General features: G+C 52.7%; 14 protein-coding genes, 2 long non-coding RNA genes and 2 other non-coding genes across 54 annotated transcripts; 11 read left to right on the top strand and 7 right to left on the bottom strand.

The window, feature by feature from the left end:
• Nucleotides 1–44,933: 44,933 nt before the first annotated feature.
• On the top strand, nt 44,934–210,938 carry PTPRS (protein tyrosine phosphatase receptor type S). Of its 22 annotated transcripts, none has more exons than XM_075444333.1 (36): nt 44,934–45,103; nt 110,465–110,632; nt 129,288–129,433; nt 130,392–130,533; nt 138,773–138,961; nt 148,611–148,721; nt 151,085–151,096; nt 161,479–161,748; nt 163,916–164,497; nt 165,563–165,696; nt 165,866–166,010; nt 171,964–172,269; nt 173,911–174,104; nt 174,549–174,575; nt 176,383–176,500; nt 180,083–180,673; nt 181,346–181,443; nt 181,905–182,158; nt 182,580–182,673; nt 182,892–183,107; nt 184,864–185,021; nt 186,068–186,079; nt 187,862–187,974; nt 190,295–190,342; nt 194,504–194,601; nt 197,344–197,467; nt 200,162–200,337; nt 200,919–201,038; nt 201,167–201,321; nt 203,721–204,006; nt 204,638–204,816; nt 205,739–205,865; nt 205,944–206,069; nt 207,134–207,288; nt 208,000–208,135; nt 208,633–210,938. In XM_075444333.1, exons 2-36 carry the CDS (start codon nt 110,545–110,547, stop codon nt 208,699–208,701), a joined length of 5,799 nt encoding a protein of 1,932 aa, XP_075300448.1. In that variant the 5' UTR covers nt 44,934–45,103; nt 110,465–110,544; the 3' UTR covers nt 208,702–210,938. The 22 variants fall into 22 exon arrangements, with proteins under 22 accessions (XP_075300448.1, XP_075300456.1, XP_075300453.1 ...); XM_075444334.1 differs by lacking the exon at nt 44,934–45,103 and adding an exon at nt 48,360–48,443; XM_075444335.1 differs by lacking the exon at nt 44,934–45,103 and adding an exon at nt 70,732–70,807.
• A 21,615-nt stretch (nt 210,939–232,553) lies between these two features.
• Nucleotides 232,554–330,584, bottom strand: KDM4B (lysine demethylase 4B). Of its 3 annotated transcripts, none has more exons than XM_075444180.1 (23): nt 330,458–330,584; nt 311,222–311,378; nt 308,722–308,897; nt 307,728–307,842; nt 305,441–305,634; nt 288,238–288,287; nt 284,926–285,029; nt 280,437–280,574; nt 266,431–266,627; nt 265,910–265,942; nt 261,637–261,806; nt 255,722–256,224; nt 254,094–254,214; nt 250,663–250,841; nt 249,256–249,478; nt 246,502–246,578; nt 246,274–246,329; nt 245,622–245,730; nt 240,094–240,279; nt 239,775–239,939; nt 238,872–238,991; nt 235,802–235,894; nt 232,554–233,915 (listed from the first exon to the last, which is right to left on the bottom strand). In XM_075444180.1, exons 2-23 carry the CDS (start codon nt 311,360–311,362, stop codon nt 233,730–233,732), a joined length of 3,336 nt encoding a protein of 1,111 aa, XP_075300295.1. In that variant the 5' UTR covers nt 311,363–311,378; nt 330,458–330,584; the 3' UTR covers nt 232,554–233,729. The 3 variants fall into 3 exon arrangements, with proteins under 3 accessions (XP_075300295.1, XP_075300294.1, XP_075300296.1); XM_075444179.1 differs by having other exon boundaries at nt 255,707–256,224; XM_075444181.1 differs by lacking the exon at nt 265,910–265,942 and having other exon boundaries at nt 255,707–256,224.
• Nucleotides 330,585–332,949: 2,365 nt separating this feature from the next.
• UHRF1 (ubiquitin like with PHD and ring finger domains 1) lies at nt 332,950–351,248 on the bottom strand. Its single transcript, XM_075444313.1, has 17 exons — nt 351,235–351,248; nt 346,302–346,464; nt 343,204–343,467; nt 342,277–342,449; nt 341,624–341,839; nt 340,641–340,747; nt 340,276–340,462; nt 339,424–339,547; nt 339,229–339,336; nt 338,341–338,445; nt 337,433–337,539; nt 336,436–336,598; nt 336,196–336,333; nt 335,699–335,810; nt 335,421–335,578; nt 335,012–335,110; nt 332,950–334,328 (listed from the first exon to the last, which is right to left on the bottom strand). The coding sequence occupies exons 2-17, from the start codon at nt 346,452–346,454 to the stop codon at nt 334,182–334,184; spliced, it is 2,361 nt and encodes a 786-aa protein (XP_075300428.1). The 5' UTR covers nt 346,455–346,464; nt 351,235–351,248; the 3' UTR covers nt 332,950–334,181.
• A 9,506-nt stretch (nt 351,249–360,754) lies between these two features.
• Nucleotides 360,755–367,215, top strand: LOC104331289 (perilipin-3-like). The gene is made up of 11 exons (XM_075444355.1): nt 360,755–360,902; nt 361,902–361,978; nt 362,140–362,184; nt 362,471–362,666; nt 363,292–363,374; nt 363,707–363,781; nt 364,430–364,555; nt 364,673–364,769; nt 365,207–365,406; nt 365,594–365,722; nt 365,800–367,215. The coding sequence occupies exons 1-11, from the start codon at nt 360,755–360,757 to the stop codon at nt 366,355–366,357; spliced, it is 1,734 nt and encodes a 577-aa protein (XP_075300470.1). The 3' UTR covers nt 366,358–367,215.
• A 629-nt stretch (nt 367,216–367,844) lies between these two features.
• TICAM1 (TIR domain containing adaptor molecule 1) lies at nt 367,845–371,367 on the top strand. 2 transcript variants are annotated; one of them, XM_075444315.1, is made up of 2 exons: nt 367,845–367,927; nt 368,711–371,367. In XM_075444315.1, exon 2 carries the CDS (start codon nt 368,892–368,894, stop codon nt 371,070–371,072), a length of 2,181 nt encoding a protein of 726 aa, XP_075300430.1. In that variant the 5' UTR covers nt 367,845–367,927; nt 368,711–368,891; the 3' UTR covers nt 371,073–371,367. The 2 variants fall into 2 exon arrangements, with proteins under 2 accessions (XP_075300430.1, XP_075300429.1); XM_075444314.1 differs by having other exon boundaries at nt 367,873–368,312.
• A 4,399-nt stretch (nt 371,368–375,766) lies between these two features.
• FEM1A (fem-1 homolog A) lies at nt 375,767–379,987 on the bottom strand. The gene has a single exon (XM_075444316.1). It carries the CDS (start codon nt 379,764–379,766, stop codon nt 377,715–377,717), a length of 2,052 nt encoding a protein of 683 aa, XP_075300431.1. The 5' UTR covers nt 379,767–379,987; the 3' UTR covers nt 375,767–377,714.
• A 6,266-nt stretch (nt 379,988–386,253) lies between these two features.
• Nucleotides 386,254–401,522, bottom strand: LOC142364579 (uncharacterized). 4 transcript variants are annotated; one of them, XR_012766294.1, is made up of 6 exons: nt 401,425–401,522; nt 394,852–394,937; nt 392,150–392,249; nt 391,244–391,375; nt 390,853–390,981; nt 386,254–386,427 (listed from the first exon to the last, which is right to left on the bottom strand). It is a non-coding gene; the product is annotated as an uncharacterized LOC142364579 (long non-coding RNA). The 4 variants fall into 4 exon arrangements; XR_012766295.1 differs by lacking the exon at nt 386,254–386,427 and having other exon boundaries at nt 390,519–390,981; nt 394,852–394,932; XR_012766296.1 differs by lacking the exon at nt 386,254–386,427 and having other exon boundaries at nt 390,519–390,978.
• Nucleotides 401,523–402,191: 669 nt separating this feature from the next.
• LOC142364580 (uncharacterized) lies at nt 402,192–418,781 on the bottom strand. Its single transcript, XR_012766297.1, has 3 exons — nt 418,723–418,781; nt 417,233–417,308; nt 402,192–402,390 (listed from the first exon to the last, which is right to left on the bottom strand). It is a non-coding gene; the product is annotated as an uncharacterized LOC142364580 (long non-coding RNA).
• Nucleotides 418,782–418,897: 116 nt separating this feature from the next.
• TRNAV-CAC (transfer RNA valine (anticodon CAC)) lies at nt 418,898–418,970 on the top strand. Its single transcript has one exon. It is a non-coding gene; the product is annotated as a tRNA-Val (tRNA).
• A 317-nt stretch (nt 418,971–419,287) lies between these two features.
• TRNAG-UCC (transfer RNA glycine (anticodon UCC)) lies at nt 419,288–419,359 on the bottom strand. The gene has a single exon. It is a non-coding gene; the product is annotated as a tRNA-Gly (tRNA).
• A 425-nt stretch (nt 419,360–419,784) lies between these two features.
• Nucleotides 419,785–441,205, top strand: DPP9 (dipeptidyl peptidase 9). 2 transcript variants are annotated; one of them, XM_075444312.1, is made up of 22 exons: nt 419,785–419,915; nt 421,777–421,864; nt 424,890–424,992; nt 425,089–425,143; nt 427,902–428,014; nt 429,086–429,259; nt 429,482–429,650; nt 429,813–429,926; nt 430,229–430,361; nt 430,873–430,930; nt 431,468–431,568; nt 432,997–433,174; nt 433,979–434,144; nt 434,251–434,330; nt 435,869–436,021; nt 436,238–436,373; nt 437,092–437,237; nt 437,535–437,681; nt 437,837–437,989; nt 438,556–438,698; nt 439,027–439,138; nt 439,640–441,204. In XM_075444312.1, exons 2-22 carry the CDS (start codon nt 421,809–421,811, stop codon nt 439,730–439,732), a joined length of 2,583 nt encoding a protein of 860 aa, XP_075300427.1. In that variant the 5' UTR covers nt 419,785–419,915; nt 421,777–421,808; the 3' UTR covers nt 439,733–441,204. The 2 variants fall into 2 exon arrangements, with proteins under 2 accessions (XP_075300427.1, XP_075300426.1); XM_075444311.1 differs by having other exon boundaries at nt 424,890–425,143; nt 439,640–441,205.
• A 506-nt stretch (nt 441,206–441,711) lies between these two features.
• Nucleotides 441,712–446,049, top strand: LOC104331591 (procathepsin L-like). 2 transcript variants are annotated; one of them, XM_075444321.1, is made up of 8 exons: nt 441,712–441,867; nt 443,895–444,020; nt 444,152–444,274; nt 444,513–444,662; nt 444,914–445,138; nt 445,222–445,390; nt 445,568–445,682; nt 445,843–446,049. In XM_075444321.1, exons 1-8 carry the CDS (start codon nt 441,865–441,867, stop codon nt 445,940–445,942), a joined length of 1,011 nt encoding a protein of 336 aa, XP_075300436.1. In that variant the 5' UTR covers nt 441,712–441,864; the 3' UTR covers nt 445,943–446,049. The 2 variants fall into 2 exon arrangements, with proteins under 2 accessions (XP_075300436.1, XP_075300438.1); XM_075444323.1 differs by having other exon boundaries at nt 441,713–441,850.
• Nucleotides 446,050–446,804: 755 nt separating this feature from the next.
• MYDGF (myeloid derived growth factor) lies at nt 446,805–451,068 on the top strand. Its single transcript, XM_075444329.1, has 6 exons — nt 446,805–446,990; nt 447,814–447,864; nt 448,593–448,654; nt 448,986–449,067; nt 449,759–449,831; nt 450,203–451,068. The coding sequence occupies exons 1-6, from the start codon at nt 446,832–446,834 to the stop codon at nt 450,280–450,282; spliced, it is 507 nt and encodes a 168-aa protein (XP_075300444.1). The 5' UTR covers nt 446,805–446,831; the 3' UTR covers nt 450,283–451,068.
• Nucleotides 451,069–453,013: 1,945 nt separating this feature from the next.
• On the bottom strand, nt 453,014–460,394 carry TNFAIP8L1 (TNF alpha induced protein 8 like 1). Of its 4 annotated transcripts, none has more exons than XM_075444325.1 (2): nt 460,319–460,394; nt 453,014–454,482 (listed from the first exon to the last, which is right to left on the bottom strand). In XM_075444325.1, exon 2 carries the CDS (start codon nt 454,478–454,480, stop codon nt 453,920–453,922), a length of 561 nt encoding a protein of 186 aa, XP_075300440.1. In that variant the 5' UTR covers nt 454,481–454,482; nt 460,319–460,394; the 3' UTR covers nt 453,014–453,919. The 4 variants fall into 4 exon arrangements, with proteins under 4 accessions (XP_075300440.1, XP_075300443.1, XP_075300441.1 ...); XM_075444328.1 differs by lacking the exon at nt 460,319–460,394 and adding an exon at nt 459,038–459,333; XM_075444326.1 differs by lacking the exon at nt 460,319–460,394 and adding an exon at nt 456,762–457,001.
• Nucleotides 460,395–487,435: 27,041 nt separating this feature from the next.
• On the top strand, nt 487,436–510,199 carry SEMA6B (semaphorin 6B). Of its 3 annotated transcripts, XM_075444310.1 has the most exons (18): nt 497,950–498,199; nt 501,207–501,355; nt 502,134–502,263; nt 502,569–502,629; nt 502,721–502,783; nt 503,149–503,250; nt 503,436–503,526; nt 503,613–503,732; nt 503,836–503,924; nt 504,030–504,247; nt 504,363–504,494; nt 505,473–505,622; nt 506,760–506,954; nt 507,428–507,568; nt 507,839–507,916; nt 508,124–508,182; nt 508,283–508,482; nt 508,573–510,199. In XM_075444310.1, the coding sequence occupies exons 2-18, from the start codon at nt 501,241–501,243 to the stop codon at nt 509,260–509,262; spliced, it is 2,634 nt and encodes an 877-aa protein (XP_075300425.1). In that variant the 5' UTR covers nt 497,950–498,199; nt 501,207–501,240; the 3' UTR covers nt 509,263–510,199. The 3 variants fall into 3 exon arrangements, with proteins under 3 accessions (XP_075300423.1, XP_075300425.1, XP_075300422.1); XM_075444308.1 differs by lacking the exon at nt 497,950–498,199 and adding an exon at nt 487,436–487,510 and having other exon boundaries at nt 508,283–510,199; XM_075444307.1 differs by having other exon boundaries at nt 497,951–498,199; nt 508,283–510,199.
• A 407-nt stretch (nt 510,200–510,606) lies between these two features.
• LRG1 (leucine rich alpha-2-glycoprotein 1) lies at nt 510,607–512,787 on the top strand. Its single transcript, XM_075444324.1, has 2 exons — nt 510,607–510,748; nt 511,449–512,787. Exon 2 carries the CDS (start codon nt 511,472–511,474, stop codon nt 512,468–512,470), a length of 999 nt encoding a protein of 332 aa, XP_075300439.1. The 5' UTR covers nt 510,607–510,748; nt 511,449–511,471; the 3' UTR covers nt 512,471–512,787.
• Nucleotides 512,788–513,911: 1,124 nt separating this feature from the next.
• Nucleotides 513,912–519,455, top strand: LOC142364577 (perilipin-3-like). Of its 3 annotated transcripts, XM_075444318.1 has the most exons (8): nt 514,820–514,873; nt 515,030–515,088; nt 515,167–515,362; nt 516,282–516,364; nt 516,457–516,664; nt 517,098–517,273; nt 517,354–517,467; nt 518,736–519,455. In XM_075444318.1, exons 2-8 carry the CDS (start codon nt 515,041–515,043, stop codon nt 519,156–519,158), a joined length of 1,248 nt encoding a protein of 415 aa, XP_075300433.1. In that variant the 5' UTR covers nt 514,820–514,873; nt 515,030–515,040; the 3' UTR covers nt 519,159–519,455. The 3 variants fall into 3 exon arrangements, with proteins under 3 accessions (XP_075300434.1, XP_075300435.1, XP_075300433.1); XM_075444319.1 differs by lacking the exon at nt 514,820–514,873 and adding an exon at nt 513,912–514,013 and having other exon boundaries at nt 515,030–515,362; XM_075444320.1 differs by lacking the exon at nt 514,820–514,873 and adding an exon at nt 514,453–514,525 and having other exon boundaries at nt 515,030–515,362.
• A 1,015-nt stretch (nt 519,456–520,470) lies between these two features.
• LOC142364575 (perilipin-3-like) lies at nt 520,471–523,752 on the top strand. The gene is made up of 8 exons (XM_075444317.1): nt 520,471–520,508; nt 520,766–520,823; nt 521,057–521,252; nt 522,004–522,086; nt 522,176–522,473; nt 522,619–522,809; nt 522,890–523,012; nt 523,091–523,752. Exons 2-8 carry the CDS (start codon nt 520,773–520,775, stop codon nt 523,433–523,435), a joined length of 1,287 nt encoding a protein of 428 aa, XP_075300432.1. The 5' UTR covers nt 520,471–520,508; nt 520,766–520,772; the 3' UTR covers nt 523,436–523,752.
• The last annotated feature ends 10,976 nt before the right edge of the window (nt 523,753–534,728 follow it).

Here is a 534,728-nt window from a genome sequence, read left to right on the forward strand (position 1 = left end):
GGCAGTTTCTGCCCCAGTGCCTCTCACGGTCACAGAAGCCAAGAGCAAAGCGACAGATCCTGGGGCAGACACAGGTCTGGTCCCGCTCGCAGAGGCTCTGCTGCCCCACACCATGGGCTCACCCCGACTGACACCAGCTCAGGAGGAGAATCAGGCCCATGAGATCACTTGAAGTGTTCGATGGAGTCATCTTTCAGGTAAATAACTGGGGGTAACTGGACAACGTTTCCAAAGAAAATGGGACATTCAGACCCTGAGCAGGTGCATGGCACAACGGGGAATCCTGCCTGGACACAGGACCCGTCCTCATTCCAGCTGCACCGTGGAGATCCTCAAGGAATGCAGAAAAAAAGAACAGAGTGGCTTTGAATTAGTAGCAAGAGGATGGGACAGCAGAGCTGGGCTATGCGGGAGCCAGCATAGCAAGAGAACAAGCTGTTGTAAAACCTCAGGCCTGGGTGGCTATTGCTACGCCGAGCCCAGGTTTTCCTGTCCCAAAATCCCAAATCCAAATTTTCCTGTCCCAAAATCCCTCTGCATTTCCCAACAAGCAGTGACAGACGCCGTGCAGGACACACGGACAGAGGGCTGTCCGTCTGCGCGGTCTCGCAGCGCCCAGCGCTGAGGATGGAGACGCTGCTCCTGCTCCCAGCCCTGCCGCTGACGCAGGGTGCAGGACCTGCTCTCGGGTACCACTCCCACTTGCTCCTCAGCTTCCCCATCCTCAAATCAGGAACAATAAATACTTTCTCCCAGCTGTATTATTCGTGCTTTAACTTTATTGATGAGCAATACGATCAGACAGGATGAGGACCCTGGTAAATGAAGCAACACAGAGCTGGAGCTCGAGGCAAGTAGAAATCTGCCCATCTGTAGCTCGAGAGTTCAAGAAACATCTCCTTAAACTGGGCTGCAATTTCATGAGTCTCTGCTCTGCACTATTTGCTTTTGCTTTATATTGTGCTTGGAGGGCTCCAGCTAACAAGGACACTGATATTTTTACAGACTCCCGCGCGTGTGTGCCTGCGCGCTGGCTCAGGTGTCTGTCGGTCGGAATAAATTACAGAGCGGCAGCGAGAGGAAACGTTGCGTTTCATTAAAGCCCCGCTTTTCATTTGCACTGGGAGTTTCTCCGGTTAGAAGTCAAACTGCACACCCGCCACTTGCTAATTGCACTTTTCAGAATCAAAGGCTTTAGCCAAAGGGATAAATATATAAAATTGTCAGGAAGGAAACATTTTCTTCTTGAATTCCAAGTGAAAACTGAACTAATATGGACTTCTTTTGATAATAAAAGCAGCAGAAACATGTATCTGATCTCTGTGGCTAAAGGCAGCTTGAAACAGAAGTAAAAGATTCACTTCTCGGGCCAGGAAGACTGTTCTAAGTGACTGAAATTACATTAGGAAAATCATGTCCCCATTTTCTTCTGTAATTGCCTCTCGTTGTTTCAGCCTCTCTTCCAGGGAACTCCGTCACGGGGATATTTGTTCAACCACCGCTTTTTTCTCTACTTCTTAGATCATCTTGCCAAAAGGGGCACGAAGAGCATCGATGAGACAAACCACGGCGTGCGGGCATCCCAGTTGCAGGATCCCCCACGCCCCAGCCACCCACCTGCTTTATTTCCCCTTATTTCCCTTTTTCCCCCCCTTCTTTTCCCAGCCAAACCATGGCCATTCCTCACTCCTCAGGCCCTGGGACAGGGAGATGGAGGATGGAGTCACGCATTGTTAACCCCCACTTTCCTGTAGCCGCCGGTGATTTATTACGAGCAACGAGGCATGAGGACAGCGAGGCGAGGACTGGGGAGCATCTTTGCTGCGTCCCAGCTCAGGGCTGGTTAATAAGCCATGTTCAAGGGAAGGCGGGCGGGGGGGCAGTACTAATTGGGTGAGAAAGTAGAGGACATGGGGTTTTATTTATTTCATGCCTTGGTTCTTAAGGAGGAAAAATATCTCCATTTCAGATGGGGCAGCTTGAAAGCACATCTGCAGCACGCCGGGAGAATCCAGCCTTGAGCAGAGAGGGCAGATCTGGCTCCCAGTTGCGGTTTCAGGCACTCCGGTGGATTACTGGGTGAGAGCTTCCTCCGCTGCTGCGCAAGGAAGGCAGAACCCATGCACGTGCCCCTGTGTTTCTGCATTTTCACCTGGTTTTTGGCTCATTTTTCATCATCTGGTTTCCTTTTTGCCCTAAGAATCAAGTTTAGTTCACTGATTAAAAAATAAAAAGGAAAAAAATTACATGATTACTAAATAAATATATAATATGAATTAAAAAAAACCCTACTGGAAACTCTGCAGCTTTTTGCAAAAATGACTGTGAAATTTATGGAACGACAGCTAAATTGAATGAGATTAGGAAGAAAAGGGCCTGTCTATTTATGTGAAGAGTTTTCAGAGTTATCATAATTAATTATAACAAACATTTCGCAATGCACATTAAATCAGAGGCTTCGAGGCTTAGGCTGGTTCCTAGCGCTGCAGCTCGGGATGAGGGGCTGAGCTACCGGAGGCGTCCTCGCCGGCAGGACCTGAGCAGCCGTGTAACACTGAGCAGAATGCTACCCTGCTTTTCCACCTGAGCACCGAAACAAAGCCAGAAATGCAATAAAAAACCCTCACATAGCTTAAAAACCTGTTAGGCAGGGTTTGTTTAAAGAAGCCAGACCTGGTCTGTGTATCCCGCCAGCTCCGTGGACCGGCTGGGCTCCACGCAGCAGGGTCCGACCCAGGTGTGCGTGTGGAAATGCCTCCATCCAGGGGGGAAATAAAAGCAGGGCAGGGGCAGAAAAGCCTCGCACAGATTTGGGGGATTCAAGGAGTTAACGGTGGACTCAGCTTTACTCCTTTCCAAAGGTCTCAGTGCCTGTGCAGGGGGGATGGATGGACACTAATGACTCCAGCCCACTTGTTAAGATTTAATTAGGGACTGGTAGCTGCAGATCCGGTCCCACCTGCAGCTCTTGGCTCTGCATAGATGTTAACTCCCAACATGCAGCAGCGCATAGAAGAGCCTTCGACTCTCCCTCTCGGCTGCCCAGACTGGAGATGGGTTGGGGCAGGATGTCACGGCAGCCCGGGAGAGGTGTACAGGCAGGAAAATTGGGGTAAACAGGTTAATGGGGAGGCATGCAAGGAAAGAGGCTCCGCAGAGCTGAATGATCCTGACCCAGAATCAGGTTTAAATCTTCCCTCTGTGGTTTTGGTGCTAAGGCAGGAGGTTCGCAGAGCCTCCTGAGCATCTCTGGCTTTGTGGCTCTCAACAGCCGAGGGCAGCAGCAGCTTTGCGCCGCTCAGATAAACGCAGAAGTTACCAAACCTGCCAAGAGAACTGAAGTGGGCAGAGGAAAGGTGAAGAAAAATCCCCTCTGCCAGGCTCCATGCACACTCTTGGGCAAGAAAATGCCAAGCTTGACACCTCACCTGCGGGGTGGTGCCAAGACTCTTGCACCTCTGGACAGAGGCAGGAATTTGAGGTAAATCATCCCGATTTGAGCAGAGCCCGTCCCCCAGCACAGAGGGCAGCCGGCTCCCTCCTGGCCTGTCCACAAGGGCTTTTTGCACTCATCTTTAAACCCTCCCCGGGTTTTTAAGAGATATTACCTGGGGGCTTGCTTGTTTCCTGAAGCAAAGGAACTCTACAGCTCCCTGACAGGAGGGTGTAGTGAGGCGGGGGTTGCTCTCTTCTCCCAGGTAACCAGCTACAGGACAAGAGGCAATGGCCTCAAATTGCGTCAGGGGAGGTTTAGATTGGATATGAGGAAAAATTTCTTTACTGAAAGAGCGGTCAGACATTGGACCAGGCTGCCCAGGGCAGTGGGGCAGTCCCCATTCCTGGAGGGGTTCAAACACTGCGTGGATGTGGCCCTTGGGGACATGGTTTAGCAGGCATGGGGGTGATGGGGTGACAGCTGGACTTGATGATCTTGGAGGCCTTTTCCAACCTATGATTCTATGAAAGGCTAAAAAAACCATAAGAACACTCAGGCCAGGTTTCCTCATCCTGGTACAGGGACCCCGGTCCCAAGCATCCTCCCAGGGCCAGCCCTGCTCAGCACCAATTCAGCGTTGCCCATCCTGCCTGCCTCTCACCAGCAGCTTGTGTTCCCATCGAGCTTTCCCAGCCCAAAAGACGAAGGGGAATAAACCCAGTGAGAGTCCACACACCTCTCCCAGGCACAAGCCTCTTGCTCTGACTGATGCACGAGGATCTCCTCCAGCAGTGCTCACTCCAGCCCTACAACCAGGAGTAGCTCAGCACCGCAGTGCCCGGGGCTGTTCTAGGTCCCAGATGCAGCAGGGCTGATCCTGCCACATCGCACGGATGCAGCGGTGTCCTCGCAACGAGCCAGGGGCTTGGTGTGCTACTGCTCCTCACTGTCTCCTGGCATCCCCCAAGTCTCCTTGAGCAGTTGGCCCAGTGACAGCGGGAGGTGGTTGGTCAGGCTTATCTTGGCACTAACCAGAGGCATTTTTTATTATTACAGCACCATCCCAATCACCAGCCCGTCCCGGGCTGCAATTACCCACCAGGTACAACTGAGACAGATGCAGGGGCATGACCACAGCTTGCAAAAAAAAGGGGCACAAGGGACCCCCATGGCACCCTGGTCACCCCACAGCACCCAGTGACCCCAAGGGAAACACAGCCCCCGGGTGCAGCGTCCCTGCGCCGGCAGCGTCCTGCGGCCGTGGCCCTGCTCCAAATGGACTCTTGTCCCACTGCTGATTTGCGACTGCCTGCAGGCCTCCGTCCACGGTGCCAGCAGGTAAATCATTACAAGTTTCTGTGCTTTCAGCAAAAAGGAGAAAGGAAAGGAAGGTGGAATAATAATTAAAAAAATCCTCCTACCCGCCCCCCCCCCCCCCCCCCCCCCCGCAAGGTAATAAACTGCTGTGGAGCCGTGGCTGATGCTGGCTCCTGCACCGGGAGGGATGCAAAGGGCACCCAGCACCCGTTACTGATGCACTGCAACACTGAGAGCAGGGTGAGACCTCTCTGGGTGGGATGTGGGACCCCCCACCCCACCACCAGCAAACACAGCACCAGGAGAGCTGAAATTATCCTGGGTTTTAGGGCATTGCTCAACAAACGGGTTGATGTGGCCCGCGCTTTCCCTCGACTTTGGTAACGTGGAATCATTTTATTTCCACAGCACTAAGTGATTCGGGTTTGGCTTCCAACACTAAAATACATATTTTAATTTAATATGCATAACAGGCTTGATATTATAATCCACAGAGCTTGTCCAAACAACGTGCTTTAACCATTCAGGGAAAACAATTGTGCAGAGCCCGGAAGGAAATCCCAAAATTCCAGCTGCATGCTCCAGTAGTGACCATTGACAAAAATATTCGTGAAGTGTATTGCAATTTTTGGCCCCTTTGGTGAAGCCCAGGGGACAGAAGGTCAAACTGGGGACAGACAGACAAGGGCCAGGATGGCCCAGGGCATTTTTCCAGCATGATTTACCATTTCCAGCGTTTCCCTGCGCTGCAGCGGTGAAGCGAGTGGCTCGATGGCATCAGTGGTGCCGGTAAAAGGAGCGGAGTTGTCCCTCCTACAGCCCGATGCTGGACCAAGTCCCAGCTTCGCAGATCAGAGGGGCATGGATTAAAAATGCTCGTTTTGGTGCAGGATTTAAGCAAGGTCATGAATTCAGCTGCCAGCCAAGGGTGCCCAGCTGGGACGCACAGGACCACCAGAAAAAAGACAAGAAACAGAGTTCGATTCCTCCCCAGATCAGGAACTACCTCAATATTGCATAGGAAAAAAAAACCCACACAAAAAACAAGTTATGCCAATGCAATTCCACTGAAAATTTTTACTTAATCTGCTGCCATGATTGAGCCAGATGGATAAAATTAAACCGACTGGGGAAGAGCCACATGTGCTTTTCTTCATTTGCAACCTATATACCAAGTCAGTCTTCCTGCATATATTATGAAACACAAATCTTCATGCTTTCAGAGCCCAGAAATAAAGAAATAATGGCATAGAATTAATATAAATATTGTGGGAAATCATGTTTCCTGTCATTTAAAGATGAAATCTTTATACAACAGAAAAGCTGGCAGGTCCATCACAGTGCTGCTGGTTGAAGAAAGAAAAAATCATTAGGCAGGACCCAGGAATCATGAGACTGATGTGAAATCATTACATTTTGAAAATGGAGATTAAATCGCACCCTTTGATACGCGTCCCGCACTCCCACGCTGCGTGTCAGCGCAGCGGCAACAGGGTCCGCAGGGATTCTTGGTGGGTAAACCCGAGGCTTGTGCTTGTATCTGAAAAGCTGTGGTTTTGCACTGTCGCTTCAAATGCTGGGTTAAATATATATATTTTTGTGTGCAGGTATATATATACGTATACATAATTGCTCTCCCAGGCTTTCCCCACCACCCCATCCTCGCGGGGTCTGGGGAGGTTGATAGAGACATCCCTGCCTCCCCTTCCAGGCAGCAAATCCATTACGTAAATGAAGCTGCCTTTGACTCATCAGCCTGTACCTTTTATGCATTTTGGCAGAGGAACATCATTGACTCATATCATAAATCAAATATTTCTCCCCGCAAAGCTCCAGCCAGGCTTTGAACGCTTTCATTAGGGTTTGGGGACACCCTGTCCCAGCCCGCCGGGCTCGGACCCAAATCCTCCCCTCCCAATTGCATTAGCAGAGGGGAAAGCAGTGAGGGCTCAAGTCAGCCCTGGGGGTGGGCGAGTTGGGGACAGGGCTGTCCCCCTTTCAAAATGACTTCTGCTGTGGCGTGGTTGGGACCAGGCAATGTGCAAAGGGGAGGTTGTAGGTGCAGAGACCCCAGAGCCCCCCAGTTTTTTGCATGGGCACCCAGGGGGGGCAGAGTCCACCCTCATACTGGGGTGGCTCTGACCAGCTTATTTTGGCACACCCTGCCTCATTTTCCTCCTTTCTAAAATGCCCCTGCTGCTGTTAATATCGATAATTGATTTTTGACGTGTTCAGATGAAAAATAAAAATTAAAAATTAGACAAGTGCAGGAAATCACTGGAGAAGCAAAGTCAGGAGGGCTCTGTAACCGTAGCCAGCCCCTCTCAGCCCACCTCGCCTTTCTGTCTGCAGCAATAGCCGTCCCTCATCCATCACCCTGACTGCACAAGAGCCTTCTCCAGCCTTCGCACCTCCTCCTGGGAGGGGCTGCTGTGCCGTTTCTGCTTAATCCTGCAGCTGGAGGGGAGGTTCTCACAGACTGCTTTGTGGCATTGAATTCTTCCTGGAAAATCGCCCCCAGGTCATTTCCCAGGTCCATATTGACGGAGTGGAGAGTATGGAAGAGAAGCTCCAGCATGGATTGGACACCAAGCAGGGAGCAAACACCCCTGTGATGGCAGAGTGGGACCGGGGACTTCCCTGACCCAGCACCCCTTTTTGGAGGATCACCCCTGCTTGGAGGATCGCCATCACCTGCGTTTGCAGCAGCAGACTCCAGACATTTGCTCTTCTCCCCTTGCCCGCTGAAGATGGAGCAGCCAAGGCCATCGCATCGCTGTACCCAGAACTGAGCATGCAGCGTCCCTCTATAAGCACGGAAGGCAACGGGTGCCTCTGCCAGGACCAGAGCAGCCACTGTTAGAGGCTCCCTTAGGAAAATTCCAGCCCAAGGCTCTAAAAGCAAGTTAGGGACAGGAAAAAAAAACAAATGAATTTAACAAGAGCTTAATTGGATTCTCCACAGTGGGGAAAGCGTCTGCTTCCCAGCAAATGCTCCCCGCAGCAGCTGATGAGTCAACCCACTCTCCCAGTTACACCAGTGGGGTGGGGGCAGGTCTCTCCTTGCATGACCACAGCCTGGGACATGTCCTTGTGTCCCCACCAAGCCTGGCCAAGCCAAAACCCATGGGGTGATGGGCAGGTGGGTGCTGCAATAGGAGCATCTTGTGAGCACCAAGCCAGGCAGCCCGATGGAAACCCGAGGAGCAAGAAAGGAACTGAAAGAGATGGGAAATAAAACCCGGACCTGAAACCATCCTCTGCACCCCCTGGCCATAGGGTCAGGCACAAGAAGGGGCGGTGTTTGTCTTTGAATCCTTCACACAGCTCCAAGCCGTAGCTGCTAATTACAGCCAGGGCCAAAACCTGCCCCCACAGAAAATGTGACCCCTCGGATGAGCATGAGTCCCCACAGACAAGGAGACAGCCACAGCTGGGTCCCACTGGTGTGTCCCTGCAGATGGGATTTACTGTCACCCGTGGGGCTGCGCCAGCCCTTACCCCTGCAGCTCCTGGTCTCTCCCAGACACCATCAGCCCCCTCCATCACTGCCCCACTCTTAGCCGTGCCTCCAACCAACCTCTCCCAACCAGGACAGCTTTGCTGCCTTGTGCTCCCCCTGATTGACCCAAACCAGCTACAAATAAAAAAATCTATGGAGCAAAGCTGCATTAAATCAATGAGCCAATGTGCCTGCTGCTAAGATAAGCACAGCTACTGGGGTCTCTCGCTCCGTCATTAGTGCTGGAGGATTCTCAGAGCCAGAAAACCCGGGGAGACTCATTAGGAGAAGCGGCACTTCTGGCTGGATTTACTGAGAGTCTCTCTCCAGCCTCCATGTGCCCCTTTCTCGCTGCAGGAAGCCCTGCCCTTGCTCTGATCTAGTATGCAGCGTGCGGAGCCTATAAGGCTTTCAAAAATAACATGCTATTAAAATAGTTTTAATCAGAATTCCTCCAGCCAAGGCACAGCAGCCAGAGATCTTGCTGTCTTTGGCAGAAAGGAGCTTGGAGAAATTAAGCAATGATGGGAGGAAGTGATTTCAAAAAGCCCAACTGTATCTCACTCCATCAAGATGGACCTGGAGTTTTTCATGAGGTTCAGACTCAGGAGGAGAAACCCAGCCTGGCTGTAAGAACAAATTTAGATTAAGAGACGAAGATTCAACTGTGGCTCCTGTCTCTGCCAAAGGTTTTCTCTATGAGCTTGGGCAGGTCAAGTAATTTCTCCAGGCCTTGAGTCCCCAGCAATCAAAAAAGGTTTTGTTACCCTTTTCTGCCCTGCCTCCCCCTTTGGAGTCAAGGCCATCTCAGGGTGTTTGCAGAGCAAAGTTTTGATCTCAGCGTTACAATGAAAATAAGGAGGAGAAATTGCCTCTGTGCCAAAAGCACAAGGGTAGGCTGTTGTGCAAGGACCTGGCAGGACCCCTTCAGAAATGAATCCTGAAGGCTGAATTTTAAGGAGCAATCCTTAGGTTTGGTGATTCCAGTTCTCCTTTGGCACCTGGGGAGCTCAGCAAGACCAGGACCCATCTTGGGGGTCAGTGTCCAAGAGCAGCAGATTCTTCAAAACCTCATTTCAGTCAATGTGGCAAGAGCTTCACACACAATAAGGCTTTTTGGAGTCTCCTCTGTATGAAGATACATTCAGCAAGGTCAACCTCCAAGTCATTGACTTTGGGATGAAATCTAGACCAGAGCATGGCCACTGATGGTCTCTCGCTGGAGAGCAAGGCTCTACCTTGGTTTCTTGTCTGAAATCCAGTTTTGCTTATTGTTGTCTGCATATCTACCCCTTTTGAGAAAAAACAGACCTGTAGCATCTCCAGAAAGCCACCCTCATTGCTGCCCAAAGCATGAGGCCAGCCCCAACTCAGCCCTCTACCAGCAACACCACATGGATGTGTCCACTGGCCAGCGGAGACTCCAGATGCTGGTTTTGGTTCTTAGGGGATTAACTTGGGTGTGAGAAGCTGCAAGTCCCATCTGGATGGTTTTTGCAGCCTTTGTGATTTTTTTTTTTTAAAGTCTCACCTGTGTCATGTCTGGATTCTCCAGGGTCTCGTAGGGACACTGCCATAAAACTGCACTCAGCCGTGGCACCAAGAGCAGCTGGGGCAGTGGGAGAACCAGCCTGTCCAGAGGATCTGGTGCAAGTCCTCAATAGCAGCACTGAAGACTTTTATGCTCCTCAGGCTCCCCTAAGCCTGTAGGAACACAAAAATGAGCGTAAATTGTGATTAGAGCCACTGACAGACACCCCATGCTGAAGAAATCCAGGCTCCCTGGCCTGGGGAATGGGGCATTTTAGAGACATCTTTTAAATTAGAGAAGTGTTTTAACTATCCTCTGGCTGAGGGTAGTTAATTTGCCAGAGCAGGCTGAGATCTTGTTTTATTAAAGAAGGCATTAACCTTCTCCCCATGAAAGCCAAAACCACTGTGCACAGAGCAACCTGTCCATGGTGGCTGGTGGAGGGAGGAGGAGGGTGAGGGGTCCCCAGAAGCCATTCAAATCCCTGGAGAAATATTTGGGAGTGGAGACCTGGAGCACACGGCAGCCTGAGCACGAGTGCATTCACTTCAAAAAGAAAACAGAAGGTTTACAGCCAAGAGAAACAGGCAAACAATGAATGGACGCGTTGAAAAAAGCCAATGAAAGCCAGAAGTTTGGGATTACTTGAATAACCTTAAAATACACTTCTTAAAAATTCATAAATGGCTATGAATTGGTCTTTTTGTTCAGTTTCAGCAGCCCTGAGGCATGTGATGGTGCTGCCCATTCCCATCCCAAACACAGAGCGGGCTTCCCCAACTGCCTCCTCGCTCTGCAGGAAAAAATGGGGCTCAGCCCTCACTTCCCACCCGCTGCAAAAATCCCTTCCCCATGCACACCTCCAGGCTGCCACAGCCCAGTCCTCCCAGTTTAACAGCCCTGAAACCAAGTGCCAACCACCAGTGCAATGCTTTGCTGGACAGACATCATCTCCAGGAGGTTTCTGCCCATCACCGTGTGGTAACTTACCTTCACAGCCCCAGATTTAATTAAAGTAAAATATCCCATGCTAACAGGAGCCTTGTTGTCTTCCAGGGTTGCCTCAATTATAAAATAAATTGCATTTCTATTGCTCCTTTCATCCTTGGATCTCAAAGTGTTTTACAAGCGTTAATTAATTTAGCTTTCAAATAGCCTTTCCCTCTGATGTCATAAAAATTTAATAAACAGGTAGTGGAAGAGGCAGGGACCTGCTCTGGGGCACGTGGCAGGTCACCAACTGCGGAGGGAAAACCCCCAAACTCCAGAGATTTCAAGACACGAGGGTGTCAAAAAAAGAGGAAAAAAATGTGAAATATAGATCTGAGCATCATGATATCCATTCCCCCTTTGGGACCCTGGAGCCCCCCACGGCCGCGTGCCGGCAAGTGGAATCGCTGCTGGGGAAGGGGGAAACCCAGGCTGGGAGTGTCGGGAGCTGTTACGGCACATGACATATTGAAGGAATTAAAACACATTTAGGGAAATCTCCAAATAGGGTTTTTTTTCCTTTTTTTTTTTAGCTTTAAAGAATAACACTGTGTCTCAAGCTGTGGTAATGTATTCAGGCAACACAACTGAGTCAGAGCTAATTGAATTTAAAAGCAGGTATTACATCTGTGCCTTCGGAGTGGGTACATCCTGAAAATCACTTCAGTGATGAAGTGTTTTACCCAACTACTACTTAATCTTTTTACATAGAAAGCAGAATTAACCCCGCTGCGCAGTCTTCATTAAGGAAGCCAAATGAAGTTACCTGGTGAGGTTCAAATATGCTGCAAGTGGTAGAACTTCCGTTGAAGTTTCTGAAATCCAGAGGGACTTTTTTTTTGTTAAATCCTGCAAAGTGGTTTAAACCAGGTCAGTTATCTGGGTCCTGTTTTACTTTTCTTCATTAAATCCAGGAGCAAATAAGCACACCTGGCCCTGTGTATAAATACATATATGACTAGAGAAATAGGTCAGCTTCCCACACCCCTCTCCCTGGCACCAGCCATCCCCACCCACTTTCCCCCATTCCTATCCCATTTTCTCTTGCCCTCCAGACTGTCTCCCTCTCTCCAGAAGTGAGGTTAAAAAAAATTAAATGGAGAGAATGTGGCCTGAAAACTCCAAAAATAACCCATGGCTCCCCCACAGTAGCACTGAGCATCGTCCAGAGCCCCCCTGCTCTCCCTCTGCAGCTGGATGGGTACCAGGGCAGGTCAGCAACCCTGAGGCTACAAGACATTAACTCTTCACAGATGGAACAATAGCCCATAGCTTCTTTATACATATTTATTTTTATATATAGAGTGTGTCATAGAATGATTTGGGTTGGTAGGGACCTTAAAGATCATCTGGTTCAAACCCCCTGTATACATACATTTACTTACATACTTACATATGTATAAGCACACACTTCTACACTTATACAGATGCATTTAATTTATATAACTTTATACATCTGGTATATGAATTATTTTTTTATATATCTCATATATTATACATATTACTTTACATACTTGGTCTATTACTTTACATCAACTAAAAGGCCAAAGCAATTAGCTGAGCAGGAGAGCTCAATGCACCCACCACCACTCCCAACCAGTGCAGGAGCTTGGGGAAGGCGATAGACTCTCCTTCTCCGGGCTGCAAACAGAGCAGGCAAAACACCCCGAAGAACCATTTGCAAAGCTATTCCAGCAAATCAACATTTTTGGCTGGCTGTGTTTCTCCATCAGCTTCCAAGGCAGCCACGAGGGAGCTGGGAAAGCTGTGGGGATCCCCTCAACGCTTCATGAATTTCAAGCACAGACAATTGATTTACATCGCCAGAAATTTGCACGGGGAGGAAAAAAAAAATAAAAATGAGCTCTTCACCATTCATTAATTTTCTCTAAAATTCATTCATCCAATTAGGCAGCTGAAATGGTGCGTTGTAATTTAGATACCCTGTGACACACCATGACTATTGATGGTTCCCGATTCAAAGGGAACAGGAACAGAATAAATCGCAGGCTACGAGCTCTTCAGAACCTAATTTCCTTCTAGTTATGAACCAGGAAATCATCTGGAGAAATCAGGAGAGATTCAGACAAATTTAGGTTGGGCATCAAGAAACGGAGCTGGTTCTTCACTGGCTGTGAGCAAGAGTTTGAGCCTCAGCTCTCAGCTGTAAATTTGGGGGATTTTTCCCTTTGCAAAATATCTCAGCATTTACCATCGATGAACCTGAAATAATGGCACCCACCCTTGTGTCCACCCCAGGGAGCATCTCCAGCTTTCTTAGAGTTTCATTTTCAACCTCGTCATCTTTATTAGCAAGGAGAGGTACCGGGCAGGACAACTGCCAAAGTCAGTACATCAAGTTTGTGCTGCAGAGGGCAGGTTTTAACAATAATAAAGCAGGTGATTTTACATTGCCTCTTTGCCATTAAGAGTCACTGCAATTTGCTGACCGAGATGGAAGTGGACATTATCAGGGTAATAAAGCAACAATGTGGGGCCCCTATGGACATTACCAGCCAGGTCTTCCTGCTCCACAGGGCTTGACCCATTTTGCAGAGGAAGAAAGCAAAGCACAGGACATTTTCAAGTTTTTCAACTTGAATAAAGTTGCAATCTTCGGGGAAAAAAAAAAAGAATCTCACTGACATGCTAAAACACATGGAAATCAGGTTTTCCCCAATTTCACTTACTGGCCTCATCGGGAGTACTCCATCCACTTGTCTGCAAGATGCATTGAAGTGGCCCAATTTAACTCAGCTGAAGAGGGAAATCTGGGGCCAGACTAAGTAATTTGGAGGCTCCCACAAGTCAATCACAAGCTGTGGAAGAGAACCCAGGACTTCACATTGATGTGAAATCGCACAGCTGGGCTCAGGGTGCTGCTCCACCTCAGGGCTATGAGAACACACGGCATAAATAACACAGCAATAAATACTCAAGTCAGCTGGCTTCATCCTTGAAGTGAATATGGAGATATATATATAGATACATATTTAGACAGAGTTATAGGCAACTCATCATCCTAACATGTAAGCACTTATTGAGTTTTCCAGGATTTAGGGTGAGATCCAGAGATGCACTTTAGGTGCTATAACTTAGGCAAAGCAATGCCCGAAATAGGCAATGGGATGCTCAAGGACACAGCTTCCAGGTGAGGTCAATGCTGAGACCTTCAAGAGGAATCTCTCCCTTCCTGGCTGCATCAAAGGACTTTCCTGATGTCCCTCAGAAATCTTGGGGCAGCACCAGGGTTTAAATCCAGATGTCCTCAGCTTCAGCCCAACACCTTGGCTCCCAAACCCACATGGTGCAAAAGAAAGTGATACAAACTCATGATCTGGGGAGCCACAGAGGTTTTCCCCGACCCCGATCACCCTTCCTTCTGCATCCATTTCTTCCCTGATCCCCATTTTCAGAGGGCAACCACCTAAAATCTCTGCCTGGGGAGGTGCTGGGATGAGCAGGCAACCGAAACCTTCACAGGCAGGTCCATGCCCTAAGGGATGGCTCGTGCCACTCCACTTCAGGGAGAAGCAACTGCCTTTTTTTCCTTCCAAAAAATTAAACTCCAGAAACACAGGGTTAAGATCTGGAGGTAAAAAGGAAGCTCCTGGTGCCAGGTCCCTGTCAGCACAGGGGAAAAGAAAAAGTCGCCTTTCCCAAGAAGCCTCCCAGAAAAAAAAAAAAAAGTAAATAAATTTCACTGAGCCTTTTGAAAATGCTGTAATTGCCTTTGTGGTCTAATTGCTCCTGGTTTTACAGCCTCATTTCTTGTCATAAAATTAGTCCCACTTTTTATGCTTTTTCCTTTGCTACTGGTCTGTGATTATTATTTTTTAATTGCTTTGGTATGTTGATCTCTCCCACACCTCCCCAGGGAAGAGGGCAAGGGACCTAATTCTGCGGCTGGTGCCCGCACGGAGAATGCCACAGCTGCTGAAAGGAGATGGCCGCTCAACTTTTTGGGTGAATATTAACATTAATCTCCCCAGAATTCTCGTTAATACCCAAGAGCAGGGCTGGGTACAGGGACCGTACATCTGAGCAGAGCTCAGCTGCGAAGGGAGGAAACAGTTATTAGAAACGCAGCAATTTTTTGCAGAACTTCCTGGGGAAAGCAGAGATCCAGATAGAAGCCACAACCATCGGGAAGGTAATAAGAGCATAGAAGGAAACAAAACCACCTGAAAAAGATAAAAGCTGCATCATCTGTAACCCTTTTAATAACCATCTTATTTCAAACAGCACCAACTTCTCCGCACCGCTCTCCAGAACAGCATCTATATTTGTTTTCTTTTTGATATACAGCTGCAATCGGAAGCCATGCGTGAAGTTTATTAAGCCTGGGTAATTTTCTATCAGTTCTGCGTGCTATTGATTTCATCTATACTGTTATCTGCCTGAACCTGAAAAGTCATTTAAAAACAAAAACCCCATATAATTCTTCAAAAACACAACTATTATGGGATGTAGGAAGTTGCCATTTTGGATGCATTAACAACACACTGAAAATGAATGTGTCAGAGCTACAAATCTTATTAAGGAGACTTTGATGATACTGAGACTAAAACGGAGGGAGCAGTTTGAGCTGAACCAAAACACAGAGCTGAATCTGAACTTAACTCCGCAAATTTCTCTCTCAGGGGTGGAAGGAAAATTGGATTTGCTTTGGCTTTCAGCCAGCCTTGCTTCATCCTGAACCAGCTCTCCACTGTCCAACCTCTCCCACGTCCTTGGAGTTACTCCCAGTTTATGGCATAAGTAAGAGTGAGCTCAGAGCGAACGGCTCTACCCACCGCGCTGGCGATGCTCAGAGCTGGCATGGGTCCACCTCAGGCTTGCAAGCCTTACACAGTGTCAGAAATGCAGATCCTCAATGCAGAAAAACAAACCTTGAAGCCTTCTCCAGGCCACAAAGAGTTGGCAAAGATCTTCAGCCCGACCCAGGGCTTTCCACGTGTTCCTCCATGGAGTGAGTAGCACCCAGGGACCATGGGATGCAGGGGACCACATCCTATCTGCATCCCAGCCCCATGCCCAGGAGCAGCCATCCCAGGCGAGCAAAGCTTTTTTCCACACCTGGATCATCAGCCTTGTGTTTTGGGCTCCACAAATCAAAAAGACAACAGTGACCAAGCACATTAGACACGAGTCCCAGCCAAAACCAAACCTTTCTGGAGCCATGGGATGCCAGGATTTGTGTCTGGCCCATCTGTACTCAATTCATCTGCGCTCTCAGCTAACTGGCACAAATCACCCTGCAGTGACACTTAAAACTTATTAATTAAGAAATCAAAAGGCAGTCATCTAATTTAGCCTGTTCACCAAGCACAGCTCCTTGTCAATCATGGGGACTGGCACAACCTGCCTGTCTCCAAGCACAGGTCTCCAGCCCCGTGGCTCTCCCTGCCCCGCCATAACCAGAAATGTCCTTTTTCGCACAATTTTACATGGGTTTAGGTCACATTCTTTTTCCTATACCAGTCAGACCACTGTAATCCAGGGACATCAACCAGCTCAGACCCACAGCACAAGGAGAATTTGTCCTGGCTGGACTTAAAAAAAAAAAAAGAAAAAACAGCAAAGTACAGCTGAAGGCTGCAAGATGAGTTGCGGGAATGAGAGTGCTTTGTGGGACATCATCCAATTCCTGCTGGACAAAATCCATCACCCCCTCAGTACTCACCTGCCTCTTCACCAAGAGGCATCAAAGATAGCCAGGAGCTTCAGAGACCTCCAAAACTTCATCCTACCAACTCAGGATAGAGCACCTTGTGGGGACAGGGAGGGGAAACCCCAAACCAGTTTGCTAAAAGTTAAGAGCATCTGGAAGAAACGATGGGAAGCAGCAGGACTGCTGCCTGTGGCTGCAGTCCATAACCTCATGCTTGTCCCAAGCGTTCTCCAAACTTCCCCAAAGAACATTTCTGCAGCACAACATCACACCTCCCAGGCAGCCCCAGGGGAGAGACACAGGGCGAGCTCAGGCTTAAATCCCCTCTGCAATTCAGCTGATCGCCAACATCTGTGGGCACTTTGGGAAGGGGCTGGATGCCTTCATCCCCTCCCAGCCCCTGTTCTCCTGGAGATACCAAGGGAATTTCTTGTGCTAGTTCTTCTGTGCGGTGTACTGGGGAGGAAGAGACGGGCAGAGGGGAGGAAATGGCAGACTTCACCCGTAATGCTCCATCATCATCAGCCGAACGCAGCCAGACACTTCCCAAAGAGCTGAGGAGCAGCCCCACGGCTGTGACATTTGCGATGCATTAAGTTTAAACATTTTCAATAAAGAAAAACAATCCATTCAGACTTGCTTTATGATTCATAGTAATTGCAAATAGAAGCAGTTAATATAATTGTCCAGCTGAGACCAGCAGGCTGGGAACATGTAGCAGTGAGATGTACAATCAGGGAAGGTTGGGAGGGAATTTAAGTGCAGGTTAAGCAAATGCATTACTTTAATAACACACAGAGACAGCCCTTGTAGTTATAAAGAGGATAAAATAAATATTGTACCAGAAATCTACAGAATGGGAGGTTTTATCACCAAGAACTGCCCGCTTGCTATTTACTTTCAATTTAGATTTTACAAAAGCTGCGCTTGCCATGTTTTTTATGTATGGAAGAGAATGACTTGAATTGACAAATGACCTTATTTCTCCACAAGTTTTACAAGGGAGCCTCAGTTTCTCAAAGAAAAATGATCACCTCCCAGCAGTCGTCCTAGAGAGAGAAAGATGCTTTTTTCCTTTTTTTTTTGAAAAAGGAGAACTATAATTCAAAGAGGAGATGGTGCTTCTGCTCCTCTCTGCCTTGGAGAGTGGCCAACCTCTCTGACTTCTCTGAATCGCAGAAGGAACCGGCCATGCTTCTCTGCAGTGGTTTTGTGCCTGAATTTCAACCCTCTCCTTACTCATTCTTGGCCGGGGCCGTGGTGGTGGGTAATGGCCTGGGGGAAAGTCCAGCTTGGGGGCACAGCTCTGACATTGCACATGACCCTACTTTGGGTTTCCCAATCCTGAAAATTAGGGGGTTCCTCCTTCTAAATAATTAACTTGAGTTGGTTTGGTGTGAAGCATATAAAGAGGAAGATGGTAAAGAAGAAGCCATTGAAAGATGTCATCATCATCATTTATCCAGCTTAACCAAACTCTGGCTCTCCAGAGAAGAACTATTGTGCTTTATTTATTAAAAGATATTTCAGAAGGCAACACATTAAATTAAAGTATCTTGTTCACAGGCTCCTGACTTAACAACACATAAACAGCTAAACAAAACAGAACATCGTCTCATTACAACCATTTATAAAATATTAAGGGTCTTAAAAATTAATTATTCACAGGCACCTTCCGCTTGTTTATGGGGGGAAATGAGGATGCACAGGCTCAAGTGGGCTACCTGCAATACAGAAAGAGAAATACTGTTGTAAAAGCCCCTCTGCACATTAGCTGGTGTCCCCTGTTATTTTGAGGGGGCGATGGGTTAATAGGATGGGTTAATTCTGGGGTGGCAGTGCCTGGATGTTGACAGAGGGCTGCATCCTCCAGCATCCCCCATCCAAGTGAAGGATTAATAAACATAGGACAAGAAATGCAAAAAATACCAATACCCACCCCTCCAAAAAAATAAACCCCAAACCCAAGCGAAGAGCCGCTCTCGCAGGGCCCCCCAGGACTCTCCGTGACGCTGCGTGGTTGCAGATGTGGTAAACAAGCCCGTATCCAGAGGGCTTCATACCAGGGGAAGCAGACAGGGAATGTAATTTTAAAGTCGCAGAATTTAGCATAAGAAGGTAATGGGATTGCAGTGGCTTTCCAGTAAATGTCATCGCTGCAATTAGGAGAACAATTATTGTCAACCGGCAGAATTGTCCCCTATCTGTCATTTCAGCAGGAACAGCCAGAGCCACAATTAACACCCGCGCAGGTGGGGTGCCCAGTTCAAACCCTGCTAAATGGGATCGATGAGGGCAGGGCAGAGCCCGTCGCCGGCCAGAGGCACTGGGGGACAGGGATTTTTGGGGGTCCATCCCCACCGGTCCCACTCCTGGCTCACACCAGCCCTGCACAGGGCAACGTCGCACCTCCTGTCTTGACAGAGCTGTTTATTACGGCACCAGCCCGATGCTCTGGCCTTGTAGAGGGAAGACTTTAAGCAACTGCTTAACTTGGAAAAAAATAATTTACAAATTTGAGACCTTGGAGGCCAAATCTGCTTCCACCCACAGCAGAGGGAAGCTGGAGGAGCTCCAGGGAGGAGGAGGAAGAAGACGCCCCAGTGATGAAGCTGGCGCAGGAACATGTTTTCTCCAGCTTCACCCCATCTACTTATTTTCCTCAGTGACAAGGTTGCTAAAAGTGCAGCTGACAGCACATCTGAAGTACGGGGCGCTGATGAATAAAGAAGAAGTTCTCATGGTGTCAGAGAAAGGAGGTGGCTGCCGCTGTAACCTGCTATTAATGGCACCCGAGTCCCCCGAGACGCCTGATCTCCGGCTCGAGCCCCGCGTTTCCCAGCACACGGCCCCGAGCTCCCAAATCCCCCTCTCCTGCTGCACAACCTGATGTGCGAGCGCGGCTGCTCTGGAGCTGCAACGAAAACTGGGGCTCGGCGGAGCGCGGCCCTTCCCGACTCGGCGCAGGGGGCACCGCCAGCGAAGCCAAAATGGAAAAAAGCAAGCAGCAGCGTGCGTCCAAATTTCTCAACTTGGGTAGAGAAGAGGCTCTTGCTCGAAAGGAAAGGGGGATGCAGTGCAGGGAAGGAACAGGGGGGCAATTACATCCACTGAAAGCATTTGCAGCATCTTCGCAGCTTGCTATGATTAACTGTGGCCAGAGTGCTATTAGCAGCCTGGTATGATGATTAACAAGCTCTCCTAATAGCTGTTTTTAAACCTGCTTTAAAAAAAACCCCAGAGCTGAGCTGGAAGGGGGTGGGGAGACCGGGTGGTATCTCCAAGGAAACCAGAAACAACATGGGCTTTGGCACATCGCAGAACCAGGCGGGTAATCAAAGATTACAACCAATTTTAATTTAAGGTTAATTATTGTTTACTCTCTGGAGGCCGCCCCGTCGGAAAGCAGCAGTTGGGCTGACCTTCAGCAGCTCACGGTGGGGCCCTCCGGTTCTCCCCCCGGAAAGGCTTGCCGGCATCTCCCGGTGGGAGCGGGGATGGAGGGGGGGAAAGGGGAGCCGTGAGAGGGAGGGATTGGTGGAGGAGGATGGCGAAAGGAAACGGAGATGGAGGCTTCCAACGCCGAGATGAATCCTGCCCCAGCTGCATGTCGAAAAGCTTCATTCAGCTTTATTTAAATGGTTGCTCCCACTGCAGATCTGGTTAATAAATGCTGGACTCCCCTCGATTTCCCATTCGGTGGAATCACACTGGCATGTTCACATACAAGCAGCCCCATTTCTGTCAATGAAAATGCTGTGTGCGGAGGTGTCTTCCCCCGATGAGACCATCTACACCCACGGAGGAGAGATGGAGGCTTTAACGTGGTCAGGTCGCGGATCCTTGCTTGGGGATGGGGCATCCTGCCCGGGGCCGGGGCCGGCTGGGTGGGCGGATTCAGGGAGCTCCTCTTACCAAGGGCCATGACCGATCAGGCACCAACCCAGCCCCCAGCTCCTCTCGCTACCCCCAGCTGTTTGGGTAAGGTCGGATCCTTCCCCCAGACCAGACACGGTCTCTATAGATAGAGGTGGGCAGGGTCCGGGACTCAGCACCCCACGCTCAAAAGTCCCCATCCCTTTTCCTCCTTAACACCCAAAGACACCCACAAGTCCAACTCAGCCTGTTGAACCCCAACTTTGCAAAACACCCCTCCCGCTCTAATACCCCCTTGCTCTTCTCCAGGCTGCTTTTAACAAAGCAGAACGCAAAGGCGCAGGACATTTCTCAAAGTCTATCCTGGAAGACACTTTTTCCCCCCCAAAACCCATTTTGCCGCTGCCCTGACAGCGCTGCTGAGGAATGGCAGCTGAGATTAAGGATGGTGACAACTCCCCTAAGCTCTCCTCCCTTTGCTTGGAGACAGACATATTTAATTATGATAGAAAGGCGATCCTGGTGCGCGCTGCAAATACTTAAGGTGATTTGAAGCGTGAAGCTGCATACGGTTTGTGAGATCTGAGTTCCCAATCTGTTTGGGGTTGTTTCGACAGTTTCTGCTGTTTATTCGCTCTGCATTTTTCTATGCTTTCCAGCACGTGGGGACTTCAGAAATACACGTCTGAGGAAATCGTTGCGGAAAGGTTTCGGTAACTTCATTCCCCATTTGATGCCTGGGATGAAACCCGTTAACAGCAATGGGAGCACGGAGGGGTTTTATCCCCGTTAAATATGACAAGCATCTCTTAGGACTTCTTTCATACAGTGGTTCCCGAGAGAGTGACTTCTATTGGTTTTATCTCTGTTGCTCCAGCTCCCAATGCAGCCCTGGAGCCTGGTACCACCGGGTCTTGCTGGGAGGTCTGATCCTGGCTGGGTGTGGTGAGACAACAGCAGCCGCGCAGTCTGCCTTGGGCTGAGCTGGGGGCTTTGACCCAATGGGTGAGTATTGATGAAGGTAAAAGGGCAAATATTTCACTTAATGGAAAATAAATCCAAATTTTCACACAACCAAGAAGTCACCATGTATATAAACACTGGATTTGGGCCAGACCCTCAGGAAGGCACAGCAAACATCCAAAGCCCGTGCCACATGCGTGAGCTCTGCAGGCGCATCCCTGTCCTGAGCAACTCCTTGTGTGCAGGACTGAAGGATCCCGCGAGCGTGCACACACATCTGCACCCTCCCGGGGCACATCGTTCACGTGGGAAGCCTGAAACCCTCAAAAAGAGCTCAGGGACGGAGTGTCGTACCCTGCTGCTACAGCTGCGATGGGGACACAGACAGGAAAAGCTCAGTCTTGGCTTATGTGGCCATTTCACACCTGTCCTGAGCTTATTTTTCCCCTCTCAAGCTATTGCAGCAAGGAGCACACCACAAACTGTAGCAGCTCAGCGGCCGCCTCTGCACCGAGGAAATTCAAGGTGCAAAACACGGAGGGAAAAAATAGCTATTTTGATGAATATACTCAAAACAGTACCTGCTTGAGATACGGCCTGGGGAGACGGACACACGGAGGCACCCAGGACACCGCTGCTATTGATGCTTCTGGTGCGGAGGGTGTCACCAGGCAGCACCGGCTCCTGATCAGGTCCCGAGAGAAGAAAAGAGGTTGGGGGAAACAAAGCGAGAAGGATGCTTTGGGTTTTGTGGCGTGGCGGACTTGTTTGTTTGGGGTTTCAAGCAGCAACTTTGCATCCCTGGTTGCCATGGCAGCGCGGAGCGCACTGCACGCTGCATCCCTCGGAGCCGGCAGAGCTGAGCACCGCCTTGAGCCGGTCCGGCCGTGGCCGGGCACAGCTGGGGCCCAAACAGGGTGTTGAAAGCAGCTCAAACCCTGCAGCGAGCCTCAGAGCAGAGCGAGGAGCAAGCCTGGGGCCCCGGCACAGGGCTCGGGCCAAGCCTGCAGAGACACCCATGGTCCCCTTCGCAGGGGCTCCTTGGCCCCCACCGCTCGCTGCAGGACCCAGCTGCCCCCGGCGCGCGGCCCCACCGCCCTGCAGCCACCCCGCCACTTCTAAACCCAATGAAACCCAGCAGCAGCTAAAGTCAGCGCTGTCCCCTTCCCACCCAGGGCTGACACATGCGAGGAGGCATTGCTTTCTCCTCGATCTCCTCTTTGCAGTGGCGTTAAGGGGACATTCCTGTTGCTGCCCACGCAAAGGGCTGCAGCAGCGAGGCACGCAGGAGCCCTAATTTTGCACCTTTAGCGTGTTCCTGGCTGCTGTTTCCCTCGCAGTTGCTCCCAGCGTCTCCGTTCCCATCTCAAATCCATGCTGTCCTTCTCGCCGTTACCTGGAGTGCTTCTCTTTATTGTCCTGTTTGTCTCCTCTCCACAGTGTAATTTTATCTTGTTACTGAGATGCCGAGCCGTGTTTACTTTCTTTTACTTTTTGTGGTGCTTTTTATCCTAAATTCTCTTCATCTGGACAGCAATTTGTCAGCGAGGGGAAGCCGAAGGAAGCTATCTTTCATCCTTATCAAGATTCCTCTCCTTTCATTACCTCCAGTGCTTCTACAGAGCATCAAAAGGGCATCTTTGTTCTTGCAATCTAACATGATTTCAAATATAGCCATTCAAGCCTTTTGAGAAAATTATGTACACAAACACACATCCATTACCACCCCGCACTCCCTCCCCGCAACGCTCCCTCAGGAGCCCCATGGCTGTTTTGGGGCTGCCTGGTGTTGAGGGATGCAAGGTGGAGGAAAAGGACATTTTTAGGTCTGTGCTGAAGCCCTATGGATGGGGATGAGCCAGTGTAGGATTTGAGCATCCCTGGTCCTGATGTCATCCCGTGGGTGTGAGGATGGCCTCGGGGACTGGGAGGGCAGTGGGACCAGTCTGGAGCTGGCAATGGGCAGTATTTTCATCTGCTGCTGTGCCCATGCCAGATGCCAGTGAGATGGTCCAGATGTTTCCTCCTGGCTCCATCTGTGACGGAGCCATCTGCAGCCATTGATCTCATTGCATCTCCCACTTGAGGAGTGGTGCAAGGTCCAGGGTGGGCTGGGAGGGCTGTTACTATGATGGACGATGCTGCTGTTCATGGGGAGCCTGGCTGGGAGCTCACAACTCCTCCATTGCAAGCTGTGACATGGATGGGGTGAGCAGCCAAGAGGAGAAGCGGAAAGCAAAGTCACGGTGAACTTCTGCCTGGGAGCATTTCCTGGATGGAAGAATTTGCTGGAGAGGTTTGAGTGGGGTCTGGCTTGAAATCCTCCTTGCTGGGGCAGGCAGAAGCCCTCTCCATCATGGTCCTGATCTCCCCTACTCCCAACCAAGAAGAAAACCCAAATTTTGCTCAGCCATCAGACTCTGAGAGCCAACACAGCGTTCACACCATGGCCCAAAACCCTGCATGATTTCCTAAGCGCATTCATGAAAACCTGTCCTCTGGTTCCCCCAGCCCAAACCTCACCTCCAGCTCCTTTCCCCTCCCCCACGCTCGGCAGAACAGATACCTCAAGACCTGGATATGGCCATGTTGCAGCCCAGGGTAGCACGAGTGCTCGTCTTCCGCCTCTGCACCCCTCCAGCCACTCTGTCCCCATCACTGCTCCAGCGTGACCCCTCTCCCCAGCTCATCCACATCTCAAAGATAACCAGGTGTGAAGGCAGAAAAGCTTTTTAAAGCTCCTGGAATTAAGGAACATGAGGGGGCTTCGATAGGTTTTGGAATAAATTGCCCATAAAAGTGCTGGGGAAAACCTATCTACAGGAAAAAAGAGAGAGAGGGTGAGACAATGATCTATCTCAGAAGGAGAGAAGAGGAGAGATCGGGAAGCGACTGGCTGATTGTTCCATAAGCACCTCTTAAAAGCAAACACAATAGACATGAGCAGTTTTTAAAATGACAGACAATACAATGGGAGATAATATATTTAAAACCCATATCAGTTGTTAACAGACCATAAAAACGCCGGTACATTAATCTATGCTGTCTGTCATACACTCATGAAGCAGCTGTGTTATTTTATAGTTTCATTCCTGCGGGCTTCTCTGACACTTCCACAAATACATCTCAATTTATTTGGATAAGAACAAATAGAAATATTGAATTCTTCTTTCTCTGTTTCTGCTGCTTTTTTATTTTTTTTTTCCCCCAGCCCCAACAACTCGGGGAAGGCACTTGGTATGGCTTTGCCAGTGAATTTTCTTCTGCCAGAATGATTGGTTTTGGAGAAATGCACCGTGCAGATGCATGCCTCGTCCCTCGCTTTGGACTTTCTGAGCTCCTTTAGTGCCTTCACAGGGAGCGGGATGAAGGCCAGGCTCCCACCACACCCTTGGGTGCCGGTCCCAGTCGGGTGGGTGGTGGAGAGCGGGCAGCTTGCTTGCACAGGGCAGCTCTCCCCATCCCGCATCGCTGCGGGACTCTCGGGCAGAGAATTCTTAAATGCCAAAGCGGGACCTGATTTCTGCTTTGGTAAATGTCCGTCTTTCACCTTTGCTTGCAGAGCTCTTCCCCTTCTTCATCTTCCTCCTCCTTCTCCGCAAGGTGGGACCAGCCCATCCCTAAATCACATCCGAAACCCCGTTGCCTTCGCTCCCCATTTGCTTTCATTTCCAAAGACAAAGGAGGAGAAAAAAAGAGCTCCTTTGCTCCCAAGGAACAGGAAGCAGGGATGAAGTGTTTGCTCAAAGCCAGTTTTGTTTTCCCTCTAAATTTGCACTCAGGTTTTTAAGGATTTATTTTATGATCGCAAATAGACACACGATGCTGTCGATGGCAGGGACGGCGGCTGCTCCCAGCCTGCTGCTCCCCGTGCGCAGGGTGGGTCCCACGCAGCCCTTTTCCAGGGACTCCGGACCCACCCCATGCCCCATCCTATTAACCCCACAAGCAGTGCTGCTCCCCAGAGGCTCTGCAGACCTACGGGCACCCCACAAACACGCCGGCGATGCTCTCACCCCCTTCCCAGGAGCAAGGGGAGCTCTGGTCCCTGCACTGCTACAAGCAAATGTTTAACATGAATTATTCTGGGCGACAACACGCAGAAGATTCAAAGCTCAGATACAGGCTTTGGTGTGGGCCCATCAAAGAAGAGGCATTTCTGCTTCAGGTCCCGTGGGATGCTGGTTGGGAATTGCTTAAGAAGCTGCAAAGCACTTGGTGCGTGTCTCTAATGAGGGTGGAAGGAGAGCAGGAGCCCGCCCGGGGAAAAGCAGGCAGGGGTCTGGAAAGGGCTCGTGATGAGGGAGCCAGAGCAGCTCTTTTTAGTGCTGAGCGAGGAGCTTGGATCACCCTGAGGATGCGAGCCGAGGTCTGGTGTCCCCTGCAAGGGGAGCGTCGTCGTGCCCCCTCCCCGCTCAGCCCGGCTGGGCCATCGCTCGGGGTGGCAGCTGACGGCTGCTGCAGTGGGTACCCCAAAACCCAGTCCCGATGGCGCTGGCGGCGTGCCATGCTCCCGGGCAGTTTGTGAGCCGCTTCCAGTGTCAGCGAAAGGAGGACAAACCCCTCTGCGTTGGTGGAGAGGGAAAAGCACCCACCTGACAGCTCCCGTGGATGAGCTGGTACCTGGGCACTCTTCATCATCACGTTGGGTTTTCCCTCATTAGGAGATCCCTGATTAGATCTCCATCACTGCCCTGGGAGAGCGAAAATCATCTGCAAAGCAGATTGGCTGTACAGAGGTGAGGAAAAAACACCATTATTATAATTATTATTATTACTGTTGTTGTTGTTATTATCATCATCATCACCATCATCTTTCTTCTGCAGCTGCTTACCCGAAGCGGAGCTGGACTCTGACCCTTTCTACATACCCTGCCCCAAAGGAGGAGGCAAATACCTTGAAAATGATTCCTGTTCAACCTGCCAAGCCAGCACAATTACTTCCCTTCGATCACAAAGGTATAAAAATAAACATCTGTCATCCACACATAACCTTTTGGTTTGTCAGCAGAAGTGCTGCTGCTGTCCCCAGTATATTTTATGGCCCAGCCCAGCCCCATCCCTGCTATCTCCAGCTCTTGGGGCTGTCACTCAGCGGCAATTTCCCACTCTGGATCTGCGAGAAGGAGAAGCTGCGGATCCTCTGGCACTGTCAGGATATCATTAACCTTTGCTTTGGATTTAAATGGTCTTTTCTTGTCAGTTCAGAGCTGTGCAGTCATTTACTTCCAGCCTCCTTGCTTACAGCCTCCTTCCATCCTCCAGGTCTTGGGCACCGCTTTGCTTGGTCTCAGCATGACCTGGAGCCCACACACACGTGCACCCAGCAGACGTGTGTGTCTCTGCTCCACTGCTGTCCTCTCCATCTCCACGGAGGATGCACATGGCAGAACCAGCACATCCACCCAGGAAACCCAGCTCCGCTGCAGCACCGGGTCAAAACTGAGCAGCCTGATCCTATTGAAGATGTCCCTGCTTATCGCAGGGAGGTTGGACTCGATGACTTTTAAAGGCCCCTTCCAACCTGACCCATTCCATGAGTCTGATTCTGCACCCACCAGCATGGCAGCAAACCTCATCCCAGCAATCCCAACCATACCAGACGGATGATGGAGCTCCTCCAGCTTGCTCTGTGCACACACGGGCTGGCACGCTGCTCTCATGGCTGCTTACAACACAACGAGGGATGCTCCAGCCACCTCCCCCTCCACCCAAACTCACCTTTTCCTCCCCCATAGAATGTAGGAATTAGACGTTCACAGAATCACAGAATGGTGGGGGTTGGCAGGGCCCTCTGGGGGTCACCCAGCCCAACCCCCTGCCCAAGCAGGGTCACCCACAGCAGGCTGCACAGCACCGCGTCCAGGCGGGGCTGGAATATCTCCAGAGAAGGAGACTCCACAGCCTCCCTGGGCAGCCTGGGCCAGGGCTCCGTCACCCTCAGAGGGAAGAAGCTCTTCCTCGGGTTCAGATGGAGCTTCCTCTGCTCCAGTTTGTGCCCGTTGCCCCTTGTCCTGTCGCTGGGCACCACTGAACAGAGTCTGTCCCCGTCCTCCTGACACCTACCCTGCAGATATTTAGAGGCATTTCTAAGGTCCCCTCTCAGCCTTCTCTTCTCCAGGCTGAACAAGCCCAGCTCCCTCAGCCTCTCCTCGTAGCAGAGATGTTCCAGTCCCCTCCTCATCCTCGTAGCCCTGCGCTGGACTCTCTCCAGTAGCTCCTCATCTTTCAATGCAACCCCAGGTGCCCTTTTTTTCCACTTGCTTTTAGCTTAATTTGTGCTTGTTACCCCAGGCTCCAGAGGACAAGAAAAGCTGTGGAAACGACAAATTTCCACATCTCCAGTTTGGTGCTTTTGCCCCGGCAGCCCCAGTTTTTCCCTCTCCAGCCATGCAACTCTTTTAATTACAGAGGCGGCAACGCCAGGGAGAGGCATTGACAGGGAGAGCGGCTCGATGCGGATATCGGCTGCTTCTCCCCATAAATCACTCCCCGGCGCTGGTTTGTGTTTCCCAAAGCTCTGGGGGGGTGGCAGGGCTGGGGACCCCGATGCTACCAGTGCTTCAGGGCTGGTAGTTTCTTGCCCACTAACTCACTGGAGTATTTCCCCTCCTCATTCGAGGAGCTGCGGGAGCATTGCCAGCACAGCCAGCCCTTTTCCTGGGAATTTAGGGGAAATCAAGTGGCCATTTTTAGGTGTGTGTAGATGTGAGAGACAAGCCCCAGGTGCCTTTATAGCAGCAGCTCTCCTTCCTCGGTCAGACCCTGGGAGGTCTCTTTGGCTCATGGTCTCTGCTCCCCTCCCCATGGTCACATCACTGTGTGGGCTACCTGGATCAAACACACCAAAAATTAAAAAAAAAAATCAAAATAGGTGACTTTTCCAAATGCAAAAGCAAGTTGCTTCTCTGATGCTTTGCACATGGGGTGCAGGCAGACAAATGCCGCTGCTCGGGGTGGTCGAGACGCAGCCGCAGCTGCTCTGCACCTCGCTCAGCACCCAGCAAAGCAAACCAGCAAAAATTACCAACCCCAGGAGCATCGGGTGCCTGCGGTGCCCAGGTCGGTGTGCTGGCAGGGAGCGGACGGGGATGTGCATCACATCCTCCTCTGTCAGCGGCCCGGAGGGACGTCCGTGGCTTTCTCCGCTTTTGCTTTTTGCAGAGTTTTTCTCTCTGTGTTTCCTGACTTGGAAACAGAGAGGGCTGGAGGGACGTGGTGGGGCCTGAGCACGGCTCGATAGCGAGGGATAAATTGTGGTCCGAGAGTCGCTCTGTCAGGCTCCCAGAGAGAGTTAACCCTCCCATTAAAAAAATAATAAAAGAAAATAAATAAAAGCTAGAGAAGAAGAATGCAGCCGAGATCAGATAGCGGGTAAGCAGCACGTATCAAATCTTGCTCCAGAGGGCTGAGAGCAATGAGATCTTCACGGATGATTGAGGAGATGTGACCGGGCTGGCCCAAATCGCCTTTGCTGCGGTCGGGAGAAGCCAACGACGTTTTGGGGCAGAAATTGGCTGTTTGGTGATGGAGCTGCAGAGCTCCGCGCTGCCGGTGCTCTGCTCTCTGCCGAGACCCAGTCGCTGCATGAATATTAAACGATCATCAAATACACAAATGTAATGAGGGCTGGGAGCAGGGCGAGGGGGGAGCGAAGCCGTCTGATCTGGGACGGGAGCCAGGCGCTTCGCATCGGCCCCACGCTGCTCCCGGAGGCACCGGCAGCTCCCCGAGCTCTCACGACGGGCACAGAGACTCGGAGTTTGCTTTTGAGCAAGGAAACAAGATTTTCTTCTTCTTTATTATTTTTTTTTTCCCCTACCAGTGAGGGAATTCTTTTCTCCCAGGTCTTCCACCGCAGTCCAGAGCCAAACATTTAAGGTGAGCTAATGGGAAATGGAGGTTTTGCAAAGGTTTGGGAGCCAGACAGAGGGGAAAGGGCACTGCTGGCCGGGGATTTTAGTAATATCAGATATTTGTGTAATTTTGAAACAGTTCCTGTCTTTTGTGCCGCTTTGCACATGAATTTGTTCTCAGCTCAAGCTGGAGGAATGGGGCAGTTTTTGCTTCTAAGCACCAGAAAGGAAGTTGTGACCATTTCAGGCCAGTTTTATCCATCAAAACCAAACGTACAATTCAGGAAATTCGTGGAAATCAGGTCTGTCCAGCGGAAAATTTCAGTTCTAACATGAAAAACACTTCTGTAAATGAAAAAATAGCTGAAAGTCCTGTCCACAGCGATGCCAGGAACGCCTGCTCCCTCCAGGCACTTGTGGCAGATGCGGGTGGACTCGATGCTCTGCCCTGGACAGGGCACAGACCAGTGGGATGGGGATGTGGAAGCTTTTGGCCCCATTTTGGCCCCATTTTGACCCCTTTTGGCCCCATTTTGGCCCCAGTCAGAGGCGCAATGCTCGGGGAGTGGCGACGCTGCTCAGCAATGGGCTCCAGCCCGCCCGCCCGCACGTGCAGGACACGTCTCCCCACGGAGCCATCCTCCCAGATCGTTAGAGGAAAACAATTACTATGCAAATCTTAATGAATCAGGGCCGCAACCCACAACTGGGAACATAAATATCAAAGTGCGGGTTTCGATTGAAGACAGAGGAAGAAGTGTAATTAATTCCATCGCGAACTGCCGCCCTGCTCCAACCGAGAGCCGGGCTGAGACTCGCCGCAGGGCTGGATGCGGCCGGGCTGTGCTGTGCCCTGGGCCGGCATCAGGGTGCCGGACCCCATCCCATTCGGGCAGTGCCCCCTCGGACGACACGGCTCCGTGTATCTGGATCTCGGCTCTCGGCTCAGAATTAAAAGGTTATTTGAGACTTTGCCAATTGCTTTTGATCTGGTGATGAAAGATGGTGATAAATCTTAAGAGACCCAAATTAATAGAGAGGAAATTGATTTTGTAACGTGTGGACTTGTTTTATTAGACTCCTGCAGGCTGGGCGAGATTAGGAAGGCAGGAGTGTTCGGCCGGATAACGGCACCAGCCCGTCTCTGCCAGCTCCGTTCACGCAGGCAGCACCGCACCCCATGCGGGCACAGCCCCCCACCCACCCACCTTTACCCAGATACGGGCAAAATAAACCTATTGCCGGGTCCTGTCCCCACGGCACGCCTTGCCATGGGCTGGTGGGGTGGTGGGGGGGACCGTGCAGGTACCCAAACTCTTCCCCATCGATGCCTCCTTCCTTGCCACGCCACAAGACACATTTACTTATTTGAAGGCTGCAGACCCTGCTTCTCCCTCCCTCCTCAAATTACCCCCCAGACCTGGAGCGTGACCTTCCAGCTGCAAAGATCTGAACTGCTGGAGTGACAGCTTTATAAATAATGGAGTTGGCAGCCAAAAGACTGGGCGCTCACATCTGTTTATTAATTATAATGACTTGGTATCATTCATTAAGAGCTGGAATTTATGTATCAGGGAGAGGTGGAGTGCCACACGGCATTAGGGTTTGATTTTGTTCTGTGAGATGGCAGAGGAGCCCAGAAATTAGGAATGACTCTGTGCATTGGGCAGGAAAGAGATGTACGTATCAAGCTAACGACATGAGAGAGAAGCAAAATTGAGATACATGGCGCATGCCCGCTCCGCTCCAGAGGAGTAAATGGACGTACATATTATTATTGCAATATAATTTGAGCAAAGTATTTTCCTAGGATCTAGAGCGTTTGCTATAGTTAATTGAGATCCTGAAGTTCAGTGCCTTTCATTATAGCAAAGCTCTGGAGCGGAATACTCTCGGCTAATGATCAGAGCAAGATGGAAAGGGCATTTACCGGAGCTGAATAATGTGGCTTGGAGGTGGGAGAGTGTCAGCAAACACGCTCGACTCCCACGCCGGGGCTGCTCCGTGGCACGGCAGTGTAAATCTGGAGTGAGCTGGAAAAAAACCTTCCTGGGGTGTAAAAGAAAGCTGGAGCTTGGCTTGGTGGAGCCAGGGGCTTGCGCGGAGAAGCTTTGCACGCTGGCGTGTCTGAACCCACGGAGTGGGTGAGCACCGCAGCCTTGCAGACAGGGGTTTGCTCTCCGGGTCTGTGTGTGTAAGGATGCCACCTCCCCATAAGCCCACCATCCTGGGATGGAGCGGGACCGGCTCCTCCAGCAGCCCCACGCAGCCTCAGGGGACTGCAAGACCTTCCCTGCCTTCTCCCCCAGCCCCACTTTCCAGCTCATAACCATGCCATCCTCCAAGCAACGGCTTCTCTCTGCCTTTCTCCATCCCAAACTAATCTGGACTAACAACGGGAGCAGTTATCCTAATAACCTCCACCCTGCTGGAGAAATAATTACTGCAAGTCCAGAAGCAAATGTTAAAAAAGTAATAACGGAGCTCAATAACTCGCGGGATGGGAGCCCGGTGAGCTGCCAGCGGCAGCTCCAGTTCAGCCCGTGCCACCGTCCCCTGCCTAAACCTTACTGGGACCGAGCTGGATGTCTGATACATCTCTGCACCAAGGAGGAAAACCCATGGTGAATGCCACTGGGGTGACAGCCAGGTCCCGCCTCTGGCCGGAGGCATCGAGCTCTGGCTCTTGGGTCGTTCTCCTGCACCTTGAATGTTTTTTATGCTGATTCATATTTTTATGCCCATGCAACCATCACAGCAAGAACCGGCCCCGTACCCAGGGGATCAGCAAAGCACAAACCAGAGGCTCAGCTTGCACCGCCGGAGCGATGCCTGCCACAACCCCTCCACCCCTCAGCTCTTCCAAACACAAAAGCAATCTTTTATCACCGATCAGGCTGCACAGCCACCAAACACCCGGGGCTTGGGGGGTCTTCCCCACCCCCCCAGAAAAAGGGTCCCCCGGGAAATGCGAGCCCTCAATCATTTTGATGTGTGCACCTCGGCGCCTGTCAGCCATCCCACTCCACCTGTGCACAGCAGGCTTCGCTTTTCATTAGAAATAAAAATAACCCTTGTCAGAAGGTGATTTTTTTTTTTTCCCCGCCGTTGAACGCGGAGACGGCAGATGAGTGTCGGCTGAGCCGGGGCCCCCTGGCAAGGCTGGAAGCCAGAGAATTTCTCTGGAGTTTTTCTAGGTTTAGCGAGGCGGAAAATAGACAAGGAGAACACAAAAGCAAAGGCCGTCACTCAGGGTAACTTTATCTCAAATTAATCCTGCCAAAACGTGGCAGCGAGGGAAGGACCGGTGGGGGGGGGGGGGGGAAGTAAAATCAGACGTAATACGGAGCAAGTTCTAATAAAAAGCTGTTTTTTCCAGTGGCCAGTGTGTCTAATGGCTCTGTTTCAGGGCGCAGGTATTCCCTCTCTGCCGCAGCTCCCAGGGTGCTGGACTTCTCCCTCCCGCCGAGGAGGGTGCTGGGGATGGGGTCTGGGTGCTGCCTGGCACATCACAGCACCCACCAGCGAGGGATGCCCCAGCACCAGCAAATTCAAGGCTTTAACCAGCAAGAAAGCAATTTCAGCTTCTTTTTAGAACCAAAAGTTGGGTGGGGAGGAGGGAGAGCCCCAAAAATGCAGGGGCAGTGGAAGACTGGGTGGCACTGGGGGTCGAGGAGGTGATGGCACCCACCACCGTGGAGGGGAAGGAGGGTGAGGAAGGCCCCGCAGACGCATGGAGCTGGGGTATGTGCTGGGCTGCGCGGGAGTCTGGGAGCCCGCAGAGGATCTGGCGCTGCTTCTTCTCCCCCGTGCGCCATAGCTGCTCTTTGGAAATTAAATTTAAAAGCCACACAAGAGAAACAGCCCCCCGGGTGCCTCGGTGCCAGGTTCCCCATCCCACGCCCGGGGGTTGCCAGGTCCTCTCCTTTTAGCATCGCTCTTCTTTCCACCGATGCTTTTATTTTATTTATTCCCCATCTCGGCTGCTTCCAAGCACCTTTGCCCGGTTGCTATAGCACCGCCTGTGCCAGAGATGCCCTCCTTGCCCACAAATTTGCCTGATTTCAGCCCAAAAGAGGCCGGGCAGCTGCAGCGTCTGCCCATCCCGCAGGCAGGGCAGCCTGGGGTCACCCGACCTCCGGCTTTGGGGTGCAGCTTTGTAGCTTCGGTGCCATCCCCCCTCCCTCCCTCGTCCCTGTTTCTAGCTGAATAGGTTCTCACTGGAAACAAAATAAACCTCCTTATTGCTGGAAAATAAAACTTACACATCTGCCTGGGCTTAGGCAAGGTGTTATTTTGAGCTAGATCCATTTTAAGACCATGCTGGTCCCGGGGGAAGTGAAGCGGAGTAAGCGTGTTTACACGGGGAGATGGGGAGATCTGTGGCATTAAGCCTTGTCACGCAGAAAACTCCTTGTTTCCAGCCACTTCTCCTCTCTCCTGTATTTCTGAACCCTGATGCCCCGTGCCTGGTGTTTTATCGGCGTGGAAACACGGCCAAGAGCTCTCCCTGCTACGTCCCCAGGAGCCAACTGGGACCAGTGCAGGAGTCGTTGCTGGGTGAGGGCTGCGAGGGAGCGGCGCAGAGCAAGAGAGGGCTCAGTCCCGAGCTGCAGCTCTCTCTGCGCCTGTTTTATGCTGGTGTAAATGACCATGTAGGTGCCAGCGAAGAATGCAGCCCTGATTGAGGCCAGGAGGGAAGCAAGCTCAAAATGCAGTCTTTATTATCAATTAACACAAGAGAAGGAGGCTAGTGAAAAAAAAAACCCACCAAAAACCAAAAAACTCATCAAGATCTTGTTTCCTTCTTCCTCAGCTCAATTTTCCCCTGGAGAAACGACATTTCCTTTGCGAGGGTCACTCTCCAGCCCCCAAACCTCCGCGCTCCAGCTGTTCTGCCGTGGCCCCTTTCCTCCTCTTTGCCGGTCCTGAGATTTGCACCAGGACATGAAGACTACCCCAGGGCGGGTGGGCGATGCAGGGCACGAGGGGCAGCACCCGCGTCTCCCCACCGCTGCGGTGCACCTGGTGAGACGGAGGGGTGCAGGGCCACATCTGGCAGGCGTGGGTCCGCTCAGCCTTAACACATCTGGACAGATGAGCGTGCGTCTGACAGAGCTCCTCAGGCAGGGAGCAGGCAGGGAGCAGGCAGGGGCTCTGCAGCGTTAACCCCGCAGGTACTGCGAGGCAAAGCTCGGCTGGGAAAAAAATAAGCAAATCCCAAGGCACGCGGAATGGAGGGCTCTGGTCCAGCTCCCGGGTCCCGGTCCGGCTGGGTGACCCCGGAGATGAGCAGGGATGTGCACCCATCTCCCTAAGCACCCTATGTGTTTGGCAGTGGGTTATAATAACACTCTTGTTAAATACTAAAAATCTGCCCAGGTAATAGAAATAAATGGCCAAGGCGCCTTCGGAGCTGCTCCAAGAGCGTCTGGCACGTCCGTAGGAAAATCGGCCAAGCCATTTGGTGAGCAGCCAGGTGGCAACCCGAAGCTGGAAAGGGGCTTAAAACTCCAAAGATTTGCGGCCGGCCGTCCTCCAAAACCCTTTTACATGATGAGAGCAATGACCACGGGCCGCATGTCAAGGTGAAACGGGACTGCTTGTACCCAGCACGGGGCACGTGCAGCCATGATGCATCCGAGCCCCATTTGGGGGAGAGAAGAAAATAGAGTAAAACCTCTGTAGATGCCTGTAGGCTCACATATGCCAGTGAAAGGATCACACACGTGATCCATGTATCCATGTATCGGTGTGACTGGTGCCCGAGCGGATGCCGTGAACGCAGGCAGCAGAGCCCCGCGTCGGTGGGTACGTAGGTGCTGCGTGTGATGCTGCGGCGTGCAGCTGCGTGGCATCGCGTGTGCCAGCCCGCGCTGTGCACAGGGTGCCCGGGGGTCGGGGCTGGCGTGTCCCGGCGAGCCCGTGGAGACGCTTCCTCCGGGGTTATCTGCGGGTCACGTCCAGCGCTTGCAGAGAAGAAAGACATCTTTTTTCCTGCCCAGTGACCAGGCTGAACTTCCCAAGCTGTGCGAGTGCCTGTGAGTGAAAACTTCAGCTCATTAATTAAGCCTAGAAAATTAGAAACCAGCCTAAATATAGCCGCCCAATGAAACTGCAAAACGAAAGGAAAACATCCTTCCAAACCGCCTCGCCCGCCCACCCACCCGCGCTGGCAGGCAAATAAAAGCCAGAAATTCCCATTTAAACTCCACATCCCCCGTGCGCGAGCGAAGCTTCGGGGATCCATGCGGGGGAGAAACTCAATTAGAAAAAGAGCTGTTTGCAAAGAGCCTGGTCCGGTCTCCCGTCCAGAAATCCTGCAGGTCCCTGGGACGCAGGAGCTTCCTCCAGGGTGGGGGAACCTTCCCTTGGCTGCACGGTGCGAAAGCGGGGTGCCTGTCCCCAGGGCTCGTGCAGGCGGCAGCCGGGTCGCGGGGGGCTCCACCGCCTGACACGGAGCCAAATGCCTGCGGTTTCCTACCAACCTCTTGTTCGGGAGAGGACAACAGGAAAAGGGATGGAGGAAGGAAGGGAGGGAGGAAGGGAGGAAGGAAGGAAGGAAGGAAGGAAGGAAGGAAGGAAGGAAGGAAGGAAGGAAGGAAGGAAGGAAGGAAGGAAGGAAGGAAGGAAGGAAGGAAGGAAGGAAGGAAGGAAGGAAGGAAGGAAGGAATATAAATTCTTCTCTTCCTCCTCGAGGGCAGGCAGAGCACTGAGACCTCATTTGTTCCGCGCAGGGCTCACCAGAGTCCCATAAGGCACATTTCATTCAGCTTTAGTAGACTGTTTCCTATTTTATATCCTGGATAATTTAATCCAGCCCAAACAAAAGCTTCTCTCCCTGCCCCAAGCACAGCAATTCCCCAACACATTTGTACACTCCAAAGGGGCACAGACCTGCAAAGAGCCATCCTGGGAGACAGATCCAGATTTTTTTACCCATAGGATCATGCTGGAGAGGTCATTCCCCTGTTAGGTCCTACAGGACACATGCACACACACGTATACACACAAATCTGTATTTCATGCATCATTTTCCACTTCATTTTGAAACACTTTTCCATAAAGAGGCATCGGCTTCATCAGGGAGATTTGCTGGACCAGGGGCACTGGAGATGGTGGCGGTGAAGCATCACTGCTTGTGCCCATAGACAGTCCCAGCCAGCTGCCACCTCCTGGGAGGTGACACTACTCTGGCCTCGGTGCCCGAGCCTGGCACTGCGCATGAGCTTTCCCTCCTGCTGCCTCTCGCCAGGACTCCTGAGCTCCCTCCGGTCCCTGCTGCAGTGATACTCGCTGCAGTCACTGCCTGGTGTCAGCGGGAAGGTCCCTGGCCCCGGAAGGTAGTGGCTGCATGGCCATCCCGTTGCCACTCTCGTGCGGTGAGGATGATGCCGGGGCTGATGCCGGCTCGGTGGGTACAGCACCCAATGACGGGTGCCATCCGGCGCAGCCACGAGCAGAGAGCTGAAACAGCAGGACCTCTCCCGCCGCGCTCGCTCGCTGCAAGGCACAGCTTTGCTCTCTGCGGGCAGCAACGCTGTGAACCCGGTGGGCACCCAGAGATGGCAAAGCCAGCCAGGCAGCCAGGATGAAGGGCTGCACACAGGCACCCTGCGTGACAGCATCTCCCTCCTCCTGGGATACAGGCTGCTGTGGTAATGAGGGCTGTATAAATACCAGGCATCAATCGGCCACAATCCCCTGGCCAAGGAAAGCAGGGCAGCGGGTTAACAACAGCCCTCAGGGCCAGATCCTCAGCTGCATCCCGAGGAGAGCGGAGAGGGATTCCCTCTCCTCCCCGCGTTCCTCCAGCTCGGCAGCCCTGGGTTGTGTCGTGCCGCACCGTGATGCTCTGCCATGGCCCATCGGAGTTTACAAGCCATTTGTCTCTTCTGCCTTCCCCCCTTTTAGCTTCCACGGCCCGTGAGGACAAAGCCAAAAGCAGAGACGAGCTGAGTGACACCCACAAATATGGCCCCGCTGGGACAGGGGGGTCCAAGCGCCGGGGCTGGAGGGAGTCTGCTTCCAGGTGACAGCAATGCTTGAGTGTCTCAGTCAGCAGCAGCTCCTGAAGAAGGCGGAATGACTAATGACGAATCTCGCCGCACTATTCCAACCAGTTTTGCTCTTGTTTTATTCAGACAAAAAGCCTCTGCTGCCTGCTCCAGCCGGGAGAAGCGATTATAATATTGGCAACAGCAGTCATGCGGATGGCTCCTGCTCATGCTGGGCTGCCCAAAGGGGTTTTTTGTTGGCAGCTCCCATGGGATGACCCTGAGCGCAGGGGAGGTGGGAAGGGGTGGCCGGTGCTGAGCAGGACTTGGGGGTGCAGCAGGGAAAGGGATGCAGGGCTGAGCAGGGCTCAGCCCTGGCTGCAGGGATCCTTCTGCACCGGGCTGGAGGAGGTGCGTACGGCACGGGAGCAAACCCCAGGGAAGCAAGAAGGTGAGGATACTGCCTGGTTTAGCAGCTGGAGGTGGAAGAAGAAGAGGTGACAACTAACAAATGGAGACAGGGAGACCCACGGGTGACCCAGCCCAGAGGCAGGAGAAGCCACCCCACGGCACACCCTGCTACGTGCCCTCTGCACCCGCGCCAATCCGTGTGCAATTGCTTTGCTTTCGAGAAAGTCTGGTGCCCAGCGATAGCAACGGTGCCCAGGCTGTGTGCCTGCCGGTGTCAGCGGCCAGCCCAGCCGTGCTGTGCCACCTTCTCGCAGCCCCACCAGCACCCACCCACCTTTTCCACTGCAAAAGGAAAATTTGTTTGCAGCAAGGAGGGGAAATTCCTGGCGTTGCTTCTCCTCCCCTCCCCCATCACTCCCACGGGGTCCGGCCGGTGTTTGGGAAGTCGCCCTGGGAGGGCATTGCCGCAGTGTGGTTTCACATCAGCTTTGGCTCATGGTGGGGAAAGCCAAACCCCAGCGTGGGTGTGAGTTTGGGCCTTACATACGGAGTGGGTTACATTCACGGCGAGGCTGTTCGCAGCATCCCACGCAGCTTTTCCTTATTTAGCCCGTTCCATATTTATCCCACGGGCTCCTCTTCCCCACACCACAACCCATCTCAATTCAGCCACCGCCGAGCAAAGGGTGAGCTCCAGCCCCACCGAGCAGCTGAGCTAGAAACATCCCTGCTGGAAATGAACCCGGAGGGAAATCAGCTGCTGGTGGCTTATTTATTTCCCCAACAGATTGCTTTCTGCATCTAACAAGTTGCTGTCAGCGCCGGGCACAAGGATGCTGCTGCCTTGATCCAGAGCACCCGCATTCGCACCGAGCCAGCCTGGAGCACAAAGATCCACTTTTAGGCTTGGAAGCTAAAAAGATTCATCAAGATTTTATAGCTTTTTCTCTGCAATTATGAAACGGTGACCACAAGCCAAATACCTCTGTCCTTTACCTTCCTGCACCACCAATGACTTTGGTGCAATAGAGAACAAAATTCAGCCTGCCATTTTTCACTGCAAAGACAGAATTCAGCCCGTAATGTTCTTGATAAAGCAAAGTACCAATGACACAGCTGAAAAACATCAGCGGAGCAAAGAGCGGTGAAAACTTCCCTGGGCTTCCATATGGCACCGCTCCATCTTGGACCGTGTTATTATTATATTTCAACCAGCTTTAGCTGCTTTCTGTGCTATCTGACGCGGAGAAAATGTTGATGGGGAGGACTCTGGTACAGACACTCGGCTTTTCTCTCCCGCCAGTGCGTGCCGCATTTGTATTCTCCCCAGTACTGCGACGTTCTCAAAATGTTTTGTTAAGTTAATTTGTATCCGCAGCCACTTGTGAATTTTTCAGATTATTTGATCTGTAACTGAACTAACATGAAGAGTAACTATTGTTCTGCAGGAGCAGACGGTGCCAAAGCCTGTCTCGCGTGTTTGATGCGTGCCTGTCTTCTAACCCCAGATGAGGTCCCCAGGCACCAGCAACGCTGCTGGAAACCAGTCTGGGGCTGGCACTGGGTGCATCCCTGCACTGCTCCAGCCTGAGATGCCACCCTGCGACCCCCAGGCACCATCACACCCCAAAAACCCTGGCTGGAAGGCATTTGCCTCCATTGCAAATCATCCCAGATTGCAAACTGTGCCTCAAACACGCTCCTGCAGCTGAGGGAGCTTTTTCACGTGTCTCATGGACACGGGTTCTTGGGGGAGCCTCTGAACAAGGGCAGCTTTGCTCGAGCCTCAGTGGGGGACTGAGCCTCACAGCACATCCCCTGGCTCGGTTTGCTCAACACAGGAGAGGGTGTTTGTTTTTCTTACCAATCTTAGCAGCTCCGTTGCATGTGGGCAGTGCAGGGGCTGAGGCTGGGGCCGGCGTGCAGCCCCGCGCAGGCTGGATTCACATGAGCTCCCCCGCTCACTGTGATTATAGAGGAATTTATCCCTCACTGGTTTTCTCTGGAAAAAATCTGCTAAGGACTTGGGAGCAAGGAGAGAGCACAAGGCTGGAGTAAAACCTCCTGACCAAAGCAGTGAGTGCAGTTTTACCCCTTCCCTCTGCTCCGTGCCAGCCTTGCCATCCCGGCACTGCTCCATGCCGGGTTCTGGTGGGACGACAGCAATGGAGAACGCTTTTAGTTAGATCAGGAGATGAGTTTCTGCCTCAGGAAGATGCTGGGATCAGTTTTTTGGAGTGATTTCTCAGCCACCGAAGAGAATTTCCCCAGGAGGGCATGAGGCAGGTTCTGGAAATCGAGGGGTTGGTCGTTCCCCACAGCTGATCTGCCAAAATCCTCTGGTGATCCCTGAAACCGCTGATCTGCTCCGGTTGGAAGAAAATGGAAATCAAAACAGAAAATTTGATGAAATCGCAACTTGGTTATCCCCTAGCATGTCTACCCGAGGCCGCAGGTACCTACGCATTCGGCATCTGCCAGCAGCAGTAGCGGTGACTGCCGCCCTCGGCTCGGGGTCGTAGCACCGGCTCCTCTCCCGGCGGACGGGGTTCATGGATCGGCACCTGCTCTTTCAACCGGTGACAAGCCGGCATCGATCGCAAGCTGCACTTGTTCTTTCACTTGTTGTTTTACCAGCTTTAATTTAAGAACTGAATTCAAATGCCATCAAGGGGGAGATCAATAGCTTTTTTCACAACCCACCAGTGACCATGTCTGGGCACGGTGGCTACAGCTGGAGCAGACTTGCTTTCCACCCGGCTTTCAGATGAATTAAAACCCAGCAGAAACAAAAATGGGTTGGGAAAGAGGTTGGGAGCAAAGTCAGCTCCGACGCAAACCCCACGTGTCAAGGTCAAGCCCAAACCTGTGATTCCCTCAGAGGGATGTGGGTGTTGGGTTTACAGGATAAAGGATGCTCCAGCCTTCAAAAAGCCTTGCCACGCTTTGGATGACCCTCAAAACGTGTCTGCACTCTCCAGATCACATCATCTTGGTGGAACATGATGCTGAGACGGTGTTAAGATGCGACGGTTTCACACCACAGGAGCACCGCGGAAGCTTCGCCGCCCCAAGCACCGCTGGGCTCGTGAGAAGATGTCAGACGCTTCAGCAGATCGGTCGATGAAAAAGAAAACCAGGCAGAATTTGGGGGCACATCTCCGCCCGAGAACTCCCCCGTTAGTCATGAGGACACCCAGCAACTGCGCATCCTTGCAGTCAGTCACGGCTTTATGGCAAGTCATGAGATATTTGGTATTTTCCTTCAAGCAAACAAAAGCAGATGATTAAGGAAGAGGCGCAGCTTGCTCGCTTTCAGGAGGAAGACAGCTTGCAAAATGCAACTCTCAGAGCTTCAATAAAACTCCAGAAAGCAAATAAACAGCCTGGCTGAGAGGAGAACGCTCCAGTTTTCCTGAATTTTAAGCCAAATTTGGGATTCTGGGAGGGAAGGATGGGGATTACCTCCTGCAGAACTGGCACCAGTGAAAATGTCGTGAGAGCGTGGATGCCGAAATGCAGAGAAATGCGTTTCGCAGCCCCAGCCTGGCTTTCCAGGCTGTGTATCCACCAGAACTTCGAAAACTTTGACTGGAAAACCATTTCCAAATGGAAAGCCAAAAAGGAAGCAGCTGGGTTTTGCCCTTCTTCTAATTTTTTTGGGGGCGGGGTTATTATTTCCATTTCCAAAGCCATTTTTTGCCGAAGGCAAGATGTTTATACAAAATGCTTCACTCAAAAAAAAAAAAAGAACTATTTGCAGATGGAAAAATATTCTGTCAGAAATTTCCTGGCCACCTCTCCATTTCATGCCAACGCTCCGCATGCTTTGAAGGGCTATAAATGACTGTACAGCAGCAAATTTGGCCACTGAGATTTTAAACCGTGGTATAGCAGCCCTCTACGCACAGGATTTAAAACCCCACGCTTATTTTACACTTCCCTTCTCAACTATCTCTCAGCTATAAAATATACATAGATGCATCGATTGCTCGAGTGATCAAATCCCTCTCCCTTCAAAAATATAGCCTATCCAGAAATGTAAGCATCCCAATTAAAAATATGTCGGAGGCTTGAATCGCAAATGAATCAATTCCTTCCTGAAAAAAAATAATAAAAAAATATCCAGTCAAGCAGGACCAGAATGGGATGGTTAATAATTGATATTTACATTTCTCCCATGTCTGATCAAAGGATTTGATTGCATGACAAATGAGGAAATTACTGTAAAGTATTCTACATCCATTAAGAACACAGATGCAGCAGATAGGACGGGGAGCGGGGGGATGCGGTGTTTGCCATCAGGCGCTGCGGCCGCTCGGGAAGGAGTTGGGCTGACGGTGAGAGCGGATATTTTCCGGATGCGGAGGAAAATCAGCTCTCATCCCTGTTTTACAGGAGACACTGCAGGAAGGGACGGGAAGGGCGTGCGGGGCAGAGCCTGGGCTCTTCCAGGAGATGAGAAGGTGGGGCCGGACCCCGCAGCAGCATGGTGGGCACCTTGTAGTTGGTCCTATGCGTCCCTATGGCCTCCTATGGCCTCCTGTGGGTCTCTGTGAGTCCCTTGGGCTGCTATGGATCTCTGTGGGTCTCTGTGGACTGCTGTGGATCCCTATGGACCCTGTGGGCTGCTGTAGACTGCTGTGGGTCCCTATGGGCTGCTACAGAACCCTGTGCATCTGTCTGGGCTCCTATGGACCCCTGCAGGTCTGTAAGAGCCCCTATGGACTCCTACAGGTCTCTGTGGGCTCCTATGGACCACTATGGGACCCTACAGGCTCCTATAGATCATATAGATCCCCACAGGCTGCTATGGACCCCTGTGGGTCTCTATGTGCTCCTACGGACCCGTATCAGACCCAATGGGCTCTTACGGACTGCTACGCATCGGTATGGGCTCCTGTGGAGTCCTACAGGTCTATATGGACCCCTATGGACCACTGTGGGTCTTGATGGACTCCTGTGGACACCTATGGACCCTTACGGGTCTCTATGGGCTCCTGTGGACCCCTATGGACTCCTGTGGACTCCTGTGGGCTGCTATGGAACTCTATGCATCTGTGTGGGCTCCTATGGACCCCTACAGGTCTATACGGACTCCTATGGATCTCTATGGTCTCCTATGGACCCCTACAGGTCTCTGTGGACCCCTATGGATCTCTGTGGTCTCCTACAACTGGAAATTGCCCTTTCTCACAAAGAAAAAGTATTTTTTAAACCAATTTATGTTCCCCATCCAATTCCACCTCCCCACGCCCTCCCGGCTCTGATGGTGGCGCTGAGAGCTGATGGCGTTTTCCTGACATATCCGGGAAAATTTAGTGCAATTAAATTGTGGGATATAATGCCCTCAATTTATTTCCAAGGCCGTAGCAACGGGAACTCTCAGCTTGACGACAGGCGGTTCTCCTTCTTGTCTTGCAGGAAAACGGGCAAAATCCCGAATCGCTGCCTGCTCCCTGAGGCTGTGCGGCGGAGCAGCTCCTCTCGGCCCCCAGAAGAGAAATAATAACATTTTTCTGTCGGATTTCCCCAGAACGGTTAAAGCCCGGCCTTCGGCTGACAGTTGGGCAGTATCAGGAGGCGCCCGAGGGGATCAGGGAAAGTTCAGGGGGCAGCAGATAGGGGAGCGGGTGTTCGCCCTCGGCAGCATCGCCAGCGGGATGGGTTCGGGCCCTGGCACGCTCAGGAGCTTCAGAAAAGGAAAAGGGTAAAAAAAACCCTTCCTCCAATTAACTTCTCTTTTTTCTTTTTCCCTTTTAAATTTTTTTTTCCTTTTCTTTTTGCTTGTTTGAAAGGTTCTTCTGCCTTAGAGCGTTTCCCCAGCAGCTCTCCTCCGGCTTTGGCTGCCGAGCCCTCCCGTGACGGATGCACCGCCGGCCATCGGCCCTGCTTGCACCAAACCACTCCGATTTGCAATTTTTTGCATTTTTTTTGGCTGTTTTTTGCGTTTGGTCATCGGAGGCTGGGGGCATGGCGGGCTCCGAGGAGCAGCAGGGGGTTTAGAAGTGGAAAGAGCCACCACGGCGGGGCCAGAGGGTCCCCAGGCGGGAGCTGGGGTGGGAAATAGCGAAGGGAGAGGGTGGGAAAGGCGTTGAAGATGGGAAATACGTTAAATATGGGGAATATATTAAATATAGGGGATGTATGGCACATGAATAATATATTAAATATGGGAAATATCTTAAATGTAGGGAGTATATTAAATAAATGTAAGGAATATGTTGGGTAAGAGGGATATATTAAATATGGGGAATATATTGAATATGAGGAATATATTAAGTATGGGGAATATATTAACTCAATATAGGGAATATATTGGATATTGGGAATATATTAAATATAGGGAGTATATTAAATAAATACAGGGAATATATTAAATATGGGAAATATAGTAAATATAGGGAGTATACTAAATAAATATAAGGAATATATTCAGTATGAGGATTATATTAAATGTGGGGAATATATTCACTCGATATAGGGAATATATTGGATATGGGGACTATATTGAATATGAGGAATATATTAAATATGGAGAATATATTTACTAAATATAGGGAATATGTTGGATATGGGGAATATATTGAATATAGGGAATATATTGAATATGAGGAATATATTGAATATAGGGAATATATTGAATATGAGGATTATATTAAATACAAAGAATATATTAACTCAATATAGGGAATATATTGGATATGGAGAATATATTGGATATAGGGAATATAGTGAATATGAGGAATATATATGGAGAATATATTAATATAGGCAATACATTAAATATGGGGAATATATTACATATAGGGAGTATATGGAATACGAGGAATATACTGAAGGTACAAAATATCACAGATGATGAATATATTACATGCAAATACGTATTGAATATAGGAAATACACTGAATGCAGGGAATGTACGGAACACTGGCAATACATCAAACCCGGCAAACGCCAGTGCCGGGTGAACACCACACATCCGCTCCGGCGAACCAGCCGAGCGCGGGAAACTCAGCGCGTAACGGAACCGCGGGGAGTATGGCGGGGAGTATGGCGGGGAGTATGGCGGGGAGTATGGCGGGGAGTATGGCGGGGAGTATGGCGGGGACACCCCCCCCCCGGGCCCGCTGCGCGGCCCCGCCGCTCCCCGTCCCTCGCGGCTCCGCGCCCACGTGCGGGGCCTTTAAGGCGCGGCCACGCCCCTCCGGCGCGCGCGCCTCGCCGCCGCGGTGACGTCGGCCGCCCCCCACAGCCCCCTCCCCGCGCGCGCGCGCGCGCCCCCCCTCCCCTCAGGCCGGGGATGGGGAGGGAAAGGGGGGGGCCCGCCCGCCCCGCGGTGACGTCAGGCGGCGGCGGCTCGGGGAATGACATCACCTGTGCGAGTGGCCGGCGGCGGGCGGGAGCTCGCGCCGCAGTGTCCCCGCGCCGCGGCCCCAGCGCAGCCGCCGGGCGGAGGCGGAGGGAGGAGGCGGAGGAGGAGGGGGGCGGCCGCGGGCCTTCCGCGCCCCTCCGCCGGCCGGCATGGGAGCGGGCGGCCGCGGCGCCAGGTACGGCGGGGCCGCGCTATAGCGGGGGGCGGGTGCGCTGCGCGCGCGTTGTAGCGGGGGGGCGCAGGTGGGTCGCGTGGAGGGGACGCGGCCGGGCGCGGTTTCGTGAGGGGCCGCGTTGTAGCGGGGGGGGCTGCCGCCGTGGGAGGGGCCGCGGCGCAGCGGGGTGCGCGGTGTAGCGAGGGCTGCCGGGGTTGGGGGGGGGGGGGTCGCGGTGTAGCGGCGCTGGGCGGGAGGGGGGTGCGGGTGGGGGGGTGGAGGGCGGTGTTATAGCGGGGAACGCGCTGGGGAGGGGCGTGGGCTGGCGGCGTTGGGGTCTCGTTGCGGGGGGTGCGGCCGGCGGGGGGTCGCGTTGTAGCGGGGGAGGGGGGTGTGCAGGTGGGTGGCACCGGAGAGCCGGGGAAATGGGGGGGGGGGGGGGCTGCGCTATAGCGGGGGCGCAGGGAGGGGGCGCGCTGGACCGCCGGCGCTTGCGGGGTTGGGGGGGGGGGGCGAATCCGGCCCCGGTGCCGGTCCCCAGGGTGAGCCCTGCTCCGTCCCGCACCCCGGTACCGGTTCACCCCCTCCGCCCCCCCCGTGCTCTCCCCCTGCCCCGTCCCGCTATATCGCCCCCCCCCCCCCTTCCCACCGCTCCCAGTGGGCGCTGACCCACGGGGTGGGATTCGGGGTGTTCCGGCGTCACCCCCGCGCCAGGGGATGCAGCACCGGCCTGGCACCCACCCGTGATGGCGGGGGGGGTGCAGCTGGGGACCCCCGTGCCTCCTCGGTGGGATCGGTGGCTGCTCCAGCTCCCGGCACCGGCGTGCGTTGGGGACGCTCGGGTGGCAGAGCCGCCGGCGCTCCGGCAGCGGCGTCGCGGGGCTGCGGGTGCCGGAGGAGCCCTCGGAGCCTTCCCCGCGGCGCTGGGGCTGTACCCCCCCCCCACCCCACCCCGGGGTGCTCCCCTCACCCCACCCCAAACACCGCTGACCCCACGCGTGCTCCGTCTTCCCCGCCAGCTCCGTCGCGAAGCGGGTCTCGCCCCGCTCCCCCTGCAGCAGTGGCAGCAGCGAGGACAGGGGCCAGGTCACCCCCAAACTACCCAAGCCCTCGTGTCGGGGTGCACCGACCCCCCCCCTCCTGCTGCGAGGTGCCGCCGGCTCCGGGGACGGGGGGACACCCGTGGGCTTGGCGATGAGCCGCTGTTGTCCCTCCGATCTCAGCTGAAATCCCAAGCCCTGGAGTCGTTGTTGTGGGGTGACAGCTGCCCCGGTGTCCCCGAGCCACACCTTGTCACACGGGGGGTGGGACCCCCCCCCCCCCAAATTAAGAATTATGATAGATCGCGTTCGTGCTGCACCGAGAGGATCCCGTTCCAGTCCCTCCCGGGGAAGCAAATGGTGTGGATGTGGGATGAGGGGTGGGGAAAAAAAAAAATGGTGCTGGTGAAGAGGTGACATGCGTGGGAGGGGTGCTGGGCTCTGCGGGGGTGGGGGGTGGCTCCCGGTGGGTGCTGCACCCTCCCGGAGCGGGGGCCGGCTCCGCTCTTTGGGTGTTTGCTCCCTCCGAGTCCCGGGAGGCTTGGCTTTTGCAGAAGCGCTCGTTGCGATTGGGAGGACAAAGCGCTTTTGGTTTGGGGGCAGGGGAGGGGTTCCAGCATTTCCTCCGAGCCTGGGGACCCCAGGGGGGTGCGTGCCTGGAGTGTCCCCCCCCCCTGTCCCCTCCCCGGGCAAACCCTGCAAAATTCGCAGGGGACATTCCCCAGATTGGCAGGGGACGTTCCCCATCAGCACTGCTGCCCGCAGCGCCCGGGCTGTCGGCTGCCTCGCAGCTCCGCGCGGGCAGGGACCTGCGTCCCCAGCAGCGAAATGTTACAGATTTATATATACCTACTTATATACATATATTTTTTTTTCCCCGCTATCAAGCGTTTTTGGGGATTGTGTAGCAGCGCGGGGCTGGGGGAGCCGGCAGCGCGAGCCGAAGGGGGTCCCGCTGCGGGGGCCGAGGCTGCTCGTCCCCTGGGGCTGGGGGAGCTCCTGGGGGGGGACAATAAATTCGCATCTGGGTGCTGAGCACGACGCCGGCTGCGCTCGGTGGGGCAGGGTGCGTGCCGACGCGGGGACCCTCCTGCCCTCCCTGGGGGGTAGGCACCCCTCCTCCTGCCAACCCGCTGGTGGGAAAGCTGTTAATTGTTCCCTGCCAGATTGACTTATAAATTAACGAGCTTGCTGGCACTCTCCTCCTCCTTCCTGTGCGTGGTAAGGGCCCATATTTCAAGTGGGAAAAAGTCATAAATACTTTGAGTAATGCGAGAGGAGCTTCCAGCTGAAGCGGTGCCACCAAGTAGCGCAGGGGGCTGCCCGTGGGGGGAGAGGGGTCCCCCACAGCGGGGCCGCTCGGGCGCAGGGCGGTGGAGGTGATGGGGGGCAGGAGGTCCTCAGGTCCTCTTGTAGCTGCCTTCTGGCATCGGCCTCGCTGGCAGGATGGGGTCGCGTCCTTCGTGCCCCCGGGTCTCTGCCCCCCTGGTCCCTGGTGCTCTCCAGGTTTATAAATGTGAGTTTGGCAGCATCTTCTGGGGTGTCTCGTCTGGAGGGGAGCAGGTCTGCTCTGCCTTTTGTCTGGATGCTAGAGAATAACGGGTGTGACATTGCCTAAGGAGAAGAGGAGAAATATGCCCTCGCTCCTTCCCCAGGAGGGTGGGTTCTTGTTAGACCCTTAATTCTGCTGCTGCTGCTGTGGGGGGAGAGGTGGGAATGAGGGTGACAAGGCACCTGAGGTCCAGCCAGATGGGATGTCCGAGGAGATGACGTGGCCAAACGCTGGGGAAACTGAGGCTGGAGGGGCGGTGGTGTTTGTGGTTCTTCACAGCATAGGAAACAGCTCCTGCCTGCCACGCTTGTCCAGAGAGCATGGGCTGTATTTAGAGACCTCAAAGGTGTCTCCGAGGTGGGAGACTGTCCCACCCGACGCTGCTTTGAGGTCTCAAAGTACCGCCCGGCAGTGGGCTGGCGGCGGGTCGGGGTGGATGCCCTCTGCGGTTCCCAGCGTGGAGCCGGCGAAGGTCCCATCCAGCTGCTCGCCTTGTTGCAGAATAACTCGCGGTAGTAAACGCGTATTGAACTGTTTATCCACTTTTCCACGTGGCGTGTGAGGTTGCGTGGGTGGCGAGTCGTCGTGATGGATGTGAGACGCTGCCTGTGGCCTGCCACCGCCAATGGATTTTATGTGACCCCTCTCTATTCCACACTAAACCAGTTTTTCTTTTGCATTGCAGAGATAACAAAATTGCGAGTATAGGATACCGAGATAAAGTGAAGCCAGATCTAACCCGGGTCAGTGTGGGCAGTGCGAGCGTATGGTAAGGAGAGAGGTTATTTGGTTGTGTTCAAAAGGTGCTGCTAAGTAGTTTAATCCACAGTTGCTGAACTTTGAGCTTTAAATTCTTCTTATATGAGTTGATAAGAACATGCATACTACTAGTAACGCTCTCCCCAAAAAAGGAAAATCTGTAAGAGACTTCAGTTAAATATCATTGCTTCAAAGGCATGAAAAATGTGCCTGACTCTCTACTTCAAATAATCCCTTCCCTTGGCGCAGGTCCCTCCGTCCGTGAAGCCCTTCGCTCCCTGCGCTGGCGCAGAGGCCGGTGGGAGCGGGGTCGGAGCCGGGAGTCCTGGGCTTTGCTCCGGGCTGGTGGCTCTGGGCAGGATCCCCAGAGCTTTGGTTTTTTGATAATTGCAAAATGAAGAAAATCACCAGGCTGAGCGTGCTGTGAAGCTTCTGGCTATAACAGTATTATTTTTTTTTAAAATTGTTGTTGATTTTAAACTCGTGAGCCCTGAAGTAGTAAAGCTCAGGCCAGCTTCCTTTCTGAAAGTTTATTACACAATAAGCTGAAACAATCTGAGGGCTCTGTTTGTTAGGGTATTTTTTTTTTTTTGCTCTTGTCCTCCCTTTCTGATTGTTTGCTTTATAACTTTACTGACTTTTTTTTCCTTTGACATCACCCTAGCAAACTGAAAATTGTCTTTTTTTTCCCCCCATCCTTCGACTCATAAACCCTCCGGACTTCTGGGTCTGATCCAACGTCATTCTCTTGGACTTCTTTTTTTCCTAGCTTGGGTATCATTGTCTTGATTTAGTAATCTATCGAGCTTGGTGTTCCCGTTGCAGTAGCTGCCTGCGCTGTTGGATTATTTGCTGCTCATCTGAACAATCCCTTGCAGAGCCGCGTGTCCTGCACGCAGAGCCCTTTGAAGGTGGTTGTGTCCCAGTTCAGCCCCAGTATCATCCAAAAAAGTGATTTTCAGCCCATGTTGCCCTCTTGACATCACTTGATAAGGAGCTGGTTGGGAGGCGTCACTTTCTCTACACTTTCATGATTATTGGTTGCTTTTTTTTTTTTAATCAGTGAAACCTCTTGGCTCCCATCCTCCCCCCAGCTCCCCAGGGCGGGTGCGGTGTGCGAGCGGCACGCGTGGGTGCAGCTGCCGAGAGAGGCAGCTGAGGTGCTGCCGTGGCCCAGGCAGAGGATGGGTGCGTGTGTGTGTGTCCCCGGCATGTCCCGCCGTGAGGAGGGAGCACGTGCGGGTGCGAGGAGAGTGACGTGGGCTGTACGCAGACCTGAGCGTGTTAAAGGAGGTGCAGATCCTCAGAGGTCCTTAGGGATGCTCTGCTCTGTCTCTGGAGACAAAGAGGTGGTGACAAAGGTGACGATAGCCCAGCTCATGGGGATGGGGGACATGCCGGGACCCAACACTGGGATTTCTCCCTACTCCTGGGACTCGCTGGCCCCGTCAGGGGATTCTGTCCCCTGCCTTGGAAGGGTGAGGTTTGGCCATATCCCAGCCCAGCCAGCCTGCTGCCGCCCCGGGCTACTTGGGACTCACCTGGGCTTGTGCATCTCGGGTTTGGAAAGCTTTGGGGACGGCCTCTGCACAGCTTCGGGTGGAGTGGGGTTTCAGACCCCTGCTGCACGGCCATCGCCAGCCCGGATGGAGACGTGATTTTAGTTAGTAAAGTTCGTATATGTTGGTATAGCTCGGGCCATTGCAGTTTGAGTGCTGTTGTACAAATAGGATCTGTCATAGCGGCCGTGCTCTAGTTCCTTGGCAACATTTGCACAATTAAGAGCTGCTCTAGATTAGAAAGCAGATCTTAGTTTGCCTAAACAGGTTTCAAAACTTATCAAATTAAACTGGGCCAGGCCACTCATAAAATGTGCACACCTAAATTGGTTTAACATTTGCATGAATCAGATTAAATCAGGGCTGTGGTCGGGCAGGGATGGTTTGGGTTAGGAAGCCTGTGGCTGTTTCTGCCCGGCTCCTGGAGGTCTCCCCTCCTGCCGTGGTGTCGGGGCTGTTTTCGCAAGGCGGCAGCTGAATCACTTGTTTACGGCCTCATTTGATCAGCGATTGCTCTGTACGGTGCTGGTTTGCATCAGGCCAGGGGGTTGCAGTTCGGCTGGGACCTCGCAAGCAGTCAGGGTGTCCCCAACTTCGCAGAGACGTCCTTACGGAGGAGGGAACCCGAAGGTCGAGTGACTTTTAGGGGTGCGATCCGGGAGGTGGGAGGGTGGACAGCAACGTGTGGGCAGCGTGGCTGCAGGTTGGAGGTTGGGATCATGGCTGGTGTGGCTGCGATTTGCAACGTTTGGTAGGTCCTGAGGGTGCTTTGCAAGAAAGATCTCTCTCTCCAGGGGGATTTTCAAGCCCGTTGGGGTTTGGGTAGCGAAGCATTCACGTGCGAGTCCATACGTAGGGGGCACAGTGCCGGGGGGCTCTGCCTCTCCCGCTGCCGTCTCTCCGCTTCAGCTTTGGGGCATCTCGGCTGTGGTCTGCAGGGGTGTGAAGGTGGGAATGCATCTGGTGTCCCACTTCTGAGCACTGTTTCCTCCAGTTAGCCAGTTTAAGAGCACAACAGGTGAACTGCCCTGCTCAGGCTTTAGGAATGATTCGCTCTCCTTGGTGCTTGCTGCTGTGTTGCTGGGTGGTGGTGAATTTACACACCCGATCGAGGGATGTGTTGAGAGACACCAGATCCTAACTTCATAAAGGCCTGAACTTTACATAATGCTGCTTTCAGGTTGTTTTTTCCTCCCTTTCACTGCTGTTTGTGGGCAGTTGACACGTGATGCGATGCAGAGTTACGCGGGGTAACCACGTGCTCTGGGTGCAGAAAGCACGAGGCTGGAGGCAAAGTGCTCTCCGTCTCTCCTGCAACCACCGAGCCAGGATTTCAAATAGCAGGGAGCAGAGGGAGGGCATGGTGTGCTGGTTTCCGCGGGCCTTCTCAAAATGCGATAATCCCGTCTCGGGGAAAACAGCAGCCTCGTCTGAAACTCAACACGTCTCTTTGTGGTGCTTGAGCCGTATCTCGCCATCGCTCCCTCTGAGCTGTTGCTTAATTGTTTTCTTCTTTGTGATGTCCCTGTATCCAAATCAGTGTTGCTAGTAATTCCACAGATGATCAAAACCTGAAAAGTTCCTTTCTTAGAAGTCTGGATCATGCTTCCCTCCATTTTGCTTTTGTGAAGCCAGCAGAGATGGACAGACTACCTGCTCGCAGTGCTGCAAGCGCGCATGTGTGTGCATGCACACAAAATCGGCAGGAATTGGGGATTTATTTTTTTTAGAACTAATCTTCAGCTCTGATATCATCAAGTGTTTGCTCTGGTGCCTGTGAAACGTAGATGGGTGCAGTTTCTGGCTTGTACCGATCAAGGTTTCCCTCCTGCTGCTGCTTTCCTTTGTTTACTGCGCGTTGCTGTCGCTCGCCGCCGGCGGCTTTGACTCTTTCCCTCCACCGGCATCGAAGCGGAGTCGGAAGCTGAGCAGCAGTTTCCAGTCACCGTGTGAAGTTCCCGTGTCATCCCGCCCGGCACGGCTCGGGATGTGCGGAAAGCAAAGGTGATGGGGCAGAGCCGTCGAGGTGGGGTAGGCGGGGGGGGGCCAAGCCGACCTTTGCTCCCTGCAGGAGGGGTGGCCCTGGGCAGGCAGGGACGGTGACGGGGACGATTTAGTGTCGAAGCACATGAAGGGCGGTTCCCTGGATGCTGTGATTTCCACCAACGAATTGTGCCCTAGAATTGCTCCTGTCCCCTCCGGGCAGCTGGCCGGTGCGCCCAGCCCCCTGGACAGCATGGGAGAAGGGGAAGATGGGGGCTGAGCACCGCAGCCCTGCACCAGTGGGCTGCACGGGCATGGGCAGGGTGGTGGCAGTGCCGTCTGCAGGCCAGGCGTGACGTGGCTGAGCCGAACACCCTGCAGAGAGCAGTGGGACGCTCTGCAAACCTGAAGGCACCAGTGCAGAGCGATGCAGAGGGCTGGGCGTTGTGGCAGCCGGTGCATGGGGTTTGCAAACCATTTCATCAACCAAAGGGCGTTTCTGGCCGCCAGCATGGGGTCACTGGCAGCGGCACAGACCTCGGCCTCGTGGCGTTTTGCACTGGACCATCACATGCCACGAGCGGAGTGGTGCAGGAACCTCCCGGTCAGCTCCTTCCCTCCGAGTCGCCATTTTATTTTTCTTAAACGTTTATGTATAACCGTACACTAACCTATAAAAATTAGTTTAGGATGGCTGCCAAGAAAATCTCTGCAGTGCCTTGTGGGTAACTCCCTGTGAATTACCATAAAAGCTGTAGTGCCGAGGCTGCTTTGGCAGTTGTGAGGATGCCAGTCATAATGCTCTGTATTTAAAATTCAGATGAATGTGTAATGCATTCGTGTCTGGATTGCAGCAGCATGTAGTGTTCTGGTGTCCCTGCCCTGCGCGCCGCTGCACCCGCTCTTACTTTTTAATGTCTTTTTGCATTCTTCCAGCGTTTTGTCTGATTGCAAAATGCAACAGATAGCAAGACGTAGGCTGATCGCACTTGGAGGGAGAGTGGTTTCTGATAGCTTCCTCCCAGGAGGAACGAACCTCCTGCTTCCATTGAGCCAGTGGCAATATTTCACTTAAGGGAAAAGCCGCTCCGTAACCCTTCCCCTCTGCATCCTGCACGAACGACGTCCCGTTTCCGAGGGCACTCTATTTCTGGGTGTGCTGAATGCCCGGACCCGCACTCGCTCGAGTAAATGAAACACGCGTTGTCCCGATGCTCGGCGGACCCTGTGCACTGGGGATGTGGGGATATCGCGCTGCCGTGCCGGGGAAGGCTGTGGCTCTCTTGGAAGCAAGCTGGTTAGTATTGCTGCTTCGCTATGTGCGCTTGGAAATACGAAGTGCTTCTCTTAATCTGCCTCCGCTGGTTTTCCTCCGGAGCCGCGAGCCAAGGTGGCTGCAGGTCTCCGAAGCAGAACCTCGGTCAAGGAGCTGCTCGGCTCGGTGCGGGTGCTTGGCAAAAGGTGTTGCTGATCTGCTGGGCATGATGGATCATTTCATTTACATTTTCCTGAAATATAATATTCATCATGGTGTCAGTGTCCCACCTTCATTATAGCTTACTGATAAACATCTCTAATCGGAGAACGATCTCTCCGCCCTGCCAGAAGCCGCTTGGGGATAATGAATACCTTTTTGGAGCTGGGAGAGGGTGTCTCGGGGATGTGTTCCTGCTCTCCCACCCCTGTCTGCGCAGAGAATTGCTTGCCTGGCTGAGAAATAAAGCAAGAAGCAAATCTGTTTTTCCCAGGCTATATTGGTGGTATTTGTATGTGGCTGTTTCTGTTCAGGGCTCTAAGATGGTGGTGGTTTGGATGCAACCTGGTGTCCCTGGTAGTACCTGACAGTGTTTTCTTGCCCAGGGGTAAGAAGGGACCCTTAAACACAGCCCCTGCCTTGCTTGTGGCTGGGGGCTTAGGGCAGTGCCCCAACGCAGCCTAACCCCCCCCACGCTGGGCAGCCGGGCTGCTTCTCCCACCCCGCGAGGGGTAAATCCCTGCTGCTGTCCCGGCTGGATGTTGGCAGGAGGGGTTGCAGCTTGATGTCGGCTCTCACGAGGTGTTGGGGCGCTGATGGCCCTGCATGTGGCAAAGCATGTGCCATGCTGTGTGCGGTTCAGATACGCCGTTTTACCGTTTTTCCTGCGTGTCCAGAGCAAGTGCAGCAGCGTGCAGGACTCGGCGCCAGTCCTGGGAGCAGTTAAACCATCGGCAGGCTCAGCGCGATGCCGGAGTGAGCGGGCTGATGTGGGGAGCTTGGGGGCTGAGCAGCACGGCTCGCCTCCTCCCTGGACCACCGACACGCAGCACAGCCATGATGGCCCCAGCTCCCTGCTCGGCACGGTGGCCTCTGCGTCCCCGCGTTGCCGGCAGCCGGGAAGCATCCATCAAAGTACTGCTTGTCTTGTTCCTCTCTCAATTGGTTTTGCTGCCGAGGAAGGGCTGCTCCTCTCACAGAGAGCTCTGACCGCAGGAACTCAGCATCCATGCTCCCCATCCGCCCCGGCTCGGCTGCTGGCCTCGGCCACCTGCTCCAAAGGGAAGGTGATGTCTGTGGTGGCCAGCATGGATTTTTTCATCTGTGTGGCAGTGGGAGATGGCAGCTGCTGGTCCCACAAGCTGCTGGGACTGCTCCGTGTCAGAGAGTTGTTGGCTGACCATCCTCTGAGCCCCTCTTGGGAAGGAACCTGCAGGTTTTGGGAGCCAGCTCCTGATCATCTCCAGGGTTCTGACCTTCAGCATCCGAGATGAAGCATTGCGGGTCCCCAGAAGTCCTTGGTACAGACCTGACCTCCTGGGCTGCTCTTCTGGAAAGGGCTTTCCTCTCCCTTCGCCTCTGCTTGTGCATCCTCTTCCGCCTCTGCATTTGACCCAGAACAAGCTGAATTTTCCTCTGGTTTGGGATTTCCTGTCACCTCTGTTCCTCTCTGGCATCCAGGCCCTGAGACTCTCAGCCTGTTTCTGTCCTGCTGCAAAACTTGTCAGGAGGAGGAAAGTCCCCCCGAATTCAGAGTCACTGGACACTGTCCATCCGTAACACCCGACTGCTGCTCAGCCGTGCATTCCTGGCTCTGCTTCAGGACCCGCTCAGAGCGCCAAGGAGGGCGGCTGAGCAAGTTCCCTGCTAACCCCTCCCTGGAAGGACTTGTTGCACCATGCTGATAAGAAGATTTATTTTTTCCAGGAGGCCAAAGCACAACTTGGCACCCTCAAAGGGTGAGGATGAACCCGCTGTCGTGCTCAGAGCAGAGCTGTGTGCAGGGCAGGAGGCGGTGGTGAGGTCCGAGGACAAGCCACCATCTCTGCATGTTCTGCTGATGTTATCCTGCTTCCTTCGGGAGGGATGAGGAGGAAGCTCCGGCAGCCCCTACCACGTTTCAGTGCCTGAATTTTAGCAGCCTGACCTGCAGAAAGAAGCCTGTCTGACTCTGTGGGATGGGAGCTCACCCCCGGACTACGTGCCCGAAGGGCTTTGCTGCTGGTCCTGGTAAGGGGATCGTGGTGAGGCTGTCGGGGTTTTGAGAGTGACTATGGACCGCTCAGCATCTGCTCCTGAGCTGCAGGCAGGAGGATGACAGCTTTCATGCTTTATCCATTCATCTCTCCACAAAGCAGCTTGAAAATCCCCGGGCTGAGCCGCTGTCCTAGTGGTGCAGGGGCAGGAGCATCCCTTTGCTTCTCGCTCCGTTGGAGGAGAGCCGGGGGACAGCACCCATCCAGCGGCTCCAGGATGGGCTGGCCTAAAAATAGGTGTAAGGCTGCTTTAAAAAAGGAAAAGTAGGGAGAAACTATAATCTTTCTTAGAAGTAAGAGAGAAAAGTGGGTATAATATTTAATGGTGCTCGCAGCTAAGGCTGCTCATCCTGGCTGCCTTTTGGAGCGAGCCGTGTGGGTTGAGGGGGCTCAGATGGGTGCTGTGGGCTGTCGGTGTACGCCTGGCCTGGCAAGGAGATGGATTTTGGGCTGGGTGAGGAGCAGTGATGAGGGGATGAACAGAGGAGAAGCAGTTTTCATGCCCAGAAATGCGTTTGTGGCTGGCAGGGCTCTTCCCTGTTGAGGTGTGTGCACAGGGCTGTGCACAAGAACCTGCCTGGGACATTGTCCCCAAAGTCCTACCTGTCCCATGCTTTGGTTACTGGGCTGTCCCCCTCTTATCGAGTATGGGTGATGTGGTTTAGGTCTCCACTCTGTGTCTGTGGGAGCTGGCGACAGGACTGGCAAAGTGGGGGGCGGCAGGCAGGTCCCGTCTGCACAGTCTTGGGGTGCCTCCTCGAAGGGGTGAGCTTCAGCTTGAGCTCCAGCGCTTCACGCTGCTGGCGTAGCCCGTGCTGAGCACGCGCGGACGGGGTGGGAAGCCGGGGGTGAATTGTTTCTGCTTTTGCCCAGGGCTTTTCAGCAAAACATTTTGCAGCGGGGCAGAGAGCCGGCCCTAGAGGGGTCTGTGCCCCAGAGCCACCGTCCCCAGCGCTGGCCTGGCCGGTTCACCTGCAGAGCACGTAGGCTTGTAATTCGTTCTCAAAAACCACGCAGAGCTGGGCTGCAGTTAGGCTGCATTGTCTCGTACCTGCATCTCCCAGCCCGGTGCTTTGTTCTTGGCTTACCCTTGACTTTTTCCGATGTCTTTGAGCGGGTTGCATCTCTTCTCTGCGCCTCAATTCTTCATGCAGTGCTTGCCCCAGAGAGCCTTGCTCTTCTCTGAGCCCTCTAAACCTTCTCATGAGGAGTGTTTACGGGTGACTCGGTTGCAGATTTTTCTAGGAAATATCAGAGGAGCTTGTGGTGCTGGACTCTCGTTAGGCCCCCAGAATGCTGTGCAACACGCTTTAATCTTCAGAATGAAATTAAAGCAAGACTTTCAACTTGGGTTTTTCTTTGGGAGTCGCTTTATTTTAAGCCCACTTTTTTCTGATTAGTCTTTTATTAGGGAATAAAAACCCATATCCTGAAATCTTGCCTATTTAAATAATTGCCAGGCTTGGGCTTTTTTAAGTCACAAGATGGCTGTGCTGGTTTCTTGGTGCCCTCCATCAAAGCAGCGCTGAAAGCGGTGGCATCAAATGAAGTCCTGTCTGTCTGTCCCTTTCTGTCTGTCCATGCGTCTGTTGGCTCCTTGGGCAGTTGCAGCCTCTGGATGGGACAGTGGGAGCAGGGCAGTGCGGGACAGAGGCACCCTTCGTCGCGCCTGCAGTCGGCTGACGCCATGAGCGCGCGCTTGCTTGCTGTTGAGTCTCTCGGAAGCGTGCTTTGGCCGGCAAAGAGCCGGGAAAACCCGTGTCGCTGCCAAGCACTCCCATCCAGGGGAGGGTTTGGGGCTCTTGGGAAAGCTCTGGGGCAGATGGGATGGGATGAGGCAGGAGTGGGCGGCAGCAGACGGGCGTGTGGGGGATGCCGGCGGCAAGGAGGTGGTGGAAGGGACGCCGGGTGCGGGAACAGCCCGTGCGGCTGGGCGGCGGAGGGGGTGGGTGTGCAGCCCCGCTGCTCAGCTCGGTGCCAGCTGCCCCCTCTCCGGCTGTGCCGCTCTTCCCGGCGGGGCTCCGTGCCGCGGCCGCCCCCTCCCATGCGTGAAGGCTTTGGCAGAGCCCCGTGCCGTGGGAGTGGGAGCTCCCCGCTGCTGCAGGAGATCCGGGCTCCGTCTCGCCCCTGCGGATGCTCGGCGCGTGTCTCCCATGGATGCTGCAGCACCGGGCACAGGGCAGGCGGCCGCTGCTCAGCTGAGGTTGACCCATGTCGTCTCCCTGTTCTCTGCTCCTGGGCTCTGGCTGCTCACCACTGCCTGGATCAGGCCCTCCTGTCACTGCTTCTCTTGGTTTCTGTTTTCCCGTGTGCCCCAGGGGCAAGCTGGAGCAGCATCCGTGCTCATCTTTTTGGTCCCTTCTGCTGCTGGGACCAGGAATCATCTGGGGACCACAGTAGGCCAGAGTGGGAAGCAGCCTTTGCTCTCCTGCCTGGTACCTGCCACACTCTGGGATGGGGCTTGGGATTTTGGGACAGGACTGAAATCCCAGTGTGGCTCCCACATTGCTGCGTTGCGTCGCTGTGCTTCGGGCGTTGCACGGAGCCTGAGACTTTGACCAACAGTGCAACATCCCCACAACCTCCTGCGCGCAGGCTGCTGGGAGGCACGGGTGATGCTGCGCCTGACCTCGGCTCTTCACCCCCCCCAGATGGGTGCGTGTGAGCGGAGGTGACTTTTGGGCCAGCATCAGTCTTGCAACATACGGGGAGGCTCCAGCCCTGAGATAAGGGAGCTGATGCACAGAAACCTGCAGCAGCTCATCTTCTCCCCAGCCTCCTGCGATTAAACACGCAACCGGAGCTGTGGCTGCAGCGAAGCTGCTGATGGTGGGCTCGGGGACTCTGGCTGTGGGGATGGACGGACACCAACCATTTTCATTTTCAGGCGCTTTCATAACTTGCATAGCTGGGCCTCTTGCCGCAGGGTGTCCTGTTCTGCCTCGCCTCCGGCATCGGCTGGTACTTAACTGTGTGTTCCCAGCAGTTCCCACCCGCGAGGGGAGGTCTCGGGTTCCCTCCTGGCTGGAGGGGTGCCCGGGAGCTGCAGCTCTTGCTCCCTGCCCCGCGGCGTGACCCGGCGGGGAACGCAGCACTGTCTCTGTCCGTGGCCTCTGCGACCGGCTCCTGCTGTGCTGACACAGCTTTTGGGTCCCTCCGATGTGGAGGCAGGGTGCCTGGAGCACTGCTTGCAGGATAACACAGCAGAAACCCTGCCGGACATCCCTGCTCCGAGACCCAGCTCGGGAGAGGCAGAGGTCGTGGCAAAGCGCCGTTCCATGGTTTACCAGCGCATGCTGGAGCTTTCCCTGCTCCTGGTGGGATACAAACAGGCTGGGCTGTGCCTCTGACACTGCTGCTATGTCCTACCCAAATGGCAGAGTGGAAAAACCCTTTGGCTTTGCTTTTACTGTTTGCAGTAAAATGGAGCAGCGTCCCAGGGGCTTTGAGGCACCGAGAGCCGGTCTCTGTCTCTGCCGGGGCAGAGGGAGCTGCTCGGGGCGTTGCTGGCAGGCTCTGAGCAAGCGTTGTCCCACAGCCAACCCCTTCAGGGTGCAAACTCCTGCCCTGCTCTGGAGAGGGATTTGCTGCAGATCTTGCACCCTGTTGTGGGGCAGCCCCGCTCTTTCTCGGCTGTTGGGGCACGTCTGCCATCCTGCAGGTTGTTTATACGTGTTTTTTGGATGCAAGGGCTTGGCTGAGCATCGTGGCTGCGTGTTTTTGCCTCCGGTGAGCACAGGAGCAGAACGAGCCGTCTGTTCCCGGGGTGGCCAGAGAGAGCTCAGGGAAATGTGGTGGTCCCAGCTGGACCCCAAGTTAAGGGGAGTGTGGTGGAGGGTTTTGGGGACAAAGGAGAGCAGAAGGGGCTTGTTTGAAATCACGAGTGGGTGATTGTGCTCTAGCACTGGTTGTTAACATCCCTCTGCGTTCTCCTGAGAGCTCGTGTGACTGGGAGCACTGGGCTTGCAGCTGGGGAGGCGTGGGCCAATGGCCCTCATGTCCCCAGCAGTGACGATGACCCTGTCTGCCCTGTCCCCCTTCCCTCTGAGCCGGGGTAGCTCTCAGAGAGCCTCTCCCGACCTTTCCAGCTCTGTGCCCTCAGCTGCCACCAAGTGACACTGTGACATTTCACGTCTTGGATGTCTGAGCAATTTCATAAAGCAAAAGCCATCAGAAACGAAATGCTTTGGCTTTTTGTGTCCAACAAATTGGGTTTGTTAACCTGAAGCTTCGTCTGTCAGCTGGTGGGGCCCCTCTGCGGTGGGTGGCCGATGGGATGGGGTGGGAAGGGGCCAGAAAGCACGGATGGGACATGAGGAGCAGGGAGTGGTGTTATGCAGCAGTGTGTAATATTTGCTGCATTTTCAGCAGTGCATTTCTGGAGGTCTTTTTGGAAGAGAATGGGTCTTTGCATCGCGTATGGGACAGCTGAGCTACCGGTGCTGCAACCCAGCCCGGTCAAGGTCGCAGTTGCTGTTTCTCTCTCTCCCAAGGAGGAAAGCAGAGCCTTTACCTACCTCCGTCAGCCAGGTGATGCTACCGTACTCGATTTACCCCGGCGTGCTACGGTGGCAAAGCAAGATCAATGCGAAGGACTCTGCCACACGAGCCGCAGCCCGCGCCCGGGCGTGTTTGGACGGGGCAGCACTGCCTTTGCGGCCGCGCGTAGCTGCCAGGCTCGGCGTGCGCGGCCCTGGCCACGAGCCCATCGTGTTTGCACAGAGCACGGGCTTCGTTTGCCGAGGGGGAGGCAGGCACCGGCCCGTGCCGCTGCCCGGCGTGACTCTACACGCGGCAGGCGGTTGCACGGGACCTGCTTTTAAACAGCATGCTGCGTATCACGTTGTTTATGGTGCGTGTGTATGGCAGGTAGAAGATGTGTCCCTGGGTCCCTTCTGCCGTCCCTGGGGAGCAGGAGGGAGCGTGTGGGCAGGGGGAGGTCATTTCGTCTGCTTTCGGGCTCTGTTCAGACTTAATGCAGATTAACCCTGCTCCGAGGATAGACATGAGGAGTCCTGGGTCCCTGGAGAACAGCAAAGTTGCTTCCCTCCCCTATTCCTTTTTTTCTAAATTAAGGAAAAAGAAATAAAACAAACAAAAAAGACTCTCTGTGATGCAGGCAGCCGAGCGTGTGTGGGGAGAGCCAGCTCCCTGCCAAACTGTTGCAGGCAGCAGCCACCACTGCCTTGGGGACCCTGCACCAGCCCGGTGATGCTGGCAGCGCTGGAGCCGGCTGCTCCCGCTCTCTGTCCCGGTGTCCCCTCGGCCGTGGAGCGTTGCTGCTGCAGCTCCCTCCGTCTGCGCCGTCTATCTCAGCCTTGCCTTTCCCCGGCAGAGGCTTTGTCGTGGGTCCTCGGCAGATCCGTTGCTGCCCACGCGGTCCCCGTGGCAGCTTGCAGCCGGTGTTGGGGTTTTGCAGGTCTCGCTTGGCTGCTCAGCAGGCTCCGGTGTGGGATGGCTGCAGGCTCTGGAAGACTCCAGTGCTGCTCATGTGGAAAACACTCGCAGTAACCACAAAGAATGGAGATGGTGCTTAAAAAAAAAAAAAAAATACAACCCACAGAAAAAGGTCATCTGTAGGGGCCTACAGCACGGGGATACTGAAGCTGCTTCGTGTCATTTCTGCTGGGGTTGTGTGAATTGAGAAACTCTTTCCCCAGAGGGATGTGTTTATGAAGCAGAGCTGTGCAGGAGATGTCCTGTCCTGCCGATGTCATTGGCCTGGATGCTCCCTCCTGCCCGCGCAGTCCTGCTGGAAAATCGCCCCAAAACACCCTGCTGACAGCCCCCGTGGCATTTCCTCAGGAGGGCTGGTTAACCCTGGTTTTTGGTCGCACAAGTCCTTGTGCATCAGCTGCTGCTTTGGGCATTTCCTGCACTCCCGGAGCAATCCCATGGGAGGGCAAAGTGTGAATCCTGAATCCTCCTGCACAAGCAGCCATGGCCAGTGGAACAGGAGAGGAGCTCTGGCTCCAACGGGGACATGGCTCCAACTCGTTGCCAACCTCGGAGGGCTCCAGGAGGGCTCGGGGATGTGGCAAACGTCTTCCTTAGGTGTTGGAAGGGGCTTGGAGGACTCAGCAAGGTGCTGCAGCACCCCGAGCCTGTGCCTGGTATCTCCCGTGGCTGTGCTTTTGCAGGAGAACTGCTAGAGAAGAGAAATGCATTCCAAGATTTAGTTCGCAATGTGCACATTTCAGTTTTTTCTGTCCTAACATCACCCAGAAGATCCCCACCACCCCGTGCATCAGGGATGCACAGTCAAGTCCAAGGCCAGGGGCTGTAGTTGAGGCTGAGATGCTCAGACCCTCCCTGGGCTTCATACAGACCAAAGGTTGGGCATGGTGGGCAACGAGTCCAGCGGGGTCAGCAGGCACGTGGCTGCCAGAAGATACCCAATGGTGTGGAAAATCCCTTTATTCAGTTTTCCCATGTCTGAAGTGCGAGTGGGAGACTTGGACCTGGCTGTGTCCCAATGTGGAGAAAGGGGCTGGAACCTTCTGCCCAGGTGCCAGTGCCATGGATGTGTGTGGCACATCCTCCCAGCTCTGTTGCCTCAAGTTGAGGATTTGATGAATCCTGCTGTTTCAAAATAAATAGCTAGTTATTTTGGGCCAGGAAGGCAAACAAATCAACAGGCCAGTGATTTCTTCAATCATCCTGCATGCTGCACAGGGGAAAAATTAATAAAGTACCTGCCAGCCCTAGAAGCTATTTGTTAAAGCCACAGATAATGATGGGCAAAATTGAGTTCCTGCTTATGATGGGTTTGCTCACGCTCCTGCGCTCCTGCTCCCTCTCCAAGGCATCGCCGTTCCTGACAGTGCCGTGGTGGGAAAGGAGATATTGATCTGCGATCCGGGTCTGAGCTTTTGCAGTGTTGGGAAGAGCACGGAGCTCTCTTACCTCTCCGAGGACCTGCTTGCGCTCTTGGAATTGGGCCCTTTTAGGTGTTTTGGGATCCATGAGAAATGTGGATTATCCATGGAGTCGCTGTCCTGTGGTTATTGCTCATTTCTTGGTGAGTCTGGGCCTTTAGAGGCTTTTCAGGGTTTTGCAGAAACCGCTCCTGGCATGGGCCTGATGGAAACTGCCATGTGTGGTGGTCGCTGTTGGAGGAGGGAGGGCTGGGACCAGGCTCCTTTCCCCGCTTTGCTGCAGACCAAGGGAACGTCGTTTTTGCAGTTCATTCTTGAACTTTCTCACCTGTGAGATGGGCACACGCAGAGCCATCCTTCATCAGGAGTCCAGGACTCAACCCACGAATCCATGAGATTTTTCACGTGATAACCATGAACTTGAGAAGACCAAGCTTTCCTTGGGCTACTGATAATTGGATCAAAGAAGCAGCCAACATTGCCTGGCTCATTAGGGCTGTTGGCTACTCTGTGTTTGCCTTCCAAAGGTTAACCAAAAAACATTTAGCTTCTGCCATTGAGAATAAAACACCACATCATGGGAACATCCAACATCTCTTGATCGCAGAGTTAGTGATGTATGAAGGCTGAAGGACTATCATCACCTCTGGGTCTTGTTGCTGCAGAGCAAACCCCCCTGGGCACCCACTGTCATATCTCCCCATCCCATGCGGTCAGTGGAATCCAAAGTACTCCTCGTGCAGCAGGGACCTCCTGCAACTCGTTGCAGTTTTGGGGGCTGCCATCCAGCTGCTGCCGTTGGGTCTCCCCTGAAACTTTCTTCTTGGCCAACTTATTTTAGGAATATTTCATGCCAAAGGTGGTAACGGTGCAGGATCTCACATCGAGAGAGATGGAGGGTTTGTCCAGCTGTGTATTTACTGGTTTAGTGCTGCCTTGCATTACCTTACTGGAATATTAACTATGCAAACAGCAGGTTAAATGGCTGTGAGTAGAAGTCCCAACCCCAAATAAACTGGTGCGAAGGCCAGAGGGAAAGGTGAGCAGGTGAATGCTCATACCTGCAGCTCAAATGGACAGAGGTCTCTTGGGAGATGACTTAAGAAGAAAAACCTTCCTCCCCCTCGGTTTGGGTGATGCCCCATCTGTAATCCTGTCCACAGGAGCCCTTTTGGCATTGGGGAGGCTGAAGGCAGTGTTTGTTTTGGGTTTTTTTTGTGATGACTATTCTCCTCCCTCACAAAATACCCCCCTTTGGGCTGCTTTCATGTTCAAAGCAAGAGGAACGTGGCTCCTCCTGCTAACGAACCTTTCCTGGTTGCCCTGGCTCGTGGGTGGGTGTGAAGAGCAGATCTGCATTTAGCTCACTGCTGGCAAGGCTTTGGGAAAAAAGGGGGGAAAGTCCCTTTTGAGTTTACTGTTGCTGTAAGAGATGCAGGCTCCGTGGCTGGCGTTAGTTGGGGAATGTGGCCGTAAGGTGGTACGAAGTGGCCCTTGAGCTGAAGGTGTGCTCCATGGCGGTGGATGAAGCTCCTATCCCACTTACTGGAGGGCTCATGGGTCCTGTCACAGCACTGAGGAATATCAAAACCAAGAACTGATCTGCATTCAGAGCATTTAAATTAAATGGAGAGCAAGTTGTATTTTTAAGCTGCTGGTGTTGAGCTCTTGGGTGTCTGTGGATGGAGAGGACCCGTGGTCAGTGGTGTCTCACTGTGGTGAGGCAGCGGCTGCTGCTTTCTGGCTGGGTTTGGTTTGGGGCTCCAGGTTCTCCCGTACGTGCCTCCATGTACCTTGCACGAGCACCCTTTTAGGTGTGCAAAAAAGCAGTACACGAGCTTTTTAGGGAAGAAACAGTAGCCTGCAGTGATGGCAAATGAACTAATATTTCACTGCTCTTGGAGGAACAGAGAGAAGATCTGCTTTGTGCTGGATGCAAGCAGTGGGTCAAATCCCGAGTCCTGTCTTTAGGCTCTAGATGTCCTTTTTTGTCTTGGAGTGGTGGATCTGAGGCCAGATGATCCCAAGAAACCCTCTCTTGGGGGCCAGGAGGAGCCGACCTCCCCTTCAAGGGGTGGGTTGTGTTGGGACTCCAAGCTGCTCCCACCCCCACGCAGGGACCTCACCATGAACGCTCTCGATAACGCCGTGTGGCAGCCACTGCGAGCGGCTCGGGCCTTCTCTGGCACAGAAAGGACAAATTAAATAAACATGCTTGATTGCTTAAACATTTGTTTTTTAAATTAGCAGCAGCTTTTTTATATTAAAGTATGTGGATATGCTGCTGGGGAACACTTTAGCAAGTTGTTTTTTTCTTCCTGGTGCTACTTTTCCAGAGTGATTCTTGATTTAAAAACCAAATGCAAAATGCAGGCCAAGTTTGAGGTTTAATCCTGTAAAAGATGTCGATGGGAAGAAACTGCGCTGCTTGGAGCTGTGGGGCCCTGTTGGGATGCGTGATGGGACAGGCCTTGAAGGCAGCGGCGTTTGCGAATCGTGCCTGGGGAAAAGGGGTCTGTGAACGGCTCGGAAGGGCTCCATGGATGTCCACAGCTTCTCGGGAAAAGTTTTAGTGGTCCATGAATTGTCAAAATGTTGAAATCTCCTGCAGGGAGGTGTTTGGAGGTGCTGTATACAGGATCGTAACTGCCTGCGCGCTCACAGGGAGCTGGATCTGCAGCCCCCGTGCCGTGGTCTCGGTGAGCTGGGCTTGGGCTTGCGCCTTCCCCTCCGTGCGTGGTACGGTGGGTGGCCCTGCACCAGGCTCTTCGCCGGCTGTGCCCCTGGTTTTGTTTTTACTCTTTGGCCTCTGGCCTGTTTAGATGGCGAAGAGACAGACCGGCGGGAGGGTTACGGCTTGTTCAGCATTGCAGGGTAAGGGGGTTTTAGATGCTGCTCTGACAGTAACCAAGATTGCTAAATAGCATCTCTGGGAAGGCAAAATGCAGCCAGAGAGCCGCTAATGCTTCGCATTGACCTTGCTTCAAGCATGGGGGGGGGTTGCTGTTTCCATAGGCTTGCTATCAATTTCCTAAAATAGCATCTATCCAAAAAATGACACTAATAACGGAGCAAGGATCCGTGTGTGCGTACCTGTGGGAGTACCGGCCCCGCTGGGGCTTTCCGGGTGTGGTGGCATCGCGGATTAAACTGTGCTCCTGCAGTTTCAGAAAAAAATAGGTAAGAGTTCCCAGAGCTCTGCTGCTTTTTGTGTCATCCCCCCCGGGTGGTGGCAAAGCTCCCGGGAGCCAGCTCAGGGACCAGCCTGGCTCAGGGGAGCCGAGGGGAGGACCCTGGGCCGGCGCTGCTCCCTTTCCCTTTGCGTGGACCCCAGGCCACATCCTTAATGTTTTAATTAATGGATGCATCCCGCATGAGCACAGCTCCAGCTCGGCTGCGGGGGTCCACGCGTTGCGGCAGGATCGGGGCCTCTGCGTGACCCAAGCGGGGAAGGGGATGGGGGAACAGATGCTGCTCCACACCCTGGCTCTGCACCCTTCCTGAAGGCAACCAGCAGTGGGTTTGTTGTTGTTCTATTTTGTTTTTATGTATTAAAGGTTTAATAAATGGTATTAAATACTGGGAAACTTAAGGTAATTAAATGTGGAAGCAGAAGGAAAAAAAACTTTAAGGCATCCTCTCCAGGAAACTAATCGGCTCCATGCCTCCTTATCTTAATGATTTTCATAATTTAGTTGAATGCAGAGATAATGGATCTGATGAACCTTTCTGGAGCTAAGTTTAGATTTAATGGGCTTCTTGCTGGGGAGCGGGATGGGGGCAGGTACAATCAATGCGCTTAAGGAGGGAGATAAGAGCAAGAGAACCTGAAATAAACAGCCAAACGGGTTTTCGGAAGACTTAAAAGTTGCTGCGTGTCCATGCTGAGTGCTCCCTCCTTCCCACCTGGAATTAACCTCGGAAATCATTTTCAGAGGCCACGTGATTTCCTCCGGCTCGGCCGCAGCGGCGATGCCAGCGGGTTTTGCCTCTCTGCACAACCTCTGACCCTCCCTGCGACGAGGGAGCCGCAAAGCCGGGATCATCTGCGTTAATCTGGTCTCATTGAGGCGGGATCAGTGAAACCACCTTGCAGATTCACTGTATTACGGAGCAGATTGAGGGACTTAGAGAGCAAATTTAATAAATATAATTTTGATATTACTTGTCGGGGAAAAAAAACCGACTCCGCTGAGCGGCTGATGTTGAAGCACCCTGTGAAGGATGGTTAGTAGGGACATGATGTGTTTGGAGAGCTGGGGGAGAGGGGCTGGGGAAAACGTTGAATATTGATGTGGGGTGATGGGGATGGGAGGAAAGGACATCCCTCGGGGCTGGTCTGGGCCAAGAGCTGGGTCTCAGCGGCACGTGCTAAAGCAAGCAGGGCTGGGTGTGCTTGGGCAAGGGGGAAATGTGGGTGTTTGCTAAGGGACAGAGGAAACACAGTGCAGGGTCTGCACCTTCGGTTCCTCTCCGGTGCAGCCTCGAGTCTCCTGCAGCCTCGTGGCTCTGTCGGTGCCGACCAGGGTGTGCAGGGCGCTCCAGATGATTTACAGCCAGAGCTGGGTGGAGATGCTGAAGCTGACCCCGGACCCGAAGCAGCTTTGCTGTGTCGGTGCTGTGACGACTGCCTGCGGTGCGGAGCCAAGCTGAGCCCCGTGCACCCGCGGCCAAGCCCGTACCCCTCCATGGGCATTCCGGGCGGCGTAGCGAGCCGCTTCAGAGGTGGTGGCAAAGCTGGGGTTGGTTTTGCAGCCGACTGTTTGAAATCGGCAGCTGCCGCTTTGGTTTGTGTCTGCTTCGTGCCAGGGAGGTGGCACGGCGCGGTGGCTCTGGGGACAGCTCCAGGTGTTGGGGTTTGGGGTCCCGGGGTGCCTTTGTGTCTCGGGGCTCCCTGTAGTTCCCGGTCGAGTCTTTGAGCTGTGCTGTAACGCGTCTGAAGCCTCTTTGGGAGCTTTCCAGTGGAAAAGGCAGAGCTGATCCAACAGGCCAAAGGCATGAACGGGGGCACGTGAGGCAGGTGCTGGGCACCCAAGTGCGACCTGGGGAGCCGGGCTGGGAGCAGGCACTGCTTGCGGATGGGCTCTTCTGCCCAGCTGTGAGCAGAGCAGCGCAGCCAAGCAAAAAGCCTGTCCGCGGGGCCCAAGGAATCACAGGAATCACAGGAGAGCTCTGGCTACGCGGGATGGAGGGAAAGCGATTGCAGTGGGAAACCCCAAACCCACTCTTCCAGGGCTGGTCGTGGTGAGCGAGGTTTCGGCTGTGCCGGGGAGTGGGGACGGGTGCTGCTGCCCACCGTCTGTCCTGGGAAGCATGCCTGGACCGTGCCCCTTCCCGAAGCGCTCCGGCGAGGGCAGCGTGCCCATGCTGCGCCTGCGCTGGGGACCCGCAGGGGAAGGTGCGGTGCTGGCAGCCGGAGGGGCTGGTCCGTCTTCGTCCCCGGCAGGACCCCCTGCCTGCTGGAAAAACACTTGGCTTGGGAGAAATGTGTGACCTCTTGCTAACCCCCTTCCCCTCTCACTCTGCAAGATGTTAAAAAGGAGTTAAAAAAAAAAAAAGAAAAAAAAAACCCCCACGCTGCGGCCAATCCAAGGAGGGCGAGAGCCGGGGACCATATCATTAAAATGCTAAAAATGAGCATGCTGAAAACAGACACAATTGGGTATTTAAAGCTCTGAATGAAAAGAGTGTGTGTTAGCCGGCTTGCGGAGAGCCGGTCTCCCAGAGCCCCTGGAAAATATGTGGTCAAGCCCGCACCATTAACTTTTTGTTTCTGGTTTGTGAAGTAGCTGTGAAGTCCCCGGGGTGGCACGGACCCCGCGTCGCTGCCAGGCCCGGGGGACGCGCGTGCTCTGCCGGAGGGGCGGCTTGGCCAGTCGCTGCGTGTACGTCGGGCAGCCTTTTGCTGTCCTGCGGCAAGCTTTATCCCAAAACGCGGCGCTGGGCACGGGGCCTCGTGTGGCCCCTGCGTCCCCGTGTCACCGGGGTCCCCTCCAGCCCCGGTGTTGCAGACCGGGTGGGGTTTGCGCCAGCCGCTCCCTCTTGCACTGCAGCGTGGATGGGGGGGCGAAGCGGGAGGTGCGACCCAGGGTGGGAGCTGCCCCAAACCAGCCCCAGACAGACCCCAGGGTTGAATCACCGCTAAGTCACGTCGGGGCTGTTGCATCGTTTGTTTGCAGCTTCTTCAAACCTGGGCAGCTTGGGCTGCTGGTGGCTCCCCGCTGCGGTGCCCGGGGCTGTACCAAGCGGTGTGAGGTTTTCCAGTGGTTTCTGCTGCCTCCTTTACGTGGAAGTGTGGATCTCAGCAGCCGCGCTCGAGCGTGGGTTTGCCGCATCCCAGCGCGACCCTGGGCGGAGGTTGTGGGCCGTGTTTCGCTGCGGGTTGACGCCGGCCGCAGCGTGCCGTGCGGGAGGGCGAAGGCGTGCACGGGGCTGTTTCTGCGCGCGTCTGCGAGCTCCCCTCGTGTGCGCGTGCGGAGGGATCTGTGTGGGTGCAAAATGCCCCTAAAACGTCTCCTAGGGCAAGTATGAACTGCCAGGCTGGGCTTAGCTCCAGCAGGCAGGAACAGATGAATCAGACACTTAATGGTAAAATCAAATCTCTCAAAGTATTAAAAACAACCCAGCTCCAGCGGGCTCCTCTCTGCCATGCAGGGAGCCCCAGCAAGAGGGGGTTTGAAACCAAACTGGGATTTTTCGGGGCCCCCCTCCCCGCCATATCTCTTGGCTGCCAGCCTTTCCAAAGGGGAAGTCGTACCCCGCCTCCCGCGGTCTCGGATGTCAGGTTGGCAAGAAAAATCCCATCTGTTTTCAATCTGGATCCTCACTTCCATCCACCCAGCCTTTCTCCTCCCCGCGCTCCCCCGCTCCCAGCCCCCAGAGCTGGCGTGCGCGCCAGGCAGGCCTCGGTGACGCTTTTTATTTTTTTTCCCTTTTGAAATTTCTTTTTTTTTTTCTTCTTCTTCTAAAAATGTATGTGGCCTCCTTTGCCCCCCGCGTCCCCCCCTTCTCCCAGGCACATGCTCCAGCGCAGCCCTCTCCGCGCTGGGGCCTGCCAAGAGCCTCTCTGCGCTCAGCCCCGCTCCGGTCGCTGGCTCCGAGAATTCCCAAATGACCGAGGATTTTCAACCCCGAGGTTTCAAAAAAAAAAAACACACCCAAAAAACAGGCAAAATATCTGTGTGGAAAAAAAAAAAAATAGGCAAAATCGAGAGGGGAGGGGAGAGAAGGCATTTTGTTGTTGTGATTTTGTTGTTTGGGGGTTTTGTTTGGTTCCAGCTTGTTGGTTCGATTTGGAAAAGAGCAAGTACGGAGTGTTTTGTTCCTGCCCAGAGATAAGAGAGCTGCTCTGAAATCCTGTAGAGAGTCCATGCAAAGGCGTATATGTAGCCATCGCCATATCCTAATCTCTCTGAAGAAACCCTTTTGTTGCACACCCCCTCTCGCCTTTCGCTGCGCTGTCCTCTCTTGCTGCATTTATGTCTTATTTAAAATATAAAGTCCTCAGGCTAGGAATTACCTCCTCTCTTTACAGATGGCTGCAAGAGCTTTGCACGTCTGCGGAGCTCCATGAAAAATAAATGAAGAAGGTTGTGGCTTTTGTCATTGGGTTTTCTTTTCTTTTTTTTTCCCCCCCTCCTTTTTTTTTAAAGCGCTGGGAGGTGGAAGTTTGCCTGATCGCAGAGCCGGAGCCGAGGTAGCCAGGACCCGACGAGCGGCGCTGGGCTTTGCGTTGCCGAAGCTCTCAAGGCGGGGGTCAGCACCCCGTCCCTGTCGGCTCCGCGCCGGGCTGGCGGGGGCCCACGCCACCCTGCCCCGTGCCCAGGGCTGTGAGCTCTGGGTGGGGTTCGGGGGGTTCAGCCGGCATCGGCCGAGGGAAGAGCCGGGGTGTGCTGGCCGAGGGGATGGAACCGTGCCTCAGTTTCCCCCTCGGGCGAGCGGCTGCCTGGGGGGGGGGGGGTGATGGTGGCATGGCCGGGGGTGTTGGCAGGAGTGGTGTGGGAGGGCGAGGGGGGCTTTTGCTTTTTATTTTGGGGAGTACTGTGTGAGTTATGGGAAAAAGGCTGTGAGGGGAGCTTGTCCGGGGGGACGGACCCCAAAGGGCCTGGCTCGGGAGACCCTCCGTGGCCAGGCTGGGGGGGGACGACGGGGGACCCCAAGGCCAGGCAAGGGGGGGCACCCCAAGGGCTCAGCTCCAGGGGCCCCGGGGCAGGAACCCGGGCCCAGGCGGGGGGAACCCGGGCTGTGAGGGGCCCGTCGGGCTGCGGCGCTCCCCCGGCCCGGGCCTCCCCCGCCCCCCCCCCCCCCCCCCGCACGCTGGGCCCCGCGGCCCGGCCCCGCCCCGACCCCGCCCCCTCCGCCCGGGCCGCGGCGGGGCTGCTCGGCGGGGTCGCGGCGCCCGTGGGCCCGGTCGCGCCGCGGGTGGGACGGCCGCTCCCCTCCCGGTAAGTGCCTGCCCCCCCCCCGGAGCCGGGACCAGACTCGAACCAGCCGCTTTGATTTAAAAATTTTAATTTTTTCTCCTCATTCTTAAGAAGGGGAAGCATCCCCCCCACCCCCCCACCCCGGGGCGCTCCGTGCGCGGGTCGGGCCCGGGGCCTGAGGGAGCGGCGAGGAGGGACCGGCCCCGCGGGGGTCCCGCCGCCCCCTGGGCTCCCCCCGGTGCCCCCTGGGCTCCCCCCGGTGCCTGGGAGTACCCGTTTCTGGGCCGGTCGGTTGGCCGGGCTGGGTCTGCGAGCGGCGGGGAGGGGAGCGCTGGCGGCGGCTGGGCCGGCGTGAGGGAGCGGGAAGGGGGGACCCCCCCCCCCAGCCCGTGGCTCACGGCAGCGTTTTGCTGCAAAACCAGAGACAAAAGTGTGAAAACCGCATCCAGCACCCGCGGCTCGGGCGGGGAGCGCTGCCTGCCTTACCGAGGGCCGGCTCCCCAGCTCACCCTTTTCTCCAAATTACCTCTTTTACTGCATGTTTGGGGTTTCTTTCCATGCTGGAGATGCCTGGTTATTTTTTGCGGAGCGGGAGGCAGCCCGGGTCCGCGGCAGTCGCCTGCGCGATGCTCTGCGCAGCGCGGGGCAGGACGCGGGCTTGGAGCGTTGGAGTAACGGAGAAAATTCATTCACTGTAAACAGTGCTCAACTTCTGCGCTCCGTTCCCAGGTTTAAAATGTAACTCGCTTTCTCGGTTTTATATGGCTTGCCTGCAAGCCGTTGTACTACTGCTCAAGCTCAAGATGCAGATTCATCTAAAATGTGTAATTTTAGAAACATAAGAGGGAAAAAAATGCTCCATTTTGTTATGGGAACTGCATGGCTGGAACCTTCCTGAGAAATGGCCATATTTTATCACTTTATGGTTTCTTCCTTGCTCTGGCAAAGGCAAAATACTTTAATTTTGCAGGTAACTTTTACATCAAGGCTCTAACTTTGAATTTGCAGCAGCTGGTCTGACTCAAGGCAGTTAAAGGAACACTTGAATTTAAATTTATATTGTTCTTTGGCAGAGAACTCTCCAGCAGTTAAGGACAAAAATGCAAAGATTCAGCTGATGATTACTATATATGAAAAGCAGTTTCAAACATTAACACTACAGTTCCCCTCTTAAAAAGAGGATTTTCTAGCCCGTGCTTTGTATAGCTGCATCTTGCTATCCCTTCATTCTCCTTTTCCTGAAAACGTCACTTAGCAGAGGAGAAATCACAAAATCAGGCGCGCTGGGATCACCACACGCGGAACAGAGGAACATCTGCTGAAAAGAGACGTTCGGAGAATAACTAACCACCTGCACTGAGGAATTTTTCTTCTCTGGTAACTAGCTCGGTGTTGGAGGGGTGCAGTCTGCAGTCCACGGCTGGTCGGTTCCTGGCTGCAGAGGGGCTTGGCAGCCTGTGTATTTTACAAGGCTAGTATTTATTTACAGGCTTACACAGTTGGTTGGGGTGGGTTTGGTTTTTTTTTCACCAAAAAGGAGGAAGTGAAAATTCTGCGTTTGAGCTAATCAAGCTATTTGAACACTTTCTGTGTTTTCTCTAATGTAACGAGCGCCTGGAGTTAATTGGTGCCTTTCAAGCCACCCTCTGACTTCTTGCGGAGGAGCGTGCTGGGATGTGGGCGCGAGGATGGCGAGTAAGGCTGGCTTGGAGGGCAGCTCCGGCTAAACGAGGTGGTCCCACACCAGGGTCTGAGCTGGAGAAGAGGTCTGCACAGAGAATGGCAGCTCCGGCGCTGCGCTTTCCTCTGCCGCTTTTCATCCCTGGAGTAGAAACCATAACGCTCACTGTCCTTCCATGTTACCGCTCCAAGAACTTGCCAAGTAGAAGGGAAGGTGTCTTTTATCATCTTGGGAATGTGGCATTGATCCCTAGTGTGGAAAGAGGTCCTTCACCTCCAGGAGAAGCGTGGACGCGAGTTCCAAATCTTTCTGCCAGTCGGAGTGGAAATGCGGGAGCGTTGGGGCTCCAGCTCCGCGGTCCGGCTGCTCTGCAACAGGCAAAGCAGTGATTTTTCAAAGGCGATGAAAGCAGAGAAGGCCCAGTTGTGCTTTTGAGTTGGAAGAGATGCCTATAGTTTTTTTGGGATGTGTAGGTACCAAAATAAACCGTCTGAAGGTTCAGTGTGCAGACAGAGGGTGAATTTAGTATTAGGTACTAAATTCCTGCAAAGGTGACAGTTGCAGCAGGTATATGAGGAAATCCCTCATTACCCTGCAGAGCTGGAAAAGCAGGATATGGTGTTTTATTATGTTTCTTCACCTTGATCACAGCGAGTTTCAAACACCCTCTTTACCCTCGCTGTTGAGTCTGGCCTGTGGGCACAGATTCTTGTACGGCACAGCTATTTCACTAGATTTAATCTCTAAGGAGCGTGCCAGAAAAACAGCCTTGGGGAAATGGCAATCTGCTAGCTTCCTTGTCTGTAAAATGGGAATAGCGATGCGTAACTCTTTTCTGTAAAGTGTTTTAGGGTCGACCAGTGAAAAGCGCTGAAGAGCCACGGGTTGAATCGTTTGGCCAAAAAGAGACGAGGCACAGCAGCAGTGGGGCTTGCCCAGGCTCCCGCAGCGAGTCCAGGAATAGACCCGGTATCTCTGATTGCTGCTCAAGGGTCCGTGTCTGCTGCATGTGGGCGCGGGCCAAGAAAGAGCAGCAGTGCCGGTGTCACCCGGCTGCGTGTAAAGGAGAAAATCGAGGTTGCACGGACCCATCCTTGGTGCCTTTCTAGGGGCTGTCCCGCGATGCCGGGTGTAGGAGTGACAAGTTGTCTGACACTGGTCTGCGCAGAGCTGTGTTGAAGCCACTTACTCGTTTCATGCTGGCTTCTGTGTGTTCCCTGTGTAGTAACGACTTTGTAGATGCTGCTCACCTGGGCTGCATCTTTAACCAGTCACCTGGAGATGAAAGGCACTCGATCCCACTCTGCCAAGCCATCCTCTGCCCTCTGTTTGAAGCGATTTTGAACCCCAGGTATGCTTTAGTCCCCAGCGAGGCTTTGCTGTCGGACTGGGCAGAGATTGCAGAGTGTCCTGTGGCACCGGGGAAGTGTAATCTTGTTACATTTGAATTTATTTCATGCTGCTTTCGCGGGTGTGAAGAATGGACTGGTAAAATTAGGGGCCATGGAAGGTGTGAGACACTGTGTTTGTTCAGATGCTGATGGTGAGAAAACATCTGTTACAAGCTTGCTTTGAAGGAGTAGCTGCCCTTCCAGAGTATTTTGTAGGAATAATAACTGTTGCGGTAGGCGAAACCTCCTGAATCAGGAGGCACCTGGGAGCTGTGAACGTGCGCGGGCTGCTGCAGGGATGGAGATCTGTCGAACTGAACCCTACAACACCTTTATTTTTCCTACGCATTTTCTGTCGTTTCCAAAGTGACAGCTGCCTTAATTTTGCGTGAGCTCACGTGTGCTTTTGTGAGTTTGGGTTTTTAAAGAAGCTCTTCTGCCTTTCTGTGCTATTTGCGGATAACTCTTTCATGGATTTGGAAGGATGTGTTTCAGTTTCTCTGTGTCCTGATTAGTGCTCTCATTAGCACTTAGTAAGTGCGTTGCAAAAATTCTTTGTTGAAATCTGTGCGGAGGCAGGTTTTATTCATGTGAGGAAGCCACACAGTGCTCCGTTTCAGCATCAGCTCCCCCATCACAGGATGACTGACTTACCTGTTAATTTTGACTATTTACGATAACGCAGGAAGCAGCCCGCTGCAGCTAAGGGAATTGAGGCTAGACCCCTGTTTATGGTAATTCTTAAATAGTTCATTTGGGCGTAATGCCTCTTTTTAGAGTGGATTCTCTATTACAAACAGATTTTCTGATAATGGTACCTGTGCCATTCAGATGGGATCATTATTATAATAGCAGCAAGTATTGTTGCGGAATCGGTACGTGGAATTTATGTAGGATCGTTACAATGACAGAAGTAATACCATAAATAAAATGATGCTGTAACAGCAGCACTAAACCTGGGTGTAATAGGAAAAATGACAGTTCAAATTTCCCCTAAGCCTCGGCACCTTGAGCCGTGCGAGGATTTGTCTGGGAGCTGTGGAGGAGCTGGGAGCGTGGGTGGCTGGGGAGGCAGGGGCTGTCCCGCGGCGCAGGGATGCTCCGGGTGTGGGAGGGAGGAGAGATGCTCTTCCAGTGCAAATCAGGGAAACCATTAGCTGGAGCTGTTTCAAAAGCCGGCTGGGGAGTCTGTTGCAAATAATTACTTGTAGAAATGGGGCGTTGCTCTGCTTTGGCAAGGCGCTGAGTTTTGCGCTTGGGCTGGCTCCGTTAACGCAGTTTTTTTCGGGACGGGTTTCAGGCGAGGCTTTTACATGCACAGCCTGTCCCTGCAGCGCGGTGTTGGGACGGTCTGTGCCTGCCGGCAAGTTGCGGCTCCTGTTTCTCTGCGGGAAATGTGGGAAAGCTTGAAATTGCATTTGTGAAAGAAGGATGGGGGTTGAGGCTGTAAACTGCCCAGCGGGACTGGACAGAGGAGGCTGATGCAAGTAGCACGCCCTGGTGCTGGAATCGATAGTACCAAACTCCCACAAACAGAAGAAAAAGGGAAGAAAGAGTAAAAAAATCGGTGTGTTTGAAGTTACTGAGGATGTGGAGTGGAGATTATTCCCCCCGCTCCACTTTTCTTTCTATGAACAGATCACTGGAGATGGGTGGGTTGTCTTAAAGGCCGGTTTGCGGTCGGGTTTAGCAAATACAGATAATCCAGATGGCTAATCTGGAGCGTGGTTTGGCTAGCAAAATCCTTCTGGCAGGCAGCGAGGAGGATGCCGGGAAGAGGTTTGCAACAGTCATATTTAAACAAAGTCGCTGCTAATGCTGCTTCAGCCGTCGTGTGGACAGAGCACAGATGTCTTGCTTGGGTTTTGATTTTTTTTTTTTTAAATCCCTTTTATTCTCCATCAGTGACCCCTGTTTAAATCCCTGATCCAAGAGGGGGAATTGTAACCCTTCGGTGGGCTCGCCTGTGGCTGGAGTTTTGTCACCGTGTCCCCGGCGAGGGCTGTGGCCCCGCTCCGGCGCGCTGGTGCCGGGGCTGTGCAGCAGCAGAACGATGCTTGGCCACGCAGGCAGGTTGATACGCTGCGGATTTGCTTTTGGCCCAGGGGCCCCGTTGGCCCAGGGGTGATGGGGCGATTGCTTTTTGATGCTTGGTGCTGCCTTTGTCAGTGGACATCTGGTGCCAGGCTTGCTGCTGTCCGGGCTGGGGGTGGGCTGCGAGGCCAGGGAATTTGATGGATTAGTGTGGTCGGAGGGCTGGGGGAGGGGACGGGTAGGGTTTCAGCTCTTGCTGCAGGTAGAGAGAGAATTTGGGGATTAGGGGCACTTTTCTGCAAACTGCAAAGGGGGGAGGATTCGCAGAGGGGGAAGGATTGGGAAGAAAATAGTCTTTCCAGTTTTCCCAAAGAAATGACATTTTTTGCTCTGTAAGGCAGCACAAGGGAAATGTGTGTGCATCCGGAGCAGGGGATGAAAAAAATCTGCAGCAAATCTGGTGCCGGTCTGTGCCCCCAGCTTTGTAACCCTTGGGAATCCTGGTTGCTTGTGCCTGCCCTCGGGGTCACTCGATTCGTTCCCTGCTGCTTCCTATGGATTCAATAACCTCCTGCTCTCCCCAGAGATCAGCTTAAATTAAAACTTTATCCTTTACTTAAGGAAGCGAGCAGCAGCCTCTCACCATGCTCTGTTACAGGATCTGGGTAGTTTGCCTGTTTCTTGTCTGTCTGTCTGTCCCCGTGGGCACCAGATGGGCTGTGCCGGGAATCGGCAGCTTTTGAGCTGCTGGAGCAGGAGGAGGGGGATGTTGGGGGTCTCCTGCCCCTGATCTCCTTGAGCGAAGGAGTAGGAAAGAAAATCCTGTTTTTTAAAAGCTTCCCCGGAGGGCAGATACTTCAATACGCTCTGGTCTGGAAAGGGGAAAATAGCTATTTTTCTTGGGGTAGGACCAACCTCCTGCGGGTATCGCTGGGATGTCCAGGATGGTCCTTTCCCTGAACCCTTGGTGCCAGTCAGTGTCTGTGCATGGGTGGAAATACCCTGTCCCTTGTCTGCCTGCAAGAGCAGAGGGTTTGCATACCTGCGAGGGTCACGGGGAGCTGGCCGAAATGGGGACCTCGAGGAATGGTCACAGTGAAATCCAATCTCTGACCAGCGCCATCTTTGAGGATCCAAATCCACGTGTAAAAACTGCCCGGAAGATTGAATGTCTGCTGGCTTTGCCTCCTGGAAACGCTGCTGCGGTGAGGTCGGCTCTCGGGGAGGCACGCTCAGGCCTTTGATTCGTGTTTTGGGGCTACGCGTGTGCCGTAAATATCGGTTTTGTTTGGGGCTGGCTTTGTTGCGTGCGGGGAGGGACATTCAGCTGCCCTGCACACAGCTCCCTTCCGCCCGCCAGACGCGGGCAGGCAGCGAGCTCGGTGCTTGGGGTGTAAAACAGCCCTTCCTAAGCCTTCGTGGGCGATTTTTTTTTTTCTTCCCACCTTTCCAGCGGAAATCGAGAGAATTCAAAGTGGAGAGGAGTAGAAAATTCACCTGCGGCGAAGGAAACTGTGAGACGGAGATGAGGGAGGTACTGCAAAGCATGAGAGACACCTAAGGGGTGTTGGAGATTTGGACTGGGGGAATCTTTTGTCTTTCCTTGTGTTGCTGTAGCCATAATGTCAAGGCTATTGAACGGCCTTTTGAATTTTGATTTATTTTCTGTGTTGACCAAAGTGGTGGCTAAGGGTCACTATAATGCAGCAAGTCTTGTGTCTACAAGTTTTCCGAAGTTGGAAAGCCTTAAAACACTGGTCTCAAAAAAGGAAAATGAAAATAAGGGATAAAGTTACAACTGCCATCTTGAAAAAGCGTTTATTTGAACTTTAGGAGCAAAAGGCAGAAAAATTTGGGGGAGGGGGAGAGGAGGGCAGAACTCCCTGCAAAAATGCGTGCTGGGAAGCGAAGAGCTGTGTTGTTCTGTGGAATGGGAGCTGCTTGAATTCAAAGGATTATTTCACTAACCAAGACCTGGCGTCTGCGCTGGGGCTGAAGGCCGCAGCCTCAAGCATGCAGGCAGGAGACATTGCAGGAGTTCAGGCTGCTCCGGGCTTCCCAGGTGGGTAAACTCCTGCTGGAGATGGGCCCCGGTAGCCAGGAAGGCTCTGACCTCCCCAGCCCCTGTACTGCAGAATCCTATGGGTCCTGTTCTCCTTGGAGTGCTCTCATGGCATCCTGGGGTGCATCAGGAGGAGCGTGGCCAGCAGGTCGAGGGAGGTTCTCCTTCCCCTCTACACTGCCCTGGTGAGGCCTCATCTGGAGTGCTGTGTCCAGTTCTGGGCTCCCCACTTCAAGAAAGATGAGGAGCTACTGGAGAGAGTCCAGCGGAGGGCTACGAGGATGATGAGGGGACTGGAGCATCTCTCCTACGAGGAGAGGCTGAAGGAGCTGGGCTTGTTCAGCCTGGAGAAGAGAAGGCTGAGAGGCGACCTTAGAAATGCCTCTAAATATCTGCAGGGTGGGGGTTGGGAGGATGGGACCAGACTCTGTTCAGTGGTGCCCAGCAACAGGACAAGGGGCACCGGGCACAAACTGAAGCCGAGGAAGCTCCAGCTGAACCCGAGGAAGAACTTCTTCCCTCTGAGGGTGACGGAGCCCTGGCCCAGGCTGCCCAGGGAGGCTGTGGAGTCTCCTTCTCTGGAGATATTCCAGCCCCGCCTGGACGCGGTGCTGTGCAGCCTGCTGTGGGTGACCCTTCTTCAGCAGGGGGTTGGGCTGGGTGACCCACAGAGGGCCCTGCCAACCCCGACCATTCTGTGATTCTGTGGTCTTGTACTTAGTGCATTGAGTAGGCGCCGAGGAGTGAAAACTTGGTTTTTTGCTGCCATTTCTCCAGTGTTAATGGATTTGGTGTCTTGGATGCTGCAGGATGCTGTAGGCAAGTGCTCCTCTGTGGTCCCTGCCCCACCGCACTGATCCAGCCCTGCTGCAGGTCCTCTGCCGAGTGGTGGTGGCTTGGAGCTGGGAAAAAACATCACCCAGACAGGTAATTCCTCTGAAGCGTCTGGTTTTGGGTGCTGCCGGCGATGGTGTGCTGGACGAGATGAATCACCGTTGCCTCCAGCCTGACGTGTTTGATGGTTGCAGTGTTGCCTTCCCGGAGGGGAAGGAATTGTAGTCCATTACCAGGAGTCCATTTCTCTCCCCAAAGGTGGAGCATCACACGAAGCACCAAGTGCTACTGGCTGAGCGCTCCCGGTCCCTCGCAGCAAGCCTTGCTCGTGTGCCATGAAACACTTGCTTGACAGCGCGTTCCAGAGCAATATCCTGAAATGAATGATGGGCCTGTGCTGTGCTTTATGCACTGCCCTGAGAGGTGGGAATGTGTAAATCGCACCATCCGAAAGATTTAGCCCCAGGTATAGTTGTGATTCAAAATGAATTTCTATCCCTGCTTCTCCCTTGCGCCGGCGCTGGAGTAACCGCTTGCTATAAACCAGTAGAAAATGGCAGTGGCCCATGTGCCGGGGAGGTCGGACAGGGTGGGCTGGGGGGATGTGTGGCTGTGCCCTCCCCTGGCCCCTGCATCTGGGGTCTCGAGGGGCAAGCGCAGGGGTGCGGGGGCTGGGTTTGGTGTCTCGGGGCGGCTCATCCAGATCTGTGTCTGTCCGTGAGCGGGGAGCTGCGCCGCGCAGAGCTTCCGCGAGGCTTAATAGGGAAGATGAGTGACATGTTGAAAGTGGCTTTAGGTTTTATGCAAAGCCAATGATGCTTAAGCCAGCTGGTGGATTTTAGGTTTTTCAGCAAGTTTCATTGGAAAAAAATTTGCTTTGGGATGTGTCTCCGGTCCGGTGTGAGATTCTGATGGAGATCAGGGGGATGGGAGCTGTGGGTGGCTCCTGGGGTGCTTCACACCTCATTCCCACTTTGGGGAGTTGATTGTCTTCCCTCCTGCTTTGGGGGAAAAATGGCAAAATCATGACAAAGGGCCTGCTTTCTTTGTGGTGAGGAATGAACATTAATATTAAAACATTTGGGGATGTGTTTTAAAGATGCATTTTGCTTCTTGGCCGATACCCTGGTTTAGATCTTCTGGAATAGTTTTGGAAATGCAACTCTAGGCAAATACACAGAAAAGGTGAAGCGTGGCCTACACTCTGTGCCCTTTTCCTTGCGATTTGCTTTTGCAGGGAGCTCTTCTAGCGCTTCGCTGTTCTCCTGGCGCTGCCGGATGTCCAGGAGTTGGTTGTTTCTCAAAATACAAAGGTCAGAGGTACTGGAGGAGGGGTGAGCCCCAAAAACGTAATCGCTATTTGAGGCTTCAGTTATCCTCCTAGGGCAGACATGGCATGGGTGCTTTCTTCTCAGGCAGTTCTTAAATCTACCTGTATTAATTTTGCTGTTTTGAACTCTAGAAATTAAACCGTACCTGTAATTTCTAGAGAATAATATGCATTTGCTGTTCTTTGCCTGTTATGAAGCGTGGTTTTGTGGATAGCCAAATAAAATTCTTGGTTCGAAGTGCTTCAGCAATGTGTTAAAGTTTATGGAGCATTTAACAAACTTTTTTAGTGTGCAATAGTTTATAGTGCCAGCAAACAGCCAAGTGTCACATCAAAGTTGTAGTCTTTTCTCACTTAATAGCACAGTGTTTAGTGCTGCTTCGGTTTATCTTGGGTGGCTGTTCAGTGCACAGCTCAGCATGGCTTTTTCTTTCCCTTTTTCCCCAAAAAAGCACAAAAAGACAGATTATAAATACTGATTTAGGGGCCACAATTCAAGCAGAGTGGTTGGATTTATTTTTCTCTTTAAAGGAAAAAAGAAAAAAATGAAAGGGCAAATAATGACAGTGGCTTCAGTGGTGTTCTGCCCGGGCAGTTCCCTGCTGGGCTGGGAGAGCAGAGCGGTGAGAGGCGATCTGCTCTCTCTGAAGGCAGGGAGAGTTTTGCCCTCAACTCTTACAAATCTGTAATTTTGCTTTCAGCGCAGGAGCTGGGCTGTGTCTCAGGCAGGGGTGGTCTCTGCAGCTGGGATTAGCAGAGACCGTCGAGCCCAAGCCCGCTGGCACCAGCATCGGAGAGGCTGCGGGTTTGGGGCCTTTTGCCTGGGTTTTTGGGTTTGCTCCTGCTCTGGGCTGGAAGAGGGTGAGCGTTGGGGAGCTCTGCAAGGGCTTTGCTCTGCCCCAGCCTGCTCGGGATCATGGGCACGTAGGAGAGGGGAGGGGAGGGAATACGCACGGAGTTAAACCTCCTCAAGCAGCTGCTTCCATCGGGAATGTCCTGGAGCTAGGGGTTGTCAGTTCTACTAAATTTGAACTAAATAGGTGTAAAAACTCGATGACAGTGTCTGGATAATGCATCATAAACTGTCTTATTTACTTTATTGTAGATTTAATTATGATAATGCCTATACATATAATTATGTCCGCACGCAAGATCTATTCAGTAGTAAAGGCTTTGTGTAACGTTATAAATAATGAACCCTGAGCTGTATGAAGGGCTCCCTGTAGCATCCTTCATCACAGCCCAGCTGACAGTGGGAAGTGTCCTTTTCCGTGTGAATTGCACACGGCTGGGATTATTGAGGTTCAGCCATTTCTGCAGGGTTGGGTTGTGTGGCACGGGGTGTGATTTTCATCACGCCGCCTGCATTTCAGCGTTAGTTTGCTTTGGAAATTTCCTGTAGAGTGGAAGACAGCATGAAATGTCTTATTAATGTTGATGGGATCTGTCATCGGCAGTAACCAGTGAATTGGTATATGAAAGAGGCATGTAAACAAATTTGAAACCAAAATAATCTGGCTGTGTATTATTAAAAAAACAAGCCACTATGCAGCAATATAATATGAGGAAATTCCATTTTGAGTTTCTAACGACAAACCCTTTGCACGTTCCTCCCATGATTTATATAATTGCCGAATCGCTTTGATGGCTTGATGGAATTATAGCTCTGCATTACACGATGGATAATCAATCAAAATAAACTGTGTTTACCCCTTTGCTGCAGCATGTGTGTGAAACAGATGCATTATAGGGCGAATTATTCTTTAACGCTGGTATTTGTACTGAGTTTCGGGTGTGATTTCGGGATCTGATATCTGCATGAACCTGACCTCACCTTGTAGGCTTCAAAATTGTGCTGGCTTAAGCAGGGGCTGTAGTAACTTGCTCTTTCTCTGGTGCAAGTAGGAACATTTCTGCCTAAATATGCAGTGGGCTTGTTTGTTTAAATATCACAGAAAACAAAACCACAGCAGGGAGGCAAAAGGTGCCAACACCCAGGCTCTTTGTAAGGGCTAGGTGAGGCTTGTAGGTGGAAATTCTGCCTTTCTAGGCAAGCTTGGAGTTGGTCGTGTCTGATATTTAATAGGCTGTTCCCCGCCTCATTTGCTGCACAAGTTATTTGAGTTTTAGTCTATGGCTTTGGGAGAATTTCTTACCCTGTTTACCAAGCGTGCTGTTGTGAAATGTGGAAACCCTTTTTCTGAGGGGTTGCTGGAGTAAAAACTAAAACCAGTCTTTGTGGCGAGCAATAGCTGGGACAAGGTAGAAGTGGTTAATATTTGTATTTAAATAGATGACTTTTGCTTTTCATGCAGCATAGAGCACAGTCGTGTCCTGCAGTGGGCCTTTCGCTGTTGCCTACCCCCATTTTTAGGCCGTTTACCTGATGGCAGGGTGCTTTTAGGGAGGTTGGGAAGTGCACTGTTTGCTTAGATGGCTTCTGTGGTATTGCAGACCCGGGGCTGCGTGTATGCTGCGTCCCTTCGGGCCCTCTCCTCTGCCTGCAAAACCTGCCAGGTTCTGAGGAAAGGGAGATCAAACGGACGGGCTCGGGCAGGGCTGCGGGCACAGCGCCGCGTCGCTCCCCCTGCTCTCTTGTTCCTTGCCGCAACGTCTCCGTCTCCGGCCGGGGTTTATCTTTGGGTCTCTCTCCTTCAGGAAGATGTCTCTCCCCATGGCTTCTCTCCGGAGAATCCCTGCTCCTCTCCCTCCTTGCCTCGCTGTGAGGGGATCACAGCTGCTGAGTAAATGTTAAGATAATAGTGTTATTACGGAGTAATTATACTGCAAGTTATTGAATTAAAAGTGATGAGACTGCCTGTAATGCTGAATGGGGAAAGGAGGGAGAGGCTGGGTGGGAGAGCACAGAGCAGGGAAGGTGGAGAATGGAGAAAACCTAATAAATTTCCTCTTGAGAGCCCCTTGCTGCTGGGACTGGGACTGAGAATGAATGAAAGGGAAGCTCAAAGAGCTAATAAATAAACCATTTCCCTGAGAATAGAGGGTATAATTAGAAACCATGGCCCTGTGGTTTTGTGTCTGCCCTGGGGTGGAATCTGCTCGGTGCTGCGCTGTGGCGATAAAACAGGGAGACAATGCAGAGATGATGTCGCACAGTTGTTAACTTCGGAGGAAGGAGATGCGTTGTTACTCTTCTTCTAGAAAAATAAAAATAATGATAAATAATTGAAGCTTTATGTTGCAAAACTTCGGTCACTGGCTATACCCTGGAGCCTCTCCATCAGTAACTCTGGCTGATCTTGCATTTTTCTTTCTGTGTATTTTTCTTGGGGGAAGGTGGTTTTCAGTGTAGACCTTAGAAGACTACTCTTTTTTTAATTTTTTTTAAAAAAAAAGACGACTTTCTTTATTTTCTTTTTCTCCTATCTCAGGCTGAGATTTACCTACAAATTGAACATTGCTCGTTCCCCTCTTGCTACAGCATTGCTATTGCTGTACTTTTCAGGATGGTTTGCTACTTGATGGTACGCATTCCTCCTATTTTGTCCTTACTAGCTCAGCCTGTCTCTGCCCTGGAAGATGCCACCATCTTGGCTGTGGCGTATTGGACATGGGGCCTCCAAGCTTGCAAGTACGAACAGTTAAAACTTGACCCAAAAGGAGAATAATAGTGTGTTAAAGTCAAGGTTTGTGCTTGAGCCTCAATCTACCCCTTATGCCACAGGGATCCTCCGTGAGCTTGGCCGAGCTGCTGCCTCCTTGGGTCCTTCTGTTCTGCGTCTTTGGGATGAGGATGACGAGCACGATGGCAGATGCGCAAAAGATCGTGGAGCTCCACAATAAATGCGGCCGCAGGCGGGTACCAGGGGTGCGTAGGTGGAAAGCCACAGGAGCGTTGGTAGCCTTGCAGTCGCAGGGAGCAGAAGGAAAAAGGGGAGCATACCATGCTCTCTTTGGGTCTGGACAGTCTTTTATAGCTGCAGGGTTTTCATAGTCTGAAAAAAAAATCAAATTGCTGTCTCGTTCCTCTCCAGACAGAAGATGTATCACAGTCTGCCGGTGGCCGGTTCCTCTGTGCCGTCTGCGAGGAGGTCAGGAGTCCGTACCCTGCCCGCACAGTCGGGCAAGAGGCTGCAGGGCCTGGGAAGCTGCTCGTTTTGTTTGTGATAATCAGTGGATCTCTAAAGAGAGGAGGCACTAACTAGTAGTGAAGGTCTGGGGGAGGAGGGAGGAGAGTGCATTTTTCTGCTGTTCAACCTCAGATTATCTTGGGTGGCTTTGGATGAAAAGGGGGACGATGCGCTTGTACCTAAACCCCCCACGCGGGTGTTTGTGGAGCTGAAGTAGTTATTTCTGAGAAGTGTTTTGGTAGGTGCTAGAGAAATGTGGAGTGTTTACCTCACTTTACAATCAAAAAAGACCTAATACACCACAGGAGTATTAACAATGAAACTATTTTGAGGATTATTAAGCTATTATAAAAGAATGGAAGAAAATCTGCCTGGCATTATGTTCTATGCCACTAGATATTTAAATTAATGCCTTCCTTATAGCAGCTCCTTCAGAAATCTCAAGGTACTTAAACATCTTCAGTGAAGTAGATACTTGGTATTGTTAAATAGCTCTTCAGCATTCTCTAGTCGTGTAGCGTGAGGGGGAAACTGAGGCAGAACGATTTGCCTGGTGCATTCACCACGTGAAGGGTAAGGCAAGGATCTGATTCAGCTGGGTTTCCATGACCCTTTGGCGTGAGGAATGATGGAAGATGTCCAGCAGCACTTCCCATGGCGTGGGGATGCCGGACCATCTTTCTTTCCTCTTCCCCGTCTCATCCTGGTGGTGTAGAGCAGAGTCACGTTGAGGGCACCAAGAAAATCCTTGCGGTTTTGCCTTCTGCCTAATTGATGCGGTTGCAATATTTCCAGCGCTGCCCATGCCCATCTCAGGGAAGCCCATAAACCCTGATATAATGTTACTTACTTGTAAAAGGCAATTTGTAAAGGTCTGTCTGGGGGCTGCTGTCACCATGTCCATGGGATTTATTTCCTGTTTATTTACGGTTTGTGCTCATGTATATGCAGTTGCTCTTTCCCATCGTAATCCGAAATTTGATTGTCCCTTGGACTCTTCTGTCACCTGCAGCATCAGCTGCGCGGGTCCCAGGGCTGCGCCTTTCACACAGGTTGAGTTTGTTTATTTATTTATTTTCTTTGTCTGAGATTGGAGAGGAATATCTGTAGGCATTGCATCAACCTTGGTCTTGAAATTTGCTTCAGGAGGAGAGAGAAGGGCATGGAGCTTCTGGTGCAGTTATGCTGGGAGTAAGCTTCCCTGAAAACAAACCTTTTTCTTTCTCACTCTCCTTGGTCTGGCTGCTGGGTGATTTGCTCCAGCCTCTTTTATTTTCTGCAGAGTCCCAGATCCTGCTTGACAAACCTTTTTCCTTACCCTTTTCAGACTTAGTTTTCTGTTGGAGAAATGTAGCCAAGCAAAGGATGGGAGATAACACCTCCTGGGGCAGCCTGGGTCCATCAGACCAGACAGCAGGTGCTTTTTTGCTGCAATTACCCCTGCCCAGAGCTCTCTGTGCCACATAGTAGCTGGAATTATGGGCTGCTTGCTTCCTGCCAAGAGGGAGGATGGTGATATCGACCGAGCGTTGCTTAGAACGCGGGCACGTGTGCTATGGCAGCTCTTCTCCAAATGGTCTGGCTGGGTTGGGTGAGGCTGCAGCTGCCAGCCTGCTGGCAGGGGCACGAAACCGTTAGCATGGAGCAGACCCCCGCTTTGGATTTGGGTTAGAAAGTGGAGGATTTCCTGGCTTTGATGGTGCACAAATTGTTTAGTTTGGGAGTGGATGACTGATTTTAAGAGGTGATTTCTCCTTGGTCTCTACAATCTGCTTGTGATGAGGTTTGGGGACTTCTCTTGCTTTAACTGTCCTGATGAGCACTGAGCGGAGTACTTCACTACCTGAAGATGTTTAAAAATAAGGTTATGGCCTCCAGCAAAGGGCTCTGATGCCTTAAATGTCTTCAACTGCCAATGTCTGGTGTATGCTTAAGGTTTCTACTTGCTTTCACTCATAATGATCGCACTCGAAAGAAAGGCTCAGCTCTTCTCCATGCTGGATATCCGTGCTGGAAGACAACGTCTGCGACGGAGGGAAGCAGCCACTGCCGATCCATGGCTGGGCTAGGAATAGCTCCTGGATCTTCAGCATCAATGTGCAACCCCTTGTCCGTTGAGCAAACCGTGAAACACGTCCCGGCACAGCCACGGTCCTGGGCCGACACCTGGAGCAGTTGTTGTTGTTGAGAAAGCAGTTGCTGCTTTCTTCAAGGAACAGTTCAGAAAAGGGACCTGAACTGGTGGAGTCATTGGGTACCTGGAGGAACACGTAGATATTCTGAAAAAACGAAATCAAATAGGAGAACTGGTGGTGGAGCTCTTTGAAAATTGTTCAAAGGGACCCTGTCAATGCGAAACTCCTATTTATGTTTTTTCTTCCTCCTCCTTTCTTTTGTTGATACAATCTTGGAAGTGGGAGGATTTACAAAAATGCATGTGTGTTTAAACTGCTTCTTCAGACAGCTTTTTTCCCTTGTAAATATTGTGCAAGAGACCGAAATGAAAAACAAAGAAAAGAAAAACAAGGAAAAGTCCTCATCAGACCCCTCCTCTAATCGCTTCGGAACCTGAAGTTCAGATTTGTTGTTGGATGTGTTGGAAATGTATCCCCACAGCTTTGCAAATGCACCAGGGATAGACCCATAAAACCCATCGCTCGGACCCACCTTTCAGCCAAACCAGTGACTCCTTTAAAGGCCTGCTCTGCCAGCGCAGCGATGTCCGCACTGCCGGCGCTCCCGACGGAGGCACCTCCAGCCTCGTTGGCCCGAGGGTCCTGCCTCCAGGAGCTTTGGTCCTTCTTCTGGTGGAGCCATCCAGTCTCTGACTGGGAAGGATTACTTTGGTGTGTTCAAGGGCATCTAAAAGAACTCTGAAGTTGAAGGAAGAGGAGCTTCCTTCAACCTCCCCTGTGCTGGAGGAACTTTCAGACCTCCCCATGTTGGACTCCCATCAGGGCATCTGGAAGGAGGGCGATGAGGACTGCTCCAGCGGAGAGAGGGCTGCCGGCGCTTCAAGCAGTTAAAGTGAGTTTTTGGAAGTTTTTCTGCCGCTGGCTTCGGCAGCAGCAGCAGCGCTGGGGTGGCCTGAGCGACGTACAGACCCAGCACACAAAACCAGAGGGAGCTGAGGAAATGGCGCGTTTACTAAAGCTGGCACCGAGGGCTCTGTGTGTGCTGCTGTTGTCTCCTTCGGGTGGCTTGCTGGTTACTCAGAGGCTGTGTATGGGCTGAGCAATCTCAGGGGAAGGTTATATCGGAGCAGACTTATATTTTCATGCGAATTAACAAGTGAAGGCAAAACTTGTGGGGTCCCTTGGCTTTTCGCTCACCGCCTGGCTCATGGGAACTCTGTATGTACTTTGGCTTCTGGGCGCTGCTCTAACAAGCTCACGCTAAAACCGTGCCAGCCCTGAGTTTGTGAGGAGCAGGTTTCTTAAATCAAAGTAAGTGTTTTCATTGGGGATTTGCATTGGTTTGGCTGAACCGTTTGCGTGTGTCAATGTGGGAGAGGGGATGGCAGAGCTTTCCCCCACGGCCGGGGCTGTGTGGCTTCGCGCTGGCGGGGCAGTGAAAGCGGCACACGCGGGCAGAGAGCGAGAGCAGGCGATGAAGGGCGTAATTACAGGGAAGGATGTGGAAACCAGCGCGCTGAAAGGCAAAATGATTTGCCCAAGGACATGGGGTGATGGAGCTGGGGTTGGAGCTCAGCAGCTCTGTCTCTGTGCTGGAGCGCTGTGTCCAGGCTGGTGCTTCTGCTGGGAAGTGGTTTTGGGGTAGATTGCCAATAACCTTTACCTTGATTTTTCTGGCTGTTAAAAAGCATAAAGGCCTGGAGGACTCGAGTTCGGATGGCTGGTCTGAATGTGTCTCCCTGGAAGCTATGGAAAGCAGTACTTGCAGTCCTGTTTGAACTTGTTAGTTGACAAGTTAAAAGGTTGTTTTGACCCTTCAGGATATTTAAAAAAAAAACCCAACTTATTTCACCTTCCTTCTCCCAGTTTTATGAGAGGGCTGAGCCAAAAGCTTTGTGTTCGGCAGTAGGAGTGTAATTACAGCAAGTCCTGGCGAGCGATTCTCCCCCAGGGCTGTTTCATACTTGGTTTTTACTTCTCATTTTTTTTATTTCCCCCCCCCCGCCCCCTGTTATTGCTCTTGCTCCTCCGCCTCGCCACGCACGTGCGATGCCGCTGCAGCTGCGGGACCCCGCTCCTTCCCCGAGAGCCCTGCTGGGAGCGGTCCGGTTTGGCTGGGGGATGCGGCTCTTGCACGCAGAAGATGAAGGAATCAGAGCTGGGCAGGAGCCGCAGCGGGTGGGGTCTGCTGCCAACCAACCCCGAGCCATCGCAGACCCCGAGCCATGGCAGAGCAGTGCCTGGCCGGGGCCCAGCGCAGCTGCGCTGGCCAGGGGAGCTGGGCCCAGCTTTCAGCCCACCTCGGTGTGCAGACGCGAGCAGGGCAGGAGCAGTGGGCAGATGGAGTGCTGCCGGCCCGGGAAGCAGCTCCCCGGGCCCATGGCATGGCTTGGCACGGTGGGCATGCTGGGTGCGTGCCGCCGGCGGGGCTCTGCGAGCTCTCGCTTCTGTCCTTAGCGCTGTGTTTAATGAGCAGAGAGGGTCGAGGGAGGTTCTCCTTCCCCTCAACTCTGCCCTAGTGAGGCCTCATCTGCAGTGCTGTGTCCAGTTCTGGGCTCCCCAGTTCAGGAAAGATGAGGAGCTACTGGAGAGAGTCCAATGGAGGGCTGTGAGGATGAGGAGGGGACTGGAGCATCTCTTCTACGAGGAGAGGCTGAAGGAGCTGGGCTTGTTCAGCCTGGAGAAGAGAAGGCTGCGAGGGGACTTAATATATGCTTACAAATATCTGCAGGGTGGGTGTCAGGAGGACGGGGCCAGACTCTTTTCAGTGGTGCCCAGTGACAGGACAAGGGGCAACGGGCACAAACTGAAGCAGAGGAAGCTCCAGCTGAAGATGAGGAAGAACTTCTTCCCTCTGAGGGTGACGGAGCCCTGGCCCAGGCTGCCCAGGGAGGCTGTGGAGTCTCCTTCTCTGGAGATATTCCAGCCCCGCCTGGCCGCGGTGCTGTGCAGCCTGCTCTGGGTGACCCTGCTTGGGCAGGGGGTTGGGCTGGGTGACCCACAGAGGGCCCTGCCAACCCCCAACATTCTGTGATTCTGGTTTCTTTATGCCTCTCGCCTCTTGGAAAGAGCCCGACGCCTGCGGAGGCTGCGCTGCCTCGGTGTCCGTTGGCCTGCGCATGCTCGGGGTCTGGGGCTCTCCCCTGGGAGCAGCGGGTCTCTCCCCTGGGAGCAGCGGGTCTCCTGGCCTGTCCCCGTCTTCTGCTCTGAGCGGGCCTGGGTCTGGCTGTGCGCCGCTGCCAGGCACCGCGCGGCCCGCGGCAATGCTGCTGGCTGTTTTGGGGTGCTAAGAAGCACCGACTGTTTTTGTGGGTGGGAGCAAGTGCGACCAGCTCTGTGTCCTTTGCTGCTCCTGCCAGTGGGATCTGGGAGGGCTGGGAATGCTGGGTTAAAATTTAAATTTAAAGCTCTGCCACTTCCCCGCTGCATGATCTTGGTCATGCTCGCTGGCGGATAGGATGAGAAGTTGTTCATCCATGGAGAGGGTAGAGTGTGGCGTGCACTGTGCCATTGCCGCGGCACCCTGGCCCCAGCTGCCCCACGGCCTGCCTCCAGCACACGTCTGTGCGGCGCTTCCTGGGGTGCACAGGTGATTTGTGGGTGCACATCCTCTACCTGAAGGAGTTTCCTTTGGGTTTTCTTCAGGGGTGACTGCCACTAACTCACCTGAGCACGTTTTCAACCAAAATGAGCGTGTGATCTGGAGCGTGGAGAGGGTCGGGGTGCGTCTGCCTCCACAGCATCGTCTGTCCTGGGCTCTCTAACTGTGATTTGAGCTTTGTGTTGCTCCATTACAGAGCAGGATGTTATCCTCGTGTTTCAGGATGGTGAGGGGTGAGGGTGTGAGTCCCCATGGTGCAGACGTGGGGCTGGGTGGCCGAGGGCTGCTCTCTGCCGTGGCTGCTCGGGGAGGTTGGCCTCAGGCTGCAGTGAAGGGACGAAAATGCCAAAAGAAATCGTGAGTGCTTTGCTTCTCCCGGGGAGCTTGATTGGGCCAAAATGGGTGGCTGAGAGCACCTTGCTGTGCTTGCTGCCTTTTTCCCACTTTATTTAATCTCCAGCTTAACTGAGCCCTCTCCAGCCAAACACCCAAGCTGACCGGGTGTCGCTGCCAGCCGGGTGCTCGCCGCAGCGCGCGGGGAGGTCGGGGGCGTCTGTGGGTGCGTGGAGCTGTGAGTGCATTTCGGAGCTGGGTTCCCCCCGTTCCCCAGGCGCCTCTCTCACCCCAGGTTCCTTTCACCTCGAGAGCAGTGCTTTGAGCCCCGTTGGCTGGAGGGGCAGCAAGCCATGCCCAGGACCCACAGCATCGGCACCTCCGGCACCTGGGAAACTCCCTGGCTGGAAAGGGTTCAAATGCTCTGCTCCCCCTGGGGCCGGACCGCAGCCGTGGCTCGGTTTGTTGTTGCCCAGGACAAAGCCGGTGTCTCTGGGGGCAGATGCTACCCTGTGCAGATGTGCCTTTGCGTCTCATCGGGAAGGCTGGATTTATCCTGGAATAAACTGGATGCAACGCCAGCCTGGTTCTGCTGGAAGAGCAATGATCATCAGAGTCCCCTTAATTCTCAATTAGTCTGTCTGCCCAAAGAATTGGGCAGATATTGGTTAGATAAACTGCATTAAAAGTTAAATCTGAATTAACCTTTTCTTGCATGGGCGACCCCTTGGAGCCCTGACTGCAGTAAAGCAGGGCTGGGTGCAGAGCACAGGGTTTCCATGGGGGCAGCCCCATTCTGGGGCCGAAGTGGGTGCTTTAGGTGCATTCCCTTCGCAGGACACCCATCACAGCATCGCTGCTCCTTGTTGCGTGGCTCAGCCCTGCTGCAGGCTGACCCTTGGCACGGGGCTGCCGTGCCGGGGTATTTTTAGAGAAGATAAGACCGATGGCAGGAGAGAGGGCTCTGTTCCAGGGAGCTCTGAGTCTTTAATTATGTTTTTGGTCGAGAAAATTATATGGTTCCTAGAGCGTAAATAGAGAGCGTATGGAAGGTAATTGCACCTCCGGGTGCAGATCGGCTGGGAGCAGGCAGAGGCTGTGCGGAGGCCGGGATCAGAGGGAAGAGCTGGGCCGAGGGAGAGGGAGAAACCGGCTCCTCGGGCTGCCGGGCATTGCACCCTGCCTCGCCCCGGGCTCCCTGTGCCCCCGTCCTCTCCGCAGAGCTTATGGGGGACCCCAGCCCCAAAAAGGTGAGGACCGGTCCCGTGAGCCACCCCACTGCTGTTAGTCCCTGCGTTTTGGGGGCAGTTTCCTGGGCACAGAGGCTGGGCCAGGTTTACTGGAGATGGTGGAAATCTGCCCCCCGCCTCCGCCCGGTCTGTGCCCCGGCCTGCGTTTCACTCCGTAGGGAGGAAACAAATTTAAGACGTGTTTCGTGCTTGTGCTTTCCACCCTGCTCAGAAGTGGGGTACATGCAGGGAGAGAGAGCCTCAGTTTTCTCTGCATTTTTTTCAGAGCAGCCCTGGTTTCAGATGTGTAATCCAGAAGCGGACGGGTGTGGGGTATGGGGCTTGGCGTACATCCCTCGCCACTGCGTGCTGCCAAACGTGATGCTCTCATTCTGCTCAGAAAGGGTAAAAGCAGGAGCTTTTTCTTTGAAGTCCCTTTTTTTATATGGACAGCCATAATTTTTGGTGCGTCCTTTTCTTTTAAAGAATGCATTAAATTAAAAACCACCCAAAGCTCTGTGTTGACACCGATGATTTTCTGCGCGGTTCCATCTCCCTTCCCTCCTTCCACGAAGCGGGAGCCGTTTGGACGGAGGATCCTGCAGACAAAGAGCAGGGTGTGAGCTTGGGCTGCTGCTGTGCATGCCCAGGAGGACGGCGAAGGGCAGCGCTGGGAGTCTGCCGGGTGCTGTGGAGCCTGACTGGGCTTGCAGAGCTGAGTACCCGCAGCACCGGGGAGCTGAAACCTTCCTTAGGTGCGAAAAAGTGAGCAGGGAGCTGGGGTGACCCTGTCCCCACATTTGTATGGTTCCCTGCTAATAGAGACAAGGAGGTTTCTCTAGGTGGGACCTCATTGTCCAGGCACCTCCCACCGCATCCCTGGAGTCCTGATGTTCTTGGGATCTGGAGCCTGTATTCAGGGCAAGTCCAGCAAGCTCTGTGCTTGAGAGGAGAATCAAAGGTCTTGGTCATGGGAGGAAGCCTGGCTGCTGGTGCTGGGAGATAGGAAAGGGACTCTGGAGAGAACAGCTGGGATTGGATGAGGAAATTTGGGCTTCAGTCTCAAATCCGTCTCCGGCTGCAGTTTGGGCAGCAGTTTCGCAGAGCCCTCCTCCGGTTTAACCCTCCACCTGGCCGGGTGCTGGAGATGCGGGATTTGTTTTCCCCCTTCTTCCTCACGGTTCCCAGTATAAATATGTGGAGCAAAGCCGCCAGCTTTGTTTATTGAACACAAATAGAAGATAAAATAGTGGAAAACTAATTTTTTCATGCTCATTGGTGGGAAAGATTAAAATTATGCAAATCCTCGGCAGCGAGCTTGGTGCAGAGATAAGGGGATGTTCAAGTCGGCTGGCTGCCTGCTAATTCACTCATTGAAAAAGAAATGAGCAGGAAAGCTGTGATCAGCGTCACCGGCCCCTCATGGCGCTCACGGGGCCGGGATTTCTTTGCTGTGCTGGGAGGAAGCTGAACAAAGGAAACCTTTTTTTGGAGGAGTGCAGGATCCGTGCCGAGATGCTCACCCCGAAATCACGTGTCTGCCGAGTGCTGGCTGTGATTGCTGCCTGACGAGCTCTGGGATGCAGCACCGTAGACCTTGGGCAGGGTGTTTCTGCCAACCTCCAGCCCGTTTGGAATGACCTGAAAAGCCCTGAAAGTGTTGGGTTTTATTTTACCCAAGCGTGATGATTCTGGGGTAAATCAGGTGAAATCTGGCATCTTGATCCCTCCATTGGATCCCATGAGCAGAGCAAGGCTGAGATTTGAGTGGGAAACCACCGGCGACGAGGGATGCTGATGCTCGGTGCTTTCTGCTGCACTTCTGGCTCTTGGGGGGCTGCAAAAGGCAAAGTGGGGTTCAGCTGGAGGATCACTAACCCGCTACGAAGGGGTGTGCGAGGCAGGGAAGGGCAGGTCCGTGCTGTGCACCAGGTGTGGGCTTTACCCCACAATCCCAGCGCTGCCGTCCATGAAATGGTGCCCATCTCTCCCCCGGAGACGCCTGCTTTGTCGTGGAAAGCAAGTCTCAAAATTCCCCACATGGGCACATGAATTAATTTTTGCCGAGCAGCAGTGCTGTGGGGGTTTTCCTGCGATGAAAGGCCTCTGTGTGTGTGTGTCCGTGAGGGATCAGGGTATGTGCAGATGTGTTTGTGGTCAGGAAAAAGCAAGTGTGAAGCAGCAACCCACCGCCCCCGTGACTCCGGGTCTCTGACCCAGCCCCGCGCTTCGGCTGAAGGGAAGATTTAACTCCTTTAGACCAAACTGAGCCTGTAATGCCAGAGAGCATTAACCGGCCACCTCTCCCCTCCCAGAGAGATCAGGGCAAATCGGGGGTCTTTGCCCGCTGTGCTGCACGTTTTGCCCAGCACAGGCTCCTCGGCCCACGCATTTATTTCTTAAAATCTCTCAAGATGATGCTGGTGTGCAGTGCTGGGCATGGTGGAGACCGGTACCCCATCGGAACCAAAACTCTGCAAAGCAGCTCGAGCTGCCGACCGAGCAAAGGCACCCATGGAATGCTGACGGGTGCTTGTCGGTGCTGGGAGAGGGACCCGGTGCCAGCGTGTGTTTTTGGAAGGGTTTGTCTGACTTCCTGTCAAATCAATATTTATTCACAAATCTATTTGTTTGCTTTTGTCGCTGAAAACTCTTGTGGATTGGGTTTTTTTTGTGTGTGTTGTTTTGTTCCCCTTGTGTATTTTTGGCTGCGCAGTGCTGGCGAGAGGGGCTGCTACAGCTTTTGCTGGCTCCAGTCGTTCCAGCTGCTTCTCCCAACCCATGGTTTAGAGCATCTTTTGCAAGGAGGGACTCAGCTGGCAGCTCTCCTCTGGCTGGGCACGGTCTCTCTCCCCGTGTGCCCTTGGGCCGGAGGTGACGATGCTGCGTTGACCTTAGCAAGCGTGGATGGCAGCTTTCCTCGGTGGCGTAATGGCTCACGGTGGATGAGGAGCGCGGAGGAGATCCGCTGGCCCCCAGACTGCGGCGACAGTACCGCTGCTGGCTCTGGACCTGGGCATTTGCTTTGCCTTCGACTCCTTAGGCGGTTGCTGGTTTACGGGTGCGCTGGGAGCGTGGGGCAGCCCCTCTGGGTCCTGGGGGAGGACCGTGCGAGCCCACCGGTTGCCGGAGCTGCCTGGATCGCAGCGTGCCGTGCCGCAAGCCCCCAGCCGTCCCTCCCGGTGTGTCCGTCCTGGGAGAGTGCCTGGGCGAGCATTTCCCTCCCAGCCTGCCGTCGTACTCAAGTTTCACCATCACCACTGACCCTCCTGTTCATTTCTTTTTCCATTTCACTGTGAATGAAACAAATAGTGGCTGAAGCTTCGCCCTCCCTGCAGCTGCTCTCCCCCTTCTCCCCGACTCCATCCCCTGACTCATTCCCGACCGCCGGAGCCCGTCCTGCCGGTGTTTGTTTTCCTCCCTACCCGTGCTCTCACTTCCTTGCCGGTTTATTTGCACTGCCGTAGTGCTTAGCGTAGGAACGGGGACGGTGGGAGTTGCACCTCTCTTTTCCAGCTGTTTGCAGAGCTCCTTACACCTGCTGAAGGCTGTGTCTGATGGAGACGGGGGCTGTGATGGAGGCTCAGCGCTGGGCCGGGGGCTGGAGCTGCAGGTGGAATAAAAAAGGGTTTTTTAGCAGCCGGCCGAGGACCTGTGGTGCTCCCGAGCACCTTGGGCATGGGGAGAGCATTGCCCCCTCCCGGGGCTGTCTGCAGAGCCCCGTAGCTGCAATATGATTTATCTCCCCCTAGCCAGATCACGCAAAGCTAAATTGAGCTGTGGCAGGCAAAAGTGTGAAGCGTATTATTAGGAACAGGGAGCTCTTGTTCCACAGCTGCTGCTGCTGCTGCCGTTGGTAATTAATGTTTGAGGAATTGCAGATCTTCATTAGGAGAACAATTAGATTAACGAGAGAACCCGAGTTGAGGCTGTAGTGGGAAAGGGTTGGAAGGAGGCTTTAAAAACAAAATAAAATCCCGCCCTGGCAGCCTGCCTTGCTGCTCCAGCGACGTGTGGATGCTCTTGGAGGTGCCTGGAGGAGACCGGTCCTTGCTGCCCGAGCAGCGACAGGGCTAGCGGGCTCATGGGGGGGGGGACATGTGCAGAGGGGTTGTTGTGGAGAGGAAAGAAGCAATCTACGATCATCATAAATATTGAAGGCAGCCCAGCGCCCATCATTCGGCCCCGGCATTAGGTTATTAGCAGAGGGAGCACTGGGCGAAGGCTGCTCAGGGCTTAGCAAGGTCCTAGGCTGGCATCATTAAAAGCTTTAATTGGTGTCCTTGTTGCTGGAGACACTGACCCCTCCAAGGCGAGAGCCAGCCTGGCCACGAGGTATCGCCTTCAGGGTCTGGGCTTTAATTCAGGCCGACAAACAGGCCTGAAGCTGAGAGATTCAAGAGGTTTCTTAACACTTGGTTTCAGCAAGAGGTGTTGGGGGTTCCCCCCGCCCCTTGTTCTCCCCGATGCGGGGTCCGTCCGTGCACCTGCATGGTTTGCCCTCGCGCTGCGTGGCCGGAGCAAGGTGCTCCGTGACCGGCTGATGAGCGGGATGCAGCAGGAATTCGCTCCGGGTAAATGAACCGTTTAGAGAGGTTGTAAAATCATAGAAAGTACCAGCAGAAGGGAGGCTGGCAGGTCAGGTGGTCCCTTTCACTGGCCCAAGGCAGCACCGTGCATTGGGAAGTTGTTTGAGGCAGGCGCATGCCTGGCTTTCCGAAAAACCTGCCGTGGTGGTGTTCCCGTCCCTGGGTTGTGCTCCCCGTCTGCCCGCGCCACCCGGCCGTGGCCCCGCTCCCAGCTCAGCCCCACACGGCCGCTCTCGTGGGGCACCGGCCACGTCCTCCCCTTGGGAACGCTCCACGTCACCCCTGCCGCCCGGCCACACTGCCCCGGCTTCTGGTGAAAGGGGGAGACGGCGGATTCTCCTCTCCTCTTGTTTTAAGAAATTTGAGTCCAAGAAACTGTTTTCCAGCAAGGTGGAACCCCTGAGTGGTGCGGAGGGGTCTGAGCTGGGATGGTGGAGGCTGTGGGTCAGCTCCCTGAAGCAGAGTGTGGGGGCTTGGGGGTCACAAAACCCGAGTGTCGGGTGGGGGGCTCAGCTCTGGTTCGCCCGTCTCCGCTCCCCTTGCGCAGGGAGGCAGCGGGAAGTGTTGCCTTTCAGGGGACAGCAGATTTCTCCCGCCAGTAATTGATGGGGACAGAAAAAGTTGCATTTCCCGGCGACACCAGATGGTGCAGCGAGAATAAAAGCGTTTTCTGCAATATGGTGGCTCCTGCGCGGCCGAAGGAGAGCTTTGTTGTTGGACCCGTTCCTGTTTGGCTCGGTGCCTCCAAAGATGGACAAGTCATTAACGAGCGCTGACGCGGGCTGGGCGGGCAGAGGGTCGTGGGCTCTGCAAAGCTCCCTGCAGGCGCGCTCATCAAGAGTGAAAGAATCTGCTTTTATGAGGCAGAGCTCTGCTTTGCCCTGCTGAAAATGGAGGACAAAAAGCATCCTTCTCCCTGGGCAGGCTTAGCCTGTTGCATGCTGATGGTCTTCACCTGCCGAGTAAATATTATTGCATGTTTAATTCATTGCCCGCTTCTCGCGGGCGGCATCTGTGCTGTTTGGCATTGCAAAAACATTGTCGTGAATGCTCAGCCAGCCCACTCTGAAAAATCTCTTTGCCTGATCTTTGTGATGATTGACTGGTAACAAAGACACCTAGATGAGGAGCTGCTGGAGAGAGCCCAGCAGAGGGCTATGAGGATGGTGAGGGGCCTGGAGCATCTCCCCTACAAGGAGAGGCTGAGGGAGCTGGGCTTGTTCAGCCTGGAGAAGAGAAGGCTGAGAGGGGACTTAATATATGCTTACAAATATCTGCAGGGTGGGTGTCAGGAGGACGGAGCCAGACTCTGTTCAGTGGTGCCCAGCGACAGGACAAGGGGCAACGGGCACAAACTGAAGCAGAGGAAGCTCCAGCTGAACCCGAGGAAGAACTTCTTCCCTCTGAGGGTGACGGAGCCCTGGCCCAGGCTGCCCAGGGAGGCTGTGGAGTCTCCTTCTCTGGAGATATTCCAGCCCCGCCTGGACGCGGTGCTGTGCAGCCTGCTGTGGGTGACCCTGCTTGGGCAGGGGGTTGGGCTGGGTGACCCACAGAGGGCCCTGCCAACCTCCACCATTCTGTGATTCTGTGATTTAACGTAAAATATCAAATGACGTGCCTACCAGGTGGAGTCTTTTTGAATCCTGGGTAATGGGCAGGTTCTGCCAGGGTCCTCTCTCAAGCTCCTTTCCTACAGCCCGCTGTAGGAGGGATATTACCAATCTCTGAACGCTTGTAAATGTTTTAAGCTGCCTTTGATGCATCCCTGGAGTGGACGGGCTGCGTACGGATGGCTTTGTCGTAAGCAGTGAAGTGCAGTTACGTCTGCGGTGGGATGTCTGTTAGCCTGGCAGGACCGCGCTGCTACAGCTGCTCAGAGCAGAAAGGGAGGAAAATCATCTTTAATAGAAGTAACCCAGCAGGGCGAGATGAGGCAGTCGGGCAGGAGCTGGAGTATCGCGAGGATGATGTTACTCCCAGTTTCTGCTTATTTAGCAGCCTCTTAATTTTGCATCTCAGGTGGAAGATGAAAATTGCGGCAAAGCCCTGCCTGGCCGAGCTGCTCCGCTCGGAAGCGTTCCTGGCTTGCACGGCTCGGGCGTTGCTTCGCGCTGGGGTGTTGTGTGGGGCTTCGTTCAGTGCGTCGAGGTAACTCCTGGAGGCACCCGCTAGGGCTGGGGCTCTCTGCGAGGGTTCGGCAAGAGCCAGAGGCTTCCCTAGGCAGACAGGCCGGGATTAAATCGGAGCGAAAGCGAGCACGGAGCGTGGATGTGGCTTCCTAGCCCTGTGACTGACCTTGAGCACTGCAGCCTAGGACTGTCCAGTCTGCTCTGGTGTCTGCTGGTCTGCAGGGCTCCTCCAACCCCAGCAGTGACCTAGCATCCTCCCAGCTTAGCTCTTCAATTCAGATGAGATCATGGCAGTGAGTGATGGATGGGTTTTTTTCTTTCTTTTCCCCTTTCTTAATCTCCCCTGGCTGGTGGGTCTGAGACACAGGATTCCTGCCAGAGCAAGGGAAGGGATTTGCTCATCTTCTGTCTTGCAAGCTCAAAACCAAATCCTCTTTATGGAGTTTAACCCCCTGTGTTGACGGGCAGGGCTGGAGTGCCTGGCAAGGGGATGGTGGAGGGAGAGATACTGGAGGAGAAGGCAGGTTGAACTAGAGAGAGGAAAGGACTGGGAGCGACATCCCCGTGCCCAAGGGGTGCACTCTGCCTTCGCGTTGGTCTTTCTTGCAGCACGCTTGATCCTGGGGTGGAAAAAACACGTCCGGAGAGGCTGGTGGGCTGCGGGAGCCGCATTGCCCGGTGTGCTGGCCGGTGGTGGGTCCCTGCGGCGGGGCGGCCGTCCCTGGCGTGCGGAGGTTGGTGAGCAGAGTGGGTGAGCGTCCTCCCGAGCAGGCTGCCGCAAAACCACGGGAAGACAGCGCTCGCCGGTAACCTGGATTGGCTTTACTTGCTGGTCACTGGTCAGCAAAATGCAAGCCGTGGCGGCGGAGCCGGCTCTGTGGTGTGGACGAAGAAAGATGAACCTCTCAATCCTTCTGACCGCGGCGCAGGATCCCCGTCCGTGCTGCTGGGGGATTTGCTGGTACGGGTGTGCTGTGGGGAGCGCAGAGCAGCCACGCTCACCCTCCCGCTTCCGCTGCTGCTTCTGACCCTTCCCCACTGGAGCACGACCGTACCTTCTTCGTGGGGTGCGAGGAAACAAAACAGACCATCCGCTGCGCTGTTGCCACAATGATTTTCATTTACCATCAAAAAGTAGTTAGGCTCAAGTTTGCGTGTTTGCTTCACTACTCCCGTGCCATCTCCCAGCCCGGCTGCAAGAGGTTTGCAGACGAGAGCGGCCGTGTCACGTACAGGCCGTAGAAGGAAATGTATTTCTTTCCTTTTTTTTTTGTTTCCCAAGGCTTTAGGCTTGCCTGTATGTGGGCTTGAGCTGTTCCAGCCCCTGGGGTTTAATTGTCTCTTCCTGCGTGAGAAAGCAAGGGCAGTGCCTCTGCATCTCTTGGCCATGGGAGACACTAAAAATGATAAGCAGGGGGTTAATTTTTCCTCTGTCTCAGTGTAAATCCAGACCAGCTCCGCGTTAGTCAACAGGAGCCTCTCTGGGTTCAGTGGGGTGTGAGGGAGCAGGGTCCTTGCCTGGGTCTGTAATGGGAGTTGAAATTCTCCAGGGTGTTGTGTTTGGAGAGAGTTTTATTGTTTGGTTTTGGCCTGAGGTTGTGCACGTGTGTGATTTGGGGATTTTTTGGGTTATTTCTATCATAGCTCATGGTACTGGGTCTACCTCGGGGAAAAAAGGAGTAATGCAAAATCTGGACGAAGCCCGGGGTGTTGGTGCTCCTGTCTCTGGGGTTCTGCTGGCGGCAGCGGGTGCCTGCGCCGGGTGGTGACCCCCGTGGGAGCACCAAGAGGGTCCCAGAGCCACCCTCCCGTGGGGTCCGTCGAGCTGCCCGGGGGCTCGGCGTCGGGTTCGATGGAGCCACAGCGCGGATGGAGATAACAAATGGAGGCAATCGATCAGCAATTGCCTGTAATGAGAAGGTCGTTCTTGCGAGAGGGCTGGTGACATCCTACACTGGTCCAGCGCCCTGAGCTGGAACTGATAAAGTACCCCCATGTTCCTCATTAACTTTCTTTAATTTTTTATTTCCTTTTGATTTTTCGTCTCTTTTCTGTCGTCTGCTTGGGCTGAACGTTGGTGAAAGATGCTCTGCTTGGACACAAACTCCTCGCCGCAGTAGGTGGGCGGGTTGCAGCCCTCGGCCGCAGTCCTGCCCCGGAGCGGTGGCCCTGTGCAGGGCAGCGACCTTCCATGCTCCTGGCCCGGCTGCTGGGGCTGGGAGCCCACTGGTTATCCTCGGGCAGGGTTTGCACAAGACTTTTTGATAAAAAATGCCTATTCTGTGAGAAAGCAGCTTGGGTTGGGCAGGTTGGTGTAAGCAGCTGAGCTGCCGTTAGCGAGGAGCAGCGTTGCCAGGCCCAGGAATGGGGTTTGGCCCCGTCCTCGCGCAGGGTTTTTGGGGTGAAGGAGGTGGCTGTCGCTCTCTCCTGCTGCTAACAGCAAAGTGAGTCCCCGTGCAGACCTCGTGGAGGGGGCAAGCGGTTTGGAGGGTGGAGAAGGCTGGAAGACGCGGCAGCATCCAAGTTGCGATGTGAAGGGAGCAGCAAGCCAAAGCTGGAGGGATTAGTGTGCTCAGAGGGACAGATGCCATCTGGGTAGGATCTTCCCAGTACAGGTCATCTTCATGCCATGCTGCAAGTCAGAAAAGTGCTGTTTGCTCATTGTTCAGTGCTTCTCTCATATGTCCTTAGTTTGACACCCACAGAGGTGAGTCCAGAAGTCTTTCCTCCCTGGGAAGGTGGAGCACTGGCGTGAACCTGCGTTTGATTTGGGATGGAAAAACGCTTTGTCTTGCCTTGGACTCCAGACATGAGAGAAGCTGTTGCAGCGTCCCTGATGGTGGGCTGTTGTTTGGTTGGGCTCTTTGTTGATTTTCTTCTTTTTGTTTTCTTTTTTCCCCTGCTTTGTTTGAGTGGTGCTCGATATCTCTGATTTGGAAAAGGTCCGATGGTGATTGTGGCTGCCTTGCCCAGGTCGGAGAAGGGATGGCTGTGATGGGGAGAGGTGTTGGCACTCCTGCCAGTGCAAGAATTTCGGAGCAAGGACTTGTGTGAAGGGACACAGGCCTGCAGGTTGCCAGCGACCAACATGACTGTAGATGATGTCAGGTCCCCTGTGAGGGCTGGTGCGTGGTATGTGTCTGCAGCACTTGCAGCTCGGTGCATTTGCTGACGGTCAGAAGTGGGCATAGATCCCTTTTCTTCAGACTTATTCAGGAATCCCTACTTGCTGATAACATTCTGGGGGGGTGAAATTGGTATTTTTTTAAATCATATATCATCTTAGTTGGCAGCAAGCCTAGTGTCCCGAAGGCCAAAGCGATTTGGTGCTGGGTGTGTGCTTCTTGCTGCCCTGCGCTTCCCCGCCGGCCTTGAGCACAGTGCAGTGACGCGGTGTCACCCATCTGCCCGGCTCCCAGGCTTGGGGTGCGGGCGCTGTGGGGCTGGGACGTCGGTGATTTTCTCTTCAGCGCGGTTTTCTTGCAGAAGATGGTGTGTGTTCCCCTTTGCGGAGGCTGGCTGGTGCTCTGTGCTGGGGATGCTGTGAGATGAGGCTGACGGACGATTATTTACCCAGCGCTGTCGGCGTGCGCGTGGTGAACGCGGAGACGAGATGCAGTCTGTGCCCCAAGGAACTCCCAGTCTGTCAGGCAGCTAAGCTGGGGCTAATGATGAATGACTTCCGAAATAAATAAATAAAGCTCAAAGGCCTGAAAAAAGAAACACAAAGTATTACCCTGAACAACGAGAAAATGTAGTTGTCGACGATCGCTGATGCTGTCAGGCGCTCAGCGGAGATCTGCGGTGGGTTGTTGGTAAATGCTGAAGGATGGGGTGTGTTTGTCTGTGGGCAGGGGGAAGGGCTGGGCAGAGGGGGACGTGGTCCTGGGTCCGGCTCTTCCCTGCCTCGCGCCTTTGTGCAGCCCGGAGGAGAGCCCAGCTCCGGCCCAGCGTGCTCGGAGGCAGAGGAGCGGCCGCGTCTCCAGCTCTGCACGGGGCCCGGCAGGATGCTCCCGGGATTTCTGGTCGCTCCAGCGTTGCCTCCCTCTCGCAGGCGATGCCGTGGTGGGCACGGCTGGTTGCTCTGCCTTCACTGCAGCAGGGGTGGTCCTTTGGGGCCCTCCCTGGGCTGCAGCCACAGCACCCAAAGGCATAGGGGGGCTTGGGCTTAACAGGGGTGCAGCCTGGCCAGGGAAGCTGTGCTTCCTCTTCCTCCTCCTCCTTGTCCCCATCACCTCTGGCTGCGGCGACGTCCCTGCTGCCCTGTCCGTGCTGTGCTGCACCTGCTGAACGCTTCCCGGCCGCCGCAGAGACATCACCGCTTGTCAGAGCTGTCACTGCGGGGAACAGGGCGGGGGGAAATTAATTTCTCCTGACGATTCGAACCCAACTCGGAGCTCTCCTGTCTCATTTCTCCTGCGGTGACCAAGGCTTAACCCTCGCCGTGCCATCGTGCCCCCGGGCAGGGAGCAGCATCCCTTGCAACACCCGTGCTGCTGCACCCCAAACTCCCTCTCTTGCCTCTCGCCTGGGGACAGCGCTGGGCGCGCGTGGCAGGGCCAGAAATGCTGCAGGAAGAAAGAAAAAGAGAGTGCGGGGTGTGTGTGTGCAAGCGCAGTGCGAGGCGGTGTGACTTCATGCTCAGAGCGCTGTCTCAGTGCGCATTTTCTTCTGGTTTCCCACATTGTAAAAAGGGATGATGTTGTCGTATTAAAGCACTTGGAGATCTGGGGATGAAAAGCAGCGTAAAGGACTGCGACAGTCCTGATCAAAGCTCTTTTTTTCTCCATCTGTGTGTGTTTCCCCGTGGAAGATAATACTCTGCCTCTTTCTTGTAAATATTTTTTTTAAGATCTAAGTAACTCCCTGATAGATAAACAGTCATGCTTAGCTCGGAAGGATCTCTACTGGCTGCTCTAATTGTGTTTGCCAAGAGCATGGCCTGTGTTTTGAAGTGGGTTTGGGGAGTTGCCTGCAAGCGTAGCGGAGGAACCGCGTCCGGCAGCCTCGGAGAGGAAGGGGCTGACTTGGCAACACTCCGACGCCTCGTTTTTCGAGCAGGGTCGTGGGGCTTTTGAGATCAGTCCTTTCTGCACAGGCCTTGGAGCTGGGCACCGACACCCATCAGCTAGTGTTGAGGTGAGCTTTGCCGGTGGACGGGGGACGTATTTGTTTTATTAAGGTGTATTGAAGCGCTGTGGGGAAGAAAGATGGGTCCCGTGGGAGACGGGAGCGCGGCAGTCCCGCGTGCCCCAGCAGAGACTGGTCCTCTGAGCAGCACAGGCTCCCACAGGTCCGGGGCATCTTTCCCGGGATGAAGTGGCCCAGAAGGCAGTCATTTTCTGGGCTTTGCTGGCCTGGTGAGCATGGTTTGGGAGGAGCGGGAGGTCTGCAGGGCTCAGGAGTCTCCCTGGTGGGAGGGGAAGGACGTGCAGCGTTGTGGCACTGGGTCTCGCTGGGACTTTTGGCATTTTGCTTTTGTGGCTGGCAGGTTGCGTTTGTTTTTCCTCTTCCCTGAGCTAACCTTGTGAGCGGCAGCAGCAAGGATGCTGTTGCGTGCAGATCCAGCTCTCTGGGTGAGCTTCCTCGGGGGCTCTCCTGTCTAACCGAGAGCGGAGGTCGAGTGACTGTGTTTCGAGCAGAGGCAGCGGCAGCAGCATCTCCCTCGCTGCCCCGACACCGGCTTTCCAGAGCCTGATCAGGAGCTACGATGGCTGCGATCTCTCCCCTGTATTAAACAGGGTTTAGCTGGTCAGCGTGTGAGTGGGAGGGGAGGGGGAAATGCGCGTCAGAAACGCACACTTTGAAGCTCAAGTCTTCGTGTTCTGTTTCCCCAAGGGAAAAAAAGGGTAACATTTGCCAGCACAGCAACCAGAGCATGGAGACACGGGCCACGTGGGCTGCCAGGGCCAGACAGCATTGCACGTTGGCATCTCCTTGCGCCCCAGCACCCACGGGGAAGGTCCCACGGTGGGGTCCTGGGCCAGATCCCAGCAGGCTGCTGCCCACCTCGCACGAGCCACCGGCGCTGGCGTCCCCGTCCCAGCCCTGGTGGGGTTGGGTTTGCCGAGGGCAGGGTGTTAGACAGGAGCAAGATAGAAATGGGGGGTGGTGAATTTAAATTTCATCTCTCCCCTCCCCAGGGGAGATGACAAATGAGCTAGTGGTTGTGCTAAAAGCTTTTCTTTCTTTCTTTAAAGAGGTTGCTGGGAGGAAATGAAGCGACCCACTGACCTTTGTTAATACGCAGCACAAACTGAACTGGTGCTGCTGGAAGGAAAAGAGACCTCAGTGCAGCCCTCTGCCTGCAAGGTGTTTGCTTCGATTGATGTGTCTAATGGGAGTAATTCTCCCGCAGCAGCTACGGAAAATGAAGATGTTTAATCATCCGCTAGATCTGTGTGGAACTTTTTTGCAGAGAATTTCTTTAAAATCGCCCTTCTCCTTCTCACATGCAGGTGAAACAGAAGAGAAGCCCGAATGCTTCTTTATTAAATTTTTTCAGCTTCTTATAATCTAATGAATCTGAAATGAAGGCATAGTCCCTCCCTCCTGGATTTTTTTTAAATACAGAGCACACGTTTTGATCCCCGGCTCGACGGGGGCTAAGAAAAAGTAGCCTATGGCAAAATGCCTGCACAGCTCTGACCCGTCCTGGTGTCTGTCACTGTGCAGACACTTCTTTTCAGCACCATTTCCCACAGGCTCCCTGTTTAAGCAGCGGGGACCAAGCTAGCCAAACTGGTCCGTAGATAAAGCCCTCTCCGCTTACGTCCCCTTGGATGCCCAAAGTAGCTTAAGGGAGTTGGATGTCCAGCAGCCTCTGAAATGGGAGTTGCTGGGAGGAAAATCTTCAAAAGCATCTTAGCGGCTTAGGTTAAGTCCCTTTGACTCTCGATGGAACTTAAGCTCTTAAGAAATGTAGGTGCTGCTGAGCATTGTCTCCTTTGTGCCTAGCACCCCTGGGTCCCTGGAGGTCCCTAGCTCAGTACTGGCTGGAGGAGCCACAGTGGGAAGCTGCTTCCTGCAAACGCTTCGCAGTTGTATTATTTTTAATACTCTGCAAGACCCTGTGCTCAACACTTGCCAGATGCAAACATGTACTCGCTTAGAGCTAGAGATCAGGCAGTGTGCAAGAATGAATGCCTTGCAGGAGCTCTTTTACTGTAAGAATTAATCTTATTCCTGAAATGTGACCGTATCTAGCACAAATCTGACCCCACTGGGGGCCGTGGCTTCACTTAATTGCATTCTTTAGCATGGATTGAGGTCTATTAGGTGGTTTGCTGGTGTTGCAGGAGATCCCGTGCCAGAGAATTTAGTGAGGGTTTGGAGGTCTGTGGAGCGGCGCAGGAAAACGGCCATGATGTTTACTTGCATGGTGCCAGGAGCTTGGCTGGGTGCTCAGCAGGCAGGCGCGAGGAGGGACGCAGACCTGCTTCAGAGCACACAGATGGGTGCGTGCAGGGGAGGGGAGAGGATGGGTGATGAAACCAGTGTGATTTGAGCGTTCATCAGAGCAAATCCCGCTTGGATTCAGCACCGCTGGGAGGGCAGGAGAGCCTTGTTGCGTGGTGGCTGGGTTTCCAAATGTTGCGTGTTCTGCATTGTAGGCAGGAATCGTGCGGTGGAGAAGAGTCTGTTTCCACTCTCCCCACTGCCAGGGTGCTAACCCAGAAAGCAGAGCAAACTCCTGTCCCTGCCTCTCCTTGATATCCGCAGGGGAGCCAAGTGGGTGCCCGTCTTGCTGTCCTGAAAAGCCCGTGTCCGGGGGGAGACAGCCAGTGACGCACCTGCTCTGAAGGATGAGTTGCTGGATTGAAGTTGACGTGTCCTAATATGTCTGCCAGCACTTTCTGTCTCCGTCAAGGGCTCGGGAAGCACATTAGCACCGGAGCGGAAGTGTCACCCTCTGGCATCTCCTTCTCTAATCTTGGAGCTGTTGCTATATCCCCTTTACCAGACCTTCTCTATCGGAGCCCATTATGTGGCATGAAAAGCCATGCTAGATGTGGGAGAGCGGGGCTGCCAGGCTCCTCTCTTCGTTGGAGGCAGAACATTTCCCCGCCGTGCCTGCGTTCAGCTCCGTCGTCGGGGAGACTCTGGGGCATGCTGCATGGGGCAGCGCAGCCTCTTGGCTGCTCTGAGCCGTGGAAGGTCACTGGGGCCGCGTTTGGAGAGCAGTCAAGGCTCGAGGAGATGTTTGGTGGCATTTACGGGGACTGTGCGGGGCATACAGCTCTGATAAAGAGCTTCTGAAATGCTGGCGGAGCTAGCCCTGGTTTTTTTTTTAATACAGAGAATTAAAATGGTTGGGAGGATGCGTGCTCTCTCCATCTCCTGCCCTCTCTCCCTCCAGCCTCGCTGGTGGGAACCGGTTGCTGCATGACTGAAGCAGGGAGAAGGGAGAGCCAGCAAACAGCAACTCGGTTCCATTTGTTGTGCTGGCATTGTTACCACATCCCCAGTTTAATTAACAGTTACCATCGAAGCTATTCATAATGTTCCCGGTCTCTGCTCGCCTCTGACGACAACAAAAGAAACCCCAACGCGCTGTGTTTAGTAAGGCCTTTGACACTGTTCCCCACAGCACCCTCCTGGAGAAGCCAGCTGCCCGTGGTCTGGATGGGTGTGCTCTGTGCTGGGTGAAGAACCGGCTGAATGGCCGAGCGCAGGGTGGTGGTGACTGGAGTTCAATCCAGCTGGCGGCCGGTCACGAGTGGTGTCCCCCACGACGCAGTTTTGGGTCCGGTCTTGTTTAACATCTTTATTGATGATCTGGATGAGGGAATTGAGTGCTCCCTCAGTAAGTTTGCAGATGACACCAAGCTGGGCGGGAGTGTCGATCTGCTGGAGGGCAGGAAAGCTCTGCAGAGGGGTCTGGACAGGCTGGAGCGATGGCCTGTGGCCAACGGTATGAGGTTCAACAAGACCAAGTGCTGGGTCCTGCACTTCGGTCACAACAACCCCACGCAATGCTCCCGGCTTGGGGCAGAGAGGCCGGAGAGCTGCCCAACAGAAAAGGCCCTGGGGGTGCTGGTCGAGAGCCGGCTGCCCAGGAGCCAGCAGTGTGCCCAGGTGGCCAAGAAGGCCAGCGGCATCCTGGCTTGGATCGGGAGTGGGGTGGCCAGCAGGAGCAGGGAGGGGATCGAGCCCCTGGACTGGGCACCGGTGAGGCCGCACCTCGAGTGCTGTGCTCAGCTTTGGGCCCCTCCCCACAAGCAGGACATGGAGGGGCTGGAGCGTGTCCAGAGAAGGCAGCAAGGCTGGGGAGGGGGCTGGAGAACAAGTCTGATGATGGGGAGCGGCTGAGGGAGCTGGGGCTGTTGAGTCTGGAGAAGAGGAGGCCGAGGGGGAACCTTCTCGCTCTCTACAACTACCTTACAGGAGGGTGTAGTGAGGGGGGGTTGGTCTCTTCTCCAAACTAACTAGCGACAGGACGAGAGACAATGGCCTGAAGTTGCGTCAGGGGACGTTTAGATTGGATATTGGGAAAAATTTCTTCACTGAAAGAGTGGTCAGGCATTGGGACAGGCTGTGCAGGGCAGTGGGGGAGTCCCCATCCCTGGAGGGGTTCAAAAAATGCGTAGACGTGGCACTTCGGGACACGGTTTAGCACACGTGGGGGTGTTGGGGTGACAGCTGGACTTGATGGTCTTGGAGGTCTTTTCCAGCCTATGATTCTGTGATTCTGCGCCCAAGAACCCTGCGCATCCTCCTCTCAGTCTGTGTGTTTCTCTAGGTGCATCTAGAACAAACATCCAAAGAGATTCCCAACAGTATAATCCAGATTTTTTCTCTTTTTTTTGTGAGAGTATCGGTATTCGTGCTCGGTTTTCACAAACCAGTACTGAAGCACAGTGGATCTAGATGAGCGCAAAGCACACAGCAGAGGCTTTGTAATCCTCAAAGTGCAAGTCCAAAGCTTCTCTCTGAAAAGTTGCTCTTAAGGGCCGCGTACATATGGGGACTTCTTGTTTATCCTGGCTTTTCTTTTAATTCTGTGCAGTTCAGCTTTGGAGAGTTAATGGGACAGAAAAAGATGAAAATGCCCCTTCACGCTGCCTGTCCCGATGGTCTCATACCCTGGTGTGTATCAGAAGGCTTAAGCAACCTCACTCTCCCCTTAGTCCTTTTAAAGCCTTTGATCGCCGTACAATGTCTCCTACCTGGCTTTTCTCCAAAAGGTGATAAACCCCGGGTTTGATTTTTAATTGGGGTAACTGATAGCAGGAAAGAATCAGCGCAGATCTGAGAGCATCCTTCACACAGCTCCGGCCCGTGGTGCTGGTGCTCAGCGCCTGTCGGATGGAGGCACCCCTTGGCCGCCAGCCCTACGAGGAGCTTGTGGCTCCGGTTTTCGCTGTCTCTCTCCTCTGTTTTCAGCCCTTCTGGGGCAGGGCTCGCCTCTCTGACTGTGTTGACACACAGGACTGGGGTAGTTGCTAAGAATACAGCTCCCTTAATGCCATTCCAGCTTTGCGAAGGGATCAGGATAAAGCTGTAAGCAGGCAGCTCCGTTGGGAGCCAGGAGTTGTCTCCATGGAAATGTGCCGGCAGGGCGAAGGGAGCAGGCTGGCGCGGAGCTGGCTTTGCCGTGTCGCAGCCGTGCTAATGCGCTGGGGCAGTCCTGCAGCCACGTGCTGCCCTGTCCAGGGCAGAAGCGGTCAGGAGGAAATCTCTCCCGCGTGCTTTGGAGCTTGTGTTTGCTTGCTGTGTCTTTTGGTCCATCAGGATCAACTATGGTACCCTCTGCTCCAGGCTTTTCCTCTGCTAGCCAGCAGGTCAGGGAGGTTCTCCTTCCCCTCTACACTGCCCTAGGGAGGCCCCATCTGCAGTGCTGTGTCCAGTTCTGGGCTCCCCACTTCAAGAAAGATGAGGAGCTACTGGAAAGTGTCCAGCGGAGGGCTACGAGGATGGTGAGGGGACTGGAGCATCTCTCCTAGGAGGAGAGGCTGAGGGAGCTGGGCTTGTTCAGCCTGGAGAAGAGAAGGCTGAGAGGGGACCTAATAAATGCTTACAAATATCTGCAGGGTGGGGGTCAGGAGGACAGGGCCAGACTCTTTGCAGTGGTGCCCAGCGACAGGACAAGGGGCAACGGGCACAAACTGGAGCAGAGGAAGCTCCAGCTGAACAGGAGGAAGAACTTCTTCCCTCTGAGGGTGACGGAGCCCTGGCCCAGGCTGCCCAGGGAGGCTGTGGAGTCTCCTTCTCTGGAGATATTCCAGCCCCGCCTGGACGCGGTGCTGTGCAGCCTGCTCTGGGTGACCCTGCTTGGGCAGGGGGTTGGGCTGGGTGACCCACAGAGGGCCCTGCCAACCCCTACCATTCTGTGATTCTGTGGACACGAATCCTCCGTGTGTTGCAGGTGGGGAAACTGAGGCACTGAGCCAGCGTAGGGACTCTGAGACATGCAAAATAGCTGCTGGAGTCCCAGAGCGGGAAGAAGCCTGGGAGCCTCGCCAGCATGCATTTGCCTTGCAAGAGGGGCTTTGGGACAGCCATGCTGATTCCAGGGCTGAGGTTCAGGCTTGCTGCTTTGGGGTGAGTGCTGCACCACACCGAGCCTGCCTGGGCAGGAAAGGACCCCCTCCCCCAGCAGCACGTGTCCTCAGCACATAGAAGGGGACACAGGGGAGACATCTCCTGCTTCATCTTCCCGGCGGGGGGATGACTTTTTTTCTTCCTTTCTGGGTTTTTCGTGTGTGAGGTTTCAGTTTTTCCGTCCCTGCCCTGCGCTTTCGTGGAAAAATTGCCCTTTAAGAGGGTCCCTGGGCCCTGTCGGGTCGGATCCCTTCACACCTCGTTGCCCGTGTGCTGCTGGGCCGGCGCTGCCTTTCTCCCCTGCTGGGGAGGGGAGGGCAGCCGACGGGTGTGAAACTTCAAACGCGGGCTCTGCGCAGCGGGTGCCTCCTGATCACGCTGCTCTTTCTTGCCCCGGTCCCTCCCTGTGCAGGGTACGTGAGCAGATTCTCGCCGTTACCTGCCGAGGCGGGGAGGCTGGAGCAGGCCGACCTCGTGCCCGCACCGGTCTGCTTGGCCGTGGAGCTGGCCGTGTCCTCAGTGGCATCAAGGCGAAGGGCTGCCTGGTCTCCCCACGGGGACCGTGCACAGCCCCGGCTCTTCTGGGCCCCCGTGGCCTCTCCGGGCTCTGCTCGGCTTCCCCCTCCCTCTGCAATGTCGGCCGTCCTCCTTCGTCTCTCCTAAGTGCTCTCCCCTTTGCATTTGTGCATCCGCAGGTGCTGACAACGCTGGGGAGACGCCGTGAGTCCTGCTGACCCGGAGCCGTCCCAGCTGGGGCTGAAGGCCGTTCTAGAGGATGAAGATCCTTCCCAGCCCTGGGATGTCTTCGCTGGTCTCGCTCGTGAACCTCCTCTCCGTGCTGCTCATAGGCTGCGTAGCTGAAAGTAAGTGACTCTGCTGTCCCCTTTTTTACACCAGGCTTCACCTCCCCTCCAGTGCTGAGAGAGCCAGCAAAAGTATCCTCCTCTGCTTTTTAGCATTAGAGAATTGCTCAGTACTTGATCTTGTGTCCTCATTTTCCAGCATCTTTAGCTTTCTACCAGTGCCTTCCTCGTGTTCCCCGTCCCACCTTAGAGGGACATTACAGGGCAGCTAGGTCCTTGCAGCCTGCTTTGAATCTTGGGTTGCCCCTAAAACGGCCAAAGGGCTGGAGAGGAGGGGAGGGAACTGCCTGGCAGCTCTTGCCGGAGCCTTCCTCCCCCTCCTCCGGCCCCATCTCCACCCAGCTCGCCCGTATTGTCCCCTCCTGCCCTTGCCTTGCAGGCGTCTGTCGGACACCAGTGACCGTTGTCATGTTGCTCGCCGGGGCTGGATTCAAAACAGCATCTGAAGAAAGAGCATTATGTTTCTTCTTCCCCTGAGTGAACCGGTTCCAGTTTAACACAGTTTTTATCTTTTCTGCCTTTCAGTTCTTACTTTAAAAAATGAAAAGGGGAAGAAAAAAAAACCCTGAAAATCTTCAGCGCCTTGAATGTAATGTTCCTTCGACATGAAGGCTGATCACTCGGGATCACTGGGGAATAGACTCTTCCAAGCTGATTGAATTATGACTTTTTTTTCCTCCCCAGTAAAGCTGCTTGAAGCTGGTGAGAAGGCCGCTCTGGTCAGCATAGCCCTTGACAGCTTTTAACGTAATCGCTTCGTTATCAGGGTTTATTAAGATGACGCGGTCACTGGGGATAGAATGGATCCTCGACCTTTTGTTGCTGGGAGATGTTTTTTTGAAGAGTGCTTTCTCTCTTCTCTGCAGTAAGCGACTGGGCATAGATTTGCCCTTGCCTCACTCCTGGGTTTTGTTCGGTCCATGCTTAGGCCCCCTTCGCGGGGAGGAACGTTCATGTGCAGAAAGACAAAGTTCCCTTCTATTCTTTTCCATTTAACAAGCCTGGGCAGCGAGCTGGGCTCCAGGAGGTTCGCTGTGGGGCCACTTCTTTGGTGTGCAGCTGGGGGTCGGTCTGTACCTCAGACGGTGCCGCTGGTGTTCGTGAAGACATACGCAGGCTTCCGTTCGAGCTGCTCGTCACGAGTAGCAGGAGCAGCGCCGTGTTCGGCAGCAAGGAGCCTGCCACAAGCCTTTTGCCCGGGTGTTCATCCGGGGGCCTGCTTGGCTGTTGCTGGCTGTGCAGGTGGGCACTGGTGGTAGGTCGGCTGCTGCCTGCGTCGGCTCCTGCAAAAGCAGGAGTCTGCAAGCAGCAATCTCCATTGCTGGCTCTTTGTGCAACAGAGTCAGGAGGGGAGGGGACGCTTACAGTGGAAAATCCAGTGTCAGGGCTCCAGGGTCCTGTTCTTGCCACTGGTTTGCTGTAACACTCCCGGCCAAATCACTTTGTCCTCTTGTTTTCAAAGCAAGCAATGCAGCTTTGCGGGCGCGGATGGAGAGCTGATGTGTGTGCACGTGGCTTTGGATGAGCAGAGCTCTGATTCACGCACTGTGACCTCCGAGTGCCTGTGAAAACCGGGGTCCTTTATTCTTTCAAGCGTACACCAAGCCCTGTGTGCTCGCTGGTGGGAGTGGGCTCTCTGCAGAATCAAGGCTTCTCAAAATCATGGCTGTGTGACTTCAGTTTTTCTGTGCTTTTGGTTTTCCTGGGAAGGAACAAGCATGTTGTCCGTCTCTGTCTTCTCTACCAGAGATTGCAGCAGAGCTGGGAGATCCCACGCGCTGTCTGACTGCTACGAAGCACTTTTGGTGGGAATGTGCCCTCGGGAAGGGCTGGTGCTGATCAGACACAGAAGGCACCAGTGGTGTGGCCCAAGCCCTGCTGAAATCTGTCACTGCTCGGCAGACACCTTGCTGCTAGCAGCCAAGTTCCTCTCTCCTGTAGCTCTGCAGTGTCCTTGGATCCTGAACTGTGGGGTTTTGTGGGTGTTTTCCTCTCACTGCTCGCAGATGTACATACGGGAACCTTGCAGGTTGCAGAACGCAGTGTCTGAGGTGGGGCTGCTCTCACCTGCTTGGTGTGCAGATGAAGTTGGGCCAGGCGTTGTCCGTTCTAAGCTGTAGAGCATGCCAGCACCTCCCTGACCTGTTTGCCCTTGGGGATGCTCCACGTTACAGACTCAGAGAGTGGTTTGGGTTGGAAGGGACCTTGAAGCTTGTCGAGTTCCAGCCCCCCACCATGGGCAGAGACACCTTCCACTGGAGCGGGTTGCTCAGGCATGCTGGTTGTTTGTACTGCTCTGCGGCCTTGCCGTCTGCCTGGTGGTGGTGAGTTGATGGCTCCCCATTTTGGAGGGGCTGCTGAATTCTGGCTGGAGAGGCCTGACCTGTGCCGGGCCGGGCAGCAGCATCTGAGCTGGTCTGCAGTGCTCCCCTCTGAGGCATGGGAACAGCGAACAGCTTTGTCTGTCACCACTGCAGGGACTGTGTGAGGAGCTGTCACTCTGTTCTGACAATGTCCTCTCCCATCAGATGGCCCTGGGCTCTGTCACGCTGCCTCTCGCGTAATCCCTTGGCCGCCATCCATTTGGCCGGCGCTTGCCACGCCGCTGACCCGATTTCCCGCCCCAATTCACCAGAGGGGCTGCCAAGGCCCTGCAGCCCCCAGGGCGAGCGATGCCGGGCAGTGCCGGGGCGATGCCCCTGCCGCGGTGGGAACCCCCGGACGCCGGCTCTCGGAGGGCACCATCTTCCCAGCGCCGCAGGGGAACGGCTGCCCTGGCAGCAAAGCATCGGGCTGACAGCTTGAACTTGCCTCCTCTTCCAGTGCGGTGCTGGAGGAGCTGCGGCCTCTGCAATCAAAGGACCATTAAAATACTTCCCTTGTTTCCTAGCCTAATTGATCTCAGTCAGTAATTTAAATCTTTCTATGGCAGGAACATTCTATTTAAAGGAAACTGCTATTTAAATTAAAAAAACAAAGCACCACACTGCTTTCTGCCTGCTGTTCCTCCTTGTGAAGCTGAAGAGGGTAATAATTGAAAGGTACAAAGCAGACCTGTTTCTGCTCTTTTTCTTCAGTTGCGTATGGACACTTGGTTTGTTTCTTCTGTATGGTCAGTGGCTGCCGTAGAACTGGAAATTGCCAACTCCATGATGATTTTCAATGGCTGCTCATTAAATGGAATGTATTATCATTTTGGTGAGGGTTGAGCTGGTTGTACGAGTAACATTGATCGCCGTTACTGCTGTGAGTTAGAGGCGGCCTTCCCCAGGAGCCGTGCCCTGGTGTGCTGCACAGCCAGGGACACGTCTGGTGCCCGAGAGCTGATGGAAAACCAGACAGCACAGACAGACGAGGTCTGGACACGGGTCCGAGGAGGGGAGTGGTTTCCCAAATTGCTGATGTACCTGGGCACAGAACCAAGCCTTGCTGTTTCCCGGTCATGCCCGCAGCCCGAGACATAAAATCTCTGCAGCGAGCACCTTAAAACACCTCATTTTGGGCATACGCGGGATCAGTCTCGTCTCGCTGGCTGTGGCTGGGCAGGATGTGTTCCCGCTGGTGCTGTGCGGCTGCGGCTGCCTTTGGCTGGGGCTCGGGGCAGGGGTCAGCTACTCCTGCCCTCCTGTGCTACCCGAAGGAGCAATGTGCCCACCTTAAATGCTCCTCAGTTGCAGATAAAAAGCCACTTACTGTATAGAAAAGCCACTTACTGTATAGAAATGTGGTAATTTTTATAACTGAAATCAGCATGCTCGCTGTTTTCAAGTGGATTTTTCCCGTTGATTAAACCTTTGCGTTTTACAATAGTGCTTTGCTAATTGGTACTTTGCATACACAGAAGGCTGGTGTGTGGCTCTCTCCGCCCCAGCAAAGATTTAATAGGAGATGCAGTAGCGAACATTACTTATTACTTAGGTTTCCTTCCTTTTATAAATCACGTTACAGAACGCTTCCTAGCACACTCTGAAGTATTACCATAAATAATTAAATCTAAATTGCAATTGACAAAATAAAAGAATAAAGCCTCTTTTATGATGCATTACCCTGGCTTTCTTCCCTTTTAATTGCCCTTGCTCCGTCGTTAATTTGCAGAACACAGTAATTCATGCCGGGCGCATGCGTGCGGGCTGCAGTGCGTCCGCGGCGGCTGGCGGCAGATGGCAGCAAGGGTTGCACCACGCGTGCGGGGATTGCGGAGAGGGTGGGAAACACGTGTGGGGAGCTGGGAGAGGAGCTCGTGTTGGTCCGTGTTCAGGCTGGCAAAGCGGCGCTGCGTTTCGGGAGCTGGTGCGGTGCAGAGAGGCGCGTGGAGCGTGCGTGCTCCGTGCTGCGGGGTGTGAGAGCTGGTGGCTGTCTTGGGGAGATCCAGCTCACAGTGACTTACAGGTGTATTTGACTCCTCTCCTCTGAACGGTCCCTCCCGTGCTCTTATCCGCAGAGGATTAGCCTCTGCAGCAGAGCTCACAGCGTTTAGCTCTGGAGGTCCTGGCTTTGAGCTGTTGTTGGCCAAGACAGCAGTTGTCTGATAAGATGGTAGTGAAAATCAAGGAGACTCCATCTTAGAACTTGATAGACATGTTGAGACGACATCAGCGGGAAGCGAATCTTTCCCTGCTGTGGGAGAAAGCTGCTCTGTGAATGAGACTGATTCATGAAAACGCGACAGCACCGTCCCGAGAGAAGGAAGACGTCTGAATGTGGTGAGGCTGAATCGCCCCACGACCAGTTCAGGTACACGAGGAGCCGGGGGGATGCTGCAGAAAGGCGTTTTTTCCCCTTGGTGGGTGTGGGCTGAAGGGGTAACAGAAGTTAAGGTGGGGACATACAGGAGGTTGTGTGGTTGGTAGGGTTTCTGCTTGGTGCTGGTCATTGTTCCTTCAGTGAGTAGAGCCTGACGGTGTGCAAGAGGAGGCGGCATCTGGATCGGGGCCTCCCCGAAGGCAGAGATCCCTGCCTCCCTCCCCTGGATCCGCTCTCTGATGAGTTCCCCGGGCAGCAGTTGCCTCTGTAGGCAAGGAGACACCTTGCTGTCCTTGTTTCTGAATTGCCCTTTCCTTTGACGCCTTCTCTGTCTGCCAGCTGCGAGCCAGCCTGCGGTTGCTGAGGGTTCTGGACTAGTTGTTGTCCCACTCAAGGACACCGAATTAAGCTTCTGTGTCACCTTGTTTAAGTGCCTGATGAAATTAAACCTTGCCTGCCTGGATTGAGTGATGTATCTCTCTTTTTCTTTTTTTTTTTGTCTTGTCTTTTGTTTTTTTTAGGTAACTCAAATTGGAAAGTTTGTGTCTTCCTATAGGACCAGGAGAGGAAAGAAATCGTCTTTGAAAGAGCTTCCTTGGGTCAGGGGGGCTGTCACCTCCCAGGTCTCAGCTGTGCCCCACACTGCCAGTGCTTATTACATTAATCTTTGCTGAGGAGCACCTGGGGACAGTGGTGGCCACGGGTGTTTGAGACCCAGCCATGGGTGTCTCCTGGTAAAGGATCTTCTCCCAGCCAGAGGTTCTTGCTGCTCAGCTTCATTAGATGGCTAACTTAGGGGAAAAGAGCATCTGTTTGTTGTGTAAACAAGCAGCTTGTGTGAAAACATCATCTACATAGTATGTGTGATAGGGAAAATGTATGTCTTCACCGTAGCTGGATGCCCAAACTAAGGCTTTTACTCTGTGTCAGGCTTTACTAGGAAGCCAATCCTTATTTCTTTGTGACTTTCCCCTTTGGGCGTGCTTTTCACCCGGACAGATCTTGCACGTGCTGCCAGGAAGCACCAGATCTTTCTGATATCTCTGCACAGTCCTGGGTCACGTCAGCTTTCCATCTGTCGGGCAAGGTCTGGGGGGTTGTGCCATTTCAAGACCAACTAGATACGAATCTCCTGGGTCACTTCAGGGAATCTGCGAGGGTATTCCCGCCCTTTTTGTGGCCTGGCAAGCCCAATATTATTCTTAGAAGGCAAAGCAGAGTGTTTTTCAAGGACGCCCGACCAGAGGAATGTCGTTCTTCAGTGTGCGTGGGATGGAATCTGGGCTGGAGTTGGCCCGTGAGACTCAGTCTCTGAAGAACAGTTTTATTTACTCTGAGCCGCTCTTCCCCTCCAGTCAAGGATGTTCTCTTGCAACATAATTGGTCCCAGTTCCCACCTTAGAAAGCTGTGATGTTCCCTGCACTGCAGCTGCCTTTAATTTTGGGGAATTGTTAAAGTTCATGAAAACAGTCACGTTTTATGCCATCTGGTGCATGTGATGGAGCTAACCATCGCACGGGCGGCGGGCCGCGTGCTGGAATGGGAGCCAGCAGTGTCCTCGCTCTGTGCGTGCACCTTCTCAACCCACCTTCCCTCCTTTTGCATGGCCAGGTTTGCTTTTTTGAGCAAGGACTTCTCTTGCCACGTTGCTGTCCGGCGCACGTAGTCTCAGTCTTGGTTTGGGGTTCTCAGACTGCAGACGCTAAATAGTCGCGTTACGGTTTGGCAGGGGAGCCGCCTGCTCCATCCAAGGGCACAGCAGATAACAGCGTGACTGTCGAAGAGATCACAGCTAACCTAGACCTGGAGGTTGCCAGGAGAGAGCATTTTAAATACAATTTGGACGTCTGGTGCTAAGATGGTGAACAGGGATCTTGCAGTGAAGGATTTGAACGGTTGATGTGAAGGAGTAGGGATTGACCTGTTTCCACAGCATCGTTGCGCAGAGAATTAGTAGCATGTCCCATCTTGCTTGTTGCAGACATGAAATGATGCCGTTTCCTAGGAGCCCGGGTAAAACCGATGCCGCTGGTTTCATCTGTAATGCACAGAACCGTTTCTGTTGCCTTTTGAGGCCAAGAGGAAAAGCAAAGCTTTAAAAAAGAAAAAAATAAACAGAAAGAACTGCAGCTGGTTTAGGATTCTACAAAGTTTCTCCGAGTCCTCCAAACCTTTAATTGACTCGGGAGCATAAAATTGAGAAGGGGAGAGAGAGTGAGAGAGCGTGCAGAGTGGCGTGAGCGATTTGAATAATTTATTGTCCTTTGAAGTTGCAAGAGAAATTTCAGCTGCCTTGGGGAGTCATTTCTCCCCATTCCGAAAGGGTTTTTCCTTATTTTAAACTCATTCAGAGGATGGTAGTTTTGCATTTTCTGTATAATTAATGACCATAACTCCCCCCCACTCTCGCGCAACCTCTGAAGAGTGGTGGGGTGATGAAGCTTGGTGGTTTTTTTAATTAATGAAGTCAAATTAATTTGGCTCTGTCCCTCCCTCACCTCCATCAGATTTCGTGGATTTGTTCATAAATTAGTCTGAGCATGCCGGTCAGAGTGCTGACACTTAGAAATCTTTAGCCTGAACTTTGATTTGTTTGAATGGATTTCTAAAAGATGGTGTAGGTTTTTTTCGGTTCAGCTATTGAAGATCACCTGGAGACTGGCTCTCCTGGGATCATCTAGTGAGCCCGGGAGATCCTTCAGCTCTCGTTTTTCTTTGTCTGCCCACATGGGTAGGATCTGTTTGGTTTTGAGGGCTTTCTGTGTGGGGTTTTTTTCTTTATGAATGCTGTGGTACTCCCCGTTCCCAGTAAGATCTGCTGATTGTGGTTAATTCCAGTAGCTGCCACTTGAGGGACTGCCTTCTCCTGAAAGGAGGAGGCATCTTCTGCCCCGGTGCCTGCAGAGGCTGCGTTACAGCCTGCGGGTGAGGAGCCGTCCCTCACACCTCTTGGCAGGTCTCAGACACGAGCGGGAGCCTGGCCTTCTAAAAAACCCTCCGCTTCCTCGGTCATTGTCTTTGGATGAAGAATTGAAGAGGTCCTTGCTGCTGCTTTTCCATTTCTCTCTCAGTCGCGTGTCGCAGTGTTTTTCAGGCTCGCTGAGTCTCTGGTTATCCCAAAGCTGAACTTGTTAGGGTCCCACTGCTGTCAGTTCTCAGCGCTGTTGTTGGATTCTCTCTTTTTTTTCTTCTTTTGTTTTGATGTGCCCACTACAAATCTGAATGATGACTGTTGTGGTTCAGAGACAGAAATTGTAATGACTCGTGTGGTAGGAGCCAAAGTTCAAGATTGTTAAAGGTTGTTTTCATCCATTAGTCATGGCTTTATTAGGTTTTGGTTTCTTGATTTCAAGATCTCCCATCCTGAGCTCCCTTGACATCCCAGTCCCAACACTGATGAGCAGTACAAGCTCACAATATACTGTTAAGGCCCAGGGTAAGGTGTTTGAAGCTTGTATACCAAGAATTTCCTTTTGTTCCATGGGAATTTGGGCTGAAGTCTCTCACCAGAGGTCGGATAGGAAAGATGTAACAAGCCTCTGAAAATACCAAAAATTCTGTGCGCTAGGAATTACACCTTGCCCTTTTCCTGCAGACCAGGAGACTTCCTCTCTTGCCTGAAAGAAAGAAGCAGACAGCAGCTAGTAAGTGGAAGTAATGTAGCTTTGATTTATAGGAGTAAAGGAGCAGAGTTTTATCAGACGATATATTATTTATCTGATGTGCCTTTCATCCCCAAATGATCCCTGCATGCATGTATTAGCTAGCAAATCTTGCTTGGGATCATTCATCTACTGTACGTAGCGCTGGAGCCCCTTCGGAGCTGGCGATGCGAGGCGGGGAACCTAGCTACGTGTTTACGTTTTGCAAAGGTCTTTGTCGTGTCACTGAACCAAGGATCAGAACTGATCTCCCTGATCGCGTCCTTGGGGCTTCCAGCACTGCGCTTTCTCTGAAAGACCGTGAGATGCAGAAGCTTGTAGCAGTTTGTTTTCCCCATTGCTGCTGACTCTGCTGTCACTTCTCAGCAGCTCAGGACCTCTGCTGGGCTATATTAAGATGGCGTGGCCCCCTGGGAGTTGGGATCCTTGCTCTTTAAGCTTTTTCTTCTTTCAGGCTTGTCCCACAGGAGGTGGTTTTTCCTGGTATCCCCCATAGACTCTGATTCTGCAGTGACTCAGAGCAGCGGAAGTTGAGTGAAGAGCCCAGTCCTTTCTGGCTGTGTCTTTCCTAGGCAGGGGGTGAATCGAGCTTCTCCGGGACGCCAATATCGATGACACAGCTGGAGGAGAAGCTGTCGTAGCAACATGGCAGAACGAGAGCTCCCTGCCTCAAGCTTCTGGTTGCAAACAGTCTGGGATTGCTGTCATGACATTGATGGACAAGGGGCCCTCATTAAGTTGCCAGGATAGCTCCTTGGGTTTCTTGCTCTTGCTCTGCTCTGGGTTATTATGCCTTGTTATAGGACTTGTGGACAAATATGGAATGAGATGTTGTTACAGTTGATTGAAAGCAGTTGTGTACCCTCAGGGTCCTGGCCGGCCACGCTGCTGAGGCTGCGTGTGCTCCTGTGCTTGCTGGCCCTTCAGCGGCTGGTCCCGGGGCTGCCATCTGACATGACAGCCTTGGTTGTCTACTTCAGCTCTTGCTGGTCCCAGCAGCAACTTTCTTCCCACGATTGTGTTGTAGTGCCAGAAGGTAAACGAGGAGCGTGGCCAGAGATCTGTCTGCGTTACCACCTCCTTGCTCCTTTGCCCCTGGGTTTGATTTGTACCGGGGAGGGAGGGTGGAAGCACCCTGTGCGGGGTGCAGGCAGTAAGCAGAGAGAGGAGCAGTTATTACACCTGGAGCATTCTCCATCTGAGTTGGTAAGAGAAGGTAGGTGGGGAAACTGAGGCACGGGAAGAGGATATTTGTGGAGTGGAGCCACAGAATGTATTGAAAACAAAACTCAGTCTTGTATCTTTAGATCACGTTCCTTCTTGCACATGCTCCAGGCACTGCTAAATGCCGCTGCTTTTCCATCCTTATGTGCAGTAGTGATGCTGGGCACCAGCTGCCTGTCACGTTTGCTGTCCTTTACTGCCAAAAGGCAGATCCCTTCACCCCCACTGTTCATCCCCTATTTCTCATTCATTAAACTGAAGTCCACATGGTGCTCTGGCCTTCCACCATGCCACAGCTCTCAAAGGATGGGTCGTTTCTGGTGTGTGCACACCACATGGCGTGAGGCACCAGATACCAGTTTGCCTGTGTTAGGGGGGGACAGAGGGCAGAAGAAGGTCCAGAATACCATCCTGCTCCCTGCAGAACAGGGATAGCTCTCTGTCCTGTCCCGTAGAGCGGTTTGCATCCTGTGTATGTGTATCATTACCGTGTGCCCTATACAAACGGATGTACGATCGTAGCCTGGAGAATCTGGTATGACTTTGTACTGGCTGCTGTTCCCATGTGATAAGGCACGGTCCCATCCCTGAAAACTAGCAGTTTAAACAGACCAGAAGGGAGGATTATGCTTCCCCTCCAGCAGGCTGGATAACGTGGTTTTTCTCACCTTGGGTGTCAGAACTAGGAACAGATCTTTGGTAGCCTGAGTCTCATCCTGGCTCCACTGCTGCAGGCTCGTAGCTCTGCTTCCAAAGGGTCTGTCTCTGAGTGCAGCACAAACAGGAGCCTGAAGGCTGTGTGGATGTGCCAGATCCCCAAAACTGCAAGCCTCGTGGCAAGAACAGCTTGGTGTGGTGCTGGCTGTGAAGGGTCTGCTGCTTCCTCCTGGCCGAGGAGGAAGGTGGGAGCTGGCAGCACAGGCAGACGTCGGAAGGGAGCGGGTGCTGGGGTTGTTGGACAGCCAGGGTGGTAAAGGTGTGTGAAATGAGTTCGTGATCTTTCTCATCCGTTTTCTGCTTGTGTTAAATCCTGTGCTGGGTCACATCCTTCACTGCTGTCCTTCCTTCTCTGGGGACTTGCAGGAAAGCAGAGGGGGTAATCTTTCAAGTGACATTCCCCTGTGTCCAACAAGGGAAAAGCCTGCATTCACCTGTGCATAGCCCGGCTTTTCTGAGTCAGGTAAGGGCTGTGTTGCATCAGCAGCAGGGGAATAGCAAAGTGGAAGTATTTCACTTCTAAAAAACCATCCTCGATCTTTTTTTACCCTCCTTTCCCCAACCTTGCCAGTCCCGTCTGCCTGAAGGGAGCCAAGAGCTGCTGACAGTAAGAGGAAATCTCTGTCTGAAGCCTATGATTATCCTGTCTGCCTTCCCAGAAAAGGCCAGTTGGGGAGCAAGCGTGCTTCTGTTTCATGGACCGGCCCTGCGTTCTGCTGCCTCCCCAATTACTGCTTAATGGACTTTTTATGATGATAAGACGACTGGGTTGGGGAGAAGTTATTGACGGGGAAATGGAATATAATTCACTCCCTGTTTGTTTGTTCTGTCAGAAAACCCTCATTTTAATTTTACTTGTGAGGCACTGAGAAACAGCCCTCCGAAAAAAAGTGCAAAATCTGTCAATAAAACCCTGGAATTCAAGGGGACCAGAGTCTCGCCTGGACCTGTCCAAGGGATCTTTCCAGTCTTGTGGAGTGTCTCCGTAGACGCCCTCCCCACAGCCTGCATCAGTCCTCCTCCCCGTTTGCAGCTCTTCTCACTCCTCTCCTGAAGAAAAATGTAAATTATGGAGCCATCTTTCTTGCCTCTACCCCTCTTGCAAGCTCCCCCGCTCCCTAATGCTGCTGCTTTGAAATGCGTACCCATTCCAAACATCGCATTCTTGCTCCCCACTCTCCATCTGTCTCGGATTTGGCTGCTCTCTCCTGCTTTCATCTGCTCCTCTATCTAATCTTCACTTCCTTGCTCTGGCTCTGAACACCTCCCTCCTCTCCATCTTGCTCCAGTTCTCTTGCCTTTTCCCTGTTGGTCTCTCCTCTCCTTATCCCCACTGGTTTTCCCATCCTTCCCTCTGCTCTCCCCCTGAGCTTCCCCCACTCATCAGTGTCACGAAGCCGTTCTCTGCTCCTCTGGCCGTGCCTCCCTGGCTGTCCCCAGCTGCTCAGCGCTCCCACCCCGATCCCTCCAACGCAGGGCGTGCATCGGCTGCGTGCCAGCAGACCGCAGCGGCACGTGTGTGGAAAACACGTGTCCTAAACCAGCAAACAAAACCCCGCAGTGCGTGGCCGGACCCCAGTCTCACATTCCCGGAGAGGTTTTTAGGAGAGGAGATGAAAGCACTGCCGCCCAGGGCTCTAGCTGGGGATGTACCTCGGGCTCCTGCTCCAGTTGTGAGCCTGTCAGCAGTTGTGGAAAATGGAGATGGAGTTTCACTAGATCAGCAGAAAGTTTTAGCCCAAAAACCAAAAGGAAAGGGGAGCTGGAGGAGAAGAGGGGAGTTTAACTCCTTGCATGCAGGTGAGAATGCCATCAGATTCCTTCCTGGCTGCTCGTGAAGTTAGCGAGGGGTGAGAAGTAGGAAAGAGAGATGTTCCTGTTCAAGCTAACGTGACCTGGTTCTTGGGAGATTGCAAAGCCTATGTTTGGCTTTTGGTTTTTATCTTCTTCTCCCCCAAAGAAGTACATGTGGAGAAAGTCTCTGAGTTCTGTCTCTAGTGATTTTTGTGCTTATTTTGCTTTCTTTGTGGTGTTTAGAGGCTGTAGTTGTGTGCGATACCACCTCGGGTGTGGAGAGCTGAGCGGATCTGGCCTGCGACCATGCTTTGCTCCAAGTTGCTTGTAGTGTCTAGAGCAAGGTGGGCAGGTCTGGGTGTGAGAAATGAGGACTGTCACCTCCGTGTGCCAGACCGAGGTGCAGGGAAGGGCGAGAGCCCAAGGTCAGCCCAGTCCGCGTCGGGGCCAGAGAGCTGAATCCTGATCGTGGGAATCATCTGGAGCCTGGAAGAGCAGATTGGGGAGTGCTGACGCTAACAGCAAAATAACACAGACTGTGAACGGCTTAACGGCCTCATCTTTGCCTTTGTTCTTGAAAGGCAGAGGGGGGTGTGTGTGTGTGTGTGTATGCACAAAAAAGGGCGAATTTTGATCCGTTCCGTGTTTTTGAGCTAGGATAAAGGTTGTCATTGGCTAACGTGCCCTGAATCTCTCCCGTAGCGTGGGCATGCTCTCACGGTGGGCAGCTCCGCGGGGAAGTGTCGAGCTCAGCGCCACGGGGCCGTTTGTTGAAGGTCGACCGGGAACGGTGGGCAGAAGGACGGCTGCGATAAGCCAGCAAACGCCGGGAAAATGGCCTGCCTGCTGCGCTCTTGCTTTTCCTTTAGTTTCTTCGGCGGGTGTCGGGTACAGCGGAGAGCCTGCCCCGTTCCCCAGGGTGGGGATAATGAGGGTTTATTCAGTATTTATTCACCAGCGCCGGAGGAGCTGAAACGCGGCTCTTGGTGTGCCGGCGCCGTGGGTCGGCGGGACCGGCGCGTGGGCCTCCGCCACAGCGCTGGCGACGGGGACGGGCGGCACCGAAAATGGAAGCAAAACCTTTTAAAACACGCGTTTTGTAGCTGGCTTGCTTTTGTCTCGGCGAATTGCTGCCGCTGTGGGCGAGGGGCCAGAGGAAGGAGTGAGCGGCATGTCCTTGTCTGTGGCCCGTTGTTGAGGTGCTTGCCTGGCAGGACCAGAAACAAGGACAAGCCACTTACTCCTTCCAGGCTGGCAGGAGGGGGCTGCAGAAGGGGGGGTTTTCAGCACAGGGGTGGGTTTTGCCATCAAAAATCACTGCCAGGTCCTGCTGTGGGGCTGGCGACAAGGGGAGAGATCGGGGGGGGGGGGGGGGGGGCAGGAGGAAGCCGAGGCGTGGAGGCACCACGGGGAGAGCCTGCGGGGCGGAGGGACGGCTTGCACACACACTGCCCGTTCCCTCCCAAAACTGGGGGAAATAATACAGTAACGTGGCCAGGGACCATCCTGGGGCCTTCTCCTTGGCACCTGCGGGGCGAGAGAGGCCTGTTGCTGTGGCAGTGGTGCCTCCAGGCCTTCCCCGTGGGGAGCAGGTGGAAGGGGACATGGCGGACATGTTGTCCCTCTCCCTGTGGGAACCGCTTGCTGCCTCGGACCTGCCCCAGAGCTGGCAGGTGGTAGGTCAGCAATTTAGATCACAGTTGGGTCTCCCAGCCATTTTGGCAGCGAAGTCTGCGGGGTCTTCTCTTCCCCCATGGCGGGGAGGTGGAGGGCTGTGTGCCGCCGGCTGGTCCCGCGCCCCTCGGTGCTGAGGGGTTACCTCAAGAGCTTCATGGCGCGGGGCAGGTTCTGGCCGTACGCGTGTGCCCTGCGCCCAGGCTGGAGCAGCAGGCAGCTGTCTTCGGGCTGCTCTTGTTGGCCAACCCCATACATTTCCCAGCTTGTCGCGTACTCCTGAGCTGGCACCAAGGCATTTTGGCTGAGGGTGGCTGGGAGGATGTCAAGGTATTGATCTGGCAGGCTGGCACAAAATGCTTCGAGAATCAATATGGTCTCAGAAAGGCCCAGGGAGGTCAATATTTTCCCAGCGGGACCTGCCTGTCTCCTTCCCCGCATTCAGGCTAACTCTGGTTGGCCTTCCTGGAACTACCCGGAGAGCTGGGAAGTGGCTGCCGGCTGCCACACCGGTTTTACGCCGCCCTCAGCACTGCCAGCGCGTCATTCGACTGCCGTAGCCGAGCTGGTGCGAGTTCTCCCCTCAGCTTTGCCGGCCGTCTCCCATTTGGTGGCTGGAGCACAGTGAGGTGCTGTAGGGAAAGCTGCTCCTACCCTGTGCTGTGTTCTGTGAGGCTGAAGGCATCCCCAACCTCCCTGTCCCTCTGTGAACCCCCCTGCAGTGCTGGCGGGAGGGCAGCCGTCGCAGTCCGCAGCCCGGGCTGACAGGAGGCAAGGAGGAAGGATCCGTGCTGCAAGTTCCTGGCTGTGGTTTTGCTTTTTCTCCGCCGAGCACCCCGCTCCCCCTCAGCTGTCAGCTCAGATACATTCAGCTCATTTGTGCTCCTGCCTCTGTCACCCCTGAAACCACCTCTGGGTTCTCCATCCCTTTCTCTGGCTTTTGATGTTTCAGACAGGCATATGGTGACCGGCGTGTCTCCCTCGCTCCTCGTCCATCACCCGCTATTCGCCATGGCAGCAGTTCCTGAGGGACATTTGGGTTTAAAGAGTGAGATGTCCCCTCCTTTTCCCCACTCCTACAGCTTTCAAGCTTCCTTGCTGTAAAGCTGCTCAGGCTGTTTTGGCATCTGTGCATCATTAGCAGGGAGATGTTGGGGGTTTTTTACATGGCTGCATTTGAAGAACTTCTTCTGCTTTGGTGTCACATGAAAGAAGGAAGGAAAGAGAGGTGAGGAAGGAAAGGTGAGGCAGCAGCGTTTTCCTCTTCTCTGAGGAAGGCTGCCTTGGTGTGCAGCCCTTGTGCGTGGGCTGACGTTGTACCGTGCTCCTCTAGTGGGTGTGCCTTGGGGATGAGCAGGAGACCCTACCCTTACACCTTGCAGCTTCTTCTCAAAGTCTGCGTTGGAATTCACAAAACCCCAGCCATAGATGTGCCTCATGTCCCTTCGGAACAGATGCCGGCACCGCCCGGGTTTCTCTAGCGCCGTGCTTTGGCAAGCGAAGCCAGCTGGAGGTTGTCTGCGTAGGGGTGAGCACACGGTCCCATCGGCCGCCCTCGAGAGCGGCCGGGGACGCGGGGCAGGAGCGGAGCTGTCGGGAAGGAGCGTGTGTGCTGGGCGTCTCTGCGGGTGCAGTCACAGAGCGCGGGGTGGGTGGTGAATACGTGTCTCTTCCTTACGGTGGGGCAGCTCTCCAGCGTGTGGCTTGCCCCGGCCGCTGGTTTTGAGGAGCGTGTAGGTGGTGGGCAGGAGCGAAAGGTTCTCTTTGACTTGATGGCTTTCCATTGAGCTGTAGAGAGGCATCACAGGTACACAGCAGCCACCTGGTGTTCTCAACCTTCTCTCCCGAGACCAGACTCTGCAGGAAGCCCCTCGTAGTAGGAAAATTCTTTTAAGTTCTGGATTTTTCCATTCCTGTTTTGATACTGCAGAAAAACAGGTTCTGCTAGTGTGTGAGCAAAGAAAGGGGAAAAAGAAGAATCTCTTGTGACCCCTGGACCTAGGTGGAACTCAAACTCGGTCTTTCCAAGACTGACTTGTTCACAGCTCTCCGTGAGGGAAGTTTGGTGAAGTGATACAAAATCTCCTGGACTGCAAGTATGTCATTTGGAAAATGCCTGTCTCTGATTTTTATTTATTTACTTAAAACAGAGGCCCTGGAATCTTGGCAAATGAGGGGAAACACGTAAGCCCCTCGGAGTGAGCTGACAGAGTTTCAGTTTCGCGTGGCACCTTGTTCCTGCGTTTGCAGGCTTTCGGAGCGGCTTGCGGAGCTGAAGGCTGAATTCGAACCGCGTGCTTCGCTGCGAGCTGGCCCTGGCGCGGCAGAGCGGTGGTGTTCCTACGCGGCACGTAGGAATCCGTTTCAGCTTTGTATCATCACCACCTCGCCTGCGATAGCGCTGGCTTTCTCTTTCCCGGGGGGAGAGGGCTGTTCCGCGGTCGGCGTGGGCCGCGGTGACGAGCGCGGCAGTGACGGGGGGTGCATAGGTGGAGAGCGCGAAGGGTGTTTGGGGGGGGAGAATCAACGTCTGGAGCTCGGAGGCTTGTGCAGTTTTAAAGTCAACAACTTAGCTTTTATTTTTCACTGGTTTTCCAAGTGAGTAGCAAAGTCCAATAGGTTGTTTGGGGGGGATTTTTGTTTGGTTTCTTGTCTTTTGTCTCTCGCTGTCTAGGAGGGAGTTCACCGTAGGCAGTTCAGCCTTGCAGTGAGCTCAGAAAAGCGGTGTTCACGGAGCAGATCAGCTTCCCCATTACCACGCGCTGAGTCAACGGAGGTCCCCAAAAAGGGATGCTGAGCAATGACTCCAAATTCGCGATTTTTTGTAGCACTGTCCCTTCCTTCAGGACAGAAATAGAACCTTGTTTTTCTCCTCAGCTGTGCTCTCATCATACTGCTGCACCCATTTAAATGTATATGTGACATTAAGGATTATTAGGGGCTTTTATTTTAGGAAATGAACTTGCATCAGTAAAGTGTTCTTAAAAGCCCTGGCCATTTTTGGCTGTCCCTGCAGAATTGACTTCTGCAAGCTTTTCAGATATTGAACTGAGGAGAAGAGAGGAAGGAAGTCAGGTTGCGGACAGAGTGAGCATTGATATTTTAGCCTGAAGCAAAGTTTGGGTTTTGCCTTTCTCAGATGGAAGACAGATTTCCCAGTGCCAGCACCTCCAGTGGGACTTGCTTGATAACCTTTAGCTGTAACATTGCGAAGAAGACTCTGACCTCTAAATATAGATTTGGATATTTATAAATCTGGTGCTTTGTACACACAGCATTCGGTGGGACGTAAACAGCTCCAGCAAATTGTATTTACCTCCAGCATGGAAACAAATGCTTGATTGCATCACATGAGCTTGCTCAGTGGCTTTTATTTATATACTGCTGGCCACACCAGGCAGGGAGAGGGGGAACGCTTCCTTTTGTCTTTCGACCCCTAAAAGACCCTGGAGACTTCTCTTTAGCTACCATTTGCCCTCTTCTTAGGCTCTTTGGTAGGCTGTTTACATCTTGTTTTATAGACTCTGAGTATGTACATACAAATATACACATTTCGGAGTCATGTGGTCTACTTTTCTCAAGAATAACAGACGGCAACTTTATGATCTGAGTGATTTTATTTGAACGCAGCTGTGGCCTTGTAATTTAAATATTTCAATAAATTTTAAACTAACTAGATGAGAGGAAACTGTGCAGGGAAAACGGGTTAGAGCATGGAAAGAGGATTCCCTGAGGGTAGAGGCAGTATGGGCTCTGCACAAACACTTCTGGCATCATCTTCCTCTCATCAGAAGGCCCTTGATACCTTCCTTGGTCAGAAAGCCCATCCCAGCTTCTCTTCCCCTCCTTGCAGAGGTGCTCTTGAAGGCAGTCAGACATGGGTGGAAATTGGTGGCACGGGGTGAGGGAGAGGTGCTGCGAGCTCAAGTGTTGTTCCCTTGGGTCCAGGCTGGCTCAAATGCAACCCAAACTCTGAATACGTTTATTCAGGCATCGCTGCACCTTGGAGCATCTGGTTATGAGAGGCCTTTGAGGAGCTTTTGGCTTCTTCCTTCAGCAGTGTGAATTCCTTGGTTTTCTCCGAAGTCTCACGGTGAGAAGAGGGGAAGGGAGAGCTGCAGGAGCAGACTGCAGGCTTGGCTTGCCGTGCTCTTGGGCTTGATAGCTGGATTGTTGTGAAATTATAACGACTTGAGTTTGTTGGGCTGTATCCTGTCAGCTTGCCTGTTCCAAAGGATGGCGTGCCTGTTGCTGGGCAAATGTACCCGTGAGGGCCAGAGGGAAGACATGCAGATAAAACCAGGGGTGTTACTACAAACCAAGGAGGTTTCGTGTCCTAATGCCACTGGCATCAGCCTGTTTCACACCATCATCCTCAAGATCTCACATGCTCCATTTATTTCGTGGTCCTTCTCCTACGTTTTACCCCTGCCTTGGCTATTTTTGTATACATCTCTCCCATTCCTTTGTGTTTTGTTCATCTGCTGGGATCCGGGGAGTGCAATTCAGTGTTTGTAGATGTTGTTTTCAGCTCTACCAGCTTTTGGTGATGATCATTAGACAGGCTTTGCAAGGGCAATTTCCCCTGGGAAAAACAGTTTAAAAGTCCACTTTTCAGGAGTAAAAGCGGCTTAGCAACATCACCGCATTGAAATCTCTTTGTAGGATCAGACCCTTAATCACTTTGTGCTGTAGCTGCTTCATATGTAAAATGGAGGTAAAGTTTAATTTCATCTGGGATGATTAGAGAATAGCAGTAATAATGCTCCTATTAATTATAAACAGTCTTTATTAGAGTTTGGCTTTCCTTGTGCCAATGATATTTCTTTTTTTCATAAAGGTCCCCCTGTGTTCATTAAAAAACCTGTGGACCAAATCGGTGTGTCGGGAGGGGTGGCCTCCTTTGTATGCCAAGCGACTGGAGACCCAAAACCACGGGTCACCTGGAACAAGAAAGGGAAGAAAGTGAACTCTCAGAGGTTTGAGGTAAGAGATGTCCTTGAAATCTGTGTCTGTGTGTGTGTAAAGAGAGAGAGACTGACACAAAGCAGCTAGTGCTCTTGTTTGGCCATTCTCAGACCCGATAATAAGGGGAGGTTTGGAAGGGGAGGAGTTTTAACAGCAGGAGGAGTGAAATGCAAGCTCTTGGCCATGTCAACAGCTGGGTTTGTTCCAAAGCAAGAGAGAACTTGGCTCACTTACGTTATTGGAGTTTTTTCTTTTGTTTTGTTGGGTTTTTTCCCCTCCTGGGATGTAATATAAAGCTGCCTCCTTCCTTCCCTAAGAAACCCCAACTAAGCTGGTACTTCTTCAGCTCTGTAAATGCACCTTTCATACCCATCCTGGCTCATTATTTAAACCCTGGGACAGCCTGGAGGAAACATTACAGTTGCTGGCAACCAGACCCAAGCAATTGGCATTGTTTAGATAGAAAGGAGAGTGGAGGAACAAGGACTGGGAGGTCATCCTGTGGAATTTGCTGTGGGATTCAGCCCTGCCAGGCAGCTGTGTGCTGAGAGGAGCTTTGTGGTTTCAGCTGCCCATGCAGATGGAGGAACAAGGCGGAGGTTCATTCTTATTTTGTTTTCGCTTGATCTGTTTCCTCCTCCTTCATCAGAGTTGTATTCTGAACACCCACCCACCCTGCACTGTTGCCGTGGCTCATTCTTTCAGAGCATTGGAGAGGTACATAGCAGTTTCAGTGGGTCAGTGGTCAGGGACAGGGTTTGGCACGGAACAGTGCTCTGTCACCTTGAGATGAATGGAGAGACAAGTTGGCTGTGTTGGTTATGTGTAGGGGATTGTAGGGCAGCTCCTGCAGCATGTTTGCTAATGTGTGTGCGTGTGTACATGCTGGTGTCTCCTTAGAAGCAGGAATGAACCTTCTACTTGCAACCCAAGTATGTTTACTATGTGTGTGTCTCTCTCCCCCTTTATCCTCCAGACAATTGAATTTGATGAAAGTGCAGGTGCTGTTTTGAGGATCCAGCCCCTCCGGACTCCCCGGGATGAGAACATTTATGAGTGCGTTGCTCAAAACCCTCATGGAGAGGTCACCGTCCATGCCAAGCTCACCGTCCTCCGAGGTAAAGAGCGTGCCTGCCTGCCATGTGTCAGTGTCACAGGGGAGAAGGGACCCTGCAGCTTCTCCCTTCCTTCAGATGGGTGGGCAGTCTGTGAAAAAATGCATGGCCAAGGCATAAAGTCTTCCGTGTTTTAGTTTGTTCTGACCTGTAAGATCTGTTTGCTGTTATTACCCCAGAGTGTCGTAAAATTGCTATGTGAGAAACAAAGCTAAAACTGGACAGCTTTAGGAGGTTTGACTGGCTGATGTGCTGAGGTTCCTTCCAACCTGAATTATCCTATCACTCTATGATCTTCCCTCCCCTCCGATAAAAATTCCTTCACCAGTTTTATGAGCAGCACCAGAAACTCCCCACCATTCTCAGAAACCTGGCACCATTCATCCAGACATCCAAGAAAACCTTCGTCACTGAGGAATCACTTAAGGGGCCGAGGTTAAGGTGATGTTATAGCTGCATGGGCTTTCACGCAGTTGGCAGCGATGCCAGCCTCTTCTCTTGTGTGAGATACCTGTTTCGCCCTTCTGGGCGTTTTTCCTCTTTCCAGAGGTCCTTTGCTTCACACGCTCTCCAAGAAAACAGTTCCCCTCTCCGTTTTGTTCTGATTCTTTTTCTCACTTGCCCCCACTCTAGAGGATGTTTACATGGATGCCTCCTTCGTGTCATCTGTTTGAAATATGCTCCCTGAACTTGATGTGGGGGAGGGAACAATATGCTGTTGCTGTCGGTGCCTCTGGATGTTTACTGTTGTTACCCCGGCGATCTGTAAAATTGCTGTTTGAAACACTAAGCCAGGCTGCTTGCTAAAACTGACCCATTTTAGGGGAAAAGATGTGTGGTGGTCTCTGTTCAAACCACAGGGCAAGGCAAGTGATCCTGGCAGAAAGGGTGCGGTGGATAACTGCCTGAGAGCTCCTGAAGGGAGTTTAGATTGGGAGCATCGGCTGTTGATGAAGCCATCAGCAGGAGGTATTATAGAAAAGCCATGGGCTTTTGAATAGGAGTACGTGCAAGAAGAGCCATTACTTCTGCAGTGAGCATTGCTAACAACAGTTTTAGGTGCTCCAGGCAATGTATGATCCTCGTGAGGCAAATGGTAGCTCTGCCTGTATGCCAGTTGCCTTTTCTTCAGCATTTCAGTGTTCTCTCCAAGAGCATCTTAAATCCTTTTGTTTGAACAGACACATCCCTAACGGTGCAAAGCAAAATTTGTGTGCAAATCCCCAACGCGCAGCAGTAAATAAAGACCAGACATAAAGGGCACATGGCAAAGCCCTTGACCTCCCCTTGCAGCGGGGAATATCCCTCCGGTTGCCCACCCGGCAGGCTCTGTCGTGTCAAGATGCTGGCTGCCTTTGAGCGTGCAGGCCCGTGGTCCAGTCATGCCTGACAGATTTGTGTGGGTGCACTTCAATCTTTGTGCGGCTCCTTTGCCTGGCATGGCATTTAACCTTCTGTTAGCAGTACATGGTGGGATGTATCTGTCAGGAGATTGGAACAGCGCTTTATGACAAGAGCGTGTCTAGCTGCAGTTATCCCAGAGGGCGGGGAGCCTTATTCCTCACACTTATTCCCATGTATTCCTTGGGAGAAGTGCCCCTGCAACCATACTCCCAATTTCTACCCCTGGAATTTAGCTACAAGCAGTGGCCAGAGAGAAAGTGGTCCTCTAGCTGCTACCCTCGCCGGTCCCCTGGATTCTCACAGCATTTTTAAGGCACTTTCCACCAAAAGAAAGCTGCAATGTATAGGAGAAGACGAGCTGAGCTCAGCAGCTGTCCTTAGGGACCAAGGTTCTTTGTACGTGTCTTCCTGCAGCGCTTCCTTCCGGTACCAGCATCATACGCGTCAGCTAGAGAGACAGGCGACAGAACGGGAGCTGCATCTCACGCTGCCTGACTCCTTACGCACGTTGTTGCTCCCACCAGCATCATTACTGCGTGCTTCGCTCCTGCGTTGTGCTGCTTTCAGAAGCATTCCTGTTCTGTTGGCCTGGCAGGACCCTGTTCGGCAGCTTTGTTAGCTGACTGCGCGAGAGCAGTTGGGGTACTCAGTTCATTAAATGGGGGGGGGCAGTAATTAGCTGCAGGCCCGGGCCAAGGCGTCGCTGAAGAGCATCAAGGAAGCAATTCTGATAGCATACCCTCCCCTTCCCTGCTCAGTTGGAGTTACTCCATCCTTAGTCTTTCCTTAGCTTTCACACAGCAAGGATTGTCTCCTCTTTATCCTCGTTTTGAAGTGCTGGGAAAGTTAAAAGGACCAGGCACTAATCCGCAGTGACAAAGTTAGCGTGCTGGCATCTATTCCTCTCTTCTTCCTCACCCGCTTCTGCATTCACCCACTCTCCTGTTTGTCTTTTCTGTATCTTTCCGTGCAAGGCCTCCTCCTCCTTTCCGTCTCTCTTCTCTCACTTCCAGAACTCAGGCTTAGCAGAAAGATGGGGGCTGCTCCACAGCTTGGAGATGAATGTGAGCTGTCATCTGCAGGAGCTGTTACCTTGGCGTACTGTGGAGTGTGGAAACCCGGGCCCCAGCTGCCACAGACTGCAGGATGGGCTCTGCAGGGGTTCTGCAGCCTGTTGGCTGTGCCCTTGTAATCGCAGTTAGACGGACGTGTGTGTACCTCTGCGCTGGACACATGCGTGAACAGTGACAGGATTTCCTCAAAACTAGTGCAGACAGTCTCGAGAAGAGAGAAGAGAAGAGAGGAGAGGAGAGGAGAGAAGAGAAGAGAAGAGAAGAGAAGAGAAGAGAAGAGAAGAGAAGAGAAGAGAAGAGAAGAGAAGAGAAGAGAAGAGAAGAGAAGAGAAGAGAAGAGAAGAGAAGAGAAGAGAAGAGAAGAGAAAAAAAATAACACATTCTTCCCTACTAGAGGCAGCTGCTGAAGGGACTGAGAATAAACCTCTTTTTGCCTATGCACATGACTCCTCCTGGACCAGACCCTGATAGAAATCCACATGTGTTCACTTAAAAACAGGAAGCTGCAGGAGAGGAAACCTTTGGGAGCTTCTGAGAAGCAGAGCTTGTGATGGACACCATTCAACTTAGACAAAGTCTCTTAACACCAGCTCTGACGGCTTGTTTGTCCTTCCTGCTTGGTTTCTCGAGGGATCGGAGTTTTGGTAGGGCTGTGGAGACTTGCTGTTCTTTCCACAGCTGGCTAGACATAGTGCCTGCAAACCTGATTGCTGCAGAGCTCAAAGAAAAGGAGAGGGAAGTGGTTTGGGGAAGCATTTTCCAGTTATTGTTGACTCCAGCTGCTATCATTTTTCACTGTAACTGAGGCAGAAAGGAAGCTGGTTGGCACAGGCACCCCAGCTCCCGGTTGGTGTAGTTTCTCTAAGCTCCACACTCCCAGGAAAGATATACATATTTCTTCTTATTATTCCTGCTTCCTGTATGCAGACTGTACTTTCCCTCCACTTCTTCAGTAGCCTGAGACAGAGATTCTCGTGCTGCGAAGGACTGTCCTGTGCTGGTGGCAGCTGCGTGGGCTGGGAGCACGGGGGCCCGGCTGCGGCTCTGCCTGCGTTGCCTCCGCTGCGGGGAGGCACGGGCTGGGTTTCGAGCAGGGGCCTGACGTGGGTCTTTGCTCTGCTGAAGCTGGTAGAGTTCCGTGAAGGCTACCCTTTGTGAGTTGTTAGGAAACGCAGCGTTATCCCATAAAAGCCAGCGCTTGGTCCAGTTAAGTGTAATGGAACAGAATTTACTATGCCCTGCTACGTCGCTCGCTGCATACTGGCCAGGGCTCTCTTTTCCTGAGGATTACTGCATGCTGGAAAATTGAGAAAAACTGGCTATTGGACACGTAAGGTCTCGAACCGGAGTATGATTCAGGCTGCTGTGGATAGACTTTCACAACTTCTTTCTAGTGATTCCCTGTTGATTCTTTCTTGATGAAGTGTTTATAGATTTCTCGAACAATCCTGGCCTGAAATTTTCCTCACATATTTCCTACTCCAAGAGGACATCTGGTGTGGGCATGTATAAAGATCGAGCAAGATCCCTGCTGTTCTGTTGTTTTTTGTAATTGTTGGCTTTAGATCAGCAAAAGGGAAACAAAACCCAGTTCTGGATGCTCAGCAGAAAGCCTGGAGTCGCTCAGGAGCACATCTGAAAGAGAAGCTGGCCCCTCTGAAATGTTACCTTGCCACTTGAAAAGTTCTTGGCAGTCTTTCTTCAAACTTGGTGCGTTTTGCTTTTCTTGAAGTGACCTGAAAATCAGGCCACGTTGAAAGCAGATTAGTTCTGTAGCTTATGAACAATGTCAGAGTGATTTTAACTCAGATGCCTTTATAAGGAGGGTACGTAGGGATACATTAGCGTCGGGAACGCAGGGTATTGCCAGCACTGTTACGGGGCCCAACACACATATCTAAATGTGTATTTATTGTCTATAAGCCTGGAAATTTTTAGGAACATTGTTAGGCCATTCCTATTTTTGTAGTGAAACTTTCAGATCAAAATAAATGGAATCAACAGACAGAGCATGTTACTGAGACTCCTGGCGTGTATGAAAAGCGTCTTTGGCTATGAAATAACAGTTAACTAAGACATAGGTACATAGATACTGATGGAAAGAACTTACTGCTGGAATTTCACAGGGTGCATAATGCTGGGATGTCTGTTGGGGAGGGGGCAAGTCTAAGTGTTCAGAAAAGAACAGGAATAAGCTTCAGGAGCACTGGATTTTGATCCTGATTCTGCTTAAAACTAGTGTCACTCAAGCTGCTGCATCTCTATGTTCTTGGTTCTTCACCCTGAAGTGAGGATGGTTGATAGAGACCAGCTGGTATCTGCGTGCTGGCCCACAGAGCTCCAGAGAAGAGCAAAAAATTGTTCCTTTTCACTTCAGCAGCATCCCTTCCTCATCGTGGCTTTCTGCATTCAATGCATAGTGCGACTGCACATGCTCACACCCTCCTTCTCCTCTAAATTATTAAACAACTGTGCACACCCTGCGGGAAAAAGAGCAGCAGCAACACCCGCTTTATCTTTCTTTATCATCCTCCTTCCCAGCACAGCTAATTGTCTGAACACAGAGCTGCCACCCTCCAGAGCGACAAGGAGACGGCGGGGACCGGCGTCTCCCTTCGCTGTGGCTGGCGACCCTTGCTTTTTCTGTATGACCGTGTGTGTGTCAGCGCATGCGCCCGGCTTGGTTCCAGGCGTGCCCCCCAGCACAGAGCATGTCCTCTGGTAGGATTTATTATAAATGAACGCTGAAGTGCTCTTCTCTTCTCTCCCTGCCTCCCTCCATCCCTCCTCCCCTGTTCTTTCTCACCCTGCTTTGTTCAGTGGCCTTGAGGTAATTCAGCAGCTTTTCATCGAGGGGGCCTTTAAACAGCAGAGTCTGAGAGCAGGTATGAACAAGGTGTTTGGGATGCTCCGTTAACACGGCAAGTGTTGCAAGTGACAACATTTGCCTGTGTAAGCTAGCATGATTTTCAACAGCAGGCAGCTGCCCAGACGTGCCCTTGAAGCATCTTCAGCTTGCATCTTGGTTCTTTTGTTCTTGCGGTTGCCTGGGCTGCTTTCAGAAAGAGGATTCACGATCCAAACCATTCCTTATTTATTTATTTGGTAACAGGTTTGAGCTGGTGTTTGGGGCTTGATGGGGAGGGTGGCAGGGCATGTGTGTGCATGTCCTGTGGGGACTGAGTTGAGGTTGTAATTGCATTATTACAGGGAATCCAGTTGTTAGGGGATGAAGGCAGTTGCACTTTCCTGGCAGGAAGGAAATCTGAGCGCTTGAATCAGTGCAATATGTGATGTTCTGAGATGCTTCCTCCGCTGATCTGATCCTCAAATCTGATCACGCCTCTCGTCGCAGTTGTTTTAATTAAACTCAGAGGAGTTCTGCACATTGTGCTGCACGATTAACATTTTTGTTTAATTAGAAACACTCGGTAATAATAGTTGTACCAGGCCTCCCCCTACACACACACACGTGCACACACACACACACTCACTCACACCCTCCGCCAGTCAAGAGGGCTCTTCTCTCTGTGGGTTAATTGGTCCGTGGAATTAACGGACGCGGGTTTGAGGCAGGTGGAGTAGCATCACCAGGGAGCAGGAGAAAGGCAGCAATCAATAATGATGTCATCTGCAGCCAATGCGGCAGCAGCGCCGCGGCTCCTGAACAACACACCACCGCCTGGTTAAAGAGCAGCGGGGAGGCGCGGACGTTAAAAGCCTGGCTGAAAGCTGTGCAAAGGCAAAGCAATTCCCAGGGCCTGAGCTCACTCCTGGGGGGGCGAGGGTGTTGCAGCACAACATGATCTGCGAGAGCACACACTGTTCGGAGACTCCTGCGATGCCCGAGCACGGCCTGGTGAACTGAGAGCTGAAAGGTTTGGTTCAGGCCCTAGTTCAAGATATTTATGTTTTAATTAGAGTGCAGTATCCTGGTTTAGGGGTCCTTCAGGTGCACCGAAATGACTGCATCTTTATACAGCTGTAAGTTTGTCCGTACTAGGAGGTCTGTTTTACTTCACCAGTTATAAAATGGTACGTGTTTTTGTTTGTGGTTAGATTCCTTTGATGTGTGAGGAGAGGTATGGTTAATACATTTTGCTCCCCAGTGAGTCACAATCAAGCCTTTATAACTCCCAACAATGGTCAGAGGAAGGAAACAATGCACATTTTTAAACACACAATTGAGGCATTTAAACCCTTTTCTTCTCTGTGGTAGCTGCGCGCTGCTAAGAACAGTATTAGACAAGAGTTTCTTGGCCCTGGGTGTCGGAGCACCACACAGACCTGTAGCTCTGCCTTCGTGATTTCGTAGGTTTTTAGAACTTGAGCGTGCGGCACAGCGGTGTGGAGTAGCTCTTACCCAAATCGTGCGTGTTTGGAGCTCGTAGGGAGCAGTAGTGGGATCTGACGAGCCTGCTTTGCTCTTACAGGAAAAGACACCCACCGTGGCAAGGCCACCGGGTTTCTCTCTTGTTCCACCAGCTCTAGGTTCGGCCGTACGCAGTTTGGCTCCGTTGCTTCTGATAGGCGGTGTGCCAGCAGCAGGAAATGAGCTCTGGTGTGTGCAGTTGGCAGGGCTGCTTCCCAACCAAGGCAAGGGTTTCCAGCCCATCTCTGCTGCCGCTGTGAGAGCTCCGTTGGTTTCAGTGGGGGACTGACTGTGATGTATGTTGCTTTTTTAAAAATCCCACCTTTTTTAAATCCCCCCGGTGTTATTTCCCTTCTGTTTCGCTCACTTGCTTTTGGGATGGGTTCAATGCCATAGATTGCCAAGGCTGTGATTCCTCAACACGCCTCATTTGAAATGATGGAGAGTCCCTGTAAAGTCTCACCCTGCTGCCTGCATCCTCCTTTCAAGCTGCGCTCCCCCAGACTGATTTTTTGGGGGAAAAAAATGGCGTGTTCCTGAGCGGTATCACTCTGCATAAGACAGCTCTCTTCCACAGGAGTTAGGAGGTCGTGACAAAGATTATGGGGGAAGCACTGGGGTTTTGTATTAGTTATCACAAATTAGTCAGCGTCGGTTAGGATTGCCCTCCTCACCCTCATTAGTGAAGGCAAAGGCAAGACTGAGAGGAAGCAGGCAGCTCAGCTGAGCCTGTCTTCGAGGTGCTGGTGCCACGTCCCTCTTCTAGGGCAACAGCACTGAATTAATAAATCTAGAAATCACACCCTATCTGACAGCACTTGGCTTATTGCTGTTATGTGTGTCCCCTCTGGTAGCTACAGCTGGATGAGATTTTCCTCTCCTTTTTCTCCTAGTTTCCGCTGCGTCTTTGACAGGCCTTTTCACGTAGTCGCTTTCATTATTTCTCTTGTGCAGTTTGTTTCGTAGTGGGGTTTGGAGGGGGAAGACGAATCATTCCTTTTAAATGTGACTGTATAGATGTACTCTGCAGTGCGGGGATCTTTGCCGTGTGTGTGCAGCTTCTGCTGGAGAAACCAGTAAGTGCGAGTCACTTACCTGACAGAGGGATGCAGTGCAGTACCTGGAGACACTTCAAAATTACTATTCCATGCCCCAAAGGGCTTCAATAGATTGCATTTAAATTTAGAACCTTCTTGCGGGACGTTTGAATAGTCACACACCATGGACAAGCTGGTAAATTTTACTGTATAATGTGTTTTCACAAACCATCTGTGGACCATTTATTGGAGGCTTGTTTTAAATTACATTGCACAGAGTTCTGGGCAGCAGCTCCTTCAGCTGCCCCGGTCCCTAGCGCGTGTTTGACCGCTCTTCCTTTGTTCTCTGCCACCAGAGGACCAGTTACCTCCCGGCTTCCCAAACATCGATATGGGGCCCCAGCTGAAAGTGGTGGAGCGGACTCGAACAGCCACGATGCTCTGTGCGGCCAGTGGGAACCCAGACCCGGAGATCACTTGGTTTAAGGATTTCCTGCCTGTCGACCCCAGCGCGAGCAATGGGAGAATAAAGCAGCTGAGATCAGGTAAGGTCTCTGGGGGGGACTGGAGGAATTGAGACCAAGGTAGAGACATGAAGAGACTGCTCAGAGGTTTCTGACACAGAAGAGAGGGCTGATAGACACGGGCACCACTGGTGTGGATTGGGACATTAGCTTTTCTTTGGTTTTGGGACTCGCGTTCTTTATCAGGAAGTGGTTGGAGTATTTTCTCCTGGCCTTCCCTACTGCCTAGCTGACGTAAGGGGAGTCACAGCAGGGAAGCTGGTTCCCATCCAGGAGACGCTGTAACTAGTTCACTGGAAAAAGGTGCTCTTCCAGCTCAGGGGGAACTGGGGACTGGATGGGAGCTGAGGGTTTCTTCCTCAGACCAAGAACTGGGTAAGGGAGAAAGAAAACCTCTACAGCAAACACAGCATTTTAGATCACATGCATCTGGTACAGGGTCCACAGCTCAGGCAGCCTCTGACTGTCAAAACGTCATCCTCTTGGTGTAAATTGAGTCTCTCAAAGCTGGTGTTGAAGAACAGCTCTTGCAGGATCTTTCCAGCATCGAGTCCCTGCAGTCGTCGCTGGAGAGCAGTTGTGAGCGTTCTGGAGTGAGCCCTTGGCACTCAGTGGCACTGCCCATGGAGTGGATCTCCATGAACAGATGTACCCCAGCTCCGTGGCTCTTGTCAGTTCTCCGTCTTTCCCCATCTGCTTGTCCATCTGTCTCTTTTGTTTGTTTTATGTTTGTTGTTTTGTGTGTGTGTCAATGTGACATCTCTTAATATTCACATTTCAGGAGCTGTTTTTATACTTGCTAAATCTGCCAGTTCACTGTGTGAGTGTGTGTGCGTGCAGGGAGGGCACAGGTATATTGATTTTTGAATACTACTGATAAAGCAGTTCCGTTTCTCAGCTTAAACCCTAATTTCTCTCTGATAGCTGCAAATACGAAACAACCCTTGGACGTTTTACCTTTTGACAAAAACTAACCCGAGAAATAATCCTTTTCAAATCCTGCTTGGACTGACTGCTTTGACCCAGCCTAGAGGAGACGTGTCTGGGTGGTGGGACCTAGCAAGCACTAGCGTCACTTCAGCTACTCGGAACATTCCTTTGGCCGAGAGAGATGGAGCATGTTCAAGAGTCTTTTTTGACTGAAGATTGGCGTTGTTGTAGGCAAAGGGAAAGTCGGCCGCTCCAGCGACAGCCAACTGCTCTGCCCAGGCCTGCTGGCTCGGAGGAGATGGGCTGTGACTGCTGTAATGCTGGGTCTGAACATCAGAGGACGTCACCGCCTGCCTTGTCTTTGCCCGGTTTGGCAAAGGTTCTGTCTAAAGATTTTCAGTCCTGTGGCCACCAGTGGGAAAGAGTCGGTGTAGTTCCAGTTCCGTGTAGCTTTTGTACACCTGCAGAAACGCATCCTTATGCAGTGAAGCAGACACTGCTCTGCTGAATTAGAATGGATTGTTGAATCCCACCAACACAGATGAGATTGACCTCCCTGTTTTATCGTAACAGCTGAGGCAAATGCAAATGAAAAAAATCACTCAGCATAAATAATGAGAGGTAAACTAGAATTATATCATGCTCTGTGACCGTGATCTGAAGTGTGAGTAATGCACAGGCAGATTATTTTTAATACATTTATCATCTTGCTAGGATGCCTTTATACCCTTTAACTGGGTTTGATCTGGTGTTTTCCTTAAAGCCACCGGAGTGCTGCGTTTTTATTCCAGTGAATTGATTAGCCTCAGAGTGAACCCTTGGCCTTTCTGATAAATCAGAAGGTACCTGCTGAGATTTAATCTCGTTTACAGCTGTTTTCAATTAGTGAACTGGTGAAACCCTGAAGCGTCCCTGTAGTCCTTAGGGGCAGAATCCTGTTGCTTGTGTGAAAGGGAGTCCAGATCCCTGGACAGTCAGGACTTCAGAGTTCTCCCATTTCGTCTACTTTTATGGCCTTTCAAAACTTGCGTGTTCTGCCATGCAAAGGCCTGTGAAAGCGCAGAGCATATTAACAGTGGGGTCACCTGTACTCGGTTAGTGTTTTGGTCAGTGGAAAGGAGTTGGTTTAGGACGAAGGCAGAGCAGATTCCAGTGTGTGTGTGTAACCTGAGCGTGATGTGCGAGGCGATGCCTGTTTGAGCGCTGGTGGTGCGAGTGCTGCTAAAGTCGGAACTTAATTTAATACACTTATCTTTCCAGAAAGCAAACTTTGCTGCCAGAACTGTGCCAGTAGCACACGACAGGGCACTGGATGCTTCAGGACACTGCTAATGAGCTTCAGTGTCTTTCACCCACAGGTCATCAGTGTGACTCCAGCCCAGCTGCTTGGGGATTAACAATTAGACCCGACTAACGGGGGTTTGATGAGCCCTCAGAGAGTCAGGAGTGCGGGGAGGAGGGGTGACCCTGGTACTAAATCCAGCTTCATCGCTGCGCTGTGTGCTGACAGCCTTGGTGCGGGAGCCAGCGCCCGGGCTGTCCCTGAAGACTCGGCTGTGGCGTTGCTCCCTGGTAGAGGCAGGGACAGGGGCAGGGAGAGCGCAGCGGGACAGGGCAGGCACCCACCTTCTGCCTCGGAAATCAGTCGATGGGATAGCAGCCGTGCTCCTTTATTACAGAGGGTGTTACGAACTGAATTTATATCAATATATTAGTTAGTGGCAAACATGCAAATTAGCTCATTAGAAGGTACAAGTGAAATGTCATACACAGAACTCTGCAAAATTGAGTAGCTGTGTCCAGATTTGGTTCTCATTTATATTAAAAAACCTGAATGTTTCACTGGCAGTATAAATGGACCTCTGAGACCATGGTCATTATATTCGCATCATCCCGGGAACCCATTATTTTATGGGTCTTCAGTATAATTGAGAAACAGGTGATACGTCATTAACCAGAGGATTTTCTCTATCCAGTATCTCTTCTTCTCCTTTCCATCTCCAGATAAACCTTCCAAGCAAGTGGAAATCTTCTAATGCTTGGGGGTTTTGACTGAGTCAGAAGCTGAATTGTCAGTCAGAGGAGAACAGGAAGAGCCTCTGTCTAGGCTCCAGCTTCCCTTCGACGTACATGAACATCTCAGCCTTAGAGACCCAGGCTGCCTGAGAGTTTAAGTGGTCGTGGTGGTGGAAGAGAAGCAGATATTTCTGCTTAGCCCCGATGCAAGCGGTCTGGGGACATTTAAAGAGAAGGCAGTGTCCCTTGCCCAGCCGTGCCGCCGAGGGGGGATGGCGGGAGGCAGCCTGCAGCCGCCTTCACACGTCACGGAAACACTGAAACCTTTTGTGTCTTGTGTGTTGTCTTCTGTTGCTCGATAACTGGCTGTAACAAACTTCTTTTCTTTTTTTTTTTTTTTTTTCACTTTTTTTAACATTCAGAGACCTTTGGTAAGTTTGCTCAATTAAAACCAAAAATCAAACCAAAAACCCCAAACCTGCTAACGTCCAGATTTGTAACCCTTGCCCTTTAAACTAATTCCTTTGTAACAGCTTCTTGAGAGGCATGCTGTGCATTTCTTCTACTAACTCTTTCAGTAGGGATATTCTGCCCTCTTAATGAATTTCTGCAGGGGTATTGCAGGCTACAATAAGAATAATAATCATCCTAATTAATATATCTGTATGAAGAGATAACAGCTAAATATGAACCTCCTAACATTGGATAGACTTTTTTTGTAACTTAGCAACAGTTGTCCTGGAATTCCCCAATTACACCATAGCTTGTACCCTGGAACTGTGATAATTGTGTTCACACCTGCAGGAGGTCTTGGAGTTTCACATCTAACAGGGTTATTGGCATTTTCAGAAGGGATAGGTGAGGGTGCTGCATTTTCAAATGGAAGCTGTAAATCACAGGTCACTGGCTATAGGAAAGGGTTGAGCAAAGAAAAAGCCCCCCCCTCCCGATCATCTCTGTCCCTCGAGAAGCCCGGAGCCTGTCTGCAGAACTCACGTCACATTCCCTCCGTGTGCCAAGTCCCCTTTTGTTATTAGAGATGTAGCAATTGCAGCTGTCAGCCAGGATCCGGCGTTTTAAAATTGCAGAAGACCCTTGGTGATTGCTTACTTGTTTAGAATAGACAGCGCTCTCCGGCCCTCGGGAGCGGAGCACAGCGCACACATGTTCTCACACGTGGCCCGACAGAAGGTGGGGATGTGTTTTCTGTCATTACCATGGCAATGGTGACTGTCCTCCTCTCCCTGTTCTCAAGGCTTGGAGAATCCGGAGGCAGCTTGGTGTGTGGGAAGCCAGAGGAAGGGAGGATGGCCGAGCGGATCCCATCCCCTGCAGCAGAGGGGGACACCTGCACGTGGGGTGCTGCCTGGCACCAGCTTGGACCTTTGTAATCCAGAGACACGTCCTTTAAGCTGCCTTTTGCCTTTGCTGCTAAACACTAGACTGGCCATCTGGGCTCATGCAGCCTCAAAATTTGCCCTAGATAGGCAGATCTCCAGATCCTGGGAGGCTGTGGAAGGCCATGTGAATAGCTTGCATGTGGCATCTCAAACCCAGCTTTTCTTTCGACAAGTCAGCATCCAGCGTGAGTTTTGTCTCCATTAGTTTTCCTGCAAAGCTGGTGCCCTTATTCTGCCCTGGACAGTGATTAGTCTCATGCCTTTTGCTCGTGTTAGGACACCAGGGAAGGCAGCTATTGAACACAGGTGCCTCCCCCAAACTCCTGATCAAATCTTACAGGACCTGTCAGAGTTCTTCAGAATTACTCATCTATTTCAGATCCTATTCTAGCACCATCCTGCTGCCCCTGGATTGAATGTAAAGCTGGTTAGATGTGAAACTCCAGTAGTGAAAATCTACCATCTGTGTCTCTGCCGCCATTCCAGCGGCTGTTCTTTCCTAGCAAGTTACTTGATCTCATTTTGATTCAAATTCTGTCCCCTCCATCCCTGATGTGGGGCATCTTGCAAAACATGTGTTGCTCCTCACCTCTGTGTCCCGTGTGCCGGAGTTAGAACTGGAAAGACCAGGGTGGCATTGCTTGCTCTCCAAGAGCGCTGTCTCCACGACAGTCTGTCTCCAAGAGCTGCTGACAGCCTATTTCCAGGGACAACGCTGATGTTTAGAGGGAGCAGGGAATAACTGACCTGCAATGACACGAGAAGGTAACGGCTGCTGTTGTATCTATGCTAACATAGCTCTAACTTCCAGTGTCTTTCTCCTGCCAATTAGCGTGAACCTTTGCAGGAAATTGCCAGGCTTAGCCAAGGCCAAAGAAGCTTCATAGTGGTGGGTGGTGTGGGGATCTCTTCCCCTCCTCTACCCTCTTCCCATGAGCCTTGTTCCAGATTTGCACCACAGATGGCAGATTTTCACTCCAGTTTTGAGACAGAAGGATGTATCCGAGGCTGTTTGTATTTCCACTGAACTGAACTGTCACCCTTTGCTGCTCTGTCTCTCTCGCTCGCTTCTTAAAACCTCCCTGCCGTCTCCTGTGTGGAGATCTGCCCAAGTACACGCTCCCCCCACCTCTTTCTCTTTCAAGCACTGCCTCTCCAACCTTTGTCCTGATAGCTAACCAGCCTGCTTTATTAACCTTAACTAGTTCCTAACCCTAACTAGATGCTAACTTCTCTCTAGCAAATAACCTAACCTCTTAACTAGAAGCTGAGTGTAACTAGAATCTAATATCCTAACACTATAATACCTCTCTTCCCTCATCTCCTTTGAAAAATAAAGGTGAACTGTAATCAGTATCTATATATTTTTACCTTCTATCCTGAAAATGGAGGATTGAACCGCAGCACAAGAAGGATGAGCAGGGCTGAAGGACAGGAGGGAAGGGTTTTCTGGTGGCTAAGGCAGAAGATTGGCCCACGGGAGGCTTTGACTCCTGTTCTTGCCTCTGCCACAATCTTCCCTCTGTGACCTTGGGCAAGCTCCTTCACCTCTACCTCAGTTTCCCCATCTGTAAAGTGGGGGTAATAATGCTGCTGTACCTCGCTGGGGGAGAGGAGAGAGTGCAAGGCTGGTATTTGTCATGTAATGTGCTGTACAAGCCCTGGCTGGGAGGTGCTGCAGAATGATGGCGTTGTCACCATTGCAGAGAAGCTCTTGCATTTCTCCCTAGTAAGAGGCAATACTTGTAATTGCGGAATCTGCCCTGTTCTCAGGATTGGGGTAAAAACCAACCAGCTAAAACCCCTTCTTTGATAAGCTGTGTGACGAGTTTGAATGCCGCTGTGAGCAAAAGGACCTGCCGTGTTTTCCAAGGAAGATGGTTGCAACCTCAGGAGGTCAAACAGGGGGGCGGTGATTTTAGCATTGGCTGTGGCATGGTTCACCAGCCGCCGTGTGGCTTCCTCTCATCTCTGAGACCTGCCTAGGCAGAAGACTTGCGTTAAGCACTGAGACACAAGTGCAGGGGGGTTGAATAAAAAGAACCCAAGAGAGACGCAGTCAACAGGCAGGTGTAGCAGGACTCCTCTCTCCGTACAACCCCCTCCTGCACTGGCGTTAGGGAGGCTTCCAGAGCAGTTGCGTGAGGCAGCCCTTTCGCTTGTGCAGTAGCGTGGCCTTCTGTAGTACAGAGCGCCTGGCTCCAGTCTCTGTGTGGAGCCACTGAAGGAGAACTGGAGGTCCTGATGAGGACATGCACTGAATTCCTCCCACATCTTTGCCAATAACTAAAGTTTGGAGCTGGGAATTTGCTAGCAAAGATGGGACCAAACCTGCAACTCTTAACGTGATGCAGGGTACCTGGATGTCCCTTTCCCTGTCTGGGCTAACGTGGCTGTAACGCCAACCCTTTTCCCTAGGAGGGATCGAGATAAATGCAGGCTCATCATACGTTCTGCAAGTAGCAAACAGTAATGTTAGCAGAGAGCTGGAAGACTTTCTTTGCATTCTTAGCAACGAAACGGAACCAGCCCTAAGACTTTTCAAGCCAAGCGCAGTGGAGGCTCTGTAGCAGCCAGCTGAATTGGAATGCTTTGAAGAGGCATCCCCGCCTTCAGTACCCCAGGCCCTCCTCAGTCTGTCCCTGTAATTGAAGATGAGGTAGAGCAGGAAGTTTCCTACTGGGAACTGTCTTCCTTGACTCAGGTCCTTTTCCCACGGGCAGTCCAAGTGTTTGGGGTTTTGCAGTCTTTTCACTTACTTTCTTTGTTTTCTTTGCAGAAGGTACACCGATCCGAGGTAAGACACCCCCAGCTCACTCACTCACCCACTCTCCAAACACTGCTCTCCACTCAGTTCCTGTTTCATTGACCTGTGCTCAATACAGAATCTTTGTGTTGTTGTTGTTGTTATGTTTTCTTGTCCTGCTTCACCTCTGGATATTTTTTTTTTATATCTGTCTTTATTTTATATATGGTTACAATGTCCTTTTTTGTTTGCTGGGTGCACTTGGTAATACTGATACTGTTCTAATAACGTCTCAGGCTGTGCTGCCTCAGATTTATGGCAGAGTTTTAAGAGCTAATCTCTCCAGGACTCTGAAGGACTGAAGTTTATCTTAAGCATTAAATGCTATCAGAGCTTGGTAAATAGTTAGGACCTTCTCTTGATTGGTGCAAAGTGCTCCCGAGCCATTGATGGTGGTGAAAGTTTTCGAATCCTTCGCTCAGTCAGTTGTGCAGCACTTAGCATCTCAGCGTACTCATTAGTTCGGCTTCAGAGCCTTCTTTCCCCTGCCTCCCCACTCTCCTACCCTTAGGTTTTTCTGGGAAAGATACCTGTGGTAAGAAGCTTCTGTACTGTCTCTTTAATGGAGACAAAAAGATGCTAGACCTCAAGCTATCAGTGAAAGTCAGCAGGAATTGGATGTGCACCCCTTGGGCGACCCTGCTCTGGTTTTACCTGCACTGGCAGATTTAAAACTCCAGAATTCTCTGCTGGTAAAAGCAACGGGAGGTGCTGTAGGTGAGATTTACTTTTTCACACATCATGTCTATTGGCTCCTGACAAGTGCTGAAAACTCATTGACCTCTCTACGGTATAATTTCCACCGTTGCATTCAGCAGCAAAGCTGCAGTGGTCGAGATGAAAGGGCCGAGTCCGTATTCCCCTGGCGCAGCTGCTTGCCTGCGGTTCGTGGTTCTGTTCCTGCTCTGCGGTGTGGCTTCACCTCCCCTGGTGTGCGCTCAGACAAGCGATGCTCGTGAGCCGCACACAAAATTTGGCTGGAACCAGTGGAAGCAGCCCACGGCTGTGTCCAAATTAACAGAAATTTCTAGGGCAGCTCACTGCCCAGCTCGCCACCAAAGTGGAGCTTCCAGGTGACGGAGCCTGCTCGAGCTGGAATCCAGTACGAAATGCGCTCAGCTGGTGTCTCAGCGTGAAGCTTCGGTCTGTTTGGTTTCTAACTCCGGTTATACTGAAATACCCGCAGGTTCTTTTGAGATGAATTTAGTTTGGTTTAGTGGCTTGGGTGGATTTTTTATTTATTTTTTTTTTTTCAGTTCTATCTGTTCTGCCTTTGGGAGCTACCAGCCTCAGTGGATGCTGGCAGGAGTCGCACTGTCACACCCCGTCCCTGTCACAAGTGCTCTCACAGCCTCTCCCCTTCCCCTGCAGCACCCTTTCACCCATGCACAGCCAGGGGAACGCAAGCTCGGTGTCCTCCTCGTGTGAGCACATCAGGTTTTCCTTCCTGAAGAGGCTGTGTCTGCAACCAACACTGATACTATTTGCGCTTTTCTCACTGAAGATTTTATCAATAATATTACGCTGAGCTGGAATTGTTTGGTTTTCATATTTAAGATTTTTTTCCTAGAGATGGGAGTTAAAGAGTCTTACCACATGTGAGCTCTGTCCATATCTGTAGTATAATCATGTACTCCTAATGCATAAAACATTTGATAGCCTGTTGAATTATTTATGTAGTATGTATTTTAACTGGAATTTTGCAGGGATGAAGCCTTCTGAGGTAAATGAGGCAATTTCCTTCCCTGTAGTTACACGCTGCATATCTCTGCATGTTTGCTTACAGGAGTGGTTGGTGTGGGCTCCGGGTGTGTCGTACAGGCTGCAGCAGTGTACGGGTTTAAGAAAAACCTTAACCCTTTTGGCCTGGTTGGTGTAAACCACACAGGCAACTTCGTAGTCCCAGTGCAGTATTCACAAGGTTTTCCCGTGCAATATTCACTGTCAGTAAGGTGCTTTTCACGCTGACTTCTATCTCCTGCAGGCTTCCTGTGAATCAGGTACTTAGGCACAACACAAAGGCAGCAGTGATAAAGATGCTCCGGGGGTCCCAGGCAGTGGGGGACAACGGCTTTCGCTTTGGTGGTCGCTGCTTCACATCAAGCGGGGGAAAGCCGGCTGCCTCCTGATAGATGGCTGGGGATCACAGCCACACGGGTTATCAGAGCTGATCTCAGGAGTTCTGGTGCAGAACGTCTGCATTGCAGAAGCCACAGAAGTTGATAGTTTGGCTGATCGTTTCAGGACGCAGAGTAGCACTGAGTATAGGGAGGGGGTGTGAAATTTTCTCTCCCTGTTGTGTGTGCGTCCAGCCGTAACGCTGAGCACAGGCATTCGCCGATGTCGGCAGAGGGCTCCGTACTTCCCGAGCTCCTAGCGCAAGACCCCCGGGAGTGTCCCAGTGTGTGTTAGCCCAAGGGGAGGAGAAGGCAAAACATTGACACTATTGCTCTCCCTTCAAAACAAAACAAAATGGTGATGATCCTGTCTTTGCTGCGGTCTTCTTCTCTCCTCCCAGGTGGCCTGCAGATTGAAAGCAGCGAGGAGACGGACCAGGGGAAGTACGAATGCGTCGCCAGCAACAGTGCGGGAGTGCGCTACTCCTCCCCTGCTAACCTTTACGTGAGAGGTAGGGAGCGCGTCGGCTCACAACCCTGGCAAATACCTCCCTCCCCATGGCCTTCTTTTGGCCCCGGCTCTTCGGTTCGGCCCAGTCCCTGAGCGCAGGGGAAGCACTGCTGTCAGTCGGTTGGATCCCTGCAGTGCGCTGCGGAGCTTGCAGGGGGGTCCCGGGGCTCCCCGAGTTCCTCACCGATGCTGGTGGCTCCAGCTACCGCGCCGGAGTTGCAGAGCAGCGCTGCGAGGCTGTGTCACCCACAGCGGAGTCAAGCGTGACCCAAACTAGCGTGCCCGAGCATCTGCCAGCACCGACCTGCAGGGCCCAGAGGGGAATGGACAGCTTGGGCTGTAAAGAGGCCACAGTCCCCTTTTCTCCCGAAGGATCCCTGCTCTCTGGATGTGGGAAGGTTTCGGCTCTGCTGGTGTGGGTGTGAGAGGAGGGGAGGACCCTCTCAGCCCCCTCCGCTGAGCTCTCTGTCCCCCAGATCTCACCAGATTGCAACAGGAGGGTGCATTCTCACTTCTCCCCCAAGTCCCAGCTGGTTTTCCCCTTGCCAGCAGCAATTTGTCACTGGTTCCTGGGCCATGAACGCTGGCCGTGGGCACAGACGCGCAGAAAGCTGGAGAAGGCCAGCAGACATCTCCGCTGCGCTGACAGATTCCTTCACCCATGGAGCGTGGGGAACAGATGACAGGGGGATTGGCTTCTGCCTGGTGCCCCCTCGATGTTCTCACGCAGCGGGGCGATAGCCTTTCTGCTTGCTTTGTCATCTGATTTTGATCTCTCTGACCTGTGATATTTTGTGTGTAGCTTTGGTTTAATATCTTTCCACAGCAAAACCCTTTTGGTAATGAGAGAGCAGGGCTGGTCCTTCTCGCTTTTTTTAAAAAAAGAAAAAACACCATTGGGAGGAAAAAAGCAAAGTCACATCCCAGCAAAGTGTTCCCATTTCCATCCCATCGGCAGAGGAAGCGCCTCCCACCGACACTCACGTTACCTCTGCAGTCGGACGCAGAGCCATGCTCCCGTGTGCACTCCTTTCTCTCTCTCTTTCTCTCTCTCGTGTCTCACGCTCACTAAATCACATGCACATAGAGAGAAGGCTTTGAATAATTTAATGTTTCCAAGCTAAATTTTTAAATAGCCTTTTGTGGCCAGCTGGAAAATTGCATCTGAAATTTGCCCTCTCGCCTGGGCTCCAAAATTCTTCTTTTGAGAACATAAATCTGGATCTAATACCAATTCAGGGCTAAATCCTCCGCAGACAGCTTAGCTGGAGTGTTTTGGGTTCTTTGTAAAAAAAAAAAAAAAAAGAAACAGGAAAAAAAGTGGGGATTTTTCATTATTCTTTTACTTACAAATTTCCTCCACCTTTCTGGCCACTCGGAAACTACCCGGGAGACAAAGGCTGTAGCCGCGGAGCTGCTTGTCTCCGCACCTGGAGCAGCGGCGGCTCCGGGTGGACAGCCCTCGTCCTGCCCCAGCGAGCCCTGCGCGCCCGAGGCCGCCCGACAGCCGAACGGGCGTTAGCCGGCCGAGAGCGTGCGGAACACGCCGTGTAAGCCAGCTCGGCCCGCGGTTTGGGTGGTTCTCATGCTGTTGAATTCCTTGTTTGTGTGTTAATATCGTGGAAAGGTAACAGGTTTCTGAAATGGATTTGCTTTGGTGGGAGGGAAAGTTCATGCACATTTTTCTTCCTGTTTTTTGTTTTAAAAGAGTCTTGAACACTCTTGTGTTTCCGATTGACTTGTTTCTCCCATAACATGCTTGTCTCTATAGAACACCTGGGATAGGAGTTGTAAGTTTTAACATTGCAAGGAAATGTTTTGGTTTGGTTTTGCTTTTCTTTTCTTCTTCTAATTATTTCTTTTTCCTTATTCAGTCCCATTGTGGAGTTAGTGGCAGCAGGGCCGGGTGTGGGGGCTGGTGGGAGCCCGGGCTGGGGGAGCGGCTTGCCAGCCTGGGAGCTCCTGGGTAGCGGGGCTCCTCCGCCCGGGCCAGGCTCCGCTCCCCCGTCTCGGCAGAGCGGATGGACTGACAGAAGCGAGAACTCCTTCCTGGGGTTGGCACCTCTGTCGGGTGCTGATTCGGACTTAGGATTGCTCACGGTCTGACCTCTTTACAGAGCTCGGTTGTTCTTAAATAAAAGGTTCCTAGCTGGATGGGAGGGGGAGAGTTAGGAAGGCAGGAAAGAGGGTCGTTACTATCTTCATTTTTTTTCCTTTCTTTTTATTTTGGTTAAGAGAAAAAAACAATCAATTTGCAGCTGACAGCCTTGAGAAGGCCTTTTTTTACTCTCTCTGTGTTTCCCCTATTTTTCTCTTCTCCTCATGTCATTGTGTTCCGCATCAAACCCCCTTAACATCCCTCAGAGCTACGAGAAGGTTGGTGTGGTTTTTTTCTTTTTTACTTTCTTTACCCACATTTTTACATTCTTAAGAGAAAAAATAAAAAAAAAATAAAAAAATAAAAAAAAAAAAAAGAGAAAAAGCAAGAAATCTTTAAGATGAGCGAGACCCGCCCGTTCCCGGGTCTCGCAGAGATGAGTTGAGTTGCATTGTGGGCCTCTCTATGCATCCTTTGGTAATGTTGCTGAGTTCTTGCACTTTTTTGTCGTCATGGTTACCTTGCCGTTTGGACATTGGGCCTGATGCATGATAGGAGAATGTAACAATCTTCTTTGCATGCCACTTTTTAAATTAATTATGAATTATTTTTTTCTATATATAAATATGTATAGTTTGGTTTTTTTACAGTTCTGGTTTATTTGAAGTGGATTTACTCTTACTTTCTAAATTTTGGTTCTGTTGGGTTTTTTGCTTTCTCTTGAGTTCCTGTTTCTGTTTTGATTGGTTATGCTGTGCTGTAGTTTATTCCAAACGCATTGTGAGAAGCCAGTGTTCCTGCCCACCCGGTGGTAACTGAACTCCTCAATCCCTCCAGGAGGAAAGGAGTCACACAGCTCTAACGCCTGTCCATGGAAGCCCTGCTCTTTGGGACGAGCCTTTGTTGTGGGGGGAGGGAGGGATCTGGGAAGTGGAAAAGATGGTAAGAAGCCAGGGTGTCGTTCCGAGAGGTAGAGCAGACCCTGGGTCACGTTATTACTTACGTAGTTCTTGGAGGTGTGGCTCTTGTTCCACATCCTGCACACAAAGAAAAACCCTGATCCCTGCCCCGAAGGGCTTCCCCGGCGATGCAGAACTCGCTCACTGGTCACTGGCCGTTTCCCTCCGCTAATGCCCACGACACTGCGTACGGGACCTAATCTGCTTTCAGCCCAGGGCGGGCAGAGACGGGAAGCTTCCTGCCGTCAGCACCCACGTGTGCCCGGAGAGCCCCGTCGTCGGGCAGTGCCTGGTCTCCTCGGCAGAGCTGGGCAGGTTCCCTGGCAGGAGGGTGACGCCTGCTCCTCGCAGTGCCGGCAGTGCCGGGCAGCCAGCCAGCCGCCTGCCGCGGAAGGGGAGCTGGATCCCGTGGCTCTGCCGCTCCCCGTTCACCCTCTCGCTTCCCTGCCGGTTGTTGCCTGGCTACAGGCCCCTTGAAAACCAGCCAGGTCCCCAGAAGGTAGAGCCCTCCTTTCTAAAGGAGCGTGGAAAGAGAAATGCAGCAGTGGTAGACACAAAAGAGGCTGCTGGGACACAGCTGGCAGCTGCATCGCTATTGTAAGCAGCAACAAGAAATCTGACAAGTTACATCCTAGCTGAAAATGCCTCTTTTCCCTCTTCTCAAGTCCCTGTTTATCCCCATTAAGCTTCTGTTGCCTCCCATGTGTGCATCCGGAGTGGGTGAGCCACATGGGATAGTAAACAGGTGGGGTTTTTGCAGTGTGTTAGTTGTACCGTTGGTGCTTGGTGCTTTTGCCCTGTGCAGAATTGAATGCCCTTCCTTCCCCTGTTTATGCATTTCCCTCTGCCCGTCAGTCCTCACTACTCAATAATTTACCAAAGGAGTGGCTTTCCTAGTGTACAGGTATTAAAGCTGTGTGATTTTTGAGAAATCCAGTGCAGTATTGACACAGTATCTGTCTCTCTCTTTCTCTATCTCTCTCTTTCTCTCTGTCTGTCCTTCTCTTTTTCTTAAAATGCTGAGATTTCAGTGCTCGGACCCTCAGTGCTGGTATTCTCCCCTCCCCCTTTCAAGTCTCTCCCCCTCTCCCCTTAGATACAAGGGTACCACTCCGAAATGCTGCTCTGTTGGGAACGTCTTTCTGAAGCGGCCAACTGTGGCTCTGCTAACTTTGATGCCAACGATAGCCAAAAGACATCCCCCGGCCCCAGTGCTCTATTTAAAGAAAAGAAAAAAAAAAGAAGAAGAAACAAAGTCTTGTTCTATTTGAAAAAAGCAAGAGAGAAGGAATAGTATTTGAAATGAGGTGTTCCCATCCCACCTCCCTCCTGCCTAGGACTAGAAGGTGATAATCACTACTAATTACAGGATTTTCCTTCATGAATAGGAGTTTGAATTTCAGGGTTTAGGTGCAATTAAAAAGGGATTTATACACCATTTTTTTTATTTGTTTATTTTATATTTTATAAAGTATTTCTAACATGTTCAGACTGCACTGCTGCTGCTAGAATCTCATGTGATCTGAGAAGGTTTTAAGATTAAATTCTTCCTTAAGAGCCAATAAAAATAATAATAATATCAATAACAGTAAACTAAACCTAAACTGAATGTAGTCACAATAGGCTGGAGTGACACTGGGTGAGGAAATAGAGACTTGATATCTCTAAAAGAGCTCGTATGGTTTGCTGGAGGTTACGGGCATGGTCTTGAAATTACTGGTTAAGGGTTTGCCTTGTGTATTATTACAGATCACATCATGCCGTGGTCCACAAGGACAAAGAGCCTGCTAACAGGGAATTTCCAAGGTCAAATGCAGAATTATCTTTATGGAGACCCACAAAAGCAGAGCAGAAGTAGGTGAGGTGAATTCTGCCACCAGCCTAGGCTGCGTGGAGGTTTCTGGTCTGAGCCGGTTGCACCTGTAGTCAGTGAAATGAAAGACACAGTTCTAGCAGGCAAGTCAGCGTGCCTGAAGGTGGGGATGCTGGTTTTTACGGGAGCTATACACTCACCTGGCTTTCAGAAGTCTCCCTGGATGCTTTTCTGTACCCCCTAGGGACACAAATACTCTCATATTGTGGTGACTGCAGGAAAGGACAGATTCGCAGTCCTGTGTGCTGAGAGATGTCTGGCTCGCTGGTGGTGGCTGAGAGCTTTGTGCCTCTCCCTGCACAGCGGAGCCCGGTTTGCGAGCCTGGCAGTGCTCATAGCTTGTCAGCAAGCGAATGTCTGTATGGCACCCACGCAGAGAGCTGCATGGCCTTCGGGCAGCTAGGATGGAAGGGAAACATTTTTGGCCTTTTTAAGAGGCTTTGAATCTGGCCCCAAAGGGCTGAGATGCTTACTCCACTTCGGTGGATAAAACCAGGTTGAATCACTCATACTGGATGGTGTTTTTCTCCAAGCATCCACGAGTCAACACGTGCAGGGTCCGGGCTTTGCCCTAGAGAGGGCACATGCCCGCTTGTCCAGGATCTGTGGCCGCAGCTGGTTTGCCCCCTTGAAACGGAGCACTTTGTAGCGCTCCTTAATTTTGAAAGCTTCACGCTTCCACCTCGATTGCTCTGTTTTGATCCAAATAAGCAGCTGCTTGGCTGGAGATGGAGCACGGTGTGTAAGGACGGAGTGTCTCTGCGTGCTCTTCCGTATCACAAAGGGAAAGGGAGAACGAACAGTGCACTGCAGAGCTGTGTGGGCTGTGCGTTAGCAGCCGCCGGAGTACGCAGAGCTGCTGCCGTTGGTACAGGACAAATTGCCATGGTTGAATTTACCAGAATTAAAAATTTTCCCCTATTTCGCACAGTGGTGCCCTGTCAGGAGTTACAAAAGGCAGCCGTTGTGGTGCTGCGGGGATAATCCTTTTTCCCCTTCGCTCGAGCTTCTTGTTGCTCTGCTGTTCTCAAGCACAGGGAGTTTGAAATGGTTCAGAAGGTGTTGAAAGCAGCACAGCGCACTCGCTGTGCCTGCTTAGGCCTTGCCTCTTCTGCTGTGGGAGGGGAGTACAGCGCTTAGTCACCCAGAGTCAGGTTCTGCAGCCCGGTTCCTGCTGAGAACATTTCAAATATTTTTCAAGGCTCTCTGGAAAACCTCAACTCACTGACAGACCAAAGATGAAAACAAGCCAGGGCTAAACACGTAATCGCAAAGCTAGTTGAAATCAATTAAAATAAAAACCGTAGAAAACGCAGAAATAGTGTGCCTAGGACCTCAGGAAATAAAGCTTCAAAATCTATTAAAATGTGACTAATTTAACAAATAATTTAACCTGTTGCCAGCTCCTGGGTGAAGTTTGGCTCGTGTAATTTGACCATCAAACCAGAGCTGCTGGTTGCGCAGCCCGTCCCTCAGTAGATGAGTGGAACAGTTGCTAAGCTCTTTGCTTGCAATGCCATTTAGAGGTTAGAAGGGAATAATTTCACTTGCACTGTAGAAATAACAAATAGCCACAAGGTCAAAGCAGTCATTGATGTTTTCAAATGTAGGGATTTTAATACCTTTTCAGACCAGCGTTGATAAATTCTTTAATGGGAAAGGAGGGAGGTGGAACCGCCGCCGGTTGGTCCAGCTGCCCCGGTAGCGCCGGTGTCCCGGCGCTGCAGTTGAGTGGGGGGGGTTCTGCAGAGCGGTGCAGGGTTGTGCGAGCCCTGCCCTGGGTGGGGGAGCGCCCGGTCCCTCTTTGGGGTGTCCTCAGCTCTGAAATTCTAGTTTAAAACCAAACCAAGCAAACAACCAACTTTGCTGTGTTTCTGCAGAAGGATTTCTCAAGGGTATCAGGAAATGGAAATGGATACAAAAAGCCACCCCCCCAAAAAAAAAAAAACCCAAACAAAAAAAAAAAAAATCAAAACTGTCTATATATGTATATATATATGTATATCTTTCTATAGAGGGCACTTTGCAGGAACACTGTGCTGTACTGATCTCGAAATCTCTGCCTGCCTGTGTCTCTTACACCTTTTGCATCGCTGTTCTCTTTGTTTTAGGGGAAAAATTAGATTACACCTTGTCAAATTATAATAACAAGAATAAAATAGTAACGTCTCTGTTTAATGTTACAGAGCTGCTTGAAAAACAGTGGGGTTTAGATTATTTTATATTCAATCCTGTAAAAAGCAACAGAAAAAAAAAAAGAAGTACAAAAGACCAGAGGTGTTCAGCCAGCCTGTCGCTCGACTGATGTGGGTTCTGAAGTGGAACAGTAACAATGATTGGGGAGGTAATGGATTTCCTCCAGACCAAATCGAAGCCTTGGTCTCATTCTTTATTTACCTACCTATTATCTTATTTATTTTTATTTACCATGAAGGAAATTAGGAAGGAGGTGGGCCTGAGGAGGGAAGTATCTCGTCCTCTGGAGGGATGGAGGTCGGAAATACAAACGAACAGCGTCTCGCCCCGGCAGAGTGAACTCGCAATTGGAATGGGAGAGGGAGGAGGCAGAGGCGGCTGCACGGACAGCCCGGGGCAGGGACGGACCACCTTTTGGGAGGGGAGGACAGGTGTAATCTAAGCTTCACTAATAATGTAGAGGCTGCACATTATTTTGGCACCCTTTCCCCTACCCCCTCCTCATTTTGGAGCAAGACGGAATGACTCCTGTCTCACCAAAATGGCCAATAATGTCCGCCTTCTCACCTCATTTGGAGCAGCAGCTTGCTGAGTGTCAAAATGTTTAATCCCATTTGGTTTTGTTTGGTGCTTTCAACCAGTCACTTCACTTTCTTTTGTTTCCTTTTTTCAATTAATTTCTTCTTTAAGATATAAATTATGTTTATCTTTTAGTTGGTTTAATGTGAATCGGGGTTTGAAGTGACGGGTTCTTGTCTAGTACGTTCTCCTTTCCCCACCTCGCTCCTCCTCCCGACATTTTTCTCCCTGAGCTAATCTGGAAGGGGCTTAAAAAGTGGAACCGGTGGGTTTCCTCAGCACAAACTGGTTGGTTGGTCCTCAGATTTCTCTCACTAGCAGCGTCCTGGGAACACATTTTAAGGATGGATTCTGGTGTTGCAAAAGTCAACCCTGGATCTCCCAGTGTCTCTTCCGATCAGGTCTGTAAATCTGTCCCTTTCAAAAACATCTCTCGCCTTGTGGACCCCAGCTTTCTTTTTCACTGAGCGGTGGTGGTGGGGAACCTTAGTGGTGTTGATTGGTACCTTCTCACTGGCAAGAATAATGCACTGAAAATGCCACTCACAGAACACAAACTGGGTTAACCTCTCTGCCTCTGTGAGCAGCAACAAAACCAGTTGGCTTTACAAGGGTGTGAAAAGTTATGGATCTGTTCCGTTTCTAATGAAAGTTAATGTTAAACAGGATTTGGGATGCAGATTTGCCTGTGTGAAATACTTCTCCAACAGATGATATTAAACAGACTCATAACTAACTGCACCTAAGAGGTCTTCCTGTGCCTCAGAAATGGCTTCTCTGCATTAGAGTAATTTGACTTGCATTACAAATGTCCAGCTCCAGTTCTGAAATCTGGTTCTATCAGTAACAAGCTGTATCCTTGTTTGAAAAAAGCTCCTGAGAGTTTTGTGGCTGTTGAAAATGTGTGTTTGTGTGTGCCTGCTTGTGTGTGTATACTGGGCGATGCTGCACATGCACATGGAGCATGCACATCTGTGTATGCATGCGAGGTTGGCTTTGTAAAACAGGTCTGAGAAAGCTGTCGTGGAAACCAGACATCCCTGAAACTCAGGGAAGGTGCTTCTTGAAACTAGAAATTGGTGAAAGTATTAGATCTAAGTGTCCAGAAAGTAGAGCCCTGACTGCCCCATCCCAAGTTTTCCTTTCCAGAGAGGCAGTTCTTCATTGCTTTCCAGTCCTTTGAGTGTGTTGGCTGGCAAAATGGAAGGAATGTCTTCACCACGTTTTTTACATGTAAAATTTGACTCTTTTGGCTGCGGTGTGTGAAACCCAGCTGGACCCAGAGCTGAGATTGTTCTTGGTTGAATCGCTAGCCACGCTTCAGGCTTTCTTCCCACCACCGCACTCCTCCTCCTTGGCCCTGACCTAAATGCTGGCCCGCCGAGAGATTTGTCAACAGCCAAATCAGAGTGGTGTGACAATTAAAACAAACAGCAGCACGGTGGTTCCTGGTGTCCAGAGATGAGCCCTGTAGGTATTTCCTATCACAGTAAACGCGGTTGTCACAGCCCTGAGCCGTAGCAGGGATGTATCGAGGGACTCTCTGAGGTCTCCAGCATTGAATGTTGGAGTAGTTGTCACATCCTAGACTGGTGTGTGGGTGTTTGTATATTTGTGCACACACAGGAATGTGTAGCTTTTTTTAAACCAGGATCCACGACAGAAATGTTACTGCCTCTTCCGTTCTTGCGTTGGCCTCCCCTGAAGCCTAATGCAAATTCTCCCTTGTCGCAGAATGGCACCCAGATGTGCTGGGTGCTTCCCATTAGTGAAGTGTGACAAATGCCATTAAAGGAGACGAAAAATAATGCTGCCCTGAGACCCCACGAAGCTGACCCTGAAACCCTGGGTGCTGCGAGGAGAGTGGGGAGAGTGGCTCTGTGTCTGGGAGCGTGCTCGGCACGGCTCCGGCTCCGTGGCCCTGAGCTTGTGTTTTGTGAGTGGATCTCTGCCCTTCCCTGTCCAAACCACGCAGGCAGCAGCAGTCTGTTCCCTTCAGACTCCGATTCTCAGCACTCCACCGTACATCAGATGATGCTTTTCAGTTATTAAATTCTGGTTTGTTCTTACTTTTTCTTTCTTTTTTTTTTTAATATATATTTTTTTTCCTTTTAGTTCAGTTTTATTTCTTTGTGATTAGCCTCGGTTTGAATTAATTGTCTTGTTCTGTTTCCATGACAACTCAGTGTTTGCATCCCACCTGCCGGTGTTTGTTGCTGTTGATGCTGTTTGCTGACCGGATCTTGTCCGGCGTATGTCTCCCCATTTCTCCTCACCTCTTCCCACCTTGCCTCCCCTCTCCAGAAGGTTACATGTCAGCCCCTCCTCAAAAGAGTCATCCCCACCCAGATTTGTCTGCATGTTGACCCCACTTGTTTCTTTTCAAGTTCTCTCCATCTTGTCTCAGATTGTGACCGGTGCGGTCTTCCCGTGGCTCCATTTTCTGAAATGCGGTGCCTCCTGAAGCAGACAGCGGAAGGAAGGATGGAGTAGGCAGCAGGGACGTACCCCCATGTCTAGGGCCAAAAGTCTTCCATAGCGGGGTGATGGGAGGGAGAAAGGAGCATGCTGCCTGCTCTCTCGAGCCAGTGCTGGTGCCTGAGGTTGTGCAAATACCGTGGTACTCTCCTTACACCTTTCTCTAAGCAGAAAATCATCTTCTAGTGTTAGTATCCAGGTGAGTTTGCAGTCTCTCCCTCCGCACGCCAGTCCCGTCCCCAGCTCCGTTGGAGGTGAGGGCATGCTGTCCATTCCCTTCGCGTATCCATGCATGCAGGAATTCTCCTTTGACATCCCCGAGCTCCTCATGCTGCAGATGTGGAAGTCTGCTCTGCCTCTCAGTCCTGGTTCCTGGGTGCTGGTAGCTGTGCAGAAAAGGGTCTGACAGCACGGTGGGAAGAGCACGCCTTGCTGTGAAGACAGCTCCTTGTCAGCTGCCAGGAGGGGCAGGGGCTGGGTTTGGCTTTTGTTGAACAAAGCCCCACTAAATGGGAAACAGCCGCTGCCTCTCCTGGCAGCGCCCTTCCCATCTGAAAAGATCCGTAGTGTTGAGCCGCAGCCAGGGAAGAGTGCGGGAAGAGAAATACTAGAAAAACCCCAGACACCAGTTCCAGGGGACGTCTGAAGGCACTGGGACTTGGGAAGAGCGATGGCGGGCTGCGCTCTGATGTCCCTTGCGTTGCTTGTGCATGGAGGCCGTTGCCACTGAGTTTCTAGAGAGGTTGTTCAGAGAGGGTCCCTGGGAACTGGGCAGTGGGGACAGATACTTTTCAGGCCCCCAGCACTCCGAACTCTCCTGCCCCCTTGCTCAGCCTGCCCGAGGGGACTTTACTGCATGGCTGTCTCTAAGCTGGAGGGATCCCGCGCTCCTTTTCTCCTGAGGCTGCTGCTGTGCCTGCATCTTCCTGGGGTCCGTATCCTTGGCTCTTTGCTTGTGGGATGGGACCTTGCCCTCAGCTCCCTCCCCAGGGTCTCTCTGATCCACTCCCGTTTCTCCTTTGTCCGTTCTCCTGCTTTCACCCCGAAGGAAGAGCACCCACCTTGGCCGGCCGGCCGGCCCGCTCGGTTCAGAAAATGGAGCCAAGGAAACCGCAGCCTCCCCTTTGCGTCCATGTTCTTATTGTGTAAGGTCTGGAAGCTGCATCCACCTCTCTGCTAAGGAGATGCACAGAACATGTCACTGTTTTCTCAACGTTAAAAGTTTCATTACCTTGTTTTTCTTATTAATTCTATTCTATTTATTATTCCGCCAGGGCTGAGATGTGACAATGTGAGCCACCACATTGGGTCACATCAGCTAGAAAAAGTATGCAGCATTAAAGTGGGTTTCCCCCTCCCCTCCCTCTCTTTTGCTCTCTTCTTTCTCCCTTCCCCTCCTTGTTCTCCTTCTCCTTGTCTTCCTTTCTTTCTCTGTCGCTCTCTTTCTATTCAGTATCCATGTGGGCATTTGCTAGCCGCCCATAAACGATATTTCTCTGCATTTTCCTCTCTCTTTCTATCTTTTTCTCTCTCTCTTTTTTACCTATTTTGCATGATGTTTGTGACTCTGAGAGCTGCATCTATCGATGGAACCGTGTCAGATCTTAAAGAGGCTTCGTTAGGGTTTCTATACCCGAAAACCACAAAAATTTCATTAGAGTTTCTCATCTTTTCCACACTCTTGCTCGCTCCAGGGGGACTGCCTCCCCCTGGACGTTTCTCACACGCAGGCACCAACTAAATTCTGTCCCACTCCGGGGACTCCCTCTCCTCCCTTTTTTGTATTTTTGCCTCTCTACTTTTGAAGCGGTGCCTCTCTGGCGTTTGGGGATGCGACACTTCTCTCTTTATTGGATTCTCTGGGTCGCAACAAGATTTAGGCCTTTTCCAACAAGGCAAAATCTTGAGAAGTTTCCATCTCCATCCCAGCCTTCTCCTCCCCAGCACCCCGCCTCTGCAGCATCCCTCGGGCACGGGGCGGCCGGGGGGAGAGGGCCCCTCTCCGGAGGCGGACGAGGCTCCCGGGCCGCTTTGGGCCATGGTGGCGGAGGGGCCGGTTGCCTTTGGCCGTGGGAGGAGGCGACGCGGGAGTCGGACTCCCCTGGGCAGGGGGGGAGCAGGTTTCCCGGGGCGCGGAGCTGGGGGCCCCAGCGCCTGTGGAGGAGATTTTTTGATGCTCACCATGCCAGCTCTTGCCAGTAAAGATGAGAAATTGCTAATAAATTTTTGTGTATTTATCTGTGCTGTGATGGGTCTAATCTTGATCAATGGAACCCTGTTGCTATGAAATATCGCTTTTATGTCTATATTCTATATATTGTTTGTGAAGTACAAATTTATTTGAAGTTTAATTTTTTTGGTTTTTTGTTTTTGATTTTTTAGTTTATTTGCCTTTTGTTTTGTTTTTAATGAAGGAAGAAAACAAATGATGACAAACCCCATCTATATTTAAATTATCTTTTGCTCTTTTTTCTTTTTCTCCCTTTTCTTCTTTTTCTTTTCTTTCTTTTTTTGTTTCGGTTTTGTTTTTGTTTTGTTTTGTTTTTTTTGTTACCTCTGTGCGTCTCGTCCACAGTTCGCCGTGTGGCCCCTCGCTTCTCCATCTTACCCGTCAGCCATGAAATCATGCCCGGTGGCAACGTCAACATCACCTGCGTGGCCGTGGGTTCGCCCATGCCATACGTCAAGTGGATGCAGGGAGCCGAGGACCTGACGCCTGAAGATGACATGCCTGTGGGCCGTAATGTCTTGGAGCTCACAGATGTCAAGGACTCAGCCAACTACACGTGTGTGGCCATGTCCAGTCTGGGAGTCATAGAAGCCGTTGCTCAGATCACGGTGAAATGTAAGCGAGTGTGAGCACGCCTGCGTGAGCGAGTGCGTGGGTTCCCTGACTGCGCATGGCTGTAGGAGCGTGCATGCCCCAGCGTGTCAGCTGCCGCATGGGTGTACAGACGTGCACGGCACGCGTTGGGTGCACGGTCGTACCAGAGCGTCTGGGCATGTGTGCAAAGCAGCTGTGGGCACGTGTCATGTTCGTGCATGTGAGCATCTGTAGATACGTGGTCATGCGTGTCAGCCTTCACCGGTGCATGAGTGGGCATGTCCCTGCGTGACTGTGCGGGTCCCTGTTTCTGCTCCTGTGTCTGTGACTGCACGGGGTGAGCCTGTGGCCGCTTGATCTGCCCGTGAGGAGTGGGGGGGGGCAGTGATGCATGTAAAAAGGCAGCCGTGCACGAGCGTGTGTGTGCATGGGAGAAGGAGCAATGTGGCTGTATGGGCACGTGGCTCCCTGACTGCATGTGTGTAAGTCCGTGGTGTTACAAGCCCGTATGTACATGCATAGGGGTGTGGGCATGAGCGGGAGGACAGACCCGTGCACCGCGAGCGCCGTGTGCTGGGATCTGTGCATGTGGCTTTGGGGATCCCACACACAAAGTAATCCACAGTGAAGGGGAAGCTGGGGGCTTGAGATCTTTCCTTGCTTTAGGACAGCTGAGCTGTTTGTGATGAAGAAAACTGTGATTTAAACCCCTGCATGCTTGTTTCTGTCCTGGGGTGTGAGGCTGGCTGGGCAGTTTGCAAAGAGCCTTGGATGGCTTGAAGCCTGCATGCCATCCTGTTCCAAGGCTGGAGATTCGGCCAAGGCCCTGAGGATCTCTGGCATGTGTGCCCTTGCAATAGAGCCTAGTTCCAGCATCTTAAGTGGCCGTTGTTGCCTCAGCAAGAGGGGGAATAACCCCAGCTTCCAGCTAGCAATTCCCAAGAGGAGCACGGGTGCAATCTTCAATCTATTCTGTCCTCAGCAGGGGAGTATTAAAACCCAAGCGGGATGCCCCTGTGGTTGGGTGAGTGTAGAGCTCGTTGTATGAGCTGGTGTCTGCGCTGAGTGCTGGCATTGCCCACGGGGGATCTGGGGGGAAAGGGGGTGGGAAAGGATGCGGTGGGGGGGTGGGGGAGAGGAGGAGAAATACTGCGGAGAAGGGGAGGGCTAAAATGAAACAATCCTGTTGTATCAGTGCATCCGACTAAGGAAAGTCTGACCACAGAAGTGAGCAGGGACTAGCGAATCTTGGCTTGATGCTCATCCTGAGCTTTTGCACAGGGAGTGGGCTCACGTGCTAGCAGAACAGTGCCTGGAGCTGGACTGAGGTGCTCTTTATTTTCCTGAATATTTTCTTTTTTCCCCTTTTTCCCTGTCTCATCCTATCAATTTAAAAAGCTGCTGTGGAAGATACGTTGCTTCTGCTTCCAGCTGTCCTATCTCCTCAGATGGGGAGTCTTGCCCTGCTGGTGCCTTCTGCCTTTTGTCATTTTATTTGTGTTCTGTTCCCCCTTATGTTCCTGCGTGTAAGCATCTGCAGTCTTTCCCAGGCAGAAGATGAAAGGAGAAGTCAGAGCTTTAGAGGTGCTCAAGTGCAGAGAAGATGAGGTTGGAAAGGGTCTAAAGCGTGTAGTGAGGAAAACACGTAAAGCTTGCTGTGAAAGGTGTCTGATATTTAGCTTTTAGTCTCCAGTGAGCTCCAGAGGTAGTCTGCTGGATGAGGGACAGGGGAGATGACTATTAACACGCATTTGTGGCTTGAGAGGAAGCACTCCGAGTATTTACAGTTTGCTAGTTCCGCAGAGCGCAGTCCACACTGTGCCGTTACCTGCACGCTAAACACGGAGAGATTCGGCGGTACCGGCTGCGTCAGAAGATCCGATTACGTGCTCGGAAGGAGCTCTCGCAGAACTGCTGTTCCGTGCTGCTGCCTGAGCTGGGGATGTGCAGCTGAAGTCTGTGCTAATGATTCCAGATGTTTAGCTGAACGCTTTCCCTTTTGATGGAGCAGTTTAAGGAGGATAATAGAGTGTATAACTAGGTTCATAATATTTCAGCAGCACTTTACTGAACTGCCGCACTGTGATTGGTACTGTGCCTCTGGCTCCTACAGCCCTAACTAGCCCAATTAGGCACCATTTCAGCATACGTGGTTTTTTTTTAAATGTCTGTTCTTCCTGATTCTCAGCACTCCCCAAGGCTCCTGGGACACCGGTGGTAACAGAGACGACAGCAACAAGTATCACCATCACCTGGGACTCTGGAAATCCAGACCCTGTGTCCTACTATGTCATTGAATACAAGTCTAAAAGCCAGGATGGACCATATCAGATCAAAGAGGACATCACCACCACACGCTACAGTATTGGGGGGCTCAGCCCCAACTCCGAGTACGAGATCTGGGTCTCTGCAGTGAACAGCATCGGGCAAGGGCCTCCCAGTGAGTCAGTGGTCACTCGCACTGGGGAACAAGCTCCTGCCAGTGCCCCCCGTAATGTGCAGGGACGAATGCTGAGCAGCACCACCATGATCATCCAGTGGGAGGAACCGGTGGAGCCCAACGGGCAGATCCGTGGCTATCGTGTGTATTACACCATGGAGCCTGATCAACCCGTCAGCAACTGGCAGAAGCACAATGTGGACGACAGCCTCCTGACCACGGTGGGCAGCCTTCTCGAGGACGAAACCTACACAGTCCGGGTCCTGGCCTTCACCTCCGTGGGAGATGGGCCGCTTTCCGACCCCATCCAGGTTAAGACGCAGCAAGGAGGTGAGAACCTGTGTCACTAACTTTGGCTCCACTGGGCTGCAGGAGGGAGAGGTGTTCTTACAGCATTATCCAGCTGTGGCTGCCGTGTGCTTTATTGGTTCAGTTTGGTTGAAATAGAAATAATTTTTTGTGAGGAAGGTCAGTCCAGTGGCTGGAGCCAGAGGGCCTGGTGGATGATTTCTGATCTGTTTTTTCTCGGAAAGGTCATTGCTTAAAAGGGTGGGGCAAGCAATTACGCAAAGAGAATCCATTTCTGCTGTGCCATGTTTCAAAGTGAGGTGTCTGATTGCGTCCAGTTTCTAAATGTCTTTAATAGACCTCAAACCACTCACTGCCCAGGTAATGGTGAAGCTAAACTCTTCTTACACCTTCTCGGAGATGAGTGAGGAATGAGCCTTATTTTGCCTTTTTCTAAAAGGGGAGCGAAACAAAGCCTGAATTGTCATAGCAGATGTGATGAGCAAAGAACAAGAGGTGTTTTAGCACAGGTTGTCACCCAGAATGCTTTCGGGTGCTCTGCTTATGGTGTAGGGTGCTGGTGAGGAAACCCTCCGTCCTCAACGGGCTGCTCAGGGCTTTCCACTTCCAGGATGTTTTAATACTGGGGAGCAGTGGGAAGGGCTGTATTCTGCACTGCCAGGAGAGAGGCATGTGATCCAGTAGGACTCTTGGGTCTCCAGCAGCTCTGGACATGTGCAAGTCCTGCAGTGGGATTTAACCCTCCACTGCCTTGAAGAAAGAGCCTGCCCACTCTGCAGTCTGGCACAACCTCCCAGGGAGGTTGTGGAGTCTCCCTCTCTGGAGATATTCAAGACCCGCCTGGACAAGGTCCTGTGCAGCCTGCTGTAGGAGACCCTCCTTTGGCAGGAGGTTGGACTGGATGACCCACAGAGGTCCCTTCCAACCCCTACCATTCTGTGATTCTGTGATTTTGCTGCCGACGTGCTCTTCACACATAGGCTTTGAAGAAAAAAGGGTAGGAGTCTTCTAATTGGCCAAGTTAATATGGTTTCTCCTGTCTCTTGTCTTGCCTCCTCTGCCCCATCGGCTTCTTCTCTATGTCAGTTCCTGGGCAGCCTATGAACTTCCGAGCAGAAGCCAAGACGGAGACGAGCATCGTGTTGTCGTGGAGCCCTCCCCGCCAGGAGATCATAGTGAAGTATGAGCTCCTCTATAAGGAAGGAGACCACGGCAGGGAGGTGAGTCCGGAGAGGAGCAGCGCAAAGGGTTGGGGCCCCAAGGAGCATCCCGGCCCTCCGTTCCCCGAGGTGGCTGAGAGAGGGGAGTAGGGCAGGTGTCTCTGGGCAGGGTTCGCCTCTGCTCCTTTTTGTTTGTTTTTATTTTTTTCTTCCCCCTCGCCCATCTCAGGTGCCGAAGAACTTCGAGCCAACAACCTCCTTCACTGTGGAAGGCCTGAAGCCCAACACTGAGTATGTCTTCCGGCTGGCCGCCCGCTCGGCTCTGGGCCTGGGGGCCTTCACCCCGGAGGTCAGAGAGCGCACCTTGCAGTCTAGTAGGTGTCTCTCCTTTTCCCACCCTTCTCTGAGGGGAAGACAGTCAGGGAGCCAGAGATGGTGGGCACAGGGGTACGAAGCTGTGGGGCGGACGTTCGCGGTGCTGCGGCGTTTCGCACGTCTGGGGTGTCCCGGCGGGGAGGTGGGCAGTGCCGGGCTGCTCTGGGACCGGCTGCCTTCTCCCTTTGCTGGCCCGGGTAGCCCAGATGTGCACGAAGAGCGGGGCTGGTGCGTGCTTTGGGGGGGCGATGGGAAGCCGGGCAGCACCATCCACTCCATGGGGTGAGCAGCGGAGAGCTTGTCGCTGGGCCACGCTGGCCCTTGGTGCTGAGCATGCTCAGGGAGGACAGCACCCCACCGTCACGCAGCAGCCCGCCTGGCCCCCAGCAGCGGCTGGCTGGAAGCGGGGGGGGCACCCGCAGTGGAGCACGGAGGTGGTGGGGGAGTCGGGAGGAAGAGGAGAAGGGAAGGTGTTCGATCGAAAATCCAACGTTTTCACCAGCCTTGGGGAAAGCAGTCCTCGTGCTCTTTTCCATGAGCACCTTCATGGCCATGGGGAGGAAGGCCTGCTGGCCCAGCGAGCGCTGGGAATGGTCCCATTTGGGCTCCAGCAGAGCGGGAGAGAGGAGTCAAGTGGAGGCTGGGGGGGTGGATATTAATGACACCAGGATGGAGTGTATGCAACCAAAACGTGCTGGTTTTAGTTTAATGGATTGTCTCCCTTCGCTGTTGCCCTGGGGACAATAACCCTGGATGGCAATATTTCAACCTGGGCTTTTCACAGATCTTTGCTTTTAAATGAGGTGTTTTTTCACTGCATGAGTGGCTGTGGCAGCTGTTCTTTGTGTTTTCTGTCTCCTCTCATCTCTACTAAATCACTCCGCTGCAGTTTGGAGTAGCCGGGAGCAGAACTAACTCAGAAATGGCTCTGGTCACCAGTGTGAGGAGGGAGAGCGCCTGCTCCCATCTCGCAGAGTCCTTAACAAGGGAGAGCAGCGGGCTCTCGGCTGGGCGCCTGCCCCGTCTTTCTGTTTTAATTGTCACGTCCTGCTGTCTCTCTCCCTTTCCTCTGGCTCTCGCCTGCTCTTTCTCTCCCCTCAGGAGTGGGAGGAAAGGGGAGGCTGTTTCTGCGTAGACAGAATTCCTCACTGGGGCTTTCTCAGGCCTCCAGTCCATTCAAAATATTTCTTCTTTCCTTCAAATGTTTTTCCCCTTTTTTCCTTTTATTTTTTTTCTTACTCTCTCTATGTATCGAAAGAAAATCCTTTCCTGACTCTGCTGCAAATCTGCTGGTTCTGGTCCCAGTATGGTGCTGTCAGAGGGAGCATCACTGTGGGGTGGGGCACGATGAACTGAAAGGACCTGAAAAAGAAGTGTCAAACTTACCCACACTCTGCTTCTGTTTTGCAAAGGGTTTCCCTTCTTGAGATTGATGGGAATGGGAGCAAAAGAAGGTCTGGGATTTGTGCTTTCTGGTTCCGTAAAAAGAGGCTGGAAGAGGGGTGTGGGAGCTGATGGCAGCAGGGCTTAGTGACGCTGGCTGTTTTTCCCTAAAGGGCGAAGAGAAGGGGTCCGGGAAAGGGGAAGGCTTTGGGGCTTTTTCTAACTTGGCAGCTGCCCAGAATGAGGCCTGGTTTATTTCTGTGTAGCTCAGCTTTCATAGGGATAGTTTCATTAATTTAACGCTCTTAAGAACATCAGCTGGGAGCTGTCAGTGTCCTGTAACACGGTGAAACATTTTTTTCTGGCTGGCTGTTGGAGGAACGAGTCAATTCTCCCCGGTGCGGGCGACATCCTTCGGCTCACAGACCTTCTGGCTCGGGACAGGCTTTTGTGTCTTCCCTCTGCAGCTCCTTCTCCGTTCCGCTCCTCCTTGGCTCGCTCCATGGCTCTTCTTTCTTTTCTCTTCTGCTGCCTGCCTGCCTGCCTGCCTGCCTGCATGCTCTCGCAGCCCGGTGAAACCAGCTCCCTGCTCTCTGGCTGTCTCTTGCTGGGCGGTTTCACACCACGATGCCATCTTGCCTCTGCAACGCAGTCTCCCTCGTCCTCCTGCAGCCTGCCCAGGCGTTGGGTGCTCTTCCCCTCCCAGCTCAGCTGGCCAGCATGTGCCTGCATGCCGCAGCCCTCCCCGCATTGCACACCTTTCTGCACAACACCCTCCCCCTCCCTGTCAGGGTGGCTCCTCCTGAGCATCATAACCAAAGTAAAATCCATTAAACTAAAGGTAAAGTATCTTTTTCTTCTTGAAGTGGCTGGGTTTTAACTCTTCAAGTACCAGAGACGTAGATTGTAAAAAGAACAGAATCTCAGGGTTGGAGGAAGCTGCTTTGCCCTTGCTGTCAGCCGTGACCTTCCCAGGGCTCCTTGGCACCTCTCCTACTCAGGAATCTCAGAGGGCAAAGCATGCATCGGCAGACAGGGGTGGCAGGGTGGAGGCTGTGAGGCTGCATGTGCAGGTGTAGAGGAACAACAGGGCTTTCTTACCCTCTGTTCCTCCCCAAGAAGGGAGGTTTCCCCCACCCATTAGCTCTGCTCTCCTTCCCCTCCCCCTTCCTCACAGTATGTGAAGTGAATGAAACTTATACGAAGTCTGTGGTACCTAAAGGGTTAAAAAACATTGTACTGTACAAGGTCAGTAAGGGTCATTCTTGTGGCTTGGACAGTCAACTTTAAAGCGTGTAAAAGATGCAGTTCAGGTGAGTACTGGCTGGTCTCAAGCGGATTCACAAATACAGTCCACCCTGTCTCCGCAGGCTCACACACACGTGTGGGGACCTGCGCACGTGCATGTATGGCCTGGAGCCCGTGGGAGGGCGGGGAGGGGTTCCCAAAGAGCTGTCTGCCTGGTAAAACCGGAGGCCGGCAGGCAAAGATGATGATCTGCCGGCCGGGGAGCGCTCGCCTGTGCTGCGGCTCCCTCTCCAGCGAAAGGGCTTCTTGCAGAGGTGAGCTCGCAGCCTGCGGTTCGGGCTGCCGTACTCTGCCTCCTGCAAACAGCTCCCGCCTTCCGGACGCTGTCCCCACGCGCGCATGCACGTCTCCAGGGCCACGCAGGGTGGGCTGGATTGTGAAGGAAACTCACAGTGCCATGACCTCCCCCGACGCGGCTCCAGTATGGCCAGCCAGCACTTGGTGGCTGTTTTCATCCAGGTGCTGTAGTCGATGAGAGTGACGGGGAGGGGGTCCGGGTGGGATCTGGGCCTTCTCCCCCATTACCCACCCACCCCACCTTTTTGACCAAAGAAAGTGCAAACCGTCCCAAAAGGAGGGCCTCGCTCCCGGGCCTCTCGGTAGGTCCCCGTGCTGGAGCGTAGAGGGTGAGTGAGCAAGCGAGCGTGGCCACGCGCAGCAGCCGCAGTGCCGACAGTGAACCCGAGTGCCAGCTGGAGCTCCGGCTCTGCTGACGGGGGCTTGCGTTAGGAGTTTCAGGATGGAAAGGGTAGGTCAGGTCAGACCCTCTCTGCAGTGGGTTTCTCAGCTGTGGTGGCTTTGGCTGGGCTGCTAAGCAGGAAAGGGAGTTTTTAATACTACCAGCCCGGGGTGGGGAGAAAAAAGCAGCGAATGGCATGGTGGCAGGCACTGGAAGAGGGTTGAATCTTTCTCCTCCGTACCCTGAAAGGGCCCTGAGTTGCTTCTGGGCTGTGGGAAGGAGCAGCGCGCCTCCATTCTGGAGATGTTGGGGCTTCAATCCCAGCAGATGGAGAGAGCTGTAGGGGGAAGGAGATCCGTCAGCGGGAATCCGCCGCCCTGCTCTCTGCGCAGGTAGCTTAGCAAAAGAGAATAGACTGGGGTCCAAAACTGCCGTTACTGCAGTAGCGCGGGTGCTGCTGGCAGCGGGGGAGTAACTCGGTCGGGGGAGCTAGCACAGGGGCAGGGTGGCATTTTAAAAGCCAGTCATGTGCAGAAACCCACCAGGAGCTTGGTCTGGCCTTGTAGCTCAGTTTCTCTTGTGCTCTCGTAAGAAAGTCTTATAAATTAGCAGTTGATGCGTGGAAGGTAGGTAAACAGACTGGGAATGTTCTGGAAGGAGTCACTTTTTGTATCAGTATTATTTTATTATTATGATTTCCTTTCTGATGTTTGTTTATTTTAAGTTACTGGCTTGATTTATGTTTTATTTTCCAGTTTGTTACTTTTGGTTTTGTTTGTTTGACGTGTTTTGTATTATTTTGCGTGGCTAGCCATGGTCAGGGGTTGCCACCCTCTGCAGTGGGATTTCTGAGGAGAAGGGTTTCATTCTGCCAGTTTAAATACAGACAAAGTGTAGTGATAAAGCATGAAAGTAGGAGGACGACACGCGCAGTGTCCTACTGGACAGCGTGCTCGGCTCGGCGGCGTGGGGACTGTCTTTACCCTCTCTGCAAAGCCCGCGGATTTCCCTCTGAGGGAGGCAGACACAGAGCACGTGGCTGTCACTCCAGCATGAGCTGGGAAAAGCGTGGCTTGATTTAACCGAGTCCTCAAGGCAGGCTGGGCCTAAACATCTGTTTGTGACTCAGGGATGGGAGTAAGAGGTTTGAAAAACTCACTCCTCCGTAAAAGAGCTTTTTGTTGATTAAAAACCGACAGAGAAATGAGAGATAGTGACCAGCGTTTATCTACTCCCTTGCTTCTTGCAGGTGGTGCTTTGGGGGCTTATAAGGACACCCCAGTTTCTGGCAGTGTCTGCAGAGAGTTAAAAGCTATTTATTGCGGTTTGACTGTATTGGGTGAGATGGGATTTGCAGATTTGCCTTGAAAATGTATCACTCTCTCTGCTTACCTGGGCTGATTGATTGGAATTAGTGACTGAAAGAAGTCTGGTCTAAGATTTCCCAAAGTGCCCAGGTTACAGCGGGGTACAGAAGTGGCAGATTACTTGTCCAGACTTTGCCAAGGTCTCCATTGACAAACCTGTGCTTCTTGCACCTCTCCCTGTATCTCAGGGCACGGCCATGGCATAGCGGCGTGCGCCCCAGGGCAGAGTGTCTGATGGAGCTGGTGTCAGCGTCCTGCTTCCTATGGAGCAGACCACGTTAAAAATTACCTACTGCAGCTCAGGAAGCACCAAAGTGAGCAGCCCTGCACTAGGAAGCTGTGGTTCACACCTTCCCCATCTCCTGAAAATCAGCCCTGAGACAGTTGACTGCTGCCAACGTGAGAACACGCGGCTGCGTAGGCCTTCATTGCCAAAGGCGTCCTCCCAGGACGTTCAGAATTACCTTGACGTAGTTTAGGCAGAGAGGTAGACCTGCTGCCACTTCTGAAAACCCTGCTGGGTACCTGAGTACCTGGGCAACCCTGCTGCCTCGCTCCTTTGCAAGGCTTTTCTCTAAAGCCCTCCTGACTGAACACATTCTGGGGTCGTTGCTTGGCAGTACCCTGGCCATTACCACCATGGTTTTTTGCCTCCTTCAGTCTGTGGACAGCTAATAACTTCCATCTGGAGGTACAGACTCTTAAATTTAAGCCTCCTGGCAAAAGATTTGCTTTTCTTACTTACTTTTCACACATCCCTTCAAAGAAATTCAGGCTCGCAGCGACTGCAGTTTGGAAACAAGTGCTTTACCAGCCAGGGCAGGGTATGCCAGACTGCTGTAAAACAGGGAGCTAAAGGAAAGGTCTTTTCTAGGGTAAAGCTGGCTGCTTAGTTTTGTGCCAGCTACGCTTAGTAGAAGCAGCAGGACCCCTCTTGGCTAGCCCGCTTGCTGTTATGGTCCTTTGCTTTATAACATTTTGGTTTTGATGCCCCATTTCATTTCTGTTGGCTTTTTTTTCTTTTCGTTTAAAAAAAAAAAAAGACAACAACAAAAAGCTCTCTTCTTTTTTAATTTTATCTTCCTAAACCAAATTTTTGTACGTTTTATTTTAGATTTTTTTGTTATCATTTTCCTTTTTTTTTTCTTTTATCTTTCCCATCTTTTGTTTTTTCCCCCTTCTTCCCTTTCCCTCCTGAATTTTCCCCCCTCGTAGAACCGTCTGCCCCCCCTCAAGACGTAAAATGCGTCAGCACCAGATCCACCGCCATTCTGGTAAGTTGGCGGCCGCCTCCGGCCGAAAGCCAAAATGGCGTCCTGGCTGGCTACAGCGTCTACTATCGAGCGCTGGACTCTGAGGACACGGAGCTTAAGGAGGTGAATGATATCCCCCCAACCACCAGTCAGATCCTACTGGAGTCCCTGGAGAAGTGGACAGAGTATCGCATCACTGTCGTGGCTCATACGGAGGTGGGGCCGGGCCCGGAGAGCTCGCCGGTTATCGTCCGGACAGATGAAGATGGTAATTGCACTTTTCTGGTTTTCCCCCGAGTCCCCTGGTGAATTCGTGTCCCTGGAGTGGGCTTTTCCCACGCTGGGGCGGACACCTCGAGTCCCTTCTCACGGCTTGCATGGTGCAAGACCGAAGCGTCTGGTCCGAGATGTGCAGCATCCTTTGCTGCCCTCTCCTCAAGCCCCTCTGAGAGCTGGGGTCTGTAGGGATGCTCTCCCTGCTTTAGGGCTGGGGGTTTTTAACATTGAGCCTCTGAGCCTTGACCGTAGCACTTTGCCTGAAAAGATGCTGTTACTGAGCAGGGAAGCAGCTGAGGCAGCAAGGAAATGAAATCAGAGAAGAGATGATTGTTGCCAGAAACGATTTTAAAATATTCAGTGTCCTTCCCACACATTCCTTGTTCCTAGCTCCTCTTTAAGTCAAAGTTTTGGTTAGTGGTAAAAAGGAAGAATCTCCTTCTCAAGGTTTAAAAAGCCCTGCAGTGACGAGCAGGTCAGACTCCCGGTCAGCGGCCCAGCTCAGAGACTTTGAGCACAAACGCGGACAGCGAGGCTGGAACTTCCCTGGTGTTTCTACAGTAGAAGAAAACCAGGAAAAAATGTGAATGTGTGCGTGGAGGGAGAGCACCCTCACTGTGGGGGTGAGGTAGGACCCTCAAATAATGCAGGTCAAGTAAATAACAGAAGTGAATTCCAAACTTCTCAGGCTTTCTTCCTTTATCCCAAATAAAAAGAATTTTTTAAAAAGCAACAGGCTTGTCCCCAGTGTGGGTCCTGTTTCTCTAAGCATCTGCCCACATCCAAATGGAGAGAATACCTTGCTCAGAGGAAGTAGGGTTTTCTTGCAGGTGAAGCTGTTATGGTCTGTATTATTATTTATAGTTTTTCAAAAAATTCAGCCCAAATTCCATCCAAGACATCTCTTGTTTCCTGTCCTAAGATGAGGCAGCGGCTGTAACCACCAACCTGCCTGCCCTGCCTGAGGGACAAGGGAACTCCAAGGGCACGTCCCCCTCTGTGTCCTCTCCACCCCAGCATCCCACAGGCAGGACCAGAGCTTTTCTGCCTCATTAGAAGTTGGCTTTGCCCTTGGGATGTGAGCTGGAACTATATGGTTTCTCCTGTCTGAGCAAACTGAGGACAGAGGAGCCTGTGGGAGAATGGCTGGACTATGAGTGGACGTTTCCATGCGTATCTAGACTGGATATAAGGAAGAAGATTTTTACAGTGAGGGTGGTGAAACCCTGCCACGGGTTGCCCAGAGAGGTGATCGATGCCCCATCCCTGGAAACGTTCAAGGCCAGGTTGGACGGGGCTCTGAGCAGTCTGATCCAGTTGAAGATGTCCCTGCTGATGGCAGGGAGGTTGGACCTAGGTGACCTTTAAAGGTCCCTTCCAACCCAAAGCATTCTGCGATTCTGTCCTATGATATCTCTGAGCCATGCAGATGAGATCCCCTGGAACTGCTTCCTTGTTTCACCAGTGACAGATGATGGGATATCTAGATTGTTAAGGCTCCCCCTCCTTTCAAGGCTGTAGATTCAGGGTGCATTTATCCCATAGGTGAAGTGAGTATGGCCCATAGGTGAAGTGTCAGGCTCAGACAGAAGTCCCCAAGTGACTCTTAACCCGTTCCTTCCCTTCCTCGCAGTGCCCAGTGCGCCGCCTCGCAAAGTTGAGGTGGAGGTCCTGAACTCCACCGCCATCCAAGTGTTCTGGCGCTCCCCAGTCCAGAACCGCCAGCACGGCCAGATTCGTGGCTACCAGGTCCACTATGTACGCATGGAGAATGGAGAGGCCAGGGGGCTGCCCCAGATCAAGGACATCATGCTGGCTGACGCCCAGGTAAGGACTCGCCTCCTGCTCCCATCTCCTCTCCTCTCCTGGAAGGTGTGAGGGGGGTGGGCGCTTCAGCCGCCTTGTCTCAATCCCAAGCAACGTAACGCTGGAGAAAGTAGATGAGGGTCTCTGTGACAAGGTGGCTGTTGTCTTTCTGCAGTTCATTTGCACTCCCAGACAGTAGCTATTGTGGAAGAGTATGAACTGCTGTCCCAGCACTGAACTAAATGCCATCCATCCCCCCTGTGGCTGGGAAGGCTTTTAAGACAGGCAGAGGCCACAGTGGAATCTACTAATATCTCCCACTCTTCTCCCTTCATGCTGGCCTGGTAACTTCTGACCTTGTGTGGCTGCTTGCTCAGGGACTCCTTCCTCATGCTGTGTCTCTGTCTTTCCCTTCTTTCCCCTCTTGTATTCTCACGTGCAAAACCTCTCTTGTTCTCTGCCCAGTGGGAAACAGATGACACTGCTGAATACGTAAGTAAAAAAAGTAAAAATCCTCCCATCCTGGTTCTGTCCCTTCCCTTCTCCCACTTCCTGTTGTGGTGTGATATTTTCCTTTTCCTTTATTTTTTGCAGTGCCCGTGAGCCTGTTTTAAAGCCTGTTGTTGGTGTTCCCATGCATTGTCCCCACCCTGTCCACTTTGCTCTGCAGCCCCGTGTGATTGTGTAGTTTGGCAGCACGCAGCAGTACTGCAGGGTTTTCCCCTCGGCTCTGAAGGAAAGCGGAATCTGGGGCTCCTCCATGGGGAAGCAGCTGGGACATTGAATTTGGGACTACCTCGAACATACGCTTAAAGCTGGGCTGGTCTGCAAGCACCTCTGCCTTGTGACCGAAAAACACGGTTAGGCTGGAGAGCACTGGGTGTTCAAAACCCCACACGGCCGAAGCTGTCGTGGCATGAACAAATGCTTTGTGCCCTTAAAGGGCCGAGGTTCTTGGGTACTCGTTCATACAGAGCACTGACTCGCTATTGGTGCTTTTACCCTTTAAGCAGACCTTAAAATCAGCTTGAGTGTTTGGCATTTGCTACTTCTGCTAAAATGCTAAATGATTTCCGTGATCTTGCAGCCATAAAGCAGTAGGAGAAAGCATTTCCTTCATGGAATGGCTGGCTCCCAAGATAACGCACTGCTGAAGTGAGCGGATTGATGTCTCCTAGAGATTGCCAAGTGCCCTACAAAAGTGAGGGGCCTCGCTTTTACAGATGGAGAAACTGAGTCATATGAAAGGCAAAGTCTCTTGCCTCAAATCGTAATAAAACCTAGTGGCAAGTGTGAAAGCAGAACAGATTTCTTGACTTCTGGAAGACAGACCTGTCCCTGTAGCTAATGGCTTCCAAACTCGTCGGTCAGAATCCCACTGTTCTGAAGTTCTGCTGTTCCACTCCCTGCTCAGCTTTGGGGGCAATACAGATATTTTCAGAACCAGCAAATTCTTTCCAAGTGCTGCCCTGAGATTCAATACTGAAAGCACAAAGGGGCAGCGGGGGGTGAGGTGAGACGAACAGCGCAGAACGTGCGCAGCCTTCGCATCTCCCTCCTTCTCAGGGCCTTGGAGAAAACCCTGCTGCGTATGCTCTCGTCCTGGTCGGTTTAGCACGGGCATTCCTTTTTACAACTCCGCCCTTCGAAGGGCTGACTGCTTCGTGGCAAAGGGCTGTGCTCGAGGCCTCTCTGCCAACAACAGCTCTCGGGAGCCGGGTGTGGTGAGGCTGACGGAGGATGGAGGAAGGAGGGTACAGGGGATTTAGCAGAGAGCTTTAGCGTGCAAGCAGAAAATGTCGTCTTCGCTTTAAAGCAATCCCTTTAATATTATGAAGGCATTAAAAAGTATCTCTGAGGAGAGAAGGGAGGGGGGTAATGGAGCAAAAAAATGTAATCTCCTTGAAACCGCTGAGACTTCCTCTGGGACGGCAGAGCGAAGAGGAACACTTTGAAGAGCGCAGCAGCGTTTTGATGGCTGAAGCAGTTTATGCTGAGATAGGGAGTGTGCGAGAGGTAGATCTGGAAGGGAACGCGCCGAGCCAGGGCCCTGCAGAGACACGCTGTGTTTGCAGAGGGTCTGTTCGCAGCCGGGGTGTGCGAGCCTCTCGCCAAGGGAATGTGGCCCTCATCCTCCTGCCAGTTACCACATCTGCCCAGTTGCCCCAGAGCGCCTCATGGTTTCAGATTCAGTGAATATTCCTGCATGCTAGAAAAGGGCTGAGACTCCTGCAAGGAGGAGAGATCTACCCGTGTACCTGAATATTTACATTGTTTTTCTTTGGAATCTCGCAAACAGGAACTGATCATTGCTGGGCTCCAGCCTGAGACTGCGTATTCCATTACTGTAGCCGCCTACACCATGAAGGGAGATGGTGCTCGCAGCAAACCAAAAGTGGTCACCACGAAGGGTGCAGGTAAGAGTCTTTTCCTGAACCACTGGGATTCACCAGTTTCCGAAAGCCAAGAAGCTCTTTCTCCAGTCTCAGCTTCCCACTCCCGTCCTGAAGGACAGACTTACAACAAGTGCCATGCTGCCCCGAAGACAAAATTACTGCTAGTAAGGCAGAAAGGCCTTCATTCCTCACAGGTAGCCCTCACTAGATGACATGATTTTCTGTCCAGTGCTGCAGAAAGCCCAGACACACCCAGCAGTGCAAGAGAGAGTGAATTCATTGCTTGTAATCTCTTGTGCTATAAAATCCAGTGCACCAAAAGTAAAGGGAATCTCTGCCTGGTCTGACACTGCGGAGACTGAGTAGCTTTGGTAGTTGGCACACACAGGTACCCGGGGGAACAGGAGAGCCAGAGGTCTGCTGTCGTGATGTTGACTTGCAAAGAACTGAAAAGCAGCAGGGAGACAGTGGTGGCTCACACTGCCCACTCTTCTCTTCTTCTGGTGTCATGGCTGAACGTCCCTCCCCTCTTTGCTCAGGACTAGTGATCAGCACAGGGAAGAGTACTGACACGATTGACCTTTCCTCACAAGCGTTTCTGGGACCTGGGCTCTGTCTGCACGTACCATCAAGATTCATTCTTCCCTTTGACCTATTCTTCATGGTGAAGTGTCCGTCAGCCTCAGTACAGAGGATGCCGTGCCGAGCTAGGATGGCAGGGCCTAAACAGAGGAATCACAAAGGGCAACAGGATATCCTTTGCTCCTCCAAACAGTTGTGCTGCAAGCAGAAAAGAGAAGTACATGCTCCACCTGTCCTCTCAGCCCCTGCATTCCTGTGGTTTCTGCTCTCGTGGCTAAACCGCTGCTCTGCAGTGTGGGAAAGGTCTCGTGCAGTGGAGGGAGACTACAGTGCCTAGACCTGGAGTTGTCCCTCGCCCAGTCCATGTCTTGGTGGACTGTGCTTACCTTCTCTCACCCCATCTTTCTCATGCTCTTTCTTTTGTTCCTGCTGTCGGATGATGGCTCTCTCCCCTTTTTGTTTCTTTTCTTTGTCTACTACCTTCCCACCGCTGCCTGTCTGTTCATTTTCTTCTTAGTTTTGGGGCAGTCATCTTCACCCTGCCTGGAGCAGCTGCATAAACTGACATCATCCCTTGTTTCTGGAAGAACGTTGCTCTTTGCCTCCGCAGAGATCAAAGGCCTTCGGTCAGTGCAACATAATTAACCTGGAAACCTCTGCTCAGGCTCTGGAGACAGCACAGACACTCAGCCGAGTGCACAGGACAGGGAGGGCGCAGGAGCCCTGGCCTGGAGCACACAGGGCTGGAGCCATGGCTGCTCTCCGTGCCATTGCCTTTTCCCTGTCCTTACTCACGTCTTCATCTCATTCTGCGTTCTTGTGTTCAGACAAGGGAGTGGGATTTCAGCCTTTCTCTCCCCTCTTGCCTCTCCTGCCTTGTTAAGAGAACGGTACATAAGAGAACAAGGTTGCTTTCCAGGACACCAGCTCTAGCAGATGTTACCGCAGGGTGCGTGTGGATGCCAGCATCCAGGCTCCTGTCCTCACGCCGTGTAGTTTCAGTGCGCTGTCAGAAGCCTTTTCCTTCCCTCGCCCTCTTCTCCTTGCCCCTCCTGCTTTGCCCATGTTTCTTCTCACTAGCTCCCTGGTTCTCTCTTCTCGGTTCCTTCTTCCAGAGGCTCTCTACCCTTTTCATTTTTCTCTCCCAGAGCGTTTCTCTCTGCATCCCTCCCTTGTCACTCTCCCTTGTCACCCTCCCTCATCTCTCCCCATTAGGATTTGCAGTGCAGGTGATCAGTCACAGAGGGATGTTTTCTCCAGCACAGCAGCTATTACCCAAAACTCAATTTCCCCCAACTTGAAATAGCTATTTTTAAAAAAATGTTTCAAATGGCTCTGTAACATTCTTATCTTCCTTGCAGTGTTGAGTCAATATACCTTCTGAGAGGAGAGATTTCTTTCTTTATCATTCAGGGCTAGGGGCTGAATTTAAATACAGTAATACATCCAATTTTCTCCTTTACTGTCCAAACCAATTGCAAAATAAAACACTTCCCCACCCCCTGCTTTCTTCTCACCTTTCTTCCAAACAATATTTGTAGTGCAAATGTAATATTTTCAAGCTCAGCTGATTATGGTAACATTTGCGATAAAAACCAAAACATAAAGGTAATGGTATTGTTTTTCTCTTTAATGTGTTTCTTAGGCATTCCAAGGGAGGCTCTCCCAGCGCTGTTCCCTAGCCATTCTTTGGGAGTCTGAGACGAATAAAGCATTGGTTTCAGAGACAGCCCCTCAGCCCCATGTGCAGATGCCAGTCGATGCAGCAGGCAGAGTGATTTCCCCGGTTTGACTCTGCCGGGAGGGTCCCTGCCACGGGCAGCATCCTTCCGTGCCGGCTCCCTCCTGCTGGCTCCGGTAGCCGCAGTACAGCTTCCCACCCTGCCGACCCTCCGACGGACTCGTGCTGCGGGAGCGGGCCGGGATCTCTCCTAACTCCGTTCTCTCTCCTCCTCCTGTTCAACCAGAAAAAATACCAAGGCAGAGAGAAAGAAATTAGATCTCTAATAGTGGAGTTGAGTGTAAATGATGCGTGAGCTGCTGGAATTAATGCTCTGGTTTCTCCATCTTCAGGAACCTCTGGGCCTGCTCATGTCATTTAACTGTGGCTGTGGGCTTGCTTAGCAGTCGGGCAGTGCCAGGGCTCATTAGTCAGAGGCACGGCGCTGCTGAGCTCCTGCAATATCCCCCCAAATGTGGAGGAACTAACTGACAGGTTAAGGAGGGAGCTAACTCAAAACACACCAACACTCGGCTGTCTTTTCCCTTCCCCCAGAAGAGAGAAACTGCACAGAGTAAGCAGCAACTCTCCCTGCCCTCTGCCTTGCACAGACTTTGGGCTCTGTTTCCACTCTCTTTGTGCTTCCTTCTTTCTGTACTCAACTGGGCGATCAGATGCCTGCCAGGGTCGCTGAGCTGGCCTCGTGCCTGCTGCTCAGGACCTGGGGCTGCCCAGGCTGCCTTTCCCATCCTTCATTACTTCACCCTCAGCTGCTCTGGACTTCCCAGCCTGAGCCAAGCTGTTCCAGCCTCTTTCTGCATGAGTTGCGCTGTGTAATGGAGAGAGAGAGGATGGGAGTCTGGGGGACTCCTGCATTTGTTCTTCCCTGCCCTGGGAAGCAATCTGCTCAGGTGATTAGAACAGGAGGCTGGGAGTCAGGACTCCGGAGTTTGGTCTTCCCAGCTGTGGGAGGTTATGTGGTCCGGGGGTAAGGGAGGAGCTGTGCACCCCTTTCCGTCCTGAGGAAATGGAAGAAAATAAATCCAGAAATGTGCAGAACCTCGCAGCTCTGACATGTTGGCAGTGCACCTCATTTCCTCAACTTGACAGAGACCCTGGGCCTGCGCGGTGGGCGGGTAGCAGCAGCTCGGTTCGCAGGGGGGTGCACCGAAGTACACCGAGTCGAGCTGAATCCCTGGCACTGATCCTCGGAACGCATTGCAGCAGCTGGAGAGTCGGTGCCTCTCCTCAGCAGCCACCCTGTCCCACGGCTGACTGAAGGTGTCTCTCTTCTCTCCCAGTCCCAGGGAAGCCCATCCTGTCTGTGCACCAGACAGAGGAGAACACTCTCCTGGTGAAATGGGAGCCTCCATTGGATGCGGAAGGCCAGGTGATGGGCTACCGGCTCCAGTTTGGCCGCAAGGATGTCGACCCCCTGGCTACCTTGGAGTTCACGGCCCTGGAGGATAAGTACACCGCTCCCAGCATCCACAAAGGCGCCACGTATGTTTTCAAGCTGGCCGTGAAAAGCCGGGCTGGCTTTGGGGAGGAAGCTGTGCAGGAACTCACCACCCCTGAAGACATCCCCAAGGGTTACCCCCAGATCCTCGAGGCGAGCAACATCACTTCCATGTCGGTCCAGTTTGGCTGGCTCCCCCCCGTGCTGGCCGAGAGGAATGGAGCCATCGTCAAATACACCGTGGCCTACCGGGAAGCCGGTTCTCCTGGCAACCCGCTGGAAAAAGACCTGCCCCCCTCCCCAGAGAACTCGTACACCCTCAACGGCCTCAAACCCAACACCGCCTATGATGTTAAAATCCGTGCTCACACCAGTAAAGGCCCCGGGCCGTACAGCCCGACCGTCCAGTATCGGACATTCCAGCTGGATCAAGGTAGGACTTACCGGTTTCTCCTCCCTCTCTCTCCTTGTAACCGGGGCTGGTGCCGGGAGGCAGAGAGCTGGAGAGGTCAAGCCAGGCTCAGCCAGGCTCGTGAGTAAATGCAGAGCACTCTGGTTTCACACTCAGTCCCTCAGCTCCTCTCTGCCTTGTGCCAGGTAAGTCCCTTTTACCACTTTCTTCTAAGTTAAGTCCGGACACCCTTCTTTCGCTGGCACCTGAAGTGGGGGGCCAGTCGCTATACAGGTGGGAAGAGCGTTTTCTTCAGCTTTTGCAAACAGCCAAAAGAAAACAGAAAAAATCAAAAAACCTCAGAACGTGACCTGGGATGGGTTTCCTCACCTGAGCATGCTCAGAAAGCCAGCACCTCGTTCCTGCAGCAGCCACCCAGACCCTTAAGTGTGTGGGCAAAGCCACGCACCCTCCCTCAGGCCTCCCTGGGGTTAGCATGGGGACAGGGAGCAATGGGAGATGGACCTTGGCAAAACTCAAGCAAAGTGTGGAGGAGGGAGCAAGCCCTTCCATTCCTCCAGCAGCAGCCAGACCCAGACTGGCAGGCCCTTTTGCCAGTGCCTGACATTCTCTTCCTTCTCTTTCTTGCTCATCCTTCCCTCCGCTGCCTTTTCTTCTCCTTTCTCCCCTTCCTCCTCACTTTTCTCTCAGCAGTTTTACCCAAAAACTTCAAGGTGAAGATGGTGACAAAGACATCTGTCCTTCTGAGCTGGGAGTTTCCTGAGAATTACAACTCTCCCACCCCATACAAGGCAAGTGGAATGGAGGAGTCAGAACTGTGTTTCTTCCCAGTTTCCTGGGAGTCTTGTCTGTTGGTTTGAAGAAGAGATTGTAAGAGGCAGGAATTCCGGATTCAGTAGATCAGGGAGATGGATTGAAAACCAGGGCTGTTGGGTTGCATTCCCACCTCTGTTACCAGATCATTGCCGCCCTAGGCAAGTTCCTGCAATTTTCCCATTTCCAGATAAAGATTTCTCTTCCCAGAAGATCTCAAGGCTCTGTCCTGCATCTGCCTTATGCTTGGGGCCCCTGCAGTGGGCACGAGACAGCTCCCCGCTCCAATGCCTTCTGTTCCTGTGTTGGCACCAGCTCTGGCAGAGCTGGGTGGAGCATGGCACAGCTGGGTGCCCCATGTCCTCTGCAAACCAAAGCAATGGGGAGGAAGGAGTTTGGTTGCTTGAGCTTGACTTTGCCGCCTTTTCACCTCCCACAGATCCAGTACAACGGGCTGAATGTCGATGTGGATGGCCGCACCACCAAGAAACTCATCACCAACCTGAAGCCCCGGACGTTCTACAACTTTGTTCTCATGAACCGGGGCAATAGCATGGGTGGCTTGCAGCAGAACGTTGCTGCCTGGACCGCTGCTGACATGTTATCGAAGAAGCCAGAGGTGACCCACAAGCCTGATGCGGATGGGAACGTGGTGGTGATTCTCCCAGACGTGAAGAGCTCCGTGCCTGTGCAGTAGGTTTCGGTTCAACTGCAGGCATGGGGTGCTCGCTTTACGTTGCAGGGGTCAGCCCTGGTGGCTGGAGTCCACAGTACAAACCTGCAAGGGCCGTGGCCGGGGATGTGTTCCCTGCATTTTTAGCCTTGCTTGTTGTTGTCTTTTGGAGCTACTTCCCAGAGCTAACAGGCGATGCTAAAGAAATGTGAAGGGAGTAAATAAGGAGACATGTCGTAGGGGGCTGCCACTGAATCCAGGCTCATGCCAGGAGCACCAATAACAACTGTGCTAAATTAAAAATGAGGGGCTTGCTGGGTTGGGCCAGTGGGACTGTTGGGCAAACCTAGCCTTCCACATCAGCGTGTGCACTCTCTGCTTCTGTGGCTCGTAGAAGGAGATTAATTCCTTCTATTTCTTCTGATTACTCCTGACTCTTAGGGCTTACTACATTGTGGTGGTGCCTCTGAGGAAGTCCCGGGGAGGACAGTTCCTCAACCCCTTGGGCAGCCCTGAGGAGATGGACCTGGAGGAGGTGAGTGTGGGTGAAACTGGAGCCAGCTGTAAGGAGAGAGCAAGCAGCTGTGGTGGGTGGGATGGTGACCTGGGAAGGGTGGTTTTGGGGTATGTGTGCTCCACGTTCTGAGTAGCTAAGGTGTGGCCAGTCTGAGTGGGATGGTTTGACTCTTTCTTCCTGCTCCCTTGATGGTGCTGAAGGCATCAGGGCTCAGGGTGTTGCTTTGCTTCCTCCAGCTCGTTCAGGACATTGCCAGGCTCCGACGCCGAAGTCTGCGTCACTCCCGCCAGCTGGACTTCCCCAAGCCCTACATTGCTGCCCGTTTTCGCTCCCTCCCCTCCCACTTCATCTTGGGGGACATGAAGCACTACGACAACTTCGAGAACAGAGCCCTGGAGCCAGGGCAGAAATATGTCATCTTCATCCTGGCAGTGCTCCAGGAACCCGAGGCCGTAAGTGCTGCCTGCTTTCTCTTGCCCTCTTCAGATGCTCGTGCCCCTCTGTCCCCATTACCGAGCAGAGACAGCAGCTGCTCCCTCCTGGCATTCTCCATAACTCTCTCCCACCAGATGCCAGAGCTTGGGGTTTTTTTCTTTGTAAAGACCTTCCAGTCCAGCTGTGGAGCTGCTGCATGTGGCTGCTGGAGCTGTTTGTGCTTGTGTCTGCAGGCAGCAAACGTGCTCTTCTGAGCAGGCAGGCTAATGACGCAAGCATCTGGTGCCCTTCTGCATTTTGCCAGTCTTCATAGGCAGGACTTGCTACGCTTGTGGCTCCGGATCTGAGTCCAGAATGGGGAGTATTGAACTACCCACTCAGGACTGCACTCGAGTTCAGAGATCCCTAGGGCAAACCCCTTCACAAAGAGCGGTACCTTGTGAAGGCTGTCCTTGTATTCCATAGAGCGATGACCCCAGACATCCTGCTTGGAGAGCAGCGTGTCACACGCCCTGGTCATTACAAAGTTCCCCGCCAAGCAGAGACGGAAGCATTTTTTAATGGAAAACTACATGTGCTCTCTGCTCTTTTTACCACTTCAGCACCTCTGCTGATTTCAGTGGTGCTGTGTTTGGCTTCATGAAAACAACTGTGAATATTTACCTGCCTCCTCCCTCATGCACAATAGGAAGCAGTCTAATACTTTGTTGTTTTTAAATCCCCCTACGGAGTTGTAGCAGGAAGCTATTTGAAATTAAGGATTTTCAGAGGTTTTTTTTCCAAATAAATATTTAGTTGTGTATTTGATATTAAAGGATTAGGCTGACACGCTTCTGAATGGGTTTCTCAATCGGATTACTGCAGCTTGTGGTAATTTCTGCTTGAGAACAAGGTACTGCATACTCGCTCACAGTGGCCTGGATTTGCAGCAGCTCCCAAGTACGCAGCAACATTTCAGTCTTACTGAGAGGTGATCGAGTTCAAGGACCAGGAGCCCAGATCTGTTCTTGTCCTGTCCCAGACTTTTCACTCAAACCCAAGCCTGCCAGCTCCCCTCTGTTCATTTTAGTTTCTGTAGTTTCTGTGGAAGATGGGAGGGAATGCAGCCTTCCTGGGTGGGGAGAATGTAGCACCCATGAGAACAAGCAGGCAGTGCCCATTAGTTGGGACTCTGATGGGTCTGAATGTGCCTCTGAGTCTCCTCAAGAGCGCAGCTCACTGCAGAGGGAGCAGAGGAGACATACTGCATGTTCTTAATTTGATTGTAAGGGTTGGGTTTTTTTCAGTCACCAGACCAGACTGTTTCTAAGCGTTAATTGTTGTTTTACTCCCTTCCCTCTTTCTCTGTAGTCCCATCTGACTGTCAAAATCCAGATGGTTACATGAGAGCTTGGAGAAAGTCTTTGTGTGTTTGTGGCAGTGGAGAGGGCTCGGGGATGTGGTGGAACAGAGGTGTAGTCAACTGGTTTTCTAAAAGCACGTTTCTGGCTACAAGGTTAAGTGAGCTGTACGCACAAGCCAGTCTACAACTTCATGTGAATGTGATCTTTCAATGGTCTGTTGTGCCTGGAGCGTTGGAGGAGGAAGATACGTGTCACATGGATGTTCACAGACAAGAGGTTTTTCTATAGATTGAAGAGGGCATTTTCTCTGTTGTTATTTGGTTCGTATCCTCTCTAGCAATTTCTCATGTGGAATACTGTACGCTTGCCCACTGTTTTCAGTCCCCATTCCATCTCTGAGCTCTGTTCCACAATCTTTCATGTCTTCCAGACTTTTGCTGCTAGTCCTTTCTCTGACCCCATCCAGCTGGACAACCCTGACCCACAGCCGATCATTGATGGAGAGGAAGGCCTGATCTGGGTCATCGGGCCCGTCCTGGCTGTGGTGTTCATCATCTGCATTGTCATTGCCATTCTACTCTACAAAAAGTAAGCGATGCTTCTTGCCCAGACCCGTGACCCTTCTGAATGTCCCCAGCTCTAGTCCCCAAAGGGAATTTCCTCCTTGGCCCTGTGGTTGTCAGCTGAGGGCAGATCCTTCCCCCGGCACCAGAGAGAGGAGCCCTGTGGCAGAAATGCTGAAATGGAAGGGTCTGAGAGGCACGGGAGAGAGTAGCAGTGGGTTGCAGGGACTTGGTGCTTCAGAGTCTGCCCCATGGCACTCTCGGTGAAGCTGTGCTTGTCTACAGCCTGTTGTGGCAAGTGTTAGATGAGTTTTTCAGGTCTCTTGCCTGTCTCCTCCAGAAGAGCTGCTTGCAGCCACAGCCTCGGGCTCCCCTTCCTGTGCTCTGTGTCCGGATGCACAGTGTGGTGATGCAGAGAAAGCACCTTTGTGCCATGGATCAGCAGAGACCTCCATTGTTCCCAAACTGGTTTTCAGCTGGAGTTGGGAGACAAGAGCAGCAGCAGCAGGGGTGCAGCATGAGTCTGCAGGAGAGAGGCAGGAACAACCCCTGGAAATGGCTCCCTTTTCCTTGGCTTTCAGAGGAGCTCATGGTGCGTGGATGGAAGTGGGGGCCCTTGAGCACACACAGGCCACGCTGTGCAGTGAAAGAGGACGGGAAAGGAAGCAGATGCTGAGCAAAATAGATCAAGAAAACGGGCCAGATGGCGGCTATGGCCGATGCAGGAGTGTCCTTAGCTGGGACATCTGGTACCCAGAATGGAGGGAGCTCTCTTAACCCTGCTCCGTCTCGCGCCTGCGCAGGTGTGTTTGCTCACACACATGGGTGTGCCTTTTGCATCCCAGCCTGCGTGGAGCTGCTGGACACACAGGTGCTCTGGGGGGTCAGGGACTCAGGTGCTCCTTGTTGGTGTTCATTAGCACCGATCTAAATGGGTAATCTTTGCCGGTCTCACCTTTCACCCGTGTCACCAGGGTTAGAGCAGAGCAAATGCTTCCCCCTTCCTCCACAAGTCCTTTCTAACCTCAACGTTTGTCTTGTCTTCTCTCCACTTACTGCTTTCCTGGACAGCAAGCCAGACAGGTAAGAGCACCGGATTTGCCATTTGCTTAGGTTCTTTCTTGCTGGGCTGGCTGTGTTAGGAAGTGTTCACTGTCTGTGGTGATGGGGCTTTTTGTTGGTACAATTCCTACCTTTAGATCTGTCCTAACAGACACCCTGTGTCAGGCTAGCACGGGCCCATGTTTGAATCGGGGCAGAAAAAGCCCAGCTTTCTCCTGCTTGTCCGTTCCTCAATATAATGACCCTTTCTCAAGCTGAGCAGCAGTGACAGTAAACGGCTCATAAAATGTTGGGTTAATGGAGCAGAGAAACACCCATTTGTGTTGCAGTCATAGGTGAAAGCAGGTTTTCTCCGTGTCTGACTGCTCCATACAGGCTGTCCCTGAGCCACTGGCGTACTGGAAGCAGAATCTCACCAGCTGAGCTGTCCTCGCCCCGCTGCAAAAGCTGTTCTTGCCCCATCAGCCAGGACTTCTGACAGAGTTCGTTTATGACTGCAAAAATGAGACGTATTTCGAACCATTTCCAAGGCTGAGAGAGCTTTCGCTGGAAGTAACTGATGGGTTTAGCCAATGAACTATTAACGGCAGTTTCAGAACTGCGGCAAAAATAAACTACTCCCAAATTGCAGAGTGGTGTAATTCCAAAATGCTGCCCCATGCAGAGCTGCCAGGGCTCATGCCACTTCTTCTAGCTATTAATGACGTTAAGAGACAGCTAAAAATGTACTGAATAACCTCCTCTCTGCCTAAATAATTGCCATTATTGCTGCAGGGCTTTTACTGCAGGCTTCTGTGCAACCCAAGCAGGCGAGGCAAGAAGCTGTACAGCCATTTTGCCAGAAGGGCTGGGACAATATTTGCAAGTCTCAGGGTGTAGGTACACGTTCTCTCCACGCTGGAGAAGTTCTGCTCCCAGCAGCTTGTCACTGTTTCCTTCCCAGAGGTTATCACATCTTCAGATCAGCACTGGGCTTTGCTTCCAAATTCTTTTCAAGGAGAATGAGCCCGGTTAGCAAAGACTTTTCTCCTCCCTCAGCTAACCTAAGCCATTTTGAGCAAAATATAGGAAGCACTTATATGTGCAGCTCAGCTGGCAGGTTGGAGCGGGCTTCAGCTTCTGGCAAAGAGGTGAGACAGATCTCAGCAGGCACAGCTGTGTTGGGAGAGAATGTGTCTACACTGGTTTTTGAACCCAGATTTTTCGGGTTCTGCAGATCAAAAAAGGTTGAAAACCACTGCTCTGACTTCTCTGTCTGCAGCAAAGCATGGAGAGCTGCTAAACAAGCCAACAGAGCAGTATCAGTACTTTATGTCCAAGGTCACGGCCAGGAGATTCTGTACTTTTCCAAATGATTATGTTGGCTCTGGTTCTTTCAGGCTGAAAATGGCTTGGCCAGAATTGGAAGGTTTCTGCTTGCAGGGCTCTGCAGAGTTCAGTGGAGGCTTGTCTGTGCAGAGAGGCTGAGGTGTGAATTCACAGCACCTGAGCTGCTCTTTGCTGCCTGTCTGCACTGCTGTGGTGAGAAGGGGCAACTTCCAGACGTGTCTGAAAGCTGCTGAGGGGCTGCTGGGCCGTTGAAAACCCATCAAATACAGCACTGACAAAACCTTCCAAAGCTCATTCTTTTTCTGATGCATTTTATGTAGCTTACATCCTTGGCTGCATCTGGCTCTGGTTTTGGTGGGAGCTATACTCGGGTCTAAACGTGACCTGAGTAGCTGAAAAGAAGGAAAGGCCCGTAAGCTAAGATGCTTTTGTCTTTTTGTTTCTTCGTTTCTTTTTTTTTTCCCCCTCCCAAAGCAAACGGAAAGATTCAGAGCCGCGGACAAAATGTCTCCTGAACAATGCTGAAATCACCCCTCACCACCCGAAGGACCCTGTGGAAATGAGGCGCATCAACTTCCAAACTCCAGGTAACTGGCTGCAAACCAGCCTTTCTCGCTGGGAAGGCAGGAGTGGAGCAACTGCGCTTTCCTTCGCCCCGTCCTGCCTGCGTGAAGTCTGCTGCAGGGCTGCCTTTGAGACCCAGAGCTAACCTAGGGTGCAGCCTGGGAACCACAGAGCCTTGTCTATGCTAAGCCAGACTGCTGAAGAAACCCTTGCTGGGAACCCTCAAGGACCTTGCACAGGCTCTACCCAGCGCTAGCAAGGCAGGAGGAAGGGCTTTCCTGGATACCCAGCTCAATCGGGGCATTCTGGGCTACGGACGCAGCTGCAAGCGCCGTGGCCGTGCCGGGCTTGCCAGACCACCAGTGCTGCCGCCCACCGGGAGAGCCCCGGGGCCGGTGGAGATGGAGCGTGACGGGCTGCCCAGCACACGCTGCTCCAGCCCGGTAACTGGTGCTTGCTGCGTGCGTGCCAAAACACTCCTGTGAGGAGCCAGGCCTGCCCCGTGCCCTCTGCAGAGAGAGAAGGGCAGCCGGTCGCTTCGTGCAGACGAGGCAGCGTCTCCTCGCTCAGTGCCGACGCCGTCACTGCCACCAGCCGCTGAGCTAGCGTGTAACTGCACTTAACTCCCGGGCAGAGGAGCTCGATGCACCCTCCTTTCTGTACACGTGTGTCCATATGTGCATGCGTGTCCTAGCTGCCTGCATGGCACCTCTGCAAGGCACCGCCGACGCGGCCCGGCACGGGCGCGTCCTCGCGCAGACGGACCCTTGGCAATGCCGAGCGGTGCCCGCACACTGGTACACACCTCTGCCTCCGAGTTCCTGGTGCTTGAGGATCTGGAAGGGAATTGATTGTGCTTTTTGGGGGCTGGCTGTTGTTTTCAGTTTGTTTGTATTTTTTTGCTGTTTTGTGCTTGTTAGTAATGTTTCTGCAGCTCCTGTTTCCCCTTCCCATCCCAGTCCTGTCCGTAGCGTTGTCTGAGTTTTCTTAGGGTGAGGCTGGCAATCGGTAGGTGCCCAGAGCGCAGGGGTCTTCGGGGAAGCACAAAGGCAGCACTGAGCTGAGGGTTTCATATCAGAAAGAGCTAGGAACAACCCGTTGGTACGAGCCCAAGCTTAGGAACGATCGAGTCGCAGCTGAGGGGTGGAAGTGGGTTCAGTCCAGCATGCAGGGGCTGAACGCAGAGCAGTGCAGCAGCAGCGAGCTCCTTAAATCAGCTCTTGGTTAGTGGTGCTCTTGCAGGAAAGTCTGAAAGTGTCTGAGATCTTTGGAGTGTCCCCAGCTGCAGCTCAGCAGCATTTGTCAGGGCTCAGTGGTATATACTGGGTGCAAACAGGTTGGCTTCTGGGTGCTCCAGGTGGTGACACAAGACCCAAGAGAGATAGCTCCAGTCCCCCACGTGAAATCTATACTGAGATAAAAAATAAAAATTAAAGGTTATAGCCATCCAGCTTAGCCTGGGTGCTAAGAAGCAGCTGGAAGTGCGGTTTCATGTGTTTCTGTTACTGGATATTGCTCCCCGTCCCCACAGGATAGCTGAGTCGGCTGAGGGCACTTCCGAGCTTCGGTTAACGTGATCGATAGATCAGCGAGTCTGCCTTCCGCTGACCGTGCTGCTTGGGTCATGCTGTACCTCTGAATTTTTGGTCTAAGCAGCTTGTAAAAGGTAGCTCAGACATACAAACCTGCCATTGACGCTAGGCAAAGGTCTGCAGAGCTCAAAAGACTGCCCGGCTTTGCCCGGTCTAGCTTGAGAAAGATACTGCCACCTTTGCTTTGTAAGCTTATCTAGCCAAAGGGTTTATCTAGCCAGTTTATTCTGCTGTATAGTTTGTAACGCAGTGAAAGGTTTTAAAGGATTTGGGAGAGTTGGTCACCTGCCTCCCACAGAATTTTGCGAGCAGTTGGGTGAAAATGGAAACGGATGGAAAACCAGAGCTTGGAGTGCGTTGGCGATGATGGAGAGATTGTGGTGCAGCTTGCAGGGGAAGGCTCCATAGGTGCTGTCTGAATTAATGTGAATTAAATGTATTGTGGTTTAGAAGAGGGCCTGTAGGCTCTCCTCCAGGCAGGTGACCCAGCAAGCAGAGAGTCTCTGTCCTGTCCCCAGCAGCGAAACAGGGGGGGGACGCGGGAGTGGGAGTGTGCGTGCGCATCCGTGCAGCTCGGAGAGGGGAGAGCGTAGATAGGGGAGCGTCTTAGAGATCCTGTCCTAGCCTAATCAGCACCAAAAATAACTTTCTTTTCCTCTTTAGATTTATGTTGGTTTTTTGTTTTTTTATTAGCATGAAATTTTTTAAAAAGTGTATATTTTATTTATTTATTTTTTACTGTTTTCTGCAGATTCTGGTCTGAGCAGCCCTCTCAGTGACCCTGAGTTTGACTTTGAAAGTTAGTTCCTGTGTGTTTTTGTTCCTGTTGGTTTCATTTTTCCTCCTCCACTCTAATTTTTTTCTCTTCTGTCGCTTTCCTTTCCAGTTCTGTTTCGTTCCTGGTTTGTTTGGGTTTTTTCGCCGAATTCTCCGTATTCCTGCAGTGTTTGCCCATCTCATCCCTTCTCTGTGCCATCTGTTTGTCTGAACCGCGCTTCCAGTTTTACAGTATCAAATAACAGGCCTTCTGCAAGACAAGGGTAGCAGCAGCAAAGTAGAGCCCCTGGTCGCAGCGTGGGATGCTGTCTGTCCTTCTGTGTCTCTCTTGCTGTCTCAGGAGAAAGACCTGGGTGTCAAGGATTCCTTTTTTCCCCGTTGTTGAAGGTGTTTCGTTTCTGAACCTTGGCTAAATGTCCCTCGTCCTTATTCATGGGCAGAAAGCGATCTTTCGTGCCCCGGCCTGTAAGCGTTGTGTGTGTTGTGCGTGCCTGTGGTTTTGTGCCCGTTGCTTCGTAATGTGGGGAAAGAGAAAAGCAGAGCTGCAGCTGACGAGCCCCTCGCTCTCTGGCAAGAGCCGTGCAGGCACCTTTTCACGTCAGACGAGGAACAGGGCCGTTTCCCATCTGGGGCAGGTGCCTGTTCCTTGGCATCGACTTGTTCCAGGAGCACAAAGACCGGCGGCCGCTCCGTGCTCCTCCGCACCCCTGGTTTCCAAGCAGAGTGCCATCCAGCCGCGGTGGTTTTGCAAGGAGAAACGGGCTCTGGCCCGTGTAACAGATGTTAGGGTGACGTTTCTGGCCAGTTGGCTGGTGCACAGAGCATCAACTCTTTTGTGATAAGATTAGAGAGATTCAAGTGATTGAAACGTTAGATGAGACTGACTCTAAAAGACTTCATCCCCATTAGAAGCCAAGATCCCAGCTTTGCTGGGTGGCTTTTGGGTTTGATTTTTTTTTTTTTTTTTTTTTATGCTGGGCAGGGAAGTAGATATGAGGTTTTAGCTGACAAAAGTGAAGAATCACAGATGCTGCTTGTGCTTGGAGATGTGAGGGCTGGGACATTTTTCTGAAGAGTTTAATCCAAACACGGGTGTCTGGTGTTGAATACCCCTGTCCCTGCTGTGCCAGTCCACCTGCCACCTCCCCTCTACCCCTGTATTGTAACAGAGGGGGTTTCTATGTGGTTTTTTCAAGCCACGCCGATCCCTGGCCCAAGCTCTACCCATGGCAGCACTCCCTGTGCCGCCCTCGCTGCTGTGGGAGGTCTCTGGGACGCAGCTTCGCAGGTAGCCGGGAGGTCGCTGGGCTGAGGAACCTGCGAGCCATTTCCCTTCACGTCTACAAAAGAGTTACTGAATTCAAGCAGACAAAAGAGAAGCTGCTGCAGCTGACAGAGCAGTGCTGGCTGGTGCCACTGGGAACTACTGCTCCTGGCTCGTTAAATATCACATTCCTCCTGGATCTTAACGGGAACCCCCACGCGCTTGGCATTTTGACCAGGAAAGTGTTTATCATGGCAGAGGTTTCCAGTCTTCCTTTATAATGAAGAGCCCTAGAAATCGATCCGACAAGGAGATTTCTGTCTTTAACAGCAGCAAAACAAGGCAAGTTCCCATGTGCTCTCGGGCAGTGCCCTGTTTCCAGCGGGGTGGAGGCGGGGGCAGGACGTTCCCCAGCAAAGAGACAGAGCTGGTTTTCAGGAGCCAGTCACACTGAGGATTTTTCTTGGAGCTTTTATGAAGGAAACTTGTGAAATGCCTTCAAGGGGAATGTGGCTTCTCGTTCCAGATTGGCACAGTGGGCCTTTCCCATGCAGCCCACGTACAGGGATGACACCTATTGCTCCATGACTTCTAAGCCAAAGAGAATTTGGGTTTTTTTTTTTCTTGCTTGCTTGTTAGTACTGGGTTTTCTGATCATTTATTTTTTTACTTTTAACCTACGTGTTCATCATTTGGGATTTCATTTACAGCTCTGTGTTTCTAAGCACACTTCAGCAAATAATCTCTAGGTTTTTGCAGCAGAGTCAGGTGGTGGTGGCTGGGCCGAGAGCTGCCCGGCTGCCTCCCAGCCCAGGGGGGAAGAAGCCAGGGAGGGAGTGACCCACAGAGACCTGGAGACAGCTCACGGAGTTGCCAGAAGTTGTTCTGAGTCAGGCTCAGCTTTGCTCTTGTGCTGCAGCTCAAGGTGTGTTCGGAGGCAGAAGGACAGATGTTGAGGAAAGTGTTAATATTGACTTGGTTTGGTCTCTGATTTCTGGCGTCTCAGCCAGTGTGGCGTCCCGTCCCATGCAGGCAGAGAGAGGACCAGTTCCTCCAAATGGCCCCAGTCTGTATCCAGTGCTGTTGTACTGGGGTGGATGGCAGCCGCCTTCCAGTCCATAGTGGGAAGCAAAGGAGAAATCCTTCTCCAGGTGCAACGGGCTACAGGGCAGCAGGAGACTAAGTAGGAGCTTTTCCTCCATGACCTGGGAAAGACTTTCTGCCCTATTCTCAGCAGACTAGAATGGAGCCAGCGCAGCCTCCAGAATACTTCAGGGTTATTTTTGTGAGCTTTTCTGGTCTATCCCCCCCTCGTTTTCAGCCAGACTTCCCTGTGCTGAAAGCAGATGTCTAGTTAGCTTAGGAGGAACCTGCTGGAGTGGTGGCCCAAATCCCCGCTCCATGGCAGACTCGTCCTGTCCCCAGGCCTGGGGGAGGCAGTGTCTCTCCAGAAGTCACTGTAAAACTGAGGATGTCATGCTTGCTTTGCCATCTCTGTGCTGAGTTTTCAGAGTATCTGACCATGCTGCTGCCACCGCCGCTGCTTTGTCACACACCAACACCCACGGGGCTCGAAATTCTCCCTGGCTTCCATCTCTTCTCCACTCCTGTCCTTCTCACTGGGGGCACTGCCCAGGGCTTCTCAGCATGCTGCTGTCCTCGCCTGCCTGCTGCCCTTCGTAGCGGGATCGGCTGGCAGACAGCATGGGAAGCTTTTGGAAAAACGTGATCCAATGCAGATGAGCAAAGCACGGAGCGCTTTTCCGCTGTGATCCGTAGCGTAGCTGTTGGAGATGATAGGATGGGAAGGATCCCTGCTCTTTCCAGAGCTCCAGCTGCCCTCTCGGAGCAGGATGTCCAAAGCACACGTCAGACTGAAAAATGAGTCTGCCTTCGCTGCTCGGCCCCGTTTGTGCTGAGATGTGCCTGCAGTCCGACCAGTCTGATGCAGCGTGGCCCTCCCACTACCAGGACATCTCAGAAAAGATCGAGTCTGTTCCCTGGCAGCCCTGTCTGCCTCAGTACAAGCACAACTGAGTGTTGGTGAGAACTGCAAGGGCAGCAGGTGAAGCAGGACCGTGAGGCATCAGTCTCCCCAGCAAATTGTTTCCTATTCCCCAGCCTGAGAAGGGGCCGGGGGACCTTTTGCCTGTCCGTCACGAAAGGTAATGACATCCCCAGCAGAGCCTGCGATGGGGTCGGTACAGCCTGCCCCGCGGGTGCAAAAGGGAGGGCGAGGGCAGAGCAGCGCTGGCTGTGCTGGAGATGGAGCATCATCCACCGGCCGTGAGCGCGAAGAGGAGCCAGGGCTTGACATTTCCATATTTCCATACCTGGTTCCACCCTTGGAGCGGTGAAGGTTCGACCGCTGCGTCCCTGAGCTCACCAGGAAGCTTACGGAGCCGATGTTGTGCACAGGACAGTTCCTGAAAAGCCTCCCCTGCTTCCCCCCATCTGCATTCCCCCCCGCTGCCCCACATCACCATGGTTGGCTGGATCCCTGCCCCATCCCTTCTTTTGTGTTGGAGTTTGTGATCGTTGCGGGTGCTGTAACATTTGCTGCGTGGGTTCCTCTGGCAGCGTTTGCTCATTTTAAGTCCACTATTGGAATCGCTAACACGCATCTGCTCTTCGGATTTTCCTTTTTGTTTTGCTCTGATTTACACATTGAAAATGGGGCCATCATGGGAACGCTCTCATTTTACTGTTTTTTTTTTTATTTCCTTGATTTTTATTTTTTACTTCCAAGGACACAATTTCGAGCCCTGAATTCTTCTCTTCTAACCTCCCTACTTTCATTACAGATCTTGCATTGTAATTTTTTTCTTTTCTTGTTTCTTCTTTCTTATAAAATGTGCAACAGTTGTGAATTTTAGTTATTATTAAATGAGATTCTTTTCCTGCTGTCTTGTCTTTTAGGTATGCTCAGCCACCCACCAATCCCCGTTTCCGAGCTGGCTGAACACACAGAGCATCTCAAAGCTAATGATAACCTGAAATTGTCCCAAGAGTATGAGGTATGAGCAAGAGCGAGTGCTGTGCATGGGTTTGCAGAGCCAGGGAATGAGGAAATTCAGACAGGCCCTCATGCAGATACACATAGCTTCATTTTAAGGATCTGGTTAGTCGAAATAAAAAAAGCTATTTATGTATTTAGAATCAAGTACTTGCTCAGTGCTTTGCTAGGTTCAGTTCCAGATCATAGAAAAGAAAGAGACTTGGTCCAGGAGCCGTTCCTGTCCGAAGAGTGGGCGTCTTGGGCGGGATCTGAGCTCCTTCGTGGAGCGGGATGCGTTTCTGGAAGCTGATTGCCAGGCAGACGGGGTGGGCTGCTGCCCTCGGGGGGGGCCTGCGTCTTGCTGCTGGACACGGAGAGGACCAGGCCAAGGAACGTGAGAGCCAGTTTGAGATAGCTGAAGTTAGGTGAGATGAACAGCAAGTCCTCCACAGCCGACCTGGTCAGCAGCCACAGAGCCGAAGCGGAGAAAACCAGATGATCTGGGCCTTTCTTCTCTTGCCTGGGGGTTTTGTGCTTTTTTTTTTTTCTTTCTCCCTCCTGCTAGTGTTTGGTTACTCACATGGGCTCCTGCAGGCAACCAGCTGTGGCTGCTGGACTTGCTTTTCAGATTTCTGTCCTGAACTGTATAATTCCCACCCTGCCGGGGCTGACGGGTCGGACCAGTCCCAAGGCAACTTGAGGGGGGAAGGTGAAGAGCATCACAGCCCTGACGTTACCGCTCTGTAGCATGGCGTCCATGTCATCAGACGGGGAAGGGCTGTGCGCTTGCACCAGCCGGCTCCTGTCCGCTCACGGCGTTGTGGCTGCATCAGCACTGGTTAAATCCCAGTGCCAACGCCCAGTGCTGCTAGAGCCGTCGGTAGGCAGGTTGCTTTCATTGCAAATTGAAAATACGACTGAATTATTTGTTGTTGTTGTTCAAAGACACAAAATGCCCCAATATTTTTAGACTGGTCTAGACCGCCTAGTTCCGCTTGCAGGCAGAGAGCGAGGGGATATTTTCTGAACAAAGAACTGGTTCTGGGATGCTTTCTCCCAGTCTGGCTTGCGAACGTCGGCATGCGCGGAGCAGCGCTGCCCTCGCAGCCCCGCGCCGAGGGGGAGCTGTGCGGCGGCGAAGGCGCGTTGGCTCTGCTGGGGTCTTTCACCCCGCGTTGGGGCGCGGGGGGAGCAGCCGCCTGTTAATGTGCTCTGCCCGGATTTCAAAGGCTGATTTGCATAATGCAGCATCCCGAGTGCCCTGGCTGCGCTCCAGCAGAACCTCCTCTGGTGGGAGAGCCAGAGCTAAACAAACATCGCTAATGAAATGAATGTGAGGCGAGATTAGAGGGATAGAGAGCAAACAGACACATTACAACAGTATAAATACCCATTAGTTAGAAAGACTCCGCAGCGAGAGTGCAAGAGGACGTTGGTGGCGGGTGGTTCTGTACCAGCACTGCCACGACCACCGGAGCTGGGCTGTGCCCGGGGGGCTCTGGGCTCGGCGCAGGCAGGGGAGGGCAGCGGCAGCGGGTGGCTGGTGAGGGACCTCTGCGAGCTCAAAAGGGACGAATGGAGGCAGGCGTGTGCGGGGCCCTGTCCCCACCGGCCCCAGGGGCAGGCAGGGAGAGCGAACAGCGGAGACACGACTCAGCACGCTCCTGCCAAGCCTCCAATTGAGGCAAACCCCTAGGGCTCTGCAAAATGATGAAGGAATTAAGCCCTTGTTTTATTTAATTCTCTGGCTGAGGATTTAGAGGTAAACGTAATTAACCTAATTTCCATATCTGGGACAGCTGGACTTTAGAGGAAAAAAAAAAAAAATAAAAAAACACCAAACCCAGCATAAATCACCAGGACAGGCAGAGAGGATTTTTCTCTCCAGTGCATTTTATTGTTAGTCCTTCATCGCTTCTAGGAGAAAGCCACGTTGATTCAGCTTCTTCGGGCCGGGGTCCTTCCCCGTTCCCTGTCCAGGGAGACGTGCTCCCACCCTGCGGAGCAGGCAGGTGCCTGCCCCTGCCAGACTCCCTGGTGCTTCCTCCCCGCTTTGCACCGGGGAGACCTTCAGCACGGAGTCATCGTGCTCCCAAGTGACGCTGTCTCTGCGCTGTACACAGCTGCCCGCTCCCTTCCCGCTGCCTATGGCAGCAAGTTTTTTCCCCTGATGTTTCACATCCTGTTTGCACACGTGGTTATAAACCTTGTCCTAGGTTAAATATCTTCTTCCCCAGGTATTAGTACTCACCAAGACGCTGGTATATTTATACCCTCTTAATTGTTGCTTGGTTTAACCATGCACAGATTTAGCCTCTTCATCATTTCATAAATACATCCTGATGTGATTGTTCCCGTTGTTCTCTCCCAGCTGCCGGCCGTTTATCAGTAACGCAGGGCTGTAGCTACCCCAGTGCGGCCTTGGCAGAAGTACGAGCCACAGCCTCTGTACAGCAGCCTGAAATTGCGCTGATGCTTTTGCCACGGGGTTGCACTGCATCGTGCCAGAGGGGGAATTATCTCAGGTACCGCTCTGGGTGCGCTTGGGGCCAAGGGAGATGGGACCTGAGCACGCCGTGCCACCGGGCTGGGGCTTTCTCACAGCAGAGATCAGTCCTTGAGGGAAGCAAATGGTGAATGCTGCGTTCCTCAGCTAGATCTTCAGAGCTGCGGTCCGTCCCGTGCGGAACAAGGTATTCAGAGCTTGATTTGCTGCGTTTCTCCTCTCTGACTCTTCTGTTTTCTTTCCCCATTCCACCAGTCCATTGACCCTGGCCAGCAGTTCACCTGGGAGCACTCCAACCTCGAAGTGAACAAGCCCAAAAACCGTTACGCAAATGTGATTGCCTACGACCACTCGCGCGTCATCCTGCTGCCCATCGAAGGTAGTGTAGCAGCTCTACTCCTGCCTGTTGGCGCTGGGCTGAAGGTGCTGCAGGGAAACGTACTGCACACGCTCTTCTCCCTTTCCTGTTCCCCTCTGTTTAGATTCTTCTCTTTAACATCTCCCTAGGAGTTTAGCGAGCAGGAGATAACCTCTGTAAACCAGGCATTTGTTAAATTCTGGTGACTGGCATATTCCCTGGAGCTGCAGTCTCTCATTTCAGGGGGTGGTTTATCAAGGAGCTGTCTTCCCTTTACTTGGAGATCCCTGCTCAGTACGTTTCTGACTAATGGGAAGAACTCAGACCATGTAGCGCTTTAGAGACAGCAGGAACAGGGCACTGGATGCAGTGAATGTGGAGTGTGTCTGTACGGCAGATGAATGAGAAGTAAGCACAGGGCTAATTGTACAAATGTTGAGTGTCAGCAACATAGCAAAGATGTGGCTGCTGAGTCGTACAGAGATAAAGATTGCTTGATATGCAGCTCCTGCTGCAGTCCGGGCTCCTAGAAGGCGAAGAGTAAGAAGGGGTTAGCGTTAGCTTGGTAGGTCACAAATTGTTTCCTGAGCTGCTTATGTGAGTGATGGTGCAGCCAGTCAGAAAATTTGCATTAAATTTCACAACTTGTGGGTCTTGACAGAGTTGCTCTGGTGCACGCTAGGATAAGAGGGGCTTTTGGTGGAGAGGAGATGGAGTTTAACAGGGCACCTGCTTTGGTTGCTGCTGCCGAGAGAGTGTTTGAGTTTCGTCGTCTCAGGCTGTGTGTGGCTGTGCTGTAGGGATAAAGCATTTAAGGCCAGTCTTGCGTTGCCAAGAGCTGAGGGATGTGGGATGTCCTAATAACCCCCTGGTGAATAGAAAGGTTAATTCAGAAGCCTTCGTGACAAGGGAATTGCTAGAATAATCTCCCTCTGCTGAGGTAACTCGGGAGGACGCAGGGAAGTGGAAGAGCTGTTCCTAAGGTAACAACAGATCATGGTGATTTGCCAAAAAGCTGCACAAATCTGGATTGGTCTTGTCTGCCATTAGAGGATTTTAACATTTCTTATTGTGAAGATGACTGTGTTCTGGCTTGTTTTTCCTCTGAGATTAATATTGTATGAGTCTTTAAAAAGTTGCCTTGTCATTCAGGGGAGAAGAGAAGAACACAGTGTAGAAAGGAAGGACACTTTGGGCTGATCTCGGCTCTTAGGAAGGCAGAAGCACGGGGCTGGATGCAGGCAGCAGTCCGAACTCTGCCCAGGTGGCATCGTGAGGGAGCAATGGTGTAACCTGTGATGGGCCAAGGTTTAATTTTCAAGCATCTGAGACGTTCTGACATGTCTTGGCTGGTGCGTTCCTTCCTACCAGGCTGTATTTTATGCTGAGGGCTGGAAGATGAAAGGAGTTGGAAGAATTAGTTGTTGCTTTCCCTTTGTTTTAAATCTGGATTTGTCAAGGCTGCAGATTGTCACCGTCTGCTTGGTCAGGAAGAAGTAGTGGCTTTAATTCTGTGACTTCTCTGTAACCGGGCCTGTCACACAACAAAACATTGCAGGAGCTCATGGCCACCATTTTAAATTACAGAGTGGACCCGAGGGGGCTGGAGAGGAGATTAATTCCGGAAGCTCAGCCTTGATCACGTTCCTGCCGCTGCTGCACAGCCGCCTTCCCTCCTGAAATTTCAGATTGGGAAGGAATGGGGGCAGGGAACCCTCCAGAAATTTAATCAAAAGCCATTTCTACCAGCAGCTGAAATTACCAAGTACCCTTGAGGACTGGCAGGCAATTCAGCCTGGATTGCACCTCGCCAACAGAAGCAGCAATGTCTATTGCTACAGCAGGATGAGGACTAGCAACCCAATTTCATACTGGTGCTGCTCCCCACCCTTGGCTCCCCCTCGAGACACGAGTTAAGTGTTCTGTACCGAGTTAATCATAGGTTAGCAGAATCCTGCCGACCTTGCCAGCCGCTCTGCCGTAATCAGGAATGGGCCAAATCGCCAAACACTGCGGATCCTCTGTGCCAGTCTCAGAGGCTCTCTAAAGCTGAACCTGACCATCGGTGCTTGCCAGTGTCCATTTTAACTTCAGAGCCGTTTGCTCCTGCCAGGTCCCAATCACCCTTTTCACTCTGGCGGTACCTCCTGCCACTCACATCAAACCCCTCAAGCAAGGACACAGGCAAGCAGCTGTAACTCAATAGCCTGTAACTCATGCGAACAGAAAAAAACCCCGCTCCTAAAAATGACAGCAGACAATTTAAAGCAAGTCAAAGCTTGTCATTTCAAAGCCTTTGCTGGCTGAGTCAAGCCTGGTTTTATTCCTTCCTGTGTCCAGCTGCGGAGGGGCTGGAGGGATGCGCTGACTGCGCGGTGCATCGACCAGGTGCGTGTGCTGCCCAGACCCGGGCCGTTCTCGGGCAAGGACTCGGTTTTGTCCTATTTGAGACCAGTGAAGCAAGAGCCCTAGGCCAGGACTTCTGAAGTTATTTCTCTCCCTGCAATGCAGACCTTCGAGGCATGGGCTTCAGCTGGGAAAAACTTGTAAGAGCCTGGTACTCCCAGCTGTGATTCTGACCCACCAAGCCACGAAGGCTCTGGTGTTTTTGCAGCAGGGTTATCTGTAACAACATTCCTCCAAAGATCTCCTCCTGCTTCCAGCCACATGAAGCCCTGCGCAGTTCGCTGACTTGCTGTTGCTGGTTTAATACAGGAATCGTGGGCAGCGATTACATTAATGCCAACTACATTGATGGCTACCGGAAGCAGAATGCCTACATCGCCACGCAGGGGCCGCTGCCGGAGACCTTTGGAGACTTCTGGAGGATGGTGTGGGAGCAGCGTTCAGCTACTATTGTTATGATGACTAAGCTGGAGGAGAAATCACGGGTGAGATGCATGAGAGAGATGACGAGTTAGTCATAATCCTGGGGGACTGGAGGGGTAGGGTTGGGGAACAGCAAATCCCTTTGATCTGCAGCCCACACTTCTGTCGGTGGGGGATTTCTGCCTGCTTTGCCAGCACCCTGAAAGTTCAGTGATTCATTGCTTTTAAAAAAAACCAAACCATTCACCCTGGAAAGCTGCAGCCTCCTTTGCAGCTCCAAGAGAAGAGGACACTCGATCCCACTGCATGCTTTGTAGATCTGTCTCGGGGTTAATCATGTGGCAAGTTTCGCATTCAGTTCTCTTGTTTAACAAGCCCCAGTACATTCACTCTGATCTTCAGGATCATTCCAGTCCATGGTCTACATGATTGATGTGGTGCATCAAAGCCTGTGCTTAGTCAGTAGGAGCTTTTCATGCCTGGTGTGGCCCTCTCGGGGTGCTCTGGAAAGACTCCTTGCACCTTCCCTCCCCTGTGCAACCTGGCCAGCTTCACCTGTACCAACCTCAGGGCAGTTCTGGAGTGACCTTCCCGCGCGACGTAGGGTTTGCTCCAGCGTTGAGCAGTGCCTCCTGTCTTCCAGATAAAGTGTGACCAGTACTGGCCAGGCCGCGGTACAGACACCTATGGAATGATTCAAGTGACGTTACTCGATACCATTGAATTGGCCACATTCTGCGTTCGAACGTTCTCCCTTCATAAGGTGAGCTTCCCCCGCTCTGGTTTTCTCCCCGGTGATGGGCTGTGGCACGCTCTCTGCACACAGCACAGGCAGGGCATGGCGGTGTGCTGGTGCCTCACGTTACGCTTGGTGCTTTTTTGTCTTCACAGAATGGCTCCAGCGAGAAGCGGGAAGTCCGCCAGTTCCAGTTCACAGCGTGGCCTGACCACGGGGTACCCGAGTACCCCACCCCGTTCCTGGCTTTTCTGAGACGGGTGAAAACCTGCAACCCCCCTGATGCTGGTCCCATCGTGGTGCACTGCAGGTACCGATTCCCTTCACCTAACCCTTCCACGGGGCCATCTGCAAGGGAAGGAGACATTCAGAAGGGTGCTGATCTGCACCTAGGAGACACGTACAGCCTCCTAGCGAGTACCCAGCAGGCGAGAGCTGCCCTGCACAGTGAATTCCCAGCCAGCATCTGAGGAGGATATGTGGGGTTTTCACTGAGCGTGCAGTTTCCTGAGATGATGAGTGGTTTAGTTTGCACCAAATCACTCAGACCTTGGTGGCAGCGGGAAGCACCTCGTGCTGTACTGGAGTCTGGTTCTGTGCAGGGGTTGTTTCTTGTCGCAGTAGGAAAGGAGGAAGATGGAGTGCAACCTAGGAAGCTGCTTGGTGTTGCTGCATTCGGTGTTTGGGAGGCAGAGCTGCCTCAGCTGTCAAAGGGAGAGCTGACAGTGATTGAAAGTTTGGGGGGTGGGGGGGTTGAGTGCTGCAGCCATTCTGATAATGACAAACTGAAGGCCCCTATGGGCAGGCAGCGTTCCCTTATTCAATTTACAACCCAAGGAGGAACGCTTGCAGCCTCAACTTAGATAAATCCCTGTGTTCCTCAGGAGGGTGTGGAGGAGCCTGCAGGTTACTCGGCACTGAGGAAAGACTCTGAATTTTACAGGCTGCTGGGGGAAGCTAATCCTGCCTCTCCTAAAGGATGCCATTTAACCAGTCTTTGTAAGTGGGCAACTTATCACTAACCTCGCAGATGGCAATTATCGTGCACCTCTCGGAAAATGAATAAAGAGAGCTGTCAGCTCACAACACGCAGGAACCGGCTCCCAGATCAGCTGCTCAATTCTTGCCAAAGCTCTAGTCACCTGCTTGGTTCAGGTGTTAGGCAGTCTAATTAACAGAGATCAAGGGGGCTTTATGAAAAAAGGGGCTGCGCTGGAATAGTAAAAGGAAACCCTTTGTGAGCAGCAGCAAATGCGTAGACCCACAGAGCCCTGCTGATTCACAAATGCCATTACACACAAGTTTGATGTTACCTCGATGCACAAAAACATTTAGGGAGAGAGGTGACGCATGCTAACTCATTACAACATCAGTAGTTTCTTAGCTGCTGAAAGATCTGAGTGATTAAACGTGCTTTTGAAGCCCTTAGATTGTGCCAGCCTTTTGTTCAAGCCTGGAGCCCCCTGCCTAGAATTGTCAGAATCGTGAGTCTGCCAGGAGCGCTGCCCTCCTGGGGACGTCGCAGGCGAAGACGCGGGAGAGACGGGGCAGGTCCGTGTGGAGGGGCCGCAGGCAACGTCACCAAGGGCAGCTTTTCATCTTCCATCCTGTCCTCAAGTGACACGAGACCAAACTCGGCTTGGGAATTTTTTGCTAAACGGAGCTGAACGAACCAAACCTCTGCACGCTGCCGACTCTTTGGGGCTAAACCCGCGTGCTTCTGCGTGCAGACCAGCACAGAAGGTGCAGGGACCTCTCCATCCGCTGGCTCCGATCAGGAGCCTTTCCCTGCCATTCTGGCAGTGCTGGCCCAGGTGGGGCTTTTTGGGTTCCAGTCCAGGCTTTACCGGCTCCGGTGCAGCACTGTGCTCACGCACTGGAGCGACTCGGAGCAGTGGTGACTTTGGTGTCACCGCTGTCCTCCACTGCACGCTGTACAAACCCTGTGCAACCGTCCAAACCCTCCAACACAGTATTTTTAAACTACGTCAAGAGCAGCCCCCTGAGGTGAATGGGCAGTAGCGCTCACCGGCACCAGTTCACTTCAGCAAGTTCCTGTAGTGCAACAAAATTCATGAAACGGCTGGGCCCACACCTTGGGCTGGTTTGCCGAGGTCTCCGTTGCCTCAGTCCATCAGGAGCTGTGTTCACAAGGCCTTGGTTCCTTCCCAGTCACTGACTGCTTTTGTTGTTCATGCTCTGCCTCGTGCATCTGTTTCTGCCCTCTCTGTACTGCGGCGTGGGGCAGTGGAAAGAGTCTCGTGTGCGGGTGGCCTTGCGCAAGATCTTTCTTCAGTGGCAGAGTAGTCCATCACTTCACAGAACCACAGAATGGCAGGGGCTGGAACGGCCCCCCCACGGGCCATCCAGCCCAACCCCCTGCCCAAGCAGGGTCACCCAGAGCAGGCTGCACAGCACCGCGTCCAGGCGGGGCTGGAATATCTCCAGAGAAGGAGACTCCACAGCCTCCCTGGGCAGCCTGGGCCAGGGCTCCGTCACCCTCAGAGGGAAGAAGTTCTTCCTCGGGTTCAGATGGAACTTCCTGTGCTTCAGTTTGTGCCCGTTGTCCTGTCGCTGGGCACCACTGAACAGAGTCTGGCCCCATACATGTTGTCCATGTTACCCATTTCATTTTCTCTGTGTTCATATAATGCTTTATATGATGGGTCCCTATACTCTAGGATTTCATTTTTTCCCTTTCGTTTCCAGCGCGGGCGTCGGACGGACCGGCTGCTTCATTGTGATCGACGCCATGCTAGAGAGGATAAAACATGAGAAGACAGTGGACATTTACGGGCACGTCACCCTCATGAGGTCACAGCGCAACTACATGGTACAGACAGAAGACCAGTACAGCTTTATACACGATGCCTTGCTTGAGGCTGTTGCTTGTGGCAACACAGAGGTCCCAGCCAGGAATCTCTACACCTACATCCAGAAACTGGCACAGATTGAAGTCGGAGAGCACGTGACGGGCATGGAGCTGGAGTTCAAGGTAATAGCAGATGCTTGAACGGGGACAGTAGTCACTGGGGAAGGCTCTGTATTCCTCACAGGAGCTCTGCTCTGCCAGCACTCCTGCATAGCAGACAGGGAGCCTTTAGAAGACTGATGGGAACTGTTTGGTTCCACGTTAGAGATGTAATTACTTTTCTGACTTAGGCTACTACAGTTCCCTGGGGAGACCTACCTGCCGCTGCAGGAGGCTTGTCTGGTCATTTCAAATCCAGATTGAATTCGCTCACTCTTTAGATTGGGTTTTTAAGCTTTTTTTTTTTCTTCCCAAGTTTTGCTGGGAGAAAGGTCTCAGGCTCTGTCATAGAATCATAGAAAGTTTTGGGTCAGAAGGGACCCCTAGAGCTCATCTAGTCCAACCCCCCTGCAGCGAGCAGGGACACCGCTAACTAGATCAGGTTGCCCAGAGCCCTGTCCAACCTGGTCTTGGATGTTTCCAGGGATGGGGCCTCCACTACCTCTCTGTCCCCACCCTCCAAAACAGAGAAGGGCATGCAAGGCAGAACAGTGTGGTGGAACATGGAGGACAAGCGAGGTGGGCTGGCACAGGACTCAAGCAAAAAAAAAGAAAACAGATGAACAAATGGTTGTGATTCTGCTTTTGCCTGCAGCGACTTGCCAACTCCAAAGCCCACACCTCCAGGTTCATCAGCGCCAACCTCCCGTGCAACAAATTCAAGAATCGCCTTGTCAACATCATGCCATACGAGACCACCCGGGTCTGCCTTCAGCCCATCAGAGGAGTGGAAGGGTCAGACTACATCAATGCCAGCTTTATCGATGGCTACAGGTAAACGGCACCTTCCTGCCCCGCCACACTCTGGGACTTTTCTGGGTATGAGTCTGAGGATACAGAAGTACGAATGGATGGGCTAGGTCTTAACACAGCTGACCTGTTGTTCTGTCCCATCCCGAGCTATACTGCAGGCAGCGGTGCAGTACTAGAGGTCAGTTCCCTCTTGCTGGTGGTCATCAGCCCACGCACAGACTCGTGCAGCCTGCTGCTAGGCTCTGTTCTCCGTGGTCTTAAAATTACTCGTCCCCTAAAGCAAACCAAACCCTTCTCTCGCTGCAGGTCCTAAACATAGAGTGTCGGTGAGGGGCGGATTTTGCCGTTGGAGGTTTCTAAAAACAGATCAGCCTTTTTATTACTTTTGTGATTTGGGGACGTTGCAATTCTGGCAGCTCCCCGCGGGCAGTACGTGCCGTGTGCTGCAGTCCCAGGAGCTGCAGCCCAGCCGGCTGAGGCCGAGTCCTCGCTGCGGGCATGGAGCAGCCCCCGGGCACGGTTCCTCCCCGCCGGGCGCCTGCAGCAGCCCGGCCCTGGCCATGGGACCGGGGCTGGGGCATCTCCACGCCTGGCTGCTGCGTTCTTGGTGCTACTTGGGGCCAGAAAACATGGATTCTGGTTCCAAGAACCCAGCATGCCACACGTTACACCTGCTTCCCTGTAGGGCATCGGATTAGATTAATCTGGATTGACCCCTTGGAAACAGTAATCGGAGAAAGCTTCACCACTGGCTTTTTCTTTTTTGATAGTTAGCACCTAAGGCACCTCCCACCCCTTTAGCCCTTGCGGTGTTCTAGTTCTTCCCCAGCATTTCCATGTGTTTTCCTACTCTCCTGCCTTTGTCTGCGTTTCCCAAAGCTTCTGCCCAAGCCCTTCTCCCCACCCCCCTTGACGCACCTCTTGGGTTTGGGCTCCGTTGCAGACAGCAGAAGGCATACATCGCCACTCAAGGGCCACTGGCAGAGACCACGGAGGATTTCTGGCGGATGCTGTGGGAGAACAACTCCACCATTGTCGTGATGTTGACCAAGCTTCGCGAGATGGGGCGGGTAAGTGTGTGCTAAGGAGAGGCCCAGGGCGAAGCCCACGGCACGAGGGCTAACAGAGACCTTTCTTTCCCGTGGCAGGAAAAGTGCCATCAGTACTGGCCAGCGGAGCGCTCTGCCCGGTACCAGTACTTTGTCGTAGACCCCATGGCGGAATACAACATGCCTCAGTACATCCTGCGAGAGTTCAAGGTCACGGACGCCAGGGTGAGTGCCGCACAGCGGGCAGTCTGCGAGGGGTACAGCTGGAGCTTCAACCCTGGGCGATAGGGAAGGGGGCTTATAACAAGAAAGGGACTTGGGTGTGTTTTGGTGCCCGTAGACCGAGGTGTAAACGCTTTCTCTGTGACAGCCTGGGATTATTGTCAGTGGAGGAGAGCTTTGCTGCGATGAGGAACAGAACACACAAACACAGATTGTACGTGAATGTAGCTTCTTACAGACTGAAAGTAGTTTTCTAACCTCTGCTCGCTCATCACAGTAGTGAGTCACTTTGTTACAGATGCACACAGCTCTTGGTTTTGCTTTCAGCCTATTTGAGAAGAAAGCAGAAAGCAGTATCTCTCCAAACAGATAATAAAGAAAAGAGATGTGCAAAGGAATACTCTGCACCCTACAAAAAACGTGCATGTCTCCTCTGGCTGTAAGAGGAGCCACCGTTACTCGTATTCAAAGGGGCACATTCACGCTAAGTCTTAGATTCAACGTCAGGTTTCTCACCTGAAGGAACACTTTGGTACCTTCTGAAATCTGTTCAGCAAATGTAACCCTCGCTCTCCAGGTAGAGTCTCCTGCTTTGGCAGTTGCCGGTGTTACAGAACTTGATAATTCTATTTGAAAGGTTGAGGAGGAGGATGCCTCATCAGTCCTGGTAGAACAAGATTTATCTTCCTGCCAGCTATAATTCTGACACTGTGGCAGCTCTTTCCCAAGATTGATGGAGAGGCCATAACCTCACCTTGAATGTTCCTTCGCGGAGGACTCCAGCAGCGCAGTCGTGCAGCGGGCAGAGCTTCCAGCGCACCTGCTGGCAGTACAGGTCTGCACTGACAAGCCGACTCCAGAACATCAGCAACGGCAACCTGAGCAGCTTCAGCACTGTAGATCTACACTACAGCTATTTTCACTTGATTATAACACAAAGTTGGTTCAAATTTTTGTGTCCCTTGATGAACTAGCAACGGAATGGGTTTTGATTTTTTTTTCTTTCCTTTTGTATTCAGTACCACAAATCCAGGATGATTTAAATATATTACTGTTTTCTCCCCCAGGATGGTCAGTCTCGAACTGTTCGCCAGTTCCAGTTCACTGACTGGCCCGAGCAAGGCGTGCCAAAGTCAGGAGAAGGTTTTATTGATTTCATTGGCCAGGTACATAAGACCAAGGAGCAGTTTGGCCAGGATGGCCCCATCTCTGTCCACTGCAGGTAGGCGTATGCGGATGGAGAAACAGCTAATTCATCTGAGGATGCAAAAGAGCCAAAGGAATTAAAATCCTGCAGCTATCTCCCTCCTTTCCCACCCCATCCTTGCAGGCAGATTTCTTGGGGGGGGGGTCTGAAGAGGTGGGTGCCAAACAGTGTTGCTTCTGCCAACCAAAGTCATCTCCCTCCAGACCCGGGCACTGCCCACGAGGCCTTTGGCCCTTTGTATCCAGGGGAGAGGCATGAAATGCTGATAACTCTGACGGAGATGGCTACCACAGTGTTAATATGTGACCTGCAGAATTAGCAGTATTTTTTTACCAGTCTTAGCCCAGTTGTGCCCCTCTAACAATCCTGGGTTGTGTTCACTGGTAGCAAGAATCGTACCTCCCTAGCCCCGGGCAGCAGAGGATAATGCATTCTTCCAATTACTTAATTTTAAAAGCCTAATGTTACATATTAATAATTTTCATGCTGAATTCTGTTTACCATTACTCAAAAGCTTTTGATTTTTTTTTTTTATTTCACTTTCTCAAACGTTTGTTTGGGTCACATCCTCTGGCATTTTTACTGTTTCCCCCTCCTGGAGGGGCTGACTGAGGCTCTCCAGCTCGAACACGTTCACGTTCCTAAGACCGTGCCGTAACCTCAGCACTTAGAGACGCGTTTGAACAGTGTGACATCCAGTTTCCTTTTTTTCTGCCATTCCTGCAGCGCTGGCGTGGGCAGGACTGGAGTGTTCATCACATTGAGTATCGTCCTGGAAAGAATGCGTTATGAGGGGGTTGTAGATATTTTCCAGACAGTAAAGATGCTGCGAACACAACGACCTGCTATGGTGCAAACAGAGGTAAGGAGCCGCTGAGAGGACTGAGTGGCAAAGCGCCGCGGCGGCAGCCCAGTCCCTCGGCTGCCCTGGCTGGGGAACGTGCTTTCTGCCTTGCCACCCCCTAGCAAAACCTTACCTGAAGATTTCTCAGCAGGCCCAGGCTGCACTGCTGATTTCACCCAAGGTGGGGGGGGAAGATTTCCCAGTCTCTTAAAGATTTCATCCCAGTCTGGAAGCCCCAATTCTTACCTCGCCCCTGCGGTGAGGGGGGGCTCGCCTGCTCCGAGCGCAGCCCACGCGTTGGCTGCGGAGCTGGGAGGGTTGGCGGCGGGGCGGTCGGTGGCCGTGAGATGCACTGACACGGAAGGGAAGGGATTTGCTTTCCCAGCAGTTCGCAGCGCTGCGAATAAACGAGTCTGCGCGTGGTTCTGCCCAGGGATGCGCTAGCTGGAACGCGGGGCCGGGATCCTGAAGAGCTGGCTCCAGCCTCTGAGGCTGCTTCTCTTTCCTGTTGGCAGGATGAGTACCAGTTCTGTTACCAGGCAGCTCTGGAGTATCTGGGAAGTTTTGATCACTATGCAACATAAAAAGCCATCCGTTGTGCAGACTCTACCAACCACTTAAGTCCTGGAAGGCCTCTTTTGACCCAGGAGGAGCGCTTGAACTTACAAAACTGAATCAGAAGAAGTACCTTTGCATCTGGACAACGCGTTGGGGAGCAGGGGGAAGGACTGGAAGGAACACCCCTTCAGGAACTCCATCTCGTAACCTGGACCATGAAGAGGCAGCTCAGGAGATTGCTGAAGGACTGCTTTAAGTGGTGAACTGCTCTTGTTACCTCAAGTGGTGTTCGCTGTGGAGGACGTATGGACATCATGAACCAGATCCAAAAGCTAAAACACACCTTGCGAAACGTTACCGCTGGAGAAGGGAAGGAAACCGACTTTGGTTACATCATTAGAGTTCAGTTTATTTACTAATATAGTTGGCAGTCTTTAAAGGAAGTCACTTGCAGAATTGAAGGTGTTCTGTCAAAGATAAGGAAAGGAACTAAATCTCAACACTTAGGCAAACTTAGGGTCAGGAGTTCTTCTAGCTGGAGTCTTAATAACCTCAGTATCGACATCGGGATGAGTCTGGGCTTACAGGCACCTTGCAAACAGCCTTCACCGAATGCCCCTGCCACGCGAGAGGTTTTCTAGCTCACATTTTGAATACTTGGAACATTCCTCATTTCTTCTAATTCCAAAATTTATTTTTTAGGATATTTAAAATTCTAGAGAAAGAGAGAGAGAAAGAGAGATACAAACCCCAGACCTGGCCGTGTGGTGTGGCCCCCTCCCCTCACACACCGGTGGGACAGGTAGAGGTGGGAGCTCCCCTGGGCTGGGTTTGCTGACGGCTGGGTCTGCTCCCCCTTCCCCGCACGCCCAGCTCCACCAAGGCGTTCATCGGAGCGGCGGCGGGACGCCCCGCTGAAGAAAGGCAGCCCCTTCCCCGTCCTCTTTGCACATCCACACAGCCCCCCCTGGGCTGCCAGCAGCCGTTCCTGCGGTGGGAGGCCGGGAGCACCCGTACGAACCCCATGGCCAGCCCCTCGCCTCTGGGCCAGCGGCTCTCAGACGGGCTCAGGCCTGGCCCGGTCCCACGCCGCGCCGAGCCGCTGGCACAGCTACGAACGCGCCCTGGCTGTATAAATAATGGGGAGAGATCGAGTACGAGGCATTCAGTGGCATATACTGTGAGTGGCTTTCTTTAAAGTATCGATGTAACTGTAACAAGTGACATTACCTTTTTTTTTAAATAGTGTATTTTTTCCTTTTTTTTAAAAAGAAAAAAGACAAAGAATATCAGTCAATGAATTTAAAAGAAAAATTTGCTTATTTGTTCATATTATGTTCAAAGACAGTCTATTTTTTCACTGTAGAAATGTTACGTGTAATGGCTGTGATATATAAAAATGCAGTGCAAATTGCTACTTCTACATATTGCTTTTCTACCATTTAAAAGGTTTAACTTGCTCATGTAAGAACAAAATGTCCTTTCTGGATTTTTTTTTTTTTTTTTTTTTTTGGGTTCTTTCGGTCCAAATCGCAGACATATCGCGTGTGAGCTGCGCAGGCAGGGCTGGACGTGGCGGCAGTGCCAGCCCCCTCCCCATCAGCTGCGGCCGTGGGGCCCGGGCGGGACAGGGCCGGGGGTGAACTGGGAGGTGAAACACCACCGGTGGCTTAAGACGAGCGGAGGCAGAAAGCCGGCGATTTCGGCGCCGTGGCCGACGTCAGCGAGCGTGCAGGGGGTGAACAGCGAGGGTGCCTGGTAGGCAACGGCCCGAGTCTGCCCGCGCGCGGGGCTGGCAGAACGGGGCTCCGGCGAGCGCAGGCGCCCCGGCGTTTTCTTGCCGAGGGTCATGGAGGAGAGCAGCTCTGGGACGAGGCGCGCTGCCCTGAACACTGCTTGCCTGTGACTTTTCCTTTTTTTTTTATTTTATTTTTCTAGAAGGGGTAATCATGGTCATCAAGTGCTACCCAGAAAAACCCGCAACAACCGATTTCCTGTCTTTAACTGGAAAAAAAGAAATGAACGAAAGGCTTCTTCGAGATTTTACTTCTTATTTGTGTGAAAGTTGCCCCAATTTCTAAGTATGTTGCCGCAAAATCTTACTGGACGAGTTGGGGGGAGGGGGGAGGTTTTTTTTTTCCTTTGTATGAGAGCAAAGTGCTGTTGCTTTCACACTGTTATTTCAAACTGAAACAGTAAGTGGTTTTCCCACCACTGTGTATGTAGATATATTGACTTTGTATTAAAGGAAGATTGTCTGAAAGGCCTGGCTGCAAACCTGTTTGTTGGGAGGAGCGGGCACCGACCGACGCGGCCGCTCTGTGCACACCAAACCCGGGTTGCAGTTGCCCTCCCTCTGCTGTGCGTCCGCTGCTTCCCACGCCCGGCCAACCTGCGGCTGCAAAGAGGCAGGCTCGGGCGGAGAAGCCTTTGGCCAAGCAGGGGCGCAGGGAGAAGCTCGCTGCTCCATCGGCCACAGCAGCGTGGGCTTCGGCACGAGCGCAGGCACCACCACGGCTCAACCGAGACGCCGTGGGTGCGGGGGTTGTGCCTACCTTGAGGTTTAAAACCATGGGTGACCTCCGTTTCTGCTGCCTTCTCTCTGTTCCCTTACGTGGGGCAGCGGCTTTGGAAGGAGCAGGTCCCGTCCCCTTCCCTGCTCTGCCTGGAGCCTGGGTGGGCAGGGGTTACCCACAGCCTGGTGTCCTCCTGCCTCTGGACAACGGCTCCAAACCTGCAGGCAAGTAGTAAGACAAAGATCTCGGTGAAGAACCAGACTGACGCCAAGCAGAAAGCAGGGGAGGTCCTGGTGGAAGCTCACTGCCCCCGAGCTCCCTCGTTCCACTGCCGGAGGTCCCGTGCCTGCATGGAGGGGCACAGCCCGGGAGGGGAGAGCAGCTCTCGGCCCCTCTGCGACCCCCACCCCGAGGGGGGCAACGCGGAGAGCAGCAGACACCCTCTCAGCGCATACGTGAGCAGCCTGAAAAATCTCTGTCCCGTTGAGTCGGAGCCTACAGAGCTCAGCCAACCTTCCCTCGCTCGGCGCTAACTGGGGCTCCCACTTGGGCCGGCGCAGTCCCACTGCCATCCCGGGTACGACAGAAAGGAGCCAAGCGGGGAACGGCGGGCGAGGGCGCGGGGTTCTGGTGGATGATGGAAGCATTCTGCAGCAGCTATTTTTTTCCCCTCCCAGCAATGGGCTGTACCAGCACCACCCCTCTTCCCCTACTGCAGTGACACCAGCACTTTGGCTCAAGCTTAAAGATAAAAGAACATAAAAAAATTAAAAAAAACAAGGCAAGTTAGGGCAGAACCATGCTCAACCATCAGATGAGCCGTGAACCCAGGGAATGACATCACCTTCGAAATGTTGTTAGTCCATGTGCTGGAGGGAGCAGGTGGGGAGCCCAGCAAACATCAGACTGCAACATCCCTGATGGCACAGGAAAGAAAAAGGAGAAAGGGAAAAAAAAAAAAAAAAAAAAAACCTCCTGGTTTATAATCCTGGCTCGTACGCGAGTCCCTCCAGACAGTTACGTGAATAGCAATGATTTTTGACTCTTCATCATCTCCTGGACTCAAAGATAATTTGTAGCACGGAGCTCGACAGATCAGCCAAGCAACGCATGACAGCCACCTTTCAGCACCCTCACACCAATCAGTGTTGATTTTTGACGCTCACTTTATTTTATCATTGAAGATTAGAAAAGAAAAACTGATTTTTCTTCTAAGCTCTGTCCCTCGGCCGCCCCACCCGCAGCCTGTGCCTGCCTGGTCCCTCTCTCTCAGCAATTCTGCTCTTGCCCCTCTGACGCTCACCACTCATCGCCCCTCTCCAGGCTCATTTTTTGTTTTACCCTTATTCGAGCTGGCGTGACCATCCCCCAGGGTTGAGCTGCAAAACCCTCACAGAACAGAAATAAAACCCACATGGAGCACAGGAAGGTGCGTGACAAAGAGAACTGAACAACAACTAAGTCAATCGTTCCCCAAAAAAATCCCCAACCAATACAGTAGGAAGCCATTAGAGAAGGAAAACCAAAATTAAATCATCTCAGCACAAGAGTACGGCTCACGAAAGCTGCAAAGACCGACAGGGACAGCGAGCACGCTGCGGCACCGGCGATGGTCCTACCACAGCTCGTCTTCAAAGGTCAGGAAACACAAGCGACAACGCCAGGAAAACCCCACGACCAGCTTTGCCCTCTGATCGCCACCGATCCACACCACGCAAAACTTCGAAGAGAGGAGCAGAAGCCGGAGCAGCGCCTGGAGCGGCGGGAACCAGCCAAGCTCCCTCCCGCTCCGCACACCAGAGCGGGAAGAGCACGCGGGAGGAAAGAGGCAGCAGAGCCAACGGCCACACCAGGATGCTCCGGAGAACGATTCCAGCACAGACAAACCCCTCTGCGGCATCCGGCTTTGGCCGCCCAGAGAAACCCCCTGCGACAGGGCTGGGAACGAGACTCCCCTCCCTCGTCAGCACGCGGCTCCGCGGCGTCCGGCCCCGGCGGGGACGGCTGGGTTGGAGGAACCGCGGGTACCAAAACCGGCTGCGGGGCGATCCGGGGAAAAAAGGGCCAGGCAGGGGCCGACTCGGACCACCACGGCCAAACTGCGCCGGCCCTCGCGCTTTTAGATACGGACGGCGCCAGCAGGACCGGCACAAAGGAGCGTAAGCAAAGGGCAGAGACTGCGTCCACACTCCGAAGGGCAAAGAGAACGGAGACACTGCAGAGACCGGAGCTCAGCCCCACAAAACCCTCCTAGCTGGAACTCTTGCTACGTTGACTTGGCTCAGCGTAACTCCCACTGCAAAGCTCCTGATGGCTTCGCTTTATCACGGAGGATAAGCCGCAGGTTTCACGCTCTCCTGCTCTGCTTTAGACCAGGGCATCCCCCGCCGAGGCACGGCCACCACGCTGCAAAACCCGCTCGTAACCGTCCCACCGACGCAGCCTTCTCCCGGTGCTCGGGAGCGGCTGGAGTGACCCTGACTGGCGGTCTCCGAACGCGACAGGCCGACGTGCCGGGGCAGGGCTTAGGCAGAAATGACGCCGGGCTCCGGGGTGTGCGTGGAAGACCCCGGCGGCACCGCGGCACCGGCCCTCGCTGCAAAGAGCAAACGAAACCGGAGCTCTTGCTGCAGGCTCCGCCAGCCAGCACCCGCCTGGGGCCTGGCACACGGCTGACTTTCCTCTCATTTTAATTAAATGCGAAGTGATGGTCCATTAATGCCCATTTTCAGCAGGGCAGGGGGGAAGGCTCTTGTTTCTTATTGATCCAAGGGTCCTTTTTTCAGTCTCTGTCTCACTCTTCATCGCCCTGAGCTCCGACAGACAGCTTTGGCAGCAGGTTTACGAGCGATGCCAGCACACGGCGGAAGGAGTAAATCGTTGCAGGCATTATTTTTACAGAACAGGACGGTCCCCAGGGCTCCAGATCCGCACCGCCCCGACCCCTCGCCGAGGCCCGGGCTCAGGGCACAGGCAGTGGCTTTACAGGGGCATCTCGGCGGCCGAGCTGTCGTTCAGTAAAGGCGAGAGAGCCACCAAGGGCAGAGCCCGACCCACCCCTCGGGAAGAGGATACAGCGCAGGTTTTCCTTACGGAGAGAGCGTCCAGGGCGCTGTTCGGGGTTTGCTCCTGGGAGCAGTATCCTGCGGGAGCAGATTCAGCCAGGAGCAGCCCTGCAGGGCTCGGAGCCGACGCTGGCCCCGTGGTCAGGGACCCCAGGGTGGGCACCCGCGCTGCCTCGGCCAGCGCTCACCCCCGTAACCTGGCAGCCGGCGGGTCCCAGGGCATCTCAGACAACATTTATATGCAAACCCTGAAGCGACCCTTGTCACAGTTTAATAAATGTCTCTTTAAGCCCTCCCTCTCTCCTCTCCCGTTAACATAACTCTCGATTTATTCTACATCCAAAGGGCAATCCTGAATCACGCTCTGCGCAAACGCAGCTGCTGGAAGGCCACGGAGCCCCGAGCCCCCTCGCCAGGGCCGCCTGCAGACCCCAGACCCTGTCCCAGCCTGGCCCCCTCATGCCCCCACCCCAGGCAGCGGAGACCCTGCCTGTCCATCCCTCCGTCTGCTGGGACGTGAGGGGCACCCGGACCCCCCCGGCACCCCCGCGGCGATGGCCCGGGGCTCCCCTCGCAGCGGCAGAGCCAGCGCTCGGCAGGAGAGAGCCCTTCTGCGGGGCTTGGGGGGAGCAGGGTCATCCCACTTCTCATTTACACCACGCTGGGCAAAACCAGCTCGGGCACCAGACGGCATCCGCGACGGCCTGGGCCTGCGGGATCGATCAGCGAGAGCCCCCACGCCTCCGCACGAACCTCAGCCAAGGGCCCCTCCGGTCCCCTGCAGCAGAGCACAGACTTTAAAGTAGATGTAACCATAATTTACATTCCAGAGGAAAAGGCAAAGCCTGTCTTGGTTCACAGCATTACCCAAGTGACAACCCCGTTCCCAGGCCAGGAGAAATGCTTCATGTTGCCATGTGCTTTAATTACACCAAGAGAAGCAGGACGAGAAATCAATTCCTTCTCCTCAGTAAGAGAGTTGCAAACTCCAAGGCAGTAACTGAACAGATGTAGAATGGAAATGGAAAAAGTAAATACCCTTGTAGGCGCCGAGTAAATTGTCTCACTATCTGAACAGGTTCATGCGCTGGGAAAGGGACACGGGGAGCCTGCTCCCACATTTCCCAGGGAGGAAACCAGCCCGAGTCCGGTCACTGCTACTGCGGCGTCAGAGCAGCCACACCACCGCCCCATCTCTGTGCCCACACCAAGACCCCCCTCCCCCTTCAGAAGCAAACCCCACGACAGAAGCTGCACCCCACAGCCTTCCCTCCTCGCACCCAAGCTTCAGTCGCTTCTGCAGGGTCTGAAGGAAAAGCCCACCCCCACCCCCACCCACTGCTCCCATCCCTCCCGCTCCCGGACCACGCTCCGCTCGCCCAGCGCCAGCTCCCAGAGCCGTCCCCGAGCCACGCGGTCGCTGCTGCTCCTCCCGTCAAGCCCAGCACCTTGCTCTCGAGCCAAACCCAACTCACATCGGCACGCAGAAAGCCTGACAGCTTTGACACAGGGACTCCAAGGACAGTCCTCGGACACCGGCATGGCACCCAAGGGTGCGGAAGGGAGATGGCCCAGCCGCTCTCCCTGTGGGCTGCCAGGCATCGGTGGCTGGGCGGGGACAGAACCACTGCCCGGGCCCTCAGCCCCGTCACCAAACCCAACTCTGCCGAAGCGGAGGTGCCCTGGGTGCCAAGAAGGCCAATGGGATCCTGGGGTGCATTAGGAGGAGTGTGGCCAGCAGGTCAGGGAGGTTCTCCTCCCCCTCTACTCTGTCCTGGTGAGGCCCCATCTGGAGTACTGTGTCCAGTGCTGGGCTCCCCACTTCAAGAAAGATGAGGAGCTACTGGAGAGAGCCCAGCGGAGGGCTGCGAGGATGATGAGGGGACTGGAACATCTCTCCTACGAGGAGAGGCTGAGGGATCTGGGCTTGTTCAGCCTGGAGAAGAGAAAGCTGAGAGGGGACCTTAGAAATGCCTCTAAATATCTGCAGGGTGCGGGTCAGGAGGACGGGGCTAGACTCTGTTCAGTGGTGCCCAGCGACAGGACAAGGGGCAACGGGCACAAACTGATGCACAGGAAGCTCCAGCTGAACCCGAGGAAGAACTTCTTCCCTCTGAGGGTGACGGAGCCCTGGCCCAGGCTGCCCAGGGAGGCTGTGGAGTCTCCTTCTCTGGAGATATTCCAGCCCCGCCTGGACATGGTGCTGTGCAGCCTGCTCTGGGTGACCCTGCTTGGGCAGGGGGTTGGGCTGGGTGACCCCCAGAGGGCCCTGCCAACCCCCACCATTCTGGGATTCTGTGGGGACGCTGGCGTTGGGCTGGCTCTGCACACGCCGACCTCTCAGCCCCAAGTCTGAGTCGCCAGCGGTGCTTTCTCTCGCCCTGCAATTCCCCGTCAGCGCTGGCGCAGGAGGTGGTCACCAGCCTCGGAAAGGCGACGGCCTCACCTCCCAGCCATGGCGTGAGGAAGGCCAGCGGCCAGGCACAGCCCCTCAGCGCTGACTGCCCCGAGAAACCTCTCTGCGGCGCAGGGGGGTCGTGTGTTAAAGCCACCTTCAGCATACAGCAGGCAAAGAGCACAGGACTCTGAGGGAGGTGAAGCAAACGCCGTCCCGGTGACCGGCCAGGGCACAACCACGCAGCCACAAAGGTGGCGGCGATGGCTCTCAGCTTCACCTCGCACGCAGCCGCGCCTGCCTCTTGCACTTGCGTTAAATAATCACAATAAAATCACACCACTGGATTGCTTCACAGCCAGGAGGATGGCAGCAGCCCGCACAGCAGCGCTGCGTTCCGTCCCGCGTCCCCGTCCATCCTCAGTCCGCCCGGTTTTCCCGTCTCCGCGTTCGCGCCATCCATCGCCACGCTGAGCGGTAACTCCGGGTCCCTTCGCTATCGTACAGAGATCAAACCCCGACGCTGCCATCTCATCACGCCCTTATCTCTCGAGACACCGACACGCACAGCTCCTTCCCAGTCACCAAAGAGATCCCTGACGGAGAGCGCCGGGGGCTGCAGCCAGCTGGGGATGCACACGGCGACGCGCACGGCGACGCGCACGGACAGGCACGCGGCGCACGCAGATGGCGACCCGAGATTAACGGGTTACACAAGGGCTTTATCCCAGGCTTACTGGGGATAATAAACCCCCCTTCAAAAAAAACTGTGTCCAAACGATTAAAAAAAAAAATCTCTTTTCTTTAAACACAAAACCTTCTGCCTGCGCTGCAGGTAAGGTGTTGTCCAGGAAATTGCTGAACACTCCTCGTTCAGGTTGCACTTCCCCGGGAACCAGCTCCCATCTCTTTCTGCCTGGGAGAGCCAAGCACTCCCCAGCAGAAGAACCAGCAGCCCCACGGCGTGGATTTCTGTGAACAGGGAATGAGCCAGAGTCTTTCTATATCTTTTCATATAAAAATATATTATAATATATTTTTATATAAATATAAATTATATTTTTGTATATTTATATATAAATATATATTTGTATATCTAATATAAATAGATTATATTTTTATATTTATATATTAATACACTAGTAGAAAATATAATATATTTATATTCATAATATATTTATATATCACTATAATATATATTAAATAATATCTACTTATATATAAATATAATATATTGTACATATAAATATAATATGTTATTATATATTTATATATAAATATTTACTATAAATATCTACATATTTTTTTTCGGAGCAGCCAATGCCCCGATGAAGGCTCGGGAGGCGTCTGTCCGTGTGTTCAGCCTCAGGAGGAGCAGGGGGTGCCGGTGCCTCCCCATGCTCTGCGGAGATGCCCGGAGGACCAATGCCGCCAGCTCCAGCTGCACGGCCGCAGGGCCGCAGAGCTCCCAGGCTCCGCTCGAGTCCCTGCCCTGCCAGGACCGACCACTGAACCACGGAGATGTCCCACTTCTGAAGACCGGGGCGGGGAGTGGGGAGCTGCGAGACCTTCGCTGCGCAGGGGATTTGCCCCATCTCAAACCTTTGGGTCTGGTTTCCCTCAGGAGCTCCTGGTTCGGCTTCAGCCGCTCCTCACCCTGACGGTAGCACCGGGACCAGACCCCAGCAACCTCCTTCCCTCTCCTTGGCCAACGCCAGACAACAGCAAGGGACGGGCAAGGCAGGCCAGGGGACACGTGCGTTTGTGGCTCCCAGTTTTAACTCAGCCCCTTACAGCAGCCTCACTCACTTCTGCCAGAGACCAAAGGGACTTTTCTTCATCAAACCTGACCACGGCTTTCTAACACAGCTCCTCAGGGCACAGTCGTGTCAAGGCGTCTCACCGAGGGCAGACGTCCTGAAGGCATCTCCACTAGGTTCCAGCCCCCGCAGCTGCTAACCCAGCAGGACAGAGCTGGCACCTCCGGCGTCACTGTCGGAAGCAGAGACCCTCGGGAGCTCGCCAGCAACCCGCAGCCACGAGGCTTCCACAAGGACGTCGCGACACCAAGCTCGACAGCGGCAGAGGCCTTCTGCCCGCTCTGTTAATCCACACAATCACTGAAAAACAGACAAAGCTGAAAGAACATTTTCCATACCGCTACACTGAACAGACAGGAGAGGACGCAGCAGAGATCGACACGCGTTCTCCTAAAACGTGGCGGAGGAAGAGAGGGTGAAATTTTGGGATAACACGCATCCATCTGCACTTCCTTCAAATCACTGCAACGAAATGAAGCTCACTGAGCATCTGCCTGGGGGGTGAGGCGCAAATCCTTCCCACGGACCGGCCCGGTGACGACAGTCGAGGCACGCGGCGCCTCGCTGAGTCACACAGCCAGAAATACAGTGCAAATGACCAAAAAAAATGCAAACAATTAAAAAAAACACCCCCGTGGGCCGTGCAGATACTCCCCACTGGACATTTTTAGGGCTTGGGGAGATGCTGCAGAGTTGCTGTCGCAGCTGAAGCTTCGGAGAAGCGATGCCAGCGTCCTGGGGGCCACCAGACGCAGGCTGGGCCAGCGGTGCCGAGCCACGCCGGTTCCCAGCAGATCCTCCTGCCTTGAGCTTGCCCTGGGGTCCTCCCCGGCTGCCACTGGGCCACCACCACCGCCAGGACAGAGCCCACCCCCCAGACCCCGACATCCCAACCCCCAGCCCTCCCACACCAGCGGGAAGGCAGAAACACCTTGGGAGAAGATGGAGGAGGGAGAAGATGGAGGAGGGAGAAGAGAGTAAGCCCAACATTGAACAAGGTGGGAGGACTACTGCGAGGAAACCCGTAGTACCTGTAGCTGCAGATCCACCACGTCTCACGCCACAAAGCCCTCACCCGGAGCAGCCAACCTCCGTCCCCAGGGAGGGTGAAGCTGACGGTGAGGCTGAGCCCCCGCCCCACAGCGAGCAGGAGCAAAGCAGGAGTAGAAAGTGGCATCAGGTGTGTGATTTGGGCAGCAAAGCAGCTGGGTGGCACTGAGCGGCCCCTTCCCGGCCACTAACAGCAGAAGTCCTGTTCTTCTCTGCTTCTTTACCTGAAAGAGAAGCAAAGAGAACATCTGCTATGGCTGTCACACAAAAGAAAGGGTCTTGAAAATGTTTTGGAATACAATTCCCAGAAGAACGCACTTCCAAAATCAAAGAAGATGGATGGCTGACCCTCCTGTTCTTGGCTCTGGGGCCTGGTACGGTCAGCAGATGCTGCTCAGGTGCGTGTGTGTCTGCCAGGTGGAGATGTTCTGGGTTCATGAGGAAAGGAGGGACCTCTCCTCCCGCAGAGCAGGGCTCAAAGGTGACCAGTCACCAGGTGGAGATGCTCTGGGTTCACGAGGAAAGGAGGGACATCTCCCTGTCCCTGTCCCTCCCGCAGAGCAGGGCTCAAAGGTGACCAGGCACCAGGTGGAGATGCTCTGGGGTTCATGAGGAAAGGAGGGACCTCTCCCTGTCCCCACCACAGAGCAGGGCTCAAAGGTGACCAGGCACTCGCTGCAACCGAAGCTCGTAGCCAAGCCAAGGAAGCGCCAGAAGCGGCTGACGAAACCCCAGGGCTGCGGCGGTGAACGAGGAGCCGGGAGCAGGGAGGGGGGTCTTTACAAACCCTCCGTGCCCCCGCCAAGGAGAGCGGGCTGTGGGACCTCACGACCCATCGGACGATGCAATATATGAGAAATTCCTTCCTTCAAACAGCCTCGGACCAGCAACGGGCCGCGGGCCAAACCCCGCTCTGCGTTTCCACAATGAACACCTCGGCCCCAGGCCCTGCCATTTCAAGCTAAATCTCCGCAAAAGCCGCAGAAAGCACAGAGATTTGGGCTTCAGTTATTTTATTTTTACTAAGGGCTGTTTAGCATTACTCTGGTGAATGAGCAGGATCTAGAAGTCCTGTTCCTCCAACCTGGACATTTCTTCCACGGGCGAGACCCGGCGCTCGTCTCACTGGTTTCCACGCCGACTCTCCTCCAGGCGCCAATCTGATCTCCAGCCACTCTGCCCTTGTCTCCTGTGCCAGTGGGGTGGATTCGCCACCTTGGGTGGTGTGCATGGTCCATACCGCGGCGAAACGGGACCTGGAATTTGGGACAAAAAGACGAGAGCTCCGGGGCAACGCTCGTCCAAGAGAGCAGAGCTTCAAAAGCAGACTCGTGGGTTTAATATTTATATAAATCCACGACGCGTTCAGACTCCCTGGGGATGGTTTGCAGCAGCTCGCTGCGGGCTCGCTCCGTCTCCGCGCAGAAGACCAGAGGCCAGACCAAGCCATCCACGGTCTGAGCAGCGCGGCAGATGGGTCTCATCTGGAAACAGAAATTTCCACAGGTGTCACCTGGAAACACAAATTTCACCTCTGGAAGCAGGAGGAAACGCTTTCACAACGTCTCGGCCTCAAACGTCTCACGTGCCCTCTCCCACCGCACCCTCCAGCCTGCCCCCCCTCCTCGGGGCTCTCAGCCTTGGGGGGGTGATGGGGGGGGTCCTGTATTTTAGGATATCACCTCGTAGCTACGGGGGAATCTTTCAGGTTGAAACCTAAAGATAAATCAAACCAAATTACTGTTCCACCAGGAAAAGCAAATTCAAATTGCTGCGCAATTTTTTATCTAAATAATGCTTAAATTTTAAAAGGGGGGGAAAAAAAACCTAATTACATCTTTGTGTGGAAGATCATAAATCACGTAATTACAACGGGAACCTCTGCATCTTTCCAACAGACTAAAAGCAGACTACACAAGTTCTTATCTCATTACTGTTTAATTAAGAATTATGTTTGAGCATCTTCTTTTTAATTATCACGGAGCCCAGATGACTTCTAATCTCTTTTTTACCCAAAATGAGGGAGGGTGCGGTCCAAAACAGGCACTAATGAATTTACAGTTTGCTCTTTGGGGAACTTGAATAAAATTACTCCCCACAGCAGATGAACACTGATAGAGCGAACTCGCGAAGCGAACATTTGGTTCCTCTGCACGAGCACGGCCCAGCTGGCGGGAGCTGCGCAGGGGGGTGCCGAGGCGTGACCCTGCTCCTGGGGGCAGGCCCGGGGGGGCCACGCTCCGCTCCGCGTCCGCACCCCGGGGCGCAGCCCCACGCAGGGCGGCCGTGACGGGGGGGACGAGGGGCGGCAGCAAACAGCCCCAGCCCTTGGGTTGCGGACGGCTTCTCGCCCATCGGATGGAAACAAATCAGATCCTGCCACAACGCCTCATCCGGCACCGCCCGCAAAAATCTTCATCAACACCTGCAGAGAAAAACCTCGGGAGAGCCGTGGTTGATTTTTTTGCCACGTCCGGATAAAATCCCTTTCTTGAGGCTGCGGGTGCTCCGCGTCCATCGCCACCGAGGCAGCGGGACTCCCGAGGTGCTCCGGTTCCCTGCGAGCACCAGGGGAAAGTTCTCCCCATCAGAACGTTTTGCCACCGAGAGCCTCTGAACTCTGCCACGCTCAGCCCTGCTGACGCTCCTCACCCGGGGTAACCAGCTGCAAAGGGCACACACACATATATATATTTTTAAACCCAGCACACAGCGAACACCTTTTCATTCAATTGCTTGAATCGACACAGAGAGATTATTAGTTTTTAGTAGATTTGATTCAATTAATTAGCCTGAAAATATCAGCACAGCCAGGCAAGCAAAGAAAAACAGAGATAAATCCCTGCCATAGTACTGCTTCATCTTTTAAAGGCAATTAACTCTTCGTTATTAGCTTTTAATTAGGGAATAATAATGACACCATTAATACAGTTTATTATACTTGTCAGCAGACAGCTGTTCCAAACAGATTTCATTATCAGATCGTGGTGGCTTTTGTCTGCTCCCTTGGCTCAGGGGGGGGACGGCAGCAACTCCCCGCGCCCTGGTTGGGGTTGGTGGGCGACGCTGCCCGACCACAGCTCCTGCCCGCGGACGTCCCGGGGCCCTGCTCAGCGCTGGGTCCTCGGCCGCTCGCTGCCGGTGGTGGGAGCCGGCTCTCGCCACCCCCAGATCCTTCCCACAGTGGGATGCAGAGCGAACGTCAGCTCCCTCCGAGACGTCAAAGGAGAGATTTTAATTTAACTACTTTTTTTTTTTTTAACCCATCGAAAATGGTTTCTCTCTCGGAGAGCTCTGGTGGCAGCGGGATGCAGCCTCGGCTGTGCATTGGATGTCCCTCTCATGGGCCTTTCCTGGGGGGGGGGCTGCTGGATCTGCGCCCAAGCTGCCTTTACACAGACTCACAGAATGTTGGGGTTGGAAGGGACCTCTGGGGTCACCCAGCCCACCCCCCTGCCCAAGCAGGGTCACCCACAGCAGGCTGCACAGCACCGCGGCCAGGCGGGGCTGGAATATCTCCAGAGAAGGAGACTCCACAGCCTCCCTGGGCAGCCTGGGCCAGGGCTCCGTCACCCTCAGAGGGAAGAAGTTCTTCCTCGGGTTCAGATGGAGCTTCCTCTGCTCCAGTTTGTGCCCGTTGCCCCTTGTCCTGTCGCTGGGCACCACTGGAAAGAGCCTGGCCCCGTCCTCCTGACCCCCACCCTGCAGATATTTAGAGGCATTTCTAAGGTCCCCTCTCAGCCTTCTCTTCTCCAGGCTGAACAAGCCCAGCTCCCTCAGCCTCTCCTCGTAGGAGAGATACTCCAGTCCCCTCCTCATCCTCGCAGCCCTCCACTGGACTCTCTCCAGTAGCTCCTCATCTTTCTTGAAGTGGGGAGCCCAGCACTGGACACAGTACTCCAGATGGGGCCTCACCAGGACAGAGTAGAGGGGGAGGAGAACCTCCCTGACCTGCTGGCCACGCTCCTCTGGATGCACCCCAGGATCCCATTGGCCTTCTGGGCACCCAGGGCACCCAGCTCAGCTGGCACACCTCAGCTCCTGACATCAGAGACGGCATCCGACTTGTGAAACATTTCAGATGCCAAAAAAATTCACTGCTTTATTTTGTTTTCTTCTGAGCTCATCCACCTCTTTGGAGGCTCAGTGTACATTCAGAGCACAGCAGAGATGATTTGGAAGCAAATAATCGCTTTAAAGAAATTAAGCATTCCGAACAAGTCTACCCATCCCTAATCTCATTCCACCCTACCGCTGGGCGCGTGTCACCACGAGCAGGCAGCGGCAAAGCGGCACAGCAACACCACGTAATGCTCTTTCTTCTTGCTCCAAATTTACCCTGAAATTGTCAACTTCAAATCCTTCTGTAAGAGTAACCACTACCACGGTCGCAGTCGCAAACTGCCTCAAGTTTTCAGTGATGCTTTATTACTTCTTTGTCCGCTGCGTCGCTAAAACAAAGGACCCAGAAGGCTGATAATTACACCCGGCACGGCAGCCACATGTTCCCGTTCCTTTCAGCGCCGTCCTTTGTCGCTGTGTGCTGGGCTGAGCTGCAGCATCTCCCCAGCAGAGATGGGAATGCAGCGCCATTCCCCGGGCACGAGCCTGGCCCTGTATCACACGGTCGTAATCCTGCGTGTATGCAGGACGCTACTCTAATACAAAAAAGCCATTCAACAAGTTTCCCTGATTTACTTCGGAGTTAATAAATCATGAAAACCCTGAAATAAAAAACAAGTGCAAAATATTGTGCTGGATTCCACTATCTTGAGTTTAACACTTTTCTCCCTTGCTCTGGACTGGAGGAAGCCCTAAGGGGAATACCAGGAGCTCGAAGGAGCTCTTCAGCACCAAAAGCCTGCTCCTGGCAGGCATCTTCCTCCTCCTCACCCACCCCGGTGCAGTCGAGTGCCAAGGAACGAATTTAACCTGGTGTAGGAATAAAGCAGCTGGAGAACCTATTTGCAGTTTCCTACAGGAAAGCAAAGAGTTGTTAAACTGAAAGCAAAGCTGTTCAAAAGAAGAAACTTCCCCTACTGAGAACTGGCATAAAAATAAGAAGGAAGAGGACGGCGGGGTTGCAACCATCACCACCCAGGCTTAGGAACCGAGGCACAGAGGAGCGAGAAGCTGTACCTAAGGCAGAAGGCAATGGCAGGACAGACGTCGGCGTCGGGAAGCTACGTGGGGACACGGCAGCTCTCGGGGCAGGCAGCCCGGCGTGCTCCGGAGCTCGGCGGGGCCTCCCCGCAGCGGATTTTATTCTCGTCTGCAGCCCTGCGCTGACGGGGCTCCGGGTCCCAGGTGCGGTGCCGGAGGCGTTTTGCGCATTTGTGTCGGCACTCAGCTCCCAAATCGGCCACGTTCGCTGCTCCTTCGCACTGGTGACTAAGCCTGCATATTTTAGGAGAGACTGTTTTAGAGATCTTGGTGCAATTATAAAAACTTCTCAGCTGCAAAGGGTTTTTTTTTTTTGTGCTCAGCTGTATCCAGGCAGAAGCTGGGAGAGGAAAACCAACAGAGAAATTGAATTTCATCAAACCTCGTCTCCAAAATACATCTGATGTCCAAGATCATGAGACACTTCCGTACTACTTTCCTCACGTGGCAACAGATTGAAACGAGGGTTGTAAGGGACCATTAGTGCTGGCGCTACCAAGAGCTCGTAGCAATTTGCCTTCGACTCAACGCCATCGTCTGAGGTCGCACAGCCGTGCTGGGAGGGAAGAGGCTCCATCCAGCTCCCCAGAGGAGGACGGGCTCCTCCAGCTCTTCAGTGAGGAACATCCACCAGATGCGACCAAGAGGGATCCCCCAAGAGCTCAGTGGGCAGGGGGGAGTTCACTTACCCGTGGCGGAGCGGTGCGGGGCACCTTCTCTGTGGGTCCAGCTCAGCTGCCTGGCCGTCCCAGGCTCGCCGGGAAGCCGTCCCTGCCCCACGCAGAGCTGGGGGGTCCGTGCAGGCGTGGGGGTCCCTCAAGGGAACACAACACATCCCAGGTGGGCAGATCTGTGGAGAGGAGCAAACGACATAAAGGTTAAAGCTCTGCCTTTCTCGACTGGAAGAGGAGATTAGGGAGGAAAACGCGTCCGCGGCCCCGGAGCGGCCGTGGCTCCGCAGACCCCAGCTGAAGGCGAGGGGAGCGCAGCCCCTGCCCCGACCCCCCAGTCCCCGCATCAGTCTTGTGCCAGGGGATTAATTTCTGATTTCACTGTTGCTCTTTATCGGAGAGACAGCTCTGAAAGGCACAAATTTTCTCCCCCACCATGGACCTGTCACAATGACAATTATACTTAATAGCGACGGTTCAGCGCTGCCTTTCAGGGGTGCTGATGACGGCAGCAAATAGCAGCACATCAGAGAGGTGACAAGACGCTGACAGGCTGTATTCACACGGCATCGCAGGCCCCATCACGCTGCCATCTCCACAAAAGAAACCCAAGGGGACGTTCCCTTTTCTTGGGCTCTTGGTGACGGGGAGAGGTAGGAGCATGAGGTTAAAAATGCTCTGGTCCAGGACCAGGAGCGGCCAAGAGAGCCCAGGCTGCAGCGGAAAGCGCGTAAGGAAAAACCCAGCGTGCCAGAGGAAATGGCTTGGTGGTTGGTTTCCCCTCCTTGCAGGCAATCTGAGGGTGAAACGCTGCAGTGACTCTCGCAGCACTGTAACTAGACGTGAAGTTTGGTCTTAGCGTTTTAAATCCTTCAAAAACATAAATGAGGTCCGAAGTCAAGGGAAGCACCTCCAAGCATAAACCGCAGTGGGGTCGGGAGGCTCGACGTCGGCGCTCCCTGCCCAGCTTTATCACACAGTTGTGGGGACTCGAAGATGTCAGTACCAGCTCGGAAAAAAACTCCATGAGGGCATCTCTTACTACTGAGAAAAACTGCAGAGAAATTAATTTGGACAAAATGGACCACGTCCTTGATTTGAGAACATCGCAGAAGTGAGAGAAATCATAGCATTTAATAAGCAGCCAACTGTCTGTGCTCTGAAGTAGCAAAAAATGGAATGATAAATTGTTCCTGTCAAACAGACACCTCCCTCAGCAGGGTGATCTCACAGACGCGTTTGCACTTGGGCAGATTTTTCACTATACACTGACAAAAATCTCACACTAATCACCCACCACAGGACACAAAGCTACTGGATTGCAGTGTTAATTCCGTGTTATATCCGAATCCCAGATTAATCAGATGCACCGCTTCTGCGGCCTGGATATTCTCTAGTGGCTCCAAGCTATTAAGATAACAAAAAGGAAATAAACCTCAGCTCTAAGTGGAGACACAAGGAAATTGGACTTGCACAACAGCCCTTCTCCCCATCTCATCGCTTCTCCACGTAGAAAATTGTCCAGTGACCCTTCTGTAGCGACAGTCAACTCAGATTTGATCTTTTTAGCCAGGCAGATGAATCCCCGCTATTCCAAACGGCAGCAGCATCTTGGCTTGTATCATGGGTAACTGACCATTCATTCCTAATCAAAGAAAATTTGCTGTGTTTCCGAGAGATGGCTCCACTAAACGAAGCAGATGAGCACTGGATCTGTCCATTTATTTATTTTTAAACCATGATCTAGGGCACAGGGGAGGGTATCGCTCCTGTCGCAGAGACAGCTTGGCTATGAGCTCATTTGCTGGGGGATATTAGCAGCTGGCATCTGAGATGGCAAGGCTAGGGCAGAGAGGTAAGCCAAAGTCAACTGTCCTGAAACACAGCCAAATTCTGATTTATTCCACAGGAAAAGTGGCTATGTAATTGCAAACAATATTTGCACAGTGACCTTTACACTTTTCCTCTTGGAAACAAAAAATTTAATTGTTTTCCTCCTCTAATGCCAAATAACTAACTCCCAGTAATCTTCTATTGCTGTGCAAGTAAACTAAGTAGTAATCTTTTTCTGCTATCAAAGCTGCCAAATCATTCTAGCTCCACTTCTCCAACTCATTCCAGTCTTGGTATTTTGCCAACGTTGGTTTGCTTGTGTGGGTGCGTGTGCCAGTACAGTTGTTCATGGGACGAGAAGCAAGAGATGACCTGAACATCGGGCTGGAAACTGGGAACCCCCAGAACTCATTCCGAGTGTTGCTGCTGGAGTCCCAAGTAATTTCTTCCATCTTTACTCCCGCTGGCAAGCTCAAGGGGCAGCAGCAGGTATCGCCCGTATCAGGCACTCCGAAGCAGACACTGTTTAAATTTCACAGGGTTAAATTCATTCACAGGGTCTCCTCATTAACCTGTAATGAGATAAAGGGAGGAACTGTCCTTCGCGCCAAGAAACGTGAAACCCATGCCAGGGGAGATCAGCAGGTCACCGGCGGTGCTTGCCACGCGGCGTGGCCGTGCGTCCCGCAGGCAGACACCCCGGGAGCGCCCCGGGAAGCGGCAGCACCGCGGCAGACGACGGCAGAGCGTGGAAATATCCGTGCGCAGCTGCCATCACACCTACCTGGCCAGAGGGACGGCGCTGGCACGCGGCAGGCTCCGTGCAGACAGTGTTGCTCCTTGCTTTGATCTGTCCGAGCACAATCCCACGCCTGAAAAAGCTCTTCTACAAACCCGCGCTCTCCCCAGCTTGGTCTGTTTGCAGGTCAGGACTTTAATTATTTCAAAAAGGGTGTAAAAAGTTTCTTAGACCACATTTAGCTATACGTAGGGCAGGGAAAAGCAGCCCAGACAAGAAAACTAACAAGGACTTGCCTACTGCAGCAAAGGAACCTACTACAGGCAAGGCTTCACCTTGTGCTGTGAAGAAATTCAAGCCAGAGAGAGAACTGACACAAGCCACACGCTGATCTCTCACCGTCCTCCTCCGAGCCCTCGGAAAACTGACGCTCACCACCACAGAAGACGTGCCCTCATGAGAAAATCCACGAGCTCAACTCAAATTGTTATTAAGCTAAAACAGCATGCCCAGATGCAAAGCAAATTTTAGTTTAAAACGGCTCCTGATTACCTTAAGCCAAAACTCCCCGAGTAAACCACTCCAACCAAAACAAGGGCATTTTTCCAGAAGGGAACTGCACCTGTTTAACGAGTAGTTTTATTAAACTGGTGCAATTTGTTCAAGCTGAAGGAGAGCTACTGACGGAGAACTAATATGAACAGCAAGGGAAGAGGAACAGAGAAAAATCCCCGCAGAATAACCTCGAGAAATAGAAGTTCTGCAAAACTGGCCAAAGCACAGATGTCTCCAGCGTGTGACAAGGCTTTTTCATCATCTGCTCTTTCCCTAAACCGAACAGTCACAAAAGGAAAGCAAAAAGGAAAGAAGCAAGCACAGCAGGGAGGGAAGAAAGCCCGGGATGGGCTCCCGTGCACACGCAGCGGAGCTGGAAGCCCGGAGAGGCTGTGATGGGAAAGCCACAACATCCCGTGTGCGAACACGCTGACGTGGATCTGCACGCTGCAGAGCTGCAGGAACGCGTTTGTGAGAAGAACTGTTTCAGTAGGGCTGGGAGATGCCACAAGAAGTCGTCCGGGGTGAGAGAACCATGACACAGCAGAGGACAAAGCAGCAGCCATCTGATTAAGCTTTACGGAGCTGGGGCCGTCTGTCCCGCCCCGGCACAGAACAGCTTCACCCCAATACTACTGGTTTTAGCCTTCTGAGTAATACTGTCCTTTACAAAGAAAAAAAAGGAATTATCTCCCCCCTTTCTTCTCACCAAGCTAAAGATCCTTCTCCAAGCAGACAAGGAGCTCACGCCCCTCCACGCACCGCTCCCCTCTGCAGCCAGACGGCAGAAGTCTCTGCTGGGCTCCGCACAGGAGCGAGCAGCCTGCTGGTCCCCAGCCTCTCGCTGCTGCCAGCAGTTACCACACGACGACTTCATTGTGCACGCGACAGTTGGTGACACCGACTCGGGGAGTTTTTTCAGCTTCCATGCTACAGGTTTCAAAACATCTGCTTGTGCGAAGGCACCCTGCTGTTGGCCAGCCCAAGCGAGCTGGACCTTGCGAAGCCGCAAGCAGCTGCAGTCCTCTGCGCAGGAGAAAGCATCGCACACCGGCGTCTGGTCCCTCCCATGGCAGCCCAGGTCCGTCGAAGGCCAAGTTCCACGCAAAGCACTGCAGGGCCAGCGGCCAGCGCCAGGCAGGAGGCAGCTGCAGGGCAGCCACGCGGCGTGGACACGCCGTCCGGGGCCGGAGGAGGCCAAACCCGCAGGAGCTCCACAGGATGGAGCAGGCACAAACGGAGAACATGGAAAAGCAAGAGGAGGAAAGCGAAATGTGCTTTGGTAAGTGATGTAGCTCAGCTGCACGGGTTTAAAAGATACACACAACTACAGTCTCTCCAGGGATAAGGAAGATGGAGAGGTTAGAAGAAGAGGCTAACGAGCTGTGCTCATCTACTCTTTCATCCACCCTGGCACCGTATGTAGACAGAGGAGAGCGTAGGAAGCAAAGCTCTTCCCTACAGCAGTTGTAGCATCCGCGTTGTCTCCCTGAGGACTCCCTGGGCACGGCACAATTTCGTATAACCCTACATCATCTATATTTCAGTGTAGCTATCTCAGCAAGCAAGAGAAACCCACAGTGACTGCGGGGGGGTTGTGTGGAAATGGCTGTTCCACCCTGCGAGGCTGCGACAGAGCGACGGGAAGGTTTGATCCTCGCCTTTTGATCACTGATCCAGGCAGTTACTTGGAAGCACGCACTGCTTCTTAAGACATCTTTAAAATTATATTAGTTCTTATTACAGCAATACAGCAGACCTTAAATTCAAAGGTAAGCTTGTGGGGGTTTAAATTCCAACGGACTTCGTGCCAGCAGCTTCTTCCCACTAGTACAATTCCTCAGATTATCTCAGGAAAAACTATTAAGCTGCAAAAGACTGGAAGCTGGAGATCTCTTTCCTTTCACACCATCTGCAGCACTAGCCTCACGCTGCAACAAGTGGAGAGGAATTTGTAGAAAAGTATCAGGGCTCCAGATGGGAAATCAAGGTGTTTAAACGAAGGTTCAGGAAGATGCTATTTGAAGAGGTTCAATGTCAGCACGACCTCCAAGGGCGAGAAAGAAAAGGCTGCTGGAAGGTTGTGAAGCAGCCTCCAGAAAGGAAGCAGCAAACTAGTGATTTACAAAAAAGGATTTTAGAACCATCTCTGGTTATTTTAGAACCACCTCTGGTTATTTCTCATGAGCGAGCCAGCCAGAGCAAATCCTGGACCGTGGGCAAAACAGCTTGCAAGCTTGGTTCTTCATTTTGGGAAGGGGTGCGACGACAGACGACTTCTCCTGCATGGTGAGCAGAGAGGAAGGGAGAGACCACGTTCTTCTTCACTCTCAGCTTCTCTTGGCTCAGCTTTACCAACCAGATCGGGGAGCCACCTTCTCCTGCAGTACAAAAGACTTTAAACTTAGAAATGAAGAGACTTCAGCCCCCCAAAAAGTGTAATTCTGAAGTGCTCAACAGCCTTTAATTCATTACGAGCCTAGAGGCAGAGAAAAAATTATGCAAAAAATACATCACATCCTTTATCTGGGGGGGGGGGGGGGTATTGGGGGGAATCATTATTTTTATAGCACATAATCAAACACTTACAAATATGTTTCACCGGAGGAAGGGGAGGGTAGGAATGTGCATTTCCTCTTTCCTTTTCAATAGCCGATGCCCGGAGGCCATCAGTGTGGTCACTACAGACAATCTGCACAAGTCATTCCTAAACCAAAAGGAGGGATTTAAAAACAAACGAAAAGGGAGAACCCCTGCAACAAGGGCGGGCAACAGTTCCAGGTTCACGTTTAAACAAAACTCAGCATCTGAATACGGGGTGAGGAAACAAACTTTGTTTTTACAATATAAATAGTATTTTTTAAAGGTACTACATATGAATACAGTGTCAGGATTTCAACATGCAGAGGAGATTCCCATTGCTCACAGCCACTCACCCATCCCGCCCATCCCCTCCCACCTCCAAAAAAACATCCTCTGCTGCTTAAATTCTCTTTCAATTGTTTTAAATATTTCTCTTGTGGTCTGGCAACATTCTTATTCTTTTATACAAGCAAGTTTTCTTCTAAATCATGTCTTAGCCGACAGGAGACAGCTATGTAGGAGTCACAACCGAGGCTTTTAAGAACCTTGCCAATTTTTAAAACTTTTATTGGTCTGTTTGTTTTTATTCTTGGAGACATCTATTGAAAACGCCAAAAACTCAGAAATAAAAAAACCCTGTTTCAAACGTCTTACAAACACGCAGGTGTGCACACGTGCGCTGAGACGCACGCACAGAGAAAATCACCCGTCGCAGAGGCAGTCAGAAATAAAGGGAACTCCGGTTCTCTCACAGGAGAACCACCACCAAAATAAATAAATTAAATATTGCTTTAGTCTATCTCCACTCTTCCACTAGGACAGTTTAATACCCATCGAGTCTCTTAAGATGCTAATCTACCATCTGCTGGCCCACAAATCCTTCCCACTTATTCCCTTAAAGATCCAGCTATTGCGTTGCTTAAAAACCTCTCCACAGAACAACGACCACCTTGCAAAGGTGCTTAAAAATCCCGGAATATTGTCTCTCTCTGTCCAGCAATGTCAGGGAATTAAGTGGAAAAGATGGCTGTACAGCGTTCTGGGTAGCTCTGCTGTCTCGCCGCGGCTTCTGCCAGGCCAAGGCGTTGCGGTAAGCGGTACGATGTGCCCCTGCCCCACTTCAGCCCGGCGTGGTGGAAGCCACAGCCCCTTCCCAGCTCCAGACTGGGACCGCCTTTCGCTTTCCCTCCAAACTGACAGAGGTGCTCCAAAGAGAGTGGAAGACTTTCCAGTGACTTCAGCAGGGTTTGGGTTCGGGCTCTTTTACAAAACACTGCTCCGTAACAGCTCTTCGACCGGAGGCGATTTGCAGGTGTTCAGGTGGGAGCTGCCCACTCAATACTTTCGGATTTGTTTTTGCCTTTCATGCTCGTTCGACTCTCAGTGACCTGAGTCCAATCAAATGAAGGGCTTGCATTCCTCTTCCCCAGGAGTATCTCAAAGGCTCAGTCCTTACTTACAGAAAGGATGTCACAACAATCAAAGATGTTTGGGGAATTTTTTCTTTAATAGAATAAAAGAAAAACATACAAACACCTCCCAGGCTTCTGTCATGGAATGATTCTCACAACTGTAAGGAGCACAACTCAAAAAAATAAACCCAACACAAAAAAAATAGAGAGAGAGAGAGACAAAGAAAAGAAACCGGTTCCTATGGGAGACATGCCTAGCAGAGAGCTCGAGCAATCCCTCCATGCTCCAGGCTGCAGTGGGGAAGGGGGATGGCTCATAAAGGAACTAACACAAGAAGCAGCAACAACAGAACACTTGCCAAAACGGAGTGGAGTATTGTAACTGAAAGCCATGCTGATTTTTAACTAGAACGCAACTGTGATGGCAAAGATGGGGAAGGAAGATGACAAGAATGACCAAAACCTGGCCATTTCTTCCCTAAGTCCCTTCCTGGTGACACGGCAGAAATGCACACATCTATCACATGTCTTTAAGAGAACTACCGGTAAGAAACATCCCAGCTATGAAACACTTCTTTCCCCATCTTCCAAAGAAGACAGTGTTTCTTTACAAAAAAAAAAAAACCCAGAACTTTCCAGGACGTCTGCTCTTGCTCGCTCTCTCCCCGCTGTAATATTAGTCACATTTCATTTGGGGGTGAGAGGGGAGGATTCTGTTTATTTTCTGTCTTAAAGCCAGAATCTAGAAAAATGTTTTGTCGAAACTTCTGTTTTCCTATTTTTGTTTGCCTTTTTTTTTTTAATAATGCTCATTTATAGAAAACTTCACAAAGGTGACGTCTATGTACAGAAAACAATTCCAAAGGCTGCTTCAGTAGTCAATGTAATAGCACCTTTAAAGACAAAAGAGTTTGACGTATTTTAAAAAGTCATTTTGTTAAATGTTAACCCTTTCCAAGCCTCATAAAAAGGAGCAGGTCACAAAGCTCCATTAGTACCAACTCCTCCAAAGTCTCTGTGTGAAATGGTGTCTGAAGGTGTTTCAAGCTCCCTACTCTATTGGTCAGCAACGTCTGGCAAAGTAGAGGTAGCGTGCAGCCAGACAGGATCTTCTCGCAGTTCAAACCAAGAGCAGATGAAAGAATTCACAGCAGGCTATTGCACAAGGGTGGTCTTCTATTCCACAGTTTCGTGTTTATTTTTCCAGAAAAGGCCTGAAAAGGGTTAATTTAATATTTTTATTTAATCCTAGTTAAAACATGTTGCTCTGAGTTCCAGGCTGGTACTGTGTCTGCAACAGGCTCTCCATAAAGGCCAGGTAATCCGGGTTTTGTCCGTATTCGTCAGGATTTCTGGAATTCCCCAGCCGGGGGCGCTTGGCCGGTCTCACTTCATCTCCCGAAAATACATCTTCCTGAGGGGCCCCAGTGCTGAGGGACTGCAGGAGACACGAAAGGACAACCGTTAGAGGCACAGCAGGGCAACGGGGCCGGAGACGGCTGCAGAGCAGGGAGCACGCCCGCCGAACCAGACAGCGGGGACAGCAAGCGAACAAACTGGTTCCAAGTATTTCTGTAGAAGATGCAAACTCCGAAACATGCAAAGCACACGGCTGAAATGAAAAATTCCAGGCTGCTGAACCCCAACTGGAAGGAGAAACCCTCAAGCCGCCTTCTGTTTCAGAGTATCTTACACCTCGGCAGCTGCCTTCCCAATTCTCTGCTTACTCCTATCCTCCTCTGCCTCTTCAGGTTATTCATTCCTAGGAGAAGGCACAGAGGAAACTGGGGCTTCCCTAATGTCTTTAAAAAAAAAAGAGATCCAAAGAAAGCATTTGGGGATCACGGCACAAACAATTGCTTCTGTTTGTCCTGCTCTTACACTCTCCAGTGAGATGCATTTCTTGGCAGAAATTACTACCTCCTCTCGCTCTGCTCCTTTGTTCCGCTGTTGTACATTAAAGCACCGCGAGCATCACTCCCACCCAGCACAGCCTAACGCTTCTGGCAGCAGGAAGTACAGGAGCAGAGCCTTAGCTTTCAACCAGACTTGAAACCTTCTATTCACTTTCCAGCTTGCACTCCTTTCTCTGGGAGCGTTACAAAGCCTGATGTCTCCTCTGCAGAGAATATTTTTCTTTCCAACTCCTGTATTTCAGCGCTCCAATATGTTGCCTCTATTATTAGACAAGCTTAAAGTGGACTACTGTGCACATCCTAGAAATTCATTCTAGGGTGCTGCTTTGCCACCGAAAGTCTTTCAAGGATAAGAAGGTAAATTATTATTAACCTCTAGAATTTATGCCAGGAGGTCTTACTGAGATAAACAGCCTCCAACAAGATGGAGATGCCATCCAGAGCTACATTACAGAAAGCCCGTTACAAGTGGCTTTTCAGTAAAACCCTTGAAGATTTCAAGCACAAGCAAACAAAAGTTTCCTCCAAATTTCCATCAGTTCTTCCGCAGAAGAACCAGACTATTTGTGACGATGTCCACCTCACGCTTCTGCTGGTGGCCACGGATTCACCGGGTCAGTGAATCGCTGGCTTAACATGGCACAGCAATTCCTACATTCTTAAGGGAAGGTTTTTGTCTTGTGAAAGAGCCCACAACCTTATCACAGGTTAACTCTGTGGATCCGTCCCTGTCCTGCAGTGGCTGACATAACAGACAGTTAGAAGGAAGAAGAAAACTGTATATTCGCCATTTGTGTAGAAACCACTCTCATCATTTGTTTAAATGAGATGGCTTTAAAAATTAAAGCACCAAGTTTGAAAACATCCAGCAAGTCTGGAACCAAAAAAGCTATGCAATAAATCCCTCATATTTTCTACGCTCAATAATTCCATTGTATGCAGTGAAAAGACAGCCTGATCTTTTAGATTAAGAGCTTTATAGGTAAGAGTTATGTTCTAAATCTCCTGTTTGCTGAGAAATAGGAGAAATTTGGCCCCATGTTGCTAATCGGTTCTCCAGAAACCGCTTAGCTATAGACCAATTCACCTCACTTTTTTTGAAAAGCAGTATGCAGGCAGAATGACAGTCCATATAACTAAATTCATATGGTGTAAAATGATATGAATACAATTTTTTAACCAGAGAAAACAAAAATCAGATCTGAACATGTAAAAGGGAAAATCATTTAAATGCTTCTCGAGCATTTACATTAAGGATTTCTTCTACTCTACATATTTTGTGAATGCCAAGTGGTTTTACAGCCACAGAAACTGGAAACTGTGCTCACCTAATGTCTAAACAACCTGCTAAGAGAATGTGAGCACTGCAAGCCACAGCCATTCTACTGTTTGTTACTTGGATACCCACCAGGCGAGACTTCACTCTCTTGGGAAGCTCTTCCTCCAAGGTGTAAATATCACCACGTTTTACCATTAGTTGGGAACCATCTTCAAACTCGACCTGTAGAGTAGGCAGAAGAGGAGGTAAGAACTTGGCTTCTACCTGGGAACACCAGGGAAGCGGCAGAGGCCAGTTCCCATGGACGATCCCCTGCTCTTGGCACTGCAGGTCTCTCCAGCTGCTGTGGAATGAGCATCCTTAAGCTGCGTTAAGGACCCTGAACCCAGAAAGTGCTGGTTTCAGCGCTGCTCAGGCACCCCGTCTTATCCTGCCCTTCAATGCTCCTGTGGATCCTAAAATATCTAGACTACAGCTGGACCAGCACCTCTGCTCCCTCCTCCCAGTCTAAACACTAGAGATTTCCACTGATTTTTGATTCAAATCATGAAAAAAAGAAGCTTTTCATTTACAATAAGAGGCACCTCTGTATTCAGGCAGTGTGGTAATAAGAATTTCTTTCATCTTAAACGAAGCATTTTCACACATCACAAGGAAACAACTCCAGCTACTGAAACGCATTTGTATTTTAACAAGAAGAAACAGTCAGCCAGCTACAAAAAACGGTGGTAACTCCTCCCGTCAAACCTTTCTTGCGAAGCACCGATTGTATCATGAATTATGCATCAGATGTTACAGGAATGTTTATCCAGGGAAACGTGCACATAAAAATGTTAAACCTATTAAAAGTTTTTAAGAGATTCTCATTTCCTTTGCCCAAGAGTTATTATGCTTTTCTGGATGACGCAGAGGGACACACACCACAGCTTCATACGGGACGTTGGGTCCCGACCGGACAAAAGCAGAAGGAAGCAAGCATCTGCGCTCCGCGGGGCTGCTCCGGCGCTGCCCGGGCCCGGCAGCTCGGCAGCGACGCCAGCTCAGCGACGCCGGCTGAGGTCCCTTCACCCAGCAGCACACGTCCGCTGCAGCACCCACCCGGGTGGGAGAACAGGCTGCAAGAGGTCAGCTCTGCTGAGCCCTGCTGAGGCGGTTTAAGATGCTGCCGGTCCCGTTTGCTCTCTGGTTTTACAGAGCACCGCTACCGTAACGGGGTCAGCAGGGAACACGAGTTACGGAGTGAACAGCCGAGGCACAAGCAGATTGTCTGCCATTTCCACCGCACCAGCTCGGCTTTGCCATTTCCACCGCACCAGCTCAGCTTTGCCATTTCCACCGCACCAGCTCAGCTTTGCCATTTCCACCGCACCAGCTCAGCTTTGCCATTTCCACCGCACCAGCTCAGCTTTGCCATTTCCACCGCACCAGCTCAGCTTTGCCATTTCCACCGCACCAGCTCAGCTTTGCCATTTCCACCGCACCAGCTCAGCTTCCAGTCGAAAGGCAGCTGAGGGCAGCACCATCTGAAATTATCACGGAGCGGGTGGACCTTGTTTATTTAAGTTCCAAATTACCGATATGGGTTAGACCCCTGCTAGGAACAGACATTAGGGCTAGTTGTAAGTCAGTGTTTTGGGCTCAATTCTTTAAAAAAGTATGTACATCAAATCTTCGCACACAAAACACAGACTGGGAGATGTGAACTGGGAAGCTACTGCAAAAGAAGACCAGTTTAAAATGCAACAGCTAATCCATGCTCTCTTCCTGTGAACACACTTCTTTCATAACAAAACTGCTCCTGTGTTTTTCAATACAATCCTGTTCCAAAACAGATAAAAGAGATGCACCATAAGTACTGAAAAAGTGTCTACAGAGGGAACCAGTATGGCACGCTGTTCAGGCTATTTTCCCCATGGAGAAGAGCTGTACTTATAGGTAACTGCACGATCTGAAAAACACAGACTCCTCATGCATATTTTTCTGTCAGCTGGCACTATCAGTGGAATAGCTTATTTCAAATTATTGTACCTTAGAGAAATCAATGACAATTTCCTATACTGTGATTAAACTGGAAAGCATGCATAACAATAGATCTTTATGGAACTATACATTGTACTTCTTCATAAGCAGGGTCACCTCAGATCACATCTTCTCTGCAGCAGTTAACATCCATTCTACACACCAAAAGGCTGTTAACTGACAGGGTGGATTATTGTGCTCTCTGCAGACGGATATGAAACGCTCTGCGTAGAGAGGATAGAAACCAGAACCCTATTTCAAATGAATACAAGATATGGGACTTCCTTTGCCTTTTGTCCAGAGACATTAATCTCTTAAAAATAATAATTATTTGCAAATTTCAGCACGTATTTTTCAGAAGTATACGCACAAAGTATACTTTCCAAATCACTGTAACTTTCAACTTCTTGGTACCATTTAAAAAGGATTTAATCAAATGAACATACTGCATTTCATAAAACCTTCTGTGCTGAAATACTAACAGTGTGCACCAGGTTAAATCTTCCATTACTGACTATTACAACCTTCCACAAACAAAAATCCCATATGTGGAACAGACTCAAACACAAAAAAAGCCTGGCTGCTGTTTTTCTCACCTTAACGACAGAGATGGTGAGAGCGTACGAGACCGGAGATTGAAGGTTTCTAATTCCTCACACAACAGCAAGAGGACATTATTCCCACAGGCTCCTGCTGCTCCACAGTGTACCTTCCCATGGCCAGAGAATTACTCCCCCCATGAAGCACTCCCCTGACTATGGCTTCCCTCACTTCCTCTCAAAGCGTGGAGGAAAGTTGTAATTATGCAGATATTGACTCCTGGGGAACTACAGACGACGAGCTCAGCTCCAGCCGTGGCAGAGCCATCAGAGAGTAGTCTGAGTAGGTCACTTTTGACCTGAGTCAGATCTGAGCTATAAAGAAAAGGACAAGTCTGTTTTATATTTTAAAAGCAGATACAGTCTAGACGTATGTCTATCCATATATCTGCATTCTGCCACGGAAAACATTTGCTCTGATCCTATTTTAACACTGTATTTCTCTTTATACTACCGCAGTATTAAATTCAGAAGGCAAATTCTCCCTCCATGACCAGAGCAAGCATTCAACACTTGTGAGCGATACGATTTGAGCTACAGACACGCTTACACCAAGTACGTGGGTACTCTTCCATGCTCACCTGGTAAATCTGACTGATCTGGGCGGCAATAAACTTGGCCTTGTAGACGACTCCATCTGTCCACTGCAGCTGAACCAGCTCACCCTCTGGAGGGGGTCCCAGCTGGACGCAGTCTCTGCTCTGCAGACACAGAATGAAAGAGGTCAGACAGGCAACACCAACAAAGCTCAAGAACCAGGTCAAGAGCCGTGTTAAAATCACTGCTCAAGGAAGTTGTGTGACGCAACACTGTAATGAAGTGCAAGAAAGTTTCTGCACTAGTGATTAATTGCAGTCACCTCAAACAAAACCATTGACCAGTGAGAGACCAGAAATAAACACTTGCAGCTCCTCCTGGTGACAGTACTCGGTTCTAGGGAATTTCTCGTTACGAATCCCAAAACATCAGATCTCCTGGAGCAGCAGAAACAAGCCGGGTGACCTGCCCCATTTCACATGGGGAATCAATGGCACCATCACAAAGAGAACGCACGAGCTGACAAGTCAGCCTCTTCCAGACATTCCGTCTATTAAGTGAATTCCCCATTTTGAACCAGAAGTGCTTACACTCTGCTTCCCCCATGAATCACACTTGCCAGTTGAAAAATAAGAGATTATTCAACCGCAAAGCAAACAGGATGCAACTTCAAACAAACAGTGCTTTCTGTTAAGTCATCTGCGTACAGCAAAATCACATCTTTGCAAAGGAACAAGAAAAATGAAATGAGATCATGTCATAAGCAAGAAGAACAGTAATGAAGAGCAGTAGGACTTTCTCTACGCAAGCAGCAACTTTACTTTTTTTTTTTTTTTTAAATAAAGTTCTACTTCCTTGTTCTACCCCAAAGCTCATAGAAGAGGAATGCACACATTACACTTTCTACTCATCTATAACAGTAAAAGTCTCTACAGAGAGCTGCTTACAATAATGCTTTCTGGGTAAACGTTGTCACTGTATGAACCATCGTCAAAGTTTACTTCGTAGAAAGTCTGTGTTGTCATGCCAATCACTTTACATTTGTAGTAGAGTCCATTCCGGTTCTTTGTGATCACAGTCTGTCCAAGGGTCACCTCCTTGCGAAACTGAATCTGTGTTACGGAGAAAAGGGAGTAATTTGCAATCGCAAAAGCTGCATCAAAAATACAGGTGCAGAGAAACTCTTCTACCAAAAAAAAAACCACCAAACCACAAAATCAAACACCCCCCCACCCCACAAGACTAAACCCTACCCAAAACACGTACATTCTGGTTGGCTGCCTTGTGTTTGAAGCAGGTAATGGACACAACATAGGGCCAGTCATCGGGCTCCATGGGCACGCCGGCTGCGTGCGCACAGGTCACGTGGAAGGACGTGGAGCAGTGCTCGTATGAGCACTGGATGCAGGCACCAGACACTTTCTTCATCCGCTTCCGACAGTACACACATTTCTGGAAAGAAACACAGCTCAGCGTTACTCAGACAGACAACGGCAGCTTTAACACACTGCAGGGCACCCTGGTACCTGTGGAAAAGTCTGTGTCATCAGTGCCCGGGGCCCGGAAGCCACAGCCAGGAATCGTGATGTTTCCCATTGAGAGGCCAAGTCCAACGCTTTCAGAACTGCCTACACACGCTTGCCTAGAATCACTTCAAGCCAAGAACCTACAGCAGACACTTCCTTATCACTCCCTCGAACGCGATGACACCTACCAGTAACTCAGCCCTCCAGAACCACGCTGGGCAGTGAAGCAGACTTCAGTCCAGTTTGAGACCATGTTCACTGGAGGGCTGAGAGACAGGGAGGGGACAGCAGGCAAACACCCACCAGGGTCACTGGGGAAGTGCCACAGCCCACCACTCACCCTCCTTTGGTATACGAAATGGACCTGTGTTAACGCAACCAGCAGCTGCACCGTCACAGATATGCTGCTAGAAAATAATGTTTTCGGTTTTTGAAAGAACAGAACACAATAACTGTGAAATAATTTGTTCTATTTAATGGAACATTATACCTGTTAGAGCTAACATTATACCTATTAGATCTAACAGAATACAATTTTATATAATGGAACAAAAATATTGTATATTTATTTTACACGCATAAACATATCAACTGTAAATGTTTTACTGGTATCCATGTCAGATGAGCTACTGGAGATAATTCAGTCGCTGTTTTGCAAACAGAAGATATTAAAACATTGTACCAAACACCAGAATTACAGGGAAAAAAGGTATGAAATCTTTCAGTGTTTCTTAAACTCATTTCCTCCAAAGCAGACCCAGTTATTAGGCTAATCTGATCAGACAGCGCTTGGGGGGGGGCAGGTAATCAACTTACGATGCGTGACTACTTTAAAAAGAAATCTAAATTTTTTCAAAGCTAAAAATCATAAGCCTTCTGGCACCATAGATTTGGCAGCAAGCATTAGGTGTCAGTGGGAAAGGAGATACATTTCCCCATTCCCTAACAGCACCAAATTCCAGCCCCTCAGAAACACAGAAGTCCAGATTTTGGGAATCCCACTCTAAAGCAATTTAAGCTGGACACTGTAACGTTTCCAGGGACCTACTTGGAAACACCACGCTTAGCTTTGAACATTTTTAGTCTAGGGAATCCGTCACTGATCGATGGCAGCTTCTTTACCTTATCTGAGGCTTGGACAAGGCAAATCAGGGAAAAATTAATATCACAGACGTGAGACGAACACGCATTTTACCTGTTAGAATGAACGCCTCATATAAATAAGGTCCTGAGAGATATTATATGCCCATGAATCTGACTATACAGCGACACGATTTATTTATTACAAAGAAGTTATTTCCACATACAGGGAGAACCAGAAGAAAGCAGTAATTTTTAGTGCCCGTCTCCAAAGCACAACCGCAGCGGCTTGCTCCAGCCCCTGCCCGCAGGGCTGAGCTCAGCCAAACACCGACGGGCTACAAACCCCCTCCGGCACTCCCAACGGCAGAGCCGCCTTCGCTCGGCAGCATCTGATACGAAACAGAGCCTCTCTTCCCCTGTTTCACTCTTCCTGGCCTCTCGTTTACCTCCCTCCCATTAACTCAGCGCTCAAAGCACGCAACATTACAGAACACGTGACCTAAATTTTCAGGTCCGTATGAATTACTACATCCCATGGGATTAGAAATGTAACGTACGCTGCCCGAGATCACACAACAGGCCAATACAACCCCCAGAAGCACAAATCCATTCTGCTTCTAGATTTGAGGTATCTTAAAAGCATCTCCTCAAAAATATGAAGAGTGGTATCACATCATAAACTATACAGCAAATGCAAAATAAGGTTTGCCAATTTTCCACGTTCTATTTTATTTGTGTTATCTCAGCTAAGAGCCAGGGCCCCACTGCGCTAGCTGCAACACATGGCCAAGACAAATAAAAGACTGTTCCTTCTCCAAAGAGTATTTCTCTTTTCCCTGAAAGCCAAACAGGCAGAAGAAAGGGATCCGCATCCCTCCGGGGCTCTGTGCAACGCCAGCCCTCCCCGACCGGGGTCTGCCCCACACGCGCATGAACTCCAACTCGCTTCCTGGGAACTAACTGAAGTCAGTATGTTTACACCAAAGATTAATTTGGCCTTTTTACTTCAACTAACAAAAGCCAGGAAATTCAAAGCCAGAGCCTTAGTGTTGCCAGAATGTGTTTTTTAGTATTTAATAAGCCATGCCTTTATCGCTCTGTGAGCCGTGTTCAGGAGCCAGATAAGCACCACAGCAAAGTGCACAGCAGGCACGCGGCACTGAAAGCAAGTCAATAGCAATGAGATCTCATTATTAAACCGCCAATACCCAATTCTCCCGCCAGCAGGGACAAGCGCTGATATACAGCGTGCTCAGTCCTGCCTCTCCAGGGAGCATTAACCCTCCAGTATCGGGAATCCGCCTTTTCTGGTGTAAACGGGATTCTTCCAAGCCAGGATGAGCACGCACCTAGTGACACCACTGTGGCAAGACAAACTCCTTGGGACAGGCAGAAGGGCTACACCAGCAGAATATTCAGAGCAAATATGATCAAAGGATAAAGAAAAACGTGATCTACAGAGAAATGGAAATGTAGAAGAAGGTGGAAGGGGTGAAAATGCAGAAGATCTGGACGTATGGGAGATGGGACGGACAGAAGCACCGGTGCCAAGCGCTGTGGTAAAGCAGAACGTGTAGGTTTAAAGCCATTTTCTGTGCGAGGGGAGGCAGCAGGAGGAGAGAAGGTCTAAAGCACAGGAGAAAAGCCTTCAGAATAAATGCACACTGGAGAGTCGGGTCATAGCTGAGAGTAAGAAATGGGCTGTCTCCTGCATGATGAACACTGCAATTCATTTACTCCACTGAGGAATGACAGCTAATTATTCCAAATTTCCACGTCATAAATAATTTACGCGCACAGGCCTGTAATACACCATTAATCAGGAAGCATGCAAACTGCATTCTTTAAAATGCTGCAATACCCACAAATGGCCTGAGAAGTCTGTGTGGCCTGGTGCATGCTCAAAGAACAGGAGATACGAGATACGCTTTAAACAGATCACTGCAACTGCTTGTTACCTCCACCCTCCCACGGTAACTTGACACCAACATATGGAAAAAAAAAATAATAAAAAAAATAATCCCAGATAACCCCTACCCCCCTCCTTCCTTCATTGCCTTCATCCTTTCACTTCAACTGTCCTCAGCCTTCACATTCTTCCTTCTCTCCTTTTCCACCTTTTTCAGCAAAGGCCATCTCTCCAATTTTTCCTCCTACTGCATCACCTCAGTCATTGCCAAGGTCACCAGATCCTACTTCCCTACCTTCTAATCACCTTATCTTCCTAAATGTAGCTGCACTCCTCCAAAAAACAGACAACACCCCAACCCCTCCACAGACTCCTCATGTGCGCCATGAATGACCTGCAAATTCCTATAAAGAACCCTAAAACTCTCCACGCCACCTCATGAGTACGTGTCTCCACACAATCCTACCCAATTTAAATTTCCTTCGTACTTCTTCACGCACTACACCAACGCTGCTGCTACATGCACCACTGCCTTTATATTCTGCCATCAAAATTAATTTTTTGTAATCTTTACCTAGTTCATCACTCTTGAAACCCACCTCAATCTTAGCTTACGATAATTTATTTACTTTCTTTCCTGTAGCAAACGACACTCATAATGCCTCAATGGATGTGGTGACAGCACCAGCAACCTGTTTTCTGCAGACACCGATGGTGCACGCATACATCCTGTGTTCACAAACACGAGAGCCTCTAGAACAGTCACTGTGATCACGGTGAAGCAGCGTGCAGCACCATCCATGCTAACACTTTCCAAGTGCGGTGCTTAGAAGTCAGGCTTTGACAGGAACTGAGCTACAAGCCAGGCTCTTGCCAACTTCAACGTAAGGAATAGGTGCATCATTAGACTGTGTAAGTCAAGGTACGTCATATAAAAATTCTCTACCTTTCTTGAGACAAAGAAAACACGAGGTGTGAATGGAATACAACCCTGAAGAAATCAATAAAACTGTGAAGCTGTAATTTGGGAAGGAAACAAAGACGTGCAGTAGGTCTGTGCAGGGGCTCAGGATGGAGCAGCCAACGCTCCGGAGCGGAATGAAGCAACAGAGTTTTAGGTACGTTCATACTGCCCTGGCTGTACAGGATTGTCAGGCAGCCACAGAAGAGTTAAAGAATTAAGTCATGTTTCCTTGTGAGGCTCCATTAAGCAATACAAGCGAGTCTTGTGTAAAAGCATTTTTAGTTCATCGTTACAAGTGCTGGTAATGAAGAGGATGCATGCTGGAAATGTCAGATGATCCATAAAGAACCACTGCTGCAAGATTTATCACTCTCACATCACACTGCTCCATCACTCCACCTGAATAATGAATGCTTTTTACATTCACATTTGTGTACAAAACCCATTTGCACAACCGAGAAATAACTCTGGGAGCAGACACGGATTCTTCCTCATCTCTCACCCAGGCCCTGGCTGGGCTGCCTGCGCGGAAGAGCTGCGCAGTTAACAACTACCTCGGCGCTACCCAGTGCATCACTGCCACTTCACCTCCCCCCGTGCCACACTCCCAGCCGCCGCCCCGCTGACTTCTGTACGAAAAAAGCACCAAAAGCACAATTTATTTTGCAATAACACACTACAGTGATGGGGCATTAACTAACATTAAGATTAATTGCTCTGCGCTAATGAATCATCCATTACTAATCCCTCAGATGAGGCTACGCAACTATGTAACAAGTTGTAGCTGGACTCTTATTAAAATCTTTGCAGAGTCTCGCTTTGCAGTCATGGTCACAAGGAAATATTTAATTTCTACCAGGGATTTCTTGATAGAAGAAGAGAAATATTGTAAAGAAAGATAAATCAAACTGCAGATGAACAAGTCAGCAGTATGTCAGCTTCTCTCTAGTGAGCACCTCCCTCCACACTCCTGCCGTGCAGTCCTTGCGCTAAATGCAGCTCCCAGGTAGCTTCGCCCTGACTGCCGGCTGGGTAAGCGGCCCAGGCTCTGCCCAGGCTACGAGCACACTCCTAGAGAGCAAAGGCAGCGCTGGGAATCACAACTTGTTTGGGTGTCAAAGCACTGAGACAGCACCTCCAAAGACATCCAAATGATACAGCTCTTTGGTGGAAATAAGAGTGAGAACATCACCTCCAATCTCAGCTACTTTATGATCCCACACAATGTTTTTCTGTCGACTTCAAGCCTTTTTCTTTTCCTTTTTTTTTGGCTCTTGTTCACAAACATTCTCTACAGGGAAAAGACACCTACCAGTTTCCATCTCTGCTCTGGAATGGTGCTGATATCCACAGGATGACGCTCTATTACATTGAGAAAACGGGCCTCGGGGACAGCAATAGCACAGATTATATGGACCCAGCTGGAAAAAAACAGAAATCAGTCTCTACCACTGTTTGAATTACACACTCAAGAGGGTAGTTAACATTTCTCTGACTCCCTCAGTATCAAGACATATTTACGGTGGTCGGCAGCCTTGGCAACATTACCAACCGACAGTTAATCATGGTCGCACAAGGTAAATGTCTGTGGAACAACAGGGATCAACCTTCTTATGCATCTGACCTTCCACGACACTAGACATTGGTGACAGGGTGACTGTTGGACTTGATGATCTTAATGGTCTTTTCCAACCTTAATGATTCTGTCATTCTCTGAAAAGACTTTTCTCTGAGCACCAACCAAATTTAACAGTGTTCAGAGCCACATTACCCCTGCTACTGAAAAGCCTGGTGCAGACTGTAAGACAGCACAGTTATTCAAGCTCATCCTGCCAATTTAATGAGTAGCAGTTACCTCCACAATGCCAAAGCTAGCTGTTAAACTGAGCATCAAGACCAAATTCACAACACTAGAATGTTAGATGCAGCACGGAAGGACAAAATACTTGAAAAAAATCACTTACCGCCCATCAGTGGTCATCTGAAGAGCTCCTCCCCTGAGATTGCACAGGCAACATTCCTGTAGGAACACAGCTCCTTCAGAACTGGACCAAAAAACTCTGCTAGACCGCCCATCTTTCCCAAAAAATGACTACGCCATATCTGAGATGCAAAGGCAAACTGTCCCCTCCCACCACCCATCTCTGATGAAGTATCTAATTCATTCCCACGCCGGAAGAGCGGATGCTTACCGCTGCCCACGCACTGGCTGAGCACCGTGAGCAAGACCAACCTTCATTCACCAAGTCTGGACGTATTCCGTAACAGCCTGAAAGAAACAAAGTCACATCCTTCAGAGTTTTGCTAATATATCTCTAGTAGGGACTTGTTGACTTTTCAGTTCAGAAGCATCGCTGAAATCAGGTGTAACATTTGAACAACTACATTCAACAGTCTGGGCTCAGGCAAAAGTCAGAAGCAAGGTCGTCTTCGGGAAGGGGGCAGAATTTGGAATCAGCAGGTCTTAAAATGAAAGGAACAAACAAACAAAAACACAGAGCAAATCCTCACTGGTTTGTTTTTGGATTCTTTTTTTCTTTTTTTGCAAGGACTACAATAGCGGTACTTGATCCTTCAGGCAAGAACTGGGCTCCAAAGTGGTGCTACTACTGCTGGAATGTGCTCACGCATCAGAGCGGGTAAGAGCACCGAATTTTAGCGTGAGGGAAGCAGTCACCTTTGCTAAGCCGTATTATGAGGAAGGAGAAACCCAGTAATATTGCAAGGAAATTAAATACATGCATTTCACATATTTAACAGTATTTAAGCTAATACAAATTTCTGGTTATATGAAGTGTTAGAAACATCTGATTTTACAGAGCTTCAGTTACTGAAATACGCAAGCAACAAATCCTCCTACTTCTCTGCAGCACCAGAAGAGTAAAATGGTATTACATCTATTATAAAGACACGAAAATAAGACCAAAAAAGCCCTTAACATTCTGCAAAAGGTGCCGAGGTTTGCCACTGAAAACAATGGGGAAAAGACACAGAAACAGTTTTGAAAAAGTGAATCTACATGATTTCTGCAAGCTTGCAAAGCAAGCAGAGAATTCAGCGTATTGCAAATTGCTGGCCAGAATCCTAACACAAAGCTCATCCCATGGCCTTGCCCATCCTAACAAAACTGAACATAAAATTTCAGCTGGGAGCGACAGTCTCAAATTACTAACTAAACTTAAAAGAAGTTACTTGGAAAGCACCAAGGTTGCCAAAATAACCCTGATTTGTAAAAATCATCCACTTAACCAGATAAACATTATGTCAAAAAAAGCCAATAATATAGATCCACAGCTGTCTTCTGCATCTGAAGTCTCTTTTCATCATACGGCAAATCAAGAAAGCCGATTCAACCCAGGCCGAGGAAATGGGCAGGGGTGCTGAGTCTAAAAAACTGATCTGGAGACTGAGCTGCCAGAGAACCAGGGAAATGCTGCTGGAGCTCAGGCCGGTGCAGAACAGGCTGAAAAGTCAGCGCTGGGTTCTCGCTCCAGGACCACAGGGAGCTGGACGATGGGACCTGAGGGAAGAAACAGTCCCACGTACTGAACACCAGACTGTCCCGTAACGGTGATCCTAACGGAACAAGAAAAGCCTGCTGCTCTTACGGATTTTGTCAACACCTTAAGCCCAGCAACCTTTGCGAAAGCTTTCTTCTCTGTACGTCCTTGCTGTTGTCGTAACCTAGCACAGCTGGGCGAGGGCACTTCTCAAGTGCAAAGCGGACTGCCAACTGGTTTTACAGCATGCTGCCAGATTAACCAAAATACACCTTAACATTGCAATCCTACAATAAAAGCAAATGGATTCTCTGCAGCAAAGTCAAAGGGGTATCACAGTCTAGAAGTACAAACAGCGACAAGGAAACAAGACGACACTGGAGACCACATCAGACAAGATTTAACTTCCATCCTATCCTCAAGGGTAGAGCACAGCCAAAATAGAAAGCTAAATTTCTCCACACTCTGTCGGAGACTGCAGGTTAACATCAGCTTGCCCACATCCGTCTGTCCCTAAATAGAATTTGGCCATGGAAACCACTTTGACAGACTGGACTACCAAAGACACACGGCTGTGCACGCCGCAGCATCTCTGTTCGCATCGCTACAGAGCCCGCTGTTTGTGAAGTAAGCAAGCAGTCTTCCTCCTCGCGCTCACCCCGCATCACGTGCCCTTATCAGCCAAAAGTGACCAGAATCACGGACGCAGTACAGAAATCAAAGCTGCATTCTAGTTCTCACCAAGGACAGTCATGCTGAGCCGCACGGTGACCTGCGGACTATAAAACTGGAACAACAAAAGTAATTCCAGCTGATGCAAGTCAAATAAGATTTCCCATCTGTCAAGACCAAACAGCTGAACAGTAATTTGTCACATCTCCTAGTACGAGTGCAAATGCTAACTAGATGTCCTACGATCCACAGTGAAGGTACGCTGTACCAGGATTAATCCAGATCTTCTTGTAGACATAACTATCAGAGAAACCAACAGACATATGTTCCTTTTTGTAATCAAGTGCCATTCCTACAAACACTAACACAGACACTAATAAAACATCTCAGGAACTACTCCATAATCTGATGCACACGAGAACAATGCAACCTTACCCAGACCAATATTTGAGCAAGCAAAAAGAGCACGATCCGCTTTGTGATTTCTGCTTTATTACAAAAAAGAAAAGATAACAAAAGAAGAATCTTTTCTGTGAGACAGAGAAGAATTACCCAACAAAACAAACATTAAAAAGAATATTTGTATATATTCTTAAAATCAGTTATTGCCAAGATGGACTCGAATATACATACATACTAGTACCAGCAAAGGAAAAAGCGGGAGTGATGGATATAGCAAGCACGCCAAGAAGGAATTCAAATATAGGCAACACACAAAGAAAATGGGGAGTATCTCAATAGCCAAAACACTTTGGTGAAGAAGGAAACACTCACTAGCATGAACCTGCAGGCAGCATTTGGCACAGGATATCAAGGGACTGGTTCCATCCTCTCCAATGTATGAATTTGAAGGAAGAGGCTCTGTGTTTTCTCCACTTGAGGTAAAGCACATCTCCGGGATCAGAGGCTTGGTCTTTTGGCCGCACTTGGAAAGGTGGACGAAATAGGCGCCCTCTGCCGCAGAGGCTGAGACAGTTTCTTTATCCATCTGTAAGGACTTCAAGACAAAATATCATCATATGGAATCGCCTCTTCCCTGGTCACAGTTTTAACCTTAAAGTCAGAACACTCCCCTTGCAAAAAAAAAAAAAAAAAAAAAAAAGCCATCCAACACCTGAGGCCGTGCAGCACAAATAATGAACTTTAAACCAGGTCTGCTCATGCACACCCCCGCCCCTGCCTTTTGCTCCTCTCTCTTCCTTAGGCCTATACTGGGATCTGTAATTTCTTCTAAAAGCTCAAAGAAGCATTAAAATAATTAGAAGCTTTCCTTGGTTTTCTTCTGTAAAAATCTAAGTTCCTAAATTGCAGCTGATAACACCAAGAGGAAAAAAAAGAAAAAAAAGAAAATATTAATAAAAGCAAGACCTTCCCTCCCCCTCTCCCACCCTTTTGGCATCCTTCCCTACTCTTTCTGCATGAATGTCTCCAGAAGGACATTTCAAGGTTTCTGATAACAGACCAGAGCTAAAACCAGTGAATTAAAACAGCCCAGCTGTACCCAGTTTTCCTTATAACCATTATACAACAACATCCAGCAATCAGAACAGATATTTTATTTTCAGGCTGTATAATAAATCAAGAGATATTATTGAAGGGGCAGGTCGGTTCTGCTTTTCTCAGGATAAGCTTCCAACGCATATCTATGCATCTAAAGCACGTATTCCTGATGGACACACAAAGCCAGATTTGGCTCTATAAGCACGCAAGAACAAAGCAATCCACTACTGGGCAAAGAACTAATTCATCTGATAAATTTTGCCTTTCTGCTCATAACATATCCCAAAGCATATTGATAGTTTCCAAAAAATGATGTATGTGCTTACTCAGTATATTTTTACTTTGCTGCTTGTTTGCAGGTACTGCGCAGCCCAGGCCCGCACCCGAACAAGAGCAATCACGCGCCCAGTACGGCACCGCTTCTCCGCATGAAACTGTTCGCAACGCAAAGCTCTTTGTGTGTGATTTAAAAAATGAAAGCTGAGAAAAGCCAGTGAAGCCAGGACAGAGAATAAGAAAGGTTCTACCCACGGCCTCTGCCAAACCCAAAGACACCTCTCTGGTGTGCAAACTTGGACAAGTCTTCCCTCTTTACGAGCACGGCCTGCATCCCACATCCCACAGAAGCCACCACTCAGCACCCAGCACCGACACGTCCGTCCGAGCGGTACCCGGAATTACCTGGTTGTACGGGTAAAAGAGGGTGCAGACAGCACAGTATGGCTCACTCAGGGCAGCAGCTGCATTGAATTTTCTTTCAGCTGGGAAATGATGGGCTTTGTTCTTCCACTGGAGGGAAAGTAAAGATTTCAGAGCCTCTGGGTCACTCATATCTTCCTCCCCAGAAAATGGGAATGTTTCTGGAAAGAAACAAAACAACGGACAATCAGTAGAGGCAAAGCAGTCTACAGTGAGTAGAGGCAACATGCAGCAAGGTAGGGTTAAACAGCTCATGTTTCAGCAACCCAAGTTCAATAAATAAGAACATTCCACCTGTTCCCAGTTCTTGACACGGTGTATGCCTCAAACATTTCCTGTAAGGGATATAATCTCCACTTTACGGGCAGGACAGACAAGACAGAGACACCGATGACCTGATGGAACTGGCCACGAGGAATAAAGAGAATCTAGATTTGCTGCCTTCGTAACTCTCTCCACTGTCCAGCTGTGGACACCTACAGCACTCTTAACGAAGCCACGTTCAAAATGCCTGATGCAAGTGCAAGGAACCCCCTCTTTCCTTTCTCCAACTGGGAACTGCACTCCCCGAAAGCCGTGCACGCAGTTTGTGCCCGTTTGCTTAGGGCAGCTCCCAGTTCCCACCACCAGCACCAAATCTGTTTCAGCCTTCCTAAAACGCGTCCCGGACCTGTTTCTGCAAACACAAATCTTGGCCGTGAGATATCCTGGGTTCAAGGTTTCATCTTCCTTTTCTGCAGCTGCTTCACAGCTACTTCCATCAAGTGCACCCCACTAAGCCTTCGATTTGCATTCACCACCACCTCCTCCGCCAGAGCTCTGCTAGGTATTGCTGGTGCTAATTAGTTTGCTAATTCTTTGTTTTTACGAAACCTTTACAAGGCCCTTGGCATTTTATGATTAAACCACTGCAGAGTCCACTTGTGCTCAGTTTGGGGTTCCAAGTTTCTTACCATTCCTCACTAAGGAATTCTGAGCCACTACAAGCACTGAAGACATTTTCCACACAAGACTAAGTGGAAGCCACTCACTGCTTTGTCAATCTGCAAAGTTTCCAAATGAACAGCTTTGGCCAGGGGAACTCAACAACATCTTAGTGGAACATCATCGTCAGAGCCCAGCACATCAAACCAAACTGTTCACTGCGTCACTGTTAATTACTGGAAATACGCAGTTAATGTTCTGCTCTCAACAAGTCTAAGCCTCCTCCCCATTTCTATCTCCCTTTTAAGATTTTCAGACTCTTTGGTTATCAGAAAGCATAAAAGGAACTTGAGTAAAACACTAAAGGCTAAGCTAACATCTAAGATTTTATATGTTCCCTCCAACTCATCTGACGTATATTTACCAGACAATGTGGGAAATCTTATTATATTTAATTAATCAAACCTTTTTTGAGATGACGAACACTGTCTGTGCATCTCTGTCACGCTTCAAATGAGGGTTACTTCCTAAAAAGTGTCTTTGCTTCCTTACTATATTTTTATTTTCATCTTGGACTAAAGCTGGTATCCATAGGCTAACGATGATTGCTAATACCATCGCCTTTTCCGCAACACCGCATAGGATTCTGCTGGAAAGGGAGATAAATAGGAACAGCCTTGCTGGCGGGTGAGTTTGGCTTTCCTTCCTGGAGGAGGACGCTGCTCACGCCAGGCGCTGACTGCCAGTTCGGCGTCGGTCAGACCAGAGCAGGCCCTCGTAACAAAACCCATTTACAAGGATGTGTTCTACAGTCTGAAGTTCAGCTACACGCGCTTATGTGTCCCCACCTCGCGTAAGGCATAGACAAAATTTAAAAAGACCAGTGACCTCGGGTACGCAGATCGATGCTTTCAAGGCGTCTTACTTTGAAAGCCAAGCTCGACCCTCACCTTTTGAGGAAATCAAGCACCTTAAAAAGTCATTTTAAGACACGAGCCAAAAACCAAACCACGTGTTTCTCCAAATTTTAGTCAAGGCGCATCAGGAGATAGTCAAAGATTTCTGATACCAGTGAAACCAATGAAACCAGCACCACAATCCAGAGTGACAGACTGGCAGCAAAAAAGAGAGGACTGTTCTACCCTCACCTGCCCTCATCCCAGGACGGACCCTATGTGACACACAGCAGTTGGGGACAGCTCCTACATCTGAAGCAAGTTACACACAAGTAGAAAAGGCTAACGATTTGTCTCAGCTGAATCTTGGGGTAGCATATGCATTCCTTAATCTGCATGCTCACACTTCCTCACTGCAGCCTCCAGATCATCCGTACACATCAGCCCTGAAAAAGCAAGCCGTGCAGAGAGCTGCTTCTATTCCCTGACGGCGAAGAGAAGAATCTGATCAGATTTTACCCAACAGTGCTGTAAATCGGCCCTCAAGAAATGCCATCTTTCACAGAAAGCCAGCAAAGTCTCCATACACCTTCCAACAAGTCAAACCAGTGAAAAGAATCTGTTTAACGAGGATCCTTCTGCTCAAAGCTTGCTGCAAGGTCTCACACCAAAACAAGGTAACTAGTCTCAACTGCCTCTCAACACTTCAATACAGACCTGCAAGACATCAAACACCTCATCCTTGGCACAGAAATGGGCCATGGACAGCATGTCCCCTTCCGACAAAAGGTTCTCTAACTTCAGGGGATCTGTTCTCTGCAGGGAAGAGAACAGGAAGGACACCGTCCCTTTGAATATAAAGTTCTAGGTACCTTGAAAGCAGGGACTCCCAACTACGCCTTCATGCACTTGCCCCAGCATGCAAAAGCTTCTTACTGTGGACTTTTCTATATTCCGAGTACTTTGTAACGTGGGCAAGACCCAGAAGTGGTAAACTACACCACAGAACAGAAGTGAGAGGTAAGAGACTTATTTTTATTTTCCTCTAGACTGTTACGGCATTCACAGTGACTGGAATGTGGGAAAAGAAAAATCAGTGATGCACAGTTAAGCACAGAGAGACCTTCTAATTCTCAATTCTGCATCTGCCAAGAAAAGTTGGACCCCAACATTCACACGAATTGAAAAGCCAACCAAAAAGTCAGAATTAACTTTGCCTGTACACATAACAGCAGACCTAACCTCCACCACCCTCCAAGGTGAACAGATCTCATTTTAATGCAATATCTAAGAAGTTTTTACTTTAAGCATGTTATTTTCTGTGAACTATTTTCTTCCCTTTACCCAAAATGTTGCCTCACTCTGCAGCCAGCAAAATATTTTTCTTGAGAGAAAAAAGGGTGGGAGGTGAGAAGGGACACCTCCCACGGACAAATTTTGTTTCCAGCTGGGTTATCAAAATGTGAACACGCGGCATTTTCTAACGGTTAAGCGTAACACAAAAAGTTTCAGGCCATCCAGTTATGTTAACGGCTTCAGCAATTTTTCAGACCAGAGAAGACACACACAGGCTCCCAGTGCTTGCGCACTCACCCTCATCGCTCGAGGTCTCCTGTTTCACCACTGACAACGGGGAGCGCGTTGGTGGTTTGCCCAGTGGATGACGACGACTCTTTTTTATCTCCATCTTCATTTTTGAAAAAGCAGAAGCAGTCTGTAACAAACCAGAACAAGCTAGATGGGAACCCCAAAAATACACAGGCAAGCAAAGGAGAGGACCGGACAACAGAGGCACAATCCTTGTCATAAAGAGTTCTTGAATTTACACAGCAAACATCTCACTGCCTTTTAATGGCAATCAATAAAGCCTCCCAAGGCAATTACTGTAGTAGATAAAGCCAATGCTATCTCTTAAGACGCTGGGTAAACTACAATGTTTTCTTAAAATCAGAACAGCTTCCAGCCTGCCAGCTCCATTAGCTTTGAGAAGTCTGGTCCATCACATAAGCAGCTAGGAACTCTAGCACGAAAAATATGTACAGAGCATGTAGGACCAGAAACATTTTACTAGAACATTGCAGTGCATTTTATGACAGGTATATTTATACTGTACTGTACCCACTGCCCTGTGGGCCATCCAACAGCATAAATACTGCACGCACCCTCATCACCAGGGCTCACAGCCCTCTTTGGTGACGGGCACTGAACGCACGACAGCCGGTTACTTTGCACTCGACATCGACTCAGCAGCAGTGCTATAGCACTAAGAATAAAATCCAGGCACATTCCACATTGCACAGGAGTGAGCAGAGATGAAGGTACTTATGGCAGCCCATCGGAGTGGGTTTTTTCCTCTCTAGTCTGCAGCTGTTATGTCTTAGCAACACTTACACCAAAGGAACGCTAACTGTGCCATGCCGGTATGGCAACGCACATTTCCACCTACCCCCCAGTTTCTAATAGTGCTTTGCCATTCCCTTCACTCCTTCAGTAGCATCATGCAGGAAAACAGAGCTACATAATATTGCTCTGACTTGCTGCTACCACCTGAACATATTCCTCTTCCCCTTTTGGAGACTGTCCTCAGGAAAGCACTCCCCAAGGCAAAGAGATGCCCCAGACAGATTACGTGCCATGAACTGTAGTATCCATGAAAAAGTTTTCTGCCAACTTTTCCAATTCTAAATCTCATGACAGAAAAGGTCCCTAGGCAACACTACATAGCAGACCAACAGCTGGAAGCATAAAGCACTTGCCATCAGCTGGAGAACTGAGAAACAAGGGAACAGAATTACTGAAACGTCGGTGCGATCAAAGTTCCACTTGGGACTGTTCGGTTTTACTGCTCTTGGAAGAGCTGCTCTGCAGGGGCCATTTGCTTGTGCTGGGTCTTCCTGCCTAGGGCTTGGGAGGATCATTTTAGTATTATCTGTACTATTAGTAGCAGGAAAAGATATTCCCTATTTTGTCTTCTGAAGAAAATAACAATTTTGATTAATCAGCTAGCACCAATGCAATGACGGACTGAACCACGGACTGAACTGTGAGAAAACAACCAATCTTTTCCTGTAAAAGCACTCTGTGGCTCTCCAGCACGGCACTATTCCACTGGAGGCTCAGGCACAATTCAGGACTCCTCTCGTTCCAAGTTTAGTCCTCAACTTTTTGCTTAAAACTAGCAAATCTTATAGTCATGTCACGCATACCTGTACATCACTGACCTCCGCAGCGACCTCGGTGTTTTCTGCTTCCGCATTCTCCTCCTCCTTCACAGAGATTTCCATCGGGACTGGCTCCTCCTGCCAGCCTGGACTCTTCTGCGTGGCAAACTGCTCAAACACCTGCTGGCAGGACATGGGCTCCTTCTCAAACACCGTCTTTTTGGTCCGCGGAACCACATAAAGCATGGGAATGATCGGCCGAGGTTTAAAGTCATCCTCCTCAGCTGGTGCCTCTGAGGGCTGGATAATGTCCAGGGGAGCTGGGGGCAAGCTCTCTTCTGCTGTGGACAATGTGGGTAGTGCTGGGGGTAGCGGTGGCCGTGCCACTGGTGCCTCGTCCTCTGCCAGCTGCTGCTGCGGGGCAGGTGGTGGTGGCAGCGGCGGCGGCGGCAGCTGCAGAGGAGGCTGAGGCGCTTGCAGGGGGTGCTGGTGTTGGTGGAAGAGGTGCTTCCTCTTCCTCTCGCCTTTCACTTTCGGAGGACGGGCCTTGACTTTGCAGTCACCTGTTTCAAGGCAATAGGCAACATTTAGCTTCACAGGCCAAGATTTCTAGGCATTTAGTATTTTTTCTCCTTTCATCCAAAAGCTCCGTGCTGGGCTAACATATGACATTATGGTGGTGGTGTTCCCTTCTAAGCAGCAGGCTGAAAGCTGTAGACATCCTCAGCTCTACCTCAGCACTGACTTGGAGAAGTCCCCTTTAGAAATAAAAGACTTGTGTCATTTCTATGGGCTATTTAATTCTTCACTGGAACAGAAAGTCTGCCAAAACAAATGTTGCCTGGAGGGTAAATATCTTAACCCCTGAGAAATCGGACAGCGTGCCAGAAAACATATCATATATTACATTAGCCCTGGCTCTGTGTTTCACATTTGCTGTATCAGCAGTCTCCCAAAGTGGGGTGTGCAGAACCATCCACTGGAGTGCAGGAAGAAAACATTTTTGTACTATTCATAAATAAAGTAAAATAGATCTTTAAAATAGTATTTTATCTTTATGTCGTCCTTTTTAAAATTTATCTTTTTTGTGTATGTTTTACAATGTACATAATATATTAGTACTCTAATATGTGTATAGATTTTATAAATAAATAAATACACGTCGGGGGTGGGGGGGTGATCAAAATTTCTTGCCAATAGGGCTGAGCAATCAAAACAGTTTGGAGACCACTGTTCTGTATTTACTGCTCCCTCTATGTGCAAGCATAGCTCTTATGGAGTATTACCATGTGCCGATGCATTCAACAGCCCTAGGAAATGAAGAATTGAACACAGATACCTGAATCATTATTACCAAGAGATCTCTGCTGTAAGGCCTTTTAAAAAGATGCCTGTAAAGCATAAATCAAGCACAGCATTGGCCTAAGCCTATTACAGACACCACGCCGGCACTGGTTACCGAGACACCCTTTCCCAACACTCGCTCCATTTGTCCTTGTTTCTCCCAGTGTACTGTCATTCATCTTCTTCGCACAGCACTGCGGGTCTCTCACATGGCTGTGACAACAAAACCCACTTCTTGAACAGACAGATGTCTCAATATTTTTACCAGAGGCAGCAACAACCCATGCGAGTCTTCCCCACCTGTCTTCCCAACATAACTCTGTTAAAGGATCCACACACTCTCATTTTACAGCAGTAATTAAGATTCCTACTAGCCACTGAGCGAGTGTCTCTAGGTTAGGACAGGAGATGCCTTCACACCCTGCCTTCTTCCACCTCAAACGATGTATGTTCCCTTTGCCCAACTCTTCCCCCACTTCATGAATGAAGTTCTCAGTTCACTCAAAGGAAAGTAAATAATAGAAGCTCCACAGACAGAAGCCAGTGCTAAATTTATTTCATAGGAGACTGTTTTTCACTGGCAGATGCTATGACCAGATGACTCTGCTATAAAAGGTCATTTTCCCACTACCAGGATGGGGAGGAGGGATGATGACAATGAAAGACAGAGAAAGACCATTCACCCTAACAACGACGCTTCTCCAATCCCAACCCACCCAGGACTCCTCCATGAAGGACTAGACCAAAGCTGACCAGCCAAACCTAGTAAACAGAAAAATCAGAGAAGCCATCACACAATAACAAGGTACCTGCACAAGGAACAGGTTTGAAAAGAGATGGTGAAGAACCCCACAGTAAGATCAAGTGCTAAATTCCCTGCTGAAATTTTCTAGGGGATACCTCAGCCCCGACATTTCCCAGAAGTCTAGTCTGACAACTTTATTTACACTAATTTATAAAAATCCGAACAAGTCCAGCCCCATAGTTATTGTTGTACTTGAGTGGGCAGTCGCTCAGATAAACTGGTTTGTTCTGTCATAGAGAAAGGAATATTGAATTTCCTTAGAGAAACAAACATATTGAATGAAAGGCAAATTGGATTTTTCCCCAGTTGAACCAAACCAGATTATATTTACTCTCTATACACTCCGAGAATTCTCTACCCAACAACAAAACAAATGCCACTCACCGGCTTTATTGACTTCTAAATAGGTAATTTGACAGCACCTGGCACGCAGAACTTTGCTTAAAAGTTTTTGCATTAAGACGAACAAACTAGTTTGCAAGTGAATCAATAAAATCAGAAGCCAGGAAAAAGTGAGGTAAAATTCAAAGTCCCTATCTGGCTATCACGAATACTTCCAGAAAGGAAAGGGATCTTTAGGCACAAATCAGTGCGGTAGGTAAGCAGTGGAATGCCCATCAGCTGTCCTGCTGCTGAAGAAGGAAGGCACAAGCAGCAGAGCTTGTACACACGGAAAACTGTAGCATGACAGTGGTTCTTCTAGGTGCAAAAACTGGCTTGTCTAGAGACAATTTGAAATACTATACAGAGTTCACTAAAGTTGCAGGTATACAATGCCTTTGAGGAGAAGGGGTGTTAAATAATTTGTACTGTCAACAGCTCAAAAAGCAACTGTAAATTAGACTTACTAATCTAGCAGAAGCACAAGCACACAGATAAGATGAAACTAAACACAGGAAAAAGCAGTCTAACACAGCACTGCATCCTTCCAGAAGCTGTCTGTGCTTGTGTAATAGTCGCACTCAAGGGTTTTTCTTCAATCCATGTGGGAAACTGTGCGGCAGATGAAGTAATTGCAAGAACTGTTCCACCATCCCGAAGTGCCTCCTAAACACCAAGTTCACGATGTCACTTAAACAGCATTACTTACTCCTCGGAAGAGGAAATCACCCCACAGCAATCCCTACACGCCCAGCGTTCACATCCTGTACATCGCTTAGGCCAACAGAACATGCGAACGTGACTGATACAAGAGCAGAAATCAAAAGTGGTAGAAAACACCTTCTGCTTGCTTCTAGATGTGTCTGCTCAGTTGTTACGCGAGCTTCATACAGCACATGCTACAAACGTGTAGATGGTCTCACTGACTACCAGCAGATTTCTGAAAAGGCTCTATTTTTTCTACACGATCAAAGTCTCCAGCACCAACTCTTGTGCTATGACATTGTTTCACGATAATCCTTCCGTCCCATTAAACAGCCTCATCTCTTAATGACTTCACATCGCCAGCTGAAGCAACGCTGGAGAAAAATCAACGAGAAACGAGCCACAACTTGACAGTTGGCCAGTTCTTGAGAACTTGCCTGAAGTAAAACCCTCACGTAACAAATGGTGATCTAAAAATCAGTTATGCACCAGCTTGCTATTTACATACAGATAATAGCAGAAAAGTTTGCAGTTCTGGTTTACTGGCATCTGGATCACAGTATTACTTCACGTAATTACATGCTTAGTTTACAATTGCAACACTCAAGAGGATATGCGGGAATGCCATTTAATGAAACGTGGTGGAAAATAACACGTAACTATTTTGTAGCTAGGCATCTCATTGCTTCTTGTCACACTATGAAAAAGAAAAAAGAACCCTGTTGTAAGATACACAGTTTGTAGCCTGAGTCCGCAGGACTCTTCACAGGCACAGCACAGCAGGGAACACCTGCGGGCTCAGGGGATGTATTTATGCTGCTTAGCACACTCAGAGAATAGCAGAGCTTAAAGACTTTCCTTTCAAATTTCAAGTCCCAAGACAAACTGCTAGGAATTCCAAATGCATTAATAGCAACATAATAAATTATGAATACAAGAGCTGAGTCATAAAAAACAACGAAAACACCTTAAAGTATCTGGGTCAGAAAGCCTGAAAACCTCAAGTTATTAATACTCAGCTAGTCCAAACAAGCAACGTGAAGAACAGGACCTACTTTGAAACTACCAACTTTGAAACCTCATTCTTCCTCCTTCTCAAGGTCTTCTCTGGTGTAAGTAGAAAATCAAAAGCCAAATTCAAACCAGAGGAAAAGAAAAAGGAAGCGAAGGAGGGGGGCAGCTAAACTGCCATGAGCAGGGCCAGCCCAACAGATGCTATGTTCTTTTCCAAGATGAAACTGTCAGACACTTGTGAGAGGTAATGCAGACAGTAGGATGTAGAAAACTAGAGAACCCAGTGCTATTTCATCGCTCTCTTGCATTAAGAAACTTTTATATTTGCTAACAGCCACGCTGAGCACCAGACCCCTCAGAAACTGCACAGCAAACAGCCTAGTTCTAGTGACGCTTTCTGCAATGGCGCTGAAAATCAGTTTTTCCTCTCCTGTGCTAACAGTTAAAGAGCTCGTAACGTGTAGTCTAAAAGCATGATTTGGAACCTCTTCGGCTAGAACAGAGTTTTTGTTGTTCCTCTGCCATTCTAAGGGTCTCGGATCTGTCCTTGTCACTTATCTCTTGTCTCCAAAGGGATATCAGCTTTTTCGGGCCATTTATTACAAGCATCAACTGTTAAACTTGTACAAGAGCTAAGAGCGTTCAATTTAACACACTGCTGACACTTTCAAGCTGAGAGCAATAGAAATTAACTATCTGCACTGTGCTGCTCCTGCACTGTACAACGATTTTCAAGCTCCGTATTTCCTGTGAAAAGAGAAAATAGACTGTCTAGCTAAGAGACCCTGGAACCGAACAAAGACTTCAATTCTTTTCCCAGAGCTTCCACAGATTTCCTTTAAGATCATTATCAAAGTTCTCTAAACGGTTGGCAGCCTCAGTTTTCTCCAAATGCTAAAAAAATAATGCATGTATACAATATATGAAAATGAATTCACTAGTGGTTATGAAATGCTCGAGAGTGCGTCACAGAGAGAGTGCATCAGAGACATCAACCACTTCACCACACACATCGGCAGGGGGGGAAAAAAACAGCCTACTCCCAGCAAGAACTGCAGCCTTCCATACACAGCCAAGAAAGTTATCACAAAAAGAGCCTCCAGCAAGATGGCTGAGGTCAGGCCTTTGGACGAACCACAGGCAGAAGAACTCATAAAGGACTGGGAGTTGTCATGGACTGGTATTAACTTCAACCATGCAAAGAAAGCTAAAAAGCCCCCCTCCTCCAGCTGGACTTGAAGAAAACCAAACCTGCAACTTGCAACTGCAGCAGCTGTGGATCCCACACAACCTAAGGCTGACTTTACTCAGTCTGTCAGAAACCAGGAGGAAGGAAGGGAAAGGGGAAAAGATTCATTGCACAAGGGAGTGCACAAATCTTTCCTTTTCAGAGTAGGACACAAAATGTATTTATTTGTTTCTCTATGAAATATTTAAAAACATTCCTCCCCTAATATGTATTTTTACAAACCTGTAGTAGTTTTGGCAGAAATTTCAAGCCCTGCCAAGAAAGCTATTTGGACTGGATCCTTAAATAGCAGGAAAAATCAATTGCTGCTGTAAATGATGGTGTATTTCAGTGAGCACAGATTTAATATTGGGAAAGACTCCGCTGATATTTCAGCAGAAATAAACAACAGCAGGCAATTTACAAATGTGTTTTAGAGAGATAGCTTGCCCCAGTTCTTCACTGAAGCGCTCTGCCACCAGTGAGCAGGGCCCTCACCTTCTCCCTCAATCACTTTGCTTCTCTCCTCTTCCTCGAGATCTGGCCCTCTTTTCAGCTCTTCTTTCACTTTCACATCTTCCAAGGCAGTTTCCATAGCCATGACATCCCCAAGCGACTTCTGATCCTCTGTTTTGTGTCGTCTGGGTTGACTTCTTTTCCTGTGAGACCTAGAAGCACAGAAGTGTGATTCGACATAAAAGAATAGCCTTCAATATATAAACCGATCACTGACTTAAAAAGCTGAATACAAAATAAAAGGATCTTCTTTGGAAAGCAAACAAGGTAGCAAACAGTAGCTACAGGGCCAGCCAGATATCTGAAAGGAAACAGATGAACCTCGCATAACACAACATTTAAGATTCATTCACAGCAGCTATTAATTGTCTGGGTTTCTTCAAGAGCTTTTTCTCACCGTTACTAATGTCAGCTCACAAGCTGCAGTTAAAATTATTGTAATTTTATTTTAAATCTATTTTGCTTGTATTTCAAAATACAGATGAAAACTTATTACAAAGCTTCCTTTCATCCTCTGTCTCCATTCTATCACTTCTTTTCATTTTGTACGTGCCTCCCTTTGTCAAACTGCTGGAAGTCTGTGAAGCATCATCTCCCAGCTCCGAAACATTACCCAGCACTGCCAGTTTCTAAAACCACAGTACAATGAATGCTTATAACACAATCAATAGGCAGTCTATGATTTTTCAGTAGTGTAATTCACAGGGTCCAAGGCCTGTGAAGAAGTCTAACTAAAAAAAGCAGATATTAATGTGATCAGACTAACGCTAACAAGCCAGTAGCAATGCTGTTCTTTCTAAAGAGTCAACGCCACTCAGACAACGAGATTACAGTGGCCACAATGCAAAGATAAATGCAAATTCAGAAGTCAGGATAACGTATTTTGGTTAGAAGCTGTATCAGGAGCCAAGCACCCATCCAGCCACTCGCCCACTCCCCATCTCCCCAGTGGTACAAGGAGGGAAAACAGGAAGAACAAGAGCCAGAAAACTTGTAGGTCAAGACAAAGACAGTTTTAACAGGTGAAGGAAAGAACAAAAAGAGAAAGAAATAAGCAAAGGAAATCCACTCACCATCTCCCACAGGCAGACCCATGCCCAGCCAGCCTCCAAACAACAGCCACCTTGGAAGCCAACCCCCCCTTCTTTTATCTCTACCCCAGTTTTTACGACTCAGCGTAACGTTTGGTGGTATAGAATATCCCTTCAACCACTCTGGGTCAGCTGTGCCAGCTGTGTCCCCTCCCAATCGCTCGCCTACCCCCAGCCTAGTCACAGGGCAGGGCACAGAGTGGGAGAACCATGAAGCCTTGCCTTGCCACTGCGCAAGCTCCGTTCAGCAACAGCCAGAACATCGGTGCCTCAGCAGCTGTGTTGTAGCCACAGATCCCAAACACAGCCCCACCGGCTGCTATGAAGACAGTTAACTCCATCCCAGCCAGAACCAGTATGATTTTTTAAAGTGATCTATCAAATAGCTGCTTGAACGTTGAGTTTAAGTCTAACAAGCTCTCAAAACAGACCAATTCAAAGACCTGCCATTTTTACACCATTTTTAGCATAGAGATTTTTTTGAAAGCAGCATCTTCCATAGGGCCTCCTTGCTCCGGGCCCTTGCATCTACCCTCAGGTAACCAGCTGTAAACCGCAGACACGCTCCATTCATCGGCACAAAATGCAGGAAGAGCTGAAATTCAGCTTCCCATTCTCAGAGCCCAAAAACTCAGCTGCTAATTAGATCTGGAGTATAATGGAGTTATACCCTTAAATCAGGTAACCAACAAAGAAGGAAGAAAAAAAATTCAACCCGAGATGAATAATTAATAGAAAAGAAAGTTGGTCCATATGCACAGTAACTTGTAACTGCTAGACTCTAACCATATGGTAGCCCTCCAAGTATAGATGTTAACTTTGCACCTGCAAGACATTCCGTAGCAGGAACACCCAGCTGAACCCAGACGGATCAGCTTCTCTCTTCACTCATACCCTACGTACACACCACCTTCTCCGTGGGGGAAAGGCAAGGTGGGAGGAGGAGACAAACCTGTGAGACTTTTCCATTGCAGCTGGAACTTTCCATAGTTGGTGAAGAAAGCATCGGAGCAGAATCAAGTGTTACAAGCTATTTTTAGTGAAGTGTGTGGTTTATTCCCATGGTGTAGAAATGCCAGGCAAAAATTAAATCACAAAGCTTTATACTCAAAGTAGATTAAGGAAGAAAAAAAAAAATCTTTTTGCAGTCTCTTCTCACTCTGAACTTGTGGAAAAACAGAGAGGTAGAAAGCACATCATTTAAAGAAACTGTGCTTCCAGAACAAGCTGATGGCTGTACATTTCCAGAAGTGAAGATGTTCTGTATCTGGCAGAATTCGCATCCCAGAAATGGGCTTTTTGTGGGCTAGACCAAAAGAGTCTTTTTCTGAAGCCATGAAGTAAACAAAGTTGAGTTTTTCAAGGTAACTAAGTATGAACGACCTCAGAGAAGGTCTCCCTGCAGAGTTTGAAAGCTAAGTTTTCCAAGAGAGCTGACAAAAAAAGCAGTGTTTGTACTCTTTGAAGAACAGACCACAAAGTGACTTAAATTAAGCAGATACAACCGTGAAGAGGTTTGGGCAGAAGTGAATCCCATTCTTCCAATAAAGTCCATCCTGCTGAGAAAAGTCAGGCTTCAAGCAAAATTATGTCTTTCCAAGACTTAAGCATAGGAGAGAGATTACTGCTTAGCAGTATTCAACAGCTTCAAAACTGCTTCAGGATAATACTGAAATAATCTGGGAAACAATGAACAGATAAGGAAGAAAAGTACCTGGATCTTCTGCAACAGGCTCAGGTGAAGTGAGAGGCTTCTCTGCTAAGCAATAGGCTCAAAGAGGGAAAATAATCCCTGGTGTTCATACGTATCCTACGCTGTGCAAACACTGCAGATCTCTGAGTAACCCTTCATAGCCACAGGCAGTAAAGAGATGCCCAGTTTCCAGATGTGGAAGAAAAAGGTCCAGGGACCCACTGGAGTTCAGTCATTGCCCTCAGAGCAGAAAGCACAACTTCTGACTCTCGGACTACACCCCTTTTCTTGGAGCTCGCTATAGAAGGAAGAGCTAAAAACAATTTAGGAAGAGTTGCTCTGGAGTAGAACGACTTTGCAGAGGTCAGTTATCTGCCAAAACACCCTATTTATTACATCTCTTGGAGCACGGATTTAGCGGGGAACACACTATCCCATTTCAGCATCCGTAAAATAATGGACGCATCATTTCACGTAGAAATGGCTAGACAGAGGACCACCAGTCCAAAGCAACACCAGGTGACTGAAAACTCCTGGAAGACAATAAAGACCAGTGCCAGCAAGAGACACTTTCACTAGTACCTTCTCTTCTTCTTTGATGGAATACCTAAATAGATCTGCTATCGTCAAATTACTAGATCAATGGTTTTTAAACTGTTACTCAAAGTCCCTATCAAAGATGGCTCCAGAAACCTAAAGTCTATTTAAAGCTTTTTTCCTGGATTTCAAAGAAGGGATATTGGAACTGAAATTACAAGCAGAATATTACATCTGGATGAAGCAGTACAATTTCCAGAGACTGCCAACACTCACACCAGAAATTCAACAAATACTAGATAAGAGCATGAAGAAGTAAGCTTGTGTGCTACCCTGCAAGCACTCTGGGTAACAGGTAAAGCAGGAACAAGAATGACGTTTAAAAAAAGGGTAATGTTATAAAGAAGGAGAATATGGAAGGGCACAGGCTTTACATCCAAGTACATTCAAGCCCTATGATAATTCAATTTCCTAGAATACAGAGTCTTATTCCTCGAGTGAGCTCAATGAGGAAGGAAAGTTCTCCCATCAGCAGCCCATGTCTGAACCACTCTGGTTCAAGTCTGCTTTCTGAGACAGCAGCAGCTTTTTATTAACCGTCTGCTTCAGCGACCAGCTGGCTTTATCCACAACCAGTTCATTATTACACATCACTACTAATTCAGTGGATTAACTGCACATTTCAGAATGGAAAACCAGAACAGGCATGGGATAGCTGAGGTTCTCTAACGATGCAAGAGGAGATCTCGGAAAATGACACAAAACCAAGATGAAGTCTGAGAAACCTCGATGCCCAAAGACTTTTTGTGCCCTTTCAAGGAAGCAGGCATGAAAAAACTAACTGAAAAAGGAAAACACTTTCAGAGTTACTATTTTAAGAAACTTGACAGGAAAAAGAATGAAGTCATTTAAGTTGATGAGGGAAGTCACATACCGGTGTTTGTTGTCCTCTTCCTCATCTCCTATCCTATAAAGCAAGATTCCAACAGTAAAAGGTTAGCATGCCAAATTGTCCATTCCAGCATGCTGTAACACACAAAACCCACAGACTTGTAGAAAATTAATACAGAGATCAAAGGAAGCACAGAAAGGCATGCATAAAATCCCTTTTGCAATTGATGGGGTCTTTTTTCCTCCTGCTTTCTGATAAGTGAAGCTATAAATGTTTACTATGGACTTTTTTTGTCTTCCAGGATAAGAGATGAGATGTGAAGGGGCACACAGCGTCCTACTTTCAGAAAACACATGCTTCTATAACATTTAAAGGCAACAGAACAATGAGGGAGCACATTACCCAAGAAAAGTTACAAGAGAAAGTTTAAAATAAAAGAAGAATAAAAAGAAGAGTTTGAACTATCCCATACTAAGAATTACATCATTTAAAACCTTAGCAATTAAAATCAAACACGGTGCTCAGACGCAACTTTTTTCTATTTTTTTCTCCTTTCTCTTTACCTGCGAAGCAGTTTACCCTTCAACTCCGCCTTCGTCTCATTCCAGGCCTCTAGTTCTGGGCTAGTCAGAGCCGTGGGTTTCATATGGTCCAGGACGGTAATGTCTTTTCCTTGTTTCCACAAATCGTAACGTTCCGGTTGCAGGACTCTCACAAAGACATCCATGGAAATCTTCACCATGTCTTTGCGGCAAGTACACTGCAAGAGATATCCAGACACCAACACCACGTTAGATCCGAGGAACGTCTTCTTTTCTCGTCAGCTGAGTTTGCCTTTCTCCAGAGGCAGACAAACACTCCACCCATTTTGTCTGTGAGGCCTGCGGTGGGTTACTGGAGCGGGAATCACACCGATGTATCTGCGGGTATCTCGGCCTAATAGGAAGCACTGACTCTACCCACCCTTGGCAAAACCAGAGACAGCACAAGCTGCCACACTCTGGGAGTGGAGTTGAAGACTCTGTTCCAAGAATAATCTTCTCCCTCTAAGCCCACCAACCAAGCTGAAACTTTCTGGTAACTGACACCCAATACACCACTCATCTACAATCTCAGCCATCAGACAGTAAGAACTCTGGCTGATGCAGACCAGGTCTGAGTCCAGTCTCAAATCTACATTCCCCACATTAGCCAGTCTCTCGCAGAGTTTCTCAGGCTGAAAAGAGATTATTAATATCACTTCATAACTGAAAAAAGTCTTAAAGGAAAAAAAGACTGACCTAGTGAACAAGGCAATTAAACTTCATAATTACACATTATGACATTGGACACAAATCCTTCACAAGACCGTAGAGAAATAAAAAAGGCTACAATAACAACCACATTCTGCATCTAACCACATGCCTAAGCCAAAGCAAATGTGCTTTATTCATTTCAACTACTATGTGCTCATTAAAATTAACCTCTGGAATTACACCCTTGTTACTGTCCGTGTTTACACGACGACTACTTATCGTTGTTTTAATTGGGTATCTGTTTGCTCTGATGCAGCACAGAATGAACAGATCGAGTCTAGCAAAGGGATTCTCACCCAGGACAGATACCGGACTGAATCTGCATCCAGTCTTTAGAAACCTTCGACTCCAAAGAAGGTGCAGATTGAGACGGACACAGCAACACACCAGTACCCTCCCGCCTCACGGGGCTGCAGCTACAGCTTTGCTGGTGTGCCTGAAGGGTTGAGCCGCCTTTTCAGCTCTGCTCCGAGGTGCAAAGCTTTGCTTGGTACGCACTCGCGCTAACTCGCTTTTCAGCTTCGAGTTGAGGATGAGGTCACTACAGCCACTTTGCAGGACCTTTTTCACCCTTCCCCCCACACCTTTTCAAAACTACTCTATCCTTTCTCCTAGCAGAAATGCATGAAATTAAAACTTGTTTCTCCCCTCTCTTCTTTCACTACCATTATTAAAAGATTTCTGGCCCTAGTTTGAAAGAGAGAGAAGAGATTCTTTCTGCACAGCTCTTGGCTATCCCACTTCCCTCCCAACTCCTGTTTTTCATTTTGCAAAGACCGCTGCCTCCCTTCTGCTCTGCTCCAACCGGAAGAGCTGCAATAACCTGAGCGCGCTGAGTGGGAAGGAGCATTTATGGACGGGCACTTTCAGGAAAACTCAATTCACTTAATGAAAAATAGCGTGGGACAGAAAGGCTGGAAATGCAATTTGGCTCAGGCACGGCAGGAACACAGATGGTAGCCACGCTTCACACTCCTGGCCAGGCAGAGGCTTCTCACTGGCACCTCCATCAATACTGGCTTAAGGGATTTGTATTGAGCAGATTTTCAATCACTTTTCCTGAAGAAATTTTAAAAGCACCTGCACGCTGCTACGAAGAGGAATACAGAAGAGCCTGGCGCAGCACACACCACCGATGAGCTACGGAGATTGACCTCCTCTGCCTTTACGAAGTACGAAAAATGGCTTAAAAGGGGAACAGTCCACCCTCCCATCCTAACCTGAAACCAAGAGGCTGCAGCACACAGACCTCAAATCCTCCAAATCAAGCGGAGCAAATCCTGAGTCGGACGGGTCTAAAGGTCTCCAACCACTGCCAGCTTAAGAGTCTCACAAAAATGTGAAGTATACCCAGATTATCACGAATCCCCATCCTGAGCTATCTGGATGCTATCAGAGAAATGACACTGCGGGCTGCAATCTCCAGCGTGCCGCAACACCAGAGGCCCGCAGTAGCCAAGTTCCTTTCTTTACACAAATCTAACATGATGTATGTTTATATTTCAATTTTAATTTAATTTTATTGCTTTCACACTCGCATGCATGAATAATTTACAAAGCCTCTTTCCTCTGGGGCTTCTTCCGGACCATACAGTTATATTTCTTCAGCTGCTGCAGTTGTGTCACATCCACGTTCCCATAACGGCCAGGGTATTTTTCCATACCCTTCCCTCGGACACAGCAGCGAGATGCTGCTTAATGCAGCAGATGCTTCCAATACAACTGCAAAAGGGAATGTCCATGTGTGTCTGCGGTGGCAGAGGGAGGAGACTGGGGGAGATCAGAGGAAGAGACTGTGGGTAGAGAAGGGCAAGAAGTTTCCTTGCAAAAAATTATTCACTCTGTTCCATTAGAGCAGGACAAAAATAGCAAGCTTGTGTTTCCCTATCAATGATACCCATTTCCACGTATCGCCTCCCCTTCCATATGCGGAGTCGTGTTTCTTTCAAATTATTTAATTGTGGTCATAAACACATATATCTCCTAAGACATACTATGCCTACATCCCCCACCTCTGTCTCCCTATCCCAATTCTGCAGATCATATCCTTCCACATTCCATTTTTCACCCTCAAATTCTACCACTTTCATATTTCAGTATTATTAAATGAACATGTCTACACTTATAACACCACCACTTCGGAGAGATATGAAACCGTGAGCCAAAACGAACCACAAAGCCCCAGTTCGGGTTTTCGCAGAACTCCAACATACCAGTAGACCCGGGAAAGATTTAAGAGCGATATGGTCATCCAAAGCACAGACCATGGCTAAATGGCAATGTGAAAGATATACCTGTCACGTCAAAATGACAGCCGAGAGATTTAAGGAACTGAGATCTAATCAGGTATCTCTGTGTTTCTCCTCCGCCGTTCCCCGTTTGGTAGCCAGATCACCACACCAAACTGCTCGGGAACGGCAAGGCTGTCAGAGCGACAGATCAAACAGAAGAATCAACAACAGAATATTCATAACTTGGATCTCCAAGGACTGACTGCAAATCCTGAAAATGGGGGTGGAAAAAAACACAACAAAAATCATAACAGTTTTAGAGTTAGCTCTTTGCCTTTGGTTACAGGGGGTCTGAGACCCAAAACAGCAGCAAGAGGAGCTTCCATATTCGCCTAATCTGCAGGAACTTCATTTGTTCCATCTTCTGAGCGGTTTTCCTAGCCTCATCCCTCCTTTTTCATAAGCTAATGACTTTGTTAACCACATAGGATAAGAACATGCAAAAGCAACTCGCAATCTAAGCACATCCAAAAATACCATAAGGAAAGGCACAGAGTACAGCACTTTTCAAACCCAGAAAACCAATATTCTTCCTCTACTTATTATTTTATTATCTGCTACTCAAAGTTGGAGACTGGTAAAATAGCTGACCACACCAGGAACCCTGTCTCATCAATTGTAACTCAAAGACTGATAGTGGGAAATTTGTGGCTACTGAATGTGGAATCGTTATCTTATTTGCAATATTTTTTAAAAATAAAAACACCAGTAAGTCTATATAAAATAACAATCAAATAAAAAGACTGTCTCCTTGAAGTAATAAAATCAAATGATATGTGGAAAAATGCAACCTCGTTCAACCTCAACCTTCAGCATCATTTTTGTAAGGATATTTCCCTCCCTTCCCAGCTATTAACACTAAACTGAACCCCATCTGTTCCATAACATATAAAAAGTTAATGTAAAATAACCCCTCTCCTTATGTAGAAATAGTCCCAAAAATGATATATTTAAATTGGCACCTCTGCTTCTCCTGGAAAACCCCCTAACACTTAGCTGAGATCAGGGCCCACTGCACAGTTGTGTAAGACTCCGCCAGCCCCCGCTGTGCCTTAATGGAAGCGCAAACGTAAGAAACCCCAACCTGCTCAAAAGCTGAAGTTCCTTCAGCTATTCTGTCACCATTAATGCTAGACCAAAATCTTTGCTGAAAGCTTTTGTATCTGCTTTTTCATAACAATGAAGCCTAAAAGCCAGTTACTGGGATGGCTGGCGACACTCCAAAGGCAGCGGCGGAGCCGTTCTTGCGCTGCGCTACAGGAACACGTGCTGCTAACGCCAACAGCGCTCCCAAACCTCCCTCCATCAGTTTCCAGGACAAGGTAGAAATTTTCAGCTTTTGGGAGACACACAAAGTCCTCCCAGTATAATACTCTTCAACAGCTCCAATTTGTTATTGGATTACAGACGTCTTACTTGAGATCTGGTCAATACTCACCCCGTATGACAGAACAAACTAGTCTGGGCTCCAGTTGAACTTTCCTCACTCAGCCCAAAGCCACATTTCCACTCAGGCCCTGCACAGCAATGCCCTCACAGATAGCCAAGTCTTCACAAGTGACAAAGGCACATAAATTGCAAGTACGTGCCTGAAAGATGCGTGGCAGGTATTCCGCAAGTAAATGAGGAGTTAAAACTTTGAGAAGAAGGAGAAAAACCTAAAATGCATAGTTTGTGTGTTTAATGGTTGGTAGTTGAAAGCTTGTGGGAAAGAAGATGAGCCTTGACCCCCTGTTTCTCGTGTAATTACCAGCATTGCCGTAAGTCTCAACAACAAACCAGTTCATTAGGAAACCCACTGGAAATCCTCTACAGAGTTTCATAAACAAAACAATTAGGCAAAGATTTCCCAGGCCTCCCCCTGGTCCCTGGCTGCAGGGCACGCTTTCTCCTGGCGGGCTCCTTCGCTTGCTTCCGCAACGCTCCATGTGGACTTTCATGAGCTGGGTAAGTGGAGAGTGGTGATAGCTGGGGACTCGGATTTACCCCACTCCATTTGTACTAAGAGGATTTGGGTTCAAGATACAACACAAAATGCTACACGACACGCTTCATTTTAGGCAAATAAAATAATAACCCACCCCAGATGGCATCAGGCTTCTGCCGATATGTTACATGGAGATTTTGGGCAAAGCTATTTTGCAACCTCTGCCAGAATTCTTTTTTATCTTTTATTATTCTCTAGACTACACCTGCAAGGATGCCGACGGCTCCCCAGCCTCTCTCAAACATGGGCAATCCTCATTCCCAACCACAAACACAACGACAGCAGAGGGGCCGGAGCGAGGACCCATCGGTGGGGTCCCAAGGTACACATCTCAGGTAAGGCTGAAAGGACAGAGAAGGAAATTTTCGTGCTCTCAGCAGCACTGCAAGCAGGGGATTTAATGAAATGCCAGCTCCTTTCTGTTTTGACAGACTCATTCCAGCACAAGGGATAAACAAAATAAGACTTTCATCCAGCGGTTATGATGTAGTCTGCAGTGAACATCACTCTGAGGTTGTCTCCAGGTAGCATTTCTCCCACATCGTAAGACCGGCGGTCGGTGAAAGAAGTCCCGGCTGCGGCTGGCAGCGAGCGCGTCGCCTCGGCAGGTCGGTGCTCGAGCATCACAAAGCAGCGAGCGTGCACTGACGGGACCAGGCAAAGATCTACAGCTCTGAAGCAACAGCCACGCTAGACAATCCTTGCTAAGTGACTGCAGCTATCCTTTCATCCTCCTGTTTGATCACCTCTTTTTATTCATTTACTTTAAAAATAAAGTCCAATGCTGTGCTGCATTATGTGCCCGTAAACCAACAGACCAAGCAGTAAAATCCACGATTTTGTACCCCCCGTACGACAGTGAAGATCTACAGGCAGTTTGGAGAAACATGAGTAATTATGTTTGGTGGAATATGAAGTGTCAGTATCTAAAGTGACAACCCAAGATTTGCTTCTAGCACACTATGAAATTCTTTCCCTTGGTAATAACAAATATTCTTCAATAACATCTTTCGAAAGGGTATGAAGCTAAAAATATATTTTTTGCAATTCCAAATGCTACAACTCCGAACCAAGGGAAGGCTGATGTATAAATAAAGGAGGCAAGATATTGTATATCAATCCTAAAGGCAACAGCAATGAAGATCCTTCTGAAAACCACACACCAAACAACGCGCTTCTGCCTCTCTGCTGCAACAACCCAGACCCGTCTGCACGTTACTTTTGAAGCAATTAGAGAGTTGGGTCAGTACAGAGCAGAAGCAAGACCTGAGATTAGGAAGCCTGAGATTAGCAAGCACCCAGTTATGAGGCTACAAGAACCCTGAAACTGCCATTAGGGAACCAAACTGGAAGAAAATTAGAAGCATGGCTACCGGGAAAGACAAATAATACAGCAAAACAGAGAGGCTCTTCATAAGCAACCTACTCTCAATGCACTATAATAAATAATGAGCTTTATTTTCAAGTGTTCTTCATGCACAAAGCAAAGAGGCAGCAGGGTAAAACATGCTGCCTTTCAGTACATGGAAGGAATTTCTGTGGAGGACACCAAAAAGGCAAGGTACCCACTAAGAAAGCGTAACGTCAATTCACAGCTACTTGACACCCTCACGCTGCCTTCCAGAGCTCCTCATTTCTGCAATGCTTGAACAGAATGCTCTTCCTTCTTTGTATCTATGCCACCATGCGCCACTCCGAAGCGATTCCAAGGGAGCAACACCAGCTGCACAGGAAAGTGCAGAGCTAAGGCAGCTTTTAAGAGGGATTTTTGATGGCCTTGCCATACCAGCATCCCCAACGCCAGATGACCCTTAAGCCCCCGCTCTGACACATGAATGATTGGGGCTGGTAGACTTTATCGGGGACTCCTGCGTGACAGAGAAGCTGAACGAATAGGCTGCAGGGAGCACATTCTTCACACTGCTATTTACTGCAGCCACAAAGCACACCGCAACCTCCACGCCATAAATCACAGGATTAGCGAGGCAGAGAGAAAACGGGAGACTGTGTCAACCCTGCCACGTCAGGGCTCCACGGGGTGAGGGCAGCTTTCCACACCAGAGATCCAGCAGCTTCCATCGCCGGCTCTTGGAGAGTCACCCCAAGCTGGCAAAGTCATTACTAAGCAGCACTCCAAAAGTCAAGAGCAGCATGCTTACACCTTGCAGTAATTAACCTAAAGTAAATTAGGCTGAGTAGCATAAATAGGCCTAGTCTGTTTAAAACAAAAACCTGTTTAAAAAAAATGAGATCCTTCCTAGTTCACTGCTTTACGGGTTACACCACACACTGAGCAGAGAGGGAGGCGAGCTGCCCGAAGTCCTCACTGCCCCGAGGTAGAAATGGCTCATTTACTGTAAATCGAGTCCTGAACAGTTTATAATTACATTCTGAATTTAAAACTCATCTCTCAGTTGCCCCTTCTGAAGGGCAGGACACCCAGAAGGGACAGGCCGGGCACCTGCTTCGCACCCATCCCTGCGCACGGACGTCAGGCGCTGGGTCCAGCGGCAGTCGGGCATCCTGAGGAGGGAAATGCCGGAAGGCTCCAGGGCGTACTGTTTCTGCTGGCAGAAGTGTTAAGTCTTCTGCCTTCGTTAATAAAAACAATGACAAGCAACCTCCCAGTCAGTACTTCCAAGGAGAACCTCGGAAGAGAGCTGATAAAACAAAGCTCCAAGACAATTTCAGAAAAATAACGGTCTCCTTTCTACCTTAGCATGAAAAACACTAAAAATTCCTCTTTGTTGCACCAGAACCAGTGCTTTGTCAAGAGTAAGGTATTAAGGTTGTTTACAAATAATAAAAGAAAATAAGTAAAAAACATGGAAGATTTTGTACAAGAGCAACTTTGAATCTGTCTGACAAAAAAAACCAAACCATGGAAATGCTATTTCATAATAGATTTTTTTAATGTATTCTAAAGCTTAAGAGGTCTAACTAGAGTCAGTCAAGGCATACGTACAAAGTAATGCAAAAATGCAATTCTGATTTCCCTTATCTTGGAGACCAATTTTACAATATTACCATATAGTATCTTATGAATTTTATTTGCTTGGAAAATAAAGACGTCTTTTAAGAGAAAAATCTACTAATATATGTATAGTAAGAAGCAAGCTTCATTTTTAAAAGGAAAATTATGTGCTAGACAACTTTAAGTCACAAATCCTCCAAATGTAAATTTGAGATCTGTTATTCCAATATCATACCAAAAAAACCATGTGAGGGGAGGGTTCAGAAGCAGTAAGCTATGTAAAAGCCCATAGTCTGAGATCAAAAAGGCATCTCTCAAAGATGCCTTTGTAGATCAGTAAAATCATAGGTTGGAAAAGATCTTCAAGATCATCAAGTCCAACCGTCACCCCAACACCCCCATGCCTGCTAAACCATGTCCCCAAGTGTCACATCTACACGATGTTTTAATCCCTCCAGGGATGGGGACTGCCCCACTGCCCTGGGCATCCTGTCCCAATGCCTGACCACTCTTTCAGTAAAGAAATTTTTCCTAATATCTAATCTAAATGTCCCCTGAATCCAAACAGAAGGGTCCTCCTTGTCACCCCCTCCTCTCCCCAGCAGCACCCGAGCAGCACGGCAGGACTGCGCTGCACCGGAGCGGAGCTCTGCGTGGGAGTACGGCACAGGATGAGATGAGGGCTACTTATTTCAGCAGGTAAACTGCAGGATTTGGGAAGGAAGGGCAACTCGACCCCATTTTATATTGAGACAGATAATTCCAGCACTATCTCCGGAGTAAACAGGAGATGAAATGAAGGTATAAAAATGTCAACCGACAGTAACACAGGCGTTCTCATCCAGGAGTGCCTGCTATTAAAATAAAGGCAAGTGCAAGAAATTGTTCCCCTCCCACCCACTTATTTCCAGTCCAGTTTGCAAAAGAAATAGAAAAGCCAACCTGTGAGGTGCACTTGAATTTCTCATAAAATTGTACACTCTGCAAGTGTCCTTTTGAATACCAGGAGACTTACGGGCCACCTCGACTTCAGGAAGGGCACTTTACTAAAACACTTGGCTTTAAAAGGGTTGCTCAGGCAAATACACAGCTATTCAGACCCTCTGTCTGTCAAAGGCTGCATCAAAGAGTTTTCAATAACTCAGCAAATCAGAACAGTAATGAAGAAAGGCTCATGTAGCAAAACAAACTAGGAAAAAAACACTATGGTAGGGAATGAAACTTATCATTCACTGCCTTTCACTCACCAGGCCTTTGACAACCAAAGAGAGAGAAAAAAAAAAAAAAAAAACATGACAGAGTTAATGGAAGACAAATGATTGAAGAACTCCAACTACAGAGCACAAAGCAAAACATAGCTCCCTAATTTTCTAGGCTCTGACTCTGCAGGTGAACATTAACTAGAGTATGTACAAATAAAACCATCCCTACTCAGGTGTGTTATCTCATCAGTAATGCTCAGGCCCAAAGCACAGCGCTTTACCCCCTTACAGCTGACTCCTGAAATACTGTGCCAGTACCTCCAACACTGCAAAAACCCTTTTAACTCATCTCTTCTGAATCTCTTTGATTTGCACACTGTGACAGATTGATACTCATGTTAGTCAAATAGGACTGCGTCTTAAAAAAAAAAAAAAAAGCATTCCCTGCCAGAATTTGATCTCCCCATGCAGCAACAGCAAAGACTGCTGAAATGAATTCCCAACACATCTCTGGGAGGACCTGGCGACAGCACACCAGGATTATCTATGGGAGGCCCAAGATTAACGGAAGGTCTCTCCCCCACCCCTAGACACGTGTCTGACAGATGTGCTGTCCCACCACAGCTCTTCACGCAGATTAGGTGAACAGGCAAGCTGCGGTTGGCCTCAAAGTCACCTTGACTGCAAAGAAGTCAGCTGCAACACAAGGGTCCTCGAGTACAGATGGAGACATTTACATTGACAATAAATGGGATAACAGTTAAAGAGCTGTTAATTCTTACACTTCTGGGCACAATGTCCAGCTGTAGGCAAGACATCCATTTCCCAGTGGTACACCACCATTAATTAACGACACGAAGTAAAGGAGAACGTTACACCCTTCCTCTGCATCCAAGGAGATCGACACTTGCTAAGAACAGAGAGCAATCAGTCCTGAGGATTTATACACATCATGAGAGATGACAGGGATTTTGTCTGCCACATACCAGCACTCTGCATTGAGGCTACAGATGCAATCACCAGAAAGATCAGCAAATCAGGAGAGAAATTCTGGTGGAGAAAGGAGAGAATTCTGGTGGTAACCCACGTGCCAAAAGCTACCAGCTTCCAAACTGCCCACCTGAGCCCGGGACACACTAAACAGATACTGGAGACATCCGATACAGATGGAGAGGCAAATTTATCTCTGTGTATTGGCCCCCTGTTTAGTTAACCAGGATGTTTTGGTCAGTATGTTCTTACAGTACGAGGCTACTTGTCAACCGCTGGTAACAACTTCCATCCAAAGACATGAAACCCAGCACCATACCCCAGTTACCACTATACATACCCTCTTCCAGTTCCTTCACGTCAACTTCTCCTGAGCAGTTCCGAGACTCCAGAACCTCTCACTAGGTTCTCAAAAAGCTTTGAACCAAACAGCACAGCTAGTTTATTCACTTGGGTATTCACCAAACCAATTTCCAATTGAATTTTTAAGCATCTGTTCATCCTGGTTACAAGTTTGCACAGACACAAGCATATTTACCCACAATTAGTTTCCTACACAACTCTGCAGCCATTGCTTTTTTCCTTTCCCCTAATGCTGATGCTTGTTCTACAGTTAGAGCAGAACCAGTGTCTAAGCAGCTGATCTTTACACTTCAGTCTAGTTATTCTGTATGTTTTACAGCCTCGGCAGGTTCTGCTGTGGTTAGCAGAACACTTGATCCATCTGGCAGGCAATTAGCACGGCTTTGTCTATGTTTCTCCGAGGTGAGCCATTACCTTCCCACGCAAGCTCTCTCCTGTGCTATGCCATCGACATATATCGCTCTCACTAGAGTAGAATCCATATTTAATCCCCAGGATAATGTCTGGGCGAACATTACAAGTGGCTAATTTTGAACCTTAGCTTGCCACCAATCTCATGTGTACTGGCAGGACAAGACAGCGGTATTGCTAACCCGAGGAAAGGAGAATCGCCTTCCAGCCAGCCGGCTCCTGCGCAGTAACAGAACGTACCTGCAGAGAGCCCTCCAGTCGAGAGTTTCCAAGGACTTTATAAATGAGTATATGACAAGAAAAAAAAACCCAACCTGCTCTGATGTGGGCAAGGATAATCTAATCGGGCCTGAGAGCACGGAAATCAATATAGCCGTTTTTTAAATTTAGTAAACCTGCAGGAGTTAACCAAAAATCACACGCTCCAGGATGTCTCTCTCCACAAACGTGCAGGCAGCTCGAGTGTACACACTCAGCTGATATTTCATTAAGCCCTTGTTTAACTTCAAATGAGATTTAAACAAACCTTTAGCCCTTACAGTGTAACAGCATTCATACTTCATCTGGAACCTGATAGTAAGGTATCAAAGGGTTAATTAACATGTATGCAGCGCGTGGATTAGGCAATATTAAATGGAAATCTGCGAACGGACAAGTGTCACTGAGTGCAATGGAAATAAATTGGGCGTCTCCTTCCACCCTTCAACTTTCTCTCCCTAGATTTGCTCAGAGCTCTCTGTGCTGCTTGTTCAGTAATTTCACGGTACGCTGCTTGACAATGTAAGCATGGAGGCTCAATCTAAAACCGCACTTCCCAAATGTCACTTGTTTGTGAACACATGGCTGAACCCAAAATTGCTTTTAATATTACAGTGGTGCCTGCTGGCACTGCTGTAGTTAAGGGTCTGTCGGAATTTCCATGATAAACCCCATTTTCTGGGGTGGAACACCATGACCATTTGCTACAGATAAACCTGGTACACAAGGTCACAGCAGATTTTAAAATTTTCAGGCTAAGTTTGCTTGGCTATTTTTGAGTTTAAGACACACAACAATGATTTGAGACCTCTGACGGTTCTAGGTTTCTCTTACCATCCCTTCAAGCCCAGAACAAACTCAAATGTACAACTCCCACTCCACCCGGCCCTGGAGCCTCGATTGCTGCCACAGGGTCTGCTCCACAGCCTTGACGGGGTATGGAGAGGTTACAGACACCAACGTAGGGTTCACTGCTTGAGTACTGGTGGGGGACAGAGTCCTCCAAATACAGAAGTTCTTAGCATGAGGATTTTTCTGTTATGAGAATCATTTCAGTTGCCATTACTAGCAATTTAGAGGTGTTACCCCACCGGCACAGTCAGTTCATGCATTTCATATTTCATGGCACTGCCACTACCGTGCCTAACAGAAAGCGCTTTTCCACCACTATAGTTACAGAAATGAAATAATAAAATCTATTTGCTTATTTTAGAAAGGGAGAGAGCCGAGATCCCAAACTTGTTGCCTAATGGCAGACTCTTTGAAACTACGGGATGAGTATTACTGAAAAAAACAAACAAGACGGAAACTTCAGCTTTCAGGAATCTCAAGGGCTGAGCCTGCTTTCTGTGGGATGAAGGTCTCGGACATGGAGGATGGTCCCATCAGATAGGTGCCTGCCAGCAGTTGCTATGGGGGGGGATACTGGATACCAAAGAGGGGAAAAAGCAGGGAAAAACGTCCTGTCAGGTGACAACCATCTTCCTTTCCTAGCTGGGTTAATGATGTTCAATTATTAAATAGGAAACACAGGACGCAACAGCGTGGGGGTTTCTTGTGACTCTACAAGACCCCTTGAGGCCTGCAGGGCCAGGAACAGCACTACCCTCCGGAAGCACGCAAGTGTGACTCACGTTACTCACCAAGCAGCCACTCGGGCTGATTAACACACAACATCGATCGCTACCAAATATAGTTCTGTACAGAAAGTAGCAGCTTGGCTCAGAAATGCCCAAAGGCATTGCAGCAAGAAGGTGGAGGGTTAAAAAGGGCGCTGTCAAGGACCCCAGGATCCCAATGCTGAGAACAGAATGATGCCATTCAGTAATCATCTACCTTTTACTAGTCTCAGAATATAAACCTTTGTAAAGCAAAAATGGACATCATCGCACTGTTCCACAGACTGAGACACCGCTGTACTTGCAGTCCGTTTTGAACTGCTGGTTTTGTCCAGAACAAAGCATTAGGATGCATTACAAAAGTTACAGAGTCAAGCTGAGTTGACAGAAGAAAAAAAATAAGTGAAGGAGATGTTATAAATGCTATTCTAGAGTGAAAACTAAGGCTCCCTTTCTGGAAAGGAACATCTGAGGGCATTTTAAACTGCTACCCCACTGTAATCGCTTCTCCTTTCCCCAAAGACTTGTGTGGAACTGAACTCTAATTTAAAAATTCACAGATCCTATTGGATCAGTTATGCTGATCAGTTATACTTCACACTGAAAACCAAGAGAACACCGTACGCACGCTGCCATGAAAACCATCACTGACTTCAGAACTGCCAAAAGTAACAAAACACACAAGAAATTTGGGGTGATGAGAAATTGCCACACAAAGCCATTCCAGCACGACTCTCCTCTTTAGACTTAACCGAGAGCTTCTGTACAGTGCATAGAGAAATTCAGATATTTTCAGAAGGGTTGTCACCACAGCCTTATTAAAGCTTAAAATTATTTCCAGCTTATTCCTTCCCCTGCAATGTGTAGCTAATGAACCATATTTAGTTACATCAGTCACCATATTCACCGTGAAACGCAGTTTAGATGCATCAGAAAACGAATCCTAACTTACTAGTCTCAAAACAACCTCTTCACAAGGTGCATGCAACACCTAGCATGCGAGAAAGTGTACCCTCAAAACGACACAAATTATCAGCAGGCACAAAACAGCAACAAGAGCACATGGTCAAAACAACGGCGCTTCCCATTTTGTTCTTAAGGGTAAGTCTCCCGCTCTCATTCCTCTCTGTTCCATGAGCTAGTGGTTTTACGCAACCCTTCACCCAAACAGACACTTACTTGGGTCGCCATTTTTCCATAGTCAATCCATCGTAAAGTGGCAAAATTGGTAGATTCCGCACAGTTGAAGCCATGATTGAAGCCAGCATGGTAACCATAAGGAAATGTAATCATAAACTCGCCAGCTTCCTGGGTGATCTGAAAAACAAAAATAAAAGATACCCCGCAGATCAGTTAATATAGCAGCTTGAGACGAGAGACCTACGAAAAACAATATTCACTGGTTAAACCTCTCTTTCAGCTGGAGGGTAGGCAGAATAGTCACTGCCTACTCTTGGCTAAACCTAGCACAATTTCTGGCTAACTGCAGAAGTACTCACTAATTTCTATTAAGGCAAGACGACAGTACACTGGATGGAAGGGGTCACGAGATCTAAACTATTGAGACTCACAGGCTCCAGCTACAAACAAGGTCTTGGGCTGCAGCATTCCAAAAGATCAGCAGATCTTTAGATGGTGACCACTTAAGCTTGTGGAAAGTCCACATCTACACTCTCACCACCACGTTAGTGGAGCCAAGAAAACTGGATTTCCCTCCCAAAAGGCACACTGCATTGCAGGGTCCTACTGCAGTACACGCTACCTTTCACTGTATTTATTTCCCCACTCACGTTACTCCTAACGTGTTCACCTATAAGTCAAACAACCTAAAAATTACAACCCACCTTTTGTCTAGTTACATAAAATTAAAACAACAATAGGCATTATAGACATAATTAATATAAGGTTTAAAAACTCTGCAGATTACAGCTGTAAACAGAGGCCAATCAACTTGCAATGCTTCTAGAAAATCCTCTTTTTAACTCATATGCAGAGAAGACATTGGGAGAAAAAGGAATTTAATTCTTAGAGCACGGACAGATCATAAGAGCAACCGGCAGCGATGCAGCGCACTTGGAGCAACCCTGCCAGTCGAGCTCTCCGGCTTAGCAAGCACACGACAGCACCTCCGCATTAGGGAAGAGGCAAAATTTGACCTTCCTTGTCTTTCCAGCCCAGAAGTGCTGACAGACCTTTCACAGCAGTCGCCCGACAAGCAACTCCATTTGGATTCCTGCCACCAGCAGTAACTCACCGCACAGCGGCTCGGAGCCTGCAGAGGTTTCGGAGAACTTACACTTCCAAAGGCAAGGATGGGGCCAAAGAGAAAACGTAAACGGGCAGAAGTCAAAACATTTACCCATGTGGCTGGACCAACACCTTCACTCGCTAATGGTATTAACGTTAGCAGAATGAATAAAAAAAAGATAAAATAAAAACGGATTCTGGTAATACAAGAAGCTTCTGCAGCATTTCGGGAGGAGAGGTGATGAAGTCCGGTCTGCACCCAGCTTCGCGGGCATCCTCCCATCCAGCCGCCTCCATAAATCAAAGCAGAGTGGTAGACTGCTAACTTCAGAAGACAGAAAGATTATGTTTCTGTCAGGAAATCTACATCCTGGTGTCTTCATTTCAAGCCCACAGTGTATGTCCTCCATGTCACTGCTGTCAACATTATCCCTACAATAAATTAGAAAGCACTCCAGATGATGGATAGGCCATGCAGAAAAGTAATAACTATTGAAGGAAAGCCAGCACAAACTGCCACTCATGGAGAAAGCCCTAAATTTACTGACTTCTGCAAGCTCTTGAAGAATAAATGGAGAAATCAATAGGAGATTACAGAAATACACATTTTTAATTATTAAAAAGCCCTAGTATTGATCGGTTTCTTTTTTTCCAGAAGTAAATACCATTATAGAGATTTATAAATGTGTGCCTATTCACTTCACTGAAATCTGCCAAGAATTTAGATGAAGGGATCCTATCTCTGTTTCTAAGGAAAAATGGCACATGTTCACTGCTTCTGAATAATAGCGATGCTCCTTCAGAAGTTACTATTTCAGGACAGGAGGTATTCAGTATAGGCTGCTCAGATAGTGAGGTCTCCCCCTCCTTTGTACGTTCTAGAACATCCTTCCAGCGAGTGCACAGAGCAGAGAGAAGCTAGCATAAAAAACACACTTCCCACACACACTCTATAAACCAGGATTAGGAATTATATTTAAGTAATATGTTAATAATCCCTCTTCCTTTAAAAAAGAAAGGGTTTTTTTGAGAGTAATATTGTCCTTTATGCGTATAATGGTATATCCTATTTTTTTGTTATAAATAGGGAGACAAAAATCAGATTCTTAGCATATATTTCTACATATACTCAGTATGAAGGAGACGCCAGACATCAATCTGCCAAAATCCTTCATGTCACAAACCAAAAGATGCACAGTGGGACGCCTAGTTAAGCAGGTAAAGACTTTTTACCAAGCGATAAACTACAAACTCCCTTATTTTAACCATTTTGTATCCCATCCTTATCACCGCCCAGCTCAGTAAAGCTGACTTGGGATAAGGTTGGATGGGAAGTTTTCCTCTACTGCCTTTTTACAAACTCTTCTGCTCCTCTTGCTCGGTTATTGATCAGAAATCACTTTGCATATAATTACTAGTCAATGCCACTTTCCTCAAGCAGATGGAAAAGCAAACACACTGCAATGTACTATTCTAAAGGAAAATAATACCCGCCTACAACCTTAAAACATTCCAAGCCCTGTAGGAATTTCCTTCGCTTCCTGACCTCCGGCAGACCCAAGAGCACTGCCCCAAGATGCTGCCTGAATGAAAAGGCAGAAATTAGCTCCTATTTCCTATTCTCCTCCATTCTGCAGGATGACTGGATGGCACCAGAGGATCGCACAGCAAACTTCACCTAGAAAGGCTACTGTGCCCCAATAGGTACTTTTAAAATTATCATTTTCAGCTTCTTCTTTCAATAAGCAGCGCATGCTTTTTGGGCTCCATTCAGCCAATCATTGTACCACTTCTGGTTTCTGGTCAAAACAGCTTCCTAAGAAAAACACCACAAGAAGCAGCAAGGCACAGCGTTCAATTGATACTGAAGCAGAAAGCAGAAATCCTTAAACTTTACAGTTTAGGGCAATAAATAAAGATAAGGTCAGACAGGTTGTTCAGGAGCTTGCACTAGCTACAGATTTCATACCCTCTCCTGAATACGGTCGGGATAGAGAAGGTCTTTTATCCTCTATCAAAAGTCACTTCACAGAGGGGCATCTATGCATTAAACTGAGATGCCTCCCATATTCCGATCCACACATCCACTCCCCTGAAATCTGTAAAGCAAAAATCCTTACCAAAAAAATCAGATCCCACAATTAGATACTTTCATTATTATTTTCAACCCTGTGTAGCAGGTACCAGTGTTTTCACACTTGGGAATCAGGTTCCACAGATAGAATTACAAGAAAAATGGTTTGTTGCACTCTCTGAACAATTTAGTATCAACTCTCATGCACAAACTAGGCCAGGTCTAGTCGCTGATGTTGAACCACCAGCATCGCCTTGCTTCATGCAAGTCTCCCCTGCACCGACAGCAAGCTCATCCGACAAGCCAGATGATCACACTTCAAATTTCATTCATCATAGCTTCCCACTAGGAAAAATGAAACAGTCTCTGGAGCAGTAAATTGAATGAATTCATAGTTTTTATGCTATAAAAGAGCCAAGATCTTTTACTTCCATCTCAAAGAATCACCAGGCTCCCCAGATAGGTGCTATACTTTGTCTCAGGTGGACTAACTCTAGCAAAACCATGCTTAAAAAGACGTGATCAGAACTCGAGGTTCTTGGTTAGAAAAAGATGGCCATAGTATATATCTACAGCTGACGATGCAAAGGGGATGAGGCAGGATGAAATCAGCTTGAATCAGGCATTCTTTGCCACTTTCCACTGGAGCTAAGAGTCCTGGTGTCCCCAACTCCATTCCTCTCCCCACACCCAGAGGCAGGAAGGCTCTGTGTGCCGCTAACACACACCAGCATGGTTGGTTGACTGATTCTGCACAGATCCTAAATCCGTGTTAAGCATGCTTGGCTGAGGAGATTTACTTCTTGCCAGAAGCCTTTAAGAACAAGCATATTAAAACGATCATACCAAATAAACATGACCCCTCATTTCAAACAAGAGGGCTTAAGAGATTCATGGATCCTTACAGGCTCAGCGTAGAACGGACGCTTACACAACAGAACCAGCGCGCCTGTCTCCAGGTTTTGGTTCACACTGGATCCAGGAGAAAAACGTCTGTGTTCGAGAATTACAAATGAGTTCTGCTGCCTATTGACAAGCCATAGCATCTGTATTGCAGTTTGCCCCTCTCTAGCTGGAGAGGCTCCCTAACTGACAAAGTTAGTTCTAGTGAAAGCTTTTAGGAAGGGAAGCACTTCACAGAACGTGTCTTCGCCAAACCACAAATCCTCATTTACAGGTAGCCACCTGGTTTCAACCGATAGGACACATTTAGCATAACAATGCGTCCAGAAATTAAACAAACTGCTCCCCAGCGGTTTGCAATGAATTGTTTCCTTAAAAGATGGGTTCTGTGCTTGGTGCCCCTCAACAACTTGCCAGTGTCTGGAGCACATCCTTTGTACGTACCCGGTCAAAAGGGATGCCATACTTCTTCAAGATTGAGGGTGAAATGAGGGTCATCTTATGACGGAGGAAAGCATCACATCCCTGAGAGCTTCCTGGAAAAAATCCTGTAGGGACATTAAAAAGAGAAATATTACTATAGGAATATTATATCCAATCATTATTTAAGTAGAGACAAGCTGACAAAACTAAAACCTATCTCAATACTTTATATAGATCAAAACAATAAGCATACTGAACAGTCAGTAATTAGCACATCCTTCATTGTTTAAAATACCACATGAATTTTGTGACAAAAACTTGCCTGTTGAGGCACGTAAGTCTAAATTCCATTCCAGCTGAGAGCTAGCATCTAAGTCTTCTACATCTGGGAATAAGCAACTTGGTCAAAGTCTCAGTAAAACCCCAGCAAATTCAGAAGCAGAAGCTGGCTGTCTCAGGTTTTGGCCAATACCCTAAACCCTGAGCCACCCTTGTTCTGAAGAAGGACAAGGAAATAGTAACAAGAACACACCGTCTACTTCAAACACTGCTCTGTCCTTTTTGACACCTTCTCTGACGGGCAGGTATATTATTCCTGGGAAAGTAACACAACTCCTAAGATTCCAGACAGATCCGCCCTACATACCACCCCCAAAGGAAAAAAAATAAGCATGGAGGTGTTAACATTCAGCCAAAAGAAAGAGTGGGAAACAAAACACATCCGTCACAAGGCAGTGGAAGGAGGGACTCTCATTCACTGGCCGCAGTGCTCGCTACTGACTCTGGCTCAGACAGCATCTCAACACCACGAAGCGTTAAGTTCTACCACAGCTACAAGATCCACACTGAGCTATTAAATCACAACTGATGAAAAATACTAAAATTGTGGTTAAAAACTGAACGTACTCCTTGAACTCAGCACTTTGCTCCCAGAAACGTCGCTAAACCAATGTAACACCATTTTGCTCAAGACCATGTGTTCCACTCCAACCGGGTGATTCGGTAACAAATTATGTGTTTATAGGGATTAAAAACATCACCATTTAGGAAAATAAATAACCCGAGCCCTGGAAACAAAACTAATTGATGAGACATAATGGAAGGGGTTTCAGAAAGCGAAGAGGATTACTGGATTCCAGGTTTTCTTATATTTTTGTACTAAAAGCATTTCAATTAAAATTATGACTGTCTGCTACCCAGTCTGTCGTCCCTCTCCGCAGTTCCTCTTTTTAATGCACAGTTTAAGTGGCTCTCATTAAAGCTACTAATACAGAAGCACATTTTAAGTGATTAGCACCAATAACATGGCAACACATTAACATTCCCTCCATGGGCTCCACAGCTCTCCCAGCGAGCCCATTTGCAACTCAGCTATTCATTTTCCATATTAATTGCACGCTCATTTCGCCATAGTAAACTTCTTCCCAGTATAGACCACTGAGGCATGGGACGGGGAGAGTGCCCAGGTGGTAACACTGGATCATTCCAGTTTCAAAACATTCCCCATCCCAACTTCCAACAGCTTCTAAGCAACAGAAAGCTAAAATAAAGATGCGATCATTGATAATCTGCTTCTGGTTTACACACTGCCAGCCACCGATATGCCTCAGAAATCGATCATCAATAAAAATAAGATACAAACTTGGTATCACTTATGGCAGACTTTGGCGTGGCATTTCAGCTGCTACAGAACACCGGTCATCTGACTTTTCACGATGAAAAAGTAACTTTTATAAAACCTGGCAAACGACTAAACTCAGCTATAGCTTAGAAATGCAACATTTCTGAGCCGCAATTTGCAATGTTATTTGCATTTAGGGATCACGGCTCTCACTGCACAGGCAAACAACGCTACCATGTCCTCGGACACTTACACCCACTTCTTCCACATTTCTCTTACACAACCAGTTGCTCCCTTCAACGCCCTCCCCTCTTTTCTTCAAGTATGAAACTGTCAATAGAATGTCAGACTCGGCAAGAAATGTTACTATGAATTTACCTACTTTCTGGAAACACAGTACCAGAACTTCTTTTATTTTGCATCAGAACACAGTCTTCCAGATTTTCCTGCCTGCTTCTGCTGCACTTACTTCAACAGCAGATTTAAGTCATTGAAATATGCCTCACTGAAGATGAAACACGTAGATTCTGAGCTAATTATTCTGGGACAGGAGGTTTTTTTTTAGCTAAGCAGCACCTAGAACATTTGCAACTGAACGAAAATAGCAACAAAAACCAAACACAACACCAACAACTTAAAAAAAAAAAATCTACTTCTGCAGTCAGCCATCTTCCCTGAAGCTCCCAGCGTTACCAACTGGAAACCAGCAGCCGTGCCAAGGACAGGGCGCGGATGCCTGCGCTGGCTGCTCGTGCCGGGGTGGGCGGCCGCTTTCTGGGCGACCTTGGCAGGCGTCAGGCAAGAACTCGGACACAAGGTTTTCAGCAGCTGAGGCTGGCACTTTGCAAGGCCAAAAATGTACAGACAGCCTGGCGAGGTGGAAGTTCACCACACCTCAAGCCAGTCCACCTCTTTTCTGGGTTTTTTGGGGGGGTTTTATTTTGGCTTTTTTTGTGGGGTTTTTTGTTTGTTTGTTTTGTTGTTGTTGTTTTGGTCTTAAGATGGCTTTTAGTGCACTGTCAAGCTGAAGGAGGATGAGGCTGGAATAAAAGGAAAGCCACCAAATACAGTGCGTGTTGTTACAGAGCGAAAGGAGAAGTCTGCTAGCGATTCTCCATGAATGCTGTTGCTGAATTTGTAAGCACTTTTCTACTTAAGACTTCAAGTAATCAATGCTGATCCTATACCTGTAACATTTATAGTGTAGGAAGAAAGCATAGTTCCTAACACCCTTATTCGTGGCAGAACATGCGTCTGAGGGTATCGGGCAGACCCCCACGCTGCCCTCCACACAGCTGGAGCCAGCAGTTCTCACCTCACCGTGACAAACCGCATATTACCCACACATGATGGGTCTCTTATGAAACCCACTTCCCAGACCTGGAAGCATCTGGTCTCCATGCCTCAAAATTCAAGGGTTTTTTCCATCAGTTTTAGTTCAGGCCATGGTGTGTCAGAAGACCGGGGCTGCGAGCACACAGTTGCACGAGTAGCAAGACTCACTGACGGGCTTTCTGGCTCTCAAGCTGTTATACCAATGCAGCAAGTTCTTCGAGCAGCTCTTGCAAGATTAAATTACAGCAGCCAGCTCAATGGCAATTCTTCACCAATCTGTTTAGAAATCAAGGGTAGGATCCTCCTGCGGGATGGTTCAGCTCTCACTGCGAACACACCCAGGGGTCTTTCCAAACACAGGAGGAAGCGAAGCTTACCTTTCGCCAGGCGTTCCAATCTCTTGCCATGTTCTGGAGGTATGGCATACCTAGGAGAAAGTTAACATAGAAGAAAAGAAAATAAATCACTCCATCATGCAAAAACAGTGAAAGAAAAAGGAGGCTAGAAACAACTACAGTAATGGCTTGTAGCTCAGCACACTTACAATTAACATCTGGAAATACAACCAGAATTTTAGAAGTCTGGAAGGTATCAGTGACACATAATTACAATACATGAAGAAAGCCAGTATTTTATTAAAAGTCCTTAGACATGTTATATGACATGTGTTGTTTTCCTACAATTTTTTTTTTAAACAGTATCACAGGACTTCACAAGGTAGAAGGAGAACAAAGAAGGCAAAGTGATGATACAGCACTGGAAAAAACAGAAATAAATCAGTCTACGGAACTGCAGGCCTGTTTTCTGTTGAAAAGGTATCTGCAAAACAAAACCGCGAGGCTGTGCTAAACATTAACACGCAAGAAATTATGGATGTGCTGAGAAGGTGTGAAGGAGGGACTGTGCATATTGGCATATCTACAGCAAACAAAGATAATTTTTCCAAAGTAAACCCTGGGCAAATCTTTTTTGTTTTATTCAAAAGAAGTAAATATTCTTCATAACAGCAGAAGTAGTCAGCCCTTATACCTATGCTGGATTGTAGCATCTGATGTGAAATAACAGAATTAAACTATTTAATAATTTTCCTGATGAGGTGTGTCAAGAAGCAGGGTTTTCTGAGGAAATCACCACTAAAGGGTACACGGAGCAACTTCTACACTTTTTAAAGACAGCTGTGTATGATCAGGGGTAAAGAGAGCGCAAAAGAATTTGATTGAAAAGGGTTTCCCCCCCCCAAGTGCAAAGTTTTGAACATAATTCTGGAAAAACACAATTGCCTGAAGTCGCACACAAGCCCAACTGCGACAGGCTCCCGCGGCCGTCAGCAAAGCGCAGCGGAGCGCTGCTTCTAGAACAGTTTCGCCATCTGAAGAGACAATACCCTGGGCTGCAGAAAACCAGAGGCCGCTGATTTCTACCACCTTCCCCTGAGCTCACCCGCGTGCGCAGCCACTGACGGCCGCATACGCGCTCAGTCCGCTTCAGGAAGATAAGAACAAGAAACTTCTGTTTTCTTACAGGCAACTTGGGACACCTCAATGTGCTTTAATGCAATGCAGACTTAGAAACCACTTGGAAAAACATTGCAGAAAAGCTTCTAATAGTTGCAGAAACAGTGCTCTGTGTGATATTTAAAAAAAAAAAAAAATTAGGAAAGCTTCAAATGGTTGGTTTTCTTCCCCAAAAGCTGTTAGTTACCTTACTGCGCTGAAGTTGCACCACCTCAGTATTCACACAGCAAAAATCAGGCAAAGAAGATTTTGTGTTGAGGTTGCAACGAGGTAACTAAATACCATGATACACTTAACCATGTTTAACCTGACACACACAGTAATGTCCATGGCATTTTGTAAATTACTGTTTACATACTGCATCAAATTAAATGTGGCTCTCACACCATTTTTTGTAAGAGACTTCTGAAAATTCACATTTCTGAGAATGACATTTATTGCCAGCGATAACTTTTGTTCAATGTCAATAATAAAAAATGCATTATTTTTGTTATTTCCAATAAAGATGTCAAAACCATCACGTTTCGTTGCAAGAGGCTGCAAACAGGATATTGTAGCAGGCAACGGCATGATCTCAACCACAGAAAGCAGTATTGCTCTGCTTACGATAGGATCTCTCAAAATACACCCGATTTTAGAGGACTTTCAGCCAGTCCCCTTTGCTCCACTTCTCAATTTTGAAGTCTAAAGTTTATCTACAATGTAAGGAGAAACAGATAGAAGTCATAACCCATATTGCTTTCGCACAAAACCAGAATTTACCTGTTGTGGTCTGGCAGTTAGACAAGATAACCATGGACAGAAATCATACATAGGGAGCTTCAAGATTTAGACATTAAGCCGATTTAAACCGCTGGCTTCAAAAAAAAGAAAAATCTAAGGGAAAACACTCTGTAGGACCTAATCTCATAAAGTAACAAATATAGGAATGGGCTCCCAACATGCTCTGACCAAAGTTTGACAGGGCCTTAAATTGCACAATTATCAAACAATTCAATTTCATTTCTCTGGGACAAAGCTAGCAGCTTTCACTTTACAAAGACCATTCATCACTTACATAAATGTGATAAAACTAATCCCGATCCAAAGCTCCTTTGCGGGATTAATGTCCCTTAAAACAGGGAAATGAGACATTCCATTCCTTCTGGGAAAAATGCTGAAGGATTGGGAAAGAACTAATTTATGGCTACAAGGCTGCCGATGATTAATGTAATATCCCCAGCCTACAATGCAACCTTCACTTAATTAGTGCCTGTAATTGGGAGTTGTAAAGATAAGATTAATTGAATCTTGAGGATGTTAAAAGTTTAATACATTGGAACATGGTTATTGTGTTATCTGAAACTGCAGCCTGCAAAAAGCCAGCCTGAGCTTTGGAGAACGGTCCACGGAGAGACAAAGAAACAGGACTTGCTTGGATAGCAACCAGCAACAGAGGAGCAATTTCCAGCTTATAAAAAAGAACTATATGTAATAATACACAAATCAGAATACCCCACCACAGAGCAGCCTCTTGGTAACAGCTGACTCCAATTTTAGAAATTAACTTTTTTGTTTGGGCCAGTCTTTAAAGGAAGCAGAGCCTACACATCCTTCTACATTTCTTCTCAGGAATTCACAAAATTAACTGTAGAAGAGAATTAGAAGTAGGTCAGATTGTGCTTGAAGTGAAACCTGACTGATTTACATAAAGATAGGCAACAAAGAAAGAATTTGGGCTGCTATTTAAAACCAGTAAGAGCAACAGAAGGCTTCTGCAAGTATGGCAGAGACTGAGCCAGCCAGCTCAATCTAGACACAAACTGATTGATGACAAGGTAGAATAACAATGGAGGTGACACGGAAAGATTAGAAATTGCTGCAATCAAAGCAGTACTGTTATTGAGCGTATAAATACCCACGAAGGGCTGGCTGTTGCGTACGACCTCACAGTACCATTCTCCTGCTTTTGCCACGAAAAACAGGCAGGCACTTGCTGGGGACAAAAATCCCTGACAGAGGGAACGGACAAAACGCCGTCACTCAGTACGATGTGTCACCACCCCTCCCGCACCCACAGGCTGCAGCTCAGATCCACAGCAAAACATCTCTAATTCCAGAGACAGCCGACAAGATTATGCATGGCAAAGCATATCCAGTAATTTCCTTCTCTATATGCGTGACTTCGAGTACTTTAAGATTTTTTTTTTCCCCACCAAATAGTACGGTTATTTTCCTTTAGTACCCCAGCCCAAATACTAAAGGTAGTAGGTTTTCTCTAGAAAAATATTTAAAAACCCCACCTTATCAAAACTTCAAAAACAAAAAAAAAACCTCACAAAAAAAATCCAACCAAAAAAACCACCCTGCATGTAAAACTACTTCCCTGCCCCTTTCAGACCACAGCACAGATGCATTCCACAAACACCACGACAGAGAAGAAAAAACCCTCAAAATGAGCAAAATACCACTTTTACACCAACTGGCCCAAGACGTACCCAGGAACGGGGCTGTGTTGAGACCACCAGACTGGGAACTGCCCGACGCTTCGCCCCTGTCGACAGACGCAGTTTCGTGACAGCCCTCTGCCCGGGCAAGCCCGAGCGACGCACGGAGCAGGACTAACCTCGATCCACCCCGAGCAGAGCCCTCCTCTGAACCTCAGCGACATGGAGCAAGGGTTTTCCATTGCCCCAGACAACCTAAACTGCTGTGGTGGTGGCAGCATTAGTATTTTAACAGCCCTTCTTACAAACCATCTTTTTATAGACTACTTCTGCTTCAGAGATAATGCAACAGACGACTCCACAGTGCCAAAAATGCTGACCTTGAGCCACTGCTTCCAGTGCAGAATCTGGCCCTTCTGGTGCAACCTGGTTCCCCAATAAAAGCCAAGTCTACGTAAATAGTGCTACACCAGCAACTCTCTTAAGATATATCAAAGTTCCAAGCAGCTGGGTGTGCAAACAAACCAAGGGACTAATGCCTTCAGCACGTACTTCCAAGGATCAGCCTTGCAGTGGCTGCCCAAGACAAAGGGCCAAGCTTAACCTCAAAACCTGACACTCAGCAATTTGTCGGATTACAGCATGAATAACGTCTTTGACTGCTTTGCCAGGGAACACACGATTTACAGAACGGCAAAAAAATATCTCAAGATAAAAAAAGTTATAGCTATACGACTCAAAAGTCATCTTACCCCGGAGTCAACAATCTGAAAGTAATATACTGAGCCTTCCAAATTACCTTTTTCTACTCTTTCTACCAAAACAAACGCAGGTTCCTGAAACGGATCAAGTATCACTTCTACAAATACAGAACTTACTGTTCTACCTCAAAGACTTTCAGCTTCCAAACTTTTTTCACGAAACCCAATTCCGGTATTTCTGGTCTCTACCTCCATGTAATTTTCTGCATTCTTGAATACCCTTCCCAACCGATTCTGATAGTAATTACCAGACATCAGGGTCACAGGTCCAGCAGGTATTTGCCCCAGAGCTGCAAATGTGTCAGACAATAATATCCCTACTCTGGTAGTCTGCTTTTGTTAACACAAGTTTAACTGGAAGGTCCCCTTTTTATCCTTAACAGAAAAGAAAGATCCTTCCTATTTGCCATAAAGGATGTCATTAATAGTGTAATTTTCTTGGTGTTTTGTTTATTCCCCTGGAATGGCTTGATGGATGCAGATAATTATCCGACTATAAAAGCCAGCAAATGTGCTATTTTCTATCGCTCTAAATCATCAAACAAATAAAGTGTGAAACAGCATTTTTGAATACAATTTTCCCCTCTAATGGCTTAGAATTATTATCAGGAACAATGAAAATAAATAAGCAAATGTCTTCTGAGTTAAGAATTAAATGAGTGTGTCAGTAAAAAAGAGCAGACAGACCATCCTGGGATACGAGGACCAGTTTAGAAGCCATTAAGCGATGACATAATGGGGAATTCACTGCAGCAGCGACAGTTTCCAGCATCAGGTGCTCTTCAGGGACTTTCCAGCCAGCTCAGATTCTGTCCTCACCACTGCTTCTTCAAAGGGGGTGGAATTCAATTTTGTCTTCTTCTTGGCCACTGAAAGCTATTAAAACTTTATCCGTAACAGCAGCAATCCTCTGCTGGTTTCTCTCCATTTCAGAGCGGTTCTCCCCTGGAGCCATCACGAGCTCTGGCAGAGGACCAGACCAGCCTGACCCTTAGCTCAACCTGCCCCCAGAACTTCCAAGACCTTTTCTTGCTACAGTTGTCGCACCCGCACTCTCACGAGTTTCTGATAGTTGCAACACCTTGCCTCCCCACCTCACTACACGTCAGCCTCTCCTCACACCAACACAGAGCAATTAAGCAGTGATTAGGTTACTAAATCTCACGCACCTACTCTCTGGTAGAGACTGGGCACCACGGGCAGGAGGAGGTTCAACCGCAAGGCTTTGGAAATGTCACTTCAGTCCGATTCATGGGAGAAGGTAAGAAAGTTAATTTCACAGTGTCTGCACAAGGTCTGGCCAAACAGGCCCCACACAGTTTAACACGCTATAATTAGTGAAATAAGGAACGGAAACAAAGAGAACAGCACATTTAAAATGCCTAAGACCATGTGTCAAGCTGGGGGTCATTTATCTGTCTTCAAAGCAGATTTAGTTGTGCCAAGAATATTGACCCTTTGAAGATTCAAATGCCAACCTACTCTCAGTCATGACAGGCAGAATAAAAAGCTATTATTTCAATCTCTGTGAGACAAAGTGCGTCCATAAATGCATAATCTGAACCCTGACCTCCAACATCTTTAGCCCCCATGACGGCAGCAATGCCTCCAAAGAAAACCTCTTAGTCTATCAAGAATATTTATCACTCAATAGAAGCCATTAAGAACTACCACTACAGACAGGGTAGTCCCTCATTTGCACAGTTCATATCTGACTTCGAAGGCCTAATTCTTCTTCAAGGTAAAGTATTTATAATACTACATCTCCTAGCAGTGTCAAATCAAAAGCTCAGAGCAACAAGAGTTGTTTAGTCATTTTTTCCACACTATTTTTAAGCTGTTTTACAGCCTGTATGGAAAAAAAAGACCATTTCAACAAGTAGAATGGATTGGTCCTTTGTCAATAGCGCTGTCATCTCACCCCGTTTCATGGTCAGCTCTCTTTTCCTCACCTTTACTTTCCTCCATCTTTAATGGCCTTTCTTCCCTCTCTCCCTCCCAGTTTGTTAACAGAAATCAGCTCCCTTTCTTCTTCTCCTCATCAGCATCTGAGGTTACCCCGCAGTATCCAGTTTCCCTTCTCAAGATCACTGTGTGGAAGGAAAATCTCCGGCCTCCCTCATCTGTCCCCTTCTATTGTGGCTCCTTTAAATCAAGAATGCAAACACCGTGCTCTGGAGATAAGATTGCACACGGATCAGAGAGCTCCTTGTTCCTAGGAAAGAACCTTTATCAAGTGTATGCAGTTTTATCTTTAATGGATCATTTTACAGGACAATAGATGATGGAATTCAGTATCTTTAAACAGCAGTGTCAATGATTTCAAATAATGACATTTTTATTGAAACACACATAGGGAGAAAGATAAACACAGAGGCTGGTGAGTATCTGCTCAAAAAGCCATAATAAGGAGTAAATAGGTAATGACAGAACAAGATTACAACCACACAAACACACCAAATCAACCCGTCTTCTAAAGCTTGGAGAAAAATGAGCTCTGCAGACAGCTGCTCAAACACAATCCTCTGGGAAGCAGCACAGGAAGAAAATCGGGACAAAACCTGCTCAGAAAGGGCCTGGGTAACAGCAAGCATTCTCAGCACTTGCGCCGCAGAGCCTATTTCACTCAACAAAATCTCTTTTCCATGTACGTAGCTGCCTAATTATCAGCCCCATTGCCAAGCACAATGTGGAGAAATGGCAGGCAATTTTGCTGCTAAGAAAGCAGTAAGCAGGATGAGAGGCTTCCTCCTACCCTTAAGACACTAAAGTTTGTGCAATTGCAAACTCTCAATCTGATTTCCAGTAACGCCGGGCAGAACATCTCGGGTCACTCTGGAGTTGGGATCCAATCCTTACGGATCGACTGTCGAAGACCGGAGTCAAACCTAACTTGTCAATCACAGGCTGCTAAAAGACTCTTCAGCCCTTCAAGTTGCCTTGAGCTTGAAAAGTATTGGAGAGGCACTAGTTTCAAGCAGTGGCACAAGACAGCAGCTTTTTAAAATTCTGATTTTAACACAACCTGAATTTTCAAGCAGTACACCTGAATTCATAACTACAAGATTTGCACAAAACAGCTAAGCAATTAGCTACTCTCTCATTGTTTCACCAACCTAAAACAGTGAGTACAAAAAGGAGATTTTTCCAGAACTCAAATGCAATTTTTAAATACTATTTTAAAACAGAGAGTTTAATATGAACAGCCATCTGCTCTTGGAAAGACTACCAATGTACCAGTCCAGTAAGCTTCATCGCAACAAATGCCAGGCACAAAGCACAAAATTACAAATCGCATTGGAGTGACTCTCCTTCCACACATACAAAATAAACCCACAGTCTGCTTCTGCATGCAGTGAATGAGCAGTATGAAGGGGATATTTTACTAAAAAAAGGTGTTTTGGGAAAAACATTATGAAATCACTTCTTCATTCAGTTTGGCCAAGAAGATAATTAGTACACAATTCAACAGAGATGAATGACTACAATATCCATCCCCTTGCCATTCTCCATTATTTGTTTTGAGGAACCTGTTCACATCAGATTTGTTTCCCAAAATTGGTAAACAGATTATTAATTACCATTTGTTTTTTGCAGTGGATATTGTACAAATATAAAGAAAAGTGAAGATTACGCTTCAAAGAGCTTACATTCTCAAAAAAACCCTCAATGGAACTCAAGAAACAAGGAGGAAAACAGATAACCAGGGGAGATAACAGATGTTCCTACCTTGTACCAACTGACCTGGGAGAGCTGCCTCCGTTACTGGGCACAGGCACGCGCCCACTCCTGCTCTTGGAAAAAAATACGGATAATTGCCTACAGCAGAACAAAGGAAATCTGCTCACTAGTAAGGAAAGATATCTTTGGATTAGGAAAGCCCTTGTGCTCGAGGCACAATGCCTCTACACACACACTCTTTTCTTCTTTGAGGAAAAAAGAATACCAAAGATTTAATGCTTGTCATCCATCAGATTGAGTTGTTTCAGACTACAGCTACTACTTTGAAGCTAGCGCCTATGCTCTTGTCAGCATCAAAGCTAGAAGTGCTATAGCTAAGATTTGATAAAGATCAATGACTCAGTTTGTAAAGTTTCCTTTATTTCTTCTACTCGATCTCCTTTCGTCATCTTGATTGGCCAGTTAGATATGAAGCAGATAGAACCCAGCACGTCTGCTGCTTCGACCATTAACTAGTTAACCGTTGCGCACCACTCGGACGACGCAGAGTGCTATTTAAGCACTGTCATTACCATAGGCTTCTGTTATTTTAAACTACACTTGCACTGCACTTGGCATCACCCAACGTCAATTTTCTCTGCTGAGTAAAGCAAAAATCCCCGCTGATTTCTGCCAATGTGTTAACAAAATGGGAATAAAGACAAAGCTCTGCAGCACCACTGTTGGTTCTTTCTGGTCTTTCCAACCCCTGCTCTCAGCGCCACGCCAAGACAGAATTTGCAAGCTCGTTCTCCCACAGGGCCCAAGTCAGATCAGCCTGAAAGAGTTATATGAAGCATGGAAGCACATCTCCCTCCCATCTTGTCTCAGTGGCAGAGTGCACTGTTCAAAAGCCTCAGTTATTAAAACCAATCTGTGATCCTGTCAGACTTCCACAGATCTTCATTTCAAATCAGGCCTGAGCTTTGAGCAGACACTTTCAAAACGCAAGAACGAGTTGCAGCAAGAGCCTTCTTGGATCAAAGACACGCTTCTCTCAATCCAGACTGGGACTACTGAGCTGTGATGAATTATTAGTGCTGGCGGAAACAGCAGTACACGCGTTAAACGCTGTGTCAGTGGAGTAGGAGCCCACTTGAAGACACTGCTGTAAAAACGAGGATGAGCTCACAGATCAGCGCTACCACCTTTCAAGATCATTATAGAAAGGTACAGAGACGACCCAGAGACTGGAAGCCCAACCTCTAAGAGCTTTTCATTTCAATAAACTAGCTAAACAGGCCCAGTAAAGACGGATGTAAAATACAGACTGAAAACTAAAATGGCAGCAAAGTATATAGTAACTCCATGTCTTCTGCAGTGGATTTAGACAAGAACAAGCAACAGAAAGAGAAGAGGACTTTGGAGGGGGATGCACACGTACAGCACAGAGCTGAGTGAGAGCAGGAGGGAGACCGACTGGGTACGAGCAGCAGGCTGGCTGCCCGAGCTCATTTCGCCCACGCTCTCACAGAGCAACAGTCCCTCCTCAGACAAGTCCCGTAGTTGACGCCATCAGTCAGAGTCTGCCTCAATCCATGGCGTTTTCTCTCAAAGTTAGATGAGGGTCAATGCAGAAAGGCAAGACGTGAGTTCTACCTCCCCAGAATACCGTGCCTCCTCTCCATGGGAAAAATTACCTTTTAATAATCTGTCTACAGCAGCATAATAAAACACAACAAAAATCTAAGCCTATTAAAAAGAAAAATCTCCACTATTCCAATTGCAGGCACCTGATTGGGAAGATAATCCACAGAACACAAGTGAGAGCTCGTAACTCTTGATATAGTTTGGTTTGATGACTTAACCACATTAAAACCACTCCAGTTGCCCAAGATTCAGTCTCTGTACTATATGTCGATCCCTCGGATTTTTAAAGCAGACCATCAGCTAGCATCGTTAGCTTTCTAATGAGATTTACACCACCCTTCACCCACAGCACCACCTCCAGGACGATCAGTACCCCCCAGAGCCACGGGGAGCCAGCAGAAAGGCTCATCTGCATATTAGTAGTACAGCGTGGTTTCTATTGATTAACTAATGACTGCGGTATATGAAGCTTGAAAGGCTGTATTAATAACTCACCGCTGCACTGCTCTCGTTTATCAGTGAATTACAGGGGGATGCAACTCTGCATCTCAATACATCACTCCTTTCGTGAATCTCAGAGCAATCAACACACACATGGATTCTCAACGCAGAAAGCCTGTTCCCAGCTTTCACCTAACAGTTTTGGAAGAGGTAGGAGAGAGAAAAGCTCTTCTGCCTGGCCACACTTTATCTCACTTTCCTTTTATTTCTTTTAATGAATATCACTGTTCCTTCCTCTATCCCTTTTATCAACAGAACAGGGTCTTGCTTTGCCAAATCTGCCTGAGAGCAAATGGTGTTGCAGCTAATCTATAAATCAACCATCACCATAAATTCTACTCTTTCTCCATCCAAAACTGCAGAGCTGTAAAACAGATTACATGGGATAGCAGAGGCAGGGAGGAAATTTGTGAGCTGCAAGGAGCCCATCATGGCCAAATGGCCTTCCCTTGCCCCTCCTTTTTCCCCCACTCCACCCCAACAAGCCTATAAATCTCTACTGTCAGGAGAGGAACACACCAACAGCAACGCAAGCGCACATTTAAGGGCAAGGCAACCCCAGACACTTCGCATGGAAGGCTGATGCAGACCTTGGGGACCGAGGGAGGAAAGCCTGCAGAATCTTATTCCAAATTCCCTAACGCCAAGAAATAGGAAAAGTAGAACTCCGGAAAAAATAATTCTCTGTATGGAGGAAAATGGAAAGTCACAGTGTATCAAATTCAGAGTCCCCAGCTCCCTCAAGGGCAAAACACATATGTGATTCCAGCTAATCTAGCTTTAAGAACCTCGCAGGATCTCCAGGGTGGAAGGGTTACTGAGATCCCAATAATCAAGACTTATAATCACATCCAATCAATTCAGCAATTCAACTGCCTCGTGCAACGGCCCCCAAAGGGAACGTAACAGTTAGGAGGCAGTAAACGACGCAAGGGACAAGTGCCCTTCCCCCTGCCACCATACAATTCAGTATCACACATTAAACCCAGCTGCTTTAAATGAGCTTACACGAAGCTCGCAACAAGCAGCGACATACGTGAGAGTGTGTTAAAGCTGCGGGATGGTGCAGAATATCACATGGGGCAAACTGGGATACGGACCCGGCATCCTGCACTGAAAATGAAGAAGGAGAGAAGCTGGAAGAGTTAAGCTCCATGACTGTATTAGGTCATTTTCTTTCTTCAAGATAGTTTTCCAGGGATTAGCATTTTCTATCCTGGGGGGAGGATAGGACAAGAGTTCTAAGACAGCTGCAGCACTCCCTAAGACAACACTGAAAAACGAAATCCACAGCGAGATCCTCAGCCCTCGCATACCTGCAGCTGCTTTAGTATCTGCTGTTAGCCAGGAACGAGGAGGGCTCCTTTTCCAAGCCTCTCCCAGGGGAACAATCAGGTCTTGCTTTAAATCCCCCCATGGTACCACTGCTAGAAAACGGGAGGTTTCCCGATTGATGGTGCCACCAGTTACAGATACTACAAATTTATGACAACGTAGATGTTACAAGCAGGTCCTTCCATGGACTTGTTTCCCTTGATCCCTACAGCAAGGCTTACCCTACCCAGAGAACCTCACCAGGCACCTGGCGGACAGAAAGCAGAAATTCTATGATACTTAAACCAACGAAGTGTTTGGGTAACTCTATACACTCTCAAGTAAGCAGTCTTACGACTTTTATAAGACAGAACTCCAGAAGTGATTTCTGAAATGTAATTGTATGTGACCAGTGCTATCAACTAATGATATTATTTTAAAGTTCCTTTGCTAATTTGTCCTTAATTCTACATGAACTGCTGTTCCGGCAGGCAGTGTACTTTGTGATATCAAAGTCAAACTGATTAGGCATGATCCACTTTCAGCAAGGGACTGTTTTGGAGAGGAGACCATATAACTTGAAAGCTCAGCTGGCTCCCTATTTTAATTAAAGGGGATTAAATATCCATCATGATAAGGAAAATGGGACATTTTATAAAATCAATTACCGTCCTTAGCATCACTCTGGTTTACACCTGCAGTTTCTGACAGAAAGAATACAGTGTAACACCCCATTAGTACTTACAGAAGGTGTATTAACTATTGTTGCTATTCAGCAAGATCAGTCACAAAATATCTGAGAAAAATAACCTTATTACCCAGTCAGGTGTTACAGTGTTGACAAAGCGAGACAGAGACATTACACCTCCAAAGTGTATCCATCAAATTCACATTACTGAGATTCAAAGTTTCCTTTGGCACTTCCCTACCACAGGAAGCCCTCGAGGTAGGTACTGCACATTTTTATGGAGATGAAACAAAGTGATGGTGGAGTATCTCAGTGTTTAAAAAGACGCTTTTGAAATTGCAAGGGCTGAGACGCATACATTCCTCAATAAAATGCCGTAATAACCATGAAGTATTAGGCTTGGCATTCAGTTTTGTTGCTTCTGTCATTATAAAAAAATCAGTCTTCCGTTAGCATCGTTTGACAATATGCTCTATTTTAGATCTCAGCATATGAATGTATAAAGTAATTACACATAATATGTATAATTGATACAGTAAAAACTCCTACTGCAAGAGGTTTAATATAGGGCTGCAAAATGCAATGCATTCAAACTTTGGAAAAAACCTGAAGACAGACTATGGAAAGGTTGTAATTAAACTGCTAATGGGAGAAGGACATTTTATTGTCATTTGAGAAACAAGCAAGCGAGCGCCTCAAGCTGGCAGCTCCCCGACGGAGCCGCTCAACAGGCAGTTACACAACGGCTCCCCATTCCCCGCACGTCTGACGGGAAGTGCCCGCACCTCCCCTGCTACCCTCAGCCTGTCAGACTGATCTTCCAGTTAAAAACAGCAGCGGGCTGACACTGGAGACCAGACGCACACGCCAGAGGAACGCCGCATCGGAAGAGATGATCATCTCCGATACGAGGCAAGCGCAACCCGAAAGGGGCAGCAGGGATATCTCCGCCGCAGCAATCCTTATGGCTACAGACACGTGACAGAGCTCATTCTTCTGGGTACAAGATGACAGGATTAAAGAAATAAATGTGTTGCGATCTACAGGCATAGATAAGTCATTTAATGAGCCTGGAAGCAAGAACAAAGCTGTCTTCCACTACCCCCTTTCCTCTCCCTCATCACTGGACGACCCTTTACTGCTCAACTACTTCGTTTAGCACTGAACAATTTTTTAAACCTGCCTCCCCAGTAACACAATTCTGTGTGGACAACTCGTACTGCTGCAGCCCGTTCCACCCTGCTTATGGAAAGAAACCGTACAAGAAAGCGTTGGCAGCAGGACTTCTCTGCAGTGACAGAGACTCACATTCATCAAGGAGCTGCACGACCAAGCAGATGCTCATTAGGCTGTACAAAGCAGCCATCTCCAGTTGCTGAGCCACAGACATTTATTTTAACCGTAATCCCAACAGCCCCCAAACCACCTGTTTTCTAAGGGGTATAACCCAAAATTCCAAAGACAGAAATGAAAGACAAGACACCTACGAAATAATACTTCAGTAACTATCCTCGCTGACCCATGAGACAGATTCCTTTCTCAGTTCTCCTTGTCCACTGAGGTGGCTTCTCCTGGTCTGAACACATCATCCAGACCTCCCTGAGAAGGTACTTCACCTCTTCCACAGCACACACAGAGATTTCTTGTAGACCCCACTTGAATGAGGTCTGGGAGGCAACCTCAATCGGCCTGACTCCTTTCTCACCTTGCCTTCATAAGGAAACAGAGCTGGTGGCTTCTCGCCACTCCTACGTGCTTCCCTGCAAAGCAGGGCTTTGGTTGCACAGCCTGGATTAAAGTAGCCTAAGATAATTTATGAGAGACATGAAGAAAGAGTTACGGTTTTTAACAGACAATTTTGAGGCAGAATACTACCAGTATACAGAGTCCTTGGTTTCACTATATAAATATCTCTGACAGCCAAACAATAACTCTGCCTCTTCTTTTAGAGCTCAACCCCAAACTGGTAGACTTCGTAACTCTCCACACTCCCGCTATTCCCCGAGGTGCTTCTCAGATGATCACTGTCAGAGTCAAAGAGTCTATAAAAAGGATGAAGGAAGCTGGGAAATTTCCACAGAGGTGGTGCCAGAAAAACAGAACTAACATTTTAGCTGTCTTCGAGCCAAGCCAGGCTGCACCACTGGAATTTCATCACTGAAGTCCACGAGCTCCCCCAGCTGAGCTCTGGGATGACTGCAGCCACAACCAGGAGATGGGCAATTGCTCGGGTACCTGCAAAGCTCCAGGTCTGCTCCAAGGGGTATTCAGATTTACCCCTCAGAAGCCGATGCTTGCTCACAGCAGAGGTTCAGAGCTCATTAACAGAAGCTGTCACAGTGAATAGCAAGGAAGAAATGACTTGGGCAAGTGGCATACTCTTGCCTTATGCTTAAGGGAACAGCGGGGAGGCCTGCCAAACCAGCAGTGGCATCCTGTCACAATACATCTAGTTCTGTGTTACACACTGTCATCTATATAAGAAAACTCCGTTGAACGGGAAAACACTTTGCCCAAAACATGGTCTGCCGTCAAAATCCTCGTTTTCCCCCAGCCGTGTAAGGTTTACACAACTCATTACTATAAAAGAACTATACAAACACAGAATGGCTGGACAAAAACCCCCTCCTTTAAGTGGAATAAAAGTACCTTCTTTTAAAAAAAAACAAAAAACAAAAAAACCACCAATCAACAAACCAATCAAAAACCACCCAGGTGCAGAGTCTGCTCCTGCTTTGATTTTTAAACCAGCAAAACGCGAGCTCCTTTAAAAGAACATTTTATGATTTCTCTTCTCTTTTCCAATTAAGCAGCAGTGACTGAACTCTTCAACAAATGAAACCTCCCCTAGGGGAATATCAGACGTTCCCCAGCATCCCCCCAAAATCTTCAGAAGATTAGACAAAAATAAAAGCTACCAAGAACTTCTAAGTTCTGATATTTGCCAGCTACAATTTTCCAGCTACAATTTCCACTTCTTTCTGATTCTTAACCTCTTCACACAAACATACTACACAAAGTATTTTGACTTCTACTGTTTGAAGGTTTCTTTTGTTTGTTTCTCTACTCTGCAATCCGTATTTCCCACAGAAACAACAGCAAACATAAGGAAAACCCACTGTTTAGTAAAGATGAGGCAACAGCTTCACGGATATCCACATACTGCATCTACAATACTAAAAAAAAAAAAAAAAAAAAAGGCAAAAAAAAAAAAAAAAAACCCGACCAAAACACTCCCACCAAACCCAACAACAACAAAAAACAAACCACAAAACCAAACAGCATGAAGTTCCTGAGATTTGCGCAAAAACAGTTTAGGCTGGGCTACAGATATTTGGTGTACACTTCATTTCACATCCGTTCTCTGCCTTTCGCTCACAATGTGAGAGTTGGTGGAACAGCCATTATCTTCATGCTCTACCCAGGTTCTCCTTCCAAGGTAATCTGTTCTTGTTTCTACTTTTTGAAAGCGATAACCCTCTATTCTGGGCTTGGAACAAAGAGCAAGCAGAAGACAGATGATGCAGAACTGACACACACAGGCACGCAAGGAGCAGACGCAGAGCTGGTAACACACAGGCATGAAAGGAGCGGTCAGAGACAGCCGCGCTCGCACGACCCTGTCGCAGACCTCAGGTCAGGCGCAGGTACGACCCTCAGAGCAGCCCACCCCGGCGTGCTGAAACCACCAGGCTAAAGAGGACGGATGCTGGCTTTGCTGGCGGTCACTGCGCTGGGTGGGCACAGGCAAGCAAGCGCCGCTCGTGTGCTGGTGGCACCATCTACTGGGACAGGGACCGAATAAACCCGGGTTGGAGGAACTGCTTCGGAAGATGAAGGAAAAACATGACAGTATCTAAAATGAGAGCGTGTCACATTTAATTCCTAATCCAGGGATACGTTTCTTGAGTTAAGCTTGTTCAACAGGGGTATCATAAGGGGTTCTGCAAAATCCTGGTGCATCTGCTTGAAAGAGGGAGACTGAGAATCAGGTACGCTGGGGAAACAGATTTCCAGACACGTTGGAAAGGTTTAAAAAATTCACATTCAGCCTATAGCTGAACGTTACAGATTCAGCCACTCCTTCCACTCCTTCGCAAGACTGTAAAAGAACACTATACCCACTCCTCACAGCCCATTTGCTGTTGGGAGCTTTTATATGCCCGCAGGCACTAACAGCCTGGAGATACATGGTGTCACCCGGGACTCATACTGCAGAGCAATGGGAGGATCTCGTCTGCCACTGCCAGGGCACTAAGACAGCAGCTTCACAGTGACATTTAAGTTCTAATTTGCACGCAAATGTCAGTATTTATTAGTCACATCAAGATCTTCAGTAAAGCTCTTCTGGGTTGCTAAGTCCCTCTGGTTGTACTTTTAAATAAGAGGCTTGAGAAAAAAAGCAGACAGACTGGCTCTTGGTAACATATCCCAGATATCCTCGCTTCTTAATTTCATCCTCATCTATTGGTTATTTTTGTGGAAAGTTATTTCCAACCAGTCTATGCACGAACAGCGTCGATAAAAGCTTATCATTATTGTAAGAACTGACTATGAAAAAGTAACCTGCTGACCTACCTTGCCACTGGAGTTGTATGCGTATTTACACATTTAAATAACAGAAATTTTAAAGTAACAGATATTTCCTGCCTAGAGCACAATGCAAGAACAACAGTTTTTTTCACTGTTAAAGTGCATCTGAAAGCATCCACGCATTCCCATCACTACTTGCTCTCCCACATCAGCAGGAGTGCTCTCCTGTGCACCAGTTTCCAAAAAGCCCCAAGTGCTGAAATCCGTTTTCACTTGCATTGCCAACAAGTCTCCCTTATTCTGCTACTTTTCTAGAAAGTCGTGAATTAGGTCTCTGAGCAAGTCAGCATGGAAGAAATTAAAACTGCTTTCAAACGCAAAGTAGGAGAGGGAAAAGAAAAAAAAAAAAAAGGGCAGTGAGACACTGAGTAGGCCTCATGGAATTAGGCAGACCTGAAGAAAAGGTTATTGCAGTGGTCTCCAAGCAAGGGCAAAGGCACGTAGCCACTATCTGTTAGTACTCTACCACTTACCAGGATTTCGGCTCCCCAAAATGCAAGTAGTTGATACTGTAGAGATCCATGTCCTCTGTATGCCAAGCAAATGTCGTCTTCCACATCCCAAAATAGAGATAGGGAGTGTTTACACCTTCTATGATGATGCCACACTCATGTTCCACCATGTCTAGGAGGGTGTTCAGATTGCCAATATTCCATTCTTCCACATCCTGTAATTCACAAGAAATGTTTTGTACTGGAGCACATCAGGACCCGCTAAGCAGAATAATAGCCCACAGCTTCCTTTCAATGCCTTAAAATGTGGATATCCTAGTGTTATCTGCATTAATTTAATTCCACCTGCTTTCAGAAAGCTTACTTTTAGTGTTGGTCAATAACCATGAAAAGGATGCATTACCACTACTTCGTGGCAAAGGGATTGATTACCGGCTTCTCACTAAATGTGTTCTCGCAAGAGGCACTTGCACTATGTGGTACTCTACCATTAAGTAACTGTTCTACTAATAAATATGAGATTAACTAAGGGTAAAATACACTTCTCAGTGACATATTCTATCCAGACGTTCTTCATCTGATGGACAAGAAACTCCAGGCTTCAATGTGGCCAAAGTGGCAGAAACCTCTCCATCAGCTCAGTGCTTCGGATTAACAATAGGGAACACAGTTTTGTTATCATCAATATTTAAACAGAAAGAGCAATAAAAAGAAATTCTAAATCTGATAGTTGGTTTTCTCTACTTCAATGTGAAATAGAAGCAGTCACATAAACTGGTACAAATCTTCAACCTGGAGACTGCCTGAAGACAATACCATCTCCAGAGGGAAGCAAGCAGCTCCCTTCGCACCCCTGCTCCCCCGCGTACTTCATTCAGACGCAAACGACTGCTGGTGTGCGAGCAATCCCAGCTGCATGCTGCTGCTGGAGTAACTGCGAGACAGTGAAACTCAAACTGCTCAATCTTGAAACTTTCTAAATCAACCTGAAAAAAGCCCCACAGGGGCAGGGCGGAGAGGGATAAGGAAAGGAAGCGGCTGCAAAGCAAGGTGGAAGGAGTGCGGAGGGAGAGTGTTTTTCATGACCCTGACACCTCAGCGCTTGCAGCGATGTCAGTAACTGGACAGTGGGAAATGTTCTTTAGATGTGACTGATAATTCACTTATTTCTGCTTGTAGGAACTTGAAGGAAACTGAAGGAAACACAACGTATCTGCAGTACTGTGCAGAAACTACATCTCCTACAGCTTGTATCTGTGCCTGGTTATGTCACCCTCCCTGATCATACCATGGACAAGAATGTGATACTCTCCTCAAAGCACCAAACACTACAGATAACTGATATCCATGGCTGTGAAGGCCTCAGATACCTATGTTTACTCCAATTAATTCCCTATTAAACCATACTAATAAAGACACTTCTAGATTAACACGCAGTTTACACTGCAGATAACCAGACAACACTCCAAAAAAAGGCCACTTTCCACTCAAAAGAAAACAAGAGAGGCAAGGCACTGCTTTAAATCAGCTGCCTAAACAGAGCAAGGAGATAAGCAACCTTTATCATTCACAGCAGAAGAAACCACAACAGAATCACTTGAAGTACAGGGTGCAATTTCACCAAGGGAAAGCTTAAATAATTTGAATTGTAAAATGATTTAGCACACAGGTGCACTGTATCCTATTATAGCTGCTTACTAAGAAAAAAGTTCAAACGCAAATATTTTAGTTGTGTTAAAAATTAAGAAAAAAAAAAAGTATTTTTGATGAAGCACCCAATTCCTTGAAATGTTGCTTTTTTCCCGGGTCTCTAAGGAAATATCTATTTTATTCCTATTAAATAAAATAATAAAATACCTATTTTATTCCTATTAAAAAAAAAAAGAAACAACCCTAGCATTATAGAGATCAGGATCAGTAAGTAGCTTACTTTTAATTTACCTGCATACCATCACATATATCTGGGCATATTATTATGATACCAGTCCAGTTTTCTTTACCAACCTTTTCTGCAAGCTATATATAATTTTCAGCTGCACATTTTGTAAGAACTCGTTCAAATCACTTTTTTCTTTATTCTCCTAGTAAAACTAAGCTTTTCACAGCTTCCATTGACTCTATTATCCTGAATCTGGTGGGAATTTTAGTCACACTTTTGTAATGAGGGACAAATAAAGATATTTGTTGGCATTTTTTTAAGGTTGCTCAATCAAATAACTTCTGAATTACCATTCCTTAATGAGAAAAGAGCAATAAAGAAGTCAGTATCCATATTTAAAACAAATAAAAGAGGAGCAATTTCACTTACTGCATCATATAGCGAGCCACTGATATCAGCCCCATAAATTGGTGAGACAAATGTGAGGTTCTTCCAGTACTTGCGCTCCAAGTCTTCAAAATCTTGATGGCGTGGAGTACAATACCTGATAAAGCAGGGAGAAGATAAGGATGTAAGAAGTCCGAAGGAACACTCATCACAGACAGATAAACAGCTAAAAAGAAGCGTGCATTTCCAAGTAGGCACACCAAGGAGGCTACTGAAGGTGTACTTCATTGTTAGTTCTACTCTTCTATTCATACAATTTACTGTCTTTTAAATCTTTCTGCAAAACCTTCGTCCATCCTGACAAATGGGACATGCACTTATGTGAAGCACCAGATCCCATCCTAACGATGCAGGAGATGAAGTTATTACACAGGGAGCTGCAGGCAGGTAAAGCACTTCTGTATATGCTGCATCAGCAATATTTCAAAGTTGATGGGCTGATGTCAGTAATGCCCGAGTTAAAACCCAAGGTACCCCAGAGCTCTGGGAAAGTGACTCCGGAAAAAGGATGCAACTGCAGCTTGCATCAGTTGGCTTGTCCCAGCGAACTGACGTGCTCTGCACAGCTCCCAGTCACTCCCACAGACACCCCTCTTGTTAGTGTTAGCTCAGGCACTCCCGAACTCTTGTATTTCTACATCAGCAATGGAATACATTTTCCAGAACAACCATTAATACACTGAGAGCTCTTCTCTGAGTCCCAATCTACTCTTTTCAGGCAGATTCTTAGCCAAATACTGACTTCTAAGAATCTTTATACACCAATTCCCAGAAAAAGATCTAGGATACACCGAAAGTTACCAAGTTACAAACTTGTTTGAGATTCTGGATGTAAGCTTTCAAGAAAAAGCTGTTTCCTCAGAAATGCTTCCTATTTAACAAGGCTGCTTTTTCTTTCAGCTCGTTTCTAGAAAGAAAAGCTTTCTGCACAACTGCCCCATTCACAATATAAGCACATCACTTAACACCAACATACTTCTCGCTATTAGCCAGACGTCGGTACTCTCCCACAGTCATAGGTTTCTTCTGTATATTATACTGGGTGAATAACCCCGACTGTCCAGTAACCACCTGCTGAATAGGAGCTGGGATAACCATGTCATCGATGTCATCGTAGGTTTTTCGGGGCTTCCATTCCTTGGGAGGAATCACCTGGAATTGGAGAAAAATAAAACAAAAACCAAACCATGTTCACAACAGGCAAACACAACTTCTACTGAAGGAAAAAAAAACAAACATACTGTTGAAGCAGAAGGCATTTCACCCTGCTGCTGCAGGTTATCAGATAACAGCAGCATCTCAGATAACCGGCACATATGACGAGACACCTGCTCCGCATCTGCTCAAGTGTGGGACTCGCTGACCTGGCTGCTTAGAGGGCTGAGCAGTCCGGCAGCACAGTGTCCCAGAAGATGGCCAGCCATGATAAAAAGCTATGTAGTTATTCCAAGGACATACGCTGCATGCCAGGAGGACTGCACATGCTTTCCCTCCGGAACGGCATTCCTCTCTCACCTACCATTCCACAAAGCTGCATCAAGCTGAGGGTGACGGAGCACTAGAACAGGCTGCCCAGGGAGGTTGTGGAGTCTCCTTCTCTGGAAATATTCAAGACCCGCCTGGACAAGGTCCTCTACAGCCTACTGTAGGTGACCCTGCTTCGGCAGGAGGGTTGGACTAGATGACCCACAGAGGTCCCCTCCAACCCCCACCATTCTGTGATTCTGTGATCAAGACGCAAGCAGCTTTATCAGCACGTTGCACCTCTACGAGGCCATAACCTTTCACAGGATTCTAAACAACTACTCCACCTAGAAGACCACTTACATTAGTATTTTCTTGCGGAGAGGGTCGTTTTGTTTGTTTGCGTTTTTTTAACTAGTAATGCTCAAAATCCTGTTGTATTATTGCTGTTTATGTTTCTGTATGTGTAGGGTACACATCAGGGACCAACTCCTTAAATGAAAAGGAGTAAGGGATAGAGAACAGAAGAAAACTGTGGGGAACGCGTCCAGAACTCTTTCCTCATTCTTGGAGGCCGTGTAAAAAAGTGCTGCAAAGCAGTGCTGAACTGGAAGAAGCAGCTGTGATTTTAAACGGAAGAGCTGCCACAACTCCAGGCTCAAAATCAGAGAAAAATCAGTAGGACATTCAGCGGGCATGTGGAATAAAAAAATTAAATATCTGCTATCTATTTTGGTGTAAGGATTAACCAAAAAAAGTTGCGGGAGCTGGAAGACAAGTTATTGATTTTCACAGGCATGGTTCCTCCAGGATATAATGAGCTCTCTTCCATTACAAGGCCTGGAAGTGCAGTTGCAACAGACAGACAGAAAAATTAACTTGCAATGCTCAGGTTTAGTCCTACAAGTAAAGTAATTTCTTTACAATATCTGGAATTCACCAACAACCTTTATTAAAATAATCTACCCTAGCGGACTCAGGGAATGTAATTGCTAGTACACTTGAGTGGACAAGGAAACATTTCACAGAGAGCTTTTTATCAATACCCAGCTCTATTTAGAACTGTAATAAAAACACTAATTGACCTATGTTTTAGAAGTAAGAATTATTTCATGCCTAACAGCTTTATTTCTCTGCCATGCTTTATTAAGTTCTGCTAAATACCAAACGTAACAACTACCTTGTCAGAACAAATGATCTCCCTCAGCCTATGGTGCAACACAACACAGCCACAGAAATACTTTTTCTAATCAGTCAGTCCTGATTTTTTCCAAGCAGTTCTGTGTCAAATACCAGAATTTAGAAACTTCGCATGAAGAGTTCCCATAATGTTCCATCAGTTTCAGTGTAAAGATGTGGATGGGAAGGAAGCAGAAAGGTGTTTTAGAGCTGGCTGGAGAACTGCTTCCTAAAGGCCAAAAAGGCTTTCAGGTATTCGGGGAGTCACACGTGCCTAGGGGACACATTCACAGGTCTAGACTCCAGCCAGCAGCAGAAGGTGGTAGCCCAGAACATAAAAAAGGCAAGAGTAAAAAGTCTGCCCCATTCATACAGATATCCTTTAGGCCCTCTCCCCCACCACAACTTAAGCAGATTTCAAAAGCTTGATCCTTTACCCAGTACTCTGGGGGAGCTGGAGGGGCTCCAGCCCTTGAGGACCATGGCTACCACCATCTGTATCCTCAGCAACAGAATTAGGACATGGAAATACCCTTAACCCATCTCCGCCAGGGCTGGGAATGTCCCAGTTTTCCAGTTAGGTCTCAGGAAAAGACTTCCTGCAAGCAACTTCCCCCCCTCCTCCCTCCCTTACACAATGCCCGTAACTCCTCTGCCTTTCCTCTCCCAGTAAACTGAGACTGCAAGTCCAGTTTCTGGAAACGCACCCTGCTTGACTACGTGAAAGCAAACTGCTTCTGAGCGGCGTAACTTCACAGACACCTCACCTGACGCCGAGCCTCGGGAAGGCGACCTTCAGGAAGCTCTCAACGACCTGAGCGAGGGCAACTCACCTTGGCAAGCCCAGCGCGGTGAGCTCCCTGCGACTCCATGTAAGCAATGTACTTCCCAAAGTCCCGGAACTCCTCCAGCGTGGGACGGAAGGTCATGATCTTACAGCTGGGGTTCTGCGGACTGGGGGCTTCCGACCCCATATTTCTCGCACGGCGCCTGAAGAGGGGAAACAAGAAGGGAGAAAAAGAAGGGAGGCGGAAAAAAAAATACTGGTTAAAACCCCTTGTTTTCTTTCTACGTGCTTTAATGAAAATCACCGAAAGGCATGGATATATTTTTAACTTCTCTCCCCTATTCTTCAAGAAAGTATTTATAATTACTGCCCTCTAACATGGATATGAAGAGCTTCTGACCAAAACTCCACTTAGTGTGTTAGCGGGGCCCTAAGAGGGGTCAGGTAGCAGGGAACTCCCGATATCAGTATCATCCGAGAGATCGGATGGGCCTAAATATAGATCACAGACTTCACGTCACCGCCTCCATTCATCGTACGAAGTCGCGTCTCAGCAGCATGGTGGTCGCAAACAACAAACTTCTCACTACCTTCAGCACCTACTCAGTGCGTGCACGGAACTAGCTGCCCCTCAGAGTTTTCCACCAGAACGCCTGACTCTTTTCTGTATTTAGTTACAAAAAAACCCCAGCTTTGGCCAATGTATTAGCTACTATTTCTTCTGTTTTTTTATGTGCTAGGCTATATTAAATATTATAAAATTAGTTTTTTAAAAGGTAGCTTCATTACATTTTGATTGTATTTGCAACGTCCATAGACAAAGTGTCAGACAATTCTTAAAAGAAATGTAGATGCACAGTTTCAAAACATCTTTCAATGTGAAAAGCACAATTGCTCAATTTACTTCAAAGTTTGCAGGGAAAAAAAAAATCTAAAACAATCCAGGATGAAATCATAATTTTTTAAACGGACCTGTGTAAGGTTATGCTGGAAAGCTACAAGGCAAGCAACATTCACAACGGCATTTCAGCTGCAAACAGAAGGAGGAAAGCATTCCCGGTGTCCGACAAGCGGCCCCGCACACGCAGCACGAGAGGGCAGTGCGGGGCTTTCACAGCATAAACGGGGCAGCAGCGCTCCCTCAACTGCGACTTCTAAATCATCAGCAAAGCCTGTTTGGATTTAAACCGATTTCGAACTAGCCAAGCAGTATTCCAGATGCTACTAGAAGTACTCTTTGTGTTAAGGGAAGAAAAAAAAAAAAAAAAGATAAATACTGCTATATCAGTGTTTCAGTCACTGAGCACGGCACAAAACTCATGCTTCTCCCAAGAGACAGCGGATCCTCTCGCCTGCCTCCTGCAATTAAAACCAACACCACACACTAATTTGGACAGACACAGCACCCAGCTCACCAAGGTTTTCTTTGCAGTTTTAACGGGTAAGACATTTTTTTTTTTTCCATTTCAAAGGCAAAAGAACAGGTCTGACTTGAAATTTTAGAAAATTTTAGAATTTTTCAGGGTAACTTTTATGTAAAATTTGTTTCAAAACTACGGTCTGCAAGTCTAAGCCCTTCCCCAACGCAGCCTTTAAAGGAATTTCACGCCTGAAACCGCGGCCTCCCAGAGGCCAGCCCATCGCCCAGCCCGGCACCCCCCGAGCCGCGGCGTCACCGCGCCCCTAACCCAAAGGCGACGCCAGCAGAGCTCTTCCCGAGCCAGGCACACTCCGTCATAAAATCAGACTAGAAACCCCAATATTGCACAATACCCCAGAGCAAAACCAGCCGAGGAAGAAGATACCGTTTCACTCCTTTCACCCCGACAGATATTTCAAACAACCGCGTTTCCAACAGAAATTGTTGCAGCCTGAAAACAAAAAAGCCCTTTAACCAACCCCTCCCACCTTCAGGGTGGCCCGGCCCAAAGAGATTTCCAATCTTGCCATACAGAAAAAAAAATTTTGCTACGTTTCAGGGTCAGCACTTTAAGATAAGAAACATACTTGATCTACCACCGCAAGAACAATTTACTACACAAAAGAAGAATTTACTACACAAATGTTTTGCAGAAATACAAAAAGAGGAAGCAGCATCTCCCATCCCCGCGATCAGCCACGGGAGCTGACAAGCTCAGGGCATCCATCTGCCAAAGGTTTCCTCCAAGCTACTGAAGAAAAACATTGTCCACCAGAAAAACACAGCTGGTGCTGGTGAAGAGTGGGAAGAAAAAGTAAAGTGACTGTTGGAGAAGTGGGACACAGGCACCAACCACCCTCAAACTCTTATTCCAACGCAATCTTCCTGAGATACCTTCTACTAGTTTTCACCCGGGTCTAGCAATGCCACGCGAGTTCAGCCGAGCGGGAAGCACCGAGCCAGGCTCTGCAGCACTGCGCACCGGCTGAGTGGGACAATCTGGCTCCGGGAAAGGAGCTTGAATTCCGTGCTGAGGAGGATCTGTGCCAGTGCCATCTGCTCCAGGGATGCCTTCCCAGCATTTGCAGCTTTATCCACAACCAAGGGAAAAAAAAAAATAGTCAAAACCAGGTTTTATCCCATCTTTTCCTCAAGATCACCTCCAGCAATTCCAATGATTATTCAATGAACTGGGAGCAAATAGTGAAAACACATGCTCCACAACGGGAGGGGAATCAAACACTACTTCACGGAAAGCTTCATCAATTCATGATAGGGTCTACCTGCCTCAGCACAGGCAACGTCACTCAGCACTCTGCAACCCTGTCGTGCAGACAGCAAAGCACAACAGGTTTTTCCATGTTTCTCCCTTCTCTTTATCCTGAGAATCTTAACACCTACCCTAGGTAATGTTTGCCGCGATGTATGTTCATCTAACTAAACTAATGAAGCTATCACCAAAAAACCACCATGAAGCTCACGGGAAGGGAGGCTCAGTTCACCTACGTCAGGTAGCGAAGCGTCCAAAGCCCGTCCTTCCCCACAGCAGCCCCAAGGAGCTCAAAACACCCACGCTACAGAGGGGGCTTTGGGAGAAAAGAATTCCTTTCTTAACTACTTTGCACATAGCAGCACTGACGTATTTGGATAAATAGTGGCAGTAATTACTGTTACCCCCTTCCCAGCCCCCGGTATCACCAAGGGGAGGAGGCCAAGGCAGCAGGACAAGCCCGGGGCTGTGATGCCACAGCTTCCGTACGGGATTTTCAGGAGGCAGCCTCAATAAAGCTGTGCTGTCCTAAGCTCGCCAGCATCGCTGAGGAAGATTTCACAGCAGAACCCGACTATCCTGAGAACACGGAAAGCATTTTTCATTCATGGCTCTGCCGTGCAGCAGGGTGGATGGTGACAATGTGAACAAACTCTTCTCTCTTCACTATTAACACTGAAAAGGATGATTCTGCAGCAAGAGTCTCAGCCCCTTATTAGTTCTTGAAAAGAAGTATTACGATATTTTTCCCAGCCGGGTGCATTCTGTTTCTTTGTAAAAAGAGTAACCACCTCAAATATGAAAACTTTCTAATTTGCAACCGCGGTAATGAAACACTAAAACTCGTCTCCAGAGGGATGACCTCAGCGGACACAAAGAGCTGAGGTTTTAATTTCAATGACTTTTACATGAGACTTTTCCCTCTAAAATTGGTGTGAAGCAAGACACTTTTGTGACTGAAATCCTACACCTGTTGATTGAAACCTTTGTACGGCAGAGAAAAAGCCCCAGCAACCCAGCGGAGATCAATGACTCCTGCTCGCTAAAGGACCTGCAGGACCGGGAATCCTTCCTCCAGGGAAAGGCTTGGGACTTTGAAGTACTTCCCCACTGCTCCCCGACTACTGATCTCGGAGGAGTGGATAATGCAACTCTTTCTCCTCCGCTTTTGAGTCGGGGGTAACCTTGACTGAAGGTAGTGACTATTAGTAGAAACAAACCTGCCTTTAGGCACCAGCGCTGGAGCTAAACGCCATACCCACAGCCCGGGCACACGCCTGCAAAGGAGAAGCAAACCAGTCCTGCTGGTTTGCTGCAAACCCTCCGCTCTCAATCCGGATTCGAACAGTAAAACCACGGCAGAATTTCTGACAGAGGGCTCCTTCGGTTTATACAGTAACCCTAGCAGGCCATCGTTAATCATGCTAAACAAACTTAAGATGCTCTCTGGGATTATCAGTTTCTTCGATACACCAGAACGCGTGTACCTTCAGAGTCCTTTCCAGCAGGCACCAGGCCTGAAGGTGAACTTCTACCCAAGTGATGTATGGCCTGCTACCACACACACCGCGCTGCATGCAACCGGCAAAACCACTTTGGAACAGCTTGCTGTCCTCCAAAGGTGCAAATTTCCACCATCAACCTCCAAAAATCTCTCACTGGCTTTTTGCCAAAGGTCTTGAAACCACACAATCAAACTTCAAAAAGATGAAGGAAAAGGCCCTTTGGAACACATGCCTATAGCAAAAAAAAAAAAAGGAGAAAGGCAGGCGTTCAAAACCCGGTAGGCAGAGCCATTGCATGGAAGCCACAGGCAGCAAAAATAACTTTGTGAGAAGAGGATACACAACATTCACAGCAACTCTGCAAGACTTCACTTGGGCTGCGCTGGAAGGGGCTGCAAAGACCGAGGGAAACGTCCTCCCCAGCACACCCTGCGGCCCAGACACATGTCAGCCCGCGTGCACACACGCTGGCACCGCTATCACACCCTGCGGAAGAAGGAACCACAGCCATCAGCACTGCACAGAATCAACAAAGCGCCGGCCACAGTTGGAAGCAAGAGGAAATTTCGCAGCGGTACCAACTTGGACAGCTACTGAGCTCCCATCCACAGCCATTTGTTCCTATCCTGTGCCAAATACGATGATTTGTGGTGCCACAGTGCAAAATGATCAGGGAGCCGACTCTGGTTACATGGCTGTGCTTTAACTCAAGTGCGTAGCTGCAGTGTTCAGACTTTCATGGCAACAGCGCAAAGCCACCATCCCAAACCTCAGCCTCAGCACGGGACAAAGCGCGTTTCAAACGTCTGAAACAGTTAGATGAAAAGTCTTAGCAGCTTACACTTTTCTAGAAGGCACACTGATAACAGCTTCTCCTCCTACAACACAGTCTCTCTTCCCTGAGCAGGAGAGCTTGTCATCTGCTGCATAAACTGGAGTTTGTACATGTCTAAAAGCGGACCGAGGGTTACTGGTGCTCTTCAGCCGAACTGCCCTTTTATTACAGAACACCCAACCTACTAACTCTTAATCTAATCAATGCTGACAACAAACATCACCGCACTTGTAACACCAGTAAAACCACTGTTAGCAGTTAAGAAAATTAAGTTCCACAGCTCATTACACTACCTAAGGACAGTGAATTATACACCCTTGCAGTAGACCATCTAAGGACAATGCACACCAAATCAAGGCAGAAAGTGTAATAAGTCCCAGATACTGAGGAGGAAAAAAGAGGAGACATAATGAGAAGATCTAAATGAGGCACATCTAAATAGCTTATATAATTGAAGACATAAAGAAGACGTTGCATCCAGCACAAAGCACAAAAATCATTAATATATAACAAATTATTCATTTCAATGCTGAAAACATAGCAGCTCGCTCTTTGGGGAAGAAATTCTGAGTGCATTCCACTCCTGAGTGGAGGAAGCTGCTATCAGGCAAATAATTTACCTTTTTAATACTTCAGCAAGATAAACAGAGATTCTTTATCTTCAGCAAGGTTTTTAAATCATAGCAACAAAATTCTTAAAACTTCCCTTGCCCTCTGTTTTTCCTTATAATCCGCTGGATGTGTCAGAGCACAACCAAAGCTTGGCAGCACTGCGCAACACAACGGGGGAAACAGAGTATCAATGGCAACAAACTCTCTGATCGTGTTTCAGCACCCAAATTATTCAGACCTCTGTCTTCTTGCCTTAGCTGGCAGATTCCCTCAAAAACTTGTATCTACTGATCCAAATACATCTACTGAAACTCCCCTGACCTTTCACTAACAACTAGAAAAAGAGAGATTTAACTCCTAGGACTCTCACTCCAGGGCAGGCTGGACAGCACACTGAGAATTCCTCCTTACCTGGACATGGTTCCCACTCTCCAACACAACGTGCCTTACTTCACCGTCACCGAGCAGCAAGCTGCCACGCATCCACCACTGTGTCCTCCCTGCAAACGGCTGCAGAATGTTCAACTCTCTGGAATTCCATCCCTACCTGTCCTCCCTGCAAAGGGCTGCAGAATGTTCAACTCTCTGGAATTCCATCCCTACCTGTCCACCCTGAAAACGGCTGCAGAATGTTCAACTCTCTGGAATTCCATCCCTACCTGTCCACCCTGCAAATGGCTGCAGAATGTTCAACTCTCTGGAATTCCATCCCTACCTCAGAGTGCCTGGCCTTGGCAATGCATCTACTGAAACTCCCCTGACCTTTCACTAATAACTACAGAAAGAGAGGTTTGACTCCTAGGACTCTCACTCCAGGGCAGGCTGGACAGCACACTGAGAATTCCTCCTTACCTGGACATGGTTCCCACTCTCCAACACGATGTGCCTTACTTCACCGTCACCGAGCAGCAAGCTGCCACGCATCCACCACTGTGTCCTCCCTGCAAAGGGCTGAAGAATGCTCAACACTCTAGAATTCCATCCCTACCTGTCCTCCCTGCAAATGACTGCAGAATGTTCAACTCTCTGGAATTCCATCCCTACCTGTCCTCCCTGCAAATGGCTGCAGAATGTTCAACTCTCTGGAATTCCATCCCTACCTCAGAGTGCCTGGCCTTGGCAATGCATCTACTGAAACTCCCCTGACCTTTCACTAACAACTAAAAAAGAGAGGTTTCACTCCTAGGACTCACTCCAGGGCAGGCTGGACAGCACACTGAGAATTCCTCCTTACCTGGACATGGTTCCCACTCTCCAACACGATGTGCCTTACTTCACCGTCACCGAGCAGCAAGCTGCCACGCATCCACCACTGTGTCCTCCCTGCAAAGGGCTGAAGAATGTTCAACTCTCTGGAATTCCACCCCTACCTGTCCACCCTGAAAACGGCTGCAGAATGTTCAACTCTCTGGAATTCCATCCCTACCTGTCCACCCTGCAAATGGCTGCAGAATGTTCAACTCTCTGGAATTCCATCCCTACCTCAGAGTGCCCGGCCTTGGCAATGCATCTACTGAAACTCCCCTGACCTTTCACTAACAACTAAAAAAGAGAGGTTTGACTCCTAGGACTCTCACTCCAGGGCAGGCTGGACAGCACACTGAGAATTCCTCCTTACCTGGACATGGTTCCCACTCTCCAACACGACGTGCCTTACTTCACCGTCACCGAGCAGCAAGCTGCCACGCATCCACCACTGTGTCCTCCCTGCAAAGGGCTGAAGAATGCTCAACACTCTAGAATTCCATCCCTACCTGTCCTCCCTGCAAATGGCTGCAGAATGTTCAACTCTCTGGAATTCCATCCCTACCTGTCCTCCCTGCAAAGGGCTGCAGAATGTTCAACTCTCTGGAATTCCATCCCTACCTGTCCACCCTGAAAAGGGCTGCAGAATGTTCAACTCTCTGGAATTCCATCCCTACCTCAGAGTGCCTGGCCTTGGCAATGCATCTACTGAAACTCCCCTGACCTTTCACTAATAACTACAGAAAGAGAGGTTTGACTCCTAGGACTCTCACTCCAGGGCAGGCTGGACAGCACATTGAGAATTCCTCCTTACCTGGACATGGTTCCCACTCTCCAACACAACGTGCCTTACTTCACCGTCACCAAGCAGCAAGCTGCCACGCATCCACCACTGTGTCCTCCCTGCAAACGGCTGCAGAATGTTCAACTCTCTGGAATTCCATCCCTACCTGTCCTCCCTGCAAACGGCTGCAGAATGTTCAACTCTCTGGAATTCCATCCCTACCTCAGAGTGCCCGGCCTTGGCAATGCATCTACTGAAACTCCTCTGACCTTTCACTAACAACTAAAAAAGAGAGGTTTGACTCCTAGGACTCTCACTCCAGGGCAGGCTGGACAGCACACTGAGAATTCCTCCTTACCTGGACATGGTTCCCACTCTCCAACACGATGTGCCTTACTTCACCGTCACCGAGCAGCAAGCTGCCACGCATCCACCACTGTGTCCTCCCTGCAAACGGCTGCAGAATGTTCAACTCTCTGGAATTCCATCCCTACCTGTCCTCCCTGCAAACGGCTGCAGAATGTTCAACTCTCTGGAATTCCATCCCTACCTGTCCACCCTGAAAACGGCTGCAGAATGTTCAACTCTCTGGAATTCCATCCCTACCTCAGAGTGCCTGGCCTTGGCAATGCATCTACTGAAACTCCCCTGACCTTTCACTAATAACTACAGAAAGAGAGGTTTGACTCCTAGGACTCTCACTCCACGGCAGGCTGGACAGCACACTGAGAATTCCTCCTTACCTGGACATGGTTCCCACTCTCCAACACGATGTGCCTTACTTCACCGTCACCGAGCAGCAAGCTGCCACGCATCCACCACTGTGTCCTCCCTGCAAACGGCTGCAGAATGTTCAACTCTCTGGAATTCCATCCCTACCTGTCCTCCCTGCAAACGGCTGCAGAATGTTCAACTCTCTGGAATTCCATCCCTACCTCAGAGTGCCTGGCCTTGGCAATGCATCTACTGAAACTCCCCTGACCTTTCACTAACAACTAAAAAAGAGAGGTTTGACTCCTAGGACTCTCACTCCAGGGCAGGCTGGACAGCACACTGAGAATTCCTCCTTACCTGGACATGGTTCCCACTCTCCAACACGATGTGCCTTACTTCACCGTCACCGAGCAGCAAGCTGCCACGCATCCACGACTGTGTCCTCCCTGCAAAGGGCTGAAGAATGTTCAACACTCTAGAATTCCACCCCTACCTGTCCTCCCTGCAAACGGCTGCAGAATGTTCAACTCTCTGGAATTCCATCCCTACCTCAGAGTGCCCGGCCTTGGCAATGCATCTACTGAAACTCCTCTGACCTTTCACTAACAACTAAAAAAGAGAGGTTTGACTCCTAGGACTCTCACTCCAGGGCAGGCTGGACAGCACACTGAGAATTCCTCCTTACCTGGACATGGTTCCCACTCTCCAACACGATGTGCCTTACTTCACCGTCACCGAGCAGCAAGCTGCCACGCATCCACGACTGTGTCCTCCCTGCAAAGGGCTGAAGAATGTTCAACACTCTAGAATTCCATCCCTACCTGTCCTCCCTGCAAATGGCTGCAGAATGTTCAACTCTCTGGAATTCCATCCCTACCTCAGAGTGCCTGGCCTTGGCAATGCATCTACTGAAACTCCCCTTACCTTTCACTAACAACTACAGAAAGAGAGGTTTGACTCCTAGGACTCTCACTCCAGGGCAGGCTGGACAGCACACTGAGAACTCCTCCTTACCTGGACATGGTTCCCACTCTCCAACACAACGTGCCTTACTTCACCGTCACCGAGCAGCAAGCTGCCACGCATCCACCACTGTGTCCTCCCTGCAAACGGCTGCAGAATGTTCAACTCTCTGGAATTCCATCCCTACCTGTCCTCCCTGCAAACGGCTGCAGAATGTTCAACTCTCTGGAATTCCATCCCTACCTCAGAGTGCCTGGCCTTGGCAATGCATCTACTGAAACTCCCCTGACCTTTCACTAACAACTACAGAAAGAGAGGTTTGACTCCTAGGACTCTCACTCCAGGGCAGGCTGGACAGCACATTGAGAATTCCTCCTTACCTGGACATGGTTCCCACTCTCCAACACGATGTGCCTTACTTCACCGTCACCGAGCAGCAAGCTGCCACGCATCCACCACTGTGTCCTCCCTGCAAAGGGCTGAAGAATGTTCAACTCTCTGGAATTCCACCCCTACCTGTCCACCCTGAAAACGGCTGCAGAATGTTCAACTCTCTGGAATTCCATCCCTACCTGTCCACCCTGCAAATGGCTGCAGAATGTTCAACTCTCTGGAATTCCATCCCTACCTCAGAGTGCCCGGCCTTGGCAATGCATCTACTGAAACTCCCCTGACCTTTCACTAACAACTAAAAAAGAGAGGTTTGACTCCTAGGACTCTCACTCCAGGGCAGGCTGGACAGCACACTGAGAATTCCTCCTTACCTGGACATGGTTCCCACTCTCCAACACGATGTGCCTTACTTCACCGTCACCGAGCAGCAAGCTGCCACGCATCCACCACTGTGTCCTCCCTGCAAAGGGCTGAAGAATGCTCAACACTCTAGAATTCCATCCCTACCTGTCCTCCCTGCAAATGGCTGCAGAATGTTCAACTCTCTGGAATTCCATCCCTACCTGTCCTCCCTGCAAACGGCTGCAGAATGTTCAACTCTCTGGAATTCCATCCCTACCTGTCCACCCTGAAAACGGCTGCAGAATGTTCAACTCTCTGGAATTCCATTCCTACCTCAGAGTGCCTGGCCTTGGCAATGCATCTACTGAAACTCCCCTGACCTTTCACTAACAACTACAGAAAGAGAGGTTTGACTCCTAGGACTCTCACTCCAGGGCAGGCTGGACAGCACACTGAGAACTCCTCCTTACCTGGACATGGTTCCCACTGTCCAACACAACGTGCCTTACTTCACCGTCACCGAGCAGCAAGCTGCCACGCATCCACCACTGTGTCCTCCCTGCAAACGGCTGCAGAATGTTCAACTCTCTGGAATTCCATCCCTACCTGTCCACCCTGCAAACGGCTGCAGAATGTTCAACTCTCTGGAATTCCATCCCTACCTCAGAGTGCCTGGCCTTGGCAATGCATCTACTGAAACTCCCCTGACCTTTCACTAACAACTAAAAAACAGAGGTTTGACTCCTAGGACTCTCACTCCAGGGCAGGCTGGACAGCACATTGAGAATTCCTCCTTACCTGGACATGGTTCCCACTGTCCAACACGATGTGCCTTACTTCACCGTCACCGAGCAGCAAGCTGCCACGCATCCACCACTGTGTCCTCCCTGCAAACAGCTGCAGAATGTTCAACTCTCTGGAATTCCATCCCTACCTGTCCTCCCTGCAAACGGCTGCAGAATGTTCAACTCTCTGGAATTCCATCCCTACCTGTCCACCCTGCAAACGGCTGCAGAATGTTCAACTCTCTGGAATTCCATCCCTACCTCAGAGTGCCTGGCCTTGGCAATGCATCTACTGAAACTCCCCTGACCTTTCACTAACAACTACAGAAAGAGAGGTTTGACTCCTAGGACTCTCACTCCAGGGCAGGCTGGACAGCACACTGAGAATTCCTCCTTACCTGGACATGGTTCCCACTCTCCAACACAACGTGCCTTACTTCACCGTCACCAAGCAGCAAGCTGCCACGCATCCACCACTGTGTCCTCCCTGCAAATGGCTGCAGAATGTTCAACTCTCTGGAATTCCATCCCTACCTGTCCTCCCTGCAAATGGCTGCAGAATGTTCAACTCTCTGGAATTCCATCCCTACCTCAGAGTGCCCGGCCTTGGCAATGCATCTACTGAAACTCCTCTGACCTTTCACTAACAACTAAAAAAGAGAGGTTTGACTCCTAGGACTCTCACTCCAGGGCAGGCTGGACAGCACACTGAGAATTCCTCCTTACCTGGACATGGTTCCCACTCTCCAACACGATGTGCCTTACTTCACCGTCACCGAGCAGCAAGCTGCCACGCATCCACCACTGTGTCCTCCCTGCAAAGGGCTGAAGAATGTTCAACTCTCTGGAATTCCACCCCTACCTGTCCTCCCTGCAAATGGCTGCAGAATGTTCAACTCTCTGGAATTCCATCCCTACCTGTCCACCCTGCAAATGGCTGCAGAATGTTCAACTCTCTGGAATTCCATCCCTACCTCAGAGTGCCTGGCCTTGGCAATGCATCTACTGAAACTCCCCTGACCTTTCACTAACAACTAAAAAAGAGAGATTTGACTCCTAGTACTCTCACTCCAGGGCAGGCTGGACAGCACACTGAGAATTCCTCCTTACCTGGACATGGTTCCCACTCTCCAACACAACGTGCCTTACTTCACCATCACCGAGCAGCAAGCTGCCACGCATCCACCACTGTGTCCTCCCTGCAAACGGCTGCAGAATGTTCAACTCTCTGGAATTCCATCCCTACCTGTCCTCCCTGCAAACGGCTGCAGAATGTTCAACTCTCTGGAATTCCATCCCTACCTCAGAGTGCCCGGCCTTGGCAATGCATCTACTGAAACTCCCCTGACCTTTCACTAACAACTAAAAAAGAGAGGTTTGACTCCTAGGACTCTCACTCCAGGGCAGGCTGGACAGCACACTGAGAATTCCTCCTTACCTGGACATGGTTCCCACTCTCCAACACGATGTGCCTTACTTCACCGTCACCGAGCAGCAAGCTGCCACGCATCCACCACTGTGTCCTCCCTGCAAACGGCTGCAGAATGTTCAACTCTCTGGAATTCCATCCCTACCTGTCCTCCCTGCAAACGGCTGCAGAATGTTCAACTCTCTGGAATTCCATCCCTACCTCAGGGTGCCCGGACTTGACAACGGTACCCAGAGCTCCTCCTCCAAGTGAGACCGCACTGGTGGGACATCTTCGTTTTCCCTACTGGTGTGAGCAAAAAGGTTAACACAGCTACTTCTGTCAGCGCTTAGAAAACTGAAAACCTGAACAAAGGACTTTAACTTGGTCATTTGTCTCATTGCCCTCAATTAAACTGCTAATCATTTTGGCTTTATGCCCATCCTCAGGGACTGATGGGAGTGTGGGAGGAGGCAGAGCAGCCTCCCTGGCCTGCAGTAACGCACGCTCTTCTCAGCAAAAACAAAAACACGCTGTACAGAGTCAATCAGCCAGCCAAGGGGCATCACAAGAAATCAGGATTCACAGCCTTGGTTGCAAGTTTTTGCCTCCCTCTGCTCTGTGCCAGAAGGGCTCTGGGAAATCCTTCGGCCTCAGGAACCACATTCCCAGGCTCAGATCTGTACCTGCGCTTGGCTCCCTTCAGAATTAAGAAATAAGAAAGCTTGCAGTCTCCGAATTTTGCCCAAGTCTACTTCAAGTCCCTGGTAAACTTGCAATGAAAATAAGTTTAGTTTAAGGGGAAAAAAAATAAGCTGATCTTCAACTGAAAACACTGTAAAATTACAAAATGAAACAAAAACCCAATCAAATACAGATTTCAAGTGTGCCTGAATTAACTTCTTGTTCCAACTCGCTCAGTATTTCTGAGGCATTTCACGTACAGTAAGGCAAGAACCCTGCTCATGAAAGAATTCTTTAAATTTACTTCTAACTCATTATTTGACTACTAAGTACCAAGTGCGAATATTAATGAAAACCTTATGTGCTTATTTGAAATGGTTGGTTTTTGATGAATTAGGCTGGGACTTAGCAGGCAGACTCTTCTATTTCCATCTACCTCCTTTCTCAGTAAACCGACTAATTACACTCAACTCTACACCTAGATCCTCATGGATCAGGCACTTTCAGAAGCTTATGAGCAGAACAAAAGACAAACTTCTGCAGAGCATCAAGACTGTATATAAACCAGGCAATTCCACATCACTAGTTTTAGAGAAGTATGTATTGCAAGCATAGGTAATACAACTTTCTTCTCTTCCCCTTTATTCCCGAGAATCAGATGATAGCATTTAGACAAAGAGAGTGTAAATTTGTAAGTTTGCAGTTCGCTGTGGTGTGGTTCAACCCAGTTTTCAATGACTGTAGAATTACAGCAAGAATTTTAAACTCACAACTTTTTCCCAGAATTATTTATATATTCCATTCATTACATTTTTAAGCTCCAAATCGCTCTGAGTTTTGTATATCCTTTATAAGGCTGAAGTAAACATAACCGAGGGAAGATCTGAGGAAGAGGAACAGAGAGCCAACATTACCATACAGGCACAGCGAGTACCCACCAGCGACGCAGACGGAGATCTACAGTGCCCGGGAGTTGACAAATGAGAAGTATCTCCTATTAAATTTCACACTCCACAAGGCTTCTCCAGAATCCCAGATTCTCCTGCACTTGAAATTGAGCAGCATATGTAGCTCATTACAGCAAAATAAATTTTTCCCTCAAAACATCCTCTTAGCTATGTAAGTGTACAGTTACTCACACATTGCTTCAAACTACAGGAAAATTATTTAGTCACAAACAGCATTTAAAAGCAGAAGTATTTAGACTTAAGAGCAATAAATCTGTAAGGAATTAAAGCAGTTCATTACTGCCTGAAGCAAGGTAGTCAACATGTAATCTTTACTGCTGACTAAATTCAGAATCAGCACCCAATCTTCAATTCAATGTTTTACTAAACAGCCAAGATAAACTCATACTAAAACCACACAGAGCAGTTAGCACACCACTGCTGAGACAGGAGCCGTAACTGGGTACAAACTTCAGTTTACTGCATGACACAATAGTCATCTCTGCAGGTTTTTTACTCTATTATTATCTTTGCTGCAAGGCTCTAGAAGTGTTTTTTTGAAAAAAAAAAAAAAAAAAGCATTTCATCTGGACTGGTTCTTCTCCGCAGCTCTACTGCGACTTGCCATCTTTGACACCAGCACACAGAACTGGTTTGGGTTTGCTCTGCTGGAATATGAATCATAGCATTTAGGAGCCCAAACTGAAAGGAGAAGCCTCCTGCCCAGACCTGGAGCTGCTGAGGGGGGAAAGAAAAAAAGTACCTCTATTTTATGTATTCCTCTTCAGTCTGAACAAGAATTCAAAGTCTCAACCCATGACACCCGGATCCAAGGCAGCAGTGCTGCAACCTTAAAATGCTGTAAAGTAACCCACGGGCTATTACTCTTATCAGAAATCATATGTGTTTCAGAAAACTTGATTACTGCGCTGCTTTGTACAAAAAGGTAATTCCTATATCAGATCAATACCTTAATGAGGACTAATTCCCAACAGCCCTTCCTCGGCAAACCCGCCAGACCTACAAGCCTGCAGCAACATTCTCAGCAATTTGCTCAGCTTCTTCTCTAGCTTGCTTCCGATTTTTCTAAGACAGAATTCCAACAAATGTCATTGTTTTCAGCGCTTTTGTCTATCTTGCCAATGTAAAAATCAAAATCTTGGTTGCGTTTTTCGCGCAAGGTGCTTTAGGTCCTGCCTAGCGTGGGTGTGACACACTGACCCAGATTCCAGGCTTAAGAGCGGTTGCATTGCCAGGACATTATCTACTCGGGAAGGGACGGAGCGAGAGGCAGAAGAACAGGACCAAGAGGCGTAACATAACTCACACAGCCCCCGAAGTGGGCTCTGGCAGGAATTCCTGCCCTCACTGACTTCAAAACCTCATCTTCAGAGAGGAGCGGGGGGAACCCCACAGTCTTCTGTCAGGCATTTCGCCTCTCGTTTCACATCCATCTCCTCACACTTCCTAACCAAAACTACAGCTGAAAGGAGTGACAATTTAAAACCTAAATTCAAGCAAAACCTGGGAAAAAACCAAGCCAGTTTCACATCAGCTTCAAGGTAGCGTCAGACAATTTCAATCTCTCCCAGCTCACTTTTACCCGTTCTCTCTGGCAGCTCCAGCTCCAAACCTCAACGCGCACACCACAGCCAAAGCTGCGCTGCTTGTTTTGCCAACACAGAACTGAGAACAAATACGGCAAACGTCATGTAAACTTCTTATCTACAACAAAAAATCCCACAGAAGCTCACCAAAATCCTTCCCGCTGCTCTGAATGCATATCAGAAATTGTGCAGGAATATCAGAACTCCTCAGGAAGCCACCTCAACACACCACCAACTTCCAACACTGTCTTCTTAGGCCACATTCCATCACATACAGTATTTCTAACACGTAGTTTAGGAAACAAAAGACCAATCCTGTATTTTCAAAGAAATCAGGAATTGTGGCTTGTTCACGAGCCTTCTAAAACAGCACAGAAAAAAAACAAAAAGAAAAAGCTAAGTTACAGGTTGTTTCTGCCATGACTGAGGCACACACAGACTGAGCCAGGATCTTCTACGCAGAAAAATATCACAAGAGAATATAAATGCGTTCTCCTGTGTTAGCAGCCATCCAGCAAAAAAATAATTGAAGAACTACTTAATTTGTAAAAAAGAATAATTTACGAACATATAAATGAAAGTAAGTACCTTAATTAAGCCATGGCACTAAGTGGCTATATCCATAAGCTGTGACAAGACAGAACATATTTGGTCCAAATCAAAGACTTTAAAAAAAAATCTTACTAAGTAATCATCAGCATACTGAAAATGGAAAAATACCTTTCCCATCCCACAATGCTGTTCTAGTGAGAACGCTAACACAACATTAACATCACTAAACCTGTGCACAACGACAACATTTCTGCCAGTATTTCGCAACACTCCAGGATTTCAGCCTCCTAGTGCACCGAATGGACAAACCCTCTTTTGATTCTTAAATAGATGGCAAATAACTACTCCAAACAGTGCCTTGCACAGCCACAGAGAATCCTGATGGCACCCAAATACAGTCAGCAAATCCCTCACTTGCAGTGACATATTTAGCTGTCATCCATCTTTGATATTAACAGATGCTATATCGCACGCTGCCTATAGCGCAGGCAGACAACAAACGGACAGACAGACACGGGCATTGCAGAGCCTTTTTAACGGCACACGGCAAAACATTCAAAAGCGAGGGAGAAAGGGTGGAAAATTCACCGGTCCGCAGTTCTTCTATATTGCCCGAAATTCATTAAACGGAAATAAAGCTTCTAATTCTTAGGACTGCAAAGAGATTTTCGCAACGTGTTAACCGACGCAGGGCTGTCTCCGCCTGCAGCAAGACACCACTATTATTTCTACTTATGTGTGAACTTCCCTATTCATTGAAATTAGATGGAAACTTGGAAGGCTAATTACAGCTACCTGAACGCCAACGCATTGTTTATTGTATTACAGCTGGACATTCAAACAGAAAGTAAGAATACATAACTCCTGACAAATGTACCAAAAAACCCCATACAGCTAGCACGCTTACCCAGCGCGTCTGGACAAACTGGTTTTCCCAACTCATATAAAATTTCTTCTTGAGACCTCTTATATGGAAATAGCTCAAAGTTCTCAGAAGTTGCCTGTATTTTTGATAATTTAAAAGGCCCAGTGCCCACAGATCCGTAAAACAATCTATGTTATCTGTTAAGTGATAGGAGTTGATGGCACCCTTCGAAATAGTTGTCACTTCATTTTGCTCCAGCAGCGCTGGTTAACGGGGCGGGCAGTACTTCCGAGCGCCGTGTTTGCCTCAGACCCAGCATTATCCAGAGGAAACAGGTGGGATTCTCCCTAAAAGTGCATTTCGCGATCACCAAAAGCTGCTGAAACCTCCCACCCACGTAAGGCGTTACTTCCAAAGGCCCACATTCACCCTGAAGTCACGCTTTGGATGTCGGACCTGGGTACTTGTATTTCGCCTGTACGTTCTAACGCACAGAGGAAGCAAGCGCCCGATGTGCAAGCCCATACACACCCTGGTCCCCCTGGATCGGTTCAGGGAATTGCCTCTTTCCAAGGAGCAAATAAAAGGAGAAAGAGCGCATTACTGAGCGTTGGACAGCATTTTCCTGTCAAAAGATGTTTCAGCAAGCGTCTCGCATGCAAACAGCAGCTCTGTAACAAGGAAGCAGGTACCTCCACCTACGTGTGCTTTGCACAGGAGTAACTCCTACCACCAGCGAGACAGGAGCAGCCGCCGGTCCCTCTCGGCGCTGGAGGAGTCAGGCTACCTGCCTCGGCTTCCTCCACTTATTACAGGGGAACCCAAGAATTAGGAACTTACTGTCAAGAAGCAATTACCCCTACGTACTCCAACGGTTCTTTTCCGTAATTGCTGAAATGTAACTGTAAGTTTTAAATTCTAGTCTTTGATTTTGCGTGATTATGTGAATTTTAACAAAACAGGAAGAGGAAATGGAACAGTAAAAAGGAAAAGTTCATAAGAAAGAAGTGACTTCTTGTGCGTGAAGAGAGGAAAATAACCGCTATTAGGTTTCTGATGAACAGAGCTCCTTAAAATTGATTCCTTTTGGTTACAGGGAACTTAACTTTGGAAAGGTCCAGCTTGACACACCACGATTTTGTATTGACACTGCCCCAGCACAAAGACAACCGAGTCCCACAGCACAACTCCAACATTCCAGGCCTTAACAGCAACACAAACCCAGCCCGCGCCCCCGCACAGCACCCATCCTCCCCAGCACCTTCCGTCAGGCAGCCTAAAAGTTACAGAACGCGCGTAAAGCTAACCCGCGACTCCAACTCTTCAAAGCGGAGGGGTCCAAACCAGACTCAATGCAACACACCGAGCCCCTGCGCAGCCACTGACACCATCTTCAAAAACCAGAACGAAAGCCAACTCTAAAGGAAAGCCAAGTGCCACCTTTGGGTGCAGGGCTTACTCAGCAGCTTCCCCTCCCGCCACCCACCGCGTCCCAGCAGAGCCCAACGCATCTTCTGTTTATTTCTTTTTAAAAAAAAGGGGGCAAACCGAGCAGCCACAACCCAGGGCGAGTCCCCACAGCCCATCCCCGCGGACCACAACCGTTTCGGAGCCAGTCACCTCACTTTTTGAGCTGTAACGTTTGCACCCAAGGCTGCTCGGCCAGGGGGGAGAGGGAAGACCCCCGCCCAGAGCCCCGGCTGTTTCTACCCACGTCGGGCTTAACACCACAATAAAAAAAAGGGAAAAAAGCTCAGGTTTGGGCCTTGACTTTGACAGTCTTGGGGGGGGGGGGGGGTGGAATTTGGCCGCTGTCACGTTCTCCCCACCGGTTTCCCCGCAGCCGGACCTGCCGGTACCTCCGGGGAGGGGGAAGGAGCCTCTCCCCGGGTCCGCACCGAGCCCCCGCGCTTCGAGCCTTCCGCGGACACCGGGCCTGAAGCACCGGGAGTGGGGGGGGCTTCTACTGCACAAAGCGGTCGGTGGAACCGGGAGGAGCGGGCCGCAACGGGCCCGGCCCGGCCCCTGGCCGCACAGGCCGGTTCCCCCCGGTGCCGGGCCGGCCCCGGGGGGAACCGGCCTGTGCGGCCAAGGGCCGGGCCGGGCCGGAGGAGGGCCGCCGTCCGGAAGACAGCGGTAAAACCGGTGCCCGCCGCTGAGGAGAAGGGAGGGGTGAGGCCGGCGGGACGGAGCCCGGCGACCCGGGAAGGGAGGCGGGGAGGGGGGGGGGGGGGTGTTTCGCCGCGGTCCCGGGGGCGGATCCGCAGGCGGCGGCAGGCCCCGGCGGGGAGCGAGAGAAGGGAACGGGTGGGGGGAGAAGGGGAGGCAGGCACCGGCCCCCCCCGCCGTACCTGAGCCCGCCGGCGGTCCCCCTCAGCAGCGGCGGCGGCGGCGGCCCCGGGCTACCGGTCAGCGGAGAGCCGAGCGGCCCGGTGACGGGGGGAGAGCGGAAGGGGGGCGGTGAGGAGAGCTCAGCACCCCGCGGGCAGCACCTGCCGCCCGCCTCCTCGGCCCGCTCGTTGGCTGCGGTCGGCACCGCCTTCGAGGCCATTGGGCGCCCCGCCGGTGAGAGGCGGCGTTTTCTGCCCATGGCGGAGCCGGTCACTGAACAACAAGACGAGAGTAACCGTTGATTGGCGAGTTGCGAGGGGTAAAGGCCCGCCCATCAACAGGCGGGGCAGCCGGTCGCTCTAACAGCCCTCTGTCGCTTTCCGCCAATCGGACGCGGCCGTTGGGAGACGGCGCCTCGCGCTCAGCTGCTATTGGGCGAGAGAGGAGTAAGCCAGGCTCCGATAGGCGGCGCGGGCTGCCCGTCAGCGCGCTCGCGGCTCTGCGCCCCGGCGGGGGCGCGCGGCGGTGAGTACGTGAGGAGCTGCACAGCAGCGCGTGAGTCGGGGGGGGCTGCGGCGGGCGCCCTGCGCCAATGGGGCGGGGAGGGACCGCGCCCCCCCTCCCCCCCCCTCCCGGCGGCGGGCCTCATGGCGGGCGGGGGCCGGGGGTCGGCGTTCCCATGCCCCGGTGCCGCACCCCGAGGCAGGGCCGAGCTGCGGTCCGCGGGGCGGGGGCTCTGCCCCTGAGAAGCCCGGGGCGGGGGGCAGTGGCGGCACACCCACTTTCGCTGCGCCAGCCCCTGGCTCCCCGCTGCCCGGCCCCCCTCAGCCCCCGAGCACCCCCGCAGCGCACGGGGCAGAGGAAGAGGAGAAGAGCGGGGTGGTGGCTCAGCGCCTGGTAGGCCCCACTGCCTCAAGGTTGTGGAAAAAAGTTTCTGAGCTGCGGAGAGGGCACCAAGCAGCCTCTCCCCCCCCCCCCCCGGTTTATTCCTGAGAAGCAGCGGGATGTCCCCCCGCTCCAGCCCGGTTTCCCCTCACAGCGCCGTGCTGTCACAGGGAGCTGGTGGGGGGGCCATGGCGGGGGGCCTGCCCCTGCCCGGGGACCCGACTTGGCTCCCCCTGGCAGTCCGCGGCCCGGGTCAGGGCACGCACCAGCGCCGAGCCCCAGCCCCAAACTGGCTGCACGTACAGGACCACGAACAACACGGGGGCATTTTTTAATTTGTACTTCACTAAACCGTGCAGGCCATCGATCCCGTGCGCCTGCGGGGAAGCGAGATGAGAATTCCCAAAATAGAATAAAGATCCTTGGGGGGGGTGGGGTTTTTTTTGTAACGTTGTTATTGCTTCACCATTCCTGATCCACAAAACACTTTAGCATTGGCTATGTCATCCAGAATTCACAACACAAATGCACACAATGAAGCATGGTCCTGCTACCGATCTCTGCCATGAAATCACCCTCCCCTTCCGCTCCAGAGCCACGCACCAGCTCTCTTCCCAGCACAGGAATTTTCCTCACAGAGCTTCACGCTGAGATCTGCAAGCTTCAAATTACAAAGCATCTAATTTGCAGAGAAATTCCAATTCATGCCAAACAAACACCAAAACTCAGAACAGTACACCGAAACCTCTCTAGGAAAATAAAGTGTGCCTGCCAACTTCCAAATAACACCACAGCCACTACCCCGGGGAAGTCACTGCAATATGTTCTTTCAATTTAAATACACACGCGCTCCCTCAGTTTTGCCCACTCACCCCAAATTCGTCTCATCACAATATAGACTAAAAAGTAAAAGGACATTGTCAATCAAATTCAAATACCTGAAATGGAAAGCATTTCATGTCAACACTTACCTTCAAATAAAGAGGGCAGATGAAGCAGCAGTTGCGCAGTATCACTGCTTGCGTTTCCAACATCTTAAATGCCTGTGCGTTTTCTTCATTGACTTCATCTGCATTTGTTTAAGAAAACCTCAGTTTTTATCTCTCTGTGTCAGTAACTCGAGGGAGACGCTCACCCGACTCGCTGTGAACACCTCCAATACGACGCCCGACATGGCAGCCCTGCCGTTCGTTAAACGCACAGGCAAGTCCACTGCCAGCTGATCTTTGGAGTTCAGTACTGTGGAAATGCACAGGAGTTCTGCCCCAAAAAGAGGGAGATTTGGGGAATCTTTGGTTTTTTAGTTGAACATAACATATGCCTTTCACTAGTGCCTAGAAACAAATATTTTGAAGACAAGAATATCAAATTAGTATTTTCCCCAATTTCTTTGTAGTGAAAAATCATAATGAAAATAAGAGGCCCTAGAAAATACAAGGCTTAGCGTAACGGAACATAAATACAAATTCCTGCATAAGCACTGGAAATCTGCTTCAGATGAAAAAGAACGAAAGGCAAACAGTCACCACTTTCATCTGAAAAGATATTTATTTTGAGAACTTCAACTTGCACATTGTACAAAAAATTGACAAATTCAGCAAAAAACCTATAAAACTTTTTTCCCTAACATATTAACATTATAATTTTAAGAACGGTAGGAGTTAAGAAAACCAAAAATAGGCACATTTGTTCCAGTCTGTCTGCAGTAAAGTGTGATTAGAAACATCCCTGTCTTGTTGAGGTATTAAACTGCAAACTTTGGTAATGGTAGAAAAAGACAATTCACTCACAAAAGCAAGCCTTCTCGGTGTCATGTACAATAAACAAAATCGTTCATAAAAAAGTCAGAATTGGTTATTCTCCATTTCCAGGTAGAAACGCAGCGAAACAAAGAAAAAAAATACTCATGTTACCATAATACACCTAGCGTTAGGAGGAAACCTGAAAGTCTGCAGATCCGTGCTAATCATACGCAGCTACAGTGTTCTGTTTTACCCAAAGTACAAAATCCGGCTGGCAAAATTCAACAATTCAGTGCTTATGAGAAATACATATATCTGGTGATTGAGAGCCCAGTCTTCCAGCAAAGGACAAAAGGCACTTAAGAATGGCTTTAGTATATTCCACAATGGCATTTCTGGATAGAGGACAGCACCTGGCTGAACAAATAGTTCCTAGTAAGAAAGAAGTCCAGCTGAGGTAGTACTTCATATTGCTCCAACTACTTGGCTATTCGCAAGCAGCTTTCTTTTTTTTGATATACAAAATTATCAGGAAATGGCTTTTGATAGGTTTGTCAAATGTATAAAAAACACGTTCTTTTTTTTCCAAAAAAACCACTAGCAAATATTCACTTGTGGTAAAAAGATCGTAAGCCAGGAACCATCTTGTACAAACTGAGCATCAAAATGCTGCCAGGGTGATGCACAAGTCTACCGTTATGGCCAAATCCCCAAACGTTACAGATTGTTCTAGCAACCAAGCCATTTTTTTTTTTAATTAAGAAAATAAAAAGTAAAAAAGAGGGGGCACTCTGAGAACTTTCATAATCATTAGCAGCCTTACCGGAAGCACTTTTTAAGTCCATTGAAAAAAATAATTCTGTGCTGATGAACGGCAGTTTTGAGGCTGAGGGGGCGGGGGAAAATGCAAAGGTCAACATTTGGAACAAAAAACAAACCCCACGAACATACAAAAGGATATTCCTTGAAGTTCATCGTTTTTTTTAAAAACAAGGAAGACTTTAAACTTTTTTATGGGTCCGGGAGAACACAGACTACTTCTCTTTTTTTTAAATTAAGCCCATTGAAAACCCATTTATAAGTTTGAACAAAAGAAAATTAGAAGTGCTTTACAGAATCACCGTCCATTGCCGTATCCAGGAAAGAGCTGAGTTAGAATGGTCTGCAGTGTTTCGTTCACTTGCATGGTGTAATTTTTGCCAAGATCGTAGCGGCAGGCTGGACAACTGTACACATCGGCTTTGAAGGATCTATCCAAACAATCCTGGTGGAGGATAAAATAATAATTGGTTCAGAAAAATGTGCCGTTTAGCTTATTCTACAACACCCCCCCCAGGAGAGAATGCGATTCCTTTTACAGCCTAGTCCATGAGAGCTGAGCAGGGCCGAGAGTGATGCAAGGCTGGCAGCTGGGGAGAAAGCTTCCTTCGCTACGTGCGATAACAGCACGCGCACTTCAGCAGAGCGTATTAGTCACGGACACAGTAGTCAGGTACACGGCAGAGATGTGTCATTCAGGTACGTTTCTGAAGATGAACAATTCCCCTGCAGCTGTTAAAAGTCTGTTGGAGCTTCTGCCAAGACCCTTCCCATCCCTCCTCAAAACCCAAAACCAAACCCCATGCACTCTGTAACACTGCCGAGTCGATCCGCGTCACCCAGCAGGGTCACCGAGCCCCCAGAGAAGCCCTCATCACCTTTTAAGAGAATCAGATAGCAGCAATGCAACAGTGGAACTTTCTTTACAGCACAGACTTCTCTACACCAAAGAACTTCCATCCAATCTTAAAGTTTTAAGATATAAACCTGACTCATGCTAAAAGACTAACTATTGGCAAAAAAAAACCCAAGCCTGCATAGACCCCCACCTCTCTCACCACTAAACAAGTCAGCTCAAGGCTCGTTGGCTCAAGGGAACTCGACAGAGGAGCGAGATCGACTGCCCACCTTGCAGACGTTGTGCTGGCACACGGTCGTGACTGGCCGAAACACAACCTCCTGACAGCAAATACACAAGAAGGCCTCTTCAACTTTGTTTAGAAATTTCTGTAAAGGGAACGTTTGAATCAAGTTATTTCTCCTACCCTCCGAAAGACACAGCCAGAAAATCCCCCCACCTTAAACGCACGGGATTACTTTAGACAGAGAATGTTTTTCTACAAAGCTCAACACGGAAAGAAATAGTCACATTAACAAGTTCTTACACTTCTTCCTGATGCCAGCTACAGTGCTTTAAAGTTCTGCTGTGGATGTATAGACTAAGAAAGAAAAACTATAGGTCTGAGGCCGTTTCTTGAATGCAGCCAAGGGGTTTGTGTCTAGGGACAGTACGCTAGTTAGTTGTCGCTTTATTTACCGGTCCATCTTTGAGAGCTTCTAGTACTTCATTCCACAGTTTTTCATTGACTTCATCACTTTTTATCAGAGATTTTTGCTGAGGTGTCAGCTTGTATGGCTCAACTTTAGTTTTCTTTGGAGTCCCTGTAGGAGAGGTAACGAGTTTTTGCTCTCCACCTGAAAGAAAACACAATGACTTTTTAAACAAACAAACAAAAAGCAACCAGAAAAGAGTAACTAGGTAAAATGCACAAAAACCTACAAGGCGTTCTACATCCACTTGCCTACTCCACAAACCTGCTGATTTCCTTTTCCTCTTTCCTTTCCCCAGGGTATCAAACTCATCATCTCCATTATTTTCTTTTTCCTTATCTTTGTTTGCAACAGCTTCCAAATACCCTTCAGGATACTACAGGAAAACACAAAACACAAAGCGTCCAATGCAAACATGCCGGTTCATAGACGTACAGGTCTACGACAGGTCAGAAAGATGACCTCTGGAGAACTGCTCCGGGGGTTCTCTATTTTAAGGAGCTGATCCCTGCGCTTACGAAGTATTTATTCAGCTATAGAAACTCTATACAAGAAAGTGAATTTTGTCCATTCAGCCTCCCGACGTAAAAAGAAAACAAGCCACAAGACTGAAAGCACTTGTGTCCCCCTCTGTCTAAAAGGGGGTTGTCTTGGTTCTTACGCAAGGATCGTCCGCAGTAAGAAAGTGTAATAGAAAAAAAAACCTACTATCCATCATGTTCATTGGCCAAGGGAAACACGATGATGTGCCAGAAGTGTACCTGCATTGTTAGGCCAAGCTTCTTCATCCTGTCCTTTCCTTCTTTGGTCCAAGGAGCAGGTTCTTCATCGTCCCTCCTAAGTAAGTAACGCCACACTAAAAATCCGGATTTCCCTGTCTCAGGCCAGTATTTCACAACCTAAAAAAGTCAGATGCAAGTCCATTATACACTACAAAACCCCCTTGGCCATAACCAAATTATCTTCCCCTAATTCAGTACGCCAATGCCAATTCCTCTTACCTTATATATGCCATCATATCTGTTCCCTTCTACGGGAGCGTATTTGCTATGTTTGCCTCCTTTTACATTCCTCACCACTCGGACCGGCTTCCCAGCTCTCCAGTCCTTGGCTTCAGCTCCATTTTTGTCGTTGATGGGGGCACTGCAGTTCAGAGCCAGAGCTCTGCAAGAGAAAGTCAAATCCACTTACCTATATTTACCGGGCAGAACTCCTCAGAATCAGAGGGAGGATAAAAACCTCAAAGACTGCATGGTAAACCAGCTACTAAGAAGTAATAAATTTAAACTATGCTATTGCACTCAGAGCAACACATTGATACAGTTCAGTACAATACTAAGAGTCGCAGCGTACTGGCGTTGTGCTGAACCACAGCAATGGCTACCAAAAAACTGGAAACTACACCTCTGCAGATACAGAAGGAGCCCCTTCTGAATCCCTTCCAAGAAAAGAAGGGCATAGCCTGGCTTTTGTTTGTTTGTCTTAAATAGTAACATTTTCAAGTATCTAGTATAACACCAAGAACTCTGGGAGACAGTAACTGAGCCTCCTGACTGGGGACAACATTTTAAATACACTTATTATTCATCCCATTACCCTACCGTAATTGCGTGGACCACCTCTTCCACTTGAGTCCACACTTACTTGTCAGAGCAACAGTTCAGAATTACCAATGATCTGGTCTCCCAAGGTGACTCACACTGCAAAGGTCTTCAGGAGAGAGTATGAAAACTTCTGCGCTTATTTATTACTCTCTTCTTTAAGTTTCAGTCAATATTAAATGCGAGACTAATACCATTTACAATAGTTTCATTTATAGCATACTATAAGAAGCATGTCCATTGTGCAGCTGGTCTGCATCCTACAACACAGTCGAAACTTCATTTTGACAGTTTTTCCACTTAGCCAGTTTCTTCTGATACAGACAGGACAAACAGTTTTTCAGGTTGACAGACTGCCAGCTACCAAGGTTAGGAATGGAGCGCGAATGTTGCCGACCTGTTCATATTGGTGAGTTTTTGATCACAAGACTGTTCTGCTGTGCGTTTGTTTCCAGAAAGATCACGCCCTCCGCTCCCTGTATATGTGAAGGAATTTCCATGATCCTGAAACGTATACGGATGGTTTCGACACATTCACAAAAAGAACTCAATAAAAGCAGAAGAGTCTTTTAATCAAGTAGCTTTAACACAGTATTCTCAAAAAAGGAAAGATGCCTCTTCTGTTTAAGCTCCTCGACTCAGTCTGTGGTGCTGCCTTATACTGCCAAGAGAGGAGAGTTGGGGTGACAACTGTTGCCTTGTTACACACCTTAACAGGGCCAAGTTCCAGATAAGCATAATGTAACTTGCGCCTCGGTATGTACACTGCTACGTGACCTTGCAGTCAGAATTACAACTTGGAATAGCTACTGAGACTCGTGGCCACCTGTTTTACCCGAGTTCTAACAGGTATTCGGGGTAAAGGCTAGTAGTGCACCGGTGATCTGCAAGAAGAAAGCAGCAGAGCCTGGTACAGCCCAGCAAGGGTTAGGCTTGGCTACCAGAACCATGAGGTATATTCAGCAGCAGAACTTGTGCCCCTAGTTTTGTTCTGAACGCTCCCGTGACACATGAAGATCTGGCAGCACGTACCACGAGACTCTGTTCTAACTGTGGATGCAATGGACACCCTGAAAAGGCAGCTAAGGACTCCTAGATTAAAAGCTGACATATGGGTATTAAACTGAATTTATATGATCCTGCTTCTCAGACTGGCGCATCTTACTGGATAGTTTTCTTCTGTAGAAGAGAAGTATTGTCAGGATGGGGAAATGTCTGATATAGAGTGTAAAACGTAAGGCTAAGTCTTTGTTTTAACTGCAAGGTAGATTGGTTCTCACGCATACATAATCAAGATGAACTTACTATGTCGTCTTCATAGCCCCCTGCCAGAACTAAGGAATAGGCGCCATCGTTACTTCTGCCGTGTATACCTGCCACGTGGGGCCTGTGAACACCGGATTCGCTCACCTGGGAAGAAAAGAAAGTCTGCTGGGCAACTGCTGTCAGCGGGCTGCGACCAATACGACTACCTGTTGGTCTTGGAACTCAATTAACTAACAGTACTGTTTCAGATTTGTTTTGCATACATTACAGGGTGAAACTGTGTTCTTACCACTATCGTCCAAAAAGCTCCAGGTAGAGGAAAGAAAAAGAAAAATCCTTTTAAAAAATAAGCTGTTGAGTATTTCAGTAAACTGAACACATGGATATTTAGAAATTTGTATCTTTCTCTTATTAAAAAGCTCCAGTAATTTTAGGCTAATGCAGGTATTAAAATTAAATGCTTGTATAAGCGGCTTGGTTTTGAAAGATTTGCAATAGCAACCTCCATCTAATACTTGAAAACAAGATCTGGATAGTTCAGTGCTTTTTCCTCCCCAGCTTTCTAACAGATGAGAAAACCTTCTGTTTAATATATCTAGATACTTGAGAGAGACCCTTACCAGCAGAACAAGTGGGAGATACTACACATCTCCAGGACAAACTACTGGGAACAAATACGTTTGGTTTGGGGTTTTTAGTCACCAAAAAAGCACCGAAGGAAAAAAAAAGAAACCACCACTTAAAATGCCTAGACAATGCAGCATTAGTTATGGAACACTTGATCTAGACAAAGCCAGAATTCTTTCCTTTCTGCACTTACATATCCAGTGACATACACTCCAAGATTAACTGTTTCAGGCTTCTCGTAAGAGCTGGATCGTTCCCATTTTTCCCTACAGTGGCTCAGGCCAGGATTCAGCTTCGTACCTGAACTCTGAACTTCCACATGGTGCCCACCGGAATCCCAGGAATCGGTCCATAGTGGTTCGAGGGGACAATGGTACATTCCTTTGTGCGACCAACACATGCCATACCCTGTTCCACAGAGCAAGACCGATCAGCCAAGAATTAGAAGGAACTAACACATGCTATTCTTCAAAATAAAACGGCTTTTGAACTGACCTTGCCCCAGTCTCTCCGCGAGGACGAATTAGCAGATGCCATCTTTTGTTTCTTTTTACTTTCTTTTAATTTCTCTCCTGCTAAAACCACCTCGCTTGTATCATTTCGACATTCAGGGCAATACCTAAAGATGCCAGTCAATGAAGATTAGCCAGTAGCAAAGGCTTCAATTAAAAGATCATTTCCTCCAAACATACCAAGTTACATTACAATTTCCCCATGTGAAACTAGACAGGACACAACTCTCCATACTGGAATTAGACCTGTCCTTACACAATCTTCTAAGCCACTGCAGATGTGTCAGGAAATCAGCTGTATCACAAAATCATTGTACAAAATGCTGAAACAGGACACAAGGAGTAAAACAGTATATTTCACTATCTTTATGTACACAGATAGATATATTTCACTATCTAGTTCTATCACCATATATATTTCATATATAAAACAGCATATATCACCAGCCTAATATGGTGATGGGGCCTGTGGGCTACCTGTAAGCGACCCATAAAAATCATTATACAAGTTAAGCCTCCTGGCATCAGGTTTGCATTCGGTTTATAGGTAGCTTCACTTCTCTTTGAATAAGCCTATATATGCCAAAACTCGGGAGAAAAGTTTGAAAGCCACTGGTTTAAAGCACACTCTCACTAAACTGATGCTCAAGAAAAGCTATGAAGTCCTATTTAAAAAAAAAAAAAACAAAACACACACAAAAAACCTACAGAAACACCTCTTCTCCTCGTATGGTCACAATATTGCCACTTCAGGGCAGCATGAAGCCCTAGACCTCACTTTCTGCTCCTAATTAGATGGTAATTGCAATATCCCACACACATACTTAAAACTTACCAATCCTCATCATCTGGTATACTACTAAGGGGAGGGTTGAGGCAGTAGATGTGGAAAGCCATATCACACTCATCACACATTAGCTGTTTATCTGGATCTTGTTTACCTCCACAGATATGGCAAGCACAGACTCTGCAGGTCTTGTTCGGGTTGTCCTTACAAGCTTTACACACAGGTCCATTTTGTCCTGTTAGCAAAAAGCAAACACAGTCGATGCTTCAGACTCCAGAAAGTGTCAACATACACTGGAAAAGGTCAAAGGAGTCACAACAACAAGGCTCTTGGAACTCATAGACCTTTGACCCTCGCAAAGACAATTAGCAGAATATCACAAGGCAAGACTGAGACATGCAAGACAGACTCACGTTTTAATGGACTGGCACTAAGTGGACAAGCACTGCCTGGTTCTTCAATTTTGTAAATTTCATCCACTAATGTAATTCTGCAGTCATTCAAGGAATCACCAGCATCCCTTTAAGTTGATAAAAGTAAAAAAAAAAAAAAAATCAGACTTTGAAAGTACCATACAGCGTGAATTCACAGCTGTGCACGCACATCGGTAATGCAGACTGCGCTGGTCTCAGTCCTGTATCACGAGAAACCTGTTGTAGCATCACCCGATGTGGGACAGCGGCGTGACAGCACCACCACGAATCAAACCATTGTCACGCAATTAGAGCGTACCCCGCCTCGTCTCAATGCGAATCCAGGCACTTGGAGCAGTCAAATTCTTATTACTGACTGTTCTCCCCCCAGAATATATTTCATGCTAACTCTTCTCATATTTTGTAGTTAAAAAGTCAAAATCACTGTAGCGTGAGGAAAAAGGAGGAATATTCTGGCAACCCTGTTGAAACTTGTCTGAACCTATTAAAAAATAAACACTTTTTTCCCCTGAAGTCTAGAATCCCTTATATGTAGGCTCATTTTCTCCTTTAGGAAAGAATTAGAGCAATTTATCATAATCTTTAAAAAGTGAGAGTTCAGCCTACGTTATTGTATCTAGCACAAACCCTTGCTCTGAAGTTTCTGTAAAACCACTATGGACAGTTATCATAGTAAATAATTCTTCGCCTCTTAGTGAACACGGGGCTCCACACGCTCCCAGCATTCCAGGAGCCCACAGATCGGCATGCCCTGCGGTTCCTCCAGTGGAAGTTAACCAGAAGCGCGCTATGACAAAGTCAATCACCTAAAAGGGACAGTTCCAGCTTCTCATCTCTCCCCAGCACTCCTGTTGCACCATTTTTGTTACATTGGGTTTTTTTTTTTCAGAGTCACTCAGATCTCATGAAAGCTTAAGCGGAGTTTGGGAATTCAATTTGTTCCGCGTTAGGAATTCACTTACCCAAGCAATATCTTTGCATTTAGTTCCTTGATCATTTTTGTTTCCCTTTTTTGTAGAATCTCCGCATCGTACCAAAACCCTCGCTCTTTTGGTTCATCGGGATTATAGTTGACCATCACCACCTGTCCCACTTCTAGCTGGTGCCACTTCAAAATAGTCCGTGCACGAGCCCGTACGTCATTCGAACTCAATTCTACAACTCCATTCTCTGGATAACTTCAAGTAGAAGGGAGGCATGGAGGGACAGAAAAGAAAAAAGCAGATTCAACATCGCAAGTTGTTGTAAGCGTCAGATTTTACCCAGACAGGTCGATTTAAGAATCGATGCTGCGCAACACACAAGAATATCATCAAGAATAAAATCGCCTTTTCCCCCACAGACACAGCCAGAATCGGGCAGTCTAACTCTGTTACAATTGTGTCCCATTTGAAACTTCGATAACGGCATTCTGTACTCCCAAAATAATGATTCCAGCCCACCGGAATCGCAGTTGGAATTCCGGCTGCAAGACAAACCTGCAGTTAACAGGGCTCAGTAATGTAACTGCTGTGTCAGCCTGGTTCTGGTTTTCCTTATGGATCTCTACAATAAAATTTCACATCAACATCATGATCCAAATGACTTTATTAGCCAAGAAGGTAGCAAAACTCACTCTTCATATTTCACGTGGTATATTACATCTTCTTCGGGAATGGTTGTCGGCTGATCAGGATCTGTGCAGCTGTCAGCCGATTCATTTGCAGGTTTTCTTCTGGTTACATTTACAACCTGGGCTTCAAACCATGCTCCCATATTCGTATCTCGAGCATCGACCAAGTCATTGATCTACACACAAAGCAGAGTACACAGCTCACCCAAACGGATTTTCAAATTAGGGGTTAACTTCCAAGTCCACCTGAAGATTTAACCATCTCAAGAACTTCACCATTATCTAGACATTTAACAGATCATCTTAAAAATTGGTATTTCCTTTGCCTTCTGATCGTGTTGTGCCCCCCTACAGCCTTCTCCGGTTGAACCTCTAAGGCTAAACATCCGTTCTACACCGACACATGTACAAACAGCTTTCTTATCTAGCATAAACCATTACTAGCTAGTCTCCAACAGACTTTCAGAATTGTCTTGCTCATAGGCTGGCAAAGACATCACTAGATCTGTAATAAAACCCATTGAAACAGACAAGTAAAATGGTTCTGAACAGCTGGTTGAGATTTTCTTTTGTTCATTCAAGAAAGTTTCAGCTTCAACAAATGCAGTGACTCCAAGCAAAAATATTGGGAAGATTTGGGAAGATTTTTTTAAATCAAAACAGGCACTCTGAATGCCTTTTTTTTTTTTTTTTCAGTCAATTAATGTACTGTAGCTTTATTTAAAAGGATAAAATGAAAAATAAGATATGTTGCATTTAATTGGTTTGTGGGTTGGCTGGCATTTTTTTTGTTTGTTCTTGGAGGGTTTAAGAAAAAAAGAAAACACCCACACAACCGGGCATGAAAGATTCTCAGAAATTCTGAACTACAGAGAAACAATCGCCCCCCGAAGTGCGGTTTTAAGTAATCTCATTTTCTTAACGACTCACCTTATAGAGGCCAAATCCCGGGTCAGTCCAGTCGGGCTGCGCTGCTGTGCTGGGCTGTTCCTTCAGCTCCATGGTACCTTCTCCATTGTGAGAGCTTTTGTCAGATTCACTTTGGCCTGAGCCACAGCCAGAGTCCGTGTCGGAGAGTTCAGAATCCTTTTCCTTACTAACAGCAGGAAGCACTGCTGGGCTTTGTCTGACCAAGAGTTGAACAATATCATTCAGTCCAACACTGTAATCGAAAAGGGAGTGACCGTCTTCCATCTACAGGGAAAGCATCAAAATAATCTGGTCATCTCGTTCAACGGAGGTTTCCCAATTCAAAACCACCCATCATGCTGTAATTGTCTCTATGCACCAAGAAAGACCACATTGCTCGGAAACCATCAACAATCAAGGAACTTGGCAGTTCTTCAGCATCCCAGTTCTTTATAGGTTGTTATTCTTACTATTTAAAATGTTCTTTTTTCAACGGACTCTACAAGCTGGAAGAAAGCTACCAAGACTTCCACGCTGCGGTAGCCTTGCTACCCAGATTAAGCCACGGTGTTCTAGGAGATCTGAAAAGGTTTGCAGCACGTTCCCCAGAAACAGCAATTCTGGGAAGGAGGACTTAAAAAACTACGTATCCCCGACATTCCTAACAGGATTTAAAGATAATTCCACATTGCCTACAAACTCGCGAGGAAGCTCTTTCTTCCTTATTTCACATGCATCCCGCGACACGCGACACGAACATTAACGCAGACTGGTCTTCATAGTGTAACTGCGTATGTTCCAGATTATCGTTACAACATCGCTCTGTTAAATGCAGCACTAAGTAGAAGCCAAAGAGTTAATCATCTGCTTCTCTCTGGGCAAGTGCACAATTTTTCCATTAAAAGTAAAATCAAAAAAAGATTCAATTCAACTCGAAACTACCCAATCACTTTTTAACGCAGCCAGGCATGTCCTAATTTCACACCCTTTCTAATTTTAAGAGTTTATTTTGCGAGTCTGGCACCATATGTAGTCAAACCAAGATCCTACCCCGGCAAAAAGTAAAAGCAGTACAGAGGACCAAACATGTCTCTCAATTACCTTTCAAGAACTCAGAGGAGCGCTACCATTTTAGAGTTAAAATGTAATACTCGAGACCACATTGCAGTTAGAAGTTTAGACAAGCCCCATCACATATTTAAGGTCTGACTAAGAAATTATACAGGAAATGATCATCCCCTTCCAGTCCAAACCACCAGAAAAAGCAATCCCCAGAGCTTTGTTCTCTATCAGGGGGAAACAGAGCAAAACCACAAGAATTTACACTTCACAGGAATCACTATGATAATTCAATTCTGATTTATGGCATAAAATGGCTACGGAACAATCCCTGGAAATCTGACTGTACAGGAAGTGATCTGGACTTTTTCTGGTTTAGAGATGAAAAACTCATCCAGATACACAAGAGCAAAACCAGAAATCAGTTGTTTCTTCTTAACGAAGAGGCAACACCACAGCTATGATATCATTACCAACAGCACTTCTCACCGAGGAGCACAAGGAACAGGTGCAAACAGCAATGGAAGAGCAGAGAACACCACGAGGACACGAAACCGCAGGAGTTCAAAGGAGAGCCTGAAAGAAGCGCCAGCATCTGGAGATGCACCTCTAACAAAGGATGCAGGTTTTTTAATTAACAGGCAGGAAAACCTAACACCATTTAAAAATTTTAGCTACTAAGAATTTGAACATTTCCAAGGAGCCAAAAAGCCAGACACAGCACGAATGGGCGCAGCAGGGGACGATGACTAAGAGAGGTTAGATCACGCTGGACAAATGTTTCTGTCTAAAACCACGCCTAAACTAATAACTACGGGAAACACACCAAGAGGAATTATCTGTGTAAGGCAAGCGCATCCTTACTGAAAAAAAAGTGATCACTTCTACTGAAAATCTCTTTAACCTTGGTTATCTGCACAGACTTCAGTGTAAGTAAGACTGACAGTTGGTACCTGCCCTGGATGAATTCTCCGTTATCACCTGATCTAAACCACAAATGGGCAATTACTGCACCCAAATCTACACTAACACAGAGCCAAGGTGACACAAGCCCTTCAGAGATGCTATATATTCCTACAAGCCTCTTTTTTTTACTCCTACTGGTACCCAAGCGCGTTAGGTTAAAGCTAGCCCCGGTGTATTTCCACATCCCAGTCACACCTGCTGACTGTAGGGTACAGCTAGCTCCAGTCATCCCAAAATGGAGGGAAAAGCGGAAAAAAACGACTGGAAGAAATCATCTAACCCCACCCCTCTCGCAGTATTCCAGCTGCCGCCTGAAGCAGCCCGCTATTTCTGAAATGAATTTCTTTGAACGAGCATCCCCCAGTTCCACAGTTTCTTTACCGTGAAGGTTTGGCAGCGCGGTGCTACGCAGGGTGCAGAAAAGGTGTTTGCGAACAGCCTCAGCCGCTTTCAGAATTAGTTTAGATGCAAGTATTGACTCACGTAGAAGAAAACAGTTGTAGGACCGCGATGGGAAACACACCGCCGAGGATATAATCTACCCCTGAGCCGCTCGAGCAAGTTCTGCGCCCAATGAGATTTTGATACGAGAGCAGAAGAGCTTAAAAATCACGCGCTGCTCTTCCAAATCCCCCAAGAAAAACGGGAAAACGGGATCTTGACGGCTTCCAGAGCGGTAAAACCCACCAGGCTCGAAAACTGGAAGCGCCAGACCACCAAACCCCTGTGATTTCAGAGACTTTCGCTGAGAAGACGCTAGATATAAAATAATGAGGGGAAAAAAAGAAAAATAAAAACCCAACACCACCAGGTAGAAAAGCAGGCCGCTGCCTGGCTGACCCCTCTCCTCGCAGACCCCCGGCTCGGGCAGGGCCGGAGTCACTAGATGGCAGCAAACCATCCCGCGTCCACGCCAGGGGAAAAAAATAAATAAATTAAAATATCCCTCCTCAGAAAAGGGGGACAAATTTCAGGGGGGGGGGCGGCGGCGGGGGGGGGGGGGGGCCCGCAGCCGCTGAGGCAGCTGCGGGCCACCGCCCCCCCCCGATAGTGAGGGGCTGGTGCTGTCAAACGTCCCCCCGTCCCGCCGGTACCTGCTTGCCGCGGTAGAAGAGCCGTTGCCGTTGGGGTTCCACACCGAAAACCTCATGTATCCGCAGCCGCAGCCCTTCCACCTTGGTGAGTTTGGAAAGAGAATCCACGCGGTGGGTCTCCTTCCCGTCCATGGTCCGTACCTGGATCCACATGGCGCCGGTCCTGTTCGCACCCGGCAGAGAACGAACCGCCTTTAATAAACGGGATCCGACGAGTCCGGCCCGCCGGGCAACCGGGATCGCCGAGACCGCTCCAAACCCACCGCGCCGCCCCGGCCCGCCAGCCAGCCGGCCGGCCCGCCCCCGCCGGACCCTCTTCCCCGCCCTATTGGTCGATAACCCGGCCGGTTCCAACCTCGATTGGTTGTCGGTGGCTTAGTCCCGCCTTTCCCGAGCAGAGCCTAACGGCTTTTGTTGCGCCCGTGTCTCTCGGCCGCCTCGCGGGCGGGCGGCGCGCGCCAACTGTATCTCGCGCCACAATTGAAACGCTCCCCCCGCCCTCCGCGGCCCGCCGGCCAAATCTCGCGCGATTATGTAAATGAAGCTAAATAGGAGCGGGCGGTCTTAAAGGGGCCGTCACCAGCCAGCGGCCCCCGCCCTCCCACCGCGGCCCGGTGGGAGCTCCCCGCTGGGGGGGGTAGGGGGGGTACACGGACACAGCCCCCGCCCATCGCGCTGCGGAGGGCACCGGGACCGGCGGCCGCAGCCCCACACGGGGTGGGACGGGGGATCGCTTTCGTTCCGACCGCGGAAAAAAAAACGGGGGGGGTGGGGTGTCAGCGGCCGCCCCCCGCAGCCGGTCCCGGGCGCCGCCAGCCCCGCCCGCATCAGCCCCGAAAGCCAAGCGGGGAGATGCCGGGCCCCGCCACCGCCAGTCGCTCCCCCTCCCGGTCCCACCGCCCCCCACCATGGTCCCGCTTCGGGGGGGGGGGGGGGGGGTGTCGGTCCCGCTGCCACAGCCCTCGCGCGAGGCGTCCCGCCAACCGTCACCGGAGCGCTCACCCCGCGGGGAGCCCCGCGCACCCTGCCCCGGCAGCTGTCACCGGCTCGGGGACCGCGGAGTGGGTCCTCGCCGCTCCCCGCACCGACGCGGGGAGGGGGGGAACCCCTCCGCCCTCCCCCCGGCCCGGACTCACCGGCGTGGCGGTGCTGGAGCCCGGTGCCGCCCGCGCTCTCCCCGGGCTTTGGAGTTTGGCGCGGAAAAGCCCCGTGCGCGGCGGGCGCCCGCCCATTGGCCGCCGCTGGCGGGAACGAGCGGGGGGGGCGGGGCCGCCGCCACCTCCCGGGACGGCGCGGGGCGGGGGGGGGGATGTTGGGGGGGGGGAACCGGCGCTCCCCGCACCTCCGCATCCTCCCCGCGTCCTCCTCGCACCGGGGATCCCCGGCGAGCAGCCCGGCCCGGGGACCCCGCTCCGCTGTCCTCCCCCCCCCAGCTCGCCGGGAGAGCCCCTCGCCCCTCCGGAGCCACGGCGCCCATTATTGTCCTAAAAACCGGGCCCCGCATCGTCCCCGCGTTCCACCAGCCGCCCTCCCGCTGCTCCTCCTCACCCGAGGGGTCCCGTCCCTCCCGGGGAGCTCGGGGCCCTGCTGGGATGCGAATAACCCGAATAATCGGAATAATCCGAATAATCCGAATAATCCGAATAATCCGCAAGAGGCCTCTAACTCCCGGGGCCGTTAGCTCACGCTCACTTCTGGGGCTGGCGTACGGCCCCGCTCGGGAAAACGTGGCCTGGGTGACACGGCTGGGCCGAGCGCGTGGCTGCGTCAGCCGACAAAAAGGGCTGCTCCGGGAGGGTGTTTTCCCCCCAAGCTACCAACGCTACGAGGAAATTAAAAATGGTAACGGTTGCTTCAGACGGCCATCGGATGGGGTAAACTGTAAGCGGGGGATTACCAAGAGGTTTCTGAGAAGAATCGGCTTCAAAAGAAGGATAAAAGCACGAAAACCGGCGGTTGGGAGGCAGAGACCCTGGGGTGGGACGGCGGCAATGGCGGCGGGTTCGGCGCTGCCGGAATAGCTCCACCAACACTGCAAGCTGCCGCCGAGCCGCGGCCCTGCCGCTCCGGACAAAGGGAACACGAGGCGCCCTGAAGAGCAACGCAAACCAGTATTTCCCGTGTTATACCCGCCCCGCACCGGCAGAGCTAACCTCTCGCATTAAAAAATACAACATCGGAGGGATGCAGCACCCACCCAACCCCCCCTCCCGATTCGCTGTAGAGAATGCCCGCGGCACACGAACGCCTCCGGAGCGGCGGGCGCCTCGGCCTTCTTCCCCTCCTTCCCTCGGACCTGTTGGGGAGCCCTCGGTGAAGCCGCAGAGCGCGGGTTGAAAGTCACTGGCCTGGATTAGGTTAGTACCAGAGGTTGGGCATGTGTCGCCGCACAAAAGCCTTGAATCTGACCTGCGACCCGCAGCAGTCAGGCTTCATTTCCTCCCAGGGCTGAAGGCTTCACCTCGCCAGAAGGTCGTTTTTTCCCCCCTGTAGATGCACCAGAGTCTTAACCTTGACCTACCCTTCCCGCAGCCTGCCAGGGTTCTCGCAGTTACAGACCTGGCAGGGAGCAGGGGGAAAGGCTGAGAATTGGAAAAACTGTTTTCCCCTGGCTAAGGACAGGTCGCACATCTAAAGCATCCGGGGTTTGGATGTCCTAGCCGAAAGCTCAAATCAGTGCTGCTCACCAGCGCAGCTGGACCCATATTCTGTCACCCACGTAAATCCCACTTCCAGAGGAGGGGAGAACCCCCATCCCTCATGACTTCAGATGCAGGACAGTTTAACGACAGACTTTTACCACCCTCTTCCAGACTGTTTTTCAGCATCCCTTACATCTCTCTAGAAGTGCCATAAGGAGCTCTAAAAAAGCCACTTTGAGATACAGACCTGACCGTTCTGTCCGTGAGCGCTGTGTCCCACTAAGCTGCCGCACAAGGCTGTGTATTTGGAGAGTCAGCTATTCAGGTCAACTTTTTGACACTCGGATGCTTAATATGTTTCTGATAGCACCTCACTGCCTTGCATTTCACCCCACCATGTGCCCCATTGGGGTCCCATCTCCTGCCCATTTAAGGACTACATATATGTATGTATATCTCTGCAATAAACCTCTGTGCATTCACCCTGGGCAGTCCCCAGCACAGCGCAGGGAGCGCAGGCTTACTGTAAGCCACCGACTGTTCAAGGAAAAGGCTCCAGCCAGCTGCTGGGTAGGACTAGCAGCATCCCTGGAACCATCAGAGTTACAAAATGAGAAGCCCACTTTCTAGAGAAACTTCTACTCATTCAGTGAACCCACACACTGCAAAAACCGTGCTGCATCCTACACACTGTTCAGCTGGGTCTACAAATCACTTAAGGATCAATTCTAGATCATTCTCGTAGTGGAACATTGATTTCATTAGAAGTTAAATTATATATGCTCTCCTTTTAAGGTCCTCTCTTCTACTAAAATGAGAACATTGCCAGAGTAGCTTACAGAGAAGTTGGTGCCAGTGAGATAAAGCCCTGGGAGATTCAGGTTTCCACAGACGGTCAGAAAAAAGAACATGATTTTGTTCTACTGCAGTTATTGAAGAGGCTGATGAGTTTTAGTTTCCTCTCTTTCAGACTGTTTGAGGCATTTCTTTTCTTTGGAGTTACAGTTCTGATTGAAAACACTGTTCTGCCATCTGGTAAATGCCCCATGCTGTGAGGAAACAATATCTCGGTTCCCCTGCCAGCAGGGATATCCAGTTCAGTCTACGAAAACTTACAGCATTGTTGAACTCATCTGTAAAAAGATGCAGTCAGCAAGGCAAAATTCCAGCAGCATCCCAGCCTGTGGTAATACTGTTCAAAGTGAAGCTTTGGCACAACGTTTGAGGAGAAACAAAAGTTGGGACACACACATTAGAACTACTGGCTGATAAGCAGCATTAAAACGAGTCTTGGATGAAGAAGAATCGATAGCCGGTCTTCTCGATTCCCAAGGGGGCCAGATTTACCCTTGGGCAGGCAGCACAGTCTCCCTGGTACAGTCACCATAATTCATAGTCCAGCCCTTACAATGCTTTTACAGCAGTTTCTGGGAAAAATAGCGGGGGGGTTGGTCCCATAAAACCACAAGAAGCATCACAAGAGGTACAAACACCCTGAATGTTTAAAGCAGGCATGGTCACTGCAAGTTGCTTAGCTGGCAGAAGGCTGGCTGGGTTCAGGAACATGCACCTTTGACTTCTTCAGCTAACTGCCCTGGCTCCCCTCCACGCTCACCAGCTGAAGAGGCCACATCTGCAGTGTCCGAGGGACTTGCTGTGGCTCTGAAATCATCCCAGCTATAGAGAAGGTGCAGCTATGGAGAAGCTATAGAGAAGATGCAGCTATGGAGAAGCTATGGAGAAGCAGCCATATGCAGTTCTAGAGAAGATCCCTTGCGAATCATGAAGAACACGTGCAAGACCAGGTAAGGGAAACAGACTACTCTACCCGAGACAGGCGGAAAAAATGCCAAGATCTGACCCTCTGCCCCAGCTAGCTACTTAGTGGCCTCCCATCACTAATAGCTGAATGTCCTCATAAAAACTCAGTGTTTGATGTGCAAATAACTTAATTCCATCTTCCAGCTTTTCTAAGATAAATAGTTTGCTTTTCACGGAGCTTGGAAATCAATGCCCAGATGTGGAAACCAGCGCAGGAAGGCACTGGTCCTAAAGCAAAACGATTTGAGCTGGGGACATGCAGAGTTCTCACCTTCTGATTTAGAGCCTTAAATTTCTACTACTCGCCACCCACGAACTTCCACCCCTTTGCTGAACAAAGTGAGAGACTTTCCCCTACGTTAGCGGGCAGGGCCCATACGTAATGTCAAGTGGTCTCTGTGGGTGTGCGCAAGCTTCCGCACGCCCTGGGATGATACAGAGTCATGCTGCATCCAGCAACAGGAACTCACCAGATTTCGTTTTCCTCTCCCTCCATGCAAGGCTCTTTGGTGATGAAAGCTGAACAAGAAGCAGTTTTTCTCTGTCGTTTCAGCAAAGAGGTTCTCTGATTCTTCAGATTTTCCCAGGGAAAAACATATTTGGCCTTGGTGAAACCACTCTCTGCACAATATTGACAACACGTTAAGCAAATACATTTAAAACATGTTATTTATTTTGCATGCAGTTGTCCTGGATGAGATCTTCACCACTTCCTGGAAGACCAGAATGAAAGAGATGATGCTGGAGTCCAGCACAAATGCTTCCCTCCTTAATACTCCTACAATTTCCAAAATAATTGGGGTGAAGCTAGCCAGACTCCAAGACTGGGGAGTGCAAAGGACGCCTGTGATTCTGATTACTGGGGAAGCGAGAGGAGGGGACTCAGCAGTGGCCTGAGATGGAGAGGACACATTTAGCATGCCCAGACAGCATGGTATGAGGTCTTAGGCAGGAGAGGGAGGAGCAGACAGGCTTGTAGAAAACCAGCCTGCGGCCTTAAAACCAGCAGAAAGGTGAACTGGGAGACTGGGAGAGTGGCCAAGAACCCGTCAGGCTGCTCCCCACAGTGAGGGCCAAGCTGTCTGGGGCTCAGGGCAGGAACCTGCCTGAGCTGCGGCCGCCTGCGCTCATGCTAGGGTGGGTGAGCTGCTGGGGGGGAAGCAGGGGCTGGGACATGCTCAGGGGCAGAGGGGCAGGCAGGAGGGGACGGGCAAGTCCTGCTTCTGCTGATGCAGGGTGAGGGCAGCAGCGAGCTGCAGCATGCCAGCATGCCCTGAACCAGCAAAGCGCCCTGAAGACTTGGGATAGACCAGGGGGGTTGGTTGGGAGGCAAGTGATAGGCTGAAGCTTTTGGCACCTCGCTGGAGAACTGTTTTCAGAAGGCCACAGCACTCTGAAGGCCATTGCTTTCGGAGCTCGTCATGCAAAGTCTGGTGAAGGGGACTAACAGATGGGTAGTGTAGGGCAGGATCCAGCAAGGAGTCTCCTTCCGCCACAGCCCTGCATCCAGCACTCGGCTCTGGATCCAGACACCCCACGCTGCAGGACCATCCCAAGGATGCTCAGCGTTCCTTCAGACTGTGGCCTTGGACAAGGCTGCTGTGAGGAGCACCAACAACCGCTGCGGCTGACAGGACACTGGAGCGTGAGGGGTAAAGAGCGCTTTGAGTTGATATGACCAGCTGAAACTATTTCTGCCACTGCTACTCCAAAGACCACTCAATCCCAGCAAGGGGAAGCGGTGGAGCAGAGGAGGTCAGGAACATGAGAAAGCAGAGTCTCTGGGCGGTGGAGAGAGATGCCACTGTCAGCAAACATCTTGTGGACCTTGCACAGCAACGAATGGCAAAAACCACAGGATGACTTGTCCTCTCAGTGGGCTCCAGAGAACACAACGCTGCAGCTCCTGAAAGAGGAACACCTGAGCTCAGCACTACAGAGCTTGTCAAGCAGTTTGCTGGAAGCCCAAGGGCTTTGTTTGGCTTAACTGAGGAACAGAAATCAAAGCAACGCATGCCTTGCCCTTGATTCATCTTTTCTCGTGCTGTGTCTGCCCCGGGGAAGGTGACCACGGCATCATGGCAGGTTACTAATGGAGTAAATGCCATGGAAGATGAACGAGATCATTTCCGTGGCAGTAGATGAACGCTGGCAGATGGGGTGCTTCAGCGTCACATGTGGCCTCTGGTCCCCAAAGAGATGAGGCTGAGCTGCGACGCACCACAGAGCGGGGAAAGGAATTGTGCCTAACAGCGGGAACTCAACATAAAGGCCTGGTCCTCCAAATCCTCCACGTACCGGCACGCTTTCCTCTCAACAGCAACCCAAACAGGACTTGGACAACTGAGAAGCATGTAACTGGAGAGGCCTCGTCCACACGCAGACCCCGGGGCGCAGCTGAAACGAGAGCTGTGAGCTAGCAGCAGGGCTGCGGAGGAGCGGGATTTCCTGGCTGCTGGCAGGCACAGGGAGACAGGGCTCACGTCTGGGGCTCACCAGAAGGGTTCTGCCCCACGTCTTGACGATGCAGCATTTGCACAAAGGCTGCAGTTCCTGACGCGATGCCGCCTTTTGTAGGAAGCGCTGCCCAGTGCCACAGGGCTCGTTCACTCCAGCCAACGCAACACCCTTTCTCTTCCCCAAACATGTTTCTCTGCTTCCTCCTACGCCCTTCCCACACCCACCAAACTTCTTTGAACTGATTTTATCTTGGCATATGTGGCGTTTATACAGTAACATCGATCACAGAAATGATCATGCAAACCTTTGCTCTGAAACTGCAGTCTCCAAATTTTCAGGGTTCTGACACTGCAGGCCTGCCGCTGGGCAGGAGCTCCAAGCATTGGTATTCTGACCTAGAATCTACAGCTGCACTTTAGATATTAAACACTGTCTCGCTAATTATAATTGTCAATGTTGTCTCAAGCAAACCACTTGCCACCTCTGCTTACATTCGCCTGTGCCACATGGCAAGCCACATGAAGGTGGATCGCGCGGATGGTGCTGGTTTGCCCACTTAGGTGATGAAATATAACCTGGCTCATGAGACTTTCACCATCACCATCGCAACCGGCCTGGCCCACTCAGGCACTGCACACCCATGAACTAACTGACAGTTTGCATCATCGACACTTTACCTGGGGACGCAGCCACTGTCCGTATACAGACCAAGATTCAGAAAAACATAGGACTAGTTTCTTGATTCCCGGTTCCTCGAAAAAAAAAAAAAAAGATTTCATCAGATATTCGGAAGACAGACAAGAACACCCATTCCCTCCCCTACACACATCCCAACCTACAAAAGCCACCATGTGACACCTGCTAATCAGCTTAAGCTTTAGTATAAGACACCGAACACTTCAAAACTGCAATTTACCCTGTGAAGGGAAAGAGATCAAAGGAGGGACCATGCGCTGCGAGAGAGTTTGTTAGAAGAAAGGTTCCCAGGTGATGCTAGAATATGAAGTTTCTGTCACACAGATAAATGCACAAATGTCTTCTCAGCATGCACATGGCAAAACAAGAGGCAAAAGCCACAATTTGCAGCTGGGGAAGTTCAGAGTGGACATTAGGAACTGCTTCTTCGTTAGGAGCACAGCACAATACTGGATCCAATACCTAGAGTGGCTGTGCAAGATCTCCATCCCTTTTACGAAGGTTCTTAAAGACTCAGCTAGACAAAGCCCACAGCTGACCTGACCCGGCATGGCTGATGGTCCTGCCTCCAGCAGCAGGCTGGACTAGCTGACCTCCAGAGGTCTTTTCAGCCAATGACTCCATGTTAAGCCTGACTCAAGTAAAGAGAGGGATTCCTTTTAACCTCAAACCTGAGAAGTGATCATTGTCTACATTTTTGTCAGCTTAACAGCACATTTTCAAAAACCATTGACAACCTCCTGCTCCCAGTGCCTTCATGGCTTACTGTGGGCAATACAGAAATGGGACCTGAGGTCTCCTGCATTCACCGGCCAAAAAACAAAGTGACTCAATCAGTTTAATAGCTTTAGAAGACTCTAGATAATTCTTACCTGTGCCTCAGTTTCCTCCCCCACGGATCTTGCAAACAGACAACAGGAAGCGTAATTGATGGTTTCAAACCAGTTCTTGAGATCTGAAGATGAAAAGGCACAAATGGAAAAGCAAAGTATCAACTAAAAGTTTTATTAGTTGTCATTGCTATTAAAGAGCCCAAGCTTCCCCCAGCTGGGCTCAGAGTCCTGCACTGCTGAGCCCCCTGCAAGTACAAAAATAAAAGGCGACTCCTATCTTGAAAACCGCGGTGAACTCGCGAGGCAGCGCGTTTCACCATCGCGTGTGTGCTGTAGCCAGGCAAGGGCTGAGAGCGGTAGAGCATGTCTTACTCCTCGGGTAGTTACAGCACCCATGCTGCAGGGCAGGAGAGATTTGCCAAGAAAACATCCCAGCTGAGTGATGTTTTCACATGACAGACCCCACATCCTGCTTCTCCGGGACTTCTCGACAATGTCCGCGATGCCACGCAAGGAGCAGCCCAAGGGCAGGCGCTGGCGTGCTGAGCCCCACCACCCACGCATGGACTTCCCAGCCGCGGCACTCGCTCCTAACGCAGCCGCTCTTTGGAAAAAGCCAAGCACAAGCTGCCTGCTGGAACAGGTCCCCTGAGCTGGGGAGCAGGGCCTGAACTCCCGCCCCAACACCCTCTTTCCAAGCAGCTCCGGCGCTAAGCCTAACCCCAGGCTCAGGACGCGTTTTCCGTCTGAACATGAGGAAGAACTTCTTCCCTCTGAGGGTGACGGAGCACTGGAACAGGCTGCCCAGGGAGGTTGTGGAGTCTCCTTCTCTGGAGATATTCAAGACCCGCCTGGACAAGGTCCTGTGCAGCCTGCTGTAGGTGACCCTGCTTCGGCAGGGGGGTTGGACTAGATGACCCACAGAGGTCCCTTCCAACCCCTACTATTCTGTGATTCTGTGATTCTGTGATTCACATCCCCACTGTGGATGCCGGACAAGGCCCACGCTCGAATCCGCTTCACCACGAGCACAGACACAGCTTCGTGAGCAGGGCTTTGCTGCAGGGTTTGCAGGAATAGCTGGGTCTCTGTCTAGGCTTTTCTTGGCTCCCAAAAGCCGGGCTGCGTGTCTGGGGCCGACATGGCGGCAAGCAGGATCGTCCAGCTCAGAGATTTAGCCCAAGGGGCGTGCGAGGGCATGGGAACCGGCGCGGCGCCCACACGCTGACGGGCTGAGCGCGTTTCACAACCACGGCGCAGGTCTCCACTGACTTCCAGCGCCCACGTTCCCTCGGCACCCCGCCACGCGGGGTGTCCAGTGCTGGGCTCCCCACTTCAAGAAAGATGAGGAGCTACTGGAGAGAGCCCAGCGGAGGGCTGCGAGGATGAGGAGGGGACTGGAACATCTCTCCTACGAGGAGAGGCTGAGGGAGCTGGGCTTGTTCAGCCTGGAGAAGAGAAGGCTGAGAGGGGACCTTGGAAATGCCTCTAAATATCTGCAGGGTGGGGGTCAGGAGGACGGGGCCAAACTCTGTTCAGTGGTGCCCAGCGACAGGACAAGGGGCAACGGGCACAAACTGGAGCAGAGGAAGCTCCAGCTGAACCCGAGGAAGAACTTCTTCCCTCTGAGGGTGACGGAGCCCTGGCCCAGGCTGCCCAGGGAGGCTGTGGAGTCTCCTTCTCTGGAGATATTCCAGCCCCGCCTGGCCGCGGTGCTGTGCAGCCTGCTGTGGGTGACCCTGCTTGGGCAGGGGGTTGGGCTGGGTGACCCACAGAGGGCCCTGCCAACCCCCAGCCATGCTGGGATTCTGTGATTCTATGCCAGGCGGCATCCCCGCTGTGGGGCACAGCCCGGGGCAGGGATGGAGGATCCCCTGAGAGTGGACACCCTCCCACCGGGCCCTCTGAGACCCCCCACCACGAGTGTCCCTCCTGGGGGGGGCAAACAGCAGCACCCACACCCCACAGCTATCGGGTCCCTGCAGACCCCCAGGCCCCTCACCTGCCTCCCCCACCCCGCCCCACACACGCCTCCCACCCCACCCTCTGCCATCCACTCCCCATTGGCCAGGCCAGCGCCTGCAGCCTCCCGATTGGCTCCCTCAGCTGCTCATCAGGCCCTGGGGGTATTTATTCAGGGGCGAGGCCCAGTGCTCCCCGTCCTGTCAGCACCGGGGAGCGGAGGAGGCAGGTAAGGCAGGGCTGGCAGGGAGGCGTCGATGGGGTTCGTGGCTTGGCTTGGGGCCGGGGGCTCCCCGAGGTCACGCCTCGGGTGGCCCCCTGCAGCCCCCCCAGGGGTGGAGGCTGGCCTCAGAAATGGCTCCATGCCTGGAGAGCGCTTGGCTCCCGGCCCTGGGGAGCACTGGGGCTAAAACCTCCCTACTGAGGGGCTGCGTTCCCCTGGCTGTGTTCTCCCGGCTGCGCCCACGGGGCTTTTCCAGCTCCCTGGGAAAGCCCAGAGTGGTGGGCTGTGTCTCTGCTGCTTTCCCCCATCCGTGGGTGGGGGGTGTCTTGGCTATTCGAGGCCAAAGGTGACATCTTATGGTCTCCCGCTGCATCTGCTGTCCCTGGGGAAGAGCTGAAGGGCTTCAAATCCCTCCCTAAAGGCTTCTTCCTAGCCCTGAGATGACTGTGGGTCTCTGATCTGTGATTGAGCTGCTTTGGGTCTGAAAGCTCCTCTCTGCGTATCGTCTGGTGGAGGTCAAAGCTGCGTGAGGGGGTCTGCCGGAGGTGACTCTCCCACCCAGCCACGCAGGGACAGCGTGTGATGTGCGCCCTGGACATCGCCGGCGTGTGCGGACCGATCGGTTGGGCATTCCCTTCCTGTTGACAGCGCTGCCAGACCCGCCTGCAGCTGTTTCACATGACTGGCTGGTGTAGGCATGATAATAGTGTTCACCAAGGGGGTGGCTGAGGGACAAGGCAACGTCCTTCTTGCTCAAGAGCACTGTCTCTCTGCAGACGGAGGCTGCAGCCGTGCACTGCTCTGCCAGCTTGCTGGAGGGAGCCTCTGGCAAACTGGCTTAGTGTTTCCCAAGAAAGGGTTCTTAAATGTGGTTGTGACTACCTGAAACTGTACGGCTGTGAAGGACTTCAATTACTGAAGCTGGTTCTGCTGAAACTTCCAGACGAGTAAAGAGCAGGCAGCGCTCTGCTTGCTCTGCGAGTTACAGCGTCTGTCTGAAACGCGGAGTTTTGTGCTTATGGAAAAATTGGTAAATGGAAAGTACTAGAAAGCCCAGATTAATCAAAATCTCTCCCCTCTTTCCTAAAATATCTCAAATTCTAGTAGCTTGGATAGCTTACACACTCGCTGTCCCAAGGAGTTACTGACCTGGTAATGGCTACTGGCTGTGGTGCTTCATTTCCATTGGAAACCCCGCTTCCATCTGCAGAAGTGGCTTTCATCTTTGGGGTTCCCTAATGCTGATGGCTTTTCCAGAAAGGCTCCACGGGCACCTCTGCCAGCAGTTCTGAAACTAATGTCCTAAGGTCAAAGCTGACCATCATCTGATCCACCTCCTAAAACTGACTCTGCCAGCGGAGCGTTTGCAAACAGCTCCCTGGGCGCGGGCAGGGCCGTTCCCATCGCAGCAGGCATCCGGGTCTGCGGCCTACGGTAACTGGGGTATCAGTGGCAAATCTCGAAAAGAATGTAAATAAGTGCTTTAACCACAAGTTAATACCTCTGCCTTAATTAGCCCTCCCTGCTCCTATCTGAAGCACTAAATTTAGCTTTGTTTTCCTAAATGGTCATTAAGAAATTGCCAATTAAGCTATTGAACCAGGCACGCTAGCTATGGCGCAATCTGTCTTCCCAAAGTGAAACACCTTTGGAAGGGAGAAAAGCTTCCTGAACAAAGAGACCCTACATCTCTGTCCGCGGGACAACGTGACAGCAGGCCAGCCTCACGGGGCAGAGCTGCTTTCCACGGGAAAAACAGAAACTTTGCACAAGTTAAAGAACTAGCTTTATGTCTGGTGGTCATCGTCAGTGACAGAAATCACGGGAGGTGCTCAGCCCAGCAGGACAGTGCCTGCTCTTCTGCCAGGCCAGCATGTCCGACCCAGGCCGGGAAGGCGGACGGCAGCTCGGCAGTTCTGCTGCCGCTGCCCTTGGTGTTCCACTGAGTTCAGACTGGGGCCAAACTGGGCGACAATCAGCAGTTAAGCTATTGTGTCATGCTAGAAATCTGCACCGAAGAGCTTCATCTTTCTGAAACTACCTGTTTCAAGAGCTTTCTCCAGCAGTGACCTAATATTTGATGTAGCAATGGTATGAAATCATCTCAGCATTTGCATACAAAGTGAACTGTAACCAAAACAAATGGTGATGCTGTTTCTGTTCTTCTGCCCGGTGGTTCCCACGCGTGGGGTCTGCCTGCCCAGACTCCCACCTGCAACTGCCCTGGCTTGAAGCTGTGCCTTTCTTCAAAGGATTCTGAAACAACCAACCCAGAGCTGCTAAGCACTGTGCTTTCCTGCAGTCTCTGAAGTGAAACAAGGTCTGCTCAGCACTTTTGCAGGGGACAGACTAGAAAGAGAAAATAAAACCACGCTGTGGGCTCATGAAGACTTGCCCACACCACAAACACGGGTGTTGCAACACACCCCAGTTCCTACTGCACGGAGAGGAGCAAACCGTGTTCGAACATGACTGTGCTGCAAGGATTGTCACTGCCGCAGCTGCATCCATAATCAAGATGGGCTCCTGGCACTTCAGAGGTTGATTCCAACCCTCTACATTTTTTTTTACATCAGCCAAGGAGTCACTCCTGACTTATGCTAGTCAGCAATTGGAGTCCTCTCCTTGTTTTGCTGCAGCGTGTCCCTGGATGCTAACCCTGACACCAAGGCCAGTAAGACACTCTGCAGTTTGAGTTTCTCCCACCTGTCTAGAAGTAAAATAACTGAGCAAAGGTGTTGTTTGGAATGGTGTGGAAATAGCTGTGCTTTGCCCTGTGACAGGGCTGAAGACTGATTCAGCCTACTTGGCTTCAAAAAAACCCCAACAAACACCATAAAGCGGCGCAAGAGGAATAATCACTGACCGAGCAAACCACGTGGACTTTGAGACTGAGAATTTACGTTCGAGCCCCGCTTTTGTTTGGAGCAGTTTTCCAGGTCTCCCAGGCTGATAAAGTTCCAGCTGTGGTTTTGCTGTGCTGTGAAATCAGACAGCCCCCTGCGCAGGGTGGGTACCAGGAACGTGCAGGAGAGCGCAGGCTCCCGGCTTCTCACTTGCGAGGCTGGAGGTCCCAACTTCTGTCACAACTTTTGCTGCACACACGCAGCACTCTGCACCCCTGCTTTGCTTGAATCTCACTAAAATGCTGACTAATTGCGCAGTTAATGCAGCAATACCTGACATCCTACCAAGTTACCTCCTGAGATGTCTCCCCCAGCTCTATCCACAGCCAGTCCGGGGCTAACAAATGCTTGTTTCACTACTTCTTCCCCAGCTCTCTGTTCCTGTTTCCACAGCAAAATAAAAACCTTACACAAGTTGGAGAACGCAAGCAATAAGACAATGGTCTCTGTCACAAATCAGATGGCAATTTTTGGGGGGTAGAGTCTGCCAGTGAGCCTGGAGCAGTGCTTGGCCTGGGAATCCAGTCTGTGAGGAATTTTGGTTTGCGGGTTTTCACTGGGAAATGCCACAGCAATTCTAAGAATAGGAATTCACTGGCAAGGGAGAGAAAGCAAAGGCGGACGCTGCACTGAAGAACAAATATGCTGAAATCCCTGCTGTGCCTGACTAAGGCTGAGAAGTAATCCTGGATTTATCGCACGATACCGGAGTGTCCAGATACCAACCTAGCTCTATGCTGGGGAAACCAGTACATGTTCAAGATATTGCATAACTTTTATATTTTAAATTCGTTAATCTCATTATGTAACGAGAACACTTCTGAGATTTGGTTTCACAGGAAGCGAGCAGACATTTCCTGCCTAGCTGGTCAGTAGGATGGGAATGCGAGCTTCAAGGTAGCCAGCCAGAATGCTGCAGCAGCAAAACCTGGCTCCCTCTTCTAGGAACACTTTGCGGGATTTTTGTATCCTTCCCAGAGCTGTGAGACTGCCAGTGTTGCTGGAGTTGGTGATGCTGGGAAAGCTGATAGACATTCCCCACTACGAACACAGGCACGGTAGGATGACTCTCCAGTGACTCTCATCTCATGCCCGTTGCATGGGATACATCAGAGGAAAGGGGCTGTGAACACTGAGCACTCTTTAAGAAGGTGAAATACGCCTCTTGCTCTTTCAGCATCTCTGTTCAGTCTCTGGCTTTGACACCTTTCTGGAGAGCAGCTGAACTCCTGCCACTCTTTTTTTTTTTTTTTTTTTCCAAAGAGGAAAATGGATTAAGCCATTGCAAAACTCATCTCTGCTGCAAGGGGGGGGGGGGGGGGGGGGGGGCGGAATTCTGGGGGCTTTTCCCCCCTTAAAGTGTATTAAGCAAGTTCAGACAGGTTTTTTTAAATAAATATTTCTAGTTTTAAACTCCATTATTGAACTGTTTGAGCATGCCACATTTTGAAATTTAAAACTAAAAAGTTACTTATACTACTGTCCTAACAAGCCCGGCTGCAGCTGCATTTCAGCAGGGCTTGTTAGAAGGACAGTAATCTGTCATGGTCCAGTGAGAAGATGTTCAGCGATTCCCACCACTGGCCCTGCTTCTGCAGGGTGCATCTTTCTTCCAAGTGTTCCAGTCCTTGGCCAGCAAAGAGCCTGTGCGCTGGGAAGCTGAACCAGAAGTATCTCTAGCAGAAAAAATGCATGACAGATAAGACAGTTCTCACCCACTTCTACCCTGCGACTTTGAAGCCAGTCAAATATTATCAGCAATAGAATAAGTAGGATTGTTATTGTTTTTTAAAGTGTTTGGCTGTTTGGGGATTGAGGGAGGTGACTGAATAGTCCTTGTCCTACATAAATATTTGCACATCATAAACCATGGAGCCTCTCAAATATCTTCACAACCTTGCAAGAAAGATTAGTGATGCCAGACTAATGTTCCTAGGACATAGTGAATTATGGATCCCAGCTTCGCCCTCTGCTTTTCACCAGTTGTGCTAGGACTTTAATTCACGGGAGGAAATTAAATTGTACTCATGATGTTATGCTCTTGGTTTTCCTTTCAGCTGCAGCCGAATTCAGCATGGCATCACCGAAGACCACAAAAAAAGATCTGCTGAAGGCTGAGGAACAGCAGCAAGCGGTAGGTGCCAGCACAGCTAGCACTCTAACATGCAACAGCTAAACTATGTGTTTACAGATACACTGGTAAACTAACTTCCGTCAGCACCTCAAAACCAGGCTGGAGTCGCAGAAAAATTAACTGCATGACGCTGTGGCTAAATCTAAACCCCGTTAATGAAGAAGCTAACTTCTTTTGCTGAAGAGGAAACTTCAGGGCTGGCTCAAGTAATTCTGAAACATGGGCTGTTATGGGTCCTATTTCCACATCTGGGTTTGGTGCTGGAGCCCAGCGTGACTCAGAATTGATGAGCCCGGAGCTCAAACTTTTAATCCTGGCTTGTTGATGACTTGCTACTGGTATTTGGATGAGTCCCTTCAATTCTGAGTTTAAGCAGGATGAGGAGGTGGACTGGATGTCCCCTTAGGACCTTTCTGGATAGACACATGGCTTATATTCACTCACCAGCTTGAGGCTGGGCCTCTCATGTCACTTATTTCTCTTGGGTTTTAGAGTGCTGTCAATCGGGTAACCAGCTTACCCTTGCTCAACTCTGCATTCAACCTGGTCTCATCTGCCTACAACCACACCAAGGAGACGCATCCTTACCTCAGTGGGGTCTGCAATGTGGCTGAGACGGTGGCTGCTGTCGCAGTAGGCAGCGTGGTTGGTGGGGCACAGCCCATCCTGAACCAGCTTGAGCCACAAAGTAAGTGAAGAGGCTGGAGCGAGCCTTTCTGCACAGAGGACTAGGGGGGGAAAGGGAGTTCCATCTGCCCGTTGGGTGCTACCCATCTCCTACAGCACATCCTTCTAGTTAGTCATAGCACTGAGTCGTCCACTCAGCTGCTCACTGAACCCACTGCATTCCACGGACACGAAACTATTACGAGCAGAAACAAAGTTTGGCCTCTTGTCTGGGTTTAAGTCGTTAAGCAAAAGCTCCCTGCTCTTCCTCTGTCACTCCAAGTTACGAGCATCCCACCTGGCAGGAGCAGTGTCCATCTTGAATGCAGCTCAGTCTGCCTCATTCCAGCACTTTTCAGCCCTTTAAACTAATCGCCCTACCCAGCAGGGATAAGTGTTGTGCCTCGACTGAAGCACTGTGCTGCCAACAGCCAGAAAGCTGGGAAGGCAAAGTGGAGACTCTTTGAGTCTGCCAAATTGTAGGGTTTGTTCACTTTTGAACAAGACACCCTACACACACACCCCACCCCAGAACAGTGATTTGGTTTTTTGGCTTGTTTTCATGAGTGTATCCTGAATTGGCCACTGTTGGGTCAGAAACCCCTCTCCAAACTGAAGAATAAACTGGTACCTGTTGTCTTGTCTAGTTGCACTTGTAAACGAATATGCCTGCAAAGGACTGGACCAGCTGGAGGAGAACTTGCCTTTTCTTCAACAGCCAGCAGATAAGGTAAAGTAAATGCTTTTCCTGGGGAAGCCATGACTTGATCTCTTGCTTGGTGGAACTGTTATGGGTAGAGAATACTGAGAAAACTTCAGCAGCACTGCTTTGTCAGATCAGTCCCTGGAATGGGCAAAAGGAGGCACTGCTAGCTGATGAAAGATGGAGATAAGCCTTCAGCATGTGGAAATGAAGGTGTCCGTGTAAATACAGGTGTACTGACTTCCCCAGCTCACCCACAAGACTACAAGCATTATTTAGCCATATGGAAAAGCCACTTCAGGGAGGGAAAACCCATTTCAGGGAAAAAAAAAATGTATCTTTGCCTCTCCCTGCTGTAGGTCATCTCAAACACCAAGCAACTGGTTTCCACCAAAGTGACGTCTGCTATGGATGCTGCCTGTGAGGCAAAAGAAGCAATGGCTGATAAAGTGACTGAAGCTGTGGACCTCACTAAAAATGTTGTTGGAGACAGCGTCAAGCTGACTAGGTCCATGGTCACCTCCACTGTTAACAGTGCTGTAGAGGCTGCCCAAGGTGCCAAGCACCTTGTGACTAACAAGGTGACCGAAGCTGTGGACCTCAGTAAACACATTGTGGAGGACAGCGTTGGACTGACCAAGTCTGCAGTTGCTTCTACTATAGTCAATGCTGTGGAAGCTGCCCAAGGTGCCAAGGACCTTGTGACTAACAAGGTGACCGAAGCTGTGGACCTCAGTAAACACATTGTGGAGGACAGCGTTGGACTGACCAAGTCTGCAGTTGCTTCTACTATCGTCAATGCTGTGGAAGCTGCCCAAGGTGCCAAGGACCTTGTGACTAACAAGGTGACCGAAGCCGTGGACCTCAGTAAACACATTGTGGAGGACAGCGTTGGACTGACCAAGTCTGCAGTTGCTTCTACTATCGTCAATGCTGTGGAAGCTGCCCAAGGTGCCAAGGACCTTGTGACTAACAAGGTGACAGAGGCAGTGGATCTCACTAAACACATTGTGGAGGACAGCGTTGGACTGACCAAGTCTGCAGTTGCTTCTACTATTACTGCTGCTGTGGGGGCTGCCCAGGGTGCAAAGGATCTGGTGACCAACAGAGTGACTGAAGCAATGGACCTAACCAAAGGGGCTGTTCAGGATGGTGTTGAGAAGACCAAATCAATGGTCACCTCTACAGTCAATACAGCTCTGGATGCTGCATACGGCACCATAACCAGCAAAATAAATACAGCCTTGGAGCAGAGCAGAGAGGCTATCCAGGGGGGTGTGGAGATGACTAATTCAGTGGTGACCAACAGCATAAGCAAAGCCAAGGCAGTGAGCCAAGCAGTGGCAGGTGGTGTGGAATCTGTCCTGGGTATATCAGAAGATCTGGTGGATCACTACCTCCCGATGACAGAGGAGGAACTAGGTGAGAAAGTGCTTAGCTGGCGGTTGTGAATGCAAATCCTTTCCTACAGGACTAGAGACCACCTGACACTGCAAGATTCATCTTCCAAAGCGGACAGGTAGCTCTGAATTTGTCACCAAGCTGGCTGGCTGTCAACACCGACTTGCCACATGGTATGGGACAGAGTTCAGGCGTTTGCTAGCTGGCCCTTGCCCATCAGCCTCAAGGCAAATAAACACGTGGGTGCATGCTTCAACCTCTCTGTCAAGTCTGCTTATCTGAAGAGAATGCGCTGAGCAGGGACCGGCCTACCTTTAATATCTGAGCAACTACAAACCCCTACTGTTTACGCAGCAAGCTTCAGCCTTCATATTTTTCAATGGGTGATCTTATCTCCTCCCCTCACTTCGAGCTGGGGGAGTGGAGCATAGCTGCATCTCTGTTCTTGTTTCCTCCAGGTAAACTGGCCACTGCTGTGGAGGGATTTGGTATGGCTTCCGTGGAGGAGCAGAAACAGCAGCAGAGTTACTTTGTGCGTCTGGGTTCCCTCTCTAACAAAGTCCGCCGCCGAGCCTACCGGCACTCCCTGATCAAACTGCAGCGCGTTAAGCAAAGCACCCAGGATACTCTCTCACGACTACAGCTGGCAATAAAACTGGTACAAACATGCTTTTTCCTTTTTCCTCCTGTCTGTAGCCTTCCTGCCCTACTATCCAGACAGAAGCTCTTCTTCCATCCTGCACCAGCTGCATGTCATCTTGGATCCCTCCCTGGGAGGGAAGCGCTTCTGCTTCTCTGATTCTGTGTGCTTGCAATACAGCTGTTCCTTTCATTTTCCCTATCAGATTGAATCTGTGAAACAAGAGGTTGGCCAGAAGCTTCTGGATGGGCAGGAGAAGCTCTATCAGCTGTGGGTGGACTGGAGCCTGACCCAGCCCAAAGGAAACCAAGTTAAAACTGCCTCCCAACCAGAGGTATCCCTAGAAGGGCACAGGTGGATGGTGTAGCTCTCCTCTGCTCCAGTAACTGAGCTATGTCTCTTTCCCAGCAGGTAGAGTCACGGACTCTAGCTATGCTGCGTATCATCACCCAGCAGCTACAACCTGTTTACACGAACCTGAGAACCAGCATCCAGGGCCTCCCCAGCAACATCCAAGAAGCTGTGTATCAGGCCGCTCGAAATATCCACAAACTCCATAGTTCTTTTTCCAGTGCTATGTCTTTCCAGGACCTCTCCAGCACCATGCTGGCCCAGAGCCAGGACCGTGTGGCAGAGGCCCGAAGGTCCCTAGATGACCTGTTTGAGTATGTAACTCAGAACATCCCTCTGAACTGGCTTGTGGGTCCCTTCAGGGCGATAGCTAAAGGGTCACGGGAGAGCAGAAAGCAGAAGAAGAAAGATACGGTGACTGATACAAAATCACCCGTGCTGGGAAAGGCTACGTCAAAGGAGGTGGCTCAGGCACCCAAAGGGCCAAAGGGAGCAAACAGGATCCCAGGGGAAGGGTGTGAAGTGCTAGAGAAGCTGGAAGAGAAGGCAGAGAAGGACGCAGATGTGGCACTGGCTGCAAAGGAGATAAAAACTAAGGCACCAGAGGAAGATCTTTGAAAAATTCCAGCTTTTCTGGCTGAGGCTCCCTGGCTAGAACAACACTTCAGCTTTTAACTGTGTGTCCAACTGCCAACTGTGCCAAGAGTGCCTCCTGCACTCTCCCTGCCCCAGGATGATTTTACAGTAAGACATAGTTTGCAAGGAGACTGGATAACCAAGGTGGGGTGATTCCATATCTTGATTTACTATTTTTAAAATCATGCTGCTGCACTGAAAGGGAACAGGGGGACCTGCACTTCAGCTTTGTAAGTCAGCCCAGCTGGATGTGTGAATGGCTGATCCTTGCTGAGACAAGTTGAGGGAGAGAAGATGGGGTCTCAACTTATTTTTAATGTTGGATTTGTTTTTAATTCGTCCAAGCTGCAGAGATCTTGAGGATGATGCACGTGACCTGTGATACCATTTCTCCCCTTCTACAAGTTTAAAAATATGTGTTACAGACACGACTTTCTTTCTGCCTGTTGTGCTTCTGGCAAGGCTCAGCCCTGCAGCCCAGCAGGAACAGCTGGGGGCCAGAGGCTGCTTCTCAGAAAGACACTTCTCTTTACGGATCAGCCACGCTTTTTCTTTCGTAGAGAAACACTTGGTGAGGTGGGATTTTTCTTTTCAGCGTGCCCATTTGCAGCGGGATTCTCTTTCCTAGCGTAGAAATGACTTCAGGGATCGCCTGTTTGTGTGTGTAACTCCACGCACGAAACGCTTCGCAGCCATGAAGAATCTGGCAAAGGAGGCAGCTTCTGCCAGGAGTTACTCTGCCGTGGTAGCAGGATACCCTGCTGTTAAAACTGGGGAGACGATCGGTGCTGGTTATTTTCCTGGCAATCAGTGCTTTGTAATCATTTCTAATGTAACTTCTTTTGGTAACACGTCCTGGCACGGTCCCTGTGCTAAGGCTGGAATAACAGCAGCCAGACTTCAGAATAAAGCGTGACCTGCGTTCAAAGAAATGCCTGTTTCTCGTGCGTATCTGAAGCTGCAGCCCCCAGCCCAACTTGGTAAGCAGCCTGCGCTTAACAAAGCGCTTCTCCGGGCAGCCTGGATGCTCTCTGCTTGTGCTGGAGGAAAATAAAGAAATGCTTTCAGCAGGGGCTGCTCTCTGCTCGTGCTGGAGGAATATCAATGCTTTCAGCGGGTCTCACGTTCTGCCTCCGTCCGAGGCAGAAAAGCAACTTCGCTGTTCGCCCCCCCCGACTCTCCCCTGCCCTCCCGCGGCCCGGCGCCTCTGCACGGCCCCGCTCCCCCCCAGCGCTGGCCCCGTACGGCCCGGGCCTGACCTCCCCCGCTCGGCTCCGGCCGGGGGGCACCGGGTACCGGCGGGCAGGGCCGGGCCCCCCGGGGCTGCCCTCGGCCTCCGGGGAGGGGGGCGGCGGCTCAGCCGGGCAGGGCGGACCCCGCCACCCGCGCACCCCCGGGCAGGCCCCGCCCCTCCCGGGCAGGCCCCGCCCCACTGCGCCGCTTCCTCGCGTAGCAGCAGGCCCCGGCGGGGCGGGCGGTCCCCGCGGCTCAGGCCCCGCCAGCAGCCGGCCCCGCCGCCCCCAGCCCTCCCGCGGGGAGCACCGCGCCGGAGGTAGGCCGGCCCCGTCCCCCTCCCCTTCCCGGGTGCGGGGGGCTGCGGGGAGCGGGGCGGGGCTCGGCCGCCCTCCCGTCCCCTCCCGCCGCCGTTTCACTGAGTCAGAGGTTTTCGTGGAAAGAACCAGCAACTTCCTTAGGCTCGGCTCGAGCTCCTTCGTTAGGCAATTAGAGGATTTTTACGAGACACAGAAAAATAATTTGAAATTGGGAACTTTCCCCGTCGGGGAGCTGTTCCGGGGCATTCGCCGGGGCTCGGTTTAAATGGGGAGGGCTCTGCCACCGGGCCCTGTCCCTCCGGGGAGCCTCCAGGCACCCGCTGCTCCGCCCGGACACCTCCTGCTCCTCCTGCTCCTTCATTCAGCCCCGGACAGGAGCCTGTGGTGAGTGCGGGGGCTTGGCGGGGCTCCGGGACGAGACGTGGGTGGAGAGATGATGTCCACAGCCCCACTCGGCAGCTTGGCAGGGGATGCGTGTGGGTTACCAGCCCTCTCGGCGCGAGCAGTTTGAATGGGCTGCCTCGAAGCGCGCTTTATTCCTTGACTGCCCATCACAAGGAGCCCACGAGGCCGCTGAAACCACTTGGATTTACCTAAATACATCACTAGTTCAGCAGTTATTTTAAAACAGTTGTAACGGATGTGAAACGAACGCACAGAGCTTGCTCTCTGCTTAATAACAGAGTTGGAACAACGTGGGGAGCGCTGCGCAGATGCAGAAATGCTTGAGAGCGCTGAGGGAGAGCGTGGGAGCTCTGCAAGGCTTTGTGTTCTCCCCGCAGGTTCACCTGGCCGGTTCCTCAGGACAGAGATCCCGGTTCGGAGACGAGCCCCTGAGCAGCAAAGAGCTACCGGAGGTGCGACCACGGCCTCGCAGAGCAACAAACCTTCGCTCCGAGGGCTGTAATATGCTTCTTCCATCCATGCTGCTTCAGTCCACCGCCCGGGCCACCTGCTGATGAGATGGCACAGAGCGCCAAGCTCCAGCCGAGCTTCGAGGACGTTTTTAATATCCTATCCCAGATCCCACGAGATAAACTCCTTAGACTCAAATATAAACTGAAGCACTTAGTATTTGGGCCCAGCAGCAAATTACTGCAAGCCATGGTCCTGCTTACTCTGGGGCAAGAAGCAGATGCAAGAATTTGTTTGGATGCCATGGGAGATAACCGGGCAGCCCAGTACGTCCACCAGACCAAACTGGGCGCTGCAGGGGTGCGGGGAGATGGGGAGGATCTGCAGCCTGCCCAGCTGGATGCAGGTGCCAGGGCGCTTCTGGCACAGATCTACTCGGTGTTGGCGGAGGAAAAACTGTGCAGTCACGAAGCCATGGACAAAGCCTTCCAGGCTGCCACCAAAGCCTGCAACGCCAGCGAGGAAACTGAGGAGGACACACTCAACAGCATCCCAGCTGAGGACCAGGAAAAACACAGCTCTGCTACCAGCACGGGCCCGGGTGACAGATTTCAGACGCTGCGATCTGATAAGGGCGCAGGATTTCACCAGGCGGCCAGCCCAGACTACGTGGTGAGAAGTTCCCCGGTGCAGGTTGGAGGCAACTCGGACCTTTCAGGCCCACAGACCCTGCGCTCCCTGGGGAGCCCCTCTTTCCCCAGTCGCTTCGAGATCAGCGCGTCGCCCACGGTTGGTTTTCGCACGCAGCCCTCTTCCCACGAGCGCGTCCCCCGGCCCAGCCGGCTGTGCGAAGGGAGCACCGGCGGTGCTGGGCAGCCCAACGGGGACAGCCAGAGCCACAGCCCGCAGGAAACAAGCTGGGCCAGCAGACCCAGCTCTCATCCCAGGCAGGACACAGGCGCCCAAGTGCCCCGACCGGAGGAGGTTCTGCAGCTCAGTTCACGTCATCCGACTCCCCCCATTCCTGACGCGCAGCTGCCCGCGCTGCGTGCTGCGAACCAGCCCGAGGAAAGCAGTGATGTGTCCAGCACAGTGGCAGCAGAACCTCCGGCACCAAAAGAAAACGCACACAAAAAGCAAGATGAAAAGCAATTATCTACAGATCTTCCTGAGTCGAGAGTTACCGTGGGTCCTGGTCCTGCCCACATGTCCACGGAGGACTCCTGCGTTCCAGCAGGCATTCCTTCTAACTCTGCATCTGCTTCCATTTCAGCCTGTTCTGCTCCTCCTCCTGCCTATTCCTTCTCCTCAACCTTTCCCTCTCCTCCTCAGGGGCCTCCTTCCAACTCATCGTACCCCCCTCCCCTCCACTCATCCCCCTCTCCAGCTTGGCCTCCTCCTCTCCAAGCTGTAGAACCGGTGCCCACATCAGCGCCAGATGCTGTCAAGTTCTTCACTTTTGTTGTCCTGCATGCTAGCGAAGATGAGATTGTTGCCCAGCGGGTCAGGGACCTGCTGGAGAACATGGGGGTTCCCAATGGTGCCACACTCTGTGAGGACTTCTCCATTGCCGGCCGCAGCCATATGACTTGCTTCCAGGATGCTATGGAAAACTCCGCTTTCATCATCCTTCTGCTGACCAAGAACTTCCCATGCAACCTGTGTATGTTTCAGACAAACACTGTTCTGATGGAGTCCATCCTGAAACCATCCAAGCGCGACTCGGTCATCCCTTTTGTACCCAAGGAGAACCCCCTGGAGCGGAGTCAGATTCCCAGCACGCTCGGTGGGCTGACACCCTTGGATGAGAACTCTCCTGGGTTCTCCCGGACAGTGCGGAACACCTTTACACCCAGCAGGATCAACGAGAGGAAAGCCATGTGGGACCTGATGCAGAAAAAGAAACTACAGCTGCATCAGGAACGGTATCAAACACTCCACAACTTATCTGTTCTGAACCTTGGCTCCCCTCCCCAGGTGCCTCCATCAGCAGCATGGCCGCAGCAGCTGGACCAGTCGCCCCAACAGTGGTGGCCCCCCACTTCGACTGTCCCTCCTGCCGCACACCCACCTCCTCCCACCAGTCACCCCATGCCTCCTCAGATGGGTCCCCCTCCTTTCCAACCACTTCATCTCCCATCAAACCACTATGCCGTGATGCCAGGTCCCGGAGGCATCCCGCCTCTCATCATCCAGCACGCTCGAATGGTTCAGATCGGGAACCACAACGTGATGCAGGTAGAAACCATGGCACCAGGTCCGCAGGACAGCGAGGAGGGAACCAGGTAGAACACTCGATCAGAGACGCAGCGGGTCAGCCGAGGCCGGAGACACTCACATTTAGTTTCAAAATTACAGTGATTCTGCTGGGACTGGGACTATTCTTATTTCACTGCGGGTACAAAGTGCCACTTTCCTGGAGCACAGGAGAAAATGACCGTCTCTTTTGTTGGACAAAAGAGGTTGCAACCTCCTGAGCCTGTTTTCCTTGTGCTTCTTTTTAAATAATGGAGAAAAATATTTTCCTGATTTTCTGAGGCTACTGAAAGGTTTTATAAATAAATTTTAATTAATTTATTTGTGTTTGTCTGGCTCCTTCCTGTAGAATTAGCAAAGGGGCAGTCAGGAGTATCGGGAAAACTGTTCTGTCTGTGCCTCTGGGGTGGCGGGGGCTGGGAGATGGCACACCGGGGCTCTGTTTCAGGGGATGCTCTGGGGAGTCACCGTGGCCCCCAGTCAAGGTGCTGAGCACCACGAGATCCCATCGTATTCTCCAGGAGCCTTCTTCGCGTGGGACTGCAGAGCACCCTCTCGCACGCCCGGCACGCTCCCCTTGCCGCAGCACACCAGCAGCACCACGTCCCCCAAGCATCTCCCAGCAGCGCCAAGAAGGTTCGGGAAACCAGTTCCACAGCCTCCCCGGCCACAGGCCTCTGGGCTGAGGCTTCAAGAGATCCCTTTTCCCAGTTCCCCTCTGAAACTACAGCGAGAGAAGTTTTTTGTTTGTGAAAGACAAAAAGTGCCAGAAGTTTTTTGTTTGTGAAAGACAAAAAGTGCCCCTGGAGGCATGGCTTGTAGGAAAGTATTTTTTGTATTTAAGAAAAGTCTGTTAAAGACCTGAGATTGCACACCAGATAGAAGGCTAAAGAAGAATCCTTACAATAAAGCTGTGCCTGGAAAAAAAGAGTTCCTTAATGAAGGTGGAATGAGAGGAGGGAAATGTGGACAAAGTTCAAGGAGGCAGAAGCTGCGTGTTCACTCCTCCATTCCTACCTGCGTGGAAAAGGCCAGAGGTGGGACCAGGGCCTGGCTAGACTGCTGCACAGAGAAGTGTTCCCTACTGAGATTACTCCACCTACGTACGTTATTTATTGCCTTTGAGAAAAAGTTTGGTGGAGAAATGAAAGCCTTGCGCGGAGCATTACAGAAGGGGTGGAGAAAGGCCAGGAATGGGCGAGGTATTCTGCAGGACCGGGCGAGGAATATGCCAGGCAGGTATCTGCTGAGCTTTTAACACAAGCAGCATGCCAGAAGCAGAGCCCCAGACCTCATGCTCTTCCTCCATGGCTTCTGCTGCAGCCGTTTGCCTGCTCCGTCAGCAGAGGTCAGCCCAAAGCCACCCGACCAGAAACGGGCCTGCTCCCTCTGAGCCCAGCCAGCAGCACCAAGCTCTGGAGCCTGCTCGGAGCTCAGGAGTCTGCTCGCTCAGTGCCGGGGCCTCTGCCAGCTCCATGGCAGCGCTCGCCAGCTCCTCACCCTGGGAAGGAGCCCAGGTCCTCATGAAGGTGGACCTCGAGGGCCAGTGTGGTTGATATGGGGGGGTGACCCCACTTCGGGCGTTTCTGCAGATGTGCGTGTGCTCCTGAACAGCTGTCCCAGCAGCTTTCAAATGATGAGGAGCCAGCACGGTCTGGCAGCCAACGCACAGGACTCCTACATGTTGGACCAGGGACTACCCAAGGTGGGCACTCACAAGACCTAATTCTGGATTACAGCCTTTGTCCAAGAACCATCCAAGCCTTACAACCAACACCTGCACAAGAAAGGCATCAATAAATCCACGGAGCACAGACTGTTCAGCTGACATGAGTCCCAGAGGGAGCAGCAGGGCACTGGGCTAAAGACTGTCCAGTTCTCACTCTTCCTCTCGGATGCAATCTACCTCAAGCTCGTTCTGCACAAACCAGGCCCTCCCAAACAAGTGCCAGGCTCCTAAATACAGCTCACTGCTGAGACGTGAATCCCCAGCAGGGAGGAGAGAGCAGAACGGGAGTCTCTCCTTCATCCTGGCTCCTCAGAGGAGAGCAGGTAACAGTATAAAGGACGGTCCCCTCCGCCTGCCCCGTGTTGAAAGCTGCAACCGCTGCCTTCTCATTTTCGAGCAGCTTCTGGCCCTCAGGAGGGGTCAGGGATGTCTACAGGATGATGCTGGAGAGCCTGGGCACTGCCCGAACCTCAGTGCAAGCCGTGGAGCTCCTGGGCAGCACCAGATTCAGGAGCTGAGAGCTGATGTGTCCCTATTCTGAAACTGCAATAGAGCAGTGGCTGTCACAGTCTGGGACTTAAATCCCAAGGAATTTCCTTTTCAGAGGCCACAGGGCCTTTCTCACAGGGCTGTCCACGGAAGGCTCTCTGCCTCCCTCCTCCCCACCTCAGGTAGGCTTAGCTCCTCCTGGACCTCCTTGGCTGAGAACTAGCACAAGACACCAGGCTCAGACAAATCAAAGCCCTCTCTGTCCCAAGCAGAACAAGACCCACATAAAAGCACTGCTATTTAAAAGCTGCCATCAGTTGTTGGCTTCCAGCTTTGAAACAGTTTGGCTTTGAAGGACCCTGTGACAATGGATTAACTCATCTACTCTTGACAGAGCCTGCTGGAATCCTCCAAGTGCTCGGATTCCTTCTATTTCCCTGCTTTCTCTCCTCTGCGTCACTTCTGTTCAAATAGGTGTTGTTACTGCAGTTCCTGTCACACTGCAGTTGCTGTGCAGCCACCGGGACAGCCCCTCCCCTTGGGAGAAAACATACCCATCGCTCCTTCCCCAGCTCTCCTGCTTTCTATAAATAAATGTCATACAAAACTAGTCAACTGAAAGCTGCTCTGGCTTGTAAACAACCTTCACGCAGTCACGGCAGGTTCGCTTGGAGAAAGGCACGGTCCTCGATGTAAAACACTGCAGGGTTGGGTTTTTGAAGCTTGCAGTGCGTGGCAGGCCAAGAGGCTCAAAGGTTACTGGGAGCAGCTTCCACTCAGGGCCACAGCCCTGCTTGAACCGCATCAGCGCGTTCACTCACCCCACATTTCCAGGGCACTCGTTGCTGTCGCCGACTTGGAAAGGCAGCTTTGCCAGGAGGGCCTTGTTTTCACCAGGAGAACGCCCGCGTGCCCGTGACCCCCTCGCTCTCGGTCGGTTTCTCTGGGAACCTGAGAAATGCTGACGCAGCATCCCTACCCTCACATCCCTACCCTCACGCTCCAGGCCGCTGCCTTTGCAAGCGCCAACCTTAGGGCATCGGGAGGCTCCAAAGACGCCCACAGACAGGCACCAGCAACCAGCTCCAGGAAAACCCCTGCAAATTTCTCACCACTTTTGCATATCTAAAGAAACCCCTACGGGAGGCCTTGCTGCCAGGGCCCATTACCGGTATCAGGGAGAGAAAAGCACAGTCTTAGGTTTTAAGCAAGGAATAAAAGGCAGACTTTTGTTCGTGGCAGTGTACAGAAGGGCTCCTGGAGAGCAGGGTGCTACGGGAGGGTCTGTAGCCACCCCAGTGAGAAAAAACCCCACTCTGTCCACAGTAATCACTCAGATAACAAAATCATCACTGAAATGTTTCACTGCTCCCCACAACTCCTTGTTTTGCCCCACACGCTGGCGCTGGCCCAGACAACACCTACAATAAACAAAGACTGTTCATGTAATTACCTCTAAATTCATGCAGTGATTTCTCCCACCATGTAATTACCATCAATATTTAATTGCTCGGTCCCTACTATGTAATTATGGATTATTTGTGTGTTACAAAAGAAAAAAATTAAAGCTCTTTTCTATCACACAAAGTATTCTCCTCCTCGAGGCTTCTGTATATGACTGGATCCCCCAGCCACCTGATCATAAGACCCTGGCTTGAGAGCTGCTTCCCCATCCCAACTGCGGAACAACTCCCTTCTCATCCCTTTCCTCCCCGCAGCTCTGCGTGCGGGACGGGATTGCAGACAGGGAGCCCCGGTCAGGAAGGATCAGCCGCTGCCTCGGCCCTGCAGCCGCTCTGCTACGTACCTGAAGATCACCTGCAGCACAGCAGCAGTATTTTGGCAGGGGAAGCACGTCCCACCGATCTGCACGCACTGCTTAAATGTCGTGTCTGCATTTTCAAAGGGAACGGAAGGCAACAACACTGATCAAACCATCAAGAACTATTTCTGAGGATGGAGCAACCAGTGAAGGGACAAACACTCAAATATTTTACCCATCTGCTCCCATCCTCCCCGGGGAAGGCCAGGCATTTTTGGAAATCCAAATTCTTGTGTGGAACTACTCCAGTACCTTTAATTCCTCTGTCTGCTTTTGGCCTCCCACTGACAGCTCTGGGGTTGAAAAACATAAATTGACGACGGCCACAGTGCGTCCCTCTTTCTGCTTGCAGTGCCCAGTCCCAGCTGCAGGTAAGGCAGATAACCTCTGAGTCAGCAGAGTAGCATCTTTTCACACTGTTTCATTTCACACTGTTTCATTGTTACATCAAAAGATACGGCAAAGTGTACAGAGAGAGGTGTCATTTCAGTGTCAGTGTTATCCTTTTTCAGGGGAAATGTTTGCAGCTGCAGTAGATGAGCTTTTCCCAGGAGAAAATTCAGAGGGAATGAAACCATCACATCTGTCGACTGCAAATGCCCAGTATTTCCGTACCCACAAGTGCACCATCCCTAGGAAACCAGCTGAAAATAGAGGCTCACCAGCAAGAAGTCCAAGGCACTTGCATTCTAGCAGCCATTTTTTTGTTTTATTATTTAAAGTTAAGAGCGCTCATCAGCTCACAAATTAACAAATTCCACTCCTGCAGTTTAGTTCAGGTTTCAGCCAAAAGGGGGAAAAAGAAAATAGAATGTAGCTAAACTAACCCTGCGCTTTACATCTCAATAAAAGTTAAACCTCCTTGCTTTATAAATAAATGTTATAGTTAACACTGCAAAAATGTAATGGCAGATCTACAGGATCTTTAAGGGGCAGAGAGCATGGGATTACTGAGGCATACAGATATGCTGGCTTATAAATACAAGTAGAGAAGCGTCAGTAGCATATAGTGGGTGGTTGTTTATCAGGGTTCTGCTCTCCCAGTCTCGACCTTTCCCAAAGCTCAGAGGCAGCTGCTTCACCCCCAACTGTGCTTGCCATTCTGCCCGGGGCCAAGAAATGAGCCGCAGGCTGCCAAAGCCCAGTCACTCCCCCTACAAGCAGATAAACTGCTGGAACAGCATCGTGTTTACCAACGCAGCCTGTTTACCACCCAGGAGGGTTCTGCTAATGGAAGCAAATACCTACCCTGAGACTACGGATTTCAAGAGAAAACCAAGTTGTGTGCAGATCCTAATTAAAGGAAGGAGCTTGCCCAAACAGTAGCCAAAGGAGATTTCAAATTCAATCTTTGAAGTAGCACCATCCTCAGTAAAGTCGCAAAAAGAATCAAAAGCCAAAACCAGACGCTAACAACCCACTCCATGCAGGTTTTCAGAATGGGATAATTAACAGAGCCCCATCGGTTGATACTAATAAACCTCAGAAGAACAAGAAGGCATCTTTAACTTTCGTTTCTTTCTTGCTTCTTCCTTCAGACCACCCTCATGCAAACCTGCCACCAGCGCTCACTTGCTTTAATAACCCCCCAAGCACCACCCACGCTACAAGGACCTCCCATCCTTGAGGGCTTGCAAGAGCTCATCCTCAGAGATGCTTCAAAGCGCACTGGTTTGGCTCTGAAACCTGGCCATATCCACCCTGCACAGCTCAATCCCTGCCATCCTCCGGAGCTAAAGGCCTTCCGCACGGGGAAGAGAGTGAACATGGGCAGAATGGGCAAGCTAAGAGCCTGAACGCCCCATCAGTATCTTGTTTTTAAGGTAACGGTTTTTCCTCCCCGATCATAAAACCCAACATCTATCAATGAAACTATATAACCAGAACTGACCTTACTATATCTTACAGGATTGAAGAAGTCTTGCAGCATAGATAGGGCCTGGCTCTAAAAGAGAAAAAATAACCCAGCTTTATGCGTAATCATTGATATCTCAGGCCTTTACCACCACTTGCTACTTGGCCAACCAAGGGAGGAAACAACCCATCCTCGGCATGCCCAGCGCTACTGCCATGCAAGGCAACTACCCCAGCAGAGCACAAGCCACTCGGCCGTTAGACTCGTACTGTACCAAATCTGGGAAGGGAGCGGGGAGAGAATTAGTTGGAAGGTACTTTATTCCTCACTGGCATTCCTATCTGTTCGGTATTTGGGATGGGAAGGGCTAGAGCACGTGTGTGATGTGTAGCTGCTCCAAAGCTTAACGCTGAATTAATCCAGCACTAATGGGAGAGGCAGCAGGTCCCAGGGAATCTCCGTTTTCCTTCCTTCTCAGGAGAAGATGGTTGGCATGGGAAAGGGCAGGGGCTGCTGCCTTCTCTGGATACAGTGCACTGGAGATATCTGGTACCTGAAGATGACAACAATGAGGGACAGCCATGAGCTCTTGAGCCTCCTCCTCCCCTACCCCTGCGCACGCCAGCTTCGTGGTGACAGACGAGGACAAAGCTTGCAGCCGGTCTCAGGACAGCGCTGGCCTTCGACACCTAGGCAAGGACGGCCGAAGCTCTGAGGCTGCACCACCTCTGCAGGGTGAAAGAGGTGATGGGGAAGGCTGGGGACGTCAGCTCTCCCACCCTAGTGCAGTTCAATGAAGGCTTCCAGCTCCTCAGGGATGAAACCCTTGTAGGGAATCTTGTGCTTGTCCAGGGCGCGAGCAGCAAGGCACTGGAGGGTGATGTAATTGAAGGGCTGCATCATGCTCTTGGTGAGCAGCTTCTCGTCCAGCAGCTCGTAAGCGGTCTGCTTGAAGGCATTGGTGGCGTCCATGTGCGCTCCAGCCTCCATCAGGGCACTCATGATCAGCGGGCAGTTGTTGCGGGCAGCAACATGCAGCGGGGTGTTGTTGTCGTAGTCACGGCTGTCTGGGTCAGCCCCACACTCCAGCAGCAAGTTCACAACGTGGAGCGATGGGAACTTGCCCACGGGATAACGTCCCACTGTTGTGGTATCTTTGTCCACAGCCATATGCAAAGGAGTGAAGCCGTTCTTGGCCCGGGGGCTGCACTTCAGCAGGCGGTAGATAGTCTGGCGCTTCTGGTGTTCCTGCTCCGGGGTGCACTCCACCTTCTCCAGCAAGAAGACGAGGTGGAGGATAATGGCCAGCGTCTTGGTGAACTGCGCCGAGTCAACGACAGGGTCCTTGCCGTGCACGAGTGCCCTCTCCACCTCCCGGACCCCTTTGCTCAGTACCCCCATGAGGTCAGAGAAGCCCAAGTGGGTAGCTAAAGTGCCTTTGGAGCGGTCCTGAAGCACGTACGAGAACAGCTCAGCAAAGGAAAGGAAACTGCTGGCGGTCATCGGGCTGAGAGGCTCCAGGTTGCCTTGCTGCATATCCAGAGCATATTTCCACAGGTTAATGCAGCGTTCGAAGTTGCCAGAGTCAGCATAGACTGCTCCTCGGTAACGGATGTAATAGGAAGTGTCTGGGTGGGAAGGACCCAAGATGCGCTCCCTAATCAGCAGTGCCTGCATGCGCATCTCATCCGGATCGGTAATCAAGGCTTCCAGTTCCTCCAGCGAACTCACTTCCCGGGAATAGTCATAGGCCAACACCAGCTGCCGGGGCTCAGGTTTAGGCAGGTACTGCCCGCCCTCACACCGAAGCTCCATCGCCCTTCGCCAGTACTTGTGAGCTCCCAAAAGGTCACGTTTCTTATCCACAAACGTAGCACCCAGCAATTCCAGTGCTTCCACAGCAGCCTCTCGAGTGCAGAACACATTAGGGACCTGCTGCTCATCCTGACTGGAAGCTGAGGCGCAACATCTCTCGCATCCCTCTTCACCGCAGCCCTGAGGGTTTTCCTTGCCAGCGCTGCAGCACCTCTGATGGCTCCCACCTGATGCACAGGTCCCATTCTGGCTGCCCGCAACCTCCTCCTCCTCCTGCTGCTGCAGCCCTCCTTGGATGAGGTACTCCACAATGTTGGTGTGACCGGTGACACTGGCCGCTAGCAGCGGAGTCATGCCATAGCCGTCTTTCTCCATGCGGGCTTTGGAGCGGAGCAGCAGCTGCAGGATCTCCAGGCTGCCGGACTCAGCGCAGTCATGCAGGGCCGTATTCCCCTTCACGCTCCGGCGGTTGACATCAGCCCCTTTCTCTAGCAAGTACCGCGCAATCTCCCGGTGCCCTTTGTAGCAAGAAATCATCAAGCAAGTGTGTCCGTGCCTGTTGGCTACTTCCAGGTCAGCGCCGCGCTCCCCGACTAAGTAGCGCACGATCTCCAGGTGCCCATCGAAGCAAGCGGCCCGCAGCGGTGTGGAGTTGGTCAGCGTGGTCTGGTTCACCGAGGCGCCGTGGTCCAGGAGGCTGCGCACCACCCCCAGGTGCCCGGCGGCGGAGGCCGCCCACAGCGGCGGGGCCCCCTCGATGGTCTCCCCATCGAAGTTGACGGAGCCGCCCTCCTCCACGCGCGCGCCGCAGTGATCCAGCAGATACTCCACCACCTCCAGGTGCCCGTGGCGGGCGGCGATCAGCAGCGGGGTGCTGCCTCCCCCGGGGCCCTCACCCCCGCCGGGCCCCGCCGTCAGCGCCTCCAGCTCCTCCCGGCTCCGGCTGCCCAACAGCTTCTGCAGCAGCTTCAGCTTCCCATCGCGGGCGGCGTTGTACACAGCCGTGCGTAGGTCCATGGCGACGGGGGCCGCGGCGACCGCACCGGCCACCTCCTGGCCATGGGCCGGCTGCTCCTCCGCGCCCCCAGCTCGGCCCGAGGCCGGGGACGGGCGAGGGCGGCCCCCCCGGAGGGAGCAGCCCCGCGGGGCCGGCGACGCCCGGCGAGACAGCCCTCACCTCAGCGCGGCAACCTTCAGCCTCCTCGCTCCGCCGCCATCTTAGGTTGTAACGCGAAACAAAATGGCGCCGGCCCGGGGCGCAGGGGCGGGCCGGGAGGAGGACGATGGGAAATGTAGTCTCTGGCGCGCCGCGTCCCGGCCAGCCCCGCGGGAGATGCTCCGCGGAGACTCGGTTTCCCGGCAGGCAGCGGGACCGGGGCGGCAGCCGCGTCGCGTCGGCAGGGCCGCTGCCCCGCGCGGGGCACGCTGGGAACTGTAGTCCCGCGGTATCGGGTAGCGTCCAGCCCTCCTTTCCCAGCGCGCCCCGCGCCGCCGCGCCGCAGGGGCTGCCGGGGCCGGGGCCGACTCTGAGGGGCCTGGGGCCGGTACTGGGAGCGGCCTGGGGGCTCCGGCCCGGAGGGATCGGAGCCGGTGTGAGGTGGGGCGCAGGGGCGGGACGAGGACCCTGGCCCTTGTGCGGGGGCGCTCGGGGAAGGGGAGCCGGCATCTCCCGGCCGGGTGCGGCCCCGGCGGTGACAGTGCTGCGGCCTGAGGGCGTGCGCCGCTGGCCGGGGAGGTTTTGCTGCTGTGAAATTCCTTGGAGCCATTAAACTGGGAAATGCAGCGGCTGCCCCGCGTGCTGGTGTTGGTCTGGATCGCAGCGAGCCGCTGGGGGTTGGCAGTGCGTTTAATTTCAGCTTTCCTGCCGTGGGCAAGGCAGGCGGGAGGCAGCGAAGCCTCGTCCATCCCAGCAGATGCGGATTTATCCCCTGTGCTCCCTGCCCTGGGACGGGATGTGCAGCCCTCGCCGTTCCCGAGTGACGATACGTGGCTGGAGCCGGGGAAAACACTCGAGGCAATAAACAGCCTCGCTCAGATGGGCGAAGCTTTCGTTACCAGAGCCTATTTTTAGGGCATAAGCTGAACTTAAGTGGCTCTAATCTGTATATGGGGAATTGGCACAGGTTTTCTCCTGTTGTGTTTTATTTATAGCTGTTTCTTCTCCTTTCCAGGGAAATACGATTAGCCTCGTTATTTCCGTTATTGTTATTCTGTCTCTCATTATTCAGTCCATCCGTTCATCCACCCATTTAGGTCTTGTCTGGAATTACCTAGGATTATCCCGCTAATGCATGTTGCCTTCACACACAATATCATTTTTGTTGCTAAGGAACTGCTTTTGCAATAACAGGCGGCGTGGGCCTAATTTTCGCTTCAGCAGCTGTTAGAGTCACCGGGAGCAGCAGGTGCTCGGCGCTCCCGAGAGCCGGAGCCAGCGTGTCGGCGGCAGAATTCCCACACGAGGTCTGGCTGCACGCGAGTGTCACCGGCGTGCGCGACGTCCTCAGGGACGCAGCGGCTTCGCACTGGGGGAGCAGAGCAGCAGAGGTGTCTCGTGCGTTTCCAGTGTGCCCGTGCTGTGCGAGGGCGGGTTCCTGCGTGCCAGGACAGGAGCGGCCGTGAGCGTGGGACTGTTTGCTGGGTGGGGGTATGCCCATGTCCCCTCTGCACACGGATGTGCGAGTGCGGACCTATGGGCACAGGCTAAAAATTGTGTTCTTGTAAGTACGTGTGACTTTTCACAAGGGTGTGTAGTGATAGGACAAGGGGGGACGGCTCTAAACTAAAAGAAGGCAGACTTAGGTTAGATATTAAGAAGAAATTCTTTACCATGAGGGTGGTGAGGCCCTGGCCCAGGGGAGCTGTGGCTGCCCCCTCCCTGGCAGTGCTCAAGGCCAGGTTGGATGGAGCTCTGAGCAACCTGGGCTGGTGGAAGATGTCCCTGCTCACAGCAGGGGGGTTGGAACTGGATGATCTTTAGGGTCCCTTCCCACCCAAACCATTCTAAGTAAATAGCTGTCAGCAATGAGTTTGGGCAGGCGTGGGCCATGTTAATATTCATGTGTGAGCCGTCGCGTGCGTGCCTGTCTGCTCCAACTCGCTGTGTGTAAATCCCTAGCAGCGGGACGCGTGAGCCGGCTGTGTGCGTGCGGCGCTGTGTGCCTGGACGCGGCTCTGTCCCCGCTTGCGAACGTCCGTGTGTGAAATCCACAGCACTTGGGCTGTTTGTGCTGCAGGTCAAGGCACAGACACGGTGACATTTCCTCTCCGTGCTGGCTCTTTCATGTTGCTATGGTGATCAGATGCACCTGCTTTTTTAGCTGAAGTATCTATTAACTAAAGCTTGCTGTTAATTTCCCCTCCGCAGAACGCGTATGGAATTCACTGGGACGCCAGGTAGGCTTTTTAGGTCCTAAATTTACATCAGAGCCTGCCCCCGGTTCTTGGGTGGGCTGTCAGAAACATCACAGGGTGGAAGTGCAGCTGATGAAAATGTTTTTTTCCATGAATAAAGAAACTGCTTAGTAATGAGAGAGAGAATACAAAGCACAAGGAGTAGCGTCGCAACAGCCTCTCCCTGTAGATCCGCGAATACGAAACGTACTCGAGCCTCGGCACCTCGCCCCCGACGCGGCTGGAAATGGATCATTTGGTCTGGGAAGTCACAGAGAGCCGAACGCGGGGGCGGGTGGGCTCACGCTGCGTCGGGTGCTCCCGTGTCACCCTGCAGAGCTCACGCTGCCGCTGCACGTCGGAGCCGCTGCCGAGAGACCTTCCTGTGCCAGCGACAGGCGCGAGGAACGCGGGTGGGGCTGAGCACCTGGGATGGAGCGAAGGGCTCCAAACTGTCGCGTCCCTCATCTGCAGCAGACGTCCTGCGCAAGGCCCTGGAGGCTCCCGAGAAGGCTTTGCAGGGTAATGCAGATAAAGTCCCAGCCAGCAGTCGGGGAATACCGAGGGAAATTAAATACCCACCAGAGGAAGAGAAGATAAAAAATGAGACATTTTGACAGGGCTGCCAGATTGTGTGGCAGGAGGGTTAATTTTTTTTGAAACTGCCATTTCATATTCCCTTTCAGACAAGCTGAATTACATAGTACTGGCTGCTGGAGCAGTTGCATAATTTTCTTCACAGGAATAATGACAGGGTACTTAAAAAGCAAGTGAATGGATGGCTAAAGTATTGGGCAGAGGCTTAAGAAATCTAGGCTGAGACCCTACCTTTGCTAGAGTCTCCTTTCGTGACCTTGGGCTGGTCATTTAATCTTCCTATGTCTTATTTCCCTGCCAGTAACATGGGAGTAATAACTATAATAACTGCTCTTTATCTGTCTTGCTTATTTAGACTGCAGACTCAGACTTTACAGGTTGCGTCTTCTGTGCTTAGAGGGCAACCGAAGCCAAAGAGCTTCGATGCATGCGAAGGTGTTTGAGACAACCAAAATATACAAAGTAGATAACAGTAAGAGGGCCTGGATATATAGTTTGGAACATTTTTAGCATGAAAAGCTCAAAAGTTCCTCATCCATTGTTCCACATCTCCTCCCTCAAAATGTGGAGAAGTTTGGATCCGTGCTGAGTTCCAGAAGCATATAAATAATTTAGGAACTAAGTCCTGATGTGCATAATCCCCGAGTTACTTCTGAAATTGTGAGCGGCTAATTTTTCCGCAAGCTCTTTGTGCTCAGTCTGTCACTGCATTAAGGGTTAGCAGCAGACTAAGATACTCATTTTTTCAAAGTTTAAATTCAGGTTTGCAGGCAGCTGTGTACCAAGTTATTATCAATCTCTTCAGCTTTTAGGGGTTTGTCTGATTTCCAGAAGTCAGAGGAAGATGGCTTCTTGCTACTAGGTCCAGTGAAGACAACATCTTCTATATAGTTAAGCCACTACATGAGAAATTTGCGGTACAAAGGGAACAATTCTAAAAATATCGAGAAATGGCAGGATGACATTAGCAGGAACAATGACCCAATACCCACCTTGCTGCAGGGGCTTTTGTCCTATAACTACCTTCATCAGTAAGGCTCGTGATGACATTATTTTCATGTAGGGCAGGAGGCCACAGCTACCTGGAAGGAAGGATTTTGATCAGACTGCAACAAGCCGGAGAGGCATGTTGGGTAACACTAAATCAATGTAGTTTCATTTACATTAGACACCAGCCTGGCAATTTCAACATTAATGGTTGCACTGCTGCCCTCTGAATTTTTGTGGATTTAATATATCAGTGGGGGAGTAAAAGAGAGGGGGAGCGTGAGTCGTTCTTGCTTGTGATGCATGGATCTTCTTTCATGCATCATCAAAGGACAGCGATTTGTGCAGTTGTTAAATTCTTTTGGCAGTGGATTTCCTGGGCTAAGCGTTGCTCTGCTCCTGCCTCACAGATTATCTCAGATGACAATAGCAAGAGTACCCGTGGCTCCCTCCCTCTCCCAAGCAGAGAGGACAAAAAACTGGCTCGGAGGCAAACGGCAAGGAGCGAGAGCATCGGACTTGGACCTAAGCCTTGGGCTCCGTTTGCTTTTGTGGAGCCGTCGATGGCCTCTGTGCATGGTGGCAAGTCGTCCCCTCTACTCCCGCCCCAGCTCTGGGTAACACGTGGCTGCCTCGCAGGAGTCGTGATGGAATAAGGTGCTCAAATACAAAAATGATGAGGGACAGACAGACTTCTAGATAGACAGAGAACTAAGCCATCTTCCTAAAAGGCCAGAATCGCTATTTCCTTTTACAGAGGCACCAGATAAGGCTGAGAGTGGCATGAGAAGCTGCAGCAGGTCGATAGACACATAGGAAATACAACGCTGGAGTCCCGATTGCTGCTCAACACCAGCTGCAGACAGAGAAGTGTGAGGGCCCACTAAGAACCTGGATGTTATTGACTGGCTCCAAGGTCTGTAAAATAATGTTTCTAAACTACAAAGCACAGAGGCTTGGAGGTCAGCGGGCTGTCTGCATCTTGTAGACCTCCGCTCTGGTGCTCTCCTGCACCAGCTCTACAGATCATTGTCCAAGTAGGGTCCTATTTTCAGCCTCAGTGGCCTAGGTGAAGGTAAAGCGGAAGGGACTTGGGTTCCTAAATCATGTACGCCGTAATAACAATGGCGAGTGTGCAAAGCTGAGCATATCTGGTTTAGGTTAAAAAGAGAGAAAGAAAATGCTCGACAGCACCAACAACCCCAATTATTAAAGACGTTTCAGTACTTCCTTTTACCACTGGCCTCAGCAGGATTCAGGAGTTTCATTTTCACACGTAAATACCTTTGAGAATAGAGGCTCTGGGTGGTATCGAAAATTTGCTCTTTTCATGTTTCAAAACCCTGTTGGAAGCAAAGGAGCAGACTTTCAGCACAAAGCCCTCCGGGCGTCCAGGCACAAGCAGCAGCTCCGAGTGCCCCGCAGCCCTCCGTGCTCTCAGCAGCCGGTGTACAGGTCCTAACCCTGCCACAGGTTTGTTGTCGGGTCTTTGAGCGAGAGACTTCTCTTAATGATAACCGATTTCTATGTGAAACCGCGCTGAAGTTACAGCGAGCGAGTGCCCTGCTGAGGGAGGGCTGCTCAGGGCTGCAGGCTGAGCCCCGCGGCTTGGCGCTTCACGGACGTGTCTGCTGCTTCACTCAGAGCCCAAATCTGGTTAGCTGCAAGGAGATGGGAACCCAGGAGCAGAATAAGTCACACTACGACCTCCAGCATACCGAAGTGCTTAAATACATACTCAGCTTTCAGGTGCGAAGCGGCTGGCTCGCAGAGGGGGCTCTCGGGGGCAGCCGGACCGCGGCGCTGCGGCCCAGCCCATCTCCTGCCGGCGAGGGTGCCGGTCTGTGCTGTATGGCAGGCTATGATTTGTTGTCACCTTTATAAATCAGAACAACAAAATCACTAGTCTTCCACACAGAGCCAGACCACCAAGAGCAGAGCTTCCTCCTTAGGGACGTCCTCCTCCATGTCTTCTTCTGTTACCCTTCCTCGGTCACTCTCATTCTTTCAACACTTGTTCTCACGTCAGGGATCGATGCCGCGCTTCACAGTGAAAAAAAACCCCACTGTTCTTTGTGAGGCTGTGTCAAATCTCACTGTAATCCTCTGGCCAATTGGGTGACTGTACCTGTGAGTTTCTGCTCCATTTTCTCACTCAGGAGACTATATATGCCTGTGAAAATGTGGATAATGTTTTTTCAGGGATATCAGGGCTCAGCAGGGTCTCCTTTTTCCTTACCCTATGATAAACTTCTCCGGGAGTGGTCTGTCAACCTGTCTGTCTCTCAGCTGTATTTTGGTCTGGCTAAAATAAGCAAATGCAATATATACTCAGGAATGCTAGAGAAAAGGAATCAGTTAGCAAAGAAAAAGATAATGATAGTGCCGAGTTTCCTGGGATCCTGCTGAGAGACTGATTTAAGCAAGAAAAACAAAACCTTTTTGCTGTTTCCTTTTCTCTGAATTTGTTGATGAGCAATCTTTATTTCACCTCAGGTTCAGCTTTGCTTCCGCTACCCGGCTTTTTTCTGTTAATACCTCACATATGGCACAAATAAAGTGTGAAAGGACAATGCTGGCTCACATCCATGGAAAGGAGCTTACTTTATTCCTTTTGACCACCGTTGTCCGCGTGAGGCTTACTTACCTCAGCCACTGCGATCAGCCGAGGGACGGCATCCTTCCCGTCTGCAAACCAAGCCTGTTAAATGTACTTCTGTAAGCAGTTGTAAAAAAAGGGAAAGAAACGAAAGTATCCTTCAGCAGCCCCGGCTCTGCGGAGCTGCTGTGGTGAAAGGCTCCTTTCACAGGAGGAGAAGGAGCGCTCAGCAGAAGGAGAGGGTTTGCTGCTGCTCGCGGAGGTTGGGCCCCACGTAAGCTCACAGAGAGCCGTCCAGTCCCTCCTGCCCGCCCACCCTCCCTCTCTCCCTTTTTTTTTTTTTGAACATATGTGCTTTCTGCGGACACTTTAATCAAACTCCAGATGGGTTGTTCCAATCTGGGGATTTGTGCTGCTCGGGAGATAACAGTCCATTGTGCTAGCCTAGGTAGCAAGCGTGTTTGTGATAGGTAGAGCTGATACCAGGAGATGTCCAGGTGGTCTTATTGAACAGGGGGTATTAGCGATACTGCCATTGTCCGGGAAATCAGATAAAACTGTCCAGGTGTTACCCTGCTCCCTGTTTGTGTAATGACGTTGCCAACTGCTGATTGCTACCTGCATTAAAATAGAGACCAAACACTGCGGAAGGGTGATATTTTCTCATGCAAGATTGCCGTCACCCCCAAACTTCCCAGGGTGCCCCATTCCAAGTGCACAATTTAATCTGAATACAAAGTGGAGCAGCAGTGAGCAGGTGTGCCTGGCTCACACTGAATACAGCTTTCCTCTGATACCCGCCCGTGCCTGGCCTGGGCTTGGATTCCCTCGACTACGGCATTTCCTCTAAACTGTCGCGTCTTTTCCCTTCTGCCCTACCACAGAGAGTTCTCAAACAGAAACGCTTTGGGGGGCCAGACAATCTTTAGAAAGAAGCTGCCCAGGGCAATTCCGCATTCTGCCAAGGGTAATTAGAAGAGAGAATGAATTGTAAAGATGACTGAACTTGAGAGAGTGAGGATAGTTTGGGAAGTGCTAACCTGGACTGTCATTCCTGGTGACAAAAACACTTCACAGTCGTCGTTCTGGAATGACACTGCCCAGCACAGTGGTAGACCAGGTCCGGAAAGGGATTTGCCACAAATTATCGCTACAAAATCATGTAATAAGCAAGATAGAAGAAGCAACTGCTCAGCTTGAGCAAGGGCTGAGGTCCTCTGCTGCCTTTACACACATGCATTCCCTTTTTGGAGCAAGGTATTTAGCAGATAACATAAATTCTAGGCTCAGAGGTGTGTGAGACTGCAGTCTAGACTTCAAAGAGCGAGATCTGTCTCCGTAGGGCCATATTTCTCAGCGTGGTGTTTTTCAGGGTGGGATCTGCCACTTAAGTCTGTCCCAGAGATTTCTCCAATGCGGAAGCTTACGGCTCCTTGTAACCGTGGCAGATGAGCCCCGCGGCGCTGAGAGGCCGCTGTTGTTCCTTCGTAATTGTTTATATAGCTAGGATCTAAACTTAGCTACAGAAGATGGTGAAAAAGAGCCCGGTTAGAAAGAGCGGGGACTCAAGAGCTTAGCCTCCAGCTATCTTAGAAGAGGCTGGCTCATCACAGAGAGATCCCCAGCTGCACTTCCAGGCTGTAAATTAAACAAACAGTATTTCCTATATACCAGACCACAGGGATGGTAGAAAGAACAGTGTGGCCTTATTGCTGTTATTTCCTTTGGTTTCAATCTCTGTCCTCTGCCCCCCACCTCCTTCTCAGGCTGGTGTTGCCCACTTTACCCGATTTGTTATTTATTACAATGGTTTAAAGAGAGGCAGGGGGAAAAATGCTCAGTGCAAATTATATTTTGAGCTGTTGTGCTTTGCCTCTTTGGCGGATAATAAATCTCTCTGGCAATGCTCCTCTGTATAGGATTTGTCATTAAATGCAATTAAACAAACCCTGCAGGTGTCCATGATCAGGCCTGCAGCAGCCCATTCACAACTGCAATGTTATTATCATCCTGACAACAAAACACCAGATATTTCCTGAGCTCCTCTGATCGATGAGCTTGCCTGACTTGGAACTGGAGGGAGGAGAGAAGTGGGGAACAGAGCGGTTCAGATGCTCTTTAGACTTATTGATGGAAAAGTCAAAAAGCTGCTCAGCAATCAGAGGGAAGGTGGAAAGAGAAAAAGGCAGAGGAACAAGAGGGCTGAAAGGAAAAAATGAGAAGAGTGTTTGGGAGCAAAAAGATAGAAATGAGGCAATGTATCACATGGTATCCATCTACCCAATGGTTTTGCTAATGCACAAGACTAGAATTCAGGAGGCAAACAAGGTATTTTAGGTATGAGTCTTCTCATGTAATTTTAGGCTATTAACAGTTAGGCTTTTAGTCTTAAATGAGTCATGTGGGCTCCCTTTGCAGTCGGTGCAAAAATTAATCTCACCCTAAGACAGGCCTTGACTGGGAGGTTGACTTGTTGTCCAGAGACAGCTGTCTGTCTCCGTTAACTGTAGCTGAACGGTTGGATCAGATAGCCAACTGATAGCAAATCCCACCCGTAACCGCCAAAGGAATTGGCTTTTGCTGAATGCGTGGTCCTTTCTATCTTCCTTCGCAAGCAGGCATTTCCTGGCACAGTTATCAGGAGAGCATGCTACAGAGGCATCGCTAATAATATTTGTAGAAAGCAGATGCAACAACATTTACACCAGAATTGTTGTGTGCTCTGACAACCGAGGAACAGGAAGAGAAGTCCTGTGGTTTATGTCAGCCGGCCCAGGCAGCCTGTGGAGTGTGAAGGTCAGGGATTCACAGGGGACTCGCTGCCATCGCGCCCAGTGAGAGAGAAAATGTTGCAAACACCGGTGAAATTATTCTGCCTGAATCATTTGCTCAGCTCAGCCTCAGGGTGCTCTCTGGATGAACCTCCGTCCCCTTCTGTTCTCACCCCAGGAATCCTAGTTTAGTCCAGTGGATTGCTGGGGCACATACAGAATTGCAGAGACAAGGGAGAGCTTATATGACTATAATACTACATATTACCACAGAAAGCAAGCCGGTTTGAGGTTGGATAAAGGGAGTTAACCGAGCAGGCTTCAGCAGTGTGTGTGCATACGTAGAGTCTATGGGATGATTATTTACTTCTACAAAAAAAATGCTATTGTCAGGGTCTTTGACTAAAGGCGGTGTGCTAATTTTTTATAGCCTCATCTGAAATGCCCAGTAGGGCACACAGCGTGAAACCCTGTTTGCTGGCATCAGACATGAGGTTGAGATTGTGGCAGAAGCAGCCAGGGTTTCTCCTACCAGTCCACAGGTCTCAGGATGACCGTTTCTCTGGACCATGCGTCTGGATCGCTGTGCAGCACTGGCCGCTGGCTCCCTGGTTGCTAGGGCAGTCCAGATCTCCACACCAAAGAATCTCCTCTGTTTCTTACTCTCCTACTCGAACACTGGAGGATTTCCCTCTACCACTTTGTATGTCCTCCTTTCCACATTGTATTACCACTTGATCTGCTGGTTTGTGCCGTGAGCAAACCAGCGTGCGATTATCTAGTGGCACAAGTCAGGGCTGGTCCACTGAAGCCAGCAGAAGTGCCCTGTTCCTGTGACACCACAGAATTTGGCCCTCGAGTCTACCTGCAAAGTGTCGATTACTGGATACACCAGTGGTTCCTCAGTTGTGGTCCTTGTGTCAGTGGTGGTCTGCAAGGGCATGGAAAAATCCACAGCTACCAGTAGTATTTATAAGTCCAATTTTGCATGGCTTCACCTATAGACCCCAGGAATGTTTGAGGTGACGCTGGGTCGGAACATGTGGGAGCCGTGCATGTATGCAAACCCGGCAGCCTTACTGCTGTCACGGCATTGCACCTCTCTGGTCTTCCATCTCCCTCAGCTTCTGCCTAGACTCTGCTCTCAGACACGTCTGCCGAAATCTAGAAAGATCTCTGATTTACTCCTCCCAGGTGCCGCAGGATTTGCACCGGGGTGACAGAGCCGACACAAAGGGATGTGCTCTCTTCTAAGGGAAAAAGACAAGAAGTGGCATGTCCCCGCTGCCAGTCTGAGGACCCCGGTGACTGTTAATGAGTGTCACTGGGACAGATCTTCAGCTGGCGTAAATGAGCCCCAGCTGATTGCAAGTCCAGCAGGACTTTGTGAAACTATGTTGATTTACACCAGAGGAGCAGCCGGGCCGGGGCTCAGCCTGGCTGGGGGAAACCCCCCGGAGTTTCCATCAGTGGGTGTGAGAGCGGGGTGGAAGCCGGCTGCGGGTGCGAAGGGGTGCAGAAAGCAAATAAAGGGAAGAATAGGAAATGCACATCTTATTGGATTGACTTCTCCAACAAACACTTTTTTTTCCCCTTCTTCCCACTGCCCTGCTTCCCCACCTCCGGCAGCTCATCTCCCGTACGCTCCCTCCCGGTGCTGCCGTCTCCCTTCGCGCACCTCTTACCCGCGCTCTCCGCTCTAAACAGGTGCGGTTGCCACTCAATAGACTTTAATTACCACTTCAAGGGCTCTCACCAGGGCTGCTGGGAGGGTGGAGATGAATTTTCCTGAGGATTATGCGTAGGTCTGAGTTCTTTTTAGTCAGATGGTGATATCACTGTCAGTCTGTATCCTTTGAGAGATTGTTTCTTCATGTTCTCTCTGCTGGTGTTAACAAAAAGAAAAACTGCTGATGAAGGAAAAAACCCCACCCATTCGCTAAATTAATTATCAGGACAGCAAATTGGCCTAGAGAAACATATTATGGACAGTTTAAAAAAACCCAGGAGTCTCAGAGGGGCTTCTAAAACAGTATTTCTGCTTGCCAATAAGAGGCCAAATTTTCAGAAGCGGAGAGCTCAGCATCTCCAAAGATTTCTGTGGGAGACTGGGGTCTAGAAATACAGGTTGTTTTTAACCACTTTACCTTCTTTTTTGCTCCGTGCTCTTCCCATCACAGCTCGCTGGAGAAACGCACCGTTAATGCATTCTGCTTGTGCCCCAGGGGATTCCTCCCGAGTGAGCATGTCAGTTGATTTCTGTCTTCAGTGTAGTTTGCCTATGATGGAGAGTTATTCCCAATGTTTAACCAGTAACATAACATTATTTTTATTATGAAGATCCTCTTCAAAAGACAATCCTGGAGAATGCAGAGCAGAAGCTTACGTCTGTCGGATCTGCTTGAAATTGTTTGCACAGCGTGTGCGCGTGCACTTGCGTATAAATGGAGATGCACACAGAAGTGTATATACTTGCTCATATGTGCTGATCGATGCACCACTGGAAAACACAGGAGCTGGAAATATAACAGTATTGTTTTGGGCAGGGAAGGTTTCCAAATATTTGAAAAGTAATTTTGATTTCGGTCAACATTAACTTTTCTAATTTTTTCATAAAATGAAGAGAGGGAAGGAGATTGTTTTATAGCAAATTAAGCAATATTTTCTTCTGCCAAAATTAAGTTTGTTTTCCTAAACAAGAAATTCAGCAAGTTGGGGAAATGATGTAACCAAATCTGCATTTTTGCATACGTGTTTTCCATGAAACATTTTGCCTAGCTCCATAACAGCTGGGCAGACGCAACATCTGAGCTGCTGTTTGGCACTTGCTTCTGTGCTGGTCCCCATGCATGCACCGGTGCCCACGCCAGCGGGCAACAGAGTGCTGTGCCCCGCCTTTTCTGCCCACGCGGGATGGGGTGCTCTGTGCTGAGCTCTTCTGCGTTCGTGCCGCTGAGCCAGCTCGTATTTCTGGGTTAGCATCCAGGCTCCTCTTATCCCTTGGCCGTTAGTAACCGTGCAATGAGACCCAGACACTGGGCTGAGGTTCTTACCTGTAGCCGTGTCTCCGCGCCCGAGTGGCGTTCATCTCCCGTCCAGCGCAGGCTGCCTCTGCGCTCCCATCTGCTCGCAGCTCTGGGCTTTTGCTGGTGCCTGCAGCACAAAGATGGAGGAGATGAAGGAAGGGCAGATGGACACCACCGATGGGAACGTGCTGGTAAAAAAGCAGAGCAATCGTAATTGTGCTTGTGTCCTAAGACATCACTAGCGTCTGGCGGGGAATGTTCTGCTCCTCCTTCCTTGGGCTCAGAGTGCAGCTGTGCCCTGACAGAGTAACGAGGTGCGTGGCACCATGGGCTCAGACTGGGACACTGGAGCCTGTTGGTACGCAGTCCATGGAGGGAAAAGAAGAAGCGTGGTGATGTGCCTACAAGAAACTTCTCCCTGCACAAGCACAACATGTCAACACTGCTTCCTCTGGGCTTTCTCCTCGCCTGGCGGGATCTGTTCCCGTGCTGCTCCCATACTTCTGCACCAGGAATCCTGCTGTCCCTTCCTCTCCAATTCCTGCCCTCCCCAGCCTCTGGAGATCTGCCAGCCCTCCTGATGCTCCCACTTTCATTTTTTCAGGTTGTGTCCTTCTACTTCTCACTGTAGCTCTTTCTTTCAGCTTCTAGGATTTTAAAATCCTTCTGTCTTCATCATCTCTTCCTCCCCCCTTCCTTTTCTTGTGCATTTTGCTTTCCAGGCCCATCTACCACATGTTCTCCTGCCATTTATGTGGGACTAGGATGAACATTGATCACAGCCATCTCAAACCCATCTCTCACTTTTCCCAAAGAGCCAATGAAAATGTCACCCATGAGATAATCATCATGTTGCTCACGTCCCTTAATTGCTCTCAAAGTACACATCGAGGCTGCAGAGCCTCTTTGAAAGGCAGGTTCTGGCCTTTGGCACACTATTGACAGGCTGTTGATAGGCCCCTTTGTTGAGGAGCAATTTTGTCCCTTTTGCTGTACAATTTTTTGGTTTTTTTAAAGACAGCCCTTTCAGAGAGAGTAGATTTTAAAAATAGAGCTGAGCTTCGAATGAACAGGCACCAGACCTATTCCTGAGAAGCAGTGGCATACATGTGAGGTGAGAGCTACCAGCATGTTTCATGCAAGACTCCATACAAGAAATCAAAGCTACGAAGACTGATAGCCTTGTATCCTAGTTGCTTTTTATTCCTTCCCGGCTTAGCCCTGGTAATTAGATGTTTTCTTGCAGTGTATTACTAAACCATTAGATGCCTTGTGTGTTACAGTGCACGGTCCCTGGTAGATGAGAGAAAGTTGACACTCAAGCTGTGCAGCAACCCGTTTACATCTATTAGTGATAATTCTTTTGTTTATTTAATACTTGCTGATTAAAATGGACAAAGATTTCCTGATCACGGCAGCCCTTCACCGTCTCAAAAGCTGTGCAGGTCTGGGGGGATTGCTGGTGTGCCTGCTGAAAGGGGACATCGAGAGCAGAACAAAGCACGCTTGCTCGCTCATTGCTGTCATGGCTAGAGATCCTCCATCAGTGGTGCGGAGTCTCTGACACATAGCGGAGCAATTCCCACATCAGCTACTGACTCCTGTAGTAGGAAGGTGCTTTAAAGCCACCTCTTTATTACAAATTTATTTTAACATGCCCCCTGTGTAAGCTAGGGTCCTGCTGTGGTAGGCGCTGCACGTGTGCCTCAAGTCAACCCTACGAAAGCCTTCAGCATGGCTGCACAACCAACCTCAGTCTCCATCTAAGTGCACTTTCAACGCAATCCTTAGCAAAATCTCCGGGCTCTATGCAACAAGAAACCAACCCTGACAGAAATGAAATTCTTTCCTCTCTGAAACAATGTCCCTTGGAATGATTTTGCTGCTAATGAACCCCGACGGCGCTGCTGTATTTTGGAGCCACTGGTGTGCATTTTAACAAGGAGCTCTCTATGTGCGGATGCGCATCAACATAGCCAGCCCCCATAATGGAAGTCTGTTCAGCATTGTAAGTCCTGCATTAGGCTGTGCCTGTCGGAACCCTGGGACGTTCCACTGAGACTGCCTGAAGGTAATCATCTCTCCTGGCCTCCTGGCTGTCCCTAACCAAGTGCGCCGCTCGCATCTATTCCAGGAAACAGCTCTGGAGATTATAAAGTTTAGACCCTAATGCATTCACTAGCAACAAGGGGGGGAAAGTGCTGTTTGATTATAGATGAAAAGGCAAAACGCAAGGGGCTTCGGTGTTCAGAAAAATCTCCAGCCTGCTGTGATTGGGTTGTTGAACCCTGTAAGGGTCTGGAAGCCCTTGAACTTCATTGTTTTCTCTGAGTCAGTACAGCCAAATCGTAAGCAATACTTGAAAAACATAGGGCACCTCGGATTCATCTTAGAATCCTGCGTGATTAAAATGATGCATCCGAGTACTTCCCAGCACAGAAACCTATTTCATACATTACCTCCACTTAAATACGTATTTTTGTGTGTGTGTGTGTATCAAACACACACACACGTCGCAGGGAGCAGAAGACATATGCATTATTTACATCGGTGTATGTTACATAGAATGGAGTCCATTCTGTCAAAATTCAGCAAAAGGAGTTATTTCAAACTGTTCCTTTACTGATAGGCCAGCATAAAAATATCATGCTGTCGTCCAGACAAAAAAACCAGCTAATTTCTTTTTAAAAGCTGTGAACTCATTAGTTGGCATATATTGTTCTACCTACCTGTGCTGCATCTTGTCAGGTGATGTAAAATCTGCACGTACCTCTGCTGCCAAACACACCTTTGCCAGCACGTAGTGAGAACTGTGCTAAAATAAAATGTTGGCTGAATTAGATGGAGCAGATTAGAAAGATGATAAAAGATAAGCTAGGAGAAAATAAGACGATAAATAGGTCTGGCAAGATAGATGGATAATCTTCCTCCCAGGCCAAACATGACAAGATAATAACCTTTTTCTTTTCTCTAGCTCCATTTGCTCTTGGATCTCCAGAGCTTTACGAATATCACTTAATTTGGTCTTCTGGTACTGTGAAATGGGTATCGCAATGTCCATTTCTACAGAAAAGGGATCTGAGGTGCGTGACTTAGGAACAGGTTTAAGATTAGGGTTGCAAAAATCAGCCAGACTGTTCTCTTTTGTTGGCTTGGTTCTCAGCTGTCGCTGTCCTCGAGCAGTACAGCACCGTGAAGACGAGCTGGTAAATTCAGAGTGCCACAGCCACCTTTCCGCAGCTCGCCTCTGCCACGCTGCTCGCACAGCCAAGCCAGAGCAGGAGCGAGCCTTGCCCTCTCCTTCGGCGTGGGTCCTGTTCCGTCACCGGCTGGGGCAGCGGCTGCCGCACGCGCCCGGCCGTGTTCAGCGCTGGATGCAGCTGCTGAGGCGGCGCAGCTCTGCTTCTGCTCCCTTACCGCGCTGTGATCTGGGGAGCGGAGGCTGCGCCTGGCGATGGGGTCAGGGTAACTTGCCTTCCATTCCCTGTGCTTTCAGAATCTACATTATTTCTGAGCAAATCTAAACAACCCATATGATCAACATTCAGGACTAGGACGGCGCTTTCTGAATGCAGAGAAGACTTGTCTGACCTGTCCTCTGCTCTCCTTGCTCGGGGAAATTCCCACTGCTTCTGCTCGATTCAGTGCGAGCTCTGAGCCTGCAGCCTGCGAAGCGCTGGGCCCTGCTCTGGAGCCTTTGCCTTCCAGACGGTGACATCTGAACCGAGGAGGAGGCCCGAGGTAAAGTTTTCTATCAGTTTGTGTCATTGATTTCTCTGTGTACATTCGACTGGCAACATGGAGCAACGGAATGTTTGATTAGATGGAATTACAGACCACAACATTAATAATTTTGTGAGCTTAAATGAAAAGATTTTGCAGTTGTTCTCCCTGGGAACTGTGCAATTTTCTCCTTCTTCATAAGAGAAACTCTGCTTTCTGCTTTAATGGCAGGGTGTGTTGTCATCTCACGGCAGCAGGTGCTGACTATTGCTTCTGATTTGGGGGGCTTGAAGCCGTGCAATTTTCATCTGGGCTGGAATCTTGTAGGTGAACTGTTCATCGTGGCTCTAGATTTTCAAAATAACTTAGCAATTTTGGATACCTTATATTTGTGTTTGAGACACTTTGAAAGGGGACCAATTACAAGACAGGCAGGTGCTTCGCAGTCCCTGGAAATGAGGACTAATTGAAACGTGTCGTGCTGGGCACCTGAAAACGCTAAATGCTTTGGAAAATCACAGGGGGGTGTTCTGTTTCTGAACATGGCTCGGGAAGACTGTACAGCCTTAAGTAACACAGGATAAAAAGAAGATCTTTGCATAGCATTAAGGAAACATCCTTTAATCCTCGGTTCAGCCAGGTGCTAAGCTTTAGGCACGTACTCAATTCCTCGGGGAGTTAAGGGCTGAAGTTTCTGCAAGTGCATTTGTATTTTCCTGATGTGGGGCCTGATATTGTGTAAGTTACTGTAGGTTTATTTTATGAAAATTTCTGAATCAGTCTCCAAATTAAAATAAAACAAAAGGCAAAATTCCCCCCTCTATCCCAATGAGCGGTGCTGAGTAGCGGACACAAGGTGTTGCTGGCTTTCTGCGTGTCCGTGCGATCACACTCAGAGCCACAGCCTGTAGCGTGAAATGTCTTCTCTTTGCACTTCATAAAAACCCAAAGCCTGAGTCCCAGATCGCGTAAAATGCTGAACAAGCACAGAACAAAACGCCCATGCCCCAAAGAGATGACAGTCTCCTTCAGCTAGGCTGCTCGCCATGCTCACCCATGTGATGTAGCTGTGGGGCTTGAATTAACGCAAGATTCCGCATGGCTGCAAACATGCGCTAGAAAAGCAAACAAGTAATCACGCAAACAAAACCCACCCAGCTTCTCCCCTCGTCAGTCAGGAACCCCTCTGAAAAATCCTTGCTTGGCAACACTTGTCAGAGCCTCCTCCCCTTCCAGCTCAGGGGCTGCTGAAGGCAGAATCTCCGTATTGACGCTTAGCTGCGCTGCTACACACACAGCTGAGCGGTCTGTTTATAAACAAGGTAAAACCAAAAACTCCATACTCATTATACACCAGGAAGGGGGCCGTATCTCACAATCGAAACTCGCAGGAGCCATCTGGTCTTTGTAAATAAGGGCTACTGGAGTCAGGGCGTGAGCGTGTAGTGATTGTAGAACGTGAATAGCCCTATTCATGTGACCAGGGTGAGGAGTACCAAGCTAGTAGCGTGCTTAAGGCTCCGCTGAGTCAAATAAAAATGCGGCAGAGAGGAGTTTTTTCCTGTTGCAGGGTCAAACCTGTAACTCCAGAGCTGAGCTTCTTTTAAGGCAGGGCTGGATGCTTTCTGGGCAGACAGCAGTCGGGATAATGCCTGCTCAGTCCTGATTTGTCAGCAGTGAGCTATGGCGAGGATTTTCAGAGCTGCTCGGAGGGCAATTCCTTTTAATCTCAGTGAGTGCTGAAGACTCCAGATATCCTGGGCAGCCTTAGGATACTCAAACACAAATATCAATATTGGATATTGCATTAACTGTTCCGTAGCTATTTTTTTCTCTTTTCCTATTTCATCTCTAGTCTTAAATTTAGGTAATTTTATTAAATTAAAATCCCAGGATCTATTTTATGAAGGATATTATTTACAAAGATATTTCAGCATCTAAAACCAGATCATTTTAATGGAAATTACCAATGAATGTGGAACCCCACTCCTACCTGTGTTCAGGTGAGGCGTATGCTGACTTGTTTTACAGATCCCGCCAGGACCCTAACATTTGTCCTAAACTCATTCAGTTTTAAAGAGGTGTTAAACAGTGACACACTTTGAGACCACACAGGGATCGGAGCAGCCTTTGAGGGAAGGCCTGCCTATACAGAACATCTACATCAATTTTATCACCTGCTTTTCATCTCTTCTGTGCTTTGGGTCTGTATCAGGACCTTGGGGTAGTTCAGCAGGAGGTTTATTTCTTTTGCTTTCTTGGTAATGGATTGCTCTGGAGGGGTCTGAATTTAGTATCTTAATGGAGACAAGGCCCCTTGATTTCAGTGAGCAGAAAAGCCAAATTCTTTGCTCAGTTGTTCCTTGAGATCTCTTTCTGGCCCCGATTCAGTCGCGTACCTAAATCCTGCTGAAGTGTTTGCTGAACCGGGGGTGGATGCAGGTGCTTCGGTTGGAGTGTGTGCTTGAACGCCTGGCTGAGCCAGACCCCTCGTCTCCCGTCGTCCAGGAGAGCGTCGGGTTAGGTAGGACCACGCTCGTGTCGCAGTGCAGTGGTGGGCCATGGCGCGCGCAGACACACGCACGCGTTTAGTGCGCATGGATGCAGGTGTTCGAGAGAGACTGAATGTAAAATTGCATGTGAGTGCGGGTGCCTGGAGCAGGCATAGCGCCCAGGTCTGTGAGCCAAGTTCAGGTGTCTGGGGCAAACAAAGCTCTGCCAAAGAGACAAGAACGTCAGCATGTTTATCCAAGCTCAAAAGCTGTTGCGGATCTTGCATCTGAAATCCACTCTTTTTCCTGCTGAGATTCCCAAGCACCTCCCAGTCTCCCAGCTACTCGCAGCCTGAAACCCTACCAGATGCCATGATTGCAGTGGAAAAGCAGCTCATTACTGGAGTGGCAGGCGACGCACAGACAAATATTTGTGCAAGGCATACAGAGCCCAGAGACTGGAACGCATTGTCTCTCTGATGGGAGGAGGAAAGGAGGATCTTGCCTTTAGGAAAATTAAATAACAAAAATCTATACTGTGTTTATTTCCACCAAAACTTAAAATGTTTCCTTCTAGCAGGCAATGTGGTAACCTCCTGACAGATTGATTCCCAGTTTACGCATTTTGCTAAACACTTTAAGGGTCAGGAATTAAATTAAGTTCAGATCTTACCCTGAATCCCCTGTTCTTCAGAGGCCTCTGTCTTAGGATTTGTCAGAAAAGAGACAGGACTGTATCCTTCTACGAGATGCATTTGTTTTGAGATCTAGAGAAAGTCGCTAGTAAAAAAAAGGTGAAAAAATATGCCCTAGACAAATGGAAAGGTGATTTTGATTAAGCAATACACTGTACAATATAAAATTCAGTTAGCTTTGAGGGTATGGTATCATCTGTCCTAATATTTTTATATTAAGTATGAAATCTCATTAGGCAATTTCCCAGAATGCGGAGATAAACCCCTAAAAGCAGGAATAGGTATTTGGTGCAATATCATTTTCTGGCTTCTCCTCAAGTTCTTTTGCATGCCTGTGTTGGGGCAGGAGATAAAGAACATGATTTCTTGCCCTTCTTTTGCAGCTGAACTTCAAAGGGAAAAAACCTTATACTGGTGTGGTAGGCGACAAGGCATCACAAAAAGTGAACCTCAGCATTGTGTTGCGCTGAAAAAAAGATCACAAACTGAGCCACTGTGCGGACACAGAACTGGTGGAAGACGTTAAAAGATTTGCAGCTAGATGACAGAAAGATACCTGTCCGTTCGAATGCTGTAGGCAAGCATTTCCACCTTTAGCTTGTTCAGTGTATGTAATGTATTATCTCTGAAGGCGGTGTGTATATTCAAGGCCTTAAGGGAAATATCAACTTATTTTTCAAGTGTTTTTTCTTTTTTTCCCAAATATTTAATTCAGAAACAGCGAATGGGAATTTCCTTAAAATGGAGAACAGCTTGTTCCCTTTTCCTCTCAGAGACCAACATCACTTCAGAAAAATACAGGTGTAAAGACAGCAGACAGGGACGGTTTGAGCCTTGGATTATATTGCCTTGTTGAGCCTCTGTTTAGCAAAGTATTTAAACATATGATTAACAGAGCGGGAGGAGTATTTTCAGTGAATAGGGATTCATTTAGTGAATAGCGTCAGCCTGCAAAAATGGGAGATAAAACAAATGCAGCAAATCACTTCATCTGACAATAGGGATATGAAATGCTTCATTTCCAAAGTGCTCAAACACTTTGCTTTTAACATTTTATCTGTTTTATTTTCTAAATTATGTCCATGGTTTAATAATCTAAGCAGGAAAAAAATGTTTTATTTCAGCTTTGTTCTAATGTCTGAGTTGAGCCAGAATTAAACACTTTTTGTTGTTTTAATTTTGCCAAAATTAAAGAAGAAATACTTTGTTTAATTTGATTAAACCTCCACTCGAGCTTTTTTTGGGGGGTAAGCATTTTGTGAAAAAATCCCCTGTGATGTAGCCATTGAGTACTTAAATACAACACAAGCTGTCCATGGACCCTAAATATGCCACTAAAGCAAGACAAATTTTGACTACTCAGATAGAATAAACTACCAGGGAAAAAATTATTCAAATAACCATTCATTGAAGGATTTACTCCCAACAGCGTCTCGGTGAAACATCCTATTTCTCCTATAAACTAGGGAATTTTAAGAGCAACTTTATGCACCAGCCAGCCACATTTTCAAAAGAGTATTTTTGAGTTTTTCAGCATAAAGCTTCGATATTGGGGGAGATGGATGGCGTAGATTACGTTCAGCTTCACACAGTCATTCTTGGCTTCCCGAGTCACTTTAGTCCCTGCCCTGGCCCCAGCCCGAAGCTGTGAGCGTCTCTTACCTGGGGCTGCCGGGGCTGTTGGGGAAGATGCACCCAGACCCGTCCCAGCACCCGGCCAGCCCTTGGCTCTCGGCAGGACCCCAGCGTCCCTGCCCGCAGCCTGCCTGCCCGGTGCAGCGCAGTGCTCAGCACCCCGTGTCTGCACCCCGCGGCCCCTGCCCCGGCACCGGCCGTGCTGCGGGCGGACCGGGGCCGTGCCCGCTCCCGTTTCCACCTTCCCCCCCCCTCCAGACACATCTCGCTTGTTGTCCCCTCCGGGACTGGACTCACCGCGGCCCCGTCCGCTCCCGGTGAGCCGTCCAGCGTCGCTCGGCGGGCTCTGGGCGGGGGGCCGGGCGGCAGAGCCCCGCGTTGACCTGCCGGTGCCGGTGCCCGGTGCCCGGTGCCGGTGCCCGGTCCCGCCCCGGCCGCGGGCGGGACGCGCCGCTCGGGCCCTGTCCGTGGTGCTGATCGGCGGCTGCGGGGCAGCCCGGCCCCCCTCCTCCCGCCCCCCCGCCGCTCTGCCCCCAGGCCGGGGGCCGGGGGATGCCGGACCCTTCCCCTCGGCAGCCCCCCCCGGACCCTGGCCGGGGTCTCTCCGCCCAACCCGCCGCCGGAGGAGCGGTGCAGCCCCCCGGCAGAGGTGGGACCGGCTCCGGGGGTGGCCATGGGGCCCCTGGCCCGCCCCGGGGGCCTGTAGCACCTCCCCTCCCCGCTCAGCGCAGCCCCCTCCGCCCTCGCCGGAGCTCACCTGTCCCGGGTCGCCTTCGGAAGCGGAGGGGCTGGGAAAGCTGCCCTGCCTCTGCCTCGGGGCTTTTATGAGGCACCGGGGGGGCGGCGGGAGGAGCACCCGGGCGGGGACTCTTCGCTTCGGCCAACGGGAGGCTGCTGCTCCCTGCAAAGGCAGCGATCGCACAGATTACATCATGGAGAGCCGCCTGCGCTTCAGTCTAAGAGTCTCCTCCGGGCGTCAAGGCGGGTCGGCGGAGGGACGGCGGGTGGCAGCAGGTCCGGCCGTCGGGGTAGCGAGGCCTGGACCCCTTGGAAGGAGGGCAGCGGTGGGGCGCAGGCAAAGGGGCTGTCGCCTGCTTTGCGTGAGCACAGGCAGCAGAGCTTGCCAGGAGAGCCAACGAGATTCTTCCTGTGCTCCAGTCTGAGCAAGGACCGGCAGGTTTTGCTTTGCGGATGTCAGATGCTCACCATCACCCGGGACCAAACCCTAAACAGCCTGTTCTTTCCCGCCTGCTGCAGCGACCCTCGGCCTGTGTTGCTCATACTCTCTGATTCCCCAGCCCAACAGGGGAGCCAAGTTTCACCCTCACTTCTCAGCCTTTATCACCCTGTTTTTGGAGCTTACACAAAAACCCAGCCCTCCATTTCTTCCCAGAGATACTGAGCTGAATTGCAGACCGGATCTGAGCATCTAGAATCCATCTAGTTCTCTTGCATTCCTAGAGCAAGGAGGTCAGACAGTTATTCCCTCGAGTGTGCTAAAGAACAAATCACTCACCAGTGAAAACAAATTTATTTCCTAACCCTTACATCCAGGACCACGCATCCTTTTCTGACTTCGACTGGAGGGTGTCAGCTGGGACGGATTTGTGCTGCGCCTCTTGGATTGCAAATAGCCAGGTTGCAGACATCAATTTGTCAAGACTGCGCCAGGTTGTCCTAGATGGTCAGACGGTTGAGGTAAAGCTTTGTCTTCTGGTATATCCTGTGCACAGAATAGATTATCACAGGATACCAAAGGAGAAATAATAATTGATTGTAACATTAATTAGCTAGAAATCAAAATGATCCAAAGTTAAAGGCTTGGTCCAGGTAGTATTTGATATTCCAGTCTGATCTGGGGGAATGGCTGCCTGCTACGAACGGATCTCCTGCAGGTAAATACTGGGCTCTTAAGCTCTGGATCTGAAAGCAGATGACACGAAGGGAACCCATTTTCAGCTGGCACTGGGTGCTGTTCAAGTCACAGCATGGTTAGAATAAAGCCAGGTGCTCTACTTCCACCTGGGTGTTTTTTCTGGTCTTCAGTACCAGTGCGTACGGTGGGCCAAATCCTGTGACCAGCTTACATCAGCTGAGAATCCGACTGGCCACTGCGACATTTTTGTTGTTGCTTAAGATAAAAGACGGTTTTGAGCAGAATGTACCTGTCTTCGACATCCGTCAGTGAGTACCATGGGAGGCTCAAACACTGATCTCTTGAAGGAGGAGATGGAGAATTGAGCAGTACCCGATGACCTTGCAATGCATTAGTCACAGCACGAAGAATGTAGACTGGTGTGCGGGTAAAACAAGATGTTACAGCCTTGCTAGTGCTTGGCCTTGGACATGTGTCTGTGAGAGATTTTCATTCAGGAGCCAAATCTGGAAGCCTTTGCTCCAGCTTTATGCAGGCAAAGCAGGGATTCGGGGGAAATGTAAAAAGGACAGGAGCTGAAACTGTAAACAGCATCTTCTGGAAAATGCTGAGGGGTGCCTAAGTCCCTCCAGAACATACATCAAAAGGACAGGGAGACCTGAGTACCTAATTCCCTTGGAAAGTCCTACTAGAGAGGAAGCCCAGAGTAAGGGACTGAGGCCAGTGTTTACAGCTGTTATTACCCCAGCTGGATCTCTTCACCCTTAATTCTCCCGCTACCTCATTTGCTCACCAGGACTCTCCCAATTTGCTCTCAGTTCAGCCTTAACGTGTGCCATCCCCTGGCCCAGAGCTGCAGCTACAAAGTTATCTTGGATTCCTCTCCAGTTTTTGCCTTCGAGCTTTTTCTGCTCTTGAGCCAAATGGAGAAAGGCCCCACTGAGGTTAAGGAAAAGGGCCGTGAGGAATGGTGAAGAACAAGCCCTCCAGCCGCATATCTACGAGGATCAGCCATTTTGCAGCCATGATGAGTCCACAAGCGACAAGAAGTGTAGAGGGACTGCCTGTTTTCCTGAGAGCTGTGGCCTCTTCTTTTAGAGATATTGGCCAGGACTTTGGACTCAAGCCCCCTCTGTGCCGTCTAACCAGTAATTTTGGCCAGCAATTTCAGTTGAAACTTCAGAAATTTGATTTTCAAAGGGATCTGAGTTGTGAGCATGAGGTGTACCTGAGCCAAGCCCAAACTGTCTCAAGCCTGAGCGACTTGCTCTGAAGATGCATTTGAAATGTAGGGCTTATTGCGAGAAGAGACCTGGAAACTCACTGCATTTATGGCAGATTCATTCTCTCTGGCTTTTCCACCTTGTGAGACTCCTCTGCCTCACTCATTTGCATTCCAGACTCGTTTCAATGGAAGAGGGGATTGGATAGATTTTTCTCGTGAAGAAAGTCTGGGATGAACTTAGAAGCCACAACAGGAAAGGTCACTGTTTTATTTAATTATTTCAAGTTGTTTTCCACCCCCTACTCAGAGCAGCCCTCGCGGCTCAGTAATTAGCAACGAAGCGAAGGGGGAGCGAGCTGGACTTTGGCCCCAACTGACCTGATTCATACAACATGTCTGATTAATGCACCTGGTCACATGGCAGCTGCCAGCGACTTGTTGCTGGGCATCCAGAGGTTTCCAAGGGAACCGCTCCTTCTCCTGCCAATGCTCCTCAACAAGTGCGGGAGAGCCGCAGTTCGGAGGGCCTGATGCCCAGCCGGGCGGAAGACGGGAGCAAAGGTGTGCGGAGAAACACCCAAAATAGAAAGCGCCCGCGCTGAATTTAGTGACGCTCCGCAGCACAGCGGCTTGGACAAACCCTCTGAGCAGAGCCCTGCGGTGCGTGCTCGAATCCCCGAGCCGCGGGACTGCCTCTGCTCAGCCCTCCCTGCCGTCCTCTCCTGCACACCCTCCCTTGAGCACACAGCCGTAGCTGCTGCACACCTATCCCAGCCCACGCACGCATCGCTCATGCACAATCCTACGTACGCCCCATGAAACCAAAGACACATCACAAACAACACAACAGCTACGCGCTAACAGAGACACGCTCCCAGCCCCCCTGCATTTTCCTCTTCTCACAGAGGAGCTCTAGCACACAGTCGAGACCCCTTTCCTGAGGTGTGTTTAAAAACTCTCAGGTTACAGAGAGCTCTACGGACAGAGACCCAGTCCCCTAGAAGCTCTCCACCACTGCACACACAGATCCAGCCTACCTATGCAGACTGGCACAGAGCTCCCACGTAGACTGATCTCATCTCCCTCCCCCAAATCCCGCTCCCCGCACACGCAGCCAGAGCGCTGCCCACACACAGGCGTGGCGGCTTCCACACACACAGCGTCTCTTCACACCTCCCCTCTACACACACATCCTTACACACGCACGCTCTGCACTACTTGCAGGCATCTCCCTCTGCACGCAGTTCTGCAGGCTCACACTCACATCCTTGTTTGTAGATGTTCCTGCTTGTTTGCACACAGATGGAGACACCCTTATGCATGTGCACACACACTCACACGTTGGTTTCCCACTCCCCGCAATCCGCACGCAGCCGTTGACGCATATCTCAGGTTCGCCTCCTGTGCATGCACCCGTAAATGTACCTTCAGTGTCCACCGGCACGCCCCGACACCTCTGACAGGGACTTCTGCTAGCGTGCACCCCCTCATCCCTTCTCCCCTTCCTTGTAGCTGCAGGGGTTGTATCTGCATTGTCTCACAAGCCTAGCATGTGCTATACACACGTACACAGGCCAGCAGTTCTTGGCAGTAAAAATAAAGTCTCTGAACTAGCAAAGGCAGTTGACTTGGCAAGTAGCACCGTTCCGTAACACCAGTCTTCCAAACATACTAGGCAGTCTTACAGCAGCCTGTCTTTCCTCTTTTCCTTTTCACTATGGTGGAGGAAGATGGGGAGGGTGTGTGTATCTACACTGTGTGCTCTAACAGTAACCTCCCGAGCTTGTCAACGCTGCTCCAGTTTTCTTAGTCATGGGGTAAGCATTAGCTGCAACAGGGCTCCAGAGGTTGTTAGCACTGTGCCAGCAGACCTTCCGTTACAACCTCACATACACCTGATCCCTGGCAGCGGACAGTCAGCTTCACTCAACTGATTTTTGTAGAGCAACACTGATTTATCCCCACTGAAACAATGGTTTGCATTGCTGAAGGACATGAACACTCAGGGAAACATCTCAAACATGCTCGGTTTCCTCACACGCCTTACCTTCCAAAATCTTTCTCCTTTTTCCCAGGAAGGTAGTGCAGCCTCGCTAACTCTCTCAATCAAACTGCTTTCAGCAGATGCTTATCCACTATCTCTTACCTCATCCTCCAGACTAGAGCATGTGCCTGCAAGAATATGAGATGCAAATGGCTTCATGTAGCAAACCGGATTTACGTGATGGGAAGAGAAAGATTCAAAGGGTCTGGTTCCTCTGCCTCTTAACTCAGTTTTACACCACACCAGAACATTCGATACAGGAGGTGGAACAGACTGAGGAGAAATGTTATTTGGACTAAGCTCAAAGGCTTAAGCAAGAGGAGGCATGTTCAAAACTGCATGCAAGACCGTGTATGTTAACAATGCAGCTAGAAAGATACAACTCCATGGAGGGCAGAAAAGGCTACAAATGAACAACTGCTTGTTAGAGTCAAGGTCTCTGTCCAAGCGTATGTAAGGAAGCAGACATATTTGTGCCAGGGTGAGCTCTCTCTCACCATGTTCAAATTATGTGTGCGAGCACGTGTGCCTGCGAAGTACAAGGCTATGTTTATGTGTAATGAACACACTTTTAATGAGGTGTCTGCAAAAGGCACAATCAAGTAGTGGCAGAGTATGTTCATGCCTCAGGGGAGAGCGTGGAAGTCTATCTCCCTGCCTTTATCTCTGTGCTGTATTAAACCCCATGTGCATGTACTTGAACTTGTGACATTGAGACCATCACAAATATAATGAGGAGAAAGAGGTCATTCAGACAAACTTGCCTGTCCTTGGTTGAGTTTGTGTTCATGTCTCCAGCAACAGACCCTCAGCTGCTGAAGCAGTTAAAAGGAGAATATTGTAAAAATAAAGCCCATGCTAACTGAGTAAACAAGAAGCTTGAGAACTGGATCTGTCAGGGGCTAGGGCAGCTTGTAAGCAGAGGTTAAAGGAAAAAATAAAATAAATAAAAACAAGCTGAAGAGCAAACAAGAGCACCAGAGGCAATATTTTCATAAGCATTAGAAGTAGAACCTATGTTCCATTTTCAGAAGTGGTTTTAACACTTAGAAGTCAAAATCACACGACCTTTCAATAAAATCTGGGATTCTGTGTCCCTTAGATATTTTAAATATTGTTTCTCACAGTACGAGAAGTTGGTGCCCCAGTGAAATTGCCAGGCAAGTTTAAAACAAACAAAAAGAAGTGTTTTTTCACACAGCACATAATTAAATTTTGGAGCTCATTTGCCACAGGATATTGTGTAGACTGAAAGTATAAATAGGTTCAAAAGATTTTAGACAAGTGTATGGAGGTTTGGTCTATCAGTGGCGATTAAACCTAATAGTCTGGATGCAACATCCAGGCAGTCCTCACAGATTGCTGGGAGCTACGAAACTACAGGTAGGAGAAGCCTTATTCTTTGTACACCCTTGTGCACTGTCCTAAACATCTTCTTCCACTTACTACCAGGGCCAGTACACTGGGATAAGGAGGTGTCTGCTGTGGATCAGTCAGACCATGTTTATATTCCTAAACATACCATGAATCACTGATTTAGGCTTTTAGAGGGATCGTAATAATCAATCATTTAGGAACCCTGATCCTTACTGATTCTCATCTCATCTATTCTGCTACAAATTAGATGCTGTTGCCACTAGACTGCAACAGAATTACACCTCTGTGGAACTCACCTCATATGGTGAATTCCAAACAGTTAATTTAGGGTCATTTGACATTGGATTTGAACCCAGTGTCTCCTCCACAGAGAGATTTCAGAAGAAGGTGGCGAAAACAAGGCTTTAGTCAGTACAAGAGTCCATATTACTGCGTAATAAGACAGTCCGATTTAGATCCCACCGCACTGACTAGAAGCAAATTCAGAAAACGTGTGGTCGTTGTGCTTCGAAGAGATTTTTCAGACAACGCTGCTCCACATGCCCATCCCAGGAGAAAAGTAAACTGTGTATGAGGACAGGCGTAGAGGCAAATTCTGCTCTCATGCAGCAGTGTCAATGTGGAGTATCTCCAACAAGCTGACAGGTGCTAACTAGTGCACGATTAGGCTTGCAGTTAGTGAGCACAGTGCTGACCAAAGAGGCTAAGTCCTGAGAAACTCCACTGATGTGGGTAGAATTAGCAAAAACTGATACTAATCCTGAACTGACTGGGAGTACCAAAGGAAAATGGCAATGTTTTGTCCCTGAGTATCTAAAGCAGAGACGAGTGAGCAGTGGCCCGTTGATGTCCGTAGGTTTTGTAGAGCTTCGCTGCTGGCAGTGGACAATGATGTTTCCGAAGAAAGACGTGACCCTTCCAATACGCAAGATCAAGTGTCCGGTAATTGTTCTCTCTGTGTGTACCTATGAGTTCGTCTTAGCGGTGTTCCTGGAGACCGTATTGGTCCAAACCACAACATGCCTGTTCTGCATTTATTCATGTCCGTTCTTCGCTTCTCTTCCCCTCCTACTCTCCTCAATATTTCCTCTCTTCTGCCCTTCTCTTCCTTTCTGTTTCTGTCCTACCCTCCCTGTACCCCACTCCAACTCAAACACCCAAGCCTTTTTTTGGATGAAAATGATGAAAAATAAACCCCTTGTGAGGAGCTGCAGTATGTGCTCTGCCAGAGAGCGGTCTTATTCATTAAAGTAATGGTCTTGTATGCATTTGGGCATGTTATCAGTAACACTCCAAAGGGAAATGGACTACTTAAACCTATTATATCACTGCTTTATTCACCATGTGCTGCCATTTACCTCCTACATGACGCTGGGCTCTAATAGCACCAGTTCTGAGAAACCCTGCACATTAGCCACAAGCAGCTCATTAATCCACTGTTTTCATTCTTGCAAAAAAATGGGCTCCAACCACATGAGAGCTCAGATGCCGAGTGCTCAGCCAAAAACAAAACAGCTTTGTTGTGCCAGCAGCTCTGAGGTAGCCCCAAACAGAACAGCACTTCCTGTTGATGGGGCACAGAGGGGGTCCTTGGGCTTGGGGGACAGGGATGGGCATCGGGGAATGGGACAAAGCTGTCAGCCAGCAGCTGCTGCACAGAGACTTGCAGAATCCGGTTCCTGGAGGCTCCAAGCCAGGCCCATGTAGCCTTCACTAGAATCAGGTCCTGGCTGTTGATGCAGCCCCGTCCCAGGATATCAATTGTCTGTCCCAGACAGAAGAAAGAAAATGGAAGGCATCTCTTGAACTCCAGCATGGGGAGTGTGTGATCAGACTGGGGACTGGCAGAATTAATTCCAGGCAGATACAATGAGATCTTCCTCAAGAGCCCTTGAAGAAAATGAAAGGCCCCATGTCCCAGCCCCGAGCCACAAATCTGTGAGCCTTTTTGCTTCTTCGCAAACACACAGCGGCTGTAGCATAAAAAAGCAGTCACATCTGCTTCATCAAAGAGAAGAGCCTGCTAAGGGCCCAGGCTTTCTCTCCCTCGTCCCCTGCTTGCACCATGCTGAGGAGGCAAGCTGCTCCATCTCCTGGCTGACTGGGCTCGCTGTCCAAGCTCCTCTTTATCTCAGGGCAGAGCTTGCTGGAGAATGGTGCAGGTGTCTCCAAATGTGGTTATTTCTGCTGAAATATCCCAGGCTAACAAAGAAACCCTTCTAACTAGAAGATGCGCAGCTCGTGGACAGGAGCTCAGGTAAAAACAACTGCTTGTCCATGTGGGGAGAACAGAACACCTGTGTCCACAAACTAGGCGCGGACCAGAAACAAGAAGCAATACTTTTTCATGAGCAAGACTTCAGGAATCTCTTCTTCTGGGACCTCTTTGTCACTTCTCCCTGCCTTATTTATCCAAATAGCTGCTGCTCCCTGGCTGTAGAGCCCTGCTTTCCTACAGAACAAAGAGAAATCTAAAGGCAAGAGGATCTGGCCAGGGTCACTGGTGGAAACAGAAGCAGAATCCAGGAGCTACCGCAGTATTTGACAGCCCCACTCTGAGCCCTGCCTTCTATTTCAGTAATCCTAGCTCAACTACAAGCTCAGCCACAGCTCTGCTATGTCATGGCCATCGTCAAACCTTCAGCTCTCCTTTTCAATCTTATGGAAAGCTGTTGCAGAGGCAGTGAGAACAAGAGATGCAAATGTCGGTCTTCAGGACCTATGGCATCTTGTTACCACTTGTGCTCCCTTCCTAGCCAAAGAGATCCCTTTCCCAGCTGGGAAGAAGGGTAGAGATCCTGCTGCCCACAGAGGAAGGGGAGCTGGATGCAGGATTCAGCTCTGGAGATACTGTGGGGCAGAATTAACCACGAGAGACAATCATCAAATGATGGGTCTCCTCTGATTCGAGATCCCAGCTGCTGCTTCTGATCAGCGAGCAAACCTAAAACCACTGTCTGCCTACCAGATGTGCACAGCTCTGTCCCACTTCCAAAGCCCTCCCCAAGTCACTGGGGTGCATGTGTTGCTTTATTTGAGATGGCTTAGTGAAAAATCTAAGCAGGGAAGCAGGGCTTAGAGGTGTGCAGTTGAATTTATTTCTGCTCTTGGGTGAGGACATGAGTGAAATAGGAGGTGAGGGGTAGAGGGCTGCTACTGGTGGAAGAATTCCAGCCTGGCTGGGCTATGAGGTCTGCTCAGGAGAGCCTAAAGCCAGACAGTTCAAACTGCCCAGGGAGACCGAGGCTGATAAAATACCTACTGCCAAAAGGAAATGTGATTACAGGCCTAATCCTGTGCCCTGCCTGCTTCAATGTGTCTATGCAGAATGGCTCACATTGAGCGCAAAGCTGAGAGGCACTTACAGAGGCATTTAGTCTAACACAAAACATTCTCTTGGGGCTCAAGGGGGATGGAGCGGGGCTGGGCGGACTCCTCTCCATTGAGCTCAGCTTCATTGAAATCAATACGATATTATGGTAGCGACTCCAGCCCTTAATATTCCACCTCTGAACAGTATCATGTTTGTGTTGAACAAGGAAGACTTAGGCTAGACATCAGGGAAAATTCTTTGCAGTGACAGAGACAATTAAGTCCTGGAACAGAGCACTGGGAAGGGGATACAATTTCTAGTGCACAAGGTTTTTAAAATGAAATTCAGACAAAATTCTTCCAGAAGGGATGTGGGGCATGGAGGGAGCCTTAGGGCAGCAGGATGGACTTCTGCCCGAATCTATTTCTGGTCTTGTTAGACAGTTAGAGCAGGTTTTAGAGCCGTATGATCTCTGGACAGCTCTTTGAACAATATGGGTAACAGGCCCCAGCTTCAGGCTGTCTCTGCACCTCTTTTCTACCTCTCTTCTCCAGTCCTTAGCTGAAGCTTACCTGCTAACTGACATGTAAAACAAAGCTGCAAATCCCCTCTCCCCCACCTCCTGCATGTCTCTGCCTCTCACTGCCCCACTGGCAGCCTGTTTTCTCTTTTGATGCTTCTAATGAAACTAAGTGGCTGCAACCAGAAAGTTTCCACTTTCTGCCTCTGGGCTGATTACTGCAGAGCTGACACAGGCAGCATCCTGCGCCGGAGCCTCTATGGATGGGAACCCTCAGGGGAGAGGATAAAGTAATGCTCCGTGCCCTCTGCTCACCAAGCACCATTAGAGTACTGAGTGCCTAACCCGGCAACCTAAGAGAGCAGGACCTCACCAGCCTGACTTCTGGGGCCAGAGTCCCTGGAAAACATGCGCTAGTGCACGGATGCATGATCTCTGCAGTCCTTGATACTGGGCTTCAGTATCAGAACCTAGAAAAGAATAAGTAAAGTTCTTTTCGCAGCCATGCTGCAGCAATCTTGGCTGGTGCTGCTAAAGGAGAGCTGGCCTCTCACTTGCTATTTTTGTGTGCACTTAATACTGTCTGGAGACACTTCTCCACATCCCTGGTGGATGGAGAGTGTTTGTGCCCTGAGCGGGGACAGAAGGAGCAGCTGTCAGGTATTGGGCCATCTCTCCAACCCCTTCTGCCTAGCCAGCCTCATCTTTGAAAGGTGGCGAGGGAAGAGTCCAGCACAAGGGCAAACTCAGGCCCCGGCTGTCCTGCTGACAAGGATTCCTACCAGAGATTTCCAGGCATTAAGGTTGAACTTTTCCAGAGCGGCCACTAGCTTTCTGCCTGGCCGGAAACACGGAGGATGAGTAAGCTGAGCACACTAGGATTGCCAGATGACCAAGACACACTGAAAATCGCACTTAATTGCATCTTAGAAGGCAGGCTGCTGCCTTGTTATTCCCCCTCCCTCAATTCAGGAACCGTGAATGCATTTCTCAGAACTTGGCCCCAGGTAAGGGGGTGCCAAAGATCTCCATCAAACACTCATGTGTTTCTCAGCAGTCCAAGCACTAACCAACTCATCAGGCACAAGGCTCACACGCCTATTGCTCCGGGCACCTCTCCTGCAGGCTGCCCCTTTACTCCGGATTTCTCCTTCAGCCTATGTGCTTTCTTCCTGCATGTGAATCAAGGGCTTCCCAACCAACATCCTGACCCCTTGCAACTACAGCCCTGTTCTTGGGCAGGACTCGGTGTTAGATCAGGGAGGGTTGATGCCACATTGCCCAGCCCTCTCAAAGGTGGCTCTTGGGTTATGATCTAGCACCGCTGAGTCCTGGCCACTCCTGGAAATCCAGGTCTGTAACAGCAGGGCTCGGTTACCCCACATATCACCTTGCTGACATGACGGGAAAGTAAACAAGATTCTGCTCAGCACTGCAGAGACCAACTGCTCCAGTGTTGCCTGGCAGATGGGGCCCAAGAGGGAGACCATCTGTTCCTGAGCGAGGCCCTAAATTTCTCCCTATGAGATCCTGGGCTGAGGATATCCAACAGAGTTCAGTGGGCGCACAGCGGAGCAGCCACGACCTTGATTGCTACTTCAGTCCTTGGTGACCGGGTGTCTTGCAGAGCTGAGCCAGGGCTTGGACCTCGATTCCATGGGCTGTTGGATGCCTGCAGCATTCCTATCCCCTACATTATTTATTTTTCTCTCTCCACATCTCCACCCTCTTTTCCTCTCTGCAGTCCTTCCCACATGCGTGCAATGCTTCGGTACAGTATGTGTTCCCTGTCACACAACTGGGCAGAGGCTACACAGTTCCTTCCCCCGCAGCCCTCACAGCTGCCACCAACTCTGCCCTCTACCCACTCTGCTCTCCATGTCCAAAAAACCGCAGCTGCCCTGTGCAAGGGCCATTTGCCTGATACCTGCTGCTGACAGTTCATCTGGCTCCTCCAGCACATTCTGGTGGCACTGGAGGGGGTTAAACAGAGGCACACTGGGGAAGGTGCAGAAATGCTGTTAGAACTCAGGGAAAGGGCTGGCATCTCAGTGAGAGAGAGAAGGGGATGACATCCAGGGAAGGCTGGAGAAGGAAAGAGCAATCTGCTGATAGTCAGCGTGTCTGAGAAGCTGGGAACATATTGCATTAAACCGATAATAACACCTTGAACAGCAGGGTGGTAGTTTCCATCTGGCCTCGTGCTGAGCTTGGTCTCTCTCATTTCTTCCCCCCTGCAGCCAGGGAATCTGAGGCATAGGGTTGGCTATGGGTCACCCAGCAAGGCTGTGGCAGAGCAAGGATGAAACAGAAGAGCCTTATAGCGAGAGCAGGGTGCTGAGAAGCAGCAGCGCAGCCTCTTGACTCTCCTTTCTGCCCAACTAGATCCTCCTTAGGCTTGGGAGGTGGGAAGGCACTAGAGCTCTTTGCTTAATTAGTAGCAACAGCTGAAGCACTTGAGAAACAAAAGCTCCTCTCTCTCTCTCTGCCCCACTTTTACTTGGGAGCCAGGGGTGGGGAGCAAATTGCTTGGAAGCCAGAAAGCGCCCTGGATCTTGTCACCATGGCTGCACAGGCACAGCCTCCTGTTATCTCCAGAGGAACAAAACCCTCCTCCCACCCTCTCCTGTCTCAGCTGGAGCTGATAAAAGAAGAATAAATAAGCAAAACAAACAGTAATAATAATGATAAAAAAAAATACCCCAACCCAAATCAGCCAATAAATATCCAATGAATAAGCCAGCCTTCTGCAAAACGTACTTGGTTTTTGGAGTGGTTTTGGGTTGCTGGAGAGCTGAAGGGCTCAAAGGAGCATTTCAGGTTAGAGAGTCCATCCCAGTAATACCAGGAGTGACAAAATTGCAACTCAGGAACATCCCCGGTCATGCCATTTGCTTGAGAATAATGATCTCTAGCTATATATACCTAATTGTATACTTCTGATTTATTTAAATATATTCATGTGTGTACTATTAACATGATTATATACAATTTTTATGTCTTCTTGTTTGTAACCCACAGGGATCCCATCTGTAAGGTTTCTGTAAGAGCTGGAGTCTTGCCTCTTCTGCCTCTGTATTGCACCACGTGCAGGGAGAGGCACCAGGGGAAGCAGCAAGTGAGCGGAGTACAGTAGCAGAACTCATCAGATAAAACAGATTTTTGTGCTACCACAGTTAAACTGCTTTTGGTATCTGAGCACCTCCAGTCTTCACTGCAGTGCAGACAGGGGCTTTAGAAAGTAAAGCAAAATAAAAAACAAAGTGGGACTTTGTTGTTGTGTTGTTTCAGTTGTGTTCTCACAACTAAAATGCTAAAAATACGCCAAATAGCATAGCAGTGAAGTAGTGAAAACTAGCAACCATATATTTGTATTTTGAGAGAAATTAGGGCTATTATGGTTGCTCCAGACGGGCTTCCTACATAAACTGGGTAGATAATTTCGCTTGGTGCTTCATGCATCAAAGCTCTGACCATCTGGCTGAACGCGAACATACCTTTAGCAACATGTCTCGTTTTGGCTTGATGCCTTCAGGGCCCCCTCCCTACAACAGGCACTATTTCACTGCTTAATTACACTTACTGTTAAAAAAGGACAACTTATTTTTAGTGTGTATCTTTCCAATATCAGCTTCTGACCACTGAATACTCTACTGCCTGTGTATGCCTGTAGGAAGCTGTATGTTTAAATCAAGCTCTGTGTGTTTAAATCAACGCGTGAACTGCGTAGCCCATGGAGGGTCAGAAGGTGGCCAACAGAATGACTCGAAGTTGTCTTGGGTTTTAAAAAAAGTCATTCATATGTGAACAAAGCAGAATAACTGACAATTCAAAGTTTAACCTAGTTTTCTCGTTTCGGCACTGGCTGGCACACTCAGTTCTTTGGCTCACCCACTTTTTTACTGTCTGTAGTTGAAATTATGATGCCTGTAATTCTAGCAAGAAAATTACGACTTTGTAATGCAATAAACATTTTGCTTAAATATTGTCTTTGCTTACAACTTTTGCTTGCAACTGCCAAAAAATATCAGGTTGTCCTTTGATTCAAAAAGGCTGAATAACACCATATTAAATGGCTGATTATGTCTTTCAACTTTTCCACGCCCATATTTTCTCACATCAGTAGTTCTTTGGCCAACTGTAGAAAAGCGTTACCTGTAGAAATCCAATCTGGGTCACAAAAGACCACTCAGTGAGAGACATTTCTGCCTGGAAGACTTGTGGGGGTGAACTCTTGTTTTTAAACTTACCTGGCCTTCCTTTGCATATGAACTTACCTGGGTAAACTCCTTCAGATCATGACAACAGCTTGCTCAGCCTGGCCTGAAAAGATCAGGCTCTTATTGATAGCTCTGAGCACGCTGTTATTGCTACAGAAAGCACGCTGCTCTCCCCTCCTTGCATTGCCAGATAAACATGAACATCTGCATAACTATTGTAATAACAGCAATACTAATATTAATGATACTGGGGTGATAACTGGGACTAGTCTCCAGCGCTTATGTTCTCCTGGGCAACTGCCTCCAGGACCTCTCTCTGCAGGCAGCCAGCCACTTGGACATCTTTGAGAGCCTGGGTTAAGAGATCATTTTGAAGGAGCTGCTGATTTTTCCCCAAACCCACCAATCAATAAAGAAATGAGCATGGGATTTCATAGCACATTGGGTGTTCAGGCTGCGTGTGGACTTCTGATGAATTTATGAGGGGAATGAGTCTGCACACCCTGGCTGATGCTGGGGATGGAAACCCAGGTCTCTGAGGCTTCGTCGTACCTATCGTACTCTGATTGGCTCCAGAAAAACTACTGTCCCCTTGCAATTTTGGGGATTTTATTTTGCCAAAACGAAGAGCAGTAGCTCTGGCGTGAGGTATAAGAAGTGAGTCCCTTAGTACAAAGGCCCCACAGGGGCTCTGCCCCTCTTCCCCCGTAGGATCGACAGGGCTTGGGCTTGTGCTCAGGGAGGATGTTACGGGTCAGCAGCATGGTCACCTCCTTGCCTCAGAACCACTTCTGACTAAATACCAGTTTCCAAGGATGCGTGGCTGTGCTCTTCCACCACTTGCTGTGGCAGAACTAGCTGATAATTTTATTTCTGCAGAGAGACCATTTGACCTCTCTGTCCCCTGCTCACCACGTGCCCCCTTTCATGTATTAGCATCATGCGCCGGTTGGAGTGTCTGGCCCTCTGCGATCACTCCCGTCCATACACCCCTCAGCTCCCAGCACCCACCAACTCCTAGCATCTGTGCCACTTGCTTGGCCTCTTTTCCTTTATGCTGCTCCCCTCCACAGTCGTGTGACTGCTATTGTGTGGTCCCTGCCACACAAAAGCTAGCCTGACCTAATTTAAATCAGTGCTATTGAAGCCGTTCTTGTTTTATCTCCCAGCACAAGGGCTCTGCTCCCCATTTCAGAGGTAGCAGAAATGAATGGCTAATTGGGGGGGTATTGTGCGAGGCGGCGTTGTCTCCCAGCCCTGATTGTCAGCTCTCCTGCTCCACAGTGCTCCAAGCTCCCGTCTCTTGTAACAGCCACGCAGTCTGTTTAGGGAGCGGAGGGAGGAAGAGGGGAGAATGGGACTCCGCAGCCATCGCGTGTCAGGCAGACAAAGCAGAGCATGGCCGCCTTCAGCGCACTGGTGAAAAGGCTGGCTGGGGGAGGGTTCCCGTGTTCAGCAAGGGCAGATGCTGGTGATAATAGTAGAGAATATCTATCCTTCACCTCCAAATAAGCCCCGTGCTTTCTTTTTCCAGGGTATTTATGTGACAGTCCTTCCTAGTGCTCTGGAGACCATCCTTGGGGAGGGGGGCGAGGCCGAGGGGGCTCTCACACACGAGCAGTGTGTGCAGAGCAGAGAAGTGGGACTGATCAGGGGCTGGAGGGGAGACTGAAATGCTGCCAGTCTCTCTGTCCTGCACGACAAAGTTTGAGCAGTCAGCGGACAATGGACCTTTGTAAGAAAAGCGAGAACATCCCCAGGAGCCGTTGCAGCAAGAGGCAACCAGCACAAGGAGGGAGCTTTGTCTGGGCCCTCAAAGCCATAGCTGCCCGTGTGAGGAAGATCTAGAACCCACAACCATCTACATGGTATGTCTCAAGGCTACCAGGGTCTGGTGCTGCCTTAACGAAGGACCAGCACAACATTTGGGAGCGAACATTGGCAGCACAATGTCTTGGTCTAATTTCTTCCTCTGCCTCCCCACAGGTACCTTCCAAGAGCTTCCTCCCTGGGGCTGTCTGGTCTGCAGCTCTCCTTCCTCCACCCATCACCAGACTGAGAGAGGTCTGTGGAAGAACACAAAACCCAAAGCATTTGAATCTTTCAACTGATGGTCTTGGGTCACTTCCAGATCCACTTCCTCCTGCTCGAGGGAGAGGACTTTGCCCCCAGCTATTGATTAGGTTTGCCCCGAGTGCACTCAGCTGATGCACAGTCCAAAGGTTGCTGCCAGAGTCCTCTCCTGCCAGCTCTGCCAGCTGCAGGCAAAGACAGAGCAACACGGTGATGTTTAACAGCAAAGTGAAGCAAACAAGTTCCAAGGCTTCAGGTTTGTCATGGACTTTAATGTAATGTCCTAATCCTTATTGCAAGCCAGATCAGAATAAAGTACTGGCAAGTCCTGGAGTTAAAGGACACGTGACAACCTCCTCTCTATCCCTTTTGGCCCCAAATCAAGAGATTAGCTACAAAATTGTCAAAGTAAAAGTAGATTTTATTAAAAGCAATTTTTATTAAAAGTAAGTTTTATTAAAAGTGAGGTTCTTTCCGCTTTTGTCTGGGTTTATGATTCACTTCTCCCTTCTAAGCTTTTCTCTGCAGCCAGCAGAGCATAAAACACACTTCAACAGAAAAAACAGGAAAAATTATTCTCACGTTACCACCTGATTCCAAGGGCGGAGGCTTTACCAAAAAAAGAACGATTGCCACGGGTGTATGAGCTGCTAACACCGCATTAAGATAAAGGGAGAGGAACTAGCATATTCCTAGAACCATACGGGATCGTCAACAGGGACTTTAGCCAAAACCTCAGCAATAGGAAACTGTCTGCAGTGTGATGCCAGCGCCACGTCGCCCTGCTCCGTCCCATCCCCTTGTGCAGCTCCTACTGCCTTGGGGAGACACCGGTGACGAGAAACAGAGTCTGGCCCATTGTGTACTATAGAAGCTTCATTTGCAGGGAGGGAAAACTTCACAGAATCACAGAATGTTCGGGGTTGGAAGGGACCTCTGTGGGTCATCTAGTCCAACCCCCCTCGCCCCAGTGAAGGGGGACCACCGAGGGTCTGTCCTTTTGCTCAGAGCAGGGCCGGTCCTCTTCCAGCTCCTGTCCCCTGGGCTGGATCCTCTCCCTCCGGAGCAGCTCGGCTCCCTGTTGCCACCATTCTACCGACATCTGGTGGCAGCTGCCTTAGGAGAAGATGCTTCTTCAGAAATGGCCCCAAGCCCTGGCACGTCCTGCCCTGCTTAACCCGCGTACGGCCTCAGGCCCGGCGCTGTGCCCCGAGGATGCGCCCAGGCCTGGAGGGTGCGGCCGGGCTCGGGCCTCCCGGCAGCGCCCATGGCTCGGCGCAGGGCCAGGCCCGGGGTGAGCCCCTCCCGCTCCCCCTCAGCGCGGAGCCGCAGGCTCCCTTCGGGGCTGCCCCTTCCCGAGGGGAGCGCAGCGGGAACGCGGTCCGAGCACGGCCCGGGGAGACCCACCTCAGCCGCCTGCCGAGGCGCGCGGGGCCTCTGGAAGCGCTAATTGCTCATTAACGCTAATCGCCTGGAGTCGCGCGCGGCGCTCCTCCGCCCTGGGGTCGGCGGTGCCGGGGCTGCCGTGAGGCGAGGGAGCGCGCGAACGTCACGCGCCGCCCTGAGGAGCTCTACAGCGCGGGTTTCCGTAGTGTAGCGGTTATCACGTTCGCCTCACACGCGAAAGGTCCCCGGTTCGATCCCGGGCGGAAACACCTGTTTTGTTCGGGCCTAGCCCAACCCCGACTTTTATTTCTCTTTTTATTTGGTTTGGACTTTTTTTTTTTTTTTCTTTTTCCCTCAGGTTTTATTTCTTTCCCCGCCGCCCCCCGTCGGTTCGGGGGCTCACCGCGAGCTGAGAAGTAACGGCACCACGTGCCGCCCCACCGGGCAGCGCCCCCGTCCCGCCGGGGTCTCGGAGGGTAAGACGCGACGGGGCCGGGCGCTTCGCGTGCGGGCGCGTGCTGAATTCGCTTTGGAATCGGCGAAAAACCGTGGGGGGGAAAATATCAACGTGGAAAAAATATAGTATTGCGTTGGCCGGGAATCGAACCCGGGTCAACTGCTTGGAAGGCAGCTATGCTAACCACTATACCACCAACGCCTTGTTAAAATGCTTTCCCCGGCCTCCCTCAGCAAACTCAACTGCCCGGACCGAACCATCTTCCCGAGCAAAAGGGGGTTGTGCAGCAAGTGCCGAGAATAGCACCATAATTTCCCCTCTGTAGCAATAAATGCCGATTTAAGGGCCTGTCCCGGAGTCTGTGAAGGGAAAGAATATTCTCTTTGTGCACTTTTTTACCCTCTGTCAGCCTCAATTTTCTCTCACCCCCCCCCCACTGGGGAGAATAGTTCCGTCCTCCCGCAGATGACACACGCAGTGGTTCCTCCCAGCCCCCACCCTCCCCCGTCTCCCACGAGTTGGTACTTCCCCCCGCCGCGCGCTCCCGCCGTCCCGCCTCGCGCGTTCCCGCCACTTCCGCCGCCGGGTGAAAGGTGACGCCGTGGCCGCCGCCGCCCCCCCCCCCACGCCCCTCTCCCCGCCCTCCCCCGTTTCCGGGGCTGCCCCCGTGTCCGGGACATGGAGCGGGAGTGACGGAGCCGCCGCCGCACCCCCCCCCGCCCTCCCGCCTGTCAGGGGGAGGTCGCCGCGCCCCGGGGTGAGTGGGGAGGGGATGAGGGGGACGGACGGACCCGCCGCGGCGTGGGGCCGCTGACCCCGGGGCTGGGGGGGTGCCCGAGGGGGTGAGGGTCGGCTATCTGCCCCCCCCACCCCGGCTTGGGGTCCCCCCCGGGAGCGGGGGGCGGCCACCCCTTGTCCTGGGGGCGGGGGCGTTTGTTCCCCCCACGCGTGGGAGGGCCGCCCGGCCCGGGGGGGCCGTTCGCATTCTGCTTCCCCTCAGCGTGCCCCCCCGGGCCGGGGCGGTAAGGGGGGGGGGTGGTTGCCCCCGCCCGCAGCCCCTGGCCCACCTCGGCGGGTGATAACCCGCTGGCTGCGCTGCTCCGGGGCCGGGAGCCGCCTCTGGGGGGGGTGGGGGTCGGGGTGCTCCATCCCCTGCACCCCCCTCCCCCCCTCTCACCCGTGGCCCGGCAGCAGGGGCAGGAGCTCCCTGTCAGGGCTTCCAGCCCCCCTCCCGCGGGCGCGGGGATGCAGACGAGCTGCGGGCAGCCTTCACCGGAGCTCGGGGGAGAAATCCCCACCGCTTCATCCCACCCTCAGCCGCTGCAATTTTGGGTCTTCAAGCTCCCGGCCGCGACAGGGACACGCTCGCAAGGGCCGCTCGAGGTGACGGTGCTGCTTCGGCTCTTCCTGAAGGCACCGGCAGGCCCCTCGGGGTCTCGCTGGCGAAGGAGCGTGGTGATTCATGCCGGGTTTCTGATCTCTCCTGTCTGTTTTATTCAGTTTCTTTTCCTCTGGGTTCAGCACCAGAGGATGTTATTGTTCCTTTTCTCTGTGTGAGCTGTGGCGGGTGGGATGAGGGTGAGATGTTCCTCTGAATCATTAAAATCGCGGCATAGTGGAGATTGGAAGGGACCTCGGGAAGTCTCTAGTCCAGCCCCTCGCTCGAAGCGGGGTCGGCTGTGAGATCAGACCAGGTTACTCAGCATTCCTGAGCATCGCTCCTGCTGCCCTTGGTCCCTGCATCGAGAATTGCCCTGAAATGACGCGCTGCTGCTCCCTCATCCCTCTCTGTTCTCCTCTGCAGTTTAGGAACTTCACTGCTGGCGCTTCTTTGTGACGCTTTGTCTCTCCTGATCCTCCGTGAGTGCGGTTTCGGTGCAGAAGCGGTGTCTGGGCAGACCAGGGGCCTTGGAAAAAGACAGTGGCAGGTCTCGGGCACGTCTGTGATTCAGAGCTCTTTTGAAGAGAAGACAAAGATCTTTGTACTTCAGTGTTCTTGGGTAGAGAGGACAGTAGTGAAGGTAGCGCCTTCTTATGCTCATGGAAAATGGGCTTGTGTGGTGAGCTGGAGTTCCTCTGTGGGGTCAGGCCGAGCCGGAGGGAAGCAGCAGTCTGGCTTGGAAGACAAATGTGGGTTTTATGTCCCAGGTGGGACTGTGCCGCTGATGGTCGTGGGGCTGCTGACCCTTTGTCTGGCTCCTGATGGTGTCCTTTGTTTGACTCTTGCTGGTAAGTGAATAGACCAGACCTCTGTTTTCTCAATTCTTAGTGCCCGATACTTCGGAGAATTTCAGGGTTTGAGGAGAGGAATGAAAGGAGGGTTCAGTACTGAGGATTCTCAGATTTTAAGAAGAGTTTTTAGGAAAGAGACAGGCCGCAGAGTTCAGAGTCCCGTTGTTTAGATGAAGAAGTCTCTCTCAGGTTTTTCTGGGCTGGTGATATCCAGCCTGTGCTGGCAGAACAGATTTGGACTGTAAAGTGCAAACCAAGGATTTTGTTTGTGCCTCCCCACTCAGTTGGAAATGTGCTCTACGGAGGATGCTTTCATACAGCTTTATTCCTATAGCGGGGAAAACTGCAGTGATATGAAATTTGCTTTTTTTCCTCTTCCTTCCTAGTTTCCTGTCCTGCCCAGCTCGCTGAGTAGTTAATGCAGAAGATAAAGAGGGTTCGTCTGGAAAACGAGACTGCAGGAAGCTGGAGAAGGTATGTGTCCCGGTCACTCGCAGGGCCTTTGTTGACCTTTAGGTTGTGTGGGACAGAGCAATAAGCACCTCATGGAGTGAATGAGGTTTCTGAAAAATCCCAAGTATATAATTCTACCCGGGGAGCTCTGTGTCAGGATCTGTGGGTCAGGAAGTGACTCAGGAAGATAACTTGTTTCACTGACTTCCAATTCCAAGCTTTACAGTTTTTTTCCCCCATGCTGATGTCCCACCTGTGCTTGCTTCTTGTCTTCAGGCTGAGGTGTTCCCCCTGAAGGAGGTCTTGGGGGATGTGTTTGATCCATCTAACCTGACCAGGCAGGGCAGAAAAAGCCTGAAGATGGCCTCAGAGGGACAACGAGGTGGTGTTAGGAGGAGGGTTAGTAGCGCTTCTGTAACAACACCACCTCATCATCTAAATCAGTGCCTCAGTGTGGGGACTGTGAAGGACAGTGTTTTTCCAGTAAGGTGTAAATCTCAGGTGCACTCTATTTGATCCCAGGGTTTCAAGACTGTCTAAGAATAAGGTGGTTAAAATTGGTGTCTTGATCCAACTCACCTCAGAATGATTTCATCCCAAAATCCACCCTGCAATTTCAGCTAGATAAGTGACTGCTTATACTTGTTTACTTACATGTACAGCGTTGCCAAATACTTGTAACATTTTGTCCAAGAGATGGCTGTAGCGATGGATGAAGCAATTGGATTTTCTTTTTACTCTGTACCATGTGAGGACCCAAGTTTTGCAAGACTCCACAATACCCCGGCTAGGATAGTGGCATTTCCCAACATTTCCACGTCACTTTGTGTGATGGCTGCTTTGCTTATCCCACTGCTTCGCTCGATTCTGGTGTCTACAGCACCAGGATGAGAACAGCACCAGGCTGGAAGTTGTGCCTTTCGCTTCCCTACTGAACCGTAAAATCATGGCCGTATAGTTTGGACGGGACTCCGGCCTCTGGTTCCGTTTGGGGCAGTTACCAGTATTACATTTATGAACTGTTTTGAGCCCTTCAAGGTGCAGCTTTCCCTTGCAAGGAGTCGAGCTGGCCGAGTAAGACGTTTTCACCAGCTGGGTGAGAGTAATCTAAGGGTCAGGCAGCTTGAGCCAAAGCCAGATTATTTTAATTGACTGACTTGACCTGCAGTGGGACTGGGCTGAGAGAGTTGTACCCGGTTTGTGGGGTTTTGTGGTCTTCCTGTCACGCGTTTCTGGTAGGCAACACTTCTGCCTTCAGATGTGATTTTAGTTGCTGTAATGGAGACCCTGGATATGGGCAGTAGAGGCCACCGACGCTCTCGCAGTCTTAGAACATCCCATCACGTTCCCTTTTGTGGTTTCACTTGGGCTTCCTGCCTGGCTTTGATTGGAAATTACTCTTCTTTGTTCATTTTCAATTTGTGGGTTTACTGCTGGGCAGTAGGCATCAGGAGTACATAGGTACTTTCTTTCAGGAGCTTTTTCTTGTTCTTATTTGTGCATTTTGTACAATTTGGGGACTTAACAATTTGGGGACTTAGCAATTTGAAGATATGGTTATGCTTACAGCCCTCGTACTGTGTGCCTATAGTTTAAAGAAGTCCAGATGTACTTTGGTTCGAGTTTCCACATCTCCTGCTGTAATTGCATAAGATGTCAAACTGGATGAGAACTTCCTTGTAGAGAGTTTGTTAGAAGGTGCAAGCTGGTGGGGAATACTCAAGGAACACTCGGGGTTCTCCTAAAAAATACTCCTGGTAGAAAATGGGCAAAGGCAAGTGTTTTCTTATGGTGATATAAATAACCCTCCCTCTCCTTTCCCCTGGTTCTCTCTGCTGGGAAAGAACTCATCGTGCGTCTTATGGAGGCCGAGGTCTTTGAGGTTTGGTTTATGTGTAATTCTTGTTTAATCCTTCATCCCAGAAGGTGTTCGCCTGTCAGAATGCAGGTCACTGTCCCAAATGACAGGGAGCATTCAAGAAACATCTCACTTGAAAATGTAAATTTGGGGCTGCTGAGGACAGGGCCTTTTTGGTGTAATCCTTAGTCACTGTTCTACCCTCTTGATGCTGCGTCAAAGGCAGCGATTCTGTCTCCACAGGGCAAATTTCTCCAGCGTAATTTTTCAGTAAACTGAAGTTCTTCTGAAATTCTTTGTAACATTCTTCCAGAGACCCCCAAAACAACTAAAATGTCCTGGTGGGGGGAAAGCCAGCTTCTCGAATGGGGTGACAGAAACTGGTTTCCCTTGTCCTGGGCTCATTCCTGCTTTGCAATAGATTACATCATTGACCTTGGGCAAGTCTGTTAGTCCACCTCTGCTCAAATTAACATTTGCTGTAGTTGCATGTGGAGGCGTTTTCCGTAGACTCCCATTCAATAGTTCCTTGCTTGGAAATGTATGAGGAATGCGTGCCACGTTTTGCAGAATGTGATCAGGGTCTGTTACTGCTGTCTGCTTTCTGTTAGCAAAGACAATTGCGCTGTTTTCTTCCTGGTTTGCCATCTCTCCTACTTCGTTCCTGGCTGCAGTAGCTCTTCAGGTAAGTGAGGTGCCATGCTTGGGCTTGAATCTCTAAGTGATGAACAGGCTTTCCCATAGGGCAGGAAGGGGACTTCATTTTTGTGGTCTTTCAGGGCAGAAGTTTAAGTGCCTTTACGATAGGTCAGGTTGTAGCTTCGATGACTTACCCATCCAAATTCCTGGAGTGGTTTTCCTTTGAGTCAAGCTGGTTGTTTTCTGCACCAGAATCTGCTGGTTGTGCTTCCTTTGACAGATGATTTCTAGAACTAGTCCTGGGACAGTGAGTTTTCTGAGGTGAATATCTTAATTTACAGGACTCGAGATGGGAAAGGAGATGGACTTTTCCTTTCAATACGTCGATGTATGTTAAAATGTAATCTCTGAGTGCAGAGAATCCTAGGGTCTGTAGTTTAAGGAGTCCCTGTTCTCTTAAGCTTGTTGCATGCTTAGAGCTTTCTTTAGGCAACAAAATGTGCCTGCTTGATTTTAAGGCTTAATTCTCTCCCTCAACTCCTCCCTCAGTTTTTTGTCCAGTTCTGAAGGGGAAGAGAGGATGACTGCAGTGGACACGCTATCAGACAGCTCTGAAGTGGTCGAGATGGAGGATGTGCCTTCCCAATTCCAGGTGCAAAAGCATTCGTGGGATGGGCTGCGTGACATTATTCACAGCAGCAGGAAGTATTCGGGCATGATAGTGAACAAAGCTCCCCATGATTTCCAGTTTGTCCGGAAAACAGAAGAGTCCAGCCCGCACTCTCACCGTCTTTATTACCTGGGTAAGCCAGCATGCCAGACGCCGGGTGTGAATGTTACGGGAGAGCTTCCAGTCTAAACAGGCGAGGAAAAAGATGGGAGGTATTCGTGTTTGAGATGGGGGAACTGGGATTAAGTAACGTTGCTCAAGGTTTGCATGCTCAATCTACAGCAAAGGCTGGAAGTGAGCAGGGACCTCTCCAGTCCCAGACAAGTGCTTTAACTGCAGCCTTTCTGCTTAGCGACAAGGGGAGGGCTTGGCTAGCCAGACCTGCCTCGTGACAGAACTGTGAATGCAGTGTCCTTTGGCAACCCAGGTCCGTCCAGGTGATGGGGCAAGGGAAGGGATGGTCCTCAAACTCAGGACTGCCTTGTGCCTCTGTAGCTTAGGAGAAAGGGGATTTACTTAATTGATCAAGCAGAAGTTACTTTCCAGGAATTCTCTTCAAGTAATTACTAACTATGTGTTGCAAGTGCTAGCTGTTAATGGTGGGGTGGTGATGTCTCCCTGCTTTATTAAGTACCATGTAGGTAGGATGCTTTCAAGAGTGTGGGGGGGAAAGAATTAGGTGGGAATGAGCTATTAATGGTATTCTCAAGGAAATATCCTCTTCCTTACAGTAGGATTGAGAGACAGCAGAATGCTGTGTTGTAAAGATCCCTCATTACAGTTGAAGCCACAATGTAATTAGTGACAGAGCGGTTGGATTTTAGCAACTGGATAATTTTGTGGTTGGTAACATGGCAAGCTTTATAGACTATAAAGAGTTTGTTATGCTTTGGGGCATGAGCTGATCGTTACTGGGCCAATAAAGAGATTGCCTGATGTGCAACTCCATACAGTGGCTGCTTTCCTGAAGTGACCCTGCTTTTTTTCTTCTTTGTGGAGTTGTTGAGCGTAGGTCAGTGTAGGACAGAGGATGCTGGGTTTGAGGGACTGATACATTTTGTAATCGAGCAGCTCCTGTGTGTCAGTGTCTTGATTTGTTACAGTTCCTGGTACAGTCTTGTGACACAAGTGCTACTATAAAGGGCAGTATCCAGAGCTGGTGTATTTTTCTTGTTGAGTCTGAACAGTGAGACTTGATGTCAGGCTGAACATGTTGCAAGGCCAAGTTGACTTTGATACGGTTTTTGATCTAGATGGCTAAAGAACTAAGGGTCTAAGTGGCCAATTAAACAAAAAAAAAAAATTAATGTTCTTCTATTGTATGAAATGGTAACCAGACGAGCTACCGGCTGGTTGGTGTTCTGTACGAGTGTGACTGTTACAGGAGCCAGAACCAGCATTGAAGACACAGGAATGTCTTTTCAGTGTTTTCTTCCTTAAGGAAATGTACAGGGCATAGAGCAGATTGATCCGTATCCGCCAGGTAGTACTGGGGGTACGTCTTCTCAGGCATTGCTGACAGAGGGTAAAGGCTGATTCTTTGTGTTGCTGTAGTGAGCATCTTTTGAGTTGCATACCGTGTGCCGTTCAATACTCGGAACCCGTTTCAGCAGTTCAGAAGTGTTTAACATCAGTGTGCGATTACAGCCCCAATGTTAAATAACATTTTCAAGTTTTCATGGGAATACTGTTAATGACTGGATGCCGAGGGGTAGGATGAAGAATTCTGAAGAACTTTGCTGTAGAAGTTGAATACTCTTCTCCACTTGTGAACAAAGTATAACGTCTTTTGGGGAGGCAGGCAATATTTTTCTTGTAAATGCTGGTTGACTGTAGTCAGCCTGAGGTCATTGTAGAAAGTACTGATATAATGAGGAGAAAGGAATGCCAGGTCACAATTGCATGAGGGTCAAATGTGTATATATGTAGTAATTTGTTCCTATCTGCAGTTTTTTCTGTTTGGAAATCTTAAATCATTCCTGGGCTGTCCCTGTAGAATTTTATGTTGTATCACGGCAGATGCTGCTTATATTAAACACCACATGCTCAGCACTTTGGTGTTTCTGTATCTCTGAGGATTATATCCTCACATACTGCTTTGCTTCCTGAGCACTTATTAATATTTCATTTTTAATTTTAAGTAACTGTAGTGCTGGGTTAACCAGCTCAGAAATCTTTCTGATCTGTGCAGAGCAGACAATATCAGGGCACATTTCCCTGGGCAAAATTCTGACCTAGGGAGTCTCTACAGCGTATGTTGAGGGCGAGTTCGTGGTCTTTTGATTTTGTTGGAACTGCCAAAGTCGTGTGTCAGGATATTTTACTTTTCATGATTGTTTTGGAAATTGGATGAAGACCAACAGCTTATTTGATAGCCACGGTCAAAGGTTTATGTGAAACGACGAGGTCCTTTGCCTACATAGTGTACTGTTTCACATTTGAATGGGCTTTCTGGAGCTTCCAAGCTTTTTCTTCCCCTCTTGCAAGCTGCTGCGTTGGTTTGAATGAGGTCCCTGTAGCAAATTTCTGGCTGAGAAATGTCTAGAGTAATGTTGAGTCACCCATTCAGGGAGTGGCTTTTTCAGAGTGGATCTGGGGTGTGGGTTGAACAGTCCACAGAGAGGAAAGTTGTACGTAACTAATTCTGAAGAGGTTGGTTAGTGTTAAATCTTGCTTAGGGAAATCTCTAAAAGAGCAAATATCTGAGTTTAAATAATATAGATATTCCTCTGTGATTGAACTGAGCTGCTTGGGAATGAAAGCTCGTGAAAGCCTCTGGACAGCCCCAACCCCTCTGTTATTGGGCGTTTTTTTTTTTTCAATTTGCTCTTCATCCTCTTTGTCCTGGCTAACTAATGTTAAGTAGGATGTTGCTTTTGTCCTCCTCATAGGAATGCCATATGGTAGCCGAGAGAACTCCCTTCTTTACTCGGAGATTCCCAAAAAGGTACGGAAGGAGGCCTTGCTGCTCTTGTCATGGAAACAGATGCTGGATCACTTTCAGGTAAGCTGAAGTGTGAAGAGCCTGGGTTGGCAGTGCTGGGGAGAACTGGCTGACGTTGTGGGGCTGGTGTGGTGGGTACTGCTCAGCTGAACAGTAGAGATAATGGCATGGCAGCGTGTAAGACACTGAGAATGGTGTTGGTAGGAAAGTTGTATCAAGAATTGCTTTGCTTCCTAGTGCAAGATAGTCACTCCTGTGTGCAGTGGAGCTGGCAGGGAGTGTGAAACAGCAGCTGATGTGGCAAGAGAAGGGCTGACCTAGCAAAGAGCACTCTGTAAACCAGCATGTAGTCTCCCTCGGATTATTAGCTATCAGGACAGTGCACCTTTCTTCTGGGTATCTTGTCTGGGCTCTTGTCGTGCTTGTTGATGTGCTCGGTGGAATGCCTGTCTGTTATCTTTCCTGCTTTTAAGGAAGTCTGGAAAGTTGAATTTAAACTGCTGCCTCTGCCTTATGCTCTGTTGCGTGTGAACCGGGAAGGAGGTGATTTTTCCCCTCCCTGATTTCAGTGTCTTGGTGTCTGTTGTCACTAACAGCATTGATGAAGAAGAGAGTGGAGAGTGTTTGTCTGTCCTCCCTGCTCAAAAAGTTCCTGGTGGAAAAGAATTTAGCTGTCTTGACCCCATTTGGAATGCTACTCCCCTTCAGTGTAATTCAAGATCCCCGGAAGAGCTTTTGTTTGCAGTGTCTGACATGGAAACTGTTTGTGAAGGCTGTAGATAACGTCATTAAGTTAATTGGTTACATCTGCTTTGCATAAGCAGAGCAAGTGCAGCTGTCCTCAGTTCATGCTGAAGTGCCAACTGCAGAAATGATAGATTCATGGTTCATCCCTCTTACGCAGAGGGAACTTTGGGGCATGCGCTTGGCTTAGTCCTCCTGGGCCAGCCCTGTAGCCTAGAGCACAGCAGTTGCGGACCTGCATGGTGAGACTGCTGACAGTTTTTGGCCGATACAAACTTGTATTTTGGGCATTCGCAGAGTAGCTGGTGCCAGTCTCAGAGCATTCCTGTTGTGTGAAAGTTTCTTTCCTTACAGATTCTTTCAGATTTTCCTTTCTTTCAATACTAGGCAACCCCTCATCATGGGATGTATTCTAGAGAGGAGGAACTCTTGAGGGAACGCAAGCGACTTGGTGTCTTTGGTATAACATCGTATGATTTCCACAGTGAGAGTGGCCTGTTCCTCTTCCAGGCCAGCAACAGCCTCTTTCATTGTCGAGATGGGGGCAAGAATGGTTTCATGGTGAGTCTGCTTGGGATTTTATGAATATCACCTGAAACACTTACTTGTTTTGGTGGGAGGTGGGCACATTTGCATCTGTTTGGTTATGATCATTTCTCTTGTGTCCTGCAGGGCTATGTTTGCCCTCATTTCATGGGCTGTACTGTATCTGTGGTTCAGGCCTTCAAATCTGAAGCTGGACGCTGATTTGGGACCGAACTTTTTATGTGTCTGTTGCTGTAGGTGTCTCCAATGAAGCCTCTGGAGATCAAGACTCAGTGCACAGGGCCGCGAATGGATCCCAAGATCTGCCCTGCCGATCCTGCCTTCTTTTCATTCATTAATAACAATGACCTGTGGGTTGCGAATATTGAGACGGGAGAGGAGAAGCGGATGACATATTGCCATAAAGGTAACTGGTGCTTCTTGCCAGATTCAAAAGGAAATTCCTGCTGACGAATTCGGGCTGGAAGGGCTCGTGTCTTCATGGTTTATTTCTTATGACTACATTATTCTTTTGGATCAGCTTTTTCCAAGGCGATGTAAATGCAGTCTCCTTTTTGTTCTTCTCCAGGCTTATCCAATGTTCTTGATGACCCCAAGTCTGCTGGTGTAGCCACTTTTGTCATTCAGGAGGAGTTTGATCGATTCACGGGCTATTGGTGGTGTCCCACAGCTTCAGCAGAAGGTCAGTGTTCTGCTTCTGAAATTCTGATGCTGTAACTGCTGCCGGCCCCTGCTATGCATGAGATTTTGAGCACGCTTTTCTTCTGACCCGGGTTTGGTCTATTTCTTGGGAGGCCACCTGAAGGAACAAAACTCTGGAGGATTATAATTGTGCTCTGAGGAGTATTTGCAGGTGGTCCCTAGGAGCTGTGGCTAAACAAGAGGTGTACGCTCTGTTGCACCAGAGTTTACTGTTGCAGTGCTCCAAGCTGGTCAGAAGCAGCTGGAAAACACTGTAGCAAACACGCTTACTATCTGTCCTAGGTTCAGAGGATTTAAAAACACTGCGGATCTTGTATGAGGAAGTGGATGAGTCAGAGGTGGAGATAATTCATGTTCCTTCACCTGCCTTGGAGGAGAGAAAAACAGACTCCTATCGCTACCCCAGGACAGGCAAGTGAAATACCACAGGGCTGCTAAGGCAACTCTTGACTGCTGCTGGCAGCAGCAGTGGAATTTGTGCTATAAACTTTGCATGATTAATCTGGGTACTTACTAGGATCTAGAAGCTGGTTGTAAATGTTGAGGGCTAATTGTGTCTCTGAGCCCAAAATCTACTGCAAGAGAGGAATGGAGTTTTAAGTTCAGCTTAAATGAAGGGATTGCTGAGAAAATGGAATATATCTAGCGGCATGTTGTGGAATGCATTTTGAATCCCGTCTTTCCTCTCCCTCCTGAGAACATGCACAGCCAGCTAGGCAAGGCAAAAAAAAACTTTTCCCATACCCACAGTGACTCTCGTGAATACAATGGTGTTTGCTCCCATACGTAATTTGATATTTGTACATTCACACACAGCCATTTTGATAGGACCAGGGTCAGTTCTTCTGTAGAAGCTGTGTTGTCCATAACCATGGAGTGTTCAAGCTGGTCATCTTGGTATTCTTTCACTCCTTCTCTGCAGGCAGCAAAAACCCCAAGATTACATTAAAACTGGCAGAATTTAAAACAGACAGCAAGGGTAAGGTAAGTGATAACAACTCAGAATGGGATATCGCACAGAAGGGTTGACTCTTTCTGAAGCTCCCTAGGGTTAAGACAAGGTCACTAAGAAATCCTAGATAGTGTTAGCCTTTGTTTTCATCTTCTTGTAACACCTGGTTCTATAACGTGTTTATTGAAGAAACAGAAAAACTTTAAAATGCTGAAGAGTATTGTTCTGGTGGAGAGGCAGCTGGGAGAGGGGAGGGAAGCGAGAAGTAGGGTTAGCCTGATGTACCACATTGTCACTAGGTAGGGCCAGGAGGGTTGAAGCTTGATCTAATCCTGGGCTTCAGTCCCTGCTGTAGCCTTTTCTGTGGCTCAATGCCAAAATCGGTTTGCGTTGAAGCTTGGTTTTCCCTTCTCTTCCTGCCATTTTTAGAAAGGCTTGCTTCTCCTGGCCGAACCCGTGCTGATGCCAATAGTTAAACTTCCTTATTCTCCCATTCCACTGAGCTTACGTAGGAGGTGAGGAGCTCTGGTAGTAGTCTGATTTGATATTGGACCTTGCTTTCGGTGCAGATCGTGTGCGCTCAGGACAAGGAGCTGGTGCAACCATTCGCTGCATTGTTTCCGACTGTGGAGTACATTGCCCGTGCTGGATGGACCCGAGACGGCAAATAGTACATAAGTTTTTCTTCCAAATTAACTCTCCCAAGGGCTTCCCTGGCTGAACTATTGCAGGCCCTCAACATGCTTTGTATTTTAGTCATGACCTGGTTTTAAAGCAATGAGTGCCAGAACTGGCAATGAGTATTTGACTTCTTCAGTGCTACAATGTCTTAAACGTAGGAATTGATCAAATGTAGACCAGAGTGACAAGCTGTGGGGTTGAAGTCAGAGCCACAACCACAAAGTTAAATGACATTGATAGATTAAGCTGGCAGCCCTAGGGAATTCTTTTGAGTTGAAGGTGTTTAACAGAAATACAATAAGATTCTTGTAAGAAATGTTATCATTGTTCATTGGTCCAGTTTGTGATCAATGTCAAACCTATCATGGGAAGGCAGTGGTGCTAAGCCCTGCGTGCAGTGTGTACAAGGGGAAAGATGGTTCAGTGACTGGTGTGCTCCCGTAGCTCACTGTCGCTCGGTCTTGTGCTGGTCAGCCTTGCCTGAAGAGTTACAGAATTCACACCAATCTGGTGGGTTTGAAATTTTAAAGCTCTTAATTTTTTCCCTTCAAGAGCTTGCTTGACTGTTGACTAGTTTCTGTCCAGATCAAGTTAAGGTGACCTAGCTGTCTTTGAAGATTGCGTTCTGTAACTCATCATTAATTTTCTGCTCTGGAAACGAAATTCATACAGCTTTACAGAAGGTGATCCCGTAGGTGATTGTTATGTTGTGCACCAGAGCTTGTCTGAATGTGCTGCATATTATCAGTTCGTGAAATCCAGAGTCGCTGAGATGCTAGGGGAGAACGGGCTCGTTTGAAAGTCTGTCTTAATGATGAACCTTCCCTTGATGCACTTCCAGGCCTTGGGGTAGCCGCACTATGCAGCGGTGGCTTGCCATCTGTCATGTTGAGAGGCCTGCAGTGCAGCACCACTTCAAATGACTCTCCTTGGAGAGGAACAAGGCTGAGACTGAAGCGACTCCTTCACTTGGCAGTTGTCTTAGGTCTGTGCCTTTCCCTGCTAGTGCAGCGTGCAACAAGGAAGCTACAAATGGATCACTTTAAGAGTGATTGTTTCAGCTTGTTAGGAGCTTGCTAGAACACAAATGGTGTTTCGTGATGGAGGGGCTGTCCAAGGAAGGGTTATGCTCTGGAGACAGCGTTCTGTGAGCAGGGCTCCCTTGGAATAGATATTGGCAAATCTGTCAGACATCTTGTCTGAACGATACCCCTGTGAAGTACCAGCGATGTCTGGCAATACATGTTTGTTGGCAAAGCTTGCAGGAGATTAGAAAGTAGCAATGAGGAGAAAAGCTTTGCGTTCAGATGCCTAAATCCGTTCTGCCAGCGGGGGGGAAAGGGGTTGAGCGTTCTGAGTGTTAGAAAGGGACATCTATTTTGTGGTACTGACATTCACCTCCAACTTCTTTCCCCAGTGCCTGGGCTATGTTCCTAGACAGACCTCAGCAGCGGCTGCAGCTAATCCTTTTGCCTCCAGCACTCTTTATACCAGTCCCAGAAAATGAGGAGCAGCGTGCTGAATTTGCCAAAACTGTGCCAGAAAATGTCCAGCCATTTGTGATCTATGAAGAAACCACTGATGTGTGGATAAACGTAAGAGGCTCGGGGCTGGGAGGAGAGCAGAGGCTGCTCCTTCCTCCCCCACAGTTAACCATTTTTGTGTTGGCTGTGCGTCCAGTTTAGTCCATGCTCCAGCAGACTGCTTTGCCACTCAGTAGTGCCAGATTTGGTGTTAATTCAGGGGGGCTGATAAAGCCATGAGAAGGACTGTCACACAATCGGCCTTGGGAGAGATGAGGATCCTGATATCTCCTTGCAGTTGGAGCTGTTCATTTAATTCTTGCTAGCGTTCTCGGTGAACACAGACCATTTTGGACACTGACACTGGATGTAACACGACCGTTCTTTTGCGGGTATTTTATTACAAGATTAAATGGCTTGTGGAGGCACAAGCAACCCTAATCCCTGGAATTTGTGCTTATTTAGATGGGTAATGGACATAGGGGACAGGGAATAAACTTCAGTTTCTAGGATTAAGCATCTTGGTACCGAAGTGACAAAGGGGTCTGGAGTTCCCACCGTGGCGTTCCTAAGGTGTCGGAATAGCAGCCACCCAGTGGGACTCACGTAGCTGAAATGTCTAGCTCTGAGGCAAGACTGGTGCTGTTTTTGGTGGTAGCCATGGAGAGCCCAGAGCACACAGTCTTCCACGTGGGCCGAGTTTCTTTGTGGTAGTAGGAAAGTATGGAATGGCTTTTTCCCACTAGCTGCTCATATGAGATGTTTCTCCCCCCTCTCCTTTCCTTTGAAAGCCCAGTAGTTCAGCACTGACTCCCTTGGTTAGGTCTCTGCTGTCTCAGTCCAAATCTCTCATGGGTCTTTTGCCTTGTGTGACAGGTTCATGATATCTTCTATCCTTTCATCCAACCGGAGGGAGAGGAGGAAGAACTCTGCTTTATCCGAGCCAACGAATGCAAAACAGGTTTCTGTCACCTGTACAGAGTCACAGCAGTCCTCAAGCAAGGCAGCTATGACTGGGTGCAGCCATACGTCCATAGTGAGGGTAAGACCTGCACTTTGTCGGCGGTTCAGCTTTGGCAGCTCCCTCTCTGATTTCCTTGTGTTGTCTTGGGGAAGACAGTGACTTATTCTCATGTTCTTTCTTCTAGATGATTTCAAATGTCCTATCAAAGAGGAGATTGCCCTGACTGGTGGGGAATGGGAGGTGTTGGCGAGGCATGGATCGAAGGTAGTGTTTATTTTTATTTTCTCTTGCCGTGTTACAGCTCTGCATTGTCTGCCCACAGTCCTGGCCTACGCCCTCTATTACGCCCGGGACCAGCTAGAGCTACTTAAGCTTCATTTTGTTTCTCTTTTTATTGCTGCCTCTGCTTTCCCATAAGTGCTGTAGTCCAGTGCACATTGAACCAATTGCCTTTTTAATCAGACTTCAGATTGCTCCTTAGGTAAATCCCATGAGTGAGTCAGGCTATAAAAAGGACACAAGTCTGAGGTTCAAGAGCAACGAAGAACTATTTTCTGAAGAAGCTTGGGATTGCTGCCTTTGCCGAAGCATTTTAACCCCAATGAGTACTGGTGAATTGGAAATACGTCCTAGTGCTGAGAGTGAACTCTTGGTCTCCAGCTGATCCCTCAGGAGGGCCTTTAGGAAGAAGGCAGCAAGGGAGCATAAAGCAATTTAGAATGTGGAGAAACTGTATCTGTTATTGGTTGCAGAATAGCCAGAAATGCATTTTTATTAATCTTGTAGAAACCTACTTCAATTTTTGCTTCAGGAATTAACTCTGTGTCTGATCTTTAATGCTCCCAGGCAATTTCTGTCAAAATAAAGACCTTCTCTGTTCATTTCTAATTAATCTGGATTTTCACTTCTTGCTTTTTGAAATGCCTACAGCTCCGTGCATTTGGTTTCTGCTGCTTTTCTTCAATCTGCAATTAACCTGCTGTCCCTCCCCATGTGGATTCTCACTGTACATGCTGTTGATTTTGGCCACAGCTCTTCCCTGCATGTGTTATGGCTAAAATTGTGTTAGCAGCAATTATTTTGATGCATTTGTTGCTCCGCAGGGCCCTGCCCGGTTTTCCTGGCCAATTGAGTTGGATATTTTTTTCCCTTTGCTGTCCAGAGTGGTCTTCAAACTGTGGGTTAGCCAGAAATAGCATTTGGAAACTGTAAGGCAGAAAACAGTTCAGTTACTGTTGCTGGGTTGATGCAGTATTTAAAAGCTGTAGTCTCTATTGCTGGCTGGCCAGGTGGTTTTTAGAAACAGCTTTATCTGGACATTAAAAACATATTTTAATGTGGCTTGAAGTTTGGTACTGTTGGAGCTATTAGGCTGATCCTTCCACAGATGGGAATTTCTTACTGTGATTGCTGGAAAAAATACATGTATACACTTAGAAACCAGACATACTACGGGAAGACACCAGATTTAAGCGCAGAATCTTCCTAGTTTCACCTATGGGGAACAGAGCCCAACTTTTTATGCTCATTAATAAGCAAATGCTTTGAGTCTCTTAATAAAGCTGAGTGACCAGTTTTCGTTACTTCGTTGGACTGCATGTCGTTCTCTGTAAGCGCTGCGTATGTGTTCTCTAGCCTGCCATAATATCAACAGGCGTTGCGTACGGTCCCTAATGCCGCGAGCAGTCTGTCATGGTCTGTTTGTGTTTTAAGCTGACTCTGCCTGGGGACAGACTGTTTGAACTGGCAAAGGAGCAGTAGTTGTCAACCTTCTGTTGCTGAGCCCTCTCTTCTCCACATAGATCTGGGTCAACGAGGCTACGAAGCTGGTGTATTTCCAAGGCACAAAGGACACCCCGTTGGAGCACCACCTCTACGTAGTCAGCTATGAGTCTCCTGGAGAAATCGTGCGACTCACCACTCCAGGCTTCTCCCACAGCTGTTCAATGAGCCAGGTTTGTTGTTTCGTAGATACAAACTGCCCTCATCTACTGACTGACGGGGATCCTAACTAGGAATGGCAATGAATCGTGACCAGTAATGAGTCCTGAGGGCTGCTTTGTCTTGGTTGCGTGAGACATGGGAGCTCTTGTCCGAGAACTACATAGAGGAGATTACATGTGGGAAATGAAGGACCTTGTTCCCCTAACTCTGCTCTCTCCCATCTGTAGAACTTTGATATGTTCATCAGCCACTACAGCAGCGTGAGCACTCCGCCTTGCGTGCATGTCTACAAGCTCAGTGGCTCCGACGATGACCCGCTCCACAAGCAGCCCAAGTTCTGGGCTAGTATGATGGAGGCAGCCAGTAAGTCCCCTAGAACGTGTCAATGCTAAGTTATGTCTGTGATACTCTTCCTACAACTTGTAGCCAAAGGTGATGGAGAGGGAAGTGGTCCGAGTAACTTCACTCTAAGGGAAAATGAATTGTGTTACCTTGTGGGAGAGATCTCTCTAGTGGATAACTCATCCAGGAGATGGTATACGGGCTTTTAAGATGTTACTATTTCATGCTTTGAGCGAAAGCAGTGCTCCAGGCTGCAGGGTTTAGGTGGCTGTGGGTTTAGCTGTTTCTTTATTCATGATTTGTCTGAAGAGGGAGGGGGCAAGTATCTGGGATGCAGTGGCTACTTCATTCTGTAGCCTTTAAAGTTTTAGATACAGCTCACAACAGCACCTGAACCCCTCCTGCAAACATTTTCTCCATTTCACCCGTCCCTGTTCTTCATCTTCCATATCTTGCCGTTGTGGCATAGTGCCTTGTCTGAGAATACCCAACTGATGATGTTTTCTTGTGTGATCCCTTCACTCTTTATGTGGCCTGTTGCCCCATGCAGGCAGGCAGAGGCTGTGTGCTTCCCTGGGAGAGGCTTCTCTGAGGAGCATTGCTAAGGCTTGGTGTGGTTTGGTATTGAAAGAGCCCTGACTGGGGTCAAGTTTGAGCAGAATGAGCTTGTTGAGGTGGGGTAGGAGGCAGAGCCTGCTGCCAGTTACTGCAGTGCTAGTGTCTGTGCTTCCTTCTGCAGGCTGTCCCCCGGATTACATCCCTCCCGAAATCTTCCACTTCCGCACTCAGTCAGATGTTGAGCTCTACGGAATGGTCTACAAACCTCACGATGTCCAGCCTGGGAAGAAGCATCCCACAGTGCTCTTTGTGTACGGAGGCCCTCAGGTGATAATCCAGATTAACTCATGGTGTCAGGCATGGGATTGCTGCCCAGGGCAGAGCTCTGCTTAGCTCAGTCATGCATCAAGACTTATATTTTAGTTAGCAATGAGCACTGGACCTCTGTTTTGACCTCATCCGCTTCAAACCTCAGATGATTTTTCCAACATTTAGTCTGATTTGCATGGCTCTGATAGCTCAGTGGTTGCTGTACAGCTCAGGATCCTGCAGAGTGGGACAGACAGAGGAAGGTACCAGCAGGCAGCTGCCTGGCTCTGAAACTTTTCTTCCCTCCTGCTGCAGGTGCAGCTAGTGAATAACTCCTTCAAAGGAATCAAGTACTTACGGCTAAACACGCTAGCATCCCTAGGCTATGCTGTGGTAGTGATTGATGGAAGGGGCTCGTGCCAGCGAGGACTCAAATTTGAAGGGGCCCTGAAAAACCAAATGGTAATGTACTAATTTTGTTGATGAATCTCTGCTCATTTGCTATTTCTAAGGCTGCCTGGCTGCACGTTTCCTGTGTGAGTGTTGCTCTTGTCTCTGCTGTCCCAAGTTTCTAGATTTAGAAAGCCACTAACCTGAGCTTCCGTGTTGCCTTTTAGGGTCAGGTGGAGATAGAGGACCAGGTGGAAGGTTTACATTATGTAGCAGAAAAATACGGGTTCATTGACTTGAGTCGCGTAGCCATACACGGCTGGTCATACGGCGGTTTTCTCTCCCTCATGGGTCTGATCTGTAAACCCAACATCTTCAAGGTAAATCTGGACATGGGGCTATCATGCTGGGGTGCTTGGCACTCTCAGCTTCTGTAACTCGTGGCATCTGGAGTTGGCTTTTTTGCTTGATGTTTCTGATGGACGGGTGAAAATGTGCCTCAGTCCTGCCTGTAGCTCCTGCCTACAGCCCTGCATCTGCTTCCAGATCCTTCCCATCTGAGGCTGGATGAGGATGGGGTCTCTGGGGTGGGATTGTTCCCTAGTGACTGCCAATGGAGGACTTGGCCTAGCATCCAGTGAGATAACTGATGAGTGATTCCTAATCCCCTTCCCAAGTCCCTGGCGCAGTTCTGGATTATTCCCCATGTCCCCCTTGAAAAGGGGAAGCTTTTAGTGCTGGTATGCAGAAATTTCCTCCATTGAGACTGTAAGAGGAAGAGCACGAGGGAGAATCTGGGTTTGATGTGATTTTGCCATAGAAGAATTCTGGTCTGAGTGACGAATAGTCCAGAGACTATTTTTCCTGCCTCTTCAGGAAAACAGGGAACACAACTATTTAGCACTTGATAATTGAGGCTGTCTCCTGCCACCTATTTGTTTGACAGATTGCTATAGCAGGTGCTCCTGTCACAGTTTGGATGGCATATGACACCGGGTACACTGAGCGGTACATGGATATCCCAGAAAACAACCAGCAAGGCTATGAGGCTGGCTCTGTGGCATTACACGTAGAAAAGCTGCCCAATGAGTGAGTACCCTGGGGTTGAGTGATCTGCTGAAAACCTGCTCCCGGGTCCTGCTTGGTGCCACCAGCTGCACCTCTGCCGAATCCCGAAAGAATGGAAGGATTCTGATCCCATGTGATTTTTAACTCGCGTGTCTGGTCGCTGCCTTCTGGGGCATTGTACCCCCAGCCCCTTTGCCAGGGTGGGATTGAGGACCACGTCCCTGCCCTTGCGCCGTTCTGACGGCCTCTCCATTGCTCAGTTCTGGCTTGCCAACTGGCAGCTCTTTGCTCAGACCCACTGCAGAGCTTTTTGTGTGGTTTCTTATCCTATCTCTCATCCTACCTCTAGGCCAAATCGTTTGCTGATCCTCCATGGCTTTTTGGATGAAAATGTGCACTTTTTTCACACCAACTTCCTGGTATCACAGCTGATCCGGGCTGGAAAGCCTTACCAGCTGCAGGTAGGAGGAACAGGAGTGAAGTGGGGAAGGTTTCTTAAATCTGGAAAGAGGAAAAAATCATTTGCTGTGTGTTCCGGGGGCGGGAGAAACTGGAGGCAGATGCTCCCACATCTTGTTGCAGGATAGGTGATGGTAAATGCCTAGTTTGACACCAAGAGGTGTCCGGGAGGTGGCACTGTGGCTGTTCTGTTGCTGGCAGATGTGGCCTGTATCCAAAAGCATTTGCAAACAGGGCTTCTGCCCTCAGGCCTGGAACTTTCCTTCTCGCCTGAGCTGTTGCTGTGTCACTTGGCTGGTGGCAGCCACAGTGGCTGACTCGCCAAGCGGACTAGCAGCCCGCGCCAGCACAGGGAGGGAGGGGGCTGGTGCTGTAGACATTCCCTGGGACTTCTTTTTCCCAATGGCAACTGGGTTGAGGGAGAAGGGTTGATGTGAGGGAGGGTTGTCCGTGCTGAGTGAGCTGCTCCTGGCTAACTGCCCTGTCCCTCTGCTGCTGCGCAGATCTACCCCAACGAGAGACACAGTATTCGGTGCCCTGAGTCGGGAGAGCACTACGAAATCACGCTGCTGCACTTTTTACAAGAATACCTCTGAGAGCACAAGCCTCTGCAAACTGGACACTGACAGCTCACCTCCCCCCTCCTGTGCCCTGCTGCTCCCGCCGCCCTCGACAGCCATCGGACCCGGAGCACACGTGTCTGCGTGCCCACGGCCGGGCTGGCTGTCCCCACTGCGCGAGGGCCGAGGGTGGAGGGCACCTTCCCTTCGGACAGTGCCACCTTCTTTCATGTTCCAAGCTGGAGGTCTGCCCCTGCTCGGCTGCTCGTCCCATTCCTCTCCTCCGGCCTGGCTGTTAATGCTTTTTTTTGCTGCTACTCCCTCTATCCTGGGAATCAATGGACAGTGGTCTGTCTCCCGAGGCTGAGGTTTGTGTCCATCTGCCCCTGCCCTGTCCTTTTCCCCTTCCACTGCACCTCTGCAGTTCCCACACTCTTACCTGCAAGAACTCAGTGCCTGTGTTGGAAATGGAAGAGCCGAATCAGCAAGCTGCCTTAAGCCAGGAGTGGGAGGGAAGAGAGAACTACTTCTTGTCAAGCCCCAGGAGAGCTGATCCGCTGCTGCTGTGTCCTGGCCCTGCTGCGACTATATGGAGCCCTGGGATGTGAAGAGAGCTCCACAGAAGCATGCAACACTAGTCTTTTCTATTTTTCAGTTTAATTTTGCAGAGCAGATGGAGGAAGTGGCTGGGGTCGGTAACTGCGGCCTCTGATACCTTTCTCTAATGGCCGCTTACAAGCAGAGTTGTGCCAACAGGGAGCATGGCAGCTGAAGCAGCTGGCTACATCCAGAGATCATCTCTTCAGAGATCACAGCAGCATTTGGGTTTTTGCAGCACGCGATGGATGATATTTATGCAAATCTTCCTTCCCTCCGTTCTCTGTGCTGCCTCCTGATCGCACCTTCTCCTTCCCTGACACCCCGAGCTTTCAGACGTGCACTGAAATTGGCTGTGCTTCAGTTCTCTGCGGGTCAGTGACTGTTCCCCTTGCCCGTCTACTCAGCAAACGCTCTCTTCTGGTTTTTATTTACCTGGTCAACAGGAACTGCAGTTCTGGGGAGGGGGGGATTGAGCAATCGCACCTCAGGGGAGCACATACCCCCCTCAAGCCAAGGGTTCTGCCAGAGGCAAAAAGAAAAAAAAAAAAAAAAAAAACCTACACAAAAAACCCCGACCCAAATGAACCAAGTTGACTTGCCCTGGAGTATTTTAAGTGCGTATTATGAAAAGAAAATATTTTTATGGATTCTTATTCTTTTATAATTTTGAGTGTAAGATGTAGCGGCTCATTAAAATATTGGAAAGAGACACGCTGGCTGGCATTTGTGCCTGTTTTTGGAGTGCAGGAGAGGGCTCGGGAGGAAATGGCAGCTGGCTCACAATAGCCAAAGCCGTGTCTGTGGTAAAAGCAAAGTGCTCTGTTCGGTTTCTGTGCCGAGCAGTGGAGAGAATATTAAATCCCTGATGTTCCTCAGGGGAAGCACAATCCAAGCAATTGAAGATGCAGGGCTGAGAGTTGGGAATCCTGGACCGTGCTCTTGGCTCTGCCGTTAAGGCGCTGCATGACCTTGAGCAAGTCGAGACATCCCGTGCTTGCGCGCACCAGCCTCGGCGCTGGAGCTGGTACCTCGCCCCGCGCCCCGACTGCCGCCCGTGACTTGGGGGGATGCAGCTGCTCTGATCCGAGCGCTCGCAGCTCTGATCCCACACTTGGGCACGCGGAGATGTGTTTTGCAGGTGCTGGGCCTGCCTGTGCTCGCCCTCTCTGGAGCTTAAAGCTTACAAAACCTGGCCTTGCTGTTTTCCTTTCTCGACAAGAGTCAGGCATTAATTAAACTGCTATTAAATGCCCTGAGGATGCAAGCTGGAGGCTTCTGTTTTAAATGCAAAGCATCTTACAGCTGGAGCATTTTGTTTCCTGAATATGGCAGTGAGCGTATTCCTGTCCCCATGCCCAAATAATTGTCCAAACTATTGCAGTTGTGTTTTAGCTTCTGCGATGCACCCCTTTGAGTAACTTCTGGTGCAGCTTTTGAGGTCGGAGGGGCGGAAGGGGATGTAATGGAGGAAGTTGCACATCTCTGAACTTTCCTTGAGAGAGATCTGCAGACAGAAGAGTTGCTCCCCTTTCTCCCTGCCTCCTTCAGAGCCGGGTGGGTGCCAGTGGATGGTAAGAAGCTTTATTTTGCAGGGTTTGTTTCTTTTCCTTCTTAAACTGCTTTTTCCTGTTCCAGAAGAGAAAGTGTTTCTTAAAATGCCTGCAATGCACTCTTGAAACGCTCTTGTCTAGAAGAGTTTACAAATCTGTCAGCTCCTTTGATCCTGCAAGCTTGCTTCTGAAGCCCTAGGATTATTTGACGCCATAAAAAAAGGGGTTGGCTTTCTTCTTTTGGGGCTTGAGAATCCTGAGAGGCATTAACTGGGAAATCAACCTACCGCAGTCCAGAGCTTTTCAATATGTACCAGACTCTGCCGGGGATTGAAATACAAATGATGTGGGAGGCCCCCACCCATCTGTCCTGTGGGAAAGGTAGTGGGAGTGCGGAGCGCGGTGCAGCTGGGTTCATGCCGTCTCTTTTGGATAGAGGATTTGCAGCTGTAGCATGAAGCTGAGTTAATTTCCTGAGCGAGCGGTAACGGCCGGAGGAAGCGGCGGGTGCTGTAACCGGTGCCGGGGAAACCGAGCAAAAATGGCTCTTCCTCAAGAACTGGGCCTAAGCATGGGAGTGGCTTGGGAGGCATTGCTCCCACGAAAACCCAACATGTGGGGCTTTATTTTTAGGTGTGAGGATGTGGAGGGACAACAGATGTTCTTGATGACTTATATTTAAAACAAAAACACTGCTCGAGCTACAAAATTAGCTCAGAAAAGCCACCGGTTACCCTGAAAGATGCTTGAATGGAAAACTTCCCCGCCTCTCCATTCCCAAAGCCCGTGCGATAAAGGTGCGATGACGGGTCTGGCTCTTAGAAAGCCACGTCAGTGGAAACTCTGTCCGGTGATTAGGGGTGTCTCGGGCATTTGATCTCTGTGCTCTGCCATGGGCTGCGTGGTTTTGCAGAGTAGCACCCCAGAATAACTGAAGTTGCTCAGAAATACCAGGGGCCATCAAAGGAGGCACGGGGTGTGCGGCAGCGATGTGAGGAAGACAAATGGCTGCAGTGGGGGGGGGCTGGCGGCAATGGGGGCTGGGGCAGGGCTGCCTGTGGGTGCTGGCAAAAAGAAAGCGTGTAAATTGATACTGGAAAATCCTCATGGAGGGATTTTGGTGAAGCACGCACGGGCATCCCGCCTTCATGCTGGGGCAGATGCGAGGTTCAGTCACTGGCGTGGAGCAACGGCTGCTCTGGCTCCCCACCTCTGTCGAAAAACCTCTGATCTCTGGTTGCAGCTCGAGCCCCGTGCTCGGAGGCTGGTGCAGATTTCCACTGGCTTTCAAGTGAAAACAGCTTCATCCTGGCCCTGCGGCTCTTGCTCTGCTGGGCTCCTCCAGTTTGCCTCGAGTCCCAGAGCTGCTCTGGGTTGGGGCTGGGAGGCTGAGTTGTCTCCAGCCAACAGGCAAACCTTGCTCCGGAGGGGTCTGGAGGCGACCCTGCCGTCCCTGCTCATCCTTTTGCGTGGGGCTGGATCCCGCTGGGTGCCAAATCCTCGGGCAGGGGCCGTTAGCTGTGCTCCTCGGGAGTGCAGGGATCGCTGCTGCGGCTGGGGATGCTGCTGTGGGAAGCAGGAGAAGAGGGCCGGGCTGGGGAAAAAACCAGCGGGGTTTTGCAATTAAGAAGAGTGGGGAGAGGCTGCAGGGAGGGGGAACAGCCAGCACCGTCCTTGTCGCTCTCGCTGCCCTTTCGTCTGCGTTTGCCTCCTCCTGCCATCCAGGCTCTGCTCTCTCGCGAAGCTGATCATTCCTCTTCTAAAAAGGACAGTTAAATGCCACCCAAAAGATAGCTAAGACCTCCTAAAGCTCCTGTCAAAACAGCAGCGTGGCCACGCAAAAGCTGATGCAACTGAAGGAACCAGCGGGTCGCTCTTCCCTCTGGCTGGGCAGCTCTGTTTGCATTTCTCTGCCTCCCCCCTCACCTCTAATCCGGGCTTGGAAAGGCTCGTCCTGCTCCCAGCCCATGGCCCTGGGCTCTGGTCCTGGCTGGTAGCCACGGGGCTCAGCCCAGGAGCCCCTGACCCTACTCTGGCTGTCCCCACAGCTGGGTGCCATGGCCGTGCTGCTGGGGCTGCTGCTGGCCCTGCCGGGCTGCACCGCGGCGCTGGACCCTGCCCTGGAGGAGGCCTGGCAAGGCTGGAAGAGCCTTCACGCCAAGGAGTACCTGGGGGTAGGTCTTGCTCCCCCCAGGCCTCCCGGCACGTGCCAGGGCCGGCTCGGGAGAGTCTTACCCACCCCATCCCATGTCCCCATGCTCCCGGGGGATGTTTCTGATCCCACTGCCACTTTGCTCCGTGGCAGGAGGCCGAGGCTGCCCGCAGAGAGGTCTGGGAGAAGAACCTGCGGCGCATCCAGCAGCACAACCGGGAGGAGTCGCGGGGGCAGCACGCCTTCCGCCTGGCCATGAACCACTACGGGGACCTGGTACCTGCTGACACGCCGGCACCTTCCCCGGGGACCCCTCCCTGCACCAGGGGACTGCACCCCATCAGCACACCAGGGCTTGATCCGGGGAGTGGGGACCCCCAGCCGGCTCTGCTGGGAGCTGCGGGTGTCCGCGGGGCTGGGCTGCATCCCTGGGGTCGACTGGCCGGTGGGGAGCCACGATGTTGCCAGCTGAATGCTCACGGTGTCACATGAATTCTCCCTTGGCGACCTGCAGACCGACGAGGAGTTTAACCAGCTCCTGAACGGCTTCACCCCGGCGTGGCAGGAGAAGCCGGCGCTGCTCTTCCAGGCGTCGGCAGCTGTGAAGACCCCAGCGGAGGTGGACTGGCGGGCGAAGGGCTATGTGACGCCCGTGAAGAATCAGGTGGGCACAGGGCAGGGGTCCAGCCAGGGCTGTGTGATGGGTGCCGGGATTCTGGGCAGCAGAAACAGGCAGCAGCATCCTCCCAACCACCAAAAAAACCCTGGGCAACCTAGAGAAGCAGCTCCCGTAGTTTTGGCCGCTGCAGTTTTGCAGCTGAGGAGCTGGCAAGCAGCGCTGGGTGGTCACGGCATCCCTCTCCGGTGGGTTTTGGGGTGATTCCGTGACCCCCCTGCTGTCCCCATCTCACGCAGGGGCACTGCGGGTCCTGCTGGGCCTTCAGTGCCACGGGAGCCCTGGAAGGGCTCGTCTTCAACCGGACCGGGAAGCTGGTGGTGCTGAGCGAGCAGAACCTCATCGACTGCTCCCGAAAGCTGGGCAACAACGGCTGCCAGGGCGGCTACATGACCAGCGCCTTCCAGTACGTGCACGAAAACGGTGGCTTGAACTCGGAGCATGTCTACCCCTACGTGGCCACGGTGAGGGACAGTGGGTGGCCCCGGGGACGCGGGCAGAGCAGTGTGGTGGGTCTCAGCCCCGGCATCACTCTCCCTCCTCGCAGGACACCTCCAGCTGCAGGTACAACCCCCGGGACAGGGCGGCCAACTGCTCTGCCGTCTGGCTGGTAGCCTCAGGCAGCGAGACGGCGCTGGAGCAGGCTGTGGCGGCCGTGGGCCCCGTGTCTGTGGCCGTGGACGCCAGCAGCTTTTACTTCCACTTCTACAAGTCGGGTACTGTCTTGCTCTTCGTGGCGTGGATGGGTAAACTGAGGCAGGGCTGCCTCGCTGCAGGAGGTGGGCTCCTGAGCCGGATTTTCCCCAGCAGAATAGGATCGTCCACCCTGCCTTTGCCCGGAGAAGACGCGATGGGGGCTGGCCCCCAGCTCACCCCAGCTCTGCTCTTCCCAGGTATCTTCAGCAGTGTGTTCTGCAGCCAGCGGGTGAACCATGGGATGCTGGCCGTTGGCTACGGCACGAGCCAGGAGAGCGGGCGTAACGTGAGCTACTGGATCCTAAAGAACAGGCAGGGGCTCAGGGTCCCCCCCCAGACCCACCACCCCTTCCCCTGCCATGCGTGGCTGGGGCATCCCTGTCCCTGGGGTGCTCAGGGTCCCGTCCCCCTCTCGCTCGCCCTCCCGGAGCATGGGAATGCGGATATGCTCATCGTCTGTCTCTTCCTGCAGCTGGTCGGAGGTGTGGGGTGAGCAGGGCTACATCCGACTGCCAAAGGGCGCCAGCAACGAGTGCGGGGTGGCCAGCCAGGCCAGCTTCCCCGTGCTGTGAGCCGGGACATCCCTCCATCCCTGCCTCTCCCTGCCCTGGCTGTGGATCCATGGTTGTCTCCTTCTGGAAAGGGCTTTGTGTTTCTGCGCGGTGAGAAGCAATTAAAAGCGGCACGGCTAACAGCTCTGCGTCTGTGAACGGCGGCCGGGCAGGGTTTGGTGGCTGAGGCACAGCCGATGCAGCTGGACCTTTTCCTGGTGGGAAAGGCAAAGCTCCGTCCGCACGATGCTCGGCGAGAGGCTGTTCCCCTGCGCCTTTCCTCCCAGCCTGGCCCTCTCTTTCCCTTCTTTCCCCTCCTGCGGCCCCTTTCCCTTCCAGCCGAATCCCAAAGGCCACCAGCCAGGGCTGGATTTTCTGGCTGTGGCTGCAGCTCTGCCGGACCGCGCCGGGGCTGAGGCAGCCACGCTGCGCAGGCAAGCCCAGCTCTTCTAGAAACAGGGCTGAATATGCGTGAAAAAGGCAGAAAATGAACCGTTTCCCCCCACCCTGCTTTTTATTTCCCCTCCCTGGATAATTTGGGGGATTTAGTGGCAGGCAGAGCCCAGCAGCCCAGCGGGAGCCAAGGCTGGGGTGAGAGGGGCCGTGGGGACACGGCCCGTGGCAGCGTGGGCTCCCCGTCGTGTCCCACAGCCGCCCCACGTCCCCCGTGGGAGCGGCCACAGAGCAGAGCTACGGCCCTGGGGGGGGAGACGGCCGTCCCCGTGCCCCCTTGTCCCGCATCCCAGTGGATCCCTGTCCCAGTGTCCCCATGCCCCTCGTCCCAGCGCTCCCCTGTCCTCCAAGGGTTAACCCGCCCGGGCTCCCTGCCCACATCCAAGATGGCCGCCGAGGCGCCCGCTCGCCCGAGCTGACCCCTCCCGCCCGCCGTACTACGGGTTTCCTTTCCAAGATGGCGGCGCCCAGCTCCGGGAGGAGCGGCCGGAGGTTGTGGGCCGCGCTGGTGCCCGTCGCCCTGCTCGGTCTGGCGGCCCGGGCCGCCGAGGAACCGAGCACGGCCAGCTTCGACGTGCGGCCCGGCGGGGAGGTGCACTCCTTCTCCCGGAGCCTGGTGAGGGGCGAGGCGGGCGGGCGTGAGGAGAGGGTACGCGCCTCTCGCTGATTGGCCGCACGGCACGTCCCTCCCTCTTCCCGCCGCGGCGGTTGGCTGCTGGGGAGGGGAGGCGGGACGAGTTGTTGCTAGGGAGCCGGTTGCTCGGGGAGGGGGTTCCCGGAGGGAGAGGGGTCCCCAAGGGGGGGTCTCCAAAGGCGGGGAGATCCCCATGGAAGGAGGGAGTCCCCACGAAGAAGAGGGTCCCCACGGAGAACAGGGTCCCCATGGAGAAGGGGGTCCCCACGAAGAAAGGGGTCCCCGAGGGAAAGAGGGTTCCCAAAGGGGAGTCTCCAGCAGAAGGGGGTCCCCAGGGAAGATGGCTCCCCGCGGTGGGACGGTCTCCGCGGGGAGGAGGTCCCCAGGGAGGGAGGCTTGCTATGGCGGACGGCCCCCGAGGAGAAGGGGGTCCCCAAGATGGGGTTCCGAAGGGAGGAGGTACCCCGAGGGTTCGCGGGGGGAAGGGGGACTCAAGGAAAGAGGGTCCCCATGGGAAGGAGACTGCCAAGTGGAAGGGGCCCCGTGGAGCAGGGGGCTGCGGGTCCCCAGGCTCCCCACCCCGGAGTCCTGCTGACCCCCTGGCTCGCTCTGCTCCCCGCCGAGGCCCGGACGTGGACGTGGTGCCCGCTCCTCCTCGGTCACCCCCGGGGCGAGACCCTGCAGCCCCCGCTGATCCCCTCGGGTGTCCCCAGCTTTGGCCTCATCGCCAAGAAGCGGCTGGCGGTGAACGGAGAGCAGGCCCTGCTCGAGCGAGGCTGCTCATCGCCTTGTTCTCCTCTCGCAGGGCGACTACACCTGCACCTTCACGTACGCAGCTCAGGGAGGAACGAACGAGGTGAGTTGGGCGAACCTTCGAGCGCTTCCCTTACGCTGCGCAGAGCGAGAAGCTGTCCGGGACGATTTCGTTTGTGACGAGCTGACGCCAGGGACCGGGAGCCGTGAGGAAGGGTGGCTGCACCGGTTCCAAGGCTGTATGTTTGCAGAATAACTTGGATTTCGTTGGATTTGCTCCCTGGGCGGAGTTGTCCTTCGTGTGTTGCAGTGATGCTGTGGTTCGCCAGGCTGTGACATTTGTAAGGCTTAACAGTTCTCTGGGCTGGATGTCTCTGGAGAACAGGGAGTGACATTTTCATACCCCGGCTGGTAGGAAGGACCTCGTAGGAGTAACTCCTGTGTTCTTTAGGAGGCTTGAAGGTTTTTTGCAGCTCGCATTGCTGCTGCTGCAGTAAGTGCTGTGCAGATACACAGTTTGTACTTTCTTATCTGCAAGTCCTGTTAGGATCAGGCCCTTTTCTTTTAGCGTAAAGGGAAATGAGACTTTAACTCTTTCCTGTAACTGTACTGATGAAACTGTGGAGAGGAGAGGACAATCAGGCCTTGGCCTTGGTGCAACACAGAGTAAAAGGGGCCATCAGCAACCGTTGTGTAGTTATGTTGTGTTATTTTGGAACAGCTGAAGCTTGTCATGCTTGGAGCTGGGAGGGGAGGTGAACAGCCTCAGGGGCGAGCGGGAAGTGGGAGGCTCTGACCCACGTTGACTGTTTGGACCTTTCCCCTCTGCAGCAATGGCAGATGAACACTGGGGTCAGCGAAGACAACCTGCTCTTCTCCTGCTCCATCTGGAGGTGTGTTCCTTAGCGCCAAACTCTCTGAGGCAAAAGCAGCAATAAGGCAGGTGGGATCCGGGGCAGGGACCCTGCCTCCTGGTTGGGTTTGCCTCCTGCAGGGCAGCACCGGAGGGCTTTCCTCCCCCTGGAGATGCTGGAACGCTGGGTGGGCTCTTTAGCTGGGCAGTGGTTTTTAAACGCTGTGTTCCCCCCCCCTCCACCCTCCTCACTAGACTGAGCTACGCAAGAGCCAGAGGTGGCTGTGGCAGGAGGGATAACCATGAATCCTGAGCTCATCTGCACCTCCACCCTCTCTGCCCCTGTCAACGACTCTGCTTTCTTGTTTCAGGCCCCAAGGGAAGTCGTATCTCTTCTTTACCCAGTTTAAAGCTGAAGTGAAAGGAGCCAAGATAGAGCATGCCATGGCTTATGTAAGTCCCAGCTGATCACTTGGAAGGAGGCGTGTGGGAGGCTGCTATAAAACATGAGTTGAACATGGAAAACATTTATTAGACATCTGTGCAATAAAACGTACTCCATCACGTCCCTAATTAGAGAGTGGTGGCAGCCGGAGAGTGCCTGCAGGTAGGCTCTCCTGCGCCCTTGCATTTCTCCTGCGCCCTTGCATTTCTGCTCCCTCAGTGCCATCGGGTCACTGCTGGCCTTGCCAGCGTCAGTGACTCACAGAATCACAGAATGGTAGGGGTTGGAAGGGACCTCTGTGGGTCATCTAGTCCAACCCTCCTGCCGACGCAGGGTCACCTACAGAAGACACCGTCCTGCCAGGGTGCACTGCACCAGGGGAGTCTTGGTTTGCCTCAACGAATTGCCTGTGACACGGTAAATAAAACCTCTGCTGGTGCTTTTGTCCGGTTCGTTCTTCCATTTCCCAGCCTGCAGTGGAGAGGCTCTCGGTCACCCGAAGGACCTGAGTTTGTGAAATGGAAAAATAGCCAGAGATTTTCCTTCAGATTTCCTTTGTGGACTTAATACTTTCACTCCAGATTATTAAAATGTGAATTTGTTCTTTTTCAAAATGTGCTGTTGTTTGTTTGCTTGCTTTAAATACAGTAGCTTCCTGGATTGCCTCAGCTGCTTAAACCTTCTTCCTTCCCATTTCAGTCTCAGGCTGCAGTGGGCGGACAAAGCGACATCCCCTTAAAACAGGAAGAATTTGAAATCACCGAAACAACAGGTTTGTGACCGAGCGAACTGTGGGAGAAAGGGGCTGGTGTGGCAGGCAAGGCTGGCTGCCTACCAGGAGGTGAGCAGCTGAGCTTGCTGCAGATAGGTGACAATGTACAGGAGGGCAGCGCGCGTTGCGGAGTCAGGGGTACAGTGCTCTCGATCCGTAGCTGGCAGCAGGATTTTGCACGTCCTGTCCCAGTGTAATTGTTAAGTTAGCGGGGGAGAAGAGCGGGTTTGTCACAACATGCTCGTCGCGTGCAGAAGGAGGAAGTGCAATGCCCGACTTGCTGGCTCTGTCATCCCAGAAAGGAACCGGCAGGGCTGTTTTGTTCGTGCCTCGCCATCTGTTTATCCTAAGCGTGTTTTCTCTCTTTCCAGTGTCTCACAAGGAAGGCAAGTTCCGTTTTGAACTGTCCAAACTCATGATTGTAGCAAAGACGCCCCGTGACGAGCTGTGACCCCGAGGCCGGTGCTGGGCAGGGCGTTTTGGCTGGAGGAGCATGGCAGATAAAGAGGATTGCTTGTTAACGGCGGGTTGTTTTGGTTGGCCAAACCTTTTATGTTTTCCATATTGAAATGTGCTAGGGTCCAACGCAAGTGGCGCTTGGAGGTGTTAAGACAGATCCATTCTGTCTTGTGTCAGAGTAACAATGTGCTTTGCAGCTGGAAACCTCCGAGACTCCTGATCTGCAGCCAGCCATTCTGTCGCCCGCTTTCTGCTCGGCTGATCTGCTGAATATGGCAAAGCTCCTCTGGAACGGGGGCTCCTTATCTCCCTGGCTGGGAAGAGCAATGCAGAAAGATAAGTGGCTGGATTTAAACACGGTTTGCTAGAGGAAAGTTGTTAACTCTGTAGTCTCTGGAGAGGAGGCAGGATTTTTCTCTCTGCAAGCGTGACAGGAGGAAATAATTAAATTGGGTGGGAGGGGGAAGAAAAGGATGGAGTTGGCCAAAGCTGTCTGACTCCTCGCTGAGTGCGGCTACCGAACTTCGCTGGGGAGGATGTGCTGGACCTGCCCTGGTGCAGAGCGCGGGCTGGGATGACTTGGCATGGGGAAGGCAGAGCTGCTTATTCTGACACAACCCAGGAATCAATCCAAGCAACACTTTCATGTCTTAGTACAACTGCAGGACTATTTTCTACATACGGAAGTGATTTTTTTCTTATCTAGAGTAATAACAGTGAGGGAATGTGGAATTCCTTTCCTGTGTAAATACAACACAAATAAAGAAATAAAGCATCATGCTCTGGCCTGAGCTTTCTCTGCTCTGTGACTCGTGCCCTCTCCAACTGGATGCCCAGCGAGCGGTGCGACCTTCGCCGTTTGCTTGGCCAGGAGGAGCTGAGATGTTGCGCGGGAGGTTGGAGGTTGCAGAGGGTTTACGGGGGTTCGGCCCACCCGAGAGGAGAGCCAGCACATGAGAGCAAGGCTCCAGCTGTAACTCTGCATAACCCAGCACTGTCTGACGAGCGCTTTTGATGCCCAGTGATGCCTGCGGTCGTTGGTAGCTGCTTTGCCCATTTTGGGGGAGTTCCCTGGTTTTTGGCAGTCTGGGGGTGCTTTGCCCTGGGGATTTTACAAGCGCCGTTTCCCAGGCTCTTCCCAGATGCTGCTTTCTCTGCTGTGTGGGCCCAGGAGTGCTGCTGAGCGAGGAGGTGCGTCCCCAGCGTGCTCCTACCTGCGCTCCGAGGCGCATTCAGGGACTGGTGTTGCTGGTCTCTGGCCTTTCTCCCTCTTGAACCAGTAGCTGGGAGGGAACCAGACCAAGGGGAGTTGCAGGGACTCGTTTCCCAGACTCGTAGCGCCGGGGCTGGGGTGGGAAACCCCGGCCATAAAACGGCCCTTCTAGCAGAGTGTGCTCTCCAGGGCTTCCCCAGCGCAAAAAGGCAAGAACTGGGGAACAAGGCGGGCGTTTGCCGTGGGGTGCGGGGGAAAGGTTCCAGATTAGACACCTGCGTGTGAAGGAAAGCCGGTGCCAGGCATGCGGTGGGTTAAGCGTGGTCCTAGGATGTACAGAACCCAGGGGACAAAGGGAACAGCCGTGAGTCGGGGCTCAGCTGAGCAGAGATCTTCCATGCGATTAAGGAGCATCTTGCAGCTGCCGCCGCCACGCACCTCGAGAACAGAACACAACAGCGAAGCGTTCCTGGCTGTCAGCGCAGCCGCCGCCGCCGCATCAGCCCCGTTCCGCTCTGCCGGCTCGCCGCATCTGCCGGTAACGGCGCCGAGCTGTTTCTAGCTCCGGCTTCTCTTCGGCACGTACCTGACAGCTGCTGCCAGCCCGGGGCGGGGAACGGGAGCGTCTGTTCTCGAACGCCGCATGCCGAAGGCCGGCTTCACCCTGCCCTCCCCGAGGGACCAACACCTCGCTGGATCTTGGCCGCGTTCTCCTCCGTGCACACCTGTAAATGTGCTTCACCCCGCACCCCGAGCCGCGTCGTGAAATTAAATTAGCTGTGATAGTTGGAGCCAGGCCTACGAAATGACAGAGATAGGGGCTTTATTTCTTTTTTTAAATCTTGAAGGCTGAAAGGTATCAGCGCATCGAGCCAGCGGTGGAAAGGGAGCAGCGAACAGGAGCCGTGGAGCCGCTCTCTGCCCACGAGCGCTGGCAGCCTCCTGTGCCTGGAGACATCCCATGGAACAGGAGGCACAAGAAGGTCAGGGAGATAAGGCCGCCTGAGATTGTACAGAGTCTTGTATGCTAAAAGGGCAATTTTCGGTGCTCAAAGCCCAGATCAAGCGCATTGGAAGCGGGCCACGGCTGGTGCATCCATGCTCGGAGAGCACAACGCTTTTATAACACGCCTGGATTGAGCTGTGCAAAGCCGCCCGTTGCTTTCTGCGGTCGGGGTTGTGCTTTTTGAGCTCCCGCTGTGCAGCGAGGGGACGCGGGGATGTGGAGGAGCGCGCGTGGGTGTCTGCGTGGGAGCAGGATTCGCTTCTCCTGAGACCCAAGACCTTTGCTGTTGGTTTGTGCTGGGTTTTGTACCGTGTTTCCTCCCACCAGTGCAGCTCCGGCCACGCAAAGCCGGGAGCTTCTGTGGTGCAGAGCAGGGGCAGCCTGGCCAGCAGTGACGCTGGGGGGACAGAGAGCAAAAACTCCAGGCTGTGGAGAGCGACCGCTATTTAAGAGACAAAACTGACTCACTTTATCGCTGTCAACCACCTTTGTATCAACCTCATGGAGCACCCAGGCCACACAGGTGAGTTTATTTAAATAACTCATCAGGGCTACAGAGCTTGCTAAAAAACAACCACCACAACTCAGTCGAGGACATGTAAAACGTAGGGAATCCCAGGGAGAGCTCTGGACAACCACCGAGGACGGCGTTGGAACCATCGCAGTGGTACCGTCGCGGGAGGCTGGTGGGAGGCGTTGGGTGGTGGATGACGGGGTGTTCCTGAGGTGCAGGGAAGGAGCAGGTCCCTCCAGCTCCCTCCGTGCCCCAAGGGACAGTCGCTTGCCCAGGCAAGGTGGGATCCTTCTGGTCTCAAGGACTCGTCTTTTAGGAGGCTAAAGCCCACTCTAGCCTGCAAGGTGCAGAAGCACCTTCCTACCCTGCGCAGCACAAACCTGGACCATGATTTACTCCCACCATGTCATGGAGCTGCTGGAAGATAACCGTGGGGCTCCACAACTCTCCAGTAACAGGGTTTCACAAACATTCATCCAACCGACCGCCCACCCGCTCAGAGACACCTTAGAGGTGTTACACACCACACGTCTTTGGTTTGGTTTTCCCCCAGGAGGGTCACGATAGAGTTCAAGATGAGGAGTCCAGTTCCTTGGACTCCGAGCTAAGAGCACTTCGTGGGCAAAGGAAATCAAACTGTACAGCTGGAGCCCTGAATCCCAGGATCACCTGGAGACGACTCAGCCCAGCACAGGGGGAGTTTGCAGACCCTAGGCAAGGGTTAGACAAAGTCAAGAGGTTCAGTCTTTTGCAGAAACAAGGAGAAAATGAGTTAGCACTACAGAGGAGAAGAGGACGTCAAGCCTGGTGATGGTCAAAACAGGCATACGTCCTGCCCTCAGTCTCACAGGAGGCAGAGTCCAGCAGTCGCTGCCAGTGGCCCATCTTGGCCAACTTCATATGTTGTCCTCCTCCAACATCTTGTTAACCCCCTCGCAGATCCTCTTCAGGTGGGTGCAGTAGGGCTCGGACGGCCCGTAGAGAGCCGAGAGGAATTCGTAGTCCGCAAAGTGATTGAAGACGTGGTTGATGCGGGAGTGGGATTTGGCCGTCAGGTGGCCATTGACAGCCTGGTGCAGCAGGTCCCGGCACTCCGTCAGCACACTCGACATGACCCTGCGGTCGAAGGTGAAGTCTATCTGGTGGAAGCTGACGGCTGTCATGGCCAAGGTATGCACCTTCTTGCGGAAGCGCTCCATCACCAGCAGCTCCTCAGGGTTGAACTGCCCGTTGCGGTAGAGCACACCCAACTTCATGACGATCTTGATGAGGTTTTTGATGATCTTCTGGGCCTCTTTGCGGTTGTGGGTGTACTCCTTGGTGGCCCGGTAGAGCTCGTCCAAGATCTCGCTGCTGGTGTCATCAATGAAGACGTTGGCTATGGTCTTGGTAGCCATCTTGCTCAAGAGCTTCTTCTGGGCCTGCAGGGCCAGGTTCTTGGTGCTGAAGGTGTCCATCTCTGCAGGGGGAAGAGGCACACACACACAGTTCAGCCCACGCCCTGGATCAGTCCCCATCCCTTCTCCTCCCTACCCAGCCTTTTGGGAGGAGGAAGAGCGTCTTCAGCCGACGGCAAGACTGAGAGAAGCTCCTGGGTGCCAGGGTAGGCAAGAGCTGAGTTCACACCCCTGGTTTTGTTGGTGGGATGAGTTACAGGGTGTTCCCACCTTCCTTCCCCCTACTTCTGGGGAGAAGCTACAGCGTGATGGGGAGCGTCGGAGGCGAGTGAGGTCTCCCTACCTGAGCATCGCCTGTGACCCTCCATCCCCGTCTCCCTCCTGCGACCGGTGCCGCCCTCCTCCCCGTGCAGGAAGGACTCTTGCCCCATCATTTTAACATTTTTTCTTCCTTAAAACCTGACTCATTTCCTGCAGGGTGAGCTGGGGACAGCCCAGGTGATGGCTGAGTCACCCACCGCAGCCGGCACAGCCATGTGCTGACGTACAGCCCGGCGCTCACCGAGGCCAGGGCGGCACAGCCGGTTTGTGGAACCCACCGACGTGCATCGAAGCCCTTCTCCCTGGCACTGCCCACCCCGGCACGACCACGCCGTCGGAACTCAGGCTCGTTCTGCTGCCATCTCGGCTTCCTCCGGAGCCAGCGCGAGCATCGCATGGCGGTGAATAATTCAGCAAGCCAGAACCCTCACCTCGGCTCACCTACAGCCCGACTCCCCGCACCCCGGCGGGACCGAATCAATCATCTCGGGCAGGTTGCGGCTTTAAAAACTGCTGTGAATGAATAAAACGCCACCGACCCTGGAGATGCGTCTTGCCCCGGGAAATCGCAGAGCTACAAATCACGGGGAGGCGAGAACAGCATGATAACAAACCAGCTCCCGCGCCAGGATGGATGGGCAGAGATGGGGGCTGCTTATGCAAGAGCCTGCACGTGGCACGGTCAGCCTGGCAAAGCGAGAGCGGGGAAGGGATGGGATTGCGCTATAAATACATCACCAGGGAGGAGAGAAGAGCTATTTAAGCTAAAGGATGCTGCCGGTGTGAGAATGGATGGGGATAAATTGGCCATGGGTATAGAGAGAGGAGGAGAGCGGTCTCATCTGCAGCCCCGTCAGTCATTCTAGCGCAGAACTGGGTCTGTCCCCACCGCGGGCAGCCCTGCGGACCCCGCCGGCGGAGCCCCCACCCAGTCCCGGACCCCTCCGGGGATCCTCGATCCCGCTCCTCCTGCCACGGAGCGCACGCCGGGCTCTCGGGAGCAAACCCCGGCTTCCCGCCGGGCTCAGAAACCCCGCTGCGGCCAAGGCTCCGTCTCACTCGTGCGAGAGCAACGGTGCCAGGGCAGCGGTGCGTGGGTGCCGGTGCAAGCCCTGGCTTCCCAGGCATCACCCAGCTCCCCGAGCCCGAGGGCGGCCGAGGCTCTGCGAGGGCGTGAATTCAGCGAGCGGCAGCGGAGCCGCCGTCACCGTCCCCATGTGAGCAGCCGCGTGTGGGGTTATTTACAGCCCTTAGGAAAAACACGGAGGTTTGTAAGTATTTCCTTCGACGTGAAAACATCAGATTTTCGCCAGCGTGAGCTTCGAGCTGAGCCTCTCGCGCTTAATAAGAAAGAAATGACAAAGCAGAGGCTGCTCTCGCAGCTCCCGGGCGGGTCAGGCTCATCTAACGCCGACGGCCCCGCACGCGCGGTGCTGCCGGAGCCGAGCCGCAGGGACGGGCGGGATGGGCAGAGGCAGCGCGGCTCCATCTTCTCCCCCCAGGAGACTCGCTCTGCCCGCGGCGGGCAGCGTCTCCGGAAGGTGTAAGGCTTTGCCACGGCGTTGGCACCCTGGAAGCCCCCTCCCCTACGTCCCGCGGCGGTTGTGGGGTGTCCTGGGCTCCTACCGGGAGCGGTGCCTGGATAAACAGGAATTCCCACGCCTGAGCTATCTGTTGGGCGACCGCAGCCATAAAGCGCGTGCAAACGGCACCTACGGAGCCCGTAAAAAATAGGAAGCAGCAGCTCGTGCGAGCTGCCCCGCACGCCCGCAGCTCCCAATTAGCGACTGTAATAACAGATCAGCCCTCTGCTCCCGGCGCTGGGTAACGCCCGGCTGCCCCGCAGCCCTCTCCCGCCGGGGACCGGGGCGATGAGCATCGCTCGTGGGGGGAAACTGAGGCACAAAGCGCTGGCAGGGGGTCTTTCCTAGACCCGCAAACCGTGAGCTGCTCCTTCTCCAGTGCCCGTGGGCTGTTTCGCAGGTCGCTCGCTGCAAGCCCCAAGGAAACCCGAGCTCACCTCGTCACACGTTTGCTCCCGCTCAGCACCTGGCCGGTGAACCCAGCACCCTCCGCACCACACTCTGTCCCACCAGGACCTGCTGACTCAGCACCAACCGGGAGATTTCACTGGAACGAGCCGTTTTCCTGCCGGGAAGGGCCCCGCGACCCCATTGTTCATGGAGGGGCTGCTATCGGCACACGGAAGAGGCAAGCCTTGCCCCGATGAGCGAACTCGAGACCGAAATAAACCACCCCGTTTCCTTCCTGTCGCTGAAGTTTCCAGCCCGGCTCAGGGCTTGTTTTTTTCCCCCCCTCTTCTTCTTTTTAATGAAAACGCCCTCGAAAACCAGTTTCTTCCACCAAAAAAGAGCAGCCGGGCGTTGCTTTCACCGAGTCCCTCCCTGCTCCGGAAGAGCATGGAGGGGCTGCGGTCCCAACGGTGGCTTTGGGGACAGTCACAGCCCTTTTTTTGGGGGGCTTCCACTCATTTTGCAGGTTTCGAGGCAGGTTTGCAGCCCCGAGTGTTGTGTGAGGGCTCGGCTGGAGGTTGAGACATCCGGATGTCCTGCGCGAGGTGGGATGCGGTGACACGGCCGAAGTCCCTGCCCTGGGGACGGACGCGTGCCAGCGCCGGAGCACAGCAGCATCCTGGCCGTGCCGCCGCAGGGCAGGGGAGCCGAGGGCCGAATCCAGCGCTGGCAGAGGACAGGCAGCCCTGCCCGCACCTCCGCCCGCAGATTCGGCGTTCCTCCCCACCGGGCCGGCACCACGAGCATCTCACCCAACACCGGGCAGGGCTGCGACCTCTGCCCCCCATCCCACGGGGACCCCCTGTAAAACGTCTCCTACACCACGACGGGCACAAGCAACAGCAGAGTCTGGCCCTCTCGTTAAAAAAAGCATCAATTAAAGCTCCCGTCTGCAGGGGGGGGAACACGAGACCCTGTCACCCTGCCAGCACCTGGGGTCGGCAGCGCTGGCACGTGCCGTGGCCAGAGCACCGGCTGGCTGCTCGTCTACGGCAGAGGGGCCAAATCCAGCAGCGACGCTGTCCCGGGGCTATTTCTGCTCCAAACATCCCTCTCCCCCCAAGCACCCGGTACCCACCGGTGGCTCCATGGGCTCGTCATCCCTCCCAAGGCCACCCCTGGCTCCCCCTGCACCAGGCTGAATATTTCACGCAGGAAAGCAAAAGCGCTTAATTAATTTATGGGGCGGCACAGAGTAAGTGTGTGGTGTGAGGAGAGGGCTCCGTGGAGCTCCAGCTGAGAGCAGAGGCACCTCTGCCTCCTCTTCCTCCCCCTCTTCCTCACCAGGGCCATATTAACCTGTAGCAGCCTTGCTACAAGTCTCCTTCGACACAGAAGCGTCGTCTCCCCAGCCAGGGCAACCCTTTACTGGTGGAGATGGCCGTGGTTTTCCCTCCATCCCATGTGCTGTTCCCTCCCGCCGCTCCGGAAAACACCCCTGCCCCGCACCCCCGCACGCCCGGACCCCCAGATCCCGAGGCCCAGCACCGGGGCAGTGGTTGGGATCCTGCTGCTCCGCTCCCTGGCCCCCAGCACCGCTTTCCACCAGCTCCCCGCACCTCCAACCCCTATTAATTAATTAATAATTAATTAATCCAGCCGCCGTGCTGGATTACAGGAGACGGGTCGGAGCGCCGGTGCGGCACGGGGATGTAACCGGAGAGCCCGACCACCGTCACCAGCCCGTCCCCCACCACCCGTGACCCCCTCCAGCTTCCAGACCCCATTTTACCAGCGCTGGGGCCACAGAGGAGGAAGAGGAGGAAGGACGCACGCCGCCTTTAGCAACAGCCGCCCCTCGCACGTTGCCATGGGTGCAAACAGCACCGAGAGCCACCGGATCCGGCGCGTGTGTGCCAAGCAGGGCGAGGCCAAGCGAGGAAGCCACTGAGCAAACACCTCGCCCGAGGAAAAACTCATTTCTTGGCAAGGATGGCAAAAAAAAAACAACCCCCCCCGCGGCCGCCGCGGCTCTACGAGGAGCGGGGATGCTGCGGGGAGCGCGGGCATCACCTCAGCCGGGCACCGCGCGCTGCTGGGGGTTGTGTCTTGCTCCGCTCGCTCCCGGCACCCGTGCCAGCGGCGCGGCCGAGCGCTTGGCCACGTCCCCATCGTTGTCCCCACCATCTCTGGCACTGGGATCTAAACTCCCCGATTCCATCAGCTCCTTCCCGCAGGTGCCCGCGCCGGCGCTGCGAACCTGCGGGAAGGAGCAGAAGCTTTGTGGTTCCTCCTCCGCACCAAATCCGGCACGCACCGATACCTGGGAACACCGATCTGCCCCGGCAACTCCAACGTGTCCGTGCAAAGAGCCGGGCGGCCGATCCAAGGGGGCTCCGGCGATGCCAACCCCGGGGCGTGGGCGGTGAATCCCGCCGCCGGCGCTTCCCGTTTGCTGGCACGGCGTGGGAACGGGGTGGCGGCACGAGGAGGGGTGACAACCCCCGGCGCGACGTCGGGGTGCTGATTTGGGGATGGGGGAGATGATCCGGTGCCGTCTCAAGGAATCCCCCCCAGGGGGAGGCAGCTGCGGCGCGGAGAGGAAGAAGAGGAGAAGAGGAGGAAGGCGGGGGTTATTTTGGAGCATCTGTCTCGCCTTCCATTTCCTCCTTTTCTTTCTGCCATCATCTCTCTGGCAGCGACTTCCTTCCTCCTTTGCTCGGAGCAGACGGAGGCTCCGGAGATTTCGTGGGGAAGTGGAAAACGGAGCGGGGCGTGAGGGGGGGGAAACAGGCCAAACCACGGTCTGTCTGTCGTCCATCCCGCGACGGGGACCTCGGCGCACCACACGCTTCCCGACCTGGCGATCGGCGAGGACAAAGCCGCTCCGGGACGGGAGAAAAACTGCACGGGACAATTCGGATCCGGCGCTGGGCTTGGCAAAGGATATTCCTGGCCCAAATCCCTCCCCGCTCCGGAGCTGCTGCAGCTTTGTCTGGTGGGAGTTGGGAAGTTTTACACCCAACTCTGTTGCTCCGGGCGGGATCCGGCCTCGCCAGAGGGATCCGTCTCTCCAGGGACGATTTCATCCTGCAGCGCCCAGGGACGGACGCAGAGGAAGGACGGGGCGACGCACGACGCCAAGCGCTGCCATGGGGCGTCTGTCCCTGCCCTCGCGCGCAGCGATGTCCCCTCGCCGGGGGGGTCCGGTGCCTTCCCCATGCTGCCGTTAGCCATCGCCCGCCGGTCTGGCCAGACCCCCCCTCAGATTTCCCACCCGGTTTGAGGGGAGAACGCCCTCTCCCCGGGTTTTCCCCGAGTGGGGAAACTGAGGCACGGCCCGGGGTGCCCGGGCTCTGCCTGCCCAGCAGCTCCCGCCCCTCGGGGCTCCCCAAACCCTCGGTCCCCCCCTCTCGGGGCTCCCAGGGGCCGTCGGTGCTCGGTGACAGCGGGGAGGGGGATGCACTCGCCACCGGACGGGAGGCTTCGGAGTCAGAAGCACGAACCGGGCCGGTACCGAGCGTCCCCGGGGGCGTGGGGAACCGGGGGGACCCGATCCCGGCAGCGCTGCACCGGCGGGCAGCAGAGCCCGGCCGGCCCTTACCTGCTGCCTGCCCCGGGGGAGCGCGGCGCCGGGACCGGGGCTGCTCCGGTGCCCCCGGCGGGGCGGGGCGGGGCGGGGCCGGGCGGGGGGGTTCGCTGCCGCCGGCTCCTCTCCCGGCGGTGCCCCCGGAGCCGGTGCCCGGTGCCCGGTGCCCGGCGGGTCCGGGCCTCCCGCCCGCGGCTGCGGCCAAGTCCGGAGCTGGGCCGGGCGCGGCGGCGGCGGCGGCGGCGGGGAGGGGCGGGACCCGCGGGCTGTGCCAGCCAATGGCGGCGCGGGGCTTGCTACGAAGCAGCCAATGGGAGCGTGCAGCGGGGGGTCCCCCGCGGGGGTGGGAGCGGGACCGGGGCGGCCCCGTGGGCGCGGACGCGGCGTGCGTGGGCCCGGCCCGTTAGCGCGGCGTGGGTCGGGCGCGGCGGGGTCTGTGGGGGGGGTCACACGTGGGGAGACGATCACACGTGGGGGGTCACGCGTGGGGGAGGGGCCATGAGTGGGGGTCACGCGTGGAACCGGAGCGGGATGCTGGCGGGGCACCGGGGTGCTTCTGAGCGAGGGCTTAGGAGGGCGCTGGTAGACCGGGCTGAGCGTGAGCAGCACCGGGGGGTGAGGGTCTCGCAAAGGCCTCCCCTTGTCCACACGTGGGGGGCTCCGGGTGTGCCACGAGGATGCGACACCCGTGGAAGGGGGGGGGATGGCGCGGGGGTTCGAGGGGCGCCCGCTCCGGTGCCAACATCCCTGCACCGGGCCCCTTTCCGCCCGGCTCTCACCCATTGTGCGGAACAGTGTCCTGGGGCTGGCGTGCGGCGGGGGTGGGGGCTCCGGGTGAGGGTCTGGGGCGGAAGGGGGCTGTCCCCAGGCCCTAAAACCCCCACCCAGCCCCAGTCCACCCAGCACAAACCGGGGACCTGCTGGAGAGCAGCTCTGCGGAGAGGGACCTGGGTGTCCTGGTGGACGACGGGTTGACCACGAGCCAGCAGCGTGCCCTGGGTGCCAAGAAGGCCAATGGGATCCTGGGGTGCATCCAGAGGATCGTGGCCAGCAGGTCAGGGAGGTTCTCCTCCCCCTCTACTCTGCCCTGGTGAGGCCCCATCTGCAGTGCTGTGTCCAGTGCTGGGCTCCCCAGTTCAAGAAAGACGAGGAGCTACTGGAGAGAGCCCAGCGGAGGGCTGCGAGGATGAGGAGGGGACTGGAGCATCTCTCCTCCAAGGAGAGGCTGAGGGAGCTGGGCTTGTTCAGCCTGGAGAAGAGAAGGCTGAGAGGGGACCTTAGAAATGCCTCTAAATATCTGCAGGGTGGGGGTCAGGAGGATGGGGCCAGACTATGTTCTGTGGTGCCCAGCGACAGGACAAGGGGCTATGGGCACAAACTGAAGCAGAGGAAGCTCCAGCTGAACCCGAGGAAGAACTTCTTCCCTCTGAGGGTGACGGAGCCCTGGCCCAGGCTGCCCAGGGAGGCTGTGGAGTCTCCTTCTCTGGAGATGTTCCAGCCCCGCCTGGCCGCGGTGCTGTGCAGCCTGCTCTGGGTGACCCTGCTTGGGCAGGGGGTTGGGCTGGGTGACCCCCAGAGGGCCCTGCCAACCCCTGCCATGCTGGGATTCTGCGATTCTGTCTCCTCTGCTGGGCCAGGGGAGCGTGGGGCTGGCAGCGTGATGGGGGGTGGGTGCAGCCTCCATGGTGGGCGCAGGGCTGGGGTCTCCCCGGGGGTCGTGGGGAGCCCCCCGAGCCAGGCAGCTGGGCCCTGCTGCCGGATGGCATTGGGCACATGGAGGGGTTTCGAGGCCGGGGTGCGGCAACCGGGGCGTCGTGGCTGTTGGCTCGTTCCTCCGCCCAGGACCCCACGGGCCCCATGGTCCCGCCGAGCCGTGCCGGGGTTTGCACCCCCATCCCCGAGCTCCCCAGCATCGGGGCTGTCGGAGCATCCTCCTCTTCCTCCTCCTCCTCCCGGCTCAGTGGGAAGGAGTCGCCGCGCAGGATCCTAATTCCGAAAGGTAGCGTTAAACAGATTAAAGGTGGGATTTCGAGCGGATTAAAGGCTGGATTAACCGGAGCCTTGACTTGAAGCTTGGTCTCACGCAGAGGCTGGGAAGTGAACCTCAGCCCCCCCGGGTCCTCCCACCCCCCTCCAGCCCTGGCATCCCCCCACCCCACGGCGGTGCCCGACACCCCCCGAGCCCCCGCTCCTTCTGCCGCCGAGGATTTGCTCGCAGCCCCACGCTGTGCCGGAACAGCCGGAGCAGCTGCTGAACAGTTGCGGCATCAACCCGGCCGGCATAAATCACCGTCCCGGGCTCGTCTGGTCCCGGTGGCCACGTGCGGCGATGGGGACCCGGCCGGGAGCCGGGAGCAGCGCGGCGCTGGCCTGTGGGCTGGGGAGATGGTGATGGATCGGGGGGGAGGCGGTGAATGGAGCCGGGGAAGCACCGGCAGAACGTGGTGGCTTCCTGCTGGCAGGGCCAGCTGCTGCCCGGCACCGTGTCCCCAGTGCTGCCCAGTCCTGTGTCCCCATTCCTGCCCTGTCCCATCTCCCTGGTGCTGCCTAGTCCTGTGTACCTGTTCCTTCCCAGTCCCATGTCCCCAGTGTTGCCCAGTCCAGTGTCTCCAGTACTACCCAGTCCCATGCCCCCAGTGCTGCCCAGTCCTGTGTCCCCATTGTTGCCCTGTCCCATCTCCCCAGTGCTGCCCCATCCTTTGTCCCTCTTCCTTCCCTGTCACCATGTCCCCAGTGCTGCCCAATCCTGTGTCCCCGTTCCTCCCCTGTCCCATGTCCCCATTCCTGCCCTGTTCTGCATCCCCATTGCTGTCTGTCCCGTCCCGTGTCCCCACCGCTGGGGCACCCCAGCAGCCCTGGCCACTGTGCTCACCCCACTCGGGCCGTTGCTGAAGGTGCTGCCGAGGGTGACGGGATGGGCTGGGTGTGTGGGGGGCACCCTGCATCCCCCAGTGCACCCCCCACGTGCCCACCATGCAGACCCCCACTCCCTCTCTCCAGCCCCTCCCCGGGAGCGTCATGGGGACAGAGCCCTGTGTTGGGCAGCTCCCCACCTCGCCCCCAGCCCTGGGGCTGGACCCCAAACCCTCCCGGGGTCCCAGCAGCGGGTGAGGGTGGTGCTCGGCCGGGGGCCATGCCAGGGCTCGCCCCAGCAAAGCCCCATCCCTGGTGGCACCGGCTGGGGATGGAGCAGCCATTGCCGAGCAGCGGGGGCTGAGAGCTGGCGTTGCACGAAACCAGAGAATACAAAAAAGAGAAGAAACAGGATCCGGGCCAGCTCACGTGCTGCCGCTCTCCCCCCTTTCCTCCTCTCCTCCTTTCAACGCAGCGAAATGGTGTCTGCGAGGGCTCCTCTCCCGCACGCCGAGCATCGCCGCGCGCTCGGGGAGGTCGCGCGTCCCGTCCCGCTCCCTCTCGCACGGTGCACCCCGCCTCGGCGGCCTCGGCCCCGGCTGCTCCCCACCTCTGCGGCCCCCGGCCGGGGCGGGGGGCTCAGCTCCGGGCTGGGGGAGCGTCCTCAGAGAGGCAGCGCCTCAATAATTCACGAGGGCTCGGCGAGAGAAACAGGAGCTGCTGCCCGCCGGGTCGCAGAGGGGTGCTGGGAAGGGCACGGAGCTGCTCGCTGTCCTCCCCTTCGTCCCCAGCACCGCTTTGTCACACCAGTTCAAGGACGCGTCTCCATCGGCCTTGGAGCAGGTTGCTGGTGGCCCAAGCCAGGCTCCAAGGGGTCCAGCACCCTGGGAGCACCCCAGCACCACCACCCCACTTCGCTGAGTGGCTCTGCAGGGGAACGGGGGGGGACAAGGTGTCCCCAGCACCCACATGGCCCCATCAGGACAGAACATGCCGGACCGCAGCAGCTCCTGGGACAGAGGATGGCATCGCTCCTCTTAAAGCCCCGATTGTCACCGGGGCACGTGCAGGTTGGGGAAAAACCCCTGGGGGTGGTGGATCCCCCCAGCCCTTCCCGTCGCCGGCGTTTTGCATTCCCGTCGCTCCTCTCCCGCGCCCCGCGCAGCTGCGCTCGGCCACAATGGCCCCTTCTTGCCGCGCTACCGACGCCGGCTGCGCCGCCTCGGCCCCTTCCCCAGCGCCGACCTTCCCCGCCGGCAGCCAAGGCGGAAAAATTGATCCCTGTAAAAAAAAACCCATCCCAGCAGCCGTCGGCTCCGGAGGAGAACCCTGAGTGGGGGATGGTCCCCCCAGCACCCACCAGACCTGTTATCCTGGAGATGCACCAGGATATTTCGCCGGTGTTGGGTGGGGGGAAAGGGAGTGCAGAGGGGTCACTTCGGGGCGCTGACAGCTTTGGGTGCAGCACCCAAACAGTGGCCCGCACACCAACGAGGCTGCCCCGAAGCCACGGGGACAGGCTGTGGCTGTCCCAGGAAAGACGGGGTGGATGATGCTGGGGTAGGGGAGGGCTCATCCCCCCCTGGGAGAGAAACCACTGCGGGAAAGAAGGATCCCTCAGACCCACGGCTGCGTTTTCTCCCCGCCACAACCCCGCATCCAGCTTCTGCAGCCTCCCGAGGAGATTTTTCGGGAGGTGCTGGCTCACTCGCTCTCTCCTCGCTGCCTCCGGACATGGCGTGCTGCTGCCCACAGAGCCGGGCATCGCCGGCGCAGCCCCTCCGGCAAGGCCACGGGTCCCGTCCGGGGTTATCAGACACTGCAGGGATGGAACCAACCCCACATGCTTCGTTCAGGAGGAGACAGAATCATTTCTAATCATTTAGGTTGGAAAAGACCCTGAAGATCATCGAGACCTCCTGTAAATAAAATAAATAGGCAGAGCCCGGCACCACCGTAAGCATCCCAGTGGCACTGGTGGCATCGGCTGCCGCCCCAGCGGGACCCATGGAGGGGTGCGGGGATGGTGGCCTGTGGCACCCCCGGGAGCCACTAATTGGCAGCAGCAGTAGGAAGTTTTGCCGTTAACACTTGGGACTGATAATTAGAGGTGTTTCTCCCGCTGCGCCCGGGGTGGTTGTTGGTCCCCAGGCTGCCATGAGCACTCGCTGCCTGTAATTACAGCCATATCCCAATCCCACGTGTGTGCTCACGGGGGTCTGGGGCTGGAGGAGCCCCTTCCCGGGCTGGGAGGGTGCGCTAAGTCCCGATGAGCCCCCCCAAAGGGCTTGGGCTTTGGTTTTGAAAGGTTTGCGGAGCCGCTGCTGTGAGGACCAGCTCTGCGAGGGCGGCAGCGTGCGTGGGGCCGGGTCCAGGCGGGAGCAGGGGAGGGTGCAGCTCTCTGGGGACGGGCTTAAATGGGGACCCCAGATCCGCTAGCCTGGGGGGTGACACCAGGGGTGCTCAGTCACGGGGTGGGGGGCACCTTCGGGGTGGGGGGTGCAGATGGGAGATAGAGGGCAGTGGGGCTGGGTGCTGATGGGGTGGAGCGGGACACAGCCATATGGGCTGCACCCCAACATCACCACGCACTGGGGGGACACTGGGGCCAGTCCCCAGCCCAGGGATTTAACCTTTGCTCCTGGTGCTCCCTTTTGCCGAGACCCCCCCCTCCCCCAGGGCAAAGGGGTTTTGTGGGTCCCCGGGACCACATCCCAGAGCAGGGCAGTCCCCGCCGAGCAGTGTCCCCTGCCACCCCTCCTGGGTGCTCCCCCCCCGCTGCACATCTGGCCCCTGTGCCACAGCTGGAGCGGGCGCCTTCGGCCGCTGTTTGTTCGCAGTACAGCGGCTGCGAGCGCCGAGACTCGTCAGATAATTAAAGCTCGGTCGAAGCTGTCGTCAGCGCACGCTGCTCCTCGAGAGGCTGCCGAGCGCTGCCCTCCTCCCGGGGAGGGATGGAGGAGGATGCTCGGGGGGAGACGCCCTGGGGAAGGGGCTCTGCCATTGCCCCCAGGGAGGAGGCAACACCCCATCCCCATCTTGGGGACCCCACGCTGTGGCCCAGTGGCATGTCATCGTGTCACTGCCTCCGCCTGAGCGGGACCTGCTTACCCCAGCTCTTCAGGAGGATGGGGCCAGACTCTGTTCAGTGGTGCCCAGCGACAGGACAAGGGGCAACGGGCACAAACTGGAGCAGAGGAAGCTCCAGCTGAACCCGAGGAAGAACTTCTTCCCTCGGAGGGTGCCGGAGCCCTGGCCCAGGCTGCCCAGGGAGGCTGTGGAGTCTCCTTCTCTGGAGATATTCCAGCCCCGCCTGGCCGCGGTGCTGTGCAGCCTGCTGTGGGTGACCCTGCTTGGGCAGGGGGTTGGGCTGGGTGACCCACAGAGGGCCCTGCCAACCCCCACCATTCTGGGATTCTGTGATTCTGTGATTTAGCCCCGTAAGGAGTGACGAGGCTGAGCCCTGGCTGCTTTATGTGGGTCTGGGGGCTGCTGAGCAGGACCCCGGTGCCGGGTGGATGCCGAGCCGTGCCGTGCCGTGCTGAGCCGAACGCAGGGCCCCGGGCACGCTCCGGCTGCGCTGGCCGGGACAAAAGCGAATGTAGGTTAAGCACGAAGCGGTGCGGCTGCCGCACACGGAGCCCACTCCGCTGCTCCAGGGGGGCCGGGGCAGGCTCCCGCCACCACCTCCCACCGCAATTAGCTAATTGCTCTGCATTCCCGCGCGGGGCCGGGGGAGATGCTCTTATCGCTCCCCGCTGTGCTCTCCCTGTGCTAAAGCCGCCCTGGGGGACACCGTCCCCTCCCCACGTGCCTCCGCGCTGGGGGAATTGGGGCTGGAAGGAGGGGGAGCACGTTGCCCCCCAAAATCCGCTGTCCCCAGCCCAACCGGGTGCTGCCTTCGTGATGTCACCTGCTGGGGACGGTGGGGACGATGCTCGCTCTTAGCACCAGGGATGGATCTGGCTTTCCCCCCACGTTTTGGGGGTGCCCTGCCGCTCCCCAAGGCTTCGGGATCCTTCATGGCCCAATTCTGCCCAAGCCGTCGAGTGGGAACCAGCGACATCCCACTCCGGTGGCACCTGGGGTGAAGGCGGGAGCCTGTGACATCGTAAGCCTGCGTGACAAATGACATCATCAGCCAGAGGGGGCCCTTGTGATGTCACCTTGCCGGGCAGAAGGACCCCCAGCCTTTCGGGCGGGGGGGCAGGCAGGATGCTGATGATGTCATCAGCATGATCCGTGACATCAGAAGGTGGCAATCAAGAGAGGGCAGCAAGAGGGGTCTGGGCAGGGTGGGCTGGAGCAGCACCAGGGCTGGCCAGGGTGTGGAGGAGTAAGAGGATGAGGAGGAAGATGCTGGCCCCATGGAGCTCGTGTCCTTGTGCTGCTGACATATTGACTGTCAATTCTTAATCAAGTGGATTATTAATTAGTAGAAGAAGCCAGCTGCTTCATCCTCCCACCCTCGGCCGGGCTCGCAGCCGGTGTTTCGCGCTGACGGAGCCGGTTGTCGCGGCGCGGTCGGCAGCCGAGGCCAGGGCTGGCAGGAGAGCAGCGCGGCAGCAGCGAGGGCTGGGCCCGCAGATTTAATCTGACGGAACGTTTGCTGAAGCTGGCGGTGACCCACGGCGGGACGGGACCCCCACGCCGGCCCAGGGCACCCCGCTGCCGGTGGAAAGGGATCGTTGGCATCCATGCTGCCGTCCCTGGGGCTGGGGTGGTGGCCTCAAAGCACCGCGTGCATTGGTGACCTGAAACCCGTGGGATTTCACCCCAAAACTGGTGGGGGTCACCATGGGACTCCTACCGGCACAGCAGGACGGGCAGCTGGTGGTTGAGCACCCAGTGCAGCCACTTCTATGCGAGCAGAGGTGACACACGTGTCCCCACGTGTCCCCGGTGCCACACGTGTCCCCGGCTGGTGGGACCGTTGCACTGGTGGTCGTGCCATGGTGGGTGCAGGGTGCTGGGGACCATCCCTGCGCCGCGCATCACCCCGACCTCGCCCGCGGGGACGTCCCCCCCAGGAGAGCAGCTTGGGCCGTGCAGGTGGCTTCGTCCCCGCTGTCCCCAGCCCAACCTGGGGGTCCCGGCGGGGCCATCGCAGGGCTGCTCGCCTGCGGAGCGGGGACAGGCAGAGGGGGCTGGGGACCAACTCCTGCACCCCATCTGAGCTGAAGCCAGAGCCGTCCTCACCGCAGCTGCTGCCGTTTGCCGGATCCATCCCGCGCTTCGCTGCCTCGTCTCAGCCATCTGCCGCGATCCCCTCGGCCGGGGAGCGCGGGTTTCTTCCCCCAATCCGTACCCACAGTGCGGTCCCACGGCATCGCCGGGATCCGGGCTCCAAGCATTTTGCTCGCCGTTTCGGAGCAGACGATTTAATTTTAGTCCTAATCCCTTCCAGTGCCAGGCTCACTTACCCGCGCGGCTGTCGGCAGAGATTTCCCGTCCCTAATTAAAGCTCGGCACGTGCGGCGGCGATTCCCCGGGGACGCTTCCCTCGCCTCCCCGTTTCCAGTCAAGATCAAGGGGATAAACCAATGTTACCGGGATGGCTGATGCCGGTGGCAGCTGGGGACAGAGGTGACAAGCCCCGAGCCGGCAGCAGCTGCATCTCTGGAGGCGAATCCCCCCCCGAGCCCTGCCTCGGGGTCTGGTGGGATGGCAGCAGGGGGTCGGGGTCTGGTGGGACGGCAGCAGGGGGTCGGGGTGCATGACATGAGCTGGGCAGGTCTCAGCCCAGTGGCGAGCCCCATCTGTGGCAGCTTCTCGTGGCCTCCCTGGGTGTCACCGGACAGCCGCGTCGCTCGGCCAAGTGTCCCCAGGCCCCGAGACTGGCAGAAGGGGAGGTTTTGGGGGGTCGCAGCCCCAAAGCAGGCAGCCCACTCCCTTGGGGTGCCACCACTGCCGTCCCCCTCCCACTCCCCGCCTGCACCCTGAAATGACTCCTCATGGCCCAGAGCACCCTGCCGACCCCTGGCGAGGGGCACCCGGGCTGGCCCCCACCCCAGCGAGCCAGGAGAGCGGAGCTGCCTGCTTGCAGGCGACCCTGCCTGCACCCACCGAGCAACCATACCCCGGGCACCTGCGCTCGCCCCGGGCTGCCGGCCAGCTGCCGAGCACCGTGGCACCAGCCGGGGTCTGGCAGCCCCCCAAAAACCCACCCGCAGCCCCTCGGGGTCATTTCCCGGTGGGGGGGGGGATGCATGTTGCAGGCAGGGATGCTCCCCGCTGCCTGGCACGGCTGCTGCCTGCTTAATTGCGCTGAAAGCACAACAGATGGCAGGGTGGCTTCAAGATGTTCTTTTGCAACATTTCGGGGCTGCCTGGGCTCCTGCGCTCGCCTTCCTCCGAAATAACTCCAAGGAGGGAGGCTGGGAAGAGCCCTGTGTGCATGGCGGGGGACGATGACCCCAGACACAGCGGCCGAGCGCGGGGCTGCGGTGCAGCTGGGGAATTAAAGGGAATTAAAACATTTGCTGGGCTCACACTGCGTCGCTTTCTTCCCGCTGTAATCCCTGGCTGTGCTGCCCGTCCCGCCTGCACCTCTGTCACCTGCCCGCTGGTCCCAGGGGACAAAGCCCCTTTGCCAGCGCTGCCCGGGGTGCAGCCATGGGCCCTGGCAGCTGGCAGCAGCTGGGTGCTGGGGGTCACCTCCGGCCCCTGGGATGGCCCCGGCCAGGGGCTTCGTGCCGTGGGGGGTGCTTGTGGCTTCTTCCAGCCCCACTGGTATCTCCATGTCCCCGGCTGTGCCGGGCTCTCCCTCCGCAGCACAGAGAGCAGCCCCAGGGCCAGCACCCACCAAGCTCCCCGGGAAGGTGCAGCACCTCCACCCTGAGCCTTGCTGGTGCTGGGCCCCGTCCTGTGTGACTGTGCAATGCCAGCACCCAGCATGGCTGTGCTGGACCAGTACCCAGCACGCAGCATGGCCGTGCTGCACTGGCACCCAGCACCAGTTACCAGCACCCAGCATGGCTGTGCTGCACCCAGCACCAGTTACCAGCACCCAGCATGGCTGTGCTGGACCAGTACCCAGCACCCAGCATGGCTGTGCTGCACCAGCACCGGTTACCATACCAGCAGCCAGTATGGCTGTGCTGGACCAGTACCCAGCACCCAGTATGGCCGTGCTGCACCAGCACCAGTTACCAGTACTAGCAGCCAGTATGGCTGTGCTGGACCAGTACCCAGCACCCAGCATGGCCGTGCTGCACCAGCACCAGTTACCAGTACCAGCAGCCAGTATGGCTGTGCTGGACCAGCACCCATCTCTAGCTACCAGCCCCCAGCCCAGCCCCCAGCACCCAGCGCAGCCGCGCAGCTCCTCCACCTGCCCCCCCCGCGGCACGCAGGGGAGAGGTGTATTAACAGGCGGCTTTGATGAATTATTTAGGAGGCAGGTGACCTCATTCATTCAGATTGATTTTCCTCCCTGTCACTCCAATTCCATCACGCTCTTGGAACCGGCGGGCGGGCGGCACGTCAGGTACCACGCCGCGGGGACCAACGGGGACTGCTCCGCTCCCGGCACGAGCCAAAGGCCCTTTGCCAGCTCACGTAGTATTATTGTTATTATAGCTGTTATTATTATTATCAGCAGCAGCAGTATTAGCATTATTAAAATAAAGAATATAAAATAAATACAAATATAATAAAAATACATAAGATACATCTCTAAATATATTATTATTAATAGAAATAATATAGTTATTAGTAATAATATTGAAACCATTGCCTTCCTCCTGTCCCGCTGGGACCCCGCACTACCTCGGGCTGTGCCCACCCTGTCTTGCCCGGCGCAGACAGACCCACAGGTGCCCAGGCAGGCACTGGCATCGCTTCCAGCAGACGGGTGGCCCCAGGGCCAGCGTGGGCCGTGCTGTCACCGCCGTGGGGTGTCCCCAGGCGGGAGGGTGGGAGATGGCTGCTCTCCATAACCTGTTGCCCAAAGGACGTGGGCTACAAGCGCACCGTCAGGTTGAAACTGGAGATACATTTATATTTAAAAAGAAATGTTCTTCTCTGTGTTCAACCAGATGCTTGAGTTTATTAAAAAAATATATGTATAGCATATATATATATGTATAAAAATATATACCTAAGTGTGTGTGTATATACATATATATATATATTCTATATATACACATACAAACACACATATAGGTATATATATTTATTTGGTCTCCCCAGTGCAGCCACTGCCGGGCCTGCTCCAGCCCCATCAGCACCCAGCACCCGTGGGGGAAAACGGAGGTCGGGGGCCGCATCCTGCCAGCCCAGCAGGTTTTTCCCGGTGCAGGGTTGCACTGAGGGGCTGCTGGGCGCTGGGCTGCAGGATGTGGCCGCAGTGGGCTGGAGCAGCTCCTGCAGACCCTGCCCAGCTCCTTGCTGCCCCTCTGCCTGCTCCGTGCCTCAGTTTCCCTCTCCGGGAGGGCTGGAGGAGCTTTCCCTGGACAGGCAGGAGGGAGGCTGTGTCTTGCGGGAGGAAGGCTGGAGGGGGGCTCGCTGCAGCTGGGAGATCTGTCGGTGCGGAAAGGCCGAGCTCGGGGACGTGACAGACAGCCGCATGCTGCGGGAGGTGACAGATCTGGGCTGGCGGTACCCCCAGTTCTGCTGGCCTTGTGACACAGTGTCCCCATGGGAGAGCCTCAACCCCAGGGCCCCGTTGTCTTCTCCACCACCCCCAACATCCCTCCGGATGAGCATCCCTCCGGCCGAGCATCCCTCTGGCCGAGCATCCCTCTGCCCGAGCATCCCTCTGCCCAAGCATCCCTCTGGCCGAGCATCCCTCCTGCTGAGCATCCCTCTGCCCGAGCATCCCTCTGCCCGAGCATCCCTCTGCCCGAGCATCCCTTTGCCTGAGCGTCCCTCTGCCCGAGCATCCCTCCTGCTGAGCATCCCTCTGCCCGAGCATCCCTCCTGCTGAGCATCCCTCTGCCCGAGCATCCCTCTGCCCGAGCATCCCTTTGCCTGAGCGTCCCTCTGCCCGAGCATCCCTCCTGCTGAGCATCCCTCTGCCCGAGCATCCCTCCTGCTGAACATCCCTCTGCCCGAGCATCCGTCCGGCCGAGCATCCCTCCAGCCAGGCATCCTCCAAGCAGCCAGCACCAGCTGATGGCTGATTCCCTTAACGAACCTGCCGACATCCCAAATTCCCCCCAGCGCTGGCGATGTCTAAGGAAGCCGGGCCCGCAGTGGATCAGCGGGGTGGCTGCCCATCGCTATTGTCACCTGACAATGGGAAGCGCCCGGCCCCGCTCCCCGAGCGCGCCATTAGCCCAAATATTTGCTTCCCGTCTCCAGGGTGACGGGGTTGCCAGCGCTCACCCACATCCCTCCTTTGATCATTTTTCTCTTGATCTTCAGCGCGCCGGTTCCCCACGCTCCTCTCCATCTCCCTCGCCTCGTGGGGATGCGGGAGGTGGTGGCAGCCGCGGCACCTGGGCGTGGGGATGCTGCGGTGGGGATGAAGGCAGGGCTGGGGGTGATGGAGATGCGGGATGAGGGGTGAAGGAAGGGCTGGGGGGATGGAGATGAAGGCTGGGGGATGAAGGAAAGGTTCGGGGGGGAGGAGATTGGGGCTGGGGGATGAAGGCAGGGAGGGGGGTGACAGAGATCCTCCCTGGGGAGGGCAGATGGGGAGCACAGGGAATACCTGCATCCTCTGGCAAGAAGATCATGAACATGCAGTTTCCCCTTGCTGCACCTCACATTTTTCCCTGTTTTGGCCCATTTTTAACCCTGCCTCACCTGTGGAGGCTGCAAAACAGGAGATGGGGCCATGATCCTGCCCTCTCAGGAATGGATCAGCCAGTTACAGACTCGAGCATCTGATGCAAACCCCAGGACCACAACCACCATCTCCTCATGACCACAACCACCATCTCCCCATGACCACAACCATCTCCCCATGACCACAACCATCTCCTCATGACCACAACCACAGTCTCCCAGTGACCACAACCATCTCCCCATGACCACAGCCACCACCTCCCCACGACACCAACCACCTTCTCCCCTGTACAGACAGAGCAGTTCAATGACCACGGGTGGGAGGACAGACACTTCTCGGTGGGACCACGCTCTCCCCACCACACCAGGACAGTGATGCCCAGCTTGGCATGGCAGCAGAAGCTCCAGGGAGGGTTGATCCAGCTCTTCCCGCTCCTTCGCCCCTCCTACGCACCCTTCCTGGCACAGGTTTTTCCCAGCCCAGTGAGCCAAACGGAGCCACCATCAGCCCGGGCTTGTTTCCATCCCTCCCAAAACTCACCCCGGGCCAACACCGGCTCTTGGCAGGGGGTTATGGAGCCAGGAAATTTCCCCCAGAAAAAGGGGAATTTCGGAGCCAGATGGGATGAGCTCCAAAATCTCCGGGGATTTGGCAGTGGCAGGGGAGGGACTGACAGCACCGAGCGATTTCTAAGCAGTGTTTCTAAAAAACAAAGCTAAATCTTTGCCAGAAAACGTTATTTCGATCACTTCGGCAACCGCAAGTCATTTCAAAGCGGCGCTCTGTGTTGGGATGTGGACCCAAATATAAAGGAGATCGGGAAAGAAAAAAGCCCAGCCCAGCTCCCCCAGGCTTCCCAGCCCCTCGTGCAGGACCCCGCCGGGTGGGATGGGCAGTGGCCAGGGAGTGGGGAGAGCCGTCGGGGTCCCATGTGGGGCTGGGTCTGGTGCTGGGGGCTGGGAGCGAAGCCTCCTGGAAATCCCACCAGAGCCGGGATGGAGCCGTGCAAGGGTGTTGGGGTTTAGAAGCCGGCAGGGACGGATCTGGACCCCCACCTTATCCCCCCGCTGTGGGACCACGGTGGGTGCTCTTGGGGGTGCGACCATCCCTGGGCAGGTGGTCTGGGGAGCCACGGCCCCACGGCCATTCCCTTGCAGACTCAAACCCAAACCCCTTTGCTTTACAACACCCCAGCCTTGCACCCCAAACCCCCAGGGAAAAGGGCAGGGTCCGGCCTCCCTTCCTGAGAAACTGCTAGTGGTGACCTGGCTGTGGGGTCTGGAGATGAGCTGCCAAGGGAGGGTGGTCTGGAGCATCCCCTGCCCTGGCACAGCACGGGAGCAGGAGGGACCAGGAGGGATGTCATGGTGGACCAGGAAGGATGACATCATGGACCACGAGGGACCAGGAGGGATGTCATCATGGACCAGGAGGGACATGGCTGCAGGACCAGGAGGGATCAGGAGAGACCAGGAGGGACATCATTGTGGGACCAGGAAGGACCAAGAGGGATTTTATTGCGTGGGACCAAGAAGGACGAGAGAGGATCAGGAGGGACCAACGCTGGTGGGCCAGGAGAGACATTATTGTGTGGGACTAGGAGGGACATGGCTGGACTACTAGGAGAGATGTCACTGCAAGGCCAGGAGGGACACGGTCACACAACCAGGAGGGACGTTATTGCATGGAGCAGGAGGGACCATCACAGGGGGCCTGGAAGGACCAGGAGGACGTTGCTGCTTGGGGCCAGGAAGGACCAGGAGAACCTGGAGGGCCCGTTAGGGACAAGACTTCAGGACCAGGAGGGATGTTGTCGCATGGGGCCAGGAGAGACACCATCAGAGCACCAGAAGACAGCAGGAGGGCCATCGTCACAGAGCTGGGTGGGACCAGGAGGGACACTGTCGCTGGGTGGGAGCACCCGAGGACACCTCAGCCACGGGGATGGGTGCTGGGAATGGCTGTGGCCGGGCGGCCGGGAGAGACGTGCTTGCCCGCACTTTGCTGCGTGGCGGTGATTAAGTTGCTTCCCTTCGTTATGGTCCCTCGGGGAGGTGTTAAACAGCTGCTAATAAAGATGGATATTTCTGAAGTGCCATCTCCGGAGCCTTTAGATCCGTCGGATTTTGGGAAAAGCCACCGAGGTGCCCGCAGCCACCGGCCAGAGCCGCGGCATCGCCGCACCGGCAGCACCGCAGCGAGCACCCCGCGCCGATGGTTGCGCCTTTGGGGCGACATCTCCATGGTGGGGGGGGCGGGGGGGATGCTGGGGAAGGTTTTGAGGGGGCTCGGGGGATGCCAAGGGCTGGCCGTGTGCCTGGAGATGCCCTGGGGAGGAGAAGGGGGACCCGAAGGGCTCCGGGGGGGGGGGAAGCAACGGGAAGAGAAGGAGAAACCCGGCGGCAACTGCCCATTAAAATTCATGAAACCTGTTAAAAGCAGCAAGCGGCGCGAGCTCCCGGCTGCTGCCGACAAAGCGGGCGAAGGGGGTGTTGGTGGCGACATCCGCAAACTTGGGGTTTAAACCCCCCCTCGCAAGGCAGGGTCCGTCCTGGGGACATGGTAACGAGGGGGGCTTCGTTAGCACCCCCCCCCCCGCTGCCGTGCGGAGGTGGTGGATGGAGGAACCCAACCTCCAGCTCCAGGCGAATCCCCAGGCCAGGGCCACCCCTTCCCCTCGCAGGGGACCCCCGGACCCCCTTCCATTCCCTGGAAGGTGATTTGCATCTTACAGCTCATTTATTTTTCCTTTTCCCACATATTTTTAGCCCCCCCACACACATGCAACCCCCTCCCAGCTGCCTGCAAACAGGTTTAACAAGCCACAGCGCCTTTCCCTCGCCGTAATTAGCAACGTTTCTGCAGGCAAATGGCAGTCGGGAGTGGAAGTGGCATTTCCTTAATTAAAACAATTAATTAGGGTGGGGTGAGAGGGAAGATAAAACATCTTCCCTATAGAAATGGCTCTCAGGGCAGCTGGTTCCCCAGGGTGGTGCCACAGCTGTGGCTTCCCTGGGATGATAACGACACACGTGTCCCTACGGGTGCCCACCCTAGGGTGCTGCCCTGGCCGCTGAGCACCCCGGGGTGCCCCTCGGACCCCGATCTCCGCTCCTTGTCCTGCAAGGACCGGCTGCTGGTCCCAACACCTCACGGTCCCCACGCTGGCCGGGCCCCAGCCGGAGCATCCCGGTGATGCCAGCAGCGTGCCGGCCCCGTTCCTCGCCCGGGTATAAATATCCGCGTGTTACTTAGCGACTAATTGCACAGAGAGCAACAGCGGGGGGTGCCAGCCCCTAATGAGGATCTGGAATCACAAGCTGCTAATTACCCCTGTGCTGAGCCGCTGCCTCCCTCCCGCTGGGGTCTGGCTGTCCGGCCCGGCCGTCCAGCTCCCACCCGCATCTCTTACAGCATCCCCTCGCGCCGCCGGCCCGAGACCCCCGTGCCAAGGGTTTGTGGGGTGGATGGAAGCCAAATCCAAGAGTCTTCCCGTATGGATGCCCTCTCCAAGGGCACGCGCTGCCTGGCGCCCACATCCCGGGATGCTCCTGGCTCCGCTGCGGACCGGGTCGCGTCCCTTAGGGTGGGTGGCCGCAGCCGGGCTGAGGTTTGAGGACCGGAGGGTTCCTGCTGGGTGCTGCTGGGATGGGCTCCATCGCCCCGCAGCCTCGGCTTTGGCCTTGGTGAGTGCAGCGGAGGCAGCTCCACGGCGAGGGAGCTGCGGGGCGGCGTGGTGGCATCCCGGGCGCTTGTCCGTGTGTCCGGCTGCGGGACCCATGGCTGGGGGGGCTGCGCTGCTCCCGCTGCTGCTCGTCGTGGGGTGCCGGGGAGCACGAGGGGTGTGGGTGCTGGAGAGGGGGTGCATGCAGGGGTGCGTGCGTGCGTGGGTGCATGCAGGGATGTCCATGCGTTCATGGGTGTGTGCCCATGCAAACAGGGCATGGGGAGGGGTTTCACACCCAGGCCCTTCCACGTGCTGGAGGAGCAGCCCCAGCCAGGCCAGGGGAACCCCCCAATGCTGAGCACGCCCCAGCATCATTTCTCCCCCTTGCTGAACTCCTCCATCCCCTGGTTCGAACTGGGGCCTTTGGCTGAATCCCACAGGCTCCGACACGCGTTGATTCCCGCTGGCTCCCCGCGGGACGAGGCTCCGGCGCTCCCCGGCACAGGCAGCCCCGCTCGCAGCACCCGATTCACCTCCGGCTGAACCACGCTGCGTTCCCAGCACTGGGGCCGCCTGTCCCCGGAGAAAAATGTGCAGAATCCCGGGTACCCAGCCCCACGCGCACCCCAAACCCGGGAGCATCCCTCCGGGCTCAGCATCTTCCCAGAGCGGGGGGAATTTTCTTTCCAAGCTCTGAGCACGGCGTGGAGGGTGGAAAGCAGATCCCGGGTAAATATCTCCCGGCGGGCGCGTGCGGGGACGCTGCCTTCACAGGATTTACAGCTTCAAAGCCTCGGCCTCAAAGCCTGCAAATATCTTTTCATCATTTCAGCCGCGGTCTAATTACCCGGCTGGCCGCCGGCGCTGGCCGCGTCTCCCAGGTACAGCCTCCCCTTAATAGCTGGGATTTATTATTTAAATGTCGTTTTTCAGCTCCTGTTTCCCGTTTGGGCTCGGAGGGTGCCTGTGGGGTGCAGGGGGTCTGCACCCCAAAACCTGGTAGCCCTGAACCACCGGCACCGGACATTCATGTTCTCAGCCTGCTCTCAGCCATGCCGAGTTATTAATTAAAGACAAGGTATCATTCCCTGCTTCATCTTGGGTGTAATTAGATCGCGGGGATGCCGGGAAGCGGCGCTGGTTGATGTTTGCCAGAGAGGGATGAAGGGAACCGGAGCCACCGCGGCACGACTGGCGCATCCCGGTGCTGCCCGTCCCGCCGCGGGTGCTCCCGGGCCCCTTGCCAAATTCGGGGGGTTTCTGCTCCACCAAGGCACCCGCGCACGCCGGGGGCCCGGTGAGCGGCGGTGCCGGCCTTGGCACAGAGCCTCCGCGCCGGTGATTTACAGCGGGCACCAACCCTGCCAGCCCCGGGGCCGTGTGCCGTGATGGATGCGGGGAGCAGCCCCAGCCGCTGCCACCCGTTAATTATTCGCTTTGGATTGATGAGAAATTGCAGTTCCCGCTAACGATGGCAGCCGGCTCGCCTCCATTTAGCCGGAGATGGTGGCAATGCCGGAGTCAGTGCCGGCTGTGCCGCTCGCCCAGCTTTTCGGAGGGGCTGCCTTTCCCCGCCGCCGGCTCAGCCGGGAGGATAATTTACAGTTTCGTGTCAGCGCCGCTGATCTTGGAGCCTTTCCAGCCTCCTCTTCCCTCTCCCCGCACCGCTGTTCCTCGAAAGCTGACTTCCCAGGACAGGATCCAGCTCCTTGCTGGGCCGTCACCGTCCCGGGCATCCCTGGCCGTGTCACCCCTCGGTGACCTGGATCCCGCTTGTGATGAACCCTTGCGTGTGCTGAGTTGTGACAGGGCTCAGCGGGTCCCTGGCACCGGCAGAGCCGGCTCCTGCTCCTGTCTGAGGATGCTCTGGTGCTCCAGACGCGTGGGCAGAGCAGGACAGCACCGTCCCCATGGCCTGGGAGCCCTCTCCCAGCACCTGGACCCTGCTGGAGACCTGCACCCACCCGGGAGCCCCATGGGCACCCAGCCCCCGTTTCCAGAGCGTGATTTTAAAGTGCCAAATTGCCTTTTAGTAATTAAACGGCTCTGTGGAATGGGGTGTGGGGTCTGGCAGGGGGTCTGTCGGGGGAAGGTCAGCGACAGACAGTGGTGTCCCTGCAGCCAGGGGAACGGCCCTGGTGCCACCGGCATGCTCCACTTTGGGGAGATCTGGGTGGATTTTGATGTTTTCTCAGTGGCGCGTGCCCCTGGAGAGCTCTTTGCAGCTGGAGGAGAGGCGGAGGGGCAAGCAGGTGGCTAAAATGGGCAGAGCCCCGGGGATGCAGCACAGCATCAGCACCCAAGAGGCCACGGTGATGGGCACAGGGTGGGTGATGCTGCCGCGGAGCTGGGTGACGGCCGCAGCACGGGCAGGGTTAAAGCAGAGCCCTGCCAGGGGGATTAGCCACGTCCCTCCGGTGCGGGCAATTCCCTGCCTTGTCCATCGATCCCTGCGAGGTGTTAAGAGAGGCTGGAGCATCGATCGGAGCAAAGCCCTGGGCGGCAGCGAGGCCGAAGGCTTCCCCGAGTGGGGGAATGCAGGATCCGGCCTCAGGGGCTGGAGACCAAAGCAGGGGGGTGTTCCCGGTGCGATGCACCCAAAAAGTTGCTGGACTCCCCCTCCCCCAGCACAGCACCCCTTTGGGGACAACGCATGGCGGGGTTGGGGACACGCAACAGCGCGATGCTCGGCCATGGGAAACGCCAACGACACCTCCCCGCGCCTGCCAGGCGCCCGCGGCGTGCCGGCTTGGCACTTCACTGCCACAAACCGCTCTCTGGACCGCGTCCCGGGCGCTCGCGGTGACAGACGGGGACGTTAAACGAGCCGCGGGCTGATGCCCAAAGCCACCGGCCCCGCTGCTCCCGTGGCACCCGGTGTGGGTTTGTCCCCCCACCCTGGGGTGCGGCGGGTACCGGAGCATCACCCCACCCTGGGCTGTCGGGTCCCGCACCGCCAGCGTATAAATAACACGCCGATAAAAAGATAGGATTCCATTTTCCTGAAAAGAAAGGAAAGGCTAAAGACAAAAGAGGCCGTTTACCAACCGGCTGGCAGCCCTGGGAAAATTGCTATCAAGGTAAAAAACCACAGATTAAGGCAAGGAGAGAGCTGACCTTAACTCTGGTCCTTAGACAGGGAGGAAGGGCAGGATTTTCACCATTTAATTGGGATATTTTAACCATTTAGGGCGGTTTGCTTGCGCCGCTTCAAAGCTGGGAGTGCATCGTTTTGTGCTAACCTGCTGTAAGAATAGCATAAATAAATAATAATTTTAAAAAGCATCTTCTTCGACTCTGATTGCCCTTGAATTTAGTGAATTTGGTCGTTGTTCCAGGAACAGAGCCCTGTGTGTGTCCCCTGCTCCCGGGTTTTTATCCTCTCGGAGAGGGGACATCAGAGCTTCAGGACTGGGCTGAAAGCTGGAAAATAGCTGACAGAGGGTGGGAAAAAAAAAAGCAAAAGCAAACTGCAGGATGGGTTCAGCAGCCTGCTCCAATTCTGTGCCTTTATTTTGGGAGAAATCCTTGTGATTTCTTTTCTCTCCTGGCTGTGGGAGTGGATTCCCCCCCCCCCCAAGTCCTGTCTCTGTGTTGCCTGAGCTACCCTGGGAGGGGGGGGGATGCTTTGGCTTCGGCTGTGCCGGCGTTAGCCACGCTTGAGGGGAAAATCACAATCGCTGCCGAGGCCGGCTCTTCCCCAAAGGGCATCGGTACGGGGGGCCGGTGGCATCCGCGCCGGCTGCCTGCCATGGGGTGCTGGCCCCAGTGGTTGGGTTTGGGGGGGATCCCTTGGTCACGGTGCACTGGGCTGCTGGGGAAACTGAGGCACGGGGTGGGAGGGGGAGGTTGCCAAGGTGGGGGACAGGGGGAAGGGAGCAGCAGGATGGAAGGGTGTTGGAGGGCGGATGGGGGGGACATGCTTCATCACCGCACCACCACGCTGTCACCCCAGCAGGGGAACAACCCCCTTCCCACCCCAAAAGCCTTCGCTCTGCTCCTCTTCCTCAGCAGGATACGGAAATCCGAAGGATTTTATCCTCGTGGGGAGAAAGGGGAAAAGCTGGGAAGGAGCAAGGATGGCGACAGCTCTTCCGAGGAAAAGGTGAGTGCGGCCAAGCGGCTCAGCAGGGACCAGAGGCGACGGGCACCTCCCTGGGCCCTCCCCCCAGCATCGCTCCACCGCCGCAGGGCGGGAGGAGAACAGAAAGTCTCCGGGTCGGCAAAAGGACGTTGCGAAAGTCACTGGCTCCGGATGGAGACGGAGCAGGAGAGAGCTGAAGGGGAGGTTAAAAATAGCCCCGGCTCGGTGGGAGGCTGGGGGGGGACATGGGGACAGGCTGGGGTGTGGGGGGGGCTGGGAGGGAAGGGAACGCGGGCTGGGTGACAGCTGGATAGGTTGATCCTGGGCTCCCAGGAGAACATCTGGGTGGGGGAGCGCTGGGTGCCAGTGGGAACAGCTGGTTTGGGGGCAACAGCTGGATGGATGGCCCTGGGGGGAGAGCGGGAACAGCTGGAGGGGGGTGACGGGGGGCACATCTGGGTGGGAGATCCCTGGAGTGGCAATGGGAACAGCTGGAGGAGGGCACATCTGGACAGGGCAGCCCTGAGATCGTGGGGAGAGCAGCCGGAGGGACTGTGCATGGCTGGCAATGGGAACAGCTGGATTTGGGGAACAGCTGGATGGGAGCACTCACGGCCACGGTCACGGCTGGGGGAGGCTCGTGGGGACAAGGGGCTGTCCCGGTCGGCACCAGGCCAAGCTGGGTCCCCACAAGGCTTGGGGGGGGCTTGGTTCCTTCCCGGGCACCCCAGGAGGAGCCGTGGGGGGGTTTTCTCTCTCTGGATGAACCTGGTGAAGTCACCACCCGTCTCCCGGAGCAGGGAGGTGGCAGCGGGGTGGCGGGAGCGAGGTCATTAAAGCAGAAAGAAAAATACATTAGAAATGTTCAACTGCTCAGTCTAGCCTGAAATGTGCTTAAATCAGCCCCGAGTAAACAATAAGGGATTAATCGCAATTAGTTTTCATTAGGAAGGTGGCATCACCCTCCCCTGCTCCCCAGGGGTGCTCCCTGCCTTGCTGGGGATCCGGGATCACCCGGCTGGATCCAGCCCCAGGCGGGCGGGCGGCATCGTCCTTCCCAGGCCCCGTGCCTGCGGGGATCCGCTTTATCTCCGCCGAGGCAGAGATGAGCGGCCGGCAGCAGCCGGAGCTTCAAAGGGATCCTGCAAATCCGGCGTATGCAAAAGCCCAGCCGGTACCGCAGATAAACCGGGATGTGGCTCGTCGGCCTCTGCCAGCCCGCGGCGGCTGCGGCACGGGGCACTGCTCGTCCTCGGGGTGATGCTCAGCCTTGGGGTGACGCTCGGCATCGAGGTGATGCTTGGCCATGGATGGATGCTTGGCCATGGGGTGATGCTCGGCCCCAGGGTGATGGTCAGCCTCGGGGTGACGCTTGGCTTCGAGGTGATGCTTGGCCATGGATGGATGCTTGGCCATGGGGTGATGCTCGGCCCCAGGGTGATGGTCAGCCTTGGGGTGACGCTTGGCTTCGAGGTGATGCTTGGCCATGGGTTGGTGCTTGGCCATGGGGTGATGCTCAGCCCCGGGGTGATGCTCAGACTTGGGGTGATGCTTGGCCTCGGGGTGATGCTTGGCCTCAGGGTGATGGTTGGCCCTGGGGAAATGCTCAGCCCCGGGGATGACACTCTGCCTCAGGGCAATACTTGGCTCCAGGATGATGCTCAGCCCCCAGGTGATGCTTGGCCTTGGGGTCACACTTGGCTTCAGGATGATGTTCATCCCTGGGGTGATGCTTGGCCTTTGGGGTGATGCTTGGCCACGGATTGGTGCTCAGCCCCGGGGTGATGCTCAGCCCCAGGGGTGATGCTTGGCTCCAGGATAACGCTCAGCCCTGGGGCGATGCCCAGCCCTGGGGTGATGTTTGTCATTGGGGTGATGCTTGGCCACGGATTGGTGCTCAGCCCCGGGGTGATGCTCAGCCCCAGGGGTGATGCTTGACTCCAGGATGCTGCTCAGCCCTGGGGTGATGCTCATCCTCACGGCAACATTTGGCTTTAGGGTGACGCCCAGGCTCAGCACCCCACACAGCCCCAGTTTTTCCAGTCCCCTGTCTCCAGGCAGGACTTTTGGGGACGGGGACAAGTGGGCAGAGCTCTCAGGGATGGATGGACAGGAAGGGGTGAGGACGCCCTGTCCTCCGTGGGTCCTGCAGCGCGAGGCGCTGGCGGCTGAGGCCGGGCTCCCCGGGGAGCTGGGTGCTGCCACGCGTGCCGTTGGTGGCCCCGCGAGGGGGGACTCGCCGATGGCTGGCGTGTCCCTCCGTCCCTGGAGCCTGGCAGCTGGCTGACACCAGTGGCCAGGTCCCAGCTCACCACCACCCACACCCCAAACACCGCCCTGGCAGGAGGGATGGAAAGAACCCCTGCTGCCTCCAGAACGGGGCGAATTCAGCCATTTTTGGGACTCCCCTATGCGCACACAGCATCCCCCTCCCTCGCAGCGGGAGCGGCCGTGCCCAGCAGCTCATCGCCTGCTCCCTGACGGCATCGCCTCGCCGACAGGCAGTGATTTGTAAATATTTAAAACCCAACTCAAATTGCCGGTTTGCGGCACGGCCCCGGCTGCCGCCACGCCGGGCGGGCGAAGGCTGCGGGGAGAAGGCAGAGCCCGGCTGGGCGCTGGGCGAGCCCCTTCTCCCGGCCTCGCCGGGCACCCACATGGCCGGGTGCACCCATCAGCGGCGGGGATTGATCTCGGGTGCATCGCCAGCACCCGCGCAACCGTGGGGTCCTTCTCGCCCGCCCCCGGAGCACAGCCCCTGTCATTAGCACCCAGAAAATGTTGGGTTTCTGGCTGGGAAAACACAGCAGATATGTACATTAAACATCAAATTATAAAATTAACAGATTCAAACCGAGGATGATTTGCATGTGCAAATTAAGTTAATTACCACTCTTCCTCCCCGCGCGCCACAGCGTGCCGGGGAAGGGCCGGGCACAGCCACGGCCGGCGGCAGGTGCTGGGGACGCGGCGGCGTTATTTGGGGGGAGCTGCCAGCTGGGGACAACTGGGGGGGGGGAGATGGCAGGGCCACGCGTGCGCGCGCACACGCATGCACACGCGTGCACGTCTCGGCGCCCGCGAGGCCGGCGGCACAAAGGCGGCTCTGTGGCGCGGTGCGTGGCGTTGGCACGGCGCGGGGTGGCTGAATGGAGGGCTGTGTGCCCGCACCCAGCGCCGCCGAGCCCGCGGCACCGAGCCAGCGCCGGGCACGCACCCCAGCAGCCGCCGCCGCAGCTGGAGGGGCCGGGGAGACGCGCAACCCGCGCTGCGGGGCCTGCACACGCGTGTGCATGCGCGTACACACACGCGTACACAGGTACGGATGCTATGTCTGCACACGCATTCACACGCGTGCCCACGGAGGCACGTGAACACACGTGTGTATGCGTGTGGGTGCGTGGGCACGCACGCATGCCCACGTCTGCAGGTGAACACGCACATGCAGGCACACACATGCACATATACACACATGCCAAGGTGCACACACGCATGCATGCACACCCATGCCATCTGCACACACGTTTACACACATGTGCACATGCACACACACATGCACGTATGTACACACACATATGCAAGCACACAGATGCACACACGTGTGCACACACATGTGCACACACACATATGCACATATGCACATACATTTACGCACATGCAAGCACACAGATGCACACGCCTGTGCACACACACATGCACACACACACGTGCTCACCTCAGCCATGTCACCGGTTCCCCCTGTGCCTCAGTTTCCCCACCTCCCCAGCCACGACACTCGCAGCACTGGGCCCTCCCCTTGCTCCACGCACAGCACCTGTGGGTCCCGGCACCCAGGGGGGACACCGACCCCTGCCCCAGCCCAGCAGCACCCGCGGGGTCCCCACGCTCCGGAGGGTCCGGGCGACGGGAGCAGTCCCTCCGCAGCAGGGCTGACCCCCCCCATCCCGCGCCCAATCTCCGCAGTTGGCTCCTGGTTCCGGACAAATGCCGGGAGATCTGGGCCGGGATCAGGCGGAATTCAGGGAACAACTTGTCGGGAATTATCCCCCCTGCTGCCCCCCTCTCTTTCCATTCCGCTTTTTATTCCTTTTCCCACAGCCCGACCCCTGGGTGCCCCGCAGCCGGACCACCACAGGGCCAGCACCCAGCGCTGGGTGCTGCGGGCACCCGGCTGCGGGGACAGGATGGGGTCGGCCTAGGAGGATGCTGCACGATTCCCAGTTTGCCCAGTTCATCCCATTCAGAGAGCTGCTGGGCAAGGCAGGGCCCTCCCGCCAGTGCAGGCAGGCAGCGAGCAGCAGCTAATTAGGAGCCAGGCAATTAGCCGGGGTGAAGCCCGCTGCTCAGGGCAGGGCTGGAAGTGGGTGCAGGGGAGTTTTCACGGCGGGACGGAGCTGGGTGCCCTGCGTGGCCCCCCCAAACCCCCTGGGGGGGGGCTGCGGGTGGGGGACAAGCCAGGGGCTGGGTGCGGGGGACACCCCCAAAGAAATGATGCTGCTGGCAGGTCCCCACCCGGGGAGGGAGCACCGGGGCTCAGAGGACCCCCGAGCCACTGTGCCCCATGTCAGGACTCCCCCCACGGCCCTGCATCCTCCTGCCCCCCAAGGCACCCTCCCCACGGGGGGAAGGAGGGCAGGGTGCTGCCGGGGGTGCACAGCCATGTGGGTGGGGGGTCCCTGGTGCAGGGCGGGGACCCCATCCGGGTCCTGATCCAGGAGGGGGCTCCACCAGCGAGGATGGGGGCTGCTGTGAAGGCACCGCTCCCCGAAACCCCAGCTTGGGCCCCAGCAGGGCTCGGGGGGCCAGGGGGTGGCGTGGGATCTCGTGCCATGCCGGACGTAGCAGGCGTGCCGGGACAGGCCGGGGGGTCTGCGGCTCACCCCCAGCGCTGCCCCGCGTGCTCGCCACGCACGAGGCCTGCGGGTCGCACGCACGGGGGGAGCGACCTCCGCCCCGGACCCCCACCCCACCCCGCAGCAGAGAACGGCACCGCTCAGCACACGCGTGGCTGCAGGACTGACGGCGAGCCGCTTCAGCTCCTCTGCGACCCGCTCCGGTTCCGAAAGGTCGAAGAGACCCTGCGGCCCGGGAATAAATCCCAAAATCCCCCTACGGAGCCGGCGGCCGAGAATGGCCCCCCCCGAGCTGCGCTTTTCCAGACTGCCGGCCAAAATCCGCACCCGGGAGGATTCCCGTGACCACCACGAATGGATGCCGGGAGCTGCGGGGTGCGGGGGTCCCGCGGGGTGGTGGGGTCCCGTGGGGTGGTGGGGTCCCGCGGGGTGTTGGGGTCCCGCGGGGTGTTGGTGACATTCAGCAAAAAGCTTCTCGGCAGTGCTCGGAGGATGCAGGAGAATTGGGGAGGAATTAGCTCAGAGAGTGTTAATTAGCCTTAATTAGGCCGAGTTTGGCCAACGCAGGGAGCTGAGGGCCGCGGGTGTGTGAACGGGTCAAGGGGCTCGGCGGCGTCCCCTCCGTGTCCCCCCCCCGGGACGGTGACTCAGGCGCTGAGTCACGGCCGCGGTTTCCTTCCCCTGGAGACCCCCCCTTCCGGCACGGGCAGCCCAGTGTCCCCCCCCCCCCGGGAGTGGCTGTCCCCTTGCCCACCCCAGGGACCGGCAGGAACCGGAGGTTGGGCGGGAAGAGGTGAATCAGCGGTGGCGTGAGAAACCTCCCGCTCGCCAGGGCAGGCTGAGGCCTGGGCACAACTCAGCGCAGCGATGGCCCCGCGGCCGGCGGCAGACAGAGCTCCGCGGGATCCGGGCTTTGCTGCTCCGGAAACCCAGCCGGCTGCGGAGCCGGAGGGTGGGGGGCATCACCCGCCACGCACCCCAGCACCTTGGGGGGGGCCGAGCTGAGATTGCGCACCCAGAGCATCCGCCTGGGGCCGGGGGGGGGGGAATGCTTTATTTTTTATTCCTGACTGCCAGGATTTGGGTTTTTTTGGGGAAAGTTCAGCTAAAACAGGCTGGGGAAGCAGATGGCGGGGGGGGGACACATGGTGGCAAAGCGTGGAAGCAGTGAAAGCAAAGCACCTTCTCCCGCCGTGCTGGGCCCCCACCCTGCATGTCAGCCCCAGGCCCTGGTGTGACCCCCCCCGGGGACAGCACCCCCCCTGCCATCCCCTGCACCCCAGGGTGGGGGGGGTTCGGCCTCCCCTTGCTGCGGCAGGGCAGCACCCGTGGGGTGCGGGGCGTCAGTGTGAGGGGAAACTGAGGCGGGGGCTGGGGGTGTCACAGTGGGTGGCAGCACCCGGGAGGGGACAGGAAGGGGGGGGGGGAAGCCCCTTGTGCCAGGATAAACTGAGGCAGGGGGCTGGGGGCATGGCGGTGCCCCCCCTCCAGTGCCAGGGAGGGGAGGGGGGCGGGGAGGACCCCTTTTGCAGGGGGAAACTGAGGCGGGGGGCAGGGATGCGCTCGGCAGCAAAGGGGGGGGGAGGCCCCTTGCCGGAGGGAGGGGGGCTGAGGAGGGGGGCGGGGAGCGGGGTCCCACGGCCTCTCCGTGCCGGGGGGGCGGGCGAAGCTGAGGCGGGGCCGGGGGTGTCGGTCCCAGCCCCTCCCGATGCGAGGGGAGGCGGGGGGGGGGGATGCTATTTGCGGGGGAGGGGGTGTCGGGGCCGCTCCCCCCTCCTCTGGGCGCCGGGGGGGGGGGCTGGGGGGGCGGGGGCAGGGCTGGGGGGCGCAGCCGCCGTCGTCCCCCCCCCCCCGCCCCGCCCGCGGCCCCCGCCCCGCCCGGGCTCCGGTGCCCCCCCCGGCGCAGCGCGGAGCGGAGCGGGGCCGGGCCGGGCCGTGCTGCCGGCGGGCGCAGGTGCCCCGGACCCCCCCCCCCCCCCATCCCGACCACCCCCCGCATCCCCGGGACAGCGAGGTAAGAGCGCGGCCGGTGCCCCCCTCCCGTCCCCCCCGGCGATGGGGTCCGGTCCCCCCCCCCCCGCCTCCTCCCGATTCACCCCCCTCCTCCTCATCGGTTGCCGCGGGGGGACTGCGGGGGGGGGATGGGAGGGAAAAGGGGGTGCCCCCCGCTTCCCCCCCCCCCGCTCTCCCCCCTCCCGCCGCCGCCGGTTGCTGCATTGGGAAGCGGCGCTTTTGTTAGCGGCTGCGGGCGGAACCTTGAAGGGTCACGGGCTGGAGGGGCCCCCCCCCGCGCCCCCCCGCACCCCCCCGGCACCCCCAGCCTGCACCCCTCGGCCCCCCCCCTCCCTGCACCCTGCGGCCCCCCCCTGCACCGCGCCCGCGCCCCCCCCACCCAGCACCTCCATCCTGCATCCCCATCCCCATCCCAGCACCCCGGGGGGGCCCCCCCGCGCCTCCAGCCCGCACCCCCAGCCCGCACCCCCGGCACCCCGCAGACCCTCCTCGCACCTTGATCCTGCACCCTCGTGCCCCCCCCAGCACCCTTGTCCCCCCCCCCAGCACCATGGCGTTAACCCCCCCAGCACCCTGTTCCCCCCCCCGCACCCCAATCCCTCACCCCACTGCCCAGCCCAGCACCCCGATCCCCTCCCCTCCCCGCCCCGCACCCTTGAGCCCCCCCCCTCATTCCCTCAATCCCGCACCCGGCCCCCCCCCCCCATCCCCTCCCACGCCCCCATCCCACCCATCAGCACCCCGGGCCGGTACTCCCGGCCCCCCCCCGCCCCAGCCCCGGGGCATGGTGATGTGCATGGGGGGCCGGGGCCCCCCCCCCCCCCCCAAACTGGGAGGATGGAGGTGGGGGGGTCCCTGCTTTATCGGGCTCGGTTTTGGCTCCGCCGCCGCTTTGGGAAGCAGCCAGGGCTTGTTGTTTCGGGGGGGGGGGGGAGCAGGAAAAGGGGGGGCTGGTGTGTGCCCCCCCCAGCCTCTGCTGGGCTGGGGGGGGCGGAGGGTCTGAAATGGGGGGTCCGGCCAATGCAGCCCCCGAAAAGGCAGAGGGGAGTGGCAAAGACTCAGCCTGGGGGGTGCTTGGCGATAGGGCCCCCCCTAAATAACCCTGCAGGGCTGGGGGGGTCAGAGCCCTCGCGAACTGGGGGGAGGGGGTGCCTGGCTCCGTCTCGCTGCGAGCCATAACTTGGTGGGGACAAGGGATGGGGGGGGACACCCGGCACAAGTGGGGCACCCTGTGTGTAGGGGGGGGGGCTGGCACCCCCCCCAGCGTCAGGGCAGGGCCAGGCAGCATCTGCGGGGCTGGGGGGGGCCCCCCATTTTGGGGCTCAGCACCATCGCGCCGTCTGCAGACTTGGCGGGGTGGGGGGGTAACCCTAAAATAACGCGGGGTGGGGGGTGCTGAGCCTGACCCGAATCCTGCCCTGTCCCCCCAGGACCCCCCCACGACCCCAGCCCCCCCCGGCCTGGCCTCCCTCACCCCCACATCACCCGGAGCAGTCGGGGTGCTGGGCCCCCCCTGAGCCCCCAGCTGGCCCCTGCAGCCCCCCATGGGGCGGGAGGGAATGGGGGGCTTTGAGGGGGGCCGTGAGCTGTGGGGGGTGCAGAGGGGATCCCCACCCCCCTCCACCCACCTTGGGGAGTGAGGAGGGGGTCCTGCCACCAGCAGCCCCCTCTCGGGGACACCCCCCTCTGCTTGTCCCCAGCGCCTGGGAGAGGTGGGGACGATGGTGGCATGTGTGGCACCACTGCCACCCCCCCCCCAGCTCCCCCGCACCCCCATCTCTTCGGTGCGGGTTGGCACCGGGGGGGCCCAAACGGGGCCAGATCCTGCTCCGGGGATGCACTCGGGGGGGGATGGCTGAGCCCCTCGTCCCGCTGAGATGGCCGTGGGGAAGGGGTGCATTGGTTTGGGGGGGGCCCCCTCTGCCCCCCTCCCCCGGCATTTTTAGCCACCATTTAGGGCCTGATCCGGTGACACCACAGAGCAGCTCGCGACTCCTCGTGGCCGGACGGTACAGGATGCAGCCCCGTGTCCCCCCCCTCCCCAAGCCATGGGGTGCTGCTGGCGGGTCCGCATCCCGCTGGGTGCTGGGGGCCCGATCCCGGCGGGCGATGCTCTCCCGGCCCCGCCGCGATGCCCCTTGCGCAGCGTCCCCGGGGTGACACGGGAATTGGGTCACTGCCGTCGCCGGGGCACGTGGCTGCGGTGGGGATGGGGGGGAAGGTTTTGTGCTTGGTGGGGGGGCTGGAGGTGGCCCCTGGGGTGAGGGTGGGGGGATTCAGGCTCTGAGGGTGCTGGGGGGAGCTCAGCCCGTGCTGCCGGTGTTTCGGCTGTGGGGAACACGGCTGTTCCCCCCCCGGGAGCCGCTTCCCGAGATGGTTTTGCCGCCGTTGCCAGAAACAAAGGGAAATGGCCAAATTCTACCCCTGGCCGCCGCAAAGCCACCGGCAAGCCGGTCCCCGCTGCCCGGTGACCGAGGTGGCCGTCCACGCGTGTACACGCGTGTGCGTGCGGCTGTGCCGCTCCCCGTGGCAGAGCTGTCCCCGGCTGCGAGGGGTCGCGGTGACCCCGGTGCTGTCCCCAACCCAGGGGGGGTTTCGGTGGCTTTGCAGCCCCCCCGAGCCCTGCCCGGAGCCCCGAGTCCCACGCGGGGTGGTGACACGCCGGGCTGGGTGTCACCGTCCCCCGGGCTGGGTGTCACTGTCCCCCTCACCCCCCGGCGTGGCGTCCCTTGCAGCTTGCTCTGCGCATGCCACGCGGTGGTTTGGCTCCCAGTTAAACCAGTGGCTCCTGGGAGGGCTCTTCCCTCGCCACCAGCTCTGCCACGCCGGCGCGGGGAGGGCTCGGCGCGGCCACGAGGCCCGTGCCGGCGCGATGCTCGCCGGGTGCCGGAGCTGGACGCAGATCCCTGCTGCAGTGCCGGACGCGGTTTGTATCCTGAGACAAGCTCGAATATTTTTAATTAAAGCTGCCAGTTTGGATGCGATTTAATTTTTCAGTGGGCTGAGCTGCGCCGGCCCGTCGGCGCATCTCCCGCGCCGCGGCCGCTCCAGCCATAGCCATTTCCCGGCGTTGCCTTGGGTGAGGTTTTCCCCCCAGGAGCGGACCCGCGGCTCTCCCCGTGCCAGCACCTCTGGCTCCACCGGGCGAGCGGGTTGCCGCCGGCCCCAGCGGGATGGCTTCACGGTGGTGCCGGTGCGGTGGCATCCGGCGTGCGTTCGGTGACATAAACAGTGGTAAAGAAAACCCAGAGCAAGCCCAGTTCCATCTGGGCTGTGCCGCTGCGCCCGCTTAACCCGTTTGTGCCCGATCGCCACCGGCATCGCCCCATCCCTGCCAGCATCACCCCATCCCTGCCAGCATCACCCCATCCCTGCCGGCATCGCCCATCTCTGCCAGCATCACCCCATCGCCACCGGTATCACCCCATCGCCGCCGGCATCGCGGGTGCTGCATCCTGGGGGGCTCTGGGGTCTCTTCTCCCCACCCCTCCATCCCCAGCGTGGTGCTGGAGGCGGCTGCCGGAGCGTGGTACCCCAAAGGATGCTGCCGTACCCCCGGCAGAGCCCAGCCCCACCACGGAGGGGGCCCGGTGGCATCGGGGACCCCCCGGCTCAGCCCAGGGGACCTTCGGGCTTCGGTTGCGTCCCCCGAAAGGGGTGAAGGAGGTTTCGATTCCCTTCGCGAAGGCGGGAGGGAGAGGAAGAGCGATCGTCTGGCGCGGAGGAGATCCCAGTGGGGCTGCCTTGTGCTAACAGGATTTTACTCCCTATTTAATTACAATTTTGTCAAATTAAAAAAAAAAAAAAAGGGGGGGGGAAGAAAAAGATCCCTCTTGTCTCTTTGTGCCGGTTCCCGGCAGCCGGTTAATTAAATGGTGGCTGGTGAAGCCTCCGGTCCCTGGAGGAGGTCCCAGGGGACCCCAGCCCCGGGGCTTGCCAGTCACACCTCGGTTCCAGTTCCTCCCAGTTCGGCGCTGGCGGCGAGGCCGGCTGCGGTGGCGGCAGCAGCGTGCCGACGCGCGGTGGCTAATCCCTGGCGCTTGCCCGTGTAATCCCGCCCGCCGGGATAATCTCATCAAACCCAGCAGCGCTGCGGCCGAGCTCGGTGCCGGGTTTGGTGCCGAATGGATCGGGGGGGGGGGGGGGACGGGGACAAACACGATGCGGTGGCACTGGGGGAGCAGTGGCTTCGGGCTGCGGATGCCCGTGGGGTGCTCGGGCATCAGATGGGGAAACTGAGGCACAGAGCGGGGGGCCAGCACGTGGCTTTGCAGCAGCTGAGAGCAGGACGGGGGGGTGGCAGCCACCCCCAGCACTGAAAACAACCCCGCGGCGCTGGGGGAGGGCGGGATGGGAAGAGGCACCGGCAGCAGCACCCACGTGCCCACCGGAGAGGCCGGATCTGGCCCCAGTTTGGGCGGTGGGCGCAGAACTGGGTTTGATTGTCAGCCCCATCCGTCACCTCCCGCCGTCGGGATAAAGTGCCGGGAAACGGGGAAGCGTTGGGGCGGCGATTTGGGGGGGGCTGGGAGCGGGGCACCCGTCCTCGCCCCGCGCTGCGTGGGGCCGCATCCTGCCCGGGCAGCAGGTAGGGAGCACGGGGCTGCAAATAACCCCGGCAGCTGCTCCGGCTCCGGCTGCGCCCTCTCCTTCGTGTCACCTTCCCCGCGCGAGCGGCGTGAGGTCAGCGCCGGGAATAGCCCGGGAGCACGGCCCGGGGCCCGATCCTGCTCGCCTGGGCTCGGGGCGGCTGTCCCGGGGGGTGCTCTGCCCCGCAGCACCCTGCTCACGCTCCACACGCGCACACGACAGCCCCGTGCACACGCGTGTGCGCACACGGCAGGCCTGTGCGCAGAGGCGTGCGTCCCCCCGCGTGTGCACAGACGCCCACACGCCTGCACACGCCTCACGTGCGTGGCAGCCTGGGCACAGACACCCGCACACGCGTGATGCCCCATGTGCAGACACCCGCACATGCGTGGCAGCCGGTGCACACACTGCCTGCACACGCGTGACACGTGGTGCACACGTACCTGCACACAGGTGACACCCAGTGCGCACACGCCAGCAATCCCACGCGTGTGACGTGTGCCCACACGCCTGCACACGTGTGCCAGCCGGTGCCCGTGCTGACACCTGCACACGCATGGCAGCCGGTGCACACGCACTCGGCACACACATGACGCCCGGCGCCCACGCCGACACGTGCACACCCGCAACACGTGGTGCACACCCACCCCAGCACGTCTGGCGGGGCCACCCGGGGACGGGGACCTTTGTCACCCGTCCTGCCGTGGGCTTTGCGGCGCCGGCGGCCGCGAGCGGGCGGTGGCGGTGAGGAGGGGGCTGGGGCCGTGCCGGCGCGGTGGGCGCCCGCGGCCGAGGGGGCTTTGCCGGCGCTGGCAGCACAAGGAGCTGTTTCGAGGGCAGCGGGGAAGCACCTGAGCTTCCGGCGAGGCGGCGAGCGCGGAGGCGGCAGCGCTGGGCGCGCGCCCGCAAACAATGGCCCTTTGTTCCCGGCCTGCGTCCCGGCCTGCGTCCCGCATCCCATCCCGCATCCTGCATCCCATCCCGCATCCCATCCCGCATCCCATCCAGCATCCCATCCTGCATCCCCTCCTGCATCCCGCATCCCATCCCGCATCCCATCCTGCATCCCATCCAGCATCCTGCATCCCATCCCGCATCCCATCCCACAGCCCGCATCCCATCCCGCATCCCATCCTGCATCCCATCCAGCATCCGGCATCCCATCCCGCATCCCATCCTGCATCCCAGCCTGCATCCCATCCAGCATTCTGCATCCCGGCCTGCTTCCCAACCAGCATCCCGCATCACATCCTGCATCCCATCCAGCACCCCGGATCCCATCCAGCATCCCGCATCCCAGCCTGCATCCTGCATCCCAGCCTGCATCCCACATCCCATCCCACATCCCATCCCGCATCCCAGCCTGCATCCCATCCAGCATTCTGCATCCTGGCCTGCTTCCCAACCAGCATCCCACATCCCATCCTGCATCCCATCCAGCATCCTGCCATCCTGTCCCGCTTCCCAGCCAGCATCCCACATCCCATTCCACATCCCATCCAGCATGCTGCATCTCAGCCCACATCCCGCACCCCATCCTGCATCTCATCCAGCATCGTGCATCCTGGCCGGCATCCCACATCCCGTCCTGCATCCCATCCAGCATCCTGCATCCCGGCCTGCTTCCCATCCAGCATCCCACATCCCGTCCTGCATCCCATCCAGCATCCTGCATCCCAGCCTGCTTCCCAACCAGCATCCCACATCACATCCTGCATCCCATCCAGCATCCCGGATCCCATCCAGAATCCTGCATCCTGGCCTGCATCCCACATCCCATCCTGCTTCCCATCCAGCATCCCGCATCCTGTCCTGCATCCCATCCAGCATCCCGCATCCCATCCAGCATCCTGCCATCCTGGCCTGCTTCCCAACCAGCATCCCACATCCCATCCTGCATCCCATCCAGCATCCCAGATCCCAGCCTGCATCCCGCATCCCACCCTGCATCCCCTCCCACAGCCCAGCAGTGCCAGCACCCAGCACCCGCGCTAGCCCAGCTCCAGTGCATCCCACAGCCCAGTCAGGGTTCGGGGTGCCCCCGTGCCGGGGTGCTGGTGGCTGGCAGCACTGTGGGGGGCTGGGTGTGTCCCCCCCCCCATGGCTCCCATCTGTCCCCGGCCATCACTGGAGCGGGACCCGGCAGCACGCGGGGCGGTCGTCACCGCCAACGCCTTTGAAGTTGGCATCTGCAGAACAGCGGGATGGAGCCGGGTGAGCCTGCAGCCTCGCCGCGAGGAGGAGGAGGAGGAGGAGGAGGAGGCCACCGGGCGAAGGCTGGGCTCACATGCCATGGCCCACGCCCTGACACCGGCACCCACTTCCCACCCACCCCGTCCCTCAGTGTCCCCAGGAGGTGGGTGGCTCAGAGGGAGGAGAAGGGGGTCCGCAGAGTGGATGCCCTGGGTGACAGCCCCAGGGCCGCCATCACCTAGAGGACAGCGCGGTGCTGGGGACAGGGACAGCGGGGACCCCGGGGGCTGCGACCCCCTGGCGCGCGCCCGCACCCCTCGCGGGTGACCGAGCGGGTGTTTCCTCTCCTTTAACCACGAAGAAGTGTTTGGGAGCGTGGAAATCGGAACCGGAGGCGCCGGCTCCCCGGCTTGGAGCAATTTTGAGCCCCATTTTCTCACCGGAGCAGAGCAGCTGAGCGCGGCCGGCGCGGGGGAGCCCGAAATGGAAAGAAACCCACCCAAACCAACCACTAAACTTTATGAAGGCTTTAAAAAATGAGCAGGGTGAGGGGTTGAGCACTCGCTCCCACCTCCCCGGCACCTCCTCCAGCTCCGCTGGCTCTCCCAGGCTGCTGGGATGGGGGGGTTGTTATTGTAGGGTTGCTTTCTCAGGGTTGGGGTTGTTTTGGAGCAGTGCGGGTGCCTACGGCAAGGTCCCGTCCGGTTCGTGATGGGGCTCCGTGCTCTGCTTCGTGGTGGTGGGGTTCCCTCCTGGAGCCGGGTGCAAGCACGGCGGTTTGTTATTGTAGGGTCTCCAGCTGGAGCGGAGTTTGGGTGCGCTGGTTTGTTATTGTAGGGTCTCCTGTGTGGGGCTGGGTTTGGCTGTTGGCGTTGAACCAGGAGCTGCGTGTCCCTCTGCCCGCTTGGGGACAGGGCACCTTGGGGACAGGGCATCCTGGGGACGAGGTTCTTGGGGCCCATGGGCTCCCTGGGGACATGGGCTCCATGGGGATGGGGCACCCTGAGGACATGGGCTCCATGGGGATGGTGACACCTGGGGACAGGGCTCCCTAGGGACGGGGTTCTTGGGGCCCATAGGCTCGCTGGGGATGGGGCACCCTGGGGACAGGGCTCCATGGGGTCAGGGCATCCTGGGGACAGGGCACGCTGGGGACATGGGCTCCATGGGGATGGGAGCACCCTGGGGATGGTGGCAACCTGGGGACAGGGCACCCTGAGAACATGGGCTCCATGGGGATGGTGGCAACCTGGGGACATGAGCTCTATGGGGATGGGGCTCCATGGGGATGGTGGCACCAGGGATGGGTCTCCTTGGCATCCTGGGGACATGGGCTGCATGGGGCTGGTGGCACCCAGGGGATGGTGGCACCCTGGGGACACGGCTCCCTGGGGACAGGGTTCTTGGGGCCATGGGCTCCCTGGGGACGGGGCACCTTGGGGCGCACAGGGGAGCTGAGGGGAAACTGAGGCACGAGGCCAGAGGCAGTGACTCAGAGCAGCCGGACCCGCTCCTGCCTGGGGACCTGTCTGCAGCCACCCACAGCCAGGGTGGCCCCGGGGCCATGTGGGTGCCGGAGCGGGGTGCTGGGGCGAGGTTTGGCAGTGCCGGGGGACCCGGGGAGGGTGCAGAGCCCCTGGGGTGACACAGGAGACTGGGGAGGACGAGGGGGGTGAGTGCCTTTGGGGACAACAGGGGATGTGTGGCTTTGGGGACAAGGGGGGCGGCTGTCGGAGGGATAGGGGGGACAAGGGGGGGATGCACCCCTTTGGGGGGGCAAGGTGGGTGTGCGTGGCTTTGGGGACAAGGGAATGAGTGCCGCTTGGGACAAGGGGGGTGGGAGTCTTGAGGGGGACAGGATGGTCACAGGGGGACGTGTGTCTGTGGGGACAAGTGCGCTGGGGGGACAGGGGACAAGGGCTGTGAACTGGGGTGGGACACAGGGCAGCTGTGTGCTTGGGGACAGGGGACAAGGGCTGGGGTGGGACAGCACCCCGGGGTGCCCCCCCCGCTGTCCCCTCCACGGGGTTTGTGTTGATGTGAAGCGTGACGCCTCTTCGATAGGAAACCAGCCTTAATATGCAGATGAGGATGTATTTAATATGCAAATCACCATGCGGCTCTGGCCGGCCACCAGCCCTGGCCTGGTGGAAGGGACGTGCTGGGGGCACCCAGCACCCATGGGTGTCACCCGGGGGGGGGGTCCGAGCTGTCAGCAGCACCCAGCGCCTCGTGTCACCCCTGGGCACCCGTGGTGGGTGACGAGCACGGGGACAAAGCCACCCAAAGCGTCCCCACCATCCCCAGAGCCCGTGTCGGGGGGGTTGTGCCTGGGGGTGTCCCGGGGGGGTCTGGACGCCTGGGTGCCCACCCCGGGGGGGGGTCATGGGCGCTGGGGAGTGGACAGGGGCTATAAACGGCAGCTGAAAGCGGAGCCGGTAACCGGAGCGGGAGGCCCGGGGGGGACATTTGAGCCGCTGGCGGGGCCGCGGAAGCGCCGAGGTAAATGGTGGGTGCTGTGTATGTGTCCCCCCCCCCGCCACACCGGTGGCCCCCGTCCCTGTCACCCGCATGGGGACCCCACCGATGCTGGGGTCGCCGCCATCCTCCAGCACCCCGCAGCTCTGGAGGTGCTGCCTGCAGCCCCCCCAGGAGGTGCTGCTTGCCGAGGGGGGGGGACACACATGCGGCGGGGGCCAGGGCCAGGTGGCCGGGGTGACATTTGCTCCGTCCCCGCCGTGGGGACAGCTGCTTCCTGGCTCTGCCATCTGAACCGGCCCCGGAACGGAAACCCGGGGGGGGCCGAGCCCCCCAGCCCCGGCGGCAGCAGCAGCTGGGTTGGGAGGGGGGGTCCCCACGGCCGAGCCCCCCAGCCCCGGCTGCTGCTGGTGACCCCCAAACCCCCCCCATGGCAAAGGGGGGTGCCCCCCAGTGTCACCCTGCCTGAGCAAGGGATGCTCTGGGGACCAGGAGCCGCATTTCGGGGGGTTGGTGGGCGAGGAGGGGGGGGGCATTTTCCTTAATGCTGCTTAGAAGGGCCTTATTAGCATATCTAATTGCGGATTGCTTATTGGCGCTGGGCGCTTTCGAAAGGAAATTACCCCCAACAGCAAATAAAATGGGGGGTGAGCCCGGTGAGGAGGGAAGGGGTCAGCTGAGATGGTGCCGTGCCCCCCCCGTACGGGGGGGTCGAATAGCATGCCCCTCGTCAGCTGCCTCCTAACGAACCCTGATTAATTAGGGGCTGGTGGCTGGTCGTGCTGGGCCCCCAAAAAGTTGTATTTTAAGGGATTTTAGGGCTGGCGTCCCGCCGACGTTCCTGGTGTGCCCCCCCCACCTTTCCCAGTGTGTCCCCCCCCTTCCCCAGTGCCCCCCCCTTTCCCTGTCCAGTGGGTTTCCAGCCTGCACGGGTGGAATCTGGGATCCCATGGGATCAGCTCCGGGTGCAGCGATGGCCGGTGAGGATGGGGGGGACACCGCGGTGCCACTGTCCCCACCGCCGCTTGGCAGCGGGGGTCTCACCGGGTGGTTTCGCTGTGGGAGGGGACACCGCGGTGCCACTCGGGGGGTCCCATGGGTGGCCCCCCCCCACGGGGTCCCCGGCTGCGGTGACAGCTGCCGGGGGGTGGCGGGGGGGGTGGTGGCTCCAGTTACGGTGACATCAGCCCTACCTTCCCACCTGGCGCGGGTGGGGGGTGCAGGCCCCCCTCCCCCGGGGGTCTCTGGGGGGGTTGTGTGACAGCTGAGCAGCTTTCGGGACGCCGGAGCCCCCAGCGCCATCAGGGCGTCCTGGGCTGGGGGGGGAGGGGGGACACCCACCCCCAGCTATGGGACCCCCCCTCCAAGCGGCGGGGACAGCGGTGGCCGTGCCGTAGGGCCAGCGGCAGAGGCGGCCGGCGGAGCTCAGGTGGGCAGAGCGGGGTGCTGGGGGGGGGGCACGACACGGGAACCATGCCCAGATGCCACGGGGAAGGGCTCCCATCCCTTGGGGGGGGGCTGGCAGCCCCCTCTTTGGGGTCACAGGGACCCCACTGCACTTGGGGATCGTGGCAGTGCGCCCTGGAAATTATGGCGGGGGGGGCGCAGCAAGACTGGGGGGCTGCTCCCTCTTCGTGCCCCATCACCCCTGTGCTGGGGGTCCGGGAGATGCTGCGGGTGGGGGGGGACACAGGGCGAGCACCTCCCCCCTCCCCAAAGCCTTGAGTGCAGGGGGTGAGGGCTGAGCGTGCTTCCAAATGGGGAAACTGAGGCACAGAGCTGGGGGCTGCAGCAGGGATGAGGTCAAGGGACATGACCGAGGCTGTTCAGCTGCTCAGTGTCGGGGACGCCCAGGCTGGAGGACCCCCCCCCCCACTCCGGACCACCCAGCGCATCCCCAGCACGGCCACCCACTGCCTCAGTTTCCCCGCAGCCACGCTGGGGCCGCGCGCGGTCACCGTCCCCTCTCGACCGCCACCGCCGTGAATGGGTCCCTGTTTGTCACCCGTCCCCCCGCCGTGCCCCTCTCCCCGCCGACCCCCTCCTCCTCCTCCTCCTCCTCCTCGCTGCCTTCGCCGCCCGCACAATCGCAGGCATTTATGGCGCCGGAGGCTCCGGTTACCCCGCGTCCGCTCGCTGGTCACCGCGCAGCCCGGGAGGGGGGGGGGACGGTGACACTGGACCCCTCGCTTGGGGTTACAGGCGCCCGAGGCTGCGACACGACCACCCCGCGCCCCGAATCCCACCCGGCGTGGGTGGATTCTCTGGTGGCTGATATATGGCTGAGCCTTGGGCCACTTTTCGGGGTCCCCCCTCCCTCCGGTGCCTGGGGACCCTGCGAGGACGCTTAAATTTGGTGATTTTTGGGTGCTGCTGGTGTGTGTGGGGGGACTTATGGCGTGGGGACATCATTACCCAAGTGGGACAGCTCGTTTGGGTAACAAGGCTGGGTGAGGAGCCCCCAGCACCCCTAAAGGAAAAGCTGGGGGGGGGGGAAGCCCCCTAATTCGGCTCCGGTGGTGAAAGCCTCTGAGGCTTTAATTCTAGCAATTAAATCGTTAATGGCTTTTATAAAACAGCTCAGGCACAAAAAAAATAGATTAAAAAATAGGAATTTTCAGGGGATGCGGCCCTTCCTGGCCGGGTATCCGCCATCGTGGGAATGAGGTTGGGTGTCCCTGGGCTCCGTGATTCCGTGGGGAGGGGGTTGGATATTGGATGTGACACAGTGGGGATGGAGATGGGTGTCCTTTGGGTCCCTGATTCCTTGGGGACGTTCTTGGATGTCCCCAGGGACCGTGACACCATGGGGATGGAGTTGGGTGTCCCTGGGCTCCATGACTGTGTGGGGACGAGGCTGGATGTCCTCAGGGACTGTGACACCATGGGGATGGAGTTGGGTGTCCTTTGGGTCCCTGGCACTGTGGGGACAGGGTTGGGAGTCCCCAGGGGCTGTGACACCGTGGGGATGGAGTTGGGTGTCCTTTGGGTCCCTGACTGTGGGGACATTGTTAGATGTCCCCAGGGGCTGTGACACTGTGGGGAAGGAGATGGGTGTCCTTTGGGTCCCTGACACTGTGGGGACAGGGTTGGGTGTCCCCCGGGACTGTGACACCATAGGGATGGGGTTGAGTGTCCCTGGGGTCCGTGACACCGTGGGGACATTGTTGGATGTCCCTGGCGGCTGTAACACCATGGGGATGGAATTAGGGATCCTTCGGGTCCATGGCACCGTTGGAACAGGACTGGGTGTCCCCAGGGACTGTGACACCATGGGGTTGGAGTTGGGTGTCCTTTGAGTCCGTGGCACCATAGGGACAGTAGCTGTCCTGGGGGACTGTGACGCTGTGGGGATGGGGCCAGTTGTCCCTGGGGGCTGTGACACCTTGGGGACATTGTTGGATGTCCCTGGGTCCTTGGCGCTGTGGGGACAGCCGGGTGTCCCTGGGGACTGTGACACCTTGGGGACATTGTTGGATGTCCCTGGGTCCTTGGCGCTGTGGGGACAGCCGGGTGTCCCTGGGGACTGTGACGCCGTGGGGATGGGGCCAGTTGTCCCTGGGGGCTGTGACACTGTGAGGACTGGGTCGGGTGTCCGCGGGGTCCGTGACGCTGTGGGATGGGGTCGGTTGTCCCCAGGGAGTGTGACAGCAGGGTCAGGTCCCACGGCGGCCGTGTCCCTCCCGGAGGCTGTGACACAGCAGGGTCAGGGTCAGATGTCCCCAGAGGCTGTGACACCGCAGAGGGGACCGGGCTGGGGACAGTGCCGGGTCTCACGAGGGGCTGGTGACACCGCAGAGGGGATGGGGACGAATCTCCCCGCTGACGCTGCCGGGCGTCCCGGCACCCTGACCCCCAGCCCCGCGCAATGTCACCCGTCCTCGCTGCCCGCGGGGGACGCGGCGGCGGGAGGGCGAGGGTTCGATCCCGCACGATCCCCGCTCTCACGGAATTGATAATCAATTAAATCCTTGCCTGGCTGCTAATTACCCAGCCTTGCCCCCGCCCCGCTGCCCCACGGGGATGGGTGGCAGGACGGTGACAGTGGCACAGGACGGTGGCGGTGAGCCACCAGTCAAGCCCCAGTTTGGGCCCAGTAGCCCCAGTGCGGAGCTGCGCAGGCGCTGGGGGCGGCTCGGCGGGGCGCGGGGGCCGCTTTTCCCAGCATATTTGAAATTCTTCAGCCGGGGAAGGACTCGCTTCCCCATCGCCAATCCCAGCCGCGTCCCGTGCCAGCCCCTCGCCGCTGGCACCGGCCCAGCACCGGCGCTTTGAGCCCCCCACCCACCCCTGAGACCCCCCCCGGACCCCAGCACCGGTGATGGGTTTGGGGTGCGGGTGCTGCAGGGTGGGGAGGTCAGTGGCGCACGATGGGGAGGGAACCCGGGCATCTGGGTGGGTGCTGCCCCCCCTCCCACCTCTCCCCGTGCCCGCAGGTGCGGTGGGTGCCCACCTGTGCCGGGGGACAGCATGGGGGCCCCCCCCCGCGTCCCCCTCGTCCTGCTGCTCCTGCTCGCGGCGGAGAGGACGGCCCGTGGCACCTTCCCCGAGGAGCCCGGCCCCATTGCCGTGGCCCCCGAGGACTGTGAGTACCCCCACAGGGGCGCAGGGTGGGGGTCAGGGTGCTGCGTCCATGGGCAAGGGGGGGACACGGCTCGGCATGGGGAGAGGATGGGATTTTGGGCGGCTTTGGGGTGAAGGCAGGATGGGGGCACCCATGGGCAGGGGTTTTGGGGTGAAGGTGGGGGGAGGCACCCATGGGAAGGCGTTTTGGGGTGAAGGCAGGACAGGGACATCCGTGGGAAGGGGTTTTGGGGTGCTTTGAGGTGAAGGCAGGTGGGGAGCACCCATGGGAAGGAGTTTTGGGGTGCTTTGAGGTGAAGACAGGAGGGGGACACCTGTGGAAAGGGATTTTGGGGTGAAGGCAGAAGGCGGGCACCCATGGGCAGAGGTTTTGGGGTGCTTCGAGGTGAAGGCAGGAGGGGGCACCCATGAGAAGGGGTTTTGGGGTGCTTTGGGGTGAAGGCAGGATGAGGACACCCATGGGAAGGGGTTTTGGGGTGAAGGTAGGAGGGGGGCACCCATGGGAAGGGGTTTTGGGGTGAAGGCAGGATGAGGACACCCATGGGAAGGCGTTTTGGGGTGCTTTGGGGTGAAGGCAGGACAGGGACTCCCATGGGAAGGAGTTTTGGGGTCCTTCGAGGTGAAGGTAGAAGAGGGACACCCATGGGAAGGGTTTTTGGGGTGAGGGCAGGTGGGGGGTACCCATGGGCAGGGCTGGGTGAGGGCGGTCGCCCAGGCTGGGGGCACCAGGGCGGGTGGGGGTGCCCCAGCAGCGTGTGACCCCCTCGTCCCCCCCCCAGACGTGAAGCACTACGCCGTCTTCGTGGGCCACGGCGCGAGCCGCCCGGCCGGCCCCGAGGGTGGGGGCACCCAGCGCCTCAACATCCAGCGCATCCTCAAGGTCAACCGGACCCTCTTCATCGGGGACAGGTCCGAACCGCGGCACCCCAAAACCTCCCGCCGCGCTGGGGGTGGGCACCCGACACCCACCCCACCCCATCGACTGCCCGGGGCACCCCAAAACCGGCCATGGGGCACCCCGGCAGGTTGGACGTCTCGAGGGGGGGCTCCAGCGGGGCCATCCCTGCCCCGGTGATGCTCATCGCCCACCCCAGCACCCCAAACCTTCCCAGGGGGGTGGCGGCGGATCCCGCACCCCACCAACATCCCTCACTGGGGGGGCACATGCCGGGGGTGCCCCGCAGGATGGTGACACCCGTGTCCCCCCTCCCCAGGGACCACGTCTACCGCGTCAGCCTGGAGCCCACCGGCGCCGGCGAGATGCGCTACCACCGGGTAAGTGCCGAGCCCCCGGGTGCCGGGGGGCTGCGGGGGGGCTGCGGCTTCTCCCCAGCCCCACGCTGGGTTTTCTGCCCCCCCCCCCCAGAAGCTGACGTGGCGCTCGAACCAGCACGACATCAGCATCTGCCGGATGAAGGGGAAACACGAGGTACGGGGAGGGGGGGGGTCCGCACACCGGGAGACCCCCTCCTGGGTGGGGACTGGGCACCCTCTGCGCCCCGGGTCACATGGACGAAGCCACCCCGTCCCCCCCGGTGTCACCCTCCCCGCTCCCCGCCAGTGGCTGTGTCTCCGTGATTTATTGGCCGCTTGGATAATTGGGTTGGTAATTAATTATTTCGGGCCAGCGTCTGCCAGCAAGCCAATTTCCAGGTTCCATCAATGCCATTTTTGGGGTGAAAACCCCCCCCCAAAGCAGCCCCTCGCAGCGATGGGGGCCCGGCTGGGAGCGCGCAGGGGTGGGGCGGGGGGCACGGGGTGCCGAGGGGTGACGGTCCCCTCTCGCCGGCGCAGGCAGAGTGCCGTAACTTCGTCAAGGTGCTGCTGGTGCGGAACGAGAGCCTCCTCTTCGTCTGCGGCACCAACGCCTTCAACCCCGTCTGCGCCAACTACAGCGTGAGTCACCCCCCCGCCGCCGGGACGGGGACGCCGGGGAACCCCCCGTGTCACCTGGGACCCCCCCCCCCGTGTCAGGCGGGACCCCCCGTGTCTCCCCAGCCGTGGCCAGGTGCCCGGCTCCGCGGGCGGGCGATGCTCCTGCCGGCGCGGCGTCGCTCACGGCCGCGTCTCGCCCGCTGCAGATGGACACGCTGGAACCCGTCGGGGACAACATCAGCGGCATGGCGCGGTGTCCCTACGACCCCAAGCACGCCAACGTGGCCCTCTTCACAGGTCAGCGGTGGCACCGCCGGCGCCGTGCCGGGTCCCTGCCCGCCGTTGCCGGCCCCGTGCCCGGCTGATGCTCCTCTCCCGCGCAGGGGGGATGCTCTTCACCGCCACGGTGACGGATTTCTTGGCCATCGATGCCGTCATCTACCGCAGCCTGGGGGACAGCCCGACCCTCCGCACCGTCAAGCACGACTCCAAATGGTTCAAAGGTGCCTCCTGTGGTGTGGTGCCCACCGTGTGGCACGCGGCGCCTGTCTCCATCCCCTTTGACACCGTCCTGGGACATCCCTGACCCCGCCACTGTCCCCGCAGAGCCCTACTTCGTGCACGCCGTGGAATGGAGGAGCCACGTCTACTTCTTCTTCCGGGAGATCGCCATGGAGTTCAACTACCTGGAGAAGGTGGGAGATGTCCCCACGGTGGCCTGAGACACCCGGGGTGGGCACAGGGACAAAGGGACGGTCCTCAGGGGTGGGTACCGGTGGTGATGGGTGTCCACCTCGTAGGTGGTGGTGTCCCGGGTGGCCCGGGTGTGCAAGAACGACATGGGGGGCTCGCAGCGGGTGCTGGAGAAGCAGTGGACCTCCTTCCTCAAGGCCCGGCTCAACTGCTCCGTGCCGGGCGACTCGCACTTCTACTTCAACGTCATCCAAGCCGTGACGGACATCCTGGAGCTGGACGGGCGCCCCGTGGTGCTGGCCGTCTTCTCCACACCTGCCAACAGGTCGGACCCTCTTGTTCCCCACTGAGACCCCCGGGCTGGGCTGGGACCCCTCCGTGCGCCGTGGGGGATGTGGGGGATGGGTTGAGGTGTTCACCCCATGCCCGCGTCCCCCCAGCATCCCCGGCTCGGCCGTCTGCGCCTTCGACATGACCCAAGTGGCCGCCGTCTTTGAGGGACGTTTCCGGGAGCAGAAGTCACCGGAATCCATCTGGACGCCCGTGCCCGAGGACATGGTGCCCAAGCCCCGGTGAGTGACACCCCACGGGGACAGGGATGGGGACAACCAGGCTGGGACTGGCAGGGTTGGGATGGGGACAGGGACAGCCAGGGCTGAGCGGGAAGAGCGATGGGAGTGGGCACAGGGATGGGGATGGTCAGGGCTGGGACCCGCAGGGAGGGTGGTAGAGATGGGGACAGGGACAGGGACTGGGACAGGGACAGGGCTGGCAAGAGCTGGTACTGGCAGGGACAGAGGTCGGGGTGGGGAAAAGGACAGGGCTGGGGACAGGGCCAGTCAGGGCTGCCACCAGCAGGCAGGGTAGTGGGGATGGGGACAGGAATGGTGACAGCCAGGGCCAGTGCCAGCTGGTCTGGGGACAGGGCTGGGGATGGGCAGGCTGGTCCCCGCAGGAAGGGGCGTGGGGATTGGGTTGGGGACACGGGTGGGGACAGGGACAGCCAGGGCTGGCACCCACAGGGAGAGCGATGGGAGAGGGCACAGCATCAGGGGTGGGGACAGGAATGGTCCAGGCTGGTACCTGCAAGGAGGGTGGTGGGAATGGGGATGGGGATGATGATGGGGACAGGGGTGATGGTGGGGACAGGGGTGATGGTGGGGACAGGGATGATGGGGGGACAGGGGTGATAATGGGGACATAGGGTCAGGGGTGGGGACAGGAATGATCTGGGCTGGTACCTGCAGGGAGGGTGGTGGGAATGGGAACGGGGATGATGGTGGGGACAGGGGTAATAATGGGGACAAGGGTGATTGTGGGGACAGGGATAATGGTGGGGACAGGGATGGGGACAGGGACAGGACTGGCAAGAGCTGGTACTGGCAGGGACGGTGGGGATGTGGACAGCGACAGGGCTGGGGACAGGGCCAGTCAGGGCTGCCACCAGCAGGCAGGGTGGTGGGGCTGGGGACAGGAACGGTGACAGCCAGGGCCAGTGCCGGCTGGGGACAGGGCCAGCGCGGGGACGCTGAGCGGTGCGGCGGGCGCAGGCCCGGGTGCTGCGCGTCCCCGGGGATGCGCTACAACTCCTCCAGCACCTTCCCCGACGAGATCCTCAACTTCGTCAAGACGCACCCGCTGATGGACGAGGCGGTGCCGTCCCTGGGCCACGCGCCCTGGATCCTCCGCACCATGAGCCGGTGAGCGCCGCGGCAGGGCCCGGACCGGGGGGGAGGGCTGGGGGGCTGCTGGGTACTGGTGGATACTGGTGGGTACTGGTGGATACTGGTGGGTACTGGTGGTGGCTGGTGGGTGCTGGCCGGAGCCTCTCACGCCGCCCTTGCACGTGCGTGACGGTGCTGGGAGAGCGCCGGGAGACCTGATAAATCTCATAAACTTTGCAGACGAGATTGTCTCGTCCTAATTAAATCTGCCTTAATTGCTGCTTGATGGGGAATTAATCAAGCGGCGCTTTCGGGCCGTAGCCTTCCGCCGGCAGGGCAGCCGGGGCGCACGCGGGGCAGGGGACGGGGACACAGGGCTGGGGACAGGGACCTGAGGCTGGGGACGGGGACAGGAAGCTGGGGATGGGGACACGAAGCTGGGGACAGGGACCTGGGGCTGGGGACGGGGACAGGAAGCTGGGGACGGACGTGTGGGGCTAGGGCTGGGAACACAAGGGTGGGGATGGGCATGTGGGGCTGGGGACAGGGATACAAAGCTGGGGACAGGGATGCAGGGCTGGGACAGGGACTTGGGGCTGGGGACAGGGATGCAGGGCTGGGGCTGGGAACATGAGGTTTGGGACAGGGACTCGGGACTGGGGACGGGCATCTGGGGCTGGGAACACGAGGCTGGGAACAGGGACATGGGGCTGGGAATGGGGACACGGGGCTGAAGCTGGGGACATGAGGCGGGGGGCAGGGACAGAAGGGTGGGGATGGGGACACAAGGCTGGGGCTGGGGACGTGGGGCTGGGGACCAGCCAGGATCCTGCCGAGGAACTGAGGGGATCTGGGCTGATTCCTCAGTGGGATCTGAGCTGGATCCCAGCTGGAATCTGGGTGGGATCCAGGCTGGGTCCAGGCAGGATGTGGGCAGGATCCTGCGTGGGATCTGGGATGGGTCTGGCTGGTTTCTGGGCCAGGTCCTGGCCCGGATCTGGGCTGGTTTCCATCTGGGATCTGCGTGGCCCCTCATGTTCCTGGGGGACTCCCTGCTCTGGGCCAGCTGCAGCCTGTCCATCCCCAGCCCCCCAGCCTTTCCTCAGTTTCCCCCTCCCCAGGGACAGGCTGGCTCCCACATGCCCCAATGCCTGCTCCGTTCACTCTACACAGGTACCAGCTCCGCAAGATCGTGGTGGACAACGCAGCGGGGCCATGGGGCAACCACACCGTGGTCTTCCTGGGCTCCAGCACGGGCACCGTCCTCAAGTTCCTCATCCAGCCCAACGCCAGCACCAGCCCCTCGCCCACCCCACCCGGCAGCCAGAGCGTCTTCCTGGAGGAGTTTGAGACCTACCACCCCGGGAGGTGGGTGCTGGGGTGCTGGGAGACGGGGCAGGGGTGGATGGATGCGTGGATGGATGGATGGATGGATGGATGGATGGATGGATGGATGGATGGATGAGTAGTTGGGTGGTGGGTAAGTGGTTGGATGGGTGAGTGGGTAGGTGGGTGGATGGGTGGGTGGATGAATGAGTGGTTGGACGGGAGGATGGTTGCATGGGTCAGCGGATGGATAGTTGGATGGGTGGGTGGGTGAATAAATGGTTGGATGGATGGTTGGGTGGTTGAATTGGTTGGATGAGTGGTTGAATGGGTGGATGGATGGAGGGATGGATGGAGGGATGGATGGAGGGATGGATGGAGGGATAGTTGGGTGAGTGAGTGGGACGGGGACAGGTGAGGTGCCCTTCTCTGGACCAGCCTGCGCTGGGGCCGGCTCCATGGAGGGCAGGTGGGCACCAGGACGGGGACCACACTGAGCTCTGCCCCGTCCCCAGGTGTGGCCGGGACACGGAGGACGAGCGGCGGCTCCTGGGGCTGGAGCTGGACAAGGCAGCAGGGTCCCTGCTGCTGGCCTTCCCCCCGTGCGTGGCCAGGGTGCCCGTGGCTCGCTGCCAGCAGCACTCGGGCTGCATGAAGTGAGTGCGCCGGTCTCAGCCCCTCCCCGGGGTGGGCAGGGCTCGCTGCGGGGGGGCCATGTGAGGAGCAGGGCAGGGGGGGTCACCTTCACATCCCAGGAATTTGCCCTGTGCCGGGATCTGGCTGCGAAGAGCTCGGCACGGCTGGGAACACAGCGGGGGGGAAACTGAGGCACGGTGTGGGTGCGGGGCCACGGTCCCTCGTGGGGGGTCTGGGGTGTTGTCCCCCCCCACGTCGGGGCTGATCCTGGCGTCTCTGCGCCCTGCCAGGAACTGCCTGGGGAGCCGGGACCCCTACTGCGGCTGGACACCCGAGGGCTCCTGCGTCTTCCTGGAGCCCAGCCCCAGGTAACGCTGCCGGGCCCGGCGGGGGGACGCTGGGGGACACGGGGTGGGGGGACAGCGGGGTCTCAGGGGCCCCCCGGAGAGCGTCGGGTCCGGCAACCCCCCTATGCTGAGACCCAGCAAACTCATTGCTTGCTGGAGCAAGCTGGGAGCCCTCTGCCAGGCTGGGGACCGGCTGACACCCCCCCCCCCCAATTTGTACCCCCCCAGGGTGGCCTTCGAGCAGGACATCGCCGGCGGCAGCACGTCCCACCTGGGCGAGTGCGAGGGTGAGCGCGGGGCGGGGACGGGGCTCGGGGACACGGCGGTGACACCGCCAGGTCCCCACCGCCGCCGTCCCCTGACGTCCCCCACCCCGCTGTCCCCCAGGGCTGGTGACGGAGAGCTTCGTGGACGAGCCGGACGGGTTGGTGTCGGTGAACCTGTTGGTGATCTCCTCGGTGGCCGCCTTCGTCATCGGCGCCGTCATCTCCGGCTTCAGCGTCTGCTGGTTCATCGGCCACCGGGACCGCAAGGAGCTGGCGCGCCGCAAGGACAAGGAGACCATCCTGGCGCACAGCGAGTCGGTGGTGAGCGTCAGCCGGCTGGGCGAGCGGCGGGCGCGCGGCGGGCAGCCCGGCGCCTTGCTGGCCCCGCTCATGCCCAACGGTTGGCCCAAGGAGCTGGCGAAGGTCACCCAACACGACCTGGACTCGGGGGTCCTGCCCACGCCGGAGCAGACCCCGTTACAGCAGAAACGCTGCCCCGGAGCCCTCCAAAACTGCACCTGGGAGCAGAGTCACAACATCATCAACGCCGCTTTGCGGGACCCCGGCGGGTCCGGCACGGCCGGTGCCGGGAGGCTGCACGCCGGCTCCGGCCGCTCGGCTCGCGGCATCCCGCTCTCCTGCCACGCCATCCTGGTGGACCAGGAGCTGGAGGCCGAACTCAGCGACTCCTCGGGTGACGGGCACTGGGGTCGGGACCCCCAGGAGGGTCCCCGCACCCGGCAGCACCCACCCTCTGGCGCCCGCCGCCCGCCCCGCAGCTCCTACGGTGACTTCGCCGGCACGCCGCGCCCCAGCCCCGATCGCCGACGGGTGGTTTCGGCACCCAGCGGGGAGGGGGGAGACTTTCCCGAGGGGCCACCCTGGCACCCCGAGCAGCTGAACTTCAATGCCAACAACGGCACGGGCCGCCCCGGCGCCCACCTCAAGAGGAACCACACGTTCAACAGCGGCGAGGTGCCGGCCAGCGGTTACGGGCGACGCGGGACAGCACCCCGGGCACCCGCGGGACCCCCGCGGGCGCTGACGGACCTCCACCATCTCCTGCGCTACGGCGTGGAGCGGACTCCCTCGGGGAAATAGGGTCCCACCGTGTGCGTCCCCCCCCACCCAGGGCACTCGTGGGGTCCCCCGGCTCCCTGGGGACAGGGAGGGGTGGCTGGGCAGGAGCTGCGCGCTTGGGGTGAGATGGTGCATGGGTGGGAGGGGGGGACAGACCCCCCTGGGTGCCCCCCGATGGGGTTTGGGGGTGTCCCTGGCTGGCGTGGGGCAGTGCCCCGCGCTCCGGCTGCTGTGCCCCGGGTCGCAGGGTGGGGAGGGGTCCGTCCATCCTGTCCCCTCCCCAGGTTGGACCCAGGGACCGCGGCACCCTGGGAGGGGGATCCCTGGGGGGCAGCAGGACGGACGCACGGACACGGGCACGGCCGAGGCAGAGCAGGGCTGTGCCCCCCACCCCGCAGCCCCCAGGGGGGGCCGGTGGGTGCTGGCAGCGCCCTGGGGACACCCGGCTGGGGGTGCCGGCGGGGTGCGTTGGTTGTGGTGATGGGACACGGTGAGCATTTGGGGGGTGGGGGGGACCCCCAAACGTGTGTGTTGTCTGGGGAGGGGGCACACAACCCCTCCCGGCCTGGGGGTCAACCCCTGCCCAGTGTCAGCTTGGGGGGGCGCAGGAGGGGGCTCATCCACCCCCCTCCTCCAGCCTTCCCCTCCTGGAAAGCACAGCCCGGGTGCGGGGGCACGGCTGGGGGGGGGGTCCCCACCGAACCCACTCTCTGCTGGCAAAGGGTGCCCTTTCGGTGCCCCCCCTGCCCGACTCCGGGGTGGCGGGTCCCCGGGGGGGGGTGACAGGTCCCCGGGAGGGGTGATGGCAGGTCCCTGGGGAGGTGGCAGGTCCCCAGGGAGGTGGCAGGCTGTAAATAGGGTGGGGGGTGGCGGGTGCCCCCCCCCCCCCCCCCGCGGCCATGCATGCGGCCGCCCGCGGTCTGTACCCCGCGGCCCCAATAAACGCCCGTTTACCGGAGGCGAGTCCCCCGCTGCCGCCTCGGCACCTTCTTACCCCCCCCACCCCACCCCAGGGACCCCCCGGCATTGGGGGGTGGCACTGGTCGGGGCTGGGGGGGGACCCCGAGTGTGCAAAGCCCCCCTGTGTGCACACCCCCCCCCACCCATGGGCACATGCACATCGTGCACCCCACCCACCCCCCCTTGCACCCACCCACGCTCACCGCCCTCCCACCCCCCCACTCCCACACCCCCTCACATGCAACCGGTTCCTCTGTGCCTCAGTTTCCCCCATGCCGCTGTGCAGCACCGTGGTTTGGTGGGTGCTGGGGTCCCACAAGGTCCCTGGCAAGGCGTGAAGGTGGAAGGGGGGTGTCAAAGGGCGGGGGGTCACTGCGGGGTGACGCGGGGACGCCAGCACCCTGGCCCTGCCCCGGATGCCAGCGCGCTGGCAGCGAAGGCGGCGATTTCCCAACCGGGACGCAAGGCTGAGCCACCAGCCCCCCCGGGTGACAGCCACCGAGGAGACAGGAGGGTCCCCGAGGAGCCTCGCCGGCCGGCTGGGAAGGTGAGGGCAGGGCTGGGGGGCTCGGAGCGGGGTCGGGGACGGGGGGACATGGGGGTCGGGGCATGTCCCTGCCCGCAGCCGTGGCCTGGCCACCCCGGGGTGCGGGGACGGCAGTGGGATGGCAGCAGCAGGGCTTGCACAACCCTCGAGTGACGATGGCCACCCGCCCGCAGTCACAGAATCCCAGAATGGTGGGGGTTGGCAGGGCCCTCTGGGGGTCACCCAGCCCAACCCCCTGCCCAAGCAGGGTCACCCAGAGCAGGCTGCACAGCACCGCGGCCAGGCGGGGCTGGAATATCTCCAGAGAAGGAGACTCCACAGCCTCCCTGGGCAGCCTGGGCCAGGGCTCCATCACCCTCAGAGGGAAGAAGTTCTTCCTCGGGTTCAGCTGGAGCTTCCTCTGCTCCAGTTTGTGCCCGTTGCCCCTTGTCCTGTCGCTGGGCACCACTGGAAAGAGTCTGGCCCCGTCCTCCTGACCCCCCCCCTGCAGATATTTAGAGGCATTTCTAAGGTCCCCTCTCAGCCTTCTCTTCTCCAGGCTGAACAAGCCCAGCTCCCTCAGCCTCTCCTCGTAGGGGAGATGCTCCAGTCCCCTCCTCATCCTCGTAGCCCTCCGCTGGACTCTCTCCAGTAGCTCCTCATCTTTCTTGAACTGGGGAGCCCAGCACTGGACAGAGTACTCCAGATGCGGCCTCCACAGGGCAGAGAAGAGCGAAAGAAACCATGATGCCACCAGGCTGGATCCTGCTGCTGTCACTGCTGCTGCTGGACCCTGCCGCGCCGTGCTCCCCCCAGCCCAATGCCACCCGCTTCGTCTGCACCGAGCCCACCCTCAGCACCTTCCCCACCGGGCTGCCCGCGGCCACCGTAGCCGTCTCGGTGGAGTTCACGGCGCTGGCCGCCCTCCCGCCCACCGCCCTGGCCGGGCTGCCGCGGCTGCAGGAGCTGCACCTCGCCTCCAACCGCCTGGCCACCCTCCCCGAAGCCCTCCTGCGCCCCACGCCCGCCCTGCGCGTCCTCGACCTGACGGGCAACCTCCTGGCCGACCTCCCCGCCGGCATCTTCGCCAGCGCCCAACACCTCCGGCACTTGGTGCTGCGGGAGAACCGGCTGCGGGTGCTGGAGCCCGCCTGGTTCCGGCACCTTCCGTGGCTGGAGTGGCTCGACCTGGCCGCCAACGCCTTGGCCGAGGTGCCGCCGGCAGTTTTCCGCCCGCTGCGTTCCCTCCGGAGCCTGGATCTGTCCCACAACCGCCTGGCATCGCTGGCGCCGGCCGCGCTGGCCGGGCTGCGGGCGCTGGAGCGGCTCGACCTGGAGGGCAACCGGCTGGGCACGCTGCCCGCCGCCGCCTTCGCGCCCGCGCCCGCCCTGCGCCTCCTCTTCCTCCAAGACAACGAGCTGCGGGCGCTGCCCGCCGGCGTCTTCCACCCCCTGCGTCACCTCCGCGTCCTCGACCTGGCGCGCAACCGGCTGCGGGCGCTGGAGCTGCCGCCGCGGGCCCCCGGCCCCGCGTTGGACCTCGACATCTCGGGCAACCCCTGGGCCTGCGGGTGCCGGCTGCTGGCGCTGCTGCGGCGGGCGACGCCGCGGCTCTCCGGCGCCCGCCAGACCCTCTGCGCCAGCCCCGCGCCGCTCCGGGGACGGGAGGTGGCCGCCGTGAGCCGGGATGGGGACACGGGCTGTAAGGAGGAGGGGGACGGGCAGCGCGCCCCGGAGCCCTAGGCGAGGGGCGCGGTGTCACCCCGGGGTGCCTCTGCGTGTCCCCTCCCTCTCGGCATGCTGAGCTCTCCTGGGGAAACTGAGGCAGGGGGACAGGGGTGCAGGTGTCCCCGGCCCGATGGCCCCTGTCCCCATCCCGTGAAGCCCATCCCAGCGGTCCCCAGCCCCATCCCGCCTGGCTCACGCTGTCCCACATCCCTGTCCCCACCCCACCTGGCATGTGTCCCTGTCCCCACCGCACATTAAACGTGGTCACTTGGTGCCACCACACACGTTCTCCCGTGTGTTGTCCTGTGACGTCCCTGGGGACAAGGCAGTGACGGGACTGTGTCCCCTGGCTGTGCCCATCCCATCGCTGCTGTGTCCCCAGGCCAGCCCCTGGGGTTGCCCACCACCCTCTGGTGACACTGCTGTCCCCTGGCTTGAGCAATCCCAGGGGCTGGGGGAGGCCTGGGGGGCTCCGCTTGGCTGGGTAACACCCAGCTTGGGGACGTCGGGCACGGAGATGCTTGGCCTGGGGACACCTGGCATTGGGTCAGTTGGTATGGGGACATCTGGGGTGGGGACACTTGGCATTGTGATGCTTGGCAAGAGGACACCTGGTGTGGGGACATGTGTCAAGGAGATGCTTGGTATGGAGATGTTTGGCATGGGGACACCTGGCAGAGGGACGCCTGGTATGGGGACACTTGGTATGGAGATGCTTGTCATGGGGACACCTGTCATAGGACACCTGGCATGGGGACACTTGGTAATGGGGACACCTGAGGTGGGGATATTTGGTATGAGATACTTGCCATGGAGATGCCTGGCATGGGGACACATGTCAAGGGGACACGTGGTACGGAGATGTTTGGCACGGGGACACCTGGTGAAGGGACACCTTGGGTGGGGGCACCTGGGGTGGGAACACTTGGTATGGAGATACCAGGCATGGGGACACCTGGGGCCTCTTTGGTGTGGAGATGCCAGGCATGGGGATGGCATGGGGACACCTGGTGTGGGGACATGTGGGGTGGGGGCACCTGGGGTGAGGACACTTGGTGTGGAGATGCCAGGCGTGGGGATGGAACGGGGATGGCATGGGGACACCTGGCATGGGGATGGCATGGGGATACCTGGCATGGCGACAGCTGGGGTGGGGACACCTGGGGTGGGGACACTTGTGGAGACGTTTGGGGTGGGGGCCCATGGCTTGGGGACACTTGGTGTGGAGATGCCAGGCGTGGGGACACCTGGGGAGGGGACACCCATGGTGAGGACCCCTGGCTGGGGACCCCCGGGGCCTCGGGACGTTGCGGACCCCCCAGGGCAGGATCGGGCCCCCCCCGGCTCCACGTGGAACCCCCCCACGTGGCGGCACCTCCCGAAAGCCCGCCCCTCCGCCCTCCTCTCCCTCCTCATTGGTGGCGGCGCGGCCCTCCCCTTCGCTGATTGGCTCCCGCCGCCAACTATGAATCCGGCGCTGGGCGGGGGCCGGGGATCGCGACCTGGGATCGCGATTACGACGGGGGTCGCGACAGATCCCACCCCACCCCCCCGCCCCGTAAGTACCGTCCGAGGGCCATGGCGGCAGCTGGAGGGCAGAAACGGGCCCGCGTGGGTGCCGGGGGTTCCCCGGGGATCCCGGGTTCACGGCCCGGGGGGGCCGGGGTCGGGGGGTTTGGGGGGGGCTGCGGGGGCTGACGGGGGGCAGAGCCCGCCCGGGCTGCTGAGAGCGGGGCTGGGGGGTCCCAAGTGTCCCCTGCCAGTCGTCCCCCCCTGCCCTTCCGTGATGGGTGCCCCCCCCACCCCCCCCCGGGACCCGCTGGGGCCTGACCCCCCCGGGACCCAAGGGGACCTGACCCCTTCCCCGGGACTCAAAGGGAAGGGGACCTGCCCCCTCCCCAGGGACCTACCAACCCCAGGGACCCAAGGGGACCTACCCCAGCCAGGGACCTGCCCCCGGGACTCGAAGGGACCTGTCCCCCCACCAGGAACCAAGGGGCAGGGGACCTGTCCCCCCGCAGGGACCCAAGGGGACCTGTCCCCCCCCGAAACTGCCCCCGGGGACCCAAGGTGCAGCCGCGGGGCAGCGGGACCCCCCCAAAGGGCAGAGGCGCTGCCGGCGGGGGGGGGGGGGGTCGGGTGGGGCTGGCGGCGGCTCCGAGGTGGCGGTGACCGGTGGCACGTCCCCAGCAGAGGCTTGCGAAAGGCCCCGGCTTCCGGCTGAATCACCCCGAAACCCCTCCCCGGCCCCAAACCGGGCGGGGGGGGACCCAAGGGGGACTGGGGGGGACACAAGGGGGACTGGGGGGGCCCAAGCCCACCGGCTCCGGTAGGGCGGGAGTTCACCCCCATCCCCAAACCCCTTACAGACCCCCCCTTGAGCGGCTCAGAGGCCCCCAGCTGCCTCCCACTGGTGTGGTGAGTTGGGGGGTCTCAGCCCTCGGAGAAGCAGGGGCTGGGGGGGCTCAGCCCCACCACGTGCTGCTTTCCTTGGCTCGGCGAGGGGCGGCCGTGGGGCTTGGGGTCCCAGGGGTCCACCCGTAGCACCCCACGATCTTTCTCTTCCCACCGCAGCCGCCGAGGCCATGTCGGCCGAAAGCGCCGCGCCGGTGGAGGATGGGCACGAAGTGAAGGTCAGGGGTGCAAGGAGGCTTGGGGAGGGGGCTGCGGGCAGCGCTGGGGGCTCACCGCCGTGCCCCCTCCCCGGGCAGAGCGTGGGGAGCCGGGTGGCCAGCCTGCCGCTGGTGAGCTCGGCCTGCGGCATGGTCTCGGCGGCGTACGCCTCCACCAAGGAGAGCCACCCCTACGTCCAGTCCGTCTGCGACGCCGCCGAGAAGGGGGTGAAGACGCTGGCGGTGGCGGCGGTCAGCGGGGCGCAGCCCATCCTCACCAAGCTGGAGCCGCAGAGTGAGTGGGGCTGGGGGTGGGATGGGGGGCACCCCCAGAGCTTTGGGGTGCCCGAAAACCGGCCCTGGCAGCACCCCCAGAGCTTTGGGGTGCCCGAAAACCAACCCTGGCAGCACCCCCAGAGCCCTGGGGTGCCCAAAAACCAACCCTGGCAGCACCCCCAGAGCTTTGGGGTGCCCAAAAACCGGCCCTGGCAGCACCCCCAGAGCCCTGGGGTGCCTGAAAACCAACCCTGGCAGCACCCCCAGAGCCTTGAGGTGCCCAAAAACCAACCTGGCAGCACCCCCAGAGCCCTAGGGTGCCTAAAAACCAACCTGGCAGCACCCCCAGAGCCCTGGGGTGCCCAAAAACCAACCCTGGCAGCACCCCCAGAGCCCTGGGGTGCCCGAAAACCGGCCCTGGCAGAGCCCTGGCGAGGCAGCGGGGTGGGAATGGTCGGGTTTTGGCGTCTCGAGTTTATTTTGCCGACGAATACGCGTGGGAAGGGCTGGAGAAGCTGGGTGGGGGCAGCACCCCATGAGTTCTGGGGTGCTGGAAAGCTGGCTTTGGCAGAGCGCTTGCACAGCAGCGGGGTGGGACGAAGCTGGTTTCTTATCTCCAGTTTTCACCACTAATACACTGGCAAGGAACTGGAGAAGCTGGAGGAGAATGTGGGGAGGGGGCAGCACCCCAGGACTTTTGGGGTGTCAGAAAAGTAGAAAACTGGCTTTAGCAGAGCTCTTGTATGGCAGCAGGACTGGGAAAAGCTGTTTGCTCACCTCCAGTTTCCACCACCAACCAATACACTCCAGCAAAGGGCTGGAGGAGAAGGTGGGGAGGGGGCAGCACCCCAGGAATTTTGGGGTACCCCAAAAACTGGACCCAGGAGAGCTCTTGCAATACAGCAAGATGCTAAAAAACGTTATTTTTATGTCTCTAGTTTCCACCGCCAACGAATACGCCTGCAAAGGGCTGGAGAAGCTGGAGGAGAAGCTGCCCATCCTGCAGCAGCCCCCGCAGAGGGTAACGTCTCCCCTGGGTGGGGGGCACGGGGGGGGACCCAGCCCAGGGCGAGGGGCTGGGACAAGGCATCCCCTCTGCTGTCCCCTCCCCAGGTGGTGGCAGGGACCAGGGAGCTGGTGGCATCCGTGACGGGCCTGGCGCGGGACGCGGTGCGGGGTGGCGTGGAGAGGACGCGGTGGGCGCTGGGCGCCGTGGTGGGCTCCGGCGTGGACCGGCTGCTGGCCAAGGGGGTGGACGTGGCGCTGGGGACATCGGAGGAGCTGCTGGAGCGATACCTGCCCGGGACAGACAAGGAGCTGGGTGAGTGCCGACTATGCAGGGCTTTGGGTCACCGCGTCACCGCGCAGGGGACGATGCCCACCCGGCCGGGTGGGCATCGTCCCCTGCGCGGTGACGCGGTGACCCAAAGCCGGGGAAGGCGACGCAGCGGTGGGTGAACTCTCACCTGGAAAACAGAAAATAAATATAGCCCCGTGCCACCCACCCCGGGTATTTATAGCTGGGCACGGGGTAGCGGTGGGCAGAGCCAGCCCCGTGGCACGGCAGAGGTGACCGGAGAGGCCACCTGACTTTTTCGGTGACACCTCCACATGACCCAGTGGCCACGTACCCCGTGGGTGGGCACCCCTGGGTCCCCACAACGGGGCGCGGAGCTCAGGGGTCTCATCCCAGCACCGGCGGTGGGATGCTCCGGTGCCTGGCGTGGGATGGTTCTGACCTCCTGGACCCTCAGCGACGGCGGCGGGCGTCGAGGTGGCCTCGCCGGCGCGGCAGAGCTGCTTCGTCCGCGTGGGCTCGCTCTCGGCCAAGCTGCGGCGCCGAGTCCTGCGGCGCTTGCTGGGTGAGCTGCAGCGGGCATGGCGCAGCACCCAGCGCGTCCTGGCCCAGCTCCACCACGTCTTCGAGCTGGTAAGGACGCAGCGGGGACCGTGCCAGCCCCGTGCCAGCTGCCCCCCGGCGTGCTCCCACCTCGCTGTCCCTTCCCCCAGATCAAGCAGGGGTGGCAGGGCGTGGATGGGCCCCTGGACGGCGCCCAGCGGCATCTCCACCGCGTGTGGCTGGGGTGGAGCCAGCAGGATGCTGTGCCCGTGGAGGACACCAAGGTATGGGGCAGGGGTACCCATGGAAGACAGAGGTGTGGGGTGAGGGATTGTGCCTGTGGAGGACACCAGGATACAGGTTGGACCGTGCTCGTGGAGGAGACCACAGCATGGGGTGGGAGGCTGTGCCCATGGAGGATACCAAGGTGTGGGGTGGGAGGCTGTGCCTGTGGAGGACACCATGGTATGGGGTGGGGGGCCATACCCATGGAGGACACCGAGGCATGGGGTGGGGAGCGTGCTCTTGGAGGACACCAAGGTATAGTATAGGGCCCATGCCCGTGGAGGACACCAAGATATGGGGTGGGAGGCTGTGCCCATGGAGGACACCGAGGTATGGGGTGGGAGGCTGTGCCCTGAGAGGAGAGAGAGGTACAGGGTGGGGAGCCATGCCCATGGAGGACACCAAGGTATGGAGTGGGAGGCTGTGACTATGGAGGACACCAAGGTGTGGGTTGTGAGGCTGTGCCCATGGAGGACACCATGGTACCGGGTGGGGGTCATGCCCGTGGAGGACACCACAGTATGGGTTGTGAGGCTGTGGCCATGGAGGACACCAAGGTATGAGGTGGGGAGCCATGCCCATGGAGGACACCAAGTTGTGGGTTATGAGGCTGTGACTATGGAGGACACCACATTATGGGGTGGGGGCCATACCCATGGAGGACACCGAGGTACAGGGTGGGGAGCCATGCCCATGGAGGACACCAAGTTGTGGGCTGTGAGGCTGTGCCCGTGGAGGACACCATGGTACCGGGTGGGGGCCATGCCCGTGGAGGACACCAAGGTATGGATTGGGAGGCTGTGACTATGGAGGACACCATGGTACAGGGTGGGGGTCATGCCCGTGGAGGACACCACAGTATGGGTTGTGAGGCTGTGCCCATGGAGGACACCAAGGTATGAGGTGGGGAGCCATGCCCATGGAGGACACCAAGTTGTGGGTTATGAGGCTGTGACTATGGAGGACACCATGGTACCGGGTGGGGGCCATACCCATGGAGGACACCGAGGTACAGGGTGGGGAGCCATGCCCACACCAAGTTGTGGGCTGTGAGGCTGTGCCCATGGAGCACACCATGGTACCGGGTGGGGGTCATGCCCGTGGAGGACACCGCAGTATGGGTTGTGAGGCTGTGCCCATGGAGGACACCATGGTACCAGGTGGGGGCCATGCCCGTGGAGGACACCAAGGTACGGGATCCTAGCGGTGGGGGGGCAGGGGGACCATGGCACCCCGGGGCCGCGGCTGCCCGCTGCCTGCCTCGCAGGTGAAGGCGCGGACGCTGGCCACGCTGCGCGGGCTCCTGCGCCATCTCCACGCCGCCTTCACCCGCCTGGCCGCCGGCGCCCGCCTGTTCCCCAGCGGCCTGCAGCAGACGGCGGGACGCGTCCGGCACAGCGCGGCGGGCGTGCGGGCGTCCCTCTGCCGCGCCCGCTCCTTCCACGACCTCTCGGGCCTGGTGCTGGCGCAGAGCCGGGAGACGGTGACGCGGGCGCAGCTGAGCGTCGAGGAGCTGCTGGAGCACGTCGGGCAGCACGCGCCCCTGCCCTGGCTCGTGGGACCCTTCGCCCCCGCGCTGGTCGAGTACCCCGAGGACGTCCCCGTCCAGATGGCCAAGTGGGAGGGTTGCGTCACCGTGGGGGGGACGCACGGGGTACCCGCTCCCCCGCGGCTCCGCAGCCGGCGCTGAGCCCCCCGGCGCGACCCAACTGGGGGAGCACCCACCCACCTACCCACCCACCCAGACCAGTGAACCCCATCCCCGCCGTGGTGGAGGTGACGGTGGACTCGGTGACCCCGCGTGGGACCCTGATGCCGGAGAGCTTTCTGGGGAGGGAGGGGACGGTGGCACGCGGAGGTGCCCGGCCTTGCCCCTCCGGTGGGGGGTCCGGGGGCTCCCCGAGCCCGGCCAGGGTCAGGATTTCTCGTCTCCGCGGCTTCAAGGCACTTTAAAGAGGGGAAAAAACCAACTTTTTAGGCCTGAAAATGACTCGTAGACCGTTGTGGGGGGCTCGTGGGGGGCACGGCAGGACCCCCCCGGGGAGGGTTTCCCAGTGGGGTGCTGGGGTGGTGCTGGGATGGAGGGTGCCGGCAGGATGCGGGGACGGCCGGACCACGAACCGTGGCCGTGTGGCGCTGACCTTCGTCCCAGTTATCACGATCACGGGGCTGGGCCCCGCGTGTCCCCCAGCTGTGGGGGGGGGGGGGGGGGGGGGCACAGTCCAGCCTGCTGCCACCGGCACCCACTGGGACCAGTCTGAGCCCCCCCACTGGGCCAGGTGGGGGGCAACGCTGGGAGCCTTGTGCTGGGCGATGCCCCCGAGGGGAGGGGGAGTTTGGGGGGGCCACTGCCTCATCCGTCCCGGGGGTCAGTGGGGGGGGGGGGGTCAGTGCAGCCTGGCTTGGGGGTCCCAGGGGTGGGGAGCAGGACCTGAGGGGGGGTCCCAGTCCCGTGGGGGGTCGGTGCAGCCCGGTCCCATGGGGGAATCTGGTCCCTGGGGGGGTCTCGATCCCGGGAGGGGTCGGTGCAGCCCGGCTTGGGGGTCCCGGACCCGGGGGGGCGTCGGTGCAGCCCGGTGCCAACGGATCCGGTCCCGGGGGGGTCCCTGGCCCGGGGGGGTCGGTGCAGCCTGGCTTGGGGGTCCCAAGGGAGCCGGGAGGGGTCGGTGCAGCCCGGTCCCAAGGGATCCGGTCCCGGGGGGGTCCCTGGCCCGGGAGGGGTCGATGCATTCCATTCCGCGGGATCCGGTCCCGGGAGATGGGGTCCCGTGGGGGGGAGGGGGGGTGCAGGCCCGAGGAGGTGGGGGTCGGGGTCCCCCGGTCCCGGGGGCTCCGTTCGTGAGGTGCCGGGTGAGGGGGGGGGGTCCCGGTACCGGTCGCGGTCATTCACGCTACCCACGGGTCGGGGCTCCCGCACCGCCCCGCGCCGGCCCCGGGGGGGCGGGTCCCGGTCACGTGCCCGGGGGGGGGCGGGCTCCGGGTCTATAAAGGGCGGAGGGGGAGGGCGGGGGGCGAGCCTGGAGCTGAGAGCAGCGGTGAGGTCGGTCCCGGTCCCGGTCCCGGTCCCGGTCCCGGTCCCGGTCCCGGTCCCGGTCCCGGTCCCGGTCCCGGTCCCGGTCCCGGTCCCGGTCCCGGTCCCGGTCCCGGTCCCGGTCCCTGGGACCCCACCGTCCTGGAGGGCCCCAGCCGGGTGGGGGGTGCCCTGCCCTGGGGAGGGGGTACCTGGCGGGTCCCCCATCCTGGCGGGGGAGGGGTGGTGGTCTGACCCCACTCACTGTTGTTCCCCCCCGCCCCCAGCCCCACCATGGCCACCAGCGAGCCCGGGACGGAGCAGCCCAAGGTGGAGGAGCAGCAGGTCAGTGGGGGCAAGATGGGGGTCTGGGGGGGGGGAATCCCTGCTTGGGGATGGGGCCCCTGCTTGGGGACAGGGCTCTGGGTTATCCTGCCCTTAGGTGGGCTTGGAGGGTCCTCGGAGCACCCCAGCCCCCCCCCTTGGGAAGTCGGGGACACACGGTGCCCTCCCATCCCCTATGAGATGTGGGGCTCCATCGTGCCCCCCAACTCACGCTGACCCCTCGGCGTCCCCAGAGCATCGGGGCGCGGGTGGCCAGCCTGCCGCTGGTGAGCTCGGCCTGCGGCATGGTCTCGGCGGCGTACGCCTGCACCAAGGAGAGCCACCCCTACGTCCAGTCCGTCTGCGACGCCGCCGAGAAGGGGGTGAAGACGCTGGCGGTGGCGGCGGTCAGCGGGGCGCAGCCCATCCTCACCAAGCTGGAGCCGCAGAGTGAGTGGGGCTGGGGGTGGGATGGGGGGGCACCCCCAGAGCCCTGGGGTGCCCGAAAACCGGCCCTGGCAGCACCCCCAGAGCCCTGGGGTGCCCAAAAACCAACCCTGGCAGCACCCCCAGAGCCCTGGGGTGCCCAAAAACCAACCCTGGCAGCACCCCCAGAGCCCTGGGGTGCCCAAAAACCAACCCTGGCAGCACCCCCAGAGCCCTGGGGTGCCCAAAAACCAGCCCTGGCAGAGCCCTCGCGAGGCAGCGGGGTGGGAATGGTTGGGTTTTGGCGTCTCGAGTTTATTTTGCCAACGAATACGCGTGGGAAGGGCTGGAGAAGCTGGGTGGGGGCAGCACCCCATGAGTTTTGGGGTGCTGGAAAGCTGGCTTTGGCAGAGCTCTTGCACAGCAGCGGGGTGGGACGACGCTGGTTTCTTATCTCCAGTTCTCACCACTAATACACTGGCAAGGAACTGGAGAAGGTGGGGAGGGGGCAGCACCCCAGGACTTTTGGGGTGTCAGAAAAGTAGAAAACTGGCTTTAGCAGAGCTCTTGCATGGCAGCAGGACTGGGAAAAGCTGTTTGCTCACCTCCAGTTTCCACCACCAGCAAACGCACTCCAGCAAAGGGCTGGAGAAGCTGGAGGAGAAGGTGGGGAGGGGACAGCACCCTACGAGTTTTGGGGTACCCCAAAAACTGGACCCAAGAGAGCTCTTGCAATACAGCACGATACTAAAAAATGTTATTTTTATGTCTCTAGTTTCCACCGCCAATGAATACGCCTGCAAAGGGCTGGAGAAGCTGGAGGAGAAGCTGCCCATCCTGCAGCAGCCCACAGAGAAGGTAGTGGGGTGGGGTGGGCAAACACATTTGAGGTCCGCCCCCCCCCCCCCAAGTGCTGCTTAACAGAAGGTTGTCCACCCCCCAACCAGCTCATCTCGGACACGAAGCAGCTGGTGACATCCACAGTGACGGGGGCCAAGGACGTCCTGACCAGCACTGTGGCTGGGGCCAAGGACGCGGTGACCAGCGGGGTGACGGGGGTGATGGACATGACCAAAGGGGCCGTGCAGGGCAGCGTGGAGCTGACCAAATCCGCGGTGAGCAGCGGCGTCAGCACCGTCATGGGCTCGACTGTGGGCCAGATGGTGGTGAGCGGGATGGGCTCTGTGCTGGAGAAGTCGGAGGAGCTGGTGGACCATTACCTGCCCGTGACGGATGAGGAGCTGGGTAAGGAGCTGCTCACAACCCCCTGGAGATGTGTTGTGGCCTGGGGGTCCCCTTGGAGAGGGCTGGGTGGAGCCTGGGCAGGCGGATGCTGGCTCCGCGTGGGGTTGGTGGCTCTGGGACCACCTCAGCAGCTCCTCTCCCACAGCCAAGCTGGCCACGGCCGTGGAGGGCTTTGAAACGGAGCAGCAGAAGCAGCAGCAGAGCTACTTCGTGCGCCTGGGCTCCCTCTCGGCCAAGCTGCGGCACCGAGCCCTCCAGCACTCGCTGGGCAAGCTGCAGAGCGCCCGCCGCAGCAGCCAGGACCTGCTGGCCCAGCTCCAGCGCACCCTCGACCTGGTAGGACCTGTCCCCATGTCCCCCTGTGCCATCCCACGGCTGTGGCAGACCCCCCAGCTGGGCTCCGTCTCCCTTCCCAGGTGGAGCAGCTCAAGCAGGGCATGGACCAGAAGCTGCAGGGAGGGCAGGAGAAGCTGCAGCAGATGTGGACGGAGTGGAGCAAGAAGCAACCGGGTGGTGGCAAGGACCTGGTGCCACCGGAGGTAGGTGGAGAGCGGGGTGGGTCCCCAGAGCTACCCGGTGTCCCCCCCACCCCTCACCGCCCCGTTGTCCCCCCGCAGGCGGTGGAGTCGGGCACCCTGGCCCTGCTGCAGGGCTTGACGCAGCAGCTCCAGAGCTCCTGCCAGCCCTTGGTGTCCAGCCTCCAGGGCCTCCCTGCCAGCATCCAGGACACGGCCGGGCAGGTCCGGCACAACGTGGAGGAGCTGCGGGCGGCTCTCACCTCCACCGCCTCCCTCCAGGACGTGACGGGCAGCGTGCTGGCCCAAGCCCGTGCCCACGCCACCAAAGCCCGTCAGCTGATGGACGAGCTGGTGGAGCACGTGGCCCACAACACCCCGCTGACCTGGCTGGTGGGACCCTTCACCCCCTCGGGCCAGCACTTGATGGACCTGGAGATGAAGTAGCATCCTCCGGGGCGGGGTGATGTTGGTCCCCCCCACCTCAAGCATTGCTAGGAGCATCTACTAACCCCTGCCTGGCCCACCTTGCCTGTAACCACCTTAGTGCCTGCCTGGATGGGGAACCCCTCCTTTCTGCTCCACGCGTGGCTCTGTCCCTTGTCACCTGCACCAGGGACATGGAGCAAAGTGCCTTGGTTCCTGCCCAAGTGCCTGCTGGGATCACCTCCAGCCCCTGTCCCCTTGTCCTTGGTGCCTTTGAGCCCCTGACCTTGTAGAGTTGGGGACAGCTGGTGAAGCAATCAACTCTACTTAGTTTTGCACTGGACTGAGTTTCTTTGGGGGGGGTGGAGAGGGTGGGCAGGGGAGGAGGGTGACATCAGCATCACTATGGCTGCTTGCCACTCTGAGCATGGGCCTGGGGGGAGATGCTCGGGGGGCTGATGTCACAGCCCTGCATGACCTCCCATGGGCTGGGGCTTCTGATGGAGTCACCAGAGGGGACAGCGTGGTGCTGAGCCCCCCGGACCACCACCCTGGCGCAGAGCCTATGGCTGAGGGTGACTGAAGGAGGAAGCAGCCCCCCTCCAAGTCCTACAGACCCCCATGTTGTGTGCCACCCACCCATCCCTGTGGACCTGGGCTTGTCCTCTGTCCTGGTGGGAGCAGTGCTGGGAGGGTGGGAGCAGGATGTCACCCGGGTGGGGGACTCAGGGCAGGGGGCTCTGGCAGTGTTGGGGTGCTGGGCAGGACCCGATCACCCTGTGGGGAGCAAGGGGCAGCACCCCGTGCCCCCAGCCCACGTCCTGGCTCCCTGCTCTGCACCACCGGACTGGGGCATCACCCACACCACGGGTGACGATGGCCCCGGGGCACCGTCCTCAGGCACGGGGCTACAGAGTCAGCAGCCGGAGGTGGGTCCCCAGGGGCTGTGTCCCTGCTTGAGGTCCCACTGGGGTGGTGTGGGGGGTGCGTGTCTCATGGCAGACCCTGTGTGCCCCAGGCTGCTGCAGACTCTACCCCGGGGGGGGCCCCCTCTGCCGCTGGGGGTCCCTGAGGACGCCAGCGCCAGCAGCCCCTCGGCCATGGCCACCATCCTCTGCGCCTTGCTGGGCGTTATGGCCGGACAGCTCGTCCTGCGCGGCACGGAGCGGGTGCTGGTGACGGCCCAGCGCTGGCTGAACCGGTACCTGCCCCTGGGCGAGAGGCAGGCGGCTAAGAAACCCCCGGGGTGCAGCTGGGGGTCCCCATGCCCTCTCCCCACCCTGGGGTGCAGCTGGGGGTCCCTATGCCCCCCTCCCCACCCCGGGGTGCTGCTGGGAGTCCCTATGGCCCCTTTGCCTCAGGGGGCTACTGGGGGTCCCCATGGCCCTTTTTCCCTGGGGTGCTACTGGAGGTCTCCACAGTCACCTCACCCCAGGGTGCTGCTGGGGGTCCCCATGGCCTCTTTTCCTGGGGTGCTGCTGGGTGTCCCAATGACAGCAAGGCTCGGGGGGCCCCCTCCCTACCAGCCAGGAGACATTGGCATGCAGGAACCCGACACAGGCAAACCCCTGCCCGCACCCTGCCTGTGCTGGCACCCAGGGGTGCGGGACCCTCGCGATGCGGTCGGCGGGGGGTCAGATGCTGGTGCGGTGGCTGCAGGACTCCTCGGCACTGCGGCAGGCAGCACGGCGAGCCCAGCGCAGCATCGCCAAGGTCCGCGGTGCCTTCAGCCGGGCTGGGTCCCTACGGGAGCTGCTGGGGACCTTGGTGGCCCAGGGACGCGAGGTGGTGGCCCAGGCATGGGCAATGCTGAGGCTGCTCCTGACAGCGCTGTGGCTGGAGGATGCTGCGGGCACAGCAACACCACGCACCCCCCTGCCACACCCCCAAACCTAGGGGTGCCCCCAATTCAGCCAGCCCCCGTCGCCCTTCCGTGCTGTGCGAGGGGCTGAAGCGCTGCCATGGCCTCGGTGGCACCAACATGGCTCTGCTCACCCGCACGTCCATGTCTTGGCGTTCTTCTGGCACCTCTGTGACGATGGGGGGGCTGCAACAGCCAAAGGCATTGGGGGGGTTTGGGTGGGGGGCAGCCAAAAATCCACCCCTGAATCACCCCCAGACCCGGGGTGATGTCCCGAGGGGGCTCACACAAGGCCCTTGCTGGGGGGGTGCAAGGCGTAACCAGCCCCTCCTGGGGCGCAGCCAAACGTCCCTGTGTCCCCATCTCCCTTCCCCAGTGTCGGGGTCCTGGCTGCCCCCGCTTTTCTCCATGTCCGCCCTGCCCAAGGAGGGGGCTGAGCCCCCCGCCCCACACTGGGCAGCGGCACCCAGCTCCCCCCCCTCTCCTCCCGCTCCCCAGCAGTTGGGCAAGAGGCACACGGGGCTTTTTTGGGTGGGGGGTTATTTCGGTTTTGTTTACAGAGGCCTGGAGCATGAAATCAGCCCTGGAACTAAACCCAAACCTCTCCCCAGGGCAGTGTTACGGCAACAGCAGCCTCCAAGGGGGGGGTCAGGGCATCCTCCCCCGGCCCCGGCACAAACGGGACGCGAGGACGCAGCGTCGGGCTGAGCCGGGAACATCTTTATTTGACACGTACAAAAGCTTCAGGTCTTGGCAACAAGAGCGGACAGACGGACAGACAAAGACGCTGCCCAGCACAAGGCAGGATGCTGCCACTGTTCTGTCCCTCCCCGGCCAAGATGGGAGAGAGAACACACAATTTTTACTCTTGTTTTTAACCCAGAAGCTGGTGGCCAGCCCCGCTGCCTCCCCTGGAGCCGGGGGTCCCGGCCAGGGAGAAGCCCCCCGCGTCCTAGGAAGAGCCCAGCCCAGGCACCAGAAAACCAAGACCAAGGCAGCACGGTTGGGCTGTCCCAGGGCCCGGCGGGGACAGGGACACCCGTGGGTGCTGGTCCTGGCTCGTAGGGTAGGCCAGGGCTGGAGGGAAGCAGGGGGACCCGTGGGGGCATTTTTCAGTCCCAGCCCTGGGCAGGGGCTGCTCCTGCCCTCCCTCATCACAGTCAGCGATGCCTGAAGAAACAGACACTAGGGCTCCTTGTGTTTTTCATTCAAAAACTGTCCTGGGTTTGGCCAGGACAGGGTTAATTTTCACCGGAATCCAGGAAAGGGGCACAGCTGGGGGGGCTGACCCCACCTGGCCCAACAGAGCAGGGCATTCCACATCATGTGCCATCATGCTGGGTTCCGGTGGGGGGTAGATGGGGGGCAGGAACTCTCTCATGGCTCAGGAGGGCAGAGCGGCGGTTCGGTCTGGGAGAACGGCTCTGTGGGTCGTGCAGTTTGTGTTGTGTTTTCTCCTCATCTGTATCGTTGTTGTTGCTGTTCCCTTTGTTTGCTGTTCTGTTAAACTGCCCTTATCCCGACCCACCAGGTTCTGCCTGTTTCTTTCCATTCTCCTCCGCACCCCGGCGGGGGGAGGGGCGGCCGCGTGGCACTTTTGTTTCCGGCTGCAGCCAAACCAGAACATTAATCTGGCGCCCAGCATGGGGTGGGGATAACGGCAGGGCTGAGCAGCGGGTGTTAAAACAGCTTTCTTAGATTTTGCTATAATTTGTTGTACGCATTTACTGTGTTAGTTAAACAGTCGCCAGTAAAAATGTTGCTGACTTTGATCAAATGGCTGTGGTATGTAAATCCGTATCTGGTGTACACATTCCCTGTGGTGATGTTCCTTACCTTGGGGAAAAGGATCAGGGTGATGATTTTGCTGTACTGTATGATATCGACTTATGACATGATAACATCACTTGTGCATGAAATTAGGCTTGTGTTTGCATGCGGCGCTGCGGTCATTTCCGTACCTCGGATCCTATGTCTTAGAATTTGTTAATAATCAAACCCAATCTGTGGGGAAAACCGGAGGGGATACCTCCCCCCACTCTGTCACCCCCCCCCTCTCTCCCTCAGGCTGGTCCTAATGGCTTTTGAGAATTTCCAGTACCCGTGGGATGCTCAGGCCAGCACTCTCCTGTTGTTCTGCCTCCTGACTGGGTTGCAGGTTTTGTTTAGGGTTACACAAGTTGTTAAGAACATCGTGCAGAGACCTGCCCCGGGGCTGGATAGCTGTGAGTGGCTGGGGGTGTGGGACAGCATGGGCTCCAGCCCCAGCTCCAGCTGCAGGCATGGCGGCTGAGCCCAATGACCAACCTGTGCCGGCAGCAGTCGCCCCGGTAAAACTAAAGAGAGCAGATCGCTCCGGGAGGGATGACGATGAGCCAGGGTCATCGCGGGAGATAGAGACAGAGATCATCACCTGGTCCCTGTCCCTGGGGGAGCTGCGAGACATGCGGAAAGATTTCAGCCGCCACCCAGGCGAGCACATTGTCACCTGGCTGCTGCGGTGCTGGGATAACGGAGCCAGCAGCTTGGAGTTAGAGGGCACGGAAGCCAACCAGCTGGGATCCCTGGCCAGGGATGGGGGCATTGACCAAGCCATTGGGAAAAAGAACAAGTCCTCAGCCTCTGGAGGAGACTTCTGTCAGACGTGAGGGGGAGGTACCCCTTCAGTGACGATTTTGTATGCTATCCTGGCAAGTGGACCAATATGGAAAGGGGCATTCAGTACTTGAGGGAATTAGCTGTGCGGGAGCTGGTTTACTATGAACCAGACGATGACCAGTTACCCACAGACCTAGATGAAGTCCAGTGCACAGCATCTATGTGGAGGAAGTTTGTGCGGAGCGCACCATCCTCATATGCCAACTCACTGGCAGTTGTAAACTGGAAAGGTAAGGAGGCACCAACAGTGGATGAGGTGGCTGTCAGACTCCGGCAGTATGAGGAAAGTCTCTCTTGCTCCCTTCTCTCAGCTGTGAATAAATTGTCCCGGGAGTTCCAGCAATTCAAAGAGGATATGTCCTACTCCCCACCTGTGCGGGCCCGCATCTCAGCTATTGAGGCAAGCGTTTCTCTGCTCAGAAGAGAGAGTACAGAGGCTACACACCACGGGGCACCCTGTGGTTCTACCTGCGTGACCACGGAGAGGACATGAGGAAGTGGGATGGAAAACCCACCTCAAGTCTAGAGGCACGAGTCCGTGAGTTGCGAGGTAAAACAATCAGCAAAACTCACTCACCCTTTAATAGTCCCATATGGCCAGTGAGAAAATCTACTGGAGAGTGGAGACCGACAATAGACTACCGTGGCCTGAATGAAGTCACACCACCGCTGAGTGCTGCCGTGCCAGACATGCTAGAACTTCAGTATCAGCTGGAGTCAAAGGCAGCCAAGTGCTACGCTACAACTGACATCGCTAATGCATTCTTCTCCATCCCTTTGGCAGCAGAGTGCAGGCCACAGTTTGCTTTCACCTGGAGGGGCATCCAGTACACCTGGAATCGACTGCCCCAGGGGTGGAAACACAGTCCCACCATTTGCCATGGACTAATCCGGACTGCACTGGAAAAGGGTGAAGCTCCAGAACATCTGCAGCACATCGATGACATCATTGTATGGGGTGACACCGCGGAGGAAGTTTTTGAGAAAGGGGAGAAGATAGTTCAGATCCTTCTGAAAGCCGGTTTCGCCATTAAGCGAAGTAAAGTCAAGGGACCTGCGCAAGAGATCCAGTTTTGGGGAATAAAATGGCAGGATGGGCGCCGTCAAATCCCAATGGATGTCATCAACAAAATAGCAGCTATGTCTCCACCCACCAGCAAAACGGAAGCACAGACCTTCCTGGGTGTTGTGGGTTTTTGGAGGATGCACATCCCAAATTACAGCCAGATTGTAAGCCCGCTGTACCACGTGACCCAGAAGAAGAATGGTTTTGAATGGGGCCCTGAGCAACGACAGGCATTTGAACAGATTAAACGGGAGATAGTTCATGCCGTAGCCCTTGGTCCAGTCCGGTCAGGGCAAGATGTTAAAAACGTGCTCTACACCGCAGCCGGGGAGAATGGCCCAGCCTGGAGTCTCTGGCAGAAAGCACCAGGGGAGACTCGAGGTCGACCCCTGGGGTTCTGGAGCCGGGGATACCAAGGATCCGAGGCCCGCTACACTCCCACTGAAAAAGAGATTCTGGCAGCATAGGAAGGCGTTCGAGCTGCTTCAGAAGTGGTCAGCACTGAAGCACAGCTCCTCCTAGCACCACGATTGCCGGTCCTGGGCTGGATGTTCAAAGAGAGGGTCCCCTCTACGCATCATGCCACCGATGCTACGCGGAGTAAGTGGGTCGCGCTGATCACCCAGCGCGCCCGAATGGGAAACCCCAGTCGCCCAGGAATTCTGGAGGTAATCATGGACTGGTCAGAAGGCAAAGATTTTGGAGCATCGCCAGAGGAGGAGGTGACACGTGCTGAAGAGGCCCCACTGTATAACCAGCTGCCAGAAGATGAGAAACAGTATGCCCTGTTCACGGATGGGTCCTGTCGCATTGTGGGGAAGCAGCGGAGGTGGAAGGCTGCTGTATGGAGCCCTACACGACAAGTCACGGAAACTGCCGAGGGAGAAGGTGAGTCCAGCCAGTTTGCAGAGGTGAAAGCCATCCAGCTGGCTTTAGACATCGCCAGTCGAGAGAAGTGGCCAGTGCTCTGTCTTTACACCGACTCCTGGATGGTGGCCAATGCCTTGTGGGGGTGGCTGCAGCAATGGAAGAAGAACAACTGGCAGCGCAGAGGCAAACCTATCTGGGCTGCCCCATTGTGGCAAGATATTGCTGCCCGGCTGGAGCAGTTGGTTGTAAAAGTCCGTCACGTGGACGCCCACGTCCCTAAGAGTTGGGCCACTGAGGAACATCAAAACAACCACCAGGTGGATCAGGCTGCTAAGATTGAAGTGGCTAAGGTGGATCTGGACTGGCAACATAAGGGTGAACTGTTTATAGCTCGGTGGGCCCATGACACCTCGGGCCACCAAGGAACAGACGCGACATACAGATGGGCTCGTGCCCGAGGGGTGGACTTGACTATGGACACTATTGCACAGGTTATCCATGAATGTGAGACATGCGCTGCAATCAAGCAAGCCAAGCGGGTAAAGCCTCAGTGGTATGGAGGACGATGGCTAAAATATAAATACGGGGAGGCTTGGCAGATTGACTACATCACACTGCCACAAACCCGCCAAGGCAAGCGCTATGTGCTCACAATGGTGGAGGCCACCACCGGATGGCTGGAAACCTACCCTGTGCCCCATGCCACTGCCCGGAATACCATCCTGGGCCTGGAAAAACAAGTCCTGTGGCGACATGGCACTCCCGAAAGAATCGAGTCGGACAACGGGACTCACTTTCGCAACAGCCTCATAGACACCTGGGCCAAAGAACACGGTATTGAGTGGGTGTATCACATCCCCTACCATGCACCAGCCTCTGGAAAGATCGAGCAGTACAATGGGCTGCTAAAAACCACTTTGAGAGCAATGGGGGGGTGGGACTTTCAAAAATTGGGATACCCATTTAGCAAAGGCCACCTGGTTGGTTAACACCAGAGGGTCCACCAACCGGGCTGGTCCTGCCCAGTCAAAACCTCAGCGCCCAGTAGAAGGGGATAAAGTCCCTGTAGTGCACATGCGGAACATGTTCACAGAATCACAGAATCACAGAATCACAGAATGGTAGGGGTTGGAAGGGACCTCTGTGGGTCATCTAGTCCAACCATCCTGCCGAAGCAGGGTCATCTGCAGTAGGCTGTAGAGGACCTTGTCCAGGCGGGTCTTGAATACCTCCAGAGAAGGAGACTCCACAGCCTCCCTGGGCAGCCTGTTCTAGTGCTCCGTCACCCTCAGAGGGAAGAAGTTCTTCCTCATGTTCAGACAGAACTTCCTCTGCTTCAGTTTGTGCCCATTGCCCCTTGTCCTGTCGCTGGGCACCACTGAAAAGAGCTTGGCCCCATCCTCCTGACACCCACCCTGCAGATATTTGTAAGTATATATTAGGTCCCCTCGCAGCCTTCTCTTCTCCAGGCTGAACAAGCCCAGCTCGCTCAGCCTCTCCTCGCAGGAGAGATGCTCCAGTCCCCTCACCATCCTTGTAGCCCTCCGCTGGACTCTCTCCAGTAGCTCTTCATCTTTCTTGAACTGAGGAGCCCAGAACTGGACAGAGTACTCCAGATGAGGCCTCACTAGGGCAGTGTAGAGGGGAAGGAGAACCTCCCTCGACCTGCTGGCCACACTCCTCCTAATGCACCCCAGAATGCCATTGGCCTTCTTGGCAGCCAGGGCACACTGCTGGCTCATGGTCAACCTGTCGTCCCCCAGGACACCCAGGTCCCTCTCGCAGAGCTGCTCTCCAGCAGGTCCGCCCCAAGCCTGTACTGATGCATGGAGTTGTTCCTCCCCAGCTGCAGGACCCTGCATTTGCCTTTGTTGAACCTCATCAGGTTCCTCTCTGCCCAGCTTTCCAGCCTGTCCAGGTCACGCTGAATGGCAGCACAGCCTTCTGGTGTATCTACCACACCTCCCAGTTTGGTGTCATCAGCAAACTTGCTGAGGGTACATTCTAACTCTTCATCCAGGTCGCTGATGAAGTTAAACAAGGCTGGGCCCAGTACTGACCCCTGAGGGACACCACTAGTTACCAGCCTCCAACCAGACTCAGCGCCGCTGACGACAACCCTCTGAGTTCTGCCATTCAGCCAGTTCTTAATCCACTTCACTGACCACTCATCCAGCCCACACTTCCTCAGCTTCCCTAGGAGGATATTATGGGAGACTGTGTCGAAAGCCTTGCTGAAGTCAAGGCAGACAACATCCACGGCTCTCCCTTCATCTACCCAGCCAGTCATGTCATCGTAGAAAGCTATTAGATTGGTCAGGCATGATTTCCCTTTGGTGAATCCATGCTGACTACTCCTGAGAACCTTCTTTTCCTCCACTTGCTTGTTGATGACCTCCAGGATAAGCTGCTCCATCACTTTCCCAGGATGGAGGTGAGGCTGACCGGCCTGTAGTTCCCTGGGTCCTCCTTCTTGCCCTTTTTGAAGATTGGAGTGACACTGGCCTTTCTCCAGTCCTCGGGCACCTCTCCTGTCCTCCAGGACATCTCAAAGATGATGGAGAGTGGCTCAGCAATGACATCCGCCAGCTCCCTCAGCACTCGTGGGTGCATTCCATCAGGGCCCATGGATTTGTGGGCATCCAGATCACTTAAGCGATCCCTCACACAGTCCTCCTCGACCAAGGGAAAGTCATCCTCTTTGTAGCCTTCCTCTCTTATCTTTGGGGCCTGGGATTCCTGAGGGCCTGCCTTGGCACTGAAGACTGAAGCAAAGAAGGCATTCATTAGCTCTGCCTTCTCTACATCCTCCGTCACCAGGACACCCGCCTCGTTCAGCAGCGGCCCCACATTGTCCCTAGCCTTCCTTTTGCTGCTGATGGAGTTGAAGAAGCCCTTCTTGTTTTTTTTGACATCCCTTGCCAGCTTCAATTCCAGGTGGGCCTTGGCCTTCCTCGTCGCATCCCTGCATGCTCTCACCACGTTCCTGTACTCTTCCCAAGTGGCCTGTCCCTCTTTCCACATTCCATGGACCTTTCTCTTCCACCTGATCTCCGCTAGAAGCTCCTTGTTTAACCATGCAGGTCTCCTGCCTCCTTTGCTCGATTTCTTTCTCAGGGGGATGCACCACTCCTGAGCATGGAGGAAGTGACGTTTAAAGAGCAACCAGCACTCTTGGACCCCCCTGCCTTCAAGAGCCCTGGCCCACGGGATTCCTCCCAGTAGCTCCTTGAAGAGGCCAAAGTTAGCCCTCCTGAGGTCCAAGGTTTTGATCCTGCTTATCGCCCTGCTTCCTCCACGCAGGATCCTGAACTTGTAGCCGAGTCTACCTCTGACCTTCACATCCTCCACCAGTCCGTCCTTGTTTGTTAATACAAGGTCCAGCAGAGCGCCTTTCCTTGTTGGTTCCTCCACCACTTGCAGGAACCCCCTGGATTGCGCCTGCCTAGCTGTATGGTCTTCCCAGCTGATGTCCGGGTGGTTGAAGTCCCCCATGAGAACCAGGGCCTGTGATTGTGAGGCTGTTAGGGAAGACGGTTTGGGTTAGTCCTGCCTCGGGCAAAGGCAAGCCCGTCCGTGGGATTGCTTTTGCTCAAGGACCTGGGTGTACCTGGTGGGTAATGCGGAAGGATGGGGAAGTCCGATGTGTACCTCATGTGGATTTGATTTTGGGTGAGAATAGTCCATAAATACATAAATTGTATAAAGTTAATTGTTAAATAACCCTGTCACTGTCTGTTATCACTGTTATAATTGTTATATTTATATATTATCAAGGGAGGTTCTCCTTCCCCTCTACACTGCCCTAGTGAGGCCTCATCTGGAGTACTCTGTCCAGTTCTGGGCTCCCCAGTTCAAGAAAGATGAGAAGCTACTGGAGAGAGTCCAGCGCAGGGCTGCGAGGATGATGAGGGGACTGGAGCATCTCTCCTGCGAGGAAAGGCTGAGGGAGCTGGGCTTGTTCAGCCTGGAGAAGAGAAGGCTGAGAGGGGACCTTAGAAATGCCTCTAAATATCTGCAGGGTGGGGGTCAGGAGGATGGGGCCAGACTCTGTTCAGTGGTGCCCAGCGACAGGACAAGGGGCAACGGGCACAAACTGAAGCAGAGGAAGTTCTGTCTGAACCCGAGGAAGAACTTCTTCCCTCTGAGGGTGATGGAGCCCTGGCCCAGGCTGCCCAGGGAGGCTGTGGAGTCTCCTTCTCGGGAGATATTCAAGACCCACCTGGACAAGGTCCTCTACAGCCTACTGTAGGTGACCCTGCTTGGGCAGGGGGTTGGGCTGGGTGACCCACAGAGGTCCCTTCCAACCCCTACCATTCTGTGATTCTGTGATATGTTATACCAATAGTATAATAGTAAGAATCGTCCAGATTAAAGAAGGATGGACTTTTTGATGAAACCTAGCAGAGCACAGCGATGATGGAACTGGACCTGGTTTTCAACAACTGGTACCCAGCAACTTCATCAAGATCGACGTCTCCAACCTGCAGACTGTGGGCACGGGCTGCACCAGATACATCAGCTGTGAGCTCCGGATGCAGCAAGTGACCGCCCATCACCACACATCACCTCTCCTGCTACAGAAGACCATTACAACAGATGGAGCCCGAAGTCATGGATTAAATGGATTCAACGGACACTTTAGAGTGATGATCCATAGACTAAGGGAATGGTATCTGGAGACAGGAGAAGTGGTGGTGATCAACTGGACAATGGGGGACCTGGGCATGACATAGATGGTATGGAATAAGGGGTGGATAATGTCCTGGGTTCGGCCAGGACAGGGTTCATTTTCACTGGAATCCAGGGAAGGGGCACAGCTGGGGGGGCTGACCCCACCTGGCCCAACAGAGCAGGGC

This window comes from Opisthocomus hoazin, chromosome 27, assembly GCF_030867145.1.
Source record: "Opisthocomus hoazin isolate bOpiHoa1 chromosome 27, bOpiHoa1.hap1, whole genome shotgun sequence".
Taxonomy (NCBI): Eukaryota; Metazoa; Chordata; class Aves; order Opisthocomiformes; family Opisthocomidae; genus Opisthocomus; species Opisthocomus hoazin.

Excerpts from the sequence above, each read along its gene's own strand:
- MYDGF (XM_075444329.1), top strand. The coding sequence starts at position 446,832 with ATGGCGGCGCCCAGCTCCGGGAGGAGCGGCCGGAGGTTGTGGGCCGCG. Across the intron at positions 446,991-447,813 it reads ACTCCTTCTCCCGGAGCCTG|GGCGACTACACCTGCACCTT; the intron begins GTGAGGGGCGAG and ends CTCCTCTCGCAG. Across the intron at positions 448,655-448,985 it reads TTCTCCTGCTCCATCTGGAG|GCCCCAAGGGAAGTCGTATC; the intron begins GTGTGTTCCTTA and ends TTCTTGTTTCAG.
- LOC142364577 (XM_075444319.1), top strand. The coding sequence starts at position 515,041 with ATGTCGGCCGAAAGCGCCGCGCCGGTGGAGGATGGGCACGAAGTGAAG. Across the intron at positions 515,363-516,281 it reads CACCAAGCTGGAGCCGCAGA|TTTCCACCGCCAACGAATAC; the intron begins GTGAGTGGGGCT and ends TTATGTCTCTAG. Across the intron at positions 517,274-517,353 it reads TCCACCACGTCTTCGAGCTG|ATCAAGCAGGGGTGGCAGGG; the intron begins GTAAGGACGCAG and ends CCCTTCCCCCAG.
- UHRF1 (XM_075444313.1), bottom strand. The coding sequence starts at position 346,454 with ATGTGGATCCAGGTACGGACCATGGACGGGAAGGAGACCCACCGCGTG. Across the intron at positions 336,334-336,435 it reads GATATGATGGCATATATAAG|GTTGTGAAATACTGGCCTGA; the intron begins GTAAGAGGAATT and ends TGACTTTTTTAG. Across the intron at positions 335,811-336,195 it reads AGCTTGGCCTAACAATGCAG|TATCCTGAAGGGTATTTGGA; the intron begins GTACACTTCTGG and ends GTTTTCCTGTAG.
- LOC142364575 (XM_075444317.1), top strand. The coding sequence starts at position 520,773 with ATGGCCACCAGCGAGCCCGGGACGGAGCAGCCCAAGGTGGAGGAGCAG. Across the intron at positions 521,253-522,003 it reads CACCAAGCTGGAGCCGCAGA|TTTCCACCGCCAATGAATAC; the intron begins GTGAGTGGGGCT and ends TTATGTCTCTAG. Across the intron at positions 523,013-523,090 it reads AGGACCTGGTGCCACCGGAG|GCGGTGGAGTCGGGCACCCT; the intron begins GTAGGTGGAGAG and ends GTCCCCCCGCAG.
- LOC104331591 (XM_075444321.1), top strand. Across the intron at positions 444,663-444,913 it reads TGACGCCCGTGAAGAATCAG|GGGCACTGCGGGTCCTGCTG; the intron begins GTGGGCACAGGG and ends CATCTCACGCAG. Across the intron at positions 445,683-445,842 it reads TACTGGATCCTAAAGAACAG|CTGGTCGGAGGTGTGGGGTG; the intron begins GCAGGGGCTCAG and ends CTCTTCCTGCAG.
- TICAM1 (XM_075444315.1), top strand. The coding sequence starts at position 368,892 with ATGGCACAGAGCGCCAAGCTCCAGCCGAGCTTCGAGGACGTTTTTAAT.
- FEM1A (XM_075444316.1), bottom strand. The coding sequence starts at position 379,766 with ATGGACCTACGCACGGCTGTGTACAACGCCGCCCGCGATGGGAAGCTG.
- LRG1 (XM_075444324.1), top strand. The coding sequence starts at position 511,472 with ATGATGCCACCAGGCTGGATCCTGCTGCTGTCACTGCTGCTGCTGGAC.
- DPP9 (XM_075444311.1), top strand. The coding sequence starts at position 421,809 with ATGCAGAAGATAAAGAGGGTTCGTCTGGAAAACGAGACTGCAGGAAGC. Across the intron at positions 429,651-429,812 it reads GATGACATATTGCCATAAAG|GCTTATCCAATGTTCTTGAT; the intron begins GTAACTGGTGCT and ends GTTCTTCTCCAG. Across the intron at positions 430,362-430,872 it reads CGCTACCCCAGGACAGGCAA|CAAAAACCCCAAGATTACAT; the intron begins GTGAAATACCAC and ends CTCTGCAGGCAG.
- SEMA6B (XM_075444308.1), top strand. The coding sequence starts at position 501,241 with ATGGGGGCCCCCCCCCGCGTCCCCCTCGTCCTGCTGCTCCTGCTCGCG. Across the intron at positions 502,264-502,568 it reads ACCCTCTTCATCGGGGACAG|GGACCACGTCTACCGCGTCA; the intron begins GTCCGAACCGCG and ends CCCCCTCCCCAG. Across the intron at positions 505,623-506,759 it reads ATCCTCCGCACCATGAGCCG|GTACCAGCTCCGCAAGATCG; the intron begins GTGAGCGCCGCG and ends CACTCTACACAG.
- LOC104331289 (XM_075444355.1), top strand. The coding sequence starts at position 360,755 with ATGCTGCAGCAGCAAAACCTGGCTCCCTCTTCTAGGAACACTTTGCGG. Across the intron at positions 361,979-362,139 it reads CTGAGGAACAGCAGCAAGCG|AAGCTAACTTCTTTTGCTGA; the intron begins GTAGGTGCCAGC and ends CCGTTAATGAAG. Across the intron at positions 364,556-364,672 it reads TCAATACAGCTCTGGATGCT|GCAGTGAGCCAAGCAGTGGC; the intron begins GCATACGGCACC and ends AGCAAAGCCAAG.
- PTPRS (XM_075444333.1), top strand. The coding sequence starts at position 110,545 with ATGAAGATCCTTCCCAGCCCTGGGATGTCTTCGCTGGTCTCGCTCGTG. Across the intron at positions 164,498-165,562 it reads GGTTAAGACGCAGCAAGGAG|TTCCTGGGCAGCCTATGAAC; the intron begins GTGAGAACCTGT and ends TCTCTATGTCAG. Across the intron at positions 208,136-208,632 it reads CTGCTATGGTGCAAACAGAG|GATGAGTACCAGTTCTGTTA; the intron begins GTAAGGAGCCGC and ends TCCTGTTGGCAG.
- KDM4B (XM_075444179.1), bottom strand. The coding sequence starts at position 311,362 with ATGGGGTCGGAAGCCCCCAGTCCGCAGAACCCCAGCTGTAAGATCATG. Across the intron at positions 288,288-305,440 it reads TTTGGGGAGCCGAAATCCTG|GTATGCCATACCTCCAGAAC; the intron begins GTAAGTGGTAGA and ends ACTTTCTCCTAG. Across the intron at positions 246,579-249,255 it reads CTGCCTGCAGGTTCATGCTA|GCTGTTACGGAATACGTCCA; the intron begins GTGAGTGTTTCC and ends TGTTTCTTTCAG.
- TNFAIP8L1 (XM_075444325.1), bottom strand. The coding sequence starts at position 454,480 with ATGGACACCTTCAGCACCAAGAACCTGGCCCTGCAGGCCCAGAAGAAG.